The 572547-nt window shown below is 44.3% G+C and overlaps 4 protein-coding genes, 1 long non-coding RNA gene and 1 other non-coding gene across 28 annotated transcripts; 4 read left to right on the top strand and 2 right to left on the bottom strand.

The window, feature by feature from the left end:
- Positions 1–17985: 17985 nt before the first annotated feature.
- On the bottom strand, positions 17986–190670 carry UBAC2 (UBA domain containing 2). 2 transcript variants are annotated; one of them, XM_046028265.1, is made up of 9 exons: positions 190397–190666; positions 159314–159441; positions 157023–157142; positions 156380–156489; positions 81024–81147; positions 76199–76246; positions 56430–56672; positions 32553–32675; positions 17986–19167 (listed from the first exon to the last, which is right to left on the bottom strand). In XM_046028265.1, exons 1-9 carry the CDS (start codon positions 190425–190427, stop codon positions 19060–19062), a joined length of 1035 nt encoding a protein of 344 aa, XP_045884221.1. In that variant the 5' UTR covers positions 190428–190666; the 3' UTR covers positions 17986–19059. The 2 variants fall into 2 exon arrangements, with proteins under 2 accessions (XP_045884221.1, XP_045884222.1); XM_046028266.1 differs by lacking the exon at positions 76199–76246 and having other exon boundaries at positions 190397–190670.
- Positions 89035–105694, top strand: GPR183 (G protein-coupled receptor 183). 2 transcript variants are annotated; one of them, XM_046028263.1, is made up of 3 exons: positions 89035–90311; positions 98749–98897; positions 104032–105694. In XM_046028263.1, exon 3 carries the CDS (start codon positions 104060–104062, stop codon positions 105128–105130), a length of 1071 nt encoding a protein of 356 aa, XP_045884219.1. In that variant the 5' UTR covers positions 89035–90311; positions 98749–98897; positions 104032–104059; the 3' UTR covers positions 105131–105694. The 2 variants fall into 2 exon arrangements, with proteins under 2 accessions (XP_045884219.1, XP_045884220.1); XM_046028264.1 differs by lacking the exon at positions 89035–90311 and adding an exon at positions 97267–97856.
- On the bottom strand, positions 133631–133734 carry LOC123925386. Its single transcript, XR_006814983.1, has one exon. It is a non-coding gene; the product is annotated as a U6 spliceosomal RNA (small nuclear RNA).
- On the top strand, positions 146647–153054 carry GPR18 (G protein-coupled receptor 18). Its single transcript, XM_046028268.1, has 2 exons — positions 146647–146853; positions 150056–153054. Exon 2 carries the CDS (start codon positions 150089–150091, stop codon positions 151082–151084), a length of 996 nt encoding a protein of 331 aa, XP_045884224.1. The 5' UTR covers positions 146647–146853; positions 150056–150088; the 3' UTR covers positions 151085–153054.
- Positions 190671–241503: 50833 nt separating the features above from the next.
- LOC123955997 lies at positions 241504–255576 on the top strand. Its single transcript, XR_006821482.1, has 4 exons — positions 241504–242183; positions 245909–246370; positions 247560–247674; positions 254350–255576. It is a non-coding gene; the product is annotated as an uncharacterized LOC123955997 (long non-coding RNA).
- An 11798-nt stretch (positions 255577–267374) lies between these two features.
- DOCK9 (dedicator of cytokinesis 9) lies at positions 267375–550553 on the top strand. Of its 21 annotated transcripts, XM_046028147.1 has the most exons (57): positions 333894–334107; positions 396816–396932; positions 418283–418372; positions 421977–422059; positions 424095–424164; positions 425988–426083; positions 427054–427188; positions 433031–433205; positions 434137–434204; positions 445246–445320; positions 446183–446323; positions 446636–446839; positions 447405–447527; positions 451335–451417; positions 452002–452124; positions 459539–459618; positions 459698–459885; positions 460021–460086; positions 461420–461512; positions 462547–462670; positions 463173–463294; positions 464394–464480; positions 464876–464965; positions 466655–466770; positions 467042–467111; positions 467952–468077; positions 468665–468736; positions 476399–476545; positions 476749–476832; positions 477517–477628; positions 480943–481121; positions 481586–481699; positions 483584–483698; positions 488390–488523; positions 490619–490733; positions 494115–494181; positions 495988–496035; positions 498619–498755; positions 506313–506428; positions 512901–513038; positions 513152–513334; positions 515107–515220; positions 515317–515532; positions 517028–517085; positions 518003–518080; positions 519648–519754; positions 531101–531223; positions 531934–532047; positions 532268–532273; positions 532735–532770; positions 533641–533787; positions 538248–538458; positions 543589–543779; positions 546983–547083; positions 547219–547357; positions 548275–548282; positions 549328–549414. In XM_046028147.1, coding segments are annotated over exons 1-57 (6315 nt in total). In that variant the 5' UTR covers positions 333894–333948; the 3' UTR covers positions 549329–549414. The 21 variants fall into 21 exon arrangements, with proteins under 21 accessions (XP_045884100.1, XP_045884092.1, XP_045884108.1 ...); XM_046028144.1 differs by lacking the exons at positions 333894–334107; positions 548275–548282 and adding an exon at positions 267375–267795 and having other exon boundaries at positions 498688–498755; positions 549328–550553; XM_046028136.1 differs by lacking the exons at positions 333894–334107; positions 548275–548282 and adding an exon at positions 267375–267795 and having other exon boundaries at positions 549328–550553.
- Positions 550554–572547: the final 21994 nt, after the last annotated feature.

Here is a 572547-nt window from a genome sequence, read left to right as displayed (position 1 = left end):
CATATACCTAGTGTGTGATTTCATTGGTTTAAAGTCCAGAAGCATGGGCGCCTGGGTGGCTCTGTTGGTTAAGCCTCTGCCTTCGGCTCAGGTCATGATCTCAGCATCTTGGGATCAGGCCCCACATCGGGCTCCCTGCTCAGCAGAGAGCCTGCTTCTCTCTCAACTCCTCCCCCCTACTTGTGCACTCTCTCTCTCTCTCTCTGTCTCTCTCCATCTCTCTCTCTCTCTGTGTGTGTCAAAAAAAAAAAAGTTCAGAAGCAGACACAACTGAGTCGTGATTTTAGAAATTAGGTCAGTGGTTACCCCGGAGTGTAGATAGAGGTGGGAGGCCACATAGGCGAGCTTCTGGTGAGCTGTGTTTCCCACTCTGCGTGCTGATGCTACCGATGTGTTCACTTCGTGCAAATGGTCGAGCTGTACTTTTACGATTTGTGCACACTTTTGCGTGTATGTGTTGGGATTTTTAAATGGTGCAAGTTCTTTAACAGTCCTCCTATCGAGAGGCTGGAGCTATGTATCCCTCCCTTGATTCTGGGTGAGCTTGTGACTCACTTGTCACCGATGGGAGGTGGAGGAGGGGAAAGGCCAGGTCAGAAGAAGTGCTTTGAAGTACGGTGTATTGATAGAACTGAGGTGCGGTGAGGCCGACAGACGGGGAGACGATTGCCATCGATAAACATAGCTCGTTCCTCATAGATCTGGAGCGAAGGGGATAGGCCACATCACTGGGGGCCACGAGGTGGGGAGGGGGAAGTAACAGGGTCATATGGGAGACGGAGAGACGCAGAAATGTGGGCAAGAGCTGTTACCATGGTTTCTTTTTTTTTTTCTTTTAATTTATTTATTTGTCAGAGAGAGAGAGGGAGCGAGCACAGGCAGACAGAGAGGCAGGCAGAGGGAGAAGCAGGCTCCCTGCCAAGGAAGGAGCCCGATGCGGGACTCGATCCCAGTACGCTGGGATCATGACCTGAGCCGAAGGCAGCTGCTTAACCAACTGAGCCACCCAGGCATCCCCTGTTACCGTGGTTTCTATAGGGAAAAAGAACACGTGAGACAGGGGAGGACAGACTTAGAATGGGCTAGTTTGAATCATTTCAGGTGGCTTTGGGACATGGGGGCTTCCCCGTGTTGCTTGGCTCCTGGCTCTGTGGGTGATGAGGGCAGGCGGGCAGGTGCACGGTGTCCCTGAGCCTGAGAGTCCCATAAAGGAGGCATTTGGGGTGGGATCTTCGGATTGGTTGGTTTGCATTTGGAAAGTGCACTCAAGGGCCTGGCTGTCCCAGGAAGAAGCAGCCCAGTAGGGTCAGCAAGACCCCACCGTGTGAAAGTGTCAGAATACAGAACATAATGGAGCTTCTACCTAGCGTCTGGTAGGTAACACTTTCCTTGCGAGCCTGGAGCTGCTGGGTAAGAAACCAAGTTACGTTCGGGCTGCTAGGTTGTGAGGAAGACTCACGAAGGGCCCAAGTGCGGGTACTTTCATTGACACCCCTAGCTGAGGTCCTGCCAAAAGCCAGCACCAACGGCCACTGTGTGAGTGAGGTCCCCCCAGATGGTCCTGCACCTGCCATCAAGTAACCCCCAGCCCTTGACCCTTCCCAGCGGAGACTCCCCACACCGAGGAGCAGAGAAAAGCCATTCCTACGGTGTTCTGTTCCAAACCTGGCTGTGAGCAGAATCAAGTGTGTTTTCAGCTGCTGAATTTTGGGGGGTCATTTGTTACACAGCAGTAGTCACTGGAATTGCGTGTTACACGTCAGCAAAATGTTTGCTTAAAAAGAGAGACGTTTTCCGTGTGTCTGTTGCTTCAACACATTATTATTAGTACAGAGGCAATATAATGGGTTTTTTTTTCCTTCCTTCCTTCCTTCCTTCCTTCCTTTCTTTTTTTTTTTTTTTTTGTCTTCTCAAGGACCTCAGTGTCATGGCTTCCTGCATGGCTGATCCAAGCAGCTCCCTCTCCCATACCAACTCCTGCCTTCCTTGCCCCCCGCCCTGGGCAGTGAGCCTAGCCCTCTCTCTGTTCCATACAGCCCTTTCGGTCTTCAGTGCCCAGGGAAACATCGTTGCCCTAGGCCTTGGCTGGCACAAGGGCCAAAAGATCAACTCAGTGGGCGTCTATCTGGTCTACCTGGTGGGTCTGACCTCCTGTTTACCTGGTCCTGCCCGGAAGGATCACCTATTCCTTGCTGGACTCCAGCTGGCCTTTCGGTGAGGATTCTGCCGGCTGATGGCATTCGTTCTCTACGTGAACACCTACGGGAGTGGGGGAGTGGTTTGGTGTCTAGATCATGACATGTGTGAGCATGGATGGCTGCCTGGCTGTGGTCTGTCCCCACTAGGGCCCACAGCTCCGCAAGGCCAGCTGGGCATGGCTTGTCGGTGTGGCTCTCTGGGCCTTGGTCTTGGGGCAGACGGCGCCCCTTTTCCTCCTCCCCACGACCAAGCCTGTGGCAGGCAAGCTGACCTGCGTGGAGTATGACAGCGTCGAGGGAACCATCAGGCTGCCCCTCGTGGGCCTGGCCGCCTGCACTCGGAGCTTCTGTGGGCTGGCGGGGTGGGGGTGGGGGGTCACAGAGTTTTGTTACCTGAAGATCACCCTGAAGCTGTGCAGGCCAGCCCGGGAAAACTCGCTGATGAGCCAGAAAGGGCGGCTCTGGAGGAGCTGGCTGCCCGCCCTGGTGGTGCTGGGGACCGTGGTGGTCTTCAGCCTCTGTCACCACAACGTCGTCCAGTTCCTGCTGAGAGAGACGCTGCACCAACCGTCCTGCCCGGAGCAGAGGGCTTCCAGACTGTCCCTTCAACGCACGTGCCCCTCATGAACATGAACTGTGGCACTGACCCCGTCATTCCCTTCTTCGCATCGACCCGGTGCAGGAAAGGGCTCCTCGGGGAGTCTGCGTTCTCCCCGTCCTCCTTCCAGGGAAGGGCTTCTTCGGAAACACGAAGTATCAGCCTGCCTGCAGCCTTAGCGCCCTTGGAAGAGAATGAGGTCTAGTGAGTCATTGGCTTTAAGACTCTGTCTCTCCAGAGAGGTCCAGGCTCAGAGACATGAAGCATAGATTAATCTGAGGAGGGGGAGGTTCTTTAAGAAAAAGAATAGAAGCGAATAAATACAAAATTAGGTGCAGAGTCTTGGATGGTGAGGGGCCCCGAAACTTGAACTTGCTCAGACTCATGATGGAGCACATCTAATGTTTCCCAACAGATAATACGGGAGCTCCCGGCCCTCGAAAGGTGTCTGTGCTATTTCTTGCTGGAAAGGAGAATTTGGAGAATAAATGCAGAAAAGACCAAAAGCACGAGGTTTCAGATTCGGGGAGGCAAAATGTTGTAAAGGGCAACAGGACCCCTCCCTCCAAAACAAAGTTTGTGGAAACTTAAAGTAACATGTACAAGAACGCCAAGGTTTCCCCGCAAAGGTCAGAAAACACTGCGGGAGGCACCTTGGTTCCAGACTTGGAGGTCGGGGCCGGAGTGTGGGTGACGGGTGGGGACGGGGGTGGTTGCTTCTGCAGAGCCCACCTCCCGTTGTGGGAAATAATTATGTCCCCTGTGCCGCCGGGGAAAGTGGCCCAGGAAGGGACAATGTCAGAAAAGCAGGCACAAGTGTCTCATCTAATTAGTGCCTGTCGGAAAGTGCGTATCCACGCATGCCTTGTACGTTTGATCAAGACAACCTTTCATTGCACCTTCCCAAGTTTAAAGCCACTCACGGAGCGTTCGATTTTGCGGGTTTGTGAAACGCGACCTGTGCCTCCCTGCTCAGTGGCATGTGAGCATCTCCCCGACACTGCCCACCCCGACTTCCTTCAGTTTCCAGACCCGAGCCGCAGGGGTCCTCCACGAGGTCACCCCGGCCCTGTCCCCCCGTGACCTTCCGCTCCTGATGACCCACTCCGTGCACCTCACGATTTCTGATATTTTGGGCACTTGACTCTGTCCCATCTCAAGCTTCAGGCTCTGCTCTCTTGAGGGCTGTCCTGAGCCATCGGTAGCCAGAGCCCCCTTGTTGCTGTCCCACGGGACCCTGAGCTGGGAGGACACTCAGCTTTTGAGTTACTGTCCGTGGCTGTGGCCCCTGTGGCTAGGCAGGCGTCAGCACTGATGTCACTCCGGGGACAGGGTGGCCACGTGCTCAGGAGAGAGGTGCTTCTGGCCTGCTGAGGTTGGGGCTAGAGGGGGACCACAGGCTCAAAGAACGTGGAACTCTGCTCTTGGGGTCCCATGCACTCAAGATGCATTCAAGACGTGGTCCCCCTCTGCACTCGGCCTCAGCCACGCTGAAGAAAGCCCAGATGACCACGGTTTGTGTCCCCACCTGGCTGGCGTGCAGAGCCTACCCTCCCCACTGTTTGCATGAACCCAGCATTTACCAAAGGGCAGGGGTGGCAGGAGGGGGACTGGCCAGCCAGCAGGGGCTAAGGAGCCACTACAGCACCCTGGAAACCAGAAGGTGTCCTCCTTGGAGAAGGCCAGGCACACAGGGCTTCCCAGACCTGCCCGACGCCGGACACTACAAGTCCTTCTTCCCCTTCTCTCTAGCGTTTCTCATAACCTGCCCACCCTGCACGCCAGCCTTCTCAGTGCCAAAGCCGCTCGGTCAGTTTGTTAGAGCACAGGGAAGCGGGAAGAAGTCACATCCAGAGGGCGTTTGGGAATAGAACGAGATCAGGAACAAGAACCAGGGCTGTGAGATCCGGCGGAAGTGACCACTGTGGGTGGGGAGAGGGAGCCCGGTGGAGATGCACCTTTGTTTGGCGACAGCAGTCACAGATGGACTGGGGTGCCTTGCCTTTCAGACGTGGTGCTGACGGGTGGGGTTTACCAGACGGACATCTGAGTTCCGAGGGCTGAGCTCGCCAGGGAGACTCCGAGGCTGGACTCCAGGTGTGGAATCCTGAGCTCAGGGAACCGGGAGGGAGAAGTGTGCGGCTGAGCACTGGCCCACACCTGGGCCTCGTTCTCCCGTCTGTAACCATTGGGACTGTAATGCCTGTCCCATGGGGTTCCTGTTGGGGTGCGGGGAGGTCCATGAATCAATACATAAGTAAGCCCCTTAAAACTAAAGAAATGATTTAAAATGAAAATAGGGGACACCTGGATGGCTCAGTGGGTTAAAGCCTCTGCTTTCCGCTCAGGTCATGGTCCCAGGGTCATGGGACCCAGCCCCGCATCGGGCTCTCTGCTCAGCGGGGAGCCTGCTTCCTCCTGTCTCTCTGCCTGCCTCTCTGCCTACTTGTGAAATCTGTCAAATAAATAAATAAAAATCTTTTTAAAAATAAATAAAAAATAAAATCTTTAAAATGAAAACGGAAAGTGGTCAATGACGTTTTCTAAGGGGGCCAGCACAACCCATCTCAGTGGGGATAGACATCTCATTATGACTGGGACTAGAAGGTTCCAGGGCCCAGGCCACGTCCTAGCCCCTAGGGCAGTGGTTCTCCACGTGTGGTCTCTGGACAAGCAGCACCTGGAGACTTGTTAGAAATGCACGTACTCGGGGCGCCTGATGACTCAGTTGGTTCAGTGTCTGACTCAATTTTGGCTCTGGTCATGATCCCGGGGTCCTGGGATAGAGCCCCGCGTCAGGCTCTGCACTCAGTGGGGAGTCTGCCTCTCCCTCTGCCTCCGCCCCCTCAACCGGCTCATGCACACACACGCACACACACACACACACACACACACACACACACGCTCCCTCTCAAATAAATACATAAATCTAGAAGAAAAAAAAAGAGAAAGAAATGCATATTCTCAGGCCCCACCCCAGGCCTGCCATACCGGCACCAGCCCACCTGCGACCAGGGCCCAGCAATCTGTGTTTAGACAAGCCCTCTGGGCAATCCTGTTGCTTGCTCAAGCATGAGAACCACGCCCCCCGCGCATCAGGGAACTCTGGGCAGCATCTCCCTTACCCACGGTGCTGATTTGCTAAAGCTATTGTTACAAAGGACTGTGAACTGGGTGAATTAAAACAGAAACTTCATTCTTGCACGCTTCTGGAGGCTAAGTCCAAAATCAAGGCATTGATAGGGCTGGTTCCTTCTGGGGCTGTGCGGGAGACTCTGCTCCAGCTGCTGGGGGCTTGCTGGCGATCTTTGGGGTTCCTTGGCCTGTAAGGCGTCACCGAATCTCTGTCTCCATGTTCATGTGGTGTTCCTGGTGTGTCTCTGTCCTCACATGGCATCTTTTTTTTTCATAAGGACACCAGCCACCTTGAATTAAGCCCACCCTATTGCCTCTCTTAATTCAATCACATCTCAAAGAACTTGTTTCCAGTTACGGTCATGTTCACAGGCACTGGGATTTGGGGCTTCATCCTATCTTGAGAGGGGACAAAATTCAACACATGTCACCCACCCATTTCTGGACACCGCTGTTTCCAGACTCTTCTCTGGGTCTCACCCCATCCCTAAACTCCCCCAGATCTAAACCTCCACGCTGCTTCAGAGCCCCACTGTGAAGGCGAGGCTTGGAGGGAGGGGGATGGGGGGGTCGGGGGATGGGGGTTGGTCCATTTTAAACCTTAGTTGGTTGAAAGAAAGTTTAACTGTGACGGTTTATTTTCTCGCCCCATGTCAAAACGGAAGCCTCGGGATGACCCGCGCCCTTCCCGTGGGAGATCAGTCTGGACAGCCCTGCAGGTCAGTGCCCTGTGATAAGGCCCCAAGTCCCACTCCCTGGGGTGTACAGAGGGTCCCCCACCAGCGAGGTGTGCAGGGGATTCTGCTGCCCTGTGGAGAGGTTCATGATGACTTCTAGGAATCCTAATCCCTTGACATTTTAAGGGGGAAGAGCCGAGAGTTTCAGAAATCTAGCCGGTAGATACCCAAATGTTCCTACGGGCTCTTGGCTTTCTCCAGAAAGCACATTTTCACTGAGAATCCCATTTCCTTGGCATTGCCGCACACCACAAGGCAACCACCATCTGGCTTTCACTACAGTTTTCTTTCTCACTTCACCAAGTGACTGCGTAGGGACAGGCCCAGGGACAGAGAAGTTCCTCAGGCGTGTGAGGCTTGTGGGCAGCCAGGCTCAGGGCCGGGCCGTGTCACCCCAGAGACCCCGGCCCTGCGGTGCACGGGTCAGATCACACTTCAGGCCACACGAATCCCTCATGACGTGGAGGTCCCAGTTCCTCTGCCGTTGTGGAAATCTTGATGGTCTTGGGGCACCTGATGGCTCCGTCAGTGAAGCCTCTGACTCTTGCTATTGGCTCAGGTCTTGATCTTGGGGTTGTTTCTCTCCTTTTCCTTCTGCCTCTCCCCATCCTGTGCACACTCTTTCTCTCCCCAATCAATCAATCAATCAATCAATCCTTTCAAAAAATCTTGAAAGTCTTGTTTTCTAGTACCAAAGGTCTACACCACATTCCTGTGCCCACATTCTTTGATTCTGAGAAGCCCTGACCGGTGTTCAGTGGCCCTCAGATGGGATGGGCCGTGGGAGGCCGTCTGTCCTGGGGAAGCAGGGAACCCTCTGTGTGACTGGTGATGCCTGACGTTACTCCCTTTGGTAGGTTGCACAGAAGGGGGGACAAAGTGCTAGAAACTGCCAGAAATTCAGTCCCAGTAGACATCCACATGCTGAATCCATGAGTGATGGTGGCCCCAACTGTGGGAGGTGACTCAGGGAGATGATGGAGAGCCCGTGCAGAAGGGCAGGCTAGGGACACCTCACTTCTGCAGGACTTTTCAATTTTGTGTCTGGGTCACTCCTCCTCCTCACCAATCATACCCTTATCAAGCATTATCTAGGCTCTGTGGGAATCATGGTGACACAGCCCTTAAAACCCATGGACTGTGTGGACCAGCCGGTGACACACAAGTGCAGTCAGACAATGACAGGAGAGTGTTCAGTGTCGCGGGGGGACCGCTGCCGACTGGAAGAAGAGCCGGGGGAGGCGGGCAGGGAGTGATGAGGGAACAGGAGGCTGGCTGAGGACAAAGCAGAAGCCGGCACCCCACACCTCGCCCTCTTGTGACAGGCGTGACATCCCTCGGGCATTCCTGGCTGCCCTAAAGGAAGAACAAAGCGTTAACGTACAGGGACCACAACCCTGCAAGACCCGAGTCTCCCTCCGTCCACAAATGTCCCAGTGATTTACGAGGAAGAGGCTTTCTTACCAACAGCCCAACCTCCAGAGACCCATAACGCAGTCTCTGAAGCCCTAACATCATCCTCCCCTCCGTAAAATTGACGGAGACTGAGGCACAGGGAAATGTAAATAAAGTTAAATTTCTTCTAAACCTGAAGCTCATCGATAAGGACGTGTGATAGCAGGAATGTGACATTCCTCCAGGAAGCTCCCAACTATCTACTGTTAACGCCTTACTGAAAGGAGAAACAGCCTTAATTAGAAAATAGCAAAGCCTCGATATCCTGTGTTTCTTCTCCTTTCAAACCCTCCTTTTCCCCCTCCCAGCCCCGTAGTATAGAACCAGCCGCCCCTCACAACCCCGGGGCAGCAGCTCTTTCTGCCCACGGATCCTGTCCCTGTGCTTTAATAAACCACTATTTTGCACCAAAGTTGTCTCAAGAATTCTTTCTTGGTCAACGGCTCTGGACCTCACAGCAAAGGCCCAGCAAAGCACCGTGGGGAACGCTCACAGGTAGGGAGGGAAGCAGCTGCGAAACCCACAGAAGAGACTGAGCAGTGGCGGGAAAACCGGGAGCCTGATGTTACAAAAGCCAAGGGGGAGGAGGAGCGAGGAGGAAGCGACCAGCAGCCCAAGGAGGGGCCCTGCGTTTGACAAAACACCGGCCAGGGAGGGTAGAAGCCAAACACCAGCAGGCTGAGGACACGGGGTCAGCAGGTGTCCAAATATGTCTCAAGAGACTGGTCTTTAAGGATGAATCAAAGAAGGGGAGAGGGGATGAGGGATGGGATTTTTTTTTTTTTTTAGCTGAAGAGAAATTGTTATAGTTTCACTCTTGAAGGAAAGGAATCAGAAAAGAGGCTGAAAGTGAAGATACACAAGAAGGAAGAAGACAATGGAGACGAATCTCTGGTGAAGTACACTGTTGTATTTTATTTAGTTGTTTTTTTAAGTAGGCTCTGTGCCCAGCATGGAGCCCGACGTGGGGCTTGAACTCACCACCCTGGGATCAAGACCTGAGCTGAGATCAAGAGTCAGATACCTAACTGACAGAGCCACCCAGGTACCCTGAAGTTCACCGTTTTAAAAATACAACTTTTTTTTTTTTTTAAGAGGAGAGGAGGATGGGGAGATGCAGAGGGACACGCACAGATGGACAGCTTTCCAGGTTCGTGGGAGCATCTCTCGACTAAAGTCAGCTGGGGTAGTCGCACAACATTAAACATGTCAGAATCTTTAGTATTCATTTTCGAAATCAGGTGATAGCCCATGATGAGTATCATAATACATGACGAATATTCCACAAACGCACTACTGATCGCTTTAGGGCCCGCGCCCATACTATCATGGCGCCTGTGTCCACCCCCACCCCCGGGTGGGCGGGGCAGGAAGTGCTCCCAGCGCAGGAAGGCCCGCCCCCAGCCACCCAGCTGACGGGGCCTGCGCGGCAGGGCTGGAGAGGCCGTGGTTCCCACACACCTGGCTGCATCTCTGGCCTATGCGCTGGCCCAGTTACCCCTGGGCTGGGAAGCGATGGCTGCCCTGGTTGCGGGCCTCCCTCCTGCCCCAGCCATCATCATCCCCGTGGAGTGGAGCACGGAGGGTCAGTCCTCCGCAGGAGCGTCCTTCATTCGGTCCCCAAGGGATTTGTCATGGGATGATCTGTGTTCCCACCAAATCCATGCTCAAGTCCCAACCCCCAGTACCTCGACTGGGACTGCCTTTGGAGATGGGAGATGTCTTTGAAATGAGGTCGCTGGAGTGGGTCCTAATCCAGGACACGGGTGTCCTTCTAAGGAGAGATCGGGACGGGAGGACACACGGAAGTGAGACCATGGGAAGACACAGACGGTGGCCGGCCACCTGCAAGCCAAGGAGGGAGGCCTCAGAAGAAGCCCGCCTTGTCCTCCTCTTGGTGTCAGACTCCCAGCTTCCAGAACGCCGAGGAAACAGACTTCTGGTGTTCAAGTCCCCAGTCCGCGGTTCGCGCCCCGAAGGCATTCTTAATCTTTCTCCCCGGTTTAAGGCACATAAAAGGGTCCTGCTCTCCCTGCAGCGTCGTCCCTCCGGCCACCTACGGAAAGACAGACAGAAGCAACTGTTATTGCTCCCACTGAGTTTCTGAGGCGCCTCCAGGAGCTCGAGCGTCTGACGTGAGCGTGGCGCGGAGGCTGGGGAGCGAGCCCGCCGTCCCCCACACGGCGCGGTGTCGCTGTGTTTTCCGGCCCAGGTCAAGTCGGTGACCCAGCTTTGTCGAGGGGCTTTCACAGGAGAGCCGCCGCGCAGCCTCCGGCCTCACGACGATTTTTCCGGCCTGCTGAACGGCCCTGCTGTGTCAACCGCTTCTGCAGAATCTGTTAACCTTATCTCTTGTTTTATCCCAGCGCTCATCTTTCACATTCACAGAGGGTTCTGGTATGCGTGTGGGGATGTGACTGAGAAGGGGAACAGTAACCACAGTCCTCTGATGTCACCTCTCCGGGCAGAGCTGGGGCAACCAGCCAACTTGGACGGTGGACCAGGTGGCCGGTGGGTACCTGGAGGCACCCTCCTTGGGAAGCGCGGTCGTGACAACCCTGCCTGTCACCTCTCGCCCTTACAGAGCACGCCCACTCCAGGCGGGTGGGGACGACGGGGACGCTTTAGAGGGGCCCCTCGCAAGAGGCGGGGTCCGGCTCTGCTGGGCCTCAGGGAGCCTCCGTGAGTCACGGGCAGTTCTGGAGCCTGGTTTCATGGACCAACGGAGGACATGAGTCAAGACGATCGCTGTGTGATTTCGGCGTGAAATCTCGTGAAATCTCGGTTGTGGGTGAACCGAGATCTGTGTGATTTCTGCGAGCCGGACCCGAGGGCTGGTAAGTGAAGCCGCGTTTCCCGTGGGTCCGCGGGGTTTGCCGCGCCTCCGTCTTCGTGTTCCTTCCGTGTGGGCTTCGTGGGGCGGCTTGGCTGCAGCGGCCGCTCGGCCCGGGCGGGGTCCACTCCCTCGTGGAGGAGAACAGGGACACGTGCGGGGCCTGGCTGCCACCACGCCGGGAGAGCCAGGCAGGGACGGGGGCTTGGGGCTGACAAGCCAGCTACCGCGGGAGGCGGGCCGCTGGGAGACCAGGCGCCCTTGGACTTCCTGATGCGCTGCTCCCCATTGTTCAGACTCAGCCAGTGTGGGGGGCATCTAAGAAGCAGAATAAGAAATCGGGGGCAGAGGCCCCTCAGTGTCCTTCCCGCTGCCCTTTGGGGAGCCCTTTCCTGATTCTCCCGATCTGGAAGGCTCTCTGCTCGTTTCCTGGCGGTCGCAGCTGCCCGGCTCAGCTCGCTGGCGACGGGCCGGGCCTGAGGGGTGCCCGCGGCTCGCAGGAGCCACACAAGGGGGTGGCGGGTGGCCTCTCCCCACCCGGTGTCCTTCTGTCCCCACCAGCGCGTGCTGCGTTCCCCGAAGGATGGTTGCGTCTGTCCCCAAACTCTTACCTTAGCTGTTAGCGAAATCAAATAATTTAAGCAATTATTGTGCAAAATGGTCAAGTACAGGGGCGAAAAGAAGGGGTTGTTTTTATAAGAGCTACAGGGAATGCTTCAGCAGGTTTGGTGGAGGTGAACTAACGAAACCAAGCCTGCTGTCAGGAGGGTTGTGAGTGTGACAGTTACGAGAAGTTAGAAAAATGTAACAATCCCGATGAGTCGCACTTTGCTTGCTGCACCGGGTCCCCCTGCCCGCTGCGGTAAAGATCCGAACTGGGACTTCCAGACAAGGCAATGGGCGGGTGGGTTATGAAAGACACAAGTGTCTGATCAGTACAACTATGAGCAGGTTGTTTTTTAATTTTAATTTTTTTAAAGTCTTTTTATTTTTGCGAGAGAGAGAGAACGCGCATGTGCACATGCTGTGAGGGAGGGGCACTGAGCTGGGAGCCCAACGTGGGGCTCGATCCCTGACTCTGGGATGGTGACCTGGGCCGAAGGCAGGCACTTAACCAACTGAGCCACCCAGGCATCCCCAGTACAACTATAATTAAAAAAAAAAAAAAGAAAAAGAAAAAAGGCCTAGCTACATTAACACCAGAAGACTGCTGCTTTCCATGCATTCCATTGGCATGCTTTCGCTTAAAATATTTAATAAATGGGCTCTATAGACATGTACATATATATTCACGTACAGGTTCTGCTGGCGGCTTTCCAGGATTCCCCGAGTAACTACAGGTCCCCAACTTAAGACGGGAGAGCTTTGGCATTTGTATTAAAAATAGTGGCCATTCCCTTAGAGGGTAGAAATTTCCCTACATTTTATGCGTGTAAATTAAACATTACATTCATTTTTGAAAATATCTTATTTTTAAGTAATCTCTACATCCAGCGGGGGGCTCCTGCTGTACCACCCCGAGATCTAGAGCCTACGCTTTTCCCACTGAGCCAGCCAGGTACCCTTAGAGATGGTGTGTTAATATTTTGTCCTCACTGTCACGCATTCGCTCACTGGATGCCTGGGGCTGGTGAGGGGTGCTGGGGCTAAGTGTAGCTTAGGGGTGCTGGGGCTAAGCCTGTAGCACAGCCCTTGGGGGGAGGGCGGCAGGGGAGGCTGATTATGGTTCTTTCAGCCCTGGGTGTTGGAGCCTCCCCGCAGAGACTCAGTGGCTTAGGAGAATCCCCAGTTAGCAGTCAGGTGCCCTCGACCATGACTTACAGGGCTGGGTTTGTGGGAAATGCCGCTTCCCCATCCGACAGGGGCTTCCTACTGGCCCGTGGCCCCTGATTGCAGACCCCACGAGCCAGCCCCTCCCTTAGTCCCGACAGATCTGTTCCGTGCACCTCCCTGAGGTGGACAGCTCTGGACCCCATGTGGCGAGGCTGGGAGCGTACCTGAGGACCGAGGTGCATTCATTTCACCCAAAGCCCACGCCCAGGCCAGACATCACCGTCCAGGCGGGGGCCCAGGTCTGGTGCTCTTTGAGGGCATCTACCAGCTTTGGACAGGAGGGCTAAAGTTTGAGACCACGGGGGAATCTCCCGGAAAGCTTCAGAATCCATGGGTGAGTCCGGAGGAAATGCTGTGCTCTGCCCCCCACCTTAGCAAGCTGTGAGAAGTTCCCGGCAGTTCTCACGCCCGTAGGCTGCGGTCACAATCCACTAGGGGGTTTGGGGTGCTCCCAACGGAGGGGGTGCGCTAAGCCTCCCAGTCTAAAGTTCTAGAAGAAGTCTGCAAGCCCTTAAGAGGGACACAAGATATCTTTGGAGGATTTCAGCTTTTTATTGAATGTTTATTAATACAAAGCTGTGCCTGGAGCATCTGCGTTAAGATTCTAGAAACAGCAGTAAAACAGATGCTCTGGGTGCCCCCAGCCCTCTCTGCTTCCTTCCTCTGCCCAAAACAATGATATCCTCAGACTGGTTTTTATCATTCTTGAGTAGCTTTGAGCTCTGAATGTAGAAAGTCCATCAATATGTAAAATGGCCCCGCGTTCTGACAGTCAGAAATAAGAGGCTGGGGAGGTATTGGGCTCTATTTGCTGCTCTGTTCCCATCCAGGCTGTCTCTTCCCACATGGGACGAGGGCCCCCCACCTGCTGGAGGGGCAACACTTAGCCGCCATACGCATTGGCGTGCCAAGACTTGGCCTGTCCTGGAAAGCCCTCTGGGACCCTTGCAGCTTGATGTGTATGGAAGACCGGGATCAGTTCCTAGGGACAGAAATAAGGGCTTTCCAAAATCTGCCAGGCAGTGCCAGGACGGAGCATTTCTCGATACCGTGAGGTCGTCCCGGCGAACATCATTACGTAATCTGGCAGTCAGCTCTCCGGACAGGCAGCTGACACAGCAGGAGAGCGAACTGACCCGGGTCCCCGTGAATAAATGTAAGACAGAAAAGTCAGCCAGCCGGGCGCGGGGGACCGGCTTCTCCCACCTGGGGGCACAGCACATCTCCGAAGGGGCAGGGGGACCAGAAGGGGAGCAAGGAGCGGGGACCCCCCCCCCCCGCAGCATAGGCCCTCACCCTCGCCTGCCATCTGCAGTCTTCGCGCTTCGCCGAGGGGCCACGCTCAGAGTAAGGCTCTAGGGGCCAGCACCCCAGGAACCCACAGCCTCTGTTTAAAGGTCCCAAAGGCATTAAATCGGGCCTGCGGCTTGGGTCCCACCTGGCCGCCTTCAAAAGGGGGGCCTGTCTGTGATGCCAGGTTGACCCCAGGGGGAGACATTGCATCACCCCCACCGGTGCCCTCGGAAGGTTGCCGGGACAGCATCCCGAGCTTGTGCAGTGTGGGGAGAGCACCTGTGGTTCCACAGACGCGCGTTGAGGGGGAGAGCTCGGTGGCCATGGCTTTCGGCACATCCTATGGTTTGGAAACACAGCTCTGGCCCCATGGAGGAATCCTGGCCTCGTGCAATGAGAGAGTGTGTCCTGAGCTGCCCTCGGACGTTTGCCCTCTCTGTGCCGACGGCAGGACCAGCAGAAGAACCCAGGGGGACCTGCCGTCCGGTCATTGCTGAGGGGAGCAGGGCAGGAGTCTGCCATCAGGACCGTCCCCAGGGGAAAGTCTGGAGCTCGAGCAGGTGGATCTTTCCTTCTCTCCTCCTTGGGCCCCTGCAGATTGCCAGGGGGCTCAAATCCCCAGCGGGACGCCGGAGCCCGGGGCTGGAGCAGCCTGAGGGAGAGATGCTAACTTTGGGGGGGCCGCCCTGGGAAGGGGCTGAGGGCTGGGGCACAGGCCCTCGGCAGCACAGGAAGGCTGCTTTTAGCCCCCAGCCCATCTGCCCCTGTCCCCCCGCTCTGGGCTCTTTCTGACCCCCCCCCCAACCTAAAGCAGGCTCGAGCCAGATGAATGTCCCCTTCCAGCTCGACCATTCTAGGAGCCCGGGAACTGCCCAAAGTCAGGATGCCACACTCGGAAAGGGTCCGCTTTGTTTGCGGGAGGCTTGTCGGCGACGCTGCTGAGGCCGGGGGGTCGGATGGAGTGGGGTTTGTACATGCCCGGGCCCCGACGTGGAGTTCTGTAGGTTCTTTCCTTGGTGAGCCGCTGTGGGTTACTGGGTCCCCCGACGATCCGTTTGGTGCTTCTCTTTTTGCAGCAGCAAAGCGGAGGCCCTGAGACATCTGGGTCTGCCCACTGGGGGACACCCCCCCTGCCCAGCCTTGGAGTAATGCCAGGGTCCTCCAGGCACTCTTGTCCTCGTGGGAGGACCAGGTGGGTGTCCGGGGACTGGTGGCACGGGGTGGCATCCTCCGCAGACCCTGGGGCAGCTCAGAACAGAGACGGAGGGCACGGGTCAGGGTCGGCCTGAAGGCAGCAGGAGGGCCGGAGCTCGGGGGCTAGTTTCTGAGACTGCCCAAGTCACCGTCTGCATCTCTCAAGGTTCTGGAATTCCCCCGGCGTCCGGGGCTCACGGAGGCAAGAAGCACAAGAGACCGATATGGCGTCTTTGTGTTTCACAAGCCTCTGTCCACTCTCCTCAAGCTCCTGGCCCCACCTGGGGCCCCTCATCCTCATTTCCTTCTTTATTAAGAAGCCAGAAACTACCAGAACCTTCTTCAACTTTGCTCCAAGTTTATGACTCATCTAGCTTCCTTCATTGTCTCCTTTCTCTGGCTGTGGAGGACAGACATCCTTCCTGGTTCCCAAGGCCAAGCCCTCCTCACGGTTCGGATCACACCCCTTCTGGGCCTAGAGCTCAGGCAGGGTCTCTCATCACCGGGTTGGCTACCTTGACCAACAAGCTGACCCAGAAACAGTCCCCCGTCTCCTTCCTTCCCCATATTTCCTGGACCAGTGCGCACAGCTGACCTCTGCTCTCGTCCTGTCCAGTGTTCCTGCTCTTGTCCTCCGGAACCGGCCATGGAGGCGCTGACGCGACCTCTCCCCTTGTCCTTGTCCAGCAGCATCACCACCCTGATCCCCTCCTAGATAGTCTCTCGTCCTCTCCATTCCCCTCCCCCACTAGAAATGTAGGAAACTCACCCTCTTCTTTCCTCACTCCCTATTTGGTCACTTGAGTTCCTCCGTGATCCCCAGAGCAGGACTCCCAATCCAGGTCTCAAATGCCTGCCTCTTTCCAGATCCATTTCGCCCTCTGGTGACCACTTCCCTGGCACCCCGTCTCCCCTAGACCCAAACCAGGTGCATCCCTCCCCCAACCTCTGCCCGAAAGGCCCCCTCTGTCCTGTCGAGGCCATTAGCCATTGTGGCTCCTCTCAGATACAACCATATCCAGCAGGTTAAGCAAACTCGCGTGATTCTGGCCAGTCTTCTCACGTGCAAGACTGTGGTTTCAGAGCTAAAATCTTAGTCTGAGCCAGAAAGCCAATTTTGACTTCACAAACATGCTGCAGGGGTTGGGCGATTCTGAAAACGAGCCTTTGATTCCCATGAATGAAGACCACTTCAGCTTACTGGAGGAAAAACTCAAGTTCATGGTGTAGACCCTTCCGTTTCCACTTAAGAACCACTGCTGCGGGAACCTGAACTCAAAAAATTCGAGGTGGTGGGGGAATGTGTGCATTTACAATTTTATGCTCAATTTCCCTGATTTTTTTTTTCCCCTTTGTAATCTCAAACTCAGTCTAGATTTAGGGTCAGGACTTTAGAAGTAGACTTTCCGTATTAAAAAAAAATACTAGATGTATTAAAATATTTTTAGCATATTGTAAATTAAAAAAAAGCAGACTTTCCTTAGTTTGGGAAGAGGGGAAATGGGGGGGGGGCGCCAGAGACCACTCTTTCCTTCTTCCTCTTCTCTTTGCAGTCTGGAATCTGCTTGCTTGGAAACTAGGCCGGATCTATTACTGTTCACACCAAGTCAAGTCCGCATCACCTTTTCTAGACTTTCAGAAACCGAAGCAAATGGCTCGCTGATGCCCCCCTCTGGGATGCGTCACTCTACATTGACTAGGAAACAGAGACTTTTCCCTAGGGGGTCCTGTCAGCTGAGGGATTTCTGGGGGTCTTAACAAAGGGGCTTGTTTTCGGATATTCAAGCTCCTGCCATCACCGGCTGCGGCTGGGTTAGAATCCACAGGGAGAGCAGTGGGCCTGGGACGGGAACTGCAGTGCGGTCCGGACAACGTGCCGGAGGCTGAAGCGTCAGAAGTGTGCGGCGTTGGGGGGGTCGGGATAGGGATGATCTGGAGGGCGGGGGCGGAGCAAGGGGGCAAAAGGCCTGGCAGTTGCGTGCGAAGGATGGGCGGCTGGAGGCTGCTGGAACAGAGGCCGGGAGTCGGGAAAAACCAGCTCCTTCAGCAGAATGAGGATCTCCGAGACGGGATCCCATCTAGGAGACAATGCTGACCCAGAGAACAAACCAGAGCCTCAGGCTCCTCGGCGCGCTGGGATCCTGGGAGTGCGGCTCTGCTCCACATCCTCTGGGAGCCGGGCACTGAGAAGCCTCTGGCTCTGGTTTGGTCTGGCTTTGCACAGGGCTGGTGGAGGGGAGGGACACGGGACGGTGGGTCTCCGGACATGCAACGTGCTCTCCTGGGAGGGCCAGAGGGTGGGTGCGGATTGGCTCCGATGTTCCTGCTTGAATGTGCCTCAGTGCACCCAGCCTGCCTCGTATGAGCCACTGGCCTGTGAACGCAGCCGGGGATGCTCCGCCTGGCCAACACCCTGATGTGGGAGACTCAGAGCAAAATCAGGGCCTGCGCATGGGACCTGCTGGGCACCCATCTCAGCCCTCATTCTGAGCAGCCTGAGGGCCCCAGCAAGCCTAAGGATGAGGCCTCACCGGGCCAAGAACAAAGGGACTTTTCTCACTTCCAAAAAAAAAAGCACCCGAATCTTCTGAAGAAAGAACAGCATTGGCAAAAAAAAAAACAACAAAACCACCCAAAAAACTAGTGGTAAATTATGCAGCTTAGAACAAAATTTTATTTAGGTGAGTCTAATAAAAAAATACCACAAAGTAAAACACATTAAAAACTTTATTATAAGTATTACACTTGTCCAAATTTGCATCAATTTGATACATTTCTGCTCCTTTCACAGAACACAAGAGTCACATAATTGCCTTTGATCTCAACAGTCCCCCAGCTGTAGACCCCTGCGTGCTCGCCTGACCACCCCTGCTCACTCCTTCCTGAGGCTCCTTCCTGCGCCTCCCACTGACAGCCCAACAGCCAGAGCTCGGGGCCCTGCACTGCTCCAGGGAACCCCCCTGCTCTCTCCATCCTGTTACCACCCCCGGCCTGAGAGGCTAACCGTACATATTCTGAGGGTGAGGAACCCCAGTTAACTTTCACAGAGTATTCTAGAACCTTACATTGGGACCTGATCATCATTACTTTCTGTAACAGAAGTGAGGAGGAGGAGTTAGAAAGGTTCCCTGGACTGAAATGGGCTGGAACGGTGTGGGGCAGGATTTGCTTCTCTGCTTCTCTCTCCTCACGCAGGCCTGACCCAGACTGAGCGCAGCAGATCCGTACTGCTCACGCTCCTGGGAAAGGGGGACACCAAACGGCCACTGGGGTTGGAAAGCAAATCTGAGGAAAAAAACTGGGATGAGAAAAGTCTGTAAGGAGTATTTTGCCACCTTCTTCCTGAATAGCATTCCCCTTTCCCCTGTCGTGGCGTTTATGATCAGCTATAATGTAGGCCGACACAGTACAGTGAAAAGAATACGATAATAGCAATGACTTCCCATTGGGGGTGCTATTCAATTGCTTACAGAAATCTGCAGTTCTAATGCATTTTAAACAACACATCAGCAATGAGTGATGATTGGCCAAACTCAGGAAAATGCCCCATAAAAAAATAAAGATAGAAAATACATGCTGATTTAATGGCAAACTTATTTTCGAGACTTTTTAAAAACGGTAATGGCCTTGGAATTACGGGAGGAGCGACAGGGACCGCCGCAGGCCCGCGAGGAGAAGTCAGCCAGGGAGGGCGCGGGGGGCCCGGGCTGCCTCGGTGGCGGGGCTGTGCCCGCTGGGGGTAAGCAGCCGCTCGGCCAGTGGCTGTGCAGCCGTCCAGGACCCTCAGTGCTGCAGCAGGAAGTTGGTGGCCACATTCAGGTCATTGTTCGAAGCTCTCAGGGCTTCTAGAGCATCGCCCCGGGAAAATCCCATCTCCATGAGTCGGGCAACCTGGAAACAGAAACACAACCGGAAACCCGATGAGGCTGGCGACTCGACGACTAACCCACCAGCCCCCGAAATGTTCCTTACAAGGGTTGTTTTCAAAACAAAACAAGAACCCTAATTTTCATTTTAGTGTGAAATTTGATTTTTTAAAAAAATGTTAAACGGGCACGACATTTCAAAGTGCTTACCATATAGCTAACAAGTACAATTATCTCATTGAATCCTCATCTTAGAGACAAGGAAGGAGCACCCCAGGGTCCGGCGACCTGCCAGTACGAGCCGAGGGAGGACGACCCCCGGGATGCCGCCGGGAAAGCCGGTCTGTTCACGCAGTGCGGCGCGCACACGGCTTTGCACGCTCCTTCCGTATCAAATCCGATCCCTGTGAACTTCTCAAATCATGTTTCCTCGCACATGAGAACTGTCGCTTAACAGAAGATTATCCCTGATGCTGGGAGACACCGGTGACAAAAGCGTGTGCAGGTTCCCGGAACCACCCAGTCAGGGAGGGTCCCCTGGTGCCCACACCTCGTTAACCTTCCACGTGCGTTGCGGCATTTGCTAAGTTTCTGGCTGGGGGCCGGGGCGGGGGGGTCCCTGGGCAGCAGCAGAGAACCACGCACAAAGGGGATGAGGCCTGGGGCAGAAGCCCGGGGAAGGAGGCGGCTAGCGTCACCAAGCGCAGGGAGGATGAGGCTTGCGTTTCCTGGACCACAAATCCCGAAGCGGTGACTAGAGGTTTCCTGTACTGGCGCATACGGTTTCCAGCGAAGTGGGCATGCCACTCGAGTTTGCTGTCACCTACTTTCCCATTTGAAAACGTGCCATAAACATATTTATGACCCCGGATGAGCCAAAGGAAGCTCTTCTTTGTACTTTTGTTGAGATACACATTTGCAATAATATGTAATGAAAAGTGACACAAACTTGAGATTTTCACCACATGTGGGTGAAAGAGGCCTTTGTGGACTGAGAACTTGGTCACCGTTTCTAACCTCTCCTGCGGAAAACAACGCACGAGTCGGGGCAGGCGTGAGCAGGGAAGGGGAGAGCAGGGTGTTGAGGAGCCGAAGTGAGGGGGAGAGGGAGGAAGGGGGCAGGATAGGAGGCTGAGGTCACTTCTCCGAACAGCCTGAGCCCTGGTCCCTCACGGAGCCTTAGGAGGGAGGTTAATCCTGGGGAGAGGAAGCGGACAGGACAGGCAGGGGCACTTCTCAAAGCTGCTGTCTTTCGAACCGAGGCTGTGAGCCCTCATTTGTGCGTCACGAGCGCTTAGTGGGTTAAGGTTAGCATTAAAAAATGCACGCAGTGAGGGTCTTTCTTCCATAGAACTCATTTCAGTTCTCCATGCGCACACACACGTGTGCCGTGTGCCGTGTTTCCTACTGTGGGCTGTGGTCAGAGACATTTGACAGCTGTTCTCTACGGGAACGGCCAGGGCCTGGGAAAAGGGCCGTGTGCGAGCGTGGCCCTCACACGCGGGAGACGCGAGGTCCCGCAGGCCATGACCAGCTCCACGCCCCGGGCTGATGGACAGTGTGGACAGAATGGGAGGAATCTTCTGCTTTCATTTCCTGCTCAAGGAAAGAACCACCTTCCCCAGAATGTCACACACACTCCCCACTAACCGGCTAGGATGGAAAGTTCTTCCTCAATCCAAGAAGACTCTGCCTCTCACCGGTGGCCTCCGTGGGACGTCAAAGGCCCTAATCTTGCCCTTTGAAATAACAGACGACAACCCTATTCCCTTTTCTGCGTGAAGCACTTCGAGTGTCTGAAGGCTGCCCCCCCTTCCCTATTTCTCTAGGCCAGCACCCCAACTCCTGGTCTGGCCCAGGCCCTGCGGAGCCCGGTCCTGCCTTCACTGCTGGTTCTTCCTCCTCTGGCCTGGCTCGCTCCTCTGCACCCGCAGGCTCGGGGGGCGCCCGGCCCTTTCCCATTCTCCCAGACTGGAAGGAACCCCAGAGAATTCTGTGGCTCCACCGATCTCTGTCCTGTGTTCACCACGGTTGTGACTTTTCCCTGTAACCGCAGGGAGGGCCGCTTGCTGCCACTGTGCTGTACGCCTTCTGAGAACAAGGGAATAAAGGCCGCGGCTGCTTTACTCATTCCTGCGCCTCCGGACCCGACGCGTCCAAGTGCAGTGCTCCCGTCGATGCCCGCCACCGCCAGCCTGGGGTCGCAGCCCTCAGTGCAGCGGGGAGCGCGTCTGCGGCGGGCCCGTGCTCCTGTGCGTGCAGCCACATCACACTGGCGTGGCCTGCTAAAAACACTCGGGTATCTTCAGCTGAACGGCTCTCAAGCCAGGCTTCTCCAATCCTACCCCGGAAGCTGTACTTTGTGTCCTGGGGTCAGGACCGCACGCATCTCCGTTAAATGGCCTCTGGTCATTTTCTAGGTAACCAAAATGGATTTCAGTTTCAATTTTGTTGTCTCCTAGGTTACTCAGCTCCCTCAAAACTGTGTCGTCCCACAGTAGCAAACTTCTACAAGGTCCGTCAAGTTATTATTGATGAAAATGCCAAGCAGGCAAAATCAGAGATGGGCCCAGAACTCACTGGAGACCTCCCTTTCTCCTCGAGTGGTTAGCTGACAATTTCTTTTAGAGATTTTTAACCATTTTAAAACGCACTTCATATTGTCTCCGTCCATTCCACATGTCACCACTGTATCCCTCACAGTGGCAGATGCAGTCAGATGTCTTGCTGACATCCTGTGTTAGCAGGAGCGGGGCTGTGCCTACAGACTGCAACGCTCTTAACACTCCAGGCATCTGCCTGATCATCTGTTTCAGGCTCTGTAAACATGAAACATCAGTTTTGCCATTTGATCACCAGAATCCACACTTTCCTCTTTCCCTGGGGGACTTCAAACTGAGCGTGGCTCGCCTTGCTCCAGCCCTGGCCGCACGCTCGGGGACATGGGCTCCGGGACTTGGCTGGACGCACGTCCAATTCAGGCAATCCTTCCTACGTTGTTCCCTGGATTGAAATAAGCTTTAACGATGTTTATTCCAGTGAATTCCAGTTAAAAGCCACCCTCTTTAGTGGTGTCAATGTAGCCGGGAGAGCAGGTGGGCAGCTCCGCCGTCTTCTCTCTGTTACCCACGAGCACACCGCCGCCCATCACCGTGACCACTTTTGCCCACCTGAAAGAGCGCGCCGCACCTGACGTACCAGCACTCCGCGACCGTCAGTACGCCACGCAGAGCTGAAGAGGTGGCTTCTTCGCACCTGCCAGCGGGAATCGTCTGACGGATCCTGAGTCACCATCTGGAGCTGACGGCGTATGAGCCAGACCCACTCTGGGAGCAGGGGGAGCTGCTGGCCGCAACTCCCCGCTGGTCCTGGAGTCTTCCGTGCATCGACTCGGAACGTGGTGTGGAGTCCGGAAGGCGCTGATGACGGGTGGCCACCCGGGCCGCGAAGGCGGAGCAGCAGCGACCACCCTGCAGGCTGGCCCAGAGCTGGCTGCCCCAGAGGGGACCCCTCAGGTCTACGATGGCCCGGCTGTGTCCTTGGGTATGCGAGAGATGTCGGTGTGAAGGAAAAAGCTTTCTCTGCCTGTGAGGCTTCCTCTGGAGCCTGTGTTCTCAGAAATGAACGACCCCACACGCACCGGCGCTGGTTTTGACAACTGGCCGTTTGCTGAAGAGCCTGCTGGCTCTGACGGCAGGCAACAGGGCCCCTTTGGCCAAGGCTGGCTGCACAGCTTCCTGCGTTTTCTCGGGGTGAGAAGACAAGTGTGACTGGAGGATTTCCGCAGCTGAATGACCTTGTACTCCAACCAGGTGAAGAAACTTACAAAGTAGAAATAATGTTAACAACAGTTCTTCTTTTTGAAAACGGAACCATTACATTAAAAAAGTGTATCTGTAAGTTTCTCCTAGTGTCCCGAACAGTAAACACCCAAGGGAAAATCAAATTGCATGCCTGGGCTTAGGAATGTGGGTAATAACCAGCCCGAAAGGACGAGAAGCAGAGAGACAGGGAACGAAGACAGCGGGCTTGTGGTGTTGCCACAACGTGGGGATGGGACACTTGTGGGAAGGGCCGAGCCTGCTAACTGGTCCCTGACAGGTGCCCAGGAAGCACTGTCCGCTGTGACGAGTCTCATCCCACCCAAGAAGGGCTGGCCCGGGGCGCGGCTGCCCCCCGCTGACCCTCTGGGCCTCAGTTCAGAGGTTCCCACCACCTGACGAAACCACCCTCGGGTTTTGTTTTCAGCACTCATTTTAACTGCTTTCACTGTCCTCGTTTTATATCCTCTGCTGGCCAAAGAACTGATGTGTCTGTCACAACAAGCAAACGCGTGCTTGTCTGCTGGGAGCCCGGCTAGCAGCGAGCAGCTGGGAGGACAGTGTCGGGGCCGGACAGTCAGCACCCCCCCCCACCAACCACCCTCCCCCCCGCTGCCATCAAGGGAGAAGGCTGTGCTATTGCCCCCGGCCAGGGACCCGGTTAAACGCTGGCTCGGGGTGAGGTTCGCCCTCACATAGGTCTCCTGTCAGACAAACACAGCCACGCTTAAACACAAGCCAAGAATGATTTCTGTTACACATTTTTAGTGGTTAAACAGCCCACAGAAGAACTGGCCTATGAAACTAATGTGGTGAGCCCAAGCCAAGTAAAAAAGATAGAAAAAAATCTTTTTAAAAAAGGTAAGCATAAAATTCTAACAAAAGTCCATATTATTTGTGACTCTAAGAAAAACTTACAGGGGCGCCTGGGTGGCTCAGTGGGTTGAGCCACTGCCTTCGGCTCGGGTCATGATCTCAGGGTCCTGGGATCGAGTCCCGCATCGGGCTCTCTGCTTGGCGGGAAGCCTGCTTCCCCCTTTCTCTGTGCCTGCCTCTCTGCCTACTTGTGATCTCTGTCTGTCAAATAAATAAATAAAATCTTAAAAACAAAAACAAAAACAAAAAAACTTACATTTGTATAAATTCTAGCAAATATTCAATTCTGATGATTATAAAATCACGGTATTTACAGATACTCAGTCTACCTCCTTCCCTATCCCCAGCATATGTATTAGCCACAAAACACATGAAATCTCACTGAAAACCCAATTTGTTTCCTCTACGGGCTGCTTCCTGTCTCTTTAGTTCAGCTATTAGAACAGCCAAGGGAAGAGAAAATGTCAGTGCAACATTTCTAGGTCTTGATTAGATAAAAATCCGAAAATACGCCCTGATCAGTCTAAATCAAGTTGCGCCCGCACGGAAGTGTCGTTACTTCAGCGAGGATCCCCAGACTCTCTCAGCGGCTCCGAGGCTCTGTGCAAAGTGCCCATGGGCTGGGCTTGGTGACTCGGGTGTTGCCCGTCTTTCTCTGCAGATGGTGAGCTCTGGGGGGGCCAGGACCACGCCTGCCGTGTGTCCCCTCCCCCCCAACACAGAACCACAGAGCCTGGCACATGGAGGTGCCCAGGACTGCTAAGAGAAGGGGTCAGTTTAGTGATACGAGTTCTTTAATGAACCAACCACCAATGAACAGGACCCAAAACACTGAAGCGGATGAAGCACAGGGCCACGGCGGGGAGAGCGCGGAGCCACACAGGCCAGCGCACACCCGGCGTCTTGGTCAGCCTGGGCCCAGCTGGGTTCGCGGCAGTGGGTCTGCCCGGGAAACTTAGAAAATGCCCCACAGAATTTTCTGGAAAGCATTTCTTTCAACATTCCTTCTCCGTTTTGGAGCACAGCAAGTACCGTCCTTCTGCTTGTGCATGGCCAGGAAGGTTCTGCCTAAAACTTCTCACTATAGAACACCAGAACACAGTTCTCCTGGGTTTCTAGTCTAAGCAACGAAATAATCCTTTTCTCTAATTTCTTTTAAAAAAAGAAACAGGTGTAGCTGGGTTAACATCCCGAGAATGTGTTATGCTTTCCTGTCTTCCACAGCGCTCATTCGTAAAACCTAACGGTACCCGCAAGGAACACCACCAGTGTGGTTTTCTGTAGCCGAAGGCCTGGCTTTCTAGAGGCAAGGTTCAGAGGTGGTTCGACACGGGGACAGCAAGGAGAGGCTGGTACTAGAATCCTAGCCTTGCCGCGTGGAAGGTTCCCTCAGTGCCCTTAGACTCTGCCAGTGGCTTCCGGTCAAGGTCTGAGGCCCCCAGTGGGCCGGCGGGTTGCAGGTTGTGGGAACTTGACCAGGAGCAGGCAGAGCAGGAGAGCACTCGCCAGGAAAAGAGGCCAAATGTGTTTTTCCCGCAATACGTTTTCTAAAGAGAGACGCTGCTAAACCAGAAAAGAAACCTATAGAGATGGAGATAAGCCCATATTGGTTTTCCTTTCCTTTAAAAAAAAAATCCTAGGGGCGCCTGGGTGGCTCAGTGGGTTAAAGCCTCTGCCTTCGGCTCAGGTCATGATCCCAGGGTCCTGGGATCAAGTCCTGCATTGGGCTCTCTGCTCAGCAGGGAGCCTGCTTCCCCCTCTCTCTCTGTCTCTCTGCCTACTTGTGATCTGTCAAATAGATAAGTGAAATCTTAAAAAAAAAGTAGATGACTCTTACTCAAGGGTTAATAAATGAAATCCTGCCTTGGCCTTCTACCTGCGATCCCACTAGAGACTAGTGAAATAGGAATCCATTCCAATGAAATGCATGGCAATTCTTCCCAGTGAAATGCTCCTCTGCTGTTTTGTTCAAGTAGGACTGTGGTTTTCTTTAACTTCCCTTTAACTAAGGGTGTCAAAAACAAATGGTTTTGGGGGTTTTTAGTTCCCAAATCCTGACACTTGCAGGAAGTGATGCCCACCTGGAGGAAGCCTGACCCAATCCCATGCTGGCTGGCTCGTCCGTGCGGGCGACTGCCCAGGGCCCCATGTACACCCCGTGGGAGCAGCAGCCCCAGGAAAGTCACGGGAGACTCGGCTCACCCTCCCCTCCCCTGTGCTGTAACGACCATGTGACCTCTGGGGCACGGTCAGATCATCTGGGGATCAGTGCACCCCCCTCCCACAGTCACCTGACCACGCCCCTCCTCCTTGGAGGGGCTGAACCCCTCTGATCACAGCCGCTGGCTGACTGAACGGTCACTGGTTGTCGACTGCTCCTGCAGGCTACAGACCCGCTCAGAGGCCCCTTATTTTTGCATTTCTGCTTAGCTCCGACTTTGGTCCTGAGGAGGCCCTCGTGACAGACTGGATGAGCTCCACTCTTTGTACCTTTTAGGACACCCAGCAGAATGAGCCCCCCCCCCCAGAGCTGGTTAATTATTCGACTGCCATGCAATATTTTGTCCCACCTTTAGCTTTGGTATTCCCTTAGGAAACCCATTTCTCATCTAGGCGTTCAGATGGACCAGTCTGACGTACCTGTGAGGGGAAACAAGTGTTTTCTGACCCCACCTTCCCACTGGGCCCTGCTCTAACCACTGCTCTAACCACTGCTGCACACCCTCTGTGTGTCGGGCGCTGTGCCACGGAGGAAACAGGGAGAAATGGCGCTCGCCCTCGTGGGGCTCACCTCCACCAGGGAACACAGACAAGACTCGAGTCACTGCTGGACCAATTCCCGGTGCACTGTAATTTTAAGTACACCGAGCAGAAGTGCAGAGTGTAGCCCACATAATGCCAGCGAGGGGGTGGTCTGCATGAGGCTGAGTATTTGGAGTTGAGGTGGGTTTTTTCCGGTGACGGCGGCGAAGACTCCTGAGATGGGGAGAGAGGAGAGAACCTCACTGAGACTAAGATGCTCTCAGACTAAATGCACTTTGCTATTCACCAGCTAAGACTGAAGGGTTTCTGTGCTGAAAGCCATTCTCTCTCTGCGTGGGTCAGTGAACATTTCAGAGGACAGAAACGGGATCCCCAGGACGGGCCTCGGGTGTTACAAACGTACTAGCGGTTACAGACCTCATCGGGGCAGGAGTCTCATGAGCACTTGAAAGCACATTTCCTGGGCAGTCAGGGAAGAAGTCACACACGTCACTACAGTTCTAGCAGGCTCCTCCCTCCACTGTAGTCTACCCTCCAGGGAAACCCAGTGACGTAAAACTCCCCATGTAAGATCCTCCCACGGTCCCCTAATGTCCGAAACAGAAGTGGGAGTTCTCACGGCACGGCGGATGCTGGGGAGCCTGCCCGGCCGCTCAGGTCATCCTCCGCTCCAACCTCACCCTCCTGTGCTTCCCCAAATGTAAGGCACTTTCCACCCCAGGCTGACACAAGCCACTGGCAGTCCTTGCTTGGTTTCCGTGGCCCGAGGACACTTGGGCAGAGCTGACTAGCCCTATCTCCAGGCCTGGCGCCCCACCCTGGGCTCTGCAGCACAGGAGGGCAGCTCTGACGCCGAGCAGACAGGTGGTGATTCTTGGCTGATGAGGAGGACAAGAGGCGTGACTGGAAAGGGGGACATGGAGGTCCGTAGCAGTTTCTCTTCCCTCTGTTGAGTCCTGGCTCTGGTTTAGTCCCGTTTAACTTCCTGGTCCAATTTCACCCATGTATCCCGCTAAGAAAACACTGAAAGGGTCGTTCTCTAAGATTGGGAGGGTTTGAGAGAGACAAACTTAGTGAGTTTTTTCCTCCTTTGATTAAAAAAAAATAGGATGCTAATAGGACAAAAATTTCATTGTTACTTTAGGTGTAATATGAGAATCTCTGGTTAAAAAGAAAAAAAGAAAGAGAAACAGAATAACGTCTACACTCATTTTAAGACAGTAGACATCTGAGCACACCGTACTAGTAAGAAGAGTTGCAACAGGGTGGCGCTTGGTGTCGACACAATTCTTAAGAGGCGCTGGGGTGGCATCTTCAAAGGACGATGAACTGGCAAATGTGTGGGTCCACTTGTTGAAAAATAGTAAAAGTAGGTTGGGAAGAACTAAAAATCCAGAAACTTAACAACAGCAAAAGCAGAAAAAGTGGCAAAATTTTTCTATGGCTGTATGTCTGACTATTACTAGATTTGAGAAGAGATGCACATTCTTTCTTACCATAGTCCTTGCTTTCCTATCTCAAAGGACTCATTAAAATTGCGGAATATATATTTTTTTACGTTAGAAAAACCTCAATCATTTTTATTGTTCTTGGTTTAAAAAATTATTGTTGTTTTTTTTTTTTTTTGAAGATTTTATTTATTTATTTGACAGAGAGATCACAAGTAGGCAGAGAGGCAGGCAGAGAGAGAGAGAGGGAAGCAGGCTTCCTGCTGAGCAGAGAGCCCAATGAGGGGCTCGATCCCAGGACCCTGAGATCATGACCTGAGCCGAGGGCAGAGGCCTGATCCACTGAGCCACCCAGGCGCCCCCAAAATTATTGTTTCTTAATGCAATAAACAGCACGACTCTGATATTTAAATAAAGAAGATACAGCACATGTAACTGAAGGAGTATCAAGAAGTCTTGTTCATTCAAGCTATTTGATTACATTACTAACAAATATTTTATTTTATTTATTTATTTTTTAAAAGATTTTATTTATTTGACAGACAGAGATCACAAGTAGGCAGAGAGGCAGGCAGAGAGAGAGGAGGAAGCAGGCTCCCTGCTGAGCAGAGAGTCCAATGCGGGGCTTGATCCCAGGACCCTGGGATCATGACCTGAGCCGAAAGCAGAGGCTTTAACCCACTGAGCCACTCAGGCGCCCCACAAATATTATTTTAGATAGTGTCTAGCCTCAACAAACTAACCAAGAGATTGTATATATTAAATATACATTTCTAAATGTTATTATAAACATCCTGAAGGCAAGAACATTTTTTTTTTTCTCTTTTACAGTTTGGCTAACACCTTTCACAAGAACTGTCAGGAGTCTACCTAACAAACAACGCCCAGAGAAGAAACTGTGTTCTAATGAAATGACAGACTGTAATGGCCATGTTCAGGATAATCGAGAAACACAAGAAACAAGGCTTAGAAAATTACTGAATAAGGAAGCATATGTTAACAACAGCCTCTGATGTATTTATCTCTTCACACCAGAGCAAGGAAGTAAATGCTGTTGAAATGGATCCTGACAACGTATTAACCTGTTGTCCTTCTGGAAGGATCAAGGAGAGTGATTCATCAGAACACCCTGAAGACTTCAATCACACACATTCTCCTGATTGCCGTGTTTTGACATTTTTGTTTCAAAGTACAACACGAAGAACGGTCTCACCTTTAAATACCTCATACCCTCAACGGCTGCTCTGTGAGGAATGTGACTTGTGGTTCTGGCAAGTAAACAGTAAGAGAACAGAATTCTACTTTTTACCTGAACTGGAGAGTAGCAGCTTATTTTTTAATCTGTTACCATCAATATCTTACAAAAGGCTGAATTACTGGGCTTTCTTTTCCTATCCATGGAATACCATTTTTCTAGAAATTCTCTAAGGGAGGCGGAAAAGAATGGACTCCTTCCTCCACCTCTCAGGCCTGAGGAGCTACTAAAATGATCAGCCTGAGTGAGAAGCTGTGAGGTTTTGGAAAAGCTGGATCGATTCATCAGGCACAGTCAGCTCGTTTCTTTCCAAGGCATTTATGGTGGCCTAATCCAGGGTGGCAGCGGGACCCCCTCCCTGACCGGGTGCCCTGGGTCCGAGGGACGTTGGCATAGTCTCGGGACAGAGGAGTGACAGCCTGGATGTTGTGACCAGCTACAAATGGTGCCCTTGATTTGTCTGATAAGAAAGCAACACGCAGGGTGCCTGGGTGGCTCAGTGGGTTAAAGCCTCTGCCTTCGGCTAAGGTCATAATCCCAGGGTCCTGGGATCGAGCCCCACATCGGGCTCTCTGCTTAGTGGGGAGTCTGCTTCCTCCTCTCTCTCTGCCTGCCTCTCTGCCTACTTGTGATCTCTGTCAAATAAATAAATAAAATCTTAAAAAAAAAAAAAAAAAGCAAGCAACATGTGCAGAAGGAAATTTAGAAGTGTTGTTCCTGCAATGCCCTGAACTACTTTCGCAGATGTTTTTAATTTTCTAGTTTGAAATAATTCAAACTTACAGAGAAGTTTCAAGAACAACAGAAAGAGCCCAATTACTCTTCGTCCAGATCACTATTACTCTGCCGCAGCCGCTTTCCGTCTCTACACACGCTCTCTTTCCAAGGCATTTATGGTGGCCTCATTCAGGGTGGCGACAGGTGGGATGAAGCACACCATGCCCCTTTGCCCCTTTGCCCCTTGGTACCCGTAGGTGTACTTTTCGGTTAAGAATATTCTCTTTCCTAACCGCCGTCTGTAGAGATGCCATGTCCTTGACACTTAACGTCGATACACACATTTGGTCTAATCCACAGTGCGGCTGCACGGAGGGACGCTCACATGTCTGTTCACCAAAAACGTTTCCTGGTACAGAGCTCAGCTCGGGATCATGCCTGACCTGTCGTTAATGGGCCCCTTAGGCTCTAATCTGGAACAACTATGACCTCAGTACTGTTGAAGAACACGGGTCAGGTATTTTACATAATGTCCCTCAAATCGGGTTTATCTGCTCTTTCTTTATGAGCGAAGTTTTGGGATTTTCTCTTGTAACACGTAACTGATGTGTCCCTCCAGGGCACGCCCACAGTGTGTCTTGGGTCCATTATTGGTCTCCGGATTCTGATAACTTGGCTAAACTGCTGTCTGATTTCTCCACTGTACAGCTAACTGTTTTCTTCTGGTAAGTAATAAGCAACTTGTGGGGAGATACTTTGAGATTATATAAACAGCTCGCTCTTCTTCGTGTATTGATGATTTGTATTGATTTTTTGCTCTGACAGTTGCAAAATTATGATTTTCTAATACCATCCATCATTCCTTATTACATTCCTTTTCCTTTGTGTGTGTGTGTATATCCATACATTTCCTCATATCAGGATTAACTCACAGATTCCTCCCTGTCCAGTGGATTATATTAAGTACCATCCTTATTTATTTTTAAAGGATTTACTTATTTTTTAGAGAGAGAGAGAGAAAGTGTGTGTGGCGGGGTGGAGAGGCAGAGGGAGAGGGAGAGACAGTCCCTCTTTTTTTTTAAAGATTGTATTTATTTATTTGACACAGAGAGACAGTGAGAGAGGGAACAGAAGCAGGGGGAGTGGGAGAGGGAGAAACAAGCTTCCCGCTGAGCAGGGAGCCAATGCAGGGTTTAATCCCAGAACCCTGGGATCATGACCTGAGACAGAGGCAGACACTTAATGACTGAGCCACCCAGGCACCGCAGGGAGAGACAGTCTTAAACAGACTCTGTGCTTAGCGGAAAGCCTGATGTGGGGCTCGATCTCACAACCCTAGGATCATGACCTGAGCCAAAACCAAAAGGTGCTTAACCGACTGTACTAGCTAGGCGCCCCCATCCTTATGTATTTTGATACCCAAATCTTATGTGCCCAATTTGGTCAGTGGGACCCCCTCAAGCTGGCTCTGGTGTCCTTGGAGCCTGTTTCCTTGGTTCTGGAGCACTTCCTTAATTCCTCGCATGGTGGTCCAGGTCCTCCATTTCCTTCACAACCCTGGGCCTACAACCCACCATTTCATTTCTCTAGAGGCTCAGCTCTGTCAGAGGGCCAACATATTTAGAAACTAGATCTGGGCACTAGGTGCGGTCAGTGCTGATGGGATGGCATTGCTTCTGAGCGCTTTAGGCTGACAGGCTAAGACACATGTACGTCTGACAGGCTAAGACACATGTACGCCCCCCCCCCACATGCACAGACTTAGTAAATCATGAGTTTATGCTGATACCTCTAATTCCAACCCAACCCCATAGGGTTCTTCCTTGCTCTCTGCTGTTCTGAGTTTGTAGTTTCCTTCTTCTACAGTAAGATCAACCCATTTGCTCACTTGCTCAAATCTACAATAAATACAACATAATTTCAGAATTGCTGTATCATACTACTGTGAACATAAACCTAGAAAGAGCTTTAGATTTCTTTGCAATTCTTTTTTTACTTTAGACTGAGGGTATATTATGTTCAAAAGTCACTAAAATTAATTTTTCCCTCTCTCCTATGATTATGTTATTCACTTAAAATACAGCTGGGTTACTTATTCATTTCTTTTTAGTTTGTGGTTGTCCCTATTGTTGATTTGCTTTTTGAATATGTAAAACATTAACCTGATTCCTAAGTCGAAACCATACAAAATCCATACCCAGAGAAGCACCACTCTCTCCCTGTCCTGTCTTGTTCTCTCCTGGCCCTTAGAGAGAACAAACGTCAGTAGTTTCCGGTATGTATAAAGTATTATAGATTTCAAAACAAGTGATCACAATTTTTTTTCAAATCACACCTTCCTCAAACTCGTAATCCCCACCGTCACCAATAAAGGCCCAAGCGTCCGTCCCCGTTACCAGCAGCACTCGTCTGTCACCCTTATAGCTCGTAATCACGTGTATTTATGTGCTTGACTTCTTTCAAGTCTCATTCAGCAAAACGGCTTCCAGTGGGAACCAGGTTTAGGGGAAGGACTGGTGTTACTGATTACCTGTTCCTCAGAAACCTCGAGAGGAGGAGATGCTTGCTGCTCCGACCGCCGGCCATCCTGATAGTTTATATTCCGTCGCTGACGTAAAGGAGGGAAGAGACGATTCCAGTTGATCATTCCTCCCTGAAAACAGACCAGTACACGTGATGAGACACAGAAGGAGAACCGGCTGAATGCCTGGCAGGGCTTTCTCTTGCAGTGAAGTCATATCCATAGGTTGAGACAATGTCATAACGCTCTGAATGCAAGCGATCCAAAGCCTGAAGCGTCACACTGCCCGCCGGCCGACAGGATGACAGCGGCACCCTGCGGGAGGAGCCCGGAGAGAAAGAAGGCAATGGCTCCGCCACAGGTATTTGTGCAACCTGGCTCTGGAAGACACACCCAGATGTTCCTAACCTCAGCCCCACAGGCCGTCCCACCTCCTCTGGTCCCTAGGAGCTCGGGGCTCTGCCGGATGGGACAGGGAAGACGACAGAGAGAGAAGGCTGAGTCACTGCTGGCCACCAGGAACCAGGCGCCTCCACGGCCGGCCACTCTTTAAAACGCCCCTCCTCTTCTTTTTCTCCTCCCACCCCTCCTTCTCCCTTTCTTCCCGCTTCTTTTAGTTAAGTTAAGTTCCGAGCATGCTTTCTAGAGGGAGTTTGCAGGTGGAGATAAAACCCAGCTGGAGGGATGGGGTAGAGCGTGTGCAGGCAAAGCCACCCGCAGGGACAAAAGGTTTGGGAGCAGGGAGGGATCAGAACCTGCCTCTTGACTAGCTCTATGGGTGACTGAGATGGATGGCAAAGTCATTTCTTGTTTACTCTATGTCATCAATGAAGAAAAAAGCCACGAGGTGAAGAAAAGTGCACACCGCACAATGCTTTTTAAAAACTCACGCTTTTAGCTCTCTGCCAATATTTTAGTTTATCAATTTAAATCTCTATTTCTAGATTTAGGAAAATTACAGACTAAGACAACATGAAATTTTTCCTATTATGAGTATCTAAAAATAGTAAACAAAATAAGAAAAACATTTCACTTGCATAGCTGAGCACAAAAGGAAGAAAGGGAGAACCCAAGGTGCCAGAAACAAGCTCTGGAAAACCAGAACAGTGAGCAAGGGTTGGGGTAAGGGGTGAGCACACCCTGCTAACCTAGGGCCATCTGTTCCGGTTCATGAAAGAGGTCTGACTCGGAGCTCACTACCTACACAAAGGCACAAGCCTCAAATGGCAACACCCTGAGTGAGAGAGAAGATGAGAAAAACATCCAAAAGGCGCGCTGAGGGAGAGGGGAGGACTCTTGACCTGCCTAAGAATTCAGAAATGACAAATCTGAGGTTGAAGTTACATAAATAAGTGTTACCAGTTTATGAAGTTACCAGTTATGAAATACCAGTGATGAAGTTACCAGTTCATTATCAGTTATGAATTTATGAAGTTACATAAATATGTGTTCTAAGAGCCCATCAAAGATCACGTAAGAACTGGTTCTGGGATGGTGCTGCGTACACCCGAGGGCCAAGCAGAAGCAGATGTGAGACTACACTTGAGGCCCACTCTCTCACCCTGGGATCACACGGGATTTACAGATAAAACTCCGACTCGGCGTCACTTAGAATCCCAAATTCAAAACCCACGAGGAAAAAAACCCTCTCAAGTAAGACTCAGTATGTGCAATAAATAGGAGGATTAGATCCCCAAAACCCATTTACTTACCTGAGAGACAGAGCCCTCACACAAGTGCGAGCACGAATGGGGAAGAACAGAGCGGGAAGCGGGCTCCCGGCTGAGCAGAGAGCCCGGCATGGGGCTCTATCCCAGGGCCCTGTGCTCAGACCTCAGCCGAAGGCAGATGTTTAATTGACTGAGTCACCCAGGCATCCCCCGAACCTAAATTTATAACAATCTGAAAACAACTATAATTTCAGAAGTTTTAAAATGACTAAGATATAGAAGAAAGACTTAAAAAAAAAGTAAGATAAGGGGCGCCTGGGTGGCTCAGTGGGTTAAAGCCTCTGCCTTCGGCTCAGGTCATGATCCCAGGGTCCTGGGATCAAGCCCCGCATCGGGCTCTCTGCTCCGCGGGGCGCCTGCTTCCCCTTCTCTCTCTGCCTAGTTGTGATTTCTCTCTGTCAAATTAAAAAAAAAAAAAAAAAAAAGTAAGATAATACTAAAAAAAGATTTGAAAAAAATTAGGGAAATTAAAAAGAGAGACATTATACAAAGTTGTTTTAGACACTGGCACAAAGAAATTCAAATACGCTAGTGATAATAATACATATACATGGACAACTGCTCTATTTTGAAATGTCTCCTACCATCCCCAACAAGCCTAAAACATCAGTAAAAACACAGACAACTTCATGGAAAAAGATGAAAGAAGAAGTATCAGAGAACAGAGTAACAGAAGAAAGCTAACATCACGTCACTATATTCCTGTCAAATAAATTAGGTCTCAAGGGCAAAACAGGCATTCCTGGAGATAAAGTCACCGCGATGCGTCAGTATTATTATTATTGTTTAAAATATTTCGTGTATGGGGCGCCTGGGTGGCTCAGTGGGTTAAAGCCTCTGCCTTCAGCTCGGGTCATGATCCTAGGGTCCTGGGATCGAGCCCCGCATTGGGCTCTCTGCTCAGCGGGGAGCCTGCTTCCCTTCCCCTCTCTCTGCCTGCCTCTCTGACTAACTTGTGATCTCTGCCTGTCAAATGAATAAATAAAATCTTTTAAAAAACTTTATTTATTGATTTGAGAGAGAGAGAGGGAAAGAGAGCGAGTGAGCGGGGTGGGGGAGGAGCAGCGGGAGAGGGACAGCAGACTCCATGCTGACCATGCGGAGCCCAGCTTGGGGCTCAATCCCACAACCCCCAGACCACAACTGAGCCAAAACCAAGAGCCAGATGCCTAACCAACTGAGCCGCCTGAGCACCCCACAGAAGTATTATGTTTATAAACACACTGCTGCCAAACTACACAGCACAAAAATTAAAAGAACTAATAGAGGAGAGAAACCACTCAGACATGTACTTAATATTTAGCATCTACTGATAGATCAAGCACACAAAAATGAATAACACAGAACATAAAAAGTTGTATAAGTGGGTGTATACGGGTGGTACTCAGTATTTAGAGAATACTTTATTATATATAAAATATTTATAAAAGTGACTGCGTACTAAGTGCTATATGAAATGTCCACAAACAGCAAAATGTAAATACTTCACAGACTGTATTTTCTGACCGCAATGCAATTAAATTTGAAATCAATATCAAAATTAAAAATAATGTAAAACAAACAAAAAATTCACATACTGGAAATCAAAAATGGAAAAAATCATAATGAATATTAGAATATAGCTAAGAGTGGATAAAACTGAGGGGCTCCTGGATGGCGCAGTTGGTTAAGCATCCGACCATCTTCCTCAGGTCATAGTTTTGGGGTCCTGAGATGGAGCCCACATCAGGCTCCCCACTTAGCACAGAGTCTGCCCAAGATTCTCCATCTCCCTTTCTCCCTCTGCCCCGCCCTCCACTCATGTGTTCATGCATGCACGCTCTCTCTCTTTAATGAATGAATGAATGAATAAATAAATAAATAAAATCTTTGTTAAAAAGTGAGTAAAACTGAGACTGCTACTTATCAAAGATGGTGGGATATAACTAAACAGTTGCTATAATTTTAAAATACTGAGCTTAAAGAAAATGAAAACTGACAATTAAAGAGTTAAATATATTCAATAAGTTAGAGAGAAAGTAATAATAATCTAAAGAAATTAGAAAGAATGAGAGCAGATGCTAGTTGAGAAAGCCGGGAGCAGATGTTAGTAAAATAGAAAATAAAGACACAATAGAAGAAATCAATAAAATCCAATGTTGTTTTTCTTGAAAAAGATTTTTAGTTTAGAGAAAGAGAGCACGAGCAATGGGGAGGAGCAGAAGGAGAGGGAGAGACTGTGTTGAGCACAGAGCCCAACGTGGGGCTCAATCCCAAGACCCCAAGATTGTGACCTTAGCGGACATTAAGAGTCAGACCCTCAACCAACTGAGACATCAGTTGAGACATTCCAGGTGCCCTGGAAGTTGGTTGTTTGAGAAGTCAAGTAAAATGGAAAGCTTGGCAACCGTGATGAGAAGACAAAGAAAGGAAGATAAGTAGTATCAGGAATAATACAAAAGATATCATGGCAGACAGTAAAAAAGCACAATACTTTATTCATACCAATAGCTTCGATGAAACAGACTATCTTCTAGGAAAATATATTTACTACAACTTATTCAAGAAGAAACAAAAATTGGTAATCGTTTTTGAAAACTGTTCAGGAGCATCTACTCAAGCTGCACACGTGTGTCTACCTCAGCGACTCTGCTCCCAGACAACAGAATGCAAACGCACGTCCACGGAAAGGCATGACTAGAACATTCTTAGTGGCACCATTTGTAATAGGCAAAGGCTGGAAACTACCCAAAGGTGCACAAAGTGAGATGGATAAATTATGGTGGAATCACATAATAAAAAATTATACAGCAGTTAAAATGAACAAACTACAATTGTATGTAGCAATATAAATGAACCTCTCAAATATAATGTTAAATAGAACACAAGAAAGTACATTCTTAAAATTACTTTTATAAATGTTTACTTCTATGTATACTTCCAAAAAAAGCTACAAAAACAAACAGAAAACTGGACTAATCTTACCCATTTAATGTAACTGAAATAATACTGAAGAAAATCTACCCACCAAAAGTCTATAGAAGTCTACATCACTTTTAAGGACATACTATCTTACAGACATCGTTCTCATGAAGAGAAAAAGAGGAATAGCTCCCCACCTCACTTTCTGAGGCTATATAACACTGTTTCCCAAACCAGACAAGGCCATTACCAGAAAGAAAAATTGTAAGACAATTTGTTTTTCATTTATGGGCAGATATAATAATCCTAAATAAAATATTAGTAAACTCAACCCAACAATGTTTAAAAAATAATCTTATCTGAAATAATGTTCTAAATTAGGATTTATCTCAGAAATCTCAGAAAATATAGTACTGTAATTCACACATTAACAGACTGAATACCTGTTACCACTCTTACCTTCAATACAAGTCAAAGGATAAGGAGGCTCACACTAACCAACTGAAAGAAAATGCAGAAGGATGAAAAGAAAAACAAAACTGCCATAATGTACACGTAACTCTCTTCTTAGAAAAAGAGAATAAGAGAGTACAAGACACAGAAGTATCAGGTAACAGTCTTCCACTGTGATCACTTAGAAAATGCAAGTGTTAAAAATAACTATTTACTGGGGCGCCTGGGTGGCTCAGTGGGTTAAAGCCTCTGCCTTCGGCTCAGGTCATGATCCCAGAGTCCTGGGATCGAGCCCCGCATCGGGCTGTCTGCTCTGCGGACAGCCTGCTTCCTTCTCTCTCTCTCTGCCTGCCTCTCTGCCTACTTGTGATCTGTCAAATAAATAAATAAAATCTTAAAAAAAAAATAACTATTTACCAATAGAAATAAAAACTACTAAGTATTTAGGAATTAAATCAAACAAGAGATCTGCAAGTACTCTATGGAGAAAATAGTAAATGATATGGGGAGCAAAGGTAAAAGATACCTTAATTAAACTTCCTCACTACTTATGGACCACTGACAGGTACCTGGGACAGGCGAAGTGACCTTCCTGCAGGATCTCAAATGCCTCAATGTCAGTACTTTGCTAAAAGCAAAAGACAACCTTAGCTTGACCTTAGCCCCACCTCCAGTATCCTGTTAGTCTTCTTTAGCATATAAAAATCCTTTGGGAATTTCCTTTATCTCTACCCCTTCAAGTCGGATGTTAGCAACCATCTTCCAAACATATGGCACACTGATATCCACCCCACGGCTTTACCAGACAATAAGAAATGGCCCTCAGGGTCCTGGCAACCTTGCTTCCACATTCCTCAGACGCTTCCACTATTCCTAAGCTCCTCCCAACTTGTAAGCATATAACTGGTCCCTCCTCACAACCCTAGTGCAGATCTTTCTGCCCACAGATCCTATCCCTCAGCTTTAATAAAACCATCTTTTCTGCACCAAAGACATCTCATGATTCTTTCTTGGCCCTTTGCTCCCAGGGCCCAGCATTTCACATCAATAAACTTGAATGAAGGGGGCGCCTGGGTGGCTCAGTTGGTTGGGTGACTGCCTTTTGGCTCAGGTCATGATCCTGGAGTCCCGGGACGGAGTCCTGCTCCCCGCTCGGCGGGAAGTCTGCTTCTCCCACTGGCCTCTCTCCTCTCATGCTGTCTCTCTCTCAAATAAATAAATAAAGTCTTTAAAAAAATTAAAAAAAGAAAACAAAAAACACTTGACTGAAGAATACTGGAAGATCTAAGTGAAAAGACTCCGCACAGTCCTGTCTGCAAAGACGCAACATCACTGATCATCAGGGAAATGCAAATCAAAACTATAATGACAGGGGCGCCTGGGTGGCTCAGTGGTTTGGGCCACTGCCTTCGGCTCGGGTCATGATCTCGGGGTCCTGGGATCGAGTCCCGCGTCGGGTTCTCTGCTCGGCAGGGAGCCTGCTTCCCTCTCACTCTCTCTGCTTGCCTCTCTGCCTACTTGTGATCTCTCTCTGTCAAATAAATAAATAAAATCTTAAAAAAAAAAACTATAATGACATATCACCTCACACCTGTCAGAATGGCTAGAATCAAAAACACAAGAAACAAGCGTTGGCAAGGATGTGGAGAAAAAAGAACATTTGTGTACCGCTGGTAGGAAAGCAAACTGGTGCAGCTGTTGTGGAAAATAGTATGGAGGTTCCTCAAAAAGTTAAGAGTAGAATTACTCTATGATCCAGTAATCACACCACTGGGTATTTACCCCCAAAATACAAAAACCACTAATTCAAAGGGATATATGAACCCCTATGTTTATAGCAGCATTATGTATAATAGCCAAATTTGCAGGCCCAGTGTCCACTGATAGGTGAATGGATAGAGATGTGAGGTGTGTGTATGAATAAAGGGACTATTGGTATCTGTATCTCTCTATCGATCTATCTACCCATCTATCTACAAATGGAGTATCACTCAGCCATAAAAAAGAATGAAATCTTGCCATTTGCAACAACAAGGATGGAGCTAGAGTATGTTCTTTTTTTAAAGATTTTATTAATTTTATTTATTTATTTATTTTTAAAGATTTTATTTATTTATTTGACAGAGAGAGATCACAAGTAGGCAGAGAGGCAGGCAGAGAGAGTGAGAGGGAAGCAGGCTCCCTTCAGAGCAGAGAGCCGGACGTGGGACTCGATCCCAGGACCCTGAGATCATGACCTGAGCCGAAGGCAGCGGCTTAAACCACTGAGCCACCCAGGCGCCTCTTAATTTTATTTATTTGACAGAGAGAGTGAGAGCGAGAGTGTGAGCACAAGCAGGGGAAGTAAGAGGGAGAAGCAGGCTCCCCACAGAGAAGGAGCCCGACATGGGGCTCTGGGATCATGACCTGAGCTGAAGGCAGATGCTTAATATGGGCTTGAACCGCGCAGATCCACTTACATACAACGTTCGGGTGAACACAGTACAGTTTACGGTATTGGTGAGCTGCCAGTCAGCAACAGGCTATTAGTAATTAAATTATGGGGGAGTCAAAAGCGATACATGGGTTTTTCACTGTGCTGGCGGTCAGCCCCCCTAATCCCCATGTGTTCCTGGTCAAGTGCATAGGAACAGGTAATTCACACAAGAGGGAAGCCTGAGTCAATACAGGGATTCGACTCACTGGGATTAGGAACTGCAAATTAAAACAGGAGTGGGTTACTTCTCACCCCCAAGACTGGCAGAAATAAAATGCCTAACAACACCAAGTATGGGGAAGCCGTGAAGGAAACGGAGGCTCGGATTGTCAGTGAGAGTGTAGCTCGGCACAGTTTGGACAGCAACGAGTCCAGACTGAGTAAAACTGAGGCTGGTCTATGACCCAGCAATTTCACTTCCAGGCAGCTACAGGTGCCTAAGGCGGCAGTTAGGAGGGTGTTCCATGAAGCACTGATTAGGATATTAAGTAAGAAAAGGTAAAAAAAGTTAACTGTCCTAGGGCGCCTGGGTGACTCCAGTGGGTTAAAGCCTCTGCCTTCTGCTCAGGTCATGATCCTGGGGTCCTGGGATGGAGCCCCGCATCGGGCTCTCTGCTCCGCGGGGAGCCTGCTTCCCTTCCTCTCTCTCTGTCTGCCTCTCTGCCTAACTTGTGATCTCTGTCTGTCAAATAAATAAATAAAATCTTAAAAAAAAAAAAAAAGTGTGCCGAAGTAGGGACATCAATTAATAAACGGTTCTGTCCTATGAAGGACTATTATATGAGCAGCTGGAATAAAGAACTAGACCTACCAAATAAATCTCCAAAACATAAAGCTGGATGAACACAGAAAGTCACAGGAGAATATGAATCTATAACGCCATTTACATAAATTTTAACAATACTCAGCACAACAGGATACTACTGAAACGATTTTATGGATATATACTGGTGGTGGTTTTGCCCCCTGGGGAGTATTTGAAAATGTCTAGAGGCACTTTTGGCAGGGTGTGGGGGGCAGGATGGCGGAGCTGCTGTGTGGAGTGAGCAGGGAAGCCGCTAGGCATCCTGCAAGGCGCAGGACAGACCCCACCACAAAGAACCGTCTGGCCCCAAATATCCACAGCCTCTAGGCTGAGGAACTCTAACGCGAAAACATGTGCTAAACATACAAACAGGCATAGGGTTAGGCCCCCACCCACCAGCTGCAGGCCAGTGGGAAAGGCAATGAACCTTTGGTTGAAACTGTAACATTTTATTTCTTTAAAGGGAGTGAGAGGGGGAAGAGCAGGCAAAGCAAAACCAAACCCCAATCCCTCTGCTCCTGTGATGGCAAAAAAGTGCTTAAAAAGCAGAAAGTTACAGGAGCTCTAGGCTCTAGGATGTTTTGACACTAACTTGCTCTTGATGCAGGTTAACTATGAGCCTCTACAAACAGGAAACGCTTCCTTTACTTTGTCTTCTTCAAAAGCAATAACCACATATTTAAAAGAGGAAAAAGGAAACAGCTTGCATTTTGATCAACCGTTTTTATGAAATATCTGTCATTAGTGGTAAAGAGATTCTTCAAATGAAATAAAATGTTATGAAAATTTAAAAAAGGACTGATTTTCCAGTTCAGAACTGTAAACATTCATAACATTTTATCTAGCGGATGCCCCATGGACTAGACCCCACCTCTAAAGGCTTTGGAGGGTTTCAGGGCAGGCTGACGAGGCAGCGTGTACACTGAGAAGTGTCTACACGGGCTAAACGCTTTGGCGGGTTTCAGGGCAGGCTGACGAGGCAGGGTGTACACTGAGAAGTGTCTACACCGGCTAAACGCTTTGGCGGATTTCAAGGCAGGCTGATGAGGCAGCGTGTACGCTGAGAAGAGTCTACATGGGCTAAACGCTTTGGCGGGTTTCAGGGCAGGCTGATGAGGCAACACATACGCTGAGAAGTGTCTACATGGGGAAACTGGGTCGCAGCAGCGCCCTAGTGGCTCTCTGTGGGCCACTCCCAAGGGAGGGTAGAAGCAAGGTGCGCGTGGAGCCCATTGTCTCAGGGGAAGGCAAGACATATGAAATGGAAAAAATCAGGAGGCAAGCTGGACTAGAATTCAGACGGGCGCCGAGCAGCATCAGCTAAAGGGCCCGGCAGGTGCAGAGTGGGCACCGAGCAGCGGAAGCACAGGGTTAAAGCTTCAGAGAGGACGGGGGCTTCACTGAATGTGAAAGGATGAGGAGATGGAGAGGAGAACCAGACACTTGTCAACCTGTTCAAAGAATAGGTTTATACCTGCTTCAAGGGACAAGGCAGGGAGCACTAAGGAGTCAGGAGACAGGCGGAGGCAGCTGAGGGACGGAGAGCAGTCTCTAGAGCTCTCCAGGTGACCTGGGTTCCCAGCCCAGCCACTTCCGTGTGACCTCCGGCCTTAGTCTGGGAGAAATTTCTCTGAGCCTGTTTTCTCTTCTATGAGAATAACACCACACTTACCTCATAAAGACATTATGGGAAATAAAGGAGTTAATACAGGGAAAGCATTTAAAACGGAGCCTGAAAATTTCTAAAAGCCCATTACATGTATTAGCTATCATCCCCACCTAATGTCTGCATTATGCCTTCCAGCGTTATTTCTTGTCTTGCCAACTCCACTGTGGGGCCCGCAGGGCTGTGACGGGGCGAGAACGGTGCTCCCCACGGACTCCCAAGGTGGCCAGCAGGGCTCGAGGCTCAGGGCAGCCTGCACTCGTTCCCCAGTCACGGAGCGAGATGCAGAACGATTACGGAGTGGACACTGTGAAGGTGATGGTTGAGAACAAGCCTCTCTGGAGGCACCATCCTCTTCTCTGCGAAGGGCCGGTCGCCGGAAACAGGCACGCTGGATCCCCAGGCTGCGGCGGCTGCAAGGCCTCCTCCGTGTGCGAGGCCTGAGCGTCACGCGGGCAGCAGGGCCCTCCGCTCTGCGCGGTCTGTGGCTGCCCGGGGACCCCGGCCGGGAGAGTCAGAGGGAGGGTGTGGGTTCAGCAGGGAGATGATAAGACTGCGTGGTGATGTCTGCCTGAGGTGCGGAGGAAATGAGGCGGCCCCCATGCTAGGAATTACTAACCCTCCAAAGACCAGGACTTTCCATCATTCTCCACGTCACGGCACACACAGGAGAAGACGTATCTGCACGACACTCTCGGAACAGACCACCAAAGCTGCCTGCAGCCAGCGGCCCTGTGGGCTGAGGGGATCCATATCGCAGCCCATCTGTGACCGTGACACGGTGGCTGGGAAGTTCTACCACAGAAAAGACCTGTTTTAGTAGCACTAGCTAATGTAAAGGCAGCATAATTATCTGGTGTCTACTAATGTAGCTGTTAGGACCTCAGGCAATGAAGCTAGGAAGAGAAGTTAGGTGGCCGCCTGCCTTCTAGAAGCTCACTTTGGTCTTCGAACCATTTGTTTTTCCCTTTTGCTTCTAGGGTTCCAATAACACCCTTTACTTGATTCAGAGGAACCACCTCAGCTCTCTGCTAGAAACGCCGGGGGCACTGGGCCTACGACCCCTCCCGGCTCCCCTCTCGTGGCCACCCACTTTCTCGGTCTTTCTAGCTCTTTGGTCATGCCTTCTCAGTGCCCCTCGCAGCTGTCTTCTCCTACTCCTATCCTTGAAATTCCAGCGCCCCTTGGGTTCTGTGTGGGTTATTCCTCTTCTTTTCCATGTCCTGTCCCCAGGTGCTCAGGCTTTCCTAGGGCTGTAGCCACCACGCATGTGGTGGAAACTCCGGAACCCCTAACCTCCCAGTGCTGCACTCCAGAGCTACACACCTGCCTCCCGGACACTCCCACTTGGATGTTCCAGAGATATCTAAGATGGAACATGTCTCAAACAACGTTCATCTTCCATCCCATGTCTCTGTGTCCCCAATCCTGGGGACTGATGTCAATACCCACCCACTTGCATAAGCCAGACCACTAGGCTCCGTCGACAGTAACTCCTCAGTGTCTGGGAATCTCTACCCACCTCTCTCCGTCGCACTCTCACTGCACTGTTTCAGGCCTGCATCGGGGTGCGGGGGCTTCACAGTGAGTTTCCTAAGACACAAATCTCACCAGGTCGCCCTTCTACTTCCCAGCCCTTCAGTGCCTCCCCACTGTCTTCCCATTAATCTTAAAGTATCTACTCATTAATAATAATCACAAACTCATCACTTGCTAATATAATATATTTTTACAAAAAAATAACAATGGCTTCAAAATGTATTTTCTAGAAGGGCTGATACATTCCTTAAGGGCACGAAAAAGAACCTGTTCAGGAGGAGATCTGCTGCGAATCTGTTAACAGTCTGACTTAACAGAAGATGGCTGGATTCTTGTATTTGCTTTTGTATTCAATTCTGTGGTATGTTACTTTGGCCTCTGAAGTATATAAAGAAAATCTGGCCTCAAACAGAATACACTTAGGAAGAAAAAAGCGAGTACACGAAGAGACTTCTCAAATAATTGTAGACCCGCTTCTTTGATGCCACTCAGCAAGTCCCCACAGCTCTTGGGGCACGGCTGGCATTTCTTGCCATGGTCGGCCAGCGCCCTGTTCACCACTCAACGGTCTTCCTCCACCTTCACACTCCAGACTCTTACCCAGGAGCCTGCTCTAATCCCCCAAACGCTCCTCTCCTACGCTCGGCTCTCGTGTCCTTTCCGAGGACGGCATTGCACTGTGCTGACTGGTGGGACTCCCACGGCGGCCGCAAGCCCCACGAGCGCTGAGACTAGCCTCGTCTGGGTCTGTGTGTGGGTCTCACATGCGCGTACTTAACGAATATTCCCTGAATGAATCAATGAACCGAGCAGACTGCGGGGTTAAGTTCTACGGGATTTTCATGAGCAAAGGCCTCATGGTTAGCTGTTAGAGGGGACTCGAGCAGGCTAGGAAGGAAGGTTTGGATGGAAGGGATGGGAGGGGCTCAAGCAAGGCACCTAAGAGAGCACAGCTCACGCGGATCCACTCGTGAAGGACAAGAGGCACGCTCTCGCCGGGACACAGGGGCCAGGAGGTACAGAGAACCACTGCTGGGAGACTTGGGTGCGCCTGCAAAGCCACACGTAAGCGGGTACTTGCCATTCCCCACACAAGCTGCAGCTCGCGGTGTAAGTAGGAATGAGCTTTGTTCCTTCGTCTATCTTCTGTGGGCTGTGCATGACACGGGGCCAGGCAAGGTGGGCTGTGACACACACAGGAACGACTCAGCGGAGATGACAAGCCAAAGCGGCATGTGAAACCAAGCGAGAGGCCGTGAAGACGCGGCCTGTGACTGTGGCTCAGGGAGGCCACCTAGGCGGACTCACAGCTGGTGCCACGTGCTACTCGTGCGGAGGGGAGATGGACCACAGGCCGCGGACATCGGGGAAAGCTTCCTGGCAAAACTCGGAAAGAAGAAAAACCACTTCCCACCCCCCGAAACACAGGCAAACTAGCAATCCATTCATCCCCTGGAGAAAAGATGGGAGGGTCGACAGCGAGGCACAGAATCAAGGAGCGGGGAAGCGGCGCTACACCCCTGCACCTGTCCCCTGCTACCATGTCCTTCTGGGCCGCAGGCAACAAGCGTCTTAGCAGGTGTTGGGAGAAAATAAGTTAGAGGGAGACTCAGTGAGCACTTGAACAAGATCCCAGGCTACTTTCGCAGCTCTGGGTTTCACTTTTTCTTTGTGGTTTATGCTACTGACCAGTTTTGGGGACTCAGACACTTCATTTCATACCCTTCTTCTCGGCAAAACTGAGAGCACTTTCCACAGCAATAAGATCAGGAGACAAAACACATGGTTTTGCTCGGTTTGGAGAGCCTCTGGCTCGGAAGGCAGGAATTCCCGCCAGTCCTGCTGCTCTTGGCCACGTCTCTTCTTCCGTTCTTGCTCTGGTGAGCAGAGCTCCAGAGGGTGCAGCCTCGCTCCATTCTAGTCTCGGGCTGGGAGGGCGAGGTCCAGGGGTGCTGGCCTAGGAACCGAGCTGGGGTGTCAGTGAGGGGAGGGGCACAGAGGGACCCGGAGAGGCTACCGTCAGGAGGCTTTGTGACAGCTTAGGACACAGCCCAGTGGCTGGATTGCGAGCCAGCGGGCGTGCTCCCCGAGTCTCATGTGTTCTATGTGGCGACATTTCCCTCGGGAGGCCCCAGGCTCCTACCACAGCCTCTCTTACTTCTCCTGAGACAAGGGTACAATTCTAACAAGTTAGTTTCTACTTTAGCTGCAAACGTAAGAGACGGATTCTTCTTTTGTGGCAACAGAGCACGGTCCCCGGTAAATTCTGCTGGGCAGGGGAAAGAAAGTCTGGAAAAGAGCAGCAGGACTGAGCCTCAGCTTTGCCGTTCACCCTGGTGGCAGGCTCTGCTGCCTGCCCTTCGGGGCGCGAGGACGAAGTGTGGTACTGGGAGCGCGTGCTGGGCCACACAGAGCATTTGCGTCCATCACTGTTTTGCAAAGGCTGGCTGACCGACCCCTCTCTCTGAATGGGGAAGTGAGCATCAAAGATGTCCCCAGCTTTCTGGGGTGGGGTGGTTTGGCTTCTGGTAGAGCAGGGGAACGCTCCGTCTCTTCTGCAGTCAAATGCTCTACCACTGAGCTATACCCCTGACTCCGTCTCTTCTGTGAGGAGGAGCTGCTGGTGAGGGGTGGTGTGAGGGAGACAACACGTGTCCCCAGACCCAGCCTTGGGCTGGGGACATTTGGTGGAGGAAGAGGACCTCTACCTCTTGTTTGAAAGCTTTTTTTCCTTAGTTTTATTTACATGCTCGTGACCACGGAACCCAAGTTACGGTAGGGACGGCACAGGGTAAGGACCTCAGCGCACCTTCCTTGAAAACAGGAATAAAAGCACTTTCGGTATGGAAATGACTGACTTCTGCATTCTATCTTTCGTTTTCCCCCTTCTTGGCCTGCCGAAGTTCTGGTCATTTTTTTCCTCCTTAACTTGAGCTCTCCACAAAAATTATTAAAAGCCAACATTAACATTAGTTCTGGTGCTTGTTACCGTAAGCGTTTTGAAAGAACAGGAGAAACTCGTCATTAAAAATAAGATTGGGGGGGCTGCTGGCTTAGTTTAGCACTGGACTCTTGATTTGGGCTCAGGTCATGATCTTGGGGTTGTGAGCTCGAGCTCCGCGTCAGGGCTCGTGCTGGGTGTGGAGCCTGCTTTAGGATTCTCTGTCTCTCCCTCTTCCCTCTCTAAAAAAAATAAATAAAATATGAGATTGGGTATTACTCAAGATTTCCCCTCTTTTTACCTCTCTCCCTGCAGAGAGGCCAACCATTTTCCCATCTTCAGTGATCACATCTTGCTCCCTTACCGTCCTTCAAGCAGCAGAGAGTGCTTGGGTGGGCACGACCTTCCCTTCTGATGTCTGGTTGGCATCCAGACAGCCTGGTGACTCCTGGACTCAGTCTCTCCTGTGCACATCAGACCCCGCCAAGTCTCAAGGACACTGAGCTTCCCTCCGAAGGGGGTGTGCCACTTTCTAAATCCTTGTTGTGCCACTCTGGAGCTTAAGCCAACAGCCTCTTGGATGACGTCAGTGCCACCAACGCCGTCCCTGCCCAATACGTGCAGCCCTGCGGGCGAGTGACGTCACTGCCACCAACGCCGTCCCTGCCCAATACGTGCAGCCCTGCGGGCGGGTGACGTCACTGCCACCAATGCCGTCCCTGCCCAATACGTGCAGCCCTGCAGATGAGTGACTTTGGTGCCACCAACACTGTCCCTGTTCAATATGCGCAGCTCTGCGGGCGAGGAACATCAGTGCCACCAACACTGTCCCTGTCCAGTATGCACAGCCCTGCAGGTGAGTGACGTCACTGCCACCAACGCTGCCCCTCTCTGATCCATATACCAGGTGAAACTTCCTCGTAAGTCCTTTCACAACACCCCTGCCCCCACGGAGAATTTATTGTCCTGTTACCAGACCCATTCTAAGTAATTTCTTCCTCTTCCGTGCATGTTCCTTCCACTCACTGTGTCTGTCAAAGTGTGCCTGTCCCTAAAATGCCTTCCCCTGTTCCCTCCGACTGTCCTCACTGTTTGCACGGGACCCAGCTCTTGTTCTGGACCTGTAATTGGTTTCTTTCTGACAATCCATCCTTACTGTGCTCTCGCTCCCTGCCGAACTTCTAGAGAACTCGGTCAAGCTGCTGACGTCAGAGCACACGGACAAGCAAGCCCAGGCTTCCCCGGGTGTAAGCGCGAAGCTGCTCTGGATGATCCGGAAAAACCAACTGTCAGCTGCCTCTTCCTACTCGATACACTGAAGAGTATCTTGACCCAAGCAGTTCTCTCTCAAAATGAGCCCAGCGGCCACCTGCCAGAGCCGCCGCGGGAGGCACGCTAGGGGACCGCCACTTCATCCTGTCCTTACTGCTCCTTGGTGCCGCCCCACTGGGCAGGGAGCTCTGTGAGCGTCTCGGGCAAGCGGGCCTCCTGGAACTGCAGAGTGGACGGTCTCCCAGTGGGGAAGGCAGATACAGACAAGGGAAGGGCTGTGCGGTGGCCACTCTCAGCCCCAAGCTCGGAGCCACGGACTGTGCGTGCCTCTCGCAGTGCCCCCTCCAACCCCCGCCCTGGAATCCAGGCTCAGCTGCATGCATCAGTCTCTGTCACTTTAAAAAGTGCGGTCTTTTAAAAATCACAGTATCACTAATCTGCATTATCGTCTCGGACAAGAGTCATTACTCACCGCTCTGGAAATTCCAGGGCTCCTCCTGTGTTATTCACAAAACCACATCTGTCAACCACAGAACCGGGCTGCAGGGTCTGAGCCTGGAGTGGGTTCCATGAAATTCAAGCCATCACAAGATGATCAGAAGGATTTTTCCTGAGAAACTCCTGGGTACTCCAATGGTCCTTCCTGAACTAGAATCATTTTCTGGTTTTGAAAACCCACAAGGATGGCTTTTTAGGGCACAGGAAAATTTAAAAAAATGATTATGAGGATGATTTTTCTAAAATACCCCTGTTTAACATTAGGTCTACTTTGGGGGCACATCTCTAAATTCATTTGTGGTTTTAAAAAGTGATTAGTAGGGGTGCCTGGGTGGCTTAGTGGGTTAAGCCTCTGCCTTCGGCTCAGGTCATGATCCCAGGGTCCTGGGATCGAGCCCCACATCAGGCTCTCTGCTCAGCAGGGAGCCTGCTTCCTCCTCTCTCTCTGCCTGCCTCTCTGCTTACTTGTGATCTCTGTCAAATAAATAAAATCTTTTTTAAAAAAGTGATTAGTAAGTGATAAGTTATGAAAAGGACTAGGACTGCTTATAACTTCTGTCTCTCCAAAATACTGACTGTGCCTTCATGAGACTGTCCCACACTCTTCCTTCTCATGAAGGCACCAAGGCAGAATGGAAAATAGAAATGATTTTCTTGAGGTCACTTAATGAGTCAGTCTTGGAGATGGATTAGAATTTAGATTGATCCTATCTTTCTCTTCTGAATTTTTGTCAAAAAGGTCAGTATGATCAACTAGCAAAGCACTAAAACCGTAAGAGTTTCTGCAAGGAGGTACAGATCGAGATAAACAGCTTGGCTTTAATTTCACTTGAAAACAGAGCTCTTGCACCTAATTTTCATTTAATTTGCAGATTTTTATCAACTAAGCACTAGTAACTTATTCCGCACCTGAGACTACACACTTCACACTCATAAAAGAAAAAAGTCATGAGAGAACTAGCGCTAACTGGTTAGAGATCGCTCTGTTGACAAGGCAGCACAGCAACTTGGCGAGAATGATTTTTAAATCAAATTGCTCCAAAAAGTGAAAGAGCAAGGCTAAAAAGGAAAAGTGCTGAGACGCGTGCCGCATGCCACGTGCCATCAAGGCTGCCTAGGCTCGTCCAGGCTGAGCACCTGCCCCTCTGCATTCAAGGTGGACTCCTTTGCTACACACAAGCACACACGTGAAGGTACAGGGATATCACTTGCAGGGCCCCCCTCGGAATGTACTTCCTGCACAAAGTACTCCTTAACCCCCAGTGGACAGGCTGGGCGCCTCTCCTGGCAGAGCGCGCCTGACATGCTACTCTAACTGTCTCGTTCTCCTCTCAGCTCAGGGAGAGGAAGGATCCTGCTGTGCAGTCTGTTCACTGTGCTGCTCCCCAGAGCCTGGCGGGACCCTAAATATATCTCGTGGAAAGTAACTGTTAATGGAAATTGTAGTGCTGCTGAGGCCAACAGGTGAGTAAGAAGCCCATCAGAGGCCTAGCCAGGGGAAGGGGCAATGCCAGAAAGTCACTGGGCGGGACAGCACATGCTGGCACAAAGGTCTACTAGTGGGTCCTGCCGTTTACACACATCGAGAATAACCACGCACACCGCAACATGGGTGAGTGGCCTGCAGGGGACCAGACTGCACACAGCTCCATTATGTGAACAGTCCAGGGCATGCAGATCTAGAAAGAACACATTAGTGACTGCCTAGGGCTAGGGGTCTGGGGAGACTGAGGAGTGAGTGCCACTGGGCACAGTTTCTTTCTGGGGTAATAAATTGAAAGTGCTGATGGTTACACAACTCTGTCTGTATATTAAAAATCACTGAGTTGTATACTTAACACACACATTGAGAACCTGTGAGCATTTTTAATACACTAAAAGTACTTTATTAAATTTTAAAAATACTTGACTGAGGATTGGAACACTCATGATTTGCAGGGCAGATATGACTCATAATAATGTATATGTTAGGTGTTACCTAACAACGGTCGCCGGGGTGGATAATAGAAACAATTTTCACAGCCACAAAATGTAACTAAGAGAGGGTGAGAGGATCCAGCCCGCTCGGTTCAACTGAACACTGCAAAAATAACTGAAATGCATCCGTAAATAATGGTGAGCGGCCGTAGGCGGCAACATCTTCTTTCCTGTGGGTCAAACAGACCGCTTACTACTGAACACAGAGCTGACTGTCATCTAGGAAACACTGGGAAGCCCAAAGAAGTGAAGAGGCAACAAAGAAATCAGCACCAACCGACTCCATTGCTTTCGTGACAAAACCCCCACTTGGCTCACACCAAGCACAGTGCACCCATAGAGGGCTTCATCGGACCTCTGCTTCCAAAGGAAATGGAGACTCTTACAGAAGAACCTTCTGGAAAGTTCAAACACCAAGTTTTCATCGTGGCGTTGAAGATGAAACAACAGAGAAAATGGGCACACAACTAACAGATGATCAGAACCCAGAGAGAATTAAGACTTCTGGGTAAAACTTCGCTTTGAAAGCTGCTGGCTACAGAATCTTCTAGAGCAGCAGGCCCGCAAAGTTCTTTTTTAGCAAAGAACAGGTAGTGAGTGTTTCAGACTTTGGAGACCAAGAGGCAAAACTGAAGATCCTCTGCGGGTACTCAGAGCAGCACTGACAACGCACAACCCAGTCTTCGCTTTGCGGCCACAGCCTACTGACCCTTGTTCTAGGGTTACAAGTGTTCCAGAGGAGTGACCATCAGGTTAGCTCCTAAATCAGAACTCTTCTCAAACACCGAGGGCCAGAAAACAGACTTCCAACGAGATCATAACAACTAATATTTATAGATCTTTCTGGAATATAAAGTAATTCCATATAAATTCTTTTATCCTCATGATAATGCTATTAGGTAGACTGTGTACAGATCTCCCTGTCAACACAGGGTTGATCCCTTCCCTGCAAATCCCTTGCTCCTTCACTTCCATTCTGCTGCTACTGTGAAGCGCCTGGGCGTCTTCCCTCACGACCGGCAGAGAGGGCCCCACGAGCCGAGAATGCGTGGAGACGCGCAGCAAATCCAACGTTCAAATGCTCACGCCTGTGGGGGTTTCAGGGCTGCCCCGGGGGTGCGACCACGCAGACGCCCTGCGAGGCCTGACTGTGGCCCTTTGCTCTCACTCCGTCAGGGAGCCCCGCCTCACCACATACCCTGAGAACACGCAGCCCTCGTCACCTCCCCACTGGCCTTCTTCCCCCCCTTTTCCACTCATCACTCAGATGATGGCCAAAATAATCCTTCTGAAAAACAAACCTAACCTGCTCCCCTCCTCGTGAGGCCTCAGTGACTCATGACTTCTTGCAGAACAAAAGGAAAAACAACTCTTCAGGCGGCCTAAGAGCCGCTCTGTCCGGGCCTCCGTGCTCTCCCCGGCCTCTTCCTCCGGGCAACCTGCGAAGGCAGTTACTGGTCGCTCCCACAGCTGTGTCGAGGCTCTGCTCCTTCTCCCTGGGTTCCCTGGGCCTGAAACGCCTACCTGAATGCTGGCGTCCGCAAGGTTGCTGCTCCCAGGCACGGAGGGGGACCGGGACTCTGGTTCTGCTGCACACGAGCTCCAGCGGGGAGCCGGCGCCTGCCCTGCCCGTGTCCCCTCCCCGAGCAGGTGCCCATCTCTCGAGGGCCCGAGCAGTGTCCTTCACGCACCCAGCGCTACCCACTCCAGCAGGACCAAGAGAGACAAAAACAAGCAAAACGCACAGCTCCCGGCTCTCAAGAGCTCACCTGCCCCTCGATGAGGGAACGCAGCACGGACCTGTGGGAGGTTACGTAACGGCCAAAGTGGAAAATGACCCGCCGCTGCCGAGTACCACAGTGACTCCAAGCCAAGCCCAGCCACGCGGCCAGTGGCCGCCAGGGAGAGGAGAGCAGCCACGGCCTGACACGCTGCCCCAGGTGCACAGAGGAGTGGGAGCACCTCGGGTGTGGACGGCGAGGAGAACCAGAAGGACGGACTGCGGCCCGACCATGCGGTAAATGCACTGACTGTCACTACGCGTCCTCGAGACAATTGCTGAGGGGCCTGTCGGCAGTAAGCACCACGAGCAGGTCCAGAAAGATCGCATCGCTGGGCCTCAAGAACTTAAGGACACTACACTCCGGCCCTACAGGTGCTCTGGCCTCGAGCTCTAGGGGAAGCACGGGGACAGAGTGGTCCCGGCGCTCCCCGTCCCTGAAGCCATGGAAGCTGTACACACCGGGGAGCGTTCTAAAAACGTCTGCAGTCGCACAACCTCGCAGCTAACTTGGAAGACCGCAGGCGGCCCCGGAATGAGGCCGGCTGCTCAGGATGGAAGCCACGCGCGCCCCTCCGCTCCCAGTCCGCCGGCGGCCTCGCCGTGCGGCACTCCCGAAACGCGAACCGGTTCTTGCTGAGTCCAGGGTCTTCTCCTCCTTACCGTCTCTGCTTCACTCTTACTTGGTCGGGGAGTACCTGAGTCTGAGCACCCACCTTCCACTCCCCCTCAAACACTCTGTTCTCCCGGGCTGCGGAACTTCGCGGGTTTCTGCTTCCCTCCCTGGAACCGCTTCCTTCCTCCTCTGGGCTCTGGAAATGTGGGTCCCAGGGGGTATTTAATGTCTGTTCCCATGTGTCCTCTCTCAGAGGGTACCGGTACACTTCCCAGGCCCCACTATTCCTCTGTGTTCAGTGGGCCTCGGTCCACTGAGTTGTTCTGTAAGCATTGTACACGTATTTGTCTTGAATTCCCCCAATACGTGAGTTCCTGGCATGTGCCAAGCATTACCACACACTGGTGCTACAGGGGAAAAGTCTCCACCCACCCCAAGACACACGACAGGCAGAAAGAGCTCTGCAAGGACGGCTCCGGGGGTTCCGGCACGCAGTACAAACCCTAAATCAACAACCACCATCCAGACGCTGCGCGCCCAGCAGGGAGAACACGCGGGTTCTGCGAAGAAGACGGAGGAGGGGCGGTGGCCCTGAGTATCCTCTCACCCAGTGACCCGCTTGGGAATCTGGGCTTCCTGTCCCTGAAACTAGATTCCATGGGCTCAGAGAGCTTGCCTCCCAGGAGGGTAACACTTCCACTGGGGACAAGAGAAGAAGGCCATTACATCTGAAGTGACAGCTGCTGCCTGGTCATTTTGGACTCTCGTGCCAAGAGCAGCAGGCCAGGAAAGAAGTCATTTTCATGGCAGGATTAAGTAACTGCAATCCTCTGGAAAAAGCACAACTAGGGGGACAAAAAGTAGGAGGGAAAAACATGTGTGGCATGAGGGTGTCTCCTGGGATGCCCATGCCCTGGTTTTTACGGCAAAAGGACAAGGGCAGCAGACAGCCTGAGAGATGCACGGTGACTGGGGACAGAGACCTCACAGGGATGACGCTCTGCGTCACTTCACCAAGACTGTCTTCCCCCTCTGCCTTCAGCTCAGGTCATGATCTCAGGGTCCTGGGATCGAGCCCCGTATCGGGCTCTCTGCTTGGCAGGGAGCCTGCTTCCTCCCCTCTCTGGCTGCTGCTCTGCCTACTTGTAATCTCTCTCTCTCTCTCAATCTGTAAAAAAGAAAAAAAAAATTAAAAAATAAAAAAGACTGTCTTCCCGTCAATGGTCGAATGGAAAGCAGAAGAGGGACGGGGTGGCCAGGGTTGCCTGGAGACCAACGTCCCCAGAAGGGGATGAAGTGTGTCCTAATCTTCCTCTTGAAGGTTTCTCCTGCGGCAAGAGCGTCACTGGAATCCTGCAGGAGCTGCTCCAAGAACTTCTGTCAACCAGGAAGATGCCAGCAGCACAAGGGGTGGGTGCTTTGGCCCACCGCCCGGACCCCCTGCTTCCCCAGGACAGAAGTGCCCCACCTTCCTGCCACGGGGGAGTGCCGGCAGCGGACAGCTCTCCAGGGCCACCCCCTGCGGACAGCGTGCAGCACAGGCCAGCCAGTCCACCCCAGACCGGCGGTCTGCACCCAGGGACTGGCTGCTGGAGGCTTCCAGTGTCAGCTCTTTGGCCAAATCCAGTGCAATCTGGAAGGGCTCTCCATGGCTCTCTGTGAGACTGGCTCAGACCCTCTTCGTAATTCCTGGTTCCGTCTCCCCGTGTCCTTCACCACCACTCCCCCCGAAAGATGCGGATTCTGACAGTGTTCCCTAAGAAACTTGATGTATGAAGATGTCCCTGGGGACGCCAAGCTAAGCAATACGACCTCTCTGGTTTGCTCACAAGCATGGGCTCCACGAGCTATCTAATGGGAAGTCCTAGGTATTCCGAAGGTACCTCGGTCAATGTATTTCCCCCAGATCTGCTCTTTTGGTATTGGAGAAATGGTGCTGTCATCAATCCATCCCATTATCTAAGCCAGAAACCTCAGAATCATACCGTCTCTTTCTCTCCCTCACAGCTCTGCCCATTCTACCTGGAAAACAGACTCACATGACTTCAGTTTTTGGACTCTGGTCTGAGTTCTCATACTTTTCATTCTTCCTTCTCTTTCCTTGTAGGATCCAGCTCCCCCTCTTGCTACACACAAGGTTCCGTCTATGGCTTATGTTCATGTTGGATATAATTCTCTTAAAGGACTCACTTGGCACCTAGTCAACCCTCTGAAGCTGACTCCATGATCTACACCTCCAGCTCTGAGGTGAGAGGTCTGTCCTCCACATTTAAATACATCATAGGTCTCTGTTGTATGTTCCAGAGTCATCTCAAGGTCAAATACCTCTGTAGGGAACAACCTGGGTTTTCTTTTTCTCCTATAGGCTCAGCCCATTAATAAGGGTATATAAACTCTAGGACCCCTATCTCCAATGGGACACCTGGGATGCCACACTTGATCTCACTTTTCCAGACCACTGTGAGGCCTGTAGACCTAGTTCTCACACCCGGTGAAGGCAGGAAGGAAATAGGGAGATGGCGTGAGAGAACAGTATCCTCTCTCATACCCCAGAGGGTAAAGGAGACGGACATAGAGATAAAGAGCCCGGTGTGCTGGATGGCAGAGTGCCAGAGCGAGATCGGTAGGAGGGTCGGGCTGACATACAGTAACCCTTGAAAGACAGGGTGCCATTACAGTGTGTGCATACAGCAGTTTTTGCAGATCGATGTGCAGTATTTCCTGATACTGATGACGAGGCTAAGAAAACACAGCCTTCGATTCGCTGGTTATTCCCCTGAAACTTTCTCATCTTCACAGTCTCTCCCTTTCAACCAAGGAAAATCGAGAAGCTTCACATCTGCTCTTCACTGCAGTGCACATGGTAACCAGCATTTTAACAGGAACACACTGTGGCTTTTACGAGATTATAAGGACAGATAAATATCACGTCTTGTTAACTAGGTTGGTGTTTCTCTAGGAAATTATGTTTATCTAATAGAAGTGGAATAAGAATGCCCAGTTTGACCAGTCCTTTCAGCTGCAATTTTTTTTTTTTTTTTACTTAAAAAAACCAAAAAACCCCCCAAAGGGCTAAGAAAACCACTAACAGAGACCTACATCCTATGTGGAAACGTCAAGTTCTCCAGGCTGCGATGCGCAGCAGTGACGCGTCCTCTCGGCTGCACAGTAAGCCGCAGAGGTGAGGTGTGCCGAGCACTTGGGCCTTTCCAATCTGTCTGCCGCTGCCTACCTGCTGTCTCTGTCGTCTCACTTGTGCGAACTGAGAGAGCGTCAGCTGCCGGTCAAGCCGCTCCATCCTCTGCTGTCTCTGGATGTCGACGGTGGCCCCCATCCCAATCCGGGCTTCAGTGGCGGGTTCTGGAGATGAGAAGATGGGCTCCAGCGTCCAAGAAAAGAAGTTTGCCATCCATATGGGAACGCAGAGCGCCTGGTGGAGCCGGAACACTTTGCTGTGGTAGCAGAGGCCCGATGCCTGAAAGAAGGAGGTTCCATGGGATGGTTTCACCGTAACCACGTTCGAGAACATACTAACGCTGACATCAGGAAGACCATCAAGTGCTTCCCAGGCTATGCTCCTTCATTCTAGCAGTGCTGGGGGTAATCAACACTCCTATCAGGTGCGCAGCAGTAAGCAGGACAAGTAAACAAGAACATAATTTACTCACTAAACAAATTTGTTTTTATAAAGCTAGAAGAGACAGCAAAATCCTAACCACTTCACACTCAAAGAACTGGCTAAGTATTTAAAAAACAATGTTTTCTTTAACAAAAAAAGCCATACAAGATCTGATTACTGAAACACTTTCACACTGTACTACCTCTGTGGTTACTCTTACTGGCAGATGGCCATCAGAGAGATACTGGCAAAAAACAACTTTAAGGGATGCCTGAGTGGCTCAGAGGGTTGAGCATCTGCCTTCGGCTCAGGTCATGATCCCAGGGTCCTGGGATCGAGCCCTACATAGGGCTCCCTGCTTCTCCCTCTGCCTGTCAATCCCCCTGCTTGTGCTCTCTCTTTTTCTTGCTGAGAAATAAATAAAATCTTAAAAAAAAAAACACCCCAAAACTTTAATGGCCAATGATGCAATCCAGCCATATAATAAATTTATCAGAAAATAAAGACAGTTTACAATTTACATAGTGTTCTGATACATTTTTCAAGTACTGATTTTTCTAGTTTTAAAATCCTTGCCAATAGTAATTCAGAATTCTATTTACAAACAAGCCCATTTTTTTTTTTTCATCTTTAAGGTAATTTATATGGTATGAGACATCTCAAGACTGGTTTTCTAGGTTAAAATGAGTTTGGCTATTCTCTTGTAGAAAAAAATCTTAACTTTTGTGAATCTGATTCTTAGGATAAATTATTCATAGCAAATTAGAACATATTTGACAAGGTGCTAACAGGAAAAAAGTATACTTTAATGTTTTAATAAAATTTAAATCAATTCATGAGGCAAGACTTTGTTGAGCACTGTTCCAGGCACTCGGCGGACAGTGGAGGGCAAGATCGAAGGCCCTGTTCTTGTACGGGTAACAGCGGTCGGTAGGGCAAATACGGAGTGAGGCAGCAAACACATAAAACAATTCCAGGTAAGTTCTGTGAAGGAAACAAAGTAAAGTGGCCTAGAGCAGGGACTGTCTGTAGGTCAGTGCCAGGGAAGCTTTGGAGGAAGTGACTTTTGAGCGAAGCTCTTCAGGATAATGCGGTGCCAGCGATCTGAAGACGTGGGAAGAACATCTCAGGCAGTGCAAACCGAAATGCGACGCAGCAGTGCGCCCGGGAGCGTCTAGAAGAGACCTGGGTGGGGACCTGGACCTCCAGGGAAAGCTCAGCAGAGGGAAGGATCTGGGGGTCTGGGGCACTGACAGCAGTTCAGGCAACAGGAATAGGCAAGAGCAAGGGCGCGGGACAAACAACAGAAGGGAGAACTTCGGATTCAACCCAGCAATATTCTGTGCGTGGACGGGGTAGAAGCCAGTGGACCCATCTGGCAGCCCACCAGGGGACAGGGGGAAAAGGCTTAGCGTCAGCAAAGCACAGAAAACATCTCAGGCTGGGGACAGCCAGTATGAACCACACAGCTCCGTGGTCAACCAGGCCAGGGAGTAAAATGACCCCTGGATCTGGCAAAAACGGAAGCCTTTGATGACCTTATAAGCACAGTTTCGGTGCTGTGGTAGGAGCGAGAGATAGACTGTGTAGAGGAAGAGTGAAGGCAGAGGAGTTCTGGTTTCAAATAATTTCTGTGTCACTTCTCTCAAAACTGGTACAGAAGAACAAAGAAAATGAAAACAGAAACAAATTCCACATTCAATGAAACTAGAAAGCATCTGTAATCCTGAGCCACACGAACAAAATGGAAAACACTGAGTATTTAGAAATCACTTGGCGCAAGAGAAGAAAGGTAAATCCAAGTACTGGCAAGGTCCCTGAGAGCTCAGACAGGCTCAGGGATTAGAGGCACCAGGAATGCAGAAGGCTAGAGCGATGCAAGGGCCTGTCTCCAGAGGAAGCAACCCCAATTCCTGCCCAACCCGGCGTCGCCCATACCCACCCTCTCTCCTCCAGGGAGAAGGTAAAAGTTCTGCAGGGGTGAACCAAGGAAGTTCCTGAAGTGCGCAGAGCCGGCTCCGAGGGGAGGCCCGGGGCTCTGCCCCCAAGATTCCGCCCAAAGGTCTCACAGAGTGAGGCTTCCAGAAGAAGACAACAGGAGCATGGACAGAGCAGGACTGTACTTCAAGAGATAATAGTTAAGATTTCTCCAGAATTAATAAAGAATATAAATCCCAGATCGATAATGCAAGAGTCCCAAGAGGGATAACAAAATGGAATTTATATCTATATGCAATGTTGTGAAACAAAGAAGCCCTTAAAAAAGTTACCAGAGATAAAACAGACTGCCTAGAAAGGAAAAAGCATTAACTATCTGCAGAATAGCAACTGTTAAAAAGAAAATTTTGAAACTATAAAAAAAAGGCACACTAAAGAAAATCCTAGTAATAAATAAAGGCATCACATCCATGAATGGGAAGATGTGAAACTATTAATATACAAATTTTCACCAAATCAAGACACAAAGTCAATGTAATTCAAAATAAAACCTTAACAGCTTTTTGTTGTTGTTGTTGGAACTTAAATGCCAACTCTAAAATGCATTGCATTTGGAATATTTAAAGTTTAAGTTTTAAAAACATCATGTTGGGAGAAACCCACCAGACAAAAAAATATATTCTATGATTCCATTTTTGCAAGTGGATCGATCTGAACGATCTGTCTCCAGTGGGAAAACCACGGAGCGAAGCGTGAGGGTGACGACTGTCTGGCCTGCGAGACCCGGGAGGGGGGGTGCTCGGAGGCTGGCAGTACTCCGCCCTGTGTGGCGTTTTGTGGGTGTGTCCACTTTCCAGGGATTTGTTTGGTTTCATGACATTTCTAGTTTACGAACACTTGGGTGTGTTATATATACAATAAAAAGACTTTAAAAAAGAATAAAGGATCCATTATGGCCAATTAATGATAAAAAGGCTTATCAGGTTTCAGGATATGATATAGAGTTTGGGTAATTAAAACAGTGTGGTCTCGGGGCACCTGGGTGGCAGAGTGGGTTAAAGCCTCTGCCTTCGGCTCAGGTCATGGTCTCAGGGTCCTGGGATCGAGCCCTGCATCGGGCTCTGCTCGGCAGGGAAAACAAAAAAAAACAAACAAACCCCCACCCCCCAAAACAGTGTGGTCTCTATGTAGAGCTACTCAAAGTAACCTAAAGACCAAGCATGTAGAAAGAGGCTGTGGGGGACAAGGGCATGTGGTAAGTCAGAGGGAGCTCTACAGAAGGCTGCAGAACAGACCTGCCTTCCCATCATGTGTAAACTCCCAGCGGATGAAGGAAATAAACAACTCACCGAACTTTAAATCTTTCTGCACAAAATACAGAAGGCACATCTTTTCGACACTGGGATGGGAAGGATTTTTTTTTTTTTAAGATTTTATTTATTTATTTGACAGACAGAGATCACAAGTAGGCAGAGAGGCAGGCAGAGAGAGAGGAGGAAGCAGGCTTCCCACTGAGCAGAGAGCCCAATGCGGGGCTCAATCCCAGGACCCTGAGATCATGACCTGAGCTGAAGGCAGAGGCCTGATCCACTGAGCCACCCAGGTGCTCCAGGATTTTTAAACAAGGACCAGAAAGTACAAACTATAAAAGAAAATAACATTTACTCACTTAACAATTTAAAATCTACAAGTATGCCACAAATTACCCTAAGTGAAGTCAAAGGACAAGTAAGAGCCTAGAGAAAGTCCTTAGAATCCTTGCAGGCAACAAAGGCAATGTTCAAAATACATAAGGAAACTATACATTTATCAGAGCGAGACAATCAACCCAACTTAAAAAGCAGGTGAAAAGACCATTTCAGAAGAGGAAATTCAAAAGGCCAACACACACATGAAAAGATTTTTATTCTCACTTGTTTTTAGGGAAATGCAATGTTAAATATAGGAATAGAAAAAATGGGAAAATCTGGGATCCAGTTTGGGTGAGGACTAGGAGGACAGAGAACCCTCCCAGTCCTGAGGGAAAAGTCCAAGTGTTCCGAGCTCTGCAGAGAGCCATCCGAGGACAACGCCCGTGGAGGGCTGAGGCCTTGCTTTAGGGAATCTTCAACTGCAGAGCGGACTGTAACAGCTAGGAAATGGAAACAAAAGTGTCCCCAGACAGCAAAGGCTAAGGGCTGGCTCATTCATTCAAGGGAACACTAAGCCGCAGTTCAAATAAATTCGGTGTACATGTGTTAAGGTATTTTTAAATTTATCATCGACCACGTCCATCTTTTTACAAGATTCGGAAACATAAGATAATAGTATATACTATTTATGGGCACAAACTTACACAGTAAGTATAGAACCATGGAGCTTTTTTTTCCCCCTACAGCAAGATGAAGGAAACAGGAGGTGCAGGGGGTAGCAATATCTGTGTGTTTGTGCGTGTGTGTGTGTATAATTTTTTTTAAACAAAGAAAAGGGAGTAATTATGGCAAAAACATATAATGGATTGGAAGCAAGGAATTGGAAATCCCTTTTCTGAAGATCTGAGTAGGAAGGAAACAGAAAATAGCACTGGTTTTGCTTAAGACAGCAGAATGTTGGGGGCGCCTGGGTGACTCAGTGGGTTAAAGCCTCTGCCTTCCGCTCAGGTCATGATCCCAGAGTCCTGGGATCCAGCCCCACTCAGCAGGGAGCCTGCTTCCCTTCCTCTCTCTCTGCCTGCCTCTCTGCCTACTTGTGATCTCCGTCTGTCAAATAAATAAATAAAATCTTTAAAAAAGAAAAAAAAGAAAGACAGCAGAATGTTGTTATACACATAACCAAATAGGAAAACAATGATCAAAACAGAACTGCGAGATCTGAATTAAGTATAAAAATTAAAATTTTTGGTCTTTAATTTCAAAGCTTCAACCATGATTGTGAATTTGTCCACTTCTCCCTTTAGTGCCCTTTTAACTTCTTGTGTGCAGTCAGAAACTGTTAGTAGGCATGCATATACTTATAACTGACCCTTTTATCACAACAAAGTATCCCTCTTTGTTTTAGGATTACTCATATAGAAATCTATTTTGTCTGATATTAATGTGGCAATGTCAGCTTTCTGTTTTCATGGTGTATTTCTTTATATTTGACTTTCAACTTTGTGTGTCTGCATTTAAAGTATGTCTTATAGATTGCATACAGCAGTTTCTGGCTTTTAATTCCAGACTCATGATCTCCACCTTTTGTTTGTTTAGCTCTTCAGACTTAATGGGCTTACTATGATATAGGTGGATTTTGCTATTTGGTTTCTATTGGTCTCATCTGTTTTTTTTTTTTGTTGTTGTTGTTCTTTGTTCCTTCTTTCCTATTTTCTTTTGTGTTAAGCCAATAGTTTTGGTATTTCAATTTGTTTACTGGGTTTTGTTTTGTTTTTAGCAATACCTCACAGAATATTTTTCTGGTGTTTGCTCTAGGGATTACAATATCCATCTTTTTTTTTTTTTTTAAAGACTTTATTTATTTATTTGACAGAGAGAGATCACAAGTAGATAGAGAGGCAGGCAGAGAGAGAGAGGGAAAGCAGGCTCCCCGCTGAGCAGAGAGCCCGATGCGGGACTCGATCCCAGGACCCTGAGATCATGACCTGAGCGAAAGGCAGCGGCTACACCCACTGAGCCACCCAGGTGCCCCTACAATATCCATCTTTAACTCACCACATGTGCTTAGAGTTAATACTGAATTATTTCAAGTAAAATACAGGAAACTTGCAAGAATATAGTCCCACTTACCACCACCACTGCAAACCAATGCTACTTTATATATCATACCTATATACTTATAAACCTAGGAATATGGTGTTTTGTTTTGTTTTTTAAAGATTTTATTTATTTACCTGACAGACAGATATCACAAGTAGGCAGAGAGGCAGGCAGAGAGAGAGAGAGAGAGAGAGAGAGAGAGAAGCAGGCTCCCAGCCGAGCAGAGAGCCCCATGCGGGACTCGATCCCGGGACCCCGAGATCATGACCTGAGCCGAAGGCAGCGGCTTAACCCACTGAGCCACCCAGGCGCCCTGGTGTTATTTTTGTTTTACGTAATCATATGTCTTTTAAAGAAATGAGGAAAATGTAATGAAAATGCATAGTTGTTGCCTCTACTTAGCGAGTTCACAGGTTCTTTCAAGGAACTGACGAAAGCTAAAGATTTTCAGTCTCCTGCCACGCTTACCCCGTCCCCCACCATCATGTATACACTCACCAAAATCATGTATCAGGACAATTTATAACAATGAGGATAATTTATAACTCTGGTAATAAACGAATATATTACTGCAAATTCTGGCAGGGATAAAATAGGGCTTTTACGCTCATCCGCTTGAATTTCATCCCAACGGTTTGCCTCCTATTTGAATGTGTGCTTTGGATAAGGAAGATCCAGTTTGGCTTCTGCATCGAGAACAGTGTCTGGCAGTGAGTGTCAGAGCTCATTAAGTATTTCCTGGGAAAATGGAAAATTCATAAATGTTCTAAAAAATACATTATTTTAGATTCTTTCAAGGGAAACTGGGAAGTTGCCAACAGACAGATTTTTGGTGCTAAGTTTATACTTTCCCATATGACACAAAGGTAGAGATCACCTGTCTATGCCTCTGGTGCACCAGCATGACCTCAAGTTGTCAACTAATTAAAGTGCTCTTCATAAACGTTAGGTATTCGTAGTGGATTAAAATATGAAGAGCTTAAACAGTTTAGTTTCCTATAAATATTTGATAATCATCACCTTATCCTATGACAAGATGGGATAACAATGACTGCATTCAATTCTCCCTGAATTATACACCTCATTACTACCAAGAGCTTTGAGAGAGTATTACTTATTATTATGCTACCTTAATTTATACATTACTTTTAACTTTAATTTTCATTATCTCAGAAAGCTTTCATGTATTGGGACTTCTGAATGAGAATTTTCTCGAAATCCCCAGTTTGTGAAAAAACAGCCTTTAAAAATAGACTGTATGTTCAGATTTGCATGTCAAGAGGCCGGGGGAAACACTAAGGGAGGGGTTCCTGTGGCCCTCAGAGCGGGAAGCCCAAGGTCAAGCTGATAGGCCCAATTGACAGGGGACAAAGCAGTAGCAGTGGTCTTGGGAAGGCCAGGCTGAGATCCAGGATGACCAGATACTCATGCCACTGTGTGTATTTGGAAGGCCAGCTAGAGCCAGAATGAGATCATTCAAGCAGCAGGAATCAGGAACCCTGGCCCAGGAAAGGAAACCGAGGTCAGGAGAACAGAGGGCAATCTAGGCCACCTGCAGTGGGAAGTCCACCCCAAAGAGCGGGGCTACAGCCCTGGGTAGGTGCTAGGTGCTCCCCGTAAGCCAAAGAAGCTGTTATCTCATAAATCTGAGAATGTAAAACAACAGGAAATTGTTTTCTTTAGGCCATTAATAAACATGGATGTCAATTACACACTTACGATTTTTCAAATTATTAGTCCTTTTAGAAAGGGAATCAAGAAATAACACTCACAGGGCAAATAATTTAACTGGCTACGTAGCAAAGAGGCGAAACCCTCTTGCTTACAGAGAGTAAACCTCAAGCGTCCTCTGGTCCTGCTTAGTGTAAGCATGTAACCACAGCAAGGCTCACATCTTCAGGAAAATGAGAAACCATGACCGGGCAATGACACCCAGGTGTTTGACGATCTCTTTCTGCAGGCAAGTGTGGCTGAACAAAAACCCCCACAGCACACTGCACTGCCAAAGTCCTGGAAACCGTGGTCTCGACATCCCGAAACCTATCACCTGACAGGACAGCAGGGTAAACAGGGTAAAAAGAGCTGCTCTCTGGGGGAGAAAGTACCGCCTCTGCAAGGTGGGAATGAGCCAAGGGAGCAAACATCCCTTCGCACCCAGACCCCATTAGACAGACTCCATATGTACTCAAGTCCCGACGAAACCGGACTGAGGCTTTTCATCCAACCTTTATTCTTCCAATACATACTTGCTTAACATTTATTATGTGCCAGGCTGTGTTGTAAATGCTGGGATACAGCAGGGAGCAAAACAAAGAAAACTGTTGCTCTAAACAGACCTTAAGTTTACATATTCCGTTTCTTCACTAAAAATGCTAAAGAAAGAAAGAAGAAACTTTGGAATTACTTTTTTTTTTTCCACCCAGAGAATATGTATGCAAATTAGAGATGCCTAAAGTGATTTCTGCCACTGGTGATTAATTACAAAATGATTATTCTTCCCATAACAGACAGAATCATGTGGCTTTAACACTCATTAAAAGAGTCTTACAATCTTGTTCTTTGTCAAGTACAAAAATGATTCAGATGAACTTCCTATAGCTCTCATCTTTTACTGTCATCTTGAAGTATCTAATTAAAGCACTGGATATCTTGATTCTTGGGAGGTTACACTGGAATAAGGACAGAATTAATTAGACTGTTCACAGACTATTTGTTAGGAAGCTGCTCTAAACTCTTCCTTTTGGAAAATCATGTATCAGGATTATAAGGTTAAATGTTCAAAGCAGAAAACCGCAAATAACAATGGCATAAGTACAACAGAATTTTATTCTCCCTCATGTTATAAAAGCTCTAACCATCTTAGCTACATTCCAGGCAGCAAAGGGAAGAAAATGCGGAAGGACAGAAGGACAAAAAGGCTACTTTAAGGAGGCTTCCCAAAAGTCCCACCAATATGTGGGTTTACAGCTGACTGGACAGGATGCCAGGATTTAGTGTGATTGGCTACACCCAAATGCATAGGAAGTGTGATCTTCCAGCTGGAGGTACTCCTGCCCCAAATAAGAAGAAAGTTCTGCTACTAAGGAAAAGATACATGAGACAGCTAAGAGTCTCTATAGCACATGGAAAAAGCCTCAATCAGGTGTGTAAATCTAAATACTTTCTAGTGTTCCTTTTAATGAGGAGACCATCCTCCTTTAAAATGATACTCATTTTCATAAACTGATTCAAGAAACCAAAATTAAAGAGAAAACAGGCTTATGCTGAAACTTGTTTCTTACATTGGTATAAAAATAATAAACTACAGATGAATATGAAAATGTAGAATGATTAATGCATTTATAGACTCAAAGGTGAAAAACTCAGTGCTTTCTAAGGCAAGAACAAGACAAGGATATCCATTTGTATTTAACACTGTATTAGAGGTCTTAGCTAGTGCCATAAGGAAAAAAATAGGCACAGAATAGAAAGAGTGAAACATATTCCCTGAGAACATGATCATGCCTGTAGAAAACCCTAAGGAATCCACAAAAAAAGCTACCAAAAATTATAAACAAATGCAGCAAAACTGCAGGACACAGTAACAATATACATAAAATTAACTGTTTCTATATACCAGCAACAAACAACTGGGATAAAAATTATAAAAACAACTCCACTTAAAATACTATCAAAACCCACAAATATTGAGGAATATATTTAATAAAAGAAATACAAGGCCTATACACTGAAAATTTAAAACCTATAAAGGGGAATTAAAGATTTGTTAAATAAATGTGAAAATATACCATGTTCATGGATTGGAGGACTCGATATTATTAAAATGTTTATATTAGTTATCTATTACTGAATAACAAACTACTCAAAACACAGTGGCTTAAAACAGTAAGCACTAGTTATACACACAGTTTATAAAAAAGGTCAGAAATTTGAGGGCAGCTTCACTGGGTGGCTGTAGTTCAAGGTCTCTCATCAGGCTGTAGTCAAGATATCAGCCTACTTTCACTCATCTGAAGTTTGGAGTCACACACCAGCATTTCTGCCATAGTGAATTGCTATGTATAGCCTACACTCCAGGAAGGGAAATTAAACTCCCATTTCCTGAATTATAAAAGGATTTGTGGGCATATTTTAAAGTCATCACAATGGCAATTCTTCCCAATTGGTCTACAGTTTCAATGCAATCCCAAATAAAATCCTAACTGCCTTTTTTTGTTGTTGTTGGTCAAGAAATTATAAGCGGATTTAAAAATGTGTATGGAAAGTCGATGTGCCAAAAATAGTTAAGCCTGTTTTGGAAAAAAAAAAAAAAAAAGAACAATGCTGTAAAACTGATTTCAACTTAATATAAAGCAGAAGTACTCAAGACAGTGATATTTGCGTAAGGACAGACATATAAATCACTGGGATATAAAAGAAAGTCACGAAACAGACCCGCACTAGTCAGCTGATTTTCAACAAAGGTGCCAAGGTAATGAAAGGAGCAATGAATCTCATCAACAAATGATGACAGAATGATGTTAGGTATCTATCTGTGTGAATGAAAATAAATCTCAATCCTTACCTCCTAAGAATCATTCAGATGGGATCTTAGACTTAAATGTAATATCATAAGCTATTACATTCCAGAAAAAAATACAGAATAAAATCTTTGCGGCACTCGATTAGCAAAGATTTCTTAAATAAGACGTCAAAAGCAGAAACTATTTTAAATATTGAAAACAGAATTAATCAAGATTAAAAACTTTTGTTCACTGGAACAGTTAAGAAAAGGCGGCGGCAAGCCACAGACTGAGATAAAATAAAAAAAAAAAAAAAAACATCCAACAAAGGGCTTATGTCCAGAATATAAAAAGAATTCTTTTACCTCAATTATAAGACAATGAAAATGTAAAATATCTGAACAAATAGCTCACAAAGGAAGCTATACAAATGGCCAGCTGGTACAAGAAAAGATGTTCAAACCACTAGACATTAGAGAAATGCAAATTAAAGCCACAAGGTATCATTACGTGCCAACTAGAATGACTAAGGTTAAAACAACTAACAAGGCCAAGTGTAAGGAAGGATGCAGGCCAACTGGAACTCATGTATTGATGGTGGAAATGGAAAATGATACAGCCACTTGGTAGAATCATACTGTGCTACTTTATAATGTTAAACATACATATCACCCAGAAATTCTCCTCCTAGGTATTCACTGGAGAGAAGTGGAAACTTATGGCCACTATGTTCACTGCTGAATTTTATTGTCTATAAATAACACTTTACTAATAAATAAAAGGAAAAAAAAGTTTTCCTAAGAAGGTGAGCGTGGAGATCTAGAAAGATCTAGACATCTAGATCAGAAATCTTTTCTATTTTATAAAAGTGGTGAGACAACAATCTTCAGCAACGAAAACTTCTAATATCTTGAAAATGTTCCTGGCTAACATGAGAACTTTTTGATAATAAGCTGTGCCATTGTTTATAATTAGTAACTTCAAAATTACAGGCATTGATTTACCATAGTCCTTTCCCAACAGGTTATCATCAAGATGGAAGAGAGATATCAACACCATCAGTCCCAAACAGGAAGGAACATTGGATGCTTCTATTAAAAACAAAAAACAAAAAACAAAAAACCCCCCAAAACAGTTTAGAGAGATAACCAAACTGATTGAAGACTTTCCCTCTCTTGATAGAAAAACAATGTGAAGACCTGTGGGAAAATGCTCTGTGCTGCAACGGTCATGATAATCTACCAGTGATCAAAATTTGAAACTATGGTTGTTTTCTTGGTAACCTTGTCCTTATCTTTCTTTCTTTGACCAGCAGCACTACTGAACCAAGTTAATAGATTTTAAATTATCCTTTGAACTTTTTCAAGGCCATTTTTTATTTCATTTTTTTTGTACATGGATAATGCCAGAAACACAAGGCAGTGAACTGTTTGTTGAAAGGTGGGGCCTGAGCTGCATTTTTAATCCATTTCATGGAGGACCAGTGAAATATCTTGTTCCTAGAAGAGCAAGCGTAGCTATCTGCTGGATTCTTCACATCCAGGAAGGCAGGAGAGGCTGTCAATCGGTTAACGGCTTCTTGGATATCAGCCCACATAATTCATAAGAAAGGCTACAGAAAGTTGAGATGTGTCTTTCGGCACCCTGGGTACTTTTAGAATTTCTTCATGTCCACGATCTCCCTTCAGAACCCTGTCTACACTGATGATGAACAGGGCCTCATCTTAGTGCGGTAGTTGAGGAAGATCTAAGAATAGCTTTTTATGTGTCTTGTGGTTGAAAGAGACATGGATGAGCACCTTGAAAGGCCCCGTGGGAGGCACCGGACCCATGGGCTGGGACGAGAATGTGTTCTCAATTGAAAGGCAGGGCTGACTCAGAGAAAGCTTCAGAGTCAGAACTGAAGTAAGTGTAAGATTTCGCTAGGAAAACAGGAGATCTAACGGTGAAAGAAGGGATACAGTGCGAAGACACTGCACGTGGTTACTCAAATCCACCTCTTAAGAACATAGGCACTAATGCTTGGAGACCTGCATTTGAACGGTCTTCGCTACTTATTAGCTTGTTCTTAGCAAATTAGTTAATTCTCTGTGCCTTAGTTTCATCTACAAAACGGGGATATTAGTCCCTACTTCATCAGGCTTTTCTAAGTGCTACTTAAGATCCTCTGTATAAAGTGCTTAGAAAAGAGCTGTACTTGTCTTTCTCCAGGCTCTTCTGCGGTAACAAACGATCCTAACTTTCAGCAGCTTACAGCAAACGCTGACTTCTCACCCATCTTACGTGGTGGCCGCAGCCACGCTCCATATGTCTCCTTCATTCTGAGGTCTGGGCTGAAGGAGCAGCTTCTATCTGGCACGTGCTTTTCTCAGAGCAAAGGTAACAGAGGAAAGGTGGGATGGGGCAGCAGCTTCTAGAACTTCTGCCTGAGAAGCATTCATCGCTTCTGCTCATGTTTTAGTGACTGCTGTAAGTCACAGAGTGAAGCCTGATGATAACAGATCACGCAGAAGCCCTACAGGGTGGTCCCCAGCAGAGAGAGGCAGCAAATATTCCGAACAGACAAAAACATTTGAACGGTAAACAGCATCTACCGCGAGTGCATGGTACATAGCGCCACGTGTCTGTTGAAGAAAGATTAGTGACGGGACAACGGCACAGAATCCGAGACAGGACAAGATGTTCAGGAAGAGTCAAACTTAGTCGATGTCTCTGGAGTATATGGTACAAAGGGGTTAGATCGGTACATGAGAAGGCCAAATTTTGAAAGGCTCTGAAAAGAGGCTGCAGGGGGAGGCACCTGGGTGGCTCACTCCGTTAAGCCTCTGCCTTCGGCATTCAGGGATTGAGGCCCGTGTCAGGCTCCCTGTTCAGTAGGAGTCGGCTTCTCCCTCTGCCTCTCCCGCTGCTTGTTCCTCTCTCTCTCACCCTCACAAATAAATAAAATCTTGGAAAAAAAGGAAAAAAGGCTAGGTTTTTGCTTATAGGTAAAAGATGAAGAGTAGCAATAAAAATTTTACACCTGTATCTTTAAAGCGCGTCTCTCACAGCTCTCACACTGGCAGGGCGCCTGAGTGGCTCAGTGGGCGGCCTCTGCCTTCAGCTCAGGGTCCTGGGATCGAGCCCTGCCCCGCTCTCTGTTCAGCGGGGAGCCTCCTTGCTCCCTCTCTGCCTGCCTCTCTGCCTACTTGTGATCTCTGCCTGTCAAATAAATAAATAAAATCTTAAAAAAAAAAAAAAGACACTGGCAATAATGACTTCATTTTTTTCTGCATGGAACATGTAAAAATCAGTCTACTGGTCACTTCTTCCCTGTGGATACCTAACAGGACATTCGTACTGTCAGCCCTGGACTGAGTTACAGCTGTCGTGCCACGGCAGAGAACAGGTTTCTTTCCGTAGGTACTGGCTACCTACGGTTGAGATGGGGGCAGAGAGAGGGTGAGAAGGAAAGGGGGCTGATCGAGAAGGAGCGAATGGATCCATACGAGAGAGAATGTGTGTGTGTGTGTGTGTGTGTGTATGTGATGTGTGATGGGCCAATCAGCACTCCGTTGGGTGTCAGGATGATCAATGCCAAGTTGACTTTCACCAAGAAGGTGAAAGCATCCTCCACATGAGGAGGTTTCCTGGGAGTCACTGTTGTCTTCTCACTACTACAAGTGGCCTTCCACAAGCCGAGCCAACCTCACAGCTCCAAGCAGCCTGGACTTCCTTCTACAACACCTGTCATTTCAATCAACTGCGGGAACTAATCTTAGTTCCTCAAGTTCAGCTGAAAACCTCGGGCATCAGACGAGTATCTGATCCACTCTACTGCACCGTTCTTTGGTCAATCCAGAGAAGAAATATAAGGGAAGAAAGAGAAAGGAAGAGGAAGCATAGAGAGAAGAAAAAGACATGAAAAGCAGAGGAAGGACGAGGACCCAACCCACAATTCTCACGCACCACGGAGCAGTCTGCGCTCTAACACCTGCTCACAGAAGTCCGGATTTCCACAGATTATGCCAGTTCCACAGGCCTTCCCCTTGATGTTACATCATGACTTGGAAAGCCAAGCGGCGTAAGGTTCTGTCTGATGCTTTTTCTTTTACAGTTACCATAAGATGGTTACTGTAAGTTTTTTTTTCCTTAAAAAAAGGAAAAAAGCAATCACAGCCCACAAATGAGGCATCCTGACTCCTGTAAGACTGCTCACTCTTCCCTTCCTCTTTTTTCATGATTTACAAACCCTAATAAAACTTCTATAATCTCCCACCGTTGTGAAGTTCTTTGTTTGAAAAGCTTTAAAGATCTCCACTGCCTACAGAAAAAATATAAACTCAAACCATAGTCAGTGTCCAAAATAATCTGGTGTCAATCTATGTTTCTGATCTTGTTATTGGGTAGGACAGATTTTTTTTTCAGATTAAGGTTGCTTGATCATGAGATAATCAAAGTCTGATATACTGTACAGAACAGGGAATGAATGCAGGAAACGGGTAGGCTGTGAAAGGGAGTTCAAAGGGAAAAAGCAGCCTGGAGTTTGACAAGTGCAGGACTGTTAACTTGCCCCCAAGCAGCTTGAAAGAAGGCCGACTGATGATAAATATGTGAATTGTAAAGAGAAAACTGGCAAAAGCAGGCTTTTTCTGTTTTAATCATTCCACAATCAACTCAGGCCCAAGACTTCAACTTTCGAGAATTAGGGTACATCCCAGCGGTAATGATTCACTACTGTGATTCATAAAATGGCAGAAAATGAAGAAGTGCAGGGATATGCCCAGCCAGAGGGCTCTCTGCAGAGCCACAACAAGAACTTAAATGAAGTTCAGTAAGCAAGCAACATATTCTTTACGGAAAGGAAGTATTAATGCGTAACAAGACGAGAGAACTTGTGACTATGTGAAGAGTGCCCCCAATTTTCGCATGTCTCTTACCAAAGACACTGAGAAGAACGATCAACAATCATGAGAGGATAGCAGACGCGGGTAGACAGGAATGTTTCCCAAGTTCATGCTTACATTGAGACATTTCCCTTGGCTGCTGTTGCCAAGCTTTCCAATTACAATTTTGAGGTCTTTCCTGGAACCAGTGGTATTTTAAATATTAAATGATGGTATTCAAAACCAGAATTGCCAAAGGAGGAATGACACAACATAAAACACGTATCTGTGATACATGGGAATAATCTCAAAAGAATGTTTAAGTAAACTTGAATGCCTTTACCTTTACTGGAATCTCTCACGGATCACAAAACGGAACTGAGAGGGACAGCGGTCCTAGGCAGCTAACTCAGCATCGCCCCTGCTAAACTAAACACCTTCCCCCTCTCAATCCAGGAAAAAAGTTTAGTCCTCATTCTTCCCTGACATCACTAAACCCAGAAAGTGGGCTCCTATCTAGTAAGTGCTGTCCTGACTATAATCTCTCAACCTCTCTCCTTTCAATCGGTGAGGTATGTTATTATTTTTAAAAGATTTTATTTATTTGAGAGAGTGAGACAGTGTAAGTGGGGGGATGGGTACAGGGAGCAGAGGGACAAGCAGGATCCTCGCTGAGCAGGGAGCCAGATGCAGGGCTCGATCCCAGGACTCTGGGATCATGACCTGAGCTGAAGGCAGACGCTTCATGGACTGAGCCAACCCCCGTGCCCTAATCAGTGAGGTATTTTAAAGTTATATATTCAGAAACATTTATAATCATGGAAGAACAAGTGACACAAGGAGAGATTAAAAACTAGCTTAACCAAAATAAATGCACCAATAACTAAATGAAATAAATCCAAAGTTGGCAGCTTTTCAGAAAAGCATGAGTAAAGTTTATGGTTTCTATGACAGCAGATACACATGACTTATGTTTTATACAAATGTCTTTTTTTAAAAAAAGCTCTTTCTCTTAAAAAAAACGTTATTGCCAGATTGAAATAAAATCACTTCCTTAACACACACAGTATGTCAGGAGAACTACTGGTTTCAATGCTGGAAGGTGTAATTTCCTTAGCAGGTTTCCTAACATTCTCCGAGAACTCTGCGTACCATCTGTGCACTTCTTTTTGATAGTAAGAATTCTTATTTTCTTTTTAGTATTTTATTTAGCATTGAAAAAAAAAAAGGGAAGTCACTTGATATATATAGGGAGAGGAGAAGTCACGTTGAGCAACAGACATCTGGGACAAGTTGTGGCTTTGTGAATCTCAGACTCTGATTCTATATGCGTAAAATGAACATTCACAAATAATTTTAATATCCTCCTTTATAATTATCCTTATCTAAAGTGTACTTTATAAAGTACTTTATAAATATTTATAAAGTACTTTATAAATATTTCATTTAAAAAACATGGTTTCCTGGAAAAAGTCAGAAAGAAAATATTCATTAAATTCAAAATAAGCACCACCATTATTGTATAACATAAAGGAAAACTGGCCATGAGTATCACTGATACTAGTCATCGTAAGCAAATATAGTACCATCTAATTATGGTAGAATAATAATAAATAACCAAATTGATAAGAAGATTTATCAGGTTTGTATTCATGGTAGGACAACATTGGCTGAATTAATCACTGTAAAAAGCGAAATTTCAATTGGCTCAGAGGAATTAATTAATGGGATTATTTAAATGCTAAACTCTGGGAATTACATTCCAGATACTGTGTAATTCTACTTACTCTTTCTTCTCAAACAAGAGATTTTTAGGTTAAAAATTTGTGATTGGGGTACTTGGGTGGCTCAGTCAGTTGAGCATCTGACTCATGATTTCTTCTTGGGTTATGATCTCAGGGTTGTGAGATTAGGTCCTGTGCGGGCTCCAGGCTCGGCATGGACCCTGCTTAAGATCTCTCTCACCCTCTCCCTCCCTCTGCCCTCCCTCCACCCTTATCTAAAAATTTTTAAAAATTGTTACACTTCGGATTCTTTTTTTAATATTTTATGAGGGAATGAGGGAGAGAGAGCATGAGGAGAGAGGTCAGCAGGAGAAGCAGACTCCCTGCTGAGCAGGGAGCCCGATGTGGGACTCGATCCCGGGACTCCAGGATCATGACCTGAGCCAAAGGCAGCTGCTTAACCAACTGAGCCACACAGGCACCCCTACACTTCTGATTCTTAAAAAAAGATTCAGCAATTCCATATATATCACCCAGTGCTCATCACAAGACACCTGAAACTAATATAACACTGTATGTTAATTATACTGTAATTAAAATAAAAGCTTAATTTAAAAAAAGGGCAAAAAAAACCAACAAGCACTTACCTGTTAAGCATGGGTACTGGACAATAACTGGGACCACGACACACATATTTCAGATTTTAAAAACACTACAGAGAGACGAAAAAATGTACCTTCCAACTCTACAGCACTGAATGCCACAAAATGAAACTTTCTAAGGTGATAGCAAGTACTTCATTTACAATCAGGAGTCCGAAAACAATAGGAAAATAAAATGAAATGTCTTAAAAAAAAAAAATTTATTTATTTATTTATTTATTTGTCAGAGAGAGAGAGATTGAACACAAGCAAGGGGATCACCAGGCAGAGCAAGCAGAGGGAGAAGCAGACTCCCCACTGAGCAGGAAGCCCTGATGCAGGACTCGATCCCAGGACCCTGGGATCATGACCTGAGCTGAAGGCAGCCGCTTAACCAGCTGAGCCACCCAGGCGTTCCTAAAATGAAATGTCTTAAAACAAATGTCACATAATGATTTATTAAAGAAGCGTTTGCTCAAATTTTTTAAAAAAATTTATTTATTTGACAGAGAGTGAGAGAGCACAAGCAGGGGGAGCAGCAGAAGGGGGGGGAGAAACAGACTCTCCGCTGTGCAGGGAGACCAAAGTGGGGCTTGATCCCAGGACCGTGAGATCATGCATGACCTGAGCCACCCAGGCGCCCTACTTCTCAAATTCTTGAATGCTTTAGGAAAATACCCAAAACGGGGCTCAAGACCATTCATTGCTAAGGAAACAAAATGTATCACGAAAGAAATAGTGGACTGTCATGCTGCTCTCATTATGAAAGCAATGAGCTATCTATTTATTGTTTGCAGGCTGGGAAGTAGCGGTTTATTAAGGTGGTAGCCCAAGTGGAAGAAGATTAGGCTGGGGAGAGCCTGGAGACAGTGCCCCACAGCCTCAGCCTGACTCCCCCACTGTCACCAAGTCCCTATGAGTCTTAGGAACACCAAGTGGCTTGGATGGTTTGAAGAGCACATAACGGAGGTCACCTCTGTGGTCCTGAAGGCCAATCAGATATCTGATCAGAATGGGGGCTGGCAGCTTGGGGAATGGACTAAGTTGTACATGAAAGAATGAACACAGAAAAGAAATTATACCGAGCACGTAAAGGAAGGAGAGAAGTGAGCAGGCCCGAACTACCGACACGGGGCCCCAGTCCCACTCACCAGGAAACAAGAGTAAGTCATGGTTACTCACTCACAGCGTCTGCAGGGGAGGGCACAGTTATTTCCAAATCCTTCCCCTGCGACGTTATACACACCACCATGAATCCCTTCTCCAGTTTTCTTAGTCTTTCCCAAGGAAGAAATTAAAACAATATTCCATACACACGAGTTATAAACTTATTTTTATATAAGCTTGGGAGTGCAAATTTAAGTCATAAATGCAAAATAAAGCTCAATTTCATGTTTTGGATTTCTTTTTAAATATCTCATACACTCATTAGAGGTTAACACAAATGCTTAATAAAATAATTTAGTGTAATTTAAAAGAGCGGTGTGGGGGATGGGTGGGAGGAAGACATTCTAGCCCACGGGGGAGGCTGCCGCCCAGCCCGTCAGCTCAGCCCCCTGCCCTCCCTGGCCACACACCCGACGATTCTCCGGCCACTTCCAGGCCACCTGACTTTCCATTTCACCTTATTTTCCCCCTTGCATGACAGTGTCTCTTTACAAAACAAGGAGAACGTCTCTCGTTATTTTTAGTAAGTCCAACTTCATTTTTTTGGTAGTTTTTTTCCTACTATGAGTTCGACTGTTAAGGTGATTTTTAAAAACATTAACAAGAAACTCAGCTACAGCTTTCATCAAAATTACCTTGAAAATGGAGACAAACTGGCCCCTTTGCATTAGTAAGGGAGCAGCACGAGACAGAACTGACATAGTTAAAAGAAAGTTGGAGACAACTGAATGTGACCCAAATCCAAACATGACTTTTATCTAAAAAGCTGCTTCAGAAAAGTGAGAGCAGTAGGGGGAGGGGAAATCACACTTACAAGTCCACTTATGGCTACAATCCAGATGTAGGACCCAGAGGTGAAAAGCTATAAAAGAAAAAAAAAAGGCAACTAAAAATGAAATTCAACTGCCAGTCACAGCATATTTTTGTTTTATGTACTACAGTGATAACCATTGACATATGAATCATGTATCTCTTAATATAAGCAAGCAGAAAATTAATAAATATCAATTCTCTCGCCCAAAAGAAAATACATTATTTTTTTCTTTTTTTAACCAAGCTCTCAGTCTTCCCATAGCCAAAAACAGACTGGTTGAACCTGGTCCACTCCCATGCAAAGAAAAATAAGTGAAATTCAAGCAGATTCTTCTTTATAAATGGACATTAATTGCCTTAGAGTAAAATCCCACATACAAAGAAATTATTACAATCAACAACATACAAAATATGCAGTCAAGCATGGACAAGTAACTGTAGTTTACATCATTCTCTCATGTTATTTTCTCATCCCTGCGACTCTAAAGTGAGCCGAGCAGACTTCTGCATGGAGGCAGGGCCATGCCCGGGGGTGCCCTGCTGACGCTCTCATTCTAGTTCACTCAGAGAGGTTCACCAAGTGCTACTTAGCAAACTAAATAATGGTATCAAAGTTAATTAATGCAGAAGTCATTAGAATTAGGTTTCATAAAATCTCTCCCTTTGTTTTCTAAATCATTTACATATGAGAATTGTGCTTGGGGTAAAGAAAAAAAAAACCGTAAGACATTCAAAGTGTTCCTGAAAGAAAAAGATCTGGAGCTAACTGTCTGCTCATATTTAGAAAAAAGAGGCTGACAAATTTTGTCCTTAGTGCTACCTCACGTAGAAAGGAGCACTGGTTGCAAATACAAATTTAATCCTTGATCTAAAATTTAATCCTTTTTAAAGAAAAAGTGGTGTATAGATATACAATGGAATATTACTCAACTGTCAAAAATGAAATCTATTATTATTATTATTAACATATAACATATTATTTGTTTCTGGGGAAGAGGTCTGTGATTCATCACTCTTACACAGTTCACAGCGCTCCCAGTAGCACACACCCTCCCCACACCATCCCTCCCATCTCCCTCCCCTCCAGCAACCCTCAGTTTGTTTCCTGAAATTAAGAGTCTCTTACAGCTTGTCTCCATCTCTGGTTTCCACTTGTTTCATTTTTTTTCCTCTCTTTCCCTGTGATCCTCTACCTTGTTTCTCAAATTCTACGTATCAGTGAGATCATAACTGTCCTTCTCTCATTGACTTATTTCACTCAGCATAATGCCCTCTAGTTCCATCCACATTGTTGCAAATGACAAGATTTCATTTTTTTGATAGCTGTGTAATAGTCCATTTTATGTACACACCTCACCTTCTTTATCCATTTATCTGTTGATGGACATCTGGGCTCTTTCCATAGTTTGGCTATTGTGGACATTGCTGCTATAAACATTCTGGTGCAGGCATCCCTTCGGATCACTACATTTGTATCTTTGGGGTAAGTACCCAGTAGTGCGATTGCTGGGTCGTAGGGTAGCTCTAATTTCAGCTTTCTGAGGAACCTCCAGAGTTTTCCAGAGTGGCTGCACCAGCTTGCATTCCCACCAACAGTTTAGGAGGGTTCCCCTTTCTCTGCATCTTCGCAGCATCTGTCATTTCCTGACTTGTTAATTTTAGCCATTCTGACTGGTGTGAGGTGGTATCTCATTGTGGTTTTGATTTGTATTTCCCTGATGCTAAGTGATGTGGAGCACTTTTTCATGTGTCTGTTGGCCATGTGGATGTCTTCTTTGCAGAAATATCTGTTCATGTCTTCTGCCCATTTCTTGATTGGATTATTTGTTCCTTGGGTGTTGAGTTTGATAAATTCTCTATAGATTTTTAGATACTAGCCCTTTACCTGATATGTCATTTGCAAAAAAAAAAAAAAAAAAAATGCAATGATGTGAATGGAACTAGAGGGTATTATACTAAGCAAAATAAATCAAATCATGGAAAGACAATTATATGATTTCACTCATATGTGGAATTTAAGAAGCAAAACAGAGGAACATAAAGGAAAGGAGGAAAAAAAAAACCAAGACATAATTGGAGAGGAAGACAAACCGTAAAAGACTATTAACCACAGGAAACAAACTGAGGGCTGCTGGAGAGGAGGCGGGTAAGGGGATAGGATAACTGGGTGATGGGCATTAAGGAGGGTACGTGACGTCATGAGCACTGGGTGTTACATGCGACTGATGAATCACTGAACTCTACCTCTAAAACTAATAATACACTCTATGTTAATTTAATTTAAATTTTAAAAATCAACCCTTTTACCTAACATGGATGCTTTCTGAGTATAAATGACTCTGAAAATAACAAGGATGAGAATAATGTGGACAAACAGTTTTCTGTAGCCTTATTCTAAAAATATAAGGAATAATAAAATAGCTAACACTTTCTTTTTGTTGTTTTGTTTCGTTTTTGTTTGTTTTCAGCTAACGCTTCCATGACACTATGTGCCAAGCAGTGATCTTAATGCTTTTCGTATATTGAACTTAATGGAATCCTCCTAACCCCCCTACAAAGTCAGTTCTATTATGAACTCTATTTTAACCATGCAAACTGAGAGGTTAAGCGATTTGCTCAAGATCAGAGAGCTGGTGGGGGATGGCGCTGGAACTACCCATGTGGTCGGCCTCTGAGCCCAGTACCTGTGACCTCCATGTTTCCTACACAAGCAGGAAGAGCACATCATTCATTTCACCCATAAGAAGCTATTTCCATTGGACTCTTAAGTCCCTCATCTTATTGCATGTTTGGTCCCAGTTGTATGTGCTCATGTTTTTAACAGTGTGTGTGTCTTTTTCTCATTGCGGGTTCCTTGAGGTCAGGTGCGACAACTCATTTCATCCTCCACAGCCCCTGGTTTCTCAGGCCATTAGATACCTTCCCAAACATTTCTATTCTTCTGATAATAATTAAAATCACTCCATCACTCACTCATTCCCTCCTTCATTCATCCAATGTCCCTGGCATCAAAAAGCTGTTATGCAGGAGACAGAAAGGCACAGGAACATGTGTGAAGGTCCAGGGAGGACAGAGGTAGGGAAAGAATAGAGACTTTGAGAATATGGGGTTCACATTCATTTCAAGGTGGGGAGGGGGTGGGAGTAGGTACTAGACAGGCAGAAAGAACCCTGGATGCCACTCATGCTAAGGACTTCAGATGTTATCAAGACGCCAAAGAGGCATCTCCACCCCCACTTTCTGATACCAGCTTCTACCTCACCAATAAATAAATACACAAATAAATAAATAAAATCCACAATCTCAGAAAAACCAACAGTGGCAGCTAGAGAGACATAAATTAATTAATAACAGGAACCAACTGACTTCGTTCTTACTATCTGTTTGGATTACCCTAACTATCTCTAATCCTTCCAGTGACCTAGTAAGACACACAGGGTTATTAGCCCTTGACAGATGGGCAAATGGGAGCGCAGAAAAGTAACCAAGCAAACCACTACCAGAGGGAGCAATCAAACCAAAATGCACTTGGCACCAAAGACTTTCCACAGTACCACTCAATTCCTATGTCATAACAAATAAAACCACATTTTTCATCCTCTAAAGCACTGTAACTTCAGAGTTGGCAGGAACTAGAGGGTCAACATGAGGCTCAACTTGACCTAAGGCCTAGGCTAGCGGGCGCCATGCTGGAACTAGAACTTGGGGTCCTGCCCCTTGTCCAGAGGACTCTTCTACCGCTGCCTTCTGCCTTCTGCCTTCTGCTGCAACATCTTTTCAAAAAGTAACGAAGCCACAGCAAATCCTAGTAACAAGGATGAACTGCAGAAAGAGGCTATTAGGTGATATGAACACTCGGAAGGATAAGGGAGAGTTAACGGCATGCAGGTTGAGAGATGAAGAATAAACATTTCATGAGAAACAGTTGTAAAAGTGACGAGGAAACACCCACCCCAGATGAGCCACTGATAACACCTGACAGCGCACTAGACAAGTTGGAGGAAATACCAAAGGTTAAAAGGGGAGGGAGGAGGGCATTTGACAGAAACACTAGTATCCGGTTTGATATGTGTGGGATAAGGAATGTTATGAGTATTGACAGTGGATCAAAAGGCCAAGCTACACATGGTACCACAGGAAACAGCGAATAAAAGTTCACATCAAAAGCTCTGAGAGTGAAAGGAAAGTGACAAGTATCACAGGTAGAAAATGGAAATCACTTGGCCTGTCTGTCACTTGGCCTGGAACCCGGCAGGGATAGGTCGATGGCGCTGGGTATTGGTGAACAGAACCTTTTTCTATTTAAATCAAACAGAAAGAACTCTTCACGGTCTTTGTATCAAACCATCCAGCAGATGGTCAGAGTGCCATTGCGCCTGTGCAGCGCGGGAGTTATGAAGCGGGGAGGGCATACCTGGTTTCTTCTTCAGAGATTTCTCTGTGATGCTGTACTCAACGCAGTAATTTTGACAGTGATTTTCCACTTTCTACCTTTCAACTGTTCTCATTTGTTTCCACTTCGCACTGTGATTTTGAAAAGTACTTACACGGAATTACACAAAGCCATTAAAATATTTTCCACTGATACAAATTACAGTGAAAGCTCTTATCAGATTTCTAAAGACTGTGAAAGTATTCTAGTACTTTATATACCTTTATGTTCTTGTTCTGTAACACTTCCTTTGAACATCTGATATAGATCATAAAGCCAAACTTATGGGGGAAAAAAAAAACCACTCTTTTTAAGGACATCAAATGAGAAACAGATCCCTCCCCCCCAAAAAGATCTGGTTAAAGAGATGTGAACATAAAAATGCATACTGTACCTGTAGTCCCAATATGTAAATCAATGTCTTGTTTGTGATGGACAACGGGCCCAAAATTTGTGCCACTTGGATTCTTGGTATGGAGCAGTAAAACGGTACAAACAGAGCAAAGACAGGTGCCAGGCTACACAAACAAATAAAAAAAAAAATCACTCTAGTCATACTCAATTTAAAATACCAAGAGCAAATAGATACTTGAAGTAATACTGCTTATAATTTTATTTCTGTCTAAAAGCATGGTCTCAGATATAGAAGGTTTCTACACATGCATCACATTGAAAATAATCTGTACTTATAGATAACATTTTTAAGTAAACTCTAGTTATCTAATACTTATCGACTCTCCCGAAACTACTGCGAAGTGCTTCAGCATCTACTAATTAACTGTCAGGCATTGTGAGAAAATTTAAAGTTACTGCTATGTCTTCTTTCCGCAAACGACTTAAATCTAATGAAAGAGTCTGTAACAAAGCAACAAACATCATTCACCACGGTCACATCCCAATGGCTCATCCCACGCCGTCCAACTTGATCACTGTAGCATCTGACGCTTACCATCCTTGCCTTCCCTTCCTCAAACCCCCTCTTCCCCCTGCCTTAAAACCTGTTCTTGGGCGCCTGGGTGGCTCAGTTGGTTCAGTGACTGCCTTCAGCTCCGGTCACGATCCCGGAGTCCCAGGATCGAGTTCTGCATCGGGCTCCCAGCTCCGCAGTGAGTCTGCTTCTCCCTCTGACCCCCACTCCCCACTCATGCTCTCTCTTACTCGCTCTCTCTCTCAAATAAATAAAATCTTAATAAAAAAAAAATCCGTTCTTGCTGGTCCCCCAGACTTCTCCTGCCACTCTTCTTCTACGCTCGCCAGGGTCCCACCAGGGCTCTCCTTGCTCCCGTGCCCTCCCGCATGGCCTTCTTCGGCGTGGACCGGGAGATGGAAGTGGGTTCCCAAACTGTCTGCCTGTCGCTCCCCTCGTTATGAAACTCAATTTGATACCTTCACCTTGACAGACCCAAAAGTCACAAGTGTCTTTCTACTTACAGTCTTACTTCTTTCTAATCCATCTCTAAACACTGCTGACACACAAAACACAACTCTGGTCATGTCACGTGCCTGTTTAAAACCCATCCTTCCACAGGCTCCCGGGATCCAAAGAGGAAGTGTAAATATGAGCATGAAACAGCAAAGCCCTCCAGTCCTTTCTTATTAGTGTAGTCTCCCATACCTGCCCTCTGCTCCCTGCCCCCAATTTGGTCCCTCCCCCCCACCTTTACTGCCTAAGCCTCTCCCTGGGCACATTAGGCTCTTTTAACTACTCACGGACACAAGTTATTCTTCCAACCAAAATATCCTTCCCACTTTTCTGCCTAGGAAATACCTACGGTGTATGACAGCTCAGTTCCGTCCCACAGGCATCACGCCAACTCCTCTGGGTGGCCAGAAGCTCCCTTCTTTGCCCTGAAACCACCACAGAGTCACTGTCAGAGCCAATCAGTGAGTCCCTGGGCACTGTGTGCAAGGCGGCCGTCCAAGTTCAGGAGCTCATCTACGTCCATGCGTCAGGAGCAGTCTCTGATCTCAAGAAACCAGCTCCAGGACCACACACTCACGTTCCTGCCATGACCGGGCAGGCAGCAGGAATGAGTAGAATGGTCTGGACACGCACTTGCACCAACTCTTCATTCGACACTCGGCTTCGTGACTCAATCTATCTTTCGTTTTCCTTTTTTTTTCTAAGTGGCACCAGTACATCTTTACCGTAAGAAAAATGCAAGAAAGGTTCTTACTCCCATGTTTGTGGAAACACAAGACCCTCTTGTGCAAAGTGTTCCCTTCTTTGATAAGGAACATGTTATTAAAAAATCACTCCCAGTCCTCTCAATTCTGCTTCTAAAAACAAAACGAGAGCAAACATCACTACACAAAGGTGGAAAACGGCAGCGGTGTCAGTAGCATCTGTAAGAATGCAGCAAATACCAGAACAGGGAAAACCCCAACCGGCAAACACCGATGTGCCAGACACTGGGTAAGGACTGGAGACCCAGATGTGTGAGAGGCAATCTTTCTCAGTTTTGCAAGAGAGATGACAGGGACAGGGCAGCCAAGGTATTTACCCAGCACGCCGGTTCGGCCTCCCATACCTCACTCGGCTGGTCCTCCTCCCGAGGCCGAGTACCGACCAGAGGAGGGAAGGAAATGCACTCTCTTGGGCCCTCTGGCATGGGGGTGCTCATTTAATGTGGGGCAATAAAATAATCCTTATTCTTGAAGAGCTGTATGGTCAGATTTTTTTTTCCCCCAAAATGGGATAGTGTTTATGAGCAGAGCCTAGTGGCTGTAAGTCTAATCTTTTTTATTTATTTTTAATTGAAGCAGAATTAACATACAGTATTATGTTAGTTTCAGGTGTACAATACAGGGATTCAACGTTCCTATACATTACTCTGTGCTCGTCACAATAAATGTACTCTTGTTCTTCCTAGGGTTAGGGTTAGAGTTAGTCTTAGGGATAGGGTTAGGGACAGGGGTTAGGGGTTAGGGGTTAGGGTATGCGCCTTGTGTCCTGCAGGTCAGAGACCTCTCTAGAGAATAAAATCCCAGACTTCTGCCAAGGTGAGAACAGTCTGTGGCATCCATCCACCCAGCTGAGAAAAGGGATTTAAACAGATACTCAGTTGGTCTTTCTGTTTTCATATCTACCTTCACCCCCATTTTTCAGATACACCACCAATTCTTAACTGTTTCAGTGCTTCTCCAGGATAACTAGGTTGCTTCTCAGTTTTTCCTTATGGTTTGTTCCAGAAGTCACTTTCTCAGCTCTTGGGGGGGAGGGGGTTAGGGTTAGGGTTAGTGATTAGGGTGTGTGCCTGGTACCCTTCATTTTGGAGACTTGTCCAGAGGCTTATGGTTAGGGTTAGTATTAGCGTTAGGGTCAGGCATTGGATGTCAGGGTTGTGCTTAGTATCCTACAGTTCAGAGACCTCTCCAGAGAATAAAACCCCAGACTTCTACTGGGGTAAGAACAGACAAGGCAGCTCTCTACTGATCTGAGGCAAGGAGGCAATTTGGGACTCTAAATACTTTTTTTTTTTTTTAAAGATTTTATTTATTTGACAGATGGAGATCACAAGCAGGCAGAGAGAGAGGGGAAGCAGGCTCCCTGCTGAGCAGAGAGCCCGATGTGGGGCTCGATCCCAGGACGCTGGGATCATGCCCTGAGCCGAAGGCAGAGGCTTTAACCCACTGAGCCACCCAGGTGCCCCTACTCTAAATACTCTTTAAATGGCTATTTGATTGGTCCTTCCGTTTTTATCTCTACCTTCATACCCAATAAATGTACTATTAATCCTCTTACCTGTTTCACCCAACCCTATATCCACCTCCCCTACAGCAACCACCTGCCTGTTCTCTGTATTTAAGAGTCTTTTTCCAACATCTGTCCATCAATCATCTGAAAATCATTTTTTCCACTTAAAATATCTTTATTTAATCTTCATTTTTGAATGATTTTGGTAATTTATTTTTTTAACTTTTAAGTTTTTTATTATGTTCAGTTAGATGTTGGAAAATATCATGTACAGGTTGCAAGCATTATCTATTTCGTAATAGTAGTTGATTTGCTTTTAGAAGTAAAAAATATAAGAATCTCTTTTTTCATTGGTCTTTGTTTCCTTTGTTCATTTTGTTTCTTTAATTCTGCATATGAGTAACATCATATGGTATTTGTCTTCCTCTGACTTATTTCACTCAACATTTTACTCTATAGGTCTAACCATGACATCGCAAAGGGTAAGAGCTCATTCTTTTTTTCATGGCTAATATTCCTGTGTCTGTGTGTGTGCGCGCACACACACACACAACATCTTTATCCACTCATCTATCAATGGACACTCGTGTTGCTTCCATATCTTGGCTATTACAAATACCATTGCAATAAACATAAGCGGTGCATTTATCTTTTTGTATTAGTGTTTTCATTTTCTTTGGATAAGTACCCAGCAGTGGAATTAATGGAGCATAGTAATTCTATTTTTAATTCTTTAGGGAAACTCCATACTGTTTTCCACAGTAGCTGCACCAATTTGCATTCCCACCAACAGTGCACAAGGATTCTTTTTTTTCCCACCCTCTTGCCAACACTTGTTATTTCTTATCTTTTTGATTGTAGTTATTCTGACAGATGTAAGATGATATCTCACTGAGGTTTTGATTTGCATATTCCTAACGACTGAGCACTGTTTCATGTGTCTATTGGCTGTCTGTATGTCTTCTTTGGAAAAATGCCTGTTCAGATCCTCTGTCCATTTTTTAACCAAATTATTTGTGGGGTTTTTTTGCATTGTGATACAGATGCTCTTTATACTTTTTGGATATTAACCCCTTATCAGATAAATCATTTGCAATATATTCTCCCATTCAGTAGGCTGCCTTGTTGCTTTGTTGATGGTTTCCTTCAAATTGCAAAAGCTTTTTATTTTGGTATAGTCCCAATAGTTTATTTTTGCTTTTGTTTCCCTTGCCTGTGGAGACACATCTAGAAAAATGTTTCTATAGCCGATGTCAAAGAGATTACTGCCTATGTCTTCTTCGAGGAGGTTGATAGTTTCAAGTCTTACATATAGGTCTAATCCATTTTGAGCTTATTTTTATGATGACATTTTAACCCACTATAAGGTTTTAAAAAGTCTTTCATGAGAGGGGCGTCTGCATGGCTCAGTCAGTTGCCCTCCCAACTTGTGATTTCGGCTCAGGTTGTGATCTCATGGGTTGTGATCGCCTGGGTTGTGAGATCGAGGAGCCCTACACAGAGCTCTGTGCTCAGTGGGGAGTCTGCTTGAGATTCTTTCCCTGTGCCCCTCCCCCCACCTCTTTCTCAAATAAATAAATCCTTATTTTTTTAGGGTTTTATTTATTTATTTGACAGACAGAGAGAGAGAACACAAGCAGGGGGAGCAGCAGAGGGAGAGGGAGAAGCAGGCTGTCTGTTGAGCAGGGAGCCTGATGCGGGGCTGGATCCCAGGTCTCTGGGATCATGATTCTGAGCCAAAGACAGACACTTTATCGACTGAGCCACCCAGATGCCCTATAAGTAAATCTTTTTTAAAAAAAGGTCTCCCAACAGATTATTCTATCAGAAAGTACAATATTTTACTCAGAGCTATCCTCTGATAGCTCTGTAACTCCTTACACATAATCTACTTTCAATATTTGATTGTAAAAACTGACAAAGCAATTTTCATGAACAGAGAAGATGTGGTATGTGCACGCGCGCACACACACACACACACACACACACACACACACTGGAGTATTACTCAGCCATCAAAAAATGAACTCTTGCTATTTGCAACAACGTGGATGGTATTAGAGGGTATTATGCTAAACAAAATGTCAATCACAGCAAGATTCACGTGATTTAATTCATATGTAGGAAAACAGAGGAGCATAGGGGAAGGGAGGGAAAAATAAAACAAGATGAAATCAGAGAGGGAGACGAAGCTAAGAGACTCTTAATCACAGGAAACAAACTGAGGGTTGCTGGAGGGGAGGGGAGTGGGGGGACGGGGTAACTGGGTGATGGGCATTAAGGAGGGCACGTGAGGTAATGAGCACGGGGTGTTATATACAGATGAGTCACTGAACTCTACCTCTGAAACTAATAATACACTCTACATTAATTAATTGAATTTAAATTAAAAAATAAACTGCCATTCTAAATACTACACAAAAGAACTGTTTAGTTCCATTTCAACTTGTCAAAACTCAAACGAAGTTGATTAAGCAGCTTTCCATTAAAAAGTACAAGTTGGTCACTCCTGGGCTTAAAATCCTCCATTGAGTCCCCATACTAGAGTAAAACCCAGTCTTTTTTTTTTTTTTTTTTTTTTAAGATTTTATTTATTTATTTGACTGAGAGAGAGACAGTGAGAGGGGGAACATAAGCAGGGGAGAGGGAGAGGCAGGCTCCCCACAGAGCAGGGAGCCTGACAACGGACACAATCCGAGGACCCTGGGCTCATGACCTGGGCTGAAGGCAGATGCTTAATGACGGAGCCACCCAGGCGCCCTGAAAGCCAAAGTGTTTACAAAGACCTAAAAGGCCCGGCATCCAGGACCCTGAACTTGGTCTTCTACTAAGCGGCCTCCCCACCGCTCCCTCTGGCTGCTCCCTCCACCCTGGCCCAGCCTGAGTCTCACTCACTCGCAGGCATGCGGTGCTCCAGGGCACGTGCATCTCCCGACCACCTCTCAGAGACACCATTCACTCCCTCACACCCTTCTGGTCTTTACTCACACAGCTCCTCCTCAGAGAAGACGGTTCTCTAGGTCCTCTCCCCACAGCACCTATAACCTCCTAATCTACTACATGACTTACTTATCATCTGTCTGTCTGACTGGAGGGAAACTCCACGCTGCCTGGGATTTCTGTTGGTTTTGTCTGCTGCTCTATCACTGCTCTCGAAAACTGTGCGTGGCACAGAAGACTGGCTCATAAAATATTTGCTAAATAAATGAATTTCTCTTTAAGATGGCAAACTACACAGTTTCTCTTCTGTTTTAAAAATGCATCTTGCTGTATTATCTTTAACGGGGTGAAAACATATAGTTTCATATATACTCAAAATATGGCCTGCTGGGCTCTTGGTAATAATAAGAAAGCTCTATTTTAGTTGCACTTGCGGGATCTCACCACAGAACATGTTCTTTGAGGTACTTAATTTATAGAAGTTCTTCTGTTTACACAGTGTAAAGGGTGACATTACGATGGAGAATCTGAGGCCACGATCCCGGCTGAGGCTACGCTTCAATGTAAACTAACTAAGAAAATACTGATAGGAATTTTAATGACCACAGTTCATGTCTTATAAACCAATAAGAGAAGTTCAAAAATTCCTTAGAAGTTATTAATCACTACATAGTTTTAAACGATGACTAAGTACTAGACCGCATGTACCCCTAACACAAAAGCACACATTTCAGACCATGAACATACAGGTTGTTTTGTAGAAATTTCCACTGCTATTTCTATACACACAGACTTCACAAAATAGCATGTTATTAGTCACTGACCAGTTTTTCTCTTTTCCTTATTTTGTGATACAACATCTGTTCTGTACACTGTCAACAGTAATTCATACCGCGACTAGCTAACACTTGGACGCCCTATCTGGCTTAAGCATACGAAGGTGAAGTAGAGAAAAGAGGAAAACAGGGTGTAATTCACTCTTTCCTTCTTTCCTTCAACTAATGTCACTAGTATTTATTGAGTATCCCCTACATACTACTCACAACTGTACTTGATAGGATAAAATATTAGAAAACACCAGTTCAGGTCCCAATGTGCATCTTATCTCTTCTACAGAAAAGGACGCAGACTGCACTTCCACAGTCCACCAACAGAAACCCCGGTAACTTTCAAAGACAAGACAAACAAGGTTTGTGGGCTCAGGCCATGCTCGCACGCTACGCCCCACAGCATCTCACAGGACAACCACCCCATGGCCTTTCCTTTACACACTTGACCGCTCTGATACCCAGCAGGGGGTGGATCCCGTTTGCTACAACATTTAATTAGGTGAGTTCTTCATCACACAACAACTTTTAACTTAATAAAATCCACTTCAAAAATTCAAAACCAAAACACCCCCACGAGGATGTCATTTCCACAAACTGAGAAGCTTCTCAACAATGTCTTCTTCAAGTTTTCTTCAATCTAAGTTTTAAATAAACTAGTTCTAGAACATTTTATCATATTCATCCAGCAAATCATCAAATCTCTTTATTTCCCCTCAGAATTTTTGCACTAGGAAGTAGCTTGGCAATCATTTACTTCAATACCTTTATTTTACAGCCAGTGAGATGGAGGCCCAAAGAACTGGGTGTCGCTGCTCTTCTGACAGTCCTCCTTTATAGATCGTCAGGCTTTTAGAGCTCAGAAGAACCGAGTCCACTTCTAGATGGACTGATACCACTGATGGGGTGAAGCCCCTTGGCCATTGGGACAGATCCTGGAGTGGAAGGTCTGAAGTCAGAGTTACAAATTCCTACCAAAATGATTTAATTCTCTCTATATCATCCCTCAAAATAGTCAACCAGTTTATGTAAGTACTTAAAGAAGAAACAGCCTATTCCATTTTTTTTTTTAATGATTCTAATTTTTGGGAACTACCTTCATATTTTGATTTGAAAGCTGTCTCTGGTTAACTTCCTCATACTGGCCTCCCTTCTGTTCTCTGGGGAAGGTCGACATTTGCAACCTAAAGACTTTTCTGTGAGACAGCTTTCAAACGCATGAGGGTGATCACCTCCCTGCCAAGCCCAAATATTCTCAGTTTATTCAACCATTTGTCCTAAAGCCCGGGATCCAGACCCCTTACCAGCCTGGTCCCAAGGGTCCTCTATCCCCTTCGTGAAATGCAGCCCCCGGAGCTGACTGGGATCGGCCACATCAGTCCTGGGGAAGTGTCAATATCACCTCTCTTGTTCTGACCGGTATATTTCTACTCACGTGGCCAGCATGTGCATTTTGAGAGCCGTGTTACATAGCTGGTTTAAACGGAGCCAACCCGAACTATACGGTGAAGAGCACAGGTCTCCATCCCATGCACGGACACTGGGTTTTCAGCGCTAAGATGTCCCCTCCAACTCTTCCCCCGTCGTTCATGTCCCTGCAGTCACAGAGTCTGTCAGCTGGCCTCCTGCCTGCGTCGACTCGTCCCCATACAATGTGAAAGAACATCATTCTCCCACTCACCCCAGAAACCTTTGCTTCTTGCTCATAAGTTGGTAAGACACAGAATGAGTGAACTACTCTCTTCATCAAGTTTCCAGGTAGACAGAATCACCACAGTTGACTTTTAAAAAACTCTTATTTTTACATAGAATATGGATACAAAATCATTAGTAACTGTCATTCTTTTTTTTTTTTTTCTGGTTAAGGTTTATTGCTTTAGTCTTCCTCTCAAAGAATTTTTTAAATACTTAAAGCTTTATTAAAAAACTCGTGAAGTTCCAGAGATATAACCAAGGGGTTTTTGGATAATTATTAAAAAAAAAAAAAAATCACTAACAGAAAAATTTCACTTCCCACTTAAAAAAAAAAAAAAGTGCACACGCATACAGGAGGTTAACCAACAATTACTAGGCTCAGTCACTAGGTGACAGAAAAAAAAAAAAAAAAGCCTGCACCATAAAAGGACGGTGCACAAACTCTCAACACGCCAAAGTAATCTACTTCAGCTGGGCAGATACTGACTGCTACTGCCCGGAGGGCCCAGCAAGTTCCTGGGAGGTAAGCACCACATGTTTTATTCTTCTAACAAAGTCTTTTGTAAAACTTTAGAAGCCTAATTAAGGTATAAGGTAAAGGAACAGAACTTATTCAACAGCAACTAATAAACATTTGTAACAAGAAATTGTATCATTAACATAGTTTAGACTCTGATGACTGGCAGTTCTAATTAGCTAATGTTGAGGTAGGTGAAAACAATGGATCATGCCAGAAAACTATGCCAAAAAGTAGGGTTTACTTTGTACTTCTGTGTGAACTCACTATTGCAAAAAAGAGCATCCAGTAAAAATCAGTAAATAGTGCTAGTATTTCAGGATACTTCAGAACGAAGGGAAAGGAACAAAGTTATTTTAAAATGGAGTATTCCTACAGTTAAATGCATGGATATACAAATTATTCAGCGCAATTTAAAATAAAAGGGTCATTACAGTCTACTATTTGACTATGTGTCTATGTAACATAAAGGTCTTTTCTATACTTGCATTACTTCTATACTTTCTGGTATTTCTCTGGATAGAATCCTAGCACTAGAATTCCTCGGGCAAAGGGTATGAATGTTTTTAAAGCTTTATATATAAGTTGATGTTTTTTGGTTCACTAAAACATTTTAGCAATTAGCCCTCCCACTGATGATACTCTGGGCTTCACTGCTTCTCAGCCAACCTGAGTATTTTAATTGTCAATATAAACTGTTAATTTGATAAGTGAAAAATGAATCTGTTTCTTCCTTTATATTTATTTAATGATCACTAAAGCTAAACATACCTGTTTTTTCTAGAATTTCCATATGCCTAAAAAAAGGTCACAAAACAATGAAGTACATAGTACATGCAGTGATTTGCAATATTTATGTCGAGGTTGGAAATGGAAGTAATAGTAATAGAAAGTAATAGAAATTCTTGGTAAGACATAAGCTGTGAGCAGACTTCCTCTGAAGGAAGGTGTGTCTGGGGGTTCTGGGGCTACCGCTCCAAGTACAGTACAGTGCAACGGTTCAGAGTCAGGCTTGATTATTTCTAAGCTGTGTGGCCTTGGGCAGTCTCTGACTTCAGCTGCTTCATTTGTAAAACGGGGAGTAATAATACAGCCAAGTCCCTGTCATGTTGGCCATCATGTAGTACGTGCTAGAAATTCTCCCCTCCCTCTACCCATTAAACTACCAAAGGAAGAGTCCAATAGGCAAAGTTTCCTTGCCCTATCATCTTGTGAGAACTACTTTTCTTAACTTATTTGCAGACCCTTACCGAATATTTTACACAAAGACCAAGTCTATGGAGGGCAAACATCTCATGGGCTTCCCGTCTGGGCTCTGCATCTGCTAATACTTCAGGGCATGCTTTCTCTCTGGGACACGACACTGTGAAAGTCTGTTCCGCACAAAGCCCCCTCAACCCTGGCTCACCAGCTACCATGTGGGGGGTCGGGGGTAGCATCGGTAGTAATGCCTCTCATAAATTACTTTCAACTGGCTTCGAAGAGCTTGTTGGTAAGATGGCCAGTCATTTACTGGAATAAATACTCCCTCGGATCACTCTATGACTTCCCTTCGCTTCAGTGATCCACGGGCATTTTCTAGACGTCTCCTGTAGGATGGCTGGGAAACACTCCACGGGATAAGAGAAGGCCAGCACCCGTAGAAAGTGTGCATTTAAAAGAGCGAGCTTGCGGTCCTGCAGAGCAGTTGACAAGTGCTACTTCTCCCCTGCCACGGGTGACGGCCTGCTGCAGTGTCCAAGGCCACAGAGTATGGAGTGTGCCGAGGGGGTGGAAGCCCCTCCAGCCCGTAGAATTTCTCAGCTTTCCAAGAAGTCTGTAAAGCGCAGAGCGTCAATGTCAGATGAGATAATGCAAGCAAAAACCATCTGAAAATGGTAGAGTTAACAAAGATCCCTGTGGTGTTTTGAAAGTTCAAAAGGAAGAATAAAAATATTTTGTTAAATGTCTACAAATACTTGGGTGGCTCAGTTCGTTAAGCATCTCCCTTCGGCTCAGGTCATGATCCCGGGTTCCTGGGATGGAGCCGAGCCCTGTGTTGTTGAACCCTGTGTCATTGGAGTTGGGCTCCGGGCTCAGCGGGGAGCCTGTTCCTCCCTCTGGCTTGTGCGCTCTCTTTCACTCTTTCTCGGTCTCTCTCTTTCTCAAATAAAAAAAATCTTAAAAAAAAAAAAAGTCTACAATACCTAAAAAGCAGTACAGAAATAAATTACCTAAAAAGCAGTACAGAAATAAATTAGTAGCATAGGGGCACCTGGGTGGCTCAGTGGGTTGGGCCGCTGCCTTCGGCTCGGGTCATGATCTCAGGTCCTGGGATCGAGTCCCGCGTCGGGCTCTCTGCTTGGCGGGGAGCCTGCTTCCCTCTCTCTCTCTCTCTGCCTGCCTCTCTATCTACCTGTGATCTCTCTCTGTCAAATAAATAAATAAAATCTTAAAAAAAAAAAAATTAGTAGCATAAAAGCTATCCTAGGGGGCGCCTGGGTGGCTTAGTCAGTTAAGAGTCTGCCTCTGGCTCAGGTCGTCATCCTGGGGTCCTGGGATTGGGCTGCATTAGGCTCTCTGCTCAGAGAGGGAGTCTGCTTTTTCCTCTGCCCTTCTCCCTGGTTCATGCTTGCTCTCTCTCTTTAAATAAATAACTCGAATATTTTTTAAAAAGATAAAAAAATTTAAAGCTACTCTAGGTATTCACCATCTTCTTTCAGTCCAAATTGTTTCATGGAAATATTGTTAAAAGTAGTAAAATCTAAATTCAATTGCAAAATCTTTATTTGCCTTAAAAATGTGACAAGTAGGGGTGCCTGGGTGGCTCAGTTGGTTAAGCAACTGCCTTCGGCTCAGGTCATGGTCCTGGAGTCCCAGGATTAAGTCCCGCATCAGGCTCCCATCTCCACGGGGAGTCCGCTTCTCCTGCTGACCTCTCTCCTCTCATGCTCTCTCTCTCTCATTCCCTCTCTCTCTCAAATTAAAAAAAATAAATAAAATAAAATCTTAAAAAAAATGTGACAAGTAAATTAATGAATGCCTTCATTTATTTTATTTTTTTTTTTAAAGATTTTATTTATTTATTTGACAGAGAGAGATCACAAGTAGACAGAGAGGCAGGCAGAGAGAGAGAGAGGGAAGCAGGCTCCCCGCTGAGCAGAGAGCCCGATGCGGGACTCGATCCCAGGACCCTGAGATCATGACCTGAGCCGAAGGCAGCGGCTCAACCCACTGAGCCACCCAGGCGCCCCATGAATGCCTTCATTTAAATCAACATATTTCCCTCCCCACCGGCCCTCCTTCCATCTCCCCAGCTCTCTTCTCTCTAGTTCGAACAGGGTGAGTTGGTACATGTTAGTCTTCCTATTTTTACCTGTTTTCTACCAGTAACATCCGATCATGTTGGGAACAGGAGCTAGGGATAAAACACAGGGCACTGGTTGTGATTTCTGGAGCCAGACCGTCAGAGCTTGAATCCTGACACTTAACAGCTGCGGCTTTAGGCACATCGTGTAAGTGCTCTGGGCCTCAATTTACCGCTGGCTACGGGTTTTGAAAGTTCTGTGATGATTCAGGGAGTGAATATAGGTAGAGTGCCCTGAACAGTGTCTGGAAGACAGTCTGTGCTTAATGAGACCGGCTGCTATTACTAATCAAGAACTCTGATAAAGGGGCACCTGGGTGGCTCAGTGGGTTAAAGCCTCTGCCTTCGGCTCAGGTCATGATCCCGGAGTCCTGGGATCGAGCCCCGCGTTGGGCTCTCTGCTCCATGGGGAGCCTGCTTCCTCCTCTCTCTCTGCCTGCCTCTCTGCCTGCTTGTGATTTCTCTCCGTCAAATAAATAAAATATTAAAAAAAAAAAAAAAGAACTCTGATAAAGAGCCTCTGACTAAGGGTCAAGGAAGCTGGGACTCTGCTGTCCTGTGAGGGGTAGCTATGGTGCCTCAGTCATGGGTCAGCTGGAGAGATACAAAGTTAACACAGTTTCCACTCACAGGACTTCACCAGTAGCAGGAAACAGAAAAAGAAACTCAACAATACTGACGCTAGTACCGAGCACAGTGCACTCACCACTCCATGCTATCTTAGGGGTGGTGGCAAAAGCAGGAGAGGATAAAATCAGGGAAGCTTCCAGAACAGCGGAGTCTGAACGAAGTCTTGAAGGAAAGTAGGAGCTGAGGACCTAGCACAGAGAAGGAAGAGTGCCAGAAAGGCACAGAGCTGTGGAAGAACACAGGGCATCAAAAATCTGCAAATAACTCAGAAAGGCTAGAGCCAGGGCATCAGAGGGAGAAAATGCCAGGGAGCCAGCCGAAGAGGGAGGCACAGGCCAGTCAAAAGGAGATCATGGGTCCCGCCCGATGGAGAGCTCTCCATCTGCCCGGGGTTCAACAGGCCGCACTTGAAAGTCACCGTGAAAGCTGAAGGCGCAGCTCCAGGGGGCAGCAAGTGTGGCCTGAAGGCTGAGAGGGGTAGCGGTGGGTGGCAGGACAGGCAGATGGACAGACAGACAGACGGTGCAGAGGAGATGTCAAGTGCAGGAGAGTCAGGAGGCTGAAGGCACAGGATCGGCTGATGGGAGGTGGCGGGTGAGGGAGGGCACAGAGCTCTGGACAACTCTGTGACTCCTAACTTAGTGGTCAGACCGATGGAGGACCCTGAGCAAATGACCTAATGTGTGGAATTCTGCTTATCCACGAAATAAGGATATTTAATGTTTCTGACTAATTTCCATGAGATAAGAGATAAACAACAAAACCTCAAACTCCCTTGAACTTTAAGGAGAAAAAGCACATATGACTTCTAGAAACATTTTGAACTCAGAGGATGAAGGTTCTAGAGACTCAGATCTTCGCTATAAAATCTCTTTGTATCACCCACCCATCCTGCTTAGAGGTCAAGTGAAGCCACACGGAAGCACGGTATTTGTCTTCCTCACATCGAAATGAGTATCACAGTGGGATTCTTTTTTCTTACAGTTTCCAAACATTACATCCTATAACCCTAGTCCTTTGTATGACCCCCCTCCTCTGTCTTCCCGTTTGAGAACTTTCACACCATCCTAGTCAGTACTAAAACTGCCAAAAGCCACACAAAGAAAATCAGTGAAAGGTGAAAGAAAAGGCTGGAATGAGTGAAACCCCAAACGGGCCGGCGGGTGTTGAATCCAGTGATTCAAACGTCAGGCCCCTTTGCCATCGACGCCAACAGACACGCTTCCGGCCGGTGAAGCGGTCTTCTTCTGTGCCCATCAGGTCCGACACCGGAGACGCACAAAAAACCAAACTACAGACTGGCGAACACTGTTGCTGTTCCCTGTCTTCAAGAAGCTCTCTGCGCCCTGTCCTATACATGACCCTGTGCAGACCTCCTGAGACGTGGTCGGAACCAGCCCAGGCTGTGGGGTCAGCAGCAGGGTCACGCTTCCACAAGCCAGAACAAGCAAGGTCCCTAGGAGGCCGGCCAGGGAGGTCTCCTCATACAGACCGACCACAGACAACTCGACTGTGAACACAGACACTCAGGATGGGGGAGGCTCTATCCTGATAAAGGGCCAGTGGCTGCCGGTACGTCACCTTCTGCGAAAATGTTCCCTAGAGCCTTCCAAAAACGGATCTTGCCCAGAGTCACAGCTATCAAAATAGGACTCGAAGTGGGCTGGGGAAAAAAAAAAAAAAGCATCACCTGATAGCATAGAAAGATTTACTTCACTAAGCTAACTGCGGCGCGGACCGACTATAAGAGGAGTCAAACAGCAGCTCACTGGAACACCCCATCTGACCTTGCCAGTGAAGGGCCAAGAGGCTGGTTGCAGCCTGTCTGTGCCTTGGGTTTCTGCCCCACAAGCGGGAATTAATGTTTCCCACCTGCCACCCTGACAGGCAGATGGCACACACAACTGCTCAGGTGATGGCTGTTTAGTCAACAAAATAAGAAAGTGGGGAAAAAAAATCACTGGTTGACTGCGAGATCACGACGTGTGTGGCACGGGACCAAACTCCGATGTCCCCGTTTGCTCAGTCAAGAGCAAGGAGGCTTTTCCAAGTAACTGACAAGTGCTCATCAAACTAGGTAACCAGAGGAAGAAGCAAAGATTTCTTTCTTCCGTGGAGTCTGTTTATTCTCAAGCGAACTGTTAAACAGCTCAGCCCGCGACCCTGGTCCATCTGCACTTGTCCAGTTCCTCCGCGGACCAAATCCTTGCTGTTCCACAGAATCCGAGCTTTCGCCTGTATTCTCCTTTCTCAAAGATTTCATTTCTCCCTGCTCCCAAAACCTTCCCTCAACCTTCCCTCTCCTCAACAAAATAGCCCAAGGATGGTGTATCCAGAGAAATCAGAAATCAGATCAATCAACACTCATCACTTAACAATATACAAATAAAATTCCCATCTATGGGTCCACATCCTTGAGCCTCTCCTGGTCGTTTTGAAAGCACAGGCCAGGAACCTCCTCTCCGGCGCAGGCCACTGTGGGCACTGAGTCCCATCACTTCGATGTGTCGACATGGTCTCAAGCAAACTCGGCCTTACAGGGAGGTCACCTCCTGCTGCTTATCATTTCACATGACCTAACCATTCAATTCATGGCTAAGGTCGGAATTTAAACAAAAATTACTAAAAAATCAGCTCTTTTTCATTTAAGACTGTTGATGGGTCGGTCATTCAGTGAATCCATTATTAGGGGTAAAGGTGACATTTCAGGAATCTTAAAGCAAAAACTAAAAGCTGGTACTCTAGTTCACATTAAATCTCTGAATACAGTGGTTTGTGTTCCTGCCACAAATAAAAGCTAAGAAAATAATTATCCAGGCAAGTTGGCACCAGGGTAAATATTTCGAGAGGACAAATTACATCAGAGCTCAGACAATTTTCTTAAATACTAGTAGATGAATTTTGGGGGGGAGCCTGTTATTTTCTTCCTTTCTGTAGCTAGAGAGATCTTGTCAGTTCATGTCAACATGTCCGGTTATGCAAAAATGAAATGATAATGTCTTAAAAAAACGTTAGCTTCTCTAGCAGCAGTGAAATCAACTCTAGACACACACAGACCCACTTCCGAAAACAAGTACAAATCCAGCGGAGGCTATGTTGCTGCAGGAGAGCTGGCAAAAAAAACTGAATGCGAGAACAGCAGCAGAGTCATCAAAACTGCGTGACAGAGACAGAAGTGGGACAGACCCCCGCCGCTTCACCACAAGCACCGCCCGAGAACTGGCACAGACGGCTCCCAGGGGGGCCACAGTGACATCACTTTCAGGAGGGAAGGGGGTTCCTCACTGGGAACCTGATCACAGCCCCAGACTTCACGCAGCCCAGTTACCAACTGTGCCCTCGGGGCAAAGGTTTCCGTCCTCATTCAAACCCGAGTGTGGGCCATTAAGGACCGTTTAGCTGCCACACATACCTTCCCACTAGAGAGCATTATGAGGAAATTATAATTATTATAGATACAAGTATTCTAAGGAAAAAGATTCATAGCAAACACTCCTTTGTGCTTTTCTCTAGGCAGTAAACTGACGAGACATAGTACTTCCAAGTACGACGCAGTGTATCGACACCAGCAACATGTAAGAAGCTGTGGTCTAATGACAATGACAATAAAAATGTAAGGCACTTCAGGGGACACCTGGCTGGCTCAGGCAGTGGAGCATGTGACTCTTGACTTTGGGGTCATGAGTTCAAGCTCCCCGTCAGGCGTAGAGTTTACTTAAAAAAAGATGAACTTATTTTTAAAAAAAAATAAACTACTTGAAATGTATTCAAAAGTAAATAGATAAAGGAAGAAAAGGAGGAAGGGAAGGTGGGAGGAAGTTAGTTATACCTGAAAAAAAAAAAAATGATTAAAAGAGCAATTTGCAGTCCAAAGGTTGATAAGGAGTACTATGATCCAAAAAGCATAACCAGAAGTCTGGCATGCGTGAGAAGGAGCCCTCTGAAGAACCGTGAGACGACGCCTCATCAGACGTCGGCGGAGTCCCGACATCACACAGTCATCCTTCAGTTTCAGGCCGTCCCAAACGGAAAGATACCATCTCAGTATTTCAGGACCTAGCACATGAAAACGCTAAAAACAATTTCGGAATGGAGTAAGCCAAGGTTCAGGAACAAACATCAAATGATTAAAGGGAGGTATAAAATAAAATATCTCCAAGGGAAGATATTATTTTAGATATCATTTAGAGAATAAGAAACGGGGACTGATTCATGTAATAATGGGATAACGATGGTCAAGTACACGAAAGGGTTTTTCTCTCTCAGTTTAGAAGAGGCAAGACTGACTAGAACTGTGGCACTGACGGCACAGGACAGGCGTCATCAAGGACTAAGGTAAGAGGCCAGTGTCGCTGACTAACAACATCAACTTTCAACATCCCAGTGACCAGAGGTCAGGACAGTCTTGATTCGCCTTTATCAAAGCTCATTTCTGAGTCATCCCATTTACACGTCTGTATCCTGCAGGTGTCTTTTCTCTGACTGATGCAGGACTCTCCAAAGTCCTCTCCTTGGGGCTCGATGCTGTCCTGGAAGTGGGAACTCCACTGTCTTTAGGAAGAAGCGATCCGCTGCTCCCGCGTGGCTGGGCCACACTGTTCCCCGGCTGCTTACTGGTAAGGATGGTTCTCAAAACCTAGATCACTTCAAAACCTCAAACTCCTGGTTCTTCAAGGGCAGTATGAGCTGCCCCTGCCAAGGACTGGACAGAGTAGGAGACCTGAAACCAGACCATCAGGTAGAAGCCTCCAGACTGACCTTTTAACCTCTATGACACTCAGTTTCCTCACATGGCAAGTAGGCAGGTGACTGCAGTACTTGGCCTTAGTGCTTAGTACTTAGCCTCACAGGGTGGCTGAGAGCGTTCTTCCAGGTAGGACTTAAAGGTAGGCGCCTAATAAAAATGAACACCTCAATCTGAGTAAAGGGCACTGAAGGACCACCTTTGAAATGTGTAGAAGATAGATTTTTGCACGACGAACTAAAAAATATTTTTCTTAAGATAAATTTATTAACCAGTTTCCTCATTTCATAGTCAACTCACGTTCAGTATTAAAAATGTTAAAGTATATGGATGAAACTCAAAAATGACTTGTACAAAATTATGCTTCGGTATACGCATCCATGCAAAGTGTGTGGACATATAATCGCTTTTCCTTACCCCCAAAGTGGCATGGTGCATAATCTGCTTTCCTTATTTAAGATTATTCCCTGTCAAGAAATAGGCTTCCATGCTGCCATTTCCACGGACTGCAGAGAATTCCCCTGTATGGCTATACCGGGAGATACGTAACCAATCCCCTGATGAGGGACATTTGGTTTGTTTGCAAAGTTTCACCTTCATAATTAACACTTTGCCAAATATTTTTTTTTGAAGATTTTATTTATTTATTTGACAGACAGAGATCACAAGTAGGCAGAGAGGCAGGCTGGGGGGGGGGCGGGGGAAGCAGGCTCCCCGCTGAACAGAGAGCCCGATGTGGGGCTCGATCCCAGGACCCCGGGATCACAACCTGAGCAAAAGGCAGAGGCTTTAACCCACTGAGCCACGCAGGTGTCCCCATGTGCCAAATATTCTTAAACACCAAGCGTTCTGCAACCCCTGCCATGCCCGGCTCTCCTGAAATGCGTATGCATTCAGGAAGAAGCTGGATGCACGTTTACAAGACCAGCAATGGCACATTCTCTCTGAGTCCTACAGTAATGTAACTTCCTCTGATCTCTACAATAATATTTACTCATATGGAAAATTTCTACGCCAGTATGTATTTTATTTTTTTTAAAGGTTTTATTTATTTGACAGAGAGAGAGAGAGAGAGAGAGAGATCACAAGTAGAGAGGCAGGCGGGGGGGGGGGAATGCAGGCTCCCTGCTGAGTAGAGAACCCAATGTGGGGCTCGATCCCAGGACCCTGAGATCATGACCTGAGCCGAAGGCAGCGGCTACACCCACTGAGCCACCCAGGTGCCCCGCCAGTATGTATTTTAAAAGCATTTCCCAAATCTGTGGAGAAATGCTCCTCAAAATAAAATAAACTTGCTGAGATTTTCAGAAGAAAAAAAAAATTTTTTTTTCCACAGAAAGTACAAAAATGAAAGTTCTTACTACCTGTTCCTAAGTTATAACCCCTATCTGGGATTTTCACCTCTCCGTGTCTAGTCTCAGTTCTTGAAAAGTTATTTCTCACATGGAGCCTTTCTCAACTAAGAGGATAAAGGTTTTTCTACTTTCATTCCACAACTACAATTCCCATATTTCAAGAATCGCTCTGGTTTGGTTTTTTTTTTCCTGCACAAAGAGAAAGTCAATATTTGTTGTTTTGCTTTTAATCTTATTAATTTCTGCAATTATCTTTATCATTTTCTTCTACTTTCCTTGGGTAAACAATCTCTTCTAGCTTCCTGAACTGTATTTTTATCTATTTTCGATCTTTAAAAAAAATAAATGCTTTCACAAGCATATAGAGTTGTTGAGTCACTATGCTGGGCCCTTGAAACTTGTAACGTGTACTAACTATCCTCAAATAAAAATATGCGAAGACAATAAACACATTCAAGGCTCTGCTTCTGAGATTAACACTGCAGCTGCACCCCATCGTTTGGCATAGAGTGGTTTGGTTTTTTTTTAAGATTTTATTTATTTATTTGAGAGAGAGAGCTCACAAGTAGGCAGATAGAAAGGAGGCAGCAGGCTCCCTGCTGAGCAGAGAGCCCGATTTGCGGCTCAATCCCAGGACCCTGAGATCATGACCTGAGCTGAAGGCAGAGGCTTAACCCACTGAGCCACTCAGGTGCCCCAAAGCATAGAGTATTTTTGTCATTTGGTTCTAAATACTTCAAAATTCCCACTGTGGATTTCTTAAATGAGTCTCTTTGAAGCATATTTTTTTAGATTCCAAATGTATCCTTTATCTTTTCATTGCTGATTTCTAAGTTAGTTGCCCTATAGGCACTGGCATGTTGGCTGCTAGGTTAACAGTTTTCTGAAAGTCTGAGGCCTTCTGATGACCTCGCACATAGTCACATTGGCAAAAATGATCGTGTCCCTTCAGCACAAATTCTGCAGTCACAATGGGTAATCTTCTAAGTCTCTAATCTCTTTTTTTATCCGGCTTATTCTAATAGAAAGTGCTAAAATCTCCCATTATGGCTGTGGATTTGCCAATTTTTCCTTCAAATATGCATAATTAAAGATTTTTGTTCTTTGATTGCTACTCTGGCTTTCCATTGGTATGTGTTCTCCCATGCCTTTATTTTCAACCTTTCTGAGTCACTTTTTGAGCTCTGTCTTCTAAGCCCTATGCAGCTGGACTTTTTTTATTTTTTATTTTATTTTTTTTAACAAATCCAAACTGATAGTCTCCTTTAATAGGTGAGTTCAATCCATTTAAATTTCTTTCTCATAATCTCCTTTCCTATCTTTTCTTGTTTAACAGAAAGTACCACTTCCATTTTTGTTCCCTTTTGCTTTAGGTCCTATTTCCACACTTTTCAACTACCCTATCAACACTGGAAGTAGTGTACACCTAGAACATCACAACAACACCCTGCGATGACCCCCACTGTCTGTTGGGTTCACCGTTTAAGACAGTTAGAACTAAGTTAGCAGTCAGAGGAGTAGTCGGTGCTTTGAGATGGCTAGGGATAGAGTCTTTTCCTTTTAATGTAAACCATCATCACTAGATACATTGAAATCTTCCCTTAATTTTGGTGACTTTCAGATGAGATCTGTAGGCAGAGACGGTCCTATTGGAGTATCATTTTTCTTCTAAAAATACCTTCGCAGAAGTTACTGTTCTGCTCTTCCTAAGTTTTATCAAAGCTCAGCCCCACATAAGGCATTTCATTCTAGTTTTCCACTTTTCAATATAGGACCTGAAATTTCTTTCATCTTAACATTATTTATCCCAAGAAAAGAACTGGAAATAATCCAAAGAGTCATCAGGGGAGTAGCTTAGCAAATCACGCATGAATACCCTGGGATGCTGTAGAAGTGTCCAGTGTCTACGAGGTCCACGTGTGATGAGCATAGATCATCCCGATCCATGAGCAGGTTCAGTGGACAGAGCAGAGCACAGGACACTACACGTGTGATGCTTGCTGGCACGTGGGGTGCAGGAATGTACACTGCACGTATCAGCGGAGTATCTGGGGAATGATCTAGTTCAGAATTAATCTTAACCTCCCCCCAACTCCGAAACAGCTTAAGGTTTTTTTTTTTTTTTTTTTTGTCGTTTTTGCCGTGGTTGTCGTGGTTACCATCTTCTTCTTTTTTAAAAAGAAAACCTAACTTTCAGTTCCTAACAAGGCCTTAGCTTGTTTCTCATACTTTTTAGGTTAACACAAATCAGATCACTGTGGTAAATTCGTATTTCACTAAATAAATGTGTGACTGATTTCATTTCCTGGCAGTGATACGCATTTGGCCAAAAAAAAAAAAAGTCCAACTGAAATGCAATTTAAAAGCAAAGCTTTACTCCTGTCTGAAATGTGGGGTGCTGCACACGATTTTGTTCTTACCCAGACAATGATTCAGAAAAAATCAGAAAATCAGAAAAAAAAGGGGGAAATTTCTGCCTAAAAAATGACGGCATCCCCTCCTGTTACAAAAATACATTTGCTCTACTTAGATGGTTTTGTTTCTTTTGCCAGGGCTTTGCCAAAATCACCAAATCGTGAGTAAAAACAAAAATCTGATCCTTTGTTCTGGTTACTATAAATGTAAACATATTACACATCGCAGATTTTTCTTCTTTTTTGGATGGGTACTTCTTAATAATCCTCCCCATCTACTTCTCCTCTGGTAACTACCAGTTTGTTCTCTGTATTTATGGTTCTGTTCCTGATTTTTTTTGTTTCTCTTGCTTCTCAGACTCCACATACAAGAGAAAGCATATGGTATTTCTCTTTCTCTAGCTTCCTTCACTTAGCATAATGCCCTCTAGATCCACCCATGTTATTGCGAATGGCAAGATCTCCTTCTCTTTTATGGCTAATATTCCTCTTGTGTGTGTGTGTGTGTGTGTGTGGTATCTACTCATCTAAAGTACACTTGGGCTGCTTCCATATCTTGGCTGTTGTAAATAATGCTAAAACAAACACAGGGGTACTCATATCTTTCCGAATTCATGTTGCCATCTTCTCTGGGTAGATACCCATTAGTGGAATTACTGGATCATATGGTAATTCTATTTTTAACTTTTTGAGGAACTGCCATACTATTTTCCACAGCGGCTGCACCAGTCTGCATTCCCACCAACAGTGTGCAAGGGCTCCCTTTCCTCTGCATCCTCATATCAACACTTGTTATTTCTTGTCCTTCTGCCACCAGCCCTTCGGACCAGTGTGAGCTGACACCTCACCGTGGTTTGGATTTGCATTTCTCTGATGATGAGTGAGGCTGAGCATCTCTTCGTGTGTCTGTTGGCCACTTGTATGTCTTCTTTGGAAAAAATGTTTTTTTTCAGGTCCTCTGTTCATTTTTAATCAGATTATTTTTGTTTTGAGTCACAGAAGTTCCTTATATATTTTGGATACTAATTCCTTTTTGGATATGTCATGTGCAAATATCTCCTCCCATTCACTAGGGAGCCTTTCTGCGGCTTTGTGGATGGTTTCCTTTACTGTGCAACACATCATAGATTCTTAAAAATTATACAGATCTTTAAAACTTAGATCTATAAAAGGCAGTTAATATTGCTGTTAGTTGAATACGCTTCTAATTGAAAGTACTCTCCTTGGTTCTTCCTAGAGACTGAACACCACTGACGGATACAAAAATGGACAATTTCACGACAGCCTCCACAGCTCCTCAGGACAACGACTGTGACCTCTACGCACACCACCGCACCGCCGGGATATTCATGCCACTGCATTACAGCACTGTCTTTGTCATCGGGCTGGTGGGAAACGTGCTGGCCTTGGTTGTCATCATTCAAAATAGGAAAAAAATCAACTCTACCACCCTGTATTCAACAAATTTGGTGATTTCTGATATACTTTTTACCACTGCTCTGCCTACACGGATAGCCTACTATGCACTGGGCTTTGACTGGAGGGTCGGCGAAGCCTTGTGCAGGGTAACCGCCCTGGTGTTTTACATCAACACCTATGCAGGTGTGAACTTCATGACATGCTTGAGCGTGGACCGGTTCTTTGCCGTGGTGCATCCTCTGAGGTACAACAAGATGAAGAGAATTGAGCACGCGAAATGCGTCTGCATGTGTGTCTGGATTCTAGTATTTGCTCAAACGCTCCCACTACTCATAAAACCTATGTCAAAGCAGGAGGAGGAAAGGACTACATGCATGGAATATCCAAACTTTGAAGAAACACAGTCTCTTCCCTGGATTCTGCTTGGCGCGTGTTTCATAGGATATGTGCTTCCTCTCCTGATCATTCTCTTCTGCTACTCTCAAATCTGTTGCAAACTCTTTAAAACTGCCAAACAAAACCCACTAACCGAGAAATCCGGTGTCAACAAAAAGGCTCTCAACACAATTATCTTAATAATTGTTGTGTTTGTTCTCTGTTTCACACCTTACCATGTTGCGATTATTCAACACATGATTAAGAAGCTTCGTGTCCCTGATCTCCTGGAATGCAGCCAAAGACATTCGTTCCAGATCTCGCTGCACTTTACAGTATGTCTGATGAACTTCAACTGCTGCATGGACCCTTTTATATACTTCTTTGCATGTAAAGGGTATAAGAGGAAGGTCATGAAGATGCTGAAGCGTCAGGTCAGTGTATCAATTTCTAGCGCCGTGAGGTCGGCCCCGGAAGAGAACTCGCGTGAGATGACAGAAACGCAAACAATGATACATTCCAAGTCTTTGAATGGAAAGTAAAAAGCAATTAAATCTTGGGTTTACAGCAAAGTAGACTGCATGACAAACTTTGCTGGACTTTTCTTATAAAGCAAAATGATTGTTCAACTTCCAATTAGGATGCCTGTAAATTCCTTTCATTGGGCACGAGCTCCCACCTCCAACTTGGAAGAAAACGGATATATATAATTTTTTGCACTCAAGAAAATAACATGATGCAAAGTTCTAGTCTGTAAATGAAATACTATACCAAAAGGGAGGCTATTTTAATAACTCTCAGTGTAAAAAGTTTTATAAAAAACTTAAAAAAATTTTTTTATAAAAAATTAAAAATTACAGCATCAGTATTTCCTGCCAATAATTTGGCAAAAGAAAAGGCTGTAAGATTGTACATTGCCGGTGTACAAATGTCGATATGGTAACATGTTTTTTTTCTTTTTGGTAACATATTTCTTTAATCCCTACCTCTTTCAATCTTAGACTTTTATCTTCTAGAGACTGTCAAGCGTTTTGTTTTGTTCTGAGTTATAGTATTTTGTTTTAAGGAAGTCTTTTGGAATAAACAGCAGGATGCTACAAAGTTAAGAGTATGTCTTTCAGTGTCTACTTACAGGGAGAAGAGAATCAGCAATAGCTAGATTGGATGATAACATTATAAGCAATGATGGTGATAGAGGCAATGAAAACACAGAGCTCTTTTCCAAGCAGCCAGCAGAGCGCAGGGCCCATCAGTCCGGCATATGAAAAGGACTTTAGTGGGGGTACCCACTGGGAGGAGGGTCCACTTGCCGAATTCTGCTTAGGAATAAAAAAAAAAACTTTGCAAACATGCTTGGCTTTTCTTGGGTGTCTGAGGAATCATTTCTTTTTTATTCATAAGTTGGTAGTACCATGATCTGCATTTCAGTGGTCTGGGTTACCAGAAAGAGCAAAGAGGATGAGTGGCAGGAAGCATGGTTGCTGCTTGCCTAAATAAGATAGTGGGGAAAATATAAAATTATAAACTTAAAGAGTTCCCAAGATTCTCTGCAACATTATAACTTTGCTCACATAAATACCTTAGCATGAACAGTTTGATCTTTGCAAGTACAGTCATTCTCAATTTTGTCATTGACTCAATTGAGTCATGACTCAATTGAGTCAGCTCAAATTTCTTTTACTAAATCCCCAAACTACCCAATACAGCATCTACGTTAGCAATAATACCAATTTGGATAATGGAAGAGAAAGAGATGAAGCACTATATCATGAGGCATACTCCAAATTCTTATTAGGTTTTATAACCTGGAAATCTTTTCTTTGGATTTCCTACCCTACTCATTTCCAACTAGTACCCTGTAGGAAAATTAATCTTTATGGTTGAGTCAGCACTATTTACTGAATACTTTCAGATTTGTCTTATGTGAATTTCACAAAGAGCTACCTGACCTTGAAGCCAATGACCAAAAAAAGGCACCGATCTCTGTAACAGATCTTTGCTGAGACAGGTGAAACCACCTGGATGGAAGTCAGGCTCTTAGGGCCTTTCCATTCACTCCACACACAAACCCTCCACGTGAAGGAGAAGAAAGGGCAAAAGACTACATGTCATGGCGGGTGCCACTTACAGAGTCATTTGAATCAGATCCCAAAAGAAAAACCGTGATGAAAGCTACTGAAGGAAAATCAGAAACAGAGGCCACCGTAGCGTCAGAGCGTGTCTCTGGTGCCTGAGCTTGCCGACGACACTGGCGCACAGACCAGCGTATGTATGCGCCCACGGGCTGCTGCACAGCAGGTGGGAAAGTCCTCTCTCTGCTAAGGAACTTAAGATCATACAAGGGAGTATCTATGTCACTTGGCAAAGGAATAACACATTCTTTTATGTTTAGTTTCCTGCCTCCTCCCTCCACTGTACCACAATCTATATAATTTGCCCCAATCAACTAATCCCAATAGTTATATTGCCAAAAAGGTAAACTTCAACCCTATCTCCAGTGAATCCTAAAAGAAAGAAAGAATAGAAAGTCAGTCTGTACTCCCATCAAACTTAGCTATTCACTCTCCTTCAAAAGGCCCTTACTGCCTATTTCATTCATGAAACTATGGTTTACAGGTGGCCTTTGTGCCCACTTACAGTGTCTTGGATTATTAGTTGGCTTTACGTTTATCTCCCTCACCGAATAGGTAAAGTTGAAGCACAGGGACAGTGTCGTATAATCTTTGTATTGTTATGGAACAAAGGAGTGGCCTTATACACAACGGCCTGTTTGAAAATCACAACCCTCTAAGTATTTTCCATAAGAACAAGGTGACACATTACTAACAATTTTAAATAATAACCATGAGCTAGAAAAACTTACCTAGGAAAGCTGATGGTTATATAGCCGCGAATCGTATCTACCTCTCGATAATTTTAATTTTTTCTAAAAGGATATTTGGTTAATTTAAAAAAAAAAACACCTCAAAGCTATTTAGTCTGAATCTGTATAAATGCATCAACCCTTCAATGATCGTACAGAACAGCCCAGAGAGTACAGAACAGTAAATGTCAGAAATGATATTAGTATATGTGACAAACTGAATTTACGCAACAGTCCATACTTTAGGTAATGTCTTCCTCTTTTGTCCTGTGAAACAGGACAAGCACACAGCATCACCCACGCTTTATCAAGACACTGGAGTTCCAGGGCGCCTGGGTGGCTCAGTGGGTTAAAGCCTCTGCCTTCGGCTCGGGTCATGATCCCAGGGTCCTGGGATCGAGCCCTACATGGGGCTCTTTGCTCAGCGAGAAGTTTGCTTCTTCCTCTCTCTCTGCCTGCCTCTCTGCCTACTTGGGATCCCTGTCTAATAAATAAATAAAATCTTTGAAAAAAAAAAAGACACCAGAGTTCCGAAGAGAGCCCTGGTAAATCGAGGCAACATCAGGAATGTAAACCTCACTCTGTCCTGGCCATAAAGCAGACAAACTGTATCACACAGGCCCTGAAAAGGTATTAGAAGGTTTAGCCTGGGCGAACCATAAGAGACTATGGACTCTGAAAAACAACCTGAGGGTTTTGAAGGGTCAGGGGTGGGAGGTTGGGGCAACCTGAGGGTTTTGAAGGGTCAAGGGTGGGAGGTTAGGGGAACAGGTGGTGGGTAATGGGGAGGGCACGTTTTGCATGGAGCACTGGGTGTTGTGCAAAAAGAATGAATACTGTTACGCTGAAAAAATAAATAAAATGAAAAAAAAAAAAAAAAAAAAAAAAAAAAAAAGAAGGTTTAGCCTGGTCCATTATATGCCGGCAGACCATCTGATCCTTAAACAGGACCAAAAGCCAGCAGCAGGCAGACTATAAACTTGGCCGGACTGTGTGTTTTATGAAGACACGGCTGTCTTCTGTTCTGTGCGCAGCAGCTGGTACAGAGCCCGACACACAAGACATTCTCAAGTATCCACCTAATACCTGTTCTGGACTATAACTAACAAAATTCCAAAGTCCTGGTGAAATATTTCTCAATGGAAAGACACACCTTGAACGCTACATTACCTAAACTAAAGCACATATGTTAGAGCATGTGAGCAATTGAAGACCGCAATCCTCTGGGATCCCGCAATTCAGGTGCATTAAAACAGAGCTAATTACCCAACAGGTCAGTTTAAATCTAGATACAGAGTTCTGCTCCGAAATAACTTTATATTTCAGGAGGCAAGGGCAGTGACTCCTACCAATCAGTAAAAAAATACCGGGCAATTTTAAAAGGGGAAGCACTGACCTTAAATTAGCCCTCAAAATAGTCTATTTTGGTATCTCCTTAGCCCACTGTAATTTGCTATTCTTTGCAAAGCTAAAAACAGGTGTTTTTTTTTTTAAAGATTATTTATTTGACAAAGAGAGAGAGAAAGAGACAGAGAGAGGGAACACAAGCAGGGGAAGTGGAAGAGGGAGAAGCAGGTGCCTCGCTGAGTATGCAGCCCGATGTGGGGCTCGATCCCGGATCATGACCTGAGCTGAAGGCAGATGCTTAACAACTGAGCCACCCAGGAGCCACTAAAAACAGGTTCTTATTGACTACTCAGGTCAGAAAGAAAAATGAAAAGCTGATTGCTGACATGGCCTATTCTTCTGAATCCAGGACGGCCTAAAGGCGCTCATGAGAACTGCTGCCAATGCAAGTCTGTTTGACACCAAACTCTGAAAAACGATGATCACTTAAAAGATAATCCTCGAATTTCTTTTAAAATAAAAGGTCGGGGCGCCTGGGTGGCTCAGTGGGTTAAAGCCTCTGCCTTCGGCTCAGGTCATGATCTCAGGGTCCTGGGATCGAGCCCCGCATCGGGCTCTCTGCTCAACAGGGAGCCTGCTTCCCTTCCTCTCTCTCTGCCTGCCTCTCTGTCTACTTGTGATCTCTGTCTGTCAAATAAATAAATAAAATCTTTAAAAAAAAAAATAAATAAAAGGTCAATTAGCTCAGAAGGACATTCACTGACTGCTTCCTCCACACCGTTCCCAAGAACTTGGCAGGCATTATCTCACTTAATCCTCCTTGACTGGAGACGGGGACAATCATTATGTCAGTTTTGCTGATGAGGAACCTCGAGTGCCGGGTCACATGGAAAAGTAGAAGTCGGCATGAAATCCACACCCTTGGACCCCAGTGCCTGGAAACTGACCCAGAGTGCAAGGAGGTCTTTCCCCTAGTCCCTCAACTACTAAGAAACATCCTTCCAGATGTTACACTGGAAGCCAACAGAGTAACAACAATGTCAACAACACAAATACTTGCTAACAGTGACATGGCATAATGCTTGGAGCAATATACACGCCCACACACATACACACAACCTCTCTACAGAGGCTGTGTGTGTATAAAATCTCATTCAAGCCTCATAATACTTCTGTGAGGTTCAACGTACTACTATCCCTGTTTTACAGACAAGGAAATGATATCCCAGACAAACTGAGTAAATTGCCCAAGGTCACACAGCTCTAAGTGGGGGAGCAATGCCCTAAATACTGGCAGTCCAATTTCAGGGTCTGCACACTAATCTTAATCACTATACTACTTGTCTTAAACAAGTAGAATTACGGTCCAGGTCCTCAGAGAGCCTTGAAAGAGACACTGTTCACCAAATCCCCTCCAATCCCTTAGAGGCATATATGACTGCTTCTGGCCACTGGGTTGGAGCCAAAAAGTCACATGTCCTTTGTGGGCTGAAGTGTTAGCAGTGAGAGATACTCCATCCCCATCTTGTCTCCTGTCACAGTGACCAGAGATGTTCTAGATGGTGGGAACCTTTGTTAGCCTGGATCCCTGAATGAGTAAGTAGAGAACTCCCCACCTCTTACCCCAACCACTCATGCTGGTCAAGTAGCACTAACATGAAATACACTTATGTACTTAGCCACTGAGATTTCAGGGTTAAATTGTGGCTACCACATAGGCCAGCCTTCTGACTAAGACAGTATTCAATCTACTTAGAAGGAAACAGACCAGTAAACAGAACGTAAGAAAAGAAAAACGCGCACCCTATCCAGTTCTCCTGGCAAACAAACATAATCTTCCTTAATCCCACTTGCACTGTGTCATTTCATACTCCAGGACTGAGAACAGTTCCCCATGATCTACCACACAAAGTCCAAGTTCCTCTCCCACACTTTCAACCCCTGCAACCTAATTTCCCTGTATTGCCCAACATGTACCTTTCAAGTTGGTCTTCATGGTTTTGTTTCTGTACCACGAATATAACGAATATTTGGTTCCTAATAATTGGATTATTCTGCTTCCCCATTTGTTCTTTACACTCACATCCCAATCATACCTCCTCCTTAAAGTTTTCTTTGACTACTCACAGCCACCCATCTCCTTTCCTCAACTTACTTGAATCTTATATACTCAATGCCACATAGTTTTAACTTTAGATGTATATTAGAATTAAAGAAAAGAGAACACACACTGGCCTGAGAGCCTGTGGCCCTGTTCTGGTCTGCCTGCTAATCAGCTACGCCCCCTCTGCCCAGTCTTTTAGCCTTTCTAGATCTGTTCTCTTCTCAACAAAACAAGAGCATGAAATAACGTGCAAACTCTCTGCCAACATCACACAGCCCATGGTCGATTACTTTGCGCGCAATCGCTCTTACATCCCTCACCTGAAACACAAGCTCCTCTGGGGAGGAGCCTGACTTTTACTTCTTTCTATTCTGAGTAACTCCAAGCACAGCACCTTGCACATCAGTAACGATCGTAAGATATATCCCAACCACAGGGCATCAAATACTAGCTGTGGTTACTGCAGGATTTGTACTATTAAAGCGCAATGGGGAAGGGGTTTTATCATTGCGGGTCCTAACTTGTTAGGCAGCAACAGATAACTAATATGTGCTTTGTATTGGAATATTAATCATGAGAAATATACTCAATTGGAACCTGGAATGACAATGAAATCAAGTCAAGATTTTTTAAAAACAAAATATAAACAGCTTTCTGCTACGAGTATAAGGAGTGCCCCTAGCTTTTCCTCTTCCTTCCACATAACAAGGAGACAACACACAGTAGATACAGTCATTTAATGTCTCCCTGATAATGCATACCCAGACTGCTCTGCCTTACAGAATCTCCGCCATCGTGCAGCCGTTAAAAGGAAGGGACCTACGGGAGGGGAGCACATGTGGGAAAATACACGATCTTATTTTTCAATATTTATCTTCCTCAAAAGTTGTAAAGACCTTTTCTCTCTTTATTTGCATACCTACTATGTGGCTTCTCGCTCCCAACAATGTTTTTGAGATGTCTTGCCTACTCAACTGAACAGCAAGCCGCTCATGGGCCCAGGCATGACTCTTCGGTCCCACATGGCACCTACCACAAGTGATCCAAACCAAGAATTCAAACAGCGTTTGACTGGCTTTTATCAGTGTTCTCAGAGTGTGAGAACATTTATTTCTGATTCCTATACTTGTAAGAACGACTTTTCCCATGCAGGTTTTGAGAAGAAAAGAATGTGTCAGAATGAAACTACGAAGAGGCGACGAAAGGCTTTAGTGGTGCTCTAAACATGGTAACATCGCCGAGTGCTCTTCCTGCCAGAGGGTGGCGGCTCTACAGGTCTCCCCTCCTGTTCTACAGCGAAACATGGGCCTTTCGTTGTAATACATACGATGAAAACATCTGGGGTTACTGCTCATACACCGCCTGCAGCTGCGTTTAAAAACTAAATGCCGGGGCGCCTGGGTGGCTCAGTGGGTTAAAGCCTCTGCCTTCGGCTCAGGTCATGGTCCCAGGGTCCTGGGATCGAGCCCCGCATCGGACTCTCTGCTCAGCAGGGAGTCTGCCTCCCCCTCTCTCTGTCTCTGCCTGCCTCTCTGCCTACTGTGATCTCTGTCTGTCAAATAAATTTAAAAAACCCAAACCAAAACAAAACAAAAACCTAAATGCTAACTAGATTATGCACTGGTTACCACACACATACTGCAGTCCAAGAGAGTAATGGACGGACCACAAGTGCCGGATCAAGAGCAAGGAAAGGTCATGAATTTGAGTGTTGTTAGCTTTACCTGAAGAATAGCCGTTAAGAAGAAGGCATCGCCAAAACAGACCCATAGACACTAACACTCCCACAACAAGAAATAAAAGCATGACAGTTCTTAGTTCCACAACCTGCTAAGTGCTCAACCTGGGACATGGCCTGAGTGTGCCTGTCCCCACACACTTGGGTGTCTGGAGAGACCAAGGGAGAAACCAGTCACTTGGAGGCAGGGGCAGGGCTGAAAGATGCTGTAGGTCTTGGCCATGCAGGACTGAGGAAGCAAATAGAAAAGTGGTGGATGGAAAGTAAAAAAAGTATCCCATTAGGGATCCAGCTGTCAAATTATTTGAGTTTGTGTGTCAGGCAAAATGCTGATAAGGTGATGAGTACATGGTCATTGTAGTATTCTCCCTGCATTTGTGTTATGTATGAAATTTTTCTGTAACACATTTTAAAAAATGGTTAAGTGTAGTCTCCAACACATTCCCATACTTCTGTTACATGAGGGGTGGAAGCAGAAATTCAGGGGCAGACTCACAGAGCACTGAGAGAGAGCCGGCAGTGGCTATCACATGGCTCCAAGACCGCCTCTCATTAGTTAGCTGCACGACCCAGATCACATGAGAGGACAGGAATGAGACATGTGGCCACACCCATATTTCAAGATCACATGGGAGAAAAACAAAAAAGTCTCAACCCACCTTCAAGAAGTCCCAGTAAAAGACAGCTTTTGGTGACAAAGTCACCAGCAAAGAACAGGTTATAGAGAAATCCACATGAAAAGATCGTCAGGGTTTCATAAACATACACACACGCACATCCATGATGCTCCACTGATCTCCCAACACAAAGAGCTTCTTTCTTTTCCGGACACCACGTTCCAGTTCAGACGTAAGTACTTCAGATTCAGGTATACTGCTCTGTAAAAACACATCTGAAGTCCAATGTAAAAGTCAAATTTTCTTGACTACCAGTCCAGTCAGCAAAGATTCACTTATAGATGACAGAATAGCTCTCAAGCTATCTTGGGCAAAAAAAGACTTAGTACACAGAATTAGGTACTTACAAAACCGCTGAAAAGTGTAGAAGGGCAGATTCAGGCTATGCCTCCAGGAGCAACACAGAACTGGTTTCCCTGCAAGACTGCTTCCTCTGCCATATTCAGGACACTGGGAAATCAGGAAGTCCTCACATCATTTCAATATAATCTAGGAATCAGGAAGTTATGTGAACTATAACCTCCAGAGCCCTGTTGGGTCTGTAGAACTAGACCACAAAACTGGTATTTCATATGTGACTACTGCCTAGGCTCACACTGAACTCAGCACCATGCAAGTTCTTCTGACTGGAGGAGCCTAAATCGTATCTGGAACGCTGGATAGGAGGGGGTTTAGGAAATAAAGTATTCAGCTTTCCACCCTCTGCTTTATGTAGAGGCACACTGAGAGGACCATGGGAAAGACAGTGAGCAAGCCAATCTAAGTGTACCCATCATACCATAGAAAACACCAAAATACTCTACCAAAAGGGAGGAAGGAGCGTTTAATTTAAAAAAGAAGAAACAAGAGGGGCACCTGAGTGGCTCAGTCAATTAAGCATCAGACTCTTGATTTTGGCTCAGGCCATAATCTCAGGGTCATGATCTCAGGGTCCTGAGATTGAGCCCCGTAGCAGGTTCCACACTCAGGGGGAGTCTGCTTGAGATTCTCTCCCTCCTGCTCTGCCCTTCCTCCCACTCATGCTTGCCCGCATGTGCATGCTCTCTCTTTCTCGAAAATAAATAATCTTGGGGCGCCTGGGTGGCTCAGTTGGTTAAGCATCTGCCTTTGGCTCAGGTCATGATTCCAGGGTCCTGGGATCGAGCCCCGCGTCGGGTTTCCTGCTTAGCAGGGAGCCTGCGTCTCCCTCTCCACCCACCCCCCCTTGTGCACACTCTCTCAAACATAAATAAATGACATCTTAAAAAATAAAATGAACTTTAAAAAAATCTTTAATTTTACCGTATTATTAAAACAAGGTCCATCTGCTATAAAGTAACAGGCTTATACTCTTTAAAAAGTCAAGCTCAGGGGCGCCTGAGTGGCTGAGTTGGTTAAGCACCTGCCTTCGGCTCAGGTCATGATCCCAGGGCTTGGGGATCCACAATGGGCTCCCTACTCAGCAGGGAGCCTGCTTTTTTCTCTGCCCCTCACCCCGCTTCTGCTCTCTCACTCTCTCAAATAAAAAAAATAAAATAAAATCTTAAAAAAAAAAAAGTCAAGTTCATAAAAGATAAGGACAGAATGAGAACTACTCCAGATTAAAGAGTTAAGGGACATAACAATGAAATGCATGATATAATAATGGATTGGACCATGGACCAGACTTTTTCCCCCTTTTTGCTATAAAACAGGACATTATTGGTACAATTGCTAAATATGTATAAAATAATATATTCTGATGTATTTAGGGGTAAAGGGGCATTATACCTACACTTGCTCTCAAATGATTCGGAAAAAATACTGTACGTATATAGAGAGAAAAGGACAAGGCAAATGTGAAAAATGTTAATAATTAAGGCACTTGGGTTTAGAGTCTATGGAAGTTTCTTTGTCCTCTTCCTATAACTTTTCTATAAGCCTGAATTACTTCACAAAAAAATTTTAATGTCTAAAACATAGTGGAAGCATTTGGGAGCTCTGAAGAGGAAAAGCACAGTTTTTTCCATTAGGTTAAAATAAAAATGAATAGCTAAATAACTAGAGTGGCATATGGTTGGTGCTTTTTCAGATACTGCTTCATGGGGCATTTTCCTTCTTGCAGCCTGTGCTTATTTTGTACTTCTCATTTTAGCAGCAAAATTTGAATACAATCGAAAAGTCGTCTTTAGACACTAACATCTACTTTTATAAACATCTACAACACTGCCTTTGAAAATGTAAATAGGAAGCCCCAGTTTGGTGAGTTTATACACTCGAATTACTTTTTGTACAATAAACAGAGGACCATTCACTACATTTTTTACCTTAAAAAAAGGGGGCACCTGGGTGGCTCAGTGGGTTAAAGCCTCTGCCTTTGGCTCAGATCATGGTCCCAGGGTCCTGGGATCGAGCCCCGCATCAGGCTCTCTGCTCAGTGGGGAGCCTGCTTCCCCCTCTCTCTGCCTGCCTCTCTGCCTACTTGTGTTGCTCTGTCAAATAAATTAATTAATTAAATCTTAAAAAAAAAAAAAGGCAGGATTAAGTCTGTGTTACACAGAAGGAATTATCTGAGCTAAGACTCAGACAGGCATGAATGTCAATATAGGCTCTGCCTGTTAAATACGCAGACATGACCCAAGTGACTCAATCAGTGCTAAGATCCTCTGCTTTCTCACGGACGGAGTGAGGCTGACCGTTGTGGATATTCATCCAAAACAGGAACATACCTAAAACAGGGCTCTCTGGGACAAAACAGTTACTCAGTATGTGTTTACAAAGATTCCTTAGCACAAAGAGTAAATTCTGCTATGGAAAAATCTCCGAATAGAATGTGTAACACTAATAATACATTTCACGATGTTACTCTGTACTTTTTCTCCATGTTGTTGCTAATATTAACAAACATATCCTTGATGGAGTAATTTATTTACACAACAAATATTTATTAAGGGCTTACTATGAAGGAAGCACTGTTCCAGGCACCAGGACAAGAGTTGAAAATAATAGAGACCAAGCTGTTCTCACCAGCCTGAGGTTCTATGAGCCAACAACAAACGTTAAGGAAACAAATAGTATCAGTTTAGGGGAGGGATAACTTTGTTATTCTGACTTCGTCGCATCCTTGAGTGGTTTTCTGCTGCTAAAACAGTCTCGCAACTGCTTTAGTAAACTCCCTCTCCACTACGTAAGCCCGAGTTGGTTCTATTGCTTCAGCGAACAGGCATGCCTGTGTTCTCATTACTGAGAAAGCCTTTATCCCTCTGCCTCCAGTAACAAAAGCACATTAGATAGTTCAGAACTCAACACAGATCACACCTAAAAAAATCCAACCCGAAGACAGGCATGAGATTATTTTTGTGTGCTCCACATTTTGCTATGGTTACCAAGACGTGGTTAGCATTTTGAACTTTTTTTCTTAGAATAATGCAATGATCTGAATCTCAAATCTTTCATAAGGTGCAACTTTCCAATGATAAACAAGAACAGGAAGTGAATCTTGAATATACCAGACTTCTAGTTCCCTTCACTATTATCTACACTGCTGTCATCTCAGCCTCGCTTAACATCATTAAACTTTCCACTGTCCTACCTTGAGTTAAAGTTATTAATAGTTTTATTTCTGCTCAAATAAAACATATATCCCATTAAACTGGAAATTTCAACACATACTCCAATGTTTTAAGTTCTAGGAGGAAACATCTAAAATAAAGGAATTGAGTAGCACAGCAACTTACAAAAGCAGAAATGAAAACAGATGTTAAACTTCTTTGAAACACATTTTTCCTAATAGCTTCCACCAAAGCTATTTCAGTCCACTACTAGAAACATTGCACCTAGCCAAAAGATCTCAACAAGCTTCATAGGCCAATAGCAACTCAAGGGCGTGGGCTCCTTCCAAGGTGCTACTTAACCACCCAGCACCATGCACGTTACGGGATCTCAAAACAGAGGTGATCAGTACTGTAAAAGCTCAGTTTAGGTCAATGGCCCTCCATCGGGGCCAATTTTGCCCCCTCCCCCCATGTGTCATCAGGCGACCGCTGTTGTGATTGGGGGTGGGGTCACCACTGTCATCTTGTGAGTGGAGAGCAGGGATGTTACCTAACACCCCGCAGTGCAGGCAGAGCACCCCCTCCCCTGCCCGCAGCAAAGAAGCATGTGCTGCTGAAAGTGCTGACCAAGGCTGAGGAAAGTGGGTTAGGTTGACTATACCACTGTCCTCCTGCTCACACCGAAAATCACTGATCACAAAGGTTTCCATAACCCTCTGATGATAGTCTACAGACCCTTTCAAACAGGATCCATTCAATCCCTCCCCTGGAAAGATGCTCTGCCCACTGAAACGGCCAGTGTGATCCCTGCAGTGTGAAAAGCCGAGTCTCCTTTCACGCTAACCCGCAGTCTCCAAGGTAAGAAACTCTGTATCCCATTTTATTTGACTCCAAAAAGACACTGAGCTTCAAACATTACTAATGTCTTGATTACGGTGAGTAGCGTTTTCATTTCCTAATCGCTCCTGGGACAGGATCAAACACATAAGTGAGGAAAGAGAAGCCACTTCCTCTTCACACTTATCTTCTAACATCACGATTTTTCTTTCATGACGTTACAGAAAATGGTGCTCAAGGTTTCTGAGCCTGTGTCCTCCACGGAGAGGACAGTTCCCACTGTACAGGATTACTCTGCGGATTAAGGTGACATCAAGGTGACATGCCGTGCCTGGGATGTGAGCGGTGTGTGCTCATGGACTCCTAGCAGATGGTGTCGTACACATGGCAATTACACGCCCAAACACTGGACTGATGGGAAGCCTGAGACCTTGGCTGGGAAAAGAGATATTCTGAAAAAGTAAGAATGAATGAATTACACATTTCTCTCTAGGAAAGATGTTGGAAATGATTTTGTAAGTCCACATTTCAATCCTTTAAAAATACTACTGACATCAAATTTGAAATTCAACGTTTATATTTTTCTGAGTAACAGACTTGAGATGACTTACCGAGAGAGAGAGAGAAGGAAAAGAAAAGAAAGAGCATTAGTACAAAAGAATAATTCAAGTAACTTAGCATGTGGCAGGCCAACATTTCAATCACAGCCAGATCTCTCTGGAATTAAAGAACACTCTTTTCACGACTCCATGCTGTCTCCTAGATGCTGCATACGGAAAGGGCCATAAAAGAGAACAACCTACTCTTAAGTTGAGCGAGTGGCCAATTAGGTAGTTACAAAACCCAGTAATAAGTGTTCTGTGTAACTTGTAAGCATAAACTCATCCATGAACACAAAGGAAGGAGGGATCCGTTCTGGCTGGGGTGGGTTTCACAGACTAGATATCCCAGGCGAGTCCTGAAGGCTAAGCAGAAGTCTGCCAGGCACGGGAGTAAGGCTGCTGCAACGAGAAGCCTCTGCCCACGTAAATCCAGAGAGCTGTGAGATGACGCAGGAGCGACAAGTACTGGTGAATAATGCACTGCACCGCTGTGGAGAGTACAAGGGGGGAATGAGAGAAAATGAGCCTAGAAAGGTTGGCTGGAACTCAACTCTGAGGCGCCTCACTGACAAACAGCAGTGGGAAGCCACAGGTTTCTGAAGGTGTAAAGGAATAAGATAAGATCTCCTTTGGAGATAAACTTAGGGGGTGGAACAGTGCAGATAACAGCTTTGAGACGGTGACAGGGAGGAGGCTCCTGCAATAGTCCAAACAGAAGCAGAAGAAAAGCAGTCCAAAGACGAGTGCCCTTTTCATTCATTTATTCACGAGGTCCGCCCTCCATTCACCCATCCGTCCGACACAGGTGCCCACTAGGTGGAGCCATGACGCTCACCAAGGCTCCATCAGAGGGCGAGACCGACGTGGTCAACTCGTGTCAAGCTTCAGTTCCGGTGGAGGAGACATACTAAACGACTCATCATACAATGGATTATTCAGTTTTTATGGTGATGAGCGCTATGGGAAATGTCCTCAGGGGCGCCTGGGTGGCTCAGTGGGTTACACCTCTGCCGTCAGCTCAGGTCATGATCTCAGGGTCCTGGGATCAAGCCCTGCATCAGGCGGGGAGCCTGCTTCCCCCACCCCAGGCCTGCCTCTCTGCCTACTTGTGATCTCTCTCTCTGTGTCAAATAAATAAATAAAATCTTTTAAAAGAAAGAAAGAAATGTCCTCAAAAAGCATCTCTCAAGAGACTGACCTCATCCGAGGACAAGGATATTCAAAGAAAGCTGCAAGAAGTCACCTTTAAGCTTTTCCCGCAGCCCATGAGCTGAGGCTACTTATTATCTCACATCTCTCACTTTAAATTAGCTTTGAGAAGCTTCTTTTTCATTTAGTCTACTTTGCTTGGTGCAATCACATTTAAGTACCCACTTACTCTGGTAAGTCTAGCCAGCCAAACTAGTAGGTAGGTATTGCTGCAAGGGGGGAGAGAATGGAAGGAAACAGGACTTAATTCCAAAGGCTTTAGCTACACAACAGTAGAGTTTATGAAGAGAAACTCATTAGGAGAGAACGCCTAAGTATTTCTTGTCATCCATACTCAGAAACAGGATCCTCTGCAAACTGATACATGGGATGAACCACCAACCTGTCAACTTCTCTTAATTTATCTTGACCAGGAGGCACTCTGTGTTTTAGATCTAGGAGAGATCTAGGTTAAAAATTCCAGCTCTGTCACTGAGTCATATTCCTGGACAGATTTCTTAGTCTGAGAATCCATTTTCATACCAGTAAAATAAATATAACCATACCAATTTCACAAGGCATTTCTGAATAGGAATCAAAGGAGAGAAGTGATTTAAAATACCTACTCATCCAATTCAGTTAAGCTAGCATTCATTCTAAACAGATTAATGCAATGACTTCAAATTTGGAGGCCCCAGTAGCTCTATCTTTATCTTGAGAAATATCTTTCTTCTAAAATAAAGGCACTGATCATCATTCAAGGTGTGGTGATTATTTATATGTTAAATATTTAGCCCAAGTTCACGCCAGAGGGACAAATAATTCAGAAAGCTAACTGTCACTTATTGTTAACTCTGCCCACAATACCCACTTCCCTTAAAATATCCCAACGGCTGATATTCAAGATGACCACAGATGATTATAGGTGCGCTGCTAACTCTCCAATTGGTTCTTGGCTATAGAGAACCCAATCCCTTAGTACTTTCAAGATTTAAAGTTAACACTCCCTCTTGGTGCCAACTCATTAATCACAGTAACACCATGGCTCAACTGAAAGTCTAACATAAGACTACAAAATTAAGAATCACATTTAAATATCTATGACTGATTATTTTAAACAGGTCCAAATAACCAAATTAGTCTATCAAATAATACACTGGCGTGATAAGATTTGTTTCTTAGCCTTCTGAATCATCTGGGCCCATTCCTGGAAAGTTTTATCCTTTGAAATGCCAAGAAGCATAATTAGAAAATCTGGATAAAATAAGATCTATGTCAAACATATAATCTAATCATCAAAGACAGGAAAGGTCCTTCTGTGATGAGATTTGTAGCAAATTTATCCTGCTAGGAATATGGTATATACAGAAATTAGCAGAACGTTAAACTCCTGTAGACAGACCCCAAGAGCAAGCATGCTCCTCCTTGCTTCCCTCACCACCACTGCCCCAGTGGATCACAGAGTACAGGGAGTCGAAGACTGAAACATAATTTGTGAGGAAACAAAGAATGAGCCTCGAAGAGATACTAGTGGTTGCTACGATTGGGTGAGAATTGGGATGAGACAAAACTGACCAAAATACGCAATAGGAAAAAGGCTCATGGAACAATATAGCAGTTGGTTACAAAGTCCATTTTGTTTTAAGTAAAAGATACTGTTTTAGGATAACATAAGGTACAACGACTTTAAGTAAAATTTCTGAATGCTTGTAGAGGTAACTTGATATAATCAATGGAGAAAAAATGTGAATCCACAATTTTAAGTGTTCTTAAAAGGCACACACTTTTAAACAATATTGCCACTCAAGAATGGCGGATGGAGCACGTGTACTTAGCTTCTCTGTTCTCGCCTAAACCTTGTAAGAATGGCATTAAGAGACTTTTTCAAAGCCCTAAACCCACAACGATAAGGAAGAGCTGATGACTGTAAAAGTCTCTGAGGTGGAAAACAGGAATCGAGTGCTAACTAAACTTGGCATATCGGAGAAAACGAAACACGAAACCAGCAATGATGAAAGCTGAGAAGCAAAGCCATGAACGTTCCACTCGCCAAGGGTCTACAGGATTAGCAGTGCCAGGTTTTTCTGGAGTTGCTAACAGACAGTCTGAACACTGATCCTCTCCCAACAGTCTGCCCACCCACTGACTACTTCTGCCCATCCCAGTGGTGGACTGGGCTGTATTATCTAGAAATGGTAACAAGGAGTGTCTTGTGACTTGGGGGGGGGGGGGGCGTTGTTCCCATTCAAACATATTTAAGAGTGCAAATATAATACTAAAAATCAAAGTTTATATACTAAACGTTGAGACTCCTAGACTTATACTCTACAGGTAGAAGACAAGAGAGTATGCTCTGGGCAATCTGATAATTCATGACGGGGAAAAACAGACGTAAATGTACGGATCCTGATACTGAGAGTTCATAGGGAAACATCCCAACCAGGAGGCCCTACAAGGAAGTGTACGGTCATTCAGCACCTTGCACACAAGCTCATTTGTTCAATCAGCCCCTTTTTAGAAGCTGGCTCTTAAATATGAACAGATAGCCCAAGACTTAGAGAAATCTAAGGAAAACCCCTAACATCAAGAGCAGACAACAAGGAGGAAAAGAAGGAACTTAGAAGAAACAGAAACTGTGCAGGGAAATGAAAAACCCTGGAAGTGGGGGAGGGATTATCCTTAATACCATGAGAGATGTAAGAAAAAAATATTACGCCCATGGGGGATTGAGGGGGGGACGGACCAGGATGCCAAAAGAAATGAGTATTCCAAAAATAAAAAGGGAATACCGGAAATTAAAACTAGGCGAGCAAAAATTTTTAAAAGCTACTCAATACATGAAAAGGTACTTCATCTCATCAGTCTCTAAAGAAATGCAAACTAAAACCGCAATAATAATATCACTATACATCCACCAGAACGACTAAAATGAAAACAACTGCGAATTCTCCTGGATCACTTTGCTCTGGGGGAGCCATGTGTGCCACGTGATGGAGCTCTCTAGGCAGTTGCAGGATGAGGAACTGAGGCTTCCTGCCAACAGCCATGTGAGTGAATCATCTTGGAAGAGGGCCTTCGGATGACTGTGCTCCCTGCTGGCATTCTTACCACTACTCTGTGAAAGACGCTGGGCCAGGATCACTCAGCAGAGCTGCTCCCAAAGTCCTGACCCGCCGGAGAGCTGGCAACCCATTCGAAAGGTAAACACGGGCATGCCCTGACTGGGCTTCCAACTCCCAGAAATGTACCCAATAGAGGTGTGTACACACACACCACCGATGCCACGCTCAAGGATGTTCACAGCAAAAGAATTCATGATAGTCCCCAATCAGAACCAACCCCCAAGTCCATCAACAGCAGAACAGATAAATGGCAGTGACTTGCGTACCAGACCACCAGACGGTAATGATAAAGTGGGAACTCCCAGAGGTGCGGCAACGTGGATGAAACTGAACAGGATACTAAGAGAAAAGACACCAGACATGGAGTCTACACTTCCATTTACCCCAAGTTCAAAAGCGGGCAAAATTGAACGAGGTGTTAAAAGTCAGTACAGACTTGGGGGAGGAAGGCATGATTGGGAGGCAGCAAAGGTGCAGACGATGCTCTACTTCTCCATCTGGACGGTGTTTAAAGGGATGTCACTGGAGCACCCGGGCAGCTCAGTCCGTTACAGGCCTGCCTTCGGCTCAGGTCATGATCTCAGGATCTTGGGATGGAGTCCGTGTCAGGCTCCCTGCTCAGCCGGGAGCCTGCTTCTCCCTCTGCCCCTCTCACTCCCCCTGCTCATCCTTGCTTGCGTGCTTTCTCTCTCCTCTCTCTCTCTGAAGTAAATAAATAAAATTTGTAAATAATAAAGAAATAAAGGGATGTCACTTTGTAAAAATTCAGCGGGCTCTGAACTTAGGATACGTATACTTTCCATGTACATGCTGTCCTTTAATAAAAGTTTTTTTTAAGATTTTATTTATTTATTTGACAGAGAGAGAGAGAGAACACAAGCAGGCAGGCAGAGAGACAGGGAGGAAGCAGGCTCCCCAATGAGCAGAGAGCCCAATGCGGAGCTCGATCCCAGGACCCTGAGATCATGACCTGAGCTGAAGGCAGAGGCTTAACCCACTGAGCCACCCAGGCACCCAATAAAAGTTTATTTTTAAATGTTAATTAGAAAAGTTAGAAGATAGAGCTCAAGTAGTTTCCCAGCAAGGATAGCAAAAATACAAAAAGGAAGAGGAAGAAAAAAAAGGATTAAAATTAGACCTGTTCAACCAGATAACAGGATCTCTGTTAAGAGAGAACCAAGAAAATGGAAGAGGAGATGATCGAAATAACTCGGGGAAAAATTCAAGAGAAAGGCACGAGTTCCCTGGCTGACAGCACCCACCAAGTGTACAATCAAAAGAGATGAAAGCCAGAAGGAGCCCAAAGCAGCTCAACAGTAGGAACTCCAGTACATCTGTCAACAACCACACTGCAAGGCTGGTACTGGGCACAGCATCCCTTCACCGACTTCTTCCTCTATGCCCTGCCTCCCCCCCACCCCAGGAAAATCACCATATAAAGAAAAATGTTTCTTCTCAATATTGTTTACCTCCAAGAGTCTGAAGGTGAATCCCACGTAGCCCACATGCCCAAGGGAACATCAACCAACAGGAGTGGGCAACAGACAGGGAGCTGTGGTGACTACGGGGCCTCTACCCTGGGAGGCTCATTCCCCCCTCACCTGATCCGACATCGCTGAAATAGCTTAATATGCCTCGAGGGGACGTAAGTTGTAAGGCCCAAATAGCTACACGTTCTTAGAATATAATCACAACAGAAGAGAAATAACAAACTGCATGGTATTACCAGTGAAACGGAGTTTTTGGAAGAACCCCAAGTTATCATCTGTATTAATATCTATACCAATATAAGAAAAAAGAGAACATATTAAACATATGGAATCAAGTTATGTGGACACATTAAGTATGAAAAACATAACAGACGAGACAGACACGCAGCTGATGAACGAATTACTAGGCCAGGAAAAAAAAAAATTAAGGCACTCTCCCAGAAGTCAGCATAAAAGGCCGAGGGGAAGGGGTAGGATTGGAGAGAATATATTTAAAGAACACGTTTCAATGACGGGTTAGCCATACAATTTAAGGATAATCTGTACGTACACACATTACCAATTAAGTGATATTTAAGAAAGCCAAGGGTAAATTCAGTAACTTTCAAAGGCAAAGACAAAACAAATGACAAAAGAACAAGATCAACCTCAGATTTTTCAAGACACAAGAGATTCAATAAGACTGTGGAGAAATACCATGAAAATAATGGAAAAAAGAACATCAAACTAAAATTTTCATCCATACAAATCATTATCATTTAAAAGTGACAGCAAATGAAAAAATATCTTCATTTATACAAGGACTCAACAGCTTTGCCGCACAAAGACTAACTTTGAAAATACTTGAGGAGGAAGTACTCCATTAAGAATTAAGGATGTACAGAAAGCTGAAATTAAGGGTGATTAAAAAGGAGAAGTAGATAAATCCACAATTAGACTTCAAGTATTCAACACTCTTTGCTCTGTAACTAAGAGAACAAGTGGACAGAAAACGAGTAGGGATGCAGAAGACATAAAAACCACATCAACCAACTTGACCCAATTGACATGCATGGGGCACACCACCCAGCCAGATAAGAATACATACCATTTTTAAGTGGATATGGAGTAGCTACCAAGAGAGACCAAAAAAACAAACATTAAAAAACTGAAATGAACTGGAATCATACAAATCAGGTCCTTGAACACACAGAATTAGCAACCAGTCACAGAAATGTATTTCGGAAATCCTGGATATTAAACAATCCACTTCTGACTAATTCATGAATCAAAGAGGCTATCACAAGGGATGCCAGAAAATTTTTTTTTAACTGAATGAAAATAAAACACGCCACAAAACTCATGGGCTGCAGCAAAGCAGTGCTTGAAGAAAAATGGAGAGCGATGAATACTGCTTTTAGAATAGAAAGGTTTCAAGTCGATGGTCTAGGCTTCTATCCTAAGGAAGTAAAATAAAGATGATCAAATCAATGCCAAAGTAACCAGAAGGAAAGAAATAACAATGGATGGCAGGGGCAAAAATCAATGACAGTGAATGCAGAGAACAGAAAAAAATCATTTAGACTTTGCTCATTTAAAGACTTTATTCTTTCTAGAGCAATTTTGGTTCATAGCAAAACGAAAAGAAAGGTACGGAGATGTCACCCACACAGGCATAGTCTCCGCCATAACCAAATCCCCCACTTGCTACACTTGTTACAACTGATGGACTTACATTGACATATTATCATTCAGTCCGTAGTTCACAGCATGGGTCACTCCTGTTGTACTGTCAATGAACTTGGACCAATGTATGATGACAGATACCCACCATTATGGCACCATACATAATCATTTCACCAACTTAAAAACACACAGCGGTCTACCTAGTCCTCACAGCCTCCCCCTTGGTGACCACTGATCTTTTCACTGGTTCCAGTTTCCAGAATGTTATGTAGCTGGAAATCATATGGTTAGGTAGCCTTTTCAAATTGCCCTCCTTTACTTTGGAATATGCTTGTAAGGTTCCTCCATGTCTTTTCATGGCTTGATAATCTCATTTTTTAAATTACTATTTTTTTTTTAAGTAGGCTCCACACCCGGCATTGAGCCCAATGCAGGGCTCAAACTCATGACCCTGAGATAGAACTGAGCTGAGATCAAGAGTCAGACGTTTAACCGACTGAGCCAGCCAGGCGCCCCTATAATCTCATTTCTTTTTAGCACTGAGTACTATTTCATTGTCTGGATGTGCCAAGTTTGTTTATCCATTCACCTACAGAAGGACATCTTGGATGTTTCCAAACTGGGGCAATTATAAGCAAACATCCATGTGTGTATAAACATTCACAGGCATATAACCATCTGAGTAATTTCTTACAGTTGTTAATATGTAAAAGAAACTAAGTCATGGAGAAAAAATAAAAAAATCTACCCCCCCCCAAAAAAAAACTCTAGGTCCAGACAGTTTCACCGGCCAAAACTGCCAAATAGTTAAGGAAGAAATAATACTAATTCTACAGAAATACTCTAAGAAAGTAGAAGAGAAGGTAACGTGTCCCAGCTAATTTTATCAGACCAGCATTACCTTAATACCTAAAGCACACAAAGATATTACAAGAAAACGATGGACTAATATCACATATAAATACAGACATAAAAATTCTCAACAAAATATCACCAAATCAAATCTAGAAATATATAAAAAAGGGAGAATACGTCAAGTAGAGTTTATCACAGGAATGACAGGGATGTTTGTCATTCAGTTATCAATGTAATGCACCACATGAAAGCAGTCTAAGTAGATCACACCGGTAGATGAAAAAAAATCGACAGAATTCAGTTTATTCATGATAAAAACTCTAGGCAAACTATAAATTAAGAGACCTCCTCGATCTGACAAAGGGAACCTAATAAATACGAATGCCAACATACTTAGTGAGAAAAGAGTGAATGTCTCCCCCCGAAGATATGGAATAAGGTATGCCAACTCTCTCCACCTATGCGGCGTCACCCCGGCTGTCCTTGCCAGTGCAACAGGCAAGAAAATGAATAAAAGGCATATTGACTGACAGGGCACAAAAATGTCTCTCTTCTCAGACAACATGAATATCTAAGTAGAAAATCTAAAAGGACCAATAACAGAAACAAAAAGCTGGTAGAGCAGCTCCGTGAGAAAGTAGAATAGCGGGTACAAAGCGCTAGGAAGAATGGGAGATGGGGAGTTACTGTTGTGGTTTTTTGTTTTTTGTTTTTAAGCAGGCTCCAAGCTCAATGTGGGGCTTGAACTCACGACCTTGAGATCGAGTCACACGCTCTACTGAGCCAGCCAGGTGCTCCTGGGAATTACTGTTTAATGATACGGTGTCAGTTCTGCAGGAGGAAAAAGTTCTGGAGAGTTGCTGCACAACAGTGTGAATGTAGTTAACATTACTTAACTGCACCCCTGAAAACAGTTAAGATGATAATATTACGTGGGATTTTTTTCTTTACCACACTTAAAAAAAAAATACAATTAAAAAGCAATAGAAAGTGGGGCACCTGGGTGGCCCAGTCAGTGAAATATCTGCCTTCAGCTCAGGTCACAGTCCCTGGGTCCCTGGGATAGAGTGTCCCAGGTTGGGCTCCCTGCTCAGCGGAGAGCCTGCTTGTCCCTCTCCTTCTGCACCCATACCCCGCCCCATTCATGCTCTCTAAATAAATAAATAAATAAAATCTTTTTTAAAAAAAGCAATCGAAAGCTTTGGTTTTAAGTACAGGCATGACTTGATTATATCTGAATTGTCAAATGACCACTTTTGTTGCCTTTGGCCTACTAAATACGTGATACATGCTAACAGTTCTCTTTATATTAAATTATATCAGCATCCTGGAATAAACCCCACTGGAAAAAAATCAACTGTATTTCAATATACTAGCAAATCACTAAAATTTTTTCAAAATGCAAATGCCTGTTGCCATAATGCCAAACAACGTGAAATATTCAGATACGGATCTAGCAAAATATGTGCAAAATTTTTAAACTGAAAACTATAATTCCTGGAGAGAAATTTTTTTAAAGAGACCTAAATATATGGAGATATACCACGTGCATGGATTAGATGACTCAATATCGTTTAAATGCCAATTGTCCTCAAACTGATGTATAAAGTCAGTGTAATCCCAGTGAAATTCCAAAGTTCCCAATAAAAAGCAAAAGAATTAGAATAGCTGAAGCAATTTTGGAAAAAAAAAGTTCAAAGGTTCATAATATCTGACCTCAAGATTTAGAAAGCTGTAATAATCAAGACAGTACATTACTGAGAAAAGGAGAAACATATGTATCAGTGAGACTGACTACAGAATCTAGAAATACACCCATTAGTACCTGGTCAAGTAATTTTTTTTTTTTAAAGATTTTATTTATTTATTTGACAGAGAGATCACAAGTAGGCAGAGAGAGGCAGGCAGAGAGAGGGGAGAGCAGGCTCCCCAGCGAGCAGAGCGACCGATGCGGGGCCCGATCCCAGGACCCTGGGATCATACCCGAGCCGAAGGCAGAGGCTTTAATCCACTGAGACACCCAGGCGCCCCTAGTCAATTTTTTACAAAGGTTCTAAGGTAATTCTATTTAAAAAGATACTCTCTTCAATAACAGGCTATAACAATTGGACATTTGTATATAAACAAATGACCTTCAACTTATAATTCATATCATATATAAAAATGAATGCAAACTGGGTCATACTCCTAAATGAAAAACCTGAAACTGTAAAATCTCTGTAACCATGAGTTAGGAAAGATCTTCTTAGAGTGAATACAATGAATGTGAACTGTTAAAAAAAACAAACAAACTGATAGACAAGACTTCATCAAAATATAGAACTATGGTCTTTCAAAGATCAGGATTCAGAAAATGAAAAGACAAGGCAAACTGGAAGTATTTGCAGAATACATATTTGATAAAGAACTTGTGTCCAAAATTTAAAGAACTCTCACAGTTCAGTAATAAGAAAAAAAAACCAAAACCAATTTAAACAGGAAAGAGGAAGAGATAGCAAAGATATACTGATAGCAAAGAAGCATATGGAAAAATGCTAATTTAGTCACATTAGGGAAATGCAAAATAAAATAATAGTAAGCAGTAGATACCACTGTATATCCATTGGATTGGTTATTTTTTTTTTTAGTTGATACTGCCAAATGACCTGAGGATGTAGAATAAATGAGACCCTCAGACACTGCTGATCAGAGTGTAAAGTGTTACTGACACTGGAAAATGGTCTGACAGTTTCTTGTAAAATAAAACATATACTATCATGGCACATAGAAAAATGAACAGAATCAGTAACAGGAAAGTTCAATATAGCTGTCAAATGCAAGACTGTTTGAAATTGATCACTGAAATTGATCAACTGATCACTGAAATCAGTAATCTTTCTCCAATAATAAAACAACTACACTTAGGAAACAAAATAAATAAATATAAGAGCATTTACCATAACAAAAACTACATGGTAGCTAAGAATACATATGATCTGTACCAAAAAAAAAATGTTTAAATCTAATGAACACAGATGTTATAGAGATATTTCATGTTCTTGAGTGAGAACACTTAACAAAGCTATCAGTTCCCTCCCAAATGAAACTATAAATTAAATGTCACCTCAACTTCCAGCAAAAAAATTTTTTCCAGCTAAAATTTTAAGATAACTGATCACTTACTCTAAAACTTACAAGGAAGAATAAAAGTACATCAATAGTTAGGTTATTTTTTTTTTTAAGATAAACAAAAAGTGGTTTGTTCTACTAGACATTAACATACACTAAAAAGCAAAATAACTTAAAAATATTAGAGTATGGGGCACATGAACAGATAAACAGACCCATGGCACAAAATAGGGACCAAACAAGCAGACATATGCACGCCCGCACACACGTCCGCCGTGTACACACCCTCTGACCCTTCCTTTCTGCTCCTGGCTTTTATTCATCAAAGACAGTCAACCACAGGTCCGTCAGAATCATACAAGTGTACGTGAGGATACAGATAAAACAAGATGGTTGTGAGTCGTTCACTGCTGAAGATGGGTGAAGCTGAAGTGTGGATTCATTATAGTCTTCTCTCCACTCCTGTATCTGTTGAAAAATTTCTGTAATAAACTCAAATACCAAAGCAAAGACCAAAATCAAAGCGTATGCTGCTTCAGTGACCTGTATCTAAGGGCCTTAGATACAAGGCCCTTGCGTTGGGGGCTAGATTCCCAGAGATGGAAGACATGGCCTCAAGCTGCTTAAGGAGCAACACCTGGGACTGAGCCCAGGTGCCCCAAGACCTGTACACTGTACGGAGAAGGCTAAAAGTACTCCACTCAGCCTGCTGAAGCAGTGAAGACATTAAGCTCACATCAAGGGCCTTGAAAAAGAAAAAAGAATAAACCGCTCCAACAAATAGTTAAAATCCATGGCCTACATACCTAAATTTGTGGTCTAGATTTAATGGTGTGGAATGGTATGGAAACTCGAAAGTAAGAAAACAATATAAAAGCCTGTCCAGGACAACAAAGACCCCTGGGGACTCAGCAGCAGGAAAAACAAAGTTCCTCTATAGGGATAGTTCACGAGGGCTCCAACGGCTAATAAAAGGCTCTGGAAATGAGCTGACAATCAAAAATCACAAACCACAGGAGGCAGAAGCCTGCCTTGAAGGAGAATTTGACCACTGGAGAACGAAAAGTAACTGAACAATGTATAAAAGTGTAAAATGATTACACACGATCTTAAGGGAACAGGCACAAAAATGGAAACAACAGAACAGACCAGTATGCCTCCCTCTCCAGAAGAATCAGAAATGGATCCGCACTGCCTCTGAGTCAATACCCCAGTCTGCCAGCCGCCTGTCAGGACCGTTGACCTCTCTTACCACCCTGACTCCATCTCCTACTAACAATCCCCCACCCCCCACCCCAGCCGCATGGTTGCCAGTCATCCACTGAAGGGCCTCTCTTCCTTGTGCCTGAAATATACTTCCCCCATATTGCCACATGGCTCACTCCCCGACTCCTCCAGGGCTGTTTAAACGTCCCACCCTCCCTGAGGCCATTCCTGACCATGCAACCCCACTCACATCCTGGCATTCCCTGTCCTGGCTGACTGGTTAGTTGGTTTATTTATTTTTCACCCAGCATAGATCACTATCAGACATACCATGTGTTATCTTGTTTACTGCCTTCCACCCCCAATTAAAATGCAAATTCAATGAGAAACAGTCTCTGTTTTGATCAGTTCAGGATGCTTAGAGCCTGGTAGAACAGTGTCTACCATAAACTTGGTGCTCAATACATACTTGTGGAATGCAGAAACGGGGAAATTAGAGATGATCATTCTTGTAAACTATGTGGTAGAATTCTCTCATTCACTCATGCATGGATATGTGCACACTCAAACATTTACTAAGTAGTTACTTTATGCAAGGAGTATCAAGGTATTCCTTTCCTTACTGTGGAAATTCTCCCCCCCCCAAAAAAAGATGAAAACTGACTTCTCCCCAAAAAAAATTTACCACAAAATACCAGTATATTTTGTAGGTTATTAAAAGTACACAGACAGTATAATAAAAATCACCTTTCACGGTTCAGTTTCCTGTTCCTTATTTTTATCTTTCCTTAGAATGAACTCATGTGTGTGTCCATATCAACAACACCAATTTCTATATGACTATCGCTAAGGACAACTTCTTGTCTCCTACTTACTCAGTTTAGGGGCTTTGAGAATATTCTACTTATTGTTGATACCTACTATCTACACACAGTTTTTGATACAGAAATGTTAGATGAAAGTATTAAAATCTACTACCCCATCTGTGCCTAAGAATTAGCTAAGGTACATGATTTAGGAGGACAAAAGCTGCTGACTGTACCATGGGATTATAATATCCACCTGTGCTAAGCTCCGATTGTTTTCTTACAAATAGCTACAGGCACGTGCATTCTGGTAAAAATGCAGCCTGTGCCTCATGCAAGTCTTCAGAGACACAAAACACTAAACAATATTACTATACTCCTTGAAGAAAATCTCTGCTTATAATTCTCTTTGGTTAGCCCAATAATTTTCAGATGACACGGAATATTTTTTTCCTTAAGGTTACTCTTGGGGCCAAGCAGGACACTGTCTCACCTTGCTTAGTTATAAGTTTGGAGTTGTGCTGTATTAAGCCCACTCATAATCAGAACCTAAACTTATTAGATTTGTATCAGAGGAGTTTCACAATTGCTATACCTCTGGTGTCTGAAATACTATGTCATATAGTTTAGGAAAAGATAAACAACACATACACAATACCGGTGTTAAATTCTATGGTATATCCTCTCCAAAAAATACTCACTAGGTATCCAAGCTGTGCTGTTTGTACAATTACAGTATGTCTCTCTCATTTATTTGATTTCACTGTATGGTCCACATTTAATAACTTGCAGAACAGGCTTACATCTTCTGTGATCAAGTTCTGCCTCACGCTGCCATCCAGTGGTTTATAGTGTGACTGCAGGCAAAGCCTATTAAACCATAGGCGTGGGGCGCCTGGGTGGCTCAGAGGGTAAAGTGAGCCTTTGGCTCAGGTCATGATCTCCAGGTCCTGGGATGGAGTACCAGGTTGGACTTCCAGCTCAGTGGGGAGCCTGCTTCTTCCTCTCCTTTTGTCACTCCCCCTGCTTGTGCTCTCTCTGTCTCTCTCTCTCAAATGAATAAATTAAAAATCTTAATTTTTAAAGAAAAAACTGTGGACTGTGCTCTTTCAGAAAAATAGCTTTAACACAGAAGCTTAAATAATCCATATCAAAGTTCTGTAAGAACTGTAATATATAAAAATATGAATTACTTTGTACATTTTACTTTACAAATGCTTCAAAGAGGTCATCCTACCAACTCTTTATCTAGGTCTTATCATTTTACCCTTATTTTAATGGTGTCAAGATTTATTTCCTTCTGTCCCACTTTAACTATCTATAAAGTATTTTCTGGAAGCACATTCTTGAAAAAAATTTTAAATACTCTGCTCATAAGAAAGCAAAGTCAATCATCTAGATTATATAGAAAAATAACAGAACCTCTTCATTTTACAAATAGTGTTACCTCAATAGTGTAATAACTCCATATTGCATTGAATTATGTTCTTATTTTTTTATTGAGGTAGAATTGATATGAAAATTATAGTAGTTTCAGGTGTACGACATAATGATTTAATATTCATATGTATTACAAAATGATCACCTTAGTTAAGTCTAGTTATTATCCATCACCATATTTAGTTACAAAATTTTCTTTCCCTCCTTTTTAAGGAGTTATTTGTTTATTTTTGGAAAGAGAGAGAGACAGCAGGATAGACAGAGGGAGCGGGAGAGAATCTCAAGCAGACTTCCCGATGAGTGTGGAGTCAGATGTGGCGCTCAGTCTCACGACCCTGAGATCATGACTACAGCTAAAACCAAGAGTCGGATGCTCAACTGATTGAGCCACCCAGGCACCCCCAAAATTTTCTTTCATATGAGAATTTTATTATAAGAATTTTAAGATCTACTTTCTTAGCAATTTTCAAATATGAGACACACTATTTTTCTAATGCTTCATGAATTTGCATGTTGTCCTTGAAGAGATGTCATGCTAATCTCTGTATCCTTCCAATTTTTATACATGTGCTGCCAAAGTGAGTACTACAATGTAATATTAGCTGTTCACGTTCACTACAGTGTACATTGCATAACCAGTTTTTTACGTAACTGAAAGTTTATACCTTTTGACCCCCTTCACCCATTTCTCCCACCCCATCAACCCCTGCTTCTGGCAATCACCAATCTATTCACTGTATCTTATATAAGCTCAGTGTGGTTTGGTTTAAAATTTCGTTATTACTGGGGTGCCTGGGTGGTTCCCACAGTTAAGCATCTGCTTTTGGCTCAGGTCATGATCCCCGGGTCCTGGGAGCCCCGAGTTGGGCTCCCTGCTCAGTGCGGAGCCTGCTTCTCCCTCTCCCTCTGCTCATCATTCTCTCTTCTTGTGCTCTCTCTCTCTAAAAAATAAAATCTTTTAAAAAATAGAGTAAAATAAAACCACATTACTGAGTAAGATCATACAGTATCTGTCTCTCTGACTGATCTCACTTAGCATCATGCCCTCAGTGTCCATCCCTATGGTCACAAATGGCAAGATTTCTCTCTTTTTAAATGACTATTCCAGTGTGCGTGTGTCGTGAGTCTCACGGTACAGAAGAACCCAGAATCAGAGATGTTCAGGGTGTGAAGGGCTTTCACGGGGGCCGGCTCCTGAAACCTGCTCCACGCCTGGACTTCTGGACAAAAGCCCGCCCCCGGCTCCCCCAGGCACAGCTCGGGCGTCTTCAGTGTCCCTGCTTCAGCATCTCCCAAGGGGATCACTTTGCTTGAGACCCCGAGTGCCAAAGACTTACTCCTGATCCAGTCCAGTAACTTCTGTAGCGTCTCCCTGGTCTTAATTCGCCCTCGGCCCCGCTCCACCCCCAGGTCTTAACTCCACGTTCCTGCGGCATCCTCCAGCGACCGAAGACAGTTCTCCTGCCCCACCTGCCCTGTCCGGGATACACGGGCTGCTCTCACCTGCAGGTCCGTGTCCCCGCCCCACCCAGACCAGCCCAGCGGCGCCCGCTGCCCGGGAAGGCTGTGCGCGGCGTCCCCCAGCACGTCAGTGGTAACCGGCAGGCGCGTCGTGACGTCATGACGTCATGTAACGCGACGCTACCCCACAGGCCTCCTGCGGCTCTTCCACACGGGACTGCCGAAGCCCCAGCTCGGCCATCCAGGGCCCCATGGTTGCTGTCTGCAGGCTGAAGCGAAGGACCTGACGCTCCCTCTCCAGCAGGTCACATGCCGACTACGGGCCCACGCCTCGGGCCGCCTAAACCAGCTCAGGAGGCAGAGCTGCTGCTCTTTGAAGACACGACTAGCAGTTGCCCCCAAATCGATTTCTCCCTTCTCTCTAGGGATTTGGCTGCCTCGCTAAGGACCATTTCCCAGCCCGCCCCCCATGATTAGGTGAGGCCACATAACCAAGTTCTTGCCAAAGGTGTGTGAGCAGCAGTGACATTTACGATCTCCAAAGCACCTGGTGGAAAAGCAATCCCTCATCCTGGACCTCCCTCCTAACTCCTCCACGCGCGCTGGGAATGGAAAGGACGAGACCCGTCGTGGAGGGTGGAGGATGACGGATCCTACCAGCTCCGCCCCTTCATGACTCCCCGAACAGAGCTCGCTTGCCCAGCACGGGAGTTACAAAGAGGGACAGACCTCTGTGTCTCCAGTCACTGCACTCAGGGCTTCGCTGTCCCAGGACAGCTCAGGGGCACCTGGTAGTTCAGTCCGCTGAGACGGACACCTGGTTTCAGCTCAGGTCATGCATGACCTCACACTCAGGTCAGGATCTCAGGGTTGTGGGATCAAGCTCCCTGTAAGGCCCCATACTCAGTGGGAGGTGTGCCTGAGAGTCCCTCTCCCTCTGCCCCTCCACCATCCGTGGGAGCGTGCCCTTCCTCTCAAATAAATCTTTAATTTTTTAAAAAAATATTTTATTTATTTATTTGACAGAGATCACAAGTAGGCAGAGAGGCAGGCAGAGAGAGAGGAGAAAGCAGGCCCCCCGCCGAGCAGAGAGGCCGATGTGGGGCTCTGATCCAAGGACTCTGGGATCATGACCCGAGCCAAAGGTAGAGGCTTTAACCCACTGAGCCACCCAGGCGCCCCAATAAATAAATCTTTAAACATACATACACACAGACACGAGCTTAGCTTCTATACCACTACTAGAATATCTTCCCAGCTTTTGTAATTTGAAAATTTGATGAGCAGACATGCTACATTTTAAAAGAAATCATTGATAAATATCAATCAGGATGAGCAGAGAACAAAAACACTATAGGAATGGGGCACCTGGGTGACTCAGTGGGTTAAAGTCTTTGCCTTTGGCTCAGGTCATGATCGGGGGGCTTGGGATCAAGCCCTGCCTGCATGGGGCTCCCTGCTCAGCGGGGAGCCTGTTTCCTCCTCTCTCTCTGCCTGCTTCTCTGCCTACTTGTGATCTCTGTCAAATAAATAAAATCTTAAAAAAAAAAACTATAGGAAGGTAAATGCTATTCTTCACTTTCATATTACTATAATAATAGAGACAAATGATTTTCAGAGCATAAGAAAAAAGCACCTGCAAGTGGAAGGCTCTGAAGTCAGCCAATTCTACAACAGAGCTTGCTTCTGCCTACCCTATTTTACACCCTCCTGGATGGAAGAAAGCTGCTGGGCACTACAGGTACTCTTCAGATTAAATCGCTGGGAAAGGTCCTTTAAAAACACGTGGATGTTACTTAGGAAACTCTACCCTAACATTTAAAAATTTAAACCTTTTCAATTCATCCTTATCATGAGAACATGATACAGGATAAAACGAAGCCAAAAACATTACTGTACACTACAGGGCACACTCAGTAAAAAGCAACCTATGGAATAAGAGGAAGTATTTGCAAATCATACACCTATCTGATAAGGGATTATTATTATTTAGAAAATATAAAGAACTCCTACAACTCAACAAAGAACAACCTGATTAAAAAATGGACAAAGGGGGCGCATGGGTGGCTCAATGGTTAAAGCCTCTACCTTCGGCTGGGGTCATGATCCTAGGGTCCTGGGATCGAGCCCCGCATCAGGCTCTCTGCTCAGCGGAGAGCCTGCTTCCCCCTCTCTCTGCCTACCTCTCTGCCTACTTGTGATCTCTATCAAATAAATAATTTTTTTTAAAAAATCTCTAAAAATGGACAAAGGACATGAATAGACATTTCTCTAAAGATATACAAATGGCCAACGAGCACATGAAAAGATGTTCAACATTGCTCATCATCAGAGAAATGGAAATCAAAAGCACAATGAGATACCACCTCACACCCATTAGAACTGCTACTGTGAAAACAAAACAAAATAACAAGTGTTGGCAAGTGTGGAGAAATTTGTACCCATGGGGGCACCTGGGTGGCTCAGTGGGTTAAGCCTCTGCCTTCCGCTCAGGTCATGATCTCAGGATCCTGGGATTGAGCCCCGCATCGGACTCTCTGCTCAGCAGGGAGCCTGCTTCCCCCTCTCTCTCTGTCTGCCTCTCTGCCTACTTGTGATCTCTCTCTGTCAGATAAATAAATAAAATCTTTAAAAAAAAAAAAAAGAAATTTGTACCCTTGTGCATAACTGGTGGAAATGTCAAGTGGTGCAGCCATTAGAGAAAACAGTGTGGCAGTTCCACAAAAACTAAAAACGAATTACATGATCCAGCAATTCTACTTCTGGATATACACACAAAAGTTCTCGAATACCCATGTTAATAGCAGCATTAGTCCTAAGCGCCAAAAGCTGGAAGCAACCCAAGTGTCCATCAACAGAAGAATGGATGAACAAAATGCAGCAGATTCACACAACTGGACAGTCAGCCCTAAAGAGGAAAGAAACTCAGACACCTGCTACAGCAGGGATGACAGTGAGGACATTATGCTCAGTGAAGTAAGCCAGTCACAAAGGACAAATACTATATGACTCCACTTAAGTAAGGAGGAATCTAGAAGGTAGAAAGGTGGCTGTCAGGGGTTGAAGGGAGGGATGGGAGCTAGCTGTTTAATGAGTACAGAGTTTTAGTTCCAGAAGAGGACAGAAGCTCTCGAGACTGGTTGCTCAATGGTGTGAATGTACTTAACACTACTGAACTATACACTTCAAAGTAGTTAAGACAGGGCGCCCGGATGGCTCAGTCGGTTACGCGTCTGCCTCCGGCTCAGGCCATGATCCTGGGGTCCTGGAATCGAGCCCCGAGTTGAGCCTGCTTCTCCCTCTCCTCCCCACTCATGCTCTCTCTCTTGCTATCTCTGTCTCTCTCTCTCGAATAAATAAGATCTTAAAAAAAAAAAAAGGTTAAGACAGTAAATTTCATGTTGTTTTATTTTCCCATAATTAAAACATTTTCTTTTATTTTTTTAAAAGATTATTTATTTGACAGAGAGAGCAAGCAGGGGGAGCGGGAGATGGAGAAGCAGGCTTCCTGTGATCCCAGGAGCCCAGGACCAAAGGCAGACACTCAACTACTGAGCCACCCACATGCCCCAAAACATTTTAAAAACCCTATCAAATTTGTTCCAAGGCCACCTTTACATTTAACTAACAGAATATCAGGCACAAATAACATTTAAAACGGAATCTTCTCACAGCCCTGGCCCAGGGATACAGGCCTACAGAGGAAAACGGTTCCTAAAAAAGATAACATGCATTGCAGGAAGATACGGTCCATAAGCCAAAATATTTTGTTAGAGGAATGAGGACATGTCAATTACCGAATACTACGGAATACAGAAATACTTAGAAATTAACATTAAAATATTTTTATTACCTTCTACCAATTAATAGCTTTCTAAATTTTTTATTTCAAAAATAAGTAAAAAGTTTATTTCCTGCTCAGTAAGACTTCAGAGCAGATGACCATCTGTAGGTGGCAGTAAAAGCACAGGGTTCCGGGCACTGAGCCTTGAAATGTCACGGGGGATGAGATAACACACGAGCAATCTACACTACTTCCGCAGGTTCTCCAACGGAAATAAATGGTCTGAACTTCTCCCACACAGCAAATGTTTTTCCTGCCCAAACACGTCCCCGCCCAGGGCTGGTACTCCACCAACCCCAATCTCTGTTTTTGGCTCTTTCTTTGGCTTGATACGTCTTTGTGATCCTATCTACCTAGAAACATGAGGTATTTGATTCTGGGGACATGGCATCGTTTTCTTTCTCACAGAAAAAGAAACACACAAACACTAGTCAAATCCATGGCCTACTTCCCAAGGGCCTACTAACTGGGGAGGCTTCTGCTGGGCGCTCCGAAGCCCCGGGGGACGAGGGTGCCAGGGGCTCGTTAATAAGACAGACGCACAACACGAGACAAGACAGTGCCGTCGAGGGAGCGACAGACATCCCAGGCACCTGTAACTCCCAGTTCTAAAACCTCCGATTACTGCTGGGAGAGTGAAGCCCGCACTAGAGGCAGGATGAAGCCGCCCAAAGGTCTGCATCCCTCGGTCCAAACACACAGTCCCGCAGGCTGCCGAGGACGGCACTACCCACCGGCTCCCTTCCCCTGCCTGTTAAGATTCTTTTAGACCGTGTGGCTTGCAGGTGGCAAGAGGCTGTTCGAACCAAAGGTCATACATTTCTCATCAAGAATATCCACACAAGGAGCACCAGGCTGGCTCACTTGCCACAGCATGTGACTCCTGATCTCGGGGTTGAGAGTTTGAGCCCCACACTGCGTGTGGAGCCTATTAAAAATTAAAAAATATATATCCACAAGAAAAGTAGAAGCATTAAGACGACAGCATCGCTGCAAAAACTCAACTGACTCATCACTGGGAGCACGTTAATTCTTCGAGCATAAGAGGGAGAGTGCTGGCAAAAAGCTCTTCTGAGTCACCGAGAAATCAGCAGAGCTTTATTACCAAGGAAACAAACAGCCCGCACATTTCCGTGTCCTCCTCTGCAGGTTGATTATAGTGTCTCCATGAGCTCCTAGCTCCTCCGCCACCAAGAACGACAGATCTCCCGGCAGAGGGTGGGGACCAAGTGACCGACAGAGGGCAGTCTGGACCTGGCGTGTTCTCACAGCCGCACCTGCTGCCTGCCCTGTGGAAAAGGACGGGTTACAGGACGAAGGTCAAAGCAGACAGGCAAATTAGCTGCGACCACCTGACAAGCTTCTAGAAACGGATTACCGTATAAAGAATGAATAAAATCAAATCTGTCAAGAGGAGTCAAGTTGACTTAAAGATAAAGGGAAAATGAGGCAAAAAAAACCATCACAACAGGAAACGGGGACGGAGGGCAAAGGCCAGAACCATGCACACCCCTCAGGGCTCTGGGAGCTTTGCTTCGAAGGAGACCCCAGACACCTACACACACGTTGAGGCTTCCCCAAATGCATCTCAGACACAGTGAGGTTTATGTGCAGTGACATGAGGGCACAGAGCCTCAGGTTCGGGCCCATGTCTCTCACCTGGTGCCCTACAAAAATTCAGAGGGAGACAAAGAGAAAATACCGCAGTGGGAAGAGCGCCTTAGAGTTGTGCGGTGCCGAATGTGGGAGGCCTTTCCAGAAAGCTTATCCAACTTCCCCTTTCTTTCACTTGTGAAGGGTGATGATCAGAGAAATGAACTTTTTTTTAAGATAACTGGGCCAATTAATTAGTGGCAGAGGTAAAGCTCCCACACTAACCATTCCCAGTCTGAAAATTCCCAGGAAAAATTAAAATGTGCCACAAAGGGAAAAGGGGGACATTTCAGGCAGGAGAAAGACAAAGAGAACTAGTATTCTGGTGTCTAAAACATGGACTTTATTTACACAAGCTCTAAGGAATGAGATGATTCACAGGTAAGAACCGAGACAAGGTGTTTTTAAAAAATCACTCGTAGAAACAGCTTCCAAGAGGCAGAAACACCCAACCCAGTCTCTGCCAACTCAAAGCACAAGTTGGGGGAAAAAAAAAAAAAAAAGCCTTCTTGAAAACGAAATGTAACACGCATACTAAAAGGTGCAGCGTGCTGAGAAATCCATTTGCTCCTTTTCCCTTCTCCACCCTGCTCTGTCCACGAAGCTGAGGGTACAGATGGCATCGGAAGGCCCCGGGCCTCCAGCTTCCACTGTGTTCTGCTGATGGGGGCCTCTGAGCAGACTTGAGTGGAGAGAAACCCAAGGCTGGGGGACTCATTCCCGTGGTTCCCTCTTGCAAGCTTCCCTCAACAGAAAGTCACCACTCTTCTCCAAGCAGGTTTCCCTCCCTCCACCTTCTAGAAACCTCTCCTGCCCTGGATCTCTTCGTCCCAAAGGGGCGGGGGTCATGACAAGGCCACAGTCCTGCTGGTTTCCCCTTTCCTGACGAGGCTCCAATTCTGTGTCATGAGGCCGCTACGAATGAGCCCTTCTTGACTCATCTTAAAATCTCTCTCTACAGACACCCTTACAGATACAAAGACGGAATGAAAATACACAGTTAAATGAATTATCACAAAATAAACACTAGAGTTAAGAGCACTTAGGTCAATAACTAGAACTTGCCAGCATCCCAGAAGCTCTCCGGTAAGCCCTCCTTTTCACTGTATCCTCCCACAACCCTCCAAAGAGTTTCAGCACTTAAGCATGAGACCTGCTAAATCTGATTTCCGTTTGCTCTACTTTCTGGAATTCATACAATATAAATTCCTTCCCGTCTGGCTTTTTTCACTGAACTCTATATACCCAAGATTCACCCATATTGTGGCATGTGCCTGCTATGGGATTCATTTCAATCGTGAAAAGCATTGACCTGTATATCTATACAACAACCAGTTCATCCATTCTACAGCTGAACTTGTGGTTGTTCCAGAGCTACTAGAAACAATGTTACTATGAACATTCTTATCTATGTTTCCTGAGGCCCAGGAGCACCCATGTCTACCTAGGAATGCAATCTGAGTCTGCGGGTAGCTGTATTTTCATTTTACTACTTAGTAACCAACTATTCTCCGAACTGAGACTCCCACCAGCAACCCACAAGAATTTCCAGTTGCATTCTGGAATATACTATTTCCTTTGACTGTGAGACCAGAGTCCGTAGAAGGCCACCACGTACCTCACAGGAACCGGAGAGTTCTGTCCTCTGGACTCTGGGTCTCTAGTTGGCTAGTGCAATGCCACACTGCTGCCTCCTGGCCTGGGGTCCTGCAGGGTTTCAGTGGGTCCAGGACTCATTTCACTGTTACATGGCAGCCTTCTGCTAAAATCCTCTAAGTGAGAGAATCTTTACTATCTTTAAGGAACTCTACTTTCATTGCGATTTAGGCCTATTTTAACTAGAATTACAGATCGCTTTGGTTATGTAGGCTCAATATGTTTGCTGTGAGTGAAGTAACTGCTTGATTCTTTATATGCTTGTAAAGTTTTTCAACTGTACAAAAATTGCCAAGGAAAAGGAATTTGGGAATTGCTAAATCTGTAATACAATTAAGGAAATCAAGTAAAAAGGAGGTTCTTATCAACTTGGCCGAAGGACTGCAGCTATAAGGTGCGGACACTTTTTGTAAAAACAGATTTAGACGAATTGTACCTCCATCTTCTTCATCCAGAAGACACTACTCAATATAGCTCCCTCAGTGAAAGTAAACAAAACACACACACACACACACATGCACACACACAAAACAGAACAGTCCGTGGAGATACAAGTTTGACAGAGAGAGGGGCAGGGCAACAAAGATTCTATAACATCAAAGTAGGAAACCGTTCAGGTCACCGAACAGTACCCAGCCCCGCCCCCACCCTGGTTCACGGCACTCCTCACTTCCCTCCCGACCCTCTTCTTGGGGACAGGCAGGCTGTCTACCAACCACTCCAGCCTTCTGGGTTGATGGCCACCCTCACTGGAAGAAGCAAACATTAAGAATGGTGATCCTGGGGCACCTGGGTGGCTCAGGTCATGATCCCAGTGTCCTGGGATCACGCCCCGCATCGGGCTCTCTGCTCAGCAGGGAGCCTGCTTCCTTCTCTCTCTCTGCCTGCCTCTCTGCCTACTTGTGATCTCTGTCTATCAAATAAATAAATAAAATCTTTAAAAAAAAAAAAAAAAAAAGAACAGTGATCCTTTCCCCAAAACGCTTGGGTAAAGAATCAGAACAAGATCCCTGCCCCTTGCATGTGCGATGAGAGAGAGAATATGTTAACCACAGGAAACAGAATCTATCCGTGGTTTGGACAAATATAACTGGGACTTACTGTATCAATCTATTAACTACATCCTTCCAAAGAATTATGAAATTGGCCTAACTAAACTATATTCACTCAAAAACTGGACTCAAGTGCTAAAATAAAAATTCACTGACCTCTAAACCAGGATTCAAGAATGGACTAAAAGCAGATCATTTCACAAAGCGAAGGAAGTGAAGCCCTTGGGACATGTGAAGTCCCTCCTCTGCAAGGTAACAAACGTCTCTTTCCCCCATATTCCAAAATAAGTGAGGAAAGTACAGCGGCATGAACAGTACCAGAATGAGGGAAGTTCTACTCTAATAAAAAACGTCATTAAGCTCAAGGATTAAAAAAGCAAACTGGGGGCGCCTGGGTGGCTCAGTGGGTTAAAGCCTCTGCCTTTCGCTCGGGTCATGGTCCCGGGGTCCTGGGATTGAGCCCCGCATCGGGCTCTCTGCTTGGCGGGGAGCCTGCTTCCTCCTCTCTCTCTCTCTGCCTGCCTCTCTGCCTACTTGTGATCTCTGACTGTCAAAGAAATAAAATTAAATTAAAAAAAAAAAAAAAAAGCAAACTGGAGGGGAGCCTGGGTGGCTCAGCGGGTTAAAGCCTCTGCCTTCAGCTCGGGTCATGATCCCGGGGTCCTGGGATTGAGCCCCACATTGGGCTCTCTCTGCCTGCCTCTCTGCCTACTTGTGATCTCTGCCTGTCAAATAAATAAATAAAATCTTAAAAAAAAAAAAAGCAAACTGGACACTGTAAGAGTTTTTACTTCTTGATCCATTGTTTACTCGCTGCCAAATGGGGGAATTCTTCTCACTGTCCTTCTTTTTTACAACCAACATGAAGGTGTTGTGGAGGACCAGGGACACAGGGAACGGTGAGAAGCACCACAGGGCTCATGGAGAGGAGAGGAGGGTCACTGCCCTGAGCCTGAGTGTCTACACTGGCAGGTCCCCTCCTTTAGGAAGGTCAGAGCATCCCTGATGCTGTCACCCGGCTCGACGATTCGGCCGCGACTCCCTCGACCCTCCACTTCTTTACCTGCATTTTCAGTCACGCAGCCCACCAATATTTATTAAATGCTTGCTACACACACACACACAACACAGGCCAATCTGTGGAGGAGAACAGGGCAGGACATAGTCCACAATAATACACAGGCCGCCACGGGGACAAGAACCAAGTGCCAAGGAACCTTACAGGGAGAATCACCAACCCGGCTCCAGAGGCCAGGGAAGGTTTCCTGGAAAGGGCAGCACCGGAACTAAGACCCCAGGACACACAGCCGCTGGCCAAGCCAAGGGATGTTACTGTTGGTGGGACAGCACACGGAAGGTAGGGAAGAGCCAATGCAGAAGGCCCCACGCTGGGAAAACGGAGAGGACGTGGGAAGCGAGAGCTGATCTACCCTCAAGCGGCACGTCTGCATCTCTCTGCAAGACTGGCAAGTTGGAAAAAACCAATTTCCCTGTTTTCCATAAAGGACTCCGATCTTAATGAGCTACATGCCATCACTGCACCGGTTGATTGTAGCGGCAAAGAGAGCATTAATCAACACTTAATGAAAAAAAAAACAACAACAACTTGTGACAGGGTATATGAAATTAAGGCAATGGAAAGACTGGATCTGCAGGTAAGAGGATCCTACTCCAGCTGAATAGCAAACTCCTGAACCGCACGTGAAGCACAAACCCATGCGCAAAACCCCGTGAACGTAAGGGAGCAAGGAATGAGTCCTGTCTGGTGAATCCGCCAATGCGTAACAAGTGGATTCCAGCAGCCTGGGGGGGGGGGGGGCACCGACCTGGGGGAGCGGGGCGGGCGGGTCTGAGTTCCTCAGCAAGGGACTGGCCCTCCTGGGCTTTGCATCCTCATGGACACAAGAAGGAGTTGCTTAGGTTGCTGTCAATGCTTCTAAAACCCATTATGATGATGACAGGTTATCAAAGTTGAAAGTACTTAGTCCCCAGGGTGCCTGGGTGGCTCAGTGGGTTAAAGCCTCCGCCTTCGGCTCAGGTCATGGTCTCAGGGTCCAGAAGCAAGGCCCACATCAGGCTCCCTGCTCAGCGGGAAGCCTGCTTCCCCCTCTCTTTCTGCCTGCCTCTCTGCCTACCTCTGATCTCTCTCTCTGTCAAATAAATAAAATCTTAAAAAAAAAAAAAAAAAAGTACTTGGGCACCTGGGTGGCTCAGTGAGTTAAACCCTCTGCCTTCAGCTCAGGTCATGATCCCAGGGTCCTGGGATTGAGCCCCACACTGGGCTCTCTGCTCAGCAGGGAGCCTGCTTCTCCCACTCTCTCTACCTGCCTCTCTGCCTACTTGTGATCTCTGTCAAATAAATAAATAAAATCTTAAAAAAAAAAAAAAAAAGTACTTTCCCCGAAGGCAAGAATTTAAATAACTTTATAAGTCACAGGCTTACTATGGTTTTATCCATAAAAAAAGAACATGGACAAAAAGAACATGAGCCCTCAAGCTGTTTTAAATTCAAAAAGCAAACAGTGAAGTTCATGTACCCTTACAAAGTTGACAAATCATGCATCACCAAACATAAAGATAAGTAAAATTTTAATACAAGCAAATAAGATAATTTTTTTTAAAGAAAACAGAAAGTAAAAAATTTAATGTAATGAGGCAGGCGATGACTGGGGTTGCTCACTTCCCTTCCCACTGGTTTCATTTCCCTTTCGAGGGTGAAATACTCCCAACATGCAAATTAGTCCACTGAAGAATTCCAGTCCTTTCAGAGCAATCTGCAGAGATGTTTACACAACAGGGATTATTTCTAGACTTCCATGTGACAGAAAAGGATGGAATGCATTGGGGATTAAAAAATAAAGTGGGGGGTACCTGGGTGGTTCAAGTCGGTTAAGCATCTGACTCCTGACTTCCATTCAGGTCATGATCTCAGGGTCCCAAGATCAAGCCCTGTGCTTAGGGGGGAATCTGCTTGAGATTTTTTTCTCCTTCTCCTTCTGCCCCTCCCGCCCCCACCCACCTCACACTCACTCCTCTCTCTTGGGGGGAAAAAAAAAAACAAACCAAAGTGCATAAATGCATATGCAAGACAGAAGCAAATAACCGAGGACCCCAATTTTAACCACTCGGAAATATCTTAACAATAAAAGTAGGTATTTTATGATTTCAGGAACTTTGTGGTGAAGGGTTAACTCTGTTTCAGAGTACCTAAATTTGTACAAAGTGCCAGGCACTATGTTAAGAACATGGGATTTTTCTGATTTAGGGTCACAATCCTACCAGATGAGTATTAGTTCTACCTCAACTGTATAGAGACTAAGTAGGAACAGAGACTCACTGGGATTAAGTAAATAGACAAAGTCACACAGCTTAAAAAGTGAAGAAGCTGGGGCGCCTGGGTGGCTCAGTGGGTTAAAGCCTCTGCCTTCAGCTCAGGTCATGACCCCAGGGTCCTGGAATCGAGCCCCACATGGGGAGCCTGCTTCCTCCTCTCTCTCTGCCTGCATCTCTGCCTGCTTGTGATCTCTGTCTGTCAAATAAATTAAAAAAAAAAAAAAAAATCTTAAAAAAAAAGTGAAGAAGCTATACTATGAAACCCATCCTAGTCAACACCAAATCTCATTCTCCCTTTCAGCATCCGAGTAAACGACCTGAATACGTTTTCCTCTTTTTGTCTGATTCTCTTAACTATATGCCTTCATTTCAGGAGGGGTTTATGCTAATCATGACTTCATAAACAAATCATTTGTGAGAGAAACCACAGCCAGGGTAAAGTCATAAGTTGAAAAGCCTTATTTCAGAGAGTACTTCCTGAAAGAGACAAAGCGGCAATTACAGCCGGGTGAATACCAACTCCTCTGCCAAGTGTTATATTGGAAACAACTTTGTAAATGAAAAGAAGACCTCAGACAAAAGAAATACTACATTTCTTAAATACACCATTTTTAGAAAGAGCTATTTTAACGCAAGATATCTTTTTTATATACCTGGATATGAAGAAAAATGTTCCTCTCTAACACAGCCATTTGATGGACAGGAGGTAAGTAGTGTTTAGTTCATTTCATCCCAGATTATCACCAAGTAATGCTATACTTCAGAGGTACAAACTTCCAGTTGTAAGTAAGGCATGGGGATGAAAAGCACAGCATGGAAAAAGTGGTCAGTAATATTGTGATAACTTTGTATGTAACAGAGAAAAAAAGTAGTGCTGTACTTACTAAGTTTCAAAATAATTTGTTTTGATAATACATTACTGACACTATGCTAGCAAAGGACCTTGAAATGGGTTATGTTGTCGTCTTCCTGCACTATTAATGTGATTTTTTACTTATTTTCAACATTGTTTTACATTAATAGTAACTGTAACTTTTTTCAACTTAAGGAAAATGTTATGATAAATCATAAGCATATTTAGGAGTCTTTGTCACTTGGTTTCAATTATACTGTTTCACAAGATGTACTTAAACGCTTCCCGGGGGAAAAAAAAAAAAAAAAAAAAAAAAAGACTATGGGGAGCCTGGCTAGCTCAGTCAGTTAAGCATCTGACTCTTGATTTCAGCTCAGGTCATGATCTCAGGGTCTTGAGCTCAAGTCCCGCATCAAGCATAGTCTGCTGGAGATTCTCTGTTTCTCTTTTTCCCTCTGCTCCTCCCCACTCCCCCCAATAAATAAATCTTTAAAAAAAAAAAAAAGAATAGTTACTGAATCTAAAGTTTTAAGAACACTGACTTGAAAGCCAATCACTCGGGGCGCCTGGGTGGCTCAGTGGGTTAAAGCCTCTGCTTTCGGCTCAGGTCATGATCCCAGGGTCCTGGGATCGAGCCCCGCATCGGGCTCTCTGCTCAGCAGGGAGCCTGCTTCCTCCTCTCTCTCTCTGCCTGCTTCTCTGCCTGCTTGTGTTCGCTGTCTGTCAAATAAATAAATTAAAAAAAAAAAAAAAAAGAAAGCCAATCACTCTTTAATAATTATCCAAAAATGCATTTGTGTGTACAACAGCACAACCTGTCTGGAAATGCCTTTAAAACATGCATCACACATATTTTTTCAACCTTTAGCAAATGAATACAAGTGTTGGTGACATAAAAGCAGCTTGAGCCCAATGGAGGTTAAAAGATTTACTCAGAAAGTGTTTGTGGGGCACCTGGGTGGCTCAGTGGGCTAAAGCCTGTGCCTTCAGCTCAGGTCATGATCCCAAGGTGCTGGGATCATGCAGGATCCCTGCATCCCGCTCTCTGCCAGCCTCTCTGCCTACTTGTGATCTCTGTCTGTCAAATAAATAAAATCTCTTAAAAAAAAAAAGTGTTTGTAACTATGAAATTTACATGCCAAATTCAGGGATAAGCTTGGGGGAAGGGAGTCCAGAAACAATATCAAAAGAGAAAAAAAAGATACAAAATTTCATTTTTATTAGAACTGCTACTAATTAAAAATTCAAATGAAAATTTGAGTCAAGTCTCCAAAACTATTCTATGTGTAACACAGGTGATTTAATTTTTCTATGTAGTACTTTACTCATTTGATAGGAATTAAAATTCTAGTCACACCAATATTTGGAAATTTTAATTAATACAGGCTACTAATATATAGAATTTAATCCAGAATCATATCTAACCTAGATACTTAGCAAACCAGCCATAGTCAAGAAGGAAGGAAAAAAGGGAGAAGGGGAAGAAATGGAAAAACAAACTTATCTTGTGTTTGTGCACAGCAATTGCTCAAATTCATTTTATTTATTTATTTTTGCTCAAATTAATTTTAAATTATCAATAGCCCATGATGCTACTAGCCAGACTGCTGCAAATCACCCCCACAGTTCTCACTAAAGAGAGACTCAGGGCTGAATTAGCGACAGCCCACTCTGCCAAGTGACATTTCTGAAGGAAAGTTTTCTTACACCTCCACGTTTCAAGGGGATACCACAAGATTCCATCTCTTTGTAAGCGAGGTTATTTTTAAAATCACTGTTGTTGACGTTGCATCATGGGTGATGGAAGTTTCACTCTGAGGAGGGTCGACGAGGGTTATAATCACAGCTAAACTCCTTTCCATTAGAAATGGGCATTGTTTAAAAAAAAGAAAAAAGAAATGGACATTGTCTTTTTGGCGATGGGCATTAGTTTCTGCATACACCTAAAGTTACTGAGTGATTTCTAATTAATAACTACTTATCTTTGATATTCCTCCTTGAAATTTAATTTGACGAGTAATACTTAAGTCTCTCTATCTAGGTAGAGTGAGGGCATGAGAGTTACTATACTAGCCATGTCCTCCTCTCCAGGTGTTGCTTTCTGTGCACACCACTGACATCCATTTCTAGGACACTGGTAAACACCATCTGGAAGACAGCGTTAGGCACTTCAACTGTGCCTTAAAAACTAGCTCATCTATTGTTCTAAGAGTCAAGTTCTTAATCTGTGGACCATGGCACAACACACTGCTGTTTCTAGACCTATGGTAATCGAGAAAGAACATAATACTATGAGAAAGTGTTTCCACTTAAAAATAAATAGGTTTAATAACTAACCAAGCAAGTATTCATTGGCAAACCAGAAAGTAGTTGCTGTGGGTCCCTCCTTCACTCATCCATCAACTTGGCAAACATTGATTAATGAGAATTCCTATGGACGCAAAAAGCAGTGGGGATATAGGAGGCAAAAGGAAAAGTTATTTTCAAACGAGAATTACTGTGAATTAACCAGTTATGTGGTTCCTTTATTAGTTTTCTAATACACATTTTATATACTAAAACTATATTTAATGAGTAAAAATTCATTTTTCGGATATTACGAACTTGGGTTATAAAACATTTAAACAGAATAAAGATGAAAAAAAGTAGCAAACTATTTTGTAAGATTCAAAATTCAGAATGGCTTTCTCCCAATTAGTCCCAATAAAAAGATGTTTACTATAAGAATAACTGCTACCCAATTCCACACTACCAGAAAAATCATTTAAAAAAAGGTTATTCTTTAGGGGAAAAGGGAGTGAGCAAAGAGGAAAAAAAAAAAGAATAAATGCGCCAGTGCTTTATAACTCACCAGACCATTTTTAGGTCAGTGCATATTAGTAACAATACGTAGGAAATGTATTTCTTAATAAAGAGTACAACACATATGTTGACTCTACAACATAAAATACTCTTACATTTAAAATCCACTGACATGCCAAGTCAACTATGAGAGTGTTCAGCATTTATTTTTCAACAAAGGGTTTTAGTCCTATTTTTGTTTACTATTTTGCAGTTTCTAAGTGCCGTTCCCCCAACAAACTATAAGATGACCACTCCTCACAATCCAGCTCAACCTAGCCCTCCGAACGACTCACACCCAGAAGAATACAAGATCGCGGCCCTTGTCTTCTATAGCTGTATCTTTACAATCGGATTATTTGTTAATGCCACTGCCTTATGGGTTTTTAGCTGTACCACCAAGAAGAGAACCACTGTGACCATCTATATGATGAACGTAGCATTGTTGGATTTAATATTTATAATAAGCTTACCCTTTCGGATGTTTTATTATGCAAAAGGTGAATGGCCATTTGGAGAGTACTTCTGCCAGATTCTTGGGGCTCTCACGGTGTTTTACCCAAGCATTGCTCTATGGCTTCTTGCTTTAATTAGTGCTGACAGATTCATGGCCATTGTGCAGCCAAAATATGCCAAAGAACTTAAAAACACAGGCAAAGCCGTGCTAGCATGCGTGGGAGTCTGGATAATGACCTTGACAACCACCATCCCACTTCTGCTGCTCTATGAAGACCCAGATAAAGCCTCCTCACCCCCGACCTGCCTGAAGATTTCTGACATCATCCACTTAAAAGCTATTAACATGTTGAACTTCACTCGACTGATATTTTTTTTCTTGATTCCCCTGTTCATCATGATTGGGTGCTACTTAGTCATCATTCATAGTCTCCTTCACGGGAAGACATCTAAGCTGAAACCAAAAGTCAAGGAGAAGTCTATAAGAATCATCATCACACTCATGGTACAGGTGATCGTCTGCTTCATGCCTTTCCACATCTGTTTTGCTTTCCTGATGCTGGAAGGGGAGGAGAACAGTTACAGTCCCTGGGGAGCCTTTACCACCTTCCTCATGAACCTCAGCACCTGTCTGGATGTGATCCTCTACTACATTGTTTCAAAACAATTTCAGGCTCGCGTCATCAGCGTCATGCTCTACCGCAATTACCTTCGGAGCGTGCGCAGAAAAAGCTTTCGCTCAGGTAGTTTACGGTCACTAAGCAACATAAACAGTGAAATGCTTTGAACGATAAGTAGGGTTTTGTCTTTAGTTTCTTTATATTCACTTTACTAACTACCCTAAGGTCAGTGGATATTCTGTATATTACCAAGTCCCTTCTCACCTGAAAAAAACAAACTTAAAAACACTTTTGTGGGATCTATTGTGTGACAACATAATTAAATATTCTTAAGTATTTTAATGAATTCATTTTTATTTTCAAAACTTGTATGAAACATATACAAACTCAGTGAGTTACTGAGAGAAAAATATGCAATTTGTATTTCACGATCAAGCCTTATCTAAATACACAGTTGGCAACTTTTTGGATTTAATTCTATGTGCAATTGAGTCAACATCAAGTCAGTAGGCCAAAAAAAAAAAAAAATCCACTTACTATTCGAAATAGTTTAAGTTATTAAATTATAATTTGATTAAGCCAAAACCAAAGCTCCCTTTGGTTTAATTTACACCCAGGATTGACAGTCTAAATCTTAAAATAGTTTGTCTTCTAAACACCAAACTTCCAAGATTCCTACACAAACAACTATATTCAACCCATCACTGTTACTTGTCACCAACCCAAATTAGCAGGAGCCATCACCTCAAGGGGCCTGAAAAGGCAATCTCCATTAGTCCTCCCCTACTCTGAATTCATTTTTTTTCTCGGGAAACATACTATAGTCATTCAATAAATACTGAGAGCCTACCATGCACCAGACTCTACTTACAACCAATGCAAGAGACCTAATCCCAGACCCTATTTCTGCCCAATAACCCAAGTTCGTTTCTCTGACACGAAGTTTCTGCTGTTAGGTAAAATATATTTCTCCAATATCAACAGATTGCTCTTCGTATTGATTAAACATCACATTACAAGACGACGATTTTTTTCCGAGGCCATACACCACAGTGTAACGGCACTAGTCAGGGACTGTGGATTCTTCCCCCAGCCTTGCCATTTAATTTCCCCTAATGAAGTAACAAACCAAGTAACTTCCCTATTTAAAAAGAAAAGAAAGTAAACTATAATCTGTAAAGCACATATTATTCTAAATATTATGGAAATTAGTCTACCATAACTTCCTCTCTGCTAAATCACTTTCATTACTCTTAACATGATCACCTCCTAATGGGACTAAGAATCAAATAAATGCATTAGTTAGAAATGGATTTCTATAATTAACATGGGTAAATTCATATTCTTAGGGAAAAAGTTTTTTTAATACTAGAAGATCCCTTAGATGACCTTCTAGTCTAACTTGTCTGTTTTATATATAAAGGAACTAAAATCCAATGAGGTTATGTAACTTGCTCAGTTGAAGAACCAGGAGTAGAAACCAAGTTCCTGTTATGCCAACCACCAATTCTCAACAATAAAAAGCAAACAAGTTCACAGAACATAAACATTCTCAGACCTACAGAAGATAAAGGTGTCAAGGTGGTACTGAGACACAGTTTCTCCACAAAGAGAAAACTACTTGAAGTTTTTAGTTTGAATAGTCAAGTGAGCAAGATACTTTAGCAAATATCTTTTAAACAAATAAATATGTCTGAAAGATGGGAAATAACTCTTATACTTGATACAGATTTATGGTATGTATATACAGTCATAGCCTGCTCTCAACTATATGGTTTAGTCTACTCTTATGTACTTTATTATTTCATTATTTTTATTTTTAAAAGATTTTGTTTTTAAATTCAGCCAGTATGGGGCTCGAACTCACAACCCTGAGATCCAGAGTTGCATGCACCATGACTGAGCCAGCCAGGAGCCCCGTGGGTAATTTATTAAATGGCAAGATCTCTGTAATGGTTTTTCTTGGTGAGAAGAACTTAATTTGGGAGCACAAAAATCAAAAAAAAACTACTGACACAAGTGAAAATATATGTTACGGTTCTCAGAGTAAAACTATAGATAATCTAAAGCACAATTAAAAAATAATTTTATTAAGCTATAATCAGATGCATTTTTAATATGATGTGTGAAAACTCAAAATTCCACTTATTCTGGAGAGTTTTGATTTCTGAAAAACAATATAACATCCATAGGTAAATACTAACAACTAAAAATAACAGGTATTTAAGGACAGTCGTGTGATTGGCATGGGTGTCTAGAAGCACCTAATATACATAGCTTTTAATGGTGTTATCTTTATTTTCAAAACATAATGGTCACATTTTCTGAATTTCAAATAACAGTCTTGAGAATCTATCAGATGCTACGTATACTTTCTATGCAGGACACTAGAAATGAAATGAACAGGCCTATGGTTCAAAGACCTTCCCTTACAGTCTTATGCAGCTACATTTGCAATCAAGGCTATCCCTTCAACATTATAGAATGCAAGGCAATGAGCACATAAAATGAAACTAGTTCTCCCTCAAACAGCCAGAAGGATGGCATGCAAAGCCCAGGTAATAATTACAATGACAATGTAATAAATGCTAGGGATCTTAATAAGTTTGCTGGAATGCACATAAAAGGGCAATTACTCCTCCCAAGGGCGACAGGGTGCAGAAAGGAAAACCAAGGGGGCATGAGAATACAAATACATAGCATGTTAAGAGCTGAATGACCGATGGAGTGACTTGAAACACTGGACTGGGGCCAGATTATGAGGGCTCTGATGGGAAAGAAGAAATCCAGTATGAGGGGTCAGGGTTGTCACCGCTAGGATGTTTGCATGAAAGGGCTCACTTAATTCTTGCCACTGCCTGGGAAGTAGAGTACTGACCCTCAATTCACCTATCAGGGTCAACTGTAAACCGAGCTCAGCAAGGGAACTTGAGAGAAGTAACCTGCTCAGGATTATACACAAGGAGTGACGTGGGAGAGCTGCGATGTCCAATCCGGCACATCTGACCAAAGCCTCTGCGCTCCCACTATTCCAGACGGCGCTGCTGCCATCTTGAACGAGGCTGATTTTACTTTGAAGGAAGTGAGGATTTAAAATATTTTAAAAGGAAGACTGGCCTGGTTGAACTTGCATTTTGGAAGAATAACTTCTAACCACATTGCATGGGATGCTTTGAAGTGGACAGGAAGACTAGTAAGAGAAATACTGGAACAACCTAGACAGGGAAAGATCGGAGTTTAGGGGCGCCTGGGGGGCTCAGTCGGGCAAGCATCTGCCTTTGGCTCAGGTCATGATATCAGGGTCCTGGGATTGAGCCTAGTGTCAGGCTCCCTGCTCAGCAGTGAGTCTGCTTTTCCCTCTCCCTTTGCCCTTCCCCCCATTTGTGCTCTAGCGCTCTCTCTCTCTCAAATAAATAAAGAACATCTTAGAGTTTAGACTGACCTGAGAGCAGGAGTAGAGAAGATGGGGTGAATGAATGATTTACACAGGACTTCGGACTAACAGGACCTGGTGTTGAGGATGAAGAAAGGATGAGATAAGAGGAAGACTGGATGACCAGGCAGATGGAAATGCCATGAATGGAGATAGGAGCCCAGCAAAGGAGGAGACCAGAAGAGATGAGAGCTCAGAACACCATAGAAGTCACTAGGAGACGAGGCTCTAGCAAGATCAGGAGAGTAATATGGGCTGCAAATAGAGAGCTGGGAAACAAAAGATGTTAACTGTAGCTGAAGCCATGGGAGGACAAGGAAGCCCACAGGGAGCCTGAGGAAGGCTGAGCTGCGCACAGTAAACAAGATTAAAAAGCGCAATGAGAGAGCAGTGTGCTGGGGCTCCAGGGAGCGGGTCAGTTCGTGAAATAATGGGAACCCAAAGCATTTATGAGCTACTGAAAGGTCAAATAAAACAACTGAAAATAAGCCACTGGCTTTAAAAATTAGTTGGTTGCTGGTGACATTTATAACACAAGTTTTAACAATAGTGAGGTAAAAAAGAAAAGAGAAAGAACTAAACAGAAATGAAGAATTGTAGAGAGTGCAAATAAATTTGGCATTGGTGGCAAAAGAAAAAGGGTAACAAGATGTTACGTGAAGAAAACTGCAATTTATAAAGCACAATGACTAAAAGAGTCGTTTCCTCTCTTGAATTTCTGAAGCTCTGCTACTGTCTAATGAAAGACGTATTTACAAAATGTGGAGGTTACTGAAATAAAGATTGATGTTCCAAGAAGTCTATGTTTGAGAAAACTTCAGGACTCTAAAAAGCCATTGGTAATACTTTATGACTTGAAAAGGAAAGAGAAATATGTTCTCATTCAGATGGTGGCTGAATTAACATTCATACTGTCTTTCAATACACTTCCGTATCTCAGGAGGCCATATTGAAAACCAAAAAGAATGAGCCTGGATGAGAACTGTTTGGGGAAAACTAATGATTCGGTAATGCTACTTCTCTTCTGAATTAACATGAGTCGTTCCGGGTGACTACACTATTTTCCCAACAGCAGAAGGGTCAACTTAAACTTCTCCATCTAATTATAATCATAACCAATGGAACTCGACAAAAACTGCGTAACAGTTATGACACAGAAATTTATCTGTCTCCATTCAGATATCATTCAGAATCACACTTTTTTAAAAAGCTAATGGTCAACCCTCAATTAATGAGTGCAACTATAATTAAATAAATCCCACAAAGGCTACACTGTAAATATGAACAACATAAGTGTGAAGGCTATCAGTCACTAACTATATTTTTAATGTGGCGATCCAAAGTGACTCTGAATTAAGATACATTCAGTCCCGAACAGTTCTCTAAGAACACATTGCTAAATTAAAATAAGGCAGAAGTTATTATACACAGAATTTTAAATATCTGATATCTGTATTTCATAGTATCTTATTTCTCAGAACTTAATTCCAAGACGCTCTAAGGTCATTTATAAGTGCTAACTACTTTCAGATACTAGTTATTTCATAAACTAATACATGTTTTGTTTTGTTTTTAAAGATAAACACAATACGAAATCATACACACACACACACACAGGCTGGCTATTGCAAGCTGGCTATAAAATACCAATTTTAAAAATATCATTCTTCAGAGGCTTAACTTCAGACAAATTGTTTCCAAATCTAATCTAAATTTTGTTTAGTTAGTTCATAAAACTACAGACAAAATTTCATCATAAAAATACAAAATTAATTCTACCTTCTGGACCAAAACAGGACATTCACTAAAAATTCTCTAAACTATTTCAAAGCTGAAAAAAAGAGTGAGTATAATATGGATTCTGTTTCAAGGACATAATGAAAATGTGATTAAGTAAACATTGGATTTTTTTACCCAAAAAGTCAATTTTACCCATTTAGAGTTTAAAATATTCTTTTACCAACTTTCATGTACAAAAACTTAAATCAGATTTAACTAATTATTAAGCTAATCTTTGAGAGCTACTTACAATCCAGAAGGCAGATTCCCGGCTGCAGCAATACCAAAGAAATACCACACGGCCTCAACGAGAATGAAGTCAACCAAAACCGATAAAACCCAGGAACCCAGCAAAAAGGACTAAAAATAAAACAGGAAGAACATTACTGAAAGGAGTCTTCAAAAAATAAACTAACATTTGTTTAATTAAAAGGAACTCAGGTACATTTTTTTATTTGTTATTATTAGTTGCACAGGGTTTTCAAAATAGGGGAGTAAAGCCATATTGGTCAAATGCATTAATACTTTCATAATTTCTAAGTATAGTAAAAAAAAAAAGACATAGCATGATTTATTTTTAACAAGTAACACACAAACCATTAAGCAAAATAAGCAATTAAAATTTTATTGATATAAAAATCCTAATAAAAATTTTTATTAGCCACTCACACCTGATATTTTCTATTATCGTTATCATTTTATTATGCAAGTGGCTCAAACTGAAAATTTTTCTTTGGCTAATATGCATGCTTCAAATCAGAGGATCATGTAATTAGAAGATAATTGTTAATAATAACACTAAGCTTAGCAAAATAAAACTATTTAAAAATAAAAAAACAAAAATACTTTTTTCCATAACCTAAGTAGCAAAAGGAAAATACATAAAAACTTACTGCAAATTTTCTGCTTCCATATCTTCTTTCAAATATCCTAAAATTATAAATAAGCAGACTACTGCAGAAAGTATCTTTCAAATCAAGGCAAATTATTCTTCCACATATCAACCTCCAAATCTAAATGGGGATTTAAAAAAGAATAATGAGTCGGATTTATTCAGATTTCTGCCTTAGCAAATTTATTACATTTACGTCATACTGCTTAATTTTAATACCCTAATTTGATAAATTAATGACATGCACATGAAAGGAAAACCCACCTTACGGCACAGGTGCCCATAAAGCAGCGCATTAGAAGGGGACCCCGCCTATGTGGCCACCTAAACCAAATCAATCCCCCAAATCAGACAGGTACCAACTTGGGGCCAAAGGGCCTTCTGTTCCCTCACAGCAGTGGTTCTCAGGGCTGGCTGCAGACTAGAATCCCCTGGTTTTTTGTCTTTTTTGAGTACACCAGCGTTTAGGCCTACCACGAGATTTTTCAACTTGACTGGTCTAGGGTGAGGTCTTGGCATGAGTGTGTGTGTGTGTGTGTGTGTGTGTGTGTGTGTGTGGTTTGTTAAGGTGACTCTAATGTGCAGCCAGAGTCCAGAAGTGCATTAGAGCAACTGAAATGAGAGGGAAGCAATATTCTATTCTGACAGAAAGCAGCAATTTGGATAAATAAAGGAAAGCCTCTCAGAGGAACTTGATAAAGCCAACATGAGCAATGGCATTAATCACATCACCATGAAGAAAAGATGTCAGTGTTCCAGAAGTAGAATATTATGCTTAAAATGGCTAATCGAGTATTTAGCAAAGGAAAGGTAGCACGTTATATACCATAATTTGCACTAACACCCTGTGATATTGTGACTTATAATAAAAAATACAGATTTGGTTTTCACTCATTTCTGGTACAGAGCTCTTAAAATCCTTTGAATTCCCGAACTGATGAAAGCCAGGAAGGTGTCTTTTGTGTGTGTCAATGTGTGACTTTTAGATGCACTTAAGAGTGGGGGCTGGTTGCCAGGGGAACCAACCTTGGGATTAGAGGGGTGGAACTTTCAGTCCCACCCTCTGACCTACCTACGAGGGAACAGGGAGGGGCTGGAGGTTGGATCAGCTGCCAATGGCCAATGATTTCATGAAGCCTCCATTAACATCCAGAAGGCCAGGGTTCAGGGAGCTCCCAGGCTGGTGAGCACAAGGCACCTCAGAGAGACCATGGAAGCTCTGTGTCCTCCTCTTCCATCTGGACATTCAGCTGTGTCTTTTATCCCACCCTTTGATGATAAACAGGTAATCCAGCAGGTAAAATGTTTCTCTGAGTTCTGAAAGTCACCCTAGCAAATTCATCAAACCTAAGGAGGGGGTCATGGGAAGCTCTGATTTAAAGCCAATCAGTCCTAAGTACCAGGAACAACCTGGACCTGCAACTGGCATCTCATACCCGAGGGGGAGAGCACGGTAATCTCTAATCTGCTGCGAGCTGGTCAGAAGCACAGGTAGTGACTTTGGCTTTGCAACTAGCATGGGGGCGGGGCGGGCAGCCTTGTGAGGCTGAAGCCTTCACCTGCGGAATCTGATGCTGCCACCAGGTGGACGGCGTCAGGACTTAGTTGAATTGTAGGGCACCCAGCTGGTCCCCAGGAATTGCCTGGTGGTATGGGGACAGCCTCACGCTGGAGCTGGTGCCACAACATCCCTTTAAGCTCCACTCACAGCCAAGACCAAGCACCAGCATCTTCAAAGAGATGAGCCCTAATCTCAAAAGCCACAGAGTTCTGCTCTTCCCAGAAATTCAAACCCAAGGGAAATTTCCTACTTGATGTAACTGCCACTACAAAGGAACTCATGGAATCACAGTCTGTTAGCGCTGGAAGAGCTTAGATCATCTAATCAACACTCAGATTGGGAATATAAAGTTTAGAAATGCTAAGCACAAAATTGCTTTTAAAAACGTTAAGAATGCACACTAATAATTAAAGCAGATTTAACACTGCTTTTCTTTTGAAGCTGTAAACTGCATTTCTGGGAGTAAGAAGTGAAGGTGAGATGTGCCTACCAGTAAAAGGAAACACTGCAATTGCTTCATTACAACCGGCTTTCCTGCAAATATTAATAAATACAACTAGAAAATTCACTTGCTGACGGAGTATTAGAAATAAATAATATTTCTTAAAAATTTAGAGGCTTTGAGGGACGAAGAAGAGCAGGAAAGAAAGAAGAACAGCAGAAAAAAAAAAATAGCCCACCGAGAAAAGATACTGCCTTTCTCCTCGCAAAGGCCCATGAGCAGAGCTCACCTGGAAGTCGTCCTTGACAGCTTGGAGGTCATACACGAAGAACCTCTGGCAGTGCGGCAGGAGGAGGGCTAGCAGAAGGGACAGGGCACTGGGCACCAGCAGAAGACCCTTGGACAGAGGTGCCTTATCTAGAGGGAAAAGGAAAACTTCTTTTAGAATGACTGATTCTAAGATTTAAAAAACCACTTGGGTGAAAAGCAAGAAAATTCACTTCCTTTGGATTAGAATGAAGACAACGTTCACAAACTCTAGAATTTAATTCGTATTAGCATCTATCATCAAAACCTCTACCTGCAGAGGGAAGTGATCAAAGGGCACTGGAAAACAAGTGGAACTTGCTGGCAGGGGTTCAAGGTCACTTGGCTCTCATGAGACCAAAACAAGTTTACACCCAGTAACTTCCACAGAATACTTTTCAGAAATGGTCACCAAAGTTGAAGAAACAGAGGACTGGGTTTCCTACCAAACTGAGTTAGTTCCTGAGCACGCATGAGATTCGCACACAAAAACATTTTTTCAAAAAAATTTAAAAAGCAGTTAGACGTGCCAGCTGTGCTGCCTGCAGTGGCAGGCCGAGATTTTGTGCGGGGGCCACCACTGGGGCCCAAGTCGGCTTTCCACTGGAGAACCTTGTCTAAGTCTCACGCAGCCTCCAAGTTCCAGCTCAGTTTCTGCTTCCCTCCATCAGTCTCAGTGAAGCATTTCAGCCCCATGGGCTTTACCCCCACTCTGCACCCTTGTTTCCAGGTACCATTTGAATAGTCAGGTTTCATACTTCTTTTGACTTCCTGATCACATTGAAAATGCCTGAGAGGAGATCACCTCCCTTCTCTGTGGCCGTCGAGCCCAGCGCAGATCCCCACACATACGAAGTGTTCAGATCATCAACACGTAAGACCATAGGAAAGAATGACCACAGGAAAGAATCACCAATGGCAACATTCTCAGATCGTGTGAAGTACACTTTAATTGTATTCACAAGAAATTCCCTGGGAGTGAATTTACTAGTTACAGTTGGTAATGTGGTTATTGCACCCATTTTAAGTACATAAAAATAGACCAACTGTTTCCTCTCTGGTAAGGGCCTGCAAACATCTACACGGAACCACTAGTAAGGTAGCTGCATACCGTCCTCATGACTCAGATGCAACCAAGGCTCCAGGGAATCTAAAAACTAAGAGGGCTCCTCATGGCCTCGCCCCTCAGAAGTACGGGACAGCACCGGGGCTGTGAGCTTGACCAACTTAAATTCTATCCTGAAGCTTCTGTTCTGCTCACCTATAAAACGAAGGGAAGAGAGGCTACCTCAAAAGTGTATGAGAAGCAAAAGAAAAAAAGAATGCCTACAGGGGAGTCGGCTCCTGGCACCACTCGCACCAGCAGGAGGAAGGGCTTCCTTCGGGACAGGCGAGCTCCTGGATCTTTCCGACAAGGTGGAAGTTGGAGCAGGGGTGACGCAGCTGCGCCCTGAAGGGGCAGCGAGGATCCCATTTCCTTCTTCAACCTGGGCTTCCACCTCATCTTGTGAAATGGGCCCCAACCTTCATTCCTGCCTCTGCCCTGCCAGCTCTGGGGCACAGGGATGTTGCTGGCAGAAGTCACAGTGCTGAGCTGCTAATCTCCCTGAGGTTCACGGTCTCAAATCTCAGCGGACGCTCCCCACCGACCAGCAATTCTACTGCCCTTCTCCCACTTCTCATTTCACACCATCTCCTCCTCTCTCCTCCACCCTCCCTGCTCCACACTCCCAGCCTGGCTTACATGTAACCAAGCGAAGAAGCGAATGCTTGGCTGGGGTCATGCCCCATCATTCCCGAAAATGAATAAGCACTTCTTTTTTTTTTTTTTTAAGATTTTTATTTTTTATTTATTTGACAGAGAGAGATCACAAGTAGATAGAGAGGCAGGCAGAGAGAGAGAGAGAGGGAAGCAGGCTCCCTGCTGAGCAGAGAGCCCGATGTGGGACTCGATCCCAGGACCCCGAGATCATGACCTGAGCCGAAGGCAGCGGCTTAACCCACTGAGCCACCCAGGCGCCCCGATGAATAAGCACTTCTGATCGACCACACATTATCCCGTGCCCCTGGGGTACAGCATTAATGATAGACAAAGCCCCCTCCTTTGTGGTCTAGAAAGGAGAGAAAAGAAAATACACAAGACTAGGTTAAATATGTATTGCGTCAGAGGGAAATAAATGCTAGAGAAAAGTTAAGCACGAAAAAAAGCGTGGCTGTGCTAGCCGCCAGGGAGTCCCTGTTCTCTTTCCAGACACGTGGTAAGATTGCTGAGCCACTCATCCCGCCCCTCGCTGACGTTCCGTATGACAACATGACTTGCTTTGGCCAAGTCGGTGTGACAGATGTCACTTCTGGGGAGATAGCTGAAAAGCAGTGGATAGCGTTTCCCTCTGCCAGTGCTCACGGTGGCAGCTAGGTGAGCGGATCCCAGAGGTGAAGACGATGCGGAGTAGACCGCCCAGGGGACTGGCAACAGAGGGCTCCCCTCTGTGAGAAACAGATCTTGTGGGTTTAGGCCCCCAGTACTTTGCAGCTGTTTGCTACTGCAGCATAACCTAACCCACCCTGACTTACGGGAAAACACAGTGCTGGTGGGAAAGAGGGGTACTATCTTACACAGGGTGACCGGAAGGCCCTTCTGATACACAAGACTTTCGAAGGGACCTGAGAAATGGGCCCTGGAGACAGCTGGGAACTGTCCTTCCGGCAGAGGAAAGAGCGAGCACAAATGCTCTGAGACAGGAACATGCTCGATATGATCAGGAAGCAGCCAGACTGCCAGAGGCAGCGAGGAGCAAAAGCAGCACGAGGCAGACAGGTGGGACAGAAGGTCAGAGAAGCAGGGGCGTGGACGGAGCAGAGCCCTGTAGGCAAACATGGACATTACCCTTCCCTATAAAAGTGACAGGACGTTTCGGGGGGATCTAAGGAGAGGAATAACACAATCAGACATGTTTTCAAGAACCACTTCGCCTGCTCCATGCAGAAGAGACTACGGAAGGCACGTACAGAAGAAAGGAGACCCGTCAGGAGGCTATCATGATAATCCAGGCAAGGGATGAAGATGGCCTGGCCCACAGTGGTTTAGGTGGGGGTGGTCCGAGTGGTCAGACTTGGGATGCGCTCTGGAGGCACAGCAGGCAGGATCTGCTGGCTGACGGGGTGTAAAGTATGGGCAAATGGAAAAGTCAAAGATGACTCCAAAGTTTTTGTTCTGAGCAAAACTGGAAGCACTGCTGCCAGTTACTAAGATGGAAAATCCCTCACCCTTGCCTTTCCCGTGCATCCCAGATCCGGGCCCATTGTGCAAAATACTCCCAACCCCCATCCCTAGCCCCACTGTTAGGGCTCTACCCTCTCTGCAGACTGCTAGCAGCCCACACTGAGGTACAGAGTTTGCACCAGAACGTGAACCAGCACACTGCATCTTTCAGGGAGGAAGTCCCGCTCTGGAAAAAAAAAAAGAATCAACCGAACTGAGCATGTGCTTTGCTCAAATGTCACCTTATTTGTGACCACCCCATGTAACTAACTTTGGATTATCTTTTTTCACAGCACTTATCAGCAACTGACTTATTAAATAGTGACTCATCAAATCTATGATTCAAAATGATGTAAGATACACCATTATTTTAGGTGTCACTAAAAAAGAAACACTGCCTTATAAAATCCTAAGATGTTATTAATTATAAAGGACATCCAATTTTAGAAACACTAAAATGTGAAAAATGCAATTCAGAATCAAGAAATGTGTTTCTTCGTGGATTGCTTCTTGAAGGCAGCAACTCTGTCTGGGATACTCACAGCCACAGAGTCTCCCATGCTGAGAACAGAATCCGGCCCACTATGGCACTCAGTAAGTGTGTAATGGAAGGCGACTGAGGTATGAACACTGGGGGAAGCCACCCCAGCGTCCATCCATGGATGGCCAGATAAACAAAATGTGGAATACACATAGAGTGGAATAGTATTCTGTCTTAAAAAGGAAGGAAATTCTGGCACATGCTACAATATGGATTGTATTTCAGATAGACCTTTCAGACATTATCCTGAGTGAAACAAGCCAGACACAAAAAGATAAATACCATATGACTCCACTACATGAAGTACCTAAGTAGTCACACTCATAGAGACAGGAAGTAGAATGGTGGTGGCCAGGGGATGGGGGAGGAAGGAATAGGGAGTTGTTCAATGGGTACAGGGTTTCAGTTTTGCAAGCTGAAAAGAGTTCTAGAGATGCACGACAGTATGAATGTACTTAATGCCACAGAACTGTACACTTAAGAATGGTTGAAATGCCCATTTTTTGATATGATTATCTGTTTTGTGTGTGTTGAGTTTGAGGAGTTCTTTATAGATCCTGGATATCAACCTTTTGTCTGTACTGTCATTTGCAAATATCTTCTCCCATTCCGTGGGTTGCCTCTTTGTTTTGTTGACTGTTTCCTTTGCTGTGCAGAAGCTTTTGATCTTGATGAAGTCCCAAAAGTTCATTTTCGCTTTTGTTTCCTTTGCCTTTGGAGACATATCTTGAAAGAAGTTGCTGTGGCTGAAATCGAAGAGGTTACTGCCTATGTAGAGAAGGCTTTATTGATCCCAGATTGGTTAACCATCTTCTCCTTTCCTTCTAGTGTAATTCTTTTTTTTTTTTTTAAAGATTTTATTTATTTATTTGACAGAGAGAGATCACAAGTAGACAGAGAGAGAGAGAGAGGAGGAGGAGGAAGCAGGCTCCCTGCCGAGCAGAGAGCCCGATGCGGGGCTCGATCCCAGGACCTGGGATCATGACCTGGGCCGAAGGCAGAGGCTTTAACCCACTGAGCTACCCAGGCGCCCCCCTTCTAGTGTAATTCTTTTGCCAGTTCCTTTCTGGATTGATTCCGTTGTGAGCTTTGTGTATGCTGGGCAGTCAACAGGTTCCCCTGATCTCCTTTCTCTTAGCCTACGTGATAGCATATGTGATATGAACAGACACTTCTCCAACGAAGACATACAAATGGCTATCAGACACATGAAAAAATGTTCATCATCACTAGCCATCAGGGAGATTCAAATTAAAACTCCATTGAGATACCACCTGACACCAGTTAGAATGGCCAAAATTAGCAAGACAGGAAACAACGTGTGTTGGAGAGGATGTGGAGAAAGGGAAACCCTCTTACACTGTAGGTGGAAATGCAAGTTGGTGCAGCCACTTTGGAGAACAGTGTGGAGATTCCTCAAGAAATTAAGAATAGAGCTTCCCTATGACCCTGCAATTGCACTACTGGGTATTTACCCCAAAGATACAGATGCAGTGAAAAGAAGAGCCATCTGTACCCCAATGTTTATAGCAACAATGGTCACGGTCGCCAAACTGTGGAAAGAACCAAGATGCCCTTCAACGGACGAATAGATAAGGAAGATGTGGTCCATATACACGATGGAGTATTATGCCTCCATCAGAAAGGATGAATACCCAACTTTTGTAGCAACATGGATGGGACTGGAAGAGATTATGCTGAGCGAAATAAGTCAAGCAGAGAGTCAAGTATCATATGGTCTCACTTATTTGTGGAGCATAACAAAGAACACGGTGGACATGGGGAGATGGAGAGGAGAAGGAGTTGAGGGAAACTGGAAGGGGAGATGAACCATGAGAGACTATGGACTCTGGAAAATAATCAGAGGGTTTTGAAGGGGCAGGGGGGGTGGGAGGTTAAGGAACCAGGTGGTGGGTAATAGGGAGGGCATGTACTGCATGGAGCACTGGGTGTGGTGCAAAAAACAATGAACACTGTTATGCTGGAAAAAAAAAAAAGAATGGTTGAAATGTCAATTTTAGGTTATGTATATTTTACCATGATTAAAAATCAAGACTAAAAAGAAATAAAATAATTACTGAATGAATAACTGATCCTATTTATATAATCATTTTAATTCCATCCAGGCCTTAAAAAAAACCCCTAAAAATACAGATCTGATAACTTAAATTGGATAACTCTACCATTAAGTCCTCTTTTTTTTTTTTAAGTCCTCTTCTTAAGATGAGCAAAAATCAGATCTCCAAAGTCTATGCAGAAAGTGACAATATACAAATGTCCAAGAAGTCCCACACCACAGGCTAAGTATACAGTATTACTATGGACAGCAAGACTTACTGATCAACTCGTGATCTGTAAATGTCACTAAATGAAAATTTTACTGCAAAAAAAGGAACTTAAATAATTACAATTATTAAATTCTTCTTAATAATATACATACTTAAGTGTTTAGAGATAAAGTGGCTACAAATTTTTTGAAGTGCATCAAAAAATAAGATATATTGGGACCCCTGGGTGGCTCAGTGGGTTGAGCATCCAGCTCTTGATCTCAGCTCAGGTCTTGATATCAGGGTCATGAGTTCATAAGGCCCTGTGTTGGCCTCCACACTGGGCGTGGAGCCTACTTAAAAAAAACAGAAAAAAGGATTGATGAAATAAATAGAGGGATGGCTGTGTGATACAGAAAATATAAGAAAATGTTAACTGTAGAATCTCGGTGGTAGGTATATGATGTTCACTGTACCATTCTTTCAACTTTGAGCATGTTTGAAAATGTTCATAGTAAAACAGGGGGAGGGAGCACAAAGTGAATCACAGTATTTGAAAGCTGAGAAAGAACTTCAAAATACACGAAGCAAAAACTGACGGAACTAAAAAGAGAAACCAATAAATCCACAAATACAGTTGGATACTTCAGCACTCCTGTCAGTAATCAATAATATAAGTAGACAGAAAATCAGTGTTATGGACTGAACTGTGTTCCCCCAAAATTCATGCATCCTACACTCAATGTGTCTATATGTGGAAATGGAGGCTTTAAACAGGTAAAGCTAAGTGAAGTCATAAAGGTAGGGACCTAACCCAATCTGTCCATAGAAGAAGAAGAAACACCAGCGATGCACATAGAAAAGACCATATGAACACATGGAGACAGTCACCCACATGCCAAGGAAGGAGGCCTCAGGAAAAACTTGCCAACACCTTGATCTTGGACTTCTAGTCTTCTGATCTGTGAGAATATAAATCTCTGTTGTTCAAGCCAGAAAGTCTGTGATATGCTGTTATGGAAATTGGTGAAAATACATAAGACTTGAAAAACACATCCATTACTTTGACCTGATGGACTTTCATAGAATACTCCACCCAAAACCAGCAAATTACATTTTTTTTCAAGTGTACACAGAACATTCCCCAAGAAAGATCATATTTGGGGGCATAAAACACATCTCAATTAATATAAAGAAATTAAAATCATACAAAGTATGTTCCCTGACTATACAAGAATTAAACTAGAAAACAGAAAGACGGATGAAAAATCCCCCCAAATTTTCAAAATTAAACAACATACTTTTTTCTTAAGATTATTTATTTGAGAGAGAGAGAAAAAGAGAGAGAGAGAGAGAGAGAAAATGAGTGGGGGGAGGGGCAGAGGGAGAAGTAGACTCCCCGCTGAGCACAGGACCCAACACAGGGCTGGATCCCAGGACCCTAAGATCATGAGACCTGGGAAGTCAGATGCTTAACCAACTGAGCCACCCAGGCATCCCTAAACAACAGAGTTCTAAAATAATATCTAGGTCAAACAGGGAGTGACAAGGGAAATGAAGATATGTGTTAAAGACAATGAAAAGTGAAAGTACAACTAAGTAAAATTTGTGGCCTAAAAATAAAGCAGTGCTTAGAGGAAAATTTATAGCATTAAATGCTTTATAGGAAAGGAAGAGTCTCAAATGATGATGTAGGTGACAAGCTTTTTATAAAAAATAGAAAAGGAATTAAACCCTAAGCAAGCAGATCAAAAGAAATAACATATGGGCAGAAACCAATGAAAAAAAAATCAAAATATAATAGAGAAAAACCAATAAAACCGAAAGCTGATTCTTTGAGAAGATCAATGAAAGTGATACACCTCTAGGAGGACTGATCAGAAAAGAAGACACAAGTACCAATATCAGGAATAAAGGAGGGGGCATCAGAATAGATCCCACAGACATCATAAGATAAGAAGGGGTTGCACAACATTGTACAACGTACTTAATGCCAGAGGACTGTACACTTAAAAGTGGTTAAAATGGTAAATTTTATGTATGCACTTTTTAATCACAAATAATTTTTGAAAGGATAAGGGAATATTAAAAATAACATTTAATCCCTTAATTTGACAACTTAGACAAAACAAATTCCTTGAAAGATACAATCTACCAAAGCTCACTCAAAAGGAAATGGATATCTTGAATAGTCCTACAGAAATGAAGAAACTGAACTTCTTAGTTAAAAGTCTTCCAACAAAGAAAACTCTAGGCCTAATGGCTTCACTGAAGAATTCTACCAAGTATTTAAAGGGTAAAGAGTACCAATCCCACAAAAACTCTTCCAACACAAAGAAGAGAACACTTCTAATTCATTTTATGAAGCCCGCGTTACACTGATACCAAAACTAGACAAAGGCACTAAAATAACAGACCAATATTTCTTAGCAACAGGAATGCAAAATTCCTTAAAAAAAAAAGAAAAAAGTTAGCAAACCGAATCCAGCTACACAGAGAAAGGATAAAACAGCACAACCAAGTGAAGTTTATACCAGGAATGCAAAGCAAATCAATGTACTTCATCATATCAATAAAGAAAAATATACCACATAACTCTACTCACATCCTGTCCTGTACAATTATCTGTTCATTCTACAAAGCAATTTGTGTCAACTCATAAGGTAGAACTGGCCACTTACTGCTGTGCAGTTAATGAGAGGCTACCTCCTCGATCAAATCTTACTACTAATCCTATCCAATATGTACTGAGCACTTACCAAGTGCAAGGTACTACACACAGTATTTTATGCGTACTACCTTGCTCCAGACACTCACACCTCAGGACCTTAACACCTGCTACTCCCTCTACCCCAAATGTTCTTTCCAAGTCCAGCTGATCCTCATCATTCAGTCCCCATGTCAAACAGCATCTCCTCAGACTAGCTTTCTCTCATGACATTATTGCTCTGGAACACATCATGCTGTTTTATTTACTTTATAGCATTTTTTCACTACTTGAAATTCTTGTTTGCTTATTTGTCTGTCTCCTTTACCAGAATACGAACTCTATGAAGGCAGCGTTCTTGTTCGTCTTGCTCTATCCCCGTACCCAGAGTAGCACCTGGCACATCATAGTGTTTCAGCATATTTGGTGAATGAATGATGTGAGGCAGAAACTACCCTCTCCAAACTCAAACACAAGAAAACTGTGACTCAAAGAGAAGCTACCCATCTGTGTTCACAAGATATCTTAGCCTGGGTTCCAGTGAAAGTGAAGGGAGAGACACAGGTTTATAGGTAGACAGTTCACTTGGAATTTAATCGCAGGGAGCAGGAAGGAAGGACATGGGTAATCAAACAGGGAGGGAGAGTGAGTGTAAGGATGCATCATTGAGTTGGCCACCACCAGGAGTGACAGATGTTCCTGACAAGTGCTTGCTCCCTCAGGATTTTCCAAGAAGCCTTGTGAATGCATCTTAGTACCATCACCCAGAGAAGAAACAGAAAAGCATTTTTATCCATCATCCCTCAATAGTCTAGTGCAGCCCAAGGAAAGAAGCTCCATGGGAGCAACAGATAAACAAGCTGTACCAAACCAGTCTGGCTAACCCAAACAAGACTGTAGAAACATACGGACTCAGGGGGGAGGCTGAGTGCCCCGAAATGCTGTGCAAGGTAAGACATCTGCTGTACTGGCGAGGGAGAGGCAGAGCCATGTCCAAACCTGGACAAAACTGCTTCCTATACTGCACCCCGCAGAACTCCAGCGCTACAGGGGATTTTCACCTGGATGGTAGGTTTTAAGGGAAAGACACATAGAGTCACACACATCAGTAATAGAAATTAAAGTGGTGCCCTGTGTAACTAAAGCAAATGCCATTGAGAATGGAGATAAAAAGACTGCAGTTGGGGGAAGGTACGACACAGAGCAATGGGTACTTACCAAATGCTGAACTGATCAAAAGTTTTAAAATACATATAAACCCTCTGATCTAAAAAAGTTTACATTTACCTAAGAATTTAGCCCAAACTTTATCATGGATGTGTACAAAGATTTTGCTACAAAGATGCTCATCACAGCAATGTTTATAACAGCAAAAAGACCAGAAACAACATGATTGTCCACTAGGAAAATGGGTAAATTATGTTTTATCCATAAAATGTAGTAATATTCAATTTTAAGTAGCAGAAAACTATTTCATGCCTTGGAAAACTGTTCCTAAATAACAGTGCGAAATATCTCTAGCAATATTATTCTATAATACTTTTTAAAAATAGCATGTAAATAGCACATGGGTTTTTAAAAGCATCTATCAAAATATTACCAGTGGCAATCTCTGAATGATCTGTTCATAGGAGATTCAAATTTTTTTAAATAAAAATCTACTTTAAGACTTAGAAAAAATGATTTTTGTTTAACTAGCTACTAATTCAGTAAAAAGTTTCATTAAATCCCTACACACTGAGATAAGGCAAGTCATTAGCAATCTTCTGACTTCTCTGTGAGTAGAGCCAGGAAGTGGTTCATGTATGAAGCACCCAGTGATCAAATGGAAGTTTAAAAAAAATAAATAAATAAAGTCACTTCTCTGCAACAGATCCTATTACCCCTGAAAACAGAGATGCTACAAATTTTGAGAATAACAGACAATATATTAATCTGAAAGTAAAGAAGCAAAACACCTGTGGCCAAGGTAAAACAACAAAGTTTAAGGTTTTTCTTTTTAGGTCATTCACCTCTTTGGTATGACCAAAGTACACAGGCATCTCCTTGTGGCAATGAACAGCACTCAGGCTTTGGTAACCACGTGTTATCCTAAAATAATTATTACAGTATATATGTATTACTTAGGCCAGGCGCTGTGTTTTAAAAAGCACTTTCTGCATAATACCACCTCAGTGACTGCTTACTGTAACCGTGAGGCAGCAATTAGTTCTCTTTATACTCTAGATGAAAAATGGGCTAAGAAAGGTTAAATAACTTGCTCAAGGTTACAGCAAAGTTAGTTGAGGGATTGAGATTTAAACCTAGTTCTACCTGACTCTAAAGTGGGGAAAAAAGGGTTTTCTAATATAGAATAAGGAAATATGGTATCTTGACATCATGGTCCATGGTCCAAAGAGATTTTCATTATTACTATTTTTAGTACTTTACATATTATCTTTTTGGTTCCTCAAAAAGTTAAACACAGAATTACCATATAACCCAGCAAATCTATTCCTTGTTATATACCCAAGAGAACTGAAAACAGATGTTCAAGCAAAAATCTAAATATGGGGGCGCCTGGGTGGCTCAGTGGGTTAAAGCCTCTGCCTTGGGCTCAGGTCATGATCCCAGGGTCCTGGGACTGAGCCCTGCATGGGGCTCTCTGCTCAGTGGGGAGTCTGCTTACCCCCTCCACTTTCTCTCTGCCTGCCTCTCTGCCTACTTGTGATCTCTGTCTGTCAAATAAATAAAATCTTTTAAAAAAAAAATCTAAACATGCACAGAGCACTGTCATAATAGCCAAAGACTGGAAACAACCCCCAAATGTTCATCAACAGATGAATGGATAAACAAAATGTTGGTCTATCCTTCCAGCAGAATATTACTCAGTCAGCAAAGGCATGAAGCACTGATATGTGCTACAGTACGGATGGACCCTGAGGACATCATGCTAAGCGAAAGAAGGCAGCCATGAAAGCAACAAGAGGCACGATTCCATTTACAAATAATGCTCAGCACTGAAACATCCATAAAGACAGAAAGCCCATTAGCGGTTGTCAGAGGAAGGGAGAAGGGAATGGAGAGTGATCGGTTAAAGTGGGCACGGGGTTTCTTTTGGGTCAGAACAATAAAAATTGTTCTGTAATTAGACAATGAGTGGTAATGACTGCAAAACAACGTGAAGGCACTGGACGTCAGTAACTGAACACTATGAAATGGTGAATTTTGTGTCATGTGAACTTGACCTGAATTAAAAAAAAGCATCTTTTCTGCACTGAAGACACTAACCACAGGTCTTGCAAAGCTTAGCCACGTGGGCTGTTACAGAAGCATCACAGCTGAAGAGAGCAGGGGTGGGACTGGGGGGAGAGAAAGGCAGCAGCCCAGCAACTGTGCCGTCCCCACAAGTCAGTCATGTAAAAATACACTCGTCAAAAACCCCACTGTGGTTCACACCGCAGAGCGGAGAGGCCACCATAGCCTATCATACTGGTTTTCCTATTTCTGACCACTTGACTATTTGGTAAACTTCTCAGGGTTCCACAAGAATGGTGTCTCATGAAGGGACTTAAAGTTTTTCTTCAAAAAGGGCTAGAGCAAAAGTTAAGCACAGAAGTCCAGGAAAAGTACAATAACCCATGCACGACAACGGCCGCCTTCTGCTGCCATCATGGTTGATCCTACGAGCCTCCTAGAAGAAAACTCAGTGAAACTTATGCTCAGTGTCCAAATTAGGGAGGAACAAGTGCCTTCTGGTGACATCTCAACAAAGACTTCCATAAAACTGCCTGGGAATCAAAAGATTCCAACTTTATTTCTGTCACATTCATTTCCTTATAATGTTCAAAAGTGAAACACGTAAGCCGTCCGCATTCACCCTCCTGTACCGAGGACAATTCAAGAAACTGGGCACGTGTCGCACTCACTGCTCCTCACAGAGGTCACCCAACAGCCGGGCAGACTGCCTGGCTCGCGTGGACAACCCAGAAGCAGTCGTCCCTGGACCAGTGCTCGTAAAATTCACCGAGAAATGGAGAGGAGAAAAGATGAAGAGTTTCCAGAAAACGACGACAAAAACACAAGTAGGACAACTTCCCCTCTAGATAAAAAAATGTATTCTATATCTAAAACATTTAGACAGCAAGAGTGGGGGGGGAGAGCAATAAAATTTAAAAACAAGGTCTAAAACAGAGCCTAACACAGAGGCCTGCATGCCGGGGGGGGGGGAAACGGGCCAAACCTGCGGGTCACCCGCCATGGCGTCAGTCACCTGCGCGTTTACTTTGGCCCAGCCCCTATGCTGGCCACTCCTCAGGTTCATCCTTCGTAGGAAGACTTTATACAAACACTAAGCTTTTCAAAAACAACAACAACAACATTAAGTCTTTCGTTAAGCATAAAATGTGGTAATTGTTCAAAGTGCTAATTAGAGAATACAATTAGGATGAAATAATAATTTTACAAGCCAAAAGAAGAAAACTATGAATGCTATGCACAGGGGATAATTATTCAACAGTATGAACGACTCTGAAAAGGTGAATCGGTGGATAGCTCTGAACCCTGCAATAAACCATAAGGGACAAAAATAATTTAAAAAAGGGGGAAATGTGTGGTTCTTGGCAAGGAAATCTGTTCAAGTGCCTAAAGAGGCCAGGCAGGGAACAGGGAAGCGGGGGAGGTAGATGGCAGAAAGTGCATGACAAGTAGATTTCTGTCACGTGACAATTCAGTCTCCATGTTGCCTGATAACAAGCAAAATCTGGATTTCTGTCTTTAATACTCCAACTTTAAAATGCTGGGAAAGAAACTCTCCTCCCCGCCCCTGTACCCTGACCACCAACACACGAATCCAGTGAGACAGAGCCGTGTGGCCTGGCCGAGACAATCACCGGAGGGCGGACGTCTGTCTGAGAGATGCTAATCTGATGGAGGCCTGAGCTGTAAAGGCCAAGTACGAGGCAAGTGTGGCCAGTAACAGCTTCCTGACAAGCCGCAGACGGTTCTACGTGTTCAAAGACCCAATGAGCCAAAGTAGGGTGACAAGGAAGGCTACCACAGCTACAAAGACACACACTAGAACATCTGAGAAGACAAATGCGAAAGGGAGTGATCGACTCAGCAGATGTTTAACACAGGCTAAATGGGGCTATTTTGGGAAAAGATGCAAACAGAACATACATTCGCAAGGTGGAGAAACCCAAGTCTGACTTTAAATCTCCAATGAACCTCTTCCACTCGTGCCTGGTGGAAAAGCACAAGAGAACCAAATTTGAAATCCATTCGATTGGACTTGTACCTGGCCTTTGGGCACCTAATCTGTGTGTGAGCAGGCATGCGACCAACATCTCTAACCCCCTTGCCGAGGTTGCCTAGCTGATGGGGACAGAAAGCCTCATTTAAACTCTAGGCACTAAAACTGGTTCTAAAGGGACTAAAAAAAAAAAAAAAAAAAAATCAAATAAAGGCAATGAAACCAAAAAGACAGCTAGATAAAATTTCAGTTCAAGATGACAGATTCATATACCTGTCCACTTTTCCTCCCTTCTAAAGTTACACTGAAATAAAACAACCCTCAAGACACCAGGAAAAATGTCTCCTTCCAAATGAGTCCAGGGAACTAATCAATAAATACCGAGAGCTGGGGAGAAGCACGAACAGCAAGAATCAGAATAATATAAAATGTTCATTAGAATAGACTGTTTCCCAAACTTCAACCATTCCCATTATAGTACCATGATTTTTGCTACATCCCAGTATCACCTATCCTATTACTCAATATTTTCCTTAAATCACCTTACTATGATTTAGTTAAATAAACATATTTTTATTGAAACTTAGTATTATCGCAGTAAATGGCAAATGGGTGTCACTTTGTCATTAGTAGGTGGTAACTACAAGAAAAACCACACTTTTAAAAATTCTAGCTAATTTTATTGCTGATAGAAAGACCTGGCCCTGCCTCCTGTCCTCTGCTACGGTAGGAAACTAAGAAGACCAGAGAGGTATTTCAGACTAGCGCCTGAGACTTGTTCTTGGATACAATCAAGACGAAAAAGAACCTTCTGAAAGGGAGCCCTTACCCTACCTTTGTTTCAGTGACACCTAATGTTGGCCCCACATCCTGTTTAAACCATCCCCAGTAGTGTAAATACCACATGTGCACAGGGGCCCACTGGGCCAGCAGGCCCTTCCACCACACCTCACCCCCGGACACTCACTCTCACATTTCTTCCCACACGCGGCCATTCATTCGGCACCCCCAGATGAAAGAAAGGCTTGCCCCCAAAATAAAATCTAAGAAATGCTCTCCAGAGAAAGGGAGCTAACTACTTCAGGAGGACCCTGAAAAGGAGAGAAAAAGTAGAGAAGAGCTTGGGGCAACGTCAAACTCCCATAGCAGATGGCAGGCTGGGTGACGGGCAGTTGGGACAGCGAGTGGCAGGAGGCTTTACTCAGGAGTAAAATTCATGGAAAGTGCCAAGCCCACCTAATTCCGCTGACTACACCGGTTTCTCACCATCCCTGCCCCAATGCCTGCTGTATAGAAACCAGCCCATCCACATGCCTCACATGCTTGAACAGAGCCACAGTGAGCCCTGACATTTAAGGTACGGGCCTCATGGGGACAAAGACCTACCCACATATAAAGAGAAAACCCACGCCAGCTACTTACGAATTCTCTTTCACTATGTACAAGGACGGCCAAGCAAGTATCCAGAAAGTTCACTACCCGTGTCTTCTGCATGAAAGTTAACTCCAGGAGAGTGTCCCCAGCGTCAGGGAATAAAACAGAGGAAGCCAAGAAGAAAATGATGCAAGATTCAAGAAACAGCAGTAGTTGAGATAAACTTAAAGTAGTGAAGAACTACCAGAAGGAATTAAGAGACTCCTTGAAACAGCACAGGTTTTCTGACCTGGGCTCTCCTTCCTTCTGACTCCAATCACATATCTCGGATCTATCACAAATATACAATCATAATAACATAAATAGAGCTACTGGTTTTGGTTTTCTACATAAAAATCAACTAACTGACAATACATGGAAGGCTACATTACCATCAAAGATCAGACTGATACACACCCAATCTATCCAGAACACAAACCAGGAATCAGAGGAGAGAAGAGGCACACATGCCCGTGGTCTAGTTTCTCATCATCATGGTAGAGTCTATGGATCGTGCCAAAAATTGATGAATCACAGAAAGGGGTTTCCTCCATTATTTAAAATCATAAAGGTAACCACCTCAATGGGTAACCACCTCAAGGAGCAACCAAAAGAAAACTAAAAGATGAAGGAGATGTTGGAGGTATGGAAATTCCTCATCTTTCTTTATGGGGAATCTGTAAACAGAACTAGTAGTTAACAAGTTAGTAGAAGCATAAATATATCATTTAAAGCTGTAATAGTAGTTATAAATAGAAGTAGCAAAGAAAAAGGAACTTAAAAGTGGTTACTCCTACTAAGGAGAATTCAAATTATACCTTTAATTTTTTTGTTACCCTGCTTACGTTATTCATATTAAATCCAAACACACATAATTCATAGGGGAAAACAATCTATAAGAATATATACCATACCATTGCTGGCACTGAGAGAATTTCACATTTCATTTTTTCCTCTCCTAGGCTATTCAAATTTGTACCAGCAGTGTATAGTATCTTCATAATTAGGTAAAAAGATACAAAAATGTTAGATGAATATTCAACAGGTCTCAGAAGCTTAGAACCTGATAAAGAATTTGGCCTAATAAAATTTATGAGCTAAATTCCTTTATTTTAATGACTTATTTACGAATGAAAAAGTTTATATGAAAAAAACTTCATGAAAAAAATTGAAAAGCAACTGACAAGTGGTTAAAATATTTGTAATATACACCAAGACAAATAATAATGCCCTTAAAGGCTTTTATAAATCAACTTAATAAAATATTAATATTCCAGTAGAAAAAAAAATGGGCAAAGTACATAAACAGTCAAATCTGTTCCAAAAAATATATATTAAAACGACCAGTAAAAATGAAAGAGGAAAAAAGTTCACTTTCCCAGACATTCAAAGAAATGCAGATTAAGGCAATAATAAAATGCCATTTTTTCATCTTTCAAGTGGCAAAAAACTATTTTAACTTCTCATGTTCCACTGTTACTAGTTTGGTGAGAAAGATAAGCTCCTGAAAAGTGTTAGGTGATCCATCCTTTCTGGAAGGATCAGCAATACAGATCAGCTTTAAAATGTTCCTTTCCTCTAATCCTGTAATTCCACATTTGTGATCATTTTTTTTAAAGATTTATTAATTTTAGAGAGAGAGAGAGAGTACATAGGGATGGAAGGAGAGGGCGAGGGAGAGAATCTCAAGCAGACCCCCCACCGAGCAAGCAGCCTGATGTGGGGGGTTGATCCCAGGACCCTGAGATCATGACGTGAGCCAAAATCAAGAGCTGGACCCTGAACTGAGTGAGCCACCCAGGTGTCTCTGTGATGATCTCTTCAGGATGAAGTCAAAGATATGATCAATAACTATAAAGATGTTCACCACAACATTGTTTAAATGGGAAAATGCTTTAATATAACATGTTATAGGGGCACCTGGGTAGCTCAGTGGGTTAAAACCTCTGCCTTCAGCTCAGGTCATGATCCCAGGGTCCTGGGATCGAGCCCCGCATCGGGTTCTCTGCTCAACGGGGAGCCTGCTTCCCTTCCTCTCTCTCTGCCTACCTCTCTGCCTACTTGTGATCTCTATCTGTCAAATAAATAAATAAAAATCTTTTAAAAATTTTAAAAAAATAACATATTATGATCTTTCGAAGTCATGATTCTGTAGCTAATTTGGGGGGACCCAACAAAATGCATATTTGAACGCCATGTCTGTGCAAAACCACACATACACATACACATGTATACATGTTTGAGAGAAAAGAATACACAGGGAGACACTTGCCTGGAACAAGTCTAAAAGTTTTAGCACTGAACTATAATGATGGTTATTTAAGTGGAGGAATAATTATATGGGACTATTCCTTTCTACATTGATTTATATAGTTTTTTAAAATTTTTTGGCAGCAAGCATGCTTCAGTTTTGTAATAAGGCAAAACAAAACAGTATTAGAGGTCAGCATTGAATATTATTAATGACATGAGGCAAATTCATTTAAAGAGATTAAATGAAGAAAGCAAAATATGAAACTGCATACAGGTCCAATTTTGCTTTCAAAAATTAACAAGTCAGGAGGGGCGCCTGGGTGGCTCAGTGGGTTAAGCCACTGCCTTCGGCTCAGGTCATGATCTCGGGGTCCTGGGATCGAGTCCCGCATCGGGCTCTCTGCTCATCAGGGAGCCTGCTTCCCTCTCTCTCTCTCTGCCTGCCTCTATATCTACTTGTGATCTCTCTCTCTGTCAAATAAATAAATAAAATCTTTAAAAAAAAAAATTAACAAGTCAGGAAATGACAGATATTGGCAAGGATGTGGAGAAAGGAGAAACTTCCTACACTGTTGGTGGGAATGCAAACTGGTGCAGCCACTCTTGAAAACAGCATGAAAGTTCCTTAAAAAGATGCAAATAGAGCTCCCCATGACCCAGCAATCACACTACTGGGTATTCACCCCAAAGATACAAATGTAGTGATCTGAAGGGGCAGGTGCACCCCAATGTTTATAGCAGCAATGTCCACAACAACCAAACTATGGAAAAACCTAGATGTCCATTAACTGATGAACAGATAAAGAAGATGTGATACATACACACACACACACACACACACAAAATGCAATATTATGTGGCCATCAAAAATGAAATTTTATCATTTTCAATGACCAGGATGGAACTAGAGTTTAATATGCTAAGTGAAATAAGTCAATCAGAGAAAGACAATTATCATATTATCTCACTTACATGAGGAAGTTGCGAAACAAGAGACAGGATCATAGTGGAAGGGAGGGAAAAGTGAAACAAGACAAAACCAGAGAGGGAGACAAACCATAAGATACTCTTAATCTCAAGGAACAAACTGAGGACTGCTAGAGAGCAGGGAGGTGGGAGGGAGGGGGTGTCTGGGTGATGAACACTGGGAAGTATGTGCTATGGTGAGTGCTGAGTAGTGTGTAAGACTGATGAATCACAGGCCTGTACCCCTAAAACAAATAATATGTTATATGTTAATTTTTAAAATGTTTGCACATATACATACAGGTGAAAAAATTTACATAGTACCAATATGTAAACAGGGATGAAGTCTGGGCAGTAGTACAATGACATGGAATTTTATGTTTCTTCCTCACAGTTTCCAAATTTTACCCAATGAATGCCATTCCCAGTAAGTCTTAGAATCAAAGAGTTAGTGAAGTTAAATCTCTTTGTTGCAGGACCACTAAGGGTCTCAGAAGTGCTCAACTGGCCTCCTCAGTCCTTAAGAAACAGTATGGCTGACAACATGAGGACCACACTTAGCTTCGGAACACTTTCCAAAGAGTACTGTGCTTTTTCCACTCTATGTTACATTCAAGGGACTAAGATGCCATAACACTGGGAAATGTCTGAGAACAATGGCACTGTAACTTAAAAATCTTTAGAAAAGTATCTGGGAAAGAGAGTAATGATTTAAATGAAGGTTAAATTACAATTCTCATTTATAATTATAATTTAAATGAGGGTTAAATCTTAAGCATTGTACAGAATGATGACTATAGATGATAACATTGTATTGTATACCTGAAATTTGTAGATCTTAAATGTTTTCACCAAACACACACATATACACAAAGATAACTATGTGAGGTGATGGATAGGTTAATTCACTTGATTTCAGTAATCATGTCACAACATGTACATGTAACAAAACATCACATACAACATAAATATATAAAGCTTTTGTCAATTATATCTCAATAAAGCTAGTAAAAATAAACTAAATAAGGGGTGTCTGGCTGGTCCAGCAAGAAGAGTATGCAACTCTTGATCTCAGGGTTGTAAGGCTTAAACTCAAGTTTAAACTTAACTTAAAGTTTAAACTTAAACTCACAACCCTGAGTTTAAGCCCCACATCAGATGTAGGGATTACTAAAAAAAGTAAACTTTAAAAAAATTAAAATAAACCCTATAATAGTCGACTTAAAAATAAATTTAAAGCAATTTTTAATAAAAAAAAACAAAAAACAAAATAAAAAACTCAAGTAGCCCCTCACTTTACCAGAGTTCCAAAAAGCACACTTCAGAAATGCTAGAAGACAGTCTCAATCAGGTTCCCACGCCCAGTGCAAATCCCAACATGGGGCTTGACCTTACGACCCTGAGATCATGACCTGACCCAAAATCAAGAGTCTGACACTTACCTGACTGAGGTGCCCAAGCACCCCAACACGATAAACTTTATCAGGTTGTACTTATTAAATAATTCCACAGAAATGCATTTTTAACATAGCTTGATTTAAGGCAGGTTTCATCTTCACTAGTATAACTGACACTGAGACAACGGAGAATGGAAGAAGAAGATAATAATTTGACTTCTAAGGGAAGAAAAGGGAAAAAAGAAAATGCAAATAACTATAGTGACAAAAATATCCCAATTAGGACATAAAATATCCCTACCGAAAGCAAAACTGGATCTTGTTTCCGACTTAGAACACAGAGGGAGACTCAGGTTGCAAAGAACATGGCGGAACACGGGAATAAGCGCCTGAAGCAGTTGCAAGGGGAGGAAGGAAAAGCAACACGAACGCAGTTTCCAAGGACCAGGATACCAGGGCCACTGCTAGGCTGAGCTGTTCTATTCATCACTAGACTGTGACCATCTCAGCAGTCAGGAGGGATACGTGGAAATAAACTTCCTTAAGTGTGAGAAGCAGTAGTGTGCATTCATTCATTCGGAACCCAATGGACCCAGATTGTCTCGGTTCAAATTGTAATTGTACTTCTTACCAACTATGTGATCTTGCTGACGCTACTACTTAAATTGTCTGCGCTTAAGCTTTCTCACCTGCAAGCTGGGGAGCATAATCCTAATACCTCCTTGTTCTGAGAATTAAATGAGTTAATATGTAGAAAATGCTTAGAAGAGAACCTAGTAGTAACTGTTACATAAGCAATGTGTTACCTAAGTAAAACTTACAGTGTGACCGAAGTAAACTAACAATAACTCACACTTACTGATCAAAAATTTTTAAGAAATCATATAGATACATAGAATCCTCATTTAGATTATGATTCTTGCTTCCAGATAATTTTCTTAAGGCTTAGAAGTTACATTGCCATTGATCCTAGCCATTTTCCTTAAAGGGAGAGGGGAATAAATTTACATTAACTTTGGACGGAGGCAAACCTGGACTCAAATCCTAGCTCTTCCACATTACAGCTACATGATTTTGGATAAGTTATCGTCTGAGCTTCAAAATATTCATTTGTGGCAGGAACAGAATAACAATACCTAGCATTACCCTGAAAATTGAACATAATAACTCAAGTAAAACAATCTTTTCTCCCTTAAATTGAAGTTATACATACCACCCTTTGGGACTGGAATTTTGCAGTATGTATCAAAAGTTATAAGATAATGCTCTTTATTTACTCTCCTTTCACTTCTAAAAACATCTAAAAACATCTTTAACTTCTAAAAAAGAAAATTAAGATGCGCTAAGCATCACTATAATGGGGGGGAAAAAGGAAGAAAACACCAACCTAATTCTGTAAGAATAGCATACTTGGGAAATGCTTATGACAAGGAGAGAAAAGCAGGATAGACACATAGTCATCGTGACTGCTTTTTTTTTTTTTTAAAGATTTATTTATTTATTTGACAGAGAGAGAACACAAGCAGGCAGAGAGGCAGGCAGAGAGAGAGGAGGAAGCAGGCCTCCTGCTGAGCAGAGAGCCCGACATGGGGCTCAATCCCAGATCTCCGGGATCATGACCTGAGCCGAAGGCAGAGGCTTTAACCCACTGAGCCACCCAGGTGCCCCTTGTGACTGCTTTTTAAAAGTCTTTTGTGTGAAATAAAAGCAAATTACAAAATAGTATTTGAGTGTGATAAATCTATTATTTGTATTTTCACTTTTGCACTAGAAAAAATATTAATATAAACACCAAGAGGTCATAAATGCTATTTTTATTTCGTTCTACTACTTTTCCATATTTTTTAATTTTTTAAATGAATTCCATTAATTTTATCATAATAAAATCAGTTCATTTAAAATAAGAACATACATGTTTTTGGGGAAAAGATGAAGAAAATTAACTGAAATACTCAGTGTTTTTTTCTATCTTTCAAATTTTCTATAATGTGATTATTTTTTAGACTAAAAAAAGACTATAATAATAAATAAATGTTGAAGATTTAATAAATAAATAAGAAATAAATAAATTAAATAATATTTAATAAATAAAGATTTTATTTATTTATTTGACAGAGAGAGACACAGTGAGAGAGGGAACACAGGAGGGGAACAGCAGAGGGAGAGGGAGAAGCAGGCTCCCCACTGAGCAGAGAGCCCAATGTGGGGCTCAACCTGAGCCAAAGGCAGAAGCTTAACGACTAAACCACCCAGGCACCCCAAGAAAGACTATTTTTAAAAGCTTTCTTCCTGGAAAACAGTATGAAGGTTCCTTAAAAAGTTAAAAATAGAACTACCCTACAACCCAGCAACTACACTATTAGGTGTTTATCCAAAGGATACAAAAATGGTGATTCAAAGGGGCATGTGCACCCCAACGTTTATGGCAGCACTATGAACAATAGCCAAGTTATGGAAAGAGCCCAAATGTCCACTGACTGACGAGTGGATAAAGAAGACGTGGTATATATAAAAATGGAATATTACTCAGCCATCAAAAAGAGTGAAATCTAGCCATTTGCAACCATGTGGATGGAACTAGAGGCTATTATGCTAAGGTAAGTAAGTCAGAGAAAGACAAATATGACTTCACTCATATGTGGAATTTAAGAAACTGAACAGATGAACACAGGGGAAGAGAAAGAAAAATAAGATAAGATAAAAACAGAAAGGAAGGCAAACCACAGAGACTCAAATACAGAGGACAAAGTGAGAGCTGCTGGAGGGGCGGTGAGTGGGGGATGGGCTAAATGGATGACTTGCAGTAAGGAGGGCACTTGTCGGGATGAGCGCTGGGTCATACAGGTAAGAGATGAATGACTGAATTCTTCTTTGAAACTAATGCTACACTATATGTTAACTAACTTGAATTTAAATTAAATAAGTAAGTAAACAAAAATAAAAGCATTCTCCCTTGGGATGCCTGGCTGGCTCAGTTGGTGGGGCACACAACTCTTGATCTCGGGGTCCCGAGTTCGAGCCCCATATTGGGTGTTGAAATTACTTAATAAATATTTTTAGAAAATAAAAAATAAAAAAAAATTTAAAAATTTAAAAATAAAATAAAAAATAATAGCATCCCCCCTCAAGTTTGTTCTTCCCTAATTAATACCTATCTTTCCTCCTCAGCTAAAGTACTTTTTTTAAGGGTTGGGGTTTTTTGTTTGTTTGTTTGTTTGTTTGTTTTGAGAGAGAGAACAAAGCATGGGGGGAGGTGGTGCACAGCAAGAGGGACAAGCAGACTCCCCACTGAGCAGGGAGCCCAACGTGAGGCTCGATCCCAGAACCCTGAGATCATGCTCCCAGAGCCCTGAGCCACCCAGGCACCCATCAGCTAAAATTCTTAAATAAATAGTACCTTCCTTGAGAATTTCAAGGATATACTCCTCTGAAAGTTAAGAAATGTAGGAAATAGCTTATCCCCGAGAGTCAGGCATTAAAGGCAACTGTGCAGGGTTTGGGCAACCCAGGCCTGATGAGTTAATCCTTTACTGCAACAAACAATGAAATTAGAGCAGAAATATATAAATTCTCAAGTCACCTTTAAAGAGGCCAGTCAGATGAATCTTGTCCCCTAAAACAGAAACCCAACCAAAACAAGATGACAAAATTGGAATTCCCACTAAGGTACCAAATACAAGGGCTGCTCCAAAGAGAGGTTCTACACCAAAATGCAGAATTTACAAAATTTACAATTTACTAGTTGCAGTCCCACAACTCTTCGCCTTTCAGCCCGATTATGAATCTAAGAAGAGTGAGCGGAACAGCAAGAGGGCTCTACTGAACAGAGAAAAGTGAAAGATTTGCGGCGTGGGCATCCACGTGCTCCGAGTACAACTACACCCTCACAGCGAGCTGTGTCAGGGGCTCAACGGGCCTCATTCAGTGAGCCAAATACGTGCGTGACTCCTGGAGTGGGGGCACAGCGGATTTCCACCTTGGGAAACTTAAAGAGTGGGAGAAAGAGAAGCCACGTTGATGCCAGAGCTCAAAATGCACCACCGAGGCAAAGAATCCGCAATCCCAGCAGAGCAGAGCAGAGGTGGGCCGCAGGGAAGAGCCAGCAGCGGGGTCATCCTGGGCTCAGTCCGATGGCGCCCTTAAGCAAGCCAAAAGGACTCCAGAAGGAGGAAACCGTAGGTGGACCTAAGTTCCTAGGAACTAAGGAAGAGTCACTAAATACGGCCCACCAACGTGAAGATGCACTCCCCCAAGGCCCGGGAGTAGCAGGCAAGGGAGTCGCACACGCATCTAAAGAACCCAGAGGAGAGGCAGCTTGAACCATGTACCAGGGTAAGAGTCACGTAAGAACGATCCTAGTTCACCATTCTTGCCTCCTCCCACTCCACCTAATCTAGAACCTAATAAGGTCAGAAACAAAATGGGAGACACGGGAACGCAAAAAGGGCAGAAGGCAATCACGTCGCTTTCTCTCACAGCAAGTGGTTGTCAAGTACGAGTCTTAAATGGGAGGAAAAGGAAGGAAAAAGTCTTACCCTTGAATGTAGACTGAAGTGTTGAGTCAAACACTCAACAACGTATTTTTATTTTTTTTAAAGTAGGCTCCATGTGCAACATGGGCCTTAAACTCGTGACCCTCAGATCAAGAGTGGCATATGCTCTACCAACTGAACCAGCCAGGGGCCCCCAAATACATATTCTGATTTTAAATTAAGCCCCGATTTTGTGACTTCTATTCTCTAAGGTTATTGCCACTTGAATGTACTTTTCACCTTTTATGTACCACTGAATTCCGAGCACTTAGAAGAGGGGCTGGCTCACCGGAGTGCTCATTAAACAGCTGCTGAATCAATAACTTGAAGAGTGAATAAAAAGTCCTATAAGTCTGATTCCTTTTCACAAAGGCAAAAAGCATTCCAAGCTGAGTACATTTCAAAGAGATGGTGAGAGACAGAAACATTTTCTCATCTCCTGTAAGTTTTGTATTTGACACACGGAATACACAACTAAAGAAAGAATACGTTTGTGACAACATAGCCTGGTACTTCTTAAGAGCACAAAAACAGCTGGAGAGGTCAATTTTCCAGGTGTCCACTTAAGCATCACGCAGGGGCCAGAGTACGCAGACCGTGTGAATGACCAGTCCTTACAGCTCGCCCACCTCGGGAGTGAGATGAATGTCCTCACTGTGGGCTGACACCACTCACTGGCCCTTGGATGCACCTAACTTCCCTAACTACATCTGACTCCAGGCTCCTTAACTGGTTTTGAAACAAAACCAGTTTCGCTGGTTCCAGTTCAGCTCAAAACTTTATTTCTCACACTAATAAATTTGCACCGGTTTCCATCTCAGTGCTGGGTGACTTTCAGTTAGCAAAACACCCAAGCACCTGAGACTGCAAAGGGCCTAACTCAGCTCTGTCTTCCCCAGATTCCCTCCCCACTGTGTGTCCCTGTGGTCCACTCCCATTACTTGTACTGTCTATCTCTGGTTCACTCTGTACCTCGACAAAGCAGGTTTGGGCCTTAATGCACCACTGAAACTGCTCTCCTAACCGTGACCATAGCCTACTAATGCCAAATCCAGTAAACGCGAAGAAACTAAATAAATGTGGTCAGGAGGTATGAAGAGAAGCAGGTGAGCATGAAATTTAAAAATAAAAGTCAAGTAACGAATTTCCGAAGGAAATGTTCATCAAGGCCAATGCAAGAGAACATTCCACTAAGACAAGGACTGAGAAGCATCTGGTAGATTTGCTGGTGTGGAAGTCCCAGGTCACCTGGTCCGGAGCAGTTTTTGTGGTTTCGTGGCTGGCGGGGCAGACTGAGGCTGCAGTGGGTAGAGTACAGAGCCGTGCCGGTGGGTGACCATCAAAGAGCGGACGAGCTGCGGAGGGCTAAAGAGTGCAGGGTCGGGGGAGAGGAAGGAACGTAAAGCTCGTCTTCCAAGGGCTGAGGCTAGGAAGAAGAAAGTCAGCAGCTGGGAAAGTGCAGGCTAGGGTCAGCAGCGGGGCTATGCTATTCTCAAGAACACAGAAGAAGGACCCGGCTGAAAATAGCTGACCCCAATCTGGGAGCTCTACACACACTAAATCTTAATCTTCACAAGAACTCAACAAAATACATCATATCCCCTCCTTTCCACAGGTGAGGGAGCTGAAGGACTCTGGGAGTCTCTGAAAGGCCCGCTACGGCATCAACTGGAGAAAGCCAGACTTAACCACGTTCCAGGCTCACCTCTCGGAGGAGAGGTTGTAGAAGACAGTGGTGTTACAAAAGGCAGCGGAGAGTAAGTTAAGAGGAGATGGAGGGCAGCCTTCAGCTAGAAGGGTGCTTCACTCTTTTTGCTTGGGGAAGGAGAAAGGAACCGAGTTTGTATGCCCGACCAACTCTTACTCATCCCTCAAAACCCAGCTCAACTATCACCTACAATGGGAAGTCACTGACAATGGTAAAAATGTGGCTATAAACAAGTGACAGCCCTTACCGGGGGCGCGCATGAAGAGAGAGATGGGTAGAGACCAGGGACGGTCTTGAGGGTGGGGATGGCAGGGCGCGAGCTCAGGGAGATGACGGAATCCACGGACTCAGATCAGGTGTCACACATGAACACCAGCGTGGGACTTCGTCAAAGGACTGCAGCAGGACAGCAGAACCAGGTGCTGAGAGTCTCGATGAGACCGTAACTCCAGTAATTAGCTATGGGCTCCTGACTTGACATGGAAGATGCCAGAAATGGGCTATAAACTAGAGACAAGGGGAATGGAGACTGTGGCAATCAGAGCCACCGTGGTGAGAAGCTCAAAAGCTGATTTACAACAAAAGAGGGCAAATCTAATTGAACTGGGAGAGTAAGACAGGTTTCTCCCAAGGAAATACCCATCTCTGCCTACTCTGGGGACTCCTCCTTCCCCACCATCCCTCAGCTGCTAGACTTGCCGGAGCTCCTGCCCTCGGCCTCCTAACTCCACTCACTGCTTCTGGCACCCTCACTCACATCCAGGGCAGAGCTCCCACCTAAGCACCCGCATCCAGCTCAGCGCCCTCTCTCCAAATGCCCCCCTGGAATCTCTAACTGGACACGACACAGCCCTCCACATTAAATGCGGTCACTGTTGAACTCGTCTTTCCCCCACAACGAGCTCCCCCTTTTCCGCATTTCCCTACCGTAATGAACGGTTAACACCGTCTGTCCATCCAGAGCCACCTTCAACCTTTCTTCATCCCTCAAACCCAACAAGTTTTATTTATGGTTGTTTTTCTAAGCTTTTATTTATTTATTTTTTATTTGGCATAGAGAGAGAGAGAGAGAGTATAAGCAGGGGGAGCAGCAGAGGGAGGGGGAGAAGCAGGTCCCCTGCTGAGGGACTCGATCCCAGGAGCCTGGGATCATGACCTGAGCTGAAGGCAGACGCTCCACCACCTGAGCCACCCAGGCGTCCCTCAACAAGTTTTATGGACGCAACCTACCTCCTCACACATCTTTAGAATCTTTCTTCTCTATCCTGTTCATTCTCACTGCTACTACCTTAGCTGGAGCCTTCAGCATCTCCGCTGGACTCTATTCACTCTGCCCCTTCTGCCCACCACCCTCTTGTTTTGATGTAAATCTCTCTGCAACCTTAGAATCTCCTGGGGATGCTTTAAAAATTCAGATTTTGCTGATGCCCACATTAGCCCTTCTCAATCTGTCTGTCCTGGGATCTGGGAATATGGACATTCAGAAAGCTCCATGGTTGATTTTTTTTTCCTAGCTAGGACTTGGGCAGCATTTGGAAACACTGCTGTCACCAACACCAATAACCTCCCCCCACCCCGTCTTCCATCCCCCAGCAACACGAAGCATTCCTTAGTGCTCTAGATCATTACCTCCTCCTGCTTCTCTGGACTTTGGTCTATCATTCATTCCTATCTGTGTTCCTGAAGAGGAGGAACCTCAGCCATTCCTCTACCTTCTTCCCTAGCTCCTCCTCCTCTCCCTCTTCAGGTGGATGATTTCACCACACACGTCTTCAACAGCTCAGTCCAGCCATAACCAACAATACTCGAATTCACCACCTCCTTCCTCTTTTCCAGGCCTGCCCAGGCTCTGTTGCTCTTTGAGGCCCTCTCCCCACTTGCATGCGTGACAAAGTCTTACTTATCCCTCAAAAATCAGCTCAAATATCACCTGCACTAACAACTGTGCCTCTCCCTTAACCAGCCCACACCCCATCAATAAACCCACAGCACCAGGCAGACAAGTTGTTTCATTTCTTTTTTAAAATATTTCCCCACTAGACAATGAATTCCTTGAGGGTGGGAACTAAACCTGGAATACATCAGACATGCAATTAATGTTGGTTAAGTCTATTGTTACAGAGTGAATATACTGTGAAGTGACTGAGTAATGGGAAAAACTTATAGTTAGTATAAATGATACATCTATTGCTTAACACATAATTAAATGATGCACTGGTCTTTAAGCAATCTAAAATAAGTCCTGAATATGTTTCCCATACACTTTTATCAAGCCATAATTACATGACTAGATACACAGCAATACAGTTTCAAAGACATAGTCACAAACACCCTATCTGTGATTTAACGCCCTGGCAGCCCCAGCTTTCTTCAGTGCCTTGAAAATGCACTGCTTATGCCTGTTTCAGTCTTTGTGCTTGCTATTCCCTTTCTGCAAATTGTACATTTTTCAACAAACTCTGATGTAGCTGGGTCCTTCACACCACCTGGGTCTCACTCAGTTCAAGGGTCATGTTCCCAGATACCTTCCCTGACCACACTTGCTGAAGCAGGCATCCACCATAACCTCAATCTCCATACCATTATGCTCGTATTGTCTTCAGGACTCTCATCACTACGGGAAATCACTTTGTTAATTACTTGACGTTGGTCTCCTTTACCCAGTTTACCTCCTCATCCTCTGTACACAAACAGTGTGGGGCTTACATGGGTACCCAATAGACACCTGCTGAAGAAATAACTGAGAGGAAGGCAAATGTAACACTAAAACACCATTATCTACCAGTCACATAACGAGGGACATACGCAGGTGGTAGGAAATGACAGGGACTCTTTCCCCTGAAAAGACAATGTTCGCTCATCATTCACAGGGTCATGGGCAGGTAGATTATCCTTCCTGGGATACTTACTCAAAATTAGAACTTTGACTTACCAAGGAGCCACACAACTTGCTAAATAAAATCACTTCCCTCTCAAGGAAAATTTTCCTTGCCAGGAAAAATTTTAAAGCAGATGATTGCTCACACCCAGTCTTGCCAAAGACCAGTCCTGGAAAAATTGCCCAGCGTCCACTAAAGGAACACAAGGGACTGAGATTTGTTCAACATTGAAATCCCAGCAACTAGCTAGCCCATAATATGTCTAGCCCATAATAGATGCTCAAAATGTTTGTTAAATGAGTGGATGAGACATGGCCTTCTGAGGAATGGCCATCCCGTCAAGTCTTACTCTGAGGATACACTTATTTCAGAAACAGGGCAAGACAGCTGAGGAGAAGCCTTGGCCTACGCCTCTCCCTGGGCAGGAGTTCAGTTCCTAGAACTCAGTACTCATCAACCCTGTGCCTTAGGTGATCAAGCACGACCTTCCCCAGCGTCACCATGTATCAAAACTGAATAAACTTTGCCAACACAATGACTACTACAGTAACCAGTAACCCAGTCATGCCGTAGAGTAACCTTTTAAATTTTTTCATGTATTTTGGTCAGAGGGAAAGATAGTTCAAAAGGCCGAAATAACTAAAATGGAAGATTCGACCATTAATTTTATATGCAGTGTGGGGGCCACTGTGTGATCCCAAGAAAATCACACCACCTTCTTGACCAACGGTGCCAACAGTCCTGTGTTCTTTATGCAAAGGGTCGTCTGGGGAAGATTAACTAGCCAGTAGTTGTAACCTACTCTAAGGCCAATGAGTGAATCGAATTAATTATGAAACAAGGGAAATCATAAATATCCAACCCACTCCAAAACCTGAGAGTGAGGAAGATTTAAAATTATGCCTCTGTCTCTGACACTCACCCTCAGCCTAAGACCTGTATTCTCAGAAAAGGCTTCTAACAATAACAGTAGATCATTAGTATCTGGGAATGTCAACTGCTTGCATACCTGGGCATGATCAAGTTCTCATGTGGAGAGACAAGAAGTACTAACAGTGACAAGCAACTGTAAATTACGCCTGTTCAAAACAGTTCACTGTTGCTGTCCCAGTGCCGAATCTCACCGCTGTTTACTTAACACACAGGCCACCTTACCAAGAGTCAACTGAACGATTTCAGGGGAAAAAAAATTGTGTAAAACTCTATAGATATACTTCTTTGCCCTCTATCTGCTGACCACCACTGACATTCGAGTGAAAGATCACGGCGACATCCAGCAGCAATGTCCCCACTTTCCTGCCAAATGACTTAACTTCCTTCCACTTCAATGTACTTTCATCAGTTTGTATTTGTCTAAAAACTCTTAAGGGAGACGGAGGAAGAAAGAAATCTAAGCAAACCTGAGGGGTCAGTTCCCGAGACAGAGGTTGGAAATTTGCATCTGGGGGAGAGCCAGTTCGGTCCCTCTGTAGCCTAAATGGAGCAAGGTGACTGGGAAGGGGGCAGGCTTCCAGCATCTGCTCCACCAGGACAGTCCCTTCTTTCAGCCTGGCACACGCGCCGCTGAGCACAAGGTGTCGAGCCCGGAGAACACCGGGACATCCAGCCCGACCCTAACTGTCCAGCCCGCCTGCAGCAGCCCCTGGAACACCTGAGCATCGCACCTGGGATTCATAGGTGAGGGCCGGGGCTGACGGCGGGACTCAGTCCGCACTTGCCCCTCCAGGCTGAGGTGGGGGCGGTGCCCGCTGCCCCTCACGGGAAGGAACCTCTAAGATTCGGGCGCGGGGATGGAGGGTCGGCCCCCAAACCTGCAACCCCGAGGGTCCCCGCTGCCCCCAGGCTTCTCAGAGAGGTGCCCAGGGTCGCGCGTAGGGAACAGCCAGGATGGCGGCAGTCAGTACTCACAAAGCCCACTGGAGCCGGTGCTGGTGAACATGGTCCCGCCGGACCCGGAGCCCCCGCGGGGGGACAGGGGGAGGGGAAGTAGAGGTGGAGGGACCCGGCGACCGCGCAGGCGCACTCCCCGCGTGGCGGCGAATCCGGCAACTGGATTCCACTCCAGGGGCTGCTCGCGAGCGGCGCATGCGCAGCCCGTGGGACGCGCCGCTCCGCCCGCCCCCTCCCTTCCTGCCTGGGAAGGGAAGTCGGTCCTCAGTCGGAGGGATCCGTCCGTCCGGGTTTTCCCGACCGCTGCGGGTCGCCTTTAGAAAAGCAACAGTGGGGGTGCCTGGGTGGCTCAGTGGGTTAAAGCCTCTGCCTTCGGCTCAGGTCATGATCCCGGGGTCCTGGGATCGAGCCCCACATCGGGCTCTCTGCTCCGCGGGGAGCCTGCTTCCTCCTCTCTCTCTGCCTGCCTCTCCACCTAGTTGTGATTTCTCTCTGTCAAATAAATAAAATATTATAAAAAAAATAAATAAAAAAAAAAATGAAAAGCAACAGGGGGACCTCGTGGGAGGGGCGGAAGTATAACTCCTGGAAGTAGCACTTGGGGGCTCAGCGCCACTCCACGACCTGTGGAACCGCGTGGCAGCCGATTCCTCGGGAGTGCCGGCGTAGAGGGCATTCCTCATGACCTTTAACCTCTCCCCGGACGGGACGCCCGGCGCGTTCCACGCATGCTCAGTCTTTCCGGGCAGCCCCCCGAAGCTCGCTCCCCCGAGGACGGTTGACAGTAACTATCTGGGGTTCTAGTGTCCCCCAGTGCGAGAGGCCTCTCAGTCGCCGAGAGCTACGCTGTCCAGCCCTTTCCTGCGTCGATCCCGCGCGGAATCCCCTCAGGCGCCGTGAATCTTGCCCACGGGACCCCACCCTTCCGCACCGCGCTGGCAGGTGGTCAGATCCCAGGGGTGGCGAGTCTATGGCTGAGCGACCTTGCTCCCCAAACTTCTGCCTTAGCGGCCTTCCAGACCTAGGCATTTCATTTTTTTTTTCTCCTCGCAAAATGAGATTAACCTTTACGAAGGCAAAGTCATGTTTTTTAAAATGAGTTTGAGCCTGAAAACTTCAATTTTATATTATGTAGTTATTAAAGAATGCGTCTTGTGGGGAAACTGACCAACTACAAGGCTAAATGAAAAGGACAGGCTACGCAGCTGGATGGCATACTTTGAAAAGAAAATACTTTTGGAGTGCTTGTAAGGGCCAGGCACTGAGTGAGCTAAGTCTGGAATTTGTGGCTCAATAAAACACAGTTCCTGCCTTGAAGGAGAGGTGACAGTGACCCAGAATTTTATCACTGATTTATTGCTAGACGGCTATCACTGATTTATTGCGGGGCTGGATCCCAGGACCCTGAGATCATGACCTGAGCCTAAGGCAGAGTCTTTAAATCCTTTTTTGTTTTGTTTTTAAAGATTTTTTATTTATTTATTTGACAGACAGAGATCACAAGTAGGCAGAAAGGCAGGCAGAGAGGAATGGAAGCGGGCTCCCTGCTGGGCAGAGAGCCCCATGTGGGGCTCGATCCCAGGAGCCTGGGATCATGACCTGAGCCGAAGGCAGAGGCTTTAACCCACCGAGCCAGCCAGGCGCCCCTAAGACATGTTTCTTACTCATGAAAATATAATGGAGTTTCCCTCTGTGCATTCGGAAGGGCTGTATAACTTAGTGAACCAGCATTCTCCACTTGATCACTGCATCATGTTACAAAATCATGGGTGGGTAAGATCAATGCAAACTGCAAGATAAAGCGATACATTTTAGTGTAACAGTACAAAAAGCTCATTGATAAGGCTTCAGATTTCTCATTCCAACTAATCTTTAAGAAACTACTGCTTGTTAAGTTATGCTGTAGTATCAGAAAAAGTCCATATTATCTGAAATGACTATTAAAATGCTTCCTTTTCCAACAAAATCCTGTGAGGCCAGATTTTCTTCATGTATTTCAATCGAAACAATGTATCACAACAGACTGAAAGCAGAAGCCAATAGCAGGATCCAGCTGTCTTATATAAAGTCAGATCTTAGACATTTGCAAAAAAATGTGCAATAATGCTATTTTCCTCCATAATTTTTGCTTGGGAATGTGCCGCAATTTTTCACAAAAATATATTAGTTATATTAATGTGCAATGGGTCTTATTTTTAAGTGAATTCCAAACAGTTTTTAATTTTTTCTGTCTCTTAATTAATTTCTAATGTTTTTAATAGATATAACTCATGTTAGCAAAAGCTCTGGTAGTTCTCGATAATCTTTAAGAATGCTAAAGAAATCCCAAGATAAAATGTTGGAGAACTGCTGAAATAGGAGATAAAGCACTTTGAAGTTTAGAAAAACAAAGACAAAAAAAACCCATTCACTTATTTATATTCAATTCTGCAACATTCTTAACTAAATGCACAGTAACCTAATACAGTATGCAGACCTTGCTTGAGAGTATTTTCAGGGATCTGTACCTTGAGTGTACTCTGCGCTCGGAACCTGGACGTATCAACTGGTCGAAAGCTGTAGGTTTGTCTTCTAAGAAGCAAGTATTGTCCTTGCATGGGCAGCATCGGCTTCATCTGGGATCTTGTTTGGACTAGAAAGTGCCAGGCCCTATTTCCAGACTTATTATTAAAGCAACATTTAGCAAGACCCTCAGGTGATTTGTATGCAAAAGTCTGAGAAGCACTAGTGCAGAGATTCTCAACAGGGGGCAGTTTGGAGACTCCAGAGGGCACTTGCCAAAATTTGGAGACATTTTTGGTGTTACAGTTATGAGAGGGGCCCACAACTGGCATCGAATGGGCAGATGGGATGCTGCTAAGCATCCTACAATACACAGGGCCACCTTCCACAATGAAGACTTCTCCTGTGCATCTGAGTGACCCAGTGGTTTACGTATCTGACTCTTGATCTCAGCTCAGGTCTTGACCTCAGGGTTGTGAGTTCCCCACATTCAAGCCCAGTGAAGAGCCTACTTTAAAAAAAAAAAATCTACCCAAAAATATCAATAGTGTGAGTTTGAGAACTTCTATACTTGCGTGATTTAGCCAACAATTCTCACACAATCCTAGATTGCTCAGTGTTTATCATTTCTAAAGTCCTTGCCTGTATTTCCACCTTGTCTCTTCTCTAGATTGTATTTTGGAAAACGAATTCTGTCAGTTACTAGGAATCATCATTTGCCTTGCCATGTCTTGCTGAATCTGCTTTCTACATTGGGGTAGTGGTGGTGAGCTTGAAAGAGTAAGCTGCTAGCGCGCAGGGAATGTGTCTTACCAGATGTTGTATCCTACCCATTTTGAGTCTATTGGTGTGAAGACATTGTCTTCCTTTCCTAAAATAAAACGCAGCATCTCTAAGATTTTAGCATTAGAAAGCAGATCTCCAGAGGAGTCCTGGGGGAAGGTTGCTGACCAAGGATGCCTGACACAGCTTCTCCTGTAGATTTCAGCTTGCCCTTAGCACCATGTTTCTTTCATAGAGCAGAGCTAGAAAGAATTTTTCCTAAAGATTACTGACAGTAGAGGGGGGCCAACCACAACCAAATTAAGAACCACAGACTTCCAAAGTACCAAGTTCTGATCATATGACAGCTATTGTACCTTTACCTTGTAAACCACATCCTGTTTCCATATTCTGGCTGAGGAACCCCTTTCCAAATTAGCAGGCATTGTAGTCAGCAACCTTTTGGAGGAAATCAGTAGATAATGACTAGGGTTGATGGTCAGTCCTTGGGTAAAGCAGCCTTGACACTGCATCAAATGCATTTTTAGCATATAATATCTATGAAACTAATAGTTATATGAGGAAATAGGTCTGGAGGTTTTTTTTAGAGTACTTGCATCTTTTTACTGATTCAGTAATACTCATTATAAATGTCTACCGAGCAGGGAGCATTTTGGAAACCTGTTAAGTGTATTTTGGGTTGTCACAATGAATTGGAGGAGCCTGCGTGGGGTCCAGTAAATGCCAAACGCAATCCTTTTACCAAAAAAATTTAATCGTTCTCTTTTCTAACTTGTGTTTTACTCTCCAACCTCATGTTTCTTATGTAGGTTAAAGTCTATTTGTATTTTTCTGAATCTAGAACCAATTTCATTTTACATGTAAAATTGTGCCTGGCAGAGTTTTAATTCATGCTGAATTTGCCAGGAATGCAACTAGTTACTGTTTCAGTTGTTATTTGGAACTTGATCAAGAGTTGTTCACCAATTCAAAACACCATTCCACATGCAACAACTCTGCTGGTCTCTTTGAAGTCACCAGTCCCAATTTACACATGCAAACGATGCACTTAGTGATTCTGTATCTTTAAAAAAGATGTATAAAAGGGCGCCTGGGTGGCTCAGTGGGTTAAAGCCTCTGCCTTCGGCTCAGGTCATGATCCCAGGGTCCTGGGATCGAGCCCCACATCGGGCTCTCTGCTCCTCAGGGAGCCTGCTTCCTCCTCTCTCTCTGTCTGCCTCTCTGCCTACTTGTGATCTCTGTCAAATAAATAAATAAAATCTTTTAAAAAATGTATAAACCTAGCCCTTATTATAAAAAATACTATATATAATGTAAATATTAAGAAAAGGTGTTGAGACCCTGCCTCTGGCTCTCTGCTCAGTGGGGAGCCTGCTTCCCTCTCTCTCTGCCTGCCTCTCTGCCTACTTGTGATCTCTCTGTGTCAAATAAATAAATAAAATCTAAAAAAAAGAAAGAAAGAAAAGAAAAGAAAAGGTGTTGAGAACACTCTGTTGAAGATTTGAAAGTGTCCATATGTGCGACATAGTTTTTTTCCCAATTCACTTAGATGAATGAGCAAGTATGACTCCAGTCCAATCCACCAAGACTAAGTGAATATTATATAAAGACGCAGAGTTGGCAAAGGTAGAAACTTCAGAGAGAAAATTGTTTTAAAATACTTTGTTCTTTGATACTCACATGCAATTTTTGTTTCAATCAGTGAAAAATACTGATATTGGAATATTACAAAGTGATTGGACATATATATCATATGTACCAGAAATGTTTAAATGAAGCCTTTAAACTACAAGTCAGTAAGATTAAGATTACTAAAGAAGAAGGAAGTATCATTTTTCAACAAACGTAGGTCATTTTAAGAGATGCTTTCTTGCCCAGTTATTGTCACAGTTCCCGTATCTGTAGCAAATAAGACCAGGTAGGTCTAAAAGACTGGTTTGGGACTGTATTGCTAATTTTCATGCTATTTAAAAACATATAATGGTTAAGTCTAGAGATCAGTGTGGATTTGTAATATCAAATTAGGTGATTAATCCACTTGAAAATGATGCCGCATATTAACCAATTTGCAGGAAATGTTAATTGAACTAAAACATGATTAAGGGGAGACGTCCTTCTTTAACATTATTATATCAGAGTATTCCCAACTGCATATTTAGGTGGAAAGGGTTTCAGTGCAGTGGAACAATTCCTGCAGAAGCAACAAAATGTAACAGAACATTTGAGATTTCTTTTAATAGAATTAGAACCTCAGTAAGTTTCATCAATTAATTAAAAAAAATATTTCAGATGATCACCATCTGTTTTAGCTTGGGTCTCACCCAAGGCAGACTTTGGGACAAAGTTTCAAGTTGTCTGGAAGCTGTCCTAGGGAAGACCAGTGAGAGAATGGGGAATGAGACAAGGAAAGGAAGTGGGGAAGCCGACAGAGGTGAGTTTTATCAAACAGATTAGCACTGTGGGCAGCTGGAGCCAGTGCCCCCAAGTCATCGCACTGGAGGGGCGGGCAGGGGGGTGTCTTTCTCCATGACTCCCATCGGTCCCAGAGAGCTACTCGTGAGCTGTTCGATTTGTCCACACTTGTAGCCCACCCCTGTGAGTGAGCAGGGCAAGACTGCATGCTAAGAGCTGCATGGGGTGGGAGGGCAGGGGAGTGCCTGGGTGGCTCAGAGGGTGGAGCATCTGCCTTTGGCTCAGGTCAAGGTCCCGGGGTGCTGGGATGGAGCCTGCATCTGACTCCTTGCTCAGTGGGGAGCCGACTTCTCCCTCTCCCGCTACCCTCTACCCCTCCCCTTTGTTCATGCTCCCAATCTCTCAAATAAATAATTAAAATCTTAAAAAAAAAAAAAGCTGCATTTGGGAAGTAAGTCTCCAAGGGGGTTGTGGCAGGGGTTGGGGGGTAAGTCTTGGGCCATAGGGCTGATACCTTTCTGCCCGTAGGCTTCATGATTTCGTGGCATACTCCTAAGAAAGCTGGGCTGAGAAATGTTCGTATGGAAATCATGGTGGGGGAGTTAGGAAGTGATAGGGTTGGTTTGCCTTTTTCTTCTGGTCTTCCTCCAGTACCCACCCTAGTCTACTACCTTATTTCTCTAGAGCTTTTTCTTTTTCTGATTCAGCCCATCACCACTATCAAAGCATGGGGTCTTCTGGATCTGAGTTCTAGAGATGGAGCGCAGGCCCTAACGTGTGGCGGGATTTCAGAATAGGAGATCAGTTTTGTGTTGCTTCATCACTACTCATAAGGAAGTATTTTTAAATCATTCGTATAGAACCTGTCACATTTGTGAGACTGTCACACTTCCTCATCTTCTCCACCCAGACCATCTGCTCTTTCTCAGAGGCTAAGTTAAGGTTACTTCTCTAGTGTCCGTACAAACATGTCCCATCTGTTCATACCAGACAGGCACTTGCTTGTCCTGCTCTAGTTTTTACTGTGCTCTGCAGCATCCTTCTGCCCTCTCATTCTTCTCTGCACCCTGCCTGGAATGACATCTGACCTCCTTACTTCCATACACCACACAAGCTAACATTCTTTTTTTTTTTTTAAAGATTTTATTTATTTATTTGACAGAGAGAGAGGTCACAAGTAGGCAGAGAGGCAGGCAGAGAGAGAGGAGGAAGCAGGCTCCCCGCGGAGCAGAGAGCCCGATGCGGGGCTCGATCCCAGGACCCCGAGATCATGACCCGAGCCGAAGGCAACGGCTCAATCCACTGAGCCACCCAGGTGCCCCCAAGCTAACATTCTTATAGGCGGATGCAATCATTGTGCCTCTGGAATGGACAGAGACGATACAGTTGGGACACCAGCAGCATCTGCTAAAAGTGGGGAAAAGGAAGTGAGACCAGATCGCCAATTCCCTTTACCCTATCACCTCTGATCCCAGCACAGGCCATTTTTGTAGGGCCAACATTTTCCTCCTCCTAATGGATATGGCTACTGATTGGTACTACATAAGCGACTCCTCTCAGGGTAGCTGCCTTAGATCCTTGCCGAAGTGCAAACTGGATTTTAGGACATCATCGAAACAGGAAAGATACGCAAAACATCGTAATCCCATCCCCTGACCAGGCTGTGTCCTCTTCCCAAACCGCCCAGACGTCTCCTGTCCATCAAAGCCAGGCCAAAACCCACAGATCTCCTTCCCCCAGGGTCGTTTCAACAAAAGTGGGAGCCTGTCTCTCACTTGCTCACTTTTAAGACCCACTCAGAGATATGAGAGATTATCAGCTTCAATGTTTCATCTTGCTTTCTTGTCCATCTTTATGGCTGGTTTATGCTGACCAGTAGCACCTTGATTCAAACTGATTCAAACTCATGTATTCAACGTAATGTTCAAAACAAAAGGCATCCATTTGATCTTTTATTTCTCCTTTTTCCAAGGTGAGATAATCATGAGAATATTATGTAGGAAGTTTTTTATCATTCTTTTTTCCATTATTGGCGGTATTTATTATTGTCAATCTGTAGAAATGCAATTGAACTGTGCATACGCAGGCAGACTGTCACCAGCACAGCAGCCAGTGAACAAAGAACACGTGAAAATATTTCAGAGTTTCAGAATATAAGCTAGAAATACAAAGTAAAGTACTGAAAACTGATGTGACAATTCTATGCCACTTAATTTTGCTTATTGATGAGAGAGACAGCATGAGCGGAGAGAGGGAGAAGCAGATTCCCCTTTGAGCAGGGACCCCCCCCCCAATGGGGTTCAGTTCCAAGGCTCCAAGATCATGACCCTAGCCAAAGGCAGACACACAACCGAACCATGTAGGCACCCCTGATTTTAGCCTTTCTATTTTTTATGGAGAAAGAAGCCCGAGGCTCTCTTTTATCCTCCTCAGTGTTATTAGCTGAATTGTGTAACCAAAAAATATATATTGAGGTTGTACCCCTAGTGCCTCTGAATGTGGCCTTCATTGCAAATAGGGTCATTGCAGATGTAACTGGTTATGATGAGGTCATCATGGAGTAGGGTAGGACCTAATTCCATATGACTGCTCTCCTTAGACTCTTACAGACCCAGGGACGTCACGCTGTGATAGCGGAAGCGGAAATCGCGGTGCTGTCCCCACCAGCCAAGGAACACCGAGGATGGCCAGCAAATACCAGAAGCTGGAAAAGGCAAGAAGCGGTCCTGCCCTCCAGGTTTCCGTGGGAGCACAGCCCTGCTGACCCCTGGATTTGGGACTGACAGCTTCTGGGACTGTGAGGCAGGGAAGTTCTATTGTTTTAAGCCCCCCAGTTTGTGTACATTTTTTGGCAGTCCTAGGTTACACTCGACTTTCCTCTTTAATTCATATTTTAAAATTTCCTCTTCCGTCTGCCATTCACCTGTTTCCCTTTGCATTTTCTTAATTTCTACCTAGGTCAAAACTATGTTGAGATTTTACTTCTGCCCAGGAACTCGATTTATGGTGTTGTTATAGCAACCCCATTGTCCCAAAGGTGGCAATTTCTTTGATCTCCTGTGTCATGTACATAATGATAAGATAGGAACCGAAAACTGCACCGGTAAAATCTTCCCACCCATTGTGTCCACCAAGTCTAAAATTGCTCTGTTAAGGCTGTAGGTTTTGGTCCATCCAGCATCAAGGAGAAACTGTCACTCGCTCGCTCACCTGGCTCCAGCCTCCCACCTCTCCCTGTACCAATCTCTTTCACAGTCATGACTCACTTTGTACTCCCTCGTAGATGAATCTGTGGTCCAGTCACTCAGACCAATTCTGAAAGAAACCCAAGAAGTTCAGGTCTATTGCTCTGTGATGGCGGCTGAATTCCATACCCTTGGGCTCATTTTGCACATTGTACATTGCATTCCTTTATCAAAGTGAGTCCGCTCTACCTGTAGGTCGTTGTCTAATTGCCTGTCTCCTCCATGCAACTGCAAACAGGACCTGTCTTTCATCTTTGTTTCCCCAAGGCTTAGCACAGTGATTGGCACACAGTAGGCCTTCTAGATACATATATATATATTCAACTGAATGAGAGGAATGAGGGAAAGGCAGCATCAAGTCATCTTTGCTGCTTCCCCTCTTTCTGACAATTGGATGGGCTTCAGATTGTCCAGCTATCCAGCGTCTACATGCAAATACAGACAAAGGATTTCCAAAACAATTGCAAGATAAATTATGTTCTAGAGCACCTGGCTGGCTCAGTCGGAAAAGCATGCTATGCTTGAACTTGGGGTCGTGAGTTCAAGCCCCACACTGGGTGTAGAGATGACTAAAAATAAATCAATAAACTTAAAAAAAAAAGATAAATCAGGTTCTAGGAAAGTTTCAGAAACTCTACTGGTAGAACCACATAAACAAGGGGGTTTAACATTCCTCTTTGTGTTGTTTCAGCGCAATTATGTACGTATAGGAACTGGAGTTGGTTCAAAGGTTAAAGTGAGGTGATTGTTCTGATTTGGCAATAATTTATGTCCTTCTGGACATAACTATGGGCTTGGAATATTTATTTATAAGGGATTAATCAGCAGTGAGCACCCCGCCAGGGACCAAAAAGATATGAAAGAATAACAACCTGAGTTTTCTGAGCCAGCAAGTAGCTGTCTGTCCTCATGTGCAGGCCAAGGTTCTATCTCTGCAAACACGCCAGACCAGCTGGGACTCAGATGGACCCCGAGTGAGCGAGCCTGACTCCAAGGCGGAAGGAGTGTTCCCCCTAGAAGTGGTGGGATCCTGACACTAACCCTATGAACATTGTGTTCGTCTGGCTGAGCATCCTTTAATAGACCCTGACTTGGTGCTTCTCTGCTCTTCCCATGAAAACACGCCTATGGTAGGTTACAATCCTGATCTCTGATGCTGATCCCTTTTCTTCCATTACAGTTGATCTGCGTAGTATCCTCAACCAAACCTGCTCCTCCAGCCACCAGATGACTCGAACATCTGTTATTCATCCCAGAAGTGAGTTTTTCAAACACCTTTAGCCTTCGTTTCTCCAGACTAAATATTTCCAGTAACTTTTCAACCCTTTGAATATTTTTTTAAATTCTCTCCAATTTTCCATGTGTTCTTACAGCATGAAGTTTAAACGGCGTATAAGAATCCACATGCAAAATAGAGGCATCAAATAATGATCGTGACATATTTGTGATGATAACTGACGAGGCCTAATCTCTTATTCCAGACTTCCTAAAAGAAAGGAAAAGAGCTCCTAACACAACCGGCTGATAAACCACTGAGCTGCGTGGATAAGGAAAACAATCCACCTGATTTCTTTTTTTTTTTAAAGATTTTATTTATTTATTTGACAGAATGAGAGATCACAAGTAGGCAGAGAGGCAGGCAGAGAGAAAGAAGGAAGCAGGCTCCCCGCTAAGCAGAGAGCCCGATGCGGGGCTCGATCCCAGGACCCTGAGATCATGACCTGAGCCGAAGGCAGCGGCTTAATCCACTGAGCCACCCAGGTGCCCCTCCACCTGATTTCTTAAGACAAAGTGTTATCATTTAAAAAATTATTCCATGCTCATTAAGAACAGAACAACTTTTACTCCTGGTAGTTCATGTAAATGCCAGCTAACAGTCCATCATACCAAGTATGAAAAGATCAGGGTCTCTTCGCAACAATTCTATTTAAAAGAAATGATCTGTATACTGTTACCAGACGTCACATATTACCATTGTGAAATGTGAACACAAGTATGTACATAAAATAGAGATAGTTATGTTTTCTGTGTTTTTTATGGCACCTTGCCATACTTCAAGTAAGACTCTTGGGAGAGCCGGAATTACGTGAGAGCCCGAGCCTGGCTTCAAATCCCAGTTCATTCTCAACTACCTGTAGATGTCCGGACAGGCCCCCTTCACTCCCTTTCCTCCGCTGCGAAGAGGAAAAGGTGGTAATAATAACACCTGCCTCTAGGGGGCTTTTGGGCATTGAATAACTTGCTACATTAAAAAGAAAACTCTTAGAACAGGTCCTGCCCATAGTAAGTTCCTGCAGTGATTATCATTATAATTTCCATAATTATACTCTGAACACGGGCAAGGAGGCTAAAACAGTTCTCCAAATCGCGCCCGTCTGTTTGTGCCAGAACTCTTAGGAGACAGTTTGTTCCTCAAGCAGTAATTAGAAATGGAGGATGAGAACAGTGTGCTCACGCCATTTGACGAAGGCCCCAGGAATTCAGGTTCTGGCTTCGCTTAGCTGCTCTCCCCATGGTGTTCCCAGGGTGTGTGAATAGCACACAGAGGGAGAGGAGACCATTCTCCCCTTCCTCCTTCCTCCAGGGCTCACCTTCGGCTCATTTATCACTGTGGCATCCCTTGCTGGCCTGAGATGAGGCCTCAGATGTCCAGAGGGGCCCTCCCGGAGAGAGGCAGCTGGGCAATCAACAGACACGCTTTGCAGGTGCATTAATCACACGTGGACCCTTCTCCCACCGACAGAAACAAGACCATGCTCCTTGTTTTTAAAGACACAGGCTCACTCGATTTATCTTTCATGTTCCCTCTTTTGATAGTGACCCAGACAGAGAGAGCTGTTTTGGGGGTGTGTTTTGTTTTGTTTTCATAAAGAAGTTGACAATCCGAGCATGTTAATAACAGCCCCTGAAGAGTTTCGGAACAACAGGGAGTGATAGAGTCACGTAGAGCTGACCAACACGTGTCCCATCTAAGGAGTTGAGCCACTCCTAAGCTCTGCTTGGGATGCCGTGAGGGACTGGGGGAAACAGAATTGCAGCCCAGAGCTTTGGACTTTCATAAAGAATTTCCCAGCTGTTAAACACTGGCTCGCAGTAACACACATAGACGGATCAAAACAAGGGTGCGGAGAGGCGACGGGTGCAGGGTGTCTGCTCCACGGTGCCTTGGGGTGCCACTAACATTGTGAATTGGACACGGTATCAAGGGTGACCCTGGAGCTGTGCAACACGGTGGCATGGATCCAAACCACAGTTAGCAAGGGACCTCTCTGTCTCTGAGCAGAGTCTCTAAGACCCTGGCGTCTAGACTTGAGAGTGCATGAAACCAGGGAGAGGCGTGTTTCCAATGCGGAGCCCTGAGGCTCATTCCCTGAGCTTTTGAGGGGAGGCCCAGGAATTTGAATTAAGAAAAAAATTTTTAGTCATCTTCATTTTTAAGAAAAGCTTTGGCTTTACAGGAAAATTGGGAAGATAGCACGAAGGAGTCCCATAAACCCTACATCTTCCTTCCTGTTATAACATCCTACATTGCTGTGGTCTATTGGTCACAATTAGGAAACCAGTATCGATACATCATGATGAACTAAAGTTCGTACTTTATTTAGATAGCCTTAGTTTTTTCCTACTGTCCTTTTTCTGTTCCAGGATCCCATCCAGGATGCCCCATTACATTGAGCCATCATGTCTCCTTAGGCTGTTTTTGGCTGTGACAGTTTTATGACTTTCCTTGTTTTCCATGACCTTGACAGTTTTGAGGAGTACTGGTCAGGAAATATGCAGGGTATCCCTTTATTGGAACTTGCCTGATGTTCTTCTCATGAGAAGACTGAGGCTATCGATTGTTGGGGAAAATACCCACAAAGGTAAAATGCCATTTACATCACACAATGTCAAGCATACGTACTATGAACCTGACCCATCAGTGCTTGTGTTGACCTTGATCACCTGCTTGAGGCTGTGTCAGTCACGTTTCTCCACTGGAAAATTACCCGCTACCCCTTTCATACCGTCCTGTCTGGAAGGAATTCACTACGGGCAGCCCACCCTTGGGCAGGCAGTTACGTTCCACTTCTTTGAGGATGTGGTATGTATATAAATTATTTGAAATTCTTTTGTACAAGAGATTTGTCTCTCCTCCCCTTTATTTATTCAACCATTTATTTATATCAGTATAGACTCATGGAAATTTATTTTACGAATTATAAATTTTATAATTTGGGTTATCCCTTCATTCGTTTTGTTGCTCAAGTTATTTCAAGTTTGGCTCTGGGAGCTCTTTCAGTTAGCTCCTATTTCGCATTGACATACCCCAATCAATGTGGGTTTTAGGTCAGCATCTTTTTTTTTCCCTCTTTCTTTTAAAAAGATTTTATCTATTCATTTATTTGAGAGACAGCATGAAAGAGAGAGAGATCACAAGTAGAGAGAAGGGTAGAGGGAGAAGCAGACTCCCCACTGAGCCGGAAGCCCAAAGCAGGACTTGATCCCAGGACCCCAGGATCATGAGCTGAGCTGAAGGCAGATGCTTAACCAACTGAGCCACCCAGTCACCCCTGAGTCAGCATTTTCAAAAAGCTCCCAGGTGATTCTGGTGCTGGTGGTCCAAGGACTGCACACTGAGAGACGTGACTTGAAGGGTGTGCCGTGAGCTCTGCTAACCTCAGAATCCCACCCATTCGTTGATTCCTTCAGCAAGCAGACTGTGTCTACCCACCCATTCCGCGAACACAGATGATTGTCCGCCTGCCTCCTCCCTGCCAGGCACTGTGCTGGATTCTGGGAATGCAGAGCTTGTCCGTGAACTCAGACTTGGGTGGACATGCTATGCGAGGAAATAGGGATGTGGTTAACAAAAGAGGGAAAGTGTTCCTGCCAACCCTTCGACCCATCCTTAGCTTCCCAGAGAGCTTTTCTAGAGAAAAGAACGTATTAAGAATTGAGAGAAAAACTGAGAGAAAATACAAGGGATAGAGCAGAACAGGGGATGTTGGAGGGGTTGGGCTCAAGAACACCCTTGGAAGAACAGAAAGAAGTGCTTTATCCTCTGAGACTGAGAAAAGGCAGTTGACTCTAGAAATTTCTATCGATTGGCTAGTGTTGAGGGAGACATGTTTGAGGTCACCTAAATGACTTTAATTTTCTTTCTTCTTAAAGAATGATTTGTTGGGGCGCCTGGGTGGCTCAGTGTGTTAAAGCCTCTGCCTTCGGCTCAGGTCATGATCCCAGGGTCCTGGGATCCAGCTCCGCATTGGGTTCTCTGCTCAGCAGGGAGCCTGCTTCCTCCTCTCTCTCTCTCTGCCTGCCTCTCTGCCTACTTGAAATCTCTGTCTGTCAAATAAATAAATAAAATCTTTAAAAAAAAAAAAAAAGAATGATTTGTTTGTTTTAGAGAGACAGAGAGCACAAGCAGAGGGAAAGGGAGAAGCAGACTCCCTGCTGAGCAAGGAGCCGGATGCGGGACTAGATCCCAGGACCCCGAGGTCATGACCTGAGCCAAAGTCAGACTCTTAACTGAATGAGTCACCCAGGCACACCTAAACAGCTTTAATTTTCTAAGTGAAAGAAGAGGTCAGGTCATCCTTACTAGAGGGAAGGGCCTGGAAACACAGAGGCTGGAAGGCATTAAAGTTTTGAAATAGCAGTTGGGGGTGCACTGGTTAGAATCAAGCTAGGAGACAAAACTACAGTAATAACCTGAAAAGAGAGAATTAAATATAAAGAATTATTAATCTACTCCAGGATAACCCCAAGATACCACAGAGGAGGCAGCTATTGCCTCTCGGGCTAGGCAAAGGGAAATGACTAGAATAGTTAAAATATTACAACTTAGAAGATTGTTCCCTTGGGACTGGGATCCAGTCATCAGAGGAGGGGGTGTTGGCTGGTTGGTGATGGTCAGGAGCGAGGTATTGCAGATCTGCAAATGTGGGACCACCTGGACACAGCGTTCAGCCCCTACTGTAGAAAGGCCCTGCCTCTCTTGGGGGGAAAGGCATCGCTAGGGTGTTGCTCAGAGGAATCACAAGCAGAAAGGAGGTCCCAGGGCCCTTGTTCTTTCTCCAGGCTTGTAGCCTTCCTGCAGCACCCAAACTGGTAGAGCCCAATGCGTGGTTTGCCGGGTCTCAGCCTAGCAACACAAAACTAAGTAGAAAAGCATCCGTTTGGGATGGAGAGACAATGATGGCCATGGGCCACCTCTCAACCGTGTGAGTGACATTTAGGGACTAAATACACTTGCACGTCTGTATACTGGCTGAATTTCTTTCCTCCCTCGTTGGCAAATCATTTCTTGTTCTCCCACGCCTCTGCCATATTGGAGATTTCTTCTCATTTCCAGGGTCAACCGCTGATTCCCTTGGTTGCTTAATCTCTTCCAGAAAAGTCCTGATGGACCATCTGGTTGAAAAGGAACCAAAGGGTTCCCCCCATCGACCCAACAAATGGGAAAACAAAATGTAGTATATACATGTGAGGGGCTATTATAACTCAGCCATAAAAATGGAGCAAATCCCGACACGTGCTACAACGTGAATGAACCATGAGGAGGACATTACAGAAGCCAGTCATAAAAAGAGAAAGACTGTATGAGTCTGCTTCTATGGGGCACCTAGAGTAGTCACATTTATAAAGACAAAGAATAGAATGTGGTTGGCAGGGCACGGTGGGGAAGGGAAATGGGAAGTTCATGTTGAATGGGTACCGAGTTTCAGTTTTGCAAGATGAAAAACGATCTCTAGGTGGTGGGGGGCACGGCAAGGCTTGCTCAACAGTGTGAAAGTACCTGATGCCATGACTGTACGCTGAGAAATGATTAAGATGGTGAATTTTGTATTATATGCATTTTACCACAATGAAAAATAATTTTTTAAAAAAGGACCAAAAACAAGGTTACAGCTGGAGGGAATGGGTGGGTGGCCCCGGCCTGGTGGGTCACATGTCTCTATTTGGTGATTCATTCCTCAACTCAGCTTTGTGAGCGGCTTTTTCCAGGCCTTGCTTCATAAGTTCCAATGAGCTTGTGTCCTGCTTTGCTCTGCTGCACACATACCCCCGGGTGTGTAAGCACAGAAGCGGGCCTCTTCCCCCTTGTCCCAGTGGCTGCTACTACAAGCTAATACATATATTTTTAACCCAAATTGTCCTTTTTGTTCTTAGAAATTTTTTCTAAGATTTTTGTTTTGCAGGAATCTCTGCACCCAACTGGGGCTCGAACTCACAACCCCAAGATCAGGAGAGGCACACTCCACCAGCTGGTGGAGCCAGGCGGCCCCTAATAGCTAATATTAAGTATTGAGTATTTACCGTATGCCAGTCACGGGTACTAACCAGAACAAACTCCCGTTGTAGACAGTGTTCTCATCTCCATATTACGGATGGGTGAGGAAACCAAAACTCTGAGACGTTGTGACTCGCCTCAGGTCACCAGCTACTAAGTGGAGAAGCCAGGACTGATCCCCCGCCCAGGCAGAGCCTGCACTCCAACCACTGTACTCTACCGCCCCCTAGTGGGCCCTGGTCTCGCGGTGTTTCCCCAACACAGCACTCAGGTAGGAGCACCCCCTGTCCCTCCCCACTGGGCAAGAAGGCATTTTGCAGTCCCTCCTCTCAGCCCTGGCACCACACTGGCACCAGGCACTCACCCCCAAAAAGCAGTCTCGGGGGAGGGTTGTCATGTGTTGGTTACGTTTCATCCCTCCCTGCAGGAGCCTCTCTGATGTTAGGGTTTCCCTAAGTCTCTCTGGTTGTATTGATCCTTGCGACCATGAAGAAACTCCTGGATTTCTCGATCCCAGCTATACAAAGTGTTTTCCAAAGTCAACAACTCTCCCAGTGTCTCTCCTGATCTGAGTGGCCTGTGTGGGGTTGTGAGTGGGGGAATCTACCCTTGGAGAAGCGCCTTTTCCACTGCACACAAGCCCTTGGGGGTGTCTTTGGGCTTTCCGGCCAGGAAGTCCTGGTCCCGTGGGCGACACAGACACCATTTGTTGTTAGATGCAGGATTCATACATCGCATTTGGTGGTTCTGTACGTTTAGTCTCTTTTAACCTAGAATAATCCTCCCTCTCACCTGATAGATGATTGTTTTGTCTCATGGAACTTTTTGGGGGTGTCCTGGTGAGTTGTTGTAGATGGTCTCCGCATTTGTCTAATAGTTTCTTCATGGTTGGATTCAGGTTAAATATTTCTGGCAAGAATACTTTGTAGATGACGTTTTATACTTATTGTCTAATATTACAAGGCACCAAAAAAACCCTCATTTGGGAATGACACACTCAACAAATATATATTGATAGCGTGTCGCGTGGGAGTCAAGAACTCTGCTGGGCAATGAGGATGCCTGGGTGCCGCTGATAGGATTATGAGGGAAGAGATAACAAAACAAAGCAAAACAAACCCCACAGGGGCAGGCTTACCAATTGGGAATCAGCTTGGCTACACAGAACAGAAAACTCAACTCACAGTAGGTAAACCAAACAGAGGTTTGGGTTTTGTTTTTGGTTTTAATTTTGTATTTTGTATCCTAGCAACCACAGGTCCAGCGCTGGTACCATAGCTTCACCATATTCTCTTTCTCTTTTTTCTAATCTGCCGTCATTAGGAGATTGCTTTAGTTCCTACAGATCCATGGCTTCTGCCCCTGCCACCCAGGACATTTGATCTTCCAGGGAGGAAGGAGAAAAGGGGCATGCCTACTGCCTGCTCAGCTTTGAAGTAGTTTCCCCAAAAGCAGGCCCCGGTGATTCTGCCCACATCTCATTGATTAGGACTATGTCACATGGTGAACCGGGAAGGCTACATTTAACAAAAACAGGACTCCTGCCCCTGGTGGCTCAGTGGTTAAGTGTCTGCCTGGGGCTTGGGTCAGGATCCCAGGGTCCAGAATGGGGCTCCCTGCTAAGTAGGAGGAATCTGCTTCTCCCTCTGCCCTTGCCCCATGTGCACGCGCTCTCTCTCTTCCCCTCAAATAAACAAATAATTAAAATCTTAAAACCCCCCAAAACAAAAACAGGGCTCTATTAGTAAGGAAGGAAGAGAGAGTAGATATTAGGTAGGCAATTGGCAGTCTTTGTCATGGAGGATAACAAAGAGTTTAAATGGCTGGAGAGATAGCTACACAGATTAAACACGAAAATTGAAAAGTTCCCACCAATTTAGGGAAAACCTGATTGTTCTGTAGCCATGGTAACAAGTAACCACTAGAACCAGTTTTATATCCATTCAATCGATCAATGACATCTTGTCCCCGCAAACCTGCTTTTACAAGTTAACCAATTAGTTCAACCCCTATCTTATGAAAACAAGCCAATCAGAGATTGGCTCACTTGAATAAACATACGTGAGTCCCAACTGATCGACAAGAGCTCAGCCAGCAACCACACTTCTCCAGATGATGGTAACCCACTCTTGCTTCGGAAAGGCTCCCAACCCCAGAGCTCATGTTCCCAGAACCCTATGTAAGTAAGTCAACATGTGCTCCGCATAGAGAGACTGAGTCTAGCCAGCACAGCGCTCCCCCGTCATATAAGCAACGCACTCAGCTTTGTTTTCTTATTTCACGTTTCAAGTGTGGTCCTGTTATAGTAAAACCAGAATCATATTTTTTAATTTGTCTGTGTCCTCCATGGAAGATGCATTCCCCAAGCAAAGCCTTTAACATCTCCATCCATAGCCTCAGTGAACAAGGCTCCAAAGCCTGCAGACACGTCTGCAAACATCCAGCTGCACAGGATGCCGGAGAAAGGCAAAACAAAGACCCAGAGCACCTGGTATAGGGCAACCATCTAGATGGTTGACAGTTACAGGTGATCTGTTTACAGCAGACCTCTCACTTACTGTTAGGAGAGTAACAGTTTAGGGCGGTTGAGGGCAGAAGTAGGAACGCTAGGGTCTATGCGCCAGTCGAGCTCCCCTCCTCCCTACCTGCACCCCAGTGCCAGCTGTGTATTTAATAGTTTTCATTTAAGTGGTTACATTTGGGGAAGGGGAATAGCCTTTTTGTCGTGGTGGTTGTGGTAGCAAATGACACCTAACATAAAATTTACCATTTTGACAGTGTTCATGTGCGGTTCAGTGGCGTTAAGTCTGTTCACAGTGCGGTGTGACGATCACCACCACCCACGTCCAGGACTGTTTCATCATCTTCTACAGAACTCTGTCCCCATTAAACAACAACTCTCCATTCCTCCCTCCCTCCAGCCCGCGGTAACTACTGTTCTACTTTCTGTCTCTATAGATTTGCCCATTCCAATAACTCGTATAAGCGGAATAACGCCGTATTTGCCTCTTTGTGTCTGGCTTGAGACACTTGGCCTAAAATATTATTTCAAGATTTATCCATGTTGTAGCACGTGTCAGACTTTCCTTCGTCTTAAGGCTGCATAATATTCCGTTGAATGGATATACCACATTTTGTTTATCCATTTGTCTTATTGGGGAACACGAGTTGTTTTCACCTTTTGGCTGCTGTGCATAATGCCGCTAGGAACACTGGTCCACAAGCAGAGGTGTTATGTTTTAAATTTATATTAGCAACTACATAATACTCTCTCTTGCTTGCCTCTTGGCATTTCAAGTCTAACACAGCTACTGTCGGGCACTCTGCAGGAGAACTTGCCCATGCCCAGTTTAAGGGAGGGCTTCAGGACAGAGAGTGATCCTGGCAGAGGTCCATTCATAGTGGCTTGTTGAATGAGGAGGAAGGAAGGGTTGGTATTTACCGAGGATGAATGTGTGGGGCTTGCATTTTTTTGTTAGGACTGCCCTAACAAAGTACCGGGTGGGGCGAAACAACAAAAATTTATGTCTTCACAGTTCTGGAGGCTGGAAGTCCGAGATCAAGGGGTCAGCAGGATTGGTTCCTTCAGGGACCTCTCCCTCCTTGGTTGGTAGATGACTGTTTGCTCCCTGTATCTTCACATGGTCTTCCCTGTGAGTTCCCTGTCTTAATCTCCTGTTCTTACAAGGACACCAATCATCCCATTAAGGTAGGATTAGGGCCCACCAGAATGACCTTATTCAGCCTTAATTACATCTCGGAGAGCCCTATCTCCAAATATAGTGACATTCTGAGCCGCTGGACGGAGATTACAGCTTCAACACGAAAATTTCGAGGGAACACAATTCAGCCCGTAACAGAGCCCACACTCCACCCGGGAGGTACCAGGCCTTTCAAAGACCAACAAATTCTTAACGCACCCTGGTAGTGATGGTGTTGGAAGTGAGGAAGTAGACTGATAGGCTCTTGCCTTCATAAATATTGGCTCAGAAACTGGATAGGTCTGGAGTCTGCTGACGGGGAAACCTCACCGCTATAGGGTTTGCTGAGGACAAGTGCAAAGGACTTCCTTTTTGACAGAATGTATTTTTGTAGCATTTCCTAGGTTTTTTTTTTTCTTGTGACAATAAAGAGTACCCCCCCCAAAAAAAAGAGAGAGAAAGAAACCCCATTATAATTTTAGCAGCAATTAACCTGAAATTGCGTAGGAGAGCTTCTGCCCCGCTGCAAGCCGCCTCTGTTGCGAAGATGCCCAGCCCAGGTTTTCTGTTGGGCATCCTGCCCCCACACCTTTCTCTGCCCTGAGAACATCGTTACCACCGTCACCCCTACCCACAGTTATCTCTTCTGTTTCAAAGAAAAAAAAAGTCATGGCTGGAGGACACTTTAAAGGAACAGGACCAGATAGACTTTGGGGCCCAGAAGTGACCTCCCACTCATTGGAGGCAGGTGGGGCCAAAGTCATGTCACATTTTTCTTTCTTCTCTTTGGCTCAGAGGCAAAACATACTATAGTTTCTGACCTATGACAGGAAAAGGAAAAAAAAAAAACAAAAAACAGAAAGAAAAGAAATGAAACCCAGCCCACAGTTCCCCGCTCTTCAATCCCCCCACGGACAGAGCAAGAATAGACACTTTGAAATGTTCAGAACAAAAATTTTCCCACGGACTGACCTTGTTTCATTTGAGGACGCCAGAGCAGATGCCAGTCAGAGGAATTGAAAGCAGCAGCAGTGATAAAAGGTACAGTTGCAAGAATTAGCTTCATAAAACAATCCTTTTGAAATACCGTGAAGCCAGCAAGGAGTTCTAGTGTCCCCAAAACTGGTTTGGAAAATGTCAAATGGTTTGTTTAAGATAGTGGTTCTTGACTTAAGGGAAGGAGCTACTTACTTCTGAACTCGATTTAAGCACAGTGGGTTAGATATTAAAAAAATAAAAGGCTCACGGGCACCTGGCTGGCTCGGTCAGAAGAGCATGTGACTCTTGGTCTCTGGGTCCTGAGTTCGAGCCCCATGTTGGGTGTAGAGATTACCTAAATACATCAATACAAATAAACTAAAACAAAACAAAACAAAAACAAAAACAAAAAACAAATGAAAGATTGAGGCAACCAGTATATACTTTCAGACAATCCCACTAGCAGACTGTATGTTCTCCTTAGATGTGCAACACCCTCCTTTCCAGAATATCCTCTATTCTTTGTTCCCCGTAACTGCTGTTTTCAGCAGCATTTCTGTTGACTACATTTTCTTGGACTCTCCTGCTCCCACCAGATTTTCCTCGTTCAGACCTCATTTGCTTCTCTCACCTTCCGGATTCTGTATCATCTCCTACTCGCACCTCACATCCCCTGTGGAAGGAAGTACCAATGCCCCCAAAACTGAGTCCTAGACTTAGGGGCTGGTCCACTGCTGTGGCTCATCTAGGTCCGACCCACAGAGAGGTCGCTCCCTGTGTCAGGTGACTTTATGCAGTGTCCGTCATATAGTTTGGATCTGTGCTCAGTACAGTTAGATTCCATTATTGCAAAAACAGACTAGACCTAGCAAGACTTTAGAGGGTGGCAGTGGAAATGAACGGGTATGTGCATCTGCAAGTCTATGAGGAAACACCAAGTTGCTCCCACGTGGCCCCACAGCAGTTTACCAATTTATACACCCCCCAGCAGTAAGTGATATTCCCCATGATATACTTGTCAATCATTGGCATTGTCCGATTTTTAGATTTATGCCAGTCTAGTGGGTATAACATGGTATCTTTTGCAGATTAAAATTTACATTTTTCAAAATGACTCATGAAGTTGAACATCTTTTCATATGTTTATTGCTCATTCAGGCTTCCTCTGATGAGAAATGTCTATTTATTTCACCTGGTCATTTTTCTACTGGTTATGTGTCTTTCTCTTACTAATCTGTAGGAGTATGCATATATATATACACACAAAATATACAAAAATAAAAAAATATATATATATATAAATACACACACACACACACACACATATAGGAGTGTCCTTCTTCTCTTCTCTATCTAGATTTCTCTCAACATTCCCTTTCTAGATAATCTCATCCAAGTCCGTGGCTATAAATGACATCTGGATGTCGAACACCACCAACTTCTTATCTTTACCCTCTTCATCTCTCCACATGGCTCACTCCTTCTCGTCTCTCGGGGTCCCCATCAATGCCACCTCCACAGAGACCACCTGATGCAACATATCAGTACCCGTGACTCTCTACACATTTACCTTGCTTTGTTTTATATTGAAACATCATCAGTCACCAGTCGTCTCCTGACCTTATATTAGAAATCTATTCTATATTGTTTGTCCAACACTCAAACATGGACTTTGAGTTGTTTGCTGATGTAGCTAAATGACTAAGTACAGTGGCCGATGTATCCTAGATGCTCAATAAATATTTGTAGTAGAAGAAGCGATGATAACCATCATTTGATGTAACGCTTCATAGCCTCTGAGATCCTTTATCTGCATTATGTTTCTCCTAGCATCCGTTTCATCCTCAGAGGCATGATTTTTTAAAAGATTTTATTTATTTGAGAGAAAGAGAGAGAAAGCACATGTGTGTACGTTTGCGTGTGTGCGTGCACGCAAGCATGAGGTGGGGGGTGGAGAGAGAGAGGGAGAAGCAGGCCCCGAACTGAGCAGGGAGCGCGATGCAGGGCTCGATCCCGGAACCCTGGGATCATGACCTGAGCAGAAAGCAGACCCTTAACCAACTGAGCCACCCAGGTAATCCCTCAGAGGCATGATTTTGCCTATATTTGTGAATATCCACAATAATATCTCTTCCTTTGGAGGTCTCTTAAAATGTTTTACTCAGAACACATGTTATTCCCAGTTCTATGCAGTATTAAGCATGTGCCTTTCCCTTGAGGAGATTAAACTGTAACATCTCCTAGATGACTTCAGGCCATGACCTCTGTCATTCAGTTGTCCCTATAAAAGGGATATAGTTGTGAGAATGCAACAAGCAATTCAACTGAGTGTACCTTCGAAGGTATTTGAATGCTAAATCTCAAAAATTCCAGGGCTATTAGATGAGTGGTTCTCAAACATTTCTTTTCAGTCAGAATACAAACCCATGGGCTACTCTTTTATACAACCATAAACATTTTTTGTTGGAAGCAAAATACTACAGTATTGGGATAATACTAGAAAGCATTTTTATTCACCATAACTGCCAGAGTCCCATTCCCCACTGACATAGGGTTATCTAACAGACACGGTCTTTGCTTCAGAACCCCTCCAGGAGACGTACAGACATTATCCAGACCTCTACCCACCTTATGTTACTGCTAAGCCAGTGAATCTATGTAGTTGAACCATAAAAATACACATTTGGCGAGTCTGAGCAGCCAGAGAAATGTATTCAGTTCCTATGCCTACTGAGAGTTTTTGAACCTAATACACGTGAATTTAGTCACTTCAGCCAAAGTACTAGCACTCTGGCTCATTCCACAACACAAACAGAATGAATTTGTGCATATCTCTCCCTGAGGACACAAACAGGGAACTTGAGGCTGACATTGAAATAGATTTCTCATTCTCTGAGAACTCAGTGGGCTGTTTGTGTTATCGAAAGTTCTGGCGCCATGGGTCAGGCTCTCCTGGGTGCTGACAGCTGATGATCTTCAAAGCACACGTTCAAGACAATGTGGGAAAGATTCTGGCACTTTGCAGAGAGGCAGCGAGGCTCTAAGGCCTGTTGACAGAGCTGTTGAAGGTGGGTGGCAGACTGTAAAGCAGGGAGCTCAGAACAGTCAAAGCCTCTTATCCACGACACAGCTAACTGTCCTTGCAGAAATCTCCTGCAGAGGTGGTTGGACTTAAAGACACCGATAATGAAACAAAACGGAATCAAGAGGAGAGCTTTGCTCTGGGGGCTACAAAAGCACAACACTAATCTTAAATAAATTCGAAAACAGTAGCTGTATCTAGTGCTCTAGATATTCAGGGTTTAGACACAAGATTCCAGTCACCTAGAAAGTCCCAGGAACTTTACCAGATTCTCAGAGGTATGATGTACATTAGTCAGGAGAGCCTCACTGCCATAACATGCAATAGGCAAATCTAACTGGCTTAACCAAGGATGAGTCACAATCCAAGATGGCGGGCGTGGGGCAAAGAGCTCTGCTCCACATGGTCATTCAGAGACTCGGGCTTCACTTGCATGGGTCCTTCCATCTTCTGGAGCCCTAGACTCCTCAGAAGATTCTCTTCATCCAACCGACAGACAAGGGAGAATCCAAGGAGAGATTAGGGACCACATTCTACTGGCCAAGACTAGTTAGTTACATGACCACCTCTGCACAGCGGGGACTTGGGAGGTGCAGTCTAGCTGTGTAGCTGGATACCAGTGAGCACTAGCAGCCTCATTACAAGCGTTTGATGAATGAAAAGAATGAAACTCAGTTTTCCGTTTATTTTTTTTTAAAGATTTTATTATTTATTTGATAGATTTGATAGAGATCTCTGCCATCATATTTGGCAGAGAGAGAGAGAGAGAGAGAGGAGGAAGCAGACTCCTTGCCAAGCAGAGAGCCCGATGCAGGGCTCCATCCCAGGACCCTGAGATCATGACCTGAGCCAAAGGCAGAGGCTTTAACCCACTGAGCCACCCAGGGGCCCCTGAAACTCAGTTTTGAAAACAAACTTATTAGCGGTGCCTGGGTGGCTCAGTCGAGTAAGTGTCTGACTCTTGATTTCAGCTCAGGTTATGATTTCAGGGTCATGAGATGGAGCCCCACTTCGGGCTCTGCACTCAGCACAGAGTCTGCTTGTCCCTCTCCCTCTGCTTTTCCCCCCCATTCTCTCTCAAATAAATAAATAAATGAAATCAAAAATAGAAAGAAAGAAGAGAAGAAGAGAAGAGAAAAGAAAAGAAAAAAAAGAAAAGAAAACAGACTTGTTAAATGCCTTCCTGGTCACACAGCTAGACTGTACTTCCCAAGTCTTTTTTGAGAAAAGCCAAAAAGGACTGAACTCCAAAGCAGAAACTTTAAGAGGTCATGTATTTAACTCAAGTAGTGCTATCTCTTTTCAAAAATGTTCTTTGGGCCCCCACTTTTGGAATTTCCTCCAGAAACAGCACAGAAGCTCAATTCCACATTGTCATCCTGGTTAAGGCCAATCCTCAAAAGACTCATTTATGCATCCTATGAATGATACTCCTCATTGATACCCATCAATTTAATATTTGCGTCTAATGAAAATGCCTTCAATTGCTTAGATTTTACATAGAAAGTATAAATGAAATAATTCTCTGCAAGGTACGAATGAATAAACACAGAGTAATCTTCCCAGAATTAATCTGTATTCTTTGCAGCGATGTCAACAACGTGGTGAAGTAGTCTACTGCTGTCTTCTTTGGGAGGGACTCCGATTTTGACAGTTGCCTACGGACGAGAGTGCTTTTGGGGAAGTCCAGAAGTTCAGAGAAGTTCTAGCACATCATTGAAGAAAAAAAAATCAGGACTGGACACACGAAAATGGTTAGAGGAACAATTTTCTTTTAGCCACATTGCTCCTCTTCCAAAGTAGCGCAGCTCAGTGCCAAGAGAGACCCTGCCAGCGGCTGGCAACTTCTCCCAGGGGGGAAGTGAAGAATGATGTGAGTGAACGCCTGGCTTCCCCAGCTGTGTGGAGAGACCCGCTTCTGTCTCGCTCCATCCAGAATGCTGAGGTGAGCTGCACGACTGGGAGGGGCTGGGGGAACAGCAGCAGGGGCTCTCAGAGGGCAGCAGAGGGACAGGGATCCTACTAAGCTACTAACTGCTTCTAGAAGTCCATCAGGAAGCCCACGCAGGAGCCACTGGGGACACCTCGCCTGCAGATCCATACAGATACGGCAGCAAGGCCAAGATCGTGTCGAGTACTGCTGGCGTACAAAAAGCACCAGACTTCAAGTCCAAAAGCCAAGGGTTAGCTCAGTCCTAAGGGATGCCAGGGCCCACACCTGTGAAATGAGAGCTAAATGTTTCCTTTATTTCAACACAGCACAAGCAGAATGCTTGTAGATAAGTCATCCCCAAACTTCTTCATGCCATGTTCTTTCATGTACGGGGTCCCTTTCCCTCAGAATCGGAGATCTCTATGCTCTGTTCCTGATCAGCCTTTCCAGGCTGAGCTCCAGGAACACTCCTGCCACGTCTCGTGTTCAGATATACCTGATACTCTCTTGCTGCGCTCAGTCCTCACCGTCTACCTCTGTGCTCGAGGTCCCTCTCTCACATTCACCAGTGGGAGTCCTATCTATCCCTCAAGGTCCAGGATAAAGGCCTTTTCCTCTGTGAAAATTCCCCTGATCGGTCTGAATCTCCCTACCACTTGGGGACCCTCCCTCTGCCACGTACTTCCTTACTTACGTTCTTTGTTTTCTCTGTAACCCTAAAAGAAGTGATGTTTCCCTTAATGGTGTACGTATCTCCTTCAGCTATCTGTTCCCCCATACAGCCTAGGAAGGTGACTTTTACCTAGGGAAAATGCGCTAAGGATTTACATGGACTTAAAATGAAGTAAGTTAATGATATCAATATTTGTCAACAGAAAACAACTTTCACTTATAACACTATGTTTTAGCCTCTGTGTTAAGAACTTTTCATGTATTTTATCATGTAATTGTCATGTAGATATTTCTACATAAATAACATTTCTTTTCAGTTTGCTTGGCTATTTTAAAACTTTTATACTTGGCTACTGTAGATATAAATTAATAACTCATTAACTTGTCATGTAGAAGTTGCCAAAATAAAATCAGGGGCACCTGGGTGGCTCAGTCAGTTAAGCATCTGCCTTCGGCTCAGGTCATGATCCTGGGTCCTGGGTTCTAGCCCCATGTCAGGCTCCCTGCTCTGCAGGGAGCCTGCTTCTCCCTCTCCCTTTGCCCCTCCCCACTGCTCATGCTTGCTCGATCTCTCTCTCTCTCTCAAATAAATAAATAAAATATTAAAAAAAAAATAAAATCAGTTATCAGAGCGAGTGCAATATAAACTTTCCCATTTAGGTAGGCCCATGTTTAGGAATTTCTTTTTTTTTTTTTTTTGGTTAAAAAAGACTTTTTTAAAAAAAATTATTTATTTTGAGAGAAAGAGAGAGAGCGAAAGAGACAGGCAAGCAGGGAGAGAGAGAATCCCAAGCAGATTTTATACTGAGTGCAGGGCCAACATGGGGCCAATCCCACAGCCCTGAGATTATGACTTGAGGTGAAATCAAGAGTTGGATGCTTAGCTAACTGAGCCACCCCGGTGCCCCTGATTTAAGAAGGCTTTCATTAAAAAGTACATTGGTAGTGGGGAGCCTGGCTGGCTTGGTGTGTAGACACACGACACTTGATCTCAGGGTCAGCGTATGAGCCCCACGTTGGGTGTAGAATTTACTTTAAAAAAGAAACACAATACACTGGTAGTTAAAAGAATCAATGTATATTAATCAAATAATAACACATAGGGGAGGGGTGACAATTAATAAAATCAAGGAGTGGATTTTTTGTGGATTGTACCCATAACAACAACAACAAAACCCAGTATTTTTTTTCATTAGTTCATGACTATCCACTATTTTTTAAAAAGTGGCTTTTAAAGAAAAATTGTAGTGAATTCCTGCTCGTGAGAAGAATTCTTTTCCTGCCCTATGCTTCCCATTGCTAACACAGGGCACAGGCCAAATTTTTGACCTCTTGCCCTTGAAAGCATTCTCTTAATCACATTCTTAGTTATTCTGTCCGCAAGTCAGAAAATGGATTTCTATTTTGTCATGCAAGCCACGGCAATACTCCTTGAAACTGTGGATTTTTATAGTCAGTCAGGCCTAATCACCGAGTTCACTGTCTGGTCATCGCCAAGGAGGTGGTGTAACCCCCTTGCTCACTCATTATGGCTAAGTTTCTGCAGTAAATATTTCTTTTATTGTGGAAAAATATAGATGACATAAAATTTACGTATTAATCATTTCTAGGTGTACAATTTAGTGGCAGTAAGTACATCGGTGGATGGTTCTCCGACCATCACCACCATCCACCCCCACGACATTTTCATCAGCCCAGACCCTGTATACCCATTAACCAATAACTCCGCATTTCTCCCCCACACTAGGGAGCAACCTGGCACTTGCCATTCAACTGTGTGTCTCTGTGAATTTGACTATTCTAGGTACCTCACATAAGTAGAATCAAGCACTAAATATTTTTAAATCATCTCCTTCCTTAAAAACAAAGCGAAAACCCTCCCAAAAAACGAAAAACCTCATGTGTTACATAAATCTTAAGCATCTTTGATTTTACAGATTGGCTGAGTTTATTGAAAAGTCTAAATAAATCCCCTCTGTCCTGGGGTACGTGGGTGGATTCCACCCACGTACCCCAAGAGCATCCAACTCTTGGTTTCGGCTCAGGTCCTATGGGCCCAGGATCAAGCCCCATGTTGGGCTCCGCATTCAGCAGGAGTCTGCTTGGATATTCTCTCCCTCTGCCCCCTCTCCCACACGTGCGCTCTCTCTCAAATAAATAAAATCTTAAAAAAAAAAATCCTGGGGTACGTGGGTGGAATCCACCCACGTACCCCAAGAGCATCCAACTCTTGGTTTCGGCTCAGGTCCTATGGGCCCAGGATCAAGCCCCATGTTGGGCTCCGCATTCAGCAGGAGTCTGCTTGGATATTCTCTCCCTCTGCCCCCTCTCCCACACGTGCGCTCTCTCTCAAATAAATAAAATCTTAAAAAAAAAAATCCCCTCCATCTCTCAAAATAGGATTTCGATGAGGGATTAGTGAACCTGTATGTGTACCAAAGCTTCATTAACGTAGGTTAGAGCCGCTTCGAGTTTCTAGAGAGGGTTTGCTTCCCAGTCCTAAGGGAGATAATCCCAAGAATTCTGGGATTTCCCCAATCTCTAGGAAAGAAGTTGATGCTTTATAGTTGTGAGAGTAAGAAGTTTTGGTTTTGTTTTTTCCCATCCATCCAACTTGGGAGAATATTTGCTGAGGGGAACATATTTTTTTTTCCCTCACATCAAATCAAATGAGTAAAGCTAACTGGTTAAAATTTCAGTGTGTGTGTGTGTGTGTGTGTGTGTGTGTGTGTGTTTTAAGGGGTAACCCAGTTTTACTAAAAATAAATGATTGGTTTTTCTCAAAAATGTCACTAGAAAATGCGAAGTTATTTCCCTTATTTTATGGAACAACTGTTGGTATACAGGCTACCTTTTAGTTTCTAAATGTAAAGTTAGACAAAGGGAGCTATTTATTTCGGTTCAAACACTTTTTTTTTTCTTCAGTGTTGAAAAAGAAAGCATATTGCGGTTATCTGAGAGGCCTCATGAGCTTGGCCCGACATCTCAGCTGTCCTTGACCCCTGCAGCCATTGCCCCAGAAACCAGCGGGCTTCCCGCAGGTGAGAACTGGCAGCCTCTGGCTCAGCTCGTCCCAGCGCTTCTCGTTCTCTGCTCTGAAAATGTCTCCTTGGCACTCAGGTACGTGCAACCTGAAAGCGTGGGGGGTGCTGAGGGTCATTTTCTATGTCAGTTTGGTGGGACACCATAGTCCCTGATACTTGATCAAACGTTATTCAGAATGTTTCCATGAAGGTCTCGTCTGATGCAATGAACATGGGAAACAGTGGACTTTGAGGAAAGCACATCATTCTCCCTAACGTGGGTGACTCTCCTCCAGTCCGCTGAAAGCTTCAAGGGAAAAAGGCGGACTCTGCTCCATGGAAGAGGGAGTTCACCAGCTGGTTGTCCTGTAGGGGCCTTCTTCCCAAGTCTCCACGCCAGCCTGCCTCGCCAGCTTTCACTAAGTCTCCACAGTGCCGTGGGCCAGCTCCTTCAAACAAATCTGTCGGTCTGTTGACCAGCCAGCGAGCTAGCTCCCGCTTCTGTTTCTCCAGAGTCCGAAGAAAGGTGGGGAAGAGAAGTTAGCCCCTCATGGGCCATCCCCTGATCCAGCGGGAAACTGGAGCCTGGATAAATGCTTCCCCCTTAAAAACGACTCCGAGGTGGTCACTATGGCTGCTTAGAAGCTCTCAGCGGGATCCAGCCTCGGCTGGTCATGAATGTGACCAGTAGAACAGCCTTCTCCCTGATTTCAGTCTTCTTAGTTGCTTGCTCTTGCCTGGGGGTCACTTCCTAGGACAAACCGCCCTCACACAAACTCTTGCAGGGGCCATCCGTGTCTCTCCGTGTGTCTCTCTGTACTCCTTCGTGTCTCTGTCCCTCCCTCCCTGTCTGTCTCTCTCACACAGAAACACACCTCTCCACTCCTCTTTCCTCTCTGCTGGTTTTACTGTTCGGTAGGTTAAGCTTACCTCCGCTGGAGTCAAGACACCCACAATTTTGGGCTTTTGCTCCTCTTCAGCCTCCTCTCTGCCTAAATTCATTCCCTCTCCCCCTCAAGACAGCCAGGAAGCATCCTCTTCCTCTCCTGATCACCTCCTGACTTAGCACAGGGGCCAGTGGACACCGGATGTGGGCAGCTCTCTTACCTAAGTAGTAAGTGTAGGACTTCATCAAAACGGCTCCTTCCCCTCCATGGCATGACAAGCATAGGATTTCAGAACAATGGTGCCCCACTCAGTTCCCCCTCCCTCGTCATCTACGTCACCCCACTCTTCCTCTGACTCTTTGTGTTTCCCAACACCAACTGGGTGTCCTACAAGTCATTTCTGACACTAACTACCTAGAGCTAGCACAGACCCCGCATGTTAAGAAGGGCTCTGTCCTACAAGACTGCTCCCACTTCAGACACCAGCTTGAGGTCTTGGGGGACCACTTGAACTTGTGTCCAACTCAGCTGCAAATTCAGGGGTTCTCAATCCCCCCTCATGTTTGGTAATGCACCAGAACAACTCACAGGGCTCAGGGAAGTACTAGACTTATAATTACCATTTTGGTATAGAGGATTCCAATAAGCAACCAGGCGAATGGGGTACATAGGATGAAGTCTGGAGGGGTCCAGAGTGCAGGAGCTTCTGTCCCTGTAGAGTTGAGGGGTGCCTCCCAGCTGGTATGTAAATTGATCACCATCCAGGAAGCTCCTCTACACCTTCGTGTTCAGAGTTTTTTAAATCAAGGTTTTCCTCTGTAGGCACAATGGATTACATCATTGAGTACTGGTGATAGTCAATGAGCCCTTCTCCCCTCCCCAGCTCAAAGTTCTAACTGTCTAGTCCTCTGCTTGGGTTTTCCAGCGGCAGCCTCCATTCTGGAGCTGTCTAGCGCCCACACCCACCCTAGTCACCTCATGAGCATAGCAAAGGCACACTGAGCTCTCAGGAAAATCCAAAGGTTTCTGAAGCTCTGTGCCAGAAACCAGGGACAAAGACCAAATCTTATTTTCATTATACCACACTCTTCCGTCAGGACTGCCTGCCTAGGGACCCACCACTTACCATCTGGAGGAAGATTCTGGCTGCAGAGGGATGGGGCTGGCGGGCACTGACACTTGTATTAGGACCTCAGTTTCGACCAGTGATCAATGTAATGATTTCCTTTCTTAAAGTGTGAATAAGCAGACACACTCATCAAAGTAAGCATTCGTCTTAGAAGCAGAAAGATGTTCACCTTTAGCCCAAAAGGCTGACCCATAACCCGTGTGATTTTCCATAAGGGTCAAGTAGGTGCTGGTTGCTACATTCTTAAAGGATCTCATGACATCCTGTATGTCTCCATAGTTAATGTCAAACTGAATGATAAGTCCCAGAGAAGTCTCGCAGCAGTGGTTTTATGAGCAGAAATTGGAAGAAACATTTACGATCTAATACTCCGTGCTTGTCCCCTCGCCCTTGAGCACCGAGCCGATGTCCACCAGTTTCGTACAGGGGAAGTACCCCTCTTTCTGCCCCCTGGTTCCTGTCTCCGTGCTACTTAAACTTACTAAGTTGCACCGTGGAATGGCTCAAGGATTCTTTCTTGACTGTAGCATTCAACGATCCCGCGACATTACTGACTTTATTACATGCATAAAAGAGAAGTATATTCTCATTAATATGACTTTGAGCTTGGTCACCCCTTTAGGCTAAACAGGGAGAGGCAAAGCCTCCTTCTACCACTTCAAGGAAGGACTTGATGCCCAGGTGTGGGAAGCAGAGTCAGCAAGCAGCTTCTGTTAGAGTCTGTCTCCAGCACAGAGGGTCACCTCACCTCACTTGGCGTCACACCCTTCCTAGACAGCTCCCAGCCCGTGATGAGTAATGTGACAATAAAGTCCCCGTCCTTTTGGCTCAATGTAAGACAACTCTAATGGGCGGCATTCGCTCCAGAGCCACCCGTCAGGTTGGCCAATGCCAAGGTTTTGATGGGTCTACACTGCATTTCGACTTCTTCCTCCCTTCTGCCTGACCTGATTTTTTTTCTCCTTGGAACAGGTGTCAGACATAGCTTGTCCCCCAGACTCCATCTCAGCATCTTCTTCTGGAGGACCAACCCTGTGACACCTTTGTAGACCCTAAACTTGGTGTATTAGTGCATCCTTCCCAACGCTGGTTTCAGCAGTGATTGAAATAACCGGAATGGCTCTGTCCTCACCATCTGGAGTTGGTGATCTCAGGTCCGATTACATTACTGTTGACCCCCAGTGTTCTCCTGGGTTAGGATGAGACCACTGGAGATCATTGCCGTTCTCCGTAACCAGGATAGTCTTGAATGGTTTTCCTTCCTTTGAATGGCTCTCCTTTCTTTTCCTACCCAATGTGGAGTTGCCTTTTGAGGAAACTGGGTTCTTTTTTTTTTTTTTTTGTCTGTTTTTAAATGATCAATTTAAAGGATTATAGTCTCCCCACAAACAAAAGTTTTTGGAGGGCTGTTTTCCTTGGAGGCCTTCTCTTCCTTGGTTTCCCCTCTCACCTAAACACTGAAGCTCTTCATTCTAAAACTCTTGCCCTGGGTTACCTGGGTAGCTTAGTTGGTTAAGCGTCTGAATCTTGATTTTGGCTCAGGTCATGATCTCAGGGTTGTGAGATCGAACCCCATGTAGAGCACTGGATTCAGCAAGGAGTCGCTTGAAATTCTCTCTCTCCTTCTGCCCTTTCCCCATCCCATAAATAAATAAATAAATCTATCTCTTGCCCTAAGCTTTGAAGCTCTTCAATCTAAAACTCTCGCTCTAATCTTTCTCGATAGGCAGTTAGCCTGTGAATCTAGGTCCATCTACAACGTCATCACCTGTGGCCCACGCACGTGCATTCTGTGTTCCAGCCAAGCCCATCTCTTTGATCTTTGAGCATCAGGCACATTTCTAAAACCTTACCTATATCCTGCGCTCCTCCCCAGGCTGCTCCTCTGCCTGGCTGCCCTCGCTTGTTTTTTCATCCCCACATCTAGTCCCCTGCTCTCCGTGAAGGTTCCCGGTTTCACTTCTTCCTTTGGGCCCTGAACACCTGTACTTAGGAGTCAAGCTACCTTGAACTCTCTGTTACTCTTTCATGTAAATGAACTTTCTCCCCATCTCAACTGCATGCATACTCCTGTCTTCGGGAGAGTCTTAGGCTCACTACGAGTTTGTCACTTTCTCTGACTCCCTGCATCACCCTCGGGCAGATGTGTCCGTCATTATTGCTGCATAGTGAGCCATCCACAGTCCCGCGGTTTGAGCTCAACAGGAAGTTCTCACGTAAGGTTTCTCCTGGAGGTGCCATCAGATAATCAGCTGAGGTCTGGGCCACCTGAGGTCCCCAGTCCCCATCTCCCCTGAATTGCAGCCTTCAGGGGATCCCTTACCTGGTCTGCCTATGGTAGAGCTTGCTGCTCGTGGTCACCCCTGCGTAGTCACATGGCTACTCTTCTATGCAGTCTTGCTTCGGATGCCAGCACGTTTGATCAGCATGTCAGGAAGTGAAATAGGCTTCATGAGAACAACCGGGGACCAGGCAGAGCTGGCAATGCACTGTAGTCCTTGAATCCGGTTCTTTTTTTTTTTTTTAAAGTTTATTTTTTTTTTAAGATTTTATTTATTTATTTGACAGAGATCACAAGCAGGCAGAGAGTCAGGTGGGGGTGGGGTGGGGGGAAGCAGGCTCCCCACTGAGCAGAGAGCCCGATGCGGGGCTCGATCCCAGGACCCTGACATCATGGATCATGACTTGAGCCGAAGGCAGTGGCTTAATCCACTGAGCCACCCAGGCACCCCTTGAATCCGGTTCTTAGTTGGCGGGTGCTCTTTCTCGTGTCCGGTAATGCCATGCACTAATTTTACTGTCAGAGTGATACATGAAAAAGACAAATTAAAAGACTCTCAGAGATTTCCTTGAGATCGGCTTAAATTCCCAGAGGAGATTGTTCTGTTTTCTTCCTTTCAGTGACATTTTCTTCCCATTGTATGCCGACACCCATCATGTGGCATAGAAGTGTTAATCATCCATGTGGAATTTTTATGTTTTCAAAGTCTCTGAAAAAAACCAACCCTCTACCCTGCCCCCATCAACTGAGCTCACAGGCCGTGGCCCTCTGGACATGCCCAAACCAGTCTGATTTTGATTTTTGTTTTGTTTTGTTTTGTTTTGCTATTGGGTTACCAGCCAAGTTGCTAAACTGACTCGACTTGTTGGTTAAATGCCTGTGAATTCAGGGAAAACCAGTCAAACACATTTAAATCTACCTGAGACACAGAGTATGTCTATGTATGTATGTGTGTATTGTATAGTGTGTGCTGAGGTCCCCAGCGGAGAGGACAAGCAGACGCTGGGCGAGGCGATGACCTCGCAGGTATTGTGTTAGTGCTCTGGGTGTCTAAGTCAGTACCTGTGAAAATATGCAGCGCGGTGATGACTGTTTCAGACTCGCCAAGTATATAGTTTGACTCAGCATTTCACTTTGATGGGAAGAACCTCCGAGGACGATGAACGGACAAGACTTGAATATGTATCATGTTACGAAACGAGGCATGTGAAAGCATGTTTCCAAAACTGGTTAGAGACTTGCTCCCCCTACAATCTTGTCCGTCTCAGTATGCGGCATCACTGTCCATCCAGTTACTCAGGCCAAAGCCTCAGAGTCAACAGCTCTTCCCTTCACCATACCCACCCCAGCCCAGCCCTGCCGCCATATTTGCTGTGTCTGCCAAGCTCTAGCTTCACAGTTCCTGTACTCGCAAACCTGCCACCCATCTCCAAATCCACCAACCTCATCGCTCCAGCCCAAGCCAGCAGGCCCTCCTACTTGAACAACTGCAGTAGATCTCTACCTTATTCACAGATTCAACCAAAAAATACTTCTTCAATTTCTGCAAGACAAAAAAAAAAAAACAAACAATACAAAAAACCGTATCAAAATCAATCACAAATGACTAACCAGGAAAAACCCCTCTCCCCCACCAAAACCAACTTTCGAGTCCTTAATATATAAAGAGTTAATACAGTTTATTATTATGATTTGAAAACATAGTTCATTATTTAAAAGTAATTATTTAAATAGAAAAATGGGCAAATCATTTGAGTACTTTGTAAAAAGGAAATATAAATAATTCATAAATAAATGATAAGATGCCCTGTCATATCCCTAACAAGTAAAATGAAATTCAAAGTTTAATGAGATCCTGTTGACACTTAGAAGATCAGAAAAATTCAAAAAATGTATCCATGCCCTGATGCTGATGGAGGAACTGGTAGTGGTAAGAGAGTAAATTGGTCCGTTCTCTTTGGAGGACAACCTAAAAACGAGAGCAGATTTTCACACGCATTTACTTTTTTTTTCACCCGGCAATGCTACACCGAGAAATTTATTGTAGGGGCACCTGGGTGGCTCTGTCGGTTAAGAGACTGCCTTTGGCTCAGGTCATGATCCTGGGGTCCTGGGATCGAACCCCACATCAGGCTCCCTGCTTAGCGGAAAGCCTGCTTCTCCCTCTCCCTCTGCCTGCTGCTCTGTATCTGTCAAAAAGTAAGTAAAAATCTTTTTTTTTTTTTAATTCCAGGGACCTGAACCATCAGGTGAACCTAATCTCTCTGGGCTACAGGTTCTTCATCTTAAAAAAAAATAATAAAAAATTTGTTTTACAGATATGGTTGCACATGAGCTTAAAAATGCAAATACACATTGAAGAAACAAAAAAACCCAGCCAAATGACCACTGGTAGGAAGCTGGTTGAATAAGTTGTGGCCTATCCATGGAGTGGAATACCATGCAACTGTGAAAAAGAATAAAACAAAATGACTTGGTATTGATAAGAGAAAATTTCCTAGAAATATTATTAAGTTATAAATAGCAATATGCAAAAAAAGCAATGTGCAGAGGAGCATGCATAATATGCTGTCACGTCTTCAAATAAACACTTTTTTTTGCATATGCATAGACTGTTTCTGGAAGGATGTATAAGACAGTGGTAACAGTGACTGCCTCTGGAAATATAATCAGAGAATTAGGGCTAAGGGAGAGGAGACTTGCTTTTTACTTTATTTCCTTTATGACATTTGAATTTTTACTACGTTAGATTACCTATTTTTCAAAAAACCATAATATATCATTTAAAATTTTTCCCATAGAAGTTTAAATAATAATTTTATTTTGGTAATATAAAATTATATTCTGAAAGATAAAGAGAAAAGAACAGGTGTTATTCTGTCATTTAAAAAACATTAGCAATATTTTCTGGAAAAGTGTGAGATTTTACCTAGAGAAATAATAGGAAATTTCACTTCTGTTATGTCTTTCTGTTCTCAGAATTACTATGTATAAACTAATACTTCAGACAAAATGATAGCTAATATTAATACTGTTTACTGTGAGCAAATGCAGGGGGAAGTGCTTCAAAATTATAGTACTGGTCTCATCTCCCTGTTACAGATGAAGGACCAAAAGCTCAGAGAAATGAAACAACTTGCCTAAGGTCACAGAGCTAGGAAATTACAGAGCTGATGCAAACCTACACAGTCTGACACCAGAGCCCACATTCTTAATCACTGTACAGTTTATTTATTGTGTTATTAATGACTCACTTCCTTCACACAAAACAACTTACTTAAGGGTACATGATTTCCAATTCAAAACAAATACTTATCTGAAAAAAGAATCTAGGGGCTCCTGGGTGGCTCAGTCGGTTAGGCATCTGCCTTCAGCTCGGGTCACGATCCCAGGATCCTGGGATCAAGCCCTATGTTGGGCTCCCTGCTCAGTGGAGAGCCTGCTTCTCCCTCTCCCTCTGCCTGCTGCTCTGACTAGTTGTGCTCTCTATCTCTCTGTCAAGTAAACAAACACAACCTTAAAAAAAAAAGCATCTAAACTTGACCATAGGAACTAAAAACACAAGTGTTGTAAATTCATAAGTCCCATAAGTAAAGCCATAGTATTGTTCTGATTTTATGGTCAATGAATGGTCAAAGAAAAATAAAAATATCATATTTTAGGATGCTTGAATGACAAATGGTAAATATGACAGCTGGGTTATACATATAGTACTCATGATTTTTTGAGTTTATATTCTTTTTTTGTTTTTAAGATTTTATTTACTTGAGACAGAGAAAGCAAGAGACAGAGCATGAGCACAGGGAGAGGGACAGAGGGAGAGGGAGAAGCAGACTCCCAGCTGAGCAGGGATCCCAGGACCAGGGATCATGGCCTGAGCAGAAGGCAGATGCTTATCTGACTCGGCCACCCAGATGTCCCTGTGTTTATATTCCTGAGCTTCATGAAACCTTTTGTTTTTATTTTAGTTTGAGTTACTGTTAGTTTGTATCAATGTAATATTAGTTTCAGGTGTGCAATATAGTGAGTCAGCAATTCCATGCATCATCCAGTGCTCATCCCGAGCTCACTCCTTCATCCCCGCCATCTGTCTCACCCATCCCCCACACCCCCGCCCTCCGGTAACCGTCAACTTGTTCTCTACAGTTAAGAGTCTGTTTCTTGCTTTCTCTCTTTTTCCCCCTTTGCTCATTTGTTTTGGTTCTCATGAAATCTGAAAGTAACAAAGATAGTGTCCTCCCCCGCCCCCCATGCAAGATAAGTTGAAGTCCTAACTTCCCATTATAGGTTGAATTATGTTCCCTCAAAATTCTTATATTGAAGCCCTAATTCCTATTACTTCAGAATGTGACAGCATATAGGGAAAGGGTCTTTACAGAAGTAATCAAGTTAGTGTGGGCGCTAATCCAATATGACTAATATCCTTATAAAAAGAGGAAATAGGACACAGAGAAAGATACGCACAGAAGGAGGATGCTATGAAAAGACACAAGGAGAAGACGGCTGTCTACAAGCCCAGGGAAGAGACCTGAAACTGATTCTTCCACACTGCCCTAAGCAGACACTAGCCGCCCCGACCCATGAATGGGACAAATTTGGAAACAGGGCCTTTGCAGGTACAGTCTGTTGAGGATGCTGGTAACCCCAGAAGCAATGAGAAAGGTGTGAAGCAGATTGTCTCCCAGACCCTTCCGAGGGAGCCTCCCCCTGCCCGGCTCCTTGGCGCAGACTTCTGGGCTCCAAAACTGTGAGAGAATTCACTTCCGTCGTATGATGTCCCCCTGCCCTTGGGGGACTCTGGATTGTAACCAGTGCCTTGGGGTGAGCTCACCCTAGACAAGGGAGCTCAAGTTCCTGTCCAGCACCCTAGCAGGCACAGGTTTCAGACCACCCCCAAGGGACTTCACCTGCAGGCACTTGGGATCCAGGAACGACGAGGGAATTCTCTGTAAAAGCATGGCACGTGTTGCTTATTGAGATCAAAAGCACCCCCAGAAAGGGGAAGAAAAAAAAACAGTAAACAGGAATTCCAGGGGATCCAGGAAGAGCAAGGTCATCCAACCTGTCGAATGATCTGCACATGTTCTCTGGAATCCAGAAGGCTGGCTGCTGACGTCCAGTCCTGCTAGTTACTTGGGTAACTTTGGCGCATACATTAGCATCTTGGATCTTAGTCGACTTTACTATTTTTTTTTTTTTTTCATAAAATGTTTGCTCTTCAGGACTGATATTCAGGTGGTGTCGCTACATTTTGGTTGCTAAAATATGAATGGTTCTGTATTGGGGGATAGCCACTCTCCTTACTACTTTGGTCCCCTCCCTGGAACCTCTTGGATTTCCCTACAACCCAGCAATGAAAATGCAGGGCACAGCTGGCCATCTCCCCAACATTATGGTTAGTGTTCTTTCTAATTAGTTGGTTGTTAAAGATTTTGACTGTTATCCCCAGATCAAACACTTGCTGTGTATCTAATCCAGTGCTCGCAACGGTGGGGGACAGAAAAGAATTAGACCATCTCTGCCTTCAAAAAGTTTAAACGTGGGGCGCCTGGGTGGCTCAGTGGGTTAAAGCCTCTGCCTTCGGCTCAGGTCATGATCCCAGAATCCTGGGATCGAGCGAGCCCCACATCGGGCTCTCTGCTCAGCGGGGAGCCTGTTCCCCTCTCTGCCTGCTTCTCTGCCTACTTGTGATCTCTGTCTGTCAAATAAATAAATAAAATCTTTAAAAAAAAAAGTTAAAACTTGGGGTGCTTGACTGGATCAGTTGGAAGAGCATGTGATGGTTGATCTTAGAGAGTATCTAAATATAAAATCTTAAAAAAAAAGATTACACTTAATTGAATTGGGGACAAACATGGTTTAAATAATTAGGAATAATTACGGGCTAAGCTCCGTCTTTTAGTCCATGTGGGCTGCTATAACGAAAACACAATCGACAGGGCGGCTTAAACAATTACTTCTCATAATTCTAGAGACTGGAAAGTTCAAGGTCAAGACCTCAGCAGATCCAGAGACTGGTGAGAACCTGCTTCCAGGTTAATAGAAGGCTATCTTCTCACCATGTCCCCGCACAGTGGACGGGGTGGGTTTGCCCTGGGTGGGCTGGGGAGGTCCCTTTCATAGGGGCACGAATCCTGGTCATGAGGGCAGAGCCTTCACCTCCCCAGGGCCTCACATCTCAATGCCATCACACTGGGCATCTGAACATCAACAGGTGAATTTTGGAGAGATGTATCCAGTCCACAGTATCTTGCAATTCTGACATAAAAAAGTGAACATTTTGGGGCGCCCGGGTGGCTCAGTGGATTAAGCCGCTGCCTTCGGCTCAGGTCATGATCTCAGGGTCCTGGGATCGAGCCCCGCATCAGGCTCTCTGCTCCGCGGGGAGCCTGCTTCCTCTTCTCTCTCTGCCTGCCTCTCTGCCTACTTGTGATCTCTCTCTCTCTGTCAAATAAATAAATAAAATCTTTTAAAAAAAAGTGAACATTTTCTGGAAGAAAAAAATTGTCAAAACATAATACAAGAGCACAGTATTCCTCTCCAACTTTCCTGACTGGTTGAGTCTAGCCATGACTCTCAGCTTTCAGTAAGGCTCCAGGATACTCAGATTAAAAACTCATCAGTCAGTGGCTTTGTTAATGCAGTTTCCGTCACTTTATTACATTTTCCACAAACTAACGAGCTCTTCTCACCGTGTGTATATTGACACAGCCAGACTGAATACACAAGGAACCTGTAAAATTCTATAACCAATATTTTCTGTAACAGGATCTGTGGCATGTTACTTTCCAGCAGAAAGAAGCTTTCTCAGAAGGAAACTAAAACAGGCAGTGCAAAGACACCTGTGATTTCTCTCAGTGTATTCCGAGCCACACCGGTGCAAAAGGGGAAAGAAGATGACTGAAGATCTGCCATCTTCCCAGGGCACGGCTTTGAAATGCACATTCATTCCCACTTGACCACAGACCAAGAAGGTGAGTGTCTGATGACACCATAGTGACTGACCATCTGGGCTGCGTTTGGTCCAAGTCCTCGCCTCAGTTTCGGTTTTCTGAGATACAAAATATGACCCGTGAACATTGCCTGACTGGTAGAGTTCTCAGGGCCGAGTGAGAACCAAAGATGGCAATTAGAGCCAGAGAGTGATGAGTGAGAGTCCAGGACCCTTCTGTTCTCCTTCCTGGTATTTTGAATAGGATTTGGAAAATAATTTGAGAAAACTATGAGCCTCTTCACATAATTTCATGTTGACGTCTAATTGTTTTCATCAGAAATCTGACATTTCTGGAATATTATAAATACTGAATATTAATTTTTTTAAAATATTAAAATATTCTTAAATCATCACATCACTCATTTGAATAAACACAATGGAATCTAAATGCCATAGCAATTAATAATCACATCATTCATTTAAAAACACAGATCGTCTTTACAGCTGAACAATTCTCATTACTTCTGGTTGCCCTTCAGGCTTCTTTCTTTTCTACCTCTTCCTTAGTAGTTTACCTTAACGTAATTTTTAAAAAGATTTTATTCATTCATTCATTCATTCATTCATATATTTTAGAGAGAGAGCATGATGTGGGGAGTTGGGGGAGAGGCAGAGGGGGACAGAGAAGGTGAGGGAGAAGGAGAGGGAGAGAGAATCTGAAGCAGATGCTGCACGACTGTGGGGCCTGATGTGGGGCTCGATCCCAGGACCCAGGGAGATCACAATCTGAGTGAAAACCCAAGGGTCAGATGCTTAACAGACTAAGCCACCCAGGCACCCCTTAATGTAATTTTTTACACTTGAAAGTTTTTCTGTTGTTCACCCTTTCATGGTGCTTTGCAATAAAAATATGTTATGTAAATTTATTTATTTATGTGTTTATTTTGAGAGACAGAGAGAGAGAGATTGAACTGCACAGGGGTGGGGAGGGGAGGGCAGGGGCAGAGGAAGAGGGAGAGAGAAAATCTTAAGCAGGCGCCACACTCAGTGCAGAGCCCACCGCAGGATCAGCCTCACGACCCTGAGATCACGACCTAAGCCTAAATCAAGAGTCAGATGCTTAACCAGCTGAGCCACCCAGGGGCACCTGTATATAAATTTACTTTCCGTGACCATAAAATTGAAAGTGATAAAAATTTCTTTTGTATTGAGTTGATATTATAATTACTTAGTCCACAATTCATTAATAGAACAAAAATATATCATAAACTGACAAATGATAATTAAAGTACAGTTTTATTGAAAATGTTGCTCAAAACTAGAAACAGCCTAGACAACCATTGATAGAAGACCAGATAAACCAACCAACTGCAGTTTATTTGTGCAATGGAATCTTACTTGGGAATAGAAAAGGACAAACTACTTATTCATGAAACAACACGGATGAATCTTGAAAGCCTTATTCTAAGAATCTAGACACACGAGAGGACGGGTTATATGATCGCCATTTATAGGAAGTTCTAAAACGGGCAAAACTAATCTAGGATTGAAGAGCATCAGAACAGTGGTTGCCTCTGGGGCAGATTTGGGGCAGGGACTGGCAGGGAGATGATGTCAGGGAACTTTCTGGGTAATGATAAGGCTCTGTGTCTTGACAGGATTTGAGTGACACATCTGTATGCATTTGTTGAAACCCTGAACATGGTTTCCTGAAGATCTGAGCGTCTCATTGTATGTTTATTTTGCCTCAAAAGAGAAGGAAACAACTGCCAGCAAGTATTGAATTCTAACCAATGACATGTAGGCTGAAGAATTTCAGGTGAGAATTTGGTGATGCCTGCAATTTACTTTGAAACATGTCTGGATTAGTAAATGGATGGAGGGAAGGATGGATGGAGAGATGTGATTTAGCAAGCTGAGCAAAATAATTCTAGAACCTAGGCAATGGCTATATGTACGTTGACTGCAAAATCCTTTCAACTTTTCTGTATGTTTGAACATTTTTGTAGCAAAATATTGGAAAAAAATTAATTGAAAATGCATCTCTTACTGAGCTGGGTGAAATATCTTCAGCCATCTCTTCCCCTTCATGACTCCAGGGAATATTAACTCTTGCTGGAATTAACGCTAGCTTTAACATCTGCTTCATGCATATAATCCTCCTTTTTTTAAGGTTTTTTAAATTTATTTAGAGAGAGTGAGTGTGGTTGGGGGGAGAGAACACAAGCAGGGGCAGAGAGAGAGGGAGAAGCAGGCTACACGCTGAGCAGGGAGCCTGATGTGGGGCTTGATGCCAGGACCCTGGGACATGACCTGAGCCCAGGGCAGATTCTTAACTGACTGAGCCACCCGGTGCCCCCATATTTTCCTCTTTTTAAAATGTAAGCACTTTGAAAACACGTAAGTAGATGGGAAAACGGAGGCAGGTGGAGAGAAAGCATCCAGTTGAGAGCAAAGAGGGTCCGACCAATGTTGGTGGCATGGAAGGGGACATCAGTGTCTGATATTAGAGACACTGCAGAGGTAGAATCAGATGGACTTAGGGCCAACAGAATGATCCAGAATCAACCACCAAGTGCCTGTTTAGGGAGAGAAGGCCAAGCTGTTTCAGAACTTTCTAACCCCAGGGACAGTAAACTTGAAGATCCCAGCAGTGAAAATAGAAAACACACTCTGGGAGCAGAGAGAAGTCATCTCTGAACATTGGTATCTTCAGGCACCAGAGGGATCCCAGAGGGAGAGTCCGAGCAGGAATTCAGAAGTGTGTGTATGAACTTCGGAAGCAAGTTCGGGGACAAAGAAGTCCATTTGCACGATGGCTGTGTAGCTGATGTCACTGCTCCAGGGACCCAGCCCTCGCTCACCGTGAAGGGGACCCGTCGCAGCATCACCTGTGGGTCCAGGAGAGAGGAGTTCTGGGGCAGCAGGCTCGGAGTCAGAGGAGATCAGCACAAAACCGAGAGTCTAGGATTCCCCCTTCCTGAGTGATGATTGACAAAGAGTAGACAGTGGAGAGGGAGGAGGATCAGGAGAATAAAGCCTCAGTGAAGCTGAGAGAAGGGAGAAAGGGAGGGGTGGTCAGGCGAAGACGTTAGATGCTGTACAGGTTAAGTAGCAAGAGCCCAGAGATGGGGCCCCCACACATTACCAAGACAGCAGCGTCTGTCCCTCACACCTGGGAGGATGGCGGTCCCAGCCTCTCGTTGTGGGGATGGGGGGACCCAGGGTTGCTTCTGAACATCCCACAGCGCTGGGGACAGCCCTTCCTGCGACAAAGACTTGCTTTACCCCAAATATCGACAGTGCAGAGCGGGGAATCCCTGCAGATACCGCAGCCCCGGTGTCCGGATTTTCTGGGGTTAATTCATTTTCAGACATTCGTATCACAGCATTGCCTCAAATACGGGCTTTGAAGACGTGTTCCCCAGCATGGGGAACCTTGAGGGGAACGAGCCCTTGAATTTTAGCCGGAGGGGTGAGAGCTGCGTTCTGCTTTATTTTGGAGCCTATATCCCGTTGGCTGGCCTCTTCTCCACTCTCATGTTTTAAACACATACGCACACACGCCCACACACACACACAGGTGTGCGCCATTTCGCACACATCCTTATCCTCCCTGATGTAGCTAATTTCTCCTACTCATCGGGCTGGTCTAATTGCCACTTCCCTGCTCCTCCCCACCCCACACTCCGCACTCAGGAGCCACTGGTGTCCCCCACACTCCAAGGTTTGAAAATTAGGCACCAGCCCCAACTCCTTGGTGAGAATCGGAGTTGACAGTTTTCTGGAAAACAAACAAAATTCATTCCTTCTCACCTGGTCCTCTGTATCTCCTCCCCATAGGACCTTTCCAATGAATTTCTAAATTCGTTAAAATCTACCTGACTCAGTTCCATATTCTTCACAGTGCTGACTTTTCTCTTTCACAGAATTCCACTTGCCTGCTTTGGCTATGAGACCAGAGGATCACGCAACAATTTTAAAAATGAAAGACTGGGGGCACCTGGGTGGCTCAGTGGGTTAAAGCCTCTGCCTTCGGCTCCGGTCATGATCCCAGGGTCCTGGGATCAAGCCCCGCATCGGGCTCTCTGCTCAGCGGGGAGCCTGCTTCCTCCTCTCTCTCTGCCTGCCTCTCTGCCTACTGTGATCTCTGTCTGTCAAATAAATTAAAAAAAAAATGAAAGACTGACATTAAATATCTCTCCCTTCTGATTACACTCCATGGCACGTCTTCATTTCCCCCCTTCCTCCACCCACCGGTTTGTATTGGCCAGAAGAGCTCCCCTGCTTGTTGGCTCCAAGGCTTGGACTCTGCGGCTTTATTCAGAGTTGCTCGCATTCCGAGTTTTCCAGGCAATTAGGGGAAATAAGGTGCAGGCGGCCGCAGGTCAGTTCTCCCCCGACCAATGTATCACACATACACTCCGAGTCTCCTTTGGCTTGAGAGCTAGGGGAACTGAAAATTGTAACTGAACTTTTTATATTCATATATTTATATACGACTTATATCTTTACATAAGTTATATAATTATATATTTTATGTTTTATAATTGTATGTGCATGTATGTAAATATAATTATATATACATATACATATAACTATAAACCTGGCAAAAAGTACAGGAACAGTTTCTTGGAGATTTCTTATATGTTACAGTTTACCAAATCGATTTCCTTCCTTTGAAAAGACTCAGGAAAATAAAACAACAATAACAATTGATTTTTTTCCAAACTGCTTTTGGAGACATCAATCTGTTACTTGTAAGTTCACTTCCTACTCTTCTTGTTACTACTTGAATGAGATTGTGTTAATCAGATCGGTAAGGGCTACGTTTTTAATGATGGATATTTTATCGCCGGTCTCCTAGTGTGGTCAGCTTTAATTTTTAATCTACTGGTTTATTTATTTAGACATTGGCTGTTGGATCATTTGTATATTTGGTCTGTGACTCATTTCTCTGAGGCGGGTTTCTCGTAAAATGCTGAAGCACAAAGAAGGATAGTTATGTAATCAAGTGATGCTTTGATAACAGGCACAATGGGCATCGGCAATGAAGGAGGCGTTCAGAGATCCGGCAGCAAGAAAGGGGAAAAGTGGATTGAAAATAAAAGCATGCAGAGCTTCAGGGACCCATGGGACAATGACCATCTAACATTCGTGTCCCTGGAGTCCCCAGCCTTTGGCCAGGGAGAGACAGGACACCAAGGGGAACTGGAGAGGAAATTCCACTCCTTCCAGAAGACTTTCTGAGATGCAGTAGTTTATATCCTGCCTGAACACATTCTGCAAGGCCAGTCTTTGCACTGTGCTGTTCATGAAGCTGAGCCCGCTCTGCATCCGCCCCTTTGTGACCACTCTCCCTCCATCCTGCCTAGCCCTGCTTCCCTCCCGGTGCCTTCCGGGAGCGCGCATCTCATCAGCACGTTAGCACAGGTTTGATTCTATTTTCTAGCAAACCCCTATCTTTTTATCCTTCTGGAATCCTGTTATTTCTATGTTATTTCTCCTAGCTATGTCTTTCAAGTTTAAAATTTTTCTCTCTCACGATTTCCATTTCTTTGTAGATTTACTCTGTCTTTTAATCTTTTTTCTTTCTTTTTTTTAGAAAGAAAGAGAGAGAGTGTGTGTGCATGTTGGGGGAGGGTAAGGCGGAGGGAAGAGAATCTTAAGTAGGCTCCACGCCCAACCCAGAGCCCAACCCGGGGCTCAGTCTCAGATCGTGAGATAGTGACCTGAGCCTAAACCAAGAGTCAAGATACTTAACCGACTAAGCCACCCAGTTGTCCCTAAGCTTTTTTTTTTTTTAAGATTTTATTTATTTATTTGACAGACAGAGAGCACAAGTAGGCAGAGAGGCAGGCAGAGAGAGGAAGAAGCAGGCCTCCTGCTGAGCAGGGAACCCAATGTGGGGCTCGATCTCAGGACCCTGAGATCATGACCTGAGCCGAAGGCAGAGGCTTTAACCCATTAAGCCACCCAGGCGCCCCTCTAAGCTTTTTTTTTTTGCTTTCCCTATCACCAAGTTGGGTCTTAACAGTGACTATTTTATCATTTATTTATTTATTAAAGATTTATTTATTTACTTGAGTGACAGAGAGAGCATGAGTGGAAGGCACAGAGGGAGAGAGAGACAGACAGACAGACAGAATCTCAGGCAGACTCCCCGCTGAGCGCAGAGCCTGACATGGGGCTCCATCCCATGGCCCCGAGATCACAGCCGAGCTGAAACCAAGGGTCAGCGCTCAAGCGACTCTGCCACCCAGGGGCCCAACAGTGACTATTTTATCTTTTAGTATTTCCATTAAAAATGTTTTTAGTTCCAAAAAATTTATGTTCGTGTGCACGTGTGCTGTGATGCATGGAATCTTCTTTTTTTAATTCAGCTTTTGTCTGACTCTTCCAACAACTTTTTTTCTCTGTTTCTTTCTCTATTACTAGTATTCTTTTTTTTTTTTCTAAATTTTATTTATTTGACAGAGATCACAAGCAGGCAGAGTCAGGCAGGGATAGAGGGGGTAGCAGGCTCCCCGCTGAGCAGAGAGCCCGATGTGGGGCTCGATCCCAGGACCCTGGGATCATGACCTGAGCTGAAGGCAGAGGCTTTAGCCCACTGAGCCACCCAGGCGCCCCTCTTTTTTTTTTAAGAGTTGCTTATTTATTTGAGAGAATGCAAGTGCATGAGCAGGGGGAGGGGCAGAAGGAAAGGGAGAGAGAGAATCTTAAACAGACTTCCTGCTGAGCGTGGAGCCTGACACAGGACTCGATCTCACAACCGTAGGATCATGACCTGAGCCGAAATCCAGTCAGATACTTCACTGACTGAGCCAGCCAGGTGCCCCCTATCATGAGTGTTCTGATGATTGTTGCTCTGTGGCCACCGGTCCCTTTAAGGTACTGTATTAGCTTCTTACTGCTGCTGTAGCAAATTACCCCATTACCACGTGGCTTGACATGACCCAGATATATTCTCTTACAGTTCTGGAGGTCAGAGGTCTGAAATCAAGATGTCAATGAACTTCATGCCTTCTGGAGGCTCTAGGGAAAAATTCATTTCCACGCTTCCTGCTTCTAGAGCTGCCTAGCATTCCCTGACTTGTGGCCCCATTCTCCGTCTTCTGTGATCATGTTACCTTCTCCAGCTCTGGCCCCCTGCCTCCTTCTTATAAGGGTTTTTCTGATTATACTGGGCCCAGTGGATAATCCAAGATCATCCCCCTCTCAAGATCCTTAATCACGTCTGCAAAGTCCGTTTTGCCATGTAAGGTCATATATATCCCCAGGTTCCAGGGACTAGGATGTACATGTCTTTGAAGGCATATTATTCTGTCTACCACCTTCCTTAAATGGAGGCCACTCTGTGACTGAGGAAAACAAGATGGCGCCTTCCCCCGTGGACCTGCAAGGGGGGCAGCGGACATGTCATCAGTTCTCTGTTATAACACTGGAAGAAAGGCTCCCTGACCCCTCCTCTGTTCAGCTACTTGGACTTATATGTTCTGGCCTTTGCATGAAAGACACATTTTTCTCCCTTCTTCCTCCTCAGCTTCTTGGAACTCAGGAAGACCAGTAGGTTCCTACCAAAGTACCATAAGGAACCAGAATTACCCTCCCCCTGGGGTTCTATGATAGTTAATCTTATGTACCAACCTGGTTAGGCCACGGAACCCTCACATTTGATTAAAGTCCAGTCTACACGTTGATCTGAAGGTATTTTTCAGGCGAAATTACATTTAAAACAGTAGACTTTGAGGGAAGCAAAGTACCTTCCATAATGTGGATGGGTGTTATCTAACCCATTGAAGGCCTTAAGAGCAAAAGACTGAGGTCCCTCAAGAAAGAAGAAATTATGCCTCTAGGCTGCCTTCGGACTCAAGCTGCAGCATCAGGTCTTTCCGGGGTCTTCAGCTTGCTGGCCTGCCCCGCAGACTTTGGATTTACCAGACCCCACAATGGTGTGAGTCAATCAGTCAGTCAATCAGTCTCTTTCTGTATATTCATACACACACACACATACACACACCTTATCAGTTCCTTTTCTCTGAAGAACTCTGACTACTCCAGGTCCATAGATCTACACAGGCCAAGCCCTCTCCAAGAAGGCTTCTCCAACCTTATTGTGGGATTGGTTGTGGGTCCCACAGCCCCTCTCTTATCCGATGTGGGAGGCTCACGTGGGCCGACTCTCTCTAAGAGAGAGCCCAGAGGTCTCCTTCCACCTTCCAGGTTCCCCCGGAATTGTTTGGCGTTGGGAGAGGAGCAGACCATGGGGACATTTAAGACAACATTTCCCCCAAATTTTGTCAGGATTCTTTTTAGCCTCATTTTATATCCAGACTTCTGTTAACTTCCCAGAATTTTATCCTTCTCTTATTGGATACCTATGTATCTTATGTCTTGATCCAAGACACTGATAAAAACATAAAACAGAGGAGAACCCAAGATACCCATCCCAGAAACTCTCTCTTTAAGATCCAATTATTTTTTCATTTAATCCCTCATTTTCCTCAGGCTCTGTTTTTAGAAATTAAGTTTACTTTTGTTCTCATTTTTGTGTGGGGCACTTGATAGCCTTGTATCAGAGGTCCCAAGTTTAAAAGAGAAGTTGCCTTCCTCGCCTCTTAGGAATCACTGTTTTCTTTCCTGGGGATTATTTGTAGTGTGGCCTCCCAGATCCCCTGCCTTGGCTCCTGCCCCCCAACTCTGCCTTCTAACGGACTAATATCCCTTACTAAGCTCAGTAAACAACTTCAAATCCTCCGCTCTCAGCTCTGGGGCCAACCCTGCCTCTAGCTGCGGGGCATTTCAAAAATGAAAGTCAATAGATCAAGTGAGTCATGATAAAGTCTGATCTGTTGCTGGGTGTTCTTGAACTGGCCCTGGTTCTAGAAGCCAAGTTCATTGCTGCCACCTAGAACTCAGTTCCAGTGTCTCTGTCTCTCTGTCTTTTTAAAAAGATTTATTTATTAATTTTGGAGAGCGCTAGAGCGAGTGTGGGGAGTGGGAGGCATAGAGGGAGAGGGAGAGAGAGCCAGAAATTTACGCAGACTCCATGCAGAGCAGTGAGCCTGGGGGGCTCGATCCCAGGACCCTGAGATCACCAGGCGAAATCAAGTCCCACGCTGAACCCACGGCACCACCCAGGCGCCCTTCCAGTGGCCCTTGACTTCTTAGTTTGTAGCCGGACAACCAGCAATCCCGGGTCATCAGGTCCTGCAGCTGCCAGACTTGTGGGATGTTACCGCTTGTCCCTTTGGATCATCCGCTGCGACCCTCTCCCCACCGCCTAGTCGAAGGGGTCTGCACAGCACCCGGGTCTGCCGCCTTCTCTGGACTGCTGAGGGGCTAATCCCTGCCCAGGCCGTTGCCAGTCGCAGTCCTCTTGGCAGAGGATGCCCTGCCTGCTGATGGATCCCCTTCCTCCCAGCATTTGTCTTTGCCTCATGACCGAGTCTAGATTTCCAATGCAGACCTCTCCTGGACTGTCCTGGCCCACCGACCCACCCCAACCTCAAACTCCCATTCTCATAGAAAAGACATGGAATTTGGAGACTCTCCAGCAGGGCAGCTGCTCCTTGGAGATGGGAGCAGGTGTGGTTGGAGCAGGGTAGAGGGGGGGAACCTCATTTTGTCCATGCTCAACTGTATTAAACTCTGAGTTGTTATGAAAAAAAAAAAAAATGGATTTTGCTCAATCCTATTAGACTTTTGGTTGTTAAGGACAAAATGTGATTTTCACATTCTCATTGTACCTCCCCAAATATATAATATAATATATTAAATTGCCCTTCGCCAACGGCTCTCCTATAGCTCACGAACTACAAGGTTTGATTCTCTTATAAAACTGGATCGGGAAGATCTGAGAGTGTGCGGCCGCATCCAAAACCCTGTGTTCGCCTGAGCACCGGAAGAGAACGGTCAGGAACATTTTCTTCCAGCCCTTCTCAGACAGCAGCCGAGGAGCCTTCAGCACGTTCTTTTTTATACTTTGGTGACTCATTTCCTCACTTGTAACAAAGAAATCCTGAGGCAGCGCCAACCAGCCATAAAATGCTGTTATGAAAATTCCCGTCGTGGAGTAAGTAAAACTTCGTTTCATATATGATTTTGACATTACGCCTTTATAATACAATACTCCAGGGTTTGAATATCTGACATTATTTCTGGCTCTGCTTGTTGTGACTAGAAACTGTGAACTCTAGAGACCGGGATGGAAAATCACTCTCTGCCCAGCACCCCGGATCGCGGTGTCCATAAAAGGCAATGTGCTGGCTCGAGAAATCGCATGATTTCATAACTAACCTGTGGTCCCTGCTGCCCCCTTCGCATATGAAAGCACACTGGCAGAGAAGGGAGAAAAGTCTCGTTTTTTTCACATGCTTTCAGCTCCTAGCTCCTTGCCTGAGTCTTTTAGTTAAAAAGACATTTATTTCCCTGTAGACATATTATCGCTCCCGGAGGAAGACTATTCCATCGTCCTATGCTGTAGCCTGTCTCCTAATGCAGAAATCCTATCTACTAGATTCATAGATGACCTGCCGAGGTCAATTCATTCATTCATTCATGCCTCGAGTGCTTCCTGCATTGCTAGACATGGAGCTAGGACACCCCGCCCCCATCGGCAAAGACTGAGATGAACATTCATTCACGTGCAAGTAGTTTATTTGAGAGAGGGTCCTAGGAGATACAGGACGCGGTGACTGTGTGACAAGGAAGGGGAGGAAGGCGACAGAGCATCCATTACTGAGTAAGTTACCACTGTGGGCAAATAGAGCACAGTCCTACCAAGGAACCTGAAAACGAGGCTCAGAATTCATCCAACCGAGGGGCAAGGGAGCTGGGCTGTTTATTCACCAGGTCTCTGTTTGTTATCATGCTTTCGGGGGAATTAATCGTCCAACACATCTGACTTCCCTGGGCGCACATCCCAAGGCCAGAAAAAACCAAGTGGATATTTTCAGGAGTCAGCGGTAAGTAGCCTTTGACTTCAGAAGTGAACACGGAGGGGGTTGGCGTGGGGGACACCCGTAGCTTCTGCTACGTACGGGCGGACAGAATTCAGATCCCCTCTTTACCTCCCTCCTTTTGACCTGAAGGAGGGAACATGACATGTGCTCCTTGAACCCAGTAGCCCAGGATAAGGGAGGGCTAGAAGGGAATGGGGGGAACTCCAGAGTAATGGGCGTAATGAGTCTGAGGGAACATACGCCCAACCTGAGTCAAATTGTGGTGAAGATGGGCAGCGAGAGGAGCCACAGCTTGAGATGACATCAGGCCATGACTGGTCGCCAGCTGTGCAAAGGATGAGACTGTCTAGAATGACACGGAAATACTAGCTTTCCCACAAGCGTCAGGTGGTACCCCAGGGGGCGAAAAACCTGATACAGTGGGAAATCTTAAGCAGAAGGGTTGGAAGGAAGCAGGAGAGCTGGACAAGACTTCTAGCTCTAGCGGGCGGGGCAGACTCACCAGGGGCATGGAAGGTGCAAAACTGGATGTCCGTGCTCTCACTGGACCTGCACCATTTCCTGCCAGTCACCTGGACAAAGCAGGGAACGCTAAGACTGGCCCAAGCCCACCGGCTTGCTGGGAGGACTAACGAAAACCCAGCAGGGCTATACGCTGTTTTGGCTGTGTGACATGGGAGGGGAGCTCCTGGCTGCGGGGCCAAGTGGAGTTGATTTTCCAAGGTAAGGCAGCTTGGAGTGAAGCACTCTAATTCTTGGGATGTTTTCCTCTGGGTTGGACTGAAATTTGCCTTCCTTGAGCTTTTCCCTGGTCCTCATGCCCCCTTTTGGAATTCCTTGATCAGTCCCAAGAAAGTTTGTGTCAACCACCATTCCAGGCCCGTGGCAGACAATAATAAGCCCCCTTTGGGCAGGTGCTTATGCTTTGTGAGATATCAGGAAGGTTATGGCAAAAACGTGCCTAATAGCCCTTCCCCTGCTCTCAGCTAGCCTGTTCTGTATCAGATATTTCCAGGGAAAGCAACCCTGCCAGGGATGCGGGTGGGGTCTGTAGTGCTTTACCACCAAGTTCCTCGTCCCCAACCTTCTATGTCCCTTCTCAAGCTCGCAATTCAAGGCACTATCTCAAACAGCAATGTTTTTCTCCTTTCCTTTGGTCTGGCCTTATAAATCCATTGCTGGGATTTCTCTCCATTGTGGTGTTCATCCTCTTGCGGAACTTTAAACATACTGAACATTTGTTTGGGTTGTCTCTTATTGAAAAAAATGTATCTTGCTCTTCCGTGAACCTGCCACGTGGATCAGAAGGGCATTAATTTATTTTTATTTTTATTTTTTTTTAAGATTTTATTTATTTATTTGACAGAGAGAGAGATCACAAGTAGGCAGAGAGGCAGGCAGAGAGAGAGGAGGAAGCAGGCTCCCCGCGGAGCAGAGAGCCTGATGCGGGGCTCGATCCCAGGACCCTGAGATCATGACCTGAGCCGAAGGCAGCGGCTTAATCCACTGAGCCACCCAGGCGCCCTGGCATTAATTTATTTTATGTGAACAGAAACTTAAAGCACAAGGAACTTGGAGATGGAAATGCTTTCTGTGCTGGGTGCCAAAGCAGGGTAACAATAAATAAGGGAGCCATCTCATTCAACCCAAAACAAAAGAAAAACAAATAAAATAACTATCATTGTTCTGGGCAGAGGAGCATCTTTAAGAATGAATAACAATGAAGCACACATATTGGCAAGTCTGCCTGTGGTCACTTTGGTGAATTTGTATAAATGATACTCTTGAGTCCTAACTGGGATTTGAAACATGGCTCCTTTTAAAACGGACACAAGCCTTTTATTGTTCACTCTGCTTTATAGTAACGCTCAGCTACAGACAGAAGACAGTTGGAATAGTCCAGAAGTTATAGAAGGAAATTGGAAAGTTTGGCTAAAAGGGCTTGTGTCTTTTGAGCCAAACATTTCCTATGTCATTGTAGTTGTATGTTTATGGATTTCTGAGAAATTAAAAATCATGCGCCATTGTTACAGCAGGCACTGACACCAAAGAGAAAGGACAAGCCACACCAAAGAGAAAAAGAACAAGCATGAAAATTGCACAAAAAGGAACTCAGAAGGAAGGGCAGGATTGCTTTTCCTGCCCAACTAAAAATGATCAGAAGAAATGGGGTTTTCTCAATCTAGAGAATAATCTTTTTTTTTTTTTTTTTTTTTTTAGTTCACAGCTGGCTATCCCCAATTCTCTTCATTTTACTAGAATTTCTAATCACATTAAATATCTCAGCAGTGGGGCACCTGGGTGGCTCAGCTATTTAAGCATCTGCTTCAGCTCAGGTCATGATCCTAAGGTCCTGGAATGGAGCCCCGCTTTGGGTTCCCGGCTCAGCGGCGAGCCTGCTTCTCTTTTTCCCTCTACCACCCCACCCCCACCGGCACCACCCTCCTGCCCCAGTCATGCTCTCTCTCAAATAAATATATAAAATCTTAAAAAATAAATCTCAGCAGTGAATTACCATTAACAGTATAGTTTAAAAATGTCTACCTGGAGAATTTCTATACATAGACTTACTCCAAGTTTAAGTATATATATTATATAATATTTTTATATTATATATTGTAACTATATTAACAGAAATATATATATTTGACAAATACTTTTTTCTTTGATGTGATTGGTGCTCTGACTATATGTTCATTTTATGAGAATGTATTTCTTTTATAAACGAACTTTCTTCCTTTAACATTTGAACTGGGAACTCCATTTCCATTAATTCCCATCCTACCAAAAAACAAACCCTTTTTAAAGTCGGGCTAAACATATTTTCTCTTTACTTTTGATCCTCTTAATAACTGACATTCAAGTAGGTTACGTCCTACTTCCAGAAAACAGCCTGTGCGCGCTGAGAAATACAGAGAAGGGAGTTGATTTTTTTTAAAAGTCCTTCGTCATTCTCTATTTTTTGAAGTATTGAAAATATTAAAAATTGTTGCCCACACATGATTTTGCTTCTTCCAGAGTAAAGAAATATGGATTTATGGTGAAACCTAACTCCTGGAGGAAAGGTAATGACGATTTAAAAAGAAAAACTTTTTTTAAAGATTTTATTTACTTATTTGACAGAGAGAGAGAGAGAGAGATCACAAGTAGGCAGGGGGAAGCAGGCTCCCCGCTGAGCAGAGAGCTGGATCCCAGGACCCTGAGATCATGACCGAGCCAAAGGCCATGGCTTAACCCACTGAGCCACCCAGGTGCCCCAGGAAAAACATTTTTTCAAAGCACAAGCAGAGGGAACTATGGTAGATTTGTAAATGAGGTCAAAAGAGAGACTAATTTTTACTAATTTTACTAATATTCCTTTAATGCACCTAGTAAACGTTTCCAGATTAAGGATGTCTAAATTTTAAAAACTTGCTTTCTGAACTTTCATGGATAGAAGGGAATCAGAAGATCAGAAATCCCAGCAAACCATTCCTGCTTCATATTTTTCCTCATTCTTTTGGAGTAAGGTAAGATTTTTCACTGACTTTCAAACGCTGTCAAATAAATCTTACCTAGATTTTCTACAGTAGGAGTTTAGCAGGGACCGAGGCCCAGAATGGAAGCATCGGGGAGCTTGTAGGAATGTTAATTGCATCAATTAACTCTAAATGCCTTCCAGATAATTCTGTCTTAATTCTTCTGAACAATCCTATAAAGCATGTATTATTTTTCTCCCCATTTTACAGAGAAGGAAAAGTGAGCCTTCAAGAGATTCAGCAACCTGCTGAAAGCAGAACTGGTGTTCAGACAGAGGTTCCCTTGTGTCTAGAGCTGAGTACCAAATGACTCCCACGTGGGGCTGAACAAGCTGCTAGAAATGTGGAGAACCTGATGAGAAGACAGGGCTAAAAATGGTGCCTTCAGAGTGAAATCCACATTCAGCACCGGGAAGGGATTGGAACATGGCGTTGTTACTTAAACTTCCTTGATGATGAGACTCAACCTGGGCAATTGTTGGAAATACCTGGTCCTTCTCAGGTCTGCTGAATCCTTGTCTCCTCACAGAGGAACCCAGAGGAGTCTGATGATCGGAGAAACAGAAATGCTGGACGCAGGTCACAATTCTGGCTTCCCATTAGGACTACATGGAGAGAGGCACCTGGCTGGCTTGGTGGGTACAGCGTGCAACAACTCTTGATCTCCGGGTGGTGAGTTTAAGCTCCATGTTGGGTGTAGAAATTACTTAAAAATAAAATCTTTAAAAAAAAATAAAGAATCATATTTTTTTTAAAAAGAAAGAAAATCCTATGAAGAGCTCTTTGTAAATACTAATGCCTGGGCCCCACTCCTCAATTAAATTATAATCTGGGACAAGAGTAGGGTATAGGAGTGTGGATTATTAGGCTTAAAAAGTTCCCCCAGGTGATTCCCATGGGAAGTCAGTGTAGAGGTTCCTGGCTGGCTCAGTCGGAACAGTGTGCAACTCTTGATCTTGGAGTGGTGTGTTCAAGCCTCATGTTGGGTGTAGAGATTACTTAAATAGATAAAACTTAAAAAAAAAAAAAAGAGGAAGTCAGGGTTGCAATCACAGATACATGGTTAGAGATGAAAATAGATACTTCCCTTTCCTGGATTCATAAAGCTCATCACCGGACCTCTTTTACAGCAGTTTTTGCATGTTACTTGATTTGTGAATATTTGCATATCTGTTTTGACAATGACCTTGCATTGTAGCCTTGAAGGGCAGACACTTATTAACTTTATACTTGGGACTGTGATATTGAATAAACATGTATTTGCTCTGTGCATGTAGATATTCAAAGGATATCCTTGGCAATTCTGTTCAAGGACAAGATATATATATCACGGACACTACAAATTCACCTGAAGGGGACTCACTTCTCTTTTTGTTTTACGAATCAACAAGAGTCAATGCTGAGCATTGTCCTCTGCCTGCTGTCCAGGGAGATTTGGCACTCCAGGTCATTGTCTTGGCCAGCGCCAGGAATGGCCTGTGGGTCTTTTCGAACAGTGTCTGCCTTGGCTTCCCCGAGTCCAGGCTGGCCCTTAGTGGTTGCTCGGTCAATGGAATGTGGCATCTGGGGCCTTCTAGTGCTAGGTCCTGAGAATTCTTACAGCTGGCTTCTGGAGCTCCGGGACCATTCATGGAGCCTGACCACTGTGAGACCACCATGCTCAAGAGAACATAGGGAGAGTTCCTGAAATAACAAGAAGAGACACCCGGCCAGCCCCCAACGCATCTCTAGACAAGAAGGTTGAAAGATTCAAAGCCCTCTTTAATTTGCCAAAGCGCATTTCAGAAATGTCACTATGACGCCTTATCTATAATATAAAGAAAAATAAAACTTCTTTACAATAAAATAATATGCATTTCAGTGTTGAATGCCATGGGCAGAAGGAAGAGTGCATGTGCGTGTAAAATCACGGAAGAATACAAAGCTGCAAATTCAGGCTCTCACAGTGTGTGGTGTCGGCAACCGAAATGCCACAGGTAAGATCGCCTTCGGTGGCTTTTGGAGAGAATAAATACGGTTGTGTATAGTTCTAAACAAAGTCAAGTGCAATATTTCTTGATTTTTACATGTTAGGTGAATCCCTGGAAAATTCAGTATGTATTTAAAACAGTATTAAACTTGCCTTGGGTTTAGGAGTTCCTATTTCGGGTAAATGGGATTGGGAAAGGCCAGAATTGGAACTACCACCAAACTGCCAGGGAGTTTCCTATTTTTGTCCTTTCCAGGATCCCCCTACCCGGACTCAAGGTAGTCTGAAATGTGGACGTGGACCTCAGTCAGAAAGAGCTCCAGGAAAACCTCTCTAGCTCTGGCTGAAGCAACTGGAAGGGGGATTCCCAACAGTCAGAATTTTAGGGGGAAGTACTCTGTTTTCCTTCTTTCTCCATTCTCTTGAGCCCCAGCCCTCAGGCAAGCCCAGTCACACAGTCACGGTGTGAGCCTCCCGTCAAGTATCTAACATCTAGGTGGGGGAGCCTTTCTCTTTAATCAGAGAAGTTGTGATCCCAAGAGGGGGAGCAAACTTCCCGTGCTTTTTCTCCCTTTTTCCTCCCATCTCTCAGTCCCGAAGATAGGCACCATTCTGAGAAGCGTGTGGTGCCGGGGGTTACATATGCCTCAGCTTTCAAAAGGGAGGACCACAAATGGGAACTGTAGGGAGCTAGGAAGTACCAGCATCATGGTGGGAAGGGAACATCGTGCGGGGCCGGGGGGGGGGGGGGGGGGGGGGGGGAACAGCGGCGGGAGTGTGCGAACTGCTGGGCTCCCCTCTGGGCTACACAGGCATGGATCTGACCTAAACATTATACTAAAAACTTTGAGAACTGAACTATGGGTCAGAAACCACCTAGGTTGCAGGCCAGCCACTAGGTGGTGTATACATAGGACAGATCCAAATAGCACAGCAAAGATTTTGAAAATGGAAACTGACATTGGAAAAACAATGGAAACAGAAAAAAAAAATGGAACAAAAAAGAGAGCTAAAGGGGCGCCTGGGTGGCTCAGTGGTTTGGGCCGCTGCCTTCGGCTCAGGTCATGATCTCAGGGTCCTGGGATCGAGTCCCGCATCCGGCTCTCTGCTCTGAGGGGAGCCTGCTTCCCTCTCACTCTCTCTGCCTGCCTCTCTGCCTACTTGTGATCTCTCTCTGTCAAATAAATAAATAAAATCTTTAAAAAAAAAAAAAAGAGAGAGCTAATGAGTAGACTTCCCTAAGTATGGTCGTTTTCTGCAAAGAAGCAAAGGCAAGTCAATGGAGAAAAGATAGTTAAGTGGTATTGGGACAGTTGGTCAGCTGTATGCACCAAAAAATAAAAATAAATAAAAATAACCTAACCTTCACAAGTCAGACAAAAAGTAGCTCAAAATGGATTATAAATCTAAATGTAAAACACAAACCTATGAAAATCTTAGAAGTCAACATAGCCTTTGTGATCTGGAGTTAGGCAGAATTCTTTTACATCATGTCAAAACCATATCCTTTTAAAAATTGGTAGATTAGACTTCATCAAAACTCTATAAAAGGCCCTATTAGGAGAAGGAAAACATGAACTGTAGGCTTGGAGCAAATATTTTCAAACTGCATATCTAATAATGGACCTGTATCCAGAATATATAAAGCCCAACTTACACGTGCGCCAAAGACTCGAATACTTCACTAAAGAGAACATATGCAGAGGCGCCTGGGTGGCTCAGTGGGTTAAGCCTCTGCCTTCGGCTCAGGTCATGATCCCCGGGTCCTGGGATTGAGCCCTGCATCCGGCTCTCTGCTCAGCGGGGAGCCTGCTTCCTCCTCTCTCTGCCTGCCTCTCTGCCTACTTGTGATCTCTGTCAAATAAATAAATAAATAAATAAATAAATAAATAAAATCTTCAAAAAAAAAAAAGAGAATATATGCAGACGGCAAATGAGTAGATGAAAACCTATATATGTATTAAAATTATGCATCCCCCAAATCAAGTTAATGTTAATTTAAAAAATACTTTGGTGTTTATACGGAAAACAGGGTTAGACTCTGGGCTTAGATCATTACAAACTTTGCCTAGTGCCTCAGTGCGGTACAAAAAGTAACACCTACACGGGGCAGCCTTGACTCTAGCATCCCTGGCTCCTAACTTCAAAATGCAGCCCCGTTCTTCATGTCAAGCACACAAACAAATTCAATTCTCCATAATTTCCCAAAAAGGTCTTCAAGAGCTGCAGTGGCTCCCCTTAAGAACAACTATCCTAGGGGCGCCTGGGTGGCTCCGTGGGTTAGGCCTCTGCCTTCGGCTCAGGTCATGATCTCAGGGTCCTGGGATGGAGCCCCGCATCGGGCTCTCTGCTCAGCGGGGAACCTGCTTTCCCCTCTCTCTGCCTACTTGTGATCTCTGTCTGTCAAATAAATAAATAAAATCTAAAAAAACAAAACAAAACAAAACAAAACCCAAAACAACTCTCTGAGTCCCCTGGGACGTTCTGCATAATTATGCATAATTATTAATTACTAAGTCAGAAAGCTATTGCTTGAACTGAATCACGATAAGCCTTTCTTTGGGTTACTTGCACTTTACCTGTAAAATACCCAGACCAGGGCCGGGTACCCAGTGTACTTTCAATAAATAGAAGTTGTAACTATAGCACTAGGACACTGAGATGTCCTACAGGCAAATGGCATCTCCTGAAGAAGTAAAGAGCTTTTCAGGCCAGTAGGAGCTAATTTTAAAGAGGCAAGGAGGAGCAGGGGAAGGACCGTCCCACCTCTCTGCAAATTCCATCACCACTTCCTGTAGGGCTGGTTGTACTTCTTTTCCTCTCCTCAATTTCAGAAGTGGCTAGAATCTATTATACACCAGCTTCAAAGGTCAACTCATCTTTGACAAACTGCAGATAATTGAATATTGGATTACGGGGCCCCAGGGTTGATTTTAATCAAGTGCGTTTAAAGAGATAACATTAAAATATTTCTCTCTTCGTAAGTTCACTGTAATAGCAACCCCATATGAAGAAATCTCAGCCCTGTAAATGAATAATGATAACGTTTGTGTAAAATACACATTTATTTATAATTATGTTTGTTACGTGCAATTATTCATAATTGTATCTTGGACCCAGCAACACTTTTATTAGTTAAGCTGTAAGCGTTTTATGAAAGACTACATACGTTCTCTCTTTACAAGAGGGAACGCTCTCTGAACGGCTGCGTGTGAGTGCGCGAGAAGGTCCTGCTCCACGATGCCTTGAAGGATGTCCAACTCATCCACATCATTCATGGTGCCTTAAAAACAGGCACACTAGAACCAAATAGCCGTAGAAACTACTGAATTGCACATTCCCCCCCCTCGACATTTTCACAAATCTGAAATGCAAACCTGTCTTAAAATTATTGGCAAAGTGTTCGCGGTGATGGCCGTTGTCTTCAAATACGTGACCTTGGTTATTTCTAGTTAAATAACTGGACATCTGCAACCCATGATATTGAGTCAGTAAGTCATTTAAGGTTCGTCTGCACAGGGAATATGAGTCCTGGTGTTACCAGAAAGCTTTCCATTGATGCTGTATCTTATCTAGAAAGTGTCAGCAATGTCTGCGTGGAGTGCAGGTTATAAAACTTTCCTTTTCTGTATCATGCTTTAGATGTCAAGTACAAAAACTCCGTGCCTAGTCCTAGATCCCAAAGATTTTCTCTCCTTTTGTTTCTAAACTTTTGATAGTGTTATGTTTTATATTTGAATCTTTGGTTCATATTGAGTTCGTTTCATACGAGGTATGAGACTGAGGATGAAGTTCATTTTTGACGATGTCCAGTTGCTTGTTCTAACCCTATTTGTTGAAAATACCATCTTTCCGCTGAAGTGCTTTTGCTCTTCTGTTAAAAGTCAATCCGGCATGTTTGCCTGGGTCTGTTTCTGGGTTGACTATATTTCATTGATCTTTTTGTCTATCTTCCCCCAATTCCACAAAGCCTTCATTACTCTAGCCATATAATAAGTCTAAAAATTGGGTAGGCTGATTTCTCCCATTTTATTCCTCTTTTTAAAAATTTGTTTTAGTTATTCCGGTTCCTTTGCATTTCTATCTAAAATAGGAGCACCTGGGTGGCTCAGTTGGTTAAGTACGTCTGCCTTCTGCTCAGGTCATGGTCCTGGGGTCCTGGGGTCGAGTCCTGAGTTGGGCTCCCTGCTCAGCGGGGAGTCTGCTTCTCCCTCTCCCTCGGCCCCTCCCCCTGCTCATGCATGTACATTGTCTCTCTCTCTCAAATAAATAAATAAAATCTTAAAAAGAAATCCTAAAATGATCTCATCTACATGTACAAAAACTTTTGTTGTTTTTTTAAATAGGAATTTTATTAACTGTGTGTATTGATTTAAGAAGAATTGATATCTTCACTATATTTGGTCTTCTAGTCCCTGAACACATTTATTTAGATAATTCATTTCTTTCACTGGCAGGGTGCAGTTTTTAGCTTGAGGTCCTGCACATGTCTTGTTAGACTTAGACCTAAGTGTTATATCTTTTTTGAGCAATTATAAATAGTTTTATACTTTAATTTTGGTATCTACGTTTTCATTGCACATAGGAAGCAATACAAATGATTTGGTATATTTATTTTGTATTCTGAGACCTTAGCAGAATCAGTTATGTAAGGATATATTTGTAAATTCCTTATAATTTCTAAGAAGAAAATTATGGGCTATGAAGCAGGGAGAGTTTTGTTTCTTCCTTTCTTATCTGTATGGCTTTTATTTCCTTTTCTTGCTTTATTGTCCCGGCCAGAGCAACCAGCACCATGCCAAATGAGAGCGCGAAAAGTAGGCATCTTTTCTTGGTTCCCAGCTTTGTAAGGAAAACATTCAGTCTCCTGTCACAAAGTATAATGCTAGCTGTAGCTTTTTTGTCGATGTACTTTACTAAGTTGAGGAAGTTCCCTTTATTCCTACTCTTTTGAGTTTTTATCATGAAGGAGTGTTGACTTCTGTCACTTTTTTTGCATCAAGTGTACTATCCTGCGATTTTTTTCTTTTGCATTCTGTTAACGTGACGGAGTATATTGAACCACCCCTGGAATAGCCCTCATTCGGTCATGATGTCTCTGGATCTCTTTGCTAATATTTTTTTTCCTAAAGATTTTATTTATTTATTTGAGAGAGAGAGACACAGCGAAAGAGGGAACCCAAGCAGGGGGAGGGGGAAAGAGAGAAGCAGGCTTCCCGCTGAGCAGGGACCCCCGATGTGTTACTCGATCCCAGGACCCTGAGATCATGACTTGAGACGAAGGCAGAGGCCTAATGACTGAGCCACCCAGGCTAATATTTTTTAAATATTTTGCTAATATTTTTAAAGATATCTTATATCTATATCAATGAGAGATAGTATTCTGTAAATTTTTTTTTGTAGTGTGTTTATCCGTCCTTATGCCAATACCACATAGTCTTGTTTACTCTAGCTTTGTTATTTTCAAGATTATTTTGGTTATTCTGGAGCCCCTGAATTTCCACAAGAGTTTAGGATTAGCTTGTCAATTTCTGCAAAAGCAGTAGCTGGAATTTAGATAAGTATTGTGTTGAAATCTGTACTGCGCCTGTTTTTATATGGCCCATAAACTTGGAATGGATTTTACATTTTGAAAGTTTAAAAAAAATGTTATTTATTTATTTGAGAGAGAGAGAGATAGCAGGAGCAGGGAGGAGAGGGAGAAGCAGTCTCCCCACCGAGCAGGGAGCTGGATGCGGGGCTTGATCCTGGGGCCATAAGATCATGACCTGAGCTGAAGGCAGATGCTTAACTGACTGAGCTACCTAGGCAGCCCAGTTTTGAAATTTTTAAAAAGAAGAATAGTACTTCATGTCAAGTGAAAATTATATAAAATTCAAGTATCCAGATACATAAAGTTTTATTGGAATACAGCCATGCTCATTAATTTACATATTGTCAATGGATGCTTTGGCAATATAATGGCAAAGTTACAACAGAGTCCCTGTGACCTACGAAACCTAAAACACTTGCTGCACAGTCTTTTACAAAAAAAACCCCAAAACTGGGGGACTCCTGCTTTATTTCTTTGTTTATTTTGAGATAGACAACGGCAGGAGGGGTAGACAAAGAGAAAGAATCCCAAGCAGGCTCCCCGTTCAGCATGGAGCCTGCCATGGGGATTGATCCCATGAATCTGTGATCATGCCCCAGCAGAAATCAAGAGTCAGAAGCTCAACCCACTGCTTTAGACTACAGCAAAGACTAAATAGTAAATATCGCCTAAAGGTTCCCCAAAAATTGAGGCCTAGGACTATGGCCAGGGGCTGGGATTTCCCATTTCCAAGGGTTTTTGTCGAAACATGTCTACACCTGATAGAATTGGGTCTTAAACTTTTTTTTTCCTAATGTGCTATGTAAATACAGAAAGTGAAAGGTCAAGCCAATAGGCAGGAAAAAAAGAAAGGAAGGAAAGAAAGAAAGAAGAAAAGAAAAGAAAGAGAGAAAGAAAGAAAGAAAGAAAGAAAGAAAGAAAGAAAGAAAGAAGAAGATGGAAAGGAGAGGAGAAGACAGGGAAGGGAAAGGAAGGGCAGGAAAGGAGAAAGAGAGAAAGATGAAAGACGAACATTCTGGGCATTGATAGAGCTGTATAGAATTCAAATTTGGAGCCGGAAGGACCCTAGTGATTCTCTCATTTTTACAGGTGAGGACAGTGTGATTCAGGAAGTCTTCCCCTAAATTACACAGCGTCTGATTCCTGCAAAAGAGTGTGCTCATTTTTCTCCAGAAAATGTTCTGAGCCGAGCCGGGGGACATGTGGAAGCTTAAGGAGAGAATAACGATCATCCATGAGCGGACTGCCTTTTGAACCTATCTCTCCTGGCATTGCGGATGCAGGTCTATTTCGCACGCGCTGAAAACTGTAATTATGAGGCATTGATAATGCACCTGACAGTTCGGCTCATTTTAAAGCCTGCGGGCTGCTGAATCTTCTTCCAGTTTATTCTCCGGATTGTTCCACTGAGCAGCAACGAGAGGTCAGAGAATCGAGTTTCGATCTGGGGCACTTGAAGTTGTATTGTTACTTTCATGGGTCAAAATACATTCTTTCTTGGTGTGAACCCAAAGGCGTGGTCCCCCGTTGGCTTTCCGCTGACTGCTCCCCGCTGCCCCGCATCCCACAGACGTCACCGCGGCGGCTCGGGGTCCCTGTGGTCCTGAGCTAAGACTCAGCACCCCGAGAGGATGACAGAGATTCGGCAGCTGCCAAAGGAGGGCCCGAGCATGAGAAACCTTTCCATCAGGCTAATGAAACCTGTCAGCGACAGCAGGGACCCAGATCGTGCTCTCCCAGAATGCACGAGGAGTGGAAGAGCCGCCAGCTGGAGGAAGGAGGGGGAGGCATGGGAAGAAGCAAAGAATTCATCACACCCGGCTCTAGCAGGAGGAGCCGGAGTCTGGGCTGGCTGTCAGGAAACGGAGAGAAGAAGGAGCTATGGTACAACCATTGGCCAGCTGCCAACTTTGTTGTCTGGTCCTTGCTTCTAGGGTGCCCCTTCTATAGAGAGGGGTGGCAGAAGTGGGTTTGCCTAAGTTTCAGGACCCCTCTGTGCCCTGCGCTTTCCCATGCCTTGGGAAGACCCTGGCCAGGTGTTCATGGGGCCTGAAGGTTTTTGAAACTCGTGGAAGGAGGATCCTTGAACTCGCAGTCCATTAAGCCCACTGGGTCTCTCCACCTCTGCTTCCTTCATGGACAGTTTTGGGATTTGCGAAGGGAAGGCTGAGTTAGGAATACACCATATTAACTGCAATTTAGAGAGTGGTTTTGGAACATTAAAAAAAACACACACACACAAGAAACTATAAACTGGTATTTAGATGTCTATAAAGGGTAGCTTATTCTACATCATTTAAATTCATTTATTTAAAAAAGGAGAGGGTGCCTGGGTGGCTCAGTCGGTTGAGTGTCATCCTTGGGCTCAGGTCATGATCCCAGGGTCCTGGGATCCAGCCCACATCGGGCTCCCTGCTCAGCGGAGAGCCTGTTTCTCCCTCTCTCTCTGTCCTTCCCATCCCCCCTCATGCTCTCTCTCTTGCACTGTCTCTCTCAAATAAATAAATAAAATATTAAAAAAAATTAAAAAGGAGAGAAAATTCAATTAAATGTTAGTGGGATATGAAACTAAACAATTAAAAGGAATGATTAAGTTAGTAGAAGTTATTCTGACATCAAGAAGGAAAGCATAACACAAACCTTTCAGATCATACTGAATGCAGTCACTTGATATGAGGAAGGGATATTCTATTGAGAGAAATAAATGGCATTTGGATTGAGAATATGATTAATGAAGAGCTGTGAATTATATGAACTCATTGGAAAATAATTTTAAATTCTTATGTATTAAACATGAAATATTGAGATTGATAAGGAGAACATTAACTCTTAATACTCCAGGGGCGCCTGGGTGGCTCAATGGGTTAATGCCTCTGCCTTCGGCACACATCATGTCCCGGGTCCTGGGATGGAGCTCCGCATCAGGCTCTCTGCTCGGCGGGGAGCCTGCTTCCCCCTCTCTCTCTGCCTGCCTCTCTCCCTGCTTGTAATCTCTGTCTGTCAAATAAATAAATAAAATCTTTTAAAAAATATATATAAACTCTTAATACTCCAATACAATGAGGACACTGTTGACGGACTGGCTATTGAAGACGATCAGTTCAAAGACCTCGACACGAAGAAACCTTAAAATCCTCTGAAATCTTACAGTGCATGTATGAGAGAAACTCAGTGCTTCCTCTAAATCTGATGAAATCCCAGAGAGTTCTAAGGCGTGACTAGTAACTCACTGCAAAGTTGAGAAAGACTTCTCTAAATTATAAAAGAATTTCGATGAAAGATAGTTAAGAAAATACTGAATTTTCTTTCTATTCTTGCTATAAAATATATCACAAAATCGTTGCGTTTTGAAGAGACTATCCGAGTGTATGAAGACAAAAACTATAGGAGAAAACAAAGTATTTTAGAGATGCAGGAAGAATTTCATTAAGTGGCAACACTGCTATTTTTCTGAAATTTGTGATGTTTGTGTGGTATTTGGTAGCTTTTAAAAATAGTCCTTTGTGGGGCACCTGGGTGGCTCAGTGGTTTAAGCTTCTGCCTTTGGCTCAGGTCATGATCTCAGGGTCCTGGGATCGAGCCCCGCAACAGAGCTCTCTGCTCGGCAGGGAGCCTGCTTCCCTTCCTCTCTCTCTGCCTGCCTCTCTGCCTGCTTGTGATCTCTGTCTGTCAAATAAATAAATAAAATCTTTAAAAAAAAATAGTCCTTTGTGTGATCTTTCCTTATACTAAATAGTCACTCTTTGGCTGATATATATTATAAATATTATATTTAAAATATATTTATATACCTTATATATATTATATATCTTGTATTATATATATATATTATATATATTATATTATAAATATATATTATATTATATATATAAATATTATATAAATATTATATTTATATATATTATATTTATATACCTTGTATATAAATATATTATAATATTTATATACCTTTATATAAATATTATATTTATATACCTTGTATTATATTTATATTTATATATAAATATTATATTTATATACCTTGTATTATACAAGGTATAATAATACCAAAAATACCTTGTATTATACAAGGTATATAAATATAATATTTATATTGTATTATATAATACAAGGTATGTAAATATAATATTTATATTATTACATATTTATACATATTTATATTATTATACAAGGTATAATAATACCAAAAATACCTTGTATTATACAAGGTATATAAATATAATATTTATATTGTGTTATATAATACAAGGTATGTAAATATAATATTTATATTTATATGTTATATAATATATATTTATTTTTTTACATTGTATTCTTTATTCTTTAGCATGGTTTTTTTTGGTAATTAACATATAATGTATTATTTGTTTCAAGTGTACAAGTCTGTGATTCGTCAGTCTTACACAACACACAGCTCTCACCACAACGCATACCCTCCCCAATTTTTTCAAGATTTATTTACCCGTTTAGAGAAAGGGAGAGAGAGAGAGCATGCATAAACAGGGAAGGGAGGAGTGGAGGGAGAGAGAGAGAAAATCATCAAGCAGACTCCCCACTGAGCACAGAGCCCGATAGGGGGCTCGACCCCAGGACCCCAAGATCACAACCCAAGCCAAAACCAAGTGTCAGCCACTTACCCACTGAGCCACCCAGGTGGCCCCCCCAACCAATATGAAATTTATAATTTTGTATTCTTTTTCTAAAAAAGTACCTCTATAAGCTTCCCATATATATATATATATTTAAATTGTGGTAAGATATACATAACATAAAATGTACCATCTTGAACATTCTTTTTTTTAAATTTATTTTTATTTATTTTTTATCTTATTTATTTGACAGAGAGAAATCACAACTAGGCAGAGAGGCAGGCAGAGAGAGAGGAGGAAGCAGGCTCCCCGCGGAGCAGAGAGCCCGATGTGGGGCTCGATCCCAGGACCCTGGGATCATGACCTGAGCCGAAGGCAGAGGCTTTAACCCACTGAGCCACCCAGGCGCCCCCATCTTCAACATTCTTAAACACACCATTCAGTGGCATTAAGTGCGTTCACACTGTGGTATACCCATCACCATCCATCTCCAAAAGCCTTTTCATCCCTGCAAACTGAAACTCTGTACCATTAAACACTAACTCCTTATTCCTCCCTTCACCCAGCCCCTGGCAACTACCCTTCTACTTTCTCTGTCTCTGTGGATTTGACTCCACATCTTACAAAGTGGAATTACACAAGATTGGCCTTTTTGGGGACTGGTTTAGTTCACTTAACGTGATGTCCTCGAGGCTCGTCCCGTTGTTACCTGTATCAGATTGTCTTCCCTTTTTAAGGCTGAATTGTATGGATACAGCACATTCTATTCATCCATTCTTCCATCATAGGACACTTGAGTTGTTTCCCCTGTTGGCCATCGTGGATAATACTGCTTTGTTCCCACGACGGTACAAATACCTGTTTGAAACCCTGTTTTCCATGGTTTTGATAGATCGATGTCATAGATCCCAGTGTTGTAGGTTTATTGTTTATTTCTGCTTTTAGAATTTACTGTATACACATGAATTTATCTATCCCATGAGTCAAGAGGATACCCAGATGTGGAATCGCTGGGCCCTAGGGTAGTTCTTTTATTAATTTTTCGAGGAACCACTGGACTGTTTCGCACACAGCTGTCCTACTCCTACCAACAGTACAATGAGGGTTCCGGTTTCCCACATCCTTGCCAACACCTGTTATTTTCTGTGATTTGGACAGTAGCCATCCTAATAGGTGCGAGGCCCTCCATATATTTTTAAGTTCTGGCTGGGATTTGGTTTTGCTGGGCCAATATTTCTACAGCATTATTGTTTCAGTTCTTTTCATGGCCACTGCCACGGTCATGGGTGGAACACGGCTTGGCCAAGCCTCTCAGGATGGCTGCTCGGTGCTTCTGAATAGTCTTGGTTTCTCCTTTCCTCTCTCTTGAAGTCCTCGGCACCCATTTATTCAAACTTGCTTTTGGGTGATGTCATAGATCCCAGCATTGTAGGTTTATTATTTCTGCTTTTAGAATTTACTGGATACCCATGCATTTATCTATCCCATGAGTCAAGAGGATCTATTCTTTTCTTTTTTATTAACATATAATGTATTATTTGTTTCAGGGGTGCAGGTCTGTGATTCATCAGTTTTGCACAATACTCAGCGTTCACCACAACATATACCCTGCCCAGTGCCCATCACCCAGCCACCCCCTCCCTGCCACCCTCCTCCCCTCCAGCAACCCTCAGTTTGTTTCCTGAGATTAAGAGTCTCCTTTGGTTTGTCTCCCTCTCTGGTTTCGTCTTGTTTCATTTTTTCCTCTCTTCCCCTGTGATCCTCTGCCTTGTTTCTCAAATTCCTCATATCAGGGAGATCATATGATAATTGTCTTTCTCTGATTGGCTTATTTTGCTCAGCATAATCCCCTCTAGTTCCATCCATGTCACTGCAAGAATTTGATTTTTTTTAAAAGATTTTTATTTATACATTTGACAGAGAGATCACAAGTAGGCAGAGAGGCAGGCAGAGAGAGAGGAGGAAGTGAGCTCTAAAATGTGGAGCTCGATCCCAGGACCCTGAGATCATGACCCAAGCCGAAGGCAGAGGCTTAACCCACTGAGCCACCCAGGCGCCCCAAGATTTTGATTTTTTGATGGCTGTGTAATAGTTCGTTGTATATATATAAAACCCCTTCTTTATCCATTCATCTGTCGTTGGGCATCTGAGCTTCTTCCATAGTTTGGCCATTGTGGACATTGCTGCTATAAACATTGGGGGGCATATGCCCGTTCAAATCACTACACTTGTATCTTTGGGGTAAATACCCAGTAGTGGAATTGCTGGGTGTAGGGTAGCTCTATTTTCAACTTTTGGAGGAACCTCCATACTGTTTTCCAGAGTGGCTGCACCAGCTGGCATTCCCACCAACAGTGTAGGAGTGTTCCCCTTTCTCTAAGTCAAGAGGATCTATTCTGTGTACTTTTTCATTCTACCATGTGCCAGAAGACTCTAAAGTCGGTCTGTCTAGTGTCTCGCTGACATGAAAGCTGGTACAGTCGGTATTGAAGGAGCTGGTGCTAAAGCATGGAACTTCACCTTTGCAGGCTGATGAACGGCCACTGCCTGCTAACTCTGAGCCTACGCCTTGGGATCTTCTAAAGGAAAGGGGCCCTCCAGGACTGAGCTTGGACAGACCCCTGGGCTTTTGAAATTCTTTTGGAACAAGAGGCTCCCTATTTTTATTTTCCACTGGGCTCTGCAGACCAGAGCCAGTCCTGAACAGAGTACATGGATGATGGCAAATTAGGGAGCTGGTCCTGAAGAGAATCATTGCCCTTTTAGACGCTGAGGTTTTTTCCCAAGTGAAAAAGGAATTTTGCCTTAAGATTTCCTCTGGTTCGGGGCGCCTGGGTGGCTCAGTGGATTAAGCCGCTGCCTTCGGCTCAGGTCATGATCTCAGGGTCCTGGGATCGAGCCCCGCATCGGGCTCTCTGCTCCACAGGGATCCTGCTTCCTCCTCTCTCTCTGCCTGCCTCTCTGCCTACTTGTGATCTCTGTCTGTCAAATAAATAAATACAATCTTAAAAAAAAAAAAAAGACACTGATATCTCGTTAAGCGTTTTACTTCCTCCATGCCCTCACGATGCAACCTAGTGGGGAAGAATTTGTGGGTTTAAAATTTTATAAAGAAACTCCAGGAGGTGCCAGAGCTGTCACTGAGTCTACCACCACTGGGTAAACCGCTGTGTTGAACGCAAGTACTTCATAATAAATGTGTTTTCAACATTACAAAATACAACTGGTGGGGCGCCTGGCTGGCTCAGTCCATAGAGCATGAGACTCTTGATCTCGGGGTTGTGAGTTCGCCCCATGTTGGGTGCAGAGATGACTTAAATACAAAATCTTAGGGTCCCCCAGGTGGTGCAGTCAGTTAAACATCAGACTCTTGGTTTTGGCTCAGGTCGTGATCTCAGGGTCATCAGATGGAGCCCTGCATTGGGCTCCAAGCTCAGTGTGGAGTCTGCTTCAGATTCTCTCTCCTTCTCCCTGTTTCCCTCCTGCTTGTGCTTACTCTCTCCTTAAAATAAATAAATATTTTAAAATAAACTAAAATAAATCTTAGAAAAATACAAGCGGTAAGATAAAAATATTTGGTTATATTTTCTTTCAAGGTAACACCCCTGTACTTAGCATGGTTACTGAGGTCACTCTATGCAACCAGCTCTATACAAATATTTGGTTGAAATGGACACAGTCTGGGCAGTTTGACAAATATAACTCTAGCAGTCAGACTGTTCTCTGTAAGGTCCTTTTTCCCATCCTTTATGTAAAATATTTGTATTTTTTCATTTGATAGATGGAAATTTCTTTCCACACTTTCTTTCTTCCATCGTCTGTAGTGTTTTCAGTTTGCACTCGTGGACAAAACTAACCCAAGCCCACACTCCTGATTGTCTTCGAAGAGCTAGGAAGCCCCATGTTTCAATGAACTCCAGCAAAAAGCTGCAGTTTTGATATGTAGTCATGCTTGAGTCTGTGAAGGGCTCCCACCCCGGAATAATGAACGCAGAGCAGGGCCCACGTCCAGGTCCCCCAGCACGGTAAGGCTTCCTCGCCAGTCAGACCAGCCCCAGAGGTTCAGAAATGAGATAAGTTCACTCCAGTGGAATTCTTCTTTACTAGCCACCAACCCCAGACACACGAGGTACAGTAAATTTGGAGGAGCTGATAATGAACTCTGACTTCTTCTGAGTTCATTTGCCTACCCAAGGCCAGAAGCATTTTTGTGTCAGGAAAGAAGAGGAAACTCTAAGCACTTCAGAACAAGGTCTCTACTTCCCTGAGGTCATCAGGATAACCCCCAACAGCCCTGAACTCAGACAGGATTCATTTCTGGTTGTTTATTATGATGGTGGAGGGTAGGATGTGGGACTTTTCTCACGATCTCAGGATAATAGATGGTTAAACTTAGGAAAACACATAGTTTGATACACTATTCTGTAAAGAGTGCTATAGAGTATTTTAGGGATTTAGAAGGAAGTCAGACAATATCTCTTGAAACAATTTCTGCAGCTTTAAAAAGAAAAAAGCAATATGGATTCCTTGTCCTAGAAAAATAATAGGAAACTATTGATGCTGTCTTTCATTTTATTTTTAAAGATTTATTTATTTTAGAGAGAACACACACACACACACACACACACACACACACACACATGCACGAGTGAGGGGAGAGGGAGGAGGTGAATCACAGACTCTCAGCTGTGTGTGAAGCCCAAAATGGGGCCCGAGGAAGGCGCTGGTCCAGGGCTCTGCCCGGGGCTCCATCTCACCACCCATGAGAGCATGACCCATGAGATCATGACCCAGGAGATCATAATCCATGAGATCATGACTTAAGTGAAAGTCACAAGACAGACCCTTAACTGACAGAGCCACCCAGGCGCCCCTTGATGCTCTCCTTTAAAGAAAGGTAAATAGAATGAATCTGGCTGGTGACAAATTCCATCTTAAAAACAGGGGTTTTTTCCTTTTTTCTAGCTAATTTAATAGCCTCCTCTTATTTTATTAATAGTTTTGTAGCAAAGCAACTATTTACTATAAAAAGAATAGTTCAAACATGAAACGATGTTCCATGCTATAGTCTAAAACAGTTGAATTATAAATACTAATGATTATGAGAAATATAGGAGACAACTGGATATGGTCATAATGACTTCATATGTGAAAGGATGTTGAATGATATTCTTTTAAGTGTTCATTATGTACATTTTGCCACAATAAAAAAAATCAATCTATTCACCATCAGATTGTAGGAAGCTTCAGAATTTTATTATTATAAATATTGATCTCCAGTAGTGCCTTGTATACAACAGAGGCCAACGTATTTTTTGTAAAATAAAGGACCGGACTTTTATATGGAAAAAAGTACAACAATAATAGATGCTTATTTTAAAAAACTCAGTTGATGCAAGGATAAAATAAAAAATGGTTCTCTAGATGCTACAATCCACAGGACTGCCTGGTCTTTACAGTCGCTTTTTATCTATACCCAAAACCGATACGCTTCTTCAAGATGTAAGCAGGAAAAGATTTTAAACTAACTATGTATCATTAAGGTACCTAGAAATCCTAAAAGCAAGCCTAACAAGGAAATGATGCAGTAAGAGGTTATCATCAAAACACGGAAAATGCTTGAATTATGAGGATTTGGGTGTGGTAGTTATTCAGATGCAAATTTTCAAAACTGGCTGCAATTACATTTCATTCCGACTACCTCCTCGTATCATCCTCAACAGAAAGGAAACCTTTCTTCCTATGGTTTCAGAACAACAAAGATGGGTTACTCCCTCAAGCTAAAGTAGATGGATGTCTCTTCCGCCAAACCAATACTAGGCGTCTCCATTCCACGCACCGCATCTGGAGACGTCCTGGTCTGGAGAAGGCACTCATCCTTCCATAAAGGGGTGACTCCTCTCTCATGAGAGTTAATGCAGTAGTAAAAACTTAGACAATTCTAGGTCTGCTCTGGTGGGGATTTAAAAAAAAAAAGGAGACTTTGGTAAGTGTATTTATTTATTTATTTATTTATTGGTAAGTGTATTTATATGCAAGGACGGCCGTAATAAAGAAACACAAACTGGGCAGCTTAGAACAACGGAATGTATTCTCTAGACCTGGAGGCTAGAAATCTAAAATCAAGGTGTCAGCAGGGCCGTGCTGTGTCCAAAACCTCAAGAGAAGAATCCTTCTTTGTCCCATCCAGCTTCCAGTAGTTGCCAACAATCCTTGGCATTCCTTGGCTTATAGACGCATCATTCCAATCTCTGCCTCTGTTGTCACAGGGCTTTCTCCTTGTGTGTCTGTGTCTCTCCTCAAAAGGACATCAGTCACTTTGGCCCAGTATGACCTCATTTTACTTATTTATTAAAAAAATTTTTTTTAAAGTAATCTCTATACCCAGCATCGGGCTCAAACTCACAACCCTGAGATCAGGAATCATGTGTTCCACTGACCAAGCCAGATAGGTGCCCCCAGTATGACCTCATTTTAACTTGATGACATCTGCAAAGACCCTATTTGCAAATTAAGACCACATCACAGGTATCAGGGTTAGCATTCCCATATGTCTTTTTAGGAGATGCCATTCAACCCAGAACAGTAAGGAACAAGTTTCTGCTCAAACTTAAAACATGAGAAATGTCCCATTTATTAACAACACACTTCACCAGGAAAAAAAATAAATGCTCACCTTTGGGTTGCTGGGCAAATCTGCATTCCTGGGCTTAGTTCACATATTCTATGCCTCCTTCTTTGACTTCAAGAACTTGCATTTGAGGGGCACCTGGCTGGCTTGTCAGTAGAGCATGTGACCGCTTGCTTTTTTTTTTTTTCTTTTTTTAAAAGATTTTATTTATTCATTTGAGAGAGAATGCGCAAGTGAGCAAGTGATCACAAGGGGCAGAGGGAGAGGGAGAGGGAGAAGCAGGCTCCTTGCTGAGCAGAGAGCCCCATGCAGGGCTGATCCCAGGTGACCTGAACAGAAGGCGGACACTTAAGTGACTGAGCCATCTAGGCCCCCTGAGCATGTGACTCTCGATCTTAGGGTTGTAGTTTCAAGACCCATGTTGGGTATACAGATTACTTAAAAATAAAATCCTAAAAAAAAAAAAAGAACTTGCACTTGATTAGACATTGTTAGTAATGGGGTGCCTGGGTGGCTTAATCAGTTAAACATCTGCCTTCAGCTCAGGTCATGATCCCGAGGATCAAGCGCCATGTTTAGCTCCGTGCTCAGTGGGGATCCTGCTTCTCCTTCTCCCTGGGCTGCTCCCCCATGCTTGTGCTCTCTGTCTTTCAAATAAATAAAGTAAAAAAAAAAAAAAATAAATAAATAAAAAAGGCATTGTCAGTAACTACTGCCAGCACCTTACACTCTGCTTCCTAAAGGAAAATCTGCCCATTCTAGAAGCTAACGAGTCAGTAAGCAAGCTTGGAATTTAGAATTGGTAGAGACATGGGTGAAATTAGGCGAAGGTTTGGGGAAACCCTTCACTTTCCGGATATATGTGCTCTCTCTTTTCTTTAACTTACATGTTTCTTAAAACAAAAATGGAAAGGAAGAAAAAAAGAAAACCACACTACCGGTATACTTTTGCTATTGTTTTTAATTAAAAAAAATTCATAATCTGTTTGTCTTCTACGTTAGTATATTCGGTTTAGAGAGCCAAGGTAACACAGTGGGGTAAAGGTTTGTGCTGCCTGGGACTACTTCAGGAGTTGAAGCCCGAAGGGAAATCTTAATTTAGGATCCTCAGACCAGGATCTAACAGTTGAGCTAAGAACGGAGCTGACATACCCCTGGGCGGCCCAGAGGTGTAGATGCGGAACGTGCCTGGTCACACAAAACGGCGCAAGCGCCCCCCAAGGGCAGGGAGATAGGGGCCTGCACCCGCCTCACCGTGTAGGGGTCATCCGGTTCTACGCTAGGAACAGGAGAGGACTGGGAAATGTCTAGGCTATTCCCTTAAATCGCTGAGGAGGAAATGGGTTAGTGTGAATTGTTTTTATGATCATTCATGACTTGTTTCTTGTATCTTCCAGCCTGTCAGGCTCACTCAGAGCCACATCCTGCATTCCAACCTACTAGGAAAACAGTCCAATCCCGCGAGCTTGTATTGAGCGCTAACTGCATGCCTAACCCCCGGTCGTATTATCCGCCAGACCTGCCCGTGAAGTCCTGACTCGCGGTGTTCTGCTTCCTGCATGAGACTGGGTTTCCCCTACCCCTTTAAGATTCCGAGCTAGGCCAGTGTTTGGCTTTCTGGTGGGGTGGCCAGAAATGGGCGGCCTCCTTCCTTGCGGGGAAGAAGGCTTCGACGCCTCAGGGAACTTGGGCTGGAGCGCTGCGGGCGATTCCCCGAGGGCCTGCTTCAAGATACCACCGCGCGCTGCGGAATCCAACCTGGCAGGTGAGGAGCTGTCCATCAGCAGACAGTAGGCGTGGCCCCCGCAGATTGGCCAATCATCGGAGCCGCCTGTGAGATGGGCTCCCCGCCCCGGGAACCCGCCCAAACCCAGACGACTGAGCATGCGCTCGGGGCCCAGCTCAAATTCCTTCCCCCCTCCCGGTACGCCCTCTCCCCGCCCGGGTCAGACTTAGGCTGCTCAGGGTTTCCTCAGAAAAGAGGGGGACAGGAGACAAGGTGGTGGGACCCCTTAGGGATGGGAAAGCGGTAAAGCCTGTGTGAGGAAGTTCCCGAGATGGGTGGCTGTCGCTAGCAGCCTCCAGCTCCTGGGTTGCGTTGGGCTCGAAGGCCGGCGCTTCTGGGTTTCCCGGGCTCCGAGACTTGCGGCCCCGCCTGGCGGCGGAGGGGCGGCAGGAAGGCATGAGGTGTCGCTTCAGCCTCGCGCAGGTTATTATTTTTCCTCAGTTTATAGTAGAAATAGGCGAGGCTCAGAAGTTTCGATCCCGCCCAAGGTGACGCAGCAGGTCGCCTTTGCGGGCCGGGGTCTGCGAGACTCACAGCGACTGTCCCGGCCTGCGCCGCCCCTCGCCCGGGGGCGCTCCCGGAGGCTCCCCGCCGTTCGCGCTACGCCCCTGAGGGCTTTTAGGCCGGAAGCGCCGCTGCGAGAGCGTGTGGTGCTCCTCGCCGGGTCCGGACAGGGCGCTCCACCCGGGTCCGTGCTGTCTCGGTGCCGCATCAAGTCCACCTTCCCGAAACCCCAGAGCCCCGGGCGCACGGGGGGCGTGGTGCCACCGAGCGTGGGGTCCCACTATACAGGCGCCGGTTTCGGGGACTTGGTCCCGCTCCAGCGCCAGACCGTGCGCGCTGTCAGCGGCGTGCGCGGCCTTCACCTCGGGTCTCCGGACTAGCGGCCCGGGAAGCAGAGGGATCGGAGGGGGGCGCCCCACCCGTCCGGTAGCCCGCGTCCCGCCACCTCGCTCCCGCGCCTAGCAGCGCCTGCCGGGCAGACCTGCCCGGCTCGCCGTCCCGCCGCGCCGCCCCTCCTCCTCCTCCCGCCCCGCCCCGCCCCGCCCCGCGCCGGACACCCCGCCCCGAGGAGGCGGCCCGGCGAGCGGCCGCCGAAGGAGGCGGGTGGCATGGGGGTGCCGCCACCGCCACACTCACGGTCGCCCCTAGCGAGCCCGGGCGCTGCTCTGAGTGCGGGGGACCGCGGACGTCTCTGGGGGCGCCTCGGGGCGTGACACGGTGCGGAGGGCGCGGCTCGAGTTGCGCCGCCAGGGCGCGCGGCAAGCGGCCGGGGGAGCGGGCGGGCGGCGGCGCCGGGAGCTGCGGGCGGGCCAGGCCGGGCGCTCAGGGAGCACCTGGCGGCGGCGCGGCCGGGCCGGACCGCGGGAGCTGGCGCAGCGGCGGCAGTGACGGCGAGGATGTCGCAGCCGCCGCTGCTCCCTGCCTCGGCGGAGACTCGGAAGTTCACCCGGGCGCTGAGTAAGCCCGGCACGGCGGCCGAGCTGCGGCAGAGCGTGTCGGAGGTGGTGCGTGGCTCGGTGCTTCTGGTGAGTGCGGGACCACGGACGGTGGGAGGCGGGCGGGCGGCCACCTCCTCCACGCTCCTCTAAGTCGGTCGGGCCCAGGCCGAGCTGCACGACTCTGCTGGGTCTGCAGGATTAAGAGGTGGTGGATGCTGGACAGAAGAGAGGGGAAGATCCTGGAGGGCAGCAACTTCCATATCCCCACCCCGAGTCTGGGGTCCTCTCCCCACTGTTGCCCCTTCCCTCCTGGGAAATTTCCTGGAAGTGAGGTGGTCATCTCCCCCGAACCGGCCCCCCCACCCTCGCAAGTTTACCTTCCTCTGCTAATTGGGGCTTTACACTTCCTTGCCCCCATTCCTCCTGCAGTCCCCGGCTCTTCCGGTATTCTGGAGGGTCTTGGCACCTGTGGCCTGGAGGGCTGCAGGGGAGTGGAGGTGGGGGCTTCTTTTTCCAGTCGGTAACCCGGGTGAGCGGTGGCCCTGCGCACCCTTTGGGTGGGCTGAACTCCAGAAGGGAAGCGGTTCCGCCCCCTCCCCTTAAACCGGCTTCCTGAGGCTTGGCCTCCTCTTACAAGGGTTAGGGGGCGTGATAGAAACCCTTGATAATTTCAGCATTGGTGCAGATTACCAAGAAGTTTGGGGATTTGAAGTAAGTGAAACAGCAGCCCCAAGAGTAATCTGGTCGTAGCAGAACATCTTTAAAGAATGGGCCCTTGAGTGTAGGAAGATGAAGTTTTAAATTGACTTTTCTGTAGCCAGGGCTGGCCCTGCTATATTTGGAAACACAGGACACCCAGATCACTTGGAAGGTGCAGGAGAGGAGCAACTTCTGACGGCGGCTTGTCCTCCGGGGCAGCTGGAAACTTTTAGCTGCTCCTTGCATTGTTGTTGGCATTTGTTTTCTGGAAAGGGGCTTGTTTGTGGGCGGGAGATTTGTGGTGTTTGTTGGAATGATGCAAGAAGATGGGCCTTGGAAGTGATTCTCTGTGCTTTGGGGTGCTGTGTGTGGGATATTGTCCTGTTGAGTGCAGGGCCCTTTAACACAGGAGCCAAGACATCATTCTGGTGGCAGATAGATGCCTTTCCTGAGCAGACACAGGATGACATGATTGATGTTTGTGGAGATTGGACGTGAGGCTTTGCTAGTTTCCATATCCAGGTTGCTTAGTTTGATTTTTTTTCTCAATTGATAGCTCTGCCAACTCACCCCAGATTCCTCAAGCTCCAGTCAGTCTGCCAGTAATAAACAGGGATTTTATTTTTTCTTTTCTATTGAACTTGATCAGTTGATGGAAAGAGTAGAGCAGAGTTGGGAATAGACCAGAACCTGGCTTCTCCTCCAAAACCCAAACTGACTTCTCTTCCTTTGGTCCAAGGAGGACTCCCCGAATCTTCTTGACTTTTGCCATTGGGTGTATGTTAAGGATAAGGCCTGCAACATCTGTGACATCTTTTCTGTTGTCACCTGAAATTTGGTTCTTTTCGTGGGGGGCTGCGGTCCTCATCAGGGATTTGAGGCAAAAGAAGAGTAAGTAAGACACGACTATGCCATGATTTCCAAAGTTCTGGCAGGCCTGACCTGAAGAGGAGGTACTGGTTTAATAACCATTAGGCTGAGCACAGAAGTTCCAAAATAGGCACACACTGCAACAGCTGTAGACGTGCGGCATTCCTTGAGTGCCTGCCCTTCCTCCTGGAGGCGGCCTACTGATAGCGACCTGGTAATGTCCATTCCCATGTATGACACACTTCTGTGTTACCTTATGACACTTTAATAGCACATCTGTTTTCCTTAGACACCTTCCCCACGAACAGTCAGATGCCTGGCTGGCGTCTCAGCTCTTAGTGTTGCCTGTCAGTGGTCACTTCTCTGATGAAACTGGTGATGAAACCAAAAAAAATTGTAGGAAAGCAGGTGTCATCCCTGGGGCATTTGAGGGGCTCCCTGGCCGAGTGGGGTGTGCGTGGCAATGGTTCTGCATTGCAGAAGGAGGAATTTGAGATAGCATACAGATACTAAAAATTACCCGTAAGACAGGTACTCTGCCACCAACTGCTGCTTCTTGCTGCTCCCCGGTGTCCGTCAGGAAGCCACAGCAGGTGCACCTGCCATAAGTTCTGGTTTAGCTTTAATCTAGGAGGATATAAGAAGGTCCGCCTGATCCTTGCGGGAGGCTGAACAGCAACCAAGCCAGGGTTTGGAATCCCATGGTCTGTTCATCCATGTTTGGATGGAAGTATTGTTCTGCTGTCTTTGACGACTTGGGTCCATGCTAATACAACGCCTATGTTATAGTAAAAACTCAGTAAATATTCTTAACTAGCTGACCAGTAAGGCAATTTGGCAGGTGGACTAAAATTAAAAATGAATAGGGTATGAATTTAACTGGCTTTTAACATGCTTCTAGCTTTGGTGAGTGGCTGGTAGTGAGATCAGAAACAACAAAATTAAATAGTTCAGTGGGTAATAAAGGGTGCCACTTAAACTTTAAAAGTGAGATGTGCTCATAAATATTTTATTGTTTGATAGCTTCATTTTTCATAGGCTCAGGTTTGTGGGACTTTAAAGATTTTGTACTAATTTGAAGAGCTCAAAAGTAAACATACAAAAAAAAATGGAGAGAATAGTATAATGAACCCTTATAATCCATCACACAGATTCAGTAATTATCGAGATTTTACCCAGCTTTGTTTTAAGTGTTGTGTGTGTGTGTGTGTGTGTGTGTGTGTGTGTACACGTGTGACATTGGGAATTCCAGACCTTTTGTTCTTTTACCCCATATACCTAGTATGTATTGTTTAAAATAGGGATATTTTGTACAGAAATATAATGCCATTATGGTAAATCAATAAAAAATCTGTTGATATACTCTTCAGGTTTCCCAGATTGCTTTAAAAAATCTTTGATAGGTAGTTTGTTCTAATCAGAATTTAAACAAGCTTTGCTGACCCTTTTGAATGTGGTTCGCACTTTGGCGAGGCTTAGAATTATTTGTAATAGAGGAGGACACTCTCTGGGGTCAGGAGTCCTGGGTTTTAATCCTAGAGGTTTAGTAGTTTAGACCATGGGCTCTGGAGTCCCATGGGCAGTCTTAGGCACATAACTTATCCTTGCTGTGCCTCGGTTTCCTCCTCTGTGGAGTGGAGATAATTCTGTCCTTATTTTTTTAGGGTTAGTTGGGAAGGTTAAATGAGTAATATAGATAAAGCTCTTTGAGAGTGGCTGGCACATATTCTACTACTTAAGTTATGCTGGGCTGTCGCTTAACTTCTCTGAACTTCAAAGTTCTATATATTTTAAAGATTTATTTATTTATTTTAGAGTGTGTGAGCAGAGGGAGGGCAGAGGGAAAGAGAGAGAGAGAGGCAGATTTCCCACTGAGCACGGCGGAGCCTACCATGGGTCTTGATCTCATAACCCTGAGCTCATGACCTGAGCCAAAATCAAGAGTCAGATGCTTAACCAACTGAGCCACTCTGGTGCCCCAGGCTCTATTACATTAAATAAGGGGCTATAGTAGATTGTTCCTAGAGTCCCTTTCCTTATCAGCATGCTTGGATTCTAAGATGCTTTTATGAGAAGTAAAGGTACTGTTACTAATGTTTTTGACTGTAGGAAAAGTAATTTATGTTTTGTTTTGGGGTTTTTTTTGGATTTTATTTATTTATTTGACAGAGATCACAAGGCAGAGAGGCAGGCAGAGAGAGAGGGGGAAGCAGGCTCCCCACTGAGCAGAGAGCCTGATGCAGGACTCTATCCCAGGACTCTGAGATCATGACCTGAGCCGGAGGCAGAGGCTTAACCCACTGAGCCACCCAGGTGCCCCAGTAATTTATGATTTTGGGTAATGAAAGAAGTATCCCCACAATTCCAGAATTAGCTTTACATGATTTAGAATTGTCAGGAGGGCAGCACCTTCAAAATAATATGCAAGCTCAGAAGAAAAACTTCCCCGAGCAGGGTTGAATTGTGATTGCTTTTGGAGCTCCCAAAGCATTTTACCTTGGGTCTTTCAGATTCATTAAAGATAGCATCATAATGGCCTAGATCTAACAGTATGTCACCCAAGGCCTAAAAATATACTTTCTCTAAAAAATTTGTGTGAATATTATAACACAGGCCTTTGCATGGGTTTACCAGCTATATGCGCTTGGATGTTGATCCCTAAGTCACCTGGCTTCCGACTTCCTTGCTCATCTTCTTAGTATGCTCAGCTTCTAACTCTCCTTTCATGCTCCTTGGAGATCCAGCGGTGTGAAATGAAATGAAACCAAGTCGGGTCACTCAGTTTCCTTTTGTGTTACTGGAGGGGAAGGGACAGAAGTTGTGGGATGATATTCTCCTGGACTACGTGCTTGGGCCTTCGTCACCCTCCTAGGTCAGTCAGTTCAAGGTTCCAGCGTTATCTGAGATAATGTGAGACCTAAGTGGTGGGGGTCTTTGAAATCCTCAGGAAGGTAGAACCTCATTTTGGCTGTAATGTTAAATCAGATATGCCAGTAAACCAACAACTGAACTGGCCTGAGCATCACCTCACTGTCTTTCTCCACCCTGTGCTGGAGTCCGAACAAACAGAAGTGTCCCAAAACACAGGAAGCCGGGTGGAGGCCAATCTCCAAGTAGATAATCAACAACAGGTTCTGTTTCTTCGGTTTCTGGTCCATTTGAATGTTAGGAGATGGGAGGGCATTAGTAATGTCTTGAATTTGAAAAGGGAGGGAAGGAATTGTGAAATCCCATGGATTGAGGGCCTTCTCTGTGCTAGGCCTCTTTGCTGGGTGCTGAGGATGAGGAAAGTCCTCGCCTTGAGGGTTTATGATCTAAACAGGTGGACAGGTCTGTAGTTTACAAAAAGGTGGGTCACAGTATAAGGAGCACATTTAAAGGGTCAAATGGCTGGCCCCACGAATAGAGGAAGATGGGACGACAGAGAACTAGTGTCCGTGGGGAAGTGTTCTGAAGAACTGACCCTGGAAGATGTGGAGGTAAGGGGGACTTTTCTGTTCCAGAAAAGAATAAGAGATTGAACTAATGCTTAGAATGCCCGGGTAAGCCAAGAAGGAACAGAGCAGCTTGGGCAAAGAGGGATAAGTTTTAGGAGGAAGGGAAAGAAGTTTTGAGAGGTCCATTTCCTAATTTGGGGAACAGTTTCAGTGAGTGGCTGAGAGGACACCACAAAATAATTATTTTTCTTCTCTTTTAAAATTTTTTTTGAGAGGGGGAGAGAAAGAGGGAGGAGGGACAGAGGGAGAGAATCTTAAGAAGACTCCACGCTTAGTGCAGAGCCTGACACGGGGTTTAGTCCCATGACCTTGAGATCATGACCTGAGCCAAATTTGAGAGTCAGATGCTTAACCGATTGAGCCACCCAGGCGCCTCTTCCTTGTCTCTTTGAGACCTATTTCAGGAAAGAGGTTCATAAGCAGTCTGTGAATATATACTTCTTAGAGACATCTTCTCCTAAGTGTAGTCTTGGGGGTAAATAATGTAATGAGTTTGTGTCATGCAGGCCCAGTGACAGGGAGAGAAATGTCTCTAGCATGAAAAGAAAACCCCGAAATAGGCCTCAGTGTGTAAACATTTAGGGTATCATGGGAGGAGTAGTCAAACATGGTGGGTGCACACCATTCAGTAAATGCTGCTGCAAAAAACCAGTGTTTATGCTAAAAACTGGCTTTCATACTAAAATAAATTATAACTAAATGTAAGAGTTACATGTGAAATAAATAAAAGAAGCGGGATGAATAATCATGTAAGTAAGGGTGGAGTGGGATTTTTAAAGTGTTAAAGGGAGAAACCAGTTTGGTCTGGGGCTTAGGAAGCTGTGGCTTTGCCGCTGGTGAGCCGAGGCCTCGGAGCAGGTTACTTCACTGAAGCCTCAGTTTGCTCATCTGAGAGTTGGGATTATTAAATACTATTATCTTAGAGTTTTAAAAATAAAGGTTAAATAGGGTCACATATTTAAATCACTTAGTAGTTTTTAACAAATTTCAGGTCTTGATTATGTTAATAAAGGAAAAGTTTGGTTATCTTGACTCAGTATATCTGGATCCAGGATTCATTGAGCACTTACTGTATCCTAGGACCTGTGTTAGGGCTTCATGCATGGGAGGGTAAGTCACCACAAGGTGACGCAGCTGTAAGTGGAGGGTCTCGGACCACATGTTCCTCACTGTTCTGCTGATTGCCTTCCCATGTAAACCCTCAAACCTCTGTTCTATGTGTAACAAGTAGTACCATAAATTTGAAAGTCAATAAACTTAGAAACACTAAGCACTCTATTTGTCTATATCATATCTCAGTCACAATATTTTTTAAAAATCTATTGAGAGTTCTCACAAATCAATTACAAAAAGAAAAACACTCCCGTAGAATAATGGGAAAGGACATTAATAGGCAATTTCTCAAAGAAAGGAGTACAATTAGCCAATAGACAGCAGACCAAAATGTTCAACCTTGCTAAAAAGTAGAGAAGCATTAATTAAAACAAGATGCCATCTTTGCCTGGTAAATTTGCAAAGGTAGAAAAGGTCTTTGCAAGGATGGGTGAACCGAGCACTCCTGTTTGCAGGACTGCCCACGTCCACAACTCCAGGGACTCCATTTGCATGGCATTTCATGAGAATTGTGTCTCCTGGATTTTATGACACGATGAATGGTATAATCTTTTTGCAGTTGGGCTACATATTAGAAACTTTAACATGCTCCCATTCTTTGGTCCAGTGCTTGTAACTGTGGGAATTTCTCCCGAGGATTAACCTGAAATGTGCATTAAGTTCAGTTTCTGAAGCCATACTGCCGACCGTTCAGGGCAGAAAATGTAAAACACTGACCAACTGCAAACTATCTAAAGGTCTTGACAGTAGTCTAAATAAATTGTGGAATGTGGAGTATTTACGATGCCATTATGTTTTGTTTTCCAAGAGTAATGATGAGAAAATTCTGCCATTGCTTTGCTGGAAGGCAGGGGGCTTGTGGTTAAGTTCAGGGGCCTGGGGCCTGGCTGTTTGGGTTCTGGTACCTCTTTGCTAGTAACCGCTGTGTGACCTTGGATTGTGTTCTTGCAGCCTGACTTCTGTCCTTGGTCAGGGGTGTCCTCTCAGTCCTCACCCCGTCAACATGTTGGTCTGCAGCATTTCAGGCCGTTCAGCCGCCCATCTTCATTTTCTCTGCTTCTCTTCCATGCTCCAGTCTTCACTCTGTCCCCTTGCTGTCCTAATCACCCAGGGGCATTCCTGAAGGGTCCCTTCACCACTGGCTCTTGGAATTTAATCTCCCCCCTTCACCAAAAGGGAGTGCCACACCTTCTCTGTGATTTCTGAATCTTTACCTCAGTTTCTCTAGCTTAGACTTGCTTGTCCACTAACTTGCCTCACGTGTGCACTTGGCTGTCCTGTCAGTCCCTTACGTTCAACATCTATGAAGCTTAAATTGCCACTTTTCATCCCAAACCAGCCATCCTTTTTGGGTTCTTCTCTTTACCAATAGGCATCACTGTCATGGCCACTGTCTTTGAAATCGCTCATTTCCTTTCCTCTCTTCTGGTTTTCTTTTGCCTTCCTCATTCCGTCATCACTGCATCCCCTATGTTCTGTTTCTGCTTCAGTCATTGTGGCTGATGACTCCCAGAACTTCAGTGGCTCAGAAAGGTTTATGTCCTCCCAACGCTACCTCTTTGTCAAGGATGGCTGGGACATGTTATTTCATATCCTAACACCTGGGTTGATGGGACAGTCACCATCTTAATTGTGGTGTGTCCTTGTGCAGGGCAACAGTGTGGGGACTTAGACTTCCACATAGTCACTTTTGCTTCCGTTCCATGGACAAAAGGCACACCTACCTTCAAGGGCAGAGAAGTACAGGCTTATCTGTGTGTCTGCAAGGAAGCTAAAATCTTACGTGAGCCTTGAGCCACACTCAGGACTACAAACCTCTTATCCCTTTCCTTCTGTCTCCTGTCCTTATCAGTCCCTCCTGTCTTGGTCTCTTTGCTCCCTTTCTTTTTTTTTTTTTTTTTTAAGATTTTTATTTATTTATTTATTTGGCAGAGAGAGAGATCACAAGTTGGTAGAGAGGCAGGCAGAGAGAGAGGGAAGCAGGCTCCCTGCTGAGCAGAGAGCCCGATGCGGGACTCGATCCCAGGATCCTGAGATCATGACCCGAGCGGAAGGCAGCGGCTTAACCCACTGCGCCTTTCTTTAATAGAATCAAAGCCTATCCTTAAGGCTTTAATTCTGAAAACGTAACCCACCATTGCTTCCCACTGCCCTTGTAATAGGAACTTCTTCCCTTGGCCTGTAAAGGACTCTCCTTGTCACACACCTCTTGGCCGTTGCTCCCTGGCCTGGCTTTAAGGGTCTCTGGATGCGGGGCTGTCTCGTACCCCAGGACCTTGGCAGAAGCTCTTACCTCTGCCTGGGATAATAATCACCTCTTGCCTCCTTCCTCATCTGCCAGGCCACTCCTCTAGGTTTTTGGAACTGTATTTACATGCCCTTGCCTCACCGAGGCCTTACCTACCCACCCAAACTGAAACAGGCCCTGCCTGTTCTCTTCCTCTGTTCCGCTTAGCACGATTTATATCTTTATTTGTGTGTACTTTTGTTTAATGTCTGTTTCCTTCACCGAACTGTTTGTTCACGGCCGTTTCTTCAGTGCCTGGCATGTAGCGGGGTCTGGTGAATAGTTTATGGGTGAATGAATGATTCCTGAACATGGCGACGTACAGTTCCGGTTGTTCATCCTTTTTTGATTCCCCATTGCCCTGAATTTCTCTCCCCTGTACCTGGTTCTATTTACTTCATTCTAGCCCAGCTCCCTCTCTCCGATTAGTTTTCCTAACCCTCAGTTCCGTTTTGTCATTAATTTCTCATTGCCACCTGGTAATTTGGTAATATTCCTGCAGGGAAGAGTATATCACCCCGGCGCTGGCCGTGTGTTTGTTTTAGTTTAGAAAAAGCTGGTCAGGTTGTCAGTAAATCTGTATGATCTTTGCATAGTTTTTGAAAGCAACCATGCATTTTGGTGCAAGTAAGATTCATTTCCTTTTTTAGGACCATTTGTTTTTATCAACTCTCTAGAGCTTCAGTGTGTAAAATAATACACTGGTTTAGTTCTTGTGTTAGGTATTTGGTAACTAACTCATCTGAAAACAAAATGAAAACAAAAATACAAACACCTTTCAGTTGAATTGTGAGTTTTGCAAACCATCAAGAAGTATGGGGATGGTGAAATTGTTTCGTTTTCTTTTTTTTTTTTTGAAGTTGTTTCTATTATACATCTCTGTCACTCCCCCCCACAAGGTTCTCCCAAGTCCTTATCAGTGAATAGATAGCAAGGAGCCATACTATCTGATCAGAACTGGTAATGCCAAATGGTGTGTTTGAATCTCTCCGCCACCTTTCTTTGAATTTGGCAGGGATAAATACAATTAAGATAGTGCTTGGGTGTATCTACTTCAGGAGGCTGGCTGGGTTCCGTGCTTGTGTTGGAGACTTGCCCATTTATTTATTATAGATAACATTTATTGGATGTTAACTGGATTTGCTGAGAGTAAATCTAGAAGCAGGTATCTATGAACTGCCTAGGGTCTCCACTGACCTCTTTATTCTCAAGTTTATTCTGAAACTTTTATGTTCTTAGTTTGAGACTCACATGCTCTATTTTCATACGTTTTGTCTTTTTTCTTTTTTTTTTTTTTTTTTAAGATTTAGTTATTTGAGGGAGTGATAGAGAAATTGAAAGGAAGTGGGGAGGAGGGCCAGAGGGAGAGAATCTAAAGCAATCTCCCTGCTGAGCACGGAGCCCTATGTAGGGGCCCATATGAGGACCCTGAGATTGTGACCCGAGCTGAAGTGAAGAGTCAGACACTTAACTGACTGTGCTTCCCAGTCGCCCCTTCATACATTTTGTCTGGACAGAAAATATATGTTCTATTGTGTGGATATTGTAATGGTCTATGGAAAGATATTTACTGTGTTAAGTTAAAAAAGCGATTATAAACAGTATATACAGAATTACTCACTTTGAAAAAAATATAAGCAGTATTTTGTTCATGAAAAAGTTTTATGATCTTATAGATGCTATAGTAAATCCTTCTCTCTTGTTTCAGAAATATGTTAAATATCAAATCTTTAGTTCCAGAATTCTAGAACATAGAAAAGATGGTGGTATAACCAACTTTCTGGTGGTAGGGGGATTGTTCTTTCTAGGGATGGCAGTGGGATATAATGGATACGAACTTGGGTTCTGGACATTCTTGGTCTGGAACTCCGCTGAGAAGTTTTCACCCCGAGAATGGACATTATAATAGCACTTATCTTGTAGATCTCTGTGATGATTAAGTGAGCACATGCATTAAAGCACTTAGAATAGGGCTTGGCACGCAGTACAAACCCAGTAAGTACGAGCTTTTGTTATTTGTGAGAGCAACCTAAAAGAATATCAAATAACTCTTAAAAAAATGCCACTGAGAGGCGCCTGGGTGGCTCAGTGGGTTAAAGCCTCTGCCTTCAGCTCAGGTCATGATCCCAGAGTCCTGGGATCGAGCCCCACATCAGGCTCTCTGCTCTGCAGGGAGCCTGCTTCCTCCTCTCTCTCTGCCTGCCTCTCTGCCTAGTTGTGATTTCTCTCTGTCAAATAAATAAAAAATAAAAAAAGAAAAAAAAAAGTGCCACTGAGGGAGAATTTGTAACATGGGAAAATTACAGTTGGGTGAAAAGTAAAATACGGAAATGTGTATGATCACAACTGTAGAAGAAATAGCCTGTAAGAAACATGTTGGAAGGAAATAGATGAAAAGGTAGGTGTGTATGATTTGTTCTTTATATATTCTATTTCCTAACTGTTGTACTTTTGTAAGTGGATAGTAATAATCAAGAAAAAGGAAAACAGTGAATATAGGAAGAAAATTTTGGTGCTGCAAAGAAGACATTCAAATGAGGACTCTGAGAATTGTGCCTGTGTATCTTAGTGCTTCTGCAAGTGTGTGTCTTGATGTAAAATGGGCTCCTGGTGAGGCGTACATTTGCATCTTGGTAGCAGGAATATTGTCGATTGGTGTGAGATCCCTGCGTTAAATGCTCATGGAAGAGGGAGGAGGCCCATGTGAAATAGTGAAACTTGAATTTGACAGCTTTATCAAATTCTTTAAAAAAACTGCCTTGCCTGAGCCTTTGGAAAATCCAGTCAGACAGGAATATATTTTTATTTGTTTTTTTTTTTATGAGGAAACTGAAGACCGGAAAATCAAATGACTCACTCAGGGTCATCTGGCTAATATTTAGCAGTTTTTCCTGAAAGGATGGCAGGAATTATCTAAATGGTGTAATTTTAAAATTTGAGTTTTTTGGCAACTTTTAAAAAAAATTAAATTAAATTAAAAAAAAAATTTTTTTTAAGTACTCTCTGTGCGCAACATGGGTCTTGAACTCACGACCCCAGGATGATGGGTTGCATGTTCCACTGACTGAGCTAGCTAGGTACCGAGTTTCTTGGAAACTTTAAAATTGTTAACTTAAATGATTAAACTCCTTTATGGAAAGTGCCATAAATTCTCTGGGTTGATAGAAGTTTGTGATATGGAAATGAAATCATATTGTTTTGGAGGTGAAAGTTATCCTGAGAGGTTATCTGGTAGCAGCTTCCTAATTTTATAGATGAAGAAGATTAAGATCTACCATGGTTAAGCTATTTGTATGTCATCATACAGCTCGTTAGTATCATAGACAAGAAAAAAATTGAGTTTACTGATTCCTGGTCCAATGTACTTTCCACTGACCACAGGAAATAATTGAATTTATTCTGTTTACACTTACATTTCATTGAGTATCTCCGCAGACAATGGTAATCAGATAATATCAGAATATGATACATCCATTTGCACCACGGATCTCCTGCTTGTACATTTCATTAGTCCCAGGCCAGTTGGTAGGAATTGACATTCGTTTTTCTGCAAGCCAAGAATGGATTTCCACATTTCTGTTTAAGGAGTTAGGAGAAAAGAAAGAAGGAATTAAAAAGCAAGCCTTATAAGATTAATCTAAAAAAGATCTCATTAGAAACTTATTGAGGAATTAAGAATTAACTTAGTAAAATAATGTTATTGAAGGGATAGAAAAATCATGAAAATCATGATTTTATGTGTATTTTGGTTAAAATAATCATGTGGCTTGAGAAAAACCTTTCCTGGACCTATTAACCTAAAATTCTTTACTGTAGAATAAGCTCTGTTAATCTAGGTCATTTTACCTTCCAGGCTGCATTGCCTTAGCTAAAATAAATATTAAGCTATAAATGGCAGTTTGGTTCAAGTTGTATTATTACAGAAAAAGGTGCATTTCTAAAATTGTTTAGTGAATTTATTTACTCTGTCATTCTAATATATTGCTGTTTTATTAAGTAGAAAGCAGAGTTCCTGTGGTGATAGCAGAGATGCCATAATATTTATAGTATATTAGACTCATTTATAAACTATTATACTAGATGGAATTTGCAGGATATTTAATCTTTTAGGTTAACTTTTTTTCTTCTTGTAATATGTTCATTCAGCCATTTTAATTTTCTTTATTCTTTCAAGAAAAACTTCTGAATATTATTTTTTGTCCGAGAAGATCAGTTAAAACTGCTGCTATATGATTTTTTTTTTTTTTAACTGAAGGATGTGCGTGCTTTACTGCCTTCTTTGGAGGTGATTTTGATACAATTAATGTATCAAGTATTTAAAGGAACATAAAACTTAAAAGCACTTCAAACCAAGTGGGGCAAAGATTAGTGACACAGTGTTAGTTACTACATCAGGCCGATTTTAGTAAACACATTGGTGTTGAGATTTCCATAATGTGTAAGAGGTAGTGTGAGAGAAGAGGGATGACCAGTAGTAGCAGATGATGGTTTCTGGAACTGGGGACAGTCTTATTTTATAAATCACATATCATGGTCTGGAGTTTCCAAGCTGGAGAGAAGGAATGAAGATTATGGGCTCTGGATACCCCCCAAGTTGAGTGGTGAGGAAGGCTCCTTTGGAAGACTTATGAGGTGCTCCATCTGAGGAAGGGAATTTCAGAATAGCCTCTAGAATTTGAGAGAATCACAGATGTCTTTTTCCATGGCTTCAGTTGTTAGAAATTGTCAAAAGAAGCTTGGCTTCTGTCGTTACAAGTTTTGGTGTCTTGGATAGCCTTCCACTCGGAAGGAAGCTCCAAGCCAGCCCTACTCCATAACTTCCCAGTGTGTTCCAGTGAGCATTATATATGCTTCTTGTCTGGGGAACTAAGTCCTCTCCCTGTGACACTTATTCCTTTGTGTCCTGGCCTAGGGCCTGCCTTGTGTCACCTGTACAGCAGGGGAAGCACTAACGGGCCCACAGTGGATTTAAGCTGATGGTTTCTGACCAAATCCTTAGGTTTGGAGCCTGGCCTGGTGCAGCCATGGAGCTCATTTCCATCAGCAGCGACCTTTGAGAAGGGAGGGGCAGGGGCCTGATGGAACCCAGTCTTTTTTGCACCAGGCTTCCCTCTGATCTTCCACATTATCAGGCTAGGGGATCTTGCCCTAAAACCTCCTGAGGATTCACTGTCCTCTTGTTTATCTTTTACTCAGGATCTTAGCAGATCTTGAGGCATTTTTTGAGTTCCTAATGATGACATTAGCAGACAAAAATGCAGTGTTAAACTACACATTTTTAAAGCTTATGCTTCGCTGTTCAGTAGGTCCCCAGTTATTATCAATTCATTGATCCAGTAAATGCTAAAGGATAAACCTTTGATTAAAACACAGACTTCGGGACGCCTAGGGGGCTCAGTTGGTTAAGTGCCTGCCTTCAGCTCAGGTCATGATCCCAGGGTCCTGGGATGGAGTCCCACATCAGACTCTCTGCTCAGCAGCGGTCTGCTTCTCTCTCTCTCCCTCTGCCTCTCCCCTGCTTGAGCTCTCTCTCTCTCTCTCTCTCTGACATAGAGATAAATAGAACCTTACCAAAAAATAAAAAAAAATAAAAAGACATAGACTTTGTCTTCAAGGAGGGTATAATCTAAAGGGAAAGAGGACCGCATATGAGACCCAGGCAGCTTTTGGGTTGGTGTTCCCCTTTGGGAGTCTCTTGGCTCTTTGGCATCCTGAAAGGAAAGAGAAAGGTTGTGATCAGTGCAGATCAAGTTTATGGGAAGGTGCTGAAACTGAAGTCAGCTTTGTGGGAAATCGAAACAGACCCCAGACTTCCACATCTAATACAGTGCTTTCACGAGACTCAGGAAACGTGAAGCTTGTCGCACATGTGGTGGCAGGCGTGGGCACAGAATGTTTCTCTCATGAAGCTGTTGAGTAGGGACGGAGGAAACGTATCAATGGTAAGGGTACAGTGAGAATTGTGGGTCGGGGCTCAGTGGAACAGGCTACAGAGGTGGGAGGGAAGGCCTTTTGTTTTTATGGTAATGTAGCTGTTAACATTTTGCACAGTCCTAAAATTAAGATTTTTAGCCATATTCATGTGATGTACTTTGAAGCGAACAAGGGAAAACAGGACATTTAAGAGATTCATTTCTTTGGGCATCTAGAATGTGTCTCCGAGGTGCAAAGACCCCAGATATGCAGGGATTTGAGTCTTGATTATGTTCTTACCTAACAAGTAACGTGAGATTTAATAACACTATCATATTAGCCTTTCAAACTCACATTAAGTAATAGGATAGTATATTATTGTAGTTTGTTTTCAGCTATATAGTTGAGGGTGCAGGAACTAAAACCCCTTCTTTCTTCAGAACTGAAAATGAAACCAATTTTTGTGGAGCTCCAGATTAAAAATAATCTGAATTGATGATGGGAAGCGCGCATGAAAAGAAAATGCAGTTTTTTATGCAAAATCATCAGGGACTTTAGGCTCCATGGAACACAGATTTGCATGGCACTGTTATCTGGGTTTTTACTGATTGTAAAATGTACGGGGGGGTTTCGGGAAGCGAGGTGACATCCTGCTGATTGCAGTTAGTCTAATGATAACTGATATGGCACTAGTCCCTGTTTCAAGTGCAAAGAAGTATCTGTTCATAAAATACTAAAATTAGTTCTTACATTAAGGTGCATGCCTTGGTTTAGGCTTGATTTTTGTTTCATTTTATGTTAATTGATTTTTTTTTTGCTTCTTGCCATTAAGGACATGTGCGGATCATGTTAATAATCCCCAGGAAAAGAAATGAGCAAGTATTCGATTGACAGATAAATATGCATGCACATATATATTATAGATGCTTCCATATCTGTATCTCCACATGTATCTGAATAGATTTTTGATTTCACACATGCACCAAATTAGTTGAAATCGTTTGTTGAGTCCCCATATGTGCCAAACACTGTGCTAGGTGCACTGGGAAACCAGGATGAGTAAATCAGGTCCTATCCTATGGTGTCGACAGCCTGATAGGGGAGAGAAGATTGCAGAATAAGCTTTATGCTCATTGAAATAGAAGATTGTATCACTGGAGAGTTATAAGTAAAGCCTTAAAGAATCCTCAGGAGTTAGAGTACTTACAGTCCAGGGAATCAGAAAAAGCATAATGAAGGAGATGGCATTTTGAGCTGAAAGTAGACTTGAATTATTGTAGTTAGAGGGGCCTGCATGAGTTAAGGCCCCTGGAGAGGAAATCGTGGGGTGCAGTGAGTAGTTAAAACTGGTGAAATGTAGAGAGTTAGGGGTACGCAGATTTGGGTCATGTGGGTTGGTTGGGGATGATGGGCAAGGGCCAGGTTGTGGAGTGTTGACTTTTTTCAGAGCTAGAAGATGCCAAGATTAGAGTTTTGCTGCGGGAATATGGTGACTGTGGTTGGAGCCTTGTGGGGCTGGGACATGGATGGGTGCAGAGAACTGGGGTTTAGATATAACTTGGGAGACTTCTGCCATAATTTAGACCAGAAGTAATGAGGAGGGCATAAAATAAAGAGGTGATATGTAAGAAGTATTTTAGGATAAAGTGGATGGGTATTTGAACTGGAATAGATTAGGTTACTTATTTATTTAGTAAATATTTACCAGTAATCTTTTGCACCACACCACAGTGAGCTTCAGGTTCCCTGGCTGGGTGAGATTGTGAAGCTGAAGGTATTAACTATAGCCTTAGGTTTCAGCCCTTGGGAGACCAAGAAGGTGGTGATGCAGAAATCTGAGAACACACCCCTGTTTCACAGGCCTTGAGGGGAGCGTAATAAATTTATCTGGTCTCCTGCTTTCAGATAAACCATTGCAGACAGATGAGAATCTCCTCTCCCATTATAAACTACCACCAGAGAAAAGGATTAGCAATGAGCTGTTAGTGGCCTTCGTTTTTTAGAGAGTGTTTAGGATAGAGCAGACAGCTTTAAAAACCATCTATCTACCTAGTCTTTTTTAAAAGACTCAGTCGTGATCAGTGCATGCTTAACCGCGAGGCCCCTGCCAGCTGTCTTCTCTGCCACTGTCTGTAAGGCTGACATTCAGACTTCGTATCAGTTTTCTGGAATGACCTTCCCTCTCTCCCCTTTTAAGGGAAAAATTAAAGAAGCCTTAAAAAATGGTAGACTCATAAACAATTACTTTGAGTCAAAATAGGTAGTTAATTTCATTAACTTTTTGTGCACATTTCTATAGTTGTTTTAGGTCAGAGAAAATAAATATGACTCTTGTAAAACAGGACCCTAGTTCAGTTTTGGATGTGAGTTTCTCTAGCATTTCCAAATACAAAGTCACTGCATGGATTGATAAATTATAGATGGAAAAGAGTTCTCAGTTTTCCTCTTCTTGGATTTCTTTACTTCCTATGACCCTAGGTCTCTCTTCTTTGAAATTCCATCTTCCTTTGATATCCAAATACTGTTATTGTTACCTGGTTATTAATCATATGGTGACTGGCAATAATAACAACTGTTTTTTTCACATCTTTCTCTTTTACCGTTTTCCCATTCAGCTTCCCACTGCAGTCATCTCCTAAGAGAATGAGTAGCTGATGTTTTCTTCTGTCCACTTTCCACAGAGTTTATCTGCTGTATTTCAGTGACTCATTCCCGTGTCTTTATTTCTAGCCTTGACCAAGAGATTTGTGAGGGTCAAGAGGAAGCCCGTTGGTGAAGGGATATGATAAAAGAACAAGGAGCAGGATAAACGAATATTTCCCTCCCATGGAAGAAGATCTTCAGGTCTCAGTGGGAGGCTTCAGAATAGAGAAGCATAGGAGGAAGGAAAGATGTGAAGGTGTTGGACCTCGGTTTCTTACTGTAAGGCGGTGTGACTTGATGTGAGATCCACGGGCAGGGGTTTGTCTGTGAGCTGTTTGTAAATGATCTATAAGGAGATATATACAGAAAATGAGAACAAGGGTTTAGAAACCTTTAACAATTTGTCAGGCCCACTTTAAGTCTGTTCAATCTAATAAAAATTTGGCACTTACATTTTCATGTCTTCATTTATTAAATTTCATTTAATGGCTGTTTTTATAATTTTGTATTTTACAGAAGTACTCGTCCCAAATGGGTTGGGGGAGAAAGCAAACATTCACCACAAGTAGTTTGAGAAGGTCTGTTGTAGGTTTGTGGAGATGGTAGTTGGGGATGTTTTATTCGAAGTGCTTGGTTTGGGCAGCGGGAATGAGGGGTGCACAGGCTGGGAGCAGATGGGTGCTCATCTTAGCACCTGAAGAAAATGGGTCTGAGTGAGACAGAGTCTTGTGACTTTGGGGGGTTGTGGGGTAGAGGGTGGTGTTTGGGCATGGGTGCCCACACTCTAGTGAGGTCTAGCCCCAGTGTTTGGTAGGAATGTACATGCCGCCCTGCTGGCTGGGCCTTCTAGGCCGGGCAGGGGTTTCTGCAGCGTGAATAGGGGCTGTTGGGCCATCACCAGTAGTGTTGTCTTTGGCTCATAGGACATAATTAGGGCGATGTCATCTTTGATGTGCTCTAAGCTTGATTTTCATCCTTTGCTCTGTTCTCTCCTACCTTGATTCTGCCTAGATAGACGTACTGCACAAGCCTTAATGTTGATTCTTCTCTGATGTTGCTGAACCTTTAAAATTCTTCTAACATGAATACTTCCTTCTGTTGGTAGTTTTCTCTGGACCCATTGTATCCTAAACCACGTACCTTTCCATAGGCCTTTGTCCAGTGCGGTGGCTTGTCCGACAGTGGCAGTGTTTTCTCTTTCTGTGAAAGGTGGTGTCATGGTGGATGCCCAGAACATATTAACACCAGCAAAGCAGATTTTGGGGATCCTGGGCTGGCAACTTTATAATTCTTCCTATCTTTTCCGTCTGCTGGAAGGGACAGGATATTAAACCACTGAACTGGCGTGGTCCTCGGCTGCCTGCCAATGGAATATTTGGGGAAAGAATGGACCAGCTTTTGTTTCTCTTGCCTTCTGTGTAGCCTTGGGGTGGATTCTGAGGGGATGTCGTCCCCCCCCCCCCCCCCCCCCCCGCAGAACTAACCCATTTGGTATTGAGAAAGCAGGAAAGCGAGTTTTCCTGTTACTAGCAGTGAACAAAAAGCAAGCAGCGGATGGAGATATCCTGTCGGAGAAGGCTTGGGGGAGTGAATGCAGACAAATGCACCTCATTCTTTCCGTGTCTTTAAGGAATATGAGGAGATGGGAAGAAAATCAGTCCCTCTGCATGCCAAGTCAAATGGTTTTCTTTTTATTTATGGTGCTTAATAAGAAGGCTGTAAGTGTATGTTTTGTGATTTAAAAACTTGTCAGATACAGAGATCTATAGCACATGACAGATTAGAAAAATGAAAGGTTTTTTTTTTTTTTTTGGTTTCTCATAAGGTCATTCGAAGTTTCTCTGGAAGGGAACAATGAACTATAAAAGTAAATGTAAACTCTATCCAAGTTTTATTTATTTTTAGATTTAAAAATCACTTAAAAATGGCAGATTCTTGATGAATTAGATTTATGAGAAGGTGTTAGGGAATCATTCATTGGTTCTTTTTAAAAAGAACTAACTTGTCTCTTATTCTAAGAGCAGTACATGTTTATTACAGGAAAATTAGAGAACACATACGGGTGACTGAATGGTACATGAATGGGCTGGAAAGACTTGGAAATGGAAAATTAGAGCAGTGTGGTGAAGGACAGAAGACCAAAGTTTTCTGGGAGCTGGGATGAGGACATCGTCAGGAAAGGTCTTCCAGGAAACCCTCCATGGAAGCTGCCCTGCCTGCCTGCCACACATTCTACAGTGACTTTTTACCTTTGGGGCTGGCCTGCTCCTCTGCCATGGGTTTAGACCTGATCATTCCAAGTTTGTTTGGAGCTAGAAAACTGTGTAATGATCGGTTGAGAAGCTGGTCAACTCAGTGCATTTCATATTTTGTCAGTCAAGGAGAAGGTGTGCTGGGCAAGTAGGGTCTCTGAAGAGAGATTTATATCAGTGTGTGAGTGGTGGAGGGGAGAGGGAGAGAGAATATCTTGGAGAAACCTGGTTGTAAGAGAGATAAAGATGTAGAAGAATACAGTAAATTTTTGAGGAAATGTACAGTTTTTCATTGTCTTCTTGACCTTCTGATCCCTTCCATGTCCTGTCATGTTGGCAAATGCTTAGGTGTTCTGTGGAATGAAGCTTCTTCCTTCATCTCAGTAAACATTTATAGAGCAGCTGTCAGTAGGTCATACTTTTAGTCCGTTTTAGCTTATAAAGATAGTGCCAGAAATCCTTATAAGGCAAGGGATTAAGTTGTCCTGGGCTTTTTTTTTTTTTTTTTTTTTAATCTGTGAAAACATATTTACCATCAAATCTACTAGCCATACTAGCCATTTTATTATGAGTTAGTATTATTACCTGTTATAGGATTAACAGGTAAAATGGAAGGCATAGAGACTTGGACTAGATAGTCTGTTGATTTTGGTAAGTTGTAGAACAGATACTCATTGAGTACTGTTACATAGTAGCCACTGGGCTAGAACTTGGAAAGATTTATAAATTGGACAGACACAGCCCTTGATCTCACAGACCTTCCAATCTGATCAGGACATGAATAGGTAATTAGATAATTCCAACGTAGTGGGATAAGAACTCTGAAAAGAGGCATGTAGGATGTCCTGTGATGATGTGGGAGAGGCATCTGTTCTGGACCAGACGAGTGATACCTGAATGATAAGAAGAAATGAGCCAGTTAAAGGGAGATATTTTATTCTATCTTTAGGGAATTGTTTAGGGAATTGTGTGTGTAAAGGTCTGGAGACAAGAAAAAGCATGGAATCATTCAGGAACTAAAAGCTGATCAAAGTGACCAAAGCCTTGTAGTTTAAAATGAGGGCTATGAGAGAAAGCTCCAAAGAGATAGTCTGGCGCCCAACACACAGGCCCTTCTAGGGCATGTGTGAACTCAGGAGTTCAGCAAAGATTCAGGACATAAAATCAATATAAAAAAAATCAGTTGTGTTTGTCTACATTAGCAGTGAACAAACTAAAAATGAAATTAAGAAAACAATTCCATTTTATGATAGCATGAAACAAATTTAACAAAAAATTATGATTTGTCTACCAAAAATTTTTTAAAAGAAACAATACTAGATAAATGGAAAGACATCCAATGTTCACAGGTTGGGAGATTTAATATTGTTAAGATGGCAATAGTCCCCAAATCTGTCTACAGATTTGACACAATTTGCCAAAGTCCTAGCATTCCTTTTTGCAGGTATTGACAGGCTGATCCTAAAGTTCATATGGAAATGCAAGGAGCCCAGAATAGTGAAAATAATCTTGAAAAAAGCAGCACAAAGTTGGAGGACTTATATTTGCTGCTTTTTAAAACTTCTCATAGAGCTATAGTAATCAAAATGTATGATACTGGCATAGGACAGACATAAATATATCAATGGGCTAGAATTGAGAGTCCAGAAATACATTCCTACATTTATAGTCCATTGATTTTCAACAAGAGTGCCAAGACCAAAGTAGATAGAATAGTCTTTCCAACATATAGTGTTGGGACAACTAGATAGCTGAATGCAAGAGAATGAAGTTGGGTCTTTATATCATGCCATATGTAAAAAGTAACTAATAATTGATTGTAGACTTAAATGTAAGACCCCAAACTACAAAACTCTTTGAAAAAGAACATAGGTTATAAGTCTTCATGACCTTGGATTAGGTATTAATTTCTCGTATATGACATGAAAAGCACAAGCAACAAAAGAAAAAATAGATAAATTGGATATTATGAAAATGAAAACTTTTGTGTTTCAGAGGACACAGTGAAGAAAGTGAAAAGATAACACACAGAATGAGAGACAGGATTTTTAAGTCCTATATCTGATAAGGGACTGGCATCTAGAAAGTATAAAGAACTCTTACAACTCAAAAGACAACTCAGTTACAAAATGGGCAAAGAATCAAACATTTCCTTAAAGGAAATATACAAATGGATCTGATCAACTGTAGAAATCTGCTCAAGGAAATGTAAGTCAAAGCCACAGTGAGATACCACTTAACACACACTGGGATGGCTAAAACATGAAGATAGGCAATAAGACTTCTCTGTTGTTGTCATGATGATGAGGAAGGATGTGCAGAGATTTGAGCCCGTATACATTGCTGGTGGGAATGTAAAATGGTGTAGTCATTTTGGAAAAGTGTTTGTGCTTTTTTTTGAAGATCTTTTTGGCAGGTCTTCAAAATGCTAAATATAGAGTTACTCTGTGACCCAGCCATTCCACTGCTAGGTATATAGCTAGGAGAATTGAGAACATATGTCCACACAAAAATTTTTACATGGATGTATTACTCAGAATTCTCCAGAGAAGCAGACCAGAGGAGTTTTTCTTTCTTTCTTTTTTTTTTTTTTTTTAAAGACTTTATTTATTTATTTGACAGAGAGCAAGCACAGGCAGGGGAGCAGCAGAGGAGGAGGGAGAAGCAAGCTCCTTCTGGAGAAGGGAGCCCGATGTGGTACTTGATTCCAGGACCTTGAGGTCATGAGCTGAGCCAATGGCAGATGCTTAACTGACTGAGCCACCCAGGTGCCCCCAAAGGAGATTTATTATAAGGAACTGTCTCACAATTATGGAGGCTGAAGTGTCTCACATTCAGCCATTTGTAGGCGGAGACCCAGGAGAGTCAGTGGTATAATTCAGTCCAAGTCCGAAGGCCTGAGAACCAGGGGAGCCAACAGTATAGATTCCAGTCTTCGTCTGAAGACCTGAGAACTAAGAGCACTAAGGGAGAGGAAGATTGATGTCCCAGCTTAAGAAATCAGGCAGGAAGGAGCAAATTCTTCCTTTGCCTTTTTGTCTTACTCAGGCGTTTAGCGAATTGGAAGATGACCACCCACGTTGGGGAGGGAAAGTCCACTGATTGAGCTGCTAATTTTATCCAGAAACACTGTCACAGACACACCCAGACTTAATATTTAGCCAAATATCCGGGCATCCAGTGATCTAGTCAATATGACACATAAAATTAGATATCACAATGGATGTTCATAGTGGTGTGATGGATAATGGCCCCAAAATAGAGAACCCAAATGTCCATGACTGATGAATAGATACAGAAAATGTGGTATATTAAAAAAAAAAAGAAAAAGAAAATGTAGTATACTCATTCCATGGAATGTTTTTTTTTTTTTTTAAACCAGGTAAGATACTGCTTTTATTTTATTTATTTTTTTAATTAACATATAATGTATTATTTACCCCACGGGTACAGGTCTGTGAATTGTCAGGCTTACACATTTCACAGCACTCAGCAAAGCACATACCCTCCCCAATGTCCATAACCCCACCACCCTCTCCCTATCCCTCTACCCCCAGCAACCCCGCAGTTTGTTTAGTAAGATTAAGAGTCTCTTATGGTTTGCCTCCCTCCCGATCCCATCTTGTTTCATTTTTTCATTCCCTATGCCCCACAGCCCTTGCCCTGCCTCTCAAATTCCTCATATCAGAGAGGTCATATGATAATTGTCTTTCTCTGATTGACTTATTTTGCTCAGCATAATACCCTCTAGTTCCATCCACATCACTGCAAATGGCAAGATTTCATTTTTTTGAAGGCTGCACAGTATTCCATTGTATATATATATACCACATCTTCTTTATCCATTCATCGTTGATGGACATCTGGGCTCTTTCCATAGTTTGGCTATTGTGGACATTGCTGCTATAAACATTCAGGTGCACGTGCCCCTTCGGATCACTACGTTTGTATCTTTGGGGTAAATACCCAATAGTGCAATTGCTGGGTTGTAGGGTAGCTCTGTTTTCAACTTTTTGAAGAACCTTCATGCTGTTTTCCAGAGTGGCTGCACCAGCTTGCATTCCCACCAACAGTGTAGGAGGATTCCCCTTTCTCCACATCCTTGCCAACACCTGTCTCAATGGAATGTTCTCTTGCCATAAGAAGAAGTGAAGTACTGATACATCCCTTCAATGTGGATGAACTTTGAGAAACATGCTGAGTGGAAGAAGCCAGACACAGAAGGCGCATATTGTTTGATTCCATTTTTGGGAAATGTCCAGAATCCACAGGGACAGAAAATAGTGGTTACCAGGAACTGCAGAGAAGGGGAGAGGAGAGCGACTGCTAATGGGAACGGGTTAGCTTTTCAGAATGAAGATCAGATTGTTAACAGTGGTTGCACAACTCTGGATATATTAGCATCACTGAATTGTACTTGTTAAAGGAATTTTGTGGTATGTGAATTACATCTCAGTGTAACATTAGAAACAATGTGAATGTTATCCTGAGGTGGATTTTGAACAAGGCGGTGGACATGGTTGGATCTCTGTTTTTGGAACGTGATTCTGGAAGAAGATATTTTTGGAAGATTTGGGGATGGTAGGGAAAGTGGCCCCAAAAGGGCAAGACCAGAGGCAGGGATCCCATCGTGAGGCTGGTGGTTTAAACTATGGAAGTGGCAGTGGGAATCACAGGAGGTAGAAACTTCAAGGTACAAAGCACAGTGGGGTTTGGTGATTGGTGAGACGAGGGATTGAGTACGATGCCTGTATGCCCAACTGAAGCTGTATGTGGGGCGGGGAACGGGATGGGCAAGAAGGGTGACCTCAGTGTGCTCACAGCCTGACCCGCTGAGATGTCCCGGGACCAGGCCCATGGAGGTGTCAAGTAGATAGCTGACACAGAGCTCAGAAATCCAAATATTCGGGGTTCTTGTTAAAAGTGCAAATTCTTGGGCTTCACTTCAGACAGATTGAGTCGGAATCTCTGATCATGGTGGACCTACCAACATTTGAGGCTGCTTGGGACGTGCTTGGAAACAGGAAGAGTGGCTGGGATTCTCTAGGGAGACAGTATGGCAGAGATGAGAAGTGACCCCCATCTTTATTACAGGCCCAGTAGTGGAAGAGGAGACCTTCCTCTTCCAGGCCAGAGTGGTAAGAGGCATCCAAGAGGCCAGGGGTATCAGGGAAGCCAAGGGAAGAGTGTTTCAAAGTGGGGAGGTGTCCTGTGGTGTCCTAAGCTTCTGAGAGGTAAGGTAAGAGATGGAAAGTGTGCTTTGGGTTTGCCAATAAAGTGGCCTTCGGTAAAGGCTGTGGATGGTGGAGTCATGTCTTCAGAGCTGGGCTGGTGTAGGGCTGCGACATGAGGCCCATGAGTCCTCCCAGGGGTGGAGTCCCTTGAGCTGCCACCCTGTATCCTTCCCTTGGCTCTGCCCCATTCCGCAGCCCCGTTGAAGCATACTTAGTCCTTCCAGAGCCTCCAATGGGGAGAGCTGGGTCACGTGTGGGGCACCCTTTGTGAATGGCCACGGCGGACAGGACAAGTGGAGCTGGGGGCGGGGGAGGGGAGAAGTGGGCTCAGGGCTGGGGGTCCTGGCACTGTTGACACGAGCAGATATCTTACCTGGTTCTTCACTTGGCTTAGCAGAGTTCTCGGGGCACCTGGGTGGCTCAGTGGGTTAAGCCGCTGCCTTCGGCTCAGGTCATGATCTCGGGGTCCTGGGATTGAGTCCCACATCGGGCTCTCTGCTCAGCAGGGAGCCTGCTTCCCTCTCTCTCTCTCTCTGCCTGCCTCTCTATCTCCTTGTGATCTCTCTGTCAAATAAATAAAATCTTTACGAGAACTTACGCAGTTCTCGTAGAGTTGTAAATGTGGTCTCAGCAGTTTTGAATATAATAAATTACTGCGTGTTATCAGTGTAAGAAGGAGCAGTGTGAATGATAATATCTTCAAACTCGGTTAAATGCGTGTCATTCTGCCGTCTGAGTGGAGTGCCTGTCGACCTGTGAGCCTGTGGTCAGCCAGCCTACCACTCCCGCCTGCTTATCTGTGCTTTTGAAACCACTGCACTTGGAGGAGGGCTTAGTCATTGTTTCAAAGAGCTCTGAAGCTGTTCCACTTACAAAGTTACAATGTGCACTTTTAACCTTTAGAAGTGTGGTTGCTTTTTCTTTACTAAAGGCAGCATGTTAGTGGTAGGGAAACATTTAAGTGTTGGAACCACTAGTATTGTTTTATTTGGGGGAATATTGTGCAACCAGCAAGATGTGGAAGTCCCCTAAATGCAAAACTGACTGTGAGTCAGTAGCCTAGTAGGGAAATCTGAGGTGAAATGAAAGCTATTATCCAGCCCAGCCAGGACTTTCCTCTACCTGTGTGTTTAAAAGTTAGGATTTAAGGGGCGTCTGGGTGGCTCAGTGGGTTGAGCCGCTGCCTTCGGCTCGGGTCATGATCTCGGAGTCCTGGGATCGAGTCCCGCATCGGACTCTCTGCTCGGCGGCGAGCCTGCTTCCCTCTCTCTCTCTCTGCCTGCCTCTCTGTCTACTTGTGGTCTCTCTCTGTCAAGTAAAAAAAAAAAAAGTTAGGATTTAAAAATACCATTTTTTTTCTATTCCTTGTTACTTATTCTGTGCTGCAGGATTTCAGAGCCAGTGTGTTAACTCTTCCTATATGTGTGTGTACACACACACACACACATTTTTAAGCAATGGGGAGGGGCAGAGAGACAGAGACGGAGAGAATCCCAAGCTGACTAGCCGCTGAGCGGGGAGCCTGGGATGCAGGGCTCAATCTCACAGACTCCTGAAGTCCTGCCCTGAGCGGAAGTCAGGAGCCCGACGCTGAACCAGCTGAGCCACCTGGGTTCCCCATCACCTTCTCCTATTTTGAGACCACTTCTTTGCTGTGAATGCTAGAAATTCTGTGTATTAATTTGGAGTGTGGGTTGCAAGTAACAGAGACTCAATTCACGTAGTTTAGATAAAAAGCGGGGAGGTACTGTAAGGGTGCAGGCTGCCCCCCAGAGCTCAAGGGCAGGGTGCAGCTGGGCATACTCACGGTTGCCCAGCCTTCAAGAATCTCTCCCTTACCTCTGCTCTCCTTGAGTTTTTGGGGCTTCCTCTACCTGGAGAAAGAGTTTTAAAAAAATTTTTGTTATTTACACACGTATGTAGGTACGCATGTACTCTTGCTCGCTGGCTCGCTCCTGGTCTCCGTGGTGGGAAACAGCACTCTGCGTGTACAGCTACCTGGCGAGACTGGTCGTCCGCTTAGGCCCTGCTTTAAAACCCCCGGGGTGGGGATCCGGATTGGGTCTGATGTTTACCTTAGAATCCTCCTGTGTGGCCAGCACTGCAGGTTGTTATAGGAATGTGGCTTTTGGGAGCCCCACGCTGTACCCGTGGCTCCACAGGGCCACCCTCTTTTGTCAGAGCAAGGGACTGCTTCTGGGCCCCAGAGAGGAATGGGCCTGGGCCGCCTTTCAGCCTTTACTAAGTGAAGTTTATTTTAACTTCGGAAAACAGAATCAGGGAGGCAAGTTTGTTGCTCCCAAACACAGATCCATTCAGAAATAACATTTGGATTGCTCATTTCTTTGTTCTGGGCCACTAGAAGCTGGTTTTATTCATTCAAAGCCCGAGCCACACCTAGTTGAATCATTATTCACAGAACATCTTTTTTTCCTCCAGAGTTAATAATGTACAAAATAATATTCATTATCTTTTATAAGAATATTAAAATGTCTTTAGAATACTTCTGAATATTTACGATTTAAATCTCACCTTGATGATGTTTTCCCTTAAGATTTATCATTTTAAAAGACACGCTCAGAAACAACTTCATCGGCACCAGTTGTGTGCCAAAACAATGCCAAAAATACAGTAATTGGCTGCCCAGGGAAGCTGGACTGCATGTTGTTAGTGTGTGTGGAAAAACAGATATCACAGTTGCATTTTCAGAAGTATTTTTTATGCGTATATTCTAAAAATTACCCCCAAATATGTTTAGCATTAACTTTATCAGGGAAAAAAAACTGAACAAACCAAAAAAAGGATTCCTGGGGAGATACTGTGTCCACTAAAGGGAATAAGACCTTCTGGAATTCGAATTTGTCATCTTCAAAGCCTTTGGTGCAGAGTACAGTAACCAGACTAGGTTCCGTTCCGTGCAGCTACAAAGGCACTTTGCTAAAATTCCATGCCCCTGTGATGCTAGCATAGCTGGTATTTGCTTCTGACAGTGCTTTTGGAAAGTTTGGCTTATTTCGGAAAAAGCCCAGATGCCTTGGGCTAGGAATTTACAATAGGCCTCAGATCCTGGGTCTAGTCTCTGCAGACTTCTAGCGTCTGTTACGAGCTGTATGTGCTATCTGTTTTAATTTAATGCTGGACAGAGACCGTACAGGCTTTTTACTAGGCGGTCCTGTTGGAAGCCTGGAGAAAAGCTAAGGACTATGTGCATAGTGGTAATTACTATAATTAATCACATTATTTATGTCACCTATAATTGCATATAGTCTTCCCATAAAACCCAAATCCAAATTCCTTGTGTTTCTTTTTCTGCTCTACCCTGTTTCTACTGGCCACAGCTGACAGAGGCTTTCCAGGCTTCTCCGTATCCTTGGCGTTTATCTGACTGCATGGAGAAGTCCCAGCTAGCTTTCTCCACCAGAGCAGGATGGCCTGCAGCCGCCTTCCTCCGCCACGGGAGCATCCCCAGCCCAAACAAACATTCCATCTCCTAGCCACACCGAGTTTCCCCTTTTGGATTCCTCACAGAGTACAGTTTTCCTGCTTCTTTCTACAGGGGGACACAGATTTTGCTGTTGGAAGTTTCTAGAAAGTCCCCCTGCTTTTTTTTTTTTTTTTTAAGATTTTATTTATTTATATGACAGACAGAGATCACAAGTAGGCAGAGAGGCAGGCAGAGAGAGAGGGTGAAGCCGGAACTCAGTCATTCTATAAGTCATTTCTGTGCTTCGTCTGTGCCAGGTTGTAAGAACGGGTGGAGAGATTGTGGAGGGAGTGTCCTGGTGCTGCTTCTCTCCCTTGCTCTGTGTGGCCTGGGGTCAGGAATAGGGAGAAAGTTGAGGCCCCTGGAAGTGGGTGAGGGAGACAGCTGGCTTTGCAGCAGGGGTGACAGCTTGCAGGTAGCCAGAGGGTGCTGGCCCTCTCTCCTCCATTTGTTTTTCCTTCCACAGCTTTATCGAGGTAGAATTCACATGCCATGCAGTTCACCTATTTAAAGTATACAATTCAATAGTTTCTGACATTAATTTTTAAAAATTGTGCTAAAATATGTATAACACACAATTTGCTATTTTGGCCATTTTAAGATTTTTTTTTTAAATTGTGGTAAGATACACAAACTATAACGTTTACTGTCTTAGCCATGTTGAAGTATACAGTTCAGCGACATCAAGTACGTTCATGTTATTGGACACTGTCACCACCATCTATCCACAGAACTCTTAATCCTGCAAAACTGAACCTCTGTACCTGTTAAACAATAACTCCCCATTGTTCCCAACCCCCAGGGCAACCACTGTCTCCACAAATTTGGCTTTTGTAGGTCCCTCACACAGGTGAAATCATACAGTATTTGTCCCTTTGTGTCTTGGCCTGTTCAGCAGAAGGTCTTCAGGGTCCATCCATGTTGTAGCAGGTGCCAGAATTTCCTTCTTCCCTTTTTCAGGCTGAATAATATTCCATGATATGTATATACTACCTTTTGTTTCTTCATTCACCTGTCAGACACTTGGGTTGCTCCTTCCGGCGATCAGCTCTTGTGAATAGTGCTGCTGTGGACATTGGATGTACAAATATATTTTCAAGTCCCTGCTTTCAGTGCTTCTGGGTATATACACACAGAAGTAGACTTGCTGGCTCATGTGGTAGTTCTGTTTTTAAATTTTCAAGGATATTTAAACAGTTTTTAAGTGTACACTTCAGTGGTATTAATTATATCCATTATATTGTGCAACCGTTATTATTACCCATTTTTACAATTTTTCATTACGCCAGACAGAACTCTATACCCATTAAATAGTAAGCTCCCCTTCCTCCTTCCCCGCCCCCAATAACCCCTGTTCTGCTTTCTGTATTTATGAATCTACCCATTCTAGGAAGTTCCTAATAAATAGAATCATACATATCTGTCCTTTTGTTTCTGACTTCTAGCATTTACGCACAATGTTTTTAAGGTCCATTCATGTTGTAGCATGTATACAGATTTCATTCTTTTGAATGGCTCACATACCACACTTTCCCCATTCATTCGTCAGTGGTCTCTTGGATCGTTTCACTTTTGGCTCTTGTGAATACTGCTGCAGTAAACAAGGGTGTACAAGGGTCGGTTCCGGTCCTGGCTTTCTGTTCCTTCACATATGCCTAGAAGTGGCAGTTCCTCTTCTAACTCTTGACATGTTTTCTGTGTAAGTTAAACAGAACCAGGTAACTCACTGAACTCTCAAGTATGGAGTAATGGGCCATTCATTCATTCTTCCAAGAAATTTTTATAGCAAAGGGGTGCCTGGGTGCCTCAGTTGTTTGAGCATGAGACTCCTGATTTCAGCTCAGGTCGTGATTTTAGGATTGTGGGATGGAGCCTCACATCGGGCACAGTGTTGAGTATGGCGCCTGCTTAAGATTCTCTCTCTCTGGGGTGCCTGGGTGGTTCAGTCAGTTGAGTGTCTGCCTCTGGCTCAGATCAGGATTCTGGGGTCCCGGGATCGGGCCCCATGTCAGGCTCCCTGCTCAGTTGGGAGTCTGCTTCTCCCTCTGCCCCTCCCCCAGCTCATGCTCTCTCTCTCTCTCTCAAATAATTAAAATCTTTTAAAAAAAGATTATCTCTCCCTCTGCCCTTTCTCTTTCCCTATTAAAAAAAAAAGAGAAATTTTCATAGCAGAGGCTTTTTAAAAAAATGATGAGAAATTTTCTCTCCCTACTTTGTAATAGCAAGTCATAACTGTGATTTAGTTTCTCAGTCTGTAAAATGGGTGAATGGAAACTTCTCTACTCAGCCGGGACCGTAAATGGAGAAGGGTTTGTCTAATTCTGAGACCGTCCTTTTTGTCTTCTCTGTGGGATATTGGTTTTAGAAAGGGGTCATAGTAAAGGCTCAGATGCAAGATGGTTTGCTCTTTCCCTCCTCTCTCCTTCAGCCTCATCCCTTAACTTCAAGACGGTGGCGTCTTTGATGTGCTTGTTCTGTGAGTGGTATCAATGTACCGCTTTCTCAGCAAAGGAGAGAGAACATAAGTCACAAAGATAAAAAGAGGAGCGGGTCTTATCAAACTATAGCGCTTAATGCCCGGGGCAAAATAATAGCAATAAAAGTAATTTGGTGTTATCCCATGCCTGTGACTTCTTTCTTAGATGCCCTCAGACCCTGCTCAACAAAGCCAGTAAACGAGAAAAGCTCAGTATTTAGGTTTGTCACGGTTAGGAACCTAACTGTTTTGTGTGCATTTGTGTTGTGACTCCATTTGCTCTGTAAAGCCTGCTTCATCATGATTTGTATCATTTCTGCTATTGTGAGCTCAGTGTCTGTGTCTGGTTTTTAGGATCTAGTAAGATTCTGGGTTCAGCTATCTTGGCCTAGATCTCTAGGTGGTAGTGGGCCATGTGGGTCCACTGTGTCTCAGATTTTCAGCTAGGCTGGAAGTTAACCCAGAGAAAGGTTAACGGTGACATTTCTACATTATAATTACCCTAGAACTGAGGCTTCATTTTTCTAGGTGAGAGCACTTATATTTGTAAGTTTGCAGCTATTGGGTTATAAATAGACCTGGATAATCCCAATGAACTAGATTTCAGACCAAGCCACCAGAAGAGTAAAATGCTTCCACATGTGGCAAAGCATTGCAACATCTTTTATGGCAGAAAAGGAAAAAGGTGATGTTGATCTATATAGAAATTCACCCCAGGGCGCCTGGGTGGCTCAGTGGGTTAAGCCGCTGCCTTCGGCTCAGGTCATGATCTCAGGGTCCTGGGATCGAGTCCCGCATCGGGCTCTCTGCTCAGCGGGGAGCCTGCTTCCCTCTCTCTCTCTCTGCCTGCCTCTCTATCTACTTGTGATCTCTCTCTCTGTCAAATAAATAAATAAAATCTTTAAAAAAAAAAAAAAAAGAAATTCACCCCAGATTTTTACTTTGGCTTCTTCGTGATTCCCCCTTTCTTACTTAATGCGTGGGGCAGATAGTCATTGGGATGTGGTGGTTAAACTCTCAGAGTCCCCACCTGTTGTGTGTTTTTTCAATGTGGAATTAACCTTGGTCTCCAAACCACCTGGTGTTTTCTTGGGAGTGGGAAGGTGGCGGCAGGTGGGGTTGGGGGGTGTGCTTGCGGAGGGCCTGTGCTCGGCTGTCCTTGTTGGATAACTCTTTGGGTCTGTGCTATCTGATGGGCGGGGGCTGCGGCTTCGGCTTGTGCATCTGTCACCGGGGACCAGGTAACGGTCGGAGGTTTCTTCATTACAGTAACTGATCCCAACCCTGGGCCCTGGCAGGAAGCAGAATCCTCTAGCAGTTACTGAAACCAGGACCCTGTTTTTATTTCTTTATTCCTTTGTATATGTATCTGAGTTACAGAGGTTTCTGTTTCTCAGGAAAATTCTTACTATTGGCCTTAAATAAAACCAGGTGACTTTCTTGGTTCAAGAGGCTTATAGAAAGAATACCTTTGAAAACAATTTTAATAAATTCATGCAATACATTCAATTCAGGTGAATTTGAATAATTAAATTTATATTCTAAATTTTTTCTTAAAAGCATAATGTGTTATTTTGGGAATATGTACCGGGGTTGCTAGGGGTTTTTTCCCCTCTCTTTTTGACTTACGGGAAATTAAAGAACCCATTGCTACAGTTTTTGAACAACATATGAGTGACAGAATTTTTCTTCTTAACTCTTTCTGCACGTTTTATGGGTGTGGGAATTTTTTACTTTTTTCATTTAACAAGGTCCTTTAATCTGTGTGAGTTAAGTTATTATCCACATAATGCTTCCGTGATTTTATAAGGAAGGATAGTAGGAAAGTGAACACAGTGGAGGCAGGGCAAGGAAGTGGTGGTGATGGCAAGAGTAGGAATCCATGGAGGGGGAGGACAGAGAGGGGCTTCTCAGGTGTGGCATTTTCAGGCTTGTTAGGAACGGGCTTCTGGAGACAGCCAAGAAACAGGGTTGGTGGAAGGGGTTGGATTGAAGGAGTAATGGGAAAGACCTCACCCCACCAGATAATCCTTACCAAGACCTGAAAAATCTACCATTCCTGATTCATTTGTTTGTGTTAAGTACCTGCGTTCCTGCGGTCGTCTTTTGTTGAGTCTCTTGGAGCAATTTAATTCACTAATATCTTAGTGTGGATTAGTTTTTCTGTGAGATTTTTCTAGCTAAATTTGCTATGAGATAACCCTCCTCCAAACCAGGTAGGGAATAAAAGAGGGAAAGAGCACAGAATAGGAGAGCAGCTCTGTGAGCTTCACCGTGTGGCTCAGGTTGACAGCTGAGTTAGCAGGACGCCTGGGAAGTTCACGAGTGGGGTGGTTGTTTCTGGCAAGAACGGATCAGCAATGATCCAGGGCACCTTTTATCTGTCACTGATTTTATACTTCAGCCCGGCGGGGACGTGAAAGATGATGTGTATCCAAGACCTGGCTTAAGCTTGGACACGTGCTACGCACTGAATTTAGGAAGCCTCTTACACACAGTATATTATAGGTGCTTGTCAGTATGGTATAGTGATATCGTTTCTTTAACAGCCTTCAGAATGAAAAGCGAAGGCCTTTGAGTTAAAAAAAAAAAGGTACAATAAAACCTATACTCTTTCTTTCTTGGAGATTGTGGCAAGAGGGTGAATGGAGAAACTGATACTTGGAAATGTCTTAGGACAGACTGTTTTACATGTTGATTATGACTCCTTCCAGGGGTCAAGTAAGCTGAGTGCTGGCGTGTGTTGAACCTGAGATTCCTCCCTCCTACTTTGTGTGCACGTGGGTGGTAGGCACAGGTGGGGGTCCCTGAGGAGGAGAGGAGGCTGGCGCTAGACGGTGTGCATGCCTTCCTTGGCTGCGTCTCTGCCCCGCCTGCAGGGCCCTCGCAGTTTCCACACGGGCTGTGGTCCGGTGGGTTTGTGCCCATCACTCCCTGTGTTAGTTCTGGTTCTGGTGCTCAAGCATTTCCAGTGAGAAAACAGCCATGCTGAGATGCCAAGAGCTAATGCCTGATGGTTATTAAGGATGTTTTGAATCTTTAAACAGGAATGGTACCTTGGCTGAATATCAATTTGGCTTCTGTTGCTCCTTGAATTTCTTCTCCATTTTCAAAAAGCCAGCTCGTTTCTCTTTCCTATGAGGTATTTCCTGTGGTTCTTGTGTTTTTGTGGGCAAATGTATGATGAGGGAAGTCAGTAAGTAGATTGTGAGTTCCTCCTTTTTTTTTTTTTTTTAAAGCCCCTAGAGCACTGAAACATGTTCTTTATCTCTAAACTGGAAGCATAGTTTTCATTTATTGGTTTTTGAGAGGATTCTTACATACTAAGAATCTACAAGATCATCCTTAGCAGCTTGGGATTGTTTTTTTTTGAGTAGGGCGGTAATTGCAGGGAAAAAGGATGAATATGGTGATGGCGAAAGGCTGTCTTCTGTAGCTGGGCCCTCTGTCGGACTGCCTTCCTCATTCCTGTTTCTGTTTTCTTTGAATGGAGGGTGCTTAGGAATTGTTGATTGAAGGGGACAGGAGAAGAAGGGAGTCATTCTAGATCATACTGTTTCTCAGTGATTCAGGTTTCTGCTCTCCGATAACTCTGTTGGCATGTCACCCCAAATGAAGCTGTCTTGTTTCTTTTTCCCTGTAGCCCTTGAAATGTGGGATGAATTGTAGGTACTAGATTATAATTAAAGCAGTACTGAGGTTTTATCTTCTGCTTTGTGACATACATAAACTACACATTCCATGTGTGTTTCGGTTTTTGGTTTGTTTTTACTTGCTGTCTAGTGTTTGAAATTTTAGACAGGATCTGACACGTAATCGGGTGTCAGCTTACGTTTGGAAATGTAAATATCGTCTATAAACTTTAAAAGCTTCATAGGTCATTTAAAATATATTCATATATTGGATCACAATTTTTTTTTTCCATCTGCACCATAACTGTTGGTTGTATTTTTAGGTGTGATGTTCACCTAGGGAAGTGTCTGCAGCATTGATTGTCTTGAAAGATCAGTACGTTCCTAATGAATTCAATTTTAAGTGTTAGGGATGATTACCTGACTATGCAGTATGTGTCATGCCTTCAAAAATTTATCTGTTCCGGGGCACCTGGGTGGCTTAATGGGTTAAAGCATCTGCCTTCGGCTCAGGTCATGATCTCAGGGTCCTGGGATAGAGCCCTGCATCGGGCTCTCTGCTTAGCGGGGAGCAGGCTCCCCCCACCCTCCACCTGCCTCTCTGCCTACATTTGATCTCTGTCTGTCAAATAAATAAATAAAATCTTTAAAAAAATTTATCTGTTCCATTAGCCTTTAAGCGGTCCCCTCAAATCAAATTTACCTTTTCCTAGTATGTCATTATTCTGTGGCTACCTCAAGCTTTCTGCGGCTCTGGGCTGGCCAAGCCAACCTCTGCTCTGAGCCTTTATCTCATGTTATCTTCCCTTATATAATCTGAGGTTGGAAAAAGAGAGGGTGGGTAGGGTAGTAAGTTTGGAGGTATAGTCAACATATTCAGGTGAACTCAGTGTTACTGTTGATGAATTTTTGCTTCTCATGTGGGCTTCACCTCCAACATCCTTAAGTAATGGGAGAATGGAGTAAGAATAGTCATTGATCACACTGTCAGTCAGAACCAGAGGAGAGAGTGATTGATTGAAGCCCATCGAAAGCCAAGACATATTTTTTTTTTTAAAGATTTTATTTATTTATTTGACAGAGAGAGATCACAAGTAGGCAGAGAGAGAGAGAGAGGAGGAGGAAGCAGGCTCCCTGCCGAGCAGAGAGCCCGATGCGGGGCTCGATCCCAGGACCTGGGATCATGACCTGGGCCGAAGGCAGAGGCTTTAACCCACTGAGCTACCCAGGCGCCCCCCAAGACATATTTTTAACTCTTCCCTCTCATTCATTCATTCATCAGCCCATATCAGTGGCAGAGCTGAATTTCAGTGACGGGAATTTTGCTTGGTGGTCCTGACATCTGTACCTTACACAGTGGGAAGTCATGAGAAGCTGTCAGTGACGGGTGACAGGATGAAGTGTATATATCGCACAAGTAACTAAGGAGACCTCAAAGTAGTGACATTGTAAGGTGGGGAGTGTTGTTTATGTGCCGTCCTCATCTCTCATGGCATCAAGTCGATTCACAACGTTAGAAAGGCTAAATTTAGGAGGTCTATGTATCAGAGATGCAGAGAGAACAGCCAGGAGCACCGAAATCACCAGACGGATCTGCCTCTGAGGAGCAAGGCTGGGAGCGGAGTAGGTTAGCCAGGCTACGCTCGTTCTTCATTTTAAGCTCTTTGGTTATACTTGTATATTTAGTTATGTGCATATGGTACTTTAATAAACACAAAATGCACATTATTAAAAAAATCCATCTTACCCCCCCCCATAGTAGGGACCAAGATAGTAGTAGCACAGTGGTGGACATGATGCCGTGGGAGTGAGGGATGAATTTGGAGAAGCCCACAGGTTCACTCCACATTTGCTTCTTTCTCCAAAACTCAGTTTGGTAAAAATCATGCCAGAGCTTTGAACAGTGAAAACAAAACAAAACAAAACAGTAAACTAAGAAACGGACAACGATGAATCATTTTTAACACCATACACAGCTCTCCCCAGCCTTGAAGTCAGTGGAGCAAATTATCCGTGAGCACTGGCATTAAGCATCAGTGTTGCATTAATGCCTCTGCTGCCCCAGGACCGGGGGCCTTGCCAGGCTGGAAATCTGAGTCAGAGCCAACCAATTGCCGAGTAGGAGCTCTGCTGTTGAGGAAACTATACAGAAAAGCAGGAACTGAGTTCCAAATAGGTGAGGAAGAGGAAGGGAGAGCAAAATGTTAATTGAGCTTGTGTCCAGGAAGACTTTGCAGGAAAGGCTGTTGCTTAAGGCTGGCGCTTCTTACAGCCACTAATTGTGAGAATACGTGTGACTGTGGAGTTCGCATTTGATTTTTTTGATTTGAATACATTCAGGCAGTACTTCAAGAGTGCAAATGCAACAAAAGAACCAAACCGAATAAGTTTAAAAATAGAAAAGTCATTCCCTAATTCTTGTTGTCTAATTCCAGGGCCTTGACAGAAACAGAAATGCTCATCTGAAACCTGAGTGTTTGGCTGGCAGGGGCGTTCACCAGCCCCGTATTTCTCAGCCTGGCGGCTCTCGGCCCCTTCAAGGGAGCCCTGGTGCAACCACTGACTTGAGTGGAGTTCAAGGACATATACTTTTTGGGGGGTTGGTAGGCCATACTTTACTTCCAGGGTCAACTAGAAAGTGCCTGAATTGGCACATCATCTTGGGAAATTTTGCTGTTGAGGAAAGTTTACTAAATGGCCTGGTTTGTGTTATTTATTTGCCCCCTACATGTGAGTCCAAAACAGCCATCAAGAATGCACAGACGAGTGACTCTTTGATTTTATTTTAAACAAAGATTTTGTTTGTTAATGACTGGGGATATAAGAGATTAAACTTTGACTCATCTGACGTTAGCTTTCTCTTCATATTTGCCCTATGGAAGAGGAAATTTCAAGGTGGATTTTCACTTGAAGCCTAACCTTAGGGAGGGGCCTTTAAGAAACATCCAGAGTTACATTTTGTAGCACCACTGAATGCGTGAGATATTTCTGGGCATATCTTTAGGAGAGCTAGGGGTCAGGAGTTGGATATAGGAATAAAAAAAAGTTAAGTGGTGGATTCAGGCAGAGACAGATGCCTGTATCAAAGTCTGAATAAAACAGGTTTCAAGGATGCATATGAAGTACAGTCAAGGTATTTACCACAGCAGGGACTCAGAATGGCTCTCTAACCGCCCTCCCCCAATGCCCCCGCCCGCCATCATGGGCCCTCAGCTCGCCTGTCAGGTGCATCTCTTAACAACTGGGCAAGTCCTATGGAATGTTTGCTGCCAGAACCAGACCGGAAAGTTGAGCAACCTTTTAATTGCTGTTTTCCAGCGTGTAGAGCAGAGGGGTTTAGCGCCCTGGGTGTAAAGTCCTTCCTCCTTTGGAAAACCTCAAAACCAACAGACTACTTCCTCTCTTAATCTCTGATGGGGTGAGTGAGGAGGCTGAGCCTTTCGTTATGTAATTAACGTGTGTGGCCCTAGAGGTCAGGATCCTCCTACTCAAGAGTACAGGGCCTACAAGACCTGTGCGCTCCAGTCTCCTGCCTGGCTCTGTGAGTCTGGGGGTGGTCGGTGTCAGAGCAGGAGTTCCTGTCTTTTCTGTCTGCTTTAGATATTTTCTGGTTGTTTTGGTGACAGACACTTGACATGTTTTTAAAAATGCCAATAAACATAGTGAGGTGTCTTGCGGAATGTCTGCTACCTGGGTTCCACTAAGTGGCTGGTGGGTGGATATTTTCGTGCCTGGAATCCTGTCCCTGGAAAACACAGGAAGAAATAAAGTAGCATGTGTGGTGTAAGCAGCTGTGTTTATAATCAGGTGAGAGTTCTTTTTTTTTCCATTTTATTTATTTTTTCAGCGTAACAGTATTCATTCTTTTTGCACAACACCCAGTGCTCCATGCAAAACGTGCCCTCCCCATTACCCACCACCTGTTCCCCCAACCTCCCACCCCTGACCCTTCAAAACCCTCAGGTTGCCCCAACCTCCCACCCCTGACCCTTCAAAACCCTCAGGTTGTTTTTCAGAGTCCATAGTCTCTTATGGTTCGCCTCCCCTCCCCAATGTCCATAGCCCGCTCCCCCTCTCCCAATCCCACCTCCCCCCAGCAACCCCCCGTTTGTTTTGTGAGATTAAGAGTCATTTATGGTTTATCTCCCTCCCAATCCCATCTTGTTTCATTTATTCTTCTCCTATCCCCCTACCCCCCCATGTTGCTTCTCCATGTCCTCATATCAGGGAGATCATATGATGTTGTCTTTCTCCGATTGACTTATTTCACTAAGCATGATATGCTCTAGTTCCATCCACGTCGTCGCAAATGGCAAGATTTCATTTCTTTTGATGGCTGCATAGTATTCCATTGTGTATATATACCACATCTTCTTTATCCATTCATCTGTTGATGGACATCTAGGTTCTTTCCATAGTCTGGCTATTGTAGACATTGCTGCTATAAACATTCGGGTACATGTGCCCCTTCGGATCACTATGTTTGTATCTTTAGGGTAAATACCCAGTAGTGCAATTGCTGGGTCATAGGGTAGTTCTATTTTCAACATTTTGAGGAATCTCCATGTTGTTTTCCAGAGTGGTTGCACCAGCTTGCATTCCCACCAACAGTGGAGGAGGGTTCCCCTTTCTCCACATCCTCTCCAGCATCTGTCATTTCCTGACTTGTTAATTTTAGCCATTCTGACTGGTGTGAGGTGATATCTCATTGTGGTTTTGATTTGTATTTCCCTGATGCCGAGTGACGTGGAGCACTTTTTCATGTGTCTGTTGGCCATCTGGATGTCTTCTTTGCAGAAATGTCTGTTCATGTCCTCTGCCCATTTCTTGATTGGATTGTTTGTTCTTTGGGTGTTGAGTTTGTTAAGTTCCTTATAGATTTTGGATACTAGCCCTTTATCTGATATGTCGTTTGCAAATATCTTCTCCCATTCTGTCAGTTGTCTTTTGGTTTTGTTAACTGTTTCCTTTGCTGTGCAAAAGCTTTTGATCTTGATGAAATCCCAATAGTTCATTTTTGTCAGGTGAGAGTTCTTTTAGTTTTACTTACACCCGTGATTTTAAAAACTGTGTTATAGTTTGAGGGAAATGATGGCTCTTGTCTTCAGCCCATAGTCAATATGGAAACGATTTCTTTTTTTTTTTAAATTTTTACTTATTTATTTATTTGACAGAGATCACAAGTAGGCAGAGCAGCAGGCAGAGAGAGGAGGAAACAGGCTCCCTGCTGAGCAGAGAGCCTGATGTGGGGCTTGATCCCAGGACCCTGAGACCATGACCTGAGCCGAAGGCAGAGGTTAACCCACTGAGCCACCTAGGCGCCCCTGGAAACGATTTCGAAGGCAGCCCAAAGTGGGTGTCTTTCAAGTTAATTCAGTTGGGTTTGTCCTAAGCTTTTAGATTTCCAAATAATTCCTACTCCTCCTCCCCCTCTTCCTCCCCCTCCCCCTTTTTCTCCCCTCCTCCTCCTCCTTCTCCTCCTTCTTCTTCAGTGAAATTTACCCTTTCATAAAAGATCAGTGAGTAGTAATTGTGAATTACTTTTAAATAAGGAAGTAGGAAGTAATTCTGGTTTTTGTAAATAATGCTCTATTGTTCCTTTCCAGTTGGCATCGCATGGTGGTCCTGAGTGGTGTGGGTCCTGTGGGCCCCTCAGCCAGGTGAGGGACGTTTGTCTTCTCTAGAGCTGGAAACATCGCAGCTATAGGAAGCATCTGCTGCTGCAGGAAACCTCACAATAAGCATTTATTGATGTCCTGCTGTATACAAGGCATCCTGCTGGCTGCGGAGGGGACATGAACTGAGTTGCCTGCAGGGTTCTTGTTTCTTGAGTCAGTGACTGCAGCATGACATTTGCAGGAAGGCCAGCCAGTTGCTTTCAGTGTCTGTGTTTAAGGTCAATTTGTTTAATAAAACTCCAGGCAGTGAACAATCAGGGTTGGCGCTGGGTTTCTACTTGTGAACGTTCAGCAATGTTGCAGGAGCTGTTGAACTTGCTTTGTGACTGGCAAACCCTAAGTGAGCCCTCCTGAGCTATTGTTCATAGATAACTTTATAGCAGAGTTAATTTGTTATATAAATAAGAATCACAATTGGGTTTACTGTAATTAAACGTAAATGATAAGTAAGTGCTCACATTTATGCATTCAGCAAACATTTATGAGTGGCCTCTGCTGCCAGGCAGTGTCCTGTGCACTCTCCCCTGCTCTGTAGAGGGATGGTGACGCCAGTGCTGTGCACGGCGTAGAGGGGTTGTGATACCCCTGATATGCAGGGTGTCGTAGTGGCAGGTACTGGGCCGGTGGGGCAGAGGTGAGCAAACACTGAAATCTACTGTGCGTGGGCTTGGATGGCTTCGGAGTGGGCTCGAGCTGAGTGTCAGGGGGCGTATGGAGAAGGTGATTCTGATAATTCAGTTCTCCATTATTACCACTGCCTACCCGAAACCCCCAGTTCCCTCTGCGGTACCCTGTGCTCCCCTTCCTCGCTCCTAGTGGGTAAGGAATAGAGATAGTCCTTGGCAGCTACGCTTGTCTGCCTCATCTTGTTCTTGGGTCCTGTTTGTGTACCTGTGTGGCAGCCTCCCTCTCTTCCCCACGTACCTGGTGGGGTCTCTGGATCCCTTGTGCCCAGGTTGTTTGTCATAAGCGATGGAAAGCCAGAGGGGCTGACATCTCAGGACATGAGACTGTAGAGAAACGGGACAGATGACCCTTCTACACTGGGGGAGAAGAGAACCTGTCCAGGATTGCTGGGGCAGGGGCAGGGGGGCCTGGAGGGAGGTCCCACAGAGGTCTGTAGACCACAGAGAGATGTGTGTAAGCCCCCGCCAAGGCCGCACACCCCAGGCACCTGTAACTGAGGGTGGGTTGTCCTCAGCCCAGCTCTAAGGGAAGTTTGATTTCCAAGGCAAGACAAAGACAGGCTGATTTCCTCCGCAGGTTCTTCCTTTTGCCTCGAAGTCCTGTGGAGGTGACTGTAGGGGGTTTGAAGGAATTAGGGAAGGGTGCAGCCAAGAGAAGCAGTAGTAACACGCAGACTTCATTGGATGGCTCTTGGAAGGGATTGTAAAAAACTAGCCAGAGGCTTACAGAAAGGGGCTGCTATTCAGAGGGAGAAGAGGCCTGGAGACAGCTCGGGTGTCTGGGTGACGTTGCTCAGCTACCGAGAGTTCCCAGGGGCCTCGCAGCGTAGAGTCTTAGAATTCTAAGACCCTACCTTTTCAGTATCAGGTGAAGTTCATGAGATTCGTAAAGCAGGCTAACTGGCTAAAAATCTGCTTCTTGTGCTATTTCAATTTTTTTAAAATTTAATTTGTGTTATTTAATTGGATGTGTAAAAATTTGAGTTTTGTGCCTGTGGGCTTTTGAGCTAACTGGTCTCAGCCTGCAGTGAAGAAACAACCTCCCTGTGGGTCAGTGTATGGAGGCCATCTTTGGACCACTTATATAACGGTGACAGAGTTTTCTCTTCCACGGTTGAAAGTAAAATGTCTAAAAATGTAAGCGCTTGGGGAGTAGTAACTCATTGGTGTTAACATATTTCAGTCAAAGTTTAAAAATACTTCCAGATTCCTTCCTCATTCGACAGGGGATCTCGAAGTCTGGGAAATATCACTGCCCGGCAGGGGTGAGGGGGTGGGTAACCGATGTGCAGCAGCAGGAGGCTGGGCGGTGTGCAGCACTCCACGTGTTTTGGATGGAAGGCGTGGCGGTCCAGGAGCAAGACCACATTCAGTGGAGTCCGGGACACAAACTGCTTCTCCACCATTTCTTGCTGCGTGATCTCAAGCAAGTTTGCCTTTGGTGCATCCTTGCGTATTTGTAGAACGGAGAGAACACTTACCTTGGCAGTTTGTTAGAATGATGGACTGTGCGCCATCTTCTTGGAAACGTCTGCGCCATGAAAGCCAAGTGGAGGAAGCAGCGAAGGCATAGGCTGAAGCGAAAAAGGAGAAAGATGGGCCCAGGGTCCAAGCAGACCACTAGTTTGTGCATCCATGGAGCCACAGAAACAGGAATAAGAAAAGCCAGAAGCCAGGGACGCTGGTACCAATTGTTGGACTGCACGCCTACTTTCTAGAGCTTGATTCAGGGGATCTAGAACATCTGTCACCATCTGATCGCAGTGACCACCTTTGAGCACCTTGCTCATGCAGTCGCTCTGGGTCCTTTGCCTCGGACCTGTGACTTTCGGCACTTGTTCTGTTTTAATTTGCGGCTAAATGTAACGTGGACAATAAATCTTCTCTTCTGCTGTCTTAGCTGAAAAAAAAAAATTATTGGCTATGACAGAAATAAAGGTGCCTGATTGTAGAAGGCCATTAAAAGGTTACCAGGAAATTCTTAAAACCACAGGTTTTCCTGTATTAATCATATTGGTCTCTGTATTTGTTTCTTAGGGCTGCCATAACCAATTACCACAAGTTTGGTAGCTTAAAACAACAGTATCTGCCTCTGTCTTCACGCGGCCTTCCCCTCTGGGTCTATGTCTCTTGTCTTTGTCTCTTATCAAGACACTTGTTACTGGATTTAGGGTCTTCCTGGGTAACCCAGGATAATCTCATCTCGGTATCCTTCATTACATCAGCAGGGACCCTTTTTCATAGGTTTTGGGGGATACCATTCAACCTGTTACCCTCTCCATCTGTATGCTAATGATTAGAAAGTGTACTGGGGCACCTCATGGCCTGCACTAGGTGTCCATCTTGGGGAGATGATGCTTTTTAGACATCAAAGAAGTTCACTCTTAGCTTATTTATAGAACATTTGAAACTTACAGAAGAATATAAAGAAACCACAGGTAAAATGCATCTGCTTACCAGAAAATATTCTCTCCATCATAGTGGGAGAAAGTGGCTTATTTTTGCCTGATGTCCTGCTTAAAAACCTTCATGCCTCCCTGTACTTCCTTCAAAGATTCCCTGGGTGCAGATGCTCAGTCCTCCCTGTTAGGGGCTAAGATGTGTCTCCACCACCCCAAATCCATATTTTGAAGTCCTGAGCTCCAGAACCTCAGTGTGACTGTACTTGGAGATAAGGTCTTTAAGTAAGTCATGTAGTTAAAATGAGAGTATTGTAGTGGACCATAATCTAATAGGATTGGTGTTTTTACAAGAAGAGATCAGGACACAGACACACACAGAAGGAAGACCGTGTGATGATTCAGGGAGAAGACGGCCATGTACATGCTGATGAGAGAGGCCTTGGAGGAAACCAACCCTGCTAACACCTTGATCTTGGACGTCTAGCTTTCAGGATTGGGAGACAGTAATTTCTGTTGTGTAAGCCATCCTGTCCATGGTCCTTTGTTACAGCAGCACCAGGGGGTTAACCCGCCCCTCACCCACTGCTACCCAGCAGCCCCACACTCTTGCCTGATGGCAATTAGATGCCTGTGGGCAGAGGGTTCTGCAGGGCCCACCTTGGGTGTGAGTTGAATGCCAGGGAATAGGAAATCTGGATGGATGTCTGTGTGGGTTCCAAACCAGTTTCCATTCTAGTTAGCCTTAGAGGAGTAAAGCCATCTATTGTTAACACTGCTGGCTTGGGGAAGGTTGTCTCCTGCAGTGATGGCTTGGCTAGGGTTGAGGGGGGACCTGGGAGGAGTAGTGGGGCAGGAAGGGGTTGGTCCCTTCTGATTGGGCCCTTCTTCTCTTTCTTCTCACCCCGTGTCATTGTGGGGCTCCTTTAGGGCTGGAGTAGGTTTTCCTTCCATATATCCTCTCTCTGGAGTCTGGAGCAGAGAAGGAGCTCTCCATAAATGTTTGGTGAATGACTACTTGAATTCTGAGGATCTATGAATGCTTCCTGCTGTCACTGAGTTTATGGTGCAGTGTTTGGGTTGAATTTTGAAGCAGAACACTTTATTTACACAATCACCATGTGTACCTTTTCCTGAAATGTATGTATTTCTGACTATGATGTCTTTGGCTTCCCAGAAAGTGCCATCTGAAAAACAGTTTCTCCTCAGGACTCAGAATACTTGAGATATCTCTCCTGCTGGGTGTGCTCTAGAAAGTACTCTGTAGTAATAACGGGTGTTCATGGAGTACTCACTATGCCACAGGGAGGTCGTGTTATCGTCCCCCATTAACAGATTGGAAAACCAAGCCTTGGAGAGGCTAAGCAACTTGCTCAGGGTTACATGCCAGTAAGATGTGTGGCTGGAACTCCTCACGCCAGGGCTGTCCGAGGCCAGGGCACCTCGGAACTTGAGCACCCTTTCAGTACTGTCTGAAAACTCTCACTCCCATGAGGCAGGAGTTTGCAGGAGTTTGCAGTCAAAGTATGATGGCTCCCAGCCTCCTTAACAGTGTTGCTGTGCTGATAATTAAGTGAATATGGAGGAGGAAACCCTTAGAGTATGTTTCCGGGAATGGGCTGGTCTTCCCTCTCGTAGAAGACTTCTGTGCTAGACAGAAACTCTTGTGGGATTGAATTACTTCTCCATTAAAATTTCCTCCACCAAGCATAGTGCTTGTTGAAAGAACGCTGACCCAATGGCGCCATTTGGCAGACTAGCTGCTGTGCTTTGTTATTACTATTATCAGGATTCAATTAAAGTATTACATGTATTACTTTCTATTAAGGTTTCTTCTTTGTAACATTTTCCCACAGTTTCATTTATAGTGGGGTTTTATTTTATTTTAGTAGTTAAAAATAAAGCAACTCCCAAGTATTAAGAAATGAAAAACATTTTTTTTTCTTCCCATGAGTCATGGTTGACAATAATGTCATTTAAAAGTTAGATTGTACAGGCATTTTAACACCCATAAATTACAGGGCTTATTTTGTGAGCTGGAGATGTTTAAGATCCTGTCTTATGTATTGGAGAGTTTGTAACATAATTATTATGTATACAAAACAATAAATTTTTTAACTTCAAAAAGTAAAATCTTTTATTCACTAGATCTGCTCAAACATGTTGTTTTTTAAATAGTACATTATTTACTGGATCTATGGTCCAAACAGATGTTGTTTTTAAAATAATGCATTAGGGGTGCCTGGGTGGCCCAGTGGGTTAAGCCTCTGCCTTCAGTTTAGGCCATGATCTCAGGGGTCCTGGGATCGAGTCCTGCATTGGGTTCTCTGCTTGGCGGGGAGCCTGCTTCCTCTTCTCTCTCTCTGCCTGTCTCTCTGCCTACTTGTGATCTCTCTCTGTCAAATAAATAAATAAAATCTTTTAAAAAAATAATGCATTAAAATTAATTTATAAAAGATGTTTTCTGAAAGCTTTTAGTACTTCATGCTAGATAAAGCAAATCCAATAGCGCAGATTTTTATTTAGAAATAATCTAAGAAAGTAAGTAGATATAAATCGAGTGGATTAAAAAGTTAAATAATTTTTGTGTTTGAAGTCATCCAGAGGATGATGTAGAATAATAATTGTCATGCACCAAATGTGTGTAGCTAACAAGGTCTCCAATAGGTGCTGTGTTTGTGAGTCTTTCATTGTGTTTGAGTAGTTCGCATGGTGGAATTAGGAGAACTTTGGTTCATCTATTTTTTTTTTTTTAAAGATTTTTATTTATTTTATTTGACAGAGAGAAATCACAAGTAGGCAGAGAGGCAGGCAGAGAGAGTGAGAGGGAAGCAGGCTCCCTGCTGAGCAGAGAGCCCGATGCGGGACTCGATCCCAGGACCCTGAGATCATGACCCGAGCCGAAGGCAGCGGCTTAAACCACTGAGCCACCCAGGCGCCCTGGTTCATCTATTAATGCTCAGTAATTTCTAGGCACTACTTATCCTTTCCTTTTTAAATCCGCCTTTGAAGAATATACACATGCACAGGCTTGAGTGTAAATGTGCTTTCCCATGGGGAGAAGCCAAAAATGGCACCTGGGAAACCTGAAATCCTCTTAGTTTTCAAAGGACAGAGAGTGTGACATGCATTTTCTTCTTCCCTTTTCTCAGAAGTCAGTTTTGTTTTGAATTAAAAGTGGCATAACATCAGCTCTTCAGCTTCATAATTAGTAATACCACGTATTTTGATAACTTTAGAGCAGAGTCTGAATTGGATTGATTGAAGCTAACAAGAGAGCATATATTTGAGTCTTTGAGTGAAAATGTTACCGTGAAGACTTTCCCCTTAAATAGCTTTATTGAGGATAATTGATGCACATTAAACTACACATATTTAAAATGTAAAATAGGCTAAGTTTTGACATCTGTCAAATCATCACTGTATTCAAGAGAATGAACATACCCATCACCCCCAAAAGTCTCCTTGTGCCCTTTTGTGACCCATCCCTCTCGTTCCTTCCTTGGTCCTACATCATCTGAGATCTGCTTTCTGTTTCTATAAATTAGGTTTTATAAAAATGCAGTCATTAGTTACAAACCTTTTTGCTCTAGCATCTTTGAGTCACATAATTATTTTGTAATTTATACATGTATACATCAATAATTCATTCTTTTTTATTGAGTAACATTTGATTATGTGGATATACTCTAATTTATTCATTCGTCTATCAGTTCCCTGGACATTTGGGTTGTTTCCAGTCTTTGATTATTACAGTAAAATTGCCATGAATTTAGTGTACAAGCTTTCATACAGATGCGTGTTTTAATTCTCTTGGGTAAATACCCTAGCTGTAGAATGGTTGGGTCATATGGTTGGTAAATGTTTACTTTTAAGAAACTGCCAGAATATTTTCTAAGGTGGTTGTACCATTTTATTTTCCCCCAACAGCCTATTTTTGTTTTAGAGTTCCTTTCTTCCACATCCGTATCAACACTTGCTGTGGGTCTGTCTTTGATCTTAGCCATTCTAGTAAGTGTGGGTAGGTAGCTCATTGAGCTTTAAAATAATTTTTGCTTATTGTTAACAAAGTCTAGCATCTTTTCATATACTGCCTTTTGTATATCTATTATTCTAAGATTTTTACTCATTTATTTGAGAGAGAAAGAGTGAGTGAGAGAGGGAGCATGAGTGGGGGGAGGGAGAGGGAGACACAGGCTCCCCGCTGAGCAGGGAGCCCAATGTGGGGCTTGATTCCAGAACCCTGGGATTATGACCTCAGCTGAAGGCAGACCTTAACTCACTGAGCCACCCAGATACCCCTGTATATCTTTTTTGGGGAAATATTTGTATCTTTTGTCTGTTTTTAATTTTTTTCTTATTATTGAGTTTTAAAAGTTATATATCTGGATAAATTTTTTTTTTTATCAGATATATGACTTGAAAACCTTAAATCACTGAGTTAAAATTTGTTTCTTTTGCAGTTTTCTTTTTTGTAACCTTTTAAAATTTATATTTTAACTTTTTACTATATATATTTATATTTTATTATATTTTATTTTGTTTTGTATTTATAAAGTTTACTGTTTAAACAGTGTTAAAGTGAGGTGCCTTGGTGGCTCAGTTGTTAGAGCATGAGGTTTTGGGGTCATGAGTTTGAGTCCCACATTGGGTGCAGAGATTTCTTATTTTAAATAGAAGTAAAAAAAAAAAGAACATTGTTTAATTGTATACTTTGGTGGCATTAAGTACATTCACATTGTCTTCTCCTTTTAATTTTATAGTTCAGAGTCTTAAAAAGCCCATTTGAGTGTGAGCTCTTAGAGGGCAGGAACTGTATCTTATTATCAGTTGTATTTCTAGAGTCTGTAATATGCTTGGCACATAGTAGGTCCCCAATAAATAGTCAATGAATGGACAAAATGTTTTCAGGTTTGTAGTTGTTTTAAGTATTATGTATTATGTTATTAAGTATTAAGTATTATGTTAAGATTTGACTTTAACAAAGACCAAAAAGCAGTGGCTTGTAAAGTTTAGAAATTAAGTTCTCTTTTACATAATAGTGCAAATATAAACGGTCTGGTCTTGATGGATGACTCTTCCATTTTGGGACCCCAGGCTCCTGTCTGGTTGTTGTGCTGTCTCCCACATGATCTTTCTTCTTGCAGCTTTAGATAGGCACTCCGGCTTCTGCTAACTTGTCTGTATTCTGGTTACCAGGAAGAGGCGATGGCTAAGGGATGGTATACATTCCTTCCCATTTTAGTGCATGACTTTTCAAGTTGCTCACATCACAGGGCACCTGGGTGGCTCAGTTGGTTAGGCGTCCGGTTCTTGATTTTGGCTCAGGTCATGATCTCAGGGTCGTGAGATCTAGCCCCAGTTGGGCTCTGCGCTCAGTAGGGAGTCTGAGCACAAATGACAAATCTCTGCTTGAGATTCTTTCTCTCCATCTCTCTCTTCTCTCTCTCTCCTTCTTTCTCTCTCAAATAAATAAATAAAATCTTCTAAAAAAAAGTTGTACGCATCACTTCTGCCTAGATCCCATTAGCCAGAACCTGATCAGGTAGCCATCGCTCCTGGCAACAGAGGCTGAGAAAGGTAGTCTTTGGCCGAGTGGTCATAAACTTGCAAATATTGCTAATATTTTATTGACAGGGGAGGATAGGTACCAGAGTGAGGGAGGCAATCAGCAGTCTGACAGTGCTCATTCCTATTTTGTGTAAGGTTATAGTTAATAGTTTAATTGGAGTCGAGGTTGTTTACTGCTAATATTAAATATGCTCACTGAAAACCGGGAGATTGAGAATTGTAACACAACAGAAGTTCATAATTGATGTCATTGGACTTGATCTTTCTTCAGCACTGAAACACGCCGTGGTGAGCACATGCCTGAGATTTGTCATACAGACTGTGAAGTTGAGGCAGAAGACAGAAACCCATATCGCTAGAGCATTCTGCTTCGTTCTTCAGGAAATGGGGCGGCTTCAGGTTTTGCAGCATGGGAAAGTGACAGATTGGGGTCAAGAAGAGATAGTCTGGTGGCTCCCCATTGACTGTTGGATGAAATCCAAACACATTGATATGGTTTACAAGCACCTGCCTTCTTGCTGTCCCTCAGCTCCTGGCATCTGCCTATGTCACCCGGCTTCTAGGTGTTCAGCTCCTCGACTGTTCCTTATTATTGTTATGTGTTGTGTATCTTCTAGCACCTCAGCTTGCATTTCATTACCTTTTTAAAATAGAAAGTTGGAGGTGAAGAAAAGGAGAGAAAGGGCCCATAGATTGGAGGAGTGAGCCTACATAGGTCCACCTGTCGGTCTCTGGCATTTATTAGTGCTCCGTCCTCCAGGAAGTAGCGGAGGTGCTCTCGCTGGTCACCTCTCCTCGTCTCACTGCACCTGGCTAGGGATATATTATCCCTATTTTACAGACGAGGAACCGAGCTAGAGCTTAGCTTACTTCAGGTTGCAACATTCAGAAACTTGGCAGGACCAGGGATGTCGGCTGACATCTGAGTCTGGGTTTTTCCTGCCACATCTTGTTCTTTTCTTTGAGAGGAAGGTCTGCTCTTGGGCTTAGGATGAGGGTTAGTAACTGCAGTAATACCTAGAGGCTGTGGAATGTCCATGAGCTTCAGAGTCAGGTCTGAGTTACACCTGTTGGGGATGTGCCCGCTGAGAGCTTTTACCTTGATTACCAGTGAAATCACCTACCTCCTCACTGACTTATGTTGGGGAAAACTGGGGGGGGGGGGGGGGGAGAAGATTTAGAGTACAGTTTTAATGAGTTGGAAGAATTCAGCCTTGATTCCTGCAAATGAATGCTCCAGGGTTGTGTGAATTGAGCAGTATTAAAAATGTGCATTTCCCTCATCCTGAGGATCTTCCATTAATCCACTAGATGGAGCACATGGTTTGAATATATTTCATGATTTGAGGTTGGAAGAAAAGATGTGGTCTTCACTTTGGTAGACCCCTGAAGTTGGCCACACATTTTGATCTATGGATTTGTTTTTTGTTTTATTTCCTGCATAAGTATAAATGTTTCTTTTACTTAGTACTTCTGTGGGTCAGGAATGTATGAGGTTCTTTGGGGGCAGAGAGGCATCGTAGTAGAGTAGGCAGCGGTCTAACCTGCAAGTCTGCAGATGAGGGACAGATACCCAGTACTCTGTGGCTTTGGTCATCTTTAATCGTCTTTGAGCTTCGAATCTTCACTTGTAATGTTGTTGTACTAGGTGATAATACGTAAGATGTACCTTACACATGTTGGTATATGGTGTCTTCCCTGCCATCCCTTTAGGTCACCAGTGTGACCAAAGACACACCAGCCCCCATCCTGCCTGACTCAACTTGCAGTCACAGCCGGTATAAAGTGGAGAGCCCATCGTATTCAAAGCGACCTTTGATGTCATTTGAGTTCAGTTACCATCACAATGCTTCTGTCACTCACTGGCATTCCTGCTCCTGTGTGAGCGTACCCTGGGGCTAGAGTTTCATTTCCTCCCTGACAGCCTGTTCTACCTCAGGGCAATATTGGAAATGAGAGAATTTTTTACTATCAGTCCTGGTGTCTGTTCCAGAGCAGCCTGGATCTTGTAATCTAATCTGTTTTCTATATTCAGATTTTCTGTTTAGAGCCAAGATGGAACATTTGTCTTCTCCTTCTCTACTGCTGGGCCTGGCTGAATTAAATGATCTATCCATAAGAAATAAAAAATATCATCAAAGTGTTTCCTAGTCCTTAGCTTTTACCTGATGGATAGAAAAGCTGCCATATATATTTCAGTTTGTCATTTGTGCTCAGATGTTTTAAAATATCACATGTCCTAAAATTTCTAGCTTTTATAGCAAGGAACTATTCTTTAAGAGTTGTTGACACATTTGTTCCTAAAAGCCAATGATATCTTAGACTACTGGAATCTACTATAATGTTTAATGAAGTAAAATGAAACCTTTCCCTTTTAGGTAGCTTTAAAGTTTCTGTGGGAGTGTGTAATTTCACCATTCATAATTTCTGTTAATTTTAAATTCTGCTGAATACAGACTTTCACATAGGTTGACAGTCTTGGTTGCCAAGTAGAAAAGTTTATGATCTTTTGAAGCCAACTGTTCAGAATTCCTTTAAAATTATACAGGTTTGATATCCTCAATGGAAAAGCAACAAAACACCAAGCTCACTTTAATTTATAGCACCTAAGGTAATATATTTTTATAGTATCTCCCCTTTTGGTTGATAAAAAGGACATGGCTGCAGTCTTCATTCTCCCAAATAGAGGAGTTTTCAGGTGCTCATGTATTTAGATGGGTTTGGAATCGGTTTTCACATCCGCGTATCCATTGTATCTTCATTGGCACTGATAACACATTAACTGTATATGGTCATCTTCCCGTTTACTGGGTAACAAACTTCCTTGGACAGAGACCACTTAGCATAAGGATATACCTTGATCTCCAGGTGACCTCCAGCCAGTGACCTACATTGGTGACTCTTATGGGTTAAAAGAAGGAAATGCATCATGAGTTTTTCCCAGGAAATAGGAAATCACCAGGACATTTCTTTGGTTACATAATAGATGTAATCCCGCTGTTGGTTATTACGAAGTTAAGAAGCATGTCTTCCCAGAAGTGGCCTTGAGTTTGTTTATTTGTGGAAGTCAGAGGCTACTAATCTCTGCTACCCATCCGGGCTGTGTCCTAAGCAGGTGGCTGTGACACCAGCTCTTGAATCCTCTGTGGTTCTTGTCAGGAACAGAAGGAAGGAATCACCTTCCATACCAGTGAGGGATTTATGTTGTGAGTAGCGCATGGGGCAGACCCTTCAAACGGGGACGTTCCATTAGCTGTGCACGAAGCACCTTTGCTCTTTGAGAAGCCTTGTTTGGGTCCTGGGATAATGAAAATGATTTCTGGTGCTTCCTGAGTATCTTCTTGGATGCTCTTTGGGTCTGGAGTATGCACCTCCCCTTTCAGCTGATGAAAAGGACCAAACCCAGCCCCTGCTTTTCCCAAATAGAGGACCAGATCTATTTTAAGTAATGAATATAACCAAATAAAGCACTGGAAGATACGTGCTTTTTTCAGAGTATTACATTTGTAAATACCTTATAATTTTTAATTCCTCTGTGTAATCAATGTTATTATTAATTTATTATTATTATTTTTTAGAGAGAGAATGTGTGGGAGTGGGGTGGGGAAGGGGTCGAAGGAAAGGGAGAGAGACAGTCTCAAGTTGACTCTACACTTGGTGCAGAGCCCAATGCAGGGCTCAGTCTCAGACCTGAGATCATGACCTGAGCTGAAATCAAGAGTTGGACACTTAACCAACCATGCCACCCAGGCACCTCATCAACATTACTATTAACGGAGTTTGTGACATGCTGGAAAGAGCAGGGACTTAGAAGTCAGGGAGCTTTGGTTCATATTCTGCATACTGGCTGTGTGACTTTGGTCAAGTTAGTTTACTTCTCTGATCTTGGTGTTACCATCTGTAATGGGAGATTACAGAGGCAGCCCACTCTTCTGGCTTAGTGGGTTCCTAGATAACATTTGAACCAATGTCTGTTAAATTCTGCTTGTATTTCCCTTAAGCACGATATTGCAAATTGGGATTGTATTGCAGAGAATATTTTTATTAAAAATTAATGAAAGCATCAAGTATTATATTTTAAAGTTATAGTAATAGGTACTTTTAAAAACATCATTTATGAGGGGCGCCTGGGTGGCTCAGTGGATTAAGCGTCTGCCTTCGGCTCAGGTCATGATCTCAGGGTCCTGGGATCGAGCCCCGCATTGGGCTCTCTGCTCCGCAGGGAGCCTGCTTCCTCCTTTCTCTCTGCCTGCCTCTCTGCCTACTTGTGATCTCTCTCTCTGTCAAATAAATAAATAAAATCTTTTTTAAAAAACAAAACAAAACATCATTTATGAAAAAATATATTTATTTAAAAATATGTTATCATTATATTCCCTTTTGAGATATTCTAGATGGATTTTGGGGGAAGAGTCTTCTTAAAATATAAATAACCTGAACTTTGGGCTAAAGAATAGTTCTTTGTAGCAAGCATAGACAACATCCGGAAATAAACAGATGTGTTCCAAAATCTAAGCCATTCACTTTAAGAAGAATTATTTGCCTGTCCAAATGCATGGTCTAGTGGAGGGAGTATTTCTGTCTTTAGAAATCCCTTACTTTTACACTGTAATGATACCTGATTTCAAGCACAATTTCTGTGCTTGACATACCTAAAGTGACATACCTAAAGTATTTGGTTGTATTGGTTGCCCATGGTCAATGTTTTGTAATGAGGCATCATAAGCTTGTCTTCCTTAGCAATGGCACCATCACTATTAAGAAGCCTTTCTTTATGGGGCGCCTGGGTGGCTCAGTGGGTTAAAGCCTCTGCCTTCGGCTCAGGTCATTATCCCCGGGTCTTGGGATCGAGCCCCGCATCGGGTGCTCTGCTCAGCAGGGAGCCTGCTTCCACCTCTCTCTCTCTCTCTCTGCCTGCCTTTCTGCCTACTTGTGATCTCTGTCTGCCAAATAAATAAACATTTAAAAAAAAATAAAGCATTCCTTTAAAAAAAAAATTCACGTGTGAGAATGTGCTCAGCTTCAGAACAGTATCTTCCTCTTTAATGGCATTAGCTAAATGTGAATGCTGGTGCTGTCCCATTGGTTCAGTTTTGAACAAACCATCCTTTACTCAAGCTGGGCATGCCTTTAATGTTGTATACCAGACCTTTTCTTAAGCATTTGCAAGAAAGCTAATTCTGTTTGCTGAACTGGTTTTGTCCTTAGGCATGCTGTCTTTATCACATGCCATTATATGTGCGTCTAGACACAAACGTTTCATTTCACTTATCAGTGTATTGTGGTTTCTTATCCTGATTTATTTCATTTGCCTGTGACACTAAGTTTTCTTCAAATATTTTCCCTGGTCTTTTGTTTCACAGCTTCACTGAGGTATAATTTACATGCCATAAACTTCCGTCTGAATTTTAAATGTTCAGACTGCGGGTTGCTGGAGGGGAGGGGGTAACTGGGTGTTGGACATTAAGGAGGGCACGTGATGTATTGAGCACTGGGTGTTGTAGAAGACTGATGCATCTCTGAACTCCGCCTCTGAAGCTAATAATATACTATATGTTAATTGAATTTCAATAAAAAATAAATTGTAAGTGTTCAACAAGTTTCAGTAAATCTGGACATTTGTGCAATCATCACCGTGGTCTAATTATAGAACATTTCTGTCACCCCCAAAAGAAATCTTTATGCCCATTTCCAGTTCCCACCTCTAGCCCCAGGCAACTACTAATCTACTTTCTGTCTCTATAGATTTACCGTTTTTTCAGTAGTTAGAAGTGGAATCATACAATATGTGCCTTTGTGTCTGGCTCTTTTTACTCATCTAATTATTTTTGAGGTTCATCCCTGCCGTGGCATGTGTGAGTAATTCCTTTTTATTGCCAAATAGTATTCCATTCTGTTGTCTGGATAAAACACATTTTGTTTCTCCAGTTACCAGTTGATGGACATTTGAGTTGGTTGCACTTTCTGGTTATTGTGAATATTGTTGCTGGAAACATTTAGATGCATCTCTGTGTGATCATGTGTTTTCGTTTTTCTTGGGTGGATACTTAGGAGTGGAACTGCTAGGTTAGGTGGGAATTGTTTCACATTTTTAAATGCTGTTCAAGTGCTTGCCTTGGTGGTTCTACCAGCCATGGATTAGGGTTCCAATTATTCCACAGCCTTGCTGACACTCCGTATGGCCGGTCTAAAGATTTTAGCCGTCCTGTTAGATGTGTAGTGGGATCTCACTGAGTTTTAATTTGCATTTCCCTAATAATGTTGAGCATCTTTTTATGTGCTTATTGGCTCTTCTCATTCTTTGGTGATCCTAGTCTTTTAAAACTGTTCAGAGCCTAGCATAGTACAATAGTTAGGGTCCAGCTAGGAAACAAATCGTATCAGTTATTTTAACAGAGAGAATTAAATATAAAGAATTGCTGTTAAGTATAAAGTTGTTAAGCTGGGGGACGCCTGTGTGGCTCAGTCGGTTAAGCCTCTGCCTTTGGCTCAGGTCATGATCCCAGGGTGCTGAGATCAAGTCCTGAATCCAGCTCCTTGCTCAGCAGGGAGCCTGCTTCTCCTGCCTGCTGCTCCCCTGCTTGTGCTGTCTCTCTCTTTGTCTGACAAATAAACAAAATCTTTAAAAAAAAATTGTCAAGTTGGTAATTAAAAAGGTAAAAACAGAACATTACGGTATCATAGAGGTAGTGGCTGCAGGAAGCAGCTGTATGCCCGGGGACTGGGGGAATCAGGAGATGAGACTCTGTTACAAAATCTTAGAAACTTGGAGGGGGTGCCCACAGAGCTGAAGCCAAGACCTCTGAGGAGTGGGGGCTGGGCAGCTGGCATGGTTTCTGAGGGTGGGTGTGATGAAGATGGGTCTGTAAGTGCTGGGAAAACGGCAGACCTGTTTCAGGTGCTGCCTGGGAAGGCGCTGCTCTTGCCAGGGTGCAGGAGCACTGCAGGGACTTGAGGAACCAAAGCCCCAGGAAGCAGGAACCAAGGAGCAAGCCCCCTTTCCTCCCCAAGCTTTGCAGTCTCTCTCTGGTGCCCCCAGAGGTGAGCCCCACAGGGAGCCAACTGGTAAAGCTTTCAGAGTGTGATGTTCCCTGCTAGCCCCAGGGAACTGAGTGTGGAAGGCTGCCGCTGGAGCCTGGAGACTGTAGCTTAGTAACCTGCACCGCGCACCTCTTTGACTGCTCAGCAAGCAGACCCCCCCCCCCCCCCGCCCCGCATATCTGAACTGCCATACAGCAAAAAGGACTATGTTTCAGCCTAACAGAACACAGATACCTTCAGTGAGAGGAAGGTGTTCTCACCAGGTCCTCGAGACAAGAAGTCACATCTCATCAGTCATAATATTTGTCTTTGGGGGGAAGGTCACGTTTCTGTTTCTGGACTTTGTTCATTAATTCTTAAATTCTTTTGCAGTCTTGCAGGAATATGTGCTATCTGAAGTCTAAATTTTAGTGTCAAGTTTCAGCAACAGTTCTTGTATAAAATAGAAGAAGAAATTGTCAGCCCCCCTCCCAACCCCCAAGAAGGAGGCAAGAGGGAGATATGCAGTGCTGTTGTAGGGTTTACTTCTCTAACTAGCCGGTTGGCTGTAGTTATTTATATCTTTATTCTTCTATTTCTCTTATTACTGCTTCCACATTTCCTTTGTCCCCAGCCAGGATCTCCACTGATTAGAATTCTTCACCTGACTGTGAATTCTCGGAGGTCCCACCTTTCTTTCGATTGCTGTGGTTTTTTGTGAACTTGAACTATTAGAGAGAGAATTGCTAGGAGATGCCCTGAAGAACCGCCCTGGATTTCTGACTCTTTGGAGGCAGCAACCTAGTTTCCTCTTACCCGGTCCGGTGGAGTCTCCTCTTTTGCTTCTTAGTTCAGTGGCTTAAGGAGCCTCCAAATGGCTGGGTGGCATTCTGGCCTTCGGGTTTCATTGTACACGGTGGTCTCCCTTTAATGAAAGCATTCTCCCCTTTAGAACCAGGATCTCCATACCAGCAGGGATGGAGTGTGTTACGAGGGCAGTAGAGTGGGCTCCCTCCGAATTCAATCCCTTGATTCCTAGACCAGTGTCTTCTGACCTGGGGAGAGACAGCTGATTGAGAGTGTATGCTGTGTATGTGAGGGAGAACAGCATCCTTTCAGAGTGCTGTTTTACCAGTGCCCTCTTCAGTAGGCCATTTCGTTCTTCTCATGGGCCGGCTGCTTGTAGGTAAGGAGAGTATGTGGTGAAGCTGGTGAATTCCAAGTGCTGATAGACCGTACGTAATAACTGGTACATGTGGTTTTTTTTCCCCCCGAACTGCAGGCCATGAACCATAGCGGTCCTGAAAACAATTTAGTGGGCTGTGTCTGGTTTCCTCCCTCCCTCCCTCCCTTCTTCCTTTCCCTCCAATGAGCTAGAATAGACTAGAGAGGCTGGAGTAGAAAATAATATAGCACAATACATATTGTATGGGTACCTATAGTTTTGGGAAAGCTTGGAAAGCTCTTGGTCTAAGGAGACATTTGAACTTGTGGGATACTTATCTCTAACCCCCCATGGTTTTTCAGCCCCACTCCACATGATGTCAGTGTTGGTTGCAATCCTTCAGGGGTCCTGTGAGGATGAGTTTCTGTGGAAATCTTGTTTACTTGTAACAAGGTCAAGGGGTAGCAATCGTGAATAAGATCACTTACAAAACTTAACTTTTAGAGCTGTTCAGAAGGTTAATTGAGACCTCATGACTGAATTCTGTCTCAGTGTCTGGCATGTTGTTAGATGTCAGCCTGTGTAACATACCCTGTTGAGGATGTGTCCGGTACTCTTTATATAATGTTTTCCTTTAAATTTTACATTAAAATTTACATTTAAAATGTTAGTCTGCGTCGTTCGAGTGACTGGAATGACCTAAATAGAGCCAACTCCATGATCTGAATAAAATTTCAGAATCTCCTATTAATGTTCTATCACTTTTCATCCCTCTTCTGACTTTTTCTCTACATGCTATTTTTTTCTTGGATTTTGAGAGCCTGTGGTTAAAGCAGAGATGAAAATTTTGTGGGAAAAGATCTATAAAATAAATTTCTTTATTTTTGGAATAAATGAATTGGGAGAGGTGGCCCAGCCCTCAGACCCAGACAGACCTTGCAACAGAATGAATGAGCCAGAGTTGGAGAGCAGACAAAAGGTTTCCCTTAAGTGCTCAGTAAATTTAAAGCAGAATAGCTTGCTTGCTGAAGAAATCATCTTACCATTATCTTCTGTACTTTTGGGAATTCGCTGTGTTGGGAGTAGTGATACGTTTTGGAAAGATAACTGTGTTAATGGTAGAGTGCTTTCAAGAGAAATTCAGCTTTTTATAGGTGTGCCCCTGATATGTCCTATGTTTTTTTTAAATAGCTTTATTGAGATACAATTCACTTACCATACAATTCACCCATGTAAAGTATACCATCCAGTGTTTTTCAGTATATTCAATATTGTGTGTCCATCACCGTAGTGAATTTTAGAAGGCTTTTATTACCCCGCTTTTATTACCCCCCTCCCACGAAATCCTGTGACCCTCCCATTCTACTTAACTCACTCCCCACCCCCAGGCAAGTACTGATTGCTTTCTGTCTCTGTTGGTTTGCCTGTTCTGGACATTTCATACCAACAGAATCACATAATACGTGATCCTTCATGACCGGCTTCTTTCACTAAGGTTCATCACATTGTAGCATGTATCAGTGCTTCATTTGTTTTTATTACAGAATAATATTCCATTGTATGGATAGACCACATCTTGTTTATCCATTTGTTAGTTGGTAGACGTTTGGGTTGTGTCCACTTTGGGGCTATTATGAATAATACTGTTAAGAACATTCATGTATGAAGTTTTGTATGGGCATGGTATTTTCAGCGCTCTTGGATATATGGCTACGAGTGGAATTGTTGGATTATGCGGTAACTCTGTATTTAACTATTTGAGCAATTCTCAGCTTGGTTTCCCAAGCAGCCTCCCTATTTTACATTCCCATAACAGTGTAGGAACAATCCAGCTTCTCTACGTCCTTATGTTTTTATTTTAGCCGTCTTCATAGGTATGAAGTGCTGTCTGCTGATTTTGATTTTACGCTTTTCTGATGACTTTTCATTTGCTTATTGGCCATTGATACATCTTTGGGTCCTGTTTTTAGGTGGCATGGAGGCATGGCGATATCTTTGATCTGTCCAATTCTTAGGTGGAGAGTAGTTTCCCTGAAAAGTTTCTTGCTTCTCTAAGTGAAATTCATTTATGCACCAGGAAGTGTTCTATTCAAAGTAACATTCTTTTAAAACACAGTTACAGTTAAGTCATAACCCAACTAGACGCTGTATATAAAAGTGAATTTTAGGAAGTCCTGATTTTTTGTCCCTTAAAAAAAGTGAAAAACTCATAAGGGCTCAAAGAGTAGTTTTCTGAGTCTTGTAAGCAGGGCCGCAGACCCAGTCTCTTCTGACTTGACAAGAAGTCTGGACAAAGGAATACATATTTTATTTTGTCTGTTTACTCTGGTTTTTCAAAGCCATAGGAATAAGAAAAGTTGTGTTTTCCTTCCTGTAATTTGGGGGAGCTAACCATTGCAGTTTCTTCATTTCTTATTTACCTTTTGATTAATCTAACTGAAAGTTCAACTATATTGAGATAGTTTTTCAAATGGCATACTCAGATTTTATGTTTAATTTTTCCTTTTTACCCTCAGGAAGTTTTTATTCATGTCGGAGGCAGTATTTCTGTCTTGACACAATGACAGCGAAAGATTTAAAATATTCAGCTGCTGAGATGTGAGATGCGAGTAATTGAGGTGTGGAGGGTCTGAATTTTAGTCTTTCTCTTCACGTGCAAGAACAACTTTCCAACAGCTCTGCCTCCGTATTTGAAGCACATCAACTGTTTCATGAGTGCATTTGTACCCCACTTACACTGGGTGGTGGCTTTTCAGTGTAAATTCGGTGTGCCTTGCTGTTGAGTGATCTTCACAGATGTTGGCCTAAAGTAGAATTTGTCTGGAAGAGGCTGGTGGGGGCCAAGAAGACGTCACTCTGAGTTCTGACTTCCTCGTGCCTGTGTGTTTGCGCACCTTCCTTGTTTCTCACTCGGTGTCTCGTCTACAGTTGGTTGTTGGTGCTCTAAGTGCCTTCGTGGTGATCTGCCCCATCATCAGCCTCCCTCCCTTGAGCACCTGGCCCCGGCCCATATTTTCAGTGAAGAGTTAAAGCTTTGCACACAGGAGCAGTTTCTCATATTTGACAGGATCAGTGCTTATGGATTTATTGGTTTTCGTCGAAGACCCGAGCACCCTCAGAAACTTTTACAGTTTTGTTCTTTAACCTCCCGTGATGGTAATCGGAGTTCTGACTTAGTCTGCAGCTTCCTGAGCGGAGGGATAAATGAGACCCTGTAAACGCTGTTGGTTCTCTCCTTTCAGAGTTCTTTACGAAAGAAGTGGGAGGTCTGTGAGTCAGGAATTTGATTTCCCCTCTCTTGTTTCTGTGACAATATGTAGCTGGAAGGGTTTTTCTGTAGGGGTTTTCCATTCCCAAGTGGAACGAGGAAATGAATATAAATATAAAGCCTGTTCCTGGGCTTTTCTGTCCTTTGTGCGGGCCAGGGTCAGACAAGGGAGACAAGTACCCTCCTGGCTTTCTGTTATTTCACTTGTTCCTGGAAGTCACAGGGAAGTAGCCTAGTAACTGTCCCCCACCCCCTTTTTAAAAAAATAGTGATAAGATATATATAACATAAAATAAACCATTTTAACTATTTTTAAATATTCAGTTCAATGATATTAAGCACATTCGCCAACTGCTTCGCCATCCATGTCCATCATCCATCTCCGGACTATTTTCATCATCCCAAACTGAAACTGTACCTACTAAATAATAATTCCTCATTCCCCTTCCCCCCAAGCCTCCGGTAACCACCATTTTGTTCTCCATCTTCGTGAATGTATCTATTCTAGCTGTGTCATTTAAGTAGAATCATACAGTATTTGTTCTTTTGTGTCTGGCTTATTTCACTGAGCATAATGTCCTCAAAGTTTATTATCCATGTTGTAGCAGGTGACAGGATGCCCTTCCTTTTTAATGCTGAATAATATCCCATGGTATGTACATAGCACATTCTGTCTGTTTGTTGGTGGACACTTAGGTTCCTTCCACCTCTTGATAATTTGAATAATGCTGCTATGAACATGGGTATGCAAATATCTCTTCAAAACTCTGCTTTCAGTTCTTTTGGGTATCTACTCAGAAGTGGGTCATATAATAATTCTTCATTTAATTTTGGGAGGAATCATGCTCTATTTCACAGTGGCTGCACCGTTTTATATACCTACTAGTGAGTAAGTTCATATTCTTAACCCCAACTCTTCTTCCTTTAGGAGTTCCATTTTATTTTAAAGGCTTTTTAACCCAGTCTTCTGCCTATAAAAGGGAGATTCTCTAGTTTCTTTTGAGAGACTCTGGTCATCTTGGGAAGACCTCCGTGTGCGTGCCGGATGTTCAGAGCGCCTCATGGGGACTGCTTGCCTCCCTGATACTCTAGCACCAACATGGAGACACGGGTCTCTGCTCTGTGTCTCTGCTTTGGAGAACATTTAAATTCCACTGTTAGCAGCAGACTTGGCTCAAATATTTTATGTAGTTATGACTTTAGAGATACATTTTTAGCAAAATTAGTTTTACCAAGCTCTCTGAGTGTGTGTGTGTGTGTGTGTAAAACTCCTGCCTGTGCCCTGGTCCCCTGGGCCCACCTGCCATCTCTCTACATCTCTAAATGATGGATAAATTTAGGTATGCTATAAGTCTGCCTTCTCTCCCACAAATTTTGAGGTTTGTGTTCCTGAAATACACAATGGTAGGAGAGTTTACCTTGTCCTTATTTTTAAAAAGATCCTTATGTATATAGTAACATTAACTTAATTTTCCTTACTTTTTTTTTTTTAAGATTTTATTTACCCATTTGACAGAGGTCACAAGTAGACAGAGAGAGTAGGCAGAGAGAGAGAGAGAGAGGGAAGCAGGCTCTCTGCTGAGCAGAGAGCCCGATGCGGGACTCGATCCCAGGACCCTGAGATCATGACCTGAGCCGAAGGCAGCGGCCTAACCCACTGAGCCACCCAGGCGCCCTTAATTTTCCTTACTTAAAACAAACAAACAAACAAACTTTTTCTAATGGTCATTGCCAAACCTCCACTCCATTCCACACCAACTATCTTAACTCTCTTTTCTTGTTCCATAACACTCCCATTTCTCTCTTTGAATCATTTTTTTTACCAATATAAATAATTTGGAGTTTATATTTATTAGATCTTAAATTCTCATATGCTTGGGTTTTGTGAAAGAAATGCTTGTATTTTTAGAAGAACTACCTCACTTTATAGTAGGAAAGATAAAAATTTAATTTGGGGAAAGATGGAGGAGACCAACATTTATTGGACATGTGGTATGTCCATGCTAGGCACTGTACTTCCCTTTGATTATACTGATGGAATATACAATGAATAAGGAGTTGACAAGCCAACTTAGATAAGGTTTCTTTGTTCAGCAGAATTCATTGCATTGAGAAACGTAGCATGGACTGTCAGGCATGGAAATAAGACACCCTAATGGCCCTTACATAGAATGTGATGTGTTGTTAGTATTATTATTATTATTGTGTGAGATCTTCATTTCAGCCACTGCAGAATGGACAGAATTCCACTTATTTCCTGGCCTCCTAAGGTAGGACCCAAGGTCTAACCTAGGTAGAAGACTTGTATATATCTGAGATAGAATATTACTTGCAGTTTGTAGTTCTAGATTTTTTTAGGTGTTACTTCAGATTCTAATTTATGCATACTTTTCTGAGAGAGTACGAAGTAAATCTGCTAGTCAAACTAATTTGGTCCTTAGAACATACTTAAAACAGAAGAACAGTTGGCAAGGAGAAAGCTGCAAACGGGAGTGGCAGCTCTGGATAGATAGGCTTTGGGAGGTGGAATCAAAGCTTGAGACCTATTTGCTGTGATCTCTGTGGCCCAGTGGCTGCAGTGTGTCATGACCCCTGAGTGGGGCAGCAAGTCTTACTGTAAACGTACTGTTTGTACGGGTTTTCTGGTGGGTTTGTACAGCGAGGAGCCCCTTTCCTAGATTAAAATGCACACCCCAAGGGCAGCCACAGGTTCTCCCAGGGTCTGTGGTTTGTGTATTCCCGTGAAATGGGCCAGAGCAGCAGTCCAAATTATAAATTCATTAAGCAAGGTAGCTGTTTCGGAGCTACTCAGTAAGTCCTCTGTGAAGTATAAAACAATAGTTACTGACATGTTTATCGCAATTTCTTGGTTGAGTTCTCCCGTATTACTTTATTTGAACTTGACAAATGGGCAGAGTAAGAGGCTGTCTTCCTCCCCTCTCCCGTTTTTGAAAACTGTGTTATTGAGATGTAATTCACTGTTGGGGGCACGCCACAGAAACAGGATGGCCCCTCCTCCTGCCCCCTCACACCCCAGATTTGCTTTGGATGTTGAGGCTGATGACACCATACTCGTGAGAAGGGTGTGGAGAGGTTAGTTACTCATGTAATGAGGCTCTCTTGAGGAGAGCAGGGCAGCTCCCAAACAGGACCTGAGCCTGGTTTGGGATTTCTGTGGTGGTTAGCAGGTGGGGCCAGGGTGAGGGTTCCTGAGTGGTTTGAATTTCCTTCGGGGACCCAGGGAGGGAACCACCTGGAATGTCCTTTCAGTTTGGTCAGATATGGGACAGGAGGCGAAAGAAGCGGGGGAATGCTTAAAACTGTTGGTAGTAAAACTTCAGTAGTGGAGTCAGGCTCTTCATTCACAAACTGTAGAACTCAGCTGTTTAAAATGTCAATCCAGTGGTTTTTAGTGTATCTGCAGACTCTACACTGCGCATAGATAGCATATATGTTAGAAACACTGTCCAATTTCTGAACATTTTTATTCCTCCTAAAAGAAGTTTCGTGCCCGTTGGCACTCACTTCTCATTCCCTGGCAACTACTGATCTACTTTCTGTCTCTGTGGATTTTTTGGACATTTCACTTAAATCGAATCATGTAAGATGAGGTCTTTTGTGACTGGCTTCTTTCATTCTCCGTAACATTTTGAGGACGGTCTATATTGTAGCATGTGTCACTACTTCATTCCTTTTTATGGCTTAAAAGTATGCATTGTGTGGACATACCATCCCAGTTTGTCGTATTAAAAGATGAATGATTTGCAATGTCGGAGGGTGAGGCAGTGGTAGGAGAGTCGGGTACCCTTATTAGCAGGGGAGGAAGATGTGGGCTTGGGGCTCAAGACGGAGTCAAGGGCAGAAATCCAGTCTTGGGAATTGTGAAAATGAGAGGTCACATTTAATAAGAGAGTAAGTGTGATTTCCAAATTGAAATACACACGCAGTAGGTGGCTGAACTGGTTGCCAATAGATACCACCCATCTCCATGTCTTCTGATGGAATTCACGGTAATTATCCTTGTAGACTAATCCAAGATCATTCTGATGCAGAAAAATCAGTGAAACCAAAGACACATTTGAATGATTCATTTTGTCATGCTTCTATTAGTATGAAACCCGTTTCTGGCCTTGTTGACTCCTTTGCTCTAAATATTTTCTGTTGTTTTTCTTGCCCACTAATTTTTTTGCCCACTAATGATTAACATTTAAAATTGATACAAGTTGCTTAAATGCTTGTTGGTAGGTCCCTCTTGTTTCCTCTGAAGGATTGTTAGGAAGTTGTTCCATGCTGTCCCACTGTTTTAAATATCGACTTGGGAGTTTTTAACATAAATCAAATAGAATATACTAGCACTTCAGATTGTGTTTGGTTATCATGTATAATCCTTTGTAAAGTCCAAACATGATCTTTTGTATCTCAAATGATATTCCCTGGCTTCTGCACCCAGGATGTCTGAAATAGGTAGTAACAATAGTAAATTAAGCTTCAATTTCAGTAAACTATTATTTTTTAAGTTGTTTTCCTTGCATTGCAGAAGTTTAGATGATGACCTTTCGGAATTCTCAAGACAGATAATTTAACCCACGTGTTGGGTGTTTTGTAGTCTACAGTGTTGTGTTTCCATGTTATTTATCTGCCAGTATTGTGATGTCACATGAAGACTTGGCTCTTCTGATGTCAGGACTTGGGTGTGGTCTTAACACTGTAGCCCTGTTGTAACAGAGTTGCGATTCTGAAAGCTGAACGCTCCAGACCATAGATAGTTATTCTGTCGTTGTTTTGTTTTTTTTTTTTCCCCCCCTGTGGCCAGGATCTCTACTCCTTTGATCTCTGTGGCTGTTAGATAAACCTTGCATAAAAATGCAGGAGAAAGGAGAAGCCTAGGTTTTTGCTTATCTATGGGGCCTAATAGGTAAACTCACCAATTTTAGTATATGTGCTGCCGAAGCGAGCACGGTAAACTCACCATAAGAACCAGAAATTTTGGGGTTATGTGACTACATGGTATTCCCTAAAGATCTGCTTTTATTACATTATACAGGTCTCCAGTAAGCAACTCACAGGTACTCAATCATTATAATTCACTCTAACTTCAAAATCTGTAGATAGAAAATGAAAACCATCTGTTGCCTTGTGAAATAAGGGAGAATTCAAAACAGATCTTAACTTTTTTCTAGATGCATGTTATGGATAGGAGGGGTTTTCCTGTGTTCATCATAGTGATTTCATGTAACTTACTTTTCATTCTTTAGGAGGAAAATGCAAGAGTCAACTTAGTGTTCTTTCAGTGACATGCTTCCCTATTAGCCCTCACCAAAGACACACAGAGGTAGTAGGGAGTTAATGCGTTCATTCTGTAGTGGAGGGACCTGGATTCCTTCTGCATCCCAAATAATAACCCTGTTGACTGAGGGACTTCAGTGCGTGTTTAGCATCATGTCCTAGAGCCCTGCTTCAGAAGGTGTATGTCCCGCCCAATCGGGTCACTCTTTATGCATGTTCTCATTTGCATCTGTGGGTACCACAGATGGGAGAATCCTATTAAGCAGTGCAAACTTGCTAGCCCTCTCTCTGGCGGAGTGGAAGTGGGCAGAAGTCGAGATTGACACAGCAATTTTGTGTTCCCCTGGGATTTGCTGTCAGCAAGCTGTTACCCACACATGCAAAAGGTTGTTTGAAGTGGGCTTATACATGTTTCCATAGCAGCAGTCATCTTAGTGATTTCTCTCATTTTGGGGCTTTTTTTCCTTTTTGCTTCTCTGTTCCTCACGGATGCAGGATTAAACAAACAGCATATTTAGGTCAAGGAAAGAGATGTTTGCTAATATAGATGCTGGGCTGAGCATTCTGGGAGAGTGATTCCTTGCAGCAGATGAACATTCTTTGTGCCTTCCAGCAGCATCTGCAGCAGGGTGGCTGTCTGGCACCATTTTTTCATTTTGGGCAGGTTCTGAGATTCAGAACAATCCTAAGCAAATCACGGGAGCCGGCAGTTTTCCAGTAACCACATGTAAAGCGTCGGCTTGTTTGTTCTTCGGTATTAACAGGGAAGCAATCTACTGGAAAAACGACACTTTAAAGATTTTGGTGCATCCAAGGTGTGTCATCTGGTTTTTGCACCACCCCTCCTGTTTGACACTCGGAGCTGGGATTTTTTTTTTTTTTTTTTTGGTCAGGCAGTTGGGCAGGAGCAGATTCTAGTGCAACAGCTCGGAGCTTCCCTTCTGTTCTGGTGCCGGCAACTGCCTGTCATGAAGACGGTTCAGTGGGAGCCTGCTCAGAAGAGCCAGGGAAGATGATGTGGAGATGGAGTAGAGATTGCTAGAAATCGGAACATCCACACCTTGGGGATGGGTTGCACTACTAGTGTCATTCTGTTTAAAGGCATCCGCACCGTTTTTGAAAGAAACTGTGCTTATATGTGCAAACAGCAAGGAGAGAATAATGCCCTTGACTATACAGCATACCATTGGACAAAAGAAGATTCAGAACTATTGATCTCCTGTCTGGTAAATGCTGTCTTGCTTAATTAACAAGGACTTTGATGGTGTTAGAATAAACTTGTCTTTACTTATAAAGCAGATGTATTTATTTACTGCAGCATGCGTATATATTTCTAGCCTGGTGCATACATGGGTAATTAAGTGGCTTTAAGTTTAATTATGAGGTGCCTGTTTGTATGTGAGAGAGTGCCATGCATTCACCAAAGCTTTAGTATGTACAGAGAGAGGAGCCGGAGTAAGCTAATTGATTACAGATTAGTTTTCTAAGTTAGCTTGATGAGCGCCTGTGTTTTTGGTCTATAGTCTCAGAAATAATGTGTGGCAAAGTGTGTATTTAGGGTTTTCTATACTGAACCCTCTACCAGTGATAGTGAATTATTCAGTTCCTTTACGTCTTCGTCTTTTCCTCGGCGAAATTTTCTTGCTAATGGCTTGTGGTCAGTCCTCCCATCAGGGGGAGAAATTTAAAGGGAGCCTGAAAAAAAACTGTAATGGGCGCGAGAAAAATATTTATAGTTTTATTGTTTTAAGTTTGGCTATTTATAATGTTTTTGGGCGAAGGCTCTCGAGACTGCAAGGAAGCTCCCCTTACGGTGATGCTCGAGGAGGTGTCAGGTCGCAGCTGGGTGTGCCCGTCCGTGGCCTTCTCACAAACACCGGGCTGGTGAGGAAGCTGCATATGGGTCTCCTCTTCCCTCAGGATGCCTTGCCATTTTCCCTTCTGTTCTTATCACAGCTTTTTGTCAAAACGAGTGAGAATAACACATGTGGGAGTTTCTGTGTGTGAGTCTGGCCAGCAGCCACTCGGTATGGTGAGGGCGAGTTGTGTGGAAACCCCGAATCCGTTCCTGGTTGTTAGGCTGCCCTCCGACAGGGCAAGGGGGTGCTGGCGGGCCACAGGCTCGCCAGGATCAGATCAGGTCACCCCGGCCTTGCAGGAACCCAAGAGAGGATGCGTTTTGTAGAGGGTCTTCTGTGAGATTAGCTTTCCGAACACTTGGGAGGAAGGGAAAAGAGCATCATTTGAGCACCAGATGCATTTTGGAAGGCAGTTTCATGTGTGGGTTTGGAACTTAAGTGGGGCTGTATTAACTATTAAATATTTTAGACTCTAATGTATTTTGGAATAGGCTTTTGAGAACAACTGGTGTCAGATTAGAAGGACTAGCTCATTACGGAGTCTGCCCCCATTAGGTGTAATCCATAATCCTGACAGTCTCAGGACTGCTGGGCCAGTAATGGCAACATCTCTCCCAGACCGCCCGCTTCTGCTCCCTCAGGTCACACTGACTTGTCTCGGGTTAACCCATCTTTGAGAGACTCTGCTTGTTTTTCTTTTTATTTTGTTGCATGAGGGAGTAATAGCCTGCCGGGGGCTTTGTCGGCATGCCAGGACTGGAGTTTGAAGGTGCTCCTATGATTGGGTCAGGTGCCCGCTGCCCTTGCCTGCATGCATGTATGTGGCCCAGGCGCTGTGGGTGGAAGGTTGCAACCTCTCCCTCCCACTGCTCTCCCTGCTTCTGCCCTTGACCCTTGACCCTCCCCTCACTCAGCAGACAGTGACCCTTTGAAAAGGAAAGTCTGATGGTCACTCCTGTACTCAGAATCAGATCCAGAATCCTTCCTGTGGCCTCCAGTTCCATCCTTACATCTGCCATCTCTGCCTCTCCTGGCCACCCCCATTCTCTTCTCACTCTCTCCTCATTCCTCATTTCCCTTGCTGTTCTCTCCTGCTGGACCCTCCAGCCAGGCATTACCTGGTGCACCTCTGGCCTACTCCAGGGCTGGCTCCAATTTCCCTTCCCAGTGAGGCTTTTTTGACCCCCGGTATAATCTTGTAGCACCCCCGGCACACCCTTCTCTGATTCCCTGCCATAGCTTCTTCCTAACATTTATCTCCACCTGACGTACAGTTAGTCAAGTATAGTGATAGTAGTTAGTAGTATTACTTATCATACTTACAGTAAGAATAAGCTTTCTTTTTAAAAAAATTTTTAACTTTATTTTAAAATAATTTTAGACAATAAAATAGCAAGAATAGAACAGTGGTCGCATATTTCCTTCACAGAGCTTTGCCTAATTTTAACAAATGACAGAACCATAAAGAATAAGCTTTCTGATGGCTGGGATTTTTTTCTGTTTGGTTTGCTGTTCTGTCCTAACAGCTAGAACAGTGTCTGATTTGTACTAAGTGTTCAGTTAATGGGTGAATTCCAATGAAATGGTTTTATGGTCCTGAACTTGAACTTCGAGAGGGTGTTGAGAATTCAGGTTACAATCACTTGTCCTAAAACCAAAAGTCTTTTTTCAAACATTTTTGTCATTCCCCCCAAACAATAACTGGCTCATTTTCAGTAATGTCCACTAGAGTTATACTTTTCAACCCTTCTGTCCTGCACCTGTACCGAGAAGTTATGTGGTCCAAGGCCAAACATCCCATGGGTCTGCTGTGGTCATGACTGACAGTTGATGATATGATCTTTGGACAGTGTCCAGACTAGTTCTTTTTAGACCTATCCCAGGGCACAGGCATTTCAGGGCCTTCATCCTTTGGTTTGGTTTCTTAAGGGAGCCCTGCCCGATGGTACTTCCGTGAGCCCCCTCCACACAAAGGTAGGCTGACCTGCTCTTCAGGCAGATGTGGGCCTGCTGACCTTGGTTGGTTAGTAGGGTGGCTGCTAATTGTCCTTCCTCCAGCTCAGGTGGTTCCCAGCCTGTGGCTCTGCTTTACGTGTCTCCAGATCAGAGCGCTACTTCACCTGCTCCGAGGGCATAACCCCCAGCCTGGCGCCTCAGTGCCTGCTAAGTCTTATGGAGGAAGAGGAGTGATATCATGAACATTAGGATTTGAGGCCGCCCAGTCTTTGAGAGACACTTGAATAGCCCACATGTCTGTCCATGTGTCAGAAGCCCCCCTGGGCGGACTGCCTCATTTTGGCGTCGGTGGAATTGCTCCTCAACTAAGCTTTGTGCTTTCCTCTTGGCCTCATGGAAGGGCATCATAGGAACATCCTTATGAATGTGATGTCTGCCGTGAGGGTTTTACTGAAGGCATTGCTCATTTGCTTTTGGATCAGCCAGTGGCATGATGGGGGGGGCGGTGTAGCAGTTAAGTGTGCTGATTCTGGGGTGCCCGACTGGCTCAGTCGGTGGATCATGCTGCTCCTGAGGGTTATGAGTTCGAGCCTCGTGTTGAGTGTAGGGATTACTTAAAAATAAGGTCTTAAAAACAAACAAAGAGGACCTTCCCTGGAGTCATCCTGCCAGGCTTAAATCCCAGATCCACGACTTGCTAGCTGTGTGGCTTTGGGCAATTTACTTGACTGCTCTGTTCCTCAGTTTCATTATTAATGAGTAATGAAATGGATCTGCACTTAATGAAAAGCAGATAACAGCAATATTTTCCTCATAGGGTTACTGAATGAGTGAATACGTCTAAAGACTTTAGGATGGTGTTTTGTATAGAAGTTAGTGCTAATTATTAGCTATTATCATAATTATTTCTATTTTTTTTGGTGTTCTCTCTATGAGGGGCCCAGAAGTAAATTTCTTCTCTCTATACTCTGAATGGTTATGCTTTTTTTGAGAAACTGCTTTGTATTTTATATACATTAAGATTCATGTAACTGATCCCAGCTCCCTCTTCAGTTGACTGGTAGAGAGAGCTTCGATCCAAACATGTGACCCAATCCTAATGGATATATAGGCTTTTTCAAAAAAATTTTTTTTTAAATTTATTGGGGAGAAAGAGTGAGAAAGTGGGGGGGGGGAGGGCCAGAGGGAGAGAATCTCAGGCAGACTCCCTGCTGAACACAGAGCCCTATTGTGGGGGGGGAGGGTCTTGACCTCATGACCCTGAGATCATGACCTGAGCATAATCCAAGAGTCTGAGGCTTAACTGACTGAGCCACCCAGGTGCCATGGTGATTTTTTTTTTTTTAAATTGCCCTTAAACTTTGCTTCTTACTTTCCTATATTACTATTTTATCACCATCTGCTTTTCCTCATCTGCTTATTAAATAGCTTTTATCTTATTTTTCATATTATTATGTCATTTTAAATCCTTTTGCAACAAGGCAGAGTATGAATTAATAAGTTAATAGAGACCTTTATAGTGAAGAAAAAGTATTTTTAGGATCACTAAGGTTGGCTCTGAAGCCAAAATCAGATGTCTCTAGTGTAGACTTCAGCTTTGTAAGACTGCAGCTGTGGGCTCTTGTACAGGAGGTTCTTTTTATATCTGAACGGCATGAATCAGCCCCATGGTGGGTAGGACACTGGGAAATGGGCTTATCTGGCTTCTGGGGACTGACTGAATTTCAGCTGTACCACACTTAAATATTGACTAGCAATCCTACCGCAACGGAGGGCGAGGCTGAGTTAGGATAGTCTCTATTTCCCGAGTATAGATTTTTCCTAACATCCTCTTTTTCTAAGTAATTGAATGTATTAGTTCAGCTCATTCCAGACACAACCTTGAATGCTTCTGTGTGCTGAGCACTGGCGTACGAGGAAGCCATGTCCCTGTCTGGGAAGGGCCCGCAGAGCTCACAGGGCCTGTTGGGCAGGAAAGGTGATAGGAAAGCACAGCTCAGCCCAGTCACCTTCCGTGAGGAGGGCAGCAGGAGCGGACACTAAATCCCCTTTTTCCTAGTCTGTGAGGGTCTGTGATGGGTCCAGCCTTATTGACTAGCACCTAACCTGTTTTACTCAAGTCGGTAATCTAATACTCCCCTTCTTAACATGTCGGTGGAAGACCCGAGGAGCTGTGGGGTTATTGTGTACCCTGCTGTCTTTTTGCCCATTAGAACTGAAGTGGAAGGGGCGCCTGGGTGGCTTAGTGGGTTAAGCCGCTGCCTTCGGCTCGGGTCATGATCTCAGGGTCCTGGGATCGAGTTCCGCATCGGGCTGTCTGCTCAGCAGGGAGCCTTCTTCCCCCTCTATCTGCCTGCCTCTCTGCCTACTTGTGATCTCTCTCTGTCAAATAAATAAAATAAAATAAAATAAAATAATCTTAAAAAAAAGGGAAAAGAACTGAAGTGGAAGAAGTTGCTCAGTTGTAGCCCTGACGGCTGCTGGGACCCTGTCAGCAGCCCGGTAGAGAGTGGTCGTGAAGGCAAACTGCTGGAAGTCACAAGGGGAGAAAACACACTTTCTGTTTTCCATTTCTTTGGTGACACGATGAGATAATAAGGGATAATCTTACCCATTATAAATTAATGTTTACTCTTTTTTTAAATCTCCTTAAAGCTGTGAAGTTTTTCATTTTTTTTTAATTATAAGATTTGCTATACATCTTCAGTGTGTTTTCAGCCTATATTACAGTACAGAATTTTATCAGACCATTGCAGTCTCCCCAGGCTAAACAGTCCTCCCTAACAGAAAATACCTCCTGGCTCTGAAAATCCTCTCATTCAGCATATGTGCCCTGTGCAGAGAGAACGGAGTTGAGGGTGGTATGTTGCCTCACTCCGAAGAGCCTGCAGTTCTGCTCGTGCATGTTTGTGTGTCTGTTTGGAGGTGGGGGGAGAAGGGGGGACATAAGTTGTGAATCTGTGACAGCTGATAAAAGGAAAATTGTATAATACCCATCAGCTTGAGGCAGTGGGGAAAGTATAGGCTGGATCTTGATGATCTTAGATGTGCCCTCATAACTTTTTCTTGCACTGTGAGAACCGTCTTGAGGTATAAGAAAGCAGAAACCTGCTTGGTGGCCTTCTAGAACATTCCTTCGGTTCTCAGTCCGATCACTGGACAATGGCTTTGGATAGGATGTGTTTGCCATCTTATTTCTAATATCCTTCCTAATGATGCGCAGTGATTTTGTTTTTGTTGCCTGTTTGGATCATAGCAGTAAATTGGAGATGTTTTCAAGGAACAGTCTGCTCTGGTTCCTGGATCCATTTCCTGCATCCGCGATTGCACTGCTCTGTTGATGCTGCTTTTTGTGAGTGAAGCCAGCGTGACTAGCGCGAAAGCGTATTGCACCTTTCCCCGATGGCTTATTAAAATTTACTACCTTATTAATATTTATTAAATTTTAAACAGGTAATTAACATTCATTGTAGAAACTAAGCATGCTGATGTTTAGTACATAGAGGTAACCACCGATTTAAACATTTTGAGGCAAAGCCTTCCAGAATTTCATCCATGTACAGCATGGTTCATAAAAAATACATAACTGTTTAGAGTTGCTGTGGACTAAATTGTGCCCCTTCCAAAATTCAAATGTTGAAGCCCTAATAATCCCCAGTGTGACCACATCTGGAGATAGGGTCTTTAGGAAGTAATTAAGTTAAACGGAGTCATAAAGGTGGGGCCTCCATCCAACAGGGCTGTGACTTTATAAGAAGAGTCAGAGATTCCTAACTCACTGCCCTGTGAGCACACAGCATGAAGGCAAGCTGTCTGCTGCAAGCCAGGACAAGGGTCTTCTTCAGGTACTGACCTTGCTGGTATCCTAACCTTGGACTTCAGCTTCCAGAACTCTGAGAAAATAAATTCCTATTGTTAAAGCCACCTGGTCTGTGCTGTTTTATTAGGGCAACCCAATCTAATACATGGGTATAATCATGTTGTTTTGTCCCATAGTCTATAACTAGCTATAGATAATCCGCAATATATCCTGGATGTCTTTCCATGTTAATAAGTATACATTTATGTCTCAGTCCTAATGGCATCATTTCATTGTGTGGATGTATCTTAGTTCATTTCGGACTGCTGTAATAATATACCATAGACTGGGTGTCTTATAAATAAAAACATTTATTTCTCCAGTTCTGGAGACCGGGAAGTCCAAGAGTCAGGCATCCACAGATTTGGTTTCTGGTAAGGGCCCGCTTCCTGGCTCCTTGAGAGCCGTCTTCTCACTGTCACCTCACATGGAAGAGGACCGTGGATATCTGTGAGGTTTCTTTTATAAGAGCACTATAATCTCTTACAGATTATAAAACGGCTTTATTTTATTTTATTTTATTTTATTTTAAGATTTATTTATTTATTTGACAGACAGAGATCACAAGTAAGCAGAGAGCAGACACAGAGAGAGGGAAGCAGGCTCCCCGCTGAGCAGAGAGCCCGATGCGGGGCTCGATTCTAGGACAACCCTGGGATCATGACCTGAGCCCAAGGCAGAGGCTTAACCCACTGAGCCACCCAGGCGCCCCATAAAACAGCTTTATGAGGGCTCCACCCTCATGACCTAATCACTTCCGAAAGGCCTCACCTCCACATACCATCCCATGCGGAATTAGGTTTCAACATACTCGGTTTGAGGGGACACAAACATTTACATTGTAGGATGTGACATTTTGTTTAACCAGTACCCACTGTTTTACTTCCCTGTTTGTTTTTTTTTTAATTGTCTTATTTTTTTTCTATCCTTGCATATATACTTTAAACATTGGTCAAATTGTTTTCACCACAGATTTCTAGACCTGGAATAGCTAGGTCACAGTATATTTGGTTTTTTGAAGGGTTTTGATAAATGTTTAGCCAAATTGGACTCTAGAAAGGTTATTTTGAGATTTTTAAACTTGGAAGACAAGAAAATTTGTTTTCTCTCCTTGGGATTTCAAGTAGTCTGCCTTTCTTATTGCTCTTTATTAAGCCGCTGATGGCGTTATCTATGAACAAAATAACATCGCCCTCGATTGTTGTATAGTTAGGCCAATAACATGGTTATACCAGGGTTCACATTAGCACTAATTTTGTCTCAACTGCTGGAAACTGGCGTTCTTATATACCCCAGGGGAATTCTGAAATGTTCCATTGTGGGGGCTGGAATGTATTGTTCTGGGAGGTCTTCACCCTTTCAGAGTTGGTAGCTATTTCTTAGATATTAAAAGAGGAAAGCAGCAGAAATACTGAGTAGAAACAGATGAGTAAAGCTGTTGTTGCTTTGCACAAGCCTTTGTAGGTATTCAAAGTGGTTGATTTATATTCCCTTCATACATGCAGTGAGAAGCAACAACTCTTTTCCTTTTTAAAAGTAACATTGTCTTTCATAGTTAATAATTATTAGAGAGAATTTAGAGACTACAGAGAGAAGAGTAAAGAGGAAAAGAAAAATCAACTATAATCCCACAACCTAGAAATAATTACTGCTTAACATGTACTGTGTGTGTCCTAGTATTTTTCTCTGCTTATGCAGATATAAAAATGGTATGACATTTCATAAATAATTCCTGATGCCTTTTTTTTTAAGAAATTTTTTTTTAAAAGATTTTATTTATTTATTTGACAGAGAGAGATCACATGTAGGCAGAGAGAGTGAGAGGGAAGCAGAGAGCCGGATGTGGGACTCGATCCAGGACCCTGAGATCATGACCTGAGCCGAAGGCAGCGGCTTAAACCACTGAGCCACCCAGGCGCCCCTTAAGAATTTTTTTTTAAAGTAATCTCTATACCCAGCATGGGGCTCAAATTTAAGCCCTGAGCTCAAGAGTCACATGCCGAAAGCACGCACCAACTACATCAACTGAGCCAGCCAGGTGCCCTTTCTGATGCTTATTCCGCTGATTTTCTTATGCCCGCAATGTTCCACTACAATACTAGTATGTGCTTAATATTCCATTGCATTGTATATTCTAGAATTTATTTAAATGCTTCTTTGTTATTAGTCACAGGTTATTATTCATTAAAATTACAGAGGACATCTTTACCCAAAAATCTTTCTATGCATCTTTAATATTTTCAGAGGCTAGATTCATGAATGTGAACTTACTAAGGCAAGAATGAATTTTTAGAAGTCCCTTTAAGGCATATTTTTTACTGCTTAATGATTGATCGCATTTATGTTCCAGCAGTGGTGTATATTTGTCTTATTATTTTTGTTTGTTTTTGTTTTTGTTTTTAAGATTTTATTTATTTGAAAGAGAGGAAGAGTGTGTGCTACGTGCGGGAAGGAGCAGAGGGAGAGGGACAAGCAGATTCCACGCTGAGTGTGGAGCCTGACTGAGGGCTTGATCTCACAACCTTGAGATCATGACCCAGCAGAAATCAAGAGTTGGCTGCTTAATCACCTGAGCCACCCAGGTGCCCCTAGTCTTGTTTTATAAATGATTGCCAGTGTCGTTCTTTACCAGTTTGAGAGGTAAAGATAGAACTTGAAAGCTCCGAATCCTTTGTCATATTTATTTCAAGTATTTCTCCATTTTGTCATTTCCTTTTGATTCCTTTCATTATAGTACTTGTTTTACTAACACAGATTTAAATGTATATGGTAAGCATAATCACCTTATACTCAATATACTCATTTTTTAAAAAAGATTTACTTATTTATTTATTTGACAGACAGAAATCACAAGTAGGCAGAGAGGCAGGCAGAGAGAGAGGAGGAAGCAGGCTCCCCGCTGAGCAGAGAGCCCGATGTGGGGTTCGATCCCAGGACCCTTGAATCATGACCTGAGTCTAAGGCAGAGGCTTTAACCCACTGAGCCACCCAGGCGCCCCTCAGTATACTCATCTTATACTCATCTCATACTCATTATTTTGTGCTCAGAAATTCTTATCTCAAATCAGATATTTACTGGTATTTTCTTTTGGAATTATTTGTTTGTTTACTATTTGGCTTTTTTTTGTCCAAGGATCCTGTCACCTGTTTTTGCAAATAAAGTTTTATTGGCATAACCACACACACTTTTTCATTGTTGTCGATGACTCCTTTCATAGTGTCATGGTTGAGCAGTTGTGACAGAAATCTGTAATAGTCAGTAGCTGACTTAAAATGCTTATTAGCTGGCCCTTTGCAGTTTGCTGACTTCTGGATACTTGGTTCAGTTGAGGCCCTAATTTGATTCCCTCCTTACCTCCAACTCTCATTTTTCCCAATCCTGTTTGTTGAGTTCATTCATTCCTTTCTCACTGATTTGTGATACTGCCTTTATTATATTTTACATTCTTTTATATGTTAGCGTTTATTTTGGTACCGCCCTGTGTCCATTACAGAGGGAAAGTTCTTATCCAGCTGCCAGTTCAATTGCAATTTGATAACAATAGAAACAAGGGATTCAGAGGGAGAAACATAAATTCTACATTTTTAAGGTAGAATAAATAGACTGTCCTCTCTAAGTTGCTGAATTAAATAGTCTTATAAAGCATATATTAGTAAAGCTTCAGGAGTGAAGTGTTCAGGTTTGAGTGTAGAGTTAAATATATTTGTAAATCTGTTTTCTTGTGAACCAGCCTGTTCATAAAGCAGATCAGACTTGTCTTTGTAGGGACTCTCTGGTGCATTTTGATGAAAGAAAGATTCCAGTGTAGCAGCTGCATCCTCAAGTAACCTTGATTTGAATCTACATATTTTCTATTTCCGGTCTTTGCTAACAAAATGAGTCCCAGCAAAATATAAGCAGAGATACTACTGGAGTTTCCAAAGCAAGTGTATTCGTGTCTACAGGAAATACATCTGTGTCTGAATAGATGGAGAATAGATTCTAGCTTTCCTGTTACATGTTATTTGAATTCCGAAGATAGTTTTCCTCCTTACCCCCATGTTACGTGTGTGCAAAGGTTTGGGTATGTATATGGCTGTGTGTGATGTATGTGTGCTTGTGTATTTGTATATGCCTGTGTGTATTTTTTTTTTAAAAGATTTTATTTATTTATTTGACAGAGAGAGAGATCACAAGTAGGCACAGAGGCAGGCAGAGAGAGAGAGAGGGAAGCAGGTTCCCCGCTGAGCAGAGAGCCAGATGGTGGGGCTCCATCCCAGGACCCTGAGATCATGACCTGAGCTGAAGGCAGAGGCTTAACCCACTGAGCCACCCAAGCGCCCCGCCTGTGTGTATTTTTTGTTACCACCATCCTGGGATACTGGATAAAGGAATACTTTACTTTTTTTCAAATGTCAGTGAACAATCAGAGGCTTTATCTGAGGGCACATTTCAATAAACATTGGTTTCTCTGCCAAGGAAACACCCGTATCCGAGGGACTGAGGTAGATGTGACCTGTGAGCTGAAGCAGAGGGAGGATGTGAGCTAGTAGCCGGCTGATGCGTTTCCTCTTCTCTCTGGAGAAGTCCTCGCAGAGTCTCTGAGATGCGAGTTTACGTACAGAATGGTAAGATACAGACTTGGTGATAGTCCTATATAGCATGTAGTTTGCCTTGTGCACTTCTGATGTTCCTTGTGTGTTTTCTGGACGGATGAAGTAGGCGACGGCATCGTCGAAGCCTCAGTGTTACACTCGGCTCTTACTTCTCTCGGCGTCCTCGACGGCGGAAGAGCAGTCAGAGAGAACCCGGAAACCTTTCTTGTTTCTTCCTTCCCCTGGAAAGAACTGTTTCCTCTCCACAACACTTATGGCAACAAATGGGTGCTCCTCCCGGCCCCCGACATCAAACAGTTTGGACACTAACTACCTAGAGTGAGTACAGACTCGGTTTTTTAGGGCCGAGCCCCGGAAGACTGCTCCCCTCTCAGTTGCCGGTCTGAAGTCCCAGTTTGTCACCTCTGCATCCAACTGGCCGGCTATACATCTGGGCTTCTCAGGACCCCTTCCTTAGGTTAGATAATTTGCTAGAAATGCTCACAGAACTCAGGGAAATACTGGGTATCACCGGTTAACTGAAAAGGATATAATTCAGGAACAGTCAGATGGAAGTGATGCACAGGGCAACGTATGGCGAGAGGGGTGACGGGCTTCCATTCCATTCCACACTCCCGGCCCTGCTGTGTGTTCACTGACCCAGACGCTCTCGGAACCTCTCCATTTAGGGTATTAATGGAGGCTCCATTATGTGGGCATGATTGATTAAATAATTGGCCATTGGTTATTGAACTCCATCTCCTGCCCTTCTCTCCCTCTGGGTCAGAGGGCTGGTCTGGAAGATCCAACCCTTTCATCACTTCGTTGGTTCCTCTGGCAACCAGCCTTCTGAAGTCACCTCATTAGCATAAAGTCAGATTAGGTTGGATGGGGGGTATTATGAGTAACAAAAGATATTCCTTTGTCATTCTTGAAATTCCAAGAGTTTTAGAAGCTTTGTACCAGGAACAGGGGCAGAGAAATACAAATATGTATTTCTTTTTTTTTTTTTCTAAGATTTTATTTATTTATTTGACAGGCAGGCAGAGAGAGAGGGGGAAACAGGCTCCCTGCCGAGCAGAGAGCCCGATGCAGGGCCCAATCCCAGGACTCTGGGATCATACCTGAGCCAAAGGCAGAGGCCTAACCCACTGAGCCACCCAGGTGCCCCCAAATATGCATTTCTTAATTTGTTATGCCTCCTCCTCTTTTCTTTAATTTTCAAATATTCAGTGGATGTCTGGGAATACAGTCTCTGCTCTAAGAGAGCAGGTAGGAGCTCTGAAGCAGGATGCAGGCTGTGATGGGCGGAAGCATCCCTACCACGTGAAGATCTCTGAGCACACCTGGGACAGAGTCAGGGAATGCTCCTGGTAGAAGTGATGTCTGACCTGGATCTTGAAGGAAGAGAAGGACGTACTAGGTGGAGGGGTGGGAGAGGGACATACCGACCAAGGAAGCCAAATCCGGGGAGGGAGAGCTGAGACCTTCCTAGAGCCGTTAGTAATTCCACAAGGCTGGAGGGGCCTTATGGAGCTGGAGGACAGCTGTGGGGGTATACTGGTGACCAGTGGGCTAGAGAGGTAAGCAGGGACCAGATCCTGATGGGTCTTTGGGAACTTTATTTCAAATTGGAGGAGAGCCGTTTACTGAAAGTTTTAGACAAGGAAAGACATGGTCAGATCGATGTTTTAGCAAGATCACTCAGACTGCGGAGTGAATGATGGTTTGGAGAAAGGAGTCAGGGTCTGAAGATGGGAACACTGATGAGGGGGCTCCTTGCAGCAGAGTGACAAGTGATGTTGGCCTCGTTAAGGTAGATGGTAGTAGAGATGGAGAGAAGTATCTGGATTTAAGAGATAGTTAAATCTAGACGAGAGGGGGGGTCAGGGGGAGGGGTCAGGAGTGTTCAGATGTTTGCCTTGGGCACCTCTGGGCCATCTACTGAGGGGAGAACCATTTTGAGGGAATGAGTCTGAGGGCGTGGGATGGAGAGGAGGATTTTGGTTTGGGGCGTCCCTAGCGTGAGGTTAGACACGTCAGAATGGAGACATCTGTAGATCAGTGTAGATCATCTGTAGATCAACCAGCCATGACTGTTGAGGCTGGAGGTAGCATCGTGGGTTCCAGCAAGGGAAGGATGCCATGGGCATGGATGAGGTCCCTGGTGAGAGCGCCCTGGGAAATGCAAAGGACGAGGAGCTGGAATAGCTCTCCTGAGTTGAGTGGTCGGGGTGGGGATGGACGATAGCCTGGTTTGCATTTGGAAACAGAGGTATAGCGCTAGCTTGAAGAACTTGGCCGGCAGGTGGACCTGCGTGTGCCTCTTGCTTCCCATGCCCCGACAGCATCATCTTATTATTCACAGAGACATGTAAGAGACGTGCTCAGTGTTCTTCCCCGCACAGCAAGGTTTCAAGTTAAGTGTCTCCTCAGCTCTTCGGAAGGAGCTTATACAGTGGAGTGGGGAGACAATGGGTCACTGACTGAAGTCACCCCTCCCCCCTCCCCCCACCCCCGACCCCGGCTGGAAGAGCTGATGCTGAGCATGCTTATCAGCCACGCTTCTAAGCTCTTTATGTCTGTTGACTTACTTACTCCCGAGGACAACCCAAGAGGTAGATACTCTTGTTACCTTTATTTTATGGTTGGGGAAATGGAACCAAGAGAGGGGTAAATATTGTCTAAAGTCATGTAGTGAGTAGCACAGCCGGGATTCAGACCAGTCACTTAGTTCCAGAGCCCTGTGTTCCTCACCGTGAACCACAGCGTCTTGCCTTGCAGTACAACAAACGTAACTGTGAAAGCAAAGCCATGATGGGATGTGGGAAAGTACTCAGAGATGAAAGAACCCCTCGGTGGGAGGGGAGTGAGAAGAAGACGAGGCAAAGATGAACAGGGAGCCCGGGCTAGCTTGGGACACAGAAGTAAACATTAGTGGACAAAAGGGCTAGATTCCACCAGAGTCAAAGGGTGATGTGAACCAGTGACAGGGTCCATCAGGAAGGGTGAAGGGTTCTGAGCTGAGTGCGAAGGATGAACACAACCCCGGCGGGGTCAGGGTCTAGGCAGGGCTGGGGTGGATCTGCATCGGTCCGAAGGGAACAGCGCATTCAGAGGTGTGCAGGGAAGGGAGAGAAGTTCCGAGCTGCCTGTGCGATGAGGTGGCCGATTCTTGAAGAGCTGCCTCGTGTGCCCAGCCCCCCGTGTTCTGTCTGGAAGCCCGTGGAGCGGTTGCTGGGTATTTTAGACCATCCTCATGTCAGAGTGGGGTCAGAGTCAGAAAGGAAGTGGAGGGAAGTCAGGGGCCAGGGGTGAAAGATCTGAGGCCTCAGGCAAACCCTGTGATTGAAGGATTAGACTGGAGCGATATTTTATGGAGCTAGAATTCACTCGGCTGTTGCACGCTGGAAGTGGGTGAGGGAGCGGGAATAACACCCGGTCTCCTGACTTGGATGGTGGTGATGCCATTAATCTAACGCAGGCCCCGCAGGGGCAGGTTTCGGTGCAGCTGGTGTGCGAGCAGAGACAGGAGAGATCAGGAGTTCACTCTGGGTCTTGCTGAGTTTCCAATGCCTGTGGAACCTTCAGGTGAGAGATAGATCCAACTTTCAGAGGGCCCCGAAGTGCCTGCAGGGTAGACCCCCTCTCTAAGAAAATGAATAGAAAATTTCAAATAACAAGTTAGGTGCAGGACCTTGGGCGGGACCCCTGCCTGCCAGGGAGGGTCCTGAAGCTTGTTAACTTCTGCAGAGCCTGCTCCTGCTTCATGGCAGATGTCTGAGGCTCCCTGAGGTCCCCTTCCCTGGCCCTGTCTTCCTGGATGTCAGGAAGTCCCCAGTTCTTCTCTCTAAGCCGTAGGCTGGTTGTCCCATTAAAGTTAATCCAGGGTTTACCTTAATGTGGTGTTGAGGAAGATCCTTGCTTTGCCTTCTGACTTTTCTGCAGAAAATGTACATGCTGCTTCTGTCTTCCTATCACAAAGAGATGGAAAGGAAAAGCCACAAAGTGCTTTTATTAGATGAGGGGTTGGATTTATTATCCCTATCCATAACCAAAAGAGGATAACAGTATGAAAATATATTCTACTTGGATTATCAACAGGAGTTTGGAAGCTGCAGAGACAATGACCTGTTAACACTTCCAGCTTTTCCTGCGAAGAAAGGGTTTTGGGGAGCTGTTTTACCTGTAGCTGTAGTCTCTTACTTAGAATAAAACCTTTCAAACAAGTTTATGTGGTTTCCTAATAGTGATTGAAAGTGGTTTCATAATAGCGGGTAAATGTAAGGCATAAGAGAGCACATTTAGATAATTCTCCCAATAATGAGTTTGGTAGCAGTAAGATGGGCGTGGAGAGCAGAGCCCTAGAATCATTGTTTAGTCTGCGTCTTTGATAAAACTCCAGCTGAAAAAAGCCTTTCCTTGCAGGGAGGTGGTTGCCGACACTGCCAAGGACAAGGTTATATTTGGGCAAATGTTGTCCGCTCTCATCCTGCTGCGCATATAGCCTGTGGAACCCCCGTGACAGCCCTCATCCTTGGGGTGGCCCCTTGGCCACCCTAACTCAGTGTTCCAGAATCCACCCCCACTTCCTTTTGCTGTCAGTCTCTGTGTGTGAATGATCTCAGCTAGATGTTGGGCTCTTATCTGATTAAAACATTCACACGTGGTATAAATAGCTAACAATGACATCTGCCAGAGGTATTTGCATTTGGGAGGGGAGTTTGCCAACTGACGGTGGCACCGAGGTGACGATGGAAGATTCGGGAGCGGCTTGTCATTTATTCCCAAACTGGGGAGCGAATGGGATTTGGATGCCAGGGAGTCTCGGAGTTTGGGCTTTTGTTTTGATTATAGAAGGAGGGTATTTTCACCTCATTTTTCTTTCTTTCCCAAGTAGGCGAGTTTTTTGTGTATAGTTATCTAGAGCACACTTTGAATGTTTAATTGGGGAGGGCATGAGATTTTTAGTGGGGGCCTCTTTGCTGTGTGTTGCCACCAGCAGGCCCTCTAGTTCCTCTCCCAAGCTCCCAGAAAGATCAGCTTGGGCACCGAGCATCTCCCTTTGGAGAGATTGGCTCCTTTCTTGTGCACTGAGAATATCTACAGATTTTCATCACCGGGCCTTGTAAAGAAACAGCACTGAGACGTTACTTTGTCATTCAAGTCCATGACCTGCTCCTGCTCTGGGTCTGCGTTTCGAACTGAGTGCTACGTCTTAAGGAGGACATATCAGGGAAGGAGAAAATCCAGAGAGGGATTATTAAAAGGACCAGTACATATTTATAACAAAGTTGGTAGGTAGCCTCTTCTACGTGTGTTCCCTCCCAGAGCCTAAAGTCAGACCAGGTCATCCTGCTTTTATAAATCTTGTACGGGTGTGAGGGAATTGGGTGGATTGGGAATCAAAGATGGGCAGAGCCCTGAACGTTTTAGCCAGACCTGGAAAGCGGTCATCATTGTCTGATTTTTGGCTTCTCTTTTCCACCAACCAGAGCAGGATTTCACCAGCCCTTCTCTGCCAAATTGATAAACGCATTTTCACTTTTCACCCTTAGAATTCAGCCACCTTTTAGAATGGCTGTTGTGGAACAGAAGGACGCAGGCTGCTTGTGACCGGTGTTGTAGAATAAGCAGAAACTCTGATGGTTTCTGCAGATGCGTGTTTATCAAACATTCTGGGCACTGTCCAGAGGCCGAGCAGGCAGTAGTGCTCTTAATTTGGAAAACAACCTCTAGCTGCATCAGAACGTTCAAACCTTTCTCATTTTTTATAATTTCTAATCAACCTCTGTTAAGAAAGGAAGGAAGGAAGGAAGGAAGGAAGGAAGAAATGTAAAGAAACACATTGAGGATAAGCTTTAAGACTGCTTATGTTGTCTGAAGTGTAGCCCCAGACATGTATTTGGCTGGGCCCAGGCAATTGGGAAAGCCACACAGTCTTGAAACAAGCAAGAGAGTTCATCATGTAAGAATTCCTTCTATTGGGAGATGAATTTTTAAAAACCCTTAAAGCTATTTTTGCTTTTCTTATTAAAAAATGTTGTTTTGTCATCCTCTCTTTGGCCACCTTCTAGCATATGTGTGTGTGTTCGTAAGCTGATCTACAAACCTTGTTCCAGGCCACATACCCACCCTCTGAGTCTGTGAACAACAAGAGTAATGAGTTGGAAAGATGGTTGAAGGAACTCAGGGAATTGCCACATTAGGTTTTCAGAGAGTACTTAGGCCATTTATTTCCAAAATATACAATATAAGAGCTTCTAATGCCAAACTCTGAGTTTGAGGTAGGTCTTCTTATCACAGAAGTAAAGAGGGGAGTTGATGCATGTCTTTCTTTGACTTCCTATCTACCCTGTTTATTATCTGCGGTTAGATGATTTATATCAGAAAACCATGATTCCAAGTCTGCTTCCCCTTTCCCTCTCTCTTCCCCGCTTCCCTCTCTCTCCCTCTTCACCCTCCAGGGACATGGTGGCTGTCTTTCTCCACCACCCACTCACTGCGTGTTTGAGATTATAAACTAATTTTAATAAGAGCCCTGAACATTAATCTGGTTGCTTAGATCCATGAGCAAATACAGATGGTTTTGGATTGTCCAACATGATGGACAGCCGGCCCCATCACCTCTCCCCATTTACTCTTTTGTAAGTAATAGAGAGTAGTCTGAATGATCTAAAGGAGTTGTGTGCTCCGAGTTTCACCTGGATTATTAGCAGCCCTGGAACTTCCCCCCTTTTTTTTTTTTTAAAGATTTTATTTATTTATTTGTCAGAGAGAGGGGGAGAGAGCGAGCGAGCACAGGCAGACAGAGAGGCAGGCAGATGCAGAGGGAGAAGCAGGCTCCCTGCTGAGCAGAGAGCCCGATGTGGGACTCAATCCCAGGACGCTGGGGTCATGACCCGAGCCAAAGGCAGCCGCTTAACCAACTGAGCCACCCAGGTGTCCCTGGAACTTTCTTTTTGAGGGTGGTATTACTGTATTGGGTAAGAGAGAGACTGGGAAGAGCCCATTTGAAGGGGGTTAGGGAGGTCAGTCTAGAAGGAGGCAGTGCTGACCAAGACGGTGTTCTCTGAATCACACACCTCCCTCCTGTATGGATTTTACCAAGTCTTTTGGGTTGGAAACTCTGAAATATTTTGGCAGCTGAGCTTGGGACTCGGCCTGCGTGATTCAGACGGAAACCGAAGCCAGGAGTGCTGTAAGTGCATTCGAGGTTAAAAAGGGCCTTCAAGCTCTCATCACATAATTGGTGACAGGCTTTTTCCATTTGTCTGTCTGCCAGGGCAAATGATCAGCTCTTAGTTGATACCCTGAGGGGGAGCACGCTGGAACCATGAAGGTGGGGCGGTTCCTGCCTTCACGGGCTTCTGCTTCATTTAGTGAGATGAGACTTGTATGCCGAGGTGTGTGCGTGCCCCGGCCTCGCCACGCCCTGGGTGGCTTTTCTCTTCATCCTGTGTGACACGTCCCCTCACCCATGCCCCGTGGCTCCAACATCCACCCAAGTCCCGTGTTAGCTGTTCTCATCTGTGACTCACTCCCAGGAGGCCAACCGTGTGCGAAGGAAAAGCAGAGTGTCGGGATGGGCACATTCTGGGTGTTTCTGGTGTGCAGCACACCTTGGAAAAGCGGACCGGCGTCTGCCTCCCAGCCTGACAAACTCCTCTGGGCTTTTTGCAAAGAGGATTGTGGGGATTTAGCAGGGCTTTGTGGTGTTAGCAGAGGGTGGGCTGGGCGGCCACCACACCCAGGCGGAGCGAAGCCCCGTCTAACTGTGAGGTTGGAAAGTAGTGTGCTTCTCACATGGACATCTTTTCTGTGATATAACGAAGATGCACGAAAAGTATTCCAGACAGCTCAGGATTTGACACTGTGTCCTACTTGAGCTGTAGGTCCACAAAGCACAGGGACAGGGAGAGTGCATGCCCTGGAGGCTGAGCATGGCCAACGGTGGAAAGCAGTCTGAGGGCAGAGCGGTGGGCCCGGCGGGTGGAGGGCTGAGAGGGTGACGGAGGGTGTCAGACGAGTGGAGGCTGCCTGTCAGGAGTGTGGAATCATCTCTGGGGGGCCTCAGCCAAGTGTTGCTGTCTGTTCCCTAAGTTACCCAGACGTGTGGCATCTCAGCATGCGCAGAACCCCCCTTCCCCGCCCGAAGCAGATGTATTCTAGAGTCAGTGCCCCATGCGGGAGCACATGTCTTTCCTTATTTTCTTTCTGTTAAGCCATCTGAGAAATGGGTACAGATTGGGCTTAGCACAGATGAAGTTTCACTGGGTTTCAGAACACTCGAACATTTTTTTGTGGAACGTTTGTGCTGTTAACTTTACCATTGGCAGAGCAGTTCATTTCCAAGTTATTATTATGATAAAACATAAAAAAAATTGGAAATTAGGCAGTATGGTCATAGTCATCCGTCTGTAACAAAACAGCCTGTCACCAGTATGGACAGACCTTGACCAGATGAATGAGCTCCCTTTTCCTCTTGTGGAAAGAAAGATTGGCATTAGATGATCTCTTCCAAGTCAGAAGTTCTTTGGTTTTGAAATAGACGGTTGGAATATACATAGATCATTAAGGAAATACAAAGCACAGTCCAGTTGGAGTATGGGGTAGAACTAGATGTAAAGTTAAATAACTACGTAATATTAGTCTTGGTCTTAGCTCAGGATGACTTTAGAAGGTAGAAGTCAGCTGTTGGCAAATTGCTTTCAGTACTCACGATCTGGAAGAAGATGTGAGACCACTGTGTAGTGCTGGTTTGCACCATGGACACAGTGTGGGTGAGAAGGGGGTGTGGTGATTGTTACTATCTCCTGTGTTGCTAGAGGCTCGGTCCTGGGGGAGCATCTTCTTAGGTGGTGTTGTTCACTTTGATTGTTTTAACTACCATCTGCTGATTCATGGTCTCCTATCATACCTGCATCTGAAACTCAGTTCTCATCTCCATGCTCCTATGGCCATGTGACATTTTCTGCTTAAAACCCTTTAGTGGTTTCCCATTTAGCTCAGGCTAAAACACAAAATCCTTGATACATCTCTCAGTGTATGTGCACTCTGCTTACCCTACCAGGTTCAGCATGTGCTGTTCTCCCCTGCACGTCTGCACTAAAACTGAGTGGTTTTCAGCTCCCCAAAAGGGGCAAGCGCTTTTGTGCCCCAGAGCCTTTGCATATACTCTCACCCCCAATTCATACTAATTCAGCCATTCTTTGTTCGAATTCATTCTTCCTTCTAGCCACAGCTTAAGAGTATCTTCCTTAGAGAAGGCCATATTTTATTTTATTTTTTTTTTATTTCTTTTCAGCATAACAGTATTCATTGTTTTTGCACCATACCCAGTGTTCCATGCAATACGTGTCCTCCCTATTACCCACCACCTGGTTCCCCCAACCTCCCACCCCCTGCCCCTTCAAAACCCTCAGGTTGTTTTTCAGAGTCCATAGTCTCTCATGGTTCACCTCCCCTTCCAATTTCCCTCAACTCCCTTCTCTTCTCCATCTCCCCATGTCCTCCATGTTATTTGTTATGCTCCACAAATAAGTGAAACTATATGATACTTGACTCTCTCTGCTTATTTCACTCAGCATCATCTCTTCCAGTCCCGTCCATGTTGCTACAAAAGTTGGGTATTCATCCTTTCTGATGGAGGCATAATACTCCATCGTGTATATGGACCACATCTTCCTTATCCATTCGTCCGTTGAAGGGCATCTTGGTTCTTTCCACAGTTTGGCGACCGTGGCCATTGCTGCTATAAACATTGGGGTACAGATGGCCCTTCTTTTCACTGCATCTGTATCTTTGGGGTAAATACCCAGTAGTGCAATTGCAGGGTCATAGGGAAGCTCTATTTTTAATTTCTTACAGAATCTCCACACTGTTCTCCAAAGTGGCTGCACCAACTTGCATTCCCATCAACAGTGTAAGAAGGTTCCCCTTTCTCCACATCCTCTCCAACACATGATGTTTCCTGTCTTGCTAATTTTGGCCATTCTAACTGGTGTAAGGTGGTATCTCAATGTGGTTTTAATTGGAATCTCCCTGATGGCTAGTGATGATGAACATTTTTTCATGTGTCTGATAGCCATTTGTATGTCTTCCTTGGAGAAGTGTCTGTTCATATCTTCTGCCCATTTTTTGATATGATTATCTGTTTTGTGTGTGTTGAATTTGAGGAGTTCTTTATAGATCCTGGATATCAACCTTTTGTCTGTACTGTCATTTGCAAATATCTTCTCCCATTCCGTGGGTTGCCTTTTTGTTTTGTTGACTATTTCCTTTGCTGTGCAGAAGCTTTTGATCTTGATGAAGTCCCAAAAGTTCATTTTTGCTTTTGTTTCCTTGGCCTTTGGAGACATATCTTGAAAGAAGTTGCTGTGGCTGATATCGAAGAGGTTACTGCCTATGTAGAGAAGGCTTTATTGATCCCAGATTGGTTAACCATCTTCTCCTTTCCTTCTAGTGTAATTCATTTGCCAGTTCCTTTCTGGATTGATTCTGTTGTGAGTTTTGTGTATGCCGGGCAGTCAACAGGTTCCCCTGATCTCCTTTCTCTTAGCCTACGTGATGGCATATGTGATGAACCCCTGTAATGTTCTCACTTGAAAGCGTACCCTGGCATTAGCTTTATATGAATGAATGATGTCAGTATAATGTCCACAGATAAAGGTCCCCCCGGGAAAAGATGTTTTGTCATGGTTGGACTTGGTGTCCTTGATGGTGACCTACACATTGTCCCTCATGGTAGATGACCATTGCCCTTCTAGCAGATAGACTTCTAACAGCATGATATAGATTCTAGTGACTTTTTTTTTCTATGCATACATTTGTTTAGAATACCCTAGGTCATTTACACAGTTTCCTCTTGGTATAGTGGTAGCAACCATACCTCACTAACTTCTCACCATTTTATACTTGCTTATGATTTAAAGTGAACAGAAACATGAAACGATGTTTAATATTGTTGGGCTTCTAGAATATACTATTCTAAAACGTAATAATGATATATTTTTGACACTTATGAAGACTCAGTTACCGGGTATAAGGTCTGGATTTTTGCTGAGCATGTTCCTAGTTTTTTCTCAGAAGTCATGCAAAAGAAGGTATGAAGAGAACAGGGAACAGGAACTACCACTTGATCTATAGAAAATTAGGCGCACAGTTGGGAGGAAGGAACAAAGATCATTAATTGACCTTGATAAGGGACAGAGTTGTCAGTATTTATGGGTGTGTGTGTGTGTGTGTGTGTGTGTGTGTGTGTGTATAAAATATACACATGCATGTATGATTATAAGTAACGTAATTATGATTGTATGAATATACTGAACCCTTGGGAAACAGGTTTTCTTGTTGCAGAAGGAGGTCTGTCCATTTGAGAAGTAATTCCTCTGAAGAATTGGTACAGGTTTCTTAGTCTCAGCACTTCGAACATTTGGGGCTGGATAATTCATTGCTGTAGGGGCTGACTTGGGCATTGTAGGGTATTAGGAGAATCCCTGGCCTGTACCGACTGGATTCCAGTATCAAACCCCTCTTCCACAAGGTTTGAGAACCAAAAATGCCTCTGGATTCTGTTGAGTGGCCTCCACAGGAGGTGAAATTGCCTGCATTTGAGAACCACTAGATTAGAATACTTGATGCTTTGGGTTCAGTCTGTAGTTCGAAGGGTGAGTGCTCCAGACATACCTGGGATCGGCAGAAGCAGGTGCCTGTCTATATCAGAGCTTCCATCTAGGAGATGGTGTGAGCACCCCAGCTTCTCTCGAGACTCATGCCAACAGCCCTTCACCTGCCTTGGGCATCTCATTTTGGATGTCTCTGAAGTAAATGAAGTCTGGCTCATTGATTTTTCTTTTTAACTTAAGTTTGAAGCACCAATCCAATTTTTTAAAATTAAAATTAAAATTTTTAAATTATTATTATTTTTTTAAAGATTTTTATATCTATTTGACAGATCACAAGTAGGCGAGAGGCAGGCAGAGAGAGAGCGGGGGAGGCAGGCTCTCTGCTGAGCAGAGAGCCCAATGCGGGGCTCGATCTCAGGACCCTGGGATCACGACCTGAGCTGAAGGCAGAGGCTTTAACCTACTGAGCCACCCAGGTGCCCCTGACTTTTTATTTTTTTAGAGAGGCAAGAGAGAGGGTGAGAGTGGGTGGGGAGGGGCTGAGGGAGAGGGAGAGAAAGAATCTTTTTTTTAAATTTATTTAACAGAGAGAAATCACAACTAGGCAGAGAGGCAGGCAGAGAGGCAGGCAGAGAGAGAGGAGGAAGCAGGCTCCCCGCGGAGAAGAGAGCCCGATGTGGGGCTCGATCCCAGGACCCTGGGATCATGACCTGAGCCGAAGACAGAGGCTTTAACCCACTGAGCCACCCAGGCGCCTCGGAGAGAAAGAATCTTAATCAGGCTCCACGCTGAGCATGGAGCCCGTTGTGGGGCTCAGTCCCACAACTCTGAGATCATGACCTGAGACAGAATCAAGAGTCGGATGCTTAATCGACTGAGCCAGCCAGGAGCCCCAGCACCAATCCAATTTTTAATTTTTTTAAATTTTTTTAGTTTTATGTTTATAGGAGCTCTGTGTCAGAAAGGGGACAAAGACCAAATACATATTTCTTATTATAAATAACAGTATCACAGTCCACTCCCTGGGCTTCAAACAAGGAACCCTTGTAAGAAAACATTCGTAAAGGTCAAAGGATCCTGGCACAGTACTAGAATCTTGTTCAGTCATCAATAACTATCTAGTCCATCAGCATGTCATATGAAAGGTCTCCCAGGATGAGGCCACTCAGGTTTGCAGGCCTCTATTCTTGTTACGTTCCAAAAGCAGGAGTGGTGTCAGCAATATATGGCTTCCCCCTTTCCAGCATCTGAACTCAAGAACGGCCAGATGGAAAAGAGGTACAGGGTGAGATTACGGGGAAGGGCAAGCTATGGGGAAAGGGGCATGGCGCTTCCATGCTGTTTTCCAGCCTGCCGTTCTCTACACTTCTCCACATGTTCACCAGCCAGAAAGCTTCCTTAATTTTACTTTCAGACCAACACAAACCCGCCTTCGCAAGGAGCTAGGCGATCACCCATGCAGTCCTATGGGCATTTGTTTGCTTCCTTCCTAGGTTCCCAAGTGCCTGGTACTCTGATCATGACAAAGCTGTTTCAGATCTGTGCAGAAATGAGGAAAATGTAGTGAGCTCCTAAAGATCAAAAAAATTTTTTAAACATGTATTTTTTTATTTTAGAGAGAGAGATGGAGAGAGAAAGAGAGAGAGAATGTGCATGAGTGTGGGAAGGGGCAAAGGAAAAGGCAGAGAGAGGGAGAAAGAATATCTCAAGCAGACTCCCCACCGAGTGTGGAGCCCCATGTAGGGCTCTATCTCAGGACCCTGAGATCATGACCTCAGCTGAAACCAAGAGTTGGATGCTCAACCGAGTCACCCAGGTACCCCAAGATTTAAAAGCTTTTAAAAAAATTCTAAGATTGTGGGGCACCTGGGTGGCTCAGTCGGTTAAGCAGCTGCCTTTGGCTCAGATCATGGTCTCAGGGTCCTGGGATTAGGCCCTGCACTGGGCCCCTTCAGTGGGAAGCCTGCTTCTCCTTCTCCTCCTGACTTGTGCTCTCTCTTGCTGTCACTGTCTCTGTCTCTCTCTTTCTCAAATAAGTAAATAAAATCTTAAAAAAAAATTCTAAGATTGCCATTTCTAGTTTCAAGTATGTTTGGGTGTGTATTTTAAATAGCTCTTCTTTAGGAAGCATTGGTAGCGATCAATGTTATTTGGGTTTTGTATTTCAGTATTTATTACATGGCACAACAGATACTGGAAACCTATGACAGTGCCCTGATAAAAATAAAATTGACAATATATGTGAAACTTCTTCGACAAAGTTGTGAATTAAGGGTGGTAAAAAGGGTATCTTCTCATTTTGCAGCTTGATGATATTAAGGAATATTGCTGAAAGTAATACCACACTTTTTTTCTCTTTGAGGTAAAAGCAGTTGACTCCCCTGCAGTTTTGACATAAGCAAATTCCATGTATTATTCATCTAATTCTAACTACAGTGAGAGAAAACATTTAATAAACTGTTTTTTTTTTAAACAAACTGTTTTAATCACTTTCCCCCTCTGAATGATCACAAAGGGACCATTAGATTTCTATGTTGAGATTATATTTAGCTCAAACAGAACTCTTCCTCCTTGCACTGTTAGAAAGAAAAACACTTAGTAAAATCTGTTCCCCAGCATTCATTTGGATGCAGTACAAACAGTGATTTAAGAGGTTGTCTCTTCCACGGCCATATTTTATAGCTACTTAGAGGGTGCCAACATCTGGCTTTTAATCCAGTTGAGTGAGTTAGGAACTGTTTTGTTTTGTTGTTGTCTGTCTTGAATATGGAAAGGAGCGCACTCAGAATTGTACTACTGGGGGGCTCAGATGGTTAAGTGTCTGCCTTCGGCTCAGATCATGATTTCAGGGTCCTGGGATTGAGCCCCACATTGGGATCTCTACTCACCAGGGAGCCTGCTTCTCCCTCTCCCTCTGCCGCTCTCCCTGCTTGTGCTCGCTCTCTTTCTCTCTCTCATGAATAAATAAATAAAAACAAAATCTTAAAAAAAAAAATCGTGCTACTGGGAAGGATTCCCAGTGAAGTTAATGTTGTTCCTCATGGTCCCTGTCTTCCTCCGTGCTGTTGGTCAGCTCCGGTTGCTTCTCTCCAAGACAGTCATTTGCATCTTACCAGGTTGAGTAGTGCCTGGTTAAAATAATAGACATCTTTGCAGGTAAATTATATACCTTTTCCTAGAACACGTTTTTGTTTTTGTTTTTGTTTTTTTTTTAAATCCCCACATCTAATCTCGCAAAGGTTTCTGTGAAGTAGGTCGAAGGCAAATGTTCCTCAGCTAATAGCACAACCGCGGCAGCTATCCCGTGGTTATCTCATTTCTTAGGTCACATAGCAAGTTTATAATAACTAGGTGGTTGACCCAAGAATTAGGGTTTTGGAGTCTCACACTTGGCCCGCAGTGGTCAACTTACTCTACTGTGCCCCTGTCATTTCCCCAGGAATTTTGTAGGAAATTGAAGTATTAGCTGATACTCCCATTTACTTCAATTATTTTTTATTAGTGCATATGCTGTGGGAAGGGAAGTTCTGCTTTATAGTTATTGAGGAGGGAGTATTCAAACTCCTGACTGCGGGATGTAAGTCTCTACTTTTCTAACCCCCCATCCCTCACTTGTTCCCCACGTGCTTCCTTTAGGACCCTGGGTTTCAAGGTGTGTCCCCAGACAAGCAGCGTCAGCAGCGCCTGGAGCAGCCAGAGATGCGGGTGCTCAGATGCCCTCCCTACCTGCTGCTGGGGAGGGAGCTGCGGGGCAGGGAGGGGCTGATGCTGACCACCCTCCCCCCTTCCTTAACTCCATCCTCCTAGAGAGGATTAAAGAGGCCCAGCAGTCTATACTGTAACCAGCTCTCTGAGTGCTTCTGACCCCGTGGAGTTGGAGAACCACAGGTTTCTGCGCCGTTCGCATGCACCTAACCTCCGAAGCTTATCCTGAGAATTCCTTTTTTTTGTTTGTTTTTAAGATTTTCAAAAATTTACTTGACAGAGAGATACACAGGGAGAGAGGGAACACAGGCAGGGGGAGGGGGAGAGGGAGAAGCAGGCTTCCTGCCAGGCAGGGAGACTGATGTGGGCCTCAATCCCAGGACTCTGGGATCACGACCTGTGCTGAAGGCAGATGCTTAACCAACTGAGCCACCCAGGCGCCCCTATCCTGAGAATTCTGGAGCACGTAGTCATCCCTCAACTTTTCCTGTAACCGAATGACAGTAGTGTAATGCTCTAAGTATTTGTATTTACTTGTCACTTGTGACAAGATCCCATTGGGTGTACATTGGGCCGTCTTCTCTGTGACGATTCAGGAATCTGTGGCTCCACATCCGTGGCTTCCCTGTGGCTTCCCCGTGGCGCGGGGCCTCTTGCAGAGTCTGCTTTCCGTGGCCCATGAGGAGAATGAGCTGGGATGGCTGTGCACCTTGTTTCATGGTGGCACCTAGACTCTGCTCCCTCATATTTCTTAGGTTCTTTTGGCCAGAACCCAGTCACATTAGTTTCCCCCAACAGCTGAGATGGGAAACTGTGTGGTCTTTGTGTCTGCCCAGCAAGACAACCCCGGACGGGGCGCATCTAGCCCAGCAGTGTCTGATTAAAATACAGTGCCAGTCACATGTGCAGCTTTACATTAAAAAAATAGTAAAAAGAAACAGGTGAAATGAATTTTAATGATGTTTTATTTAACCCAGTCTATTCAAAGTATTTTCCAGCATGTAATCAGTGAAAACTTAGGATATTTTACATTCTTTCTTTTCATACAAAGCCTCTGAAATGCAGTGTTTATTTTATACACAGAGCTTATCAGTTTGACCGGTCACACGTCAGATACTGGGTGGCCGCATGGGACTAGGGGCAAGCATGTTGGACAACACGAGGGTAGACTGTTTCTTCAGCCACTCATGGTATTGAAGTTACTTGTTTACAGCCCTTCATCTTGGTCCCTCACTGGATTGTCTGTTCCTCCCCTCTCAGTCCTGCCCTGAGCCCCCTGGTTTTGAAAAATGCCTGCGGAGCATTGATGGAGCAGGCAGGAGAGTTAACGCCCGAATCAGCTCGCTCACAAATGGATTGAGTAAATACGGAGAGCGTTCCATTAACTACTTTAGTGAATGTTCCTCGGAAGTTCTCTTAGGTGGTGACTGCTGGGTCACACAGAATATGACAAACGTGGTGTCCCACAGAAGGACAAAGTAAGCCCACTTAGCCACAGTGGTAACATGCATCACTGAGTTACAGAAAGTTGGAGCCGAAAAGAGCTTGACCATCGATAGTTTGGTGTCCTCATTTGATGAGCAGCTGTCCCCGAAACAAGTGGGGACTTGGAGGTGGCCTGTCAGGTCTGGGGAGCGGCATCTGCCGACACTTTTGGTCAACTTAAATGTATTGCAGTCAGTCTGGAAGTCCTGTGTTTCCCAGATTAATAGGCTGTAGCTATTTCAAAACGAGATGTTGGGGAAAGTGTTAACGCGGTCTCCATTTAAAACTGCTGCGAAACAAAACTTCTTTAAGGTTTTTTGTTTATTTTACTGCCTTCAGGTCTTAAATCAGGGACTGAGAAGGCTCATGAAAGTTGTCATCAATCTCATGTACATATCTGAGTGAGAGATTCTCTTTAAAAGGAAAATAAAGCCTGTAACTGGGTGAGGAGTATTTTTGTTTTGCATTACTGGCCTAATTGCAGTGAGTTGTGGAGGATACATATGGAGGATGTAAGTTTGGCATCTTATTCCTCTTATGGGGTAGGGAGGAGGAAATCCTTAGCAATGCAGGTTGCCTTTCTCTAAATAGATTGCTTTATTGCTTTTAGTTCTCAACCATAAAGGTCACACGTTTGAACTTGAATGAGAGCCTGTAACTGAGCTGGCAAACAACGTGTTTGTGAAAGGGTTCGAGGCCACAAAGCCCTAGGGTGGGTTTTGTTCTGTGTTCTCTTCAGGGAGGTATTGTGCTAATAAGCAAGAGTTTCGGTTTATGATCACACCCCTGAAAGTATTTGAGAGATCTGTGAAGCTTGTACTGCTCTGTAGGGCCTTTCTTACTGGCTCGGAATTGAAAGGCATGTCATTTTGGCAGGGATTGGGGGGAAAGGGACAGAGGAAGGTGGGTGACGGTTAGTACTGGTGGAAGAATCTACCCACAAAGTTGTATTTTCCCCCAAAGTCCGGCAGTCATTAATGAGTCAAAACCTGCCGCAGTGTTCTGATGCGCTTAGAGTGTGTGTTCCGTCCTGCGGAGAATATGCAAGCTTTTGGCCTCATCCTCACACCACCCCTGACTTGCAGCCAAGTGCGGTTGTCCTGTCGTACCTGTGCAGAGACCTGTCTGGGAGGCCAGCCGCGTTTTCTTGTATCGGATCTGCATTTAAACATCGTGGGTGTTCTTGTCTCTTTTAAGATAATAAATTAGGATCGGTGATTCTCAGACCTAGATGGATGAGAAAGCCTTTGGCGTAGGTGATGTGGGGAACAGAAGCAGAAGGAAATGTCGATAAAATTAAATTTGCTTATAACCTGCAGCCCATTGACAAAAACTCGAGGCAGGCAGAATGTAACATTCCTCCAGGAAAACTCCCAACTGTCTTAATGTTAGTGCTTTGCTAGAGGCAAAAACAACATTAACTTGACAAAAGTCAGGTCTCCTTCCATTGCATCTGTGTTTAAACGTGATGGGTGTTCTTGTCTCTTTCAAGTTAATAAATTAGGATCAGTGATTCTCAGACATAGAGGGATGAAAGCCTCTAGCGTAGGTATCATCTGGGTGCTGTGAAAAATACAGCGCAAGATTCCAAATGCAGAAGTTTTAGGTGGTTTCTGGAATCTGTATAATACAGAAGCCGCCGACATTTGACAGGTTAAGATTAGGAGGTGTTAAGGGGACATTCCAGATTAACAGGCAGCATTTCTGGAGGTGTGAGGAGGCGGTACAGACACTCAGTGGTCTTTGTGCCTAAGGTTTGGGGCAGGCAGTGGTGAGGAGGGCAGGGGAGACCACGGAGGCCACCTGGGGAAGGGGTGTCACTGGGGAGTCATTCCAGTTTAGCCCCGGAGAAACTGCTTTGCTCTGGGAGCCGATCCCCAGGTCATACTGTTTGTTTCTAACTTCCTTCCTGTGGGGAATTAAAATGAGAGGAAAGCCTTTGCCCTCACTCTGTCTGTTCCATACTTTGAACCATTAGGAGGTTTCACTTCTGTGTGAACAATTAAGTAAGATAAAGGACGTTTCAGTAGAGTGGGATTTTGGTCCTTTGCCCAAATAGCCTCAGTATTCCTTAATCATTTTAGGAAGAAGAACGTATGTTGAACTTGAGTTTAAATCTTGATCTGACAAGCTGGTCACTTGTAGACCTGTTTTAAAGATTTTTTTTTTTTTTTTTTTTTTTTTTTTATTAAATTTGACAGAGAGGGAACAAGAGAGCACAAGCAGGAGGAGAGGCAGTGGGAGAGGGGCTCGATCCCAGAACTGTGGGATCGTGATGTGGGTGGAAGTCAGATGCTTAACCAGCTGAGCCACCCAGGCACCCCTGTTTTAAACATAGATGTTGACTTATTTTTACAGTGAAGAAAAGTAAAAATTACCTTTTATTAGCCTGTTTAAAGTTGTTTCGGCATGTACCAGCTCTGTGACCTTGGGCCAGTTCTGTGACCTTGGATTAACGCCTTAACTTTTTTTTTTTTAAAGATTTTATTTATTTATTTGACAGACAGAGATCTCAAGTAGGCAGAGAGGCAGGCAGAGAAAGAGGGGGAAGCAGGCTCCCTGCGGGGTGGAGAGCCCAGGACTCTGGGATCATGACCTGAGCCGAAGGCAGAGGCTTTTAACTCACCAAGCCACCCAGGCGCCCCTAATTCCTTAACTTTTGTGGCTTATTTCCTCATATGTAAAATAAGAGTAACTGTCTCAGGGTTGAGGGAGGAATAAATATACTGTGTATCAACTGTGCCTGGCACAGAGTAAGCGATTGCTAAGTGGGGCCATATTGGAGCCTGACGCAATCCCATTCTGATCCCATCTGCATTTCAAGTTTTGTTTGTCGTGGCTTTTTTTGGCATTAATTTTGATTTTTACCTGAGAATTTCATTGAATTTCATCAATCTTGATTGCTGAGTTTTTAGTGCTTTCTGAGATTCTGCTCTGGAATTGTATGCCTCACTAACCTCTCCCCAGTCCTGCCCCTGGAGGAGCAGTTGTATGCATTACATGATTTTTAAAGATTTCCCAAATAATAATAAAAAAGTTTTAAAGTATAAATTTAAAATTTAAAAAAAGTTTGAAGATGTATTTAGTTTAAAGTAATTCATGCTTATTATGAGGAAAGTTTAAAATATATAGGTAGGTAGAAAGAAGGGTAAATAAAAGCTTTTGTTCTGTATTTCAGACACAACCGCTATTAACATTAAATTTCGGTTGCTCCCCTAAGGAGATGTGTGTTCAAAAGGGAGATGAAGTTATCTATTTAGTTATCAGGTTTAAGATTGGTTTTGGAGCATAGTAACAATGCAAACTTAAGGTAAGTTATTTACCTTAAAAGAACACCAGTTGCTACAAACAAAAATGCCTAATCTAGTGTTACTATTGTAAAGGTTAATTGAACTGAATTAAATGAGGATATATGTCGAGGGCCAAGCACATAGTAGGGACTCGGGCAATGTTTTCCTTGCCCACCTCTGCCATCCCCGCAAGCCACTCATGCGCTTCCCTTTCCTCCTCTCTTCTGTGTTGAAATTCTTGTGTGACAGTTACAAACTAATAGTAATAAGTGAGTATTGACTTATAGATTTAGGTCTTGGCAAAGCATAAATGGAAGTGTGTGCCTGGAGGGCTCCTACGTGCTTATTGGAAACCTTGTTTGCTTTGTGTTTATTTTACTTTCTAGTTTTGAATGAGCAGAGGGACTCTAAGATCTGGCCCCTCATTGCGGAGGGGCAGTGGAATATTCACAACCACTGGTGTTCAAGTTTTCAGAGCTTGATGAACTATCGCCTTGTCCCTTTTAACCATAACTTTTCCCGGAAATGTTTTTCCCCTTGTTTGAGAGGGGACCGCTGAAGCCCACTGTGCTGCATATATAAAACTTCAGGAATGTAACAGAAGTAACAGGACTATTCAGCAACCTCAGTAAAGGACCAGAGGTGGCCACAGCTCCATGACCGTCACCGTCGCCACCACCGCCACCACTGGTCTCTAAGGTGGTTGTGTGTGTTTTGATTTGGCAGTGCAGAGGTGGGCGGTTTTGTCATTGGCCCTCCCCACACACTGTGTTTGTATCTCCTGCTCTGGTCCCTTTATTTGTAGCATATCTATGAAGAAATTCATTAAGATGAGTTCCATATTTTTACAAGCTCTCATGGGGGAAAGTTTGGCTTGTCAGGATGTGTTGTCCAGGAATAACGTTGGAGCCCCCTACAACTGGCTTTGTTTCCTATTCCTTGGCAATCTCTTACTTTTACATCGGAAATCCATCACAATGAGCTTGGAAGAAGTGGAAGACTGCTTTAGGCGGCAGGATGAGAAGGGACACATCATCTTCCCTACTGATGAGTTTATCTTATGGAAGGGACATAATCTACCGCTTTTTAAAAGCGGGGACTTTCCAATCATTGTTGGGGAACTGGGATGATTGTAAATGGTCATTGTCTTTTAAATGCCAGTTTAATTAAGCCAGAAGTCCTAGGGGGTAGCCTGCAACTCACTTTGCCAAGTTTCCTCCTGGTGGACTTTCCGAAGCCTGGGGGTGTTTTCGATTTTGCCAAAGTAAGTGTCCAGCTTTTGCCTGGAGGCCTGTCTCTCTCCTGCCCCGGGGGTAGGTAGCTCATGGCCATGAACCGTGACACCTGGGAGTCACAGCCCTGTGCCCCCTGCCAGCTTGCCCCATCTCCATCATCTGTCAGTCACGGGGGTCCACCACTTTTGTACCACACCATCACTGATGGAACACGCGTTAAGTAATGTTAACATATACAGAGATTGCACGGAACCCATAAACTTGGAGGGTGGTTATTTGTGGTTTTCATTAGGTTGCTTTGGGAGGTGCACATATGGGGAGAAGTGAAGGAGTGGATATTTGTCTTCTGTTTATAATGGAATGAGGCATTTAATTTAGAAAGAAAAACTTCAGTGCTTAAAAAAAATCTTTCGGTGGTTTTTCTCACTATGCATATGTTTCCCAGCCCTTAGCCTCAACCGTTTCATGTAGTGAGGAAAGTTAGAAAATCCTTCATTTCAACTCCTGTGAGGCGTGGGTCTGTGACAAATCAAACCAGAGTGAGGCAATTTATCATTTATTTTCTAAGCAAGCATTTATGGACTGCCTTCTCTGTACACACCACATACCCCTGCCCTTGCTGCAGTGCTTAAAGCTGACAGGGGGACATCAAATGCGCTGGGATGGCCCCGTCAGGGTGACGCCTTGCTCAGGGTTGACGCTGTGTGGCGGGCGGGGTGTTGGTAACCCAGGCTGGGAGTTTCGTTTCCTGAAAAAAATCAGGCACATGATGTTTTCCTTTGCCTTTGTAAGTTTCCATCTCTAACACAAATCATTGACACTGTTGGCTGAATTATCATTATTGTGTTTAAAATAAACTGACAGTTTATAGAAAAAATATTGGTGTGCAGAGCGTAAAAGCTCTTTATCCAGATTGCTAGGATCCTAACTCTTCAGTAAATCCATCCAAGAAATATTTTTTAAGCAACTACCCTGTATTAGGACCTAGGAATAGAGCAGTGAACAAAATAGACAAAAATCTCTGCACTCACAGAGCGTCTTCTCTTTCTCTCTCTCTCTTTTTTAATTGGGATTAGACAAATAAGGAAAGTAGAATGCAGAATGCCAGATGGTGATGGAGGCTGTGGAGAAAGGGAAGCAGGGAGAGGGAATGTCTCTGGTTGGGGTGGGGCTGTCTTCAACGGAGAAGCTTCTGGAACATTGTGGCTGCATGCAGTCTGTGTTCCTGCACGCAGTGGGACATATCCATGATCCACTTGGGTCTTCGGAATGCACGGAATCTAGTTAGAATGGTAATGGTGGACATGCTGGACCCTGTTTTCCAGAGGAGGGACCTGGGGCTCCCAGGGTGGTAAGGTTGTGCTGAATTCACAAAGCCAGTGCCAGGGAGCAGTCTCTAGAAATGGAAGCACCGTCCTGTTTTAATTGCTTCATCTGGAAACGGAGCCTTCTTTAGGGCCTGTGCCCTGCTGTCCCAGCACTGTGAGCTTGCTTACCCCAGAGCTGTGTAGAGAGGGCAGCCGGCCTCCCCTTGCTCCCCCTCCTCACCCATTTAACATCCCATAGTCCTTGTCATCTGTCAGCCTCTCAGCTCGGCCCCTGCTCCCCTGGAGGAGGGTCCTCCACATTTCGGACATCTTCCATTGAGCATCAGACACGTTTAGAAATAGAGCCACTGTTTGGTTTTTGTGTTTTTTTGTGTGCATTGGGGAAATGTGATTTTAAAATGTTCATCATTCTGGTGGGATGGTTTTTTTCCCCCTACATCTCATCAGTAAGGGAAGTTTTAATAGTTCATGTCGACATGTAGAGCTGGAAAGATTTTTATTAGTGTACGGCCTTCGCTTTATACGAATAAAGTATATTTATTTATAAAGAATAAAGTATATCTGGGTTTGTGGGACCCAGAGAGGTCAAGTGTTAGCACACAGCTGTTGAGTTATAGTGGGGGCCAAAACCTTGATGTGAGCTTTTTCTATACCATTATTTTGCAATACAGCATATTTGGGTTTGTTTTTTTTTTTCTGAATATAGAAGTAATAAGTGCTTTTGAAGAAAATTTAGAAAGTAAGATTTTAGAGAAAAGTAATTCCTAGTAGTCTCACATACCAGAGTTAATCAGCAGTCACATTTTTTTTCAGTCTTGTATGTGCATGTTATTGTGGGCATTTTCTTTTCTTTCTTTTTTTTTTTTTTTTAAAGATTTTATTTATTTATTTGACAGAGATCACAAGTAGGCAGAGAGGCAGGCAGAGAGAGAGAGGAAGGGAAGCAGGCTCTCCACTGAGCAGAGAGCCCGATGCGGGGCTCGATCCCAGGACGCTGGGATCATGACCTGAGCCGAAGGCAGGTCACTGAGCCACCCAGGTGCCCCTGTGGGCATTTTCTTCATGTCATTAAAAGTTCTCAAAAAACATAATTTGTATTGGTTACTGTATTTCCCCTGTTTTGGAGGCAGACTTTCTTGGCCTTGGGTTGTCCATCTGGCATTACATTTCCTATGACGGCCTGTCGCTGACTTGGCCTTCACCGAACAGAGGAGTGGCTGCAGGTGTTGACAGGGCTGATTGCCATCGGTCGGCTTGTTTACTTAACTGGCCTGGTGTTTAAATTGCTGTTGTTGCCTCTACTCAGAATTTGAACCTGCTGAAGTGAAGAGCTTCGTATGCCCAAGCTTTGCTCGGCTCTCTAGCTCATTTCTCTGGACCCGTTTCCTTATTCTGTGAGTGGGCGATCTTCCCTCGGCTCCTTCTCTGAGTGCTAAACTCCACCGGCCTCTTCCCCCCGCAAAATCACAAACACACACAACATTTTGAATGTAATTTCAGAGGGTTCATAGACCGCTTTCCCCCCAAGTTCAGCCTTGGATTCTAGGCTCTGAACCACTGGCTAGATGATAATGCATATTTCATTTCTGTGATCATTTGATTAAATCTCTGATGACTAGAGAAATAGCAGTGAACATCAGACTTTGTCAGTTTTTTTTTTTAAAATATTAACTATTCAGTGAGGCCCAAGGGTCTAATGCAGAAAACCCCTTCATCTCTCACCTCTGCCTGCCCCCACACCTATTTCTCTTTTTGTCACAATCTCTCTCCTCTGCTATAACTGTTTGTCACTTCGCCCTCTGCATCTGTGGCCTCTGATCCTGTTCTGTTTTGCTGCTGCTTGTGCCTTCTGTTTTTCTATGTATGTTTTTCTCAGAAGGCCAGATCATTTTCCTGACACCTTTTCTTTTCTTTGGCCGGCACGCTGACTAGTAACAGTACACTGTGGAAAATCGTTAGTCATTTGCTCCTTTTTGTGATTTTTCTTAATAATTTGTACTTAACTATGTCACATTTTCCCAGATCAAGAGAAAAGAGATGATCACTTTGGAGTAGATGTGTGTGTGTGTGTGTGTGTATACAGTTATTTAATATTTAGATACATATATTTAATATATATTGAAGTCTCTACCTCAGATGGGTGTATGTCTCTTTATGTAGATACTTTATTTCAATATACTTTTACTGTAAAGGCATATATTTATATACATAGATATATAAAATTTTAAATATATAAAATTTAAAGTCTCTGATCATATCTATATATCTTTAAACTTAATTGTTAAGTTTTAAATATCCTTCTGATACGGTGGGAGTCCCTAATGAGGAGAGTGAAAATTTTGTTGAGGTAATTGATATTTATTCCTTGTATGGGTTTTAGCTGCAGCAAAATGCAGTTTTTGTTTTATTTTTTTATGTTTTTATTTTTTAATTTTTTATTATTTTTTAAAGATTTTATTTATTTGTCAGAGAGAGAGGAGCGAGAGTGAGCACAAGCAGACAGAGTGGCAGGCAGAGGCAGAGGGAGAACCAGGCTCCCCGCCAAGCAAGGAGCCCGATGTGGGACTCGATCCCAGGATGCTGGGATCATGACCTGAGCCGAAGGCAGCTGCTTAACCAACTGAGCCACCCAGGTGTCCCACAGTTTTAAATTTTATATAATTCCTTGCTAAAAACAATTTTATTTCTACTTCTTCAAGGTTCACTTGTACTGTTTTCAAGTATACCTTTGTCTAAAAAATGTCTAGCAAGTTTTGCAGGATAACATTTTCTTAGCTGGGAGAGAGGAACATTTTAATTATTAGTAAATGGTCCATTGTGTTTCAGGTGTTGAACAGTTGAATGCTTCTGCCTTAATTTGGGCCATTAGCAAATGAAAATGTTGGCATATTTCTGCAACTACCAAATTTTATTTTAGAGATAAAGATAACCAGAGACACAAAACTAACAGAAGCATTAAATTCAGCAAATGTGTTTTGAGTGCTTGCAGGACTTAAGATACTGGAGGTGCACAGGTGGTTAAGGTATAGTTCCTGCCCTCATGAATTTATGGTCTCATCGAAGAGTGTGACCCGTACAAACTTAATAAAAGGAGGACTGTGAAAAGCTCCAGAGTAGAGGTGAATAAAGGAAGACCCAGATGGCTAGCAGAAGAGGAGCTAGTCAGTTCTGGCTAGGAGGATCAAGATAGCATTTAAACTGGGTCTTAAGCCATGTGTAGGAGTCCGGGGTCAGAGGGTCTTAAGCTCCCTGTTTCTCAGAATGTGATGGAACTTCCTGATGGGGGCCATAGAGTCTACAGTTAGCCTTCCTTACAGTAAAAAATTGCTCTTGGAAAATTCCATATTTTTCTATACAGATTTCATGGTTTTGGGTACCCAGCCTGTATAAATAATTTGTGTGAATATTAAAACTTGAAAATTGAAACTCATATACAGAAGCATTCATTTCATCCTTCTCCTCCCAAAGGGTTTACTTCATTCTGTTTAAACAGTAAAATTCTGCATACCTTTAATACATGTTAGTAGGTGTTTTTGTTATTGTAAGAATTGTACAAGTTAATGTGTGAAAGAACTTGAGGTTGCTAGACAGTAGGAGCTCAGTAAATGTTGGTGGACTTGAACCCAGAAGTCCAGGAAATACCTTGTTCTTTGAAATGCTGCAAAGGAACCCTTGGCCACCTACTTCCCATCCTTCTAAGATGGCATTTCCTCTTGTGATTGCTCTGGCCAGATGTCCCTCTCATGTTCTCAGACATCGGTCTCACAAACCCTTTAGAGAGTTAAATACTGTACATGTGACTCCCCTAGACTGGCAAACTTCTGAAGTGTTGGTTGTCCTAAACAAGCCGAGAACCAGAGCACTTGACATTGCCTGAGAAGTTACGTAGCAGGAAAGCTGGCAATAGTATCTCCATTCTTCTCCGTCCTGAGAATTTCCTTCTCTCATAAGTTGGACCTTTTGAAGGTGGTAGATTACATGATCATCTTGCTCTCAGCATTGCTTTCCTTTATCCAGGATTTAAGTATCATGCTCTCAGATGGTGGTGAGAAAGCGGTGTGAACTTGGCTGTTGCATTTCCTGTAAACACGTTGAGAACTAGTACATGAATCAGTCCCTTTTTATGCAAATCTCTGTGTGAGAAATTAAAAAAATTTGTTTTTCTTTCTTTTTACCTTGGAGTGTTTTCTCATTTTGGTGATATGAATTAGGGAACTTAACCTCTGTCCTGGCTACCTGGAAGCTCAGAACCAATTTGAAGTTTTTTCCTTGATCACAAAAGAAATATCAATTCATTGCTAAGATTTTGAAAACCTTAAGAAGATGCCTGGTTTGGGGCACCTGGGTGGCTCAGTGGGTTAAAGCCTCTGCCTTCTGCTCAGGTCATGATCCCAGGGCCTTGGGATCAAGCCCTGCATCAGGCTCTCTGCTCAGCGGGGAGCCTGCTTCCTCCTCTCTCTCTGCCTGCCTCTCTGCCTACTTCAGATCTCTGTCTGTCAAATAAATAAATAAAATCTTAAAAAAAAAAAAAAAGAAGAAGATGCCTGGTTTGTGGCATGAGCGCAGGGGTTCAAGGTCACCGTTCAGAGGCAGCTATCATAATCAAGCTGCGAACCGGAAAGACCAGTTGTTTTGAAATTGCCGAAGCATTTTGTGGCGTCCTGTCCCATGGTTGGTGAAATTGTCATTGTAGTTCACACAGCCAAAGTCTGGAATTTAAGATAAGGGCCAATTTCTTCTGCTGGGAATAACAACAACAGTAACAATAGTTACCTTTTATGGTACCTTCACTGAGGTGTCAGTGGAAGGTTTTTTTTTTTTTTTTTTTTTTTAAAGATTTTATTTATTTGTCAGAGAGAGAGACATAGAGAGAAAGATCACAAGTAGGCAGAGGCAGAGGGAGAAGCAGGCTCCCTGCCGAGCAAGGAGCCCGATATGGGACTCGATCCCAGGACGCTAGGATCATGACCTGAGCCGAAGGCAGCCGCTTAACCAACTGAGCCACCCAGGCGTCCCAATAGTTACCTTTTAAATGAATACCTACTATGGACCTAGCACTGTGTTATGCCATTTTTATGTTTACCTTCTCCAAATTACCTTGATTAAACCCAGACACTGCCTTCACCTTCAGCTGCTGATGAGTAGCTTTTACATATTTTATTTTTTTTTTAGCAATTGGCATAATTGGAACAGACAACTGTTTCATCGAATCATGGTTAAGAGTGTATACACTGGGGGCGCCTGGGTGGCTCAGTGGGTTAAGCCGCTGCCTTCGGCTCAGGTCATGATCTCAGGGTCCTGGGATCGAGTCCCGCATCGGGCTCTCTGCTCAGCGGGGAGCCTGCTTCCCTCTCTCTGCCTGCCTCTCTGCCTACTTGTGATCTCTCTGTCAAATAAATAAATAAAATCTTTAAAAAAAAAAAGAGTGTATACACTGGATCCATATTGCCACTGCTCGCTGTGTTACCTTCCGCACGTGTGTAACCCTTCTGTGTATCAGCTTCTGCATCTGTAAAATGGGGAGAACCATGTTACCTCCTTGGATGCTACAAAGATTACGAAAATTGTCCATGCTGGGCACTTGCAGTCTTCATACAACAAATAACCTTTTAAATTACTTACTTACAGATTGTAAGTAATTTTGACCAAATACACAGGATAGCATTTCTCTCAAAGTCTTGACCTGCTGGCGACTTAATGAAAATGAGGAATTGAGGAAGAATTGGGATATTTAGAACATCTCAAGCTATTTCAAGAAGTTGTTCAAATTGTTGGTTATGCTGTACTTTACTGAGGCTGTCTGTCTGCTTAGTGTGTGGCTTCAGATTTTCTTGCCTCCTCTGATTTATAGGATAATTTTTAAGTTTTGATGTAATTGCTACTTCAATTCTGTATTTATGTAACTGAGGCTCTTCGGGGTTTTTTGTTTTTTGGTTTTTGGTTTTGGTCTGCTTGTAATATTATGAAGATAGGTTTTTACAGTCGATATGTCATACTGTTTTAGAACCTAGATTTGGCAAGTGAGTTTATATTTACCCTGAAAGATTGCCCAAGGTTCAGAAATGGGCTAGTTTAAAAAAAATTATTGTAGAAACTATTAATTTTTTTAATGGCCTAGTGGAACCCTTGTGGCTATTACACAGTTAATATTCACACCCTGGATTCCTGGTGCTTGAGTGACAGGAGGGAGAGTCACTGCCTTACATGTTTACTGCAGCCCTCTTAGTATCTCGTCCTGCCCTCATTACCGACACACCTATTGAAGCATTCAAAGTAATATTCTGTTGAATAAAAACATTTGCTGTGATAGGTAGCATCCTATGAGACTGTTCGATGACCTTGTCTTCCTGGCTTAAAATAGTTGCTAAGTCAAGTTCGCTGTGCTGAGATCTGTCATCCAGGGAGGGACGCTTTCCTTATACCTGCGCCGGTGAGGTGCAGGCCTTGGGACCCCTCACTCTTTGCCCTTCCCCACTTGGCCCATCAGCCAAGCATTTGGTGTTCGGCTGTCACATGAAGGGAAGCACCCAGAAACTACAGGAATTTTAGGACACCCGGACAACCTCGCTGTCCCTTCAACTCCAGGAGGTTCAGACTTGAAATAATCATGAAAGAGTCTAACTGTGACTGATTTTCTTTTAAACACTGCACTGTTTGGACTCGGCTCCATTTGGCCCACGCCGTGTGGAACAGACACAATGAGGCCGGTCTCTATCAGAGAGACAGCACACTATGTATTGTACAGTTCGGGTCTGTTTGCCTTCGGCCGGCGTGTGGGAGCCTCCCATTCTCGGAGCAGTAGTAACACCCCTGGGGGCTGGCCCTGGCCTGCATGCCCTCCCACCCTGCCGACTCCGCCGACCCAGCCGTCGGGCTGTCCACTTGTGCTCGGGAAGCCGGCTTCCTCTCCGTGCTCGGGCCAGGGGCATGCTTGTGACTTGCACAGCCAGGGACTCGCAGCTGTCTGGGTTGCAGACTTTCTGACTTGCGTTTTCCGCCAAGAATGCAGGCTGATAAATGCAGGACAAGTAGTAGAAGCGTCAAGAAGGAGCTGGTGATTGAACCCCCCCTGCAATGCAAGGATGCAGCCCAGGGCGAAGAGGAAGCAGAGGGCGCGGGGCCAGTGCTGGTGAGAGCGGTCGCCCACAGCGTTTCTGTGGTCTTCTCCACCAAGTGCTTTTAGTGTGTGTGTGTGTGCGTGTGCGCTGAGCGCCTTCTGGCACTCTGGCTTTAAAACTTGCTCTGCCTGTCTCTCGTGAACTCTCCTTTTTTCTCCTGTAGATTCACTTTGGTTCCACTTTGATTTTTCTTTGGGAGGAAAGATATGTTGACCTTCTGTGGATGACCGCGGTTTCCAGGAGGCTGCTTTGTCTAGCAACAACTTTGTATTGTTCAAAATTCTGTCCCACCTCGCTGCGATGTTGGCCGGACGTGAACCCAGGGAGGCACATTGCAGTCGCCTTCTCTGGAGCTGGCAAAGAAGTCCTTTGCAAGATGAAAACATTTCTACGTGATGTATTTCTGTTATTGTGACAAGTAGGATGACACTGGGAAGTTTTAAGGAACGTGACTGTTGAAATCCCGTGTGTTCTCACTCACTCATTTTAATAGGTTAGCCTCGGACACAGTAAGAAATAACCTAAACTTTGAACCAACTGATGGAAATGTTTTCCTTCTTGTCATTAGCTGAGCTCATCGCAGTTGGGATGAATTCAAAGAACTCTGATAGACTTTGAAAGGGAGGAATGTGAAAAATGGTTGTGTTGTTATCATCGATGAGTAGGTTGTGCTTCTCTCTTGGAATTTCTTTAGTACAATAAAGGCACATAATTTTTTAAGCAAACTGAAAAGAAAAGAAAAAAAACCACCAACATGCACTACAGAGGGGACAATTGAGCCTTTCAAATGATCTGTTAGAGGGACTGGTAAACTAGTAGTTAGTGATTTTTTTATATAGTGATTTTTTTAAAAACAGGTTAAGTTGCTATTATAAAGTGGTTAACTAACTTAATTTTTAATTAGCGTCTTTAATATCTGAACTGAAACTTCCCTATAATGGATTGGATTTGAACTAAATTGTTTTGCTCAGCGACACGTGAGGCTGCCTCACATTGTTTTGCCTTCAAAATGATATTGCTAACTGTGCACTGGGAAAGTCTTTAAATATGATGGGCTTTTTCACTGCAGATTTTTATCTGAGTGATTTAGTTTTCTTCCCCCCGGTATATTGTGTAGAGATGTTATTCATTATCTGGGATTCCTTTCTGCTAGCACAATAGTGCATTTATCCATTGAGGGGCTAGAGCCCCTCGCATGCCGTGTAGATTTAACTGGTTTAAGCTCCTCGCTGATGTAACTTAGGATTTCTTGGAGGAAGTTGTGTGGTTTGCATTCCCTTGTGAATATTCTTAAAAGTCTTTTGTCAGTGTTTCTCCAGATGTGTAGAAATATTTATCCAGAGGCTTAAATACACTATAGAGAGATGCTGCGTGATTTTTTTTTTTTTTTTTTTTAAATCACACAAGTGACTTTTAAAATATTTCCTTCTCAGGGCACCTGGTTGCTCAGTTGGTAGCGTAGTGCATGTGACTCTTGTTCTCCGGGTCATGAATTCGAGCCCCACGTTGGGCGTAGAGATTAGTTAAAAAAAAAAAACAGAACAAAACAAAACTTCCTTCTCTTTCTAGTGCTCAAAACATCAGCTGCTCGCATCCCAGTTACTTGTTTCGGTCAGTCTCACCCTAGGCCGGTCCACGGGAGTTCTTTTTTCCGCTGTCCTGGTTGAGGCTGTGCCGGCGGCCACTGTACCAGCTGAGTCCAGAAGCTGCATGGGGAGCTCAGGCCCTGAGCATCTGCAGGGACAGGTGTGAGAGAAGGGTGAAGGCAGCAGGGACACACCCGAGAAGCTTTTTCTTTTCTTTCTTTCTTTTTGTTTTTAAAAGATTATTTATTTATTTGAGATCACAGGTAGGCAGAGAGGCAAGCAGAGAGAGAGGAAGGGAAGCAGCCTCCCCGCCGAGCAGAGAGCCCGACTCAGGGCTCGATCCCAGGGTCCCCGGACCAAGACCCTAGCTAAAGGCAGAGGCCCTAACCCACGGAGCCACCCAGACGCCCCCTGAGAAGCTTTTTCTTATCTGATACTGTTTCTCTTCTTCCCCAGGCGGAAGCAAGATAATACAGAGCTAGTAATGGGTAAGAGAAGCAAGGATATTGCAGCAGGGCCTCTGTCCAGGGCAGATCTTCTTACTTGTGATTATTGCTCCTTACAGCAAATGAGAACCCAGTAAACTGCGGGGAAGACAGCCTTTTTTTCCAAGATGATTTTTAAAAAAGTATGTCAGCACAGTCATGAGATCTGTTTGTTAGTGCTGTTCCTTATCATCTCCAGTAGCCCAGGTACTTGGTGAGAGTATGTGTGTAACATTTAAAGGTAAGGAACTTACTTTATTCCACAGGTAACATTTTAAAGTCAAGTTTTGCTGATTTAGTTATGTACACAGTCAGTCCTTGGGGAAACTGTCGCATAGTTTAGGAACCATAAAAGTAATGAGTGCGTGTAAATATAGTGTAGAAATAGGGAAAGATAAAGTGCCCTTATATTTACTACAAGTGCCCACAATCAGTTATTTGGTGGATACACTTTTTTGTTTTGTTTTTATTTTTTTAAAGTAATCTCTACACCCAACATGGGCTTGAACTCATAACCCTGAGATCAAGCATTGCATGCTCTTCTGACTGAGCCATCCAGGCGCCCCTGGTGTATAGTATACACTTTCAGACTTTCTCCTGTGCATATGAAAATATAACTTCTTATGGCGTATGTGTTTGGAAAATGTACCATACTATAGATTTCTGCATTAAATTACTCCCAGAACATATCAAAAACATCTTTCTTTATCACCATAGACTTATGTCATTATTCTTTTTTTTTTTAAAGATTTTATTTATTTATTTGACAGAGAGAGATCACAAGTAGATAGAGAGGCAGGCAGAGAGAGAGAGAGAGGGAAGCAGGCTCCCTGCTGAGCAGAGGAGGACCTGATCCCAGGACCCTGAGATCATGACTTGAGCCGAAGGCAGCGGCTTAACCCACTGAGCCACCCAGGCGCCCTGACTTATGTCATTATTCTTTAAAGATTTTTTTTTTTTTTTAAATTTTATTTGACAGAGAGAGATCACAAGTAGGCAAAGAGGCAGGCAGAGAGAGTGAGAGGGAAGCAGGCTCCCTGCTGAGCAGAGAGCCCGATGCGGGACTCGATCCCAGGACCCTGAGGTCATGACCTGAGCCGAAGGCAGCGGCCTAAACCACTGAGCCACCCAGGCGCCCCTTATGTCATTATTCTTAATGGCTGTGTGATTCTCAGTTTTATGGCAGTATCATAATTTGATGGTTATTTAATTTGTTTCCAATTCTTTGCAGTTAGTACAATGGACGGTCATTGAGAAATGCCTTTGTGTGCTGTGGATGACTAACAGTGTGCTTACTAGCAACTATAAATATATCTTAAAGCACTTAATGTAAGCCAGTATTTGTTCTGTAGAACATCGATCACAAGTCTCCTCTTGCTGCTTTCTCGGGCGTTTATGTTTCTTTCTCCTCTGCCAGGACAACGGTTGAGGTCTCCCTGAGCAGCGGCTTCTTGTTCTGTGCTAGGTAAAGCCAGTGTCTCTTAGAGAAGTAGGTGGGTGGACGTTCTGAAGTTTCAGGGGCTACTGGGTTCCACTTACACTTACCTTCATAGATGGGTCTTGTCCCCTCATTTTGATGGTAAGCAGGGGACGCTCTGCATGGCGAAACCTCTCCATGCCCATCCAGGCTCACTGCCAGCCCCATTGAAAAATGACTTTGTGGGCTGTGAATGACTAACAGGGGAACAATCAGGATATTCTTGACGTCTGCAGGTTAGTTACCCTGTTTACATTTGAATATCTATTTTTGCCCCCCCCCAACTCTAAATTCCTGGAAATAATATATTCTAATTGTTATTTCTCAGCAATTTAGAGGAATAAGGTGTGGCCTCAAAGAGTCAGGAGTGGCTGGGGTATATGTCATTCATATTGCCCTTTTGTTGGGTTATTTTCAACAGGCATCGGAGAACTGTAGTACAGGTCTCATTTTGGGAATTTGGAAGGTTGAAAGATATGAAGATAAAGAAGAGGTGAATTTTCATGTGTTAGATATACTCATTAGATTTTTTTTTAAGTATTTTTTTAATTAATTTTTTTATTTGACAGAGAGAGATCACAAGTAGGCAGAGAGGCAGGCAGAGAGAGAGAGAGGGAAGCAGGCTCGCCGCTGAGCAGAGAGCCCGACGCGGGACTCGATCCCAGGACCCTGAGATCATGACCTGAGCCGAAGGCAGCGGCTTAACCCACTGAGCCACCCAGGCGCCCCCTCATTAGATATTTTTTGAAGAGTTTCTTTATTTAAAGATTTATTTGAGAGAGCGAGTGAGCACATGCATGAGTGAGTGTGAGCAGGGCAGGGGAGAGGGGAGAGAGAACCTCAAGCAGACTCCCTGCTGAGCGCGGACCTAGATGCAGGGCTCGATCTCAGGACCCTGAGATCACGGCCCGAGCTGAAATCAAGAGTTGGACACTTAGCCCCCATGAGCCACCCAGGGGCCCCCAAAAGTTTATTTTTCGAGACACCTTTTCTCTTTGCTATTTTTCTGGGATCTTTAAGTGGTAAAAATTGAGTCTGAATTCTTAGTTTGATATTTTCAATGAACACATGATTAGCTAAATGCCTGCATGGGAGGCAGTACCTGTGGCGACGTAGTAACGTGTAGGAGACCCAGCTTTTGGCCGACAAGGAGGTGTGCTGCCTGGGAAACCTTTTCTCTCTCTGAAGTTCTGTTTACTCTAGAAATAGACAAAGAAGTGAATTAGGACACAAACCCCGAAGTATAAGGTTATGGGCAATGATCATGTTGTTGTGTAAATCCTATAAAACTTTAGATGACTGTGATTGAGTTAATTAAATTATGCTTATAAAGCCCTTTGGCCTTGCAGATTTTCTGGCATCCCTATAGGCATCTTTAGAAGTAATTAATGATATTAATGACATTGGTGATATTTAATAAGTAGTTCCTTTGTGTTTTCAAAATACTGAGTGTTGCAGGAAATTTCCTGTAAGCTTTCTGAAGAGACATATTCCCAGGTGATTAAAACCAGGAAAATTCATTTATTCAGGACCATAAGTCTTCACTTTTCCCCTTGATTTGTTTATTTGTTTTCTTATTCAACCCACATTTATAAGCACTGAGACTTGCCAGACTTACACTTACTAATACCCTTCCTCTCCACAAGCAGCCAGGTCTGGCTAATGAAGGGCTCTCATATGGTATTTATTAGGAACAAGGAGTGCTAATCTCACCCATCCTTTTCCACTTAGGCAGACAACACTTAAATCATAGTTCCAGCAAGGACATGTTTTCTCGAATTTTTAGCGTCCGAAGCAGGCCCAGCCCTGCGTTACAGAAGGCACAAGGACCCCCAACTGTCCCTATAAACAGTTTGCATGAATGAGGCCCCCGAAGGAGCACACGTATTTTGTGCCACTGTCACTGGGAGGAATCTTTGGGGACTGCATGCTTAGATGGGTTGGGGTGCATTGACTAAGCTTGCAGGCATGGGAAACTGTCCCAGAGGAGGGACTTCCACAACTGTGGCACTACCCATTACAACCCAGAGCCACTCTCCGCTTTCTGGGATTCTTGCTCACATAGAACAGGAAAACGCACCCAGCTCCTGCGTGCTGCTTTCTCCTGTCATTAATCAGCGGGGAGGCAGGAGGGCTGATCGCTGTTTTTTTATGGCAAGGTAATGCCAGTTGCTTTCTTTTGTTTTTTTTTGTTTTTTGTTTTTTTTGAGTACTAACAAAAATGATAGTGTCTTGCTCTGTGTCAGACACTGTTTTAAGCCTGTAAAACAGATCATTTCTATTCTCACAGTTCTAGGAGACAAGTGCTATTATTGTTTCTCTTTTTTACAAATGAGAACGCAGCACAGAGAGGTTAGGTAACTTGGTAGAAGTTGCCAGAGCCGTGGATTTTTGGCTTCCAGTGAGATGATTTTCCAAAATCTGTACCTGGACACTTAACATACAGTTCATGAACAAATACAAACATATTTGCTTAGGGTTAGCGTTGGTATTATAATGAAAGAGAAAGGTTGAAAAACTCCTTGCCCTTAAAAAATTTTAAAAATTTTTGGAGAAAGAACAACTTACAGGTGACAGAACGGCAGTGGCTGAGCAGTGTAGACAAGGAGAGGAATGCCTGTGCCTGAAGGAGTTGGAAATATGAACAAAGAGAATCCATTGGTACCGGGAATCTTTCTTACTTTGGTTGTCTTAGTTTATCATACTCCCAGGAGGTTATGTAGGGGTCGGGGTTGACAGAGTATCCGAGTCTGGAGACATCTTACTCTCTTCCCTAGATGTATTTTTTAATGAATGTACAGACCCAGGATAACCCTGAAATGCTTATTCCCTAACCAGTAACACGGACACCTTGGTCCCTGTTGGGTTTGGAGAAGGCAGCTGTTTGCTCCACGCGCTCTTTGACGGTTCGTGGCTGGGTTCGGGGCAGCTGAGCTATGTCACAGGCAGAGGGTGGCGTGGGTGGCCTCACAGAAAGCCCTTTGGAGACCGGAGACATATTTTTGGTCTCAGATCTGCCTTGCAGCCCCTGCTGATCGTCCCCCTTCCTTCCCCTCCCCTGCCCCAGCCCCGGCTTCAGCAGTTTTCTCATCTGTGAAATGAGAAGCACATAGTAAATAATCTGAGTTCTCTTCTGGGGCTAAAGCTCCATGGTTCGGGGTTATTAGCTTTGCTCCCAGAATAACCTGGGGTGGAGTCTCAGGCCAAGAGCCTGCAGTTTTCGTTTCAGGTTCTGTGTTCTGTTTACTCAAAGTTTTCTGGGTTTTGAGTTGTAGGAGCTACAAAATAGGGGATCTTGGATTGCCCCCCCAATGTAGTGGGTAAGATCAGTGAAATGGTTGGCCAGCCTGGAAATAAATAGAAGTAGCGGCAGAGTTTGGGGTTAGCAGGGAGAACCACGCAGGACAGTCACAAAGGCCTGACAAGCCTGCAGATGACGTATCACTGTGACTATAATTTTAGAAGCAAGAAGGCTTGGAAATTATAGTTTATCCTCCACCTTCCAGAAGTTTGAAATATCCCTGTAATGTGATATACCTAGTCCTAAGTTTCTCTTAGAGTGACATTTTGAGGCTTTAGAAGTTTCTAGTGCTCACTTTGCAGACAAGAGTACGTACCACCTCCCAGTGGATCTCTGAGGGTTTAGCCATGTTCTCGGGGAGGACCAGGCCGAAGTTCTGTTTCGGGATCTCCTTGCTGTGGAACAGGGGTGAAGCAGAAGTGACTGATGCAAGGAGCCCGTTGCTCAGGCATAAGACCTGGGTCCCGTGTCTTTTAAACCTACTTGACATTTCTGAGCTAAGTCTGGGCTTCTATCAGATGTAGATAGTAGTAGTGACTGCCCTCCAGTGAGCTCGTCTCCAAAGGTTATCTAGACTGCCCCGGTCAATTTACCACAGTGAATCTTTCTTTGCTCTGAGCTGTGCTCCGACGTGCTGCCAGACTGCTCTTTCCCAAACCCAGTTAAACTCCTTTTCTAACTTTCCTTTGCAGAGAAGGCAAAGCATGACTTACTTGATCCTTGGAGGCCAGTCCTGAACTGGCTTGCTGGCCTCCTCTCTCACACCTTCCAGAATGCATCCCAACCACAGCTCCTCCTGTGCCTGGCATGCCTCACTACCAGACCGTCCTGTCTGCTCTTTAAGTCGCGGCTCACATGCCCGCTCCTCCAGGAAGCCTTCCCTAACCCTCGCCCCACATTTTCCCACAGGCTGTGTGCTCCGTGGTGGCATTGCTCTTCTAGGACGTTCAGTTTCTATACAGCTCTGCTGCATTGTAGCTGAGGCTTATACTCCAGCTTTCGCAGTAAGAGGGGGAGGAGCTTAGGCCCCAGTGGGAACCATGAGTGTTTTGTTTTCTTTGTATTCCATCTCTGACATAATATCAATGCTCCCCCCCGCCACTTCTTCTGTTCATTTTGGCGTGGTCCTGGTCACTCTTGGAGAAATGTATTGGCAAAGAATGGGTTGCAGAAAGGACCCTCCAGGAGAGCCTGGATCTTCTTCAGCCTTCCCTCTCCCGCTTCAAAGGTTTAGCCACCAGTATCCGCAGGGGTTGAACTGCCAGAAGTAAAAAGGGCTGCATCTGGAGGAAGCTACTTGACTAAGTAGGCTGTGGATATTATGCCCTGAAACACTCCTGTACTTCTGTTATTTTTGATCTAAAACGCCAGCCAGCATTTTACGTGAGTGCTTACTTGAGCACAGAAGTGCACATTTATGTGAACGAAGTCACAACCCTTTTCTGTCTTCATCTTAGCCAGTACCCTTTTGTTATCTGTACCACTTCCTGTCGGCCGTTCACCTTCTATGGTTGTAGTACATTTGCAAAAAATCATTGTGTGGCCTCAGTACCAGCATTCCATGACTATATGTGGAAAAGGTAATGGAGACCCGTAAGGTGTGGGGCAAGGGGAAGTGGAGACATTGGGAAGCATTTCCTATTCTAGAACTTTGACGTTCCATCGTGCTTATCGCAGGTGGGTCCTGGGCTTGCAGCCAGGAGACCCAACGGTCGCCATCTGTGTGACCTCCACTCATTTATGTAACCCCCTGAACTTCAATTTCCTCATCTGTGAAATGCTGATGATGATTTGGGAGGAGGTTTTGTGAGATAATGTGTGTGTGATCCAGCAAAGGCACGTGTGTTTTGTAGGCACCAAAGTTTTCTTATGTCCGGGTGACATGACTTTGTAGGATCCTCATGACCACCATTTCATTCCTGCCCTGACAGTCACTATGTGTTGAAACTTTTCAGTAACCATGGGATGATGACAGAGAACTTGTTACTCTTCCCATTTTCTGATGTAGATACGGAGATTTAGTAACTTGCCCCAAGGCCGCATAGCCAATAAGCAGTTGCAACTAGGATTTCCTAAAAATACTTTTTATTTTTTATTTATTTTTTATTTTTTATTTATTTTTTTTTTTAAGATTTTATTTATTCATTTGACAGAGAGATCACAAGTAGGCAGAGAGGCAGGCAGAGAGAGAGGAGGAAGCAGGCTCCTTGCGGAGCAGAGAGCCCGATGTGGGACTCGATCCCAGGACCCTGAGATCATGACCTGAGCCGAAGGCAGCGGCTTAATCCACTGAGCCACCCAGGCGCCCCCTAAAAATACTTTTTAAATATGAAACTAGAAGTAAACTAGAAGAGGGCTTCTCAAACTTGGTTGAGCCTCAGAATCACCTGGCTTTGTTAAAAACCCAGACCACTAGGCTCCACCCCCAGAATACCCGATTCAGTAAGCCTGGGATGAGTTTGCGTTTCTCACAAGTTCCAGATGATGCTGGAGCTGCTGGTGTGGGGTGGCACCTTGAGAACCCTTGGACCAGTGTAATGAACTCCCATCCGCCCTGTTTTGAAATCTGACTATATTGGACCTTTTAAAGCCTTTTAGCTTAATCACTTGACCTCTTCAGTTCAGAGTTCCAAAAATAGTTTTTATTGACATAGGAGGAATTAAGAATTTCAAGCAAAATGCTAGAAAGAAAAATTGTTGGCTGGAAAAGGATCTGTCATACAGATTTAAGACAGAATTATTTATACAATTATCTTGGTGCATCTTTTTATTTTTTGCTTTCATGATTCCTTTATGCTTGTGCAAAAATGGCAGGCAGAATTGGAAGCTGGGATGGATGCGTGAGAGGCATCCACGCTGAGCCCGCCCCCCCAGGCTCTTGGTCTGTTCTCTCTCTCTCTCTCTCCTCTGTACACCCTCTTTTGCCTCTCTTAGCATATGCCCCGCGTCAAGGGAGAAGACCTTCAGACACGGTCTTTGCAAGGACGACATCCCCATGCCACTCAGCTCTCTTCTCGTGTGCCTCCTGGGCACCGGGCTTGGAGGAGTCTCCCTCCACCCCTGTCTGGGCTTCTCTGATTACCATTCTCTGCACAGCCCCTTTGAGCATAGCTGACTAAATGCTAGGAGCTCTGTGGGTTTTTATTAATTGGTGTTATCTTTACTACCTCAGTTTGCATCCTTACGTGTCTCTTAGACCATTTTCTAGATGTTATTGATTTGGCGGTTTTCACAGGGTCTTTAATTCTGTTTATTTTAGTAATAGGATAATAATTTTTGGAAAACCACAGTTATTTATAAAACTGACAAATACAAAACCCAGACTCTTTTCCTTCCTTCCATCAAAGTGATGTTGCGTGTCCCAAGTTTTGCTGATGCTGACATGCCTCGTTAAATAAAATCTTCACTTAGTGACAAGTCCTCTCATTTGAGGGCTTTTTTAAAAGAGTAAAAAAGGGAATTCAGCATCATATCAGTCTTTATAATATAAAGAACGGTATTCACAAGTGCGTCATTCTTTTAGCCTGCTCTGAGGACAGCACCACACTTCCATGTGAGAAATCCATTTAATGTCTGAGGCTTTGGTGTCCGCTATGCAGTCTTCTAAACATTCACCAGTTAATTAACCGTGTGGGAATGCTCAGGTTTGAGCTTGCTTCGCAGTCCAAGCTTCGATAAGGTCTCTTTTTCCTCCAGTTCTTTGTATCGCGTGCTTGTGCACACGGTTATTGAAAGTGCAAAAGTCAAAATGTGGAGGCCGAGGGGAAGAGCATGGAGCAGGGGTCAGGAGACCTGGGATCCAGGCCCATGCTCGCCGGCAACTCCCCATGGGCCCGGGGACAGTCACGAAACTCCCACGCTCCTGGGTTTTCCTATCTGTGAAACAAGAGGGAATCTCAGGTTCCAGTGTTTGCACATCGTAGTTCTAGGGTTACCAGACCTCCTGCTCCTTTTCGTGCTTCTCAAAGCCGCCGAGGCCATTGTTCCCGCGCACACCGAGGAACAGTCTGGAAAAGAACGTGTGGTACTGGAGGGGACGTGATCACATTTTGATTATCATGATCTCTTAAGTTTTCGAGTCCCGGGTCAAGGGAAGGAAGAGCATGTGTGTGACAAGGCAGTGGGAGGGCGCTTTCCTGGGAGAACATGGCACGGGACCTGGTTCTGTGCCGCTTAGCCCCCTTCCTCCTGCACCACTTTCCTTCCTTGGGGCCCATCACAGCCTGGCGCACTTGCCACTCTGGCCTCCTCTTCCAGTGTAGGCGGTAGTCCAGGGGTGGCTCAGAGAGGTGTGGGCACCCCAGGCCAGCCAGCCATTGGTAGGTACCTCCTCAAACAGATGCCATTCAGATTGCTTACTGTTTATTTATGTCTTGTTTGTTTGTTTGTCTGTAGGCTCTGCGCCCAGCACAGAGCAGGGCTTGAACTCACAACCCCAAGATCAAGACCTGAGCTGAGGGGCGCCTGGGTGGCTCAGTGGTTTAAGCCTCTGCCTTCGGCTCAGGTCATGATCTCAGAGTCCTGGGATCGAGCCCCGCATCGGGCTCTCTGCTCAGTGAGGAGCCTGTTTCTCCCTCTCTCTCTGCCTGCCTCTCTGCCTACTTGTGACCTCTCTCTCTGTCAAATAAATAAATAAAATATTTATTTAAAAAAAAAAAAAAAGACCTGAGCTGAGTTCAAGACTCAGACACTCAACCAACTGAGCCACCCAGGCACCCCAGTTGTTTACTATTTTAGATGGTGGACAAGTTAATTGAGCTTGTTTAGAGGGTTGCTTGGGGGCACAGCCAGTCCTCTCCGACTCCAGCGCTGCCCGCCTGTCCGGGGAAAGCAGGGTCCTCCGGTTAAGCATTCTGTTTCCCCGGCACGGCCGTTGCAGAGCCCCTGCTCACCTCGGGTCACTTACTCCGTGTTCTTGGCAGCCCCATAGGGTGCCCTTTCAGAAAGGAGTTCTCTTAAATATCATTTCCTCTCTCACGTTGGGTTTCCAGAGATGCTGCCGAACCCCTGGAGACCGGCTTCCCAAGCCCTTGGCCTCTTGGCACCTCGTTCCCTTTATGCACCTCTGCCCAAGCTGTCCTGAACAGATCGCTGTTTCTGGAACTCACAGAGCTGAGAGGAGGATTTATCTGGAAGCTAAGGATTCTTCAGTTTCCAGATTCCTGCCAGGGCCCTGGGAGGCCCTCCAGCAACTTTATATTCAAAATTTTGTATTTTTTTTAACCCATTCCCCTTTCAAATATGCAGATTTCAGGCTGTACAAAATCTGGTTCCATCCAGGAACGTGGCTCCTTGGTGTCTCCATTTTCTCTGCAAGGACTCCCCGGTCCACTCCGAATCCTGGCTGGCCCACTCCTCTTTTAGACTCGGCTCTGAAGCACCCCACATTGTCAGGTTACGTCCCTCATCTGACACATATTCATCGGGTGCCCACACTCGGCCAAGCCTTGTTCTAGCTGTTGAGGGAACAGTAAATAAAATGGTAATCTTTGCCTCTGTGGAGCTTGTAATCTAACTGGGGTGGGTGGGTGCGGGGGGAAGCCAGTTCATTCTAAATGGGGTCAAATGCCACGGCTGTCTGTCTCCCCTCTGGACTGTGAGCTCCCTAGAGTGAGGTCTGTGTCCTTTTTATCTTGGTGTCCCAAAGACCTGGCTCAATGCATATGGATAGGGACAGGCTCAGTAAAAGTCTGTGGAGAGAGGGAGCACGTAGCTGCTAATGACATTTGCATGTGAGGAAGGGATGCAATTACTAATGATAGGAAAATGAGGATTTTCCCTTCAGATTTTTTTTTTTTAAGATTTTATTTATTCATTTGACAGAGAGAGAGATCACAAGTAGGTAGAGCAGCAGGTGGGGGAGAGAGGGGGAAGCAGGCTTCTGAGCAGAGAGCCCGATGCGGGGCTCGATCCCAGGACCCTGAGATCATAACCTGAGCCAAAAGCAGAGGCTTAATCTACTGAACCAGTCAGGCGCCCCTCTCTTCAGATTTAACCACTTCATGAAGTTCTTGGTGAGCAGATGCAGTGAGAGTCGTGTGTAGGAAAGGAGCAACAGGAAGGCTCACTGGGTAGCCCTGATTGACTTCTGGCTTCGGAAGAAGCCTTCTCGTTGCAGGCTGCGTGCTCCCCTCCCCAGTGACAGTGTTGGGGTCCTGTTTGCAGCGTCGAGAAGTGCACCATTTTGAAAATGGACTAAGTTCCATGAGGAATTTTTATCTTAGCCAATCAAGTAGCTTTTACAGTCATGCAGATAAATCAAGGAAGTTTTAAATTCTTTATAAGCAGAAACAATAAATTTCTCTTTTCTTAAAATAGAAAGCTCCAAGAGTTGCTGTTTCCTCAATTTGCTATTTCAAGAAGCTGTATTCAGGATTGAGCTTGTGTTAACATTTAATTACCAGAGACACAAAGTCCAGAAATGACTCGAAAGTTCCCAGGAAGCTATCCTGTCAGAGGGAGAAGCAGTGAAATCAGTAAGCCTGTCTGCTGAGCTCTTCCTGTGGTTTTCGAGGCTTCATACATGATTGGCCAAAATTGAGCTCATGTGTGCGCCTGTACTCTCCAGCTATCCTGGATTCCAGAGGAATCTCATTTTCCTGGCACCCAGAGGAGTCCCCAGCTTGTTTGCCTGTGGATCTGGAATTTCAATTTGCATGGATGTTCGGCAGCCAGACCCACAGCAACAAATGCTGGAGGAAGGAGTGAGGTTGGAGAGCTTCAAAGGGAGGTTAATGGGGAGGACACTGTGGAGCATGCCTTTTGGCACCTGTGACAGCCACAGGGTACCATCTCACCAGGGTCCCAGCTCACTGTGCTGCCCCTGCTTCCACCAGTGGCTGGGGACTGGTGGGGCCGTGGTATCAGGGGCTAACCTGTACCCATGTTGCTCCTTGAGGTGCTGCTCCTTCTTCCCACTGTCCTGATCACATGGCCTTGGCTTCAGACCTTGCCTGTAGATCTTCAGCAAGGAAGCCAAGATTTCTGTTCATTGTAATGAGCGTGTCTGTGGTCACCGGGCCTCCCAAGACTCTCCAGTAGAGTCTGCCTCCACTCTGTCCTCTGAAGGGCCACCTAACCGGCTGTGAGCATCGCAACATGGGGCTCACCACCTGGCCCCTCATCGCCTCTAGAATCTTCAGTCCTGCTGCTCTCATGGCCCTGCCCTAGGGGAATGGGTCTGAAGTGCTTCTGTCTACACCCGAACCCCCCAACTGTTGTTCTTCACGGTCTTGCCTGACACAGGCTTCATCAATACTCCATTCAGTTTTTAATGGAAGCGTCTATTGATATTTATTTTGGGCTCAGTCTCTGAATCCCAGTGTCATCTCTGTTAGCATACAGTTTCCTCTGTTTGGCCTTTTGTGTTTCCTTCTTTGTGCGTGCCCCTACCATTGTTGTCTGTTGAATTTTACATGTCCTTGGAGTGTGCAGGAAGGTTGTTGTGAACAGATTGGTTAAACTGAATGTCTGTGCAGCCTTCACCACCCCTCCCCCACCCCAAAAAAATCACTGTCATACAGACAACACATTTAATAATAATAATGCTTATAATAGTGAAAATGACACTTTTATCATTTCAATATCATTTTATCATTTCAGTAGTGAAAACGACACCATTTATCACGCGCTTCCAGTTTGCGGGCTCTATCAAACATTTCACCAGCACACACCCAGCAGAGCCAGATAACAGCCTTGCACACCTGTGCAGCCCAGGTTTCTTCTCCCTGCACTGCACTGCCTTCGATTTGATCCACATGTGGGGTATCTCTGAGCAGATACAGGTTTTGTGAGTGATGCAGCTTAGAATGTGGGGGGGCCTTGTCTAAAAAGGTGATTCAAAATTATAAATACAAAACGAGGCCCGGAAGTTAATATTTATTTAGAATTTGAAAGGAAATCACAGCAAATGACAAGTTTTAAAATGCTACCTCAAAACATAAATGACAGAAATACAAGCGAACAACACATTTTTTTTAAGGTTTTATTTATTTATTTGACAAAGATCACAAGTAGGCAGAGAGGCAGGCAGAGAGAGAGGGGAGGAAGCAGGCTCCCTGCTGAGCAGAGAGCCCAATGCGGGACTCGATCCCAGGACCCTGAGATCATGACCCGAGCCGAAGGCAGAGGCTTAACCCACTGAGCCACCCAGGCACCCAGAACAACACATTTCTATGAATAGATCTCGTGGTACACCTCAGTAATACTTTCTTCCCTACATTTTGTTTGGTTTCATACTGTCATCACCTCTTCATATGATCATGGTTTGATCACTCTTATTGCAAGGATAGGTGATTTAAACTTACCTGTAGCATTAGTCAACATCTGTATTTTATTAATCACTGTTTAGCAAAGTTCCCTCTAGTTTAATAATATAGGGTAACATCACATAAATTTTTAGGATTGTAAAAAACCTCTAGTAGGTTTCCTTCATATATGAACTGAATAATTTGGGGGTATTCTCAGATTGTGCAATGACTTACCTCAAATAACCCCCAAGCAGTCCTGGGGCCAAACCCTTGGAGATGTGCTTGTATTACAACATAGCCCCTCATGCCACCCCTCATGTGACGTTGAGTCATGACCTTGGGTGGACTGACACCGTGGCCATGGAAGCCAAGATGCTGAGCAGCAACAGAACTCTTCACAGACTCAGGCCCTGGACAGGGGTCGAGGCAAGTGAGGGGCACCCAGCTTTGTGCGTAGTCACTATGTCCCTGGGTCCTAGGCAAGATGCTGGGGTGTGGGGGGCAGAGAGAAGGAAACTCAGCCCTGCCCCAGGCCACTGAGAGTCAAGAAGGTAAACCGTTCGCTTGGTGTTTCAACCCGAGGCAGAATGATCCACACTCTAGGACTGCTACTAACGGGGGTGTCCCTGTCGGGAGGTGTGCCCCAGGTACAGAGCCAAGTATTTTTGTGTGCCCTGGGGCTGGAGCAACTCTGCATTCACTCTGTTGGCGTATTTGCCTGTGGGAGATTGGTGTTTAGAGGAAGGATTCTGCTAAAATAGGACATTTGTCGACGGCAGCCCACAGGGCTGTAGGCCCGTGACAGGTGCAGAGGTGTGAGAGAGTGACTGGAGCAGGCTCATGTCACAAGTGGAGCCCCATTGCTTCTGTGCTGGGCCTGGGGGTTAGAGACACAGCGAGAACCCGCACGGCTGCCTCCACAGGACAGCTGCATGTGGGTTAAGGAGTTCAGAACTTTGCCCACCTGAAGGATTCTCGCTCTTCTTCAGCACCTTGAGGCATCACTTCGGTGCTGAAGCGAGGAAATGTTCCTGCCCATGGTGGCAGCTGGCTCAGCCTCCTCCCTTAGCTCTGCATTTAACTTCTGCCAGCCCCTCCTGCTGTCTTGAATTAATGTTTACAAGCCACCCTCTCCCACTGTCCAGAATGTCCTCAGCTCCGTTCCATGGCTACTCTCCAAGGAATGACAGCCCTCCCAAGCACTGTGTATAAAATTTTGTAAAATAGTATGTAGACACATTTTGGGGAGAGTGGGCCCAGGTTCTCAGAGGGGTCTGTAGCCCTAAAGAGGTTAAAAAGCTCAGCCCTGGGCTTGTTCCTTGTCCCTCTCTGAATATTTAAATTCCTGCCTAGTTTCTGGGACATCAAAATCCCTGGGGGAGTGCTCGCTTCGGCAGCACATATACTAAAATCCCTGGGGAAGCTCGTGCCAACACAGATACCGAAGCCCTACCCATAGAGTTTCTGATTCACTTTACTTTTGTATCAGCTTCTCGGGTGCTGCTGCTTGTTACTGGGACCCCACTTTGAGAACCAGTCTTACAGACTTTTGTAAACTCAAAGTACCGTGGTCCTCTCCCAGTCTGATTTCACAATAACCTGAGAAGCAAATGTTCATACATGAGGACATTTTACTTCCAGATGGGGACGGAAGCTAAAGAGGTTGTATACGTAGATTGATTTACAGTTTTCCCTTGCTACAGAAGCAACATAATCACGCCCTGTACAAGTTCAGAACGTCGCAGGCTCAAGAGCTGACCAAACCCCCATTGTGCTTAGCGAAACACAGCATCTTTGGCTGAAGTCCAAACCCATGTATTCTCAGATTTTCAAAACATGGTGATTCTGATGGCCCTGGATTAGCTCCGTCTATGACCATGGGTGGGTTTGGGTAATTCTGGGCTCAGAATCTTGCTTTGACCGCAGAAAATCAAGAACTTGGCTCTTGTACCTGTGTCACCCTGGGAAGGATTAAACTTCATTGTGTTGGTGGCTTTGAAAACCAAGGCCACGCGCCAGATCTACCCTCAGCTCTTTCTACTAAACAGGAAATGGGGTACTGGCGGTCTGGTAATGAGCTAATTTCATTTTGCTGTTAGTCATTCCTGTCACCAGTGATGGTCGAAGCCAGTCAGTTCCCTACCCTAGTGGGCTGTTCCCTACTCATGTGACCACTTGGAAAAGCTCAGTGACGCTGAAGAACAGTGAACAGCTGTAACCAGTGAATCATCCTTTCAAAGAAGAGTAGAAAATGGGCAGTTAGGCCCTTAACCCCCAGTTGAGTAGACCCAGAGGTGTGACTTCTCAGGGGCCCACTGTCCTTTGTTTGTAGCTGCTGCTTCGGCCTTTATCTTCCCCCTTGTGTTTCCTCCACTTCTGCGGCTCCTGCCTGTCTCACCCCTGGGTGTTGGCCCCTTTGGCTCTTCCTCCTCCCCCCCACCCTTGTCTCTTTTCCTGTTCCCTCACCGGTCTCCATTCTTACCCTTTCTCCTCCTGAGGCCACGTGAGGCATGGTACGGGTGACTTGTTGTTTGTATCTGAAGCAAGAGCTTTTGTCTTGTTCTTAGGTAACAAGTGAGTCCCTCCCAGTTGACCCCTTTTCCTTGGGGTCAGTGGTTCTGTCCTGGAAAGCGCTCCCTGCAGCTGCTGAAGACGGCTGCCCCGTCAGGGCTCTAGGAGTCATCTCAGTGAGTGATCTAAGGGTCTGTCCATGTGTCAGATCTTCACAGTCCTTGAGACCAAATAAGACATGACATTCTTCCACGAAGATTTCCCCGATACTGAAGTCAACCTTGTGGGCTTTCCTGTTTACAGGCATCATCATTCCTTAACAGAAAGTTGGCTTAGAAACCCTCCCCATGTTTACTCTGCCTGAGTGCTGGTGCGCACAGATCGGTTAAAGGGTGGCCTGGAGAAGAAGGAGTTCTTTGTGACAGAGGCCATGTTCTGACCCAGTCTGTAGGTTACCTTGGACACTTCCGGCAACTTGCTCAACTTGTCATCTACCTCAGTAACACGGAATGACGTTTCCATGCCTCTACCTTATACTGGCTCTAAGTGACGTTAAACGATAAACTGAGGCGTCTTAAGCATTGGTAGAGTTTGAACAAAAATCATTTCGAATCAGGTGGCACCAAACCGGAAGTTGTTAGGAACAGTTAGGAGCTTGGAGAGACTTAACAGAGAGAAAGAGCAGAAGCAAAGGGAGGAATAATTTTGTAACCTTGAGGCATTCCCCACTTGGATTTTGGTTGGCTTACAGAGGCCACCAGGGCAGTGACGCGGCCTCCTTGTTTAATTTTCCAGTGGATGAAGTGTGATCATCTGTGTGAAGCCTTCCAGGTTACACAAAGGCGCCCGAAGCAAGGTAATCCTAACAGCCACAACCTTACATTGAGTCATTAGCTACTTCCGAGATACAGTCGGGGAAAACAGTAATCCATGCAGTTAACGAAAGCATATCAGAAACAGGCAAAACTGACCTGCGAATATTTTTAGAGTTTTCACTTATTCAATCTTTTAAACAATCTAGGTTTAATCAAATGGTGAGAGAGAATCATTAAATACATTTAAGAACGTGTACACGTTGGGGTGTCCGGGTAGCTCAGTGGGTTAAAGCCTCTGCCTTCACCTCAGGTCATGATCCCAGGGTCCTGGGATCGAGCCTCTCATCGGGCTCTCTGCTCAGCCGGGAACCTGCTTCCCCTCTCTGCCTGCCTCTGCCTCTGCCTACTGGTGATCTCTGTCTGTCAAATAAACAAATGAAAATCTTAAAAAAAAACCAAACCGTGTACACATATTGTGTGTATCAGCCCAGAGACAGGAAATGTATCAGTTAATTGGAAATAGAAAATTAATATAAGGAATTATTAAATTGGTAAAAGGGGATTAATTACTAAGGGGTGAAGGAAACTATAGCATAAATCAGCAAACGGTGACTCTTGAGCCGAATCTGGCTGTTGCCTGTTTCTGTAAAGTTTTAACACCACTCTGTCCATTTATTTATTGTCTGTGGCTGCCTTTGTGCTCAGAGTTTAGTAAACAGTAAGCTGGTGGAGCCTGAGATATTTACTCTCAGCTCTTTGCAGGAAAAATTTGCCAACCCCTGCTCTAAGAATACAAGAACAGTTTACCTAGAGAGCTGTGCTATAGGAGCAAGGCAAAAACTCCCAAACATCATTGGTAGGAAAAGACCCTTTCTCAGGAGGTCCCTTCAGCACCCTCTCTGACAAAGGCTGACATTGTAGTACTGTTTTCTGACAAGTAGACTAACCTTGCCTTGTGGCCTGAAGGACTGCACTGGTGGCCCTTGTTGGAAGGTATAGGAAGGGAACACACCCAGGGGTAGCTTTGGAGGCGCCCAGGGCTGGTGTAGAGGACCAGGTGACCCCCTTGGAGCTTACCTAGTCACCGTCATGTGCTGGACAGCGTATGGAACAAGGGAGAATGCAGTGTCCATCTCATCCTGCTGGATCTCCCCCGACCTCTAAGTGTAGCTGTCGCTATCCAGAACTCTGTCATTGTGTAAAGCTATGAGCATCTTTGGGTTTTCTTAGGAATACAGCCCTGGTTCCCAGAGACAGTGTTGCTAATCATGACATTGATCCATTCTGCCAACAAACACTTAAGGACTGATTACTGCATACAGTGTAACAAACTAAAATAAAGGAGCACCTTATTTAAGTCAAATTAAAATATTTTGGAGAGTGTTTTTATTGGTTTCTGTGGCAATCCTTTCTTTAAAAACACTTTGTGTCAGTCTCTCTCTTTTTTGAACATCTTTTGAATGTAGAAACAGTTCAACATTATGAATATCTTGTAGGAAGAAATTACACTCCTACTAGGATAGCTTTAACTTTTTGTGTATATTTTTATTTCTTTCCGTAAATGTATATTTTGCTAAATTATAACAGTGCCCTTGTTTGGTCATTGCATTTCTTTTCTTAGCATGTCCAAACATCTTTGTAGAGTCTACTTTTAAATCAGGCAATTGAAGTTAAACTAGGCATTTGAATGTATGTTAGGTGGAGTAAGCCGACAACCGCTTTGAACTCCAGAATCTCAGGGGTTCACACAGTTGGTGCTTTTGCTCCTGCTCACGGATATTTCGGCACCTGTTTTCAGGAGGCAGCCTTCTGTTTGGTGGTTCAGGGTCCAGATTCCTTCTCTCTTGGGGCTTTATCCTCTCCTCAGGCCTCCTGAGTCCTGTACATGATGCTGGCAGAGGGGAGAAGGGAGGGAGGCTATCTCAGTCACTTAGGGCAGCTGGCGCAGAATATGGGGGGGAGTGTGCTTAAACAACATATTTATTTCTCACGGTTCTAGAGGCTGGGAAGTCAAGATCAAGGCACCAGCCCACTTGGGGTCTGGAGAGAGCCCTGTGTCCTCACACGGCAGAAGGGAGTTCCCTGGGGTCTGTTTTATAAGATTACTAATCAATTCATAAAGCCTCTACCTTCATGACTTAATTGCCTCCCAAAGCCCCCACTTCCTAAAATCATCACACGGGGGATTAGGTTTTAACGTGCGGATTTTGGAAGGAATACGTCATTCAGCCTCTGGCAGAGAAATTTTACGGTCCAGGCTTGGCAGTGGCTATACTCCTTCTCCTCACCTGCCATTGGCCTCAAGACACAGGGCCACGCCTAACCCCGGGGAGGCTGGGAGAGGTGGTCCCGTTGTGCCTAGAAGGAGAAGAGAGGTTTGGGGAACACATAGCAGCCTCAGCCACAATCCCCAATGTGATGCCACGTACCGGATGTCTTTAATATATTTCACTTGTATCGTCATTTGAATAGACATAAAATGTTGAGATTGTGTAATCAGATGATTTTTTGTTAATCATTTCAAAAATAATCCTGTAGGAACTATTGATATTATGGATTTAGCTACCTCTGAGAACGTGTATGTATGTGTGTGTGTGCGTGTGCACACTCACGCGCATGCGTGCCTGTTTTATTACTTGGCATACTGCGATATAGCTAAATAGGTGTCTTTCTCCTTGACCTAGCCCACGTAGTGCTTTCCATGTGGGTAGCGATCAGTAAACAGCATGGCAATGCCTGGCAATAGATAGAAGAGATTTTTACTGAGAGATTTTTACTGAGAAAGCTAACTTTGGAAATAGTCAAACAAAGCATCTTCTCTCATTTCTTTTCCCGCTTGCTTGTTGCCTCTTACTTCTGCTCAGTACATGTAGGGATGGTCATTCCTACCTCCTGAGGTTCATGCACAAGCCCTGGTTTAGGTGATGCCATCCTCTCACCCTCATAGCTCGCATTTTTGTGTGTTTCAGTATTATATAAGAAGTATGTAGACATTTCAGGAGACAGGGAGATATTTTGATACTCTGAGAAGAGTTCCGTGAAGTCTTACATGAAATGGTGAGCCCTGTGGATGCTTTAATCCTGGTGGGCCAAGAAGGGTGCCACTGCTGGCATCCAGCCCTCACTACCAGCCCACGGTCGGACGTCTACGCCGGGCAGTTCTGGAAGAGCCCGAGGCTTGGCTGGGGACTGACCTAGCCAGGCGTGACCCAGGTCAGGACTGGGCGTTCCACCAGACTTCATAGCCTCCTTTGTGATTTCGTAACTAAAAAAGCAGAATTGTAGACAGAGTACCAGAAACATCTTCTGTTCCTTTGAAAATAACTTTTCTGTCTTGTTTCTGATTCTCCTTGTAGCAAAATTGACACAATGTCACTGAAGAAAAGTTGGAAAATGCAAAAACAGTGTAATGTTCTTTAATCATTTATCTATAAGAATGTTTCAATTGCTTTTTTTTTTTTTTAACCTTTTAGGCAAAGCCAAAGCTGATTGAACCACTCGACTATGAAAATGTCATCGTCCAGAAAAAGACACAGATCCTGAATGATTGTTTAAGGGAGATGCTGCTCTTCCCTTACGATGACTTTCAGGTAGTTAACTTTCAAATAGAGCCATGTGGTTGGTCTTTACAAATAATTGTTTTAAATCTACTGATTTATTATTTGATTATTTAATTTTAGGATTTTTAAAAGATGAAGATGTTATTTAAGAGAGAGAAGTTATATCGTTATGTCTTTCCATGCATTCCTTTATGGGTTGATTTTTTAAAATGGTATTATTTTTGCATATAAATACATACAGATATGAATATGTGTTATATATGTTTATATATGCATATAGGCAAACACATGCCTATGCATACATACACACATGTATGTATTACATGTAGGACATAAGTATTTTTTGTGTGTGTTATACTTTCAATGAAAGTGCTATACTCTGGGCGGATTTAATGGACACCAGCACCTCCTGTGTCTTATGAGCTTCGTTTGAAGAGACATTTACGGTTTCTGCCTGTGCCTTGGTGCTAAGGAGAGCATTTGCTGGGGAGAACTGGAGGAATGTTCTGTCGTGCGTCCTTTCAGGGTCGCATTTTGGGAAGCTACCACGAGAGAACCCCTGAACCGCGTGTGGGCTCCCAGGGAAGGGCTTGGGGTAACCAGGAATGTTCTGACATCTGCCTCTCTGGTGAGCGACACGTGCTGTTCCTTGGATCTCAGGGTGGGGGCTGCTAGCAGACTGCTTGGCCTGCCTCCTGCTGGGAGCTGCTCTGAAGATTGTTGCTTCAGGTCTCAGGTCGCGAGAGCCCTGCGGCCGAATCACCCACAAGAACTGTGAGGTCAGTGAGGAGTGATAGTGGGACCCCAGTGGTGTTAGAGACCTGGCCGCCTGCGGTCACTGTGGGCTGTGTGCAGGTTCGGGTTACTCTCCTTGCTCTCTGGGACCTGCCTCATCGTGTGCCTCTTATCTGCCTCGAAGCTTCTTTACCTGGTGCTGTTATCATCCAATGCCCTGTTTTCTACGAACTGAACTTTTTTTTTTTTTTTTTAAAGCTTCATTCTTTGTAGGTTAATTTGAAAAGTGCTATGGGAGCACCAGGGTGGTGCAGTCAGTTGAGCCTCCAACTGTTGATCTAGCTCAGGTTCCTGATCTCAGGGTCACGAGTTCGAGCCCTGGTTTGGGCTCCACACTGGGTGTGGAACCTACTTAAAAATAAACATTAAAGTAAATTAAAAAGTAAAATAAAAATCACTACCTACTTGTAAAACAAAACAGAACAGATGCTGTTGAAATACTTGATGTTAAAAGCCTCCCCCCACCACTTTCTTTTAATCCTACTGCCTTAAACATAACCTACCACATACAGTTCTGTGCCTACTGCATTGTCTTTAGAAACTTCATGTTGATAACAATTGTTAAGTTATATTCTTTGAAGTTTTTTTTTTTCCCACCAAACTTCTACCAGTTTACAACGAACCTGGGAATTCTCACAAATGTTCACTTTTTTTTTAACTTCTTAGAGGTACATGTGAAGAAAATGATTATTCTTTAATTCCTTCCTGAAAAATAAGGAATGCCGTGGAAGTGGCATTGGCCCTGAGTGTGATTCTGCTGCCCAGGTACCTTCCACTGATAAGTGGTTTCAGATCATGCCTCAAAATACGATGCTTTTGAAAACGTCATTGCATAATGGACTATTCACCTAAAACATAAATGGAAGCCTCAGAATGATTTCTTTCGCCTGTGATTTTGGCAATAAGTTTATCAGCATGAGAAGTTAAATCAGATGATTACAAATTAGGCTTTGCGTTGACACATGTTTCCTGTAGTGTGCTCCGAGGAAACTAAAGGTTATCTCAAGTTTCTCTGAGCATGAAGTATATGTATTTTTCTTGGTATGAGTAATAAAGTTATCCCAGTGTTTGCAACCTAGAATGCAAAGTTCTGTTTGCAGCCTGAGATAAAATTACTCACGGTGCAAACAAACCAAAAAAACAAGATACAGTTAATTTAGTATCATCTTTTACCCCAGGGAAAAGGAACCTGGGTGTTTAAACAGTTGTAGAACCAGATGATCGAAACTCCGAGAAAAACTCCTTTGTCCCTTTTGCTTGTAACGATTTCCGTGGAGATACCAGGCATAAATTTTCTAGGAAAGGCAAAGAACTCACTGGCCAAGATTGAGTAAGGAAGTTATTTTCTGTTTTCGGGAAGCTTTTCCCAAAGATTGGGGAGCTTGAATTTCAGCTTTGATCCCCATCACAGCAATTATGATGGGCTCCATTTAAATTTGGAGGCTGTTATGTGTTTTCCTGAAGATTCCTATATTCTAGGTAAGGCCATTTATGCTGTGCTTTCTTGTTAGATTGTCTTGGTGATTTTAATAATTGTCTACTTAGCTGAATGAGCAAAATGTCTTAGAAGTGTCACAGATTCCCTCTCTCTATTTTTAGGCAGAATAGAATTCCTTCTATTATTAGAGGCAGAGGGAAGAATTAGATCAGGGAAACGTATTTCATATGGGAAAAAAACCAGCAAGATGGTTAGGAAGTGGGTCAAATTGTGAGCAAAATGCATGGTGGGGGTTAATTTGCAGTATCATGCTTATTAGTTAAACAGTATTAGTTAACTGTTAAAATAATAGAACTTTGTGCAAAGCTCTGTCAAATGCATTTACAGTGATAATCGACTAAAATGTAAGTATGGATAGTGATGAAACAATTGTACAGTTTTAGAGCAGGACATACATTAATCTTGGTCAGGGTTTTTTGTTTTTTGTTTTTTTTTTTCCTTAAGATTTATTCATTTATTTTAGGGGGATGAGAGTCTGAAGCAGATTCCTGCAAGTGTGGTGCCTGATGCCTGGTTCGATCTCAACAACCCTGGGATCACAACCTGAGCCCAAACCACGGGCTAGATGCTTAACTGACTGCACCATCTAGGCTCCCTGATATCGATCAGCTTTCAAGGATACCTGTGTTCTCTGAACATGAGTCTTATGTACAGAAATTTTTTTTGGTCAAATGTATTTGCTGAGGGGTGGGAGAAGAGTGTTTAAAAGATCCAGACAGGCACCTGGGTGGCTCAGTTGGTTAAGCATCTGCCTTTGACTCAGGTCATGATCCCAGGGTCCTGGGATGGGGTTTTGCATCAGCTGGGAGCCTGCTTCTCCCTCTGTCTGCTGCTCCCCCTGCTTGAGTGCATGCTCCCCATGTCACATAAATAAATAAAATAGAAAAAAAATAAAAGAAGTGGACAAAATAACCTAAGAGACATGGAGTCACTGTGGATTTTAGAAAAGGCAGAAGCATAGTTCTCACACTCAGAATATTTATGAAGTTGAGTTTTATCTGCCCCGGGTGGGGACAGGGGTGTGAGGCTCATGCATCCCTCACTGGCTGACTGCATTCCTTTTTCAGAATCAGCCCCATGCTTTGGGGTCTCTTCTCTTCTGTCTCTGTGTTGCCTTCATAGTTTTCCTTGTTGGCGATACCTTCTTTTCTCTTCCATCCTTCTAGAATCTTCTTACCCTGCTGAGGCCACTTCACATCCCCTGTCCTCTGAAGATGTTCAAGTCCACAGTGATTTTTTCCCCCATTCTCTTAATCCCTTTAATACTTACTGTTCACACTGTAAGTATCAAGTTATTAGATGTAACTTACATCTAATTTAAGGTTTTACATTTACATCTAAGTACATTGTCTTGGGCTTTTCCGTAATGGTTTCTTACGCCTTTTGTGGTACCGGGTCACCACCTGCGCTGTGGCATGGATGACGGCTCGGGGCCTTGTGTTTGTGTGAACCTGTGTCCTCACACCCACCTCACACCCACCTAATCTCTTTACTGTTAGAATGTTTTAGATCAAGAAATGTAAGTTGACTTTTGCTGAAGAAATGGCACATCTATGCGCGACTGAAAATAATGTCCAGGATCACTCCCCTTCTCATCAGACACATAGAACCTGATGTGGGTCTGGCCATTGACTTCCAGTCACGGTTCTCCTTCAGGTGGAAGTCCTTTACTGGGTCATGCTAGTGGTTTGATATTATTTTTTTTTAAGATATTTTTTTTCTTTACTTGTTTATTTGAGAGAGAGAGAGAGAAAGAGGAGTAGGAGAGAAAGAAGAGTATAGAGAGCAGAGTAGGGGGAGGAACTGAGGGAGAAGCAGGCTCCCTGCTTCGGGAGCCTGAGGCAGGGCTCGATCCCAGGACTCTGGGATCATGACCTGAATTGAAGTCAGATGCTTAACCGACTGAGCCAGGTGCTCCATGATTTGACGGACTTAACTGTTGCCCTCACTCCGCTGAATCTGTAGCTTGCGTTGGAGCTCCGTGTACCATGTACCCTTGTGCACTGGCTTGTTGCATTGCTTACTAATGTGTGTGCAGCTCTGTAAAGTGGTAGAATATGGGAAAGGTAGTAATTCATCAGAAACGATGCTGGTGGCAGTTCATGGATACCACGTATATATCACAAAAACTAGCGTTTGATGTGTGATATAAACTAGCAAGGACAGAATTCGTGGAAGAACAGAAAAGAGCGTGTCGTGTTTCACTCCCAGAGATGTCCCTAAAGGAGTCGAAAGCAGAGGCTTAGAGACACTTGTGCCCCCGTGTTCATGGCAGTGTCAGTCACAACAGCCAAAAGACAGAAACAACCCCAGTATGCACCAGTGGATGAATGGGTAAACCAGATGTGGTCTTTCCATATAATGGGATGTTTTTCAGCCTTCAAAGGGAAGGAAATTCTGCCATGGACCCCAATGTGGGTGAGCCTTGAGCATAGTATGCTAAGTGAAATGTGACATTCAGAAAGGACAATTTTTGTATGATTCCCTTAGAAGAGGTACTTATATTAGTCACATTTATGGAGACAGGAAGTAGAATGGTGGTGGTCAGGCGCTGAGGGAATGGGGCGTTACTGTTGGATAGGTACAGAGTTTCGGTTTTGCAGGATGGTAAGAGTTCTGTGGGTGGATGGTCGTGGCTGCAGCACAGTGAGAGTGTTCTTCAGGCTCCCGGACTGTACACTTAAACATGGTTTAAATGGTAGACTTTATGTTATGGACATTTTACCACAATTTGGAAAAAAAAAAAAAAAGAGCACGTGGTTGCAGGATTTCTGTGCTCCGTGGATGTGAAATGGCTGTATCCTTAAAGTTGTCCCAAGTCAGGGTGAGGAGTAATTTCTCCAGTGTTCTTCCTGCATATTTCATGGTTTAGTATCATCATGTTCCCTAGCAAGAGAATTTAAAAGGAAAGACAGGCATACCAAGGAAAGATTATTAGGACTGGACAATCCTAGAAATTTTCATTTTTGGCAGTGTTTAGATACAGGAGAATCCTAGAGTGTTCTCAGCATTGTATAGAAAAATGTGGTTAATCCATTTCCCTTTAAATAACATCCTGATTTTTATTTTTCCCTGTTTCTTTTCCTCTTCTACTTAACATGAGACTGATAGTGATCTACAAACCAGTGACCTGAAAAGGAAGCCAGGCCCTGCTGCTTACAAAGGACCTGGAAGTCTCTGATCTCATTTCCCATCTGTCCTTTTGAAAAGAAAAAATTCTTTCCACACTGTTTTGTCCTCACTTTTTATTATACGCTGCCAAAAAAATAACCTCAGTACTTTGTTTTGAGCTTTTTATTGAAAAATGTTCTTTTGATAAATTCCTCGAAATTTTTATCAGAGGAAATTCAGTGGCCAACAGTGTAACTTTCTGTGAACATTGTGGTTTCTGGGATATTAGTTCATGTCTAGGATTGAACCTACCTGAATAAAATCTGGATAAATAATATTTTGAAATTGAAATTGGCCAGACCTTCAGGACATGAGAATTTTAATTCTAGTTTAAGTAATGACTTTTACAGAAAACAGGGATAGATCATATTTTTATGATCGAATATGTCTTAAAAGGTTATATTTTGTATGGAACTGATCAGTTGAATTGAAAAGTATATTTGTTTAGCTTGTAATTGATAGTTTTAATCCTTGCGCAGTGGGGTGCAGCCTTGTGAGATGCTTAGAACAGGAGACCCGGCTCTTGCTTTCCAATTGCTCAAAATTTAGAAGAGATCATGACCTGTTTCTAATAAGAAGGAGAATGTGACTTAGCATGAGAGAGATTGAGTCCTATGGGAGTTTATCCTATTAAGTTGGAGGTAGTGGGACATCCAGGTGCTGAGAATCCTTGAAGTGGCTGGAAATGCAGAAGTTCAGTCTGAGAGAGGGGCAGAGGTTTTTGAACTGGGCTCACCCATAGCAATGTGAGCCAGTGGCCCGGAGGCCAAGAGCATGGGGGTACCTCCATGGAAACTGGACCTTGGGTGTGCTTTCAGTGAGGAAGGAGGGAGGTAGGAAGCAAAGACAGAAAGCAGGGAAAGAACCAGGAAACTGCAGGGTCCTGGAAGGCAGTGAGAGGACTTTGAAGAAGATAGGCAGAAAGGGCAGACAGTGTCATGCTCCTCCTGATGGGGTGGGGGAGTTGATACCGAGGATGTCTTGACCAGTGAAGATAGTTTCTGGCCAGGGCTGCAGTGAGCAGGTGGGTACAGCGGTTAGTGTTACGTGGTAGCAGAGAGAAGGCATCATCGTGGCTCAGAGTAAGAACAAGAGGCTTTAACAGGATTGGGAAAATTAGAGAATGAGCTAAGAAGGGAAATCCAGGAATGGGGAAGACATGAAAGATGCCAGTGTTAATAGGGATGTGGTTTGAAACAGGGCTCTTCTCGGGGGCACCTGGGTGGCTCAGTTAAGTGTCTGATTCTTGGTTTCAGCTCATGTCATGATCCCAGGGTCATGAGATCGAGCCCTGCGTCAGGCTCCAGGCTCAGTGGGAAGTCTGCTGGAGAGTCTTTTCTTCTCCCTCCTCCTCTGCATCCCCCTCCCCAGGCTCTCTCTCATAAATTAATAAATAATTTAAAAAATAGATTTTATTCATTTATTGGATAGAGCAAGAGAGCACAAGCAGGGAGAGCAGCAGAGGGAGAGGGAGAAGCAGGCTCCCTGCCAAGCAGGGGCCTGATGCAGGGCTCAATCCCAGGACCCTGAGATCATGGCCCGAATTAAAGGCAGATGCTTAACCCACTGAGCCACACAGGTGCCCCATAAATAAAATTTTAAAAAAAGAAAAGAAAAAAGAAACAGGGCTCTTTGGGGATCTTGGGGATGGAATTGACAGTCTTTGGGGAAAGGAGGAGGAGAGAGAGTTCCATCTCTGAACAGTGAGAGGATTGGCTATTGAGAAATTTAGAGTGGATTGGGCTGAGGGACTAGTGACTGGCTGGCTCAGGGGAGTGCAGCTTGGTGCGGGGGCGGGGGGGCTGTGAGAAGGGTTTGGAAACCTAGAGAACAGGATGAAGAGGGGGTGGTGGTGAGAGTCATTGATTAATTCCTCCACCGCTGTAACCGTGGCCACAGTCCTCACCCTGCCATGTCACGCTGTGGTTAATGCAGGAGCCTCTTTCAAGTCTTCGGGATCCTATTCTGGACGCCTTTCAGTTTATTCTGACAGAGTAGCCAGAGTAATTGTTTAAAAATAAGTTTAAAAGATAGGTCAGATGGGAGCCCTTCAGTGAATACCTTATCATGACCTCCCTGACTGTCTTCCTACTCTCAGCTGCAGCGGCTCTGGCCTCCACAGGGCTCCTCCTTCACTCCGGGCCATCTCCTGCCTTAGGCCCTATCTCAGGCTTTCCCCTGTGCCAGTGAATTCTTTACCCAGCTGTCTCCCACGTCCTGCAAGCCTTTTGCCAAATCTTACCTTCTTAGTGAGGTCCTCGCCTACTGCCATGCTGCCCGACCCACTCTGGCCTTCCTGGTCCCATTTTCGTTTCATTTTTTCCTCACCACATTGCTTATCCACTTCCAGCGTACTTACCGGTTTAATCCTGAGCTCTGTGGGGGCAGCGGTCTTGGTCTTGGGCACTGATGTTTCCAAGCACCTGGAAACACATGGCGCAGGGCAGGAATTCAGTAATGCTTGCTGAGTGGGATGAATGAGTGAGAAGGAGAGAGAGAATGAGAAGGTATGAATCACCAACCAAGAGTGGGCCCTTCCACCTAACATTTTGGTGAAAACAGCCTTTTTGGGAATGTGGGTCCTGGAGAACTGAGAAGAGAAAACAGGGAATGGGGGTTGTAGTGGCAGGATGGTGTGCGGGGGTAGGGGGTAGCAGCAGGCCCCAGACTGAGGCGCTCAAGGTCCTGACATGGCCTCCCATGGACCGTTGGCCATGTGTGGAGGCCCTAGAGGTGGATGTTGGGCTGAGGACCTGGTGGGTGAATGAGCAGAAATGCTTGACTTGGGCATAAAGTTGGAGGGATATACAGTAGCCCTTGGAGAAGGGGCGTTTTCGTGTTTGCATCACACAGGGGGACGTTTGCTAGGCAGCATGGATCACGGGGAAGGGTCGGGAAGGGAAGTAGCCTTTTTTCACTGAGTCAGATCTGTATTACTATATGATTTTTATTAGAAATTCTGCACAGTGGGACATGTGGGACACTCAGTCGGTTAAGTGTCTGCCTTTGGTTCAGGTCATGATGTTGGGGTTCTGGGATCACGCCCCATGTTGGGCTCTCTGCTCAGCGGGGAGTCTGTTTCTCCCTCGCCCTCTGCCCCTGCCCCCGCCCCCCCCGCCCCCCGCACCTTGGACTTGCTCTCTCTTTCAAATAGATAGATAAAATCTTAAAAAAGAGGGGCGCCTGGGTGGCTCAGTGGGTTAAAGCCTCTGCCTTTGGCTCAGGTCATGATCCCAGAGTCCTGGGATCAAGCCCCACATCGGGCTCTCTGCTCAGCAGGGAGCCTGCTTCCCTTCCTCTCTCTCTGCCTGCCTCTCTGCCTACTTGTGATCTCTGTCTGTCAAATAAATAAATAAAATATTAAAAAAAAAAACACCGTTATGCTGTAAATAAAAAATAAAAATAAATAAATTAATTAAAAAAAAATCTTAAAAAAGAAAGAAATACTTCACGCTGCTGAGGAAGACTTAGGATCAAGTTGAGATTAACTGCATAAATAACTAGATGAAATAGGACACACACACACACACACACACACACCTGCATCGATGGATCTAAGATTTGATTCTCTTATGTCGAGTAAAAGATACTGGATAAATCTCATAGTCCAGGACTGTATGCACGTGCTCCCCGCCTCAGGCCACACTCCCTCCCTTCCTCCCTCCCTTCCTCAGGTCTTTTTCTTTGTTTTTTTAGAAAAAATAATGTTTAGCTCACATTTTAAATAGGTCAGAGAGAATGGTAAATGTCCCACAGTTGGTAAAAAGGTATAAGCACAGACCATCCCTGTAAGCACTGAGGGGTAGGAGGACAGTTTTTTGTATGCGATTAATGTATTTGTCTTAGGTTATTAAATATGAATAACAGACATGCATAGACGAAGTTCTAAGCGAAGGTAATATCTTAAGACCATGTAAGCACATGGAGATTTATTTAAACTGTATCTCTACATTCATTGACTATCCGGTCAATCTTTATAATTGTTTGTAACTATAAAACTGTCTCATGGTGGCAGACCAGGGGAGTAGAAGAAAGGAGACACCGTAGGATTGCATGCAAAACAAGAACACAGAGTCCTGAAAGAGGAAATCTAGGTTTTGGCCTCTGAATCACCAGATGTCATTGAACGTATTAGTAAGTTCAACATCTCTGTGGTTGCTGCAACCCGAAAGATTCCTGCTGTGTCCGTTGCTCTGCCTCTTCCTACCAGGGCCGCCTGGCAGAGTGTGTCCTGCTCAGAGTGTCCGACCGCAACCTGAGTGTGCGTGCTGACTGTGTGCATGAGATCCAGAGAGGACAGAGGAAGGAGGTCCCCTGATGCCAGAGGTCCTTGAGTCAGGACTTCCCCATCTGCTTAGTGTTTTGTCAGCGGAGCAAAGTCTTAGTTCCGCTGTGTTTAAAATAAGGCTTTGGATGGCCTCCCAGGAACTGATGTGCTGAGGCCTGATGGTCTGGGAAGACCAGTGTGGTGGTGGTGATGCCGGCAAATGCGTGGAGGGATTTGAGGGCAGTTGCCCTTGGTGCGTGACTGAAAGTGCTCCTGAGTGATGAGGAGAACCTGAGAGAGTGAGCCTTCCTGGGAGGAAAGCTCAGCAGGATGTTGGAATATGTAAGTAATGGCCGTGGTGTAACACGAAGCGTCTTCACCATGCTAGGTGTTCACGCAAAGGTGTGGTTTTTTCGGCAACTGAAAATACATTCTAGAGAAAGACATATGGAGCTACACGCAGATAAGTAGAAAACAAAAGAAACTGTGCTTGCTTATATCTTCCTCAAGATTTTGTTACCAAATGGAATGTAAATCAGTCAGAGGGGAAGATAGGCGCTCTAGACCCAAGATTTAGTCACGTGGCCAGAAGTTTAGGCCCAGGTCTCTGTGTTACTAATCTGGGTGTTGGGGTAAGCGAGAAGCCTTCTTAAAACTCAGTTTTCTTAATCTATAGTTCAGAGATAACATTTGCCCTAAAATTTGGGTTCTCCTAGATGTGCAAGAATCCAAAGCAACACTCCGTGCAGGAAAGCTCTTTGTAACCCTGGCTGATGTCCCTCAGTTGGGGGGGGGGGAGGGGGGGCGGAGCTGAGGGCCTAGGAAGCAGCCTCCTTCCTCTCGAGGGAGCATCCGTTCATCTCTGAGGATTTGCAAAGTCATGTGATGTGGAGCAACTTGAGGGGAAGCTAGACCTGCCACCTGTCCCCCAAATGACCAAAGGCTACTCCTCGTTTTCTGGATAACCCCCCCCCCCAACGCTATTTTCTCTTGTGAAGTGGTATTTAAGAGTGATTAAAACCAAGCTTCATCGTAACACCAAACACAGCATAAACCAAACAAAATCTCTAAAGACTGAACTTAATTGATAAATCTGGTTATGAAGGGTCGTGAACATGAACTTATTTACAGTTGACTGCATTTGGAAAGCTATGGAATGTATGATTTGGGGTGTTAGCAGAATGAAATCGTTATGACTCCCAAAGGTCTACTGACACCTATAAATGCATGTGACAGTTTAGGAAGCAGGACATGATGTAGTGACAGAGGCTACCTGAAGGCTCAGCAGCTCTGAGACATTGTCTCATCTGGAACCCTGAGTGATCTTACAGTTGAGTGAAAGAATTTGCATTTTTAAAATCTCAACCGCCCATTCACTCAACAAACATTTATGTTGTGCCACATGTTCTGCTGGTGTTGGAAAAGCAAAGACGAGCAGGAGAGTCGGCGGGTCTCAAGGCTGGTTGGGGACATGGGTGGTGGGAGCGGCCCGGCAGTCAGGTAGATGGAGGGAGTCACAAGTCCCCGTGTGCTGGGAGACTGAAGACGGCCAGGGGAGTCCAGAAAAGTCATTAGCGCTGCTTAGCTAAGGTCTTTGGTTGTGCTGAGGAGCTTGGACTGTGTTCTGGTGGAAATGAGGAGTCATGGAAAGGATTTAAGCTGAGGCCTGATGCTAGCAGATGAAACTTTGAGAGATGAGTGGCAGAGAAGAGGTAAGAGGGACGAAAAAGGGGAGCCGGGCATACCAGCGTGGGTGCCACTCTGGGCCGCACGCAGGAGCATGGGGACACCCAGCAAGGAAAGTCACTGATGTCACACAGGGCAGCACTCTGAGCAAACGCAAGAGGACAGTGCGGGAGGGGAGCCTGGGGATGGAAGACTGGGGGAGCTCGTAGGGGCTGAGGAAGAGGAGCTGCGAGGGACAGGTGGCTGCCAGCGTGGCTTTAACGGGTTCCTTGAGAGTTATTTTTTATAAAACCCCTCCAGAAACCTAAATGGGATTCCTTCTCTAGACCCGTATCCTGCCCCATGCCTTGTCCATTTTTGTAATTATTAGTGAATTCGACACGGAGAGCTCTCAGGACACTGAAAATGGGATCTTCTGACGTTAATAGAACCCTGTGGGTCAGTCTCCAAGACATGATTTCTGCAAGGAGATGTGGGAAACAGCCAGTTTCCAGCCTGGCTTGGGACTGAATCCTCCCAAAGCAAGTCAGCTGTTCTGGAACGAATGCCACTGCCAGACGGTTGGAAAGGTTCCACTACGCTGTGCTCGAGAAGTCACAGTCGAGTCCCCAGAGTTTCTTGTAGTAATGTTTCGAGCACAGACAAAGACAACCAAGGCCAGGGTCCAGCACGTGCTATAAGGGAACCTAACTCCACAGACACGTGAGGTTCCCTGGCCTAGAGACGAAGGGAAGGAGGTGTTGAGAGCTGCCCAACAGGGAGTAGTTGAAAATCCAAGATAACTTTAGAACACTGGAGTGGACTCTGTCCATCTGGCCCAGCAGAGCACAGTATAAATTCAACCCAGGGCTTGCTTGCTTCGTAACAGGGGTGGGCCCGGCTGAGGGACGCCAGCCCCAAGAGCTGTCTTCCCTCAACCGCCTGGGCTTTGATTTCTGGCGGCATCTACTTCCCTCCCCTCACTGAATGCTGGCCCCCTCCTACCACACCCCAAGGTTGTCCTTCTCCTGGAAGATCAAAGTACTCTTTCTCTGCAAGTGCACCGCGCCCTCAAAAGTCTGAAGGCAGTTCTACTACGTGCGTTAAAACAAACACAAAAATGAATACAAGTGCAGGATGCTCTGTATGGAATTACAGACGGGCGTGGGGGTTGACGGCTAAGCTGAGGGTGTCCACACTTTGGCCTCAGGGTAGATGGGAGCTGACCTGAGAGCCCATCTTAGAGGTCTGGTGCCACTGGGGACATTTCCCTCACTCTCCCACATTCTGCAGCTACGTGCCTAACTGGGCGGTGACGGCCTCCAGAAGACCTTCTTCACCTGTTGTAAATCAGTGTCTCAGCCGCTGCACGGTGGCCTCCCCTCTTTTCAGAGCCCTTCCGTGTAGAACGCCAGTGGAGCTGTCTCTTCCTGTTTCTGGGCTGCCTGTAATGTTTGTTTTTCCGTCTCAGGGAGGACACTCCCAGCCCTGGGCTCCTTTGAACAGGAGAGATGGGGAGACCGTCCGTGGCGGCTACGTTTCAGCTGGCTCCCAGGCAGCCCACCCACCTCTCTGGGATCCTGTCTCTCCCTCATTGTTCGTAGGGCCCCCGGGGGGAAGGGTGGACCTTTTGTCTCAGTCTTTTAATTAAAATCTTATAAAATAGGATATTTCAAACAGCAGTGGCTATGCATGCTTCCCTCCAGGAATTAAGCGGGTTGTTTTGTTACAGTTTTAATGCCCATTGCAAAGTGATGAATAAAAAGTCCCATACCATATGGGTTGAGAGCGTTAGAACAGTAAAGAAACAATGACACGAAAGCTCGTCTGTTACCACTCACCCTACATTTATTGAAGTCCGCAAAGTGACTCTAACCGCCCTCAAATCCAAAGATTCCTTTCCTAAAAAAACAAATGGGGTAATCAATCAAAGCAGACCTAATATTCGTCTTCTTTTTTTTGGATGTCCTTTAGTCTCTCTCAAAGCACCTCATAGCACTCAGATAATAAGCCATTTGAGAGAGATAGACTTAGAATTCCATGTTCACAGAACTGTGGAATTTTTAAATTACACAGGAAGCCTGGAGATCCTTAGAAAACTCTCTGTTTTATAGACGTGGAAAGTTAAAACTTTCCTTCAAGGTCCCAGCTCATGAGAGGCCATGCTCACATGAGAACTCAGGTTTCCTGGCTCTGCGTTCAAACCCCTTTCCAGTATCAGTCCTCAGATTCTTCCATAGGAAGTTGAATTAAATTATTCACCTCACATTTCTTGCGGTTTGAAACATGAGCTTCTCAGTTTCCCAGCTTCAGTGGGGTCAGGGTGGCGGGTTGGCCAGCGCTGAAGGAGAGAAGTCAGAGCTAGGTTGGGGTCAGGAATTCCATTCGTAGAGAGAGAGTCCAAGTTGAAGATAGAGACCATCAGAGGAACAGCTGTGAGTGATGAAGAGGAGGGTCAGGGAATGCCAAGAAGCCCCAGGGCTGGCCCATATGGGGAGACCTGCTGTATGGTACGTCTGTCTGTCCCTTCAGGTGACCCACAACCCTGCCTCCCTGGGCCAACCACCCTAGGCTATGACTCATAGGTGCTGAAGTGACCCCTGTCTTTGGGGGGAATCATTTCAACCAAGAGAGAAAAAAGTTTTTAAAATAAGAGAGCATCTATTTGAAATGTGTCCTTCCGGATTAGACTTGGAGATAGTTACAAGTTCTGCTGTTTCTATTCAGGTCTGAGGCAATCTGAACTCCTTCAACTCATTCCATTAAAAAAAAAAGTCTCCTGAAGATTGACGTGAGCTCTCATGTGTCCTTGGGTCATCTTCTGAGCCCTTTGGGCGAGGACTTCACCCCTTTCTCTTCCTGTAGCAGTTCTAAATTTTTCTCTTCAGGAACTCCTGATATTTTTTGGAATTCCTTGTAAGACTCCTGTCCATAGTTGGCCAAGGTAATTAAGGATCTCTTTGTGTCAAAGACTACCAACGTTTAACCTAAATAACAGTAACTGAAAATAATTTAGAAGAGGGCATTTTTTTTTTTTTTTTAGTTTTTTTTTTAAATTCATTCGAGAGCGAGAGAGACGGTGGGGGAGGGGTAAGGAGCGGAACGGAGGGAGAGGGACAAGCGGGCTCTGCACTCGGTGGGGCTCAACCTCACAACCCCGAGATCATGACCTGAGCCAAAATCAAGACTCAGCCGACTGAGCCACACAGGTGCCCCTAAGGCTTTTATTTTTAAGCTGTGCTTTGTGCTATGAGATTTCTATCCGAAGTGGTTGTCATGCTAGCTGCATTTATATTTAATTTGCAGATCTTATCACACTTCACAGTGTGAAATGTTTCTTCCCTCCCCCTTGCAAGTGAGGAAAGCTACTTAGAGACTGCTGCCGCTAAGCTTTCTTAGTAGAATGGAAATAATTTATTTCCAAACACAGGAATGGGATAGACATTCTTTGAATGTCCATCTTGATGTTGATTTCTATGAAGTGGATACAGACCCATTTTTTAGCAGGAATATGATTTTAACTGATAGAAAAGTAGAAGAGAATACCACAACCGTGAAAAAAAAAATTAAGTTCACTTTTGAGGAGTGCTTCTGTGTTCATTGAGTATAAATCTCCAGGTATTGATTGGGGCTCTGTTACAAGCCAGATAAATAAAACTGCAGAAATTTAATGCGAATCGATTTGGCATACACAGTAGACTATCACCCAAATATGACTTTTAATAAGCAAAAGCTATGGGAAATTAAAGTAGAGCATTCACTCGTGCTGTAGTCTTCAAGGGAAGACTTCAGTTTTTATAATGGACCAGAGAACTCTTTGTAATAACAGAAAAGAAATTATATACAAGTAATGGATGATTATTGGTGGAGTCCTGTTTGTTTCTGTGTCCATTGGGTATTTCATTCATTCATTTTTGAAACATTTATTGGGTACTTAGCACAGAGATACAGATAGGGGGATATGTCTCCTGCTCTCAGAGGAATCCACAGTCCAATAGGAGAAAGTGGGATGTGTTTTGGATAATGGAGTCGCAGAGCGACCAGCTGCTATCAGATGGGCCTCATGGACCGTGGTTTATAAGTCACCAAGGTCTGGGATCAGATCTTAGCTTTGCAAGTCCAGAAACTGAGTTTGTTCAGTGTAACCAGAGTTGTTTGGGCTCAGTTGTTTAGGCAACCCCACGAGAGAACAAACCAAATGCCATTTAATAATGGGCATTGAGAACTAGAATTGATAAGCAGATCAGAATACATTCATCGGCTGTGTCAGCTCTCTCTCATTAGGAAAGTCTAAGTGGGAATCACATTTTAAACGAGTGAATGGTGAGGCTGGACTCAGCAGTGAGTGGGAAGATCTTGGGAACTGAGGACATCAAGTGAGGACTCCTCATTGGTGCCAAGACCAACGTTCATGGTGCGCCAGTGGCCCAGCCAGTAGATTCCAGCCTTTCCTTTTATTTTTTAAAAAAGATTTTGTTTATTTATTGGACAGAGAGAGAGAGATCACAAGTAGGCAGAGAGGCAGGCAGAGAGAGAGAGAGTGAAGCACGCTCCCTGCTGAGCAGGGAGCCCGATGTGGGGCTCCATCCCAGAACCCTGAGACCATGACCTGAGCAGAAGGCAGGGACTTAACCCACTGAGCCACCCAGGTGCCCCAGCCTTTCCTTTTATTTTTTAAAAGATTTTATTTATTTATTTGACAGACAGAGATCACAAGTAGGCAGAGAGGCAGGGGGGGATGGGGTGAGGGGGGAAGCAGGCTCCCTGCTGAGCAGAGAGCCTGATGCAGGGCTCGATCCCAGGACCCTAAGACCATCACCTGAGCCGAAGGCAGTGGCTTAACCCACTGAGCCACCCAGGCGCCCCCCAGCCTTTCCTTTTAAATGAGGATAAAGACACTAACAAAATTGTTCTGCTTATGCAAGACCTGTTTTTCTGTTGGCTCATTCTTTCCCCCGATGAGTTAAAACCATTGATAAGGCTGTAGGTTGGTGGGGTTTTTCATTCCTCAGTGTTTTTTAATTCAAGTGTAATTAGAGTTCTGGGCAGTTTTTCCTTTGGCGTAGGATATATTTGTAGTTCTAGGATTTAATGGGTCTCTTTTATGTGTGCAAAGAGCTAATCTAATTCATTATGTTTTGATTTTGCTCTTGTAACTCGAGTTTCTGCTCCCTTTGTACTGAATGCAACTCGTGCTCAACCTGTACAATTTAGCTTAAATGTCTTTGCCTTGGCGCATACTTCTTGATGTCCTTTTCCCCTCCCAGCTGGATTTAGATTCCTCTCTTCTTTCCTCTCATGTCAGCCGGTGCTTCTGTGGCCTTTTCTCGAAGACTCTTTTGTAGTACCTGTAGCACTGCAATAATTTATTTCCGCCTCTTCCTCTGGCGTCAGACTATAAGCTTTACAGGAACAGCAGGTACACGTTATTAAACTTGGTGTCTCCAGCTGCTCGTTCTGTGTCTGGTGGTAGAAAGTAGTGACTCAGTGAACGGAAGGCTGGATAGACGTGTGAAATGATATTTATGCTGAGCCCTAAAATGATCAGTACAGTGATCTGGGGGAAGAGAAGCTATTGGTATCTATTCTTTTTTTTTTTTTAAGATTTATTTATTTATTTGACAGAGAGAGAGAGAGATCACAAGTAGGCAGAGAGGCAAGCAGGAGAGAGAGGGGGAAGCAGGCTCCCTGCGGAGCAGAGAGCCCGATGCGGGGCTCGATCCCAGGACCCTGAGATCATGACCTGAGCCGAAGGCAGCGGCTTAATCCACTGAGCCACCCAGGCACCCTATTGGTATCTATTCTTAAGGTCCAACAGACATTTTTCCTCTATCTTACTTGTCACTTTTAGGACACTGACAGATGTCTTAGGAAGGGTGAATATGGAAATCGGATTGCAGCTTAGTGTGTCTCCTTGATGCTTCTGTCCTAACTCTATATTGTGATTAGTATTTGAAAACATACTCATGAAAACAGCAGTATTCCTCAGTACACGTTAATTAGGACATGCTCCTAATCTCTTACAGTCTTGTTACAGTTATTTATTGCTGAGTAACAAACCACTCCAAAGCCTAGTAATTTAGGGCAATAATATATCATTCTTCCAGATCTGAAATCTGTTCAAGGCTCGGCTAGGTAGTTCTGCTTGACTTCCTGTGTGCAGGGGCTGGATTGCTTCCCCATTTACACCGGGCGGCCTCTACCAGTTTGGCTAGAACCAGCTGTGGGCCGGTGGGGCATCTTTCTATATCTGGCCTTTCCAGATGGCTAGTTTGGACTTACAGCATAGGGGTCTCCGGTAGTAGAACTTTTTATGTGTCGTTGTCTTCCAAGAAGGAAGAACAGAGCTGCTAGGTTGCTAAGTTCGAAACTGGCAGAATGCCACTCCCGCCTCTTTGGATTGGTCAAAGCCAGCCTAGATTCAAGGACAGGGAAATCGTCTCCATCTCTTGGTGTGAGGAACAGCGTGCATACGTAGGGAAGGATAGCAGCCATCTAGCTAAAAGAGATCATCTAAAGCATCCAATTTTATATACAATAAGAAATAGACCTAAAAACAACATTGCAGCTAGATATGTACTACAGAAGTATGTCTCATTTAAGTGAATGGTTTTTAAGAAATGCATTAAGTTTCTTTGGATGACATCTCCAGGGGAGTGAAGGGCCCTTGTTGGAAAACTACGCTTTGTCAAAATTGGAGCTAGGACTTGATCAGTTAATGGACTCAAACCTAGTACTCTGGTCCTGGTGGGTAGTAAATAACCACACAGATGGTGGTGTAATTATGCCAGTGCTGTCTTATCTCTTAAGGGTCATGTCTCTTTAATGATTGAAGTTGCTTTCTTCTTAAAGTGAGAGCATACCAGCACTCACTCTGATCTGCAAGAATCAAAAAGATCCGGATCCTCTTTCTCTCACCTTAGAGGCGTTTGGAAAAGTGTCACATAATTAAAGTTTCTTGATTAGTAATTCTACTGGGAAAATGTAATAAATTTTCTCTTTTGACTGCGCTGTGATAGGAAATGGGCTGGAAATGCCTCTAATAGTCCCATTTCTAGACCCGAGCATTTCCTGAACATTTTGAAATTATAATAATTAGTTTCAAAAATCTTGATAGACCCAAATACATCAAGATAAGTAGGGCTATAGAGTGAATCCTTCCTTGAAACATACACAGTTTCTTGAACTGTTTCTTTCCCCTTTTCTTATATTATTCTTGATTTTTAATAGTTTTGACAACCTCTTAGAATCACTTGATACTTAGGAACTTTTTAAATAGATTTGCCTCTTCAGTGCTTATTGTCGCATATCTCTGTGGTATTTCATGGGAACAGGTGGAAAATAAAGGTTACCATTTGTGATATTTGTAAAGAAACCAAGAGCAAGGGCCTACAAAGCCCTTTTGGAGACTGAATGAATTAGTAATTCACCCATGAAGGCCTTCAGTGGAATCACAAAAGACCCCAAGTAGCCGAAGAGATCCTGAGAAAGAAGAACAAAGCAAAAGGTATCACACATCCTGTTTCAAGCTCTACTTACAAAACTGTAGTCATCAAAATGGTGTGGTACCAGGTAAGAACAGACACGTAGGCCAATGGAACAGAACCTAGAGCCCAAAATAAACCCAAGCATATTCAGTCAACTAATACTTGACAAGGGAGCCAAGAACACTGAATGTAGAAGAGGCGGTATATGGTGCCGGGATAATGGGCTGTTCCCATGGGAGAGAATGAAACTGGCCCCATGTCTTACACTACTCATGAAGATGAACGCAAAATGGCTGAAAGACTTATATGTAAGACCTGAAATCATGGAACTCCTAGATGAAACACTGGAATAAAGCTCCTTAACATGGGTCTTGGTAATGACTATTTGGGGGGTTCTGATATCTTAAAAAGCAACAAAATAAAAAGTAAATAGGTGACCACACCAAACTCCAAAGCTTCTGCACAATAAAACAGAACATCAATACAGTGAAGAGACAAACTATTGAATGGGAAAAAAAATTTTGCAAATCATATATCCATGGGTTAATACCCAAAATATATGAAGAACTCATGGAACTCAATAACAAAAAACCAAATAACCCACACTGAGCTGGACAAAGGACCCGAGTAGACATTTTCCCAAAGAAGGTATACAAAAAGCCAACAAGTACATGAAAATATGTTCAATAGCACTAATCATTAGGGAAATGCAAATTAGGATCACAATAAGATGTCTCTTGGGGCGCCTGGGTGGCTCAGTGGGTTAAGCTTCTGCCTTCGGCTCAGGTCATGATCCCGGAATCCTGGGATCAAGCCCCACATCGGGCTCTCTGCTCAGCGGGGAGCCTGCTTCTTCCTCTCTCTGCTTGCCTTTCTGCCTACTTGTGATCTCTCTCTGTCTGTGTCAAATAAGTAAATAAAACCTTAAAAAAAAAAAAGATATTTCTTGTGTCTGCTAGAAGGGCTGTCATCCAAAAGATCAGCAATAACAGAAATGAATAAAGCTATTTGTGTAACATGTTAAGAAAGAAAAAAGAGGTAATAGATGCTGGTATGGATGTGGAGAAAAGGGAGCCCTTGTGCATTGTTGGTAGGATTGTCAGTATGTCAGTATGTATGACTGTCAGTGCAGTCAGTATGGAAAACCGTATGGAGGAGCCTCAAAAAATTAAAAGTAGAACTACCATATGGCCTCCAATAATCCCCCTTCTGGGAATATATCCAAAGGAAATTAAAACATTAATTCAAAAATGTTTATAGCAGCATTATTTACAGTAGCCAAGACATGGAAACAACTTGAGTATCCATTGATAGATGAATGGATAAAGAAGTTGTGGTGTATATTTACAACAGAATAATATTAAGCCATAAGAAATGAGGATATCCTACCATTTTCAGCAACATGATGGACCTTGCTGGCATTTTGCTAAGTAAATAAGTGAGACAGAGAAAAACAAATACTATGTGATCTCACTTATATGTGGAATAAAACAAAACAAGATATAAGTCATAGAAAAAGAGATCAGACTTGTGTTACCAGAGGTGGAGGGTAGGGGGAGGAAGAATTGGAGAAAGGGGGTCAGAAGGTCCAAACTTTCAGTTATAAGATAACAACTAGGGGTTTGGTGTACGACACGATGACCACCGTGAATATGGCTGAATGATAGATGGGAAAGTTCTTGAGAGAGTAAATCCTAGGAGATTTCAAGGATCACGAGGAGAAAGTTTTTTTTTCCCTTTCCCTTTTCTTTTTATTGTATTTATGTGAGAAAAGTGGATGTTAGCTGAACCTGTCATGGTCCTCATTTCACAAGAGATGTAAAGCAAACCATCGTGCTGTATGCCTTAAACGTACACAGTAATGTCTGTCAATTGTTCTCAATAAAACTGGAAAAGAAGATGTGGATGTGATGAGAGTTGCATAGCAGTGTGAATTACTTAATGCCACTGAACTCTAACGTGGTTTTAACGTGGTTAAAACAGGGTGTCTGGCTGGCTCAGTCCATGGAGCTCAAGACTCTTGATCTCAGGGTTATGAGTTCGAGCTCATATTGGGTGTAGAGTTTACCTAAAATAAAATCTTTAAAAAAAGGTTAAAATTGTAAGTTTTATGGTATGTCTGTTTTACACTAGAAAAAGGTGGTTAAGACAAGCAAAAGGCAAGGTAGTGGGACTAGATCAAGCACTTGGGGTTGCGGAGTGTTAGGGATTCTGAAAGGGACCCTTACCCTTCCTGGTGGGGAGGAGCAGAAGGGTTCCCTGGAGGGGGTCACAGGGTTCCCGACTGAGAAAGAAGTGGGGACCATTGCCCTGCACGCGACTCTGAACTTTCTGGTACCCAAAGGGATCTGTTGTGTGTGACCCAAGGAGGAGGAAGCACAGGGCTGGCAGAGACTAGAGTGACTGTGTCCCTGTGGGGCCCCGCTGTACCCCAAGGCTGGCTGGCGCCTTTCCGTCTTGGAGTAACCAAACCCTCTGCCTGTGCTTTCCCCCGCAGACGGCCACTCTGAGAAGACAGGGGCGGTACATGTGCTCCACGGTTCCCGCAGATGCGCAAGAGGAAGCTCAGAGCCTGTTTGTTACCGAGGTAATGCGCCGCACACGTCACCGTAAAGCCACTTTCTGCTAACACTCCCTGCTCTTTAAATTTCAATGATATTTTCAAGAAAGTGTCAGAGACGTAACTCCATCTGTTTAGTGGAAGTTAAAATAGGAGACTAATATGGGGTTTCTGGAGCCTGAAGCTTGGGCAGAAATGTCAGCACGGGTCATTTCTGACGGCTGTTTAAAACATGAATTCTACAGAAACTTACTGGTGTAGAAAAAGAGGTCACTCTTAGGAACTCACTGGAAGTCTTTGGCAGAGGCTTTGTTGCTGAGATCATTTTCAGGGAGACTCAACACACACGTTTATGTATTCGTTTACTTCATTTATATGTTTACAATTGTAACTTACTTCCCAGACTAGTTCAGTGTTCATGAAGTACCAGACGGTCAGGAGCGGACCTTGACTATCTCTGGTCAGCGTACGATTATTGTCACTCATGTTTGAACGTGCACATCATGGAAAGAGAAAGTACTGCATTTAGAATTGCTTTTTCTTCCCCCCCTTGGGGGTTTGGTTTTTTTTTTCCCCCAGGTAATATGAACTCATTAAGTCTTTTAATTTTGTTTCTCAAAGTGCTCATGCATTTAAAAATAATGAATTTTTATCCCTATTTTTCTGATTGAATTTCAGATGATACAAAGGCCCATCAATAATTTTGTCCACCACAAGGAAGTTGGGCTTTTAAAAGTGAAGACCGATTGAAATAACAAGATCATAGTCACGATATTTTGTTTCCATTGAGATTTTCAAAAAATTAAATGTGTGTTTAAAATTGTAAAAGTAATGATCTCTCATCCTTCTGAAAACAACGTCCTGTCTTACTTCCTTTGCTACTATATTAGGAAGATTAATTCCAGACAAATAGAGCCAGATATGTTTATATAGTCTGAAATGTTTATTTTAAAGCAGGATGTAGACAAACTGGGACGGACCCATAGGCAATGTCTGTCCTGCAGCCCGTTTTTGTAAATAAAGTTTTATTGTAACAGAGCCACACCCCTCCCTTAACATGACCACTCTCACATTAGAACTCAGAGCTGAGCATTTGCAGCAGCGTCCATGTGACCCTCAAAGCTGAAAATACTATCTGACCTTTCACAGAAAGAGTTTCGTTGACCTCTTATTTTAAGACATGGAGCAACTTGCTGATTACTAATTCAGTTCTCCCAGTTGTTTAAAAAATATTATTTTGGAGGGACGACTCTCCAGTTCTGCAGTCACCGCAGGTTGAGCAGTAACAGCTCCGAGCTCTCCTGCCGGAGCCAACAGAACAAAGGCCTCTGGGGACCCTGGCACTAGGGTGGAGTGAAACACTTCCTCTCCATCCTCTGCTCCAACCGAGAATGACCTCATGGCTTTCTTTTTAAAACAACTTCAAAAACCTTTCAGTATTAACTCCAAAATATTATTGAATTTCATGAGTTTGAAAGGGCAGTCACGGAATCAGCCAGTCAGATCCCTGTCTTTCTGGAGTTACAGTTCTCTGGATGTTGATTTCTGATGTAACCCTCATCTCCTACACTTTCTACATCTCTGGAGGGGTGGGGTTGCTTGCTTTCAGGGGTTCTGTGCTCCCAGCCTTTGAATTTAGCTGGTGTCTGCTGTGTGCACTGTCAACGAGGGCTTTTTAAATGAATGACTTTCTGGCTTTTTAACTGCTTAGCTGTTTTTTTTTAATAGTTTCTTATAATGCAAAATATTTAAACATAATAATTATCTTTCCTACCTGTTTTACCTAAAATACTAAAAATCTGGGCACTCAGGCGTTACATTCATAAATTCACTGCTTATGTACAAGTGTGTGCTTATTTATTTATTTTTTAGCTGGGCAGATACATGTCATACTTGAGTAGGTTTAATGTCCTGCCGGAGACTTTGGTGATAGCCTTTTAGTTGCCGTGCTTGTTCAGAAAGCTGAACAGAGAATAAGAGTGCATGTGCAAGCCTGTGTCACACCTGGTCAGACCTGACTTGGCTGTGCTAATGGACCTAGAGAGAATAGTGGGAGAACCCAAACCACAGGTAATTCTGAAATCACACTTGCTTTGGAATGTAACTTGGAGTGTGGATGTCAGATGTTCTCAATGTGAAAATGCTTTGAAAGTATTTCTGAGAAGCATTTACAAGAATAAAAGAGTATCATTCGTCACTACCTGGCAAAGAGATTGAAAAGTTCAGCAACCCCATCTGCCTCTGTTCCTAACCCTTCTCTGCTTTCAGAGTGTAACATAAAAATCTTACGCTGCCTGCCCTTCACGACCTTGCCTGTAGAGGGCTTCGCATAGAGTCTGGCAGGACTTATAATCTTGAGTCTACGTACCACTCAGTGGGTCATCCTGGATAGATGAGTGAAAGACACCATGCTGGTCCATTGAGTCTGTTGGGTAGTGAGGTAGTTTAATGCAATGTAGGGGATGCAGAAACTTACTTTTCTCCCTCCGCCCGGGGTTTCTTCTAGTTGGCATAGGAATTAAATTGATATAAGAAACATAAACAGGGAGAAAAAACCCAAAATTTTATTATGTGGACATGGAGGTCCACTGATGAAACAAACCCCCAAGAAATGACCAAGGCAGGCAGTTTTTACACATTTTAGACACAAAGAGTAAATTTGTGAGGCATTGACAGGATAAAGAAGAGAAGTATTTGGGAGTTTTAATTAGTAAGGAATTCTAAGTAGAATTTAGGCTGAAGTAGTAGGTGAGAAAAAAATGAGGAGGCTTATTTCTGTAGCTTTTTCAACTTTCAGGTCTCTACCTCTGATAATAAGGATTTTTTTTTTTTTTTTACTTCTTAGTACAGGAGAGTGATTTTCATAGGGGAAATTTTTTCTGGTTTTCATGGGGACAGAGGAGGGTATCAGTATCCTTTGAGCGGGTTGACCCTCAAGTAGCTTCAGTTCCTAATAAGCCATATGCTATTGTACGTTTGGGGACAGCCCACCCTGGGCGCCACACCAGTGTGTATGCTAATGTCAAGGTAGATGTAAAGCTCCCCACCTTGGTTCGTGCATGTGCGCCCACATGGTGATGTCGTGGCATCATTGTGAACTGGAACCTCAATCTTTTCTCCTAATAACCTCACTCTGGCCCTTATAAATAGAAGGAAGAACTGAGGGCAGATTTATATTATATTTAATAACAAAGCTAGCTGTGACATTAGTAAACACCCCGAAAGGGTCTTTAGGGTCACACTTTCCATCCACTTCCGTGTTCTCATAGTGGGCACATGACTTCTGAAGAACCCAGGGCTTTGAAGTCAGAAGCCGCACATAGTTTGTTATGTAAATGCAGCAACTGAGGTGAGGTTTGTCCCCTTGTAAAATCCACTCTCTGGTCATGAATGATGGTCACTTAAAGTGACCCCACTCCGAAGGATAATGTTTTAGTGATTTTTAAGCTTTACAGGATCCTCTGACTATGGAATTTCAGGCCCAAAGGGGTTGAGGTGAAAGGATTCTTTCTGATGTTGGCGTGGGTGTGCATTCGTAAACCTTCCCAAACGTCCTCCAAAAGCCATCACATATCTTTTTTCTTTTTCCTCTTATGCTTTTTTTTTTTTTTTTTTATCCGCCCCCTCGTAGTGCATCAAAACCTATAACTCTGACTGGCATCTTGTGAACTATAAGTTTGAAGATTACTCGGGAGAGTTTCGACAGCTTCCAAAGTGAGTAAATGGTCAGACCACACAAGGTGGGGTTATGCACGTGGGCAACAATTTTTTGCACTTGAAATGCCTAGAGAGATATATAATATGCAACTTCATATTCAGTCAGAGTAATTGGAGAAAATATTTCTAGATGGTTTATATGTATAAGGAATAGCTGTGATTTTCAGGGTATTCAATAGTAGGACTCAAAGCTCGCACTCTGGGATTGGTAAATGGTAAACAAACACATGGTTTACTTGTGGCCAGTGGTTCTTTTCAGGATATGGCTGACAAAGCACAGCAGGTAATGTACTGTCAGTGAGAAATAGAAGACCAAGAAAACGTAAATGCTACAGTGTGTTTTATCTTTGAAAGAATATTTTGAAGAGACAAAAACACTTTATAGTGAATAAGTTTTATGTTGGAAAAAAAAAAGTAAATCAAAGAGCAAACATTTCCCCAGATTATTTTTTTCGTATTCTTTAAAGTGTTAACGCATTCTGGAATACACCAAAAACAAGGGTGTTTATATTGATTAGTGGTCATTAAAGTGAACCATGGGTAGGTTGGTCTTGCCTTGAGAGGTTTTGTTACCAAATGGTACATTGTGAAATGATGCAGTCGGTAAATTTAGGTAGAGCTGATTATGAAACCCAAAATCAAAATCAAATAACTGTGGGTTGTATTTCAAAAGTAACCATCGCCAGTGAAAATTTTACCTATAATGGAGACCCTATTAATATAGTTCTCCTCTGTGTTTTGTGGTATCTATGAGTTTGAACCATTGAAACTATTCCCAGTGGACCCTGCTGTTTGTTTTCCCTATTTGTGTGGTTCAGCCACTCCTTAAGAGTGCTCAGCCAACTTCCCGACTGACTCTTTTGAACCTCTGCTCAAATCACTCCCTTCCCGCATTATCTTCTCCAGATGGGTATGCTCCTTAGTTCTCTACTTACCCAGTACTTACTTGGGGCTTTTTAAGTTCTTTCCATTTGATTGAATAACCTATCTTCACTGCTAGTCTGGTTCGCACTATTCTCCTGGTTATCGTGGAACAGACTATGAGATGTAGTGGACTTCCTGGAAGGGACCCTTTCACCACTGGTCAATTTCATCTTTGGCATTAATAATTTTCCAGTTGTTTGGTAAGAAAGAGAGGGAGGATTCTAACAGTGATTAAGAACATAGATTCTGTACTCTGTCTGCATCTTCTGCTCACTCTGCCCGCTGTGAATCTCTGTCTTTTTGTCTATTAAATTGTCGTGACACCAGCCCCCATCATGTAAAGGACTAAAGGAGATAGTACATGTGAAGCCCAGTGCTTAGATCATACTGTTTAATAAGTGCTGGCCGCCGTTACTGTGCTTTTGTTAATACTGTCATCATCAAGACAGGGCCTCCCACTCTGAAGGCCATGGCCCCATTTCCCATTTTCTCTTAGAAACTTCATTTTGAAAGTAATTCTAAGGAGTGCCTGCTGGCTCAATGAGTTAAGTGTCTGACTCTTGATTTTTGGCTCAGGCCATGATCTCAGGGTTGTGAGATCAAGCCCCAAGTTGGGCCCTGAGGTCAGCGTGGAGTCTGCTTGAGATTCTCCCTCTCCCCCTTCCTCCGCTCGTGGTGTCTCTCTCTCTCTCTCACACATAAATAAAATAAATCTTTTTTTAAAAAAAGTTGTTCTACCAAGTCTTATTTTTTGACAGACTTTAACTTTTTTTTTTTTTTTTTCTAAAGTAGGCTCCATGGAGCCCAACGTGGGGCTTGATCATGACCCCCAGATTAAGACCTGAGCTGAAATCAAGAGTCACGCACTCTACCACTGGAAACATCCAGATGCCCCTACACTTTCCCATTGTCAATATATTTATGCCAGCTTTTCTCCCTGGCTTTTGGGGGCTTTTTAACTCTGGGATCACCCACTTTGCAAAGCAGTAGTGCTGATTTCTTCTGTTCTTCAACTGAGTGGGCCAGCTTTGGATTGTTAAATGATGGTTCCTTTGATGGGGAAAGAAATGCATGGATTATAAAACAAATTTATTTCTTCTCTTTAAAGCAAAGTGGCCAAGTTGGATAAACTTCCAGTTCATGTCTATGAAGTTGATGAGGAGGTTGACAAAGACGAGGTAGGTGATCATTTGCCGACTTAAAACTCGATTTCGTTTATAGATTTGCAAGATTGGTTGGAAAATCACCAGCATTTAGCCAAAAGAGGAGTTGGAATGTTTCTTGAAACAGGGGAAGAATTTTTTTTAAATGTATTGTTGGATTGATTGAAATACAGTCTCCCTTTCAACTTGACTGCTTCGAGGTACATGTTCTTCCTGTCTTGTTTATTTGTTCTGAGATCATTTTCAAAGGCCTGGATAAGATTTGGCTACATTGTTAAAAAATATTAAGATTACTTAGACCTTAAGTTTAGCTTGTTTTTCAACAGGATATCTTGAAACAAACCAGTAGACTTTAAATGGCTTTTTCTTTAGTAATGGCTTTGAGTGAAGTGCATGGTACCACGGAACTTTTTTTTCCCTGTCTTTTCCCACAAAGCCACTCCCCCTGCTCTTGGAAAAGTGCATAAAGAGAACGGGGTATTAAGATGACTGAACAAGGGACCTACTAAAAAGTCAATTCAGCCCATTTCTCCATTTCTCATTCTCCCCATTAGATGCCTCATTGTGAGTTGGGTAGGAGGGTGTCCTTATTGATTGATTGATTCATTGATTATCACCTAAACCATAACACCAGCCATTAAAACATCCATGGTAGCAAATTATTTTAGAAACCACTCATAAAATAATTCTGGGAAGACTAAGTAGTCATTCAAAATGAAAAGATATTAAAAAAAACTGGATGCCGATTAGTAATTAAAAAAACAAACAAACTTGAAACAATTGAAATAATGCATGTAAGGGCACACAACAAACAGTAAAATCCTGGACAGGAACGTTATTTCTCTTATTGCTAATAATAAGAACATTAAACCACCAATATTAATATTGAGATGGTCTAAAACAAAACCTAAGATGGGTCTTTCTGCAGTTGTCTACTTGATTACAGCAATAAAGATGATTCTTAGAGACTAGTCTTCAGAGGTGTGAGCCAGGTTACGTGACTCTGTGTGGACCTCTCTTCCCACTCACCGCACTGAAGTGTTCAGCGGCCTCTGCTTTCGAGGGGCAAGGAGACTGCAAGGGAGCCACATGAGGGAGAGTGTGGAGGGCCCTGAGTCGGCGTGCAGCAGATTGGCTACACTGTGTGTGTACACATGTCATCTGTCTGTCTGTCTGATGTACGCGTGAATGCCTTACGTGTTTTCAGCAGTACCCGGCGGCCCCATGCTCACCTCCCTACACCAGAGCCCACAGCTCTAGTCAACCTATAGCAGAGAGTCTCTTTGTTTTTCTAGCTGTGTCCCTTTTCTGACCCCTCCTCCCCGTTGTCTCTGTACCCTCTTGTCTGTCTTTCCTTCCGTGCTGTTGTCCCATCCCTTTCTTTCATCCCTTCTTTCTCTCTGTGGCCTCCAGTTTCCTTTCTTTCTTCACTCACCTTCCCCTGAACTGAGCCTCTGGGAAGTTTTCCAGGAATTTGCTTTCATCCTCCAATTATAGGGGAGTGTAATTCGAAAACATTTTTCCTGAAACCAGGCGAGACCTTACAACCTGAGCGGTCAAGTATGGTATGTACTTTCTGTGGTTCATTAAATTCTTAAAAATTTGGATTGGAGCTAGCTTTGCCTTTTAATGGGCTACAGCTTTTTCAGGAATTTAGGCTTTTCCCTCTCTCTGACTGCCAAGTGGACTCTAAGGTGACTTGTGGCAGGTGGTGACTCCAGGGAAGGGGCAGGGTGGGGCAGTCTGGCACGGATGGAATGATTTTCCTGTTGACCAAACTCACAGCAAGTAGGATTAGTAGGAGGAGGAGGTTGACTGTGGTTTGCCTTCTCTCCTAGGATGCTGCCTCTCTTGGCTCTCAGAAGGGCGGGATCACCAAGCACGGCTGGTTGTACAAAGGCAACATGAACAGTGCGATAAGCGTGACCATGAGGGTAAGGAGGCCCGTCACCCTGCACTCCCCGCTCATTAAGCCCTTTCTGCTGTAGGTCTTGGGAGTAAAGCTCAGAATGAATGGGTTTGTTGTTCTTCCTGACAACAGTGGCACTGGCTGGTTAGTGAGCTGCCTCCCTGGTGCTCAACCCCTGTTGGTACCGTCCCATCTCCCCCCTCCTCTCTGCTGCCCCCTCCGCCCACCTGCGTGATGAGACCATGATTGGGCTGGTGGGAGGGTTCAGTCACCGACATGGGCTTTCTTCCATGGGTGCACAGCGAGGGTGTTGCAGGGCTCCTCCAGGCCCGCCACCCGGGGGCTAAACCTAAGCCCTTTGGAGAGGTCTACTGTGAGAAAGTCAGAAAGGCAAAACTTGAGGAAGGGAAAACCGTTAGATTCGAAGGGGGTTGCAAAGAGAAGTGCAAAAGTGGTATAAAAAGCCACTCAGGAGAGAAGTAGGACCAGAAAAAGACCAGGATAAATAATAAAGAGGAGAGAAATAATGGAAGGGAGGATGGACAGGGAGATGAAAAAGAGTTCACGGGAACTGCTGACCGCGGTGATCCTGAGGCTGGAAAAGCATTCAGTGTCACGAGGCAGAGAAAAGTTCCTGTTCTGTGTGAGCAAGAGACCCTGGGGAGTTGAGAAAGTTTCCATCCTTCTGTGCTGCATCCCAAATTGGAACTCACTGCACTGCTTTTGGGTGGTTATGTAAAAATATCAAATTCTGTGGGTGAGAAAAATGACCCATGCATGTTAAGTGAACCACTGCCTCAGAATTTAAATGTACTGAAATTATTAAATGTGATGGAGAGTCTTAACTCACCATTACCTGGGGCGCTGGCCAGAATTGGGTTTGTTTTGGAGAGAACAGAAGTGGTTTTTACGTATGTATATAGCTGTGAGTTATCGATAGACATTGGGATTCTTTTCATTTTGGAACAATAGCCGTGTGTGTGTTCTTCTCTCAGTCATTTAAAAGACGGTTTTTCCACCTGCTTCAACTTGGTGACGGATCCTACAATTTGAATTTTTATAAAGATGAAAAGATCTCCAAAGAACCCAAAGGATCGATATTTCTGGATTCCTGTATGGGCGTGATTCAGGTAACTGTGATTAGGGTTGCATCCTGGAGTTTTCTTACCTGTTAAGAGTGCTGTCTGTGAATGTACAGAGTTAAGCACACGCTTCCAAGAGTGGCAGGGTTTGGGGTGGGAATAAAATAGCTCACTGTCAGGTGAGTAAAGACTTGTTTTTCATCATGATGGGAGCTGGCACAGAAGGCCGACGGAGTTCTGTTGTAGTGGGCCTAGCGCCCTGGCGTGCGAGTTCCTGTGTTTCAGACATGGCTCAGCCGCTTTGCAGCTGTGTGGCCTGGGACAGGCTGTTATCAAAGGTTTCTTCGTATGTAAAATGTGCATAATGATTGTGTTTCCTTAGTAGGGTACGTTGAGAGGTCTGGATGAATTAATTTGGAAGTAGCCAGAACAGTTCTTAGCCTCTCGGTGCTGACTTTTACCACTATGGTCATAGTACCAAAGCAGGATGGTCAGGAAAGACTGGTTTTTAGATAAGACTGCGGTCAGATCCCTGCTCTACCGATTAACGGCTGTAACAGGCTGTGTAATCTCGGAGACATCATTGATCCTTTCTATACCTGTTTCCTCATTTGTTAAACACAGATAATTGTCAAATATGGTTACTGAGAGGATTAATTAACGTACATAAAGAGCTTAAAAAAAAAAAAAAAAAGGACGCCTGGGTGGCTCATTCGGTTAAGCCACTGCCTTCCGCTCAGGTCATGATCCCAGAGTCCTGGGATCGAGGTCCGCATCAGGCTCCTTGCTTGGCGGGGAGCCTGCTTCTCTCCCTGCCTCTGCCTGCTTGTGCACTTCTGCGTGCTCTCTCTGACAAATAAATAAATAAAAATCTTTAAAAAAAATATATATATATATATAAATATATATATATATAAAGAGCTTAGAACAGTGCTGGCACATGGTAAGACTTCAGCCAGTATTAGATATTTTTGTTACTACAGTGCTAATGCATTTGCAGGCTTATTTTTTTTTTTTTAAGATTTTATTTATTTATGAGAGAGAGAGAGTGAGCATGAGCAGGGAACCCGACGCAGGGCTGGATCCCAGGACCCTGAGATCACTACCTGAGCCAAAGGCAGACACTTAACCAACTGAGCCACTCAGGCGCTCTAATTGTAGAGTCATTCTTAAAATTATTTGTGATCACGCATAATGCACTTCTATTACAATGTACTCATAAAAAATATCAGACTGTGTAGATAAACTGAAGGTTCCTCTCCATCCCAGTCTCTCCATTTCTCGCAGAGCTGCTGATACCAGTTTGATGTAGGTCCTTCCATACCTAACTGAATTGTCTTTGAAAGCAAGCTGCCAGTTTCCCAATCTGCCCACCCCCTCCACCTGTTCCCCGGCCACTTTCCAGGAAGATCTAAGGCAATAATGTACAAGGATCCATTTGAAGTGGGTTTAAAAGCAGGAAGGTGAACAAGGAGTCTGGGTAGGGAGGAGATGAGAGGAATTAGCTAAGAAAAAAAAGCAAAGGTGTTAAAGAGACCTGACACCTGCTGTGGGTGGGTGGCAAACTGGCCTCTGTGTTTTCTCCCTGGGAGACCCAGTCAGCACAGTGCACACGGTTGCAAACAGTCCAATTAGTCAGAAGCTGTCCGAGCCATCCCAGAATGAAGATCATTCAGACATTTCTCATGGGGGCCCTCAGACAGAGGGCACTGTGCGATTAATGAACAATCTCCTTGACAACTCCTCACAATAGAAGCAGTCACCATTATCAGAGAATTCGTCCTAAAAATGACTCGATGTTGGCTGATGACATTGGCCCGAAGCTCGGTTCTATAAGAAAGGTGGTTTTGTGGGGCCAGTGTGATTGAGGTTGGAGACACAGCTGTCTGGTTTGACTCTCTGGTGTATGCTTGTGTATGTATTCACACGTGTAAGATTAAATTGTATTTTTAGCCCAGTAATACATTCCTCTGGGCCAAACAGTCAAATAGCGCGAAAAGGCACTACAGTATGCACGTTCCTGCCTACCATACCTCCGCCCCATCCATTCTGCACTCCCCTGAAATGATCACTTTCACCTTTTTCACTCTTCTTCCTGGGGCTGTGCCTCCTTAATGCGGGATGAGGCATGTCTGCTGGTTTTTATTCTACAGTTGTGGACATCTTGTGATGGAAGGTGGCATTTTAGCTCCCACAGCCCGCCCTCCTGCTCTAATCTAGACTGATAGCTTTCTCGGTCTCTGGAGAGCCGTCATTCTGAACACTCTCTGCCTTCGTCCCTGCATTGGATTCCCTGTTTTTGAGATCCCGTGTCGTCTTCAGTCTTTTTTGACTTTCTTGTTTTGGAGGCGCACATCCTCCAAGTAGCTCCGGAGAAATCACGTCTGAGTTGCTGTTATCCTGAGCATTAACTTACCTGCAAATATTTAAAAAAAAATTTTTTTAGGATTTTATTTATTTATTTGACAGACTGAGATCACAAGTAGACAAAGAGGCAGGCAGAGAGAGAGGAGGAAGTAGGCTCCCTGCTGAGCAGAGAGCCCAATGCAGGGCTCGATCCCAGGACCCCGGGATCATGACCTGAGCCGAAGGCAGAGGCTTTAACCCACTGAGCCACCCAGGTGCCCCTTACCTGCAAATATTTTTGGTTTTGCGTTCATATTTGATTGAAAGGTGGAAATCCAAGATGAAATTCACCTTAGAATTTGAAGACACTCCATTATCTTCTGGGTGTCTGTGTTCCTTTGGGGGTCTGATGCTATTCTTTTTTTTTTTTTTTTTAGATACTTTATTTATTTATTTGAGAGAGAGCACAAGTAGATAGAGAGGCAGGCAGAGAGAGAGAGAGAGGGAAGCAGGCTCCCTGCTGAGCAAAGAGCCCAATGCGGGCCTCGATCCCAGGACCCTGAGATCATGACCTGAGCCGAAGGCAGCGGCTTAACCCACTGAGCCACCCAGGCGCCCCGGTCTGATGCTATTCTTAATCCCTGTTCTTCTCCATCTTCTCTTTACCGCTAGGGGCCTGAAATTTAGGTTAGTTTGTTTCATTTTGATTTTTTTGGTAAACTTTTTTTGTTAAGGCATAACATACAAGTAGAAAATGTACACATAATGTATGTGTGCCTCTGTTTGCTAGTAAACTGGGATTTCTTTTTGTCTTATGTACTGCAGACTGTGGGAGAGCTCTCATTCTGGAAACTGTCCTGTATCTTGGTTCTTGAACTCTGGTCAGTTTCATTAACTCGGGGAGACTGTAGGCCTCTTCCGGGTTCCCCTTCCTGGGCCGCAACATGGATACCGCCTCCTGTGGAATGCTGAGGTGCTGCCCAGGCTTACCTCATTTACTTCCCATCCATCAGGGATCCCCCGCCTGCCCTACCTGTTGTCAGATGTCTAAAGACAGTTGTTTTCATCGATTCTGCTCTGTTTTCTAGTAGTTAACGATTGGAGAATAAATCCAGACCCTGTTATGTCATCAGGCCAGCAACAGAAGTTAGGGTCCAGACTCATGTCTGCAGGAGCCAAGCAGGAAAATTAAGTAGAAGGAGAGGCCTGAGCGTAGAGTAAGAGGGAGTGCTGAGAACCATGACAAACAGGACCACAAATGGCCCTGTCTTGTGGGGCCAGGGCCTCTCAGCTGTGGCTGATGCTGCTGGACAGAACTACCAGCTCAAGGTTGCCAAATGATCTGGGGTTTTTTGCCCCAGGAAATCCAGAAATACAAAATTTTACTTAAATCTTAGTATTTTTAATTATTGGAAACCAATTTAAAAACAAAAAACCCAAAACACTACTCAGGAGATACCCCCCTCCAAATGATGGAATCCACGAAGGTGTTTTGGGGCCTTAGATCAAGGAGATCGCACCAGATAACAACGTTCACTGAAAATGATCTTTGCGTCAACCGCTCACTGGCACGTGGGTGACTCTCGGCCAGAAACTACCCCCCCCCCCCACCCCCAGCTGAAAGCAGCTTTGGTAGGAACTAGATTGTATCAAAATAGTTTATTCACAGTGTAAAGTAGGCGGTCCCAGAGTGAATTGTCAATCACGGTGAATTAACTTGCGTGGGATTTTCAAGTAGGAGTATCATTTGTATTCTTGAGTTCAGAGACCTTTTAAGTTACTTTTCAGTTAAATCTTCTGGCATTGACTTTTTAAAAGAAGTTTAAGAGTTTGGTCACCTGCGTCACGGTGTTTAGGCAATGCGTCCCGCATCCCTGGGCTGTCACTCTGTCCTGCCATGGCCTTCATAACCTTAGCTTCTGACTTCAGGGGACATCGCTTTCTTCATATGCTTTTTGTCGTCGGGATGGTGTTCCGCGTTTAATGAATTGTAACCAAGGCTTCAGAAATGTTAATTTGTTTTTAATCCAGATTTGTTTGTAAGCTAGGTGCCAACGGTTTGTGTGTGTGTGTTTAAATTGTTTTTGGACATTATAATTTTAAAAAGTAGCTGATGAATGCTGTGGGTTCAAAGAAATGCATAAACTGGAATTTTCCTGAAAGAAATCCCAGTGTAGAATCTTAAGGCCTCAAAAGCATTTTCAAACCTTGAAGTTGATTAGACTTATTTTCAGATCAGGATGCTGAGGCTGATAAAGAGAAACAGTGCAGACCAAGGCCTGATGTCTCCCCCACTTTTAACTTATTTTCATGACTGTGAGTGGAACAGAAAACCCATTTCACAGCCAGGCGTTTGACTCCTGTCTCATTCTGGCCCTGACATGAAGGGAGGCGCCCACAGTGGGCAGGCTGTGTGAGGGAATTTGACCTTGCCTGGCGTGGTATCGTGCTGTGTGTGTCTGAGAAGTAGGCTTCTAAAGAACACAGCCGCCTTGGGGAGGGTCAGCCCATCCCTGCCACCTATGCTGAGCAGCCCTAGGGGACTGCTGCTAACCCGCGAGCATCTAGTGGGCCTGGGCTGCTCTGCCCCCTACAGGTTGTCCTTGGTTTGTGCAAGCAAGGTCCTAATCACAGTCCTGGGCTGAGCTGCTGTCTAGTGCTGTCCCTTGGTGGGGGGGTGTGTGGATGTGTAATTTTGCTCACCAGGGGAGGTTTGTTACTATCTGGAGACATGTTTTGATCTTCACAACTGGGATTATGCTCCTGGCATGTAGCGGGTAAGGTCAGGGGTGCTGCTAAACATCCTGCGGCGCATAGGACAGCTCCCACAGCAAAGAATTTTCGGCTCCGAACGTCAGTAGTGCCAGGGTTGAGAAACCCTGACATGAGGCACATGCATTCTCATCATTTAAAGCATGTGGCTTCTGTTTTTGTACGTGGAGCTGGGCATTCTTTCATACATATAAAAACTGGAGGCAAGAGGGAAGGCTGTAGACATGGTATCCAAATACCTTTGGGGACTCAAAAATGATGGGAAAGTTCCAGAAAAGGAAGTCAAGTATATCGATAGATAATGGTTTGTTTTTTTAAATTGTGGTTCGCTTTTAAAAATATGATACCACACACTATTTCATAAAAATTTTTAAAAAAAAGGGTGCTGGAGGAGTTGAAAATTTTCAGTGAAATTTCTCTCATTCAATAAATATTTTTTCAAGAACCTGTTGTGTGCCAGACAGTGTTCCAGAAATACAGCTGTAGCCTTGAACAAAAGAAATCTCCGTCCTAAAGGAGCTCTCGTTCCATTTGAGGAGACAGACAACAAATAAGATAAATATGTAAAATGCATAGTGTGTCAAACGGGAAAATAAAATTATGAAGACAGTAAAAGCAGGGAAGGTATAGATGGTGATGGGGTCTGCAGGGAGGGGGCTTGCCCCACATGCCAATAAGGCAGCACCCGCCAGCGAATAATAAAGAGAAAAAAAAATGTAAGGCCATTCCCCTTCTCTTAAAATGTGTCTCTTTTACTCCTTTTCAATTTCAGAACAACAAAGTCAGGCGGTTTGCTTTTGAGCTCAAGATGCAGGACAAAAGCAGTTACCTTTTGGCCGCAGACAGTGAAGCAGAAATGGAGGAATGGATCACAATTCTAAACAAGATTCTCCAGCTTAACTTTGAAGCTGCAATGCAAGAAAAGCGAAATGGAGACTCTCATGAAGGTACATAGATTGCTTTCTCACCAACAAAGTTGGTGTCTTTAATTTTGTCAGAGGGCACAGAAGTAGACATACTGCACAGGTACGTGAGCAATGGGACAGATTGCAGCTCTGCAGAGAGCTTGTCAACGAGGGTTTTATCACATTGGAATTTGCAACCCTGACAACATTTTTATCAGGAAATCACGTAATAGAAAGAACCACGGTTCTGGGGGCAGAAAGGAAGACGGGAGTTCCAAATCTCAGCAATACCATTTTTCGGCTCTGAGACCTTGGGCAGGCTACTTCCATATTCTGAGCCTTGGTTTACCCATCTGTGAAATGGGAATAAAATGGAACTTACTGGTTGATGGGAGGATTTAATAAGATTATGTATCTTGAGTGCCTGGCATAGAGTCAGCACTTAAAATACTAAGTATAGTTATTTCTATTACCATTAATCTTAATCCTTTAGAATTTTAAAGACAGAGTTAAGATGGGCAATTTGGTGGAAAAAAACCTGGCTATGTTCTTGACAATTCGTGTTTTATTTCAAGCCCTTAGACATGTGATTCTCAACCCTGACTGTACCTTAGAAGTTCCTGGGAACTTCAAAAAATTCTGTTTCCTTTGTCCCACCAGAGACTCTGATTCAGTTGATCTGGGGTGGGACCTGGGCAGGCCTGACTTTTAGTGGCCCTGATGGATGTGGCCATGTGGGCTGGTGCTCTGTTCATTTTAGACAGTGTCCATACTGTATCAGTTATTAAATGTTTGACTCTCAACCCTAGGCATCAGTATTTTTTTAAAAAGCTCTGAGGTGTTTTTAATAGGCATCCAGAATTGAAAACTGCTGTGTTCTAGGGTGCAAAGGAGAAGTGGCCTTTGACTTCCTGCTTTAAATAAAATACATTCAATTACAAGTGACTCAAATAATTTGTTTTTGCAATTTCAGATGATGAACAAAGCAAATTGGAAGGTTCTGGTTCTGGTTTAGATAGCTACCTGCCTGAACTTGCCAAGGTAATATCATCTGCTTCTTCTGCTCGTTGTAGATTGGTATTGACATATTTCTCATTTCCTGAGTCTGTCCAGCATAGAATCTGTTGAAATGATCAACAATCGCATTGTAGTAAATCGTTAAAAAGATGTTGTGCTTTCTCTTTTCTGAGCTGAATATGAAGTGAGGTTAAATACTGACCTGAGTCAAATTTTAGTCTTTTTTCCAGAAAGTGCCTTATAAATTACTCTGTTTTTATTATTCCTTGTTCCTGCTCCTCCATAATATTTAATACCAAATCACAGGTATTGCAGAAATAACAAAAATGCACAGATAAAGCTTCCTGTGTTTTGTTTTTTAAAGATTTTATTCATTTATTTATTTTGGAGAGTGTGGGGAGTGTGGGGAAGGGCAGAGGGAAAGGATCTCAAGCAGACTCTGTGCTGAGCCAGGAACCTGATGTCGGGCTCAGTCTCATGACGCTGAGATCATGACCTGAGCCAAATCAAGAGTTGGTCTCCTAAGTCACCCAGGTGCCCCTGTTTATTTTATTTTTTTAAGATTTTATTTATTTATTTGACAGAGATCACAAGTAGGCAGAGAGGCAGGCAGAGAGAGAGGAGGAAGTAGGCCCCCTGCTGAGCAGAGAGCCTGATGCGGGGCTCGATCCCAGGACCTTGAGATCATGACCCGAGCTGAAGGCAGAGGCTTTAACCCACTGAGCCACCCAGGCGCCCCTATTTATTTATTTTAGAGAGGGAGAGAAAGTAGGGAGAGGTAGAGGGGCAGAGGGTGAGGGGGAGTCTGTGGATCTCAAGTAGACTCCGCACTGAGCAAGGAGCCTGACACTGGGCTTGATCCCATGACCCTGAGATCATGGTCTGAGCTGAAACTAAAGAGTCGGACGCTTAACCGACTGAGCCATCCAGGTGCCCCAAAGGTTCCCATGTTAACATGGTACTCACTGGGTTCACACGTGTGTTCTCCTTTCTCAAGTCGGTAGACACACTTCCAAAGAGGATGGTCTGTGGCAGTCTTGCCACTAAACCAAGGAGGGGCTGCCCGAGTTTGAGTTTTATAAATTGCTCCTGGGTCACTCTGAATGAAAAAAAAATGTTATATCTGTTTTTAATAATTTTGAGAAATGTAAAAGTAACCGAAAAGCACAAAGAAGATCAAAACCACCGTCTCTTTCCCACGACCCAGATTCAACGCTGTTACTCTATTCTTTTAGCTTCCATATTTTTTAAAGAAATAAAACACCAGTTGTGGTTGAAGTTGTTTTAAACACCATTCTTCCTCCCCCGCGACCTCAACTGTTGACAGCCACTGTTATGAGTTTTCTGGGATTACTTCCATTTTATTGCTTTATCTTTACTAATGTACCTATCATAATGATATATATGGTTGTGTTTCATGTGTTAAAAATGTCATATGAATGCTAACATACGATTCTGCATGTGCTTTTCTAATTCAGCCTTGTGTTTGAGATCCATCGAAACTGCTTATAGACTAGTTCATCCCTTCTCTTGTGCCATGTAAGCATTTCATTTTAGCTGTTCTCTTACTTCCATTTTTTTCTATTACAAACAATGCTACAATGAATATCCTTGTGTTTGTCTCCTGATACGCGTCTATGAATGATTCTCTTTTAAGTGAGAGAAATATCTTTGTTTTCTCTGGCCATTTATATTCTTCTTCTGTTACTGCCATTCTATTCTTTTTCTTTGGGACTACATTGTAACAGAGACCCTACACACCCACATCTTAAACACTGTAATAGAAAACATGGTTTATCCATATACGATTATAAATAGACTCGCATTCAGCATTGACCTTTACTTTAAGACAACATGGCTATTCTAAAATATAAAATCTCCCTCCCTGGCTAGGACTGGAGAGTGTTGTTTTTCTTCGACTTGACTGTTACGCAGTATCTTTTTAGCACCTGCCTATTAAAGCTAATTTTAGCACCACCATGGTAACCTCCTACTCAGCTGGGAAGGGCTTTGGCCTGTGTGTATGTGTTTTTGTGCTGTGAACTTCTGTGTGTCATATTTTTCATTGAGATTTGCTTTTTTGTTTCTGGATGTTTGGGGGCTCATAGTTTCTCAAAGTGTTCGAACTTGCTTTATGAAGCAGCCGACATATGCAGTACAATCCAGAATGGGAGAAGTAACTTCCTACACTGACTGGTTGAACGCGGCAGACACCTAGGAGAAGACTAATGTTGATTGAAAATCTATACTTTTCTTTTCCCCGTGAAGACATACAGGAGTTGTGCCCTCCTTTCTTCTCTCACTGCCTACCTGGGCCTGGCTGGCATAATAATTCAGTATTTCTCAGTCTTAGGACCTGGGAAAGTTTTAAAAGTATAAATGAGAGAATATAGAGATAACATACCTACATATGTATTGGGGGCTATTTTCAGACTGTGCATAACCACAAAACAGAATCAGTTGGTTAAATCAGTTGAATTGGTTTCAGCTCCCGTCTCTTTTTATTTCATTTCATTCTTTTTTATTGGAGTAGAACTTGCAAGGAGCACTAGTTGTATCGTGCAGTGGATTTCACATTTCTGCACCTGCATAACCACCACCCAGGCCCGCACACAGCATATTTCTGGCACCTCAGCCGATGGTCTTGCCCACCTGTCCCAGCTGCTACCCCGTTGCTTTCACCCCTGTCACTGGTTTAGTTGTGACTGTTCTAGTTCTTCTTATAGTGGACTGTACCGCACGCGTCAGGCTTCTTTAGCTCAACATTATGTGTGCCATATATGTTAAAAATACGAATGGGATAGAACTGAATTTAAAACATTAACTACGCTACCCTCAATAATGACACGTACTATTAAAAATATTTTTTTTTTAGTAAGTAATCTCTGTGCCCAGTGGGGGCTCAGATTCATAACCCCAAGATCAAGACTCAAATGCTCTACGAGCTAGGCAGCCAGGGAGCCCAACGATAGATAAGGTTTTTGAAAATGTACATATGTGGTATGTGTATATGTATTGGGGTTGTGATGTAAATGTATTTCTCACTGTGGTCATGGTCAAAGCCCGAGAAAAGAAGTATTCTAAGGGGCTTCACTGTTGTTATTTTCCCCTTAGCTCTTAAGTGTTTTTTTTTTAAAAATACTTTTATTTAAGAAGGTAGATAAAGGGCAGCAAGTCACTTTTCAAGGGGAGAAATTAAAAGAATAAAGACACTGAGGGCACGCCGTCACGCAGTCCACATGCTGCTGTCCCACGCGTGATGCTCGTGTGGGCGTGGTAGTGGTGTTGGGGGGCAGTTGGGGGAGCCCCGGGCCAACTGTGCTGTGCTCTCAGCCCTTCACATCCCAGGGCCCCCAGCATAAGGATGATTGTAGCCTAGTTTATAACCCTCTCCAGTGTTTCAGGGTGGGGGCCGTTTGTGCCTGTTAAGGAAGCAGGGAGTTGGCTAATAACGGGTCCTCTTGATCTTAGGAGGAACGGTTCCATAGTTGCAGAATCTGAGGTTGACATAGAGGGGGAAGGGAGGGGAGGAGAGCCTGTGTGCACACCTGTGCAAGAGAGGGCAGTTTAACCGGGATGAAGAGGCAAAGAGGTCAGCACTGGGAATGGAGGGGTAGGGAAGGGTCCAGCGGGAGATGAGAAATAAGCTGCGGAGAAAGGACTCGAGCCGTGGAGGCAGGCAGGGCGTGTTGGCGGTGGGAGTGAATGGCGGGCTCCTCTGCCCAGCTCTTCTTTCTGCTTCATTCATCCTGTTGCCCCGGCTTTTGTCTTCCACTGTGACCCAGACAGAACAAACAGGATATGAGTGACAGGAAGTTGTTTTAGTACAAAAATAACTGAGGTCTCATTTTGGAATATAATGGAGGGGCCCTTGACATATGGCAAGGGCGATATGGGCTTAGGTTTTCAGAGTACGTTGTATATTCTTGGCCCTTGTGTGACTTGTACATTTGGTACATCTTTATTGTTTTCTTATTGAAGACACAGTGTATCTGCCCTGAAACCTGTTCTTTTCCTCCTGTTGTCTAATACGGAACCAAATACATGTTTGTTGTAAATGTAACAGCATTTGTAGTATCGGAGTGTAGTTCTTTTTTTTTTTTTTTTTTTTTTTTAAAGATTTATTGATTTGACAGAGAGAAATCACAAGAGAGGCAGGCAGAGAGAGAGGAAGGGAAGCAGGCTCTCCGCTGAGCAGAGAGCCCGATGTGGGACTCGATTCCAGGACCCCGAGATCATGACCTGAGCTGAAGGCAGCGGCTTAACCCACTGAGCCACCCAGGCGCCCTCTTTTTTTTTTTTTAAGGTTTTATTTATTTATCTGACAGAGAACAAGCAGAGGGAGCCTCAGGCACAGGGAGAGGGAGAGGGAGAAGCAAGCGCCCACTGAGTAAGGAGCTCGGGACCCTGGGATTATGACCTGGGCCGAAGGCAGCTGCTTAACCAACTGAGCCACCCGGGCATCATCTTATCAACATTTTTATTAAACACACAACTGTAAAATTAGCTAATTGGTTTCTTCCCTATAAAGTCAAGGGTAATATAATCATGTTGTAAACCCAGTGGCTACTTATCTAGTAATTTCTTTCTGTGGTTATCTTTATCTTTATATCTTTATACCTGGCTTCGGCACGTATATATCACCTCCTAAGGAAAGTAGGAAGAAAACCCTTGTGCGCCCACTGTCTATTTTCCTTCACAGCTTTTCTCTTTTTGTGCTATTTGCTACTCAGAACAGCAGCTCACCTTACCTTGGCCTCCCCACGTGGCTCTGAAAGAAAAACGCTGTTTACTGCTAACGCGAAATTGCTCGTGTTCAGTTAGCTGGTAACTTCTTTTTAGTGAGTGAACTTCTCTTTCAAGGTCAGTGTTCCACAGCTGAACACAGGATGGAGTCCTAGTTCTCCAACTTTGTAGTCTCACTGAGGTTGCGTGAGGGTGAGGCAGCCAGCCAGGTTCGCAGATACCTTCTCTGACTTTTTTAAGCCACGTCTGGAATAGATGCTTCCTTCCCTGTATCCTAATCCAGGCAACGATGTCATTGTAGTATGACACAAAGCCATTGGCTGGGGTTGTGCTTGTGAGGTCAGCAGGCATTCCATCTCTTGGGCCTCCTCATTCTTTTTTTTTTTTCTTTCTAATTTTTTAAAAAGATTATTTAGAAAGAGAGAGAGAAAGAGCAAGTGCAGTTGGAGGGGAGGGTCAGAGGGAGAGAATCTCCAAGCCGATTCTGTACTGAGCATGCAGCCTGACATAGGGCTCCGTCTCACAACCCTGAGTCCATGACCTGAGCTGAAACCAAGGGTTGGATGCTTAACTGACTGAGCCACCCAGGCACCCCGGGCCTCCTTATTCTAGATCCTTTCTTACTGCTTTGTGAGTCAGAGGAAGAGGTAATGGCCGTGGGGAGTTAGATATCTTGGAAGTAGTAGAAACAAATCCTGACAGCTCTTTAAATATAGATTCTGGCCTCCAAGGAATTTGCTAAGTCTTCTTATTCCAACCCATTCTGTTTAACTGAACCAACAGTTAACACAGTGTTTTTCTGATAACTCATCTTCAAAATAAGATGCTACTGGCCATGGTCATTGGATTTTAATTGTTTTGCTTGCTCAGAGAGAAATTTAAGACACAGAGTATGCAGGCCTACAACAGTCCTTCTGGAAACCTCTTGAATGCATGGTCTGTAATTGCTGCTGCTGCTGCCTTTTTAAAAAGATTTTATATATATATTTATTTATTTAAGAGAGAGATGTGAGTAAGGGTAGGGAGCAGAGGGAGACGGACAAGCAGACTCCACGCTGAGTATGGAGTCTGACCAGGGGCTTGATCTCGTGATCCTGAGATCATGACCTGAGCTGAGGTCAAGAGTTGGACGTTCAACCCACTAAGCCACCCAAGTGCCGCCATAACTGCTTCTTAGACAGGGAGGAAAACATTGTCAGGGTGGGCTGTTAGTGGTTAAACTTAGGGTTCACAGGAGTGAGGGGAATAGCCTTTGTTTTAGATGAGTCATTCTCTTTGACTTCTGAGCAAGTACCAGTTTTCACAGAAACCGGCTCTCTCATTGTCCATTTTCTTCATGTTTTCCTTTCTTCTGAACCCATAGTAATTAGATGGGTTGTGAGCAGGACAGCAGCGACAGGGTCTGGGGAAAAGCCAGCCCCATTCTTCCTACCTCCACAACATTGCACTGACCACGGATTATTTTAAGAGCAGAGCTGGTTTCTGGCACTTCAAGAAGTGCTGAACAAGTAGACTATGGGATAATGTTTTTTTACGGCTGTATTTTGTGGGCCCTTCGATTGTGAAAGTACTCATTACAGGAGTTTATTTTATTATCTTTACTAAAATTTAAGTAAAAATAAAGCTGTTTGCTATGATAAGTAAAAATATCCAAAGTTGTATAGAGTTACTCTTTCCCTTCATGGTCCATCCCCACATCCTGGAGATACGAGTGTTACTAATCTGTAGCCAACTAATCCTGTTGCATCATACTGATTGCTCATGGAAATACACACACACACGTATATGGTGGTTTTAGTTTTTTAAAAAAAATATGCTCATGGTATATACATTACTCTGAAACTTGTTCTGTTACTTAAAAATCTTGTTAAGATGACCCTTGGGGGCCATAAAGGTTTACTTTACTTGCTGTTCATAGCTGTATAATATTCTAAATGTGGATATTTTGAACTTTATTTACCTCCTTCATAATCATGAACATTTTGGGTTATTTCCCTTTTTAAGCCTCTATAAACAATACATAATAAACAACATGACACATTTTTTAAAAGATTTTATGTATTTATTTGAGAGAGAGAGCATGAGCAGGGGGCAGGGTGAGGGGAGCGAGACCAACAGGTTCCCCACTGAGCAGGGAGCTTGACAAGGGACTCCATCCCAGGACTCTGATATCATGACCTGAGCTGAAGTCAGACACTTAAGCGACTGAGCCACCCAGGCTCCCCATAACATAGCATATCATAAGCTTAAATACTTGTTTTCTTATTTCAATAGGGATGGTCCGCGAAATGGGATCTCTAGGTCAGAGGTTATTGTGTTTAATGCTTTAAATATTGCCAGCTTGCTTCCCAGAATGTTATAACAGTTCACATTCCCAGTTTTCTATGTCCTCCCCAGGAGAGTGGAAATGGTATTTCACTGCTTTCATTTGTGTTTTGCTGCTTAATAGTGAGATTTTTCGATTTTCAGATGTTTGTGTTTCTTCCTCTCTGACTTGCCTGTTCATATACTTTATCTATTCTTTTTCCTTGTCTAATAGTTGAAGAGTCTGCGTTCTGATGCCACACAGACTCAGAAGGCAGGCTTCCGTTTATTGTGTTGAATTCTTTTTTTTTTTTTTTTGCTTATACAACAAAAATTTATTGTCCCACAGTTCTGGAGGCTAGAAGTACAAGTACAGGATCAAGTTGTGGCTGTTTGTCCCTGTCAAATCTACCAAAGATAAAAGATCTTCTTGTGGTTTGCAGGCCATCTTGGGTGTTTTATTAGCTTGTAGATCTCTTCCTCCATCTTTTTTTTTTTTTTAATTGTGTTGAATTCTTTTTTTTTATTTAAGATTTTATTTATTTATTTGACAGACAGAGATCACAAGTAGGCAGAGAGGCAGGCAGAGAGAGAGAGGAAGGGAAGCAGACTCCCTGCTGAGCAGAGAGCCCGATGCGGGGCTCAATCCCAGGACCCCGGGATCATGACCTGAGCCTGAGCCGAAGGCAGAGGCTTAACCCACTGAGCCACCCAGGCGCCCCTATTGTGTTTCCTTTTCTTTCTTTCTTTTAAAAGATTTTATTTATTTATTTGACAGAGAGAGATCACAAGTAGGCAGAGAGGCAGGCAGAGAAAGAGGGGGAAGCAGGCTCCCCGCTGAGCAGAGAGCCCGATGCGGGGCTTGATCCCAGGACCCTGAGACCACGACCGGAGCCGAAGGCAGAGGCTTAACCCACTGAGCCACCTAGGCACCCCATCAGTGTCTCCTTTTCTAAACAAGGATCATACTAGGACCCGCCCCCCAAGGTTGTACAAGTTTTACATGTGCATTTGGGATAATATTAGCATGGAGATACTGGCTCTTGTCAATACATATTTGCTTTTTATCGTTGTGACGCTTCTAGATAATTGTTACTCCCTGGCTCTGGGGCAAAGCCTTGCCTTTCCTGAGCCACATTTTCTTTCTGCCTAGGTTTTACTTGGTAATTCCTTCAAACACTATCAGGCATCCCCTCTGTTTAATGCATTTGTTGTCAGCCTTGGGAGGAATGGGAGGAACTTTTAAGGAGCTTTGAGCTTGCTTTGAATCAGTGACATAGTGGGGCTGTCAATGTATCTAAGGTAGATGGTAGGCTTTTAGGTCATTTTTACTTCTGACGTTGTCCCTTCTTTCCCATTAAATGGCTTCTCTAATGAAGAATCTGTTCCTTGGATATTAGTGGCAACATCAGGATGCTTTGAGTCTATTTTGGCTAGTTTTTTTCCCCCCCTTTTAATACATCTGCATCCCTGGTTGTCCTCTATTGTACGGACCTGATAGCAGTCATCTGTGCTGTGTTCATTTCTGATCTCGGATACAGTCAGCTTGTGACAAAAAGCGTCTTTGAGAAACCCTCTAGGAACTGTATCTGCGTTAAGAATCCATCGCTCTGTTGCAGTGTCTGAGATCACAGGATCTGCCTTTGTTGAAGGCTCGAGCAGGAATTCAGAAGTAGAATGCGTGACTGGTGGTGGTGGCTTGCAGCACCTAGTACTGACGTTTTTGGTAGGAAGCATCATGGGTTGTATACAAAGTAGAGCAAATTCTTTGGGTTCAGCTAAGTATATTCTGCACGCACATGTTCGGGTCTTTTGATGTGAAAAGTTAGGAGCGGTGATTGGCAAGATGGAGTCAAAAAGTTGTCCTGTCCCATGTGTGGAGAGAGCCTGCGTCAGCTCATATAGAACGATTTGTGGGAATGTAGGAATGCTCACCTCTAGAAGCCTTAAAGCTCCCGCTGACAAGATCAAGATAAACTTTGCTGTGCGAAGAGACTCTATCCGTCATCTTATTCAACATTTTTACTTAGAAGTGGAAGTGGAGTTCAGAGAGGTTAAGCGGCTTGCTCACGTTCACATAGCTAGGTGACAAGTGAGTTAGAACTAGGACATGGTTTCTTAGTTGGTATTCTGGTGGTCCTTTCATTTGGCCAGACAGAGACAGCTGGTTTTCAGATCTGGTCGTGGTAGAGTTTGGGTCATTGCTGAGAACCAACCTCTTGTGACAGCTTCATGACTGCGAATTTTAGGAAGCTGCTCAGTTTCTCATGAGCTGAGATCCAGCAATATAATTAATAGATCAAGTTCAGCTACCAGCACAGAGGACAGGACACCCTCCCCACTGTGGCTGTCACTGCCCCATCACATGCTGAGATGTGGGTCGGTCTGTGGGGATAGAACAGGTAAGTGAGGGCATCCTATTCCGAATCTGTGGACTTAACTATGGAGATTGAGGGTAATAGGAACAGGATACAAATTTAGAGGCACTGAGCGTGAAAAATAATGTGGTTGGCAATGACTTCCATCTCATGAATGTCTTCGAAATGTCTTTCTGTTCCCAAATTCCACTTCTCCAGGTCCCGTCTCTGCCTCCCTTTGTCCCACTTCCTCTGTGGCTTCTCTTCTTGCCATCCCTTCAGTGTCAGGGCCCTGGGGCTTCTGTCTGCAAACTCCTTCATATTCTCTCCCAGGGAATCTCAGCCACTCTCGAGGCTTCTCTGTCCCCACCTCTGGACTGATGTTCTCCGAGTCTGTAATTTCAGTCTTCCTCCCTGCCTCGTGCTTACGTGCCATTTCTCTGTCCACAGGCATTTCCGGGCTCTGCCACCTCCACAAACCCCTTCCTCCTGACTTACCGATCTCAGTTAGTGGCTGCCCACGTGAGGACTAGGCTTTGTTATAGGTGGGCTCTGCTGTGGGGTGGGGGGAGGCAGCTGTGATAAAGAGCCCGTTTGGGCCTCTTGGCCTTAACCCTTATAACCCACTGCCTCAGCCCTGCCCAAGTGGTTCTTTTAAAATGCAGAATCTGGTTATTTTATTCCTTTGCTTAAAAATAGTGCATTTGGATTTTTTGGTTTCTGAAGAAGATCTACAGTCCCTAACCTACAAATCCCAGATTCATTTCTCTTTACTTTTCCCATCATGCCCCAGCATTCAGTCGTAGTAAATGACTTAACCATTGCTCAGGGGGGACTGTGGCTTTGTACCTGCAGGACCTCCTCCCACAACTCCCTTCTTTCTGCCAGATGTTCTTGGATTTCCAGGTGGACCTTCTTCTGGAAACTCTTTCCTTACTGCCGTCCCCTGGGCCAGGTTAGCTCACTGTGCCTTCTGCTATCTCTGCCATTCTCATCGCCTGTTTATAATCTGTCTTCTTCGCTAGTGTTCCTTGGGGATAGGTCTGTATTGCATTCATGTTTGTGTCCCTAGTGCCTGACACATAAGAGGTTCTCAGTAAGTCTTTATTGAATGGATCAGCAGTGCCCCTCCTGCCTGCCGTAGACACCCATGGCAGTCACTCAGGATCTGCCGGTTTCTCTATCCCACCATTCAGAACATACTCCCTTCCCTTCTGGGCTTATACCTCAGTCTTCAGTGGACCCAAAATTCTTTCTGCCGTCTGGGCTCATTTCCATTCTTTGTCTGTCTGTGCTGTGCAGCCTTTTCAGTCAGCCCCAAATGCTCATGTTTTCCTAAATTTTGTGCTTCAAAGCCACCCCTTTATTCGGAGACTATCCCCTCTTCCATTGCTTTATGAAGCCTGTCTTGATAGTAATGCTTAATTATTCTCTTCTGCTTTCTTTGATTGTTTTGGACCCTCCAGGGTCAGTCTTCTCGTGTGCTGCCCACTTGATAGTCTGTCCCTGTTCCTTGATGTGCCGTTGACTCTCCAGAATGAGAGCAGAGTTGTCTGGTGGCCTCGCTCTTCCCGATGGGACAGATACGTTCGAACACCTCTGTAAGAAGAGGGTGTTTTTAAATGTGATTTTTTATTGTTTGTTTCTCTTGTTGTCAGAGTACCAGAGAAGCAGAAATCAAACTGAAAAGTGAAAGCAGAGTTAAACTTTTTTACTTGGACCCAGATGCCCAGGTACGAACTATTTTTTAATGTTTACATTTGAAAACTAAGCCAGGGAAAGAAAATGTTTGACAGATGATATGTTTCATTTATTTATGTGTTTGCTTGTTTGTTTACTTTGAATTTATAAGCAAAATAACAACAATATAGAAAATTCAGGGGAAAAGGAAAAATAACAACCATAATCTCATCACCATACCACGACGACTATGAGTGTTTCACATTTAGTTGATTGTTGAAAACTGAGCGATCTATCCAGGATGTCCTCGAGTCCACAAAGAACATATAATTTACCCCATAAAATGACCGTCAGAAAATAATAAGCATCATTGCAGATTCCCTGCAGGCAGTGGTGTTTCGTGACTCGTCCAAGACACATACGAGCCACATCTGTGGCCCCAAAAGTCCAAACCTGGTGTGGTAAGGACCTCCAGAGCTGCCCCCAGGGCATGACAGTTCTGCTGTATTTTTCCCCCTTTTGTTTGCAATCTTCATGTCTGGATTATTGAGCGTGATGTTTTTCAAGGGCCATCCATATTGTAGCGTGTGTCAGAATTTCCTTCATTTTTCGGGCTGGCTAATACTCCACAGTATGAGCAATATACCAGATTTTGTTTATTTATTTGTTGGTGGACACCTAAGTTGTTCATAACCATAATTTCTAAGCTCTGTATAATAACCCATTGAGTAGTCATACCATCATTTATCTGACCATTATTATAAGCTATATAAACTTACAAAACAGTAACACTGTTGTGATTAAATGAGTATATATATATCTTTTCCATATTTTACAGCATTTCCTTAGGATGTGTTTATTAGGAGTTTTTTTTTAATGTGAGCATAATGTATTTTTGTACATTTTCTTTTAAAGAAGCTTGACTTCACATCAGCTGAACCCGAAGTGAAGCCATTTGAAGAGAAGTTTGGGAAGAGAATTCTTGTCAAGTGCAATGATTTATCTTTCAATTTACAATGCTGTGTTGCAGAAAATGAAGAAGGACCCACCACAAATGTAATTTCCCCTTTTAAAAAATAATTTACAGAACTGTTCAGAGGTCACCAATGTGCCCATTGCAGTGTGGTCTGGGACTGAACATCCTAGTTCCTGATGGAGAGAGGCAGTGTTTAGGTTAGGATGCCGAGGGTTGTTCAGCCTCAGGGACGGGATGTTTGTGACAAAAGATAGGGATGGAGACTTTCTCTTTGACAGTGATTTATAGCAACCCTTACAAATAGGTTGAGTAATTTCTTCTTTGATAGCAATGCTCTTTTCCCCTGACGGTTGGAGCCATAGTGATGGTCTGGATGGTTTTGTTTCGTTCAGGTAGAGCCCTTCTTTGTTACTCTGTCTCTGTTTGACATAAAATACAACCGAAAGATTTCTGCCGATTTCCACGTGGACCTGAACCATTTCTCCGTGAGGCAGATGCTGGCCCCCACGTGCCCGGCTGTGATGAACGGTGGCAGGCAGAGCTCGCCTACCCTTCAGGACATCCTTCATGAAGCCTCCATGCAGTATCCGAAGCAGGTGGGGGACACGCGCCCATCAGTGGTCCTGCCGCGACTTACATCACATGTGCTGTGTGAATGCGTGAGACTCTGCAGTGCACAGCTGGGTCAAACGAGACTGTGGAGTTTATTGACTGCATATATGATTAGCTGAGAGGACAAGAAATGGCATTTGACTTGTCATTTCTTTTTTTCTGAACTTTACTGGTTGCTCCCCCCTGCCATATTGCCTTTTTTTTTTTTTTTTAATTTTTTTTTATTGGGCGGGGGGAGAGCACAGGCAGCAGGTAGAGGGAGAGGGAGAAGCAGGCCCCCTCTCGAAGCAGGGGGCCTGATGCGGGGCTCTATCCCAGGACCCCACGATCATGACCTGAGCCCAAGGCAGACGCTTCACCGACCGAGCCCCCCAGGCGTCCTGCCAAATCGCCTCTTTGCCCGGATGATGACCTAGTGACAAGCACCGGGTGCTCTGAGGGACTGTGCTGTGTCCACACTCTTTGCTGCTTTAGCAGGTTTTACGTTCAGGGGCTTTGTTTAACGTGGCTGTGACTTTGACCCACTAAAGAAAATCGTTTGTTTCCTAGGGGATATTCTCAGTCACCTGTCCTCACCCTGATATATTCCTCGTGGCTAGAATTGAGAAAGTTCTCCAGGGCAGCATCACGCACGGCGCCGAGCCATACATGAAAAGTTCAGACTCTTCCAAGGTACAGCTGACTTTTACGCTTTGTGACGATGAAGAGCAATTAGAAAAAAGGTCTGTCTGTCAAAACGGAAATGCTTAAAGAAATCAGAGTTGGGACGTATTTATATTCTGGAAGATGTACACTACTTACATAGCTTTACTGTTCCACCTAACCTGGTGTGTCCAGTTTTCAGTGAAAAGTAGTCCCGTTTGTATATAAAATGCTTCGGTTGCCCAGACATCCTAAAATAATTGCCAAAGCTGTTGATGTGTCTCTCGGATTCTGGAATTCCCTTTGGGTCCGTTTATGCTGAAATGTACACGGAGGCTGCAGACAGGAAGGGTTTGGCGCAGGTGGCCTGGCCAGTAAGGTCAGTGCTTCAGTCCCCTGTGTGGTCCCACAGGGCAGGTTATGGTGGCAGAGGTGGTGTGATTCCCATAGAAGAGGGAAGGGAAACACGCGAGATGTGTTTTTCGTGTTTTTCCTTTCTTCGGTGCATGCTTCTTCGTTGGGGAGTGCCTCGCTGTGGACACACGCAGACTTGAATCTCCTTTCCGGTGTCAGAAAACTGGGCTTTACCAAGGTTTAGTTACTCAGTAACTAAACACAGTAACTAACACAGTTGCTCAGTGTCCCACAGCTCTTGTGACCAAAGGCACTTGCCTGTCACCTTCTAGCACATGGCGCTACCTGGTAGAGTGAGCGTTTGAGTGCCATCTGTGCTGCTCTGACAGTAACTTTTCCAAGTGGTCCGTCTGCGAGATGACCCTGCTATGTTGACAAGGACTGGTCCACAGCAGGAGAGGACACTCCCCTGGCTCTGAGGGACAGTGATTGAGCTGCTTCAGAGCGTCCCCTCTTCCTGTCTGCAGCCCCCCCCCCCAGCACAGGGGTGTCCCCAGGATGGAGGGCGGTTGTTGAAGAGCAGGTACTAGGAGTCAGAGACCTGGGGGCTGTGTGCTAACGAGCCTGGCTGCTTTGGAGACGTGGTGTCACCTCTCTGGGCTCTGGTGACCCATCTGTACTTGAAGGATGACACTGCCCCCCCCCCGGGTCCCTCTCAGGAGCAGTTCTGGGACTGCGCAGATAACATATGAGACATCGCTGGCGAGGCTGCAGATCTGTGACATGCGCTGGACACCATTACCGCTTGTCACCCTCAGCCAGGGAAAGCCCAGCTTCCCGGGCGCACTGCTTCCAACAGTATGCCTTTCTGGCTGATGAAAGCTGAGTACAGTTTAGTCCCCGGAAAGAAGCTATTTTATTTTTTAAATCAGGTTTATAAAACCTTGTATGAGAAGCTCTTAGCTCCTGTGTTTTTAAAAAAAAATTTTTTATTATGTTAGGTTAGTCCACTATACGGTACATCATTAGTTTTTGATGTCTTGTTCCATGATTCAGTGTTTGCGTAGAACACCCAGTGCGCCATGCAACCCATGCCCTCCTTGATACCCACCACCGGGCTCACCCATCCCCTCACTCCCATACCTTCTGAAACCCTCAGTTTGTTTCCCGGAGTCCACGGTCTCTCATGGTTCGTCTCCCCCTCTGACTTCCCCGCTTCATTTTTCTCGTCCTTCCGCTAATGTCCTCCATGCTGTGTTTTGGTTAATAACCAGTGAAGGCCCAAGTAAGGTCTAACCCCATGTATGTAACTCACTGCCAGGGCCTACATGCGCCATCTCTGCTCTTCTGGCTGCCACGTGCACAGTTTGAAATTTGGCAGCTCATGTTGCTGCAAAATCACATTTCCCTTTGGGCTCACCTTTATGCTCTGCTCCACACTTCCCAGTGTCCGTTGAGCATCTGTGCAAGTCTGCTCTTCCTTCTTTACGCACGGAATGGAAAGCTCAGCCATGTATGCATTTTCCATGCATTCACACCTCCGAAGTATTAAGGCAGAGATTAACATTTTATATCAGAGTAGATTCTATATCCATTTTATATCAACCATTTTATATCTATTTTATATCAGCCATTTTCTATCAGAATAAAAGTTTTGGCAGAGATATTACTGAGGGATGACTTTCTAATGTGTATCAAAATTACTTCTTCCTGTTTTCCAAGATGGTCTGGAACGTCATTTAGATTGAATTTTATCTTGGAGGAGGAAACTTTTATTGGAAAGTCTCTGTAGGTGTCTGCCATGAATAGATTAAAAAAGAAGAAGGAAGAAAAAGAAAGAAAGAAAGAGAGGAAGGAAGGGAAAGGAGGGAGGGAGGAAGAAAACCCTAGAGGGCAGAAATGAGTTTTTCTGTCTTTTGCATACCTTATGTTCCATTTGCACCGCCAGTAAGTCTGTGAGCTCGGACCCTGTTTGCTGCAGGGAACAGTGAAACTTATTTGAAGCCTGTGTTTTAGCTTTAAATTTTATGCAAATATTACATTTTACTTCACAGCGTAGTCCGTATTATTAGAACCTAGAAAGGATAGTTTCTATCTGAAAATGTTTGAGTACAATTACCCCTCCAGGAAGGTAGGCCGTTTTACCTATGGCTGTGTACCCCAGAGCCCCACAAGAACATGCCCAACTGGAAGAAGGGGAGGAGCTGGGTGAGCTACGGCCATGTTTCAATCAAGACACGTTTCTAATTCGCTCGTGAGGGCGGCGATTCCCACCACGCAGTTGTGGTGGAATCATGATGTCTGGGAACTGGAAGGGGTCATGAAAAGTACTATGGCTCAGGCCCTTCTGTCTTGAGGTGGGGAAAGTAGAGCCCAGAGAGGTTTAATGGCCTGGAGTCCCACAGTGGGTTTCAGTTTGACTTCGAGACAGACCACTCTTTTTTCTCCTTCTCATCTAGAAGATGAGCACTCGTCAGAGCTGGTGCGCACCGATCCCGGGGATCTGCTCAGAGTGCAGGTTCTGACCTGACAGGTCTGCGGGGGGGGCCCGAGACTCTGTGTTCCTGGCAAGCTCCCTGGTGATGCCGAGGCTGCAGCTCCGCAGTGCACACCTTGGTTCACAGGCTCTAGATGTCGACTCCCATGACTGCTTTGACTGTGGTGTGCATCAGTGCTGTAAAAGGCCCTCGAACGTGCCACCGTGACCGAGTCAGACTTGACGTCGTTAGCCGTGCAGTGTCCCGGACGAGCAGACTTGGGGGAAGGTCATCTCCTTGAGCAGCGGGGGTGGAGTTGATTCGAGAGCCTGCCGTGCATACGTCGTAGGCCGAAGTGAATCTGCTTCACCGTGCACCATAGAGTTAATAAGTCAGCCCACAACAAATGGAAACTGATCCTTACGAAGTGAAAATAGTAGTAATTTATACTTAGAAACTGAGACTCTAGCAATGAAAAACTCTGGCCTCACTTAAGTCAGCACCTGTAATGTCTTATATCATGAGTATCTGTCCCCCCAGACTGTGGGAATTTGCACAGGCCAGTGCGCATTAGGAGCTATGCACGCTTAGGATTACCACTGGAGTTCTCATTTCAACTTTAATTAACGTGATATATTTTGGTGTGAATACCAAGTATTAGCAATTGTTAATAACCCTGTGGACTTACAAGTAGCCATAAGTTCTTCATAAAGAACTACGAAAGCCTATGAAATGGTATGCTTGTGGCCCATAAAAACATTTTAGAAAAGACATAACATTTTAGAAACAGTCCTCATTCTTTGAAAATCACTGCTAACAACTGCATTAAACAGAATGCTCTGGACCTCGTATAAATCTAGCCATATTCATCAGCCGTCATTGTGCTTTTCCAAGCATCTGGTACTCTGATAAGAGCTTGTTTAATGAACATGGGATGATGGCTCTTTAGACCACAGTTCTGGCAGCGGGATGCAGTGTCTCATGGCTTGATTCTGATGTCTTCAAGGTTGCTCAGAAAGTGCTGAAGAATGCCAAGCAGGCATGCCAAAGACTAGGCCAGTACAGAATGCCATTTGCGTGGGCAGCAAGGTAAGGACCACATCTTCTATACGTTTGATATAGACGGATATATGAAGAGAGGTATATAGATAGATAGGTCTGTTCTGTTTATTGCTAAGAGACGAAGAGGATTTAAATGTGTAAAACTGAAAAATATGAAAGCCCCCTCCCTATCTGAATAATCCCTTAGTGGAGTCGCAGAGAGGAAAGGTGCTGGCTGGAGGAGAGCTGTGTGGGGACCAGCATCCCAGGCTCCCTCCACATGTCCTGGGCAGCGGCCCAGGCGGAGGGAAGGGAGTGGGCTGTTGTGATGGTGGCGGGGGCGGGGGGTCCCCTGCAGATCATCCTTAATTGTGAGCTCTGCTTCTGAAGCATTTCACTGTGTATGTTGTTTCCTAAGCACGAGCCATATGCTGGAAATGTTTTCTATGTAAATTGAGTTAGTTGTGTTCATCCTCATAAATGTCTTCCGTGTTTTTAGATAATGAAATTTCTGTTAGCTACATACAGCCAATGGAATAATAATTGGTCTTCACGTGGAAACCAAAGATAAGTTGTGGATTTCTTTTGGTCTTTTGGAAACTCACTTTAGAAATGTTGTTTGGCTATTTCAGGACATTGTTTAAGGATGCATCTGGAAACCTTGACAAAAATGCCAGATTCTCTGCTCTTTACAGGCAAGATAGCAATAAACTCTCCAATGATGACATGCTCAAGTTACTGGCAGACTTCCGGAAGTGAGTCTCAAAGCCTTTCTTGTTATTTGCACACCTGAGAGACAGAAGGTGTTCCATGGGGAGGGGGCGTGGGCTCCGCTTGAACGTCATAGGGCCTGTTGGGGGAGCGTGGAACTTTACCTCGTGTCCTTGGGAAAGAAGAAGAGATTTAAAATTGAAGGGTATCCTGGTGAATTTGAATTCTTCAAATGATGTTTTTGGTGGTGCTGTGGAGGGTGGCATGAGGGTAGAGATGAGCCTTCAGGGGAAGGAGACAGTGGAGGGACCTCTGGCAAGAGATGGGAAGGACTCGGCAAAGCTAGGACAAGTGGCAGTGGGAGAAGGGGACTAATTGGGGTTACATCAGGGGACCCACCGTTCCTCTGGTTGGTGTTCCCGATTGGGTGAAGGGTGGAAGGAGAGAGCAGTGGGTAGTGGTCTAAGATAAATGACCCCCAGGTTTCCGACTTGCATAATGGAGCCACTCAGGTACCATTACCTGAGTGGGCGATGGAAGGTAAGGACAGTACCTTACATAGTGCTTCCTGATTACAAGCATTGTTTCAACGCTTTACCTATACCCATGAGCGTATGAGTTTCTTAGAGCTGCCAAAGCAAAGTGCCACAGACTGGGTGGCTTAAACCCATGGAAATGTCTTCCCTCGCAGTTCTGGCGGCTAGAACTCCAAAACCAAGACATTGACAGGGCTGCACTTGCTCCAAAATCTGTGGGGGGAGGATCCTTCCTTGGTTCCTTCAGCTCTGATGACCCTAGGCATTTCTCGGCTTGTGACGGCATCCGTCCAGGGACCGCCTCAGGCTCCCTGTGGCCACCTTCCTGTGCGTTTCTGGTGCGGTGTCCTTCTTCTAGAGGAACATGTCATGCTGGATTAGGACCAACCCCAGCGACTTCATCTTCTCTTGATTACATCTGGAAAGACCCTGCATCCATAGGTACCAGGGGTTAGGGCTTTAGCAGATGTGTTTGGGGATGCCGTTCAGCCCACAGCAAGGTGGAGAAGAGAGGCCAAGCAGTGGCTGGGGCAGCCCGGCTGAGAATCTTCTATCACTGCCCTGCTTGGTGTCCCGTCATAACGGGTTCACTTTGAAACTGACAAAACTGATTTCCTTTGCTAAGGACATTTCCTTTGCTAGGGACATAAAAACTTCAGACGTTTTCTGGGAAAATTCTACGAATGAGAAAGAACTGAGGGTATTAAAAAATAATGAAATGAAAAGAATGGCCAAGAGCCAGCCTCTAGTTATTCTGTACCATAGGACCTTTACGGTCTTAGTTTTTTATTTGGGGGGAAAAAAACCCCACATGTCAAAGTAAAAATGTCACTTTGCTTAGAACTCAGGACTGGCTGTTAGAAGTTCATTTTTGCCTTATTCTTACTTCTCTTCCTTCTGATTTTTCAAAATTCTAAATAGAGCCATAATTAGCATCTCTTAAAAGTGATTACTTACTAATAGTGTTATCATATACAACATGTCATCATATAGTAATTATTGTTATGTTTCTCCCTTGCTTGTAGAATAAAAAGTCATTTTACCTTGTTTTGTTTTTTTTCGAAAACGCCAGTCACCTTTAGTTAAATAGATGACAGTTTTCTTTACTGGACTGTCATGCAGTTCTTAATAATCACGATATGGGTCCAAACGTAATCACTTAGGAAGGTGTATGCACTATATTGTTAAGGAAGTGAAAGTGTATCTATGTGACCTCATTTTTTAAGAGGAAAATATTTTTTATATTTCTTTTTGTGTATAAATGAAGAAATGGATAGGCAAATAGCTAGCCAGATGGAAAGAGAGGGATATACACCAAAATGGTGGTCATGGTCGTCTCTGAGGGATGGCTGTATAGGCGGCTTTTCTCTTCTACCTTATGGCTTTCCGTGATTTTACGTGGGCTTTTGTTTCTTTCTTTTTTTTTTTTTTAACTTTTATTTTTATATTCTGACAAACAAACAATGGAGTTTTTTGTGTGTGATGGAGGTTAGAAGCCCTATCAGAAGTTACGTCCTACACTGACTAGCTTGAGACGGCCCTGGCCGGTGGTGGTGCTTTGGTGGTAGTCCCAGCTCACAGTTCTGGTCCTCAGTGGAGGCCGAGGGGTAGGACCCTATGGGGTCTTTAATGAAAGAATGATCTGAGCCAAGAGGCCATGGCCAGGCAGCAAATAGCACAGGCCTTCCCTCGTTCAGAGCCCAGCAGTGTTCTCCCCGGCACTCTGGGCCTTCATGGCATGCTCACGAGGAAGGATCTTGTGGGAGGCGCATGGGCAGTGAGAGACTCAGAAACTGGCAAATAAGGGTGTGATGCTATCAGCGTTGGAAGGTGCAGCTGTCACGGGGGAGCCTTTGTCTTTCCTTCACAGCAAGAATCCGGAGAAATGCCCATGTCCACTCCCTCTGCTTTCCACAGTGGAATTAGGGAATCGGAGGTTTCCTTTTTCTTTTTCTTCTTCTTTTTTTTTAATTTTTTTTAACCTTAGCATTGCTCTTTTCCTTTCCTATTTATTTATTTATTTATTTATTTTTACAAAGAATAATCCTGTGTCATTGGCCTGGGCACTAGCTTGGGTGCAGAGCTATTGTTTCTGTTCCCATGATTGTCTCAAAGTGTCATTTAATAATGGATGGGAAAAATTTTCTCAAGCTGCCCCAGTCTTTAGAAAACAGCTGCCAAATCTCATAAGCCACTTCTCCCTTCCCCTCCCAGTAATTACCAAGGGCTGTGTTCCAAGATTTAGTAAGAAAACGATTCTGTCAGATAAATGGTATTGCTGACATAAAGCTTCCAGAAATATTTGTTTCAGAAGAAACACTTGGTATTTTATAATTGACTTGCTCATGGTGGTGCCTTTTCTAACTTCTGCAGGAAATCTAAAGGCATGAAGGTAAAGTATAAAAATAGAACATTCCCTTTTAAATGTAAACTTTTTTTTTTTTTCCCGGTGTGAAAAGGTGTTTTTATTAAAGCACAGAGACAGGGCTGTGGGCAAGAAGAGCTGCCTAAGTATAAACCTTTGTTAATACTACCATATTGGGTAGTTTAGTTAATAAGGTTATTAGGGTTTGTGCGTGTGACTTCATATATGTCTTCATCTGTACCTTTGTGTGCTTTGTGTTCAAATTTAACATTCTTACCTCCATTCCTCTGGTTACACTGCGCTCAAGCCAGGTGGGACTACTTGCCTTTCTCTCAAGTGACTGGGCACTTTCACCCCACCACGCTTTGTCCTCTCCCTAAATCGTGTTCTCTTCCACTTTGGCTCTTCGAGGGACCCCTACTCCTCTTTCAGAGTCCAGTCTGTAACTCACATCCATGTTGGGGGACCTGGGGCAGGTCACATGCCTTCTCAGCTTGAATCTCCTCTTCTTCTTAAGGGGGAACCCTATAGCCCTTGTAATCCTACAGCTATGGTGGGGAATAAAGGAAAACGGATGGCAGGGTGATTTCTCTCACGAGAAGACTCATCTCAACCCTTTCCTTCTCAGTACACTAGACACTGGTCTTCCCATGGAGGTTTGCACACACTGGATGGAAGTGCTTCTTAACATGTCTTGTTGAGGATGGGAATTATCATACCGTGTTTGTGTTCTGTCTGTGGTGCTCAGTTGAGTGCATGTTGTACCACCGTAAGCAGTTGGTAAATGGTTATTGAACTATCTCATAGATATCAGTTCAGTGATTTCGTTTCAACAAAAACATCTCAAATTTCTTTCAATTGCATATACATTTTTTAAGTGACTCCAAAGCATTTAGGGACCACAGGAGACCCAAGCACGCCTGTATTGCTGGTCAGTCACTTTAATGGGTCAGGACAGACAGTAGAGAAGGGGGAACCAGGCAGCAGAAACACAGAGGTGAGGACACCCAACCTGTTGGTATGGGAAGACTGCTGGTTTGTGATACTCTCCCTGCCTCTGGGGATTGTCGAGCAGTTGTATGGGCAATGGGAAGAGAAAAAAATCTTTTCTTTTCCTAAGAGTGAGAGTGAGCCTCATTCCCAACTTCATATGTATACAAAAGCAGTTCCCAAATTCCAGATACCCCACATGTGTCTACTGTATACATTTTTTTAATGAAGTTTTAGGATGGGTTTTCATGCTCAAGTATTTTAAGTTTTACATGGAATATATATATATACTTTACAGATTTAAGCAAAACCTAATCCCAGTCACAAGAGAATCTGCTTTGTGTAGCACACACACACCCACACATCCACCACCACCACTTTGCAAATGCATGTAAAAAAGGCAGTAGAATTTCTGTTGTTTGTAGGTTTTGATGTCTGATAAGCCAAGTTCAATAAAACCCCTAAACTTCTGAAGTAAGCTGAACATTATATTTAAAAAACTAAGCTTCCACCAAGCCCATGTGCCGTGTGGTGTGGAACTAAGCTCAGATCTGTGCTTTCTTGGAAATGCATGGACATAATGCCTCCGTAGAACTAGCAGCCAGAAGCAGAAGCTCTCGGCAGAGGGAAGAAACCAAATGAGGAATAAGTATAGTCAGATAGAGAAGGAAATAACACATTATACAGAGAGTTCCAGCAAAGATTGTTGAATTGAAATTTGTTGCTTAGCAATCCAGTTATCACAAGTTCATATGAGGATGATGTCAGAGGGATAGAAAGAGTGGTAAAGAAGGTACCGACCCATTTATGGGCAGAAGTAACTGGGAATGGGTGAGAAAGACGATATCCCCGAATACTCATATTTGGAATATTCTTTGTAATAAACAGAGTACTTGTGACTCGAGGACGCAGCTACAGCTTCAGCGGTATCTCTGAGACTTGTGGGATGCCGTGTTTTGTGGTGTGTGGGCAGCGTTGAGTTGTTTGGAGGAAGAGGTGGAGCAAGGCACTATATGTCAGGGAGATTTAATGCTGCACAGAAACCTGTGGGTCTCAGGGTTGGTGTCCCTTGAGGAGCTTTGTGTGAAGCTAAGAGGGGCTCTGACATTGTATCATCTGGGGAGTGTGAAGTGGGTGGGAGGACAGCGACAGCTCCCAGGAAGTTGATTGTCAAAGGCACAGTCTTCCTGCGAGTAGCAAAGAATATTGTGTCTTTGAACAAATCATACAGTGGGCACAGGGACAAGCTGTAGGGGTGATGCCGGGCTATCCCTGGACATTTTTTGGCCAGAAATCATTTTAACTGAAGGCGAATGTGTGGGAAGATTGTTGACTTGCCTTCCTGATCGTGATCTCTCTCAGGATTTCAAGGAATTGCTCATTTAAACTCAGATATAAACAAAAGTCAAGCAGAAAGGAGAGAAATGCTAGGAGAAAGTGATTCTGGAAGTCGGAGCTGGCAAGTGGGCAAAGCTGAATGGGCTCAGCATGGTCTGTGGTCATAAGGACAAGAATTTAGGACTGTGGGGGCGCCTGGGTGGTGCAGTCAGTTAAGCATTCAGCTCTTGGTTTTCGCTCAGGTCATGATCTCAGGGCTGTGAGGTCGAGCCCTGCATCAGGCTCTGCGCTCAGTGAAGTGTCTGGTTGAGGTTCTCTCTCCCTCTCTCTCTGCCCCTCTGCTCATGCGCGTGCTCTCTCCTCTCTAAAATAAATAAATAAGTCATTAAAAAAAAAAAAGAAGAAGAAAGAAAAGAATTTAAGACTGTTAGGAAGTCCTGGTGCGGGTGAACAATATCCCAGGATAGACAAGACCCGTTACCTGTGAGGCTGCTTACCAGGTAACAGGAGCTAGGATAGGAACTTTTCAAAAATAGGAATAAAACAAAATGCAGAATCTGTAGGCCAGTGAGCTTTGATGTTTTCTGGCAGCCTTTAAAAAGACATTATTATTAAACAGGTGGCTTACGAAGAACCACGAGGCAGCATTCTGTTTTCTAGGAATAAGCCATGTCATGTCGAACTAGTCATCATTTCTGCTCTTCTCTTCCTAATTGGGTTGCTGAACTGGTACCACAGAGGAGTGCAAAGCCTCTGACAAGTACGTATTGTGCTGACGTCCTGGGAACGAGTCAGAGAAGCGCAGCAGGCATGAGTGGACAGTTCCACTGCTGGAGTAACCAGATGCCAGGACGGGTGATGAGTGGGCTAGGGGTGAGCTTCTAGAGACTTGAGAAAGAACCTGTTCTTGGCCGCATTCTGTGCAGTGTCATCCTCAGTGACTTTTTGAGAACATAACATGCTGATGAAATGCCTTCGTGACATCGAGCTATCAGGAATACCTAATACATGAGATGTTAGAATCTGGACTTAGGAGGGTTTGATCAACTAGAAATGGCTCAAATGTAAAAGAGTGCGATTTCCTCAAGGCAAAAAATCAAATCCTGTTCTGAGTTCCGAAAAAACATAATTGTATGAATTCAGGATGGAGAAAGATAGCATGATAGTAAAGCATATGGAAAAAGATTTAGGGATTTCAGGTCATTTAAATGTAATGTACATCATCAGGGTGGTGTGACTACCACGAAATAATAGTATTTGGCTACATGAGTAGAAGCATATATTGTTCAAAACCAGAGAGCTGCTCAGTCCCCACCTGGTCAGACCTTCCTAGGCCTACTGTGTGCAGTTTGGGCACCTTGATGTAAATGGAACATTCTTCTAGGGGGAAATGGCATTGGAGGAAGGTTCAAAAGAGCTGGAAAATGGTGGACGTCAGCAAGGTGTGGTTGCTGTTTGTAGATGGTTGAAAGGTGTTACACAGCGAAGTGTAACCAGGTCCCTTGGAAAGGGGAAGTTCCAGAGAGGTGAAGTGAGGAAGAGCAGCCTGGGTGTCAAAATGGCTGTATTGAAGTCTCTTTCCAGCTAGGAAGGGCTTTCTGGGACTGGACTGTTAGACCAGATACAAACACCAGCCATTTCCCTGCATGCCTACTTTGTGTCCAGCATTTCACTAGACACAGGAGCCTAAGACGGCTTCTAGCTCTGTATTTTCGCGACTCGAGCCAAGAATGGGGGTGAGGATGGGATGGTTCACAAAGACGGCAGCTATCTTATCTTGCCCATATTCTTACCCAGATTTGTGCAGCCTAACGTGGGAGCCACTGGCCACAGGGGACTACTGAACACAAGAAATACAGCAGCTCCAAACTGAGACGAGCTATGAGTGTAGAACATTCTGGATTCAGAGAATTAGAATAATGTCTTATACTGATTATCTATTGAAATAGTAACACTTGGGATAAACTGGGTCAAATAAAATATATTCTTTTTTAAAAATTTATTTATTTTTAAAAAATTTTAATTTCTTTTCAGTGTACCAAAATTCATTGTTTTTCTTAAAACTTATTTTATCTATTTCTTTTTACCTTTTAAGATGTGGCTTCTAGAAGGTTTAAAATTACTTTTGTGGCTCACGTTATATTTCTCTGGGAAGTGCTGCCCTGGGATTTAGGTTTTAGAGCTAATCTAACTTACAGACATGTGGTTTTTCTCTTCTTTTGCTCCTAGACCTGAGAAGATGGCAAAGCTCCCAGTGATTTTGGGCAATCTAGACATTACGATCGATAATGTTTCCTCAGACTTTCCTAGTAAGTGTAAGTTCTTTGTAACAACCAGAGAAAATGTTGCTTGACTTTTACTTCAATTTGTTTGTTTTTAATTTTCCAGATTATGTCAATTCATCGTATATCCCCATGAAGCAATTTGAAACCTGTAGTAAAACTCCAGTGACATTTGAAATAGAGGAGTTTGTGCCCTGCATACCCAGACACACTCAGCCTTACACCATCTACAACAATCACCTTTATGTTTATCCGAAGTACTTGAAATACGACAGTCAAAAGTCTTTCGCCAAGGTGAGGGCAAAGGTCAAGGTTTCCGTTTTGGTATCAGACTCTCTTGGGTTTCGGCTTCTCCTGTTCTTTTATAAATACATATTCTGGCTTTTTGTTTCATTTTCTTTTTCCTTTTTTCTTTAAATATTGCTGCAGGCCAGAAATATTGCTATTTGCATTGAATTCAAAGATTCAGATGAGGAAGACTCCCAGCCTCTGAAGGTTTGTTTTTTTATGTATGTTTGCATTTTTCCATTTTATTTTATTTTTAAAGATTTTATTTATTTATTTGACACAGAGAGAGAAAGACCATAGGTAGGCAGAGAGGCAGACAGAGAGAGAGAGAGGGAAACAGGCTCCCTGCTAAGCAGAGGGCCCAATGCAGGACTCGATCCCAGGACCCTGAGACCATGACCTGAGCCGAAAGCAGAGGCTTAACCCACTGAGCCACCCAGGCGCCCCCATTTTTCCATTTTAAAAATGGGCCTGCATGGTATTGCACAACTAAAGGAATTTAGCACATTATAACCAACAGACACAAAAATATTGTGACTTCACAATATTTAACCACATTGGCTGAACTTTACAGACTGTGGAGTAATTGCGTTCTTGTTCCTCATTGACTGTTTCTGTTTAATTATACTCTTTAGGGATGAAGTTTTCTTATGTATGTTCAGTTCAGTAAACATATCATGTCTTACTATGAGCCAGGCTTAGTGTGGGTGCTAAGAATTGTAAGTAATAGTAATTGTAATAGTAAGATTGGTAACAGAAATAATAATAAAAATAGATTGATATTTATTATTATAGTATAGTAATAATAATAGTAAATCATTGGTGATGTTTTCTGAATGCTTATTACAGTGCAGTCTCTGAGCTTAGAGCCTTATAGGTTTTAAACTCCTTTAATTCTCCTAACAGTATTTTTTAGTTGAGACTAATGCACAGAATTTAAATAAGTTGCTTTCGGCGATCCATTAGTGGAACCACTGTGCAAACCCAGGTAGTGTGGCTCCACATTCTTTACTATAACTGTGTGGAAATGACTTTCCAAGAAGGGAAGGTGACAAAGATGCAAAGAAGAATATAATAATAGTTTTTGCCCTCAAGAAATTCAGGGCTTAGTGGGAAAGGTAGTCATCATGGAGAAAAAGTTCCTGGCACATAGAAATGGTTTGTTGTCCAAACTGAATAATTAGCACAAAAAGTGCTGAGGGGACACAGAGGAAGGAGTTAATCGTTTCTTGACGGACACGTGGGAGTTCGGTGCCCACGGAAGGGAAGCTCATTCAGACAGAGGGATTGTATGAGTGCGGGTCTGGGGTGTGAAAGGGACCTGTAGGCAAGGCACTGTCTCGTCACTGCAAGGGCAGGTGTGTGTACTGCAAGGGGAGGTGGTACTGGCGGATGGACGGGAGGGGGAGCTGGGCCCAGGAGAAAGGGGGCTGAAGGCTCTGGAGTTTCCTAGGTGGAAGAAATCCACAACACGCCAGAGTTTAAGTTCTGACTCTGTTCATTCAATACTGGTGTCTTTTTCCACCAACTCTTACTTTAGTGCATTTATGGCAGACCTGGTGGGCCTGTGTTCACAAGAAGTGCTTTTGCTGCCGTTTTACACCATCACCAAAACCCCGAATTTTATGATGAGGTAAGTGAGGAGGTTTTCAAAGGAAAACCCAGTTAATCAGTCTTAACGAAAACTCTAAGTTCTTTGCCTAATAAAGTAAAAAACAAGAGAAAGTGCCTACTATAATGGAATTACCAGTGCTAGGACTAAAGATTGGAGCATTTATTTTACATCAACTTGTCTAATTACAAACGTGACATTCATTCCAAAAACTTGGAAAATGCAGATAATAGAAAAGAAAAAGTCAAAATCTCTGCTTTGTTACTACTACAATTAATATTCTGATGTACTTTCTTACAGATTCAAACTTAAGTGTAGTTATGTTTGTCGGACCTGAGAATCTTTCTTTCTCATTATTGGGTTTCTTTATGTAGAATGATAGGGTAGCTCATTAAAACTACTCTATGAATCTTTCTTTGAAATGTTCTGTCCTGGTTTTTCATTGTGCTGTTGCTGTGTTAAGCTAATATAGTGGTTGATGTCGTGGTCTCCAGTTCTTTCTAGAGTTGAAATACTAACTCTTCCGTTTCTGGTTGGTGAATGTCTTGGTCTGCTCGGGCGACTGTAACGAAATACCACAGACTGGGTGCATGGTAAACAGCAGATGTTTGTGCTCACGGTCCTGGAGGCTGAAGTTGTAGGTCACGGTGTGCGCCTGGCTGGGCAAGGGCCATCTCCCTCCCGGTCACAGACTTCTCAACTGTACCCTCAAATGGTGGACAGTTGAGGGGGGTCTTCTGTTGGATCTCTTGTAAGAGCATTCATCTCACTCATGGCCTAATCACCCCAAAGACCCCACCTCCAATACCATCACCTTGGTGGGGAGGTTAGGATTCCAACATATGAATTTGGGGGTGGGGACCCACACATTCAGCCCATAAGTGTATTATGGATCCATTTCTTTAGCACAGTTTCTGTTCTCTCACTTCTTTAACCGCAAATGTTAGTTCAGAAACCACACGGACGCTTGTGCTTTGGGTGACGTGTGTGGCTGCTTTCATCGAGAACTTTCATTTTAAAATACTAAAAAGGTGGTTATTTTGTCTTCCTTGCAGATTAAAATAGAACTGCCCACCCAGCTGCACGAAAAGCACCACTTGCTGTTCACATTCTTCCATGTCAGCTGTGATAATTCAAGTAAAGGGAGCACAAAGAAGAGGGATGTTGTCGAAACACAAGGTTTGGGATTTCATCATTACCTTGATCGTTCATAACTTACGTATTAGGTTCTCAAGTTTTATTTTGATTCTGAGCCCTCATCCTCTTGAGGAATTTTTATTTATTATTTATTAAAAGGTTTTATTAATTTGAGAGACAGAGGGGAGCGCGTGAGTTGGGGGAGGGGCGGGGGGAGGGACAAGCAGGCTCCCCACTGAGCACGGAGCCCAGTGCAGGACTTCACCCCAGGACCCATTGATCTTGACCTGAGCAGATGTCAGACGCTTACTGAGTCATCAGGGGCGCCCCTTTTTGGAGTTTTTGATGAAGTTTGTGAAGGTAGCATATGTAAATTTTTTTAAAAGATCATTTTAGAATTGTAAAAGAGGCCAAAGTACATTGTAGACAGTGTTCTGCAGAGACCAGTTCAAGGCCTTAAAGATCCGGCAGCTGAGTAGCACTGTCTTTCCTTCATACATTTTCGAATACCTACAGTGAAGTTTTTTGTGCTTTGTTTCAACAGTTGGATATTCCTGGCTTCCCCTCCTGAAGGATGGAAGAGTGGTAACAAGTGAACAGCAGGTTCCCGTCTCAGCCAATCTCCCGTCTGGCTACCTTGGCTACCAGGAGCTTGGGATGGGCCGGGTAAAGGACTTTAAGATTCATTTATCCCACTACTTTCAGAAAACATGAAAAATCAACTAAGGCAAGAGTAACACAAAAAAGCACACAGTATTTTTGCTGGTCCCAACATTTTAGTTTTAGTTACTCATTTTCAAGTAAACATAGGCTGGTGGAAGGCCGTGCTGTTGACAGCACGATTTAGAATGACGGTTTGGGCACTGGAGAAGCCCTGAACTAGCAGCATCTCAGCAGGGCAATCGAGACTTGGAGATGCTGGATGACGTAGGAATTTTTCACTGCAAACTAGCCATGCTCAAATAGGGGTGTGTTCTTAGAGTCACGCAGAGTATTAGGAATTGGCTTCCAGCTTAGGGGGAGTCAGGTAACAAATCTCGCCCACAGGTCAGCCCATTCTGATACATTTTCTGATTCAGAAAAGCCTGGATTTTCTTAGAGTTCTCTAATTGGTTAGTTGGTTTTGCATTTTTTTAAGCCATCTTAAGTTTTATAGACTTCCGTTTTATAACAAGCTGAGGTAAGTTTTCATTTCGTTTTAAATGGCTTTTAATGTTTTTCCGCATTTAAGTAGCACCAAATTTGGGTCCATGTGATGGACAAATCATCAAAATATTCCGAAATCAGGGGAAATCATGTAAACTTCAGTTAAAATTGCTAGTCTGAACAAGAAAAAAAATGGAGGTTTCAGAATTCAAAACAAGCACACATAGATGATTGGCCCTTTACCCATGTTAGGGTTTAGTCTACTGTCCTGTTTGCTGGATGTGGCATCTTGCCACCACGTTCATGGTCCTGAGCTCTGGGTTGGCTGAGTCATTGGCGAAATAGGATTCTTTCCCTCTCAAATGGACAGTAATTCCACAGCCGCAGCTGAGCAAAAGATAAGTTGGAAAATCCAGGAAGGAGGGCACTGTCTTTGGGGGAAGAAAGTGGGCAGAAATGAGTACCAGTTGCATCCCTGCTGTCAGCCGGCCGTAACTCTTGAGTCACTGATGCTTTCTGGGCCTGTGACTCCTCTTCAGCCCTGTCCGTGAACATGGTGTTTGAAGCCAAGGTCGCTGATCTGTTGGGATGGTAATTTTCCCCTTCCCTATCTTTTCAGCATTATGGCCCAGAAATTAAATGGGTAGACGGAAGCAAGCCACTGCTGAAAGTTTCAACTCACCTGGTTTCCACAGTGTATACTCAGGTACGTGTTATTCCAGCAGCGTGGGCAGTGATGGCTGAATGAATGAGTTTGCACTATTTTTTGGTAAAACGAAATCCTAACTGATAATGTCATATAGATATATTTTTACTCTAGAGGTCCTTCATCGAAGAAAGTATATTATAAGGTGCTCTTATGTACTGATATAAATGAACAATATAAGTAACATTTCTCAACAGTTTTCTTCTTTTGTTGGAGGATCTTTGAAATCTTTTTAAAAATTTATTTTTATTTTTATTTCTTTGATATTTTCATTTTCATATGATCAGTTTCCTAGTTTAAATGAAACATGCATGCTGCAAGAAGCAGATACTCCTGTTTCCACAGCGTTATGCTAACAGGCTTGCTTTCTTTCTCTCCTTTTTTATTCCCCCCAGGATCAGCATTTACACAATTTTTTCCAGTACTGCCAGAAAACTGAATCTGGAGCCCAAGCCTTAGGGAGTGAACTTGTAAAATACCTTAAGGTATCAGGTCGCTTTCTTAGTAACCCCTTTTTAATGAGTTTGCGGTAGGTTGGGTTTTCTTTTTGGTGGTGAATATTGTTCTTTACCACTTGCGACCCTTGGAAGGATGCTCTCAGCTAGACATTCTCACGTTGATAGGATGTGTGGTTTTACATGGCGGCAAGAAGTGGACTCAGAAATAGGACAACTCCAGAACGCTGTATGTTAACTCTACTGGAATTAAAATAAAAAACTTAATTAAAAAAAAAGAAGAAGAAAAAGCAAAGAAATAGGACAACTCCTGCCTTCATCCTCATCCCACATATACTGTTTTTAGGCCCAACCCAAAACATACTGTTCTCTGCATAGACAGTCATTCGCTAGCACAGGCTATCAGTTGAGTCCTCCCCGGTACAGAGCACAGTAAGGGGCACATAAGAAGCAGTGGCATTAGTCCCACTGTTAAGTAATTTCTAGTTCACTGTAGGAGATAACATAACCTTGGAGAATGTGTGCTAGGTGGGGGAACTCCCTCCCTCCCCAAAAAACCCAACCAGGGTCGGGGGCTTCTAGCATCATGGAACAGCAAGAGCAAGGTGGGGTTTATGTAGGGGAGCATTATCCAGAATGTGGTTCCATGGGAATGTTTTTTTTAAAGGAGAGTAGCTAAAAGAGCGTCCTAGGCATGAGGACAAAACATAAAAAATGTGAGAAATGGGGGCGCCTGGGTGGCTCAGTTGGTTAAGCGGCCAGCTCTTGATTTCAGGTCAGGTCACAATCTTGGGGCCCTGGGATTGAGCCCTACATCAGCCCCCATGCTCAGCGGGGAGTGGACTTGAGATGCTCCCTCTCGCTCTGCTCTTCCCCCGCACGCTCGCACTCTCTCTCAAATAAATAAATCTTTAAGAAAAAAAAAAAAAAAGAAATGTGAGAAATGGAATATGAGTTTGTTTCATTTCAGCAAGGAACAAGGAATGAAGAGTTCTGAAATCACTGCTTGGCCAAGTTTCCTTTCAGGTATCTCACAGAGAGCCTTAGGAGTTTAAGAAGAATCTTTGAATTAGTTTTCTGTTGCTGCTATAACAAATTACTACAGATCGGGGGCTCCAAACAACATGAATTTATTTTCTTACACTTCCGTAGGTTCGAAGTCTGACACAGGCCTCACAGGGCTCAAATCAAGGTGTTATTAACATGGCTGAGTTCCTTTATGGAAACTCTGGGAGTGAATCTGTTTCCTTGTCCTTTCCCAGCTTTTGAAGGTTGTCTTCATTCCGTAGCTAGTGACCTCTTCCTCCATCTCAAAGCCAACAGCCTTCCATCTCTGACCATTCTTTCCTTCGGCATGTCTCCCCTGGCTCTCCCCTCTGCCTCCCTCCTTTGACTTTAAGGACCCTCGTGATGACATTGGGTCCACCTGAATAATCCAGGACAGTGCCCCTACTTTAAGGCCAGCCTTCATTCTTTTGCCATGTAACATACTCACAGGTTCTAGGGATTAGGATGTGGCCATCTTTGTCCCCTGTTCTGCCCGCCACTGCCTTCCATTGTTTAGATGGACTTCTCCTGTCCTTTTTTGGAACTGAGTGGAAATTGCTTGGAGTTAGGCTCTTTAAAAAAAAAAAAATTCCTTTATTTGAGAGAGAGAGCAAGTGAGCGTGTGCAGGGTTGGTGTCTTAAGGTCACACAAGGGCCGTTGCATGTCCGCAGAGCCTGCATGCGATGGAAGGTCACGTGATGATCGCCTTCTTGCCCACCATCCTAAACCAGCTGTTCCGCGTCCTCACCAGAGCCACCCAGGAGGAAGTCGCCGTCAACGTGACACGGTAAGAGGCGGGTAGGCGGATGCCTCCTTCCCTTTCAGTCTGTCCACATCTGGAGCACGGTCATACATATCTGGGATGCTAGTATGTGTTGACCATTATATTTAAGAAATTTCTTTTGATCCCATGTGAAGGGACCCCCATCTAATTCCTCGTTTCCTTGTTGCCTGTGGTGCCAGTAGCATCATCACTGTTCGGCAGCTGCTCTGTAATAATGAAATGTTCTCATTCCCACATTACTATTCATTGCTTTGTTCATTTCTGTGGTGTGTAGGGTCATTATTCATGTGGTTGCCCAGTGCCATGAGGAAGGATTGGAGAGCCACTTGAGGTCATATGTTAAGGTATGTAAAGTACACGGTCCCAGTCATGGAAATCTGTGGCTCTCCAGTTTTCCTTCTAAGGACTCATTTTTTTTTTTAATCTAGTTATTTTGGGATGAAACTTAATACCTCTGCTTTCTCTTCCATACCTGTAGCCAGTGCCTTGTACCTGAACGAGAGGAAATCCAAAGAGAGGCAGCCTTTCATTTATTTACTTAATTTTGTTTTTCAACGTATTTCTTATAATGGGTTTTGCAAATAATAATGACATGGAATTTTAAGGAAGACTTTTAAGTCACTCTTGGTAGGCCTTTGGTACAGCCCTATTATTTTCATTTTTCTTTTTCACAACTAAAATTTGCAGTAGAACTGTTTCTCCTGAGACGAGAAGGTTAGCGCTGGCCACGACAAATTAGAGAACTATGTGGGACAGCAAGAGATGTCATAAGGAGGAATATCAACGGGTTCTTCATTTATGCAACACTATTCCATAGACAAGTGGCGGTTACCATTCTGAAAAGTTACACACGTGGTGTTTAGTCTTAGACACCTCTGTGAATTCTAGCTATGGAATCAAGTCACCCAGTGTCGGGTGACACATTCCTTGAAGTCCTTGGGAGGTAGAGTTGTGGGCTGGAGGACCACTGACCTGAGTCAGGTGGTTCCCGTATTGTGATGGGTTCCCTGAAAGTATCCTGGGCTCCCTCTTTGTGTCCCCCTTCCCTGCTTCTGTTTCCACACCTGCCTCTCCCCCCCCGCACTTGTACCTCAGTCCCTCGCCACCATCCCTTGGAGCCTCTCCTGCTTTCAGCCCATCCTAGGTAAGCAGGACATTAAAATATCTTTCCCTTTTCTTCAAAGTATGCTTACAAGGCTGAGCCATACATTGCCTCCGAATACAAGACAGTGCACGAAGAGCTGACGAAAGCCATGACCACGATTCTCAAGCCTTCTGCTGACTTCCTCACCAGCAACAAACTACTCAAGGTATGTCGCGGGGCTGAGCCGTGCGGCTTTCCGGCATGGAAATCGGTGGGAGAAAATCCGAATGCTCACCCTTCTGTGTGCGTATACAGACAGCCACCACCTCCAGAAAAGGGGTAAAGAGTTAGTTCTTTGAGATCCACTTTGCTGCTTATACTTGTGCTTCCGTCAGACCTGCAGAATATTACTGTATTTAAAATATCACAGGCTCTTAAGTTTTAAGAAGTCATTACATGTGAACGAGTGGAGGACACCGAGGTGGCGATTATAAAGGCAGCATCGGCAGGGGAGGCCCCGTCAAGAGGAAAATCCCAGATGTAGTCCAGCGGTGCCACTTGCTGGCTTGTGCCCCGCTGAGCGCGTGCGCCCAGCTTCAAAGTGGGAGACAGTCACTTGTTGTGGGACGTGCGAAAGCAGGAGAACGGCTTCCTTGCATGCACCTCTGGTCCCATGATATTTTGCCCAGTGGTCGAGCTCTGCTTTGGGGTCACCCCTGTTTCATGTCTGTAACATTGTCAGCCTAAGAGAGTAAGCATCTCACCTCCTGATGATTGGGTTTCTCACCTGGATCCTTTTTTATTTCCTTTCAGTATTCATGGTTTTTCTTTGACGTGTTGATAAAATCCATGGCTCAGCACTTGATAGAGAACTCCAAAGTTAAGGTATGTCGCTTCCTATCAGGGCTGGGGTGGTGGCTCTCAGGGGAGAAAGTCTTTTCCGTGCTTTGTCACTCACATTCATGAACGCTTTCTGTTGCCAGTTCCAGCACAGTTCTAGGTGCTTTCCAAGTACGAAAGCATTTTATTCCAAGTACTAAAGCCACAGGACTGTCATAAAGTACTACCCCGCATTTTATAGAGGAAGAAACTGAGCCTAGCGCGAGTTCCTGGCCGAGGCCGCATTGCTAGTGAATGGAGGGGGCCGGGTGTTGAGAGCAGTCTGGCTCCAAAGCCCACTGTCCCGAAGCATGTGTTACTAAGTCCAAAGAAAACTCTGTCTTCTCCTTTGTATAGCTTGGAAGTCTTCAAGTCTGTGAAATGAGAGTAACAGTTTAAGCATTTAATTTAAATGTAATTACCGTGTCTTGAACGTTGTAGACCTTTCTCAGGGCCTTAGACCAGAGTGTCTGATGTTACTTCACGTCCTCTGGAAGCAGTGAAGGGACTCTGAGATAGCTCTTTGCTGAGGGGCCTGGGTGTGTGTGACACTGTGGGTCCCCATGCTGAAGGCACCCTAGGGATACCTGTAGCCTGTCCCTTCAGTCCTCTCTCGACCCATGCCTGTCTGGGTGTGACTGGCTATTGCTGGCCGTCTGAGGCTCAGTGTAGATACATTTTTGTAAGATTCTAATGAGGCGAACACAGCGATCAAGTGACAGAGTCCCTTTTGAGATGTGCATGCTCTTGGAGTTGCCATCACGACCCTGAATGCTCTCTGCATTGCGTTGTGCACGGTCTTGAGTCTCGTGGAGAGCAGGAGGCCCGCGTGCAGGGAGCAGGTCACGGTACCCAGCAGTCTTTCACAGTGAATCAAGGGAGGACAGGGGAGCCATGGGGAGAGAGGGTGAAGGTCCAGGCTCCCTGCACCGGGGATCAGACTCAGGGAGAAAGCCTTGGGAAAGGCCGCTGGGTTTTGTCCGGCAGAAGGTTAGAAGGTTGGCAGCTCAGAACTGAAAGCCACACTTCCTCTAGTCGAGTGGGTGCCTGACCAGGTGGTTTCCTTTTCCTTTTCTTTTTTTCCTTCTTTTAATTCTGGTTTTAGTGCACAGGCAGATGCCAGATGGAGGGGGCCCTGCTTTCCACAGAGTAACGCGCCATCTAAATCATGCCCGAATAGCCTGCCAAGTGAGAAACCTAGCAGACTATCCGCTTGGCAGTATGCGGCTAAGTGTGCGGGCGCGCGCACACACATACACACGCACACACGCATGCGTGCACACATGCGGGTCACTTGGATGTAGTACTTTCATGTTACAAATGTCCTACGCAAGATGGGCTGCGCACTTGCCTTGGTTCGCTTAGGCTGCCACAGCAAGTATCACCGCCTGTTTGGCCTTAACGATTGTGATTTATTTCCACACAATTCTGGAGGCTAGACATCTGAGATCAAGGTGTCTTTAGGGTTGGTTTCGAGGCCCCTCTTTTTGGCTTGTAGATGGCTGTCTTCTCCCCAGGTCTGTGCATTATCTTTCCTCTGTGCCTGTCTATGTCCAAATCTTCTCCTCTTGTAAGGACACCAGTCTTGTTGGGTTGAGGCTCACCTTCATGGCCTTGTTTTAAGTTAATTAACTCTGTAAAGACTTTGTCTCCATATTCCGAGACTGTGGGTTAGGGCTTCAACATATAAATTTTAAGGAGACACAATTCAGTCCGTAACAAGGCCCCAATGTGTTTTTCATTGTTTTTGGCTCTAAATAAATGTAATCACCCCAGAAAGATTGGTGACTTGAATATATTTAAAAATGTAACTGTTTGTTCAGAAAGTATTCATGGAGAGCCTTTTATTTATATGCAGGCTCAAGGGTTACAAAGTTAAGTGAGGCGTGGTTTGGCCCTCACAGAGTTTAGGTGGGAAAGCGCATGACTAGACCACAGGAGCAATGGTCAGAGGTAATGAATACTTTTGAAACACCCACAGAAGTCTAAGTGTCGGGCTTCTCGGTGGCTCAGTGGGTTAAGTGTCTGCCTTCAGCGTGGGTCATGATCTCAGGGTCCTGGGATCAAGTTCCGCATTAGGCTCCCTGCTCAGCTGGGAGTCTGCTTCTCCCTCTGCCTGCCACTCCCTGTACTTGTGCCCTTGCTCTCTCTCTCTCACTCTGCCAAAATAAATAAAATCTTAAAAAAAAAAAAAAAAGGGAAGTATAAGTATCAATAACATCTCTTTCCAGGAACCATGATAGAAAATTTAAATAGAGTAATTTAACTGCTTGTGTTTTTTTCTCAAGATGCTAAATTAAACCATAGAAATTTAGGGATGGTAGGGACCTGAAAGCTCCCTTCTGGTCCAGCTCCGCCCCTGTGCCACAGAGGTCGAGATGGGTACAGACCCGTGAGGTGCCCTGCCCAGGATCACACAGCAGAGCAGAACCTCGAAGTCATGCTAGAGTCACAACCGGCTGCTCCCAGATGATCTGCCCTTTCCAGCCTTATAACTTAACTCTCCAGCAGTTGTGGGCCTTCCAACACTTTGTTTTTCGAACTTTTTAGAACAGACTGCTCAAATGCTACCCTGCACAACCTTTTCTGTACGTTAATTACATCTTGGTCCTGAAAGAATATTCAGAGAGTTTTTGGAAGTGGTTTATTTAAAAATTGTTATCCAGCATAAAAAGAAACACTCTAGCATCCAAAAGGAGAAAACTTAGCCATAAGATAATTTACTATAAAAAGAGATTCAAAATACCTACTTACCACTTTGGAGAGTTTAACATTTCACTTTCGAGGGCTCCCCTTTGACTTCTTCCGCGTCACCTGACACCATGCCACGCCTTCCCCGAATCACACATTACTGATCTTCTCACATAGTTTGAAGGTTTTATTCATTTTGCCTCATATCTTAGGAGTAATGAGTTTTACAGGTTTGGGTTAGTTATTTTTATGTCTGTCTTTATTTACATCTTAGGAAGGATATGTCCTCGTCCCTGATCCCAGGGTTCTGAATTGAGAGAACAAGTTCGTACTCACCATTCCTGTGCCATTTGTGATTTCCAAAATCATGATCAAATTCCCTGAGAGTTTTTATACTTTTAGATTGAGGATTATTAGTGCATGCAATGTGTTTATATTTTGGCCTTGATTTTTTTCCTCATTGGTGAGTCTTTCTTAAAATGCCATGGCCAAGCACATATCTGTCTAGTAGGAGCACCTGGGCCACAGGCTCATGTAAGAGCCAGATGCTGCTTTCAGTGCAGCTGAAAGTGCCCTTTCCAAGACTTTTTAGCATAGACCAGCATTTGGAGGCCAGTTTATGTAGAGCTAGGGCCTTGGGTAAACACTCTTGCTGGTAATGGGGTCTCTCTGCTGCATATTTATGTAGAAGGAGATGCCCCTGAAGCAGGTGCATGCTGGTAGGTCTGTTTCTAATGCTACACTCTTGAACATGGCCACATGTGTCCACTTCCCCATCCCAGCAGTCACTTTGTGCCATTTGCCGAGGAAGGCTGTAAATCACAGCGTCCCTTTGAACTAGCATCTAAAATAAGCAATTTCCTTACTACCGCAGATGGACCTGGAAGTTTGGATTGATTACATGTGACCATGCCAGACCCAAGTGTTCCATAGGTGACATGTGCTTGGAATTTATAATAAGCAGTTTTCGAGGAAAATATAAAACCGACCTCATCAAGGCCTACTAAGGAGTTCCCAACTCTGAACCCCCCGCAGCCTCTATGCTCAACACATTTTCGGTGTTCCTTTTCTATCACTTATATTTAGCAGCTATAATTTCAGCAGACTCTTTTGGAATTTCCTCTCCTCCCACCTTGAGTCAAGCCAAATTGCTAGCATTGCACAGGTGTACGTCTCGCAAGCTGGAAAATGTGGCCTAGGATGGGATGAATATAAACCTTAGTTAGGTGTTTAGCCATCAACCATTTCCTGACTTAATTGAGCAAGGAAAGAGTGTTCAAATGAAAAGTAGGGAAAGGATGGTATAGGTCTTGTTTTAAACAGACTGCCCGCACTTCCCCCTACTATAAATGTGTGATGGCAGAATGGGAGCATCCATACTTCTATCCCCAAGCACCTGTTTGGAACAGTCACTGGTGATGCACAGAGCACGGAGAAGCGATGCAAATAGCATAGATGGTGCATCGCCAGCCCCGAAGCTGACGCCGGCCCCGGGGGGGAAGAAGACATTCAGCTGGGCACAGTTAGAGAACAGAGCAGAAGGGTCTGTGTGAGCTCCAAAATGAGAAATCAATGTGGAGGTTGGTAGAGAGCTTCCACATTTGGGGAGAAGACAATGAGCATGAAGCAGGAGAAAGGGCTCATAACCTAGGTAAGGCCAGGAAAATGAAGTTTATTAGCTAATAGGCTTGTTTATTGTATCTTAGGGAGCTGTAACATAGTCTCGGTGTCCTCTCCTTCAAGCTGGTGTGTCTGCGCTCACCACCCTGGACAGCTGCCCATTATCCTGGAACGTTTTCTTCCGATTCAGTGGATAGTAGTCTCCATAACAACATCTAATTATTGTGGTCTTTATCACCTTTAGAGGCGTCTTACCTCACCATTTTGTTGCCAGGTTAGGGCTCCTGATAACGTGTTTGTCATTTCAGTCTTCAAGGCGCTGAGCTGACATCTGATCACAGAGCAGCTTCGTTGCTCGGTTGGTGTGTTAATTATCCACCATTCTTCACGAGGTTTTCTTTCTTTCTAAAGAAAACTAATTATTGTAGGATTTTTAAAATAAACGTAAAAGGAAAAAGAAAAGTTGAATGAACCCCGTGTTTGAAGCTCTGTCACTCACCTTCTGCAGTTACTGTCATGCTGCCCTCGCGGCTTCGTATGTCCACCATCGCACTGTTTCTAGAGCATTTTAAAAGCAGTCACCGAAGAAGAATCTTGAGTGTGCCCTCTCTAACAGATTAGCCTTTGAAAGAGATGGAAGCACCATACCATAATGACCTTCAACAAAGTCAGCGGCATTTCTTCATTATCATCGGACACCCTGTCTGTATTCGGTTTCCCCAGCTGTTTCAGAAATGCCCTTTTACCATCACGTGGTCCGAATCAAGACCAAAACACAGTCTGCACATTGCATGTGGTTGATGTGTCTCTGAAGTTTCCTGGATTTTCAAGCTGTTCCTTCTCCATTTATTTGTTTTTTAATGCAGTGTATTTGTTGAAATGGGGGGACCATTTGTCTTGCGGAATTTCCCACATTGTAACCTCACAGTGTTACATGGCATGGTCCTCTGTCCCCTGTGGTTCCCGTAAACTTGTATGATGTTGAAGCTCAGTTCGATTTAGGTTTGGTTTGATTTGGGACAAGAATACTTCATAACTGGTGCTATTGCATCACATCTAGAGTCTTAAAGTGTCTGGTTGTCCCACTTTTAGTTTTTTGTTTTTTTTTTTAAGATTTTATTTATTTACTTGACAGAGAGAGATCACGAGTAGGTGGAGAGACAGGCAGAGAGAGAGAGAGGAGGAAGCAGGCTCCCCGCTGAGCAGAGAGCCCGATGCGGGGCTCGATCCCAGGACCCCGAGATCACGACCCTAGCTGAAGGCAGAGGTTTTAACCCAGTGAGCCCCCAGGTGCCCCCCACTTTTAGTTTTGATAATAGTGACTAATAGGTTAAGTGGTGCCAACCCCAACCATCCACTTTTCATGGTTTAAGCAGCCATCGACTAATTCTGGAGGCATCAGGTATTTTTGGAGAGACATTTTTTCAGGAGTAGCCCGCTTGGGTAGCAGGCAGGCGTGCCTGGTGGTCTGAGGGGTGGCCTGACCTGGGGTCCAGGAAGCTGATCATCTGTTGAGGCTGACCCCTCAGGATATAGAGTTATGGGTTGCATATATAGAACAAAATCCCTTTGGCATTTCTAATTTTACAGTTCTGTTTTTGAAAGTGGGTAAACTTCAAATACTTATTATTATTACTTGATCCTTCCTTCACTGGATTCTTGATTTTGTAAGTTTGCAAAGATTGTTTTATTATTGGTTTGAGAATTGAGATTATTGTAGAGCTGGCATTTCAAAATTCACAATAGCTTCTGGTATTTGATGTATGAAATAATGCATGTAGAAATCACTAGATTTCAGTTCTAGTTTTAGAAAATATTTGATATTGGGATATGGGTTTGGCTGTTGCAAAACAGACCAAAATAATGGTTTAAATAAGACAAAAGGTTCATTTCTTTCTTTTGGAAAATTATAAGCCAATAGGTAGCTCTGAGAGTGGGGGGCTTGTTCCCCAGGGTCATTCGAGGCCTCAAGCTCCTCTCCAGTCATCCAACCCAGGTGTCACCCTCATCCACATGGTTGAAAAGCTAGCTCACCCCCTGCCCCACATTCCAGGCAGTGATGAAGAAGACTTGGAAGGCAATCATCCCATGGACTGGGCTGGGAAAAGCACGATCTTCCTCTTAATAGCCCATTTCTCTGGCCTCAGGTTAGGCTGGGAAATGTAGTCTCTAGCCGAGCAGCAGTGTGCACCTGTGAAACCCAGGGGTTTCACCACTGAAAGGGAAAAGGAAAATCAGTCAGTACTTAGTGAATCTCTCTAAGCTTCAGTTTTCTCATTTGTAAAATGGGGGTGAAGATAGCCCCCTGTTGTGGCTGTTAGAATCACATGCATGAGTGGATAAATGTCATGGAGCATATAATTCAGACCCGTTCACGTATCAGGAGTCAGTCATTCTTCTCATTTATTGGGCACATGGCTGGGGAAGTGAAGTGTCCAAAGCAGAAAGAATACAGGCCTTGGACTCGGGGTGGATCTGGCTTTGAATCTTTATTACTTGTTAGTTCTTGACTGAAGACACATTTACTTGAGCTCTCCAACCCTCTGTGAAATGAGGGTCAAACCCTATAAGAATTTAATGGAAAAGCACATAAAAACATGGACCAGTGCAGTGCCTGATGTGTGGAAGATACACCGTCCACGATAGCTAACTTTGGGATCTGTATAATTTCGTAGGTAAGCATTCCTGATGGGGAGAAATTATTACCTAAAGTTAATTTGACTGTTTCTTTTTAAAATATTTAATTTATTTATTTGAGGGAGAGCAGAGGGAGGAGCAGAGGGAGAGGGACAAGCAGACTCCCTGCGGAGCAGGGAGCCCAGTGCAGGGCTCGATCCCAGGACACCAGGATCACGACCTGAGCTTAACCGATTGAGCCACCGGGCGCCCCTGAAGAGGACTGTTTCTAAGCACTTTGAGCTAGTGACACACAGTCTCAGATTTGTTTACTTTCCGTTTGAATTCTTGAAGCTTAAACCTGAGCCACTGTTTTCTATAGCGTTCTCTGAGTGGTACAGGCCTTGAGGCCACCAGAAGTATCCAGTAAAAACACAGCTCTGATGAGAATCTCTGGGAGAAAAGGGACAGCTCCACATTCTTACAAGAACCTCCGAGAGTGTCTTTCTTGGGCTGAAGTTTGGGGTCTCAGGTCTAATGCACACCACTTACATCAGGTATGAGAATACCTATATAGTATTTTGAGAGAAGAAAAAATCATTTCTGTTGTCTCATTTGAGATAAATAAGATTGGAGCTCTGGGTTTTTCAAAAATGGACTTCAGGGATGAAATTTCCCTCCCCACCCGCCAGAGGGTCACCACTTTAAAAATAACTCAGGTTTGTTCTAAATTCTTTTTAGTTATTACGAAACCAGAGATTTCCAGCATCCTATCATCACGCTGTGGAAACTGTTGTGAATATGCTGATGCCACACATCACTCAGAAGTTTCGAGATAATCCGGAGGCATCTAAAAATGCAAATCACAGCCTTGCTGTGTTCATCAAGGTAGGAGGGTGTAAGTCAAGTGGCGAAATGTTCATTGTAGCAGTGACTAGTATACAGTTGGTGCCCAGTCGAAGCCAATGGTGCATTTTTATGCCATAGGATAAACTTAGGAACAGTAAATGCTGATTTCAACCCAACTTAAAAAAAAAAAAAAAAAAAGACTGGGGCCTAAATATTTCCCTTTGTGGCTTGTTTCTCTGCAGAGATGTTTCACCTTCATGGACAGGGGGTTTGTCTTTAAGCAGATCAACAACTACATCAGCTGCTTTGCTCCCGGAGACCCGAAGGTAGCGTGTGTGTTTTACACTGGTTTTTGTCTTCCTGATTGACATCCAGAAACCCGGCTGTTTCTCCGCGCTCATGTCACGGCTTCTTTCTATCCCAGAGGCATTCTTGTCCCCTCTTTCGGAGATACTCACTAGTACTTGCGTTAACATGTGTAAGACATTAGGGATGCAGTAGTTCTGAATGTAAAATCAGCACACTCACTGATTTTCTCATAAATGACTGAGAAGACTTCTCAACTACAAAATTAAAAGTATATGTGTTGCGAATCATGGTTTATTTAACATGGAGATAGAAGTAACCATGTACGCTTTCTCTGATAGAATTATCTATCTCCTCCCTAGCGTGTCTATTTTAAAGCTCTGCCTTACTCGTTTTTTTTTTTTTTTTTATTGTATGAAGTCTGTGTCTATAATTACAAGCTGCTTGAGATTCTTTTTGAAGTAGAAGGAACATAAATAATAAATGCTCTAAGAGTCAGTGGAGGACATTGTTTGATGAGATGTGTTTCCAGTTTTCAAACAAGTGCCTACAGCCATTCTGAAAATCTGACGTAGTACGGAACATGCAGTTGTAAGAGGGTCATGACGCTAATGACTGCATATATGATTTCTAATGGGTTTTTAGGATGCTGTATAAAATAGTCAGTGAGGCATTTAACTTTCACTAACTGTCGTTTCCTGTAGACCCTCTTTGAATACAAGTTCGAATTTCTCCGTGTGGTGTGCAATCACGAACATTATATACCTTTGAATTTACCGATGCCATTTGGAAAAGGCAGAATTCAGAGATACCAAGGTAATCTATCTTCACATACGTCAATCTGGGTCTTTTCACAAAAGCCATTCATTTTCAATAAAAGAGAATTGATTGAGATATGACATTAGAATTTTCTGATTTTTTTGTTGATGAATTCATTTTTTTCTTGTTAAATTTCCGTGTAAAAAACTACTGCTAAAACGTGGTATAGGAACTTAACTTCTCAGCAAACTTACTAGACTACAGGTCATGTCAGTGTGACTCTTTTTCATTGAGAAATTCCTTTGCTTAAATAGAAATCCATTTTACTTACTGTAGTTTATTTTTATTTGTTTCACTTTTCCTTTTTTCTTATGAATTAGCTTTTCTTTCACCAACTGTGGAGTCAAATGACACTCCTGTAGGTAGGTGTGGGGTGTGATGCTTGCTTTCTTGCATTTTCCTCGTTTGAAAGAAAAAGAATGCAAGTCATTGCTGAAATGCTTACATATGCTCTTCGTTTAGGCGTTTCCCATATACTCGGATCCGTTTTTAAATTCACGATAAACCAGTGAATTTATTCTCACTGTAGCTATGATACTGCTGTTAACACCCCTGGGAGGGAGCTGGGTTTTGCTCCTGGGGTCTCTAGGTCCTCTAGGTTATCCCTTTAAGAGGCACGACAAACAGAGTGCACTCCTTTACTCCAAAAATGTATTATTCCACCATTTTCATGGTCCTTGTCTATAGTGGTGGCAGTAACCTAATCACAAGCAACACGGCTTTTCACGTGCGTTTTATGTTTGCATGTTGAGTCGTTAACTGTTCTGTATCTTCTTAAAGTTTGAAGAGAGTAAACGCGTAGAGATTTCCTTGTCTTCACTAAGTCATATGAATCAAATTAGTCTGTCAGGTCTGTTAAGTAATACTACCGAGTTTAGTGCCGTGAGCGTACCTGGGGATTGATTATTTATACTGATAGAAAAAGCAGAAGGATGCCACCAAACTGTTAATGACACCCTAAATCAACGGCCTCTGAAACTCAGAGAGAAACACACAGAAGCATCAGTTCAGAGACACAAATGTCTTTCTCCAGGAGCAACTTGGACTGCCTTTTAAGGAGTCAGAAGGGGGATTGGGGCCCTGGAGTTGGCATTCATGTGTTCAACACCTATTTACCTAGCACCAACCGAGTCTGGGCTGCATGGGACTTTGGGAGGCGGTCGTGGACGACAGGAACGCAAATCCCAGGCTGTTTGCCCTGAGTGAAGTCTGTGCATTGTTAGCGATGAGGGTCTGGCGGGGGGTCGGGGGAAGATGATAGGAGCAGCGGGACACGTGGGAGAAGGTAACCAGGAAAAGCTTCACTGCCACGGTGACTTGGGGGTGATAATGAGAAGAAAGTCAGGGATTGAGCATCCTGGGTTGAGGGAATGACTGGGTATTTGGCGTCCCAAATCCCACCTGGCCCGCCTGTCTTGTCTTACTCCCCACTGTTGCCCACACTTCAGACATCCCTGCGGGCTCCCAGCATCTCTGTCATGGCATGCCCACCCCTGACTCTCCGCCTCACACAGCCACCCCTCTGGGGGACTTGTCCCCTTCCTCCCCAGAGAGTCAGCACCTCTTCCGTGGAGCCTGCCGCGTCTCCTCCTGCCCCCTCCCAGGACCCCAGCCGCGCTCCAAACTTGTCTCACTCCCCTCACCTGCAGTCACTAACCCACCTGTACTTGGAGACCGTGACCCTCTTCCTTCCTCCTGTCCGGGTACCGGGGGTCGTCCTTTATACCCCGTGGCTGGGCAGTGAATGTGAGCTGATGCCCACCTTGCCCTACACTCTGTAGGGCCCTGTTGTTTGTCCTGCAGAACGTAGGGACGTGAAATCCCTCAGGTGCCCAGGAGACTCATACACGTTCTCAGTAGACTGTCGGGGTATTTGGTGCCAAGGGGTCTGCCCTCGGCAGGTGGCTGTGGGTGACCTACAGATAATGTCCTTATGGCACTGATAGGAGTCCATGTTTGTAGCATTCCCCTCCTCTCCCTTCTTCCCTGTTCCCCCTTCTCTGCATGTACGCGCACGCACAGTTAAACCGATGGTATCTTCCTAAGGGTTTTATGTGAATTCAAGCTGTGCCCTGTCATTAGGGTAAACAAAGTTTAAAAAACCATACAGTGGCCATGATTATTCTGGAAGGATGGATATTTTCCCTTGCTTCTGCATAGGACTTGGGACACTATTTTGGGTAGGTTGGGACGTAGCTAATAGGGAATCAAAGTCAAGAAGGCATCTGTAGCTATTCCTCTAGTAATGGATTCAGTATGACCTCAGATCCCAGCTACGGCTTACTGACAGGCGTATTTCAGCTTTGGAGGGGTGCGTAGCCACTTTTACTTTCCCTCCAGTCGATTTCATGTTTCCTTCAAGCTGTTCTCTGGAAGAGCTTTCCATTTGATCATTTCGCTTGCTGATGATTTACTGGTTTAGTGTGGTGCTTTCAGTATTTCAGTGTTAGTTTATGTTCGTTTTTTTAACTTGCTCTTAGAGGTGCAGAAGTATTGAGTATATTTTTTTAAATTGTGTTAAGTAAGTTCTTCATTCAGGGACAGCAGAATAGAGGTTATATGCTAACTTGTTCATTTTAAGCACGTTGGGTTTTAATGGGAGTGTATAGGCTTTCATAACCAGGAAGGGGATTAATGAACTCAAGTAGTAAAGAAAATTTCAATAGACCATGTATATTTATTCTTTGTTAATTACATGCTTGCTATGTACAGATTACTTCTCTGAAGTGTCAGACAATAACTTTATTTTTTTTTAAGATTTTATTTATTTATTTGACAGACAGAGATTTCAAGTAGGCAGAGAGGCAGGCAGAGAGAGAGAGGAGGAAGCAGGCTCCCTGCTGAGCAGAGAACCCGATGCGGGGCTCGACCCCAGGACCCTGGGATCATGACCTGAGCCGAAGACAGAGGCTTTAACCCACTGAGCCACCCAGGCGCCCCAATAACTTTATTTTTTTAGTAACTTTATTTTTTACCTTCTTGTCAATAACATAATTTCATTTGTAATGTAGCATGTTGTTGTATATTCTAAAAATTGGTACTAAAACTATTTACTAACAATATTTATGCAAGATGTCGTGTCTTCTAAAATCAAAATCTGGTGCAGTTATCTGTATTTAAATTTAAGAGTCTGATGTGGTAAGACATGGAGCAATATTTTAGATAATTGACCTTTGAATTACACCTGAAGCTAAGTCTAATCATCTCTTGACACACAGGGTGGGCTGAGTGCAGAGGGTGGTTTTGGCTTTTGTTTTATTCAAAGTGCGTGATGGCCTCTGTAACTAAAGCAGTTTCTATCCTCATTTCAGATCTCCAGCTTGACTACTCATTAACGGACGAGTTCTGCAGAAACCACTTCTTGGTGGGACTGTTACTGAGGGAGGTGGGGACCGCCCTCCAGGAGTTTAGGGAGGTCCGGCTGATCGCCATCAGCGTGCTCAAGAACCTGCTGATAAAGCATTCTTTTGATGACAGATATGCTTCGAGGGTGAGTGGACTCCAATGGAAGGAAATAATGGATTGATAAATGTCCTTTATTTTAAGTAATATAAAGTAACCCATCAGAAAATTTAGTGGAAGCAGCACTGAGACTCTTCTCTGTTTATACACTAAAATCTAGTAGCAGTACTTATTCATTTATTTTTAAAGATTTTTTTTAAAAGATTTTATTTATTTATTTGACAGAGATCACAAATAGGCAGAGAGGCAGACAGAGAGAGAGGGGAAAGCTGGCTCCCTGCCAAGCTGAGAACCCGATGTGGGGCTTGATCCCAGGACCCTGGGATCATGACCTGAGCCGAAGGCAGACCCTCAACTGATAGCCACCCAGGTGCCCACAAATAGCCGTCTTTATAGGAAGGATGCAAATACAGGAGTTGGCCCGTGCCCACTCAGTCTGTCATTAAAGGCTCAGAGCCATGGGATAAACTTGGCCATGTGCGTTTGTTTCAGAGCCATCAAGCAAGGATAGCCACTCTCTACCTGCCTCTGTTCGGTCTGCTGATTGAGAATGTCCAGCGGATCAACGTGAGGGATGTGTCGCCCTTCCCCGTGAACCCCGGCAGTGTACGTAAGCATACACACCTGGCCGCAGCCTGCATGTGTTTCCTGCAGCTGCTGTCACTGAGCAACACAAACGGGGTGGCCAAAACCCACAGATGTTCATTTTCTCGTAGTCAGGAGGACGGAAGTCCACAGTCAAGGTATCCACAGGGTTGGTTCCTTCTGGAGACTCTGTGTGCAAAGTTTGTCCCGTGCCTCTCTCCTAGCTTCTGGTGCTTGCCCCAGATCCTTGCATTCTTTGGCTTGTGGCTACATCATTACAGTCTTGGCCTCTGTCTTTACTTGGCCTTCTTCCTCGTATCTGCATCATCTCTGAAGTCATCTCCTTTTCTTAGAACACCAGTGATGGGATGTAGGGCTCCTAATCCAGGAGGACTTCATTTAGCCTTCTGTCTTAATCACGTCTCCAAAGATCCCATTTCCAAATAAGGTCACATTTTGAGGTTCTCAGTGGACATGAATTTGGAGGGGGGGTGATACTATTTAACCCAGGACACACCCATCCTTTTTTGTTTGTTTGTTTGTTTTGCCACTAAAACCATAATAATCCATAGTACTCTTGATTAATCACATTTCTGGCTAAGATGGGGCCAATCAGTAAACCTTCAACTCTTAGGATAAAAATCATTAAAACCATGCTTTTCTGATGGACCATACCTTGTAAGACGTAAGGACCATCTCTGAATTCAGCAGATTTACAGGGAGAGGAGGTTAAAAAGGAAAGCCTAGTTCTAACCTGTGGACTCTGAGAGCTCAGTGCCAGCTCATTCTCATGGTAACATGCTGCGCGGCCTTGGAAGATCCACATCTTTGGGCTAAAGTTTCTCTGTGTCTGTAAAACTAGAAGGTCAGACTAGATGTCAGGGAGGCCAACAGGAGTGACATATGGCCCCACCTCCAGAAACTGACCACTTTAATTTATATCATCTTCGTGTAGTCTTCGGAAGGTGTATTGGAAATTAAGTTGCCTGAAGGATGATCCCAGAAATGATCTCAATCTGTTTGGGTGGAGACCATCTGCCATTCATGTGCACACGTGCCACACTACACATGTAGTAATTTCCTTTTCCCTTTTGTTCTGGACCCACGAATGAGCTCGGTTGTTAGTCTTTCCGCACTGGGATTGTTGCATACACTTGGGGATTTTCATGTTGTGTTTCTGTCCCTTTGGCCCCACAGGGATGCATTGTCCTGTTTTTTAACGCTATCTCTCCACCTCTGAATACATGTCCTAAATAATGTGTAGGATGTGTTTTGTAGCTCTGAAGGGCACTCATCTCCCCCCATACAACATTGTATTTCACAAGCGTACTCTCTGAACCTGTCTGCTTTTCTGATCTGACTGAAGAATTCAGGGCACAATGCTACCTCTTTGTACATCTTCAGTCCTGAGAAAATCACCAAAGAAAAAACCCCTTTTATGACAGAACTTCAAAATTAACAATTTCTCCACTGTCTGAGAGTGCGCACAATGCCGCAAGCGTGGACAGCTTTTCCGTGCTGCTGTTGTAAGTCACTGCTGCTCATTTGGGAGGATTTCTGATGTGAGAGGAAAAGCAGTGTTCCAGTTAGAAAGAGCATGGGAGGCTTTGTCTAAGGGAAAAAACAGTCTGAGGAAATGTTGGACATCTGCGCTCTGGAAGGGGAACATGCTAGAGCAACAGACAGTGACTTTATGGACCCAGAGTGCTCTGCCCACACACTTGCACCCTGTCCGCTCCCCCATCCAGGCCCTCTGTCCTGCTCGCTGAGCGCCCGCGTCCCCCACGCCGCACATCTGACTGGCTCTTGGGTCCTGTGCCCGCACGTCCCCGACCCTTCCAAGGACAGCTGATGACTCTTTGAAAGTCATCTTCGATTATCTCTTCTCTCTCTCCCCTTGGACAGACCATGAAGGAGGACTCGCTGCCAGCCGCGAACCCGCTGGTGACGCCGCAGAAGCCTGGCCTCATGCTGGACAACAGCCTGCACAAAGACCTCTTCGGAGCCATCTCCGGCATTGGTAAGGCTCGGCGCTCTGCTCACCTCCCTCTGCTCCGATTCTGCGCTGCCTCCCTCTCGCAGCGTGGGAGCCACGCCGACTCTCACAGGAGGCCCTGGGAGCCTGAGCTTCTGCCTACCACGGTCTTTTCCTGGTTTTCATATTTAATGATGGAAACCTTCCACTCAACCCTGAAATACAGACCCCCCCCCAAATTCTCATGAATTGAAGATTCCATACGCCTAATCAGGCATTTGTGCTGTTTGCTTTTTGTTATGCTCACATTAATTTATCATCTAAAACGTCCAAATTGGATTTTCAGGAAAGGAGTTTTTAGAAAAGGAATGTCTTTGCAGGAGCGTATGGGGGGGATGTGGGGGGGATTTACTTGTGGTGATAGTGATTTTGATGAAATGTGATGGAGTAATTGCTGAGGAGATGGCGGTCTGTGGCAGGAGTACAGTTCTAAAATCGGTTTCCTAAAATCTCCTTCCCTAGAATATTTTTCTCTCTGACATAATGTAAGAGCAACCCCCGTGGGAAGAAAACAGATGGCAAAAATCAAGATTCAGATTGAGTAATGCTTGGAAGAAGATGCCTGAGAAATGTACTTATTAATATTCTGACTAATTGAGCACCTGTGCCCACTGCTTCATAAAGATAGTGGTACAGAAAGTGTCACAAACACCCAGAGATTTATTCTGTCTTTATTTCTGTCTTTTACTACATTTCGAATAAATGAAGCATCTGGCTATGCCTAGTGCTTGGGACACCCAGTGGATATACTTAGGTCATGGGGCAGAATAAAGGGCTCTGAGCCTTTTAATTTGCAGGAGTATTATTTATTCTGATTGTGTCCTTACCTCCTTGTTTTTCTCGATGTCAAGGTGCTGTTTCACGTAGGTGATGAAAGTGAGCAGAATGTAGAATCAGAAACCCCACACCCGTGTCCAGATTTATCCTACAGTACCAGTCTTTAATCATACTTATGCTTACGTATATTTTTCAAAGCCATAGTGGTCTCATTAGATACCGTAAAGGTTAAGTGAATTAATGCCTGCAGAATGCTCAGAGCAGAGACGGACTAATGGTGTTTGTATTTGCCTTTCTCCTGGGGCCCTCATCCTGTTCTCTTCGCCCTGCTCTGCCCACACACCCAGCCACTGCTCCAGGGGCAGGAAAGGGACTCTCATGGGAAGATACTGTCTGCAGAGCTCAGAGCTCACAGCCCTGGCTTTAAGGTCAGACAGAGGTGGTTTGGGATCCAGACTCCATCAGTTACTGACTGCCCTGAGCAGCGTGTCTCTTCTCGTCACCCTCAGTGTCCACCTCTCCAAAACAGAGTCAGGGCAAGGAGTGGAAATCTCCTACGATGTGCACAGTGCCCTGCATGGTGACAGTATCTGACTGCCACTATAACAAGCACAATTCTTGAGTGTTATGCATGTTCTGTGACGTACTCTCAGTAGCCAGTTTCATGACTCTTGGGGCCAGGAATGTGTACCCTGTAGGATTCAAGACTCTGGAAATGATCAAACTAGAACAAGGCAATGCTTTGACTCTGACTTTATTTTCCAGTTCTGCGTCACCTTGTCAGGGTGTGGGTTGCGTTGAGAACGTAAAGATGAGCCATTGGGTATCATTACCAAGACTCGATGGCATTAATGACCTTCAGTTGCTCTGTGTTCGTGACGAAGTTATGAAAAGTATCTGAGACTGATTTAATCCCTTTTCGCTCTCTTAAATTTTAAGATCTGAATCCACTTTCCATAGGAATTCACCCTAACAGACTTGTTTATCCTCCGGGTTTGTCTCTCCTACCCCCATTGAAAGACTTAAATCCTTCCAGAAAAGCCCCCACCTTTGAGTTGGGTTTGCTAGTTTTCTGGTAGCTTGAGCAACTCTTCTTTTATTCACTGAGGAGTTTCCAGTTAACTTAAGTCCTGGTGCTTATCCTTCAAGAGCAGGCTTTCTCCTTGCATCTCTATTTAGTAGAAATCTCGATTCCTCAGAACGTACCTTCAGCATTGTTTTTAAATGCCTTTGGACATGGTGCACGAAGATTTCTAGAACTGATTTGCTGCCTGGATAAATCTACTCCAAGATTATGTTTGTTTTTAAAAAAGCACACATTCTTAAGCCCAGGATTCTCTTTTCCACCTGCTCAGTGTTTTGCATTGGGCTGTCTATACAAAGAAGACAGAGGTGAACTGAACTTCTTTTCATTTTACTTACATGTTGTTTAAGATTTTTAAAATGCACTGGCCTGAGACATTAAGTACAAACACACACACACACACACACATACACACACACACACACACACACACGGTGGGAACCCAGTTCTACTAAACATGTTGATTTTGATTTACTGCATTTCCATCTGTTTGCCTTAGATTAGGATTCTATTTCTGGAACTGAGCCTAAAACCCTGTCAATTTATGGTCTAATTTTACTTCACTGAGGACCTCTTTTTCATGATAATTATGTTTTACATTAAATATGAAGTCTGGTTATATTAGGAGGACTGTAATTATACTTTGGTCATAAAGTGTGTTTTATCTCTAAGTATAGAAAGAGGCTCATAGTTTTTTCATAGGTTTTTACCTGTTCCCCGTGATAATCCATCACAGAGTTTCTCTTCTGGAATGAGGCATCCTGGGGCCAGTGGTTTACACGTTCCAGCCATCACTTCCATTTTCAAATTCCCCTCACACTTCTTTTCTTAATTTTAATATGCTGATTCAGTTTCAGGGACGTTGGTGGTAGATAAACCTGAGTGTTAGATGGAGGGAGGGATTAACTTAGAAGTGTTTCAGGGCTGCCTGGGTGACTCAGTGGGTTGATCATCCTACTCTTGACTTTGGCTCAGGACGTGATCTTGGGGTGTTGAGATCAAGCCCCGCATTGGGGTCTGTGCTCAGCAAGGGGGTTTCTGCTTGGGATTCTTTGTCTCCCTCTGCCCTTCCCCCCAGCACACTAAATAAGTAAGTAAGTAAGTAAATAATCTTTTAAAAAGAAAAGAAATGTCTCAGTCCATGGCAGCTGATTTGCATCCTAACATCTGAAAATGGCGGCCTGTTCTGAGGTGTTGGGGAATGGCGTCTTCCGTGTGGGTGTGGGAGGCCCTGCTTCCGGCTTGCTGGAGCTCAGCACCAAAGGCTCCTTAGACAGCGTGCACAGCCCGGCCTGTCAGCTGGAGGCAAGCCTTGTGGTTCAGCATGGAATGTACTTTGATGGTCCTTTAAAATCATGTAATATACTGAAATCTTATTGAGGCAGGAAGTCAGTCTACTACTTTTACTTTAAAAAATTCAATAGTTCTGGGCGCCTGGGTGGCTCAGTGGGTTGAGTCTCTGCCTTCAGCTCAGGTCATGACCTCAGGGTCCTGGGATCGAGCCCCCCACGTTGGGCTCTCTTCTCAGTGGGGAGCCTGCTTCCCCCTTCTCTCTCCGCCTGCCTCTCTGCCTACTTGTGATCTCCGTCAAATAAATAAATAAATAAATAAACCTTATTTAAAAAAAAAAAAAATTCCATAGTTCTGAGGTGGGGGCTGATTCCTGATTTACAGTGCTGCTTTTTCTTTTTCTTTTTTTTTTAAAGATTATTTCTTTATTTGACAGACAGAGATCACAAGTAGGCAGAGAGGCAGGCAGAGAGAGAGGAGGAAGCAGGCTCCCTGCTGAGCAGAGAGCCCAATGCGGGACTCGATCCCAGAACCCTGAGATCATGACCCGAGCTGAAAGCAGAGGCTTTAACCCACTGAGCCACCCAGGCGCCCCACAGTCCTGCTTTTTCACAGATGTCACACATTTTATTTTTAAGTTTCTTTTCTGCTTGTAACTGTTTGTTGCAGAGATTCCCAAGCATTCTCTGTTCACAGCACGCTTAATGGTCACAGTAATTTGCTCATTGAGTCCCCAGGCCAGAGCAAACAACCAACAGTTCTGTTTATTAGGTACTTGGAGCCAGCCACATAACCTAGGAAGTTCATCTGTCTGAACAATTTCATCAGCATTTGAGAAAAATACACATAAATTTAAAGAAAAATTATTTTTAATAACCACACCCATTACCAATGGGATGTGTACACCTGTTAGGCACTGCCCAGCAGCTCAAATTTGGAATCTGATTTCTCACCACCGTCTTCATTTCCTGTTCCACAGTGATTTTCACCCAGTACCTGCTTTTTATCATAGCAGCCACCAAAGACCTAGCTTCACAAAGCTACGACATCATCGAGAGGAACGTAGCATGATCTCACATTGAAACCGCAGTTTTGGCAAATGTCAAGCACCATCGTGTTTTTCTTGAAAATGTAAAATGTCCCGAGACACCCCGTGAGTTTCCTAAGGCACCTCAGCATACAGTTTGAATGCTGTGGCTCATTGCAGGGTTTCATTTTTTGATTTGATAGTTGTAGGTGGATTTATCTTTCTAATTTTTTAACATCTTTATCGCATTCTGAAACGGTGTGTGTTCCTTTTGTTTGAGAAATCCAAGGTGGTCTCACATAAGTGAATTCACGGTTATGTCTGAATGTTTCAGATTACGGCCCTTCTTTAAAGGCGAGGTGGTTGAATGAAACTCTTAAGCCCATTTCTTAACAACAAAAACAAGTGCCATAGAAACCATTTTCCTTAAAGTTCAGTACGTATCTTCATTTTGTCGTATCTCACCAAGTCTTTGGTCTTCGCTTGGTTTCTGTTTAGCTTCTCCATATACAACGTCAACTCCAAACATCAATAGTGTGAGAAATGCTGATTCAAGAGGATCCCTCATAAGCACAGATTCGGGGAATAGCCTTCCAGAAAGGAATAGTGAGAAAAGCAATTCCCTGGATAAGGTAATTTCTTTTCATACAACTTACGTGTTTCTTACAACTAATGGATTTAGCCTAAAGTAAACTGTGCTTCGTGTTCTGGTGTTCTTTAAGGGTATTTTTTTTTTTTTTATTAACTCAGTTAACCTGGAGTTATTATCAGAGTTATGATCAGAGTATTGTCTAAGGATGGGGCCCATTTCCTGAAATCTCCCCCATTCCTGTTTCCAAGATTTTACATCAGGGCAGTGTTTACACTGTTTACAGTGGAAGACCTTGAGCAAATAGTTTTGGCAGGTGGACAGGTAGGGACATCAAAATGCCTCTCATTTAGAATCCCCATCGTCTGTACGCCAGAGAATACCATGTATACAGTTATCTATGCAAATGGGTATTGGGTCCAGAGCTTACTCCAGAAAAATTAATTGATCATTTAGGTGATTCAGGGACGAGACTTTATTTGAAGCCAGCTCACACTGGTACCCCCAACACAACACATCCTCCTTATATTTAACATTTTTTTCTTGAAATAATCAAGGGTCAGACTATTTGGAGCTTTGTCAGACTATTTGTCGTTTTTGGGAATGGCTAAAGCTTGAATTTAAACCTGGAACAATGATAGATTAGTGTTGCCTTGGCCATTGTTTTTCTGAGTTACTTTAAGTTCAAGGCAAGCACACATACCAATCAGCCCGTGAACCACTTAGGGACGTATTTCTAGTTCTCCGAAACGTGCAGAATGTCCTTCAGTGGCAGGTTGGTCATCGCACCTGCCTTTCTGTGGCTGACAGTGACACGATTATCCTTCCTTGCGGTTCTGATAGAGGTGGGAGCATCTCAGTGTGGGTGTGTGTCATGACTGTTGAACTTTCCCCTTGACGGTGACTTGCCTTCATATGTAGAGCGAGAAGCTGCTCAGGAGGCATTCTGCTTGCGTCATACGCAGTGCTGGAGAGGAGGAGGAGAGCTGCCAGTCAGCCAGGAAAAACCGGGTCACTGTGGATTTTTCCCTTCTAACGATCCTACCTTTGCCAGAGGAAACTTTGCATGCTGCACCTTCCCTCCCAGTGCAAGAAGCACTGAGTTCTCCCAGCGGCCCTGGCAAAGTGGGTGGGCGAAATGATGCATTCCACCCTGTGGTTTTGCCACTAACTGCACCTGTATTTCTTCCTATAATAAAAAACTCATATGTTAATAATTAAGCCTATTTATCATATATTTTTTCAATTGTCCCCCCAGTACCTTGAACGAAAGATTTTTTTTTTTAATTGATCTTTCTGCTTTGGTATTTGCCAAAATCATAAAAAATCCTGCTTTTCAATTGGCAGTACAACTTTGACGATTTCAAAATCTCCTGTGGCTTTTTAAGTCAGAAGATGAGATTCTTGTTCTTGCTTTTTTTTTTTTTTTTAATGTGAACCCCTTGAACATGTAAATGTGCTGTCTAGTGGCAAAACTGCTCTTACCCTGCGTCCTGCACTTTCTGAAGTTTGCAGTGTTGAGCTAAGCTGCCGAGGGAATGGTCTCATCAGTTTAGGGTCTTTGACCAAGCTCTGCTGAGGTGTCCCTTTCTGTTCCTGTTGGGTACCCGCCTGTCGTTTTCCCCACAGCGGTGCCCCACGATGTCAGCTGAATGACAGGGACTCCGCCGCAGGCTTTTGTGGCTGGTACACAACAGGAGCATAGATCTTATTTCCTCTTTCAACCACTGGCCTTCTCCTGAGGATATGGTCGGTTTTGCAGTGTCTTCCGACTCATCATTTCTGTTTGATCCTAGCACACATCCTTTTTTTGCATGAGATTGTGATCGTCCTTGGCATTTTAGAACTGAGCTGGTAGCTCCAGCTGTGGTTACCCAGTTTGAAAGGTCTGTGGCTGCTGGCTTGTCTCTTAGGATAGCAGCGAAGGAAGCCGACAGAGCTTCTGTGGACTAGGCGCTTGTGTGTGTATTTGGTGAAGGTGTGCCTGTGGTTTGTCGACCAATGAGTTACACCTTCCAGTTGGCGTTATTTGACTCGATTCTAAGAATCTTTCTCTTCCAAGGGAGAAAAACGAACCTAATTTTGTTTTACCTGGAATAATGGATTTAAAAAAAATCACCTGCATTTCCTTTTTTTAGCACCAACAAAGTGGAACTTTGGGAAATTCTGTGGTTCGTTGTGACAAACTTGACCAGTCCGAGATTAAGAGCCTGTTGATGTGTTTCCTCTACATCTTAAAAAGCATGTCTGATGGTAGGTGAAAGCAAAGATGTCGGTTTTACTTTGTTTCAGTACTTGGTTTCTTTTTTAAAACTTGTAATTGCTTGAAAGGATAGAAGGGCTTAAAAAGCTTTTCTTCCTCATTTGAAATACATGTTAATTTACTAAACGTAGCAGAAATAAAAGTCTTAATTTGGAAAATGGTTTTTACTAATTGTTCTAGAAAGTGAGTTCTAAAATGTGCATGGGCCATTTTAAAAAAAAAATTATTTTTTTATTAAACTCAGACCTACCATTGTAATCCAAGAAGACAGAAGCAGATAAATGAGGTAGCCTTTTTTTTCCCTAAAAAAACAATTCCACTTGTCCAAAAAAGCTTATTGGCAACTTGCCTAATTTTATTAGTCAGGCTCTTGAATTGGAATATATAATGTTGGGGGATCTGAGCATCTCTTCCATTTAGAGTATGTGTGACATTCCTGGCTCTAACTGGAAGTGAGATGTGATTTTTTAGTTTTCTGGTGGAGTTAGTGGTATCATAGTAGATTAAGTTTCTCATGAAGGGTTTGACAACCACATTTTTTAATAGAATAAAGCATGTAAACATCCATGATAAGACATTTCAACTCCAGTTTTGTGATATAAGCAGTCATCTGAAATCATGCCATGGTACAGTGTCATGTTTCTTCCTTGATCAGAAATCTTGTCTGACTTGCTCAGTGTATCAGAAAGTGTCCTGCGAAGTGTATTGAGTGAAGGCAAAGTCTTCTGAAAACAAAATGCTGAAGGCCTCTCGTGCTGCCTGTGTGTAGTGGCAGTCAGTATGGGCCTTAAACATCCAGTGGAAGGCATTTCTGCCTGAGAAGAATGTTTCTTTTATATTAAGCTTCCATTTCTGCAGCATTAATAGCCAGACCTTAGTACGAGATGGTAGGAACCATGTACCTGTCCCTAAAATGCTTCAGAACTGGGTTATTTTTTTATTCTGTCAATTTGTTACTTTAAAGTAGCTTTTAAAAACACAACAAACAGAAAATAATTTTCCTCGAATGATGACCAAATAGCAAAGCACTGGGCACTTATTCAGGTATTATTAGGGTTGTAAAGTTGAAATTCTGCCCTTGTCAAAAGTTCTGAACTTTACATCATGGTGGTGAGTTTTAGCCAGCTTTGTAATTCTGTTTTTCCTTTGCTGAAAGTTTTCCTTAAAATATTTTAAGTTTCAAATAATAAATAAGATCTATAACTGAACATAACGACTTTTTTAAAGACCAATATTCCAGAAATTTTGCACCCTACTTAAAGTTATCCTTTAACTTTAAGGCAGCCCTTTGGAAGGCCATGCACATGATTTAAAAATGCAGTGACCTCTTCAAAATGGTTTTAGAGCTTCTCTTTAAAAAAAAAAAAAAATACCTTCAAGGTACAATTTCCTTCCTTTTATAATTTGAATTTTTGAGTGTGTCATGTTTAAAAAGTCTTCACCTATCCCCAGAGGCATGAAGATACTCTTTTTTATCCTCTTTAAAATAGTATTGTTCAAATTTTCACATTTAAATCTTAGTATCTACCTGGACTTGATTCTTGTGTATGGTATGGGGTGGGAGAGAAAACGCCTTCAGTGTAGTTTAGCGGACAGACATCCAAAGTCAACTGTGTAACTGTGTAGCTACTCTTTCCCTTTTCCCACATTCAGGGAGCACCTTCTACTCTTGGGCCCCTCCCTCCCTCATAGAGGTTAGTTGTCTTCTCTCCCCCAACCCCCAGGTCAGTAACCTCAGCCTCAGCCAATAGCCAAGAGCAAGGAAAGGCAGCTTGGTGCTCCTTGGCTGGTCAGGCGACTCTGTCTGGTACGTGCTAGGATGACCACAGATGTCTGCAAGTAGCCCCGGAGAGGTCCTCTCAGACTCACTCGGCTCCTTGGGTGCTCACCCCATGAGGATGGCCAGTCTCAAGTAACCCGAGTCTATTCCTCTGGAATCTAAACTCATAATTCCTGAAAGGTGGAAGCCCACTGACCCACCATGTTACTGGTCTCATAAACTAAACGTGGCTTTTAAAATCAGGTGTATTTGATTGAGGTCTCCATTCCACCATGATTCTTTAGCCTGATGAGGGGGAGGACTGCTTGACTTCTCTGAGCCTTTATTAGCTTATCTATAAATTAGAACGCTGCCTCTGATTATGGTGGCACTTCAGATGTGACAAGTGTGCAATCATGAGACCACCTAGCACAGTGCTCACGCATAACAGATTCTCCATGTAGAGCTCATGGCTTCCCCTGCCCCTCACCATTCTTGACAAGTGTGGAGTGAAAAGTCAGTGGCCGAACGCCTTCACGAGCCGTCGGCATCGCTACAGACATGCTCTCACTCATCTCAGGCCCCCGAATTCAGTGGCTTTTCTCCCTGAGAGAAATCTCTTCACCGGTTTCTCAACCTCAGTATAAAATAAAAGAACGCAAAAATGTTTCACTATCTGGTGGTAGCACTCTTGGGCAAGTCTCAAAGGTTAAGGGTCACACACACAGAATGATTCCTGTAAATGGACTTGTAGGACTTGCCTTTACTGAAAATATGGCGGGTCATCTTGACGCAGAGCAGGTGTGCGTGTGACTTCCTCATGGAGACGGCACCGCATCATCACGCTGGGAAACAGGAAGTTGCATACATTACCTGTTTGGAAGCCTATTTGGCAACATCTGTCCATAACATTCGACGTGACTATTTCACTTCTGAGAATATTTGTCCTATAGATGTAGTTGGACAAGTGTGCAAACATCCATATAAAAGGATATAGGCTTCAAAGCGTAATTTAATGGAGCAGAGCATTAGGGGCGAAAGCAAGTAAATGTCTGTCAGTAAGGGACTGGCTAACTCAGTTATACTGCATTCATGGAGAGGAGTATCAGGCATCTTGGAGAAGATTGGAAGAGATCCAAGCTATATTACTGAAATAAAACTCAAAGGAAAAACAGTGTGTGCAGTATGTACGCATCAGTTTCTGCATGTGTGTGTTAAGAAGAGAGGACTTAAGTGCAGGCAAGAATTTTCAACAGATGCCTTCCTGGAGAGTGATTCTGTAGGAGGCAGAGAGAGAGCCTAACTTGAGATTATTTGCCTACTTGTATTCTTTGAAATCTCTGAGCCACTTACGAGCACATTATATGTAAGTTAAAATGGTACTATCTAGTGTTAGGTGATGCATGATGAAGTTAAAGTTCAGGTGTTCAAATGCAGCTTCTTGAAATTCAGTATGCACCTTGTGCCCGTTACCAATAAAGACTGGTCACTGCGGTTGGTTCTTTGATCAGCTGAAAAGGGTTTGAGGGTTTATTCTCCAAAATCTTTTCCCCATCCCCTGAAGTATATAATGCACATAATGATTCTGACCAAATTAATGTTTACTTTCCAGATGCTTTGTTTACATATTGGAACAAGGCTTCAACGTCTGAGCTTATGGATTTTTTTACAATATCTGAGTGAGTAGTTTTGCTTTGCTCTCTGCCTCTTGATTTTTCTTGGCTAATTAAGAGGTGTGAACAGTGCTATGGGGTTGAACTAGGAATGTAGTATATTGACATCTACCGTTTTTAAGCTCTTCTTCCTGGACCTGACCCCAACACCTGCTCTCGGGAGCACATGACTCAGTGGCCAGTGACCAACCCTAAATTACTAGAAATGTAGTTGTTATAGATGAGAGCTAACTGCCTTTGTGTACGAACTATCTGAATAAAATGACACAATTTATTAGTTGGATTGGGTGAATGCTACGTTTCAAAGGAGTCTAATGTAGCTTAAGCAGATGTAAATATGGAGACAAAAATAGCTATAATTTTTAAATGTAAGTGAAGTCTTACATTTTATCTATATTACCCCCCTTTCATCTCTTCAATCTAAGTTTCTGATCTCCTTTAAGCTCTTTGCTTTAAAAAAAAGAAAAGAAAAGAAAAAACCCCACGAATCCACAATCCCTTACCAAAATTTGCTAGGGCCAGGGAGCACCTGGGTGGCTCAGTCAGTTAAGCGTCCAAATCTTGATCTCAGCTCAGGTTTTGATCTCAGGGTTATGAGTTCAAGCCCTGCATTGGGCTCCACCCTGGGCACGGCGCCTACTTTAAATAAAATCGCTGAGGCCAAATGATTTTTCAAATCCAAAATTTTTTAGATTTTTAGAAAATTTACATATATTCTATAACATATTACATGTTATAGGTGTTATAGATTATGTTATAGATTATAGATATATGTTATAGATTTATGTATATTCTATAACATCCCAGCAAGACCTTGGACACCCAATCAAACACATTATTGTTTCTGCAGTACTATGATTATTCGTAACAATTGATAAATTATAACTGTAAATAGCTTTATATCTGGTAATTGGGGTCATGGTTTCGCTGCCAAATATATTTCCCTAAACTCAGGCGAAAACCTGTGATCAGAGCTTTTTGCATTTTGAATTACAGTCTTGGTTCCTAGTCATGATCGTTCTCTCTGCTAAGTTACAAGTGGGAGAGATTGATGACATTCTGCACCAGAAAAACTTACTGGACATTATTGTAACCACTTCTTATTAAATATATGATTTTTTTAAAAAATCAACATTGCGGATATATTAAAACCAACCCAAAAATCAGACACTTGATGTCTGTAAGGGACCGGTCCATTTAGAAAAGCCAAAAGAGGGAGCTCCTCGCCTGGATTGAATGAGGACCAATAAGCAGCTGGGAGGGGCGCCTGGGTGGCTCAGTGGTTTAAGCTGCTGCCTTCAGCTCAGGTCATGATCTCAGGGTCCTGGGATCGAGTCCCGCATCGGGCTCTCTGCTTGGCAGGGAGCCTGTTTCCTCCTCTCTCTCTCTCTCTGCCTGCCTCTCTCCCTACTTGTGATCTCTATCTGTCAAATAAATAAATAAAATCTTAAAAAAAAAAAAAAATAAGCAGCTGGGAGAGTGCCCCAGCCCTGTGCTTTCCCCAGTGCCTGTGCTGAGGCAGACTGAGTCCAGGGGCAGTCCTGTTTGTCCCAGGCCTCCCAGTGGCTTCACCGCCCAGCACAGTACCGACAGCCCAGCATGGTGCCTCCCCTCTAGGTTAGTGATTTTCTCCGGGTGAGAAAGACCCTCCCAAGAATTTCTGAATACCAGAAGTAAGAGGCTACTGGTAGATGTAAGAGTTTATTGAATGTGTTGTTGCTGATGGGTTGAAATAAAGCAATGTATTGGAAACCATTTTATTTTACTGTTTCCCTAATAACCTTTCAACCTAATAACCTTTCAACTCTGCAGAGTCTGCTTACACCAGTTCCAGTACATGGGGAAGCGATATATAGCCAGGTACTGTGGGGGTTTGGCTCGAATGTGTATCATTCTCTGTATTACTTGGCTCTGAATGTGTGGAAATTGTCATCCGTGATGATTGGCAGTTGGAATTCTCATAAACAGCCGCGATGTCTTTGGACTGCTACCGTCAAATCTGGTGGCCTGCATTCCCACCGTCAAATCTTTCGCCTGCATTCCCACACTCCTTCTGTCTCATTTTGCCTCTTGCATATCTCTTGGAAGGATTTCCCTCCGTGGTCTGCTGCTTCACTGGTGTGCTTCCTTCCAAATACGCCCCTGTGTTCTGTTCCTTCCCGTCCCCTTTCTCTTCTCCCAGCTCCCAGGTGTGTCTTCTCGCTCTTTTCTCCTCCTCAAGTGGTTTTGCTTCCCCTGTTGACTTTCAAAGATCACTTTTTACCATTCCTTCTCCCAGCTACAAAGATAATCATTTCTCACGTAACCATTTTTCCTTTCTTCTTCATGAAAGAATGCTTTCAGTCCATCTCATTTGTTCGAATTTCCTTAAAAACCGTCTCTGCAATGGAGCCTTTTCTCCTCAGTCCAGATAAGCTGCCCATGCCCTGCTCTTATCTGACCAGAACTCTTGATTGAGTTTCATACATCCTCATGACCCTGGCCCACACCATTCTCTCAGATCCATGCTGAGTGCGAGGGGAGCTGGAACCTCATTGCGAGGGGCACCCAAGCCTCTTTTTCTTGGAGGCATTTCTTCAGAGCACGTCTTGTCCTTACCACGTTCCCACTCCTGCTCTGCGGCTGCTCAGTGTGTCTGTATCTGTTTTGTCCATGTTGTGTGTCCCGTGATAATGTATTTACGGTGTTGGTCTAAGTATCCTGTTTTCCATTGTTGTTATTTATTTATGAGTAAACACATTTATATTTTAGGACAACTTGAAAATTTAGTAGTGATTGAGTTTTTTCTCTGTAATTCTGTTTTACAGCAATGAAACAGGAGAGAGATTTTTAAGCTTATTTGAATGTAGAGATTTTACTTTTTATGTTAACATTGTTCTTTTCTTGGGATATTTGAAACATTTGCAGAATTATGTTTCATGTTCAATAAGAGTTTGTGGGTGTTTTTTTTTTTAAAGAGTAAATTTAGAGAGTATATTTTACACTTTCATCCTATTCGTATTTATTTTTAACTGAAACGCGGTGGCACTTGAAGTTCTCTCATTTTAACTGTTATTTTTTATCGTAACAGTCAATTATATATTTGCACTTTTGAGTACCAAATGCAAGTATATACAAGGTGACCTTATATGGTAACACCTCGCAGCCGGACTTTACTCCCTTTGACTCTGCCCCGTGGACATGGGGATGCGGTATATTTGTAACCGGAAGGCACTGTGCCCAGCAAGCTTCCCAGCCTTCTCGCGGTAACTGTCACCCACAGCACAAGATGGCCTTTGGAGAGTGTTGTGCAAATTAGGGTGACGTGCCGCAGAGCTGAACATGGTGCATGTGGGAAGCTGAAGGTTTCTGCCCAACAAAATATTTTAGAATTGGGTCTTGTCTAACTGTGAACTGATTTTTTTTTTTTAATGGCTATAAATTTAATTTTTTAAAAAAATCTTCCGACTTTATAAGCACCCTGTATATATTTGCATGTAAAAGTGTGCTTTCTTGGGCTATCCTAAAAACAGATGGGCCCAGGAAGGCGGGAGTGGAAGGTGGTGTTGCTTGTTAGGTGTGTTGTGGAAAGATGTGCCCTGCTTCATAGAAAATTCCTGTGGTTTCTGCTCCATGTGACAAAGATCCCAAGCGGAGTCTGAATGCTGTCGGTGTGTGCCCTCCATGGCAGTCCCGGCTGAGGAATACTGCGTCTTCTCATTGTGTCCCTCTGAAATCACCCAGCAGCATGTTGCCCGATGACAGTCCATGCATGTTCTAGAACTCCTGTTCTCCTCCACACAATAACACAATGAGGGAGATGGTTGGCTACGGGCCGGGGGACAGGTGTCATTCCAGCACGGGTCTCATTTTTCATCTGCTCTGGTGATGGTACACAGTAGGAAGTTAGCTGGATGATTGCTAACCCAGATCACTTTTCTATTTTCTTTACTTGACTGCTGACAAGTTTAACAAAGTGTGTGGCCCTCCTGCCTGCCTGGGTAAGAATAAAGGTGTTAAAACCGCCTCATATAATCCCTCTCATTGCATGTTTGTTCTCTGTTTCTTCCAATGCATTGTTTTCTTTAAAAAAAATTTTTTTTTTGCTCTTTAGTAACGTGTATAATCTGAAAATACTCATGATGTTTGGCAGTTGTCCAAACGCTAACCTTTAGCGCCACGTCGGACTGATGCTCTCTGACTTTTAAAAAGCAGCATCTCTAAAGTACATTCCGAAACTGAAAAGTTCCCTGCTTTAGCTTGCTTTTTGCTTCTTCATCATCAGGTGCTTTGCTATGAACTCAGTTAAGAGCTGCCGCCTGTGTGTGCGTCTCAGGCCACGCTGCTCTGGTTGGCGTGTGGCCAGTCCCCTTGTGCTGTGTCCTGGCCTCACTAACCCTCCTCGTCTCGCTGCAGTGTAACAAGTCTAACTTTTGCTTCTATCCCATCTCACTCATGTTGCAGGAACCAGGAGGGGTTGGGACCCATAGTTCATGATCGAAAATCTCAGACATTGCCTGTTTCCCGTAACAGAACAGGAATGATGCATGCCAGATTGCAGCAGCTGGGCAGCCTGGATAACTCTCTCACTTTTAACCACAGTAAGTCCCATGACATACCATCGTAACAGCCAGCCATCTCATGTGACATCTCAGAGGGGAGAGCCCCAGGCCGCAGCACACCACATTACCAACCTGACTTTTCTTCCAGCTCAGAGCAAGTGGGATGAAGAGCTCATGGCGAAATTCCCTTCTTTGGAGGAGAGTGACACAATGTGGAACATGGTCAGCTACAGCACCAGACCTAAAATGCTGGACCCTTTGTCCCAACCCCCACCCTTCAGTATTTTTTAACGTAAACATTTTGACAGCCAAACATTCTCTGATTATCTTTAATTGAATATTTGGATTTTCTGTGTGCAAGTCCTGGGGACATCTGGGACAGGTTCCTTTCTTTCTTCCGAGGCTATGCGTGTAATTGATCAAGTGTCCACATTCTGACATTCCAGCTTTGAATGTATGTTACTCCTTAAACTGCTATGAAAACATAAAGCCCATGAATCAATTTGTGAGGGTGTGGAAAAGCCAATAACAAAGTGACTTTTTCTGTGTTTTCAGTGTGAGAAAGATATCAAGTGTGCTTGGAATTTCTGTAGACAATGGTAAGATTTAATCAGGTTGAAGTCTGCTTATGAGGCCGCTTCACTTGCAAACCGAGACCTTTTTGTTCATCTTGCCTTCCTAACTTTGGGGCTTTCTAACTTCACAGTAGAGATTCTACCAAAAAGTGGGAGCATATTTTTAATTTACTTTTTTCGTATCACCAGAGGAGACATGACATCATGTACTGTTTCTAGAAACTTAAGTGTTACATCTCCTTAAAAGTTTTCTCAAAGCAGAAAACCTAAAAGATATCAGCCATGCAGCATTTTAAAAACGAATGCCATCATTTATAATAGGTACCATTTCTGTTAGTGTTGTGTTCTCTGAATTGTTTCATCTTTTCTCCAAGCATAACATAGCTAGTTACTGTTTTATGTATACAATTACTTGTTCTCATGCCAAGTAATGCCTTTAATGTATAGCTATTAATATCTTCTCATCATTTCTAATCATAGAATTCCACTCACTGTGATCTTCCTACCTCTTTCTTTATATAGGCTAGGAGTAAAGACAATATTCCCAAATGCTTTAAAATGGTAATAGTTCAGAGTAAGAAGGCCGAGGCATCAAAATACAGCAGCTGCCTACTGTTCCACCCCAAAGTCCAATGTAATGGGTATAGACTCTCTTTATAAAGTTCTAAGCTTAATTTAGATCAGTATTACATTTGCCTGCCACTCACGAATGTACGTTCCTGACACATCTCAGGCTCCAGTACTGGATTTTTCCACATCTTGTCTGTTAGGGCTTTTTCTAGCTCTGCAGGCAAGGGGTTGACACAAACAAAAGAAGTTTTGTTGTTTTTAGTTTTCACTTCCTATTAAGCAAACAGAAATTAAATTCTCATGGTTCTGCAGGACTTGCCACACTGCCCCTGCCCGGACAGTTTATAACACAGGCATCACCTCTCCGTCGGTTAGAATAAATACCTAAACTTTAAAGCACTTAAAAAAAAAAGTCAGTAGACCGAGTCCCCCACTCCAAAGATAATCATTTAGGAAATAGAAAATAAACAAAAGTAAAATGAGTGATCAACACATGAGTGTATAACCTTAATCCACCAAGACAGACAGCCGCTCCTCCCGCTGCAAACAGATTTTGCGATGGTGGCTTGAACTGGAGGAGAGAGACAGCTGGCTGTGTTTTGCAGCCAAGCAGCATATTGTGAACACGATTGACTCCTATTCTCTCTTCCCGCTACCCACAGAGAGCCCGTCCTTCCTGCCTCTCTCCTCTTTCATCCTGGAGTTTTTGCTCTTGTCAGTTTTCAGTGACACCATCCTCAATCAGCGTTTCTCCTTCTGCCTTCCCGAGAAACAGAGTGTAGCTGATTTCTTTTAGCCTCCTCCTGTCTGCTCATCCCAAATTGGTTCTGGTGTCTCACAGTCCTTGCATCTTCTCCTGGAACTCGGTCTCCATTTACGTCTCTAAGTCTGATGATGTATCTGGGTGGCTTCAGCCTTTTTGAGCTCCAGATTGTCCGTGTGCTCAGAAGCCACAGAGAAGGCGGGACATACTGTATGTATACATGTGTATATGTGTGAGCATATATATGGATGTATACAGACGTGATTTCTTTACACCGGTACCGAGGTATTTATGGGAAATTTGTAATCATACATGTCTTTCTTAAAAAAGTCCTCTTTAACGATGAATACAGTACCTTCTGTTGGACCAACCAAGATGACATAAATCCAGTATGTGAGAGATTTGCAGGATACCAGAGTCTAAAATTTATTTGAGAATTTATTTTAGAAAAGAAAAAAATAGGAAGAGGGCCCCCTCCCTATGTATACCACCTGCAATTTTGTTTTGTCTTAGTTTCCGAGTAGGAAAGGCTTTGTCAGGCCTCAGCTTGACCAGCTGGGGGCAGCAGAGGACTGCCAGAAATTTAATCCAGTGACGTCCAAGTTTCAAGCCCCCATTAGTAGGACATGGGAAAAGACACCATGTACACCTTACCTGTAACCATGGTGGGGTCTTATCTTTACTCTTGGATTTTGATAGGAAATAATGAAAATGATAAGTCCCACTGTGTCCAAATAGCCTTCACTATTCAAAAACACTCAGAAGATAGAGGTTCATTATGTTTGGGTCATTACCCAGGTACGTGAAAAGTAAATGTTTACAACATTAAGACATTGACCTTTTTATTGTGAAGTGCATCCTGTTGTGTATCAACAGAAGCTGTTTGGGTCAAATGGAAAATTGAAAGTGAGAGCTACCTGTAGAATATTTTACGTAAACCATGCTGTGGGAAGGAAGCTAAGTCAGACCTGTTTGTAAGTAAGCGATACGTGTGCAAAACACACAAAATAACACTTTGCATTTACTTTGTGGTTATATATTGCTCGAGGAATATATTAAATTCGTTTGCATGATAATTCCTATTTCCTGCTGGTACCGTAGGGCGAAAAGCCAGACAAGAGGTAGAAACACTTAAAGAAAACCTGCATTTTGTATCATTCGGTATAAGAGAGAGTTCAAGGTCACTGGATTAAGTTGCAGAGAATGTGATTTCAGGTCATTATGGCAAATCATTTTGTAACTGAATTGCCCATTAGCTAGTGTGGGCACTGGGAGTTGGAGGTGTGGAAACAGACTGGGTGAGGCCTCCCGGGGTATATTGTTCAGGTCTTTTAAACGTCACACGGGGAGGTGAAGAGTTAGATGAGATGGTTTGTAAGACCACATCTAACTCTGAAATTCTTTGCCGTCTGTGAAGTGCAAGCAAGACAATGAGTATCAGTGATCATTAAATTCCCTTACTGTATGTGACACTGAATTTACAGGAAAAACACAGAGAACCTGTATTCTTTGAAGTAAGATTACTATTTTACAGAAGGTTTTAAACATGACAATGAAACTCTTAAAATGGGTAAAAAATCGACTTAGATGCTTTAAAAGTATATACTCAAGATAGTAAATGAAATGTTTATGAAGTCACTTTTTTATTATTCTGAAGCAGGTTTCCTTGATTTAGAAATATATTTTTGCATGTTTTCTAGCATTTCAGTTATCAGGCTATAACTCGGGAGTTATAACTGACCTACCTCACACATGTGCCTTGCATATTCCATCTAATATGACAGTCAGTCATTGGAACTTCTTGCAATTGATGGGGTTTCAGAACTGCGAAAGTCTGGCACGATGCCTCTTTAAAGTCAGGACATGTTTACATTCTTAATAACCTTAAAAAGGACTTTAAATTACAATGCATGCTTAAACCAAGTGTTTCCACAGTCTGGGCTGTATATCCCATACGAGGTACTATTTCCAGACACAGCTGAACATTAGACTGAGGTTTTCTTCAGAGAAGAGAAAGCAGATGGCATCACCTTTCCTCAGGTATAAACTCTGAGATTACAGACCCATTCCACAAATCATTTTTGAGCATATTAGGGTTTTTGTATGAGTCAGAGGACAGAAAGCAAATCACATCATTTTTGCCTTGGAATATTATTCCTTATTCTACTGTCTACTCTTTGCTCATTTGTGAAGAAAACATTTTTAGCAATAAAAGTGGGATGGAGATGAACAAATAGATAATAACATAGAGGTTGATCGGTCTGATAGTTTGCTAAAGTATATGCAGTTAGTAAAGGCTGCATACCGTGAATTAATATATCTAGGGGACTAGGTCTTCCGTGTTTGGGGCCGCCTTTTAGCAAGAAGATTCCGTATCATTCAGTAGCATTTACTTTTTTCTCACATTTCTCACAAAGTGTATTATTTTTCTGGATTCAGATTATGTGGGCCAGAGGAAAAAAAATAATAAAAATAAGGGTAAAGGCACCTGTTGAAAAGAAAGTGCCTCCTGTTAGAATATGTATCTGACTTCCAGCCCAAACGTCCTCTGGCATTTGGAAAAGGCAAGTGTTTTTGTCCTTCCCACCACATCCCCTCTGATGGCGTGGCAGTGGGGAGGGAGAGACTGTTTACAGATGGGGCCAGCGTTATTCAGTCAAGCTGTTCTAGTAACAGGAGTTTGTTAAACAGAGTAAGGTTCATTAAGACTAATGTAACAGATGACATTAGAGGGGAAAACTCATCGTTTGCCTCTGTGTTGAGAAGACTTGGGGATTTTAGAATAAATCATTTACCAGAGTTATAACAGAATGAAAATTGTGTCAATGTGAGCAGTGAATCCAAGGACGCTAAAGCCGTCCATGATGTGTGGACCAGAGGTGGCACCTCAAGGAAGTCCTTCTCCTCTCTCCGATCAGCCTGGCTGAAGGTAGTCAGTCAGTGCCCTGCGCCTCAAGGCACCACAGTTCTGTAGGGGAAATCAGTAGGGTTAACACAGCATTCCTTACTTGCCCCAGTGAGAATCTGCTTAATCAGCTTCAAAGAGTTGCTGACCGATACTTTAAGAAATTGCATTTTCTCTTAAGACTCCTTTTTGGATGTACCAAGTCAGTTTCATCTTCTTGGCTTGGCCTGTAACATGGTGACCAATGACGAAAGCCTTGCCTTGTGCACTACTTAGTTCCAGGCGTTGAGACCAGCAGTTTCCATGGGAGTATCCCTCGGTGAACTGTCCATGCAGTCTATACCGCTTGGACAACCTCTCTACGCTGCCCTTTATTTTTAGGGACTTTACTAACACTGGCTCGGGAATATTGCTGACTTTTTTGAGAGAGGAGTTTAAGGAGAAGCAAAATTATAACCAGTTGTGGCTCAACTGGATCATTTCTTTGATTCTTCGATGATTCAGACACAGGCAGACAGATTTCTATATGAATCTGACTGTGATCCTTAAGGAAATGAGATACACAATGTCGACACTCAGAGAGAGTCTAAGAGCTTGGAGAAATTTTGTCATTGTCATGTTTCCATACATATATACATAATTAACATAAAAACTTCATTAGCGTGGCCATTGATTCTGTGTTTTAAAACAACACATTGCCAAGTTCCAGTCCTGAATGGGTCCAGACCTTTCAGCTGAAATTAAATGGTGTGGAAATTCTTCAGTGTGTAGGCAATTGTGTCTGTAATGATCACACGTGCATACGTTACCTTTCCAGAAAAAGAAAACGTCAGTTCTTTGCCAAGAAAAATATTAAAATCATCACCAAAACAAGTTCCTTATATGATTTCCCCTGACCATAAAACTTCAGCAGTCCCCAAAGGGTCTTTTTGGCCTGCGATAATTTTGGTTGGTCTAATAAAAGATGCTATATTCCCCCACACCTCCCGCCCCGGTTTGTAATCACGTAGCCATAATTAACAATCTGTTTTCCTCTTTCACCGTCTCTGATCTTACCAAACAAACCATGCTGAACAAGGAGGTGCCCCGGCTTACAACGGCAGTGCAGTGAAATTTGTACCAAAGTGCATCCATCTCTCTGTCTCGGGGAGACCTCTTACCAGAGAAGCAAACACAGAAAGAACCAGCATGGCGCCGGGTGCTACAGAGCCCCTCTCAAGGCACACTGACTCTGTTGCAGTGTGAAAATCATGCAGTCCACAGACACAAACCTTCAGAACTGCCCTTGTAGAGCAACGCTGGGTGAAAACACGTGATGGTGTTTTTCGCCTATTTTAAGAGCAACGCAGCAGCTTGGAAAACCTCTTTCTAAAAATCCCTTTGTAACTCTGACGTTTATCAAAGTCAGAATAACATCATGCTAGTTATTTTGTCATAATAATACATACTGTGACACAGTGACCTGAATAAGGAATTTGGAGTGTAGTGTCTGGGTTTCTTTTTTTTTCCCCCCCCATTACTGGCTCAAGAAAAATCCTCTAGGTTTTCTCTACTTCATTTTCCTGATCTGTATAGAAAATGTCCTGCTCTTTGGAGGATAAAGAAAATTACCTACATAGTAAGTGTTGATTTGTGTTTGCTCCTTGGAGTAGGACATTGTGTGATGTTTCATTATATTGCCATCTTTCTTTGACCTCTAGATCAGTACTGTAACATCTCTGCATCCCTACATGTATTTCCGCTAATGCATATCATTTCATAATTTAATATCTCAAATTGTATGTCAAGCTACATTTATGTCTGTACTAAATTGGTTTTTACAGCCACATATAGAAGATATCAGCTTGTATTTAAATTACGATTCTTCAGGTCCTTTCCTTTTCTTAAACGTTCCTTTCAGACATGTACTGGCTTTCGTGCTTTTTGATGAAGCAAGTAGAATTCTGTTAGCAGTGCAGTCAACTCTTGGTTATCGCTCGTTGTTCTGGCTGATCGTTTAGATCTTTACGTTATTGATTCAGCACTTACACGGCCGTCCACCATGTGCCAGCCGCTATTCTAAGAACTTCCCAGATCTTAACCAATTGAATGCTCACCACAACCCTTTGAGGCAGATACTTTTACTATCCCCATTCTACAGATCAGGGAACTGAGGCATAAAGAGGTCAAATAACTTGCCCAAGGTCACACAACTAGCAAGTGGCTGAGCTGGATTCAGGGCCCCGCAGCCTGACTCTGACTCACTTTCTTAAAAAACCTGTGCTGGGCCGCTGCCTCTGTCTCTGCGGGAAGCTTGGGAAATCTCAGCTTCGGTCACCAGCCCCTCCCATCCTAAGAGCTCAGCCCCGTGGCTCAGTGGATTGGCTCCCGTCCAGATGCCTTCCTGGCTCTGCTGTTTACTAACTGTGGGACCTAAGACAAGCTGTCCAAACTTTCTGTGCCTCAGTTTCCTTCTCTGCAAAAAGGGTTTAAGAATGTACATACTTCACAGGGCTGCTGCGGGATTAAATGAGCGAGAACACTGAAAGTTCATAGAATTACGGCTGGCACATAGCCTGCACACAGTAAATGTTTGCTGCTCTTATTTCCCTTCCAGAATTGAAAAAGAGTTCTAATTGAACAGACACATTATTCATTATGTACCCCCCAACCACTGAAAAAAGGAAACAAGGCCCCAGAGGAAGCCTTCCGTAAATAATCAAAAGTTGACTGCGACTACACTGTGCCGCCAGCCTCTCCGTCTGCAGTCGCTGGGCAGTAACCTTGTGTTGTAATCCACGCAGGCTACGGCCACTCGGACGCGGACGTTCTCCACCAGTCGCTGCTAGAAGCCAACATCGCTACCGAGGTGTGCCTCACGGCCCTGGACACACTCTCTCTGTTTACACTGGCATTTAAGGTTCGTAGTGAACAGCTGGGCCTGGTCAGAGCTTTACCTTTTAAATTCATTCTGCTTGTTTGGTTGAACCAGCAAGAACTTCCTGTGTTGTATTTTTTTTATTTCAGCAACTGTTTTTGCCCCTGTAAAGAAACCACACATCCTCAAAATTCCTTAGTGAAACCATTGCATGGTTAATGACTTGAATTCCTTGAAATAAAAGAAAGTTCAGCTGGTCAGGGTGTGCTGCAAATGATGGAAACAGTCCCAGGAGGTGGTTGCCTCTCGGCCAGAGGAAAGCAGCCCCCTGGAGAACATGGTTTGCTGTGCCCTCAAGGCTGATTAATAATGGGAAACTCATCAGACATTTCTGCCCCGACTATCTGAGAATATCCAAATGTAGCAGCAGTTAAAATTAGCTACTTATGTGTAGAAAAGCAGTAACTACAAATACATTCACCTCTTACAATTTTAAAAAAATCTGTTAGTAACTCCAGTGATAGAAGCATTTCAAGGATAGAAAAGAAAAGATTGTTTTGGTCTTATTTTTAGGTTTCAGCGAGTAATATTCAGGTAGGTGGAAATGGTCTCATAAGGCATTCACTTGATTCTAGGGACCTAACGCTTCCCAGGCTTGCTAATTGATTGCTTCCATTTCCAGCATGGAAGAAGGAAATTGAATTAGAGTTGATACATGATGATTATTGAAACAGTGTGTTTGTTTCCAAGGATATTTGGAGAAGATAACCAAAGTCATTTTCTGCTTTACTTATCTTTGATTCTCATAAGGTGCATTTTTTTTTTTATTTTGGATAAAAATAAGTTACCCTGATATCATGTCACTTGATTGTATACTCTACCTTTATTCTTCTCAGCAGCCATGCTACTCACGTCCCCATGAAATGTCATTACTGGGAACCCATTGAAGAGATAAGGAAACACAGACCCTAACTGAATGAGTGTGGGGGTAGCTGTGTTCTAGTCCACAGAGCCTCCACTCTCGTGGCTCTCAGCAGACCCAGGGAGCTTGTTCGAAGTGCACATTCTTAGGCCCTGACCCAGACTGGCTAACGCAGAAAGTTGGGGGATGACCTGAACGCCATGGCTGGAGAACCAGAACCATGTCTGGAACCTCTTTCCGTTTTCTTTTCTGCGTTTTTAGTTAAAAAGTGTGTTGCAATCAGCAATGACATTTTTTTAAATTAAGATTTTATTTATTTATTTGACAGAGAGAGATCACAAGTAGGCAGAGAGGCAGGCAGAGAGAGGGGGAGAAGCAGGCTCCCTGCTGGGCACAAAGCCCAAGGCGGGGCTCAATCCCAGGACCCTGAGATCATGACCTCAGCCAAAGGCAGAGGATTAACCCAGCCACCCAGATGCCCCTCCGCAATGACTTTTTTTTTTTTTTAAGATTTTATTTATTTATTTGACAGGTAGAGATCACAAGTAGGCAGAGAGGGAGGCAGAGAGAGGAGGAAGCAGGCTCCCCGCTGAGCAGAGAGCCCACTGCGGGGCTCCATCCCAGGACCCTGGGATCATGACCTGAGCCGAAGGCAGAGGCTTTAACCCACTGAGCCACCCAGGCGCCCCTCGGCAATGACTTTTTAAATGTGACTGCCGTGTGTACCTTTATCACTGCCAGCTGAGAATCTTTAAGTTCAGATCAGAACTCTTCAGTTCTATAAGAACAGAACAGTTCAGAACAGAAACTTACAGAATCTGTAAGTTCTACCCCCTGCTTCACTCCACCGTGCCCGTGCTCCTGAGACCCTGCTGCTACGCGGCAGGTGGAGCCTGGCACACTGGCCGGGTGTGAGGACGGGTGCGCCACAGATATAGTCTGTCGGGTCTGTGAGAATAGTGACAGTCTCTCTACTGTGCAGCCTACGGTTCTCACTTTGCCCCCTGAAAAATGCTTGCTTCACATTAAAGAAGCAACCTGTTCATCAAGGTTCCCAGGTCCCCAGTGCCTAGCCACCAGAAGGCTCTGTCTCTTGAGAAACAACACCTGATGGTCCCCGATTTGTGACATTTATTGTCTAAAGGTCTTTGGGGGAGATTGCTTCATGTCTCTGGACCTAAGATTTCTCATTTGAAGGTTAGAAAAAATAGGATCTGCCTCCTGTGGTCAGGGCTATTGGAAATTTAAAGATGACCTTTGAAAGGAGCTGCCGCTTTCCGGATGTAGATGAGACTTTACCTCCCAGCTCCAGCAGGAGCCAGATTCTAAGCCTCTGGTGGGTCTGCTTGACATCTGGAAACCTTGATTCCCTTCTCTAGAACATGGCGATTATGCCTGCTGTATGATGGACAGATGCGAAGTACCCAAAGACATCTACCCTGTGTTCATGCCTTCCTGGTCCTGTAAGAAAGGGTCTAACTCCTGAGACCCAGGGGGAAGGTGGAGCTTGAGCGCTGAGGTGATCCTCTGTCAAAGTCCATATGCCTGTGAGCAAAAGCATGTAAAGCCCAGTGCCCCCATGCAGAAGTGGGAAGATGGGCGGGCGTTACAGCGGAACAGATGTCACGCCCCGAGGCAGGCTTCCCTGGCCTAGATTATAGGTTCATGAGGGGCCCTGGCACAGCAGCCTCTTGAATCTTCCTCTGCAAATCATTTACTCAGCTGAGGCATCATTTGGAGCATATCTGAAAAATTAAATTTTTACATTGAATTAGTGGACGTTAATTTGAGAAAAATCATCTTCCACAGATAAAAGCCCCATCGTGATCAAGTTTCTGAGTTGACCACATCTAGTAAATTGCCAAAGGTAGCCAAGAAAATACATTCTTAATGAGAGAAAATGTTTGAAAAGATTTCAGCCCTGCTATTTATTAAGTGCCTTCCATGCCTCGGGCATTAATCTTCACAACAGCCTGGACTGGTGGATATTCTTTTACCCCATTTTACAGATGAGGAGACTGAGGCTGAGACAGGGCAGAATATTTGCCCAAGATCACTGCACACCTGGCCTGCCAAAGCCCTTGTTCTCCATCCACTAAACCAGGTGTGGGAGGTGGGACAGAGAAGGGGGGGGAACAGACAGAGAGAAGAGATAAGCTGATAAGCATGAAAGTTTTATAAACCAAGGTAGTTATGTGCAGAAAAATAAGGTTCCTCTCTGGCTGTTTTACAATGTCTGTGATTAACACAATCCCAAGTCAATTCTGGCCTTTCATAGTTGATCATCTTTTTAAATGTGTTTGCACGTTTAACCTGAGAATGTATTTTTAGCAATCCCACCTTGTGCCTTTTCTTGATTGAGCTGCTTGGTGAGAATCCGTACGTGACGGTGAGAAGCACTTGGATAATTGGGTTCTTCTAGGGAGTTTGTGCTCATGCAGACCATGAGCCTGGCCTGCAAAGACACATGAAATGAGGTTACCTTAGTGACTAATAAGCATTTGCAGCTGAAACAGCCCTTTGCTAAGGTGGATTTTTTTTTTTTTTAAGATTTTATTTATTTATTTGACAGAGAGAAATCACAAGAGAGGCAGGCAGAGAGAGAGGAAGGGAAGCCGGCTCTCCGCTGAGCAGAGAGCCCGATGTGGGACTCAATCCCAGGACCCTGAGATCATGACCTGAGCTGAAGGCAGCGGCTTAACCCACTGAGCCACCCAGGCGCCCGCTAAGGTGGATTCTTAAAGCGATGTCCAAGTAAAACTAAATGCCTTCTGCCCAGGAGAGGTAGATCTGTCTTAAATAGCACTAGACATCTCATTTTGGTGCCCAGGATTTAAGTTCATTGTTATCCTATTCCTAGATCTTTAAAAATTACTGATGTGTCTTCATTCTCTGAAAGGCTCATTTCCCTCAGGAGGACGTGTTACAACAATCAAACCTGCCTCCACATCAGACACTCTGAGATTGATTTATAACCTATTCCCCACCTTGTTGCTAGAGAGAAGCTGTGCCTTTCATATTGTTCTAATGTCTCATTTACTTTCCCGAATGAAATTTTCCTATCCTCACTACAGGTCTACAGGGATAAAAAAGTAGAAATGAGATACACTCTGGTGTTACCTTGGTGACTTCTGAGTGAAGTGAAGGGTGGTTTTGTTTTTGCTTCTTCCTTCTCCCGCCATGAACCTTTCTGAATATTCAGAATTTTTTTTAATATATTTTATTTTTTATATATTTTTTTATATTTAGAGTATATAACTTTCTAATAAGTGAAAGAGAGAGGGCAGAGGGGGGAGAGAAGAAAATTGATTAGAAGATTACAGAAGGCAGCTGGTACAATGGGGTATGTCTGGGGTAAGAGAACCTTTACTCCTTGAAATGAGGGATTACTTATATCTTAGTGTGAGTGACTTTTAACTGCATTCTTGCAAGTGGGTTTTGGGATCAGAACCCAAGAAGACTAAATCCTGAAAATGGGAAGCGAAATCTTGACCAGAGAGAGTGAGGCAGGAAAATTTAACTCCTGGGGTAAGAACTTGGAGACAGGCCAGATCCAACAGCAAGACCAGGGCTCCTGGCGATTTTTGTACACACCGTCTCATCTGGATGTCTCCAGCAGATAGTGCTGAGAGAAGGAAAGCTCATCCAGATCTGCGCAAACCTTAATCCTCCCGTAATTAGGGAGAACAGTGCCCCCTGGGAGAAGTAATGTTCACAGACAACAAAAGTCATGTTCACATGCAAGCAGTTCCAAAACACTGGAAACAGCCTCTCCCCTCCCCCCGCCAGTTGGTGAACAGCTGCTCATGGTTGAGAATGATATCATATTCTGTTAATTAAGTCCCATTTTCTGCTCATTAAATGGCTCTCTTTCACATGATGGAATTCAATACTGTGCCTCAGTGTTTCACGTTATAAAGATCCCTGTGAATTCCAGGTGTCCTACCAGCTGTGAGTCACTGGACCTAAGAAAACAAAACTTACTCCTTGAGTAAAATTTTTCTCCAAAAGTAAGATGAGGTAAATCTTAAAACTAATACTCTAGCTGTACTTTGCTGTTCAACAGAATTACTTGGCCATAAGCTATCTCCGGTCATTTGGCACAATGGTAAGATTGGTTTGGGATACTGGCCTCCTGACGTTTTTTTATTATAAACATGTTTGCCTCATGCAGAACGCAGACGTGTGCCCTCGCCCAAGCACACACACACCTCTGTGCATCCTTGAAGATATAGCCCTTTAGTGTCAATGCGGATTTAAACACCACGGCTACGTGCTGGCCTCTGGCTCGGCGACACGTCTGTCTGCCTGTGTGTTAGGCACTCTGTGAGAGTTTTAGCCAGCCAGGCTCACAGGCGTTCAGTTAGTGTGAATTTACTGCATGTGCAAGAAAGTCTTGCAGAACGGTGAGAAGTAACCTTGTTTGCTTTGTCGAGTAAAACCCGTGATGTGAAAGTCCTGCTAGCCACCTCTTACTGAGCCAGACCCATGAATGCATCAGATGCTTTTTGTACTTGACTCGCGTGTTCACAGTAGCTGTGCAAGGTCAGGTCCAAGGTCGCCATTTTACAGACGAGAAAATTAGACTCAGTTTACCTGTGCAGTTCTGTGCACATGATAAATGGGGCCTGATCAAAGCCTCTGGGTTTCCCACCTTACCAAGCTTGTCTGGTTACTCATTGCTTAACAGAGTGCCTGAGAAGCCTGAAAAAAAACTTAATTTTGTTTTTTTAAACATTTCATTTATTTGAGGGAAAGAGAGAGCAGGAGCAGGGGGAGGGGCAGAGGGAGAAGGAGACTTCCTGCTGAGTGGGGAGCCTGATGTGGAACTCCATCCCAGGACCCTGGGACCATGACCTGAGCTGAAGGCAGACATTTAACTGATTGACTGAGCCACCCAGGCACCCCACAAAATTACTTTTGGAGGATCTCACTTCCTATACCACACTTCAGTATTTTTTCCAGCTTGTTAATCAGCTCATGCCTGTAAGGGCACTTCTTTGTTGGAATTAAGATAGCCCGAAGACTGCCTCTGTACTGGTTGCTGGTATACAGTAAAAATAAATAAATACATAGAAGCCAAATCAGTACTTCGGACCACTAGTCCTTCAAGCCATGCTACAGTTCGCTAGGCCGTTTTATGATTAGTCCCTCCCCTAACAGGAAGAAGCAAGCGGCCCCTGGGTGGCTCAATCAGTTAAGCATCCAACTCTCTATTTTGGCTCAAGTCATGATCTCTGGGTGGTGGGATCGAGCGTCGAGTTGGGCTACATGCTCAGCTTGTCTCTCCCTCCCCCTCTGCCCCTCCCCTCCCTCACGCTTGCTTTCCTTTCTCTCTTAAATAAATAAAATAAATAAACTCTTTAGAAAAGAAAAAGAAAAAGCAAAGTCTCCACAGCAGAAATTTAGTTATAGACTTATTTGTGCTCCACAAGGGTTCTCTGCCTTCCTGGAGATTCATGGTAGAGTTCGTTTAAATTACAAGTTGTCTTAGTACCTGGGACATTGAACCTTTGAGTCTGAAAACTGTATGTAACCTAGTACGGGTGTCTGGCGTGTCTCACTAACCAAGCTGTCCTTGTGTGTTTTCAGAACCAGCTCCTGGCTGATCATGGTCATAATCCCCTCATGAAAAAAGTTTTCGACGTCTACCTGTGTTTTCTTCAAAAACATCAGTCTGAAACAGCTTTAAAAAATGTCTTCACTGCCTTAAGGTCATTCATCTATAAGGTAAGAGGCTTCCTCGGGGGAAGCCCTCGCTGATGACCATCTTGTTTGCTTTCCCTCTGGAGTTGGGGGGAGCACTGATGTCCACCTGCCCATGTTCTCTGGTGTTCGCCTAGTTCCCCTCGACGTTCTACGAAGGGAGGGCCGACATGTGTGCCGCTCTGTGCTACGAGGTCCTCAAGTGCTGCAACTCGAAGCTGAGCTCCATCAGAACCGAGGCCTCCCAGCTGCTGTACTTCCTCATGAGGAACAACTTCGACTACACTGGAAAGAAGTCCTTCGTCCGCACACACTTGCAGGTGCGCGCGGGTTCGCTCGCCGGCCCTGGTGTGTTCTGTGGGATTCTGTGTTAGCAGCAAGGCTTCACCACGTTTACCGGTTTACCTTAGCGTAAGTCGGGCAAGGTCTGGCCTTGAGATGGAGGACTGAAAAGTCACATTGACTGGTCTGGTTTATTTCATTCTCCACATGCTAAGATTTGGGCCCAAAGTGCATTTTTGTTTGACTCAATATTGGACTGACTGAAATTCTGTTGAATCATCATCTGTTAGGGTCTGTGTGAGTGAGCGTGTCTCACAGCAAATATCTTAGGTAAAACACAGAAAGTCCAAAGTTATTCTTTTTTAAAATTTTTTTAAAGGTTCTCTTTATTAATTTGAGAGAGAGTGTGTGTGTGAGAGAGAGCACAGAGGGAGAGGGAGAAGCAGGGTCCCCACTGAGCAGGGAGCCCAAAGCGGGGCTCCATCCCAGGACCTAGAGATCATGAGCTAAGCAGAAAGCAGACGTTTAACTGACCGAGCCACCCAGAGGCCCCTAAAGTGGTTCTTTTCTGTCTTCCATCTACTGACACACCTGCCATCTCTCCAAAGTTAAAATGTCCCAAATCCTCTACGCTGGGAACCATGCAAGATATGGAACAGTCTTAATGTATTTTTGTAGGCTCTTTTCTTCTGTGAACTCATGTAGGAGTGTCCTCTCCGTCTCCGTATTTATTCCTCTTTTAAACAAATAGCTGCTGTTTGCAAACTATGTGCTAGGATTCACGGGTACAACCATGAACAGAGCACAACCCTCTCCTGGCCCTCGTGGAGCGTGCAGTCTGTTGGAAGACAGACAGAGCCCGAAGCTCTTCTCCATACACTGTCCTCAGTGCTGTGCTAGAGGAACTCAAGTGCACTGAGGAGGGGAGGGCCGTCTGGCTGGGGCATGGAAGCTTCTAGAAAGCTGTGAAAGATGAATAGGGGATAGCAGGTCTAGAGGCTGAGCATGTTCCAGGCGATGGATGCACAAGGGGAAGGACCTGTCAGGGAACTGGAGACGGTCCTTACAGTGAAGTAAAGAATGTGGATGAGAAAACTGAGAAGACGTCATGCATATCTGGAGGGACCACCTGAACTAGTGCTGAGCATGGATCAAGGGAATCAAGGCCTTAGCTGGAGAGACTTTGGGGAAGCCATGGTCAAATCCAGGCCAGAGAGGATGGTGTCTTGGACCAGGTATGGTGAGGTTAGAAGGAGAGAATGAGTTGACGGTGCTTAGTGATTGATGGCACCTGGGGATGGTGAAGGAAAAGGAGGGAAGAAAGATGGAATCCATGTGTTAGCTTGAGTGACTGGGTAAACACAGAGCATGACCCAAACCCCAGTAAAGACAGATTCCCACCTCCCTGCCATTGCATAGTTAACGTGTATATGTTTTAATAAAAGATGCAAAGGACCATCCACTTATTGAAGATGTAGTGCATACACATTCAGACCAGTAACCAAGGAGGTTAAGTGATAAGGTCTCCCTGTTTATTAGAGAAAGTAAGTGACTATCCAAGGGATAGCGGCTTTATCTGATTCTCATGCCTCTATACTCTCTCGGTGAGCATTTTGCTATGCAAACAAAATACTCAAGGATAGCAAAATCCCCTGAAATGATTCTTGGAAGGGGAAGAAGATGACTCAGACGATGTTTCCCACACTGGAATGATCTATGCTCCAAACTTTGTCCTGTCCTGAAGGCAGGAGCCAAGTCTGGGGAGTCATTTGAAGGTGAAATGATTTTCTCACATTTGTGTGTCCCTAAGGTCATTATTTCCGTCAGCCAGCTGATAGCAGATGTTGTTGGGATCGGGGGAACCAGATTCCAGCAGTCCCTGTCCATCATCAACAATTGTGCCAACAGTGACAGGCTCATCAAGGTGGGTGGCCCCCAAGCCTGCCTCCTCATCTAGGACGCATGTGGACAGGCAGAGCACAGCTGAAAGCCGTGTGTCCTCCTTCCACCCTTGTTTTAGCACACTACCTTCTCCTCGGACGTGAAGGACTTGACCAAAAGGATACGCACGGTTCTGATGGCCACCGCCCAGATGAAGGAGCACGAGAATGACCCTGAGATGCTGGTGGACCTTCAGTACAGTCTGGCCAAGTCCTACGCCAGCACTCCCGAGCTCAGGAAGACATGGCTGGACAGCATGGCCAGGATCCATGTCAAGAACGGGGATCTGTCTGAGGTAGCCCAGCAAGCCTCTCCATCTGGGTTTTGGGGAAAACTATGTCTCATTCAGTAAAAGAAGCCAATTTTAAGAAAAATTTCCCACTAGTCAAAAGAAGGGGATGCTTCAACAGTGTTAGGCTTGGCGTTACTTTACATCTCTAAGCATCTCAACCGTTTACGACCTGTAAGGGAATGTTTCTGTCACAGGAGAGGATTGTCTGAAAGCCCTTAGAAACCGTCCATGGTCACATAAACATGCGCTAATTCAAGTGCGCTTAGTTTCTGCATCAAAACTCCTCTCTAGTTCTAAAATTCAGCTCCTTGATGATGGAATTTAATGTTCTGTTATTAAAGTAATGATAGGACATCACTTTTTCCTTTTGGAGGTAGTCGTTGTCATCTGTGAATGTGGTAAGCCTCAGAGTGCTGCCCATGTACAGAGCGTGTTTCCAGAAGGAGGCGGGGGGTCGGGTGTGTGGGCCCCGGACACAGACCAAATCCAACACTTAATCAGTCTGTGACATTGAACCCGTTTTTCACCCCTCTGTGCTTTGTGACATCACCTGTAAAAGGGGAAGATACTATGGAAAGCAGTAGGCTGTGTGGAAGGCTCTGTGTTCCTCTGAAAATTGTGTTTACAATTTGGGCCTAAAGCATTTAGGTGTGACCAACAGTATAACCAAAGAAGCGTGATTTTTTACTTTTAAGCTTCTGTAATTGCCTAAGTTAGTACAGTTATATTCTACATCTGAAATTTTTAGGTGACTCTTTTTACATAGATTGTTAAAAAGTCCATTCTATTTGACCGTAAATTTAATCTGAACTACATATTAGCATAATAAAAGCGAATTCCCTTTTACTACTAGTAGTAATGTTTCTATCATTGTGACAAAGAATCTGGGGCTCAGGCACTAGATTCTGGTTCATTTCCAACAACTATTTTTTACACAACACTGTGGCAACTTCGTGTAAAAAAAAAAAAAGAATTTATTTTTATTTTGTCTTTCATTTTAAAGTGTTTAGAATATTATCTAATTAACATTAAGTTAGAATTTTGGTTTAGAGTTCTGTGTTGGAAAGCAGTTTCTACATCTATTTTTAAGTTGAAAGAAAGCTATTAGCTGCTGACATTTGAACAAATCTCTCTGAGTCTAGGAAGACACATGCCTTTTCTTCAAATGGTCCTCTTTGTACCTTAAGAGAAGTGATGTGGAAATCTTCACTAGAGTAAGAAAAAAAATGCTTTTTTATCTCTTATATTGAAATTTTGTAATTCTAAACAGCAATGAGACTTACCAAACTTATTACCATTAGTCTCCATTTACAATTTACTTCAAAATTTCAGTTTAGGTGAATTGTTCCGGTTTTTCTAAAAGGTAAGACGGCAGCTGTCAGGAAGCCTGGTTTCCTTGAGATCTAATACAAGTCCATGCACTCACTGGAGCTCTGTCTGGGAGCACGGCGACGCGCTCTGTACGTGGTGATTCTGAAGTGTGTGTCTTTTATTTTAGGCAGCCATGTGTTATGTCCATGTCACAGCCCTGGTGGCAGAGTATCTCACACGGAAAGGTGAGGAAGGAGTCCTGTGTTTTGTGAAATGAATATAAAACTATACAGAGCAGCAAAGGCGAGTGAGAGCCATTCAGAAAGATCTGGAAGTGGGGGGGGTGGATTTGTGTGTATGTGTGTGCGCACTGTGTTCGTTGTTTTATTTATTGGTAAGACATTGGGTTGGCTTGGTGGGCATAGCAGAGGTGCCAATGTAAAAAAACTAGATGGCATCTTATTATATAACCTTTACCTGATGGATCTATCTTGCAAAGACTAGTTAATGAGCTTTGCATCTAGGTGTCCTTGAATGGCCAGTGTTGAGTAGACAGAAGATTGATCTTCCCTTAGTTCCCCTGTAACAGTTTTATCAGTCAAATGACAGTTTTAACAGGAGATTATCAGACACCTTTTTTTTTTTTTTTAAGAACCGTAGCCCACTTGGCTTTATTATATGGGTAGGCGGCCTCGCTGGCTAGAAACCTTGCCTCCCCAGGGAAGGAGAGGGCAGGGGTGTGTGAGTGCTGTTCTTTTGTGGATTATATGTTTGTTCCCGGTTGAGCAGACCACGAATCCTTTCATGGGTTCTTTTGGTTAAATACCACTTGCTCGTTTCCATTTCAAAATCAAGAACACCAAGGTTTTTAGAAAAGCTGCTCATGTGTGCCCATGTCCCAGAGCACAGCAGTACCAGATCTGGCTTCTATGAAGTATGTTTACCGAGTGAGAAATGGTATAAAGTCAGATGCCACAGCCGGGGAATTTCTGTATTTCTGGTACAGCTGGCTATTTGGGATGAAATTGAAGGGAACCGAGGCTTGTCCTACATCAGAGCCCCAGAGGAAAAAAAAAATTAAAGAGGGTTTCCATATTCTCTTGCTACTAGCATGATTTCCTGTTGAGACCTTTTGTCAGGTAATACATTTCCTCATGTTTAGAAGCAGACATAGCCCTCCGTCCGGAGCTGCCCCTCTTCCCCTCCAGCCACAGCACCTGTCAGAGGAGGCGCCGGGGAGGTGAGCCTGAGGGTGGGCCCAGCCCCCAGGGCCCCAGCTGCCCCGTGACCTGACACTTAGCGGTGTGGGGATTTTCCCTTGCAACTCTGCATGGATAGACTTGGCTCTCCTTCTCTTCCTTCTTTTCCTCTCCAGTTCCATGGCGGTCTGTCCCTGTGCACAGAAGGGAAGCACTCACGCTGCCCTTGTAGTTACCCCGCTGTAGCTGAGGTGTATATTTTAAATGTGCTCTCTAGCCAGAAACCTGGGTGGTTGGCTTCCGTAATTTTGCTTTTTTGTATGTTAACGTATCCTCAAGCTCCTAGATTAATACTTGTCATGGGGGAGTCTTTGGTCTCAAGGCTTGGAAACCTCGACCATCGGGTAGCTAGAAAAATCTCTGCCTTCACAAATCTACTCTTTCAAGACATGCTTTCAAAATACTCTGTGGTCTTCTTTTCCCCAAAATATGGGAGGTCTCAATCAAGTTTTGAGTTCTGTTTTGTTTTATTGTCAACAGTGGTCTCAGAATAGAGTAGCAAGATGTTTCAAGGCCTTCTGTACTTGACCATTTTTGCCCAGCTGACAGTGTCCGACTGACATATGACTTTTCCCCCAGTGACTGCAAGATAAGTGAAGGGCCCAAATGGGGGGTTTATCTTTTTTTTTTTTTAAGATTTTATTTATTTATTTGACAGAAAGAGAAAGAGAGCACAAACAGGGGGAATGGCAGGCAGAGGGAGAAACAGACTCCCCATGGAGTAGGGAGCCTGATGCGGGGCTCGATCCCAGGACCCCAGGATCACGACCTGAGCCAGAGGCAGACACTTAACTGACTGAGCCACTCAGGCGCCCCAGGGATTTATCCTTATCGGGGTTATTTATCCCAGCTCCAACCTTACAGCATTCCCCCTAGAGAATCAGAGTGCTTGGACCTCTGCAGTATTCATGCTGCCGGTGCTCCTGGTCTCTGGTGGTGGGGAGGACAGGAGACCCATCCTCACCCCTCAGGCAGCAGATAGGGAACCAGCTAAAACAGCCTCTCAGCTCATGGCTGTGGCTGTTGAGTGACCTCCTGGCAGACTGCTTCATGAAGGAGAAGAGCGAGTTCTCATCTGAGCTCCGGGTTACCCTCAGCCACAGTGGGGGAGGTGACACCTTGAAGGAAACAGTACTGTTGGGGGCATGTGTTTCTCTTTGATCGGCTTTGGCTTTATTTTTCTTGGTATCTGAGCACGGGCCACCGTACCCACTCAAATTATTGCTGCTATTTTTAAACTACTGATTTGGACGTAGTCCCTGCTTCAGTTTATTTACAGGTTATTTAAAGATTGCATACATTTTAATAAAGGCGGGTGACAAATTAAAAGGATGAGGAAAGAACTGAGGGAGGAGAAGGCTAGGTATGAGGAGGCAAATGAAGAAAAGCACACAGTGGGTCCCTGTGAGAATGGTGGCCTGAGACATGAGAGACTTCAGAGTCCCTTGTCTCCTTCAAACACAGAAGCATGGCGGGCTGGAAGAACCCTCAGGGTCATCCCACTTACGGGTTACTGACTGGCTCTCTCCCCTGCTGTGTCCGTTCTAGGCATGTTTCGACAGGGATGCACAGCGTTCAGGGTGATCACCCCAAACATAGACGAGGAGGCCTCCATGATGGAAGACGTCGGGATGCAGGATGTCCATTTCAACGAGGTGAGCGCCTCGCCTGCGGGGGTCTTCAGTCCGCCAGCGTCTGGGGGCGGCTGTGCTCTGCCCGCCCCTCGCACGATGGTTTTCTCTCAGCAGCTGCTGCTGCCCACTTCGCTCTGACTAAGCTCATGCTCCAGGCGGCCAAAACAGCCGTGAAAGCTCCGCCATCCCCCTTTCTAGGAATTTCTCCTTTGCTCTGGAAAGAGAGTTTGAGGAGCTCTTTAGGAGGGAAGTGAGGCCAAGAGCTCAAACACGTGTGGGAAAAGGTCCAGCATTTTGACCATAAGGTTTCTCATTCTTTCCAGCCATTAATTTCTCCAGCTCATGGGTTTTATTGCTATTTTAATCTTTTAGCATCACATTCTAACCAGCTGAACTGACCGGCCCCTCAGACTTTTAAATTGGTGTCCCCCACGCTGACTTCTCTCCCATGTCGGCAGACACGCAAAGCCCTGAGCGGCCAGACCGGGCCCAGGGGCTCAGAGCGGTGCCTGGCTCTCTCCACGGGAGTGCCTTAGTCCAGATTTTTCTCACCTGTGGTGAAGGGGAACAGCCAGTCCCGCCCCCAGCAGAAATCAGAAGGTTCCTCATTAGATCACTGTGACAATTCCTGCTACTTTCTTGCCGAAACAGGGTCACCTTGCAGCCACTTACCTGGAACGAGGAAGTTTTAAAATAAAGCCAGGAGTTGGAACAAATGCCAACTTTCTGGCTCTGTTCCCTGAATTTCTTCTTTGGTCACTGTCTGTCAGAAGGGCTTTCCGTGTGTGCCTGCGTCCCCCCAGCTCAGAGCAGAATGGAACAGTCAAGGGCAGCTTGTCGATGCTGCCTGTCTTTTAAATAAAAATAAAATTGTTTCTTCGTGTGCAGAGAAAGAACGGAGAAAGAAGTAAATACCTCTGCTGTTACACTGTTATACTAGTTTTTATGATGTGAAGGTCCTACAATTAATATTTTGACTTTTAATCACGTTCTTGCCAGTAAGTAGGGCCTCGAGCACACACCCTCCATGACATTAACCAGTCCCTAAATCAGTTCAAAGTGTGGTCCAGGAAGCCTGGGGATCCCCGAGACCCTTTCAGGAAGTCTTTGAGGTCCCTCCTTTTCCAATCGGATGTCTGTGGAGGGCTGGACTTCCTTTGTTTATATCATCCAAAACAGCATGTTGAACAGATTGAGTGCGGAAGCAGATACGAGAATGTAGTTTTCTCCTATGATGTCAGACATTAAAGAAAGTTGCAAAAGTGTAAAACAATGCTACTCTTTTCCCTAATTTTTTTTGAACATTTTTTTCATTAAAAAATGTTATTTTTTCATTAACATGGAATAGGTTCATTATTATCTCAAATTAGTAAACCTTGTAGCATTTTCCAGTTGCCATTCCTAATATTATAAATATTGAGACATAACACCCATAATACATAAAAGTTCTCAGTAGTTTTTAGGGAATTTTCAATCATTAAAATATATATATATATATGCATATATATATATATATATTCTCAAGCCGCCCTAGTTTAAAAACCACTGTCATAAATTGTCTAGTCTCAACCTCCTAAATTAAAAAGTGAACATGAGAAAGAAGGATAATATATTGAGTGCACTTCACATTTTAATATTAAAATAATTTTAACCATGATAGATGAAGATTTCTAAGAGTCCCAAAGATGGGGGGGGGGAGACCAGTTAATTATTAAGTGGCATTAACAGTTCAGCTCTCTCTCTACCTTGAAACACCTGAGCAGATAGTAATTTTTAATTTTCACTCTGAAGTGTAAAACCTGTCACTGAGACCGTAAGGCTTGCATACTCTTGACCTTGAAGTCCTCCTTCAAGGCAAGTGTGACTGGGTTTTTCTCTAAGAGGCTCAAATGTATTGTCTCCTTGCAGAAACCACTCATGTCTAGCCCAGTGCCTAGATGGACCTCTGGGGCATTTTGTTTAGAATTTGATAAGGAAAGCAGTGGTACCAAGAACAACTGAAGATTTGAAAGTAAACAGTTCTCAGTAACCGGTCCTTCCTCAGAAGATGAAGCTCAGGTTTACTTATCTGATTAAGTAATAGGCTGGAGTAATCACTGCAGCCTAGGAAATCAAGTCAGGCTTTATTGAGGAAATCTGTGAATGGCACCCAGCCTGAGGGAAAACTAAACATGTGAGAAGGGTAACTTTATTAGTGATTTTCAGAATATGGATTTTCCACCCTGTCCTGGAAGCATAAAGTTGGTAAATGTTTAACAAGGTCCATGGTATGCGACGACCTGTAGCCATTAGGAGGTGACACGGTGGGGTTATCAAGTCCTAAGCAACCCCTGCCTGGCAAGATTGAAGCTAGCGGGGAGTTGAAAGAGGAGCGTGTTCCAGAAGCCAGGAACCAGAAATTGCCACCTACATTTTTGCTTTGGCTACCAGGGTGTTTCAAGAGAAAGGGGAGTTGAACATCTCTCTCCCAGAAGGAGTTCTGGGGAAAGCTGATGGGACAAGGTGTATAACACATAGCCTGATAAAAATCATTGCCCTTTTAATCTGCATTATTAGATGTACTTAAATGCCTTGTGCTCTCCTAACATGGTTTTCATGGAGCTGCATAAGAACACACACTTGTCCTAGCAGCAGACCTCAGTTGGGTTTTCATTGATCAGGGTTCGTCTTCCCTGACTCTGATCTAAAGAGCAGAATCCCTCCCGGCTGCTTTTGATTAGATAAAAAGAAACGTCCCATCCCTGTTTACAGTTCTGTTAGGCAAGTTGGAGCCTGTGCAAATTGAAGAATTCTGAGTCCCTTGTGGTGTCAAAACTCAACACAGAATGGAAGTTTTGAGATCCCTCCTTCAGGATCCCGTGTACAAACAGGCAGCACACTCAGGACATTGAAGAAAGGCTAATAAAGGGACTATTTTGAAAGCTTGGACAGGGTGGAGGGTAACTGACAAGTAATATTGCAGTACCCTCGAGGTTAGCAAGAGCTGGGGTACTACCTCTCACCCTGTGGGCTAGGGGAGGGGAGAGAGAGCAGCTCCACAGGGGGGCCACCTGACGGTGTAGGGGAGAGCTCAGTCCCATATCCCGGCAGGAAGGGGCATGTGCATAGCAACCGCGTCCTCACTCTCCTCCTGCCCTCCAGGCTCCTGCTGGGCTTTCCACTGGCTGAACTCAGCCAGGAGTCGGAGGACAGGGAGCCTAGCCTACAGGCCGGCAGCCCTGATGCATTAACCTCCCAGCACACAGAGCTAGGAAGGATGGGCCAAGAGGGACTCTGGAAGGGGAAATAGAAAACACAGTTCATCCTCACTATTTGCCCACTTGCTAAAATTTCTTTGTAACCCCAAAATTGACATCGATGTAGACACTTTTGTAGTCATGCAGGTCATTGCAATAGTGACTAGTGAACTTCACCCATGGAACAAGTCTAAATGGTCTACCCTTGGTTCATACCAGGACATACTGGCCCTCTTCATTTTGCAAATATTTACTGAGCTTCCCTGGCACTGAACTGGGTGCTGGAGATAGAAATGTGAGTGCAATATGGTCTTTGCCCTGGCACACTATACTGCGTCCAGTGCTTTCTTCGCATTGAGGAGAAGCACCAAAACCATGGTCCCTTATAGACTGAATGGAAAGTTGTCTGACTTTGTGACCTGGAAATTTCTATATTTACGTACATTGATTCATCCCCTAAACTAGCTGTGTGCCATGTGCTAGCTTGGGGTTATATAAGTGATGTGCCTGCCTCAGAAAGTGACACCTGGTTCAGTAATCCTCAAATTCTCATATGCTTAGTTAGAAGTTACTTAGATTCCTATTACAGATAGATATTTCCAGCCTTACCGCTCTGCCAGTCCCCAGATTCGGTTGGTTGACTGTGGTGCCTGGGAATCTGTATTTTAACAAGCAACTCAAATGAGTATTTTGCTGCAAAAGGTTCTCAACTCTCTCTTGAAAAACAATAATGTGGTGGACATGTGAATTAAGCCATAAAGTATACCGTTGCCCAAGCATTTGCATTTACACTTACATTATTTTTTTTTTTAAGATCTTATTTATTTATTTAAAGTGAGCACAAGCAGGAGGAATGGCGGCAGAAGCAGAATCAGGCTCCCTGCTGAGCAAGGAGCCGGATGCGGGACTCGATCCTAGGACCCAGGGATTATGACCTGAGCCGAAGGCAGACACAACCAACTAAGCCACCCAGGCATCTGTGTTTCTGTTATTTCTAAATGGCAGATAATAGGGACAACATCTAGGTTCATAAATAAGGTTAGATTAAATTAATCAATGCAAGATGGAAAAATTGGCATATAAATAAAAATGTTTAAATCCCCTGCGCATACATAGGCACTTTTGTGAACACACACCCTCACATACAACATTAGTGTGCTATTTCCACAGACAGGTGCTTAGTGACCTCAGTCGCATGGTTGGGGCACACTTAAAAATCAAATGGGCTGCTGACATTTTAAACAGTGGTCTCAGTGGCTCATGAGCTTGGTACGCCTGAGATCTTTTTAGGATCAATCTAGTAACATAAAATGTGAGCTTTGTGGATTAGTTCATTGAGGGTTTTTTTTTTTTTTTCCCCAACCAGTAATTACTTACAGTTCTTGGCATGTACTGGCAATTTAGGAAATATATCTTGGCCTTTCAATTTTAAGCAAGGTGATAAAACCATCAAGCTTTCTATATAACCACGTTCAAGGTCATCACTCTCTGACCACTGTCTGGATTAGCTCTGGTTTTCAGGTGCAGTGACTGCTGGAAATTCTAAGTAAATTAATACATGGGATTTCTGCCGAGAGTATCATTCATATATGACCCAGAGTTTAGTTACTATGACATCATAGTTCCTATGACTCTATAATTTTGTGTTCACACATGGTCTCTCAAGCTGAACTCTCTTTGATTATTGGTTCTTTCTTTCTTTCTTTCTTTCTTTTTTTACTGGTTATTTCTGTTCAAAGAATTATTACTTGATGCACCAGTCCTAAATGTCTAGGTGTATATAGAGTTGACATTAACCTGAATAATTTACCTTACTAAATTAAACCTTGGTGTTCAGGAATCCATATTCTACTTTTATGAAAGGCCTTATGTTTTCTTATAGAAGCTATTTTTAGTTTGGGTATTTTTTTCCCCCAGAGATTTGTGTATTTGCGAGGTAGGGGGAGGGGCAGAGGGAAAGGATCTTCAAGCAGACTCCCTGCTGAGCACAGAGCCCAGTACAGGGCTCCATCCCACCATCGATGGGATCATGACCTGAGCGAAAACCAAGAGTCGGACACTTAATTGACTAAGCCACCCAGGCGCCCCTTAGTATGTTTTTTAGTAAATCTATATAGACATTGCTCTTTGTAGTATATATTATCATTTCTTTATATTAATAACTGATGATCAGACTGATAAGCTATAGGTCTGCATCCTGAATCAGAGAAAAAGATAAAAATAATGTCGAGTAGCATAAAAAAGTTGATGATGTGTTATTTCCTAATTCCTGATTGCCATCAAATTGCAATACTTATTTCACTTATTTACTAAGCTCTACTGGCATTATCAAATGTTCTCATTTTCCAGCCATTCTGGAGGAGTTTTCCTGGTCATAGTGCATCTTTCTGAACCAAATATGACCGATTTTTCCAAAATTAACTCAGTTGCCTATGGTATTGATATGTTACTTGAATTCCGTTTCATTGTTATTAAACTTTCCACACGTTTCAGGTTTGACTGAACAAGAGTAAGAATAGTATTCAAATCCTAGACTCCCAGTTTGGGGCATTTGGCCCATAAAGTCTATTTAATATATATTTATTAAGTGCCAAAATCTTGGGCCACTTAAAATATACCTGAAAGTCTGCTGTAAAGATACCTTACATAAATAGACAGAAGATCATTTCAAAATCAAGTAACATCTTCCTTATAGAATACTTCATCATTGTGGTAGTTGACATATGCCTGTATGTTTTTTCATATCTCAAAATTATCTACATTTAATTAATTTATTTTTGACATAAAAAACTTTGAGTATAGCTAGTTAGTCTGTTTAAATCCTTTCCACACCACCACGCCACAGTCTCATCCCTTGCCACTCCCTAATTTAGATTTTAACCCCTCAGTCTACTTGTAAATTTCTCACCCACCATGCTGCCCTCCCCTCCCATATCTTTTGCCAATGTCGTTCCCTCTCCCTGGAATGTCTCCCCTCTCTTCTTCCTACTTCCACCTTTTACCTTCACCTTACTAACTCCTGATCATTTGTGAGACTCAGTCACCACTCTCTAGAACACTCTGCGTCTCTCCTTTCCCACATCACTAGATGGATACCATTCCTGTCTGTATCCCTGATTGCCTGCATGTTTCTTTATCAGCACTTACCGCATTTTTTGTAATCTTTTTATGGATCAGTCTTCATACTGGACTCTTTGAGAGCAGGAAGTGCTTTATTCACTGATCATTGGCCTCCCCAGGATTCACCCAGAGACACACTGACTACTGTTAAATAAATAAACCCCTACTGCTCTCAGTTCAGAGCATCTACCCTTGTGACTTGCAGTTTGGGCATGTATTTGAAATCACTGTTTTCCTCGACCTTAGTATCTTGACATGTACCTTACGTCTTCAGTTGGTGGTCATAAGTCTCTAGGACATCAGTGCTAGCTGCTCTGAAGGTGGTGGTCAAGAGGACTAAATAAAATTTTACCCACCAAAATGCTCTGAAAACTATAAATTTCTTTGAATAAATGTCTTTGAAGTCCTCCTCCTCAAAACAAATCTCATTTATGTGACATAGCCTAATAAACCATCTAAAATATGCCTTCCACATTTATGGAAAAATCTACAGAACCATTTTTATAAAATACAGAAACTTAATTTTGTTTATATAAATGTGTTTTATAACCCTAGTATCAAGCACAGTGCCTTGCACATAGTAACTGCTTGGTAAAATGTGTGAGTGAATGAAAGAAAGAATCAGGTTAACAATGCGGTAGTTACTACTCCTAGTTATAACTTTCATAATTCTTTGAGAGGAATTTTCCATTTTCTGTGAGATTAATATTAAAATGACTCCAGATGCTTATTGTGCTGTAACTGCTAGAGCATGGAATTAAGAATCTGTAGGTCTCTCTGGTCCCATCCACAAATGGCATCATCATCATGTATTCACACTTTTAATGTGAATTATCATATACTGGTGGAACCAATTATAATTTTTTCCAGAAGGTTTACATTTCTCTTTGAACAAAGCCCAGTATCAAGAAAAGGGGCCAAATGAATAGTCTGTAAATTAAACCTAAGGATAGTTTTAAAATGGGTTAAGTTCCATTTGACTTCCATTATCAGAAGAATGTCTTGGATGTACGATATTCTCATCCCTGATAGGGAATTGAGCCTTCCAGAATTCTTCCACCTCACTCATAGTCCCTCAGCAACCCTGAGAAAGAAGATGCTCAAAAACTACCCAGTAACAACGTCTTTGACCTAAGTATGCAAGCAGTGCAAGGCTGTTAGCTCGCTCCCCAACAGCAAAGGGCAGCTATGAATAATACTGTTATATTACTAAGGAATATGCAGACTAATTCATTCCTCCAAGAAATTCCCAATCACAAATATGTGTGTAGCACTGTGGGATATTACATAGCCCCGTGGAAGTAAGATACCATTTTTTAAAAAACACTGCGAAGTAGAAAGCAAAGATTGAAATAGGAGAGATTTGCTTAACTGGCCTTGAATTTAACCACACAGCATTTATAGTTTTCAGAGCATTTTGGTGGGTAAAACTTTATTTAATCCTCCTGACCACCAAATTAGGTTAGACCTTTATTATATCCCCAGTTTTACTGATATGGAAAGGTAAGTATATTGATACTGACATTATACAGGTTTTATCTAGCTTTTTATAATTAGCAGACAGGGAGAATAATCATAAACATTTGTCGTGCTTAGCCTGGGCAGATTCTCTTATTGGAAAAGATTTGAGACAAAACTAAGAAAGACGTACATCTTTATAATAATACACATGCATGAGGAGAAGAGATGGTTTAGAACCTTTTCTGATTTCTTCTTTGTCTGTAGCTGTTACGGTAGTTACTATGTAATGTTTAGTGTTTACACTGAAAAGACCAGCAATAAAAGTATAAGACAACTGGTATACCTCTTTATAAGCTTTGGCTCAGAGTATAGTCATACTGATGATGATTTTATGATTTGTATGTTGTAAACACGACAGAAGAGTTAAATGCCTTACTTTAAAGATCCTTTTTTTTTTCCAAGTCAGACAGTATTTTCTGGTAAATTGATTCCCAACTGCTTTAGAAATGTTTACCGTTGGGGCGCCTGGGTGGCTCAGTCGGTTAAGCATCTGACTCTTGATGTTACCTCAGGTCTTGATCTCAGGGTCATGAGTTCAAGCACCACATTGGGCTCCATGCTGGGTGTGTAGCCTACTAAAAAATATATATATGTATATATATTTTTTTTCTTTGGATCTATAAACTGTAAGCATTAGGCCTGGAATGAAGCATTGGGTTAAGAATACTGTTACGCTGAAAAAAATAAATAAAATGGAAAAAAAAAAAAAAAGAATGAAAAACAAAGGTCCTGTCCTTTATTTACGGTATAATAGAGGATACGAAACATGTTTAGTATATGTGCTGCCGAAGCGAGCACGAGGATACGAAACATGTTTAAAGGCAACTGCCTTAAAAGATACATTATTGGATTTAATCAGGCAAAATATAAACAAGAAAAATAAACCATGACCAAGTAAGGTTTACCTTGGAATGTACTCACTGTTGGTTCAACATTAGAAAACCAATTCATATAATTCACTCTGTTATTAAAACTGATTTACAGATTCAGAGCAGTTCTGGTCACACTCCCATCTGGAGTTTTGGTAGAAATTGACAAAATTAATTTTAAAATTTATATGGAAAAGCAAAGGAACTAGACTAGCCAAAGCAGTTTTGGAAAAGTTCCGAGAGTCACACTATCTGCCTTTTAAGGTTATTATAAAGCGTTGGTTCTCAGTTGAGATGATTTTGCCCCCATCCCTTGGGGAACTTTTGGTAATGTCTGGAAATGGTTTTTAATGTCACAGTTTGGGGAAAGGGAGAAGGAGAAGGTACTGCTGGTGGTGTCTTGTAGAAGGTAACGTGCTGCTAAACATTCTGTAGGGCACGGGACAGACCCCAGGACAAAGAGTTGTGTGGCTCTAGATATTATTAGTGTCACTGTGGAGACACCCTTCTGCAAAGCTGGAGTAGTAATCCAGACAGGGTGGTATTGGCACAGATTAGACATCTCTATCAGTGGAACAAAATACAGAAGCCAGAAATAGATCCACACACGTATGGTTCGGTCGATTTTTTCCCCCAGTCATTCAGATAATACAATTTATTTTCTTTGCTTTAGTAGAACACATAGTATATTTGAGACCTAGAGGAGACAGTTTTTTAACACTTTTCTTGTCTTTTTTTCCTTTTTTTCTTTTAAATTCAATTAATTAATACATAGTGTATTATTAGTTTCAGAGGTAGAGTTCAGTGATTCGGTGATCATCAGTCTTAAATAATACCCAGTTCTCATTACATCACGTGCCCTCCTTAATGTCCATCACCCAGTTACCCCCATCTCCCCCCTACCCCCAGGAACCCTCCTATGATGAATTGTAGGTTCAGGTGATTTTTGACAAGGATTCAAAGGCAGTTCCGTGGAGAAAGGATAGCATTCATCAAATGGTATTGGAATAATTGGACATTCATTTAAAAAAAATGACCCATACTTTACACTATATTCAGAAATTACTCCATGGATCATAGACTTAAGTGTAAAACTGTAAAACTCCTGGAAGAAAACATAAGGAGAAAATCTTTATGGACTTGTATTGAAGATTTTTCTTAGTATGTAAAGCACAACCCAGAAAATTAAAAACTTGATGAACTTCATCAGAATCAAAAACTTCTGCTCTTCAAAAGACACTGTCAAGAAAACCCAGACACAAACCGCAGCCTGGGAGAAAATTACAAACCGTGTGCCTGAAAACGGACATTTATGTAAAATATGTAAAGAATTCTCAAAACTCAATAAACAACCCAGTAGAAAAGTGAGCCAAAGATTTGAATAAACACTTCACCAAAGCTATAGAGATGACAAAGAAGCACATTAAAATGTGCTCAATGACATTGATGAAATCCCACTCAAATGGGCTTCAACAATAAAGGTTGAGTAAATTGACTTCCATTAGGAAATCCCAGAAAGACAGACAGCAATCACTGTGAATGTTTAACAGAGTTATCCATGATGCAGCTGCTTTGGGAAGGAGGGGGAGCTCCACTCTGTTAGTAGGGCACATGGGCCCCTGGCTGGCTCTGAGATGGTTGTTGGCCTCAGTCAGGCTCCTTGGTACCTGTCGAGTCTAGGCCAGTGAGAACACTTCCTTCCCAGCATTCTGGGACAAGGTCCTAAAATTCACCCTGATGGGCCCGTTCAGGTCACATTCCACAGATGATGAAGCAATGACTGAGGCCAGGAAGTAGATTCATGCTAATTAGTTTACACCTGAGCCACATGCCCTAACCCCTGAGTCATGGGAAGTGTTAGCTCCTCCCAAAGTCCAAGGACTTTTATTAAGAGGTGGGTGACTACCCAAACTTCAGCAGATAGAAACTTCCAAGGAAAGGTTGTTGGTGAGGCTGGCATCATGCCTTCCATGTGCCATCACTAAATTGTTCCGAGATGCTTGACTTGGCTTGAAGTCACACTTAGTAATTTCATGTCTCAGCATTGTCATTGTTTCTCAGAAAGGAAAAAATTAAAATTTTGTTCTTTTTTTTTTTAAAGGTTTATTTATTTACTTTAGAAAGAGAGCAGAGAGGAGAGGAGAGCGAGAGAGAGAATCTTAAGCAGGCTCCCTGCCGAGCACGGAGCCCAATAGAGGGCTCGATCCCACAATCCGCAGATCATGATCCAAGCCAAAATCAAGAGTCAGACCCCAACCGACTGAATCACCTCGGTGCCCCCGGGGGGAAAAAATTCTCTAAATTATAATTATAAGAAGAGAACCAAACATGGATTGAGAGGCTGTGTGAAGCTATCAGTGTCCATTTTTTCCCATGGTATATAACTATTACACAGGCATATAATGTGACCCTTCATTTACGCTTACAAATGTTTGGAAAGTGGCTCATTAAAAAAGAATGTAGTGAGCTATTTATTACAAGTGTGGAAGTTAGTGTTTAGAAGTAATGTATTTTGAAATTTTCCTCCTAGCCATCTTAACTGGTTAAGCATTCTGCAAAGAATACAATGTCGTGTTTCCTGTAACACTCTTCTCTGGCCCGTGGCCTTCTTTCTTGATCAGGATGTGCTCATGGAGCTTCTAGAGCAGTGTGCGGATGGACTCTGGAAGGCTGAACGCTATGAGCTCATCGCTGACATCTATAAACTCATCATCCCCATTTACGAGAAACGAAGAGATTTCGAGGTATCAGAGTGGTCTGTTTTTTCCTGTTTGAGAGGACAGTGGGGTGACACATACACCCAAACCTTCTTCCATGCAAAGAGAGCAAGCAGGCCGTGGTCAGAGGTGACCTGTGGTCTCTGACCCTCCGTGGGACGCTGGAGGTCACCACCTGCAGAGCCATTATACATGGTCCGTACGGACGCCAAATCTCAGAAAACAAGGATTGGCAATTGTGGCACCCCAGTTTTGAAAGGTTGCCAAGAACCGAGTTTTGCAATCACCAGGTTCCTTCTTCCTCAGAGCTCCTCCTTGCTCCCTCCACACGGGAAGCTATTGTCCCTGCCACCATTCCTGGGCTGGGGAGGTGGTCCAGCTTCTCGTAGCTTACCAAAGAAAGTAGGAAAAGCAAAGACTAAAATCGTGATTTGTAGGACTAATTTGCCATCTCTGACAGTTGATGTTAACTTGAAAACAGAGGTTGCTTCCTGCAACGTGGAGATTTAATGGATCCTCAATATGCAAAATAGCTCTTTGGGTAGAAAATATTATAATTGAAAAGTGATCATTACCAATTATGCACTCGAGACACTCTTGATTTTTTTTTTTTTTTTGCATTTTGTTTCTTTTACTCAAGTCCAAGGAATTTTTACCTCTGTGATCTTGTTTAATTGTTTTAAATCTGATTCTACTCGTTGCAAGTGGGAGGAAATGGGTTTTGTTCTGCTTTTCAGAGGCTGGCCCATCTGTATGACACACTACACCGGGCCTACAGCAAAGTGACCGAGGTCATGCACTCGGGCCGCAGGCTCCTGGGGACATACTTCCGAGTGGCCTTCTTTGGACAGGTAAGCCTCCTCTCTGTTCTGCAGCCCTCCTAAGTCCTTGTTTTTGTTTTGTTTTGTTTTTGCTTTTTTAATTCTATGAAGTTACATTTTATAAATTTTTCTGTTTTCTATAAATGCTAATTTGATGAATTTGTCATATTTAGTATGATTCTTATCTTCCTTGGCAGTAAACTCTCTGCTTTTTTTTTTCTTCCTGTCCTTTCTTTATTACTTTCTTAAGGCAGCGGTAAGTTCTCCCTCCATAAGACATTTTTAGCACACGTTTGGTACCTCAGTGTGGTTTGCAAGTTTCCTTTTCCAGTCTGTATGTATATCTGTCTGGTCATTACAAACTCCAAAAAAAAAAAAAAAATTAACATTTTATTCCATTTACAGAAATAAATCACCTGTTTCCTTACACATCTGTACTGCATGTTTTAAAATGAAAATTAAGACTTTTCCGGTTTCCTGTGTTCCCTGTGCACCTATCTTTTGTAGTATAGTATCTCCACAAGTTTATTTACCCTTGTCATAGTTTAGAAACCCTGTGGAAAAGGGTTCATTTAAATTTAACTGCAAGTTTAACCTCCAAGTCTCTAACATGATTAAATGGCATTAAGTTATAATCATTTATTTAGGGTGTGTGGTTTTCTATGAGCATTATATAACCTTCGATTTACCCTGTTATTGTCTTTTATAACTTTATAGCAATACCAGTTCACAGACAGTGAAACAGATGTGGAGGTAATTATAGTAAATGCTTAAAAAGCAAGTAATGTAGTGAAATTACTGCATCTAAACTCCTAGTTTGATGTGGGTGTTATTTGTCTCATGTTAGCCTGCATTTTTTTTTCATATACCGTGTATTTTGCACCATTTTCTCTTTTATTTTAGATAAGAAACTTTTTTTTCTCATTTCTTTCAAGTATTAACCCCAATCTGGACTTTAAAATTTTCAACCTTTTTCACTTCCCATGCAATTCTAAGCCTTTTTGTATTCAGACATGATGGGTGCTGAACCACATGCCAACCGGTGAGAGCGAAACTGTTTTCTGATTATCGTGCTCCAGCCCTTTCATATTTTTCTCATAAATAAAGCAAAACAGAACTTACACACCCTTCAGATAACTTTTGCGGAACCTGCTCCAGACTGGAATGTTTTTGTTTATGCCGAAAAGTCCTGTGTACATGGGGGAGGCCAGTGAGGGGAGAATATGTGCGTTTCTGAGGTCCGCCCGGAGCAGGCTGCCGAACCACTGTTAGTGAGTTCTGCTTCTTGGGAATGTGAAACAGGCTTGAATCCCATCATTCGATCCCAAGAGAAGTCTTGAATCCCTGATCCTCCATTTCACTCAACACTTAATGACAGCATTCTTGAATGAGTTTGCAGTTCTGTGTTTTCCTTTATCTTTGCAGCCCGACTTCACATTATTATCATTTTCCCTTCCTCTTCAGAAAGCCTGTTGAAGTAGGATTTTGTTTTAGACTCATCCTCCCCACTCCTGCTTTTTTTTTTGCTTTTTTTTTTTAACCCATATAACACAAGCATCTTTCCTGGGTGGTAAACCTAGGGCTTATAATTGGGAATAGCTCTGATTGTGCTTTATGTCACAGGGATTCTTTGAAGATGAAGATGGAAAAGAATATATTTACAAAGAACCCAAACTCACGCCTCTGTCAGAAATTTCCCAGAGACTCCTTAAACTTTACTCAGATAAATTTGGTTCTGAAAATGTCAAAATGATACAGGATTCTGGCAAGGTATGACCATGTTTGGGAATATTTTATAGCAATATAATACTGTATTATTGATTGATGATGCGTGATTGGTCATATGTATTCATAAATGTGTATAGTGGGGGAGAAACAGGAAAAATTAAGAATGGTTGGCCTTGAGTAACAAGTGTAATTTTTTTCTTCTTGACACCTTTCTGTGATTTCTGACGTCCTTCATTAAGTAAAGATTTCATTATTTTAAAAAGATTATTTTTTTACAGGACGCCTAGGTGTTTCAGTCAGTTAAGCATCTGCCTTTGGCTCTGATTATGATCCTAGGGTGCTAGGATTGAGTCCCACGTCGGGCTCCTTGCTCAGTGGGGAGTCTGCATCTCCCTCTGCCTACCCCGCTAGTGCTCGTGCATTTTCTCTCTCCCTCTCTGAAAAAATAAATAAATAAAATATTTAAAAACAAAAGATACCTTTTACAAAGTAACGTCTGAAAGGATATACCACTTTCAGCATGATGATGGACAGATGGACAGACTGACAGACAGACCAAGGAAGGAACTAACGAGCCAGCATGTTTGTAGGAATAAGATCTAGGATTTCTGTTTAAAGCGGGTGTCCTCTGCTGTATTGCTCTTAGGAAGACCTTTTCTGAAATTATACGTTTCTATACGTTTCTCTGTATATTTATGTGTTCCACTGTCTTTGGGACATCTCCAGGAAGTTGAGTATCCCTTTGTTTCCTGAAATTCAGGCCGAGGTAGAGCTCCTGTTTTTTGCCTTAAAAATGTCCTCCTGCTAGGGCGCCTGGGTGGCTCAGTGGGATAAGCCTCTGCCTTCGGCTCAGGTCATGATCCCAGAGTCCTGGGATGGAGTCCCGCATCAGACTCTCTGCTCAGCAGGGGGCCTGCTTTCCTCTCTCTCTCTCTCTCTGCCTGCCTCTCTGCCTATTTGTGATCTCTCTCTGTCAAATAAATAAATACAATCTTTAAAAAAAAAAGTCCTCCTGCTAAATAAAAAGCCAAACAAATGAATAAACAAACACAAAGCAGAATCCGAACATAAATACAGAGAACAAACCAGTGTTTGCCAGGAGGGAAGGGGGCGGAGCCATGGGCAAAATGGCTGAAGGGGAGTAGGGGATGCGGACTTCCGGTTAGAAGCACAGCGCCAGGAATGTGGTCAGTGCTACTGTGGTAGTGTCGGGTGACAGATGGTAGCTGCATTTGTGGGGCACGGCTTAACATATAGAAATGTTGAATCACCATGTTGTACACCTGAAACTAATGTAATATTGTGTGTCAGTTACACTTCAGTTTAAAAATAATAAAAATTGGGGCACCTGGGTAGCTCATTTGGTTAGACATCTGACTCCTGGTTTTGGTTCTGATGATGATCTCATGGGTCATGAGATCAAGCCCTGTGTGGGCCTTTGTGCTCAGTGGAGAGTCGGCTTGAAGATTTTCTCCCTCCCCCCCCACCCCCTGCTCCCAGCTCATGCATGCACACACATACTCCCTCTCTCTAAAATAAATAAATCTTTAAAAGAAATAAAATAAAAATAATGTAAATAAATAAATATTAAATATTAAGCAAACAAAAATGTCTTCCTGCTCAGTTTCCAGCAGTGATAAGCTCTACATCCTTCTAAATTCACCCTTTTGGGGGAATCCCTGGTTCATTTTCCATCCTGAGCCTTGCTTTGGAAATCCTAGTCTCTGAAATCTGTTTCCTTGAGGCCCTTTTTTTCCTCCAGGGAAGCATCTTCCAGTTTCCTGCCCAACTGGTAGATTGGGGACAAGGAAACAGGTAATTCTGGATTCTGGATGCAGGACCTGAGCAAGGGTTGAAGGTCCCATGTTCACTCTGCAAGCTTTGACCTGCTTGCCCTGTGTTCTGCTCTGTACCTTTGCCCCTGCTTTCTGCTGAGACTGGTAAACCTACTTAGACTTTTTCCAGACCAGTTTCTCCAAGGGGCAACCTCTTCTGTCTTGTGGGGTGGGGACAAGGGAAGGGAACCTGGAGTTTGGCCACTCCAAATAGACTTTGGCCACTCGTCTTGGTTTCCACCTTACTCCTCCCCCAGTCACCCTAATCCTATTGCTGGTCTTTCTAAACATCAGTCCATTCAGGCAGCTGTAACAAACACCGGAGACTGGGCAGCTTTTAAACAACAGAAATTGCTCATAGTTGCAGTGGTTGGGAAGTCCAAGATAAGGCACAGATTTTGTGCCTGGTGAGCTGCTTCTTCCTGGTTCACAGACAACCGTCTCCTCTCACTGTGTCCTCACATGGTAGAAGGGGACAGGAAGCTCTTTGGGGCCCCTAATATAAGGGCATGAATCCCACTCCTGGGGGCATCACCCTCATGACTTAATCACCTCCCACCTGTCAGTACCATCACATTAAGGTTAAGATTTCACCCTGAGAATTTGGTGGGAGCATAGAGGGTTAGTCCATAGCAGCAGGCTTCTGAAAGGGGCTCTGACTCACTGGCTACCCCTCTCTGTGGGAACTTAGACAAGAACTGCTACTGTGACTGGGTGCTGTTTTCCCCAGGACTCTTTGTCCCACCTACATGGGAAAACAGGGACCCTGCCAGGTTGAGTAGCACACCTCCATGCAGGTGCCTTCTAGAAATTCAGTAAACGCCCTCATCCACTGCTATCTTCTCTCCTCCTCCTTGCTCCTCACAGGTTAAGTCTGTACTGCATTTGAACGGAGTTGCAAGTAGGAAAAGGGATAAACACACACTGTTGGTCTGTTTTTAACCAGAAACCTCAACACGATCTTATGAAGACCTCCTTTTTTGAAGGCCTCCTTTTTTCCTAGACCAAATTACTCACGTCCGGTTGCCTTTTTTTTTTTTCTTCTCTGAAACAGAAACCTTTGTCCAGGTCAAGCTGTGGCTTTAACATTGTAACCTCGTCTCAGGGTTCTCCTGCTTACTTCTACCCCCAGACACCAATTCTCTGCTCCTGCCGATATTGACATGGACCTACAACTTTGAAAATGAAGTCTAGGGAAATACTCCTGAAGAAATAGGAAAGCACGTGGTTTCCATTGCTTTTAAATTGGTTCTGCTGAGGAGAGTTACATTTCTAGGTTTGAGTATAGTTACAGGGATTGGCCAGATGGCTGTTTCTAAAATAGAAGTAATAACTCATGACTTTTTGATTTTCTTAAATTCCAAAGTTTTAGGCACATTTGCACCTATTTCTCATTTTTCTTCACACACATCCCCGTTGAGAGGACAGTGGTGCCTGGTAATTTGAGACCCGCGAAACCTTCTTGGCCTCATTCGTTTGTTGGCCCCAGTTCCAGAACTGTCTCCAGATTCTCTGCAGTCATTTCTGTCAGACCCCCTTTTATTGCTCTGCAAGCTTAAATATGATTCAGATGTGCAAAATTGATTTGTCTCCCTACTAAATTAGCTGCTGTACTTGTATGGGAAATGCCTGTGTTTCGTGTTCTGGTGCGTCCCAGATGTTAGCGATGCAGTTCTAAAAGCATTTATGTGCAGAGTCAGTCAGGACTAAACTTACAGTTAGATGAGTCTCAGATTAGTCTGTGTGTTCAAGTAATTCATCCACATCTGTTTACATCTAATCTCTCTACAGATTAATTATAATTTGAGGTTCTAGGTGTTAAACATTATTACTAAAATAAACATATGTAAAAATACAGTTGAGGAACCCAGCAGAAAAATCCACGTAGAGAAGTCATTCACTAGCATGATGTCTTTAAAAAATTCAGTGTCATGAAAAAGAGGTGGAGAATTCTAGATTAAATATGATCATTGACTAGATTCTGGTTCAAACACAAAGAGCCACATTTGAGGAACTTTAATGGAGTGCATACTGAGTGATATCATGGGTTAAGTTAATTTTACTAGGTATAATATATTATGGTCATGGGGGAGAATGTCCTCATGTTTAGGAGATGCTGGCTGAAGTGGCATCATGGATACCACTTACTTTGAAATGGTTCAGCTAAAATAAAGGTCCACGTGTGTATGTTTAAATATCCGTCCGCCTGTGTGTATGCATGTGTGTATTTGAAACAAAGCATTAGCAATTGTTCTAAGTGGTGGGTATGTGGCTGTTTGTTGTGCTATTCCAGCATTTCTAAATTATTCCAGATCTTTTATTTCTTTATTTTAAAAGATTTTATTTATGTATTTACTTGAGAGCACGCGTGCGCATGTGTGAGCGCAGGAAGGGGCAGAGGGACCGGGACAAGCAGATTTCCTGCTGAGTAGTGTGGAGTGGAGCCCAGCCAAGGGATGGGGTGAGGGGGTGGGGAGGGAGGGCTCGATCCTGCAATCCTGAGACCATGACCTGAGCCAAAATCAAAAGTCGGACATTTCACTGACTGAGCCACCCAGGCACTCCTCCAAATCTTTTATTAATAAAAAGTGGAAAGACAAGCTTTGGGATGCTTGGAAGGAGTCTTTCAAATAGTACCAATCTCCCATTTTGTTTGTTCACTTAAAGGTCAACCCCAAGGATCTGGATTCCAAGTACGCATACATCCAGGTGACTCATGTGACTCCATTCTTTGATGAGAAAGAATTGCAGGAAAGGAAGACGGAGTTTGAGAGGTCCCATAACATTCGCCGCTTCATGTTCGAGATGCCCTTCACTCAGACGGGGAAGAGGCAGGGCGGGGTGGAGGAGCAGTGCAAACGGCGCACCATCCTCACAGGTACCGTTTCCCCGGCTTCTTCCTTGAAGAATCATGTCCAGACATGAGCCTGGACACCAAGATGAAGAGCTCTTCACAAGGGATCCAGAAGCTTCTAGAATGAAGGGCCCTTTGAGCTTCGTTAACTTTCCCCCTGTGTCCATTTCAGTTTAGTATTTATCTGGTGCTTACATTGGAGGACTCCTGACACTCTTCTACTTAGCTGTTAGCACCTCCTTCTTTGACTAGAGCAGAAGTTCATATGCAGTCAAGTCACTGACCCTTTTTAGAATCTGATGAAAATAATGGACCCTTATCTCCTCCGAGTGAATATGCACATGACTTGAGGTGATTTACAGACTCCTTCTGAAACCCATGTGGACCCCTCTCTAGACCTCTCTAAGCCCAGGGCCCCAAGAGCCCCTGCACACAGTTCCGTGTCTCCCTCACAGAAAGGGACCCCTTACGTACCTTTATCACACAGGTCCCAGCACGAACCTGCGCTGGGATTGTAGGCTGAGTGAATAAATGGGATATGAGCCTGGAGCCCTTCCACCTCATCTCTGAGAGTGGCTGGCCAACCTCAGCTTGAATACCTCCACTGCCAGGAAGCTCACTGCCTTCTGAGGCTATCTGCTGGGCTGTGACTGAGTTTTAATAGATTCTTGGACACTGTGTAGCCATCGAGAACCCAACCTCAGAAATGTGTTTTGCATCATTTCCCAGTTCCTGGAGGTGTAGAATCATCTTGGGCATCATTTTTACCTTCTTTGGGGGAGCCTGACCCACCCACTTATGGGTTAGGATCAGCAGCATGACAGGGATAACAAAAGAAAACACTTTCTTGACTTTAAAGAAAAAACAAAAAAAATCAGTGAGGAGGCCTGCTTAGAAAGCCAGGTGTGTCCACCCAGTGTTTCAAAGAGCGGTCATTAAGCTCAACCAGGAAGGTCCTCGTCGCTTGTCCTGAAGTCAGTGTTGCAGAGTGGTCTGGCGGGTCACTAAGACGGAACCCTGTGATGCCGAGTGCAAAGAGCACCATTAAGATGCCGCATTTCACATGGGCCTCTGCTCTGTCCACTGATTTGGACACTCGGAATGGGTGAATTTGTATCTCAGTAAAGCTATTACCATAGAAAGATGATGACTCATCGTGAAATAGCTCAGAACAGCGTATTGGGGAATCTTCTACCCTTCCTAGGAAGGAACTGAGATAAAAGTTAAAATAAAAAACAGAAAGCCTCCATTCTTAAAGAGCCCCTACTCCTGCTTTTACAGTAAAGACAACCTGTAAAACACAAACAGCGCCGTCCTCAACAGGGGTAACTCCTCCCCAGCTGGAAGTGAGTTGTTTTCTAATGGACACAGCTGCAGATTTCTTCTTAGACAGGACAGCTCTGTTTCTAGGGGGAGCCATTTTGCTAGCTTCAGCTGTTTATCTCTCCAGCTGTCATGACTAAGGCAGCGCTTATCACACCGGTCCCAGACCCGCAGCATCAGCATCACCCAGGAACTTCCGAGAAATGCAGATTCTCGGGCCCCGCCCAGCCCCACTGAATCTGAAAATCTGGGTGTGGGCCCGGGTTGAACAAGCCTCGCCCCCACTAGGGGATCCTGGCGCCCCTTAGTTTGAGTGCTACTGCTTCAGATAGGCCAAGTTCGCTGATGAGTCAGGGTGAGGATTTTTTTATTCAGATGAGTCTGCTCAGGTAGCGTTACTGATCTATAAACAGTTACTACCATAGGGTGTTTCCTGGCCAGATTCCCTTCAGGGTTATAGTTGACCATCTGGTCACAGAAACATTTTTGAGTCGGTGAACAAGAGCCAAGCTCCCTGCCTGCCAGGACAGAGGAGACACAGAGTCTGAGCACGCAGAAAGAGGTGAAGGAGCCCCCGGGTTGTAGGCTCAGCTGTAGGATGAGAACGTGTGGGCGGAATAGAGCCGGGGCCTGGGGCCTGCAGATCCGGGTCAGTGCTCAGCCATGGGATCTTGGGCAAGTCACTTACCTGCTCCCCGTGCCTTAGTTCCCTCATCTGTAAAATGAGGGTTACGCTATCCATCTTGTGTTAAAGAACTTTGTAAATTATACCCAGGAGGGAAAAGAATGTACTCTGTTTTGCTGGATTGTGCTGGATCTTAGCTGCCCTTGAGCCCCTTGCTTTTTGAGGCTGCTGCTGTGCCAGAGGGGATGACAGTACAACAAAACACCCCAAAAAGTACAGTTTTTATCCTGAAAGATCTCAAAATATCACAAGCATGGTCGGGCATTATAAAGATTTGAAGAATGGGTTAGGAAAAAATGGTACTAAAAACACATAAGCTAGGGGCACCTGGGTGGCTCAGTCAGTTGAGTGTCTAACTTTTGATTTTGGCTCAGGTCATGATCTCAGGGTCATGCGATCAAGCCCTACATTGGGCTCCACGCCTGGCAGGGAGTCTGCTTGGGAGTCTCCTTCTCCCTCTCCCTTTCCCCCAGCTTGGTGGAGCTCGTTCTCTCTAAATAAAGATATAAATAAAAGCTTTAAAAGCACATAAGCTCTATATCAACTTTCAGTTAAAGATACACCAGTATATTCTGAAGACTTTGAACTTCAGGGTTTTCCCTTATGTTATTATTCCTTTAGGTTCTTAATTCCATTGCTTTGCTTCAAACCAGACTTTGACCGTTCAAGTTGTAGGGGAGCCCTGGCCCTCTCTGCCCTCTGAACCCGGCAAAGACTCACTTCCCTGGATTGGTCAGTCTGCTGGGATTGCGGGATCATTTGCAAAACCTAGTGATCACCCTGCAGGCCCCTTTGCTGTACCTTTCTGAGCCTGCCTCCCAGCTTGACCCCCTCCTACAGAACTCCTGCTATGGACATTCTTCCCAGTCACTCACTGTTCCAGAGTCTTCCAAATCCTGCCAAGACTCCCAAGAGGGGCAGAGGCATTGTCCGGCTCTTCATGTTCTACTCAGTTTCACCAGACTGTGCAGGCACTCACCCCTCTCAGCCACCTCTTCCTCATCCTCCCACCCAGTCAGTCCTCGAATTTGCCACCTTCCAGGCCACTTCATTCTTTCATTTAGACTCTTGGGCAGTAACACATTGATTAATTCAACAAATGGATGGGACGCTGGCCGTGTTCCAGCCTGTCATAGTGACAAAACAGAGATCTCCGCAGTTTACCTTCCAGGAGGAGCAGACAGACAACAAGCAGTAAACATTCCTGTACTGGAAGTGAATGTGTGTTCTAGACAAACGCAAAAGGAGATCAGACATGCGAGGTTGACTGGGGAGGGCGGCAGTTTAAATGGCGTAAACTGGGGAGGCGCCACACAGTCCAGGCTTGAAGGAGGCAAGGGGGTAGACCATGCAAACATCCGGAGGGAGAAGGAGTGTCAGGGCCAAGGCCAGTGGTGGGGGTGCTTGTATGCAGCACATTCAGGGGACGACCCGCAGGCCAGCGTGGCTGGAACTGAAAGACTCTGAGGGAGAGTGGGGAAGATGGGGCCAGCAAGGAAGGCAGGGGGTGACCCAGCTACACGGGCCTGCTGGGCTCAGGCACAGGAGCTGCATTTTCTGTGTTAGCACACTCTGCTTTGCTCCTCTACATCTCCAGTTACTATCGCAAGACTCAGGACTTTCACGCCGAGTGAAATCCATATAGTCCACGGACACCTCACAAATATCCTTGGAATTCGTTTTTCTCTCGGAAACAGTGCTGTTGTCGAAACACAGACCTCAGAATTTCTGTGATTTGACATGGCCGTTAGCCTCCTGAAACACTTCCATGGGACTTGGTACAAATCTACTGCAGTTGCGCTCACCTGTAAAGCACTTTCTGTCCACATCCCCGTGCTCCCTGGCGGAAAGTGGCAACACCCGGTTCTTGTCACACTACCAGAGAAGTGTTAGGTTCAGGGGGGGTTTATCGATCCCAGTGGCTGCCACTCAAAACTATCTACAAGGAATGCAAAAGAAATAGGAGACAAGACCTTTGGCCTTGGATTGGTTAAAAAAAAAAAACCACAAACATTTAGGGACTGGAATAGGCCTGTAAGGGTGTGACAGTTGAGGCTATGGCAGGCTGAACACCTCTGGCTTTTCTAGACTCCAGATGGTCCATCTGAACTGTGTGCTCCATGGCACCAGCCCTGTTTTCTCATTTTTGTCCTTTCTAAGTAAACTCTCTGAGCCACTTATTAAAGAGCAGTGGTCCAAGCATAACGCTCCCATCTTACCTTTGCTTGTTAAAAACTAAACTAAGCTGTTAAGCATATATATTCATGTCTATTCATGAGTACATATTAAATAGAGATACTATAGATATTTATACATCACATAAAGCAACAAGTTAGAAATTGAAACAGACCCAAATTAGAAACTGGCTGTTTTTCTCTTCATTTTTAAACTCTTTGGTGTTGATACGTTCAGATAGCCTGTTACGATAATAATGAATATATAATGAATAATGAATAATGAAAATAATACTGATCAGCTTTTTTGTAGCAAAGAAACTATAAGAAATAGTAAATGTTTTTATCTCTGTTTTGTATTCATTTATGTTTCATAATATCTTGATCATTAGTGTGACTTCAACAGTTTGTGAATTTCTGGTTCCTAAAATTCTTTGCTGGGAAATATAGTCTCACTTAGTCTTTTTCGCGGATTTCTCTGATTTGTGCAAACTCAAGCACGGGATTCAAAGTTCTGTAGAGAAATGAATGTTCTCAAGGATATGTTTATGGAGCGATTTTCTGGCCTTAAAATCTGTTCTGTGACATCTCAGAATGGTATCCTGTTCTTTATATCTTCCAAGCCATCTTTTACATACTAGCTCTTTCAGATCTCGCAACTTCCAAGGAAGGGAAAGCATTTATGGTTAAGAAAATTGAGCAGAGAATAATAAAGTGATTTTTTCAAACACACACTTCTCACATTAAAGCTTAACAAGGACCCAGCTCTTTTGACGTCACATGATACAGCCTGTCATTAAACATACGCGGTGATAAAGGAAGATAGTACTCTGGTCCCACAAAATCCTGGCCTGTGCCTTGGGCAAGCTTTGGGTTCCTTATCTCTAACATGAGACTACTGAGTATTTCTACCTCAGTAACTGTAAAGATGGTGTGAGCTGCGGAATGATTCTGGGACCCATTCCTCCACAGCAATACACTGCTTCCCTTACGTGAAGAAGCGGATCCCCGTCATGTACCAGCACCACACCGACCTGAACCCCATCGAAGTGGCCATTGACGAGATGAGCAAGAAGGTGGCCGAGTTCCGGCAGCTATGCTCCTCAGCTGAGGTGGACATGATCAAACTGCAGCTCAAACTGCAGGGCAGCGTGAGCGTTCAGGTGAGCTGAGCGCTGGACAGAGCAAACCCCGGGCAACAGGTGCCAAGGCTCATCTGGACCTTGGTCAATTTCAAGTCCAGCCAGGTTGAGTGTAGCTCCTCAGCTTACCTGGTGATCCCACTTACCTTCCAGGATCTATGCGGTTTCTCCTGATACCAGAGGGGGGCGGTAAACTAGGGCCCCCACCTAACCCCACTTGTAGAGAGAGTGTCCCCTGACCTGTCTGCTAGGGGCCTGAGACAGCTCTCTATATGAACCTTCCCCCCCCCCCCACCCCCCGCCATTTTTTTTTCAGTTTTTTCAGTTTGGGGAATTTGAGTGGCCTAACCAGAAGCATTAAGACTCTTCTAAATATAAAGAAGCTGTAGGTTTCCTTATAAAACTGTTGTTTTTTGGTTTTCATGAAATTTATAATCTGGAAAAGTACCTTAAGTTTCACTCTCTTAATTTCTGATTTACAGAAATTCTTTATTTTAATATAACTCAATTAATTACTTTTTCCTTAAGTGGTAGCGTTTTTGTGTCCTCTGTAAGAACTTGGTTCTTAAATCTGTCTAAAAAATGTTCTATATTTCCTTCTTTTGTTTGGCATTCCTATATCGATTTGCAATCCATCCAGAATGGATTTTTGTATGTGGTAACAGATAAGGGCAAGATACATTTTTTCCCACATAGCTATCCAGCAATGTGCACCATTTATGGAAAAGATCATTTTTGTTCTAAGTACTGATTATACATATATGTTCAGCTGTGAAAATTTAATAAGCTATACTCTCATATATACCTTTTGCTTTGTATATCATACTTCAAAATTACTGGTTTTTAAAGGGTATCTTACTTACATGTTTTCCTAGGAAATTGGTAAATGTTAAATTACCTCCTTACAGTGATTAGTATGCTTCTTGCTTTATTGATTTTAAATATATATAAATAATTCTAGCATATATTTTACACACACACACACATATACACATACACATATCCTCATAGCTAATTCTTTTCTCTTTCAGAAAGGGTGCATTTGGGCACCTGGGTGGCTCAATTGGTTAAGCGACTGCCTTCAGCTCAGGTCATGATCCTGGAGTCCCAGGATTGAGTCTCAGGATTGGGCTCCCTACTCAGTGGGGAGTCTGCGTCTCCCTCTGACCCTCTCCCCTCTCATGCTGTCTCGCTTTCTCTCAAGTAAATAAATAAAATCTTTAGGGGGGAAAAAAGGGTACATTTATGAAAGTTGCATTTGGATTGTAATATATAAGTTTTAGGGGGGTTTTGGTTCATTTTTTGGAATGAGTTCTTGTCACCTTTTTACCAAATCCACACTGGGTTGTTGCCTAATGTTTTCTAAATGTCCTTCACCACAGAAGTAATTACAGATGTTTGAATCTCTTCCCTTATGACCTGAAAGACTTAAGTGCCAAAATAAGTTATCAGGTGAATTTGATAAATATTCCAGCAGTATGAGTGATTACATAATGGGGTCAGAGGTCACAATTTTCTGCAGTTAGAAAACAAAGCCGTTCACTCAGTAACATAGCCCGGGAACATCCAGCCTCTATCAGAACACCAGCAGAGGGGTGTGGGCGCCAGTAAAGGGTGTGCCTGGACAGGTTGAGCTTTCTAAAGGGCAAAATGGGCCCTGCCATTTGACAGTAGCCTTAGAGCTTTATAAATACCCAATCATCAGGGCGCCTGGGTGGCGCAGCTGACTGAGCGTCTGACTCTTGGCTTCGGCTGAGGTCTGATCTCAGGATCTTGAGATCAAGCCCCACTGCAGGCTCTGCGCTCCATGAGGAGTATGAATTTCTCTCTCCTTTCTCTGTCCTCTCCCGCCCCGACACATACGCATATGCACACTCTCCATCAAACAGATAATTCTTAAAATATATATATAAACACCCAGTCATCTTAAAAAGCAAAGATGATTACTCCATGATGAGGAGATTTTTGTACATGTGTACCCACCAAGATAACAACAAAGTTGCAGGTGGAGGAAATTAACTTCACCGTTTTATTTTTGTATTTCTGTAATTCTTTCACCAAGAGCCTTGCTGGGGTTGCTCTTCTGTAAGACAGAGCTATCAAGTGGCTTGTGCGACTCTATTCTCCAGGATCTTGCTTTGTTAGACCTTAGGAAGTCTTATCAGCTTTCTTCTTTACATATCCTTAAAATTGAGCAGATTGTGTCATTTTGGATAATTGGTCATTTGGGTCATGCCCAGGTCATTAGTGTAGTCCCCCACACAGCACCAGTGTGATGACACCTGCAGTCCCCGTTAAGGGTTAGCTGGTTGCTCCTGTCTCTCAGGGCCCACTTCCCACCACTGTGGCCCTCGGTCTCCCTGTCTCTGGTTCTCCTGCCGTTGCTGCACAAGTCCTGTCCACCATGGATCAGAACTGTAGCCCAGCTCCTTCGCCAACAGTGACAGGGCAGACAGCCAGCCCGCCCTACTTAACTTACCTTCTGAGCCCACCACACCTCCCAGGAAAAATGATGCAGTAATCACGTGGTCAGGTTGTTTCTCACGCTGTCTCAGAGGCCTGGGACTTTCTTCTTCCCACCCAGTGGGTCTAATTAACCTTCCTGCTCTCTACATTCTCATGTAGCCTAACCTCCCAACTTCAGAGAACTTTTCTTGGCTGATTGAGAGATGCAGGGTTCTGGTTCACTCCCCCTGTTGTTAAAGGCCCCTAATCTTTGGCATTCAGCCCATTTCACATGGTTACTTCATTTGAAGGTAGCAAGTCAGTTTGCTCATGGCCGTCTACACAGTTCAAGGAGGCGAATGGTTGGTTTTTAAAAACTGGCCAATATACTATATTCTTTGGCTTTTCACTAAACTCACCAGATGGACCTTAGTTCAATGTAGAGTAGCACAAATACCAGTTGGAAGACTTGGGCTCTGATCTTTTATTTATTGGATGTTCAACCTTGAACAGATGGTTCCGTTTTCCAAACTTGACTTCTTCCTTCATAAAATGAGCCATCATCTCAAGTGCCCTGATGATGTCTGAGTTGATAAAATCAAATGACATAGAACAACATAAGCTTTGTCTGTGGTTTCCTCTTTGGGCTGTCCGTTCTTGGAGGACATGGATCATGACTAACTCAAATGGCATTTTTAGAACCTGCCGACTGAAACCAAATCAGTGATAATGGTCATTTTTTATTATAACATAATTTTAAATATTTGTTCTTTATCTAGGTTAACGCAGGCCCACTAGCATATGCCCGAGCTTTCTTAGATGACACAAACACAAAAAGATACCCAGACAACAAAGTGAAGCTGCTTAAAGAAGTTTTCAGGTAAAGCACACTGGAAATGTCTTTCTCTCATCAAATATCAGTCATTTCTGTGCTCATTCAAGAAAAAGATACTACCAGTTGGACTCACTCTGTGTCCTCAGCTTATCTTTATTTCCCTCTGTCACACCATTTTAGGCAATTTGTGGAAGCTTGTGGTCAAGCCTTAGCAATAAATGAGCGTCTGATCAAAGAAGACCAGTTAGAGTACCAGGAAGAAATGAAGGCCAACTACAGGGAGATGGCGAAAGAGCTTTCTGAAATCATGCATGAGCAGGTAGGTGGCCGTGCTGGGGTTCTCATTTTGAGCAAGCACACATTAGTTGGGGTCTCGGATACCCCCTGTGATGGCCTAAACCTTCTAGAAGAATGTAGCGTGCTGTTGGCTGCTACTTTCTGAACACAGGTTACTTGGGGGAACAGCTAACAACTCACCCACCTGATACCAGCCAATACGACCAGAGAAGGGCAGTGCCCACCTCCCTTTTGTCGTGCTCAGAACTGGCCATGGTTCAAAGCTCTGTCCCTCCCCACACTAACCTAGTTTAAAGCAAAACAAAACTCTCACAAGAAATACCCGTAATGTTCCTAGAAATTTTTTCATTCACCCAATCCTTTGAAAGACCAGGATTTACAAGCCCAGTTTAAGGAATTTTCTGTTGCATTAAATGACTTTTGCCACTTAAAAAAATAGAGTTGTTCAGTTTTTGGCTATTTACAGCTGGCCTGGCTGCCCCAGGGGATTGATTCTTCATGGCTGCCCCCTGTCATGATGGGCATCCTTCCCAGTTACGTCGCTACTATCACCTTCCTGTAGGGGTTCCTTCCAGTAGAGTTACGTATGTGGGCTCAGTAGTCAGAGGGGATAGCTGGCTGGGCAGCCAACTGAATGTCAGAGAGCAGCTGCCACAGCATTGCTTTCTCAGGGGTCCATTCTCCATCAACCACAGCGATGACCTCCGAGTCCTGGTGCCAGTCTTAATAAGCAACGTTAGCACTCCATCGTATGTAACGACTTCTGTCTGTTCCCTCCATAATGGTCTCTCAGTCTTGCAAATGGAAACCAGGCCCACTTGTGTCAGTTAACATATCGTGTGGTAGTCTAGTTAGGAAATTTCTGTCATGGGAAACTAATTTAAATGTCTAAGCTCTCACTTGTGTGCTTTTTTCTCTCCTCCATGCTGACACAATCAGATGGGATGGTAATGTCATTTTTCAGTTCTATTTTTCTGAACCTCAATAGACTGCCTCACATAAAGTTAGGACTGTGTTTGAACAACTGTAGACGTTGGCATAAGGACAGTGTGTGCAAAAGGAGCCACCCTCTTCTGGACCTTTAGGAAAGTAGAAAAAAATGGAAATGATGAAAGAAATGTGTGAATAATTAAGCAGAAAGGGATGGTCCCGTGGAAACAAGTTTTGGAGAAAGCTTGAGGTCTTTTCCACAGAGCTTGCAGATTCCTACGTAACAGAGTTTGATCAGTTGGTGTCAGCATTTGGCACCAGAAGAGATGAAAGTAGGAAAAACATATGGACTGATAATGTTGACGTAAACTCCCGTGTTATTTGGACATTTAACACAGGGCTGTACTCTAAGAAACTGCACCTTGAACTTTCCATTATCTCAACAACTGGGAAGAGTAAACTCTTTTGAGCCCTCAAGCAAAAAAGGGTTATGACCTGGAGTAGACTTGCTTTGGGATTTTCCAGGGGAGCCTCTGAATATGTATGTTCTTCTCAGTTGCCGCCTGGTGGTAGGTCAAGTCTTGCCCTTAGAATTCTCCCCTGCATTACCGAATGTGAAGAGAGACTTGTTCCGGGTCAGACGGGCAGCTGCGCACTCCTTCCTAGGATGGAAATCCATAAAGCCCTGAGAAAAGGAGCCAGTAGAGAAACAGATGCTCAGGATTCATTTTTTAAAAAGACTTTTCCAAGGGACAGGATTAGGTCGTGTCCCTGTGAAGTATGTGTAAGATAGGCTTCACCGCCTTATAATCTGGTGAGTCTAGAAGGTGAGTCTAGAAGGTTCCATTCACTGATTTGTAAAGGAAACAAAACCTGTAGTACTTGACTTTCTCTGTGTGATCCTGATCTGACAAAGGCCATTTGCTAGTTGAGCTGACAGTGCCTCCACAAAGCGCCATCATTCAGGGGAGCAATGACCATCAGGGGATGAATAAACATTGTCATTGAGAAATGTCGTTAGGGGCATGACACCTGGGTAATGTTGTGTTTCTGTGCCTCAAGATTTGCCCGCTGGAGGAGAAGACGAGTGTCTTACCGAATTCCCTTCACATCTTCAATGCCATCAGTGGGACTCCAACAAGCACCATGGTTCACGGGATGACCAGCTCGTCCTCAGTTGTGTGACTTTGCCTCATGGGTCACCTGTGGGGACTTGCTTTGTCATTTGCAAACTCAGGATGATCTCCAAAGCCAATCACTGGGCTCATGCAAGACATGGGGATGACCGAGCACAAGGAGACGTGAAGGGGAATGGGAGAGAAAGGAAATGAAGAACTGTGTTATTTCATAGCAGATTTTCTAGAGGAGTCATTGGAGGGTACACATATTTTTTTAAATCTTTCTGGCAATATTCAAAGTTTTCATTCTGTCTTAACAGAGGTATGGTGAACTCTCTTAAGCTGGAGTGAAATTTTATTCTTCCTTACAGAGTAGTATTAAAATAAATGGCCTAGAGAAAACAAGTGTTCTGGAATGTACTTAGCAGGGACCGTAGCGCTGAAATTGAGGCTGGAGTAACATCCACCTCTAAGCAAAGCTGGAAAATCTTGAACATAATTTTTTTTTCCTGTGGCACATTCGGGTTGAATACGAGAACTATTTTTGTGACTAGTTTTTGATGACCTAAGGGAATGGACCGTTGTAACTTTTGTACCAGTGAGCCAAGGAGGGTTAGTGCTTTTATACTCACCTACCTGCATTTAAAAGAATATGGAAGCTTAGGAAACTGTGTGAGCTTAAAACTAGTCAAGCAGTTTAGAACCAAAGGCCTCTATTAATAAACAAAACTATGCTAAAAGTTTAAAAGTAGTACAGTATATAGTTATGTACATAGTCTGTCCATACAGTCTCCGCATTCTGTACATACACATATGACATTTCTACGTTTTTAATCCTCCTCACATCAGCTTCTGCAGTAGTTCAGTTGTGACAAACTTGTTCCGCTCTTCGCATACGCAACACACTTGACCTTCCTGTTTTATCCTTGTACATAAAAAAGTGCAATATGGAGATGTACACAGTCTTTGCTATGTTAGGTTTATAAACTGTTTAAAAAAAATTTCATCCTTTTGCCAAAGTGGTGGAGTGTATCATCGGTAAATCATAAATCCTGTGGTGAATAGTGGTGTAATTTTAAAGCTTTCACCATGTTATATTTTCTTTTGAGACATTAATTTAGTAATTTTATATTTGGAAAAATAAAGGTTTTTAATTTTATTTAACTAGAATCTCTGCCCTGCTGTAATTAAATATTCTGTACCACATCTGTATTAAAAATAACATTGCTCATTTTCCGGTAGTGAATATTGGGTATTTATTATTTGACAGTCCCAGGAGGGGCGGGATATTGGAGTCCTTGGGGGTGAAATAACATGGTTTATGAAATTTGCTTTAAAATACTTGAGAAGAAAGAAAGAAGGTGGACGAAACAAGACTGACAAGTGTTGGTAATTGTCGAAGCTGACGTTGGGTACCTGGGGAATCATCACACCAGTTTGCATGCCCCTGTGTGTGTTTCCATGATGCAGATTTCAAGAGGCAGGTCTAGGCATCAGATCTGCCAGAGGATTTGCCTACATGCACTGTTGTGCCACAGTCTGGCTCTGAATTCTTCTAGTCGTTGCTACATATGCACAGACAACCCCGTTGCCTCTGGCTTTTTCTCTTCAGCTCTATCGAGAGTTCCATCAGCTTCCTTGCTTATTTTGAGATGAATAACTTGGAGACAAAGTGGTGTTCTATCCCAGCAATGCATTGGCAGCCGCGTGTCTACACACTCTCCGTGACCCATGTTGTCCCAAAGAAAACCAAGTCAAGTGGCAGTTCTCGCTGCAGGGGCTGGGCCTGCCTCTGGGGTACCCAGCGACTGGCAGGTGAGTTCGTGGTCACCAGTCCCATATACTTGTGGCGGTGAAAGGAGGAGGAGTCTTTCCGCAAGAAATAAAATAGCTGCTTTTCCTACTTGAAGGGTTTTAAAGGCTGCTTTTTACATAACCAGTTGAGGGGAAAAAAGGTGATGCCCGTCTTGAACACCCAGATACCAAGGATCTTTTGGTGTCTTAGAAACATTCTTGGTCAGTGGAAAGGCCGTGTTTCAAAGGTGGAAACAAGGTCATGAAGAAGACAGGGGGAGGCGTGTTGGTAACTCACCAGAGTCAACAGCCCATCAATTAGTGGATCCAGATTTAGGGCTTAAGAAAACTATCTACGTAGGTTTGCCCCGAGTCTCTGACCTCCCCAACGCAGTGTAATAAACCTCGACTCTAACATCAGCAGGAATTGGATATAACAGTTTGTCTCCTTTGTCACTGAGCTGGATTTCCTGGTCGTAAATGCCTCATTTAGAAACCATAAAATTCCCAAATCACTGTGTGGCAAGATAAATGTAAGTCTGGAAAGGGCTAACTTGCTATCTCTTCATTGAAGTCGGAGAGCAATTTGTACATACGCCATGTCAGATACGACTCAGCTTGGAAGGTGACCGGCCCTCATGTCTTACGGCAGTGGAGAAAGGAGCCATCTCCCCACCGCGGACATCTACAACTGACCCTGCAAAAAAGCACATTTGTACCAATTAAAAATCTCATTTACTTTATGTATGAAAGTTTTATTTTGGTATAAAGTTACACAGTAAAGTACTGGAAACATTTTTTTGACACCCAAAAATCTTTATTGCTATTTTTAGTGAACTCTTTTACTGTTTCCCATAGATCTTTTTTCATTGAGGTGAAATATACACATAAAATTTAACATTTTAATTATTTTTAAGTGCACAGTTCAATGGCATTACGTACAGTGTCATGACATACAATGTGTGTCGCCATCACCACCATCCGTCCATAGAACTTCTTCCTCATCCCAAACAGAAACTCTGTCCCTGGTAAACAATAACTCCTTATTCTCCCTCAGGAAAATTTTTTGAAGTAACTTTGGAATTTTTTTGAAGTAACTCCTTATTCTCCCTCAGGAAAGTTTTTTGAAGTAACTTTTGGAATTTGTAGTTCGGTGACTTCTGGAGGGCTCAGTCTGTTAAGGTCATGACCTCAGGGTCCAAGGATGGAGCCCTGCTGTCATGGGGCTCCCTGCTCAACGGGGAGTCTACTCCCTCCTCCTCTGCCTCACCCCTGTCTTGTGTACACTTTATCTCTCTCTGTCTCTGCCCCCACCAAATGAATAAGTAAAATCTTAAAACACACACACACACACACACACACAAAACCTCTAGTTAATAGCTTATCAGGAATATTTGCTTCCTGGGACCTAACAGCTCTAGGAACCATACATCCATATAGCCAGCCCCTTGCATGGAGAAGGCTTCCAAGAACAGGGACGTAACTTGAAAGGTCCCTCCTTTCAAGTTACTCAAGTAAGCAAAGGACTTGCTTAACAATTGGACAGAGTTACTCAGTATAGAAACTCCACTGATAAAAGCATTTAATTTCCATCAACAGGGCATCACTTGCATAAATTATGATACATTCATACAATAGAGTACTATGTAGCTATAAAAAGGAATTAAGAATATTTCCATACACTACTATGGAATGATTTTCAAAATAAGTAAAAACCACAACACAGGGAAAAGTGAATTATATGCTCCCCATTATTTAAGAAGTGAAGGATATATACATAAGTAGATCTTGTTTCTGTTTTTTTAGATGGAAAGACAAACCAAAAAAAAAAAAAAAAGCTTGCAATTATTACCTGTAGGAGAAGAGAGAGAGTGATATATAAGGGATAAGGTTAGAAGATAGACCTATCCAAGTATAATTTGCTTTATGGATTTGACTCTAGAACCATGTGAATATTTAATAATTATTAAAATAATTTTTAATTCTTTAAAAATTAAACACAAAATGAATGAATATAACTGTATATTGAATTGGTGGCATAAGCACAAAGGAATTATTTCAAATGACTACGATACAGGAATTTCACTGCGCATTCCTGGTGGCAAATACCCAAAGGCTAAAAATAGTGGCAACTACATGAAAAACTAATGATTATACTAAATGTTGTCTAATGAAACATAATAATAAAAAATAATAAAAAAATAAATAAATAAACCAGTAAAAAAAAAAAAAAAAAAAAACAGTGGCAACAAAGAAATGAATGACTAAAAATCATTTTCAGTAATTGTGTTTGTGGAAGTGGTGTATTGTTTTTGTGAGATTGTACTGTTATTCTGAGACTCTTGTATGTTTATTACTGGAGAAAGTGAGTAATTTTGCTGATATCATGGGGAACCAAGATTTTGGCATAAGAGGAAACAAGTTGCATCTTTAAGACCAAAGAGGTTAAATTAAAACTCTTTCATTCTGCGTTTGATGTGAAAATACCAACTTGAATTCATGATATATCTATCTATCTATCTATCTATATAGATATGTATATGATATATTGATATATATCATATATATGATATATTGATATATGTGATATATATTGACATATATATAGATGGATCTATATAGATAGATCCATCTATATATATCATATATGTGTGTGTGTGTATATATATCTATATATATCTATATCTATATATATATATATATCTTTAATGCACACTTATAATACACTTATTTCCTAGCTTGGTTTACAGAAAAGGTCTAAAAACAATGACCAAGCCAGAAGCTGGTAAGCACCCCTCAGAGCCCAAATTATGGCCTCTAAATACCTTTCCTACAAGAAGGAGCCAGAGCTCCCCAAAGGATGACTGCTTCCAGATTTAGGGCAAAAATAGCCCAAGATGAGTCTGGAGCATCTTTTCATACCAAACATCCAAAGGACTGACAAAAACACCTGGGGCTCCGTCAAAAGAATATACAGAAGCTCCTTCAAGCTATTAGCTAGACCTGTGGTGGACATCAACAGGAATACTAATACCAATGGATTGGAAATATATAATTAAATTCATGAGCTTATCATGACACTAGAAAAAAATTAAAAAGGAAAACTGGTAACTACTGAAGGAGTAATGTCACCAGAAAAAGACAAAAAGGTATCATGTGCCTTGTGATAGATGTGCACACCCCCCATGATGGAGTCTTGCCAGAAACTCTCCCTGAATCTGATAAAGTCTCTAGTCTAACCAACAGTATCCCCAGGACATACCAGGCACAGAGGAACATGTTAAGTGATAACAAAGGAAATGCAGTAAAATCCAATTCTGTGGAAAGCTTTTAGGACAAATAACCTGTTTTCTTCAGTAAATTTTAAGAAAAAAAGAGATGGAGAGAAGACCTGTGTATTTAAAGATTCAGGGTTCTCTTGATATGGTATATCTACTATATGAAGTACATAGACTTTTCCTATTCCTTCCTCTAAATACAACTAAAAATCTTAGTTGTTAAATACATTTTAAAAAAAGAAGACCACAGAGGCACCTGGGTGACTCAGTGGGTTAAGCCTCTGCCTTTGGCTCAGGTTGTGGTCTTGGGGTCCTGGGATCAAGCCTCGCATTGGGCTCTCTATTCAGCCTGGAGCCTGCTTCCCCCTCTCTCTCTCTGCCTGCCTCTCTACTACTTGTGATCTCTCTCTGTCAAATAAATTAAATCTTAAAAAAAAAAAAAAAGGAAGACCATAAGAGACTGAAAGTTACAGTGAAGAAAGCAGCAGACCAGCTCAGGACCTTGGGACTCAAAGAATAATACAGTGTTAAGTTCTCCAGTTTTGTTTGCCTTCTACATCCCATACTTGGAGCCAAAGAAAACAGCAATGTGGAAACACTTATAGGCAGAGACAAAAAACAACAACAACAACAAAAAAAAACCCAGCACCACTTTGCACCCATCATCATAACTATTATACCCAAAAAAAAAAAAAAAAAAAATTGTTGAAGATTTGAAGAAATTGGAACCCGTTTGCATTGCTGGTGGGAATGTGAAATTGTGCAGCTGTTATCGAAAACAGTATGGTGGTTCCTCAAAAATTAAATATAGAATTACCACATATATCCCGCAATCCCACTTTTTGAGATATGCCCAAAAGAATCTAAAGTAGGGACTTGAACAGATGTTTGTCCATCCATGGCCAGAGCAGCAGTGTTCACAACAGGTGGAAGCAACTCGACTATCCACACATGGATGGGTGAATAAACCATATGTGATATGAGATATGTGATAACAACAACATTATTCAGCCTTAAAAAGGAAGAAAATAATGACACATGCAACAGCCTTGAGGACGAACCTTGAGGACATTGTGTTTAGTAAAATAAGCCAGACACAAAAGGACAGATACTATAGGATCCCACTTAATATGAGGTGTCTAGAATGGTCAACTCTGTAGAGACAGAAAGTAAACTGGGAGTTGCCATGGGCTGGGGGGAGGAGGAGGGGGAGTAGTGTTGCTGGTACCGAGTTTCCGTCAGGTAAGATGAAGATGTCTCAGAGATGGAGGGTGGCCACAGAACCGTAGATATAAAACGGTAACTTCCATACTATGCATAATTAACCACAATTTAAAAAGGAAAAAATGAACAATAGAAGCCTGCTCTGTCTAGCCAAAGGAAGAAGGGAAGGGCAGCCTACCAAGACAAATTGTTTTGAAGATTTTATTTAGAGTGTGTGTGCACAGGAGTGGGGCGAGGGGCAGAGGAAGAGGGAGAGAATCTGAAGCTGACTCTGCACTGAGCGTGGAGCCTGACGCAGGGCTTGATCTGAGGACCCTGAGATCATGACTGGAGCCGAAATCAAGAGTTGGACGCTTAACTGACTGAGCCACCCAAGCTCCTACCAAGACAAATTTTTCAAGCAATGGCGGCCCTACACCAGCCAACGCCATAGAAAAGACTGCAGCCCCACCCACACTCCACCAGCAGTGGCTGAACGGGGAGTGAGACTCAACACCCTCGCTGGGTTGGTGTCAGCGAAGGCCTGAAAGGAGCCAGAACTGTCTTCTGGGATGGCCTAGGGACAGTCCCACCCCTGGAGTGCCAGGGGGCACCAGTGGGCAGCCTAGACTTGATAGCAAAGCCACGATCCATAAAAGGACAAACTGATAAATTGAAGCTCATCAGAAGTAAAAACTTTTGCTCTGAGAGAATTCTGTTAAAAGGATGAAAATACAGACTGGGAGAAAATACTTGCAAACCAAAATGTATCTGACAAAGGACAGCACCTAGAACATACAAAGAATTCTCAAAACTCAAAAGTTAAAAAAAAAAAAATCCAGTGAAAACATGGGGAAGAGACTTGAATACTTCCCTGGAGAGGACATGCAGGGGGCAAATAAGCCCATGAAAAGATGGTCGGCAGAGTTAGCTATTAGGGTATCTTTGATCAGAGTCACAATGAGAAATTACTGTGCACCTGTCAGAATGACTAAACTCGGGCACAGTGACACCACCAGGTGCTGGTGTGCATATGGAGAAACTGGAACCCTTGTAAATTGCTCTTTAGTTTCAGCTCTAAAGTGCCCTTGGTCATTTGTCCCCGAGAAATGAAACCTTACACTTACACAAAAACCCGTGCACAAATGTTTATAGCTGCTTTATATGAGAGCCCAACACTGGGAACAACCAGGATGCCCTTCCGCAGGCAGACAGGGGACTGGGTGGTGGTGCATCTGGGCAGGGGGGGCTCCCCAGTAGGAACACAGAACAAGACCCGGACACCCACAATGGACAACCTGTGACTCTCGGGAATTACGCTGAGTGAAAAGAGCCAATTCTGAAGGTTACATGCCATAGGATTCCATTTATGTGATATTCTGGAATTGACAAAACTAGAGAAATGGAGAACAAGCAGGTTCGTGGTTGCCAGGAATTAAAGGGCAGTGTGGGGAGTCCCCGAAGCGCTGTCCTGTCTCTGGCTGGCCAAGCGCTCCCTCTGCCAGGATGGCCCGTGTTGCCTGTAGCGGGATCGTCTGAGCCAAGAGCGCAGCTGGATATCGGCAGAGGGTGTGTGTGGCACTCGCGCTCCGGGACCAGGCTCTGCTTTGAGTCGTGGCCACAAACGCCCATCACATGTTGCAGTGAAGCTTGATCGCGCGCAAATCAAGTGGGCCTCACGGTGGTAGGAAAACAATGACGTTAGCTTCTCCTGACTCAGTCTTTGGTCGTCTTCCTGTATGCACAGGGACCACATGCATGTCCTGATTCGCATGTCTGTCGTAACCCCGTGCGCCGAGTCTGGAGGCACAGAGTTTGGAGGGCATGTTTGTCATTCCCTTGGTGCTTGTGCAGCTTGCAGCCGTGTCCGTGCCATCTGCCCTAGCAAGTTCCTGGGTATTGCCGGCCTGGGGACAGAGCCTGAGAACCCACCCTCTTGTCCGCCACACCATCCCCTGACCACAGTCCCTATCACTTCCCGTTCCACCTTAGCAACCCTAACTTAACTTTTGTTTGCCTCAATTTTCCTCATCCTTAAAATGGGGACGTAATAGTTCCCAACACTCTGGGTGGCCCTGAGGATCCATCAGTTCGCCACTCACCACCTCGGGCTCCTCCAAAGCTCTCAGGAAATGTCCGTCTTAGAGTCAAGCAGATTCTTATTTCAGTGCTCCTCGGGGCCTCTTTTATGGACTTTGCTTCCAAGACAGGTCTTGACTGAGGAGAATTTCCCCAAATGAATTGAGGCACTCCCAGGACCAATGTCCCACAGAACACACTCTAGGAACTGATCCTTTAGACCACACGAGACCTGTCCTCTGTCCTGCTTTCTCTCTGGTCCATGTAGAGGAGCAGCTCTGATAGGCTTGGGGTCACCTCCTTCACCAGGGCAGCCATCAGCTGCTGCCCTTGGCCGGATGTGGAGGGCAGGACATATAGTGACTGGAGAGGGGAGCCCCTCCCAGATCAGCCAAGCCCATGCTCTTGATGGATGAGGAAACTTGCCACAGATGGGTCTGGTGTCCCGCAAGGGTCTGAGGCTTGTCATGTGGCATAGACATTGAGCAAGAGGCTTGGCACCAAAGTCTGGAGCTGGCTCGTCCTTGTCTACATGTGACGAGCAAATTCATTTTTCACTCTCTCTGCCTCCCTCTGTAGGGACACAGTCCAGAGGTGAAGCCACCTCCCCCCTGCCCCAGGTGAAAGTGATATGCACATTGTGGGGGACCATCCATGCTGAAAAGAAGCACCTCCCTTGTGTTTGGAGGCAGTAAGAGCAATGGTTACAATAGTTCCTTGAAGTCAGTGTCAATTAGAATTTGCTGGCATGTGGACCCACTGGTTGGGATGGGGTGGCGGCACCTACAGGAATGCTAGTGGTAATCACTGGGAATTTACCTAGTATGTTAGGGTTCTCTGGAGAAACAAGTAAGAGTGTGTGTGTGTGTGTGTGTGTGTGTGTGTGTGTGTGTGTATTATGTACATAAAGATATACATACATACAGATACAGGTCTGGACATATAAATACATATATAGATTTATTTTAAGGAACTGGCTTGCACAATTATGGAAGCTGGCGAGTCCCAAGATCAGCAAAGTGAGCTGGCAAGCAAGAGATCCGGGAGAGCTGATGGTGTAGTCCTGCTCTAAAGGTCAGTAGGCTCGAGACCCAGGAAGGGCAAATGTTTCATTTTGAGTCCAAAGGCAGGAAAAAGGCTGATGTCCCAGTTCAATAGGCTATCAGGCAGGAAGAATTCTCTCTTATTCAGGGGAGGGTCAGCATTTTGTACTAGCTGGCCTTCAACTGATTAGATGAGGCCCACCCACATTGGGGGTGGGGGGAACAACCTGCTTTACTGAGTCTATTGATTTAAATGCATTAGTAAGGGGAGGTGTTGGGGGATGGGGTAACTGGGTGATGGGCATCAAGGAGGGCACATAATTTGATGAGCACTGGGTGTTATATGCTACTGCTGAAGTATTGAACAGTACATCTGAAACTAATGATGTCCTATATGTTGGCTAATTGAATTTAAACAAACTAATGTGGTCTGAATACATGAAAAAAGTTACATGTCATTATAGAAATGAACAAATGGGAAATACTTTTTTCTTGTATTTTGAAAACTCACTCATTTTTGTGAATTTGGGAGGGTATTAATTCAAATTGAAAAAGAAAATGTAGATGAAACAAACAACTAAATTTTTTTAAAAAGATTTTACTAGTTATTTAAGAGCAAGAGAAAGCATTAAATGGGGGAAGGGCAGAGGAAGAGGGAGAGAGAATCCCAAGCAGACTCCCCACTGAGCAGGGAGCCTGACACAGGGCTCGATCTTACGACCCTGAGATCATGACCACAGTTGAAATCAAGAATCAGACGCTTAACCAACTGAGCCACCTAGGTGCCCTGATTTCAATGTTAATCTTATTCAAAAACACCCTCATAGACACCCCTAGGATAATGTCTAGCCAAATATCGGGGCATCCCATGGCCCAGTCAATGCATAAAATCATCCATCACACCTGTGATTTGTAAAGGGAACCATGACAAAAAATGGAAAAAGAGGCTCAATTGTTAAACCTTAAAAATTAGAGCCACGTTGCCCCAAATCAAGACCTAAACCCACCATTAGGACATCAAAGTCACCAAGCGCCAGAGAGGTTGAGAAAGAACTTTCTTTCTTTGTACCTTAGACATGGAGCTGAGCTGTGAAAGACGCCCAGGATTTATCACTGGATGAGGAGGCCCAGAGATGGTCCTGGGCAGACTTGATTCTCGGGGAAACCGATCCATCAGCTCAGGGGTGGGACAGGCCTGGGTCTTGTTGCGTAAGCTGGCGATTCTCTCAGTCGTCAGTCACAGCCTCCTCTCATTCAGCCCCTCCCACGGGGCAGCACTCTCCAGACATTGTTATTCTTCATAACAACCCAGTTAGGTAGGAGGTGGTTTCATAGGAAGAAACCCAACCTTGGAGAGATGGAGGAAAACTGTCAAAGGTCACATGGTAAGTGGTGGCGCTGGGATTCTAGCTGAGATGAGTCTGACCCGGGAGCAGGGGCAGCTGCTGGCGCAGGAAGGGTGGGGATGCCTGGGGCCACCCTCCGCAGAGGCCATCGCCCAAACCAGGAGATGGGAGGGTAAGCATAGGGGCTACGTGGTGCCCACCCCCCAAATTCATATGTTAAAGTTCTCACCTCCAGTACTTTGGAATAGGACCTTATCTGGAGAAAGAGGGGATGAAGTCAAAACAAGGTCATTAGGGTGAGCCCTGATCCAATACTAGGGGCATCCTTCTAAAAAGAGGTTAGGACATGGCCATGCATGGAAGGAAGACGGTAGGGGAAGAAGACGGCCAAGGAGGGGGGCCCTCAGAAGAATCTACCCCTGCTGACCTCTTGATCTCAGGCTTCCCACCTCCGGGAAATAAGTTTTTGTTGCTTCAGCCTCTGTAAGTCCAAGGAGACTAACTCAGCAAGCAACCCAACAATGAGGGAAGAGAGCAGAGACCCTCCCCAGCCATGTGGAGAGACGTGGGAAAACAACAGTTTGAACAAAAATGTCACCAAACCAGGACAAATGAAGACAGCCCATCTTTGGAGGAACTAGCCCTTGCTTTGAAACCAAGATTGAGAAATATTAATTGTCCCTGTTGGCTCTGGCAGTCTTGTGGGACTGGTTCTTAACAACAGGCTTCCTAGGAGCGGATCAACATTGACGTGGCCATGAGCCCTGGCCACCCATCTTCCACTCCATCCAGATGGGGAGTGAGCCGGCGTGGGAGGCAGTAGGCTTTTCCTGTCACCTTCCCTGACGAGTGGTCATGAAGAGTCATCCTCAAGCCCTACTACTTAACTTGGCAGGGAGGAAGCACTGAATATGGGGTCTGAAAAGTTAGGTTCTAGTTCAAGGGGATCGAGCATGGAATTACACCCCTGTCTCTGAGAATCAGCCCCATCGTCTGTAAATGAGAAAAACTCCTGTTCTTCGTGATGTCACAGAGGCTTTCTCTCAAATAAGAACATTCATTATTTTTTTGAAGATTTTATTTATTTCAGACAGAGAGAGACAGCGTGCACTCACAAGCATGGGGGAAGGGCAGAGGGAGAAGCAGGCTCCCTGCTGAGCAGGAACACCCCCCCCCCGCCCCCTGCCCATGCAGGACTCAATCCCAGGACCCCGGGATCATGACCTGAGCCAAAGGAAGATGCTTAATGACTGAGCGACCCAGGCGCCTCAAGATCATTCATTATTATTATACCTCCCATCCACTCCCCAAAAGGATTGGAGTGGGCTTGATATAAAGACAGATAAAACAGAATCATCCAAGCAGGTGTAAAGTAATCGAAGCTAAGAAATGGAGGGGGAAACGGTTATATATTATACTATGTGATCTGGACTAAGCCCAACATTTGGCTCTGAGGATCCTGGCAGCCAAGAGAAAAAGTGGAACACTTACAAAAACAGGAAGAAAACTGTAAGATGCTACTCTTTCACTTATTGTACTCTTTTAAAGTAAACTTTATGCAATATTTATGATTGTTCCGTTTCCTGTGCATGAACATGAACAGAATCCACCCAGGTTCGAAACTCGGAATTCCCTGCATTTCTAAACATTTTACGCCTTCTAGATTCATTGAGCCTAGAGCAGATTCCTTTATCCCTGTGGCCTCTTCCTAATCTCATCTTCTAGATGAATCCAATAGCTCCTAGTAGAAAGGTATACAATAGTGAAAAACATACATGAAAATTAAAATTTCTATTGTCCTCCCTGTCCCGACCCTTCCAGATAACTGTTACCAACATTTCAACGGACTTCATTCCAGTATTTTCTCTGTGTCTTTGACTCTCTCATCATTTCTTGACCCTTGAACTTTGGCTTGCCTTTACCATAGAAATTTTCGCACCAGATAAACACAATGTAGGAGCCTCTGGAATTACCAGCTTATCAACTTCTCCAGGTTTTGGAGCTCGTTTCCTTTAAAGGAAAAGTGAGCAGCCTGGTCCTGGTACCGGCTTTGCTTCTTCCCACCTGGGGATCCTCAAGGCAGCAGCTGCCCCCACGGGGCTGAAGTGTGGACATCTCATCGTGAGCACACGGCGTGACCAATTCCCACTCCAGAGTGGTTCTGTCCTGCAAATTGTCAGCAGCCCCAGTCTTATAGGAAACCTGGTTCTAAGCCACTACACATTTACTTGCCCAATATTCCTGTCTCCTTGGTGAAATTTCCCCAAAGGCAGAGTGGACTTTGAGAAAGGCCTTCTCATCACTATCCAGCTCCATTTAAAACAAACAAACAAGCAAACAAACAAATAAACAAAAACCCACTGCACCATTCTGAACTTTCTTGCCCCTTCCCGTTTATATTACTGAGGTATAATTTGGCATAGAACATTGTATCTGTGTCAGGTGCACCATAAAATGATTCGATATCTGTATATATCGTGAAAGGGTCCCCACGGGGAAGGCAGGTTACCATCTGTCCCCATTAGCCCCTTCTGTTACTGGTTGAAATTCCAAATGCCTACAAACTAACACACATCATTTGAAAACCCCATGCCAAGACAATCTGATCGGCCAGTCTCTGAGAAACAGGTTGACCTGTGATTTTGCTCCCCACATGTGATTCTCACCAAAGGGAGGAGGACTGAGGGCAGGGAGCGAGAGAAGTCATTTGAGAACTGAGTCCAGGAGACACTTGTGTATGGCTGCCTAGCCCGCTGCAAGGGCTTGGTCCCTGGGACGTGGTGTGGGGAGGCGGTGCCAGGGGTCCTGCCTATCTCGGCCTGGTGTCATGGAGCCTAGGGGTCCACCTCCCTCCCCCGTCTCTGTTGAGAGCCACCTTCCTTTAGATTCTGCTGGAAAGAGAGGAACTGGGCGCTTGTTCTTCCCGAGTTGTTCTCATGCAATGGCGTGTCCCGGGCCCCATGCACTCCCCTGGGGTCACTGCCTGGGCCTCTCGAGACCATGCGCCGACAGGAAGCCTCTCCCTCCGGCTGGTGGAGGACGGGGATGATGGCCGTGGTGCAGGTCTCCGGTCCCTCCACTCTCCGCAGTGCTACCGAGGCTGCACCCATCTAGGAAAGGAGTGATGGGTGTGGTGGGAACAGGCCCTTAGGCCTAGTGAAAGCACCAAGAATCTGGGCCTGTCTTGTCCTGAGGGCCCACTTCTGAGCACGCTTCTGGAACCTCCGGTCTACTGTCCTTGAGCAGAAATGAGCCCTTTTGCAAAGCCCCTCGGAGATGCTCCTAGGAAGGGCATCTCGGCCCTTCCGCCGAGGTCAAAGCTGCCACTGAGGGGTGCTTTGGGCTCGAGGCACAGGTTACTAGAGCCCCACCAAAGCCGCTCTAGTCGAGTCCTCCCGTTCCTTTCATGTTGCCTAATCCCATGGCCAAGCTCAGTCCTCACCTTGCCTGACCACCAGCAGCTTTGCCTACAACGGCCACTCCTTGACTCACCGCCTTCGCTGGGTTTCCAGGATACATCCCTCTGTTGCCTCACGCTCCCTCCTCCTCGGACGCCTTTGCCGCTCCCCAGCTTCTGTTCAGAGCACATCGCTTCTTCGGTTTGCCTTCGCTTGCCCCTTGGTGATCTTGACCGGTCTCCTCGGTGCTCGCTATGTGTGACTCCCGTCGCTGACATGATGACTTCCGCGCTTAGGTCTCCCCTCCCCAGGCTCTCTGGTCACCCCGTCTGCTTGACAGCTCCACCCGGAAATGGATTCGAATCTGAAACTCAACACGTGCCAAGTCAGAGTGCTCCTGGCCAGAAGTCTCCCTCGGCCCAGTGGATGTCACCGCCATAGAAAAGCAAGGTAGGAGTCTGAAAATGGGGCTTTATACACATTGCTATATTTTCGCTTTCCCAGGGCTGGGGAGAGTCTCTTAAAAGCTAATCAGCTCTCTAGAGGGCTTTGGAGCCATGCAGGTCTGTGGGTTCAAGTACCAGCTCTTCCACTCCTAACGATGTAACTTTGGGCAGGCGACCCACCCCCACTCTCTGCCCTTCCAACCTCAGGGGCTGTTGCCAGGATCCAGCGATGCCTGATCCCATAGTAGACGCTTAGGAAAGGTCCCTTTCCATCCTGTCCCTGCACTGCCCTGACACACGCTGGAAACCTATGTCGTTCTCTGTCCCCATTGTGCCCGGTGAGCTCTCAGGCGACCTCGAAGGGCTCTGCACCTTTGCCCTTGAAGTGACATTGGCCTTGGGTGGCCCTGGCTCTACCACAGCTCCCTCTGTAGGTCAGCCTTCCCTAGTGAGGGTGCTGTTAGCTGGCGTGGCCCACGCCCCACGAAGCAGAGGCAGCACCACGTGATGGTCCGGGCTCCTGGGTTGGCAGCCGTCCATTCAACCGGCCTAGCACCGAGCTGGAACCCAAGAAGCCGTCAGAGGACACATAAGGGGCGGAAGCTAACGGGTCTCTAGTGCTTATGTGGCTGCCACTCTGGGGCTCTCACCAGCCCCGCTTCACGGACAAGGGGCAGAGAGCAGGAGGGGAGGCCTAGGCCAGGGCACAGTCTCGATCTGAAGCTCTGCACTTGGCCCCGGAGTCCACGCTCGTCCCCATCCTGCTGTGCGGCCAAAGCAGAGCCTCCCCGAGCCGAGCTCTAGGCCTCAGGCCCACACAGCTGGTCAGGCGGCTGCTACAGGGAGGGAGCCTAAGACAACTTCGGCAGGAAGACAAAGGCACCTTCTCCTTTGGGGCCTCTGGTTTTCCTACACTTGACTTGCGTCTGTTTATTTGTGACTTTTCTATTATGGAGAATTTCAAGCATAGACAAAGGAGACGATTTATTTGTGACTTTTCTATTATGGAGAATTTCAAGCATAGACAAAGGAGACGAAATAATACGATGCCCCCGCCCCTGCCACGAACCTGGGCCCCCAGCATCAGCAATGGTCAGCTCACGGCTGGTCTTCCCTTCTCATCCACTTCCCCACCTGGGTCATTTATTTTTTAATTAAGTAGGCCCTACACCAGCGTGGGGCTTGAACTCAGGACCCCGAGATCGACAGTTGTGTACTCTACCGACTGAGCCGGCCGGGGGCCCGTCCCCTCCGTGTCATCGAGAAGCACATCCCAGACACTGACTCACCGCATCTCCGGACACGGCAGGACGTATCTCCGAAAGATAAAGATGCCCTTAGTATGCCTTAGCGTCAAGAAGTGTCCCTTAATATCATCAAATATGATACTAAGTCATATCCGTCAGTGTTATTTCCAATTGTCTCATTCATGTCATCCTTACAGAAACTGGTTTCCTTCATCATTTTGAGAAGCAGATGCTTCTTCTGGCCTTTTTCAATGATAAGTTTCCACCCCACCTTTTTAGTTCCCGAAAGTCTAGCTGCTGGTGAAAGTGGGCCATTCGTCCTATGGAGTTTGCTGCTGGATTTTGCAGAATATAGCCTGAAGCCTCCCGTTAACATGTTCTTCTGTCCTCCATACTGCCTGTCTATGGGCCATGACATCTGGAGGCTTGGATCACACTTACATTCTGGAATTTTTTAATTTTTTTTTTTTTTTTTGCTGGACTGTTTCATGGGGGGTCATGTATTGCTCTATCCAGAGGCAGGTAATTAACATCTCGTGGGGCTGTTATGATTGGTTCGAGGTTGCAAAATAGTGACGTCCTGTCTTCATTGACTAACTGAGGTTCTTCTAAGAAAAACTTCCCTTCATCTGCCATTTGGGCGGCACTCAGTACAGTTTGTGTAGGGAAAGAGGGCTGGATACTGAACCGTCTTCCCTGTGACTACCGGCTTTCAAAATAAGGATTTTGTTCGCTTGCATCCTCCTACAATGGCTAGTGTATTTTTCTTTTCAGGGCTGTTATGAAAGCCCAGTGTTAAACATATTTGGTGTTTCACATTGCAATAATTATTCTTTTTGCTATTCAGACAGGCCCATCTTGGCCAGTGGGGGGTTCTCCCGGCAGCTCCTGAGCCCTGTTATGTGACTCCCAAGTCTTTAATATCTTCCTTGCTGTTGGACATCACCAGATACCCCAGACTCATCTGGGATATCCCAGGATCAGCGCATTCTCCAGGAAGCCCTCAGTGTTTTGTTTTTTTCTTCTTCTTCTTTTTTTTTTTTTTTTGGTTAGAAATTTACCAACGAATAAAAGAAAAGAAATCTACAAAGCACAGTCTGGACATTAGAGACGATCCTTGTTCTGGGTTGGTCATTGGTTTTGGTCCTTTACAGTGGAAGAGCTGGACGTACGCATCTATGAAATACTTCCTACCCCAGGGGCTCCTGATGCTGCTTTCAACTCACATTGGGAACTGTAGGTGCTCACGCACCCTCTTCTGTTCGTTTCTATCCCCTTTCTTCCACACAGACAGTCCTGGTTTTCAGAACATCAAGAATGGTCAAATCAGGGACGCCTGGCTGGCTCAGTCGGTAGAACCTGGAACTCTTGATCTCGGGGTCATGAGTTCAAGCCCCACATTGGGTACAGTTTACTTAAAAAAAAATGGTAGAATTAGAATATCACTAATTACCTATTTGCTTTATTCCACACTATTATATATCTGACAACCTCTGAATAACAATACCAGCACGATTGCAAAAAAGAAAAAAAGGACTGAATAATTCTTGTATCATTTTGCTTTCAGTTTGTAGAGATTGTTCGTTTCAAATTTAATTTTGTTTACCACTTGGTTAAAAAGTTCACGTAGCACAAAAAGGCATGGAAGGAACTCAAATGCATAGTGAGAAGCAAAGAAGCCAGCCTGAAAGGTCAGTGTACAGTATCATTCCAACTCCATGACCTTCTGGAAAAGGCAGATCCGTGCAGATAATAAAGAGATCAGTGGTTGCCATGGGCTGAGAGGTGGAGGGAGGAAGAGGGGGAGCACAGAGGATTTGGGGGGCGGTGAGACGTTCTGAATGATACTGTCATGGTGGGGACCCATCATTATACCTTGGTCAGAGCCCGAAGAACATACATCACCAAGGCCGAACCCTAATGTCACCTCTGGACTTTCGGTGATAATGACATGTCATTGTTGATTCACAGAGTGTGACAAATGTCCTGCTCCAGGACAGGGTGCCCACAGTCAGGGAGGCTGCCCCTGCGTGGGGGTGGGGAGGAAGTCTGTGCGGTGCGAACTTTCCGTACTTTCCCCTCCATTTTGCTGTGAGCCTAAAACTACTCTATTTTTAGTTCTTCAGTTCAGATGTTTCCAGAATCAAATATTTAAGAAAAAAGGTGCTTTTAAAGAAGTTTAGCTTCTATGCTTGGACCTTCTACTCTTTCCTACTTCTTTTTTGTTTTTTAAGATTTTATTTATTTATTTGAGAAAGAGAGAGCACAGGCAGGGGGAGGGGCAGGGGGAGAAACAGGCTCCCTGTTCATCAGGAAGCCTGATGAGGGTCTCGATCCCAAGACCCTGGGGTCATGACCTGAGCCAAAGGCAGATGCTTCCCTGACTGAGCCACCCAAGCACCCCTCTTTCCTGTTTCTTAAAAAAAAAAAAAAAAATCAATTTTAAGTGGTTTGGACCATCCTTCTGTTTTTCTCAGTATCTCACACACACACACACACACACACACACACACGCACGTCCCTCTCCTCCGCTTCCTTAGGTAATGGCCTCGAGCTACCCTCTCTCAGCCCTCTCTCTGGAGGTTTCCCCATAGTGGTTATGTATGTGACTTTCTAACCCAAGAGTTGTTTCTGTCGCTTGTGAAAGCGCAGTCATTTGTCCGACTGCTGACGTGGCCTCTTGTTTCTCTTCCAGAGCAGTAAAAGCTAATAGTCCGTGTTCAAATCCATGGGCATCCCATTGTGCAGTGCCTTTCGCAGATGGCCCTCTTTGCTTGTTCTGTCGGTGGCTTTCCATCTCACTGGTTCCTCATCCTGGGCAGGGGCTGAAACACCGGTCCTTTGGGTTAGCATTGGACTTCTGCCATTGTCCCCATGTGCACTGACTCATCGGCTGCTCATCCAATCCCGTTTAAAGCCCTCACGCACTCCCAGGACCCACAGATAATGGGAGCAAAGTCCCCTTGTAAAGAAAGGGATGCATTCTGCTGATTTAGATGAATTTTAACCCTTTTGCCTCTTGGGGGAAGGCTCTGGCGCTTGTCCCACCCGGATGGCTCACACTCATCCTTGTTGTGGAGAACCAGCGTCCCCTCCCTGTCACCCCCGCTGCAGTCATGTCACCCACCAGCATCCCTTTCAGGGTGCAAATGCCACTGCACCCGGCCTTTTGGGGGAGCAGAACATGCAGGGCTGGCCTTGCAGCAAGCCAATGGTTGCCTGACTAAGCCGAGCCCGGGTGCTGGTGAGGCCCCGCCTCCGGGGCCTCGTGCTTATCTTGTTGTCCTTCCCCACCTCGCTGCGAGCTGCAGGACAGGAAGGGAGGCTCAAAGGGTACAGTGACTTGCTGGCAGATCAGGACCAAACTCCAAGTCCCCTCCAGGGTTCCCCGAACCGGGCCGGGCAGCAAACTGGCTCGTGGGTGGCCTGAGAGATAAGGCAGGAAGAGACAGGACTTCTCGTCTTCAGATTAAGCCTCCAATGTGTTTAACCAACTGCTTTATGTTTCTCATGGTCCCGTAAATAATTTCAGGAGATCCTAAGGTCGAAGTGGAAAAGCGGGGAGAACATAAACCAGGGGCAAGAGAGGGGCTAAGACAAAAGCATCTGTCATCAAAGACCCGGATGTTTGCCCACCTTTGCTCGTTAGTTGCTCGTGGAAAAGAAACTCGGTTTTCAATCGTTGAGTCAAACAGCTGCTGAAGGAAAATGCAAGTGGTCCTGAAACCACAGAAGGACGTGAGCATCTCCTTGGGGCCTCTGGGGCCAGGGGCAGCAGGTGAAAGTGTATGGGTAGAGCTGGTGTCCGAAGCATCGGCCCGTGGTTGGGCCCAGTCCCCGCAGGGCTGCTTCCTCCCGGGGGGACACCTCAGTCACAGAATCCACCCCAGATCTGGCCGCCACCTGCCTCCCAGCACCCGGCTCCTGGCCTAAGGGCCAAGAGTCTGAATCTCCCAACTCTGGAGGACAGCTCTTCCGTAACTGCCCATCTACCCAGGGGCTTCCACACCCTCCTTACTGGGAGCCCAGTACAAACTTCGGCGGGAGTACGGGCATCAGAGACATCAAATCTGTGACTCTGGATATGAGCTCTTTTTACCTTTAGTCATTCTATTCCGGTGACACCGTGGCTGGGGCCACTATGAGATGCGCGCCCTAGGGCTAGTGCGTTGTAACTAACGGGACAAGTTTGCTCCGTTTTGGGTAATTCGGGGAAGCATGATACTCTGATCAAGGCCAGAGCAAGCACTCCCGAAGCCAATCTGGTCCCTTCTGGCATGTCTTCCTTTTTATCAGCCTCTCACAAAGCAAACAAGCAAACTAGGAGAAGCAAACAACCAGGGTCATCCTGAGATGAAACCACCCACAGGGGAGCAGTCACAGCTTGACCACACGGTTACATCAGAAATTAACCCGAGTCCTCTTGCTTGTTAGCCTAATGCATCCTGGCCACCTGCTGTGTGCCACACCCCGTGCTGTGTTTTGGGGACCCTCTTGTGGCAATACCATGTTGTCAGTGTCTGAACCAGAGCTGTGTCCACAGCACAGGGACGGTCGGGCCAACTTAACAGAGACAGACATTTCCAAGTAGGGGAGGGTATTTCAGGCAGAGGGAGAAGCCCATGCCGTTATAAGGATCTAGAAAACATGGTTGTGTGTGGAATCTGAGGTGACAAGGACCAGTGCAGGACACAAAGCTGGCCCGGGAGAGTGAAGGATCTTATGGGCCGCACTGGAGTTTGGAATTTATCCTGTGGCCACGGAGAAGCCCCAGAAGGTTTTGTTAGGGTGGTGCATGGGGAAGAGGGAGACGGGACCAGCTCCAAGCGGCTGAGCAGAGGTGGGACCTTAAAGAAGAAGCTGGATTCATCGTGATATTTAAATCATCTTTCCTGAGTCATTTCATGGAATGGCTTAGTTGTTTTAATAAATAGCCAAAAGATACTGTGGTCATTCAAAAAGTAAAACACTTTCTATTCCAGGGTGTGTGTTATTTTCACACTCACTGTTCTCTCTGTGGTCCTTTTAGGTTTCTAGAGATCACTCACCCAGTCAACTCAATACCCAGTGAAGAAATACTCCTGCTTTGTGCTTGAAATTGACATCTAGGGGCGCCTGGCTGGCTTAGTTGGTGGAATGTGCGACTCTTGATCTCAGGCTTGAGGGTTCTAGCACCACATTGGGTGTAGAGATTGCTTAAAGTCTTTAAGAAAAATAAATTGAAATCTAAAGCCTCTTTCCATTTGAAATATTTTATGTCGCTCAAATAGTAGAAGGTCTTGAACCAGCCGGCAAAAATGCTACAGCAAATGGAACAAATCTGTAAGTAGTAGGACAGAAGTTTCGGAGGTCAACAAAATGGGATTGAAGGCTACAAATTGCAGAGTATTCACTGGGCTCCTAGACCAGGGGAGTCTGTCTTAAAAGCAAGAGAACTCTTGTTCAACTCTCTGAATTAAGAGCAATTCAAGAAAACTTCAGGTTTCAAGCATTGCATTCATGCTCCCAAGATCAGCTGTTTGTTCAAGAAGTTAAGTGCCCAACTCCTCCGTGCAAAGGAATGACTAAAACAGATGTTCATGCCGTGCATGTTTCTCCGGCATGGTTATTCTGGAAGCCTAGGCCAGAGTTCCCTAAAAGCTAGCCTGTCGTATGCGCTCATAGTCACATACGTATACCCACAGATGTGTGCACACACATATACACATGGGTATAAATTTTGCCTCAATAAATGTGGAGTGAGAGAGGACAGTGTGGTCTTTAGAGGGGTCTCAACTGGCTGTTCTAACAGTTGTTGTCCTCTGTGTGCCCCTGGCGGGTGGAGCTGCTGACTCCTGCCCCCCGGGCAGCTCGTTGGGCAGGGGCGAGGTTGTCTATGAAACCACCTGCCGCAACACCCGTCCCCACGGTGGACTCTCAGGAACTGACAACCACACACTAGGAGGTCAGGAAGACACATTTCCTCCCTAAGAAATTTTCAAAGACTGTTTAGGCCAGTGCATGTTTAGAAGCCTTGCTCTGCCTTTACCATGTCTGTTTGAGGTATGACATTTTCTGTCCTGGTCTCCATCTGCTAGGCCAAGAGCAGGACAGAGACATGGCCCCATGGGAATTCTTCACTGTACAATATCACCACTGCGTAATTCCAGTTCTGTGACTTCAAAAAGAAACCCTGTAGCACTTAATGGTAACTCCCCACTCCTCCAGTCCCTGCTCCTGGCAGCCATTCATCTGTTTTCTGTCTCTGTGGATTTGACTCTTCTGGACGTTTCTATGAATGGATTCATACAATACGTGGTCTTCTGTGTCTGACTTCATTCACTTAGCATAATGCTTTTAAGTCTCATCCGTGTTGTAGCATGGATCAGTACTTCGTTCCTTTCTGTGGCTGAATAATATTCAGAATAATGTTCTATCGCATGGGTAAAATTATTCAGAATATTAATATTCTGAATAATAAAATTTAGAATAATATTCCATCTCATGGATAGACCACATTTTGTTCCTCCCTTTATCAGGTGATGGATACTGGAGTTGTTTCACTTGTTGGCTATTATCAATAATACTGTTATAAATATTCGTATACAGATTTTTGTGTTTTCAGTTCTCTTGTGGGTTATCTAGTGGTGGAATTGCTGGATACAACGCTGAATAGAAGTAGCAAGAGTGGCCATTGTTTCTGATCTTAGGGGCAAGCTGCCTTGATCAAGCTGAAGAAGTTCCCTTCTGTTCCTGGTTTGTTTCATGTTTTTAGCATGAGAAAATGTTGGATTTTGTTGAATGCTTTTTCTGTGTCTCTTGAAATGATACTGTGGTTTTGTCCTTTATGAATATGAGGTATTTCATTGATTTTTGGTATGTTAAATCTTGTATTCTTGGGATAAATCTCACTTAGTTGTGATGTATAATCTTTTTCATATGTTGTAAGATTCCATTAATTAGTACTTTGTGAAGAAATTGCTTCCATTTCCATTTCCATAAGGGATATTGGCCTTTTCCTGTGACGTCTATCTAGATTTGGTGTTTGGGAAATGCTGGCCTCATAGAATGAGTTGGGAAGTGCTTCCTCCTCTTCTGTTTTGTTTGTTTTTCCCCAAGAGTTTGTAAAGGTTTGGTATCTTTTCCCTCTTTTTAAACGTTTGGCAGATTCACCCATGAGATCCCTTGGGCATAGGCTTTCCTTCAGAGGAAGTTTTTGATTACTAGTTCAATCTCTTTGTTTGTTATAGTTCTTTATAGACTTTATATTTATTCCTGAATCAGTTTCAGTAGTTTGTGTTTTTCAGGAATTTGTCCTTTTCATTTAGGTTATCTATTACTAATTTAGATT

The sequence above is a fragment of the Meles meles genome, chromosome 14 (genome assembly GCF_922984935.1).
Source record: "Meles meles chromosome 14, mMelMel3.1 paternal haplotype, whole genome shotgun sequence".
Classification (NCBI taxonomy): Eukaryota; Metazoa; Chordata; class Mammalia; order Carnivora; family Mustelidae; genus Meles; species Meles meles.
Note: the sequence above shows the minus strand (reverse complement) of the source record. Positions and strands in the feature narration are given on the sequence as shown.

Excerpts from the sequence above, each read along its gene's own strand:
- GPR183 (XM_046028263.1), top strand. The coding sequence starts at position 104,060 with ATGGACAATTTCACGACAGCCTCCACAGCTCCTCAGGACAACGACTGT.
- GPR18 (XM_046028268.1), top strand. The coding sequence starts at position 150,089 with ATGACCACTCCTCACAATCCAGCTCAACCTAGCCCTCCGAACGACTCA.
- UBAC2 (XM_046028265.1), bottom strand. The coding sequence starts at position 190,427 with ATGTTCACCAGCACCGGCTCCAGTGGGCTTT. Across the intron at positions 156,490-157,022 it reads ATGGAAGCAGAAAATTTGCA|TCCTTTTTGCTGGGTTCCTG; the intron begins GTAAGTTTTTAT and ends TTTTATTTTTAG. Across the intron at positions 32,676-56,429 it reads TGAGACGACAGAGACAGCAG|GGAGGAATGATCAACTGGAA; the intron begins GTAGGCAGCGGC and ends GTCTGTTTTCAG.
- DOCK9 (XM_046028133.1), top strand. The coding sequence starts at position 333,949 with ATGGGTTGCACTACTAGTGTCATTCTGTTTAAAGGCATCCGCACCGTT. Across the intron at positions 447,528-451,334 it reads AAAGTTCAGACTCTTCCAAG|GTTGCTCAGAAAGTGCTGAA; the intron begins GTACAGCTGACT and ends GATGTCTTCAAG. Across the intron at positions 451,418-452,001 it reads CCATTTGCGTGGGCAGCAAG|GACATTGTTTAAGGATGCAT; the intron begins GTAAGGACCACA and ends TGGCTATTTCAG.